The sequence below is a fragment of the Balaenoptera borealis genome, assembly GCF_965194805.1.
Source record: "Balaenoptera borealis genome assembly, chromosome: 20".
Classification (NCBI taxonomy): Eukaryota; Metazoa; Chordata; class Mammalia; order Artiodactyla; family Balaenopteridae; genus Balaenoptera; species Balaenoptera borealis.
In genome coordinates this window covers 20167473-20721945 of record NC_138879.1, presented here as the reverse complement: position 1 = coordinate 20721945, position 554473 = coordinate 20167473, and the positions used below count along the sequence as shown (strand labels likewise).

Here is a 554473-nt window from a genome sequence, read left to right as displayed (position 1 = left end):
ATTGTGAAATGCAAACATTGTTTTCTGGGAAAAGAGCCAGATTCCACAAACGAAATGGTTTTGCCTAAATGTGCACAGCTGCTAAACACTTACTGTGCTTATTGAGAGTATCTTGTTTTATAGATTTAGACTTTATTCCAACTGCAAAGTTTAAAGGAAGAGGGGTCCTATCGTGTGCAACAGAATGGGTTTTTTTTTTAAATTTTTTTTAAATTTTTGTCTGCGTTGGGTCTTCGTTGCTGCATGTGGGCTTTCTCCAGTTGCGGCGAGTGGGGGCTACTCCTCGTTGCGGAGCGCAGGCTTCTCATTGCGGTGGCTTCTCTTGTTGTGGAGCATGGGCTCTAGGTGAGCAGGCTTCAGTAGCTGTGGCTCGTGGGCTCAGTAGTTGTGGTTTGCAGGCTCTACAGCGCAGGCTCACTAGCTGTGGCCCATGGCCTTAGTTGCTCTGCGGCATGTGGGATCTTCCTGGACCAGGGCTCGGACCCGTGTCCCCTGCATTGGTAGGAGAATTCTTAACCACTGCGACACCAGGGAAGTCCCTAAATCTGGACTTTTGATCAGATTCAAGTTTAACTGTTTTGCTGTCTTTTTTTTTTTGCTTGTTCGGCATCATTGTGAATTCATGGATTTAAACATATTTGATATATATTATCTGGAATCAAATAACTGGAAAAATAAATTAACAATGCTTTTCCACACATTCTTTGCTATTATATAAAGAAAGGGATTAATTATAAAGAAATAATTTAACATCAGGAATTTCTTTTTAAAAGCATTTCCAGGAGCAACCTAAGTATCCATCAACAGATGAATGGATAAAGAAGATGTGGTACATATATACAATGAAATAATACTCAGCCATAAAAAGAATGAAGTTGTGCCATTTGCAACAACATGGATGGACTTGGAGGGTATTATGCTAAGTAAAATAAGTCAGACAGAGAAAGACAAATACTGTATGATATCACTTATGTGTGGAATCTAAAAAATACAACAAACTACTGAATTTAACAAAAAAGAAACAGACTCACAGATACAGAGAACAAACTAGTGGTTATCACTGGGGAGGGACAAGAATAGGGGTAGGGGATTAAGAGGTACAAACTACTATGTATAAATAAATAAACTACAAGGATATATTGTAACACAGGGAATATAGCCAATGTTTTCTGTGTTTTTTTCCCCCCAAAGTGTTACTTTATTTTCTTATTTATTTATTTATTTAATTTTATTTTATTAATTTATTTTTGGCTGTGTTGGGTCTTTGTTGCTGCGCACCGACTGGGCTTTCCCTAGTTGCGGTGAGCTGGGGCTACTCTTCGTTGCGGTGCCCTTGCTTCTCATTGCGGTGGCTTCTCTTGTTGCGGAGCACAGGCTCTAGGCGCACGGGCTTCAGTAGTTGTGGCACACGGGCTCAGTAGTTGTGGCTCACAGGCTTAGCTGCTCTGCAATATGGGATCTTCCCGGACCAGGGCTCGAACCCGTGTCTGCTGCATTGGCAGGCGGATTCTTAACCACTGCGCCACCAGGGAAGTCCTATTATTTATTTTTTTAACATCTTTATTGAAGTATAATTGCTTTACATTGTTGTGTTAGTTTCTGTTGTATAACAAAGTGAATCAGCTATACGTATACATATATCCCCATATCTCCTCCCTCTTGTGTCTCCCTCCCACCCTCCATATCCCACCCCTCTAGGCGGTCACAAAGCACCGAGATGGTCTCCCTGTGCTATGTGGCTGCTTCCCACTAGCTATCTCTTTTACATTTGGTAGTGTATATATGTCCATGCCACTCTCTCACTTAGTCCCAGCTTACCCTTCCCCCTCCCTGTGTCCTCAAGTCCATTCTCTATGTCTGCGTCTTTATTCCTGTCCTGCCCCTAGGTTCTTCAGAACCTTTTTTTTTTTAGATTCCATATATATGTGTTAGCATATGGTATTTGTCTTTCTGTTTCTGACTTACTTCACTCTGTATGACAGACTCTAGGTCCATCCACCTCACTATAAATAACTCAATTTGGTTTCTTTTTATGGCTGAGTAATATTCTATTGTATATATGTGCCACATATTCTTTATCCATTCCTCTGTCGATGGACACTTAGGTTGCTTCCATGTCCTGGCTATTGTAAATAGTGCTGCGATGAACATTGTGGTACATGACTCTTTTTGAATTATGGTTTTCTCAGGGTATATGCCCAGTAGTGGGATTGCTGGGTCGTATGGTAGTTCTACTTTTAGTTTTTTAAGGAACCTCCATACTGTTCTCCATAGTGGCTGTACCAATTTACATTCCCACCAACAGTGCAAGAGGGTTCCCTTTTCTCCACACCCTCTCCAACATTTTAGCCAATGTTTTATAATTACTATACATGGAATATAACCTTTAAAAATTGTGAATCACTATGTTGTACACCTGAAACTTATATAATATTGTACATCAACTATACCCCAATAAAAAAAAATTTCCACGGAATAGTGCAGGCTTAATACATATATAATCCAATCTTCTATAGTTTCTACATCTGTACTCCTAAATAATGAAAATTGTAATATTTTAGACTTCTCCCTTTCTCTCATTCTCTACATGGAATCAGTCACCAAGCCCTATTGATTTTCCCTCCTATAGAGTTATCCCATCAGATCTCTTCCCTCTATGTACATTGTACTGCTTTAGTTCAAATGATCGTCTTCTCTTATTGGGACTATTGCAGTAGCCTCCTGATAGATCTCCCTGCTTCTAGTCTCAGCCCCTTCCAAACTATCGTTTACATTTCCTCAAATCAATTTTCTTTCTAAAATGCAAATCAGTTCCTCTCCCTCTTTAGGTTAAAGTCCTTAAATTGTGCCTTATAACCTTGAGGATAAAGTCCAGACCTCTAAGCATGATTTCAGGATGCTCTGTGATTGGACAACATTTCCTGTTCAGCCTCACCTTTAGCCTCTCTGCCTCCAAATACCTCATGCTCCAGCCTCAATAAGCTATTTTCCATAGGCTCAGACGTCCTCATGCCTTTACCAAGATCTTTCCTCTGCTTAGAATCCCAACCCTCAGCTCCCTTTTTCTGCTTAGCAAATGCCTATTCATTCTTCAAGCCACAGCTCAACTCCTCCGAAATGTCTCCTGTATCCCTTATGCAAACGTAATCACTCTTTCCCCTGACTGGTGCGAGGTGATATCAATGGGCGCTTAATATGAAATTAAGCTCCCATTGCTCCTTGTATATGTTGCCTTTTATGGCAGTTATCCCACTAAATTGTAATAGTTGAGCTACATACCTAGCTCCCATGTTACACTATAAGCTCCTGATGGCGAAGACCATGTCTTTCCATCTTTGAGTCCCCAACTCGTAGCACTAGAACTAGCAATTTACAGGTACTTGGTAACTAGTTGCTAAATGTTTGCTTGAATTAATGATGTTCAAAATGAACTTTTTCTAAAGTACTATAAGATCCCAAAGGGCTTTCTGAGTTATCAGAGATTAGAATCATAGAGTCATAGAATGTCAGAACTGGAAGGAATCTTAGAACTCCTATACAGATATCCTATATGGTATTCTAATAGATACTCCTATTTTTTTCATTTGTAGATGAAAAAACTAAGAACCAAGAGAGAGGTGAAAAGCTAACAGAAGGAAAGTCATTCGCTTGAAATCACACCAATTTGGAGACAGAGGTGAATAAATATTCTGTTCATCAGATGTGTAGTGTAAAATGGATTTCTCCTAGTCTAATAGATTATGTACAATCTATTCTAATCAGATTATACATTCAATTAACCAATTATTAAATCAACAAGAGCCCTCCTCTATCTTTTTTGAATAAGTGGACTGTTTATTATAATTCAGTTTGAACTGGAATAAAGTTTTGCTGTTATCATGGTCAGGGAGGCTTATTTTCTTTAACTTGCTGGTAGCTCAGATTAAACTCGAGCAAGTCATTATCTCCAGTGTCTAGGAGATACTCATACTATGTGTTAATTAAATTTGTTAAACTCTCAAAGGATAGCTATATTTCCAAGTTATTTAGGAGAAACTCATTATTACCATCAGTTCTGCCTATAAGTGACACTGGGCGCATTTAAAAAATTAAACCTGGGCAGAAGACCTAAATAGACATTTCTCCAAAGAAGACATACAGATGGCCAAGAGGCACATGAAAAGATGCTCAACAATGCTAATTATTAGAGAAATGCAAATCAAAACTACAATGAGATATCACCTCTCACCAGTCAGGATGGCCATCATCAAAAAGTCTACAAACAATAAATGCTGGAGAGAGTGTGGAGAAAAGGCAACCCTCCCAAACTGTTGGTGGGAATGTAAATTGGTACAGCCACTATGGAGAACAATATGGAGGTTCCTTAAAAAACTAAAAATAGATCTATATAATCCAGCAATCCCACTCCTGGGCATATATCTGGAAAAAAAACATGGTTCGAAAGGATACATGCATCTCGGTGTTCATCTCAGCACTGTTTACAATAGCCAGAACATGGAAGCAGCCTAAATGTCCATCAACAGACGATGGATAAAGAAGATGTGGTACATATATACAGTGGAATATTACTCAGCCATTAAAAAGAATGAAATAATGCCATTTGCAACAACATGGATGGACCTGGAGATTATCATACTAAGTGAAGTAAGTCAGACAGAGAAAGACAAATATCATATTATATCACTTACATGCGGAATCTAAAAAAAAAATGATACAAATGAACTTATTTACAAAACAGAAACAGACAGACTTAGAGAACAAATTTATGGTAACCGGGGGGAAGGGTGGGGGAAGGGATAGCTTGGGAGCTTGGGATTGACATGTACATACTGCTATATTTAAAATAGATAACCAACAAGGACCTACTGTATAGCACAGGGAACTCTGCTCAATATTGTGTAATAACCTAAATGGAAAAAGAATTTGAAAAATAATAGATACATGTAAATATCTGTATAACTGAATCACTCCACTGTACACCTGAAACTAACACAATATTGTCAATCAGTGATACTCCAATATAAAATAAAAATTAAAAAAAAACCCTTTTGATAGAAGGATTTGTGCTAAGTATTGCTGTTATGCAAATAGATAGTTCTAATTTCAAATTCCATCTATTTGTTTATCACAGAAGGGTTAAGCATAATCTCTACTAGGAAAACTTCTGCGATCAGAGTAATTATACACAGCAGGAAATAATAAAGTTGAATTTCTTTTCAAAATTGTGTACTAAAAAAAAAAAAAAAATTGTGTACTATTCCATAATTTAAACTCTACTAATTCATTTTCTATAATGATTCACATTGAAGCAAGTTTCCATTTATGTACCCCACCTTTTCAGGCCTTAGTTTCCTCATCTGAAAAACATTTAATCAGATGATCCCTAAGGTAATTCATGATCCTGAAAGAACATTGTACTACTAAGATCGCTTACTGAGCCAACATTCCATAATTCACTGATTTCAAGCCATAATTCTAAACTGAGTGCCTTCTGAATATATCAAAATGTGCTAGGTGCTGCATAGATTTCAGAAAAGTCCAAGCCTATAAGAATTTAGTTGAAGAGAGCAAACAAACACAGAAAGAAATACTAATGCAAGAGATGTCTAAGGGGATGTTGCTCATGGCATGTCTTTGGAATAGGGTCTATCAGGCAAACTGGAATAGCAGGAAGTTAATGTAAAGGAATAGAAGGAATTAACAATAATAATCCACTTATATTAAATCGTACAAAATCTGGCAGCCAAAAACAAATAAATCTCCACTATACTAAGTGGAGCCATAGAAGGTGATTGTTTTTTTGCCGTGCCACAGGGCTTGCGGGTTCTTAGTTCCCGGCCAGGGATTGAACCTGGCCCCAACAGTGAAAGGTCCAACTCCTAACCACTGGACTGCCAGGGAATTCCCCATAAGGCTTTTTTTTTTTTTTTCCAGAGGGAAGACAACAATCAAAGTAACTTTTTAGGGAGATTAATAGGCAGCGCTGTGCATGCCGGGTAAATTGGAGGGAGGAGATTAGAGACAAAGAAATGGAAATGACATGGACTTCGCTGGTGGCGCAGTGGTTAGGAATCTGCCTGTCAATGCAGGGGAAACGGGTTTGACCCCTGGTCTGGGAAGATCCCACATGCTGCGGAGCAACTAAGCCCATGCACTACAAATACTGAGCCTGCGCTCTAAAGCCCGTGAGCCACAACTACTGAAGCCACGCACCTAGAGGCCATGCTCTGCAACAAGAGACGCCACCGCAATGAGAAGCCCGCGCACCGCAACAAAGAGTAGCCCCCGCTCGCTGCAACTAGAGAAAGCCCGCACACAGCAACGAAGACCCAACACAGCCAAAAATAAATAAATAAATAAATAAAATTAAAAAAAAAAAAAAAAAAAAAAAGAATCCACCTGCCAAGGCAAGGGACATGGTTTGATCCCTGGTCCGGGAAGATCCCATATGCTGCGGAGCGACTAAGCCTGTGCGCCACAACTACTGAGCCCTCATGCCACAACTACTGAAGCCCACATGCCTAGATCCCATGCTCTGCAGCAAGAGAAGCCACTGCAATGAGAAGCCTGTGCACCGCAACGAAGAGTAGCCCATACTCGCTGCAACTAGAGAAAGACTGCACGCAGCAACGAAGACCCAACGCAGCCAAAAAAGTAAATAAAATTAAGAAAAAAGAAAATAGCATGATGAATAAAAATAGAAAAGAAAATAGCATGAATGTTCATAGAATTTTTCATAATAGCCAAAAAAAAAAAAAAAAGGAAAAAATCCAACTGTCCATACAGACATGTAGCATAACTATACAATAGGATTTTATGCAGCCATTGTGTACCGATACACACTGCTTGTCCCCACGGATCACTCGGAACAAAATGCTTATTATCAAAACTTTGCTTAAACTTATCTCCTTCCAGGCCCCTGACCTTTGGCCCACTCTTAGCCTGAGCCAACACACAACCCATCCTGAGGATAGGCTGGCTTCAGGGAAAAGCGTTCTCTGCTCTGCTCTCTCATCATGCCACCCTTTCATCCCATTCCCTGATCCTCGTTCTTTCTAGCCTTGTTTACTCCTCTCTATAAAAGAAAACCCATTTTTGCCTACCCCTTGAGACACCTGCAGATCTTATGGTCACAGCATTCTCTTTATTACATTAGACCCCCTCCCCTGACTGCCATAGTCCCTTTCCTCCCCTGCAATAATCCTTTCTAATAAAGTCTCTCTTTACTAACTCTGGATTTGTTCTTTATTTGACAGGTTGTTTATTTTGGGGGTTATGAAACTGTTCTAAAATCGATTATGATTGCCACCTCTTCGTACTAAAAACCGTTGAACTGTACACTTTACATAGGTGAATTGTATGGTATGTGACCTATATGTCAATAAAGCTAGTGGTTGTTGTTTTTATTTTTATTTTTTGAGGGGTTTCAAAAGCTGGGTTTTTTTAAGACTATGAAAGAAAGAAAAAAAAGTTAGCAAACGGGACGAGAAATACTGTAAATAAAAATAATACAGCCTCACAAAGGTCAAGAGGGGGCGTCTGAAGGGCAAATTGGTCAGCAGTGCTAAATCCTGTGGAGAGTTCAAGTAACATTAGAAAAGGAGAGATAATTGGTAGAATATGGAGCTTATTGGTGATTTTTAAGTGCTCTTTTAGTAGAAAGGAAGCCACCTTTTTGGATTAACTGCAGAAACTTAAGGACTGAATTGAGGGTAAGGGATATGTAGCAGCAGTTCTAGAAAACAATGAATCTGAACAGGAGAAAACAGATGGACCCAGCTTTGGGAAGGCAGGAAGATAAAACCAATTAAGACTGTAGTTTTGGTTTGTTTATGTTTGTTTTTTATTTTTAGGATAAGAGACCAGTGCATGCTGAAGGCAGAGGAGGAAAATAGATTTTATGGCATTTCCATTCACTTATTTTCTTGACTTTTCCGTTTATCAGCCAGACTCACTGCTTCCCTGAGACTAAAATTCTCACCCCGCAGCAAATTCCCTGTGTTCTTTGAATGTTTTCAAGCACCACACTATGCATAAATTAGCACTTAATAAATAATTCTGATTGCTTTCTGGTTCAGGAAAGCTACCCTATATATTAATGTTTGAAGGAGAAGAAAGGAAGGGATTTTTGAGGAAGAGAAATATATAAATATTATAGGCCCTTTTCCTATATGTCAGAGAAGCAAGAATAGTGCTTATAAATCTGGGGAGAAAAACATCTCTGCTGTCTTTGGCAGCTGTAAGCCAGCTGCTGAAGACTGGTTTTCCATTCGGGATGGTTTCTCTGATGTGATGACACATCATTCATCCCAATCATTTATTGTTAACAAAACACACTGGCTCCCTAGGATCTCTTCCAGCACGATCCAAAACTGAATGGAACATACTGCACGCTGCACCCCTCACACCTTGTTGGAGCTCCCTCAATGTAAGCTGGTAAGATTTAAGGCAGAACCTCGATAAGAGATGAGAATGCCTGTCTGCTCTCCCACCCACCTGGCCTGTACTTTCACACCTCAGGTCGCTGCAGGAAGGGTAGGGGGTGGGGTGGGGAGGAAGGCTGTACCCTGTGAACCCTTCCCTATTCTCCCAGGAAGTAGTGGGAACCTTCCCAGAGCACTTTCCACTTTGTATCAGAAACTATTTATGCATCTGTCTCCCCCTGCTACGCTATGAGCTTCTCAACAGGAGGGACTGGGCTTTATTGAAGTCCCCAGCCCAGTAGCTGGCTCCTGGTAAATAGTCACACTTTGCTGAACAAATGGATGGATAGAGGAACACGATAGAGAGCTGTGAGATTCCAGCTGCTGACACGGTTGCATCCTGGTGTTCTTTTTCTGGGCCAAAGGGTTGTTTGTTTCCATCTCTCTATCCCTTTTACAGACCCTGCCTCACCAGCTGAAAGCACACAATGGAACACTGTGCCTTTCAGCAAATAGAGTGAGCAATGGAAAATGCAAAGCATCAACCCTGAATACAAGCTATGGCATGCTGAACACAATTCCAAATGAAGAGAAACTGCTTATTTTCACTGAAATGGAGTGAAGTCCTCTGGGAAGGATTGTTTGGCTCCAGTTCTGGGTGTCGGTGTTGATAAAGCTGGTGCACCATAAGGCTCAGCACGCCCCCTGTTGGATTTAGCTGGCATTTAGTAAGAAGAGGAACAGGAGAGAAACTTGTCTGGTGCAAATACTTCTCTTGGACATAGGCAAATAGGGAGGGTAGGGCTCTTTCTGCGAAATTCTCTGTTAAAGAGGCATCAAATGAGTCAGAGGCTCCACAAATACGGACATTCCTTTTTGAAGAATAGAAATACTTTCCTGATGGGAAAATCAGATGGCATGGACTTGATTCCTTTTAGCAAGCATGCAACCACAAAAACAAATCAACCACTAAAACTCCTCTTTAGGACCCCTCCCCCACCAAGTGAGGTTTAAATTGTAATGTGTATATGTCCATTGATAGAGAACTGGTTAAGTAAGTATAGTATCAATTCATCCCTACATTGGAAAACAAGGCAGCTCTGCATGCACTGATATGGAACAATCACCAAGATATATTAGTAACTGACAAAAAACAAAGTGCTGATATATATATATGGTGTGAAGAGACTTTCTATAGACGATTCCACAAGAAAATATAACAATTGTTGTCTCCTTGGCCAGAAATTAGTTTGCTGCAGGCAGGGATAGAAAGAAAACTTCTTTTCACTATATTTCTTTGTGTGCTATTTGCAATTTGTACCTTATGTGTCACCTATGAAAATAATCTAATCAATTTTAAAAAGAACCTTATGAAGGTCCAGTAAGGTTCTCTACTGTCACTCTTCTTCCTCTCTAGAAGTCTTATCAATCTTCAGTGGAAGGAACTTAAACTGCTAAAACACATTTTCTCTCAAATTCTAAAATAAATTGGCAATCTGTCAGTTCTAGTATATAAATACATGTCATTTTATATACCAGTTCATTCTATTTGAATCTCAGATAAGAAAGCCACTTGTTTCTGTGGAAACAGCTATTGAAGTGTCAGGGGAAATATTTTGTTCAATAGCTGTTGGGACTATTCTGGATGATCCCACGCTATCCCAGGCAGTGAGCTCTTCAGCACCTTTCTGGGTTGGTGGCTTCTCTGACTGGATTAATAGGGCCCAGGGTCCCCACCAAGCAGTTTTTCACTCTGCCTAATGATAATGCATGCCAGACTAGAACTGACCTTTTGCCAAGACCATCATCTATCCAGCTGGGGAAACCCAAGGTTGGTTTCCTAACCAGGGAAAAGGTTTGCAGCTTTTCTGGGGGAAAGGGAGCTGGTGCTGCTTCAGGGAACTCACAGCTCCAGTGCTGTGGGAGAGAGCAAAATGGGGGAGAATAGGCACTCTCTCTCCCCCGGACTTCTGAGCTAAGGGCCCTTCTTGATCCTGCTCAGAACTGCCTGCTCCTCGGTACCCATCATGGTTGAAAATATGTTTGTAGCTAAGCCTTAGGTCGACAGGCTGGCGGCACATACGGGTGAGCGTCTGCTCCTCTCTGTCCCAGTGAAAGATACAGCTTGCTAAGGTGGAAAGTGCAAGAGAGGAGTCCTGACACCTGGTTTGAGTGCCAAGCCAACGCTAACCTGCTGGTAACCTCCTGGCAAGTCACTTGCCCTCTCCAGGCCCTCCGTTTCTGGTCCGTCAAGTGAGCAGGTGGCGTTTGATAGCTCAGATTGCTGAGCGCGAGTCTCTGGGCTCCAGAGAGATGGGTGACCCTCAATCCTACTCTCTGAGGTTAGTGTCAGCCAGGTCTCTGGGGCAGGCGGAAACACAGGGAAAGGTGATTTTTAGCGAGTAAAAAGCTTTAGTTTTTACTTTATTGCCCATCTTAATCCTCCTCTGTTAGAATAATTCTAAGAGGAACCTAGAGGAGCTTGGCGGCCCCTTACCACCGCCGTGACTCTAACTTAAGTTCTCCCTTCCCTTCCGCAAACGACCCCCAACCTTTTAGAACAGTGGTGGGTAACTTCGTGGGGTGGGTAGTTAGAGGCCCCTTCGAAAAGATTGTGGAAGCCATGGATCCTTTCCCTCTCAAAAACTGGGCACAGGCAAATACTACAATATTTTGCACGTAACTTCAGGATAGCCTGTCCCACCTGATGACCTAATCTAGAACTTAAAAAGGGGGAGGTGGGTTAGCCGGTGAGCGAAAAGAGCGAGAGGGAAAAGTAGAGCAACACTCTAGGACCTGTTTCCCTACCGCAGCTCACATTCCTCCGCCCCAGTCCCGCTCCCGCCGCCTCCGCTACCAGCGGAGGCCCTAGTCTCCCGCTCCAACTATTCCAACCATCCTGGGAAGGGTGGGGCGCTCGGCTCTTGGGTCCCCCTGGGTCGCCCCCCCTTCCCCAGCATCGGTCTCCCCTTCTGCCCCGGTCCCTCCCTTTCTGGGGCCGAGCCAGCCAATGGGCGACGAGACTCCGGGGTTTGGCCTGGGAGCCGGGCAACTCACCGATCCCCCGCCCCACAGTTCTGGCCGCCATCCCGGTGCGCACGGACGCGGCTCGAATTTCCTCCGCTATCCGCTCTCTCTCTCTCTCTCTGCCCCCTCCCGCTCTTCCTCTTCTCCGGGTCTCCCGCTTCAGCTCCAGCTCCACCCGGCCGGCCCCGCACGGCTCCGGGCAGCCATGGAGGACACCCAGCTCCACATCATCGAGCAGCCGCTTCCCGGGTACCCCGACGCCGGGGACCAGGGGTCCTCCACCATGGGGGCTCCGGCGGCGGAGGAGCCGTCGGGGGCCGGCTCTGAGGAGCTGATCAAATCGGACCAGGTGAACGGCGTGATGGTACTGAGCCTTCTGGACAAAATCATCGGCGCCGTCGACCAGATCCAGCTGACCCAAGCCCAGCTGGAGGAGCGGCAGGCGGAGATGGAGGGCGCCGTGCAGAGCATACAGGGGGAGTTGAGCAAGCTGGGCAAGGCACACGCCACCACCAGCAACACCGTGAGCAAGTTGCTAGAGAAGGTGCGCAAGGTCAGCGTCAACGTGAAGACCGTGCGCGGCAGCCTGGAGCGCCAGGCCGGCCAGATCAAGAAGCTGGAGGTCAACGAGGCCGAGCTGCTGCGGCGCCGCAACTTTAAAGTCATGATCTACCAGGTGAGCTGGCGGGCGGACCGCGCCCAGAGGCCCGCCGTCCCCCGCCTGGGGCTTGGGGTCGGGGGACCTACCCGAGGCGCGGCTCTCCCGCCAGCCTGGCCCGGCTCGGGGGACCCGCCCTCCTCCCAGCGAGCGTTCCTGGGGTGGAGTGGAGTGGGCGGCGGGCTCCTGGAGCGCACAGAGGGGCGCGCTCTGCATCCTGCGCTCCCTCGCCCAGCCCCTCCCTCCGGTGTCAAACGCGTAGCGGAACCGAGTTAGGGGGTTGGACTCGGGGACACTGCCCCTCGCAGATCGCTCCCGACATGGCTCTGTCAAAAGTTTTCCTACTTGGAGGAAGTTTTGGGGAGAGCCGGGGTGCCTGGCGGCCGTTAGGGCCCGCTGTAAGCAGACACTGGCGGCGCGGCCCGTGTTTGGGGCCTCCGACTCTGCCCGCCCGATATAGCGGGTGATTCAGGGCTCAGGCACGCACCGCGGGGGCTGCGCCAGGCGAGGGACGCGACTGCCAGCACGCCCCCGCGGACCCCGCATCAGCCTAGGCCGCCTACGCCACCCCCTCGCTGTGATCTGCTCCCGCCTCGCGGCACTTTCGGCCCTTGGGGACACCCTAGCCCGCGGCGTGCCTGTACCCTCAGCCTGTTGGAAGCAGCCGGCGGGAGGGTGGTGGCCCGCGGCCTGAGGAGTGCTAGAGAGGCTGGTGGAGGGGAGGGGACAGCCCCCCACACCCGGGGCCCCGCGATCTGGGCGCGGTGAGTCACCCCGCATGCCTGCGGGGGCGGCCGAGGAGCTGGAGGACAGGCGGCGGGAGGCTGGCGCGCCCCAGGCTCCGCCCAGACAGCTTGTTGCTTCCTTTGCACCTCTCCCCATTCCTCCCGCCTGGATGAAAATGGAGTTTTTGTATCCTAACCCCACGTAAACCTGGGAATCTCAGCACTGCTGCTCCTCTCCACTCTGCCTCCCCAATCCCATTAGGGGTGGGTCTGAGCCGAGCACTCCGTGATCTTTGATGGCGTGGGAATGTGCCCAGCCTCGCCTCCTCTCTGCTTCCCGCGGGCCTGGTTGATGTTCCCACCCAAGGAGGTGAGATCGTGGGGGTGGAAGGGTTAGTCTATGTCCCCTCTTCCCCTTCCTGCCCCTCCCGAAGGGAATGGAAAGAAAAGAAGGCCAGATTTCCCACATCCCCCCAGGGAGAGGACCTCTATCAGGAAGCTGTGGTTTCACTGACTGCTCAGAGGCCCTGGTACGCTGGGTTCTGAGTGACCATCAGGGATGCGGTGAGGTCCTTGGCTTGGTCAGTGTGGTGGAGCTAAGAGAAATGCAGACTGGGACAAGTTTGGGGGCAGTAGACACACGTGAGCTGACACTTATCTGAGGAGGTGGTGGTGGGACAGAGGCTGAAGTGGTGCTCCCCCAACCCGCTGGCGCCCAGGGACTCCTCCTGAGAGGTACTTGGCCTTTAAGCAGTTTGCTTCCCTCATATAGCACTATCTGATAGAAAATATTTGCCCAGAATTGTTTCTACTTAATTTAACTGCTCTGAGGAAGTAGGATGGGGTGTGTGTGTGTGTGTGTGTGTGTGTGTGTGTGTGTGTGTGACTTTTAAAGAGAACTGCCTAGTGCTGGGGTACATCAAAGGAAGGAGAACAGGGCAGGGGTGTGGGGCAGCAAGCCAGCTCTGTCTTTTCTCCAGAGCCTGGTGTGGTAGAGAGGAGCCATGTAGGGCTTGGATGGGTGACCCTTCTCACTTGAAATGTCCCAGACTGCAGAGCCTGGGAAAATTCTCAGCCTGGAGGTAAACCTCCTTATGTCAAAGATGGAGATTCTGAGAGGACAGATATGGAGAGAGACTTCTGTGCAGAGGCCAATGGCGTGTCTCTGTTACTGCCTCTGGCAGTTGGCACGGATTGTGTGTCTGTATATTGTGTATCTGCTGTGGGGAGGGGGTCTAATCACAGGGTGGCTTTGACTGCATCAAGGCCAGTGGGGGACAGAGAGTTGAGGGAGAAGGAATGGCTCAAGCTGGGGACCCTGAGCCCCCAAACCACAGGAGAATAACTAATACCTAAAGTGGTCCCAACCCACAGAGGAGCTCAGAGGTAAGGAGAAGATTCCAGCAACAGGGAATCTTCCCTGAGTTGCAGAGCAGATGTTCCAGGTGGGGGCGAGGGGGTGGGGTATTCAGCTGCTGGAGGAAGTTGGAGGCTGTTCCTGCCTGAGATCTGCAGGCCTGGGAAGAGAATGAGGTAAAAATAGCTCTGGGCCTTGGCAGACCTAATAGGGAAGATTGGGGGCAGCAACATTTACGATAAACTCAGGCTGAGGGGGTAGGATGTTTGGGTGGCCAGGCAGAGAGATCTGGAAAAAGGCCTCCTGGGATGATGTGAGTTTTCCAGCGTGGGAGCAGGGGAGGTGGTACGGTATTCCCCCCTGCAGATGTGGGAGGTGGTGATGTGGCAAAGGGGGGTGAGGTGGAGGGAGCATGAAAGGGTGGGAAGGCCCCAGCTGTGGGATCAAGCCATCTGGCCTCCCACACCTTCTTCCTGCGGGATAAAGGAAGGAATCCCTTGTGTGACCCCACCCAGATTCAGGGAACTGCTAGACATAATGATTTCACGGGTTAAGTTTGCATTTGACACCTCCCTACACAGACACACAGACACACACACATACACACACACACACACATGAAATTCAGCCGTTCCCATCACAAGCTATCAGGGCCCTCACCTTGAACCCACTTCTGAGTCATTACTGTCCTTCTTTGGCATTTCCCTTCCTGTCTCCTAAACGAAAACTAGCAGTTTGGCATCCCATCCTGTCAGGCCACACCTCATTAGGCAACAGCTAGTGAACGAGAGAAGTGAATTCTACTAGTAGCTAGGGGTAGTGGACTGAGAACTGCTGGGAAGATCAGGCCGACTGTGGGCACCATGCAAATAGGAGGAGCTGTGGTCATTAAGGAGCCAATTCTCCCAGACAACGACTAATTTGGATATTGTTAGGGTTCTTTTAGAATCCAGAAAGGGAGGCTAAACATTTTCCAAAGTAGTTTTGATGAGGCAGTTTTGATGAGGCATGGGTCCTACCCATGGACCCATCAGACCTGCTCCAAGTGCTTGAGGACAGGACCAGGAAGCATTTAAGGGCTTAGGTGGCTCATGGGCATTAAAGGGGAGGATACCAGGACTGGAATGAGGGCCTGCTGGCTTCTCCTCCTCAAATCCTAACCCAACCTATAGCTCCTTCCTGGACTCAAAGCAAATCAGCGCCATCTGGTTCCAGAAGAACCCCACACTTTTGTCCAAAATTCTTCCCAACTTGGGGCTCTGGTCCCTCTCACCCCCTACCCCGGTGGCCTAGCAGAGAGAGTGTTTATCATACCCTTGCTCCAAAGAGCTAGCTTTGGGTTGTTTTTCCTGGTCACTGGATCCAAAGCAGGGAGCATGGGAGAATATTCTTAGGCGTATTCCTAAGACCAAAGGAAATCATACTCTTCCCTCTGATTTTTTTTTTAAAGCAAATAAAATCTGACTATTGTAAAGGTCAAAATCAAAAAGGGAGGAGATGGCACAGAGTGGGCAACTGATAGGGAAAGGGAATATTGTTGCTAGGCAACCAACTGCAGAGATGAGTGGTGGTTTGTTCTATTGTTTTGAACCATACCATTGTGAATATTTCGTCATTCTGTCACTGTAGACTTTTTGAGCTGGAAGATGCCTTGGAGATAATCACCTTCGGCTCTTTTATTTTGTAGTGGAGGAAGCTGAGGCCCAGAGAGGGGAAGTCACTTGCCTACTGTCATTCAAGTGATTGGGGGTCAAAGCTGGGGCAAGAGCCCAGGTGTACCCCTTCTTCTGCTACACTTTCTGTTCCCGGCCTCCCCCTTCTGTTCCCGGGCTGTGCAGCAGAAATCAGGGAGGAGGCTAGCCCTAAGCTAGTTCTGGCTCCTTCATTCTCTGAGGGAGATAGTTGCACAGTCCTGGCACTGGGGCTGCTGTGTGTGTGTGTGTGTGTGCGCGCACACGCGTGCGCAGTGTTAGCTGAGTGGCTAAGGTTGGTGGCCGTTAGCTGCTCAGCCTCATAGTGCTGAAGCAGAGGCAATGTGTGGTCACCAATGGCAGTGGAGGAGAGGGGTGCAGGGCATAAGGAGTGGAGCTCCCTGGCCAGCAGGAGTGTCCCCTGGCTAAGAGAGGACCACATTGGCTCCTTTCTCCTCAGCCTCCCTGCCACTCCCCCCTTCTCCCTGTATCCTACAGGGAAGGCGGGCACCTGCTGCTTTGGGTGTTTGTGGCTACACGCCTTACTCAACACTGTTGTCGCTGGAGTCTGGTAGTGCCCCTAAATATCCCTCTCCCCTGACTTCTCCTGATTGTCCAAAGCAACAGTGGCAGCTCAGCCACTCAGGAGGGAGAGTTGGGAGCTGCTGCTGGGTGCCTCAGGACATAGGCCCACTGGTTGTAAAAACAGCTTGGTTTTGGGGGGTTTTTTTGGCCGTACTGCGCGGCATGCAGGATCTTAATTCCCCAACCAGGGATCGAACCCATGCCCCCTGCAATGGAAGTGCAGAGCCCTAATTACTGGACCGCCAGGGAATTCCCAAAAATATCAATAGCTTGGTTTTTGATCCTGATTTCTCTGTGCATCTGGGTGTCTGATGGCCTATAAGTGGGTGGGGGGATGGGTGGCAAGGGAGGCAGGAGGTGGGGACGTGGCCAAAGGGAAATAGCCAGGATGTCCCTCTTCCATGCCTCTCCCTCTCCTTATCCGGGGCGGCACCCGTGCCCACCCTGCCCTGGGGAATAACTGGGATCAGCAGCATCTGACTCAAGACAGTGAAGCTGTCTGCCTTCTCTTTTACTCCTTGGAGACTCCCCAGTTGGAGTCTAACAAGTGGCCTCTTAGAAAACTCCTTCCCCGCCCCCAGCAGCTTCTTTCCCCCATCACTGCAACCTCCAACAGCATCATCCCACAACCACAGCTGGGTCAGGGTAGAAGGTAGGAGGCCAAGGATGGGACTGGGGAAGATTCTAGAGGGAGGCAGGGAGGGGGTTCTGACTAAATTGTGGTTATTAATTCATGGGCCTGGGTTTGTCCCTCCCCTTTCAGCTCTTGTTGAAGCATTTAAACTGTGGTGTCTTTCCATCTTAATCCTTGTGTGCTCCCCTGCCCTCTACTCACCAGCCCCAACTCTGCATGCCAACCAAGGCCTCCTCCTCCCAATTCTGTCTGCATCCATCCCAAGCCCCACTTAAACCCCTTTTCCTCATCTTAGCCCAAGAAGAAGCTGAATGTACCCTCAGACCTGGCCACACCCAAGATCGTGCCTTTTGACCTTCTGCCTGAGACTGAGCCTTTTGACCTGAAGCCTGAGACAGTGCCTGAGCTCCCACCCTTTGACCAGACACCTAGGACCCTGCCCTATTACCCACAGCCTGGGCCTCTGCCCACCCCAGAGGAGCCAACAGCCGGTGGGGGCACTTAGGGTCTCCTGGGTCACATGGGGCCATGGGCATGGGGTGTCACACCCCCAGTCCACCACCAGCTCACTGCTTAGCAGTGGCCAGTCCAGGGTGGCTGGTCTCTTCCAAGCCACTGCCCCTTGTGACTGGGTGATGGGTATTGTGAAAACACTCTCTCATTATGGGGAGTTCAGGCGATGGGGTGGGAGGTGATGGGAAGGGCCATTCCCTACGTCTTGGTTTCTGTCTTAACAGTAGACGCTCCAGACACCACACCTGAGCTGCACCCACTGCTGCCTGCATGAGATAGCCTGCAACTGCCCACACTTCTGATTCCCCCTCCCCTCCCCCTCTGCCTTCGCCTCAGGGACAGACCAGTTTGGCCCCAAGCCTCTTTGGAGAGGGCCCTCATGAAGCCCAGGCCTGGGGTCTGTTCTGTGCCCTCTCCACCCCCTCTCTATAGTTCGGGAAAATATTGACACTTATTTTTTTCCAGTTTTTTTTAGAAAATGTTTTGCAAAGAGATCCCTTATGTTTGCCAGATCCTGCCTTGGGTGGGGCACCCAAAAGCTGCCAACTCAGAGAGGCCAGAAGGGGGTACATTTTCACTGGCTCTGGCCTCCCTATGGCACAGTGTTTCTCAACCTTTTTTTTTTGTTTGTTTAATATGATCATTCTCCTAAGGAGTCCTTTTAGACATTTTTTTCCCCTAATTGTCCTCTCCCCCATGAAATTTTTTTTTATTTGAATTTTATTTTATTTTATTTATTTTATACAACAGGTTCTTATTACTTATCTATTTCCCATGAAATTTTAACACTACAGATATACGACATATCAGGACTCTTTGGAGCACCACAAACTATTGCAATATCTAAGATTCGTGCCCTCCCCCGCAAGAACCAATTTCCGCCCACTTGGGGGCAGCATGCCTCCTGTTGAGAATCATGCTATAGCAGAAAAGAAGGACCCTTCTACCTTTAGTGTCTTTCACCCCCTTGTCCTAGCAACATAAAGTGGAGGTCCTGAGTTTTTAAGACTGCCCTCTCTTTCACCTCTCTCCATCTGCACCCTCCTCTAACATGGTCTCCGAGCAGATCCAGATCCTGGGTCTCTGAATGACCTCTCCAATGTCTTCTCTGGCCATTCGCAGGCAGTGGTTGGAGACAGAACTAAGTCAAGAGAGGCTCTACCCAGAGCTATATGACACTTGTCCCTTCTCCCTGACAAACGTGAAGTGCCTGGCCAAGGACCAGGCAAATAGTAGGTGCTCAATTAAATTATAATTATATAAAAATCTTCCTAAGCCAGAGAATCTTAAGTTTATATAGCAGGGTTAGGGAGTGGAGAGGAAGTGGCTGGGAGCCATCCTGGGGCTCCTCTAAAATTCATCCTGGACTGGTGCTTTCCTGGGTCAGGGAGCTGTGTGTGCTTGGCGGGGGGCAGGGGAAGCTGTGCATGCTTTTGTTCAGACCTGGTCATTAAAGGTAACTCTGGAAACCAAGCCTGTTGGGACTGGTGGTTTTGTTTAATAAAAATGTAGAAACAGAACAAACAGAGCTCTCCCTCCTTGCCACCCTGAGGCCCCTCCTTTAGCTTAGGAGCTCTGCCAGGGAAGTAGGGGTGCCCGGCCTCTGTGCCCAGGGTTGGGGGAGGTGCTTTGGGATTGTGTTGCTGGTTGTTGTAGCAACAGGCCAACTGGGTGGGCCCAAGACAGCACTCCAATGCTGTGAGTCATAGGGGAAACCTGGCTTGGAAACGGGGAGAAAAGACAAAATCCATTAATGGAGGCGAAAAGCTAAAGTCATGGTGGTATACCCTCTCCAGCGCCAATCCACTGGATATTATCCGGGACTTAGGTCAAACAGTTTCTTCCCCTATCCCCTGACCTTCCACCAAGAAGGCAGCTCCTCTGGTGTAAGCCATCACTCTGGAGGAAGCCTACAATGAATGGCTTCCAAGTACCTTTCTGGACTGGGGGGAGACAACCCCAGATCCAGGAATAAACCTCCCCTCACTGGGATTGCTCCCTGATGTTGTATTTGAGACCTTTCACCAGGCACTAGGAAGACACGATTGGCTACAAGAAGTCTGGAACTCTCTCCCCAGCCTTGTTCACATTCAAATTCAGCTGGCAGAGACCTTTATCTAGGAAGCCAGAGGCCAGGAAAACCAGCCAGCTCAGCCTTTAGGGGTTGCAGTGGAGCAGAGGGGAGAATCAGGGGTGCTGGGGTGGGGCAGGGAGACAATGTGGATCTGTTTTCCAGCAGCAGGGACTGTTTCCTGACTATTTCCCACCCATCACACTTAATCCTTCCCTTAATTCATTCACATAGTCTGAGCTTAGTGAAAGGAGGCATTCTCCTTCAAACGTCGGGGAGCGTGGGTGGGTTTTTAGACTAGGAGGCTGTGAAGGAGAGATCAGAGCTGACATTTTTTGATACTAAGGCTGCCGGTAAATTCTGGGTAGAGATGGATGAAGAAGTAGCCAGGAGTTTAGATGATAGAGAGTCCTAAAATGGTGTGTAAGAGAGAGCGCTCGGGTAGCAGGCAGGGAGAAGTGATTGCAAAAGGGAGACCCAAAGGGTACAACTGGGAATCAGAGGGACTGCTAAGAGAGATTGGGACCCTCCTACACTCAGAGCAAGGAAAACACCCGTTCAACGCCTCCATGAGTGATAAGAAGCAGAGGATGGACGGACTGCCACAGGATGCCCATGATAGTACCCAGCCAGCTGTGGCAGGTGGAGACTACAAGTCCCAGCATGCCCTGAGCCCTGGTCACCTTGCCTGCTGGGAGATGTAGTTGAGTAACGAGAGCTTGAGGTGGCTTGGTGCCCAGCAGAGCCGGTGCCCAGTTTGGGAGAAGAGGTGGAGCCAGCATTCCCTCTTTGTCCCTGCTAATAATATTGACAGGGAGGGAAGGAAGTTGGGAGGAGGTGTTCCTAGTTTTCAATGTAAACCAGGAAACTCTGTGGGGATGTGGATGGGAGGGAAGAGGAAAGAGGTTGGGGGCTGGGGAAGGAATTTCTGTAGCAGGTGGTACAGAGATACCAAGCAGCCAACGTATACGTGTATGTGCGTGCGCGTGTGTGTGTTTATGGAACGGGTCAGCTCGTGTTGCCTCATTTTTCTCAGATGCGGTTTTCTTACAATTCTGCGAAACAATCTTCAGAAAACCCTTTAGAAAAACTACTGCCTATCATTCCTTTGTATGAAGTCCCTAAAGAGAGTCTGGGCCAAAGAGGAGAGCCTGTTTACATTCTGGGTTATGTCCCCTTTTCCTGTCTGTGCTCAATCTCCCCTACCTTCTGGTGAGAGGTGATCCTGAGATTCTGAAATGTTGGTCCAGAGTCAGGATCTTGGAAAATCTTCCCGGAATGGAAAACAGTGCTGGTGCTAGGCGTTCCCAGGGGAAGAGGGAAGAACTGGCTCTGAGCTCCAGGATCTCTTGCCCTCCTACTCCTGGTCCCTTGAGCTCCTGTTTAGGGGGAAAAGAGCAAGAATGGAAAAGCAATCTCTCCCTTCCATTCCAAGGCAGGGACGTCAGAACCAGAAGAAACGTCCAGGTTGGGAAGAAAACATGTCCTTGGCTCCCAGCCAGCTTCTTCCTCTTTCCTCAATTTCTACATGAGGGTGGAGAATGTCCACTGGTGGAGCCAAACAGTATGAGGCGGGGGAGGGAGATAGGGCCACAGCTCTGCTTCCCTAATACTGGTTCTTCTGAAATGATACGAAGTCTGGGAAACGCACTCCCTTTATGGTAAACTTGCCTTCAAGTTACCCTACTTGGGGGCCGCCTGAGATTGGCTGTGAGCTCATCCCCCTACCCGTACCCCTCAACCTAAACAGACTCTGCCCTTTGGTTTTTGGTCTGGCTTGGGCAGTGTGGGGCCCAGTGCACCAGAGGGCGCTCTGCCCATTTCCAAAGTTAAGTTGTGGTCCCTGGGACGCAAAGGGTAAGGACTGGTTTAAAATGGGTAGTCGCAGGGCTCAAGGAGACGGCTGGAGGGCCGCAGAGATACTTAACTTAAGTGCGAAAACACAGGCCAGACTCCGATCCGAAGCTCGGTTCCCTCCTCGCCCTGTCTGTATAGTTACTATTCATTCAATACATATTTCTTGAGCGCCCACGAGGTGTCCAGCTCTGTGCCAGGCGCTGGGGATACAACGGCGAGCAAGTCCAGGCCGATTTCACGGGTACCACGCACTCCGCAGGATCACGGGTGCCGCCGTCCAGCCCCGGGTTCTTCGCCCGGCGTCCCCCCAAGTCCCCGCCCAGTTCTCCGGCTCTGCCCCCTCATCTGTTCGCTCTGATCTCCCTTTAGGATGAAGTGAAACTGCCGGCCAAAGTGAGCATCGGCAAGTCCCTGAAAGAGTCGGAGGCGCTGCCCGAGAAGGAAGGCGACGAGCTGGCCGAGGGCGAGCAGCCCGAGGAGGACGCGGCGGTGCTCGAGCTGTCGTCGGACGAGGCGGTGGAGGTGGAGGAGGTCATCGAGGAGTCGCGCGCCGAGCGCATCAAGCGCAGCGGCCTGCGGCGCGTGGACGACTTCAAGAAAGCCTTCTCCAAGGAGAAGATGGAGAAGACCAAGGTGCGCACCCGCGAGAACCTGGAGAGGACCCGCCTCAAGACCAAGGAGAACCTGGAGAAGACGCGGCACACTCTGGAGAAGCGCATGAACAAGCTGGGCACGCGCCTCGTCCCCGCCGAACGGCGGGAGAAGCTTAAGACCTCGCGAGACAAGCTGCGGAAGTCCTTCACGCCCGATCACGTGGTCTACGCGCGCTCCAAGACGGCGGTCTACAGGGTGCCGCCGTTTACCTTCCACGTCAAGAAGATCCGCGGGGGCGAGGTAGAGGTGCTGAAGGCCACCGAGATGGTGGAGGTAGGCGCCGACGAAGAGGAGGGCGGCGCGGAGCGCGGCGAGGCGGCCGACCTGCTGCGCGGGAGCAGCCCCGACGTGCACACGCTGCTGGAGATCACCGAGGAGTCGGACGCCGTGCTGGTGGACAAGAGCGACAGCGACTGAGCGGGGCGCCGGGCTGTGCCCGGGAGGCCGCGCCGCCCCGCCTTTCCCCGCCCCCGCCCCGATTCCTTTCTCTCTCTGAACTTTCTCTGTCGCATTCTCCCTCGGCCCCAAACGGGCTGGGATATTTCTAAATTGAGAACACCTCCCCTCAAGTAGCACCCCTCCGAGTCTTACGGCTGTTAAGACGGGAGGGGGAGGCAGCCTGCACCATGGACAGCCCCAGTTTAGGCATATGCTGGGTGGAAATGCAGAAGGCGGTGATGCATGTCCTGGGGATCCAAGTCGGGGATCCTAGAGGAACTTGCTGTCGTTTCCATGATTGGGCCCCCCTTGGGCAAGCTGCCTTCCCCCCACTTCTCCGTAACACTCACACCCAGCTGCTGTCATTCCTGCTCACTGAGCTCTTCTTTCTCATCCTGATCCCTGGCGGCTTCAAGGCCAAAATTACCATAAAAGGGAAGAGTGAATCTTGAAGAGGCCCCTTGCTCACATGGGAGACCCCATACTGGAAGGATGTGAAAGCAGCTTTGGGGAGCATCTGGGGCAGTGTCGGGAGAGAGAGGGCAGAGTGAGCCGTGACCCTGGATGAGGGTCTAGTACAGGCTGTATCTGCAAAAGGTCCCAATAAGGAAGGCTGGAGCCAGGCAGAGCCCTTGGGGAGCGGGTGGGGGGGGGGGCACTTACGGTTTATGCATCTGCACCCAGGAGCACATGGCTATGGTTTTGAAAGAGAACAGGAAATAGTAGAAGGTGGAAATGGGTGAAAAGAGAATGTCCATTAGCAGCGTGAGAAACACAGCACAAGAATCCCATCTTACTGGGGTTCTCCGAGGACAGCAGGACCATTTTCAGGATAAGAAGGGAGGGCAATGTGAGAAATCCGAGATCCAAAGAAGAGAGAGGTAAGCCTCACCCCATGCCTCCACTGGGCATGGTGCTCCAGGGGCAGCCCATTTCTCAAAGCCCAGAAAATTAGGGTCCCAGAAGAGGGCAGCACCAGGCTGCGGAGAGCTGGTAGTTAGGAGGGAGATGGATGGGGGGAAAAGAACTAGGTGCTAAAGGCCAGGCCACCAAGCTGAGAGCTGGAGGGGAGGGGAGGAGAGTGTAGAATTCCTGTGTGTAGAGCAGCCCAGACTTGGCTCACTCCTGGCAGTTTCTTCTCAAGTTCCTTCCCTAGAGCTAGTTATAATAAAGCTGCAGAACTTGCCAAGACTTCCTTGGCCTTGTGGGTTCTTCTCCTGACTCTCTGTGGTGAGAGGGGTGCTGCTTCCAGTCCAAAAGCCTGATTTCTGATCAGGTTCTCCTCAGGACACTTTAGTCCCCCTGTTCCTCCCCAGTAACGGCGGCTTGTCAGAAGCAAGGACAGACCCCCTCACCCCCAAGTCACAGCCAGAAGAGAAGGGCTGAAGCCTCCCTCGTTCGCCCCCTACCTCCTCTGCTTTATCTTCTCTGCTCTGCATTATAGAATTGCAGCTAATTGTTTTTAAGGGGTGGAGGGAGGGAGCCTGGGGACACATCTTTTTTACAATACAAAGCTTTGCTTTTTTTTTTCCTCTTGGTTCCCTTCTCTCTTCTGGATGGTTGGAGACACGTTGGCTGAGGGAGGATGGGGATTGTGGGACGAGGTCCCTTGGTGCTGATGGGCTGAAGGGGCCTGAGTTGTGGGCAGATACAGTTTCCTGTGAGCTCTGGGGAGCCTCTCGTGTTGCTGTGTCCTGGTGAGCAGCCCGACCAATAAACCTGCTTTTCTAAAAGGATCTGTGTTGGATTGTATTCTCCGAAGGCAGTTACATAGGATGAGTTCCAGAGGACAGGAGGGAACCAGGGAGGGAAAGAGACAGAGAGAGGACCTTGGGTTTAAATGGGCCTCACTTGCCTGGGTGGGGAGTTGGGGTGGGGTATTGTTATCATCCCCATTTAGAAATGGAAAAACACACACACAGTGACTGGTCTAAGGTCACGTAGCTGGTAAATTGTGGAGCTGGGATTCTAAGTCAGGCAGCCTGGCTTCAGTCTGTTTAACTGTGTCTGTAATCTTGTACTGTCTAGATCCGCTTCTCGCTGTCAGAGCTTTAGTCTTCCAGACCCACCCAGTTAACTCTACTCAGCCTGAGCTTCCCCCAGATTCACGCTGCCAAATCAGACCTAGAGGAGGCAGTCTAGGGGAGAGGAAAAGTCAGAGGCCCTGACTCAGAGGCCTGAATGTCATAGAGAAAGGATTCCAGTGCATGGTATAGATGCCAGTCATAAGCACACAGCATATTTAATTCTCCCCACAGCCCTGGGATGGGCACCTCTTTTTTTTTTTAAGATTTATTATATTATTTATTTATTTATTTTTGGCTATGTTGGGTCTTAGTTGTGGCACACAGGATCTTTGTTGAGGCATGCAGGATCTTTTTCGTTGTGGCGCACGGGCTCGTTGTGGTGGTGCGTGGGCTTCTTTCTAGTTGTGGCGTGCGGGTTTTTTCTCTTCTCTAGTTGTGGCATGTAGGCTCCAGGGCGCGTGGGCTCAGTAGTTGTGGCGTGCTGGCTTAGTTGCCCTGCGACATGTAGGATCTTAATTCCCTGAGCAGCAATCAAACCTGTGTCGCCTGCATTGTAAGGTGGATTCTTTACCACTGGACCACCCTGGAAGTCCCTGGGCACCTCTTTCATTGTCTGTACCGTCTCTCTTCCCCATGAGCAGCCTGCCCTACCTGCCCACAAGTTATGGATTTCCTAGAGCAATGGACACAAATCATCATGTGGGTTCCGCCAGCATCAGAATCACCTGGGGAGTGGTGTCCCCAATAAAAACAATGTCATTTCTGGGGCTGTATCCCAGCCTCCTGCTACTACCTCAAACAAGCTGAGTCCTTCCTCAGGAGCCATACATTTCCCTTGGACTCCCCTGCTGCCGCCCCCAGCAGCAAGCACAGCAGTCTCGAGTTCTAAATCCCCCAGAAAGGGTTGGCTTTCCTCCAAAAAAAAGGAAAACTAACACAATATTGTAAAGTAACTATACTCTGATAAAAATTAATTAAAAAAAAGAAATGAAATTATACTATACTATACTCTGATAAAAATTAATTAAAGAAATTAAAATTGAGGCTGAAAATTCAGAGCCTGGGAGCCAGGAAAGCCAGGAGAAACCCACTAAGGATCCTCCTTCCTCTGGGATGTAGAGGTGCAGCTGTGAGAAGCAGGGAATGACGTCAGGACCCCAGCAGTGGAGTGATAAGCCTGAGGGAAACGAGGAAGGGCCCTGGGATAGCAAGCCGTTGTTTACTTCTCTTACCCACAGCAACAAGGCTCCTGGCCCCTCCCCCTTTGTTTCTAGAAGCTTCCCCCCTCACTGGTCCACCACACTTTCAATACCAGCTGAGTTACTTTGCTGTAACTTCCCTACCCAGTTCTATTCTGGGCACTACTTTGTTAGAAGCGACCCTAATTCTCTGAATAGCCACTTTTCTGCTGGCCCCTGCACCATGGCATTCCTCCTTTACGTCACAGCGTGGGGCCGCAGCCCCAGAAGCTCTCCCCACATCAAAAATTATTCCTTTTCTTCTCTTGCGACTGAAGGGAGTAGGAAGCTTTAAAGAAACAGCTGCCTACCGATGAACGTTCCAAGGTCGCACTCCCACAAAGCATCTTTTTTACCAACCGGTCATGAACTTGCCCATCCATCATTAACACTATTTCCATGGGTTAGAATCAGACAATAAACTAGGGGTATTTTGTCTCAAAGGATCCCATCAAACGTTACCTGTTTTGACCAAAAAAAAAGGACAACCTAAAAGTTGAGTTATGTTTTATTCGGCAGACATACTGAGGGCTTCAAGCCTGGGACACAGCATCTCAGATAACACCGAGAAACTGTTCCGAAGAGGCGAGAGGGGGAGCCAGGATGTATAGGAGTTTTGCAAAAAGGCCAGGTAGTCAGAACATCAAAAGATTATTGTTAATTAAAGAAATCCAGTCATCTCAAGTTAATGAAATTAGCGCTGTTTTACGTATGGGAAGATGCAAAATCTGGGCTCATTAAAATCATTCCTTTGATATGCATCTCAGCTACTGGGGCCAGTATCCTATGTTTTCTCATCCTGAGTCTCCTCAGGGTGCACCATTGGGGGTGGCTGCAGCAGTTGACTGCAGGATGGCTGGCATTCTTTGTTTCTATCCTGAGTTCCCTCAGGGCTCACTGTTGGAGCAGCTGTAATATGGTGGCTTGATGGCTGCAACATCCTTTGTTTACTGATAATGGCAGGCAGCGTTCTTAGATCACACCTGGAATCTAAGGAAGTTCCTCTACAGCCTCAGATTGAGTTATCAGGTCTCTAAATGGTGCCTCCAAAGTCCTTATCCCTAAGAGGTAACTTTCCACTGGGGTCAGGAGAAGACAGCTGCAACCAATCTTGGACTGGTCCAGACCTCATTTGCTCTCACCTGGAGTATTTGAAATGACTTTAGATTCTCTTTCCAATCCTATTCCCCACATTACTGCTAGTTAGAGATGGAGATAGAGATAGATACAGATATAAATATAAATACAGACATAGATATTTATATAGTTTTTTTTTAATGAAAACATACTTTACAGTTTAAATGTCTTCCTTTGACTAAAGGGTTAAACTCCTTGGCATGGCTCACAGGATCCCTTGAGAGTTTGGTCCCTGTCTTACTGTTCTTCAAAATACTCTTTAGGAGTCTGCTGGTCAGAAATGGACCACAGGGACTTCCCTGGCCCTCCAGTGGTTAGGACTCCACACTTTCACTGCCGAGGGCCTGGGTTCAATCCCTGGTTGGGGAACTAAGATCCCATAAGCCACGTGGTGTGGGCAAAAAAAAAGAAAAGAAAAGAAAGAAGGAAATGGACCACACACTTTGAGGCCCATGGGCCTTTGCTCAGGTTGTTACCACTCTCTGGAATGGCCTCCCTCTTTCCACCTCCCCGTGTAAACCAACCTCTTCCCCAGCTCCACCCAAGCCATACTGATCATTCCCTCCTCAGAGCTTCCATAGAACTCTATGTCAATAAACCTTTGTTGAATGAATTATAAGACTTTATTGCAAGTGTCATAAACTCACCTCAAACTGGCTTCAGCAGAAAAAACAAAATGAAACAAAACAAACGGCACATATGGTCACCTTATTTTTGATAAAGGAGGCAAGAATATACAGTGGAGAAAAGACAGCCTCTTCAATAAGTGGTGCTGGGAAAATTGGACAGCTACATGTAAAAGAATGAAATTAGAACACTCCCTAACACCATACACAAAAATAAACTCAAAATGGATTAAAGACCTAAATGTAAGGCCAGACACTATAAATCTCTTAGAGGCAAACATAGGCAGAACACTCTATGACATAAATCACAGCAAGATCCTTTTTGACCCACCTCTTAGAGAAATGGAAATAAAAACAAAAATAAACAAATGGGACCTAATGAAACTTAAAAGCTTTTGCACAGCAAAGGAAAACATAAACAAGAGGAAAAGACAACCCTCAGAATGGAAGAAAATATTTGTAAATGAAGCAACTGACAAAGGATTAATCTCCAAAATTTACAAGCAGCTCATGCAGCTCAATATCAAAAAAACAAACAACCCAATCCAAAAATGGGCAGAAGACCTAAATAGACATTTCTCCAAAGAAGATATACAGATTGCCAGCAAACACATGAAAGGATGCTTAACACCACTAATCATTAGAGAAATGCAAATCAAAACTACAATGAGGTATCGCCTCACACCAGTCAGAATGGCCATCATCAAAAAATTTACAAACAATAAGTGCTGGAGAGGGTGTGGAGAAAAGGGAACCCTCTTGCACTGTTGGTGGGAATGTAAATTGGTACAGCCACTATGGAGAACAGTATGGAGGTTCCTTAAAAAACTAAAAATAGAACTACCATACGACCCAGCAATCCCACTACTGGGCATATACCCTGAGAAAACCATAATTCAAAAAGAGTCATGTACCACAATGCTCATTGCAGCTCTATTTACAATAGCCAGGACATGGAAGTGACCTAAGTGTCCATCGATAGATGAATAAATAAAGAATATGTGGCACATATATACAATGGAATATTACTCAGCCATAAAAAGAAATGAAATTGAGTTATTTGTAGTGAGGTGGATAGACCTAGAATCTGTCATACAGAGTGAAGTAAGTCAGAAAGAGAAAACAAATACCGTATGCTAACACATATATATGGAATCTAAAAAAAAAAATCGTTCTGAAGAACCTAGGGGAGGGGCAGGAATAAAGATGCAGACATAGAAAATGGACTTGAGGACACGGGGAGGGGGAAGGGTAAGCTGGGATGAAGTGAGAGAGTGTCATGGACATATATACACTACCAAATGTAAAATAGATAGCTAGTGGGAAGCAGTCACATAGCACCAGTGAGATCAGCTCTGTGCTTTGTGACCACCTAGAGGGGTGGGATAGGGAGGGTGGGAGGGAGACACAAGAGGGAGGGGATATGGGGATACATGTATATGTATAGGTGATTCACTTTGTTATGAAGCAGAAACTAACACACCACTGTAAAGAAATTATACTCCAATAAAGATGTTAAAACAAAACAAACAAACAAACAAAAAACCAACCAAAGCTGAAAACAAACATAGAGGGAATTAATGTAATTGAAAAAGTTCCCAGTGATAGGTCCCGGGGTGTCTGGTTGCAAGTTCTGATGTAACGTCATGAGGAATTTCTCTCTCTTCCTGCCTCCTCTTCTCTGCTGTGTTTGTTTCATTAACAGTCAGATTTTCCCCATGTGTTGGCAAAGATGACCATTCACAGCTGCAGGCTTATGGCTTAACAGCTCAACAACCTCAGTTAAGAGGGTTTCTTTCCAAATCTTTTCAGAATCTCAGATATGGCCCTGATAGGTCACATATTCAAATCACTGTGCCTCTGACCAAATCTAGGTCATGTACCATTTCTAGAACCCACCTGCAAGGTGGAACCGAGAGTGGAGGAAGGCTGATATCCCAAAAGAAAATTGGGTTGCTGTCAGAGGAAGAAGAGAGGCTAAGGGGCCGACAAAGCGACAGGTGTTCTTTCCGGATGATCTGTTTGTGATGCTGTGCTAGGAGCTGAGAGACTACGAAGACGACATATCTAGCTCTTGATCTGAAACAGTTTGCAATTAGTGGGAGAGGCAGATATTTAAAATAACTCCAAGTGATGACTGTAAGAGAGGTAAAACAAAATGCAACATCAATACGCTGAAGACAGATTCATCCCGCTTGGGGCATATGGGGAAACTTAAGGAGGAAGGGGGCTTTTGAGTTACAATCCTTAACAAAGGGTAGGATTTCAAATACTTGTTGCTGAAGGGCAGAGACCATATTTTACTTGATTTTTGTGTCACCAGAGCCTAACAGTGTCTCATATACGATTGCACTGGTTAATGTTATTTGGTTGAAAGCATAAGAAAAGAACATTGGCCAAAAGAGCAGAAAGGAACTTATATGGGAAGGCTGCCAAGTTATCCCATGGACTCCAAGGCTGGGAAGAGTAGGAATCAGGGGATCTCCAGGGACTTCTGAGAGGGAGTTGATGGATGGCCCTCTTGAAAGTGCTGACATTAATGGAACTCAGCTCTAAGGGCTCCCAGGCTCTGTGTCTCTCAGTTTCAAATTCCAAATTCCTGGCATAAAGAATCTGATTAAGCCAGTAAACATGTGTTCACCCCGGATTTAATAATCTATGGCCAGGAGGACAGGACCATGGAATACAGACATGGCTGAAGGGACCCATTCCAGCATATGATTGGGGAGTGGAGGGGGCAGTTCCCAGGAAAGGAGGACTTATTGTGAGCCAGGAAGGACCCAAGAAGTATCTATTGACATAGTAGATACTCAATACATGTTAATTAAACATAAGTAGTGATGTGGGACAGGGAAAGTCCTCCAAGCAAAGGGAACAGTGTGTGGAAAGGCAAAGAGGCAGGAACGCTGAAGGCATGATTGAGGAACAGTTAAGAGAATTACGGAATGTTAGAACAAAACGGGTTTTGTTTTATTTTTTATTTATTTTTTGGCTGTGTGGCTTGCGGGATCTTAATTCCCTGACTAGGGATCGAACCCAGGCACTCGGCAGTGAAAGCATGGAGCCCTAACCATTGGACCGCCAGGGAATTCCCAAAAGGTCTTGTTTTATAGATAAGGAAAAGTAGGAGTTGTTTTATAGAGGAAGTTGCTGTGGACCTGAGAAAGCAGTTTATCTGTACCTTATAAGACTCAGCATAAAAGAGTTATCAGAAGAAGGGTGGTCTTTGAAGTGCTAGGAATAAATGAGTTTGCCAAGGGAGGGAGGAAGTTAGGGAGAGAAGAGGATGGATTTTATTTTATTTATTTATCTTTGTTTTTTAAATATTTTTGAGGATGGATTTTAGAATTAAAGCAGGAGCGCCCACCTTTAGAGGATGGAGGGGGCTGGGGGAACAGCAAAGTAGGCTGTGGGATGGTTGGAGAGAGAGAAGGACATCTTACTGGGTGCAGGGCACTTTCATAAACATTATCTCACCTAATTCAGATGTGTATTGGATGTCCCTGTGCTTGGAAAACCCCTGCCCCCTCCCTCCAGGGCTTTGGCTCTGCTGGGTGACCAGGTCCCCTGCCCCTGTCCATAGCTGCTTTGTAAAGGATGCCTGTCTGGGCCAATGCAATCCTCTCTGTCAGCAATTTAGAATATTGAGCCTACACTTACCAGGAAATTGGATATTTAATTTTAATCAGATGAATCAAATGAAAAAGAATGCTTGAAGTGGTAGCATAAAAACACAAGTGATTAAAAACATTTGGAACCTTTGCTTACCCTTCAAAGGCATTTGTTGCCATAGTTAGAGACTGAACATTTCAGTAGGAGCCTCAAGTCAAGTCATGACAAGGGAAGGGCAGAGTTTAGTGGGACTTCCACTAACTCCTTCTGGTGAGGTTCCTGGAATTGTCCTTTATAAGGTGTGGTTGTTCAAGTCTTTATTGGAATTTGAGAGAGATCTCAGAGTCTTTCAAATAGTTTCTCCCACACTGCCCTTGTTTTTTTAGTGGGTTTTTTTTTTTTGCATAAGATAATAATAGCTAACACTGTATCAAATACTTTGCAGGTTACCGCCTTTAATCTTCACAACAACCTATGAGGTAGGTGCTCTCATATTCTCTGTTCTGTCGATGAGGAAACTGAGGCTCAGAGAGGTTAAGCAACTGGCCCAGGGTCACACTGCTGTGTAGGTGGGCTGCCTGAGCAGTGGACGCTGCCATGACCTGGCTCTTATTTGCCATGTTGCACACTTAATTTGAGAGTATCATCCAATCAAGAACCCTTTAATGCAAACTTACCAAGGTCAGAATTAGGTTCTCGATTTGAAGATGAGGGTGCTGATTGCCCAGGGTTGCACTATTTATTCTGTGTCAGAGCCAGGATTCAAACTCTGTGTGTCTCACTTCAGCTTCCATCAGCTTTCTAGTTAATGCAATTGCTTCTGTTAACCATTGTGATGGTTGAGGGAGGAAAGAATGTCTAGGAGGGAGGAAGGGGGATGATCGGCAGTACCAGATTCTACAGCAAAGTTAGATAAAATGACCAAGAAGAAGACATCAGCTTTAGTGAGGAGGAGGTCCCTAGTGACCTTTAAGAGCCCTGTCCTATGGCGAGGAGAGGGCAGAAGCCACCTTGGTGCACCAAGTAGGGGTGAGGACATGGGGGCCATGATGGGAAAGGGGGGGGGGTAACTTGAGGGTCAAGATGGGAAAGAAGGAGCATCTTCAGAGACAGAAGAGAGGGAATAAGTGGAAAAGGTCCAGAGGGAGAGGAGAACGGATAAAGCTCAGAGGGGGAGGGGTGGGACCAAGAGGACTTCCATTTAGTCCATGTGTTTATTGAGTACCTACTATGTGCCCTGCACTGGAGAGATAAGGGAGCAGTAAACAGTCAAGATCCATCTTCCTGGAACTGACAGTATAATGAGGAAGACAGATAAGAAACTCTTAACAGGGACTTCCTTGGTGGCACAGTGGTTAAGATTCCATGCTCCCAATGCAGGCAGCCCAGGTTCAATCCGTGGTCCAGGAACTAGATCCCACATGCATGCTGCAACTAAGAGTTCACGAGCTGCAACTAAGGAGCCGGTGAGCCACAACCAAGGAGCCTGCCTGCCACAACTAAGGAGCTGGCGAGCTGCAACTAAGGATCCCGTGAGCTGCAACTAGGGAGCCTGTCTGCCACAACTAAGACCCAACGCAACCAAATAAATAAATAAATTTAAAAAAGAAACTGTAAACAGATAAATAAAATGAGAATTATGATAAGAGTTCCACAAGAAACAGCACATAGAGATAGAGACTAAAGTTCCTAGGAGTAACCTTAGGTGGAGGTAGTTAGACAAGGTCTCTCTGAGCAGGTGAGACCAGAACGGTGAGAAGGAACTAGCCATGCCAGAGCTAGAGAAGGAACAAGAAGGGCATGTGCAAAGGCCCTGAGGTGGAAATGGACTGGCTGGAATTTAGTAAGCAGGAGGGAGTTTGGTGGGGTAGGCAGGGCCTTGAAGGGGATGAGAAAGGAGAACTCCTTTTTCCTAAGCCCCATGGGAATGACATGGTAAGAATGATGTTTTAAGCAGCATAGGAAAAGCGCTTAGCCTTGAAAAATAGTGAGTAGGGAGGACTGTTCTTCAGACAAGAGGGAAGAGAGCTGCTTGCATGATGATGCCTGAGAGCATTTTTGCAGAGAGAAAGTAGAAGTCCAAGGAATTCATGTTGCACAGACCTGCTCTTCCCTGTGATTTTAGTGAAGGTGAGTCAGGCAGCCCTGTGTGAGCCTTTCTATTGCTGAGTCCCATGGGGGTCTCATCACCCACACAAGTTGCCCATTGCCCCCTTTGCCACCCCTGAGGGTCTTCTCTAAACCTTCTCTTCCTTTCCGGGTCTTCTTCTTCTTTTTTTGTTTTAATTTAATTTAATTTATGTATTTTTGGCTACATTGGGTCTTTGTTGCTGTGCACAGGCTTTCTCTAGTTGCAGCGAGTGGGGGCTACTCTTTGTTGCGGTGCACAGTCTTCTCATTGTGGTGGCTTCTCTTGTTGCGGAGCACAGGCTCTAGGCACATGGGCTTCAGTAGTTGTGGCATGCGAGCTCAGTAGCTGTGGCTCGCAGGCTCTAGAGCGCAGGCTCAGTAGTTGTGGCGCACGGGCTTAGTTGCTCCATGGCATGTGGGATCTTCCCAGACCAGGGCTCGAACCTGTGTCCCCTGCATTGGCAGGCGGATTTTTTTTTTTTTTTTTTTTTTATAAGCAAGCAGTGGTTTTTTGTTTTATTTATTTATTTATTTATATTTTTGGCTGTGTTGTGTCTTCGTTTCTGTGCGAGGGCTTTTTCCAGCTGCGGCAAGCGGGGGCCACTCTTCATCGCGGTGCGCGGGCCTCTCACTATCGCGGCCTCTCTTGTTGTGGAGCACAGGCTCCAGACGCGCAGGCTCAGTAATTGTGGCTCACGGGCCCAGTTGCTCCGCGGCATGTGGGATCCTCCCAGACCAGGGCTCGAACCCGTGTCCCCTGCATTGGCAGGCAGACTCCCAACCACTGCGCCACCAGGGAAGCCCGGCAGGCGGATTTTTAACCACTGCACCACCAGGGAAGCCCCAGGCTGCCTTCTTGATTTAGAGTTTTACTGCTAATTCATCAGTCTCAGTTCCTAATCTAGATTGTAGTTCTTAAGTCTCTCTGAAGTGATAAATGTACACTTATCAGTTACCTATTGCTGTGTAACAAACCATCCCAAAACTTAGTGGCTTAACAATCCTGAGGAAAAAAATAACAAAGCTGGAGGTATCACACTTCCTGATTTCAAACTATATTACAAAGCCATAGTAATCAAAATAGCGTGGTACTGGGGACTTCCCTGGTGGGCCAGTGGTCAAGACTCTGTGCTCCCAAGGCAGGGGGCCCAGGTGCGATCCCTGGTCAGGGAACTAGATCCCGCATACCACAACTAAATGTTTGCATGCCGCAACTAAAGATCACACATGCTGCAACTAAAAGATCCTGCATGCCACAATGAAGATCCCGTGTGCTGCAACTAAAACCTGGTGTAGCCAAATAAATAAATAATAAATAAATAAATAATTAAAAAAATAACATGGTACTGGCAGTAAAACAGATACACAGATCAGTGGAATAGAATTGAGAGCCCAGAAATAAATCTACACATATATGGACAAATAATATTCAACAAAGGAGTAAGGACATAACATGGAGAAAGGAGAGTCTCTTCAATAGATGATGTTGGGTAAACTGCACAGCCACATGCAAAAGAATGAAACTAAACCACTATCTCACGCCATACACAAAAATCAACTCAAAATGGATTAAAGACTTGAATGTAAGACCTGAAACTGTAAAACTCCTAGAAGAAAACATAGGCAGTATGCTCTTTGACATTGGTCTTGGCAATATATTTCTAGATATAACTCCTCAGGCAAGGGAAACAAAAGCAAAAATTAGCAAATGAGGGATTTCCCTGGTGGTCCAGTGGTTAGGGCTTGGCACTTTCACTGCCAGGCTGGGTTCGATCCCTGGTTGGAAAACTAAGATCCCACAAGCTGCATGGCATGGACAAAAAAAGAAAAAAAGAAAAAAGAAAAGAAAAACAAATGAGACTACATCAAACTAAAAACTTCTGCACAGCAAAGGAAACCATCAACAAAATGAAAAGACAACCTACAGAATGGGAGAAGATATTTGCAAATGATATATCCAAGGGATTAATATCCAAAACATAGAAAGAACTCATACAGCCTTGTTGTACAACAGAAACTAGGACAGCATTGTGAAGCAATTATACTCTAATAAAGATGTATAAAAGAAAAGAATTATGGAATCACAGAACATTGTAAATCAACTATACTTCAATAAAATTATATACATACATATAAAAAAATAAAAATAAAAATGGGCAGAGAAGATGAATAGACATTTTTCCAAAGAAGACATACCTGTTGATGGCCAATAGGCACATGAAAAGATGTTCAACATCACTAATTATTAGGGAAATGCAAATCAAAACCACGATGAAATACCACCTCATGCCTGTTAGCATGGTTATTATCAAAAAGGCAAAAAATAACATGTGTTGGCAAGGATGTGGAGAAAAGGGAACCCTCATACACTGTTGGTGGGAATGTAAATTGGTGCAGCCACTATGGGAAAAAGTATGGCGGTTCCTCAAAAAATTAAGAACAGAACTAACATATAATCCAGCAATCCCACTTCTGGGTATTTATCCAAAGAATACAAAAAGACTAATTTGAAAAGGTATATGCACCACTATGTTAATTGTGGCATTATGTGCAATAGCCCGGATGTGGAAACAAACTAAGTGCCCATCAATGGATGAATGGATAAAGAAGATGTGGTATACACACACACACACACACACATGCACACACACACACACTCACACACACACTCTATGGAATATTACTCAGCCATAAAAAGATTAATTCTTGCCATTTGCAACAACATGGGTGGACGTTGAGAGTATTATGCTAAGTGAAATAAGCCAGACAAAGACAAGTACTAAATGATTTCCCTCATATGTGGAATATAATAAACAAAGAAAGAAACAGAATAAATGAACAAACCAAATGAGAACAAACATGCAGATACAGAGAACAGAGTATGACTACCAGAGGGGAAGGGCAAAATGGGTAAAGGGCATCAACTGTATGATGATGGATGGAAACTAAATTTTTGGTGGTAAGTAGGCTATAGGGTATATAGAAGTAGAAATATAATGTACATGTGAAACTTATATAGTGTTATAAACCAGTGTTACCTCAATTAAAGAAAAAACCAAACAAACAACTTAGTGGCTTAAAACAATGACAACATTTATTTTGCTTATGAAGTTGTAATTTGGGTAAGGCTCAGCAAAAATGGCTCATTTCTGCTCTGTTTGGCCTCCACTGGGGTGGCTTGAAAACTGGGTGCTGGAATCATCTGGAGTCTGGCTGACTCACAGTGGATGCTTGCTGTCAGCTAGGCCTTAGCTGGACTGTTGGCCAGAACACCTTCACATGGTCACTACATATAGCTTGGGCTTCCTTACAACATGGTGGCTAAGTTCCAAGGGTGAGTTCCAAGAGAAAGAGTCAGGTGGACACTGTATCGCCTTTTATGACCTAACTTCAGAAGTCACGTAGCATCATATCCATTGTATTCTATTTATTAGAAGGGAGTCACTCCTGATGTGGAATGAGAGTCTACCTTTAGATGGGAGAAGTGTCAAATGATATGCAGACATGTTTATAAACCACCATGGGCTTGAATGGGCTGGGCTTCTGCACTCTGCCTTTATTCACTTGATGAGTAGAGGGTGGGGGCATCATCTTTTCCCCTCCTTTAGACCCTTCCTTCCTTGGGGATCCAAAAGGAAGTTTGAGTCTGGAGATGAAGTCAAGGAAGAGCAGCTATTCAGGCTCTCCAATGAAACACACTTGGGGGCTTCCCTGGTGGTGCAGTGGTTAAGAATCCGCCTGCCAATGCAGGGGACATGGGTTTGAGCCCTGGTCCGGGAAGATCCCACGTGCCGCGGAGCAACTAAGCCTGTGCGCCACAACTACTGAAGCCTGTGCGCCTAGAGCCCATGCTCTGCAACAAGAGAAGCCACCGCAATGAGAAGCCCGCGCACCGCAACGAAGAGTAGCCCCCGATCTCTGCAACTAGAGGAAGCCTGAACGCAGCAACGAAGACGCAACACAGCCAAAAATAAGTAAATAAATAAATTTAAAAAAAAAACAACACTCTTGGATTTGAACCCTGACTGTCATTTACCAGCTCTGTGTTCTTGGGTAAGTCACTTAACTTTGGATAAGCCTCATTTTCTTCATCTGTAAAATCAGAGTATCCTCCTCATGGAGTTATTTTAAGGATTAAATGAGTTAATAGATGAGTTACATAATACATGCTCAGAAGCAGGGACGTGTGCATGGTAAACACTCTATGTATTAGGTGTTGCTAATATGATTATTCAACACATGTTTATTAATATTTCATTAACTCAGGCTTAGGTGAGTTCTGGGCTAGATGCTGGGATTACGAAAGTGAGCATGAAAGGGTTTAGGCTTCCAGGAACCAGAAGCTTAGGGGAAATGTTTTCAAGCATATGTGGGCAAAGAGTCCAGGCTTTGGAGGCAGCCAGACCTGATTCTCATTCTGAGTTTGCCTGTAGTTTCTATCTGTGGGACCTTGGACTGGTCTTTCAACTTTCTCGGCCATAGTTTCCTAGTGGAAAATGAGAATTATAACAGTACCTACCTCACTGGGTTTTGGTGAGGATCAAACAAGATAATCTATGTAAAAAAGCTTAGCACAGTTCCTGGAAAGTGGTGATTGTTTTATGAATGTTAATCATTAATTTTATTTATCAGGAAGTAGGCTAACAAGTGGATTCATTAGAGTCCAATGTGGAGAATGCCAAACTGGATGGGGAAACAACCTGCTAAAGGAGTCCAGCAGAAGAGATTAATTTTGCTAGGAAGAATCTCAGAAAGCCCGGAGGCAGTGATGTGGGAACCCGGCTTTGAAGACTGAGTAAGAGTTTTCAGGTAGAGAATGAGGAAAGAGAAGATATTCCGGGTGGAAGCAAGGAGATTTGCAAAGGCATGAAGTTACAGAAGGTGTTGACATGTTTGGAGGAAGGTGATAAATTCAGTGCGGGAGCTTCAGGTGTGTGGGATGGAGGGGATGAGACTGGAAAAGGGAGTTCAGATCAAAGCATTGGCTCAAGTGAGAGAAACTGCTGACTTTAAGCCAAGGGTAGCCTTGGTGGTATGGAGAAAGGCCAGTGGCTGGGCTGGAGGGAGGTTTTGTAGGTGGAACAGGTAGATTCAGGGCTAGATGTTCCATGTGAATTGAGCGGAGGGCAGTGAGGGAAACAAAGGCCAGCTGCAGAGGAGTCAGGGAGGAGGGCAGGGTTTGGGTGGATGGAACAAAATTATGAGATGTGGACTCTCAAATCCACTGCACCACCAGGGAAGTCCCAGACCCTATATTGTTAAGTAGGTAGTCAACTGCATGCGAGAGCACAGCTAAAGCAGAGTTTAGGTGAAGTGGAAGGTGGGGGATATCTGTCCTGAAGTGAAGATTAAGGTAAATGCAGCCACCAATACACACACACACACACACACACACACACACACACACATACAGACACATACAGCAATTTCCACGCTGGGCTGGGTCTACAGGAGGGCAATAGGAAACTCTCAACCCCACCATGAGTGACCCTACCAGTTGCCCTATAGATGCTCTCACCTCTCACTTGCATATAAGGTGGTCCAAAGGTCTAAATTGGGGAACCAGGAGAATTTGTGAGTAAAAGCTCATGCTGAATATTTCTGGGACTCGACTCCATAGTCACCAGCAAACTCTCAGAAGTATCAATGATCCCCCAAAGGTTAGGAGTCTTTGATTTTCTCACCAGAAATTAATAAGAATAGCTATCCTTGGGGAGAAGGACTGGTGGGGGAAGGGGGGAGATTTTCAGTTTTAATTTTTGACTTTTCTTAACCGTCTGAATTTTCTAACCACAAACGTGTTAGTTTCATTGAAAAAACTGTCATCAGGGTTTATTTGGGTGGTGAGATAACAGGCTCTTTTTAGATTTCATCTTACTACCTCTTTGTACTAAACAAACACAACAAACACAAACACTAATAGCTGTTATTTTTTAAAAACCCTGATAGTCTTAACACACACACACACACAAAATCACACTATTATGCAAAGTACATCCTCTATTATGTAAGGTAAAATGTCTACATTTCCTATAAACTACTACTTTTAATGCAGTAAAACTTGCATTCGAAGTAGATAAGGCGAAAAAGAAAAAGGCACGCAATTTCAAGTATTTCAACTCAGACGCATAAAAACAATGTGTATACGTGTCATTCTTCATCTGTACTGTCTCCTCATTCCCTTGAATCGGCCAATGTGCGAGCCGTTGGCCTTTGATGCTCGAAGCGAAGACGGAACGCAGGACTGGGTTAAATCCACTACCCTCTCCCCACGCACTCTAGTAATTACTCTATTTCCACGTCATGTTTCCGGGTGTGTGTGTCCCGACTCACGCAGAAACTGAAGTTCAAAGCAGGCGGGAGTCACCATGTTCTTTTTGCTGTCCCCAGAAATCCAATTCAGGCGTTGGGCCCCTAGAGGATCTGGCGATACCTGGGGACTGTCTAACTGGCTGATTCCCACGTGGTAAGTGGCTCCCGACCTCGCCCCCACGTGGTGTAAAGGGCCGGGAAAAGGGAGAGCAGGCAGAAGAGAGCCGCATCAGGGGCATTTAAAGTGTCTTGACGTCACGCACTGCCAGGAACTCAGCTGAGTTTTCAGCAGGACATTCCGGTCATCTTCCCTCCCTCCCCCCGAGCCTCTCCGCCCAAGTCCTTGGTTCTTCCCCTGCTGTTGCGGAGGGAGGAGCACTAAGCCCTCGGAACAGCCAGAACAGGGGCGTTCCCAGACGTCTATTGGCTCCGCCCTTTCTCCAAGAGGCTCTTCTTATTGGCCGGTGGGTGGGGCATCGGTTGTACAGTACACTCACCAGGGCCTCTGGGTGGCCGAGAAAACTGGCTGTCTCATGAATTATGCATGATGGCGTGTCGCGGCCCGGCGGGGCTGGGCGGGGATTGGCTGGAGGGACTGTAATTCAGCGGTTTCCGGAGCAGGGGCAGCGTAGACTGGTAGGGGGAGCCTGGGGTTCCGACGTCGCCGCGGAGGGAGCGAGCCCGAACCGGATCCTTGACAAGAACCCCAGCTCGGCGCTCATCCCACATCTGCTAGGCGAGACTCCGCGGCCTGAGAGACCCCGCGGCCCGCACCCCGGCGCAAGCGCAGCCCCGGCCAGTCGGGCCTCAGCCCGAGCAGCAGGTGAAGGGGATTAAGGGTGGGGCTGCCCCCCCGACGGCCTCCAGGCCTGGGCATCCCTGGACGGGGGCGGGGGGCGGGGGGCGGGGGGCGGGCGCTGGGAGCCCTTGGGGTGTTTGGGGGAGTAGTGGATGGAAACTTCAGTGGGTCGGGGGGGATACGAGGAGAAACGGAGGGTCGCTCTGAAGGGACAACTCCCCGGGATGACAGGAGCCGGCCTCTGAAGGGACAGGGTGCGCTGGAAGGAAGTTTCGTTCTTTGGAGAAAGGGGAGACGCCGAGGAAGAGAGAGAATGGGCTGGAGGGGGAGGACTGTGGGGCGAGGGCACTCTAGGGTGGGGGGGGGCAGGAGTGAGGGACATCCCCCCAACTTCCTGCTCCCTGGGGCTCTGGGGACGTTCCGGCCACAGGAGCGACTGTCACGCCGGCGGAGATCTCCACAGAGGTTGGTGGGGCGGGTTGGCAAGCGCCTCCTCCCCGCCCCCCGGCGGGGCCCGGCGGGGCCCGGCGGGGCCCGGCGGGGCCCGGCGGGGCCCGGCGGGGCCCGGCGGCTCCCGGCGGCTCCCGGCTGGGCCACTTCCTCCGCCTTGCCCTGTTCCCGCTCCTTTAGGAGCCAGCTGTGCCCCCCCTGGAGGAGGTAGGAATAGGTGTCTTCCTCCTACAGCCTCATGGGCTGGTTGGTTGTGGGTAGGATTATTGCATAAGAATCAAGTTTCCTGTAGGGAAATTGACAGCCTTGTACTCTTTCTAAATTCCCTCCCATCTTTCTCTAGGTTAAAGTCGTGATTCCCTCCTCTCCCTTCTAAAAAAACAGAATAAAACCCCCATCAAGCCAGCTCTAGAGGGAAATAAACCTATTTCCTCCTTGACAATGTTCTTTTATAAACACCTGGTAAACTTGGCCAGAAGATAAATAAATAATTGAGCCCTTGCGTTTACGGGATTGTGGTGTTGCTTAATTGCATAGGACAGAATGAACCAATCCAGAGTGGGAGTTTTCTGTCTCAGAGCCAAGATCTTGGGTAAATGCGGAGGAGAGGGAAACGAAGACAGGCTGGCCTTGGCAAAGTCATGTGTGCAAACTTTACCTGTGTTTGGGGGTGTGGTTGCACTTAAGTTAGCAAAATTCAAACCATCACCCAAGTTGTTTTTTCCATGTTTAGTCCACATCCCTCTGTGTTATATCAGGTGGATATATGGTACTGACACACTTATTCTTATTAAAAATGTATGTAATGTGTCCCTGCTGGTTTTTATTGTGTGTGCATCTAAAGGGTATATTTATTCTGTGTGTGGGTTGTAATTTTTTGGCTGTCTGGGCTGATACAGCATTGGTTTGAATAAATCAGAACAGTGAATTATCTCAATCTTTTATATGTGGATTTAGACTGTGTTATGACTTGATTCAGCCAATTTTCTGTTTTATATTAAATATGTCTATTCCCTGAGTCAACACATTTATTTCCTTATTACATGTGCCAGACTGGGGTCCTAGTAGAATTTTTACTGTGACATTTGTACAGTGGGATGGAGGAAAGAAGTCTTCAAAACAAAACAAAAAATGTAGATGTTAGAGGCTTGATCTTAATCTCTATATCTGCTAGCGTATCCACCACAAAGAACCACTAGAAAATTCATAAATCTTTTATATGTAGTTCTTTTAGGAAGAATAGCCGTCTAGAAATATCCACAGTTATGACTTGACCCACAAAGGGTAGATAGTGCATATAACCTTAACTCTGTTTTGTAGATAAGGAAATTGAGAACAAAGGAACGAAACACTTGCCTGGGGCAGCAGAGTGTCATAGTGGTGGAATTTGTACCTTCTGTATATTTTGTTTGCTTTTGACTATCTATGCTTAAGTATTAGATCTTGATTTAGAGTGACTGTAGGCCCTGCTGGGAAAGGTGTCAGTGAAATTCTGACATATACCTAGACAATGAAATACCACCAGTAGTCTGTAAGGCTCCAAGGGAGATATTTAATAAACAGGTGAAAAATGATGTACAAATGGGGTTTCCTTAGGTTTTTGGGTTTTGTTTTGTTTTGTTTCCTATCTAACTGCTATGTCTAACTTGGGAAGTAACTTTTTAAAAAAAAATATTTTATATTGGAGCATAGTTGATTAACAGTGGTGTGTTAGTTTCAAGCGTACAGCAAAGTGATTCAGTTATACATATACATGTATCTATTGTTTTTCAAATTCTTTTCCCATTTAGGTTATTACAGAATAGTGAGCAGTGTTCCCTGTGCTATACAGTAGGCCCTTGTTGGTTATCTATTGTAAATATAGCAGTGTGTAACCGTCAATCCCAAACTCCCAATCTGTCCCTCCCCACAAGTAGCTAACTTTTTAGTGTGCATAATTTACCATCAGAATTTAGCTGTTTGCTAATGGAAAGAGATATTTATTTAGGCAAGTTTGTAGGTGAAGGACAGTCATGACCTAAATGTCATTTAAACCAAAGTGCCTTGTGGCTTGATCAGTGGTCATTTGTGTCTCCAGAAAGTTGCTTTCTCCTCCCTGCCTCTGCACATCTTGACATTCAGATGGTGAGATGGGGCAGAGGTGGTGGCCATCATTACAGATACCGAGTCTGGCACCTTTTAATCTTATGGCTTTCTCAGAGGTGATGTACAAATCAACAAATATTTACTTTTTACAACTTTGTGAAAGTTGCTATGAGGAGAGGAACAAGACGCCTTGTTTACAGAACTTGAGGTCCACTGAGGCAGCTTCATAAATGCTTTGTCCATGTAGTGCAACATGTTTTCCTCAAAGAGATGGTGAGACGTTAAGCCTGTGCTGTCCAACAAGGTAGCTATTCTATGTTAAAAAACATATAGCACAGATATAGAACATTTCCATTATCGTAGAAAGTTCTGTTGGACAGTGCTTCACTAAGCGCTACAGGTCTTCAGAAGAAGGATTGGTTATGAGGCTTGCAGTTGTCTAGAAGTCTTCTTGCTAACTGAGAGCTTTGATCTGGGGCCCAAATAATGGTTGGCATTTGACAGATATAAAGAATTTGGGGTGAGGAGGTATGGTGATATAACACAAACAAAATCCTGGTAGATTAGGAAGGTAAGTAGGGGAGAAGGAGTGCCTGCATATAAGAGGTCTTGAATGCAAGACCAAGGAGTTTAAAGATTTTTGAGGCTGAATACTGGTGTTTAATTATGGAGTGCCTACCCCATGCCTGACCTTGGTTAACTTTTACAAAGTAAGTCGGTACATATGGCCTCTGCCCTAGGGGAGTTGTCACTGAAGCTGACCTTATACACTGGGTCAGCACTCAAAAAGAGGGGTCCTGACTTACCGGATTTGTGTTGTTAAGTGCAGAAGTGCTTTTTGAGGATTTTTAATTGGCTACAAATGTCCACTCACATTTTCTGTCTTCCATATTTAAAAAAATTGATCATAACTTTTGGGTCATGTATAACAACCAGCCAAAGAGCACTTGAAGGACATCCCCAAATCCTGGAGAACTCCTGGTGTCCTGGAGCAGCCTTGGTGAGGTCCAGCAGGATGACATCCCTGGGCTACTTCATACTTCAGTCTTTGTTGGTTATGGTGAAAAAAATTAATATTGTGATTACACATTTGTTGCCAGGAACCTTGGCTTACTATGGGGCACTTTTGTTAGGAATGCTAGATGTTACTTTGGTGGTAAGTTGTTTGAAATGTCTCCAGTTTTTAAAAGGAATAGCATATGCAAGAAAATTTCTGTTATGGTCAGTTCTCCTATATCAGTATTATCACAACTCAGTTCAGATCAGCAAGCATATTATATATTGAGAGCCAATTATTGTGCTAGGCAGGACCCAAGGATAATGCACTATGGTCCCTGTTTTCACAGAACCGGAAGTGGTGTTGTTGGGCTGGGGTATGTGCTGTGTCAGTATGGACTTAGGGTTGGGAAGATGACAGCACAGTGGTTCAGAGGTCAGGCTCTGGAGTCAGACACATCTGGGATTGGATCTTGGATCTGCCACTTCCTAGTCAGAATCTGAACCTCAGTTTTCTTATCTGTAAAAGGAGAAGATAACAGTACTTATCTCCTAGGGTTGTTGAAGACTCCAGGAGATAATGCAGGTAAAATACTTAGCATAACGCCTGGTACACATTACCAGGAGATTAACTCTTTTTAGGGGTGAGAGAAAGGCTTTATCATAGAGGGGTATTCAGATGGGAACACCTGGAAAGGGTTTTGTAGGATCGGTAGGAATTCTCCCAACAAAGCTGAGTGGTGAGTAGTGGCATTCAAGGCTGAGGGAACATGAGTGTGCAGAGGCTTAAAACAGCATAGTGTGTTCAGGGAGCTATAGGTAGAAGTTCTTAATTTAGGAGAACTGAGGGGAAAGGAAGCTACGGCTCTCAGCCCTTCTCTTCTGTTAATGATTGGGTTCAAATGTCATTAAGTTGTTTTGTCCTGTTTATGAATGTAATGCATGCTATTGTAAATAAATTTATATTTGTAGAAATATAAACTATATTTTATATATATGTCTTATTAATTTGGTGTATGTTTCTCCAGCTTTTTTGCAGTTTTTTCTACTTACCAATTTATCTTGGACAATTTTATTGCAAATTCCTTTTTAACAGCCTAATAAAAGAATAATAAGGAAGGCAGATCTGCCCATCAAATAAAATAAGGTTTAGATTGGCTGGCTTTCCTTTCTGCTACCCCCCCATCCACATGAATAACTGACTTTCCTAATCACTGAACTTTTCCCTGACTTTTTAGCTACATCAAACAAGGAACTTATGTTTTGAGCTTTCCTAAGGTAACTGTTACTGTAGTGTCGAAATGCTTGGCCGGTGAGTTTGAGGGTTTCATGGTCCACAGTTGCAATAAGAGTTAAAAGAATGGCGATGAGATCAGACTTCCTGGGCTTTAATCCCAGATCCAGCACCTCTTAGATCTTGGGTCAGTCGCTTTAACTTCTCCAGGTTTCAGTTTCTCTGTCCATAATATGCAAATGCCAGGTCCAATTGTAAGGGATTTGTGAGGATTGAGCAAGATTTGAAGCAACGTATATGAAGTACTTTTGCACAGTGCTTGGGAGATAGCTAAAATTGGAGTGCTTAATAATTACTATTATTAAAAACTGCAGTATCTGTCTAACTATAGAGTCAGGCCAGTTATGATGCACAGTAGCCTTTAATGACCCAGAGGAAAGAAGGAGTAATCAGGAGATTCTAACCTAATAGGAAAAAAACTAAATGAATAGGGATGAGGGGGATTTACACTGTGGTGGAGGAAATGAAGTCTATCACGTAAAAGGAATAGACAAAGCAAACCGTAAATTCCTGTTTACACAGATGCCCTTGTCATACATATGTCTCTTTGCATCTTCTGACTGTGGCCCATTTATTTGAAGTAATATTCAACACATTAAATTTTTATGACCACTTAGGATTTGAACAGTCCCTTGGAGTTCTTCTTGATACAAAAAGCGCAGATAATATGAAAGGTTTGAGGGGTATGGGAGTCAGGCAAGGACGGTGGGACAGCATGAAGCCTGGGGGAGTGAGGCAGCATCCTAAGTAGAGTGAATGATCCGTACGAGGCTGGGAAGTGATTTGTCCCTTCACATCTGTGTGTGTGTGTGTGTGTGTGTGTGTGCGCGTGTGTTTTCATTGGAGGAGCCGAGCTTTGCTTTCCTGTCTTGTAACTTTCCTTTGCAAACAAATACTCAAAACAGCCTTGTGGTTTAAGAAGAGCCACTCAGCACCTCCATGAAACGGGTTCTCTCGCACCAGGTCTCCAGTTTGGGGTCAGAGAAGGCTGGAGAGAAAAGGCCTCCCTGCTGTTTCTTGGCCGAATGTGGGGCAGGAGGAAGCCAGCAGAGTTTGAAAGAGAAAGTAAACCTTCTGGTAAATAAATGGCTTCCCTATTGTGGAGGAGGAGTGCAAATTATTAGGGGGATGTTTGGGTAGTTTTTGTAGAAGCCGTTTCTGAAGACTGATTGAGATTATTGAAGGTGAGCCCGATTTAGGAAAACCCTGCCTGGTCTGCTGTGAACCGACTGTTTTCCCGCTTTGTTGATTGATTTTATTAGTTTGTGGCAGCCTGACCTCGCATTCTTGTTATGAGAATTGGAGGATTTGAGTGTGACCTTGAGCACCTGCTTAGGTGAAAGCTTCCTAAAATGTATGTTTTTCGCTTCTTTTCTAATGTTAATTTTGTTTTTACTTTTGAGCAAACGCTTTTCCTGACAGAGTCTAAAATCAGGAGACTTTCCTTTTGTTCTCTCCTCCCCCCGACCCCCCAGTTCACCCAAATGTAGTCCTCAAAACCTCAAACCCCAGATGTTAGCTGTGTAATTACCTCTCCTTTAAACCAAGCAAAGTGCAATCATGCATCGAGTTAGCATTAAAATCGTTGGCCTTCGAATTTCTTTCTACTTGTGGTTTAGACACAATAAATATTTAATCTCAGACCGACTTTGCCTGACAAATCAGTGTTATGTTTGGGCCTCTTTTTATCAGTAGGTTTAGGGAAAGCAAATTTATTGAAACATTAACCAAAAGAGAACGTAATTAGGATGGTCACTCTCTCGTGCACAGGGGCAGGTGGAATAATCAAAGCATTCTGAAGCCAAATCTCAATATTTATTCTTAATTCCACATGTTATTGTCCCTTTTCATTCGAGTACATAAATAAGAGTGGCCTGTAAGTAGAAGCAGCTGGGACACTTGAGGGTCCTAATTACTATGTTGAAGAATCCTAGGTTTATGGAGCCATTTAAGATTCCTGTTTCTCAAATGTACTGCTGTGGTAGGGGATGTCAGTAGGGGTGGGGGTGAGGGAGGTTAGGTGAACTCTGCACTTCCCACTCAATTTTGCTTTAACCTAAAATTGCTCTAAAAAGTCAAGCTTACTAATTAAAAAAAAATCCTGCAGAAATATCTGAGGTGTCCTGGGTCACATGTGCCCGGTGTACAGCTGTGTGATTCCAATGACTTCTTTCTACCTCAGGGTACCCTAAGCTTGGCAATGAGAGTTCCATCCTTTTACCCAGTGAGTATCTCCCAAGTAATGGAGAGTGAGATGAACCTGCTTCCCCTTTCCTTAGGAAAGATAGGTTAAGAATGCTAGTCTTAACCACAGATTTGCAGCAAGGATGTATCAGTTTTGTTTTTCAGTTCCAGACTTCAGTTTTCTTATTTGGGGGGGCGGGGTTTTAATCAGTACAGTAAGTGGAAAGTCTCCCCTTCACCTTATCCTCTGAACTCTCTCTCCCAGGGACAGCTAGTTACCTATTTCTTACTTATCTTTCTAGAGTGATTGTGCGTGTTATACAAGCAAATGTGTTATTCTCTCTCTCTTTTTCCTTCCAGGGATAGTAGCAAATTATACGCGTGACTCTGTATCTTACTTTTTGTCACTTTGTTTATCTTAGAAAATTCTCCATGTGAATATGTTTATATCCTCCTCATGTTTTTAAGATCTGCATAGTGTGGATTTAGGGTGGGATGAAATATTCAGTATTGTGATCTCACTTAGGAGAACTTGGAGGGGAAATTTCAGTTTATTGTTGCTGTAAAAAAAAATCTTCAAAGTAGTCTTCTAGGCTAGGGATGTCATAATTTATTTAATATCCTAATGATAGGCATAGATTGCAGAATCTAAAGACAGGAAGCAGTGTTGTAAGTATCATCATGTTTGTCTTGAGGCACATATGAATAACTCTGTACCTGTATACTTTTAATCATCATATGCATACTGTTTAGAAATGTAGCTTTTCAATGAACAGAGTGCACATTTCCCTCCTCAAACGTAAATTTAATTCTGGGGAGAAGTCTAGCTACCTCATTTTTTTTTTTTTTTAATATTTATTTATTTGGCTGCGCCGGCTTAGTTGCGGCAGGCGGGATCTTTGTTGCCGTGTGCGGGATCTTTAGTTGCAGCATGAGGTGTCTTTAGTTGCAGCATGCGGGATCTAGTTCCCTGACCAGGGATCGAACCCGGGCCTCCTGCATTGCGAGCATGGAGTCTTACCCGCTGGACCACCAGGGAAGTCCCTAGCTACCTCATTAAATATGAAACCCCAGTGAGTGTCTGTTACTTGGGCAGGTAGGAATTGTTGCACACCCCGCCCACCCCCCCAATTTTTTTTAAAGCTTGCTGTTCATATACCTATGATACCAAGGTCCAGCTTCTATTAATGTCAACCACTCCATCCTTAAATCACCACAAACTGTTTTGTGTAAGCTCCTGCTACTCCTTTGGCCAGTGGTGGTGGGGTTTTTGTTTTTGTTTTTATATTGTTCCCATGGATGGTTTGCTCATTGATGCTTCTGTTTGAGTTGTCTGTAGCAGGAATTCGCAGAGTGTTGTCCGCAGACCCCGGTGGGTCTCAGAGCCTTTCATGGTGGGTCTTTGAGATCGAAACTATTTTCATAGCATTATTTGTGTTTTTTATGTAGTTGGCATTTGCACTTATACTAGTAGTCATGGTACTCAGTGCACTCTCAGGAAAAAAAAAAAAATCTGATTTCCCTTAAGAATGTCTGTGATCAAACAGTAAACAATATTAATTTCATTATCTCTCAGCTCTTGAGGACGTCTTTTTGATATTCTATAATGAAATGGAAGGGATGCCTAAAGCACTTCTGCTGCATAGAGAAGTACAGTAGAAAAGCTCTGTGGTATTGTTTGAGTTGTGATCTCATACTAGCTGCTTTTTTCATGAAACAACATTTTTACTTGAAAGAATGACTGACAGACCGATGGGGGTATTGGTAGGTATCTTCTCAGAAATGAATGAAGGGGAGCTTTCTCTTCAAGGAAAACAGTTGACAGTATTTGTTACCGACGATAAAGTTTAAGCTTTCGATGATAAATTAGAGTGTGAGAAAACTTGTATCCACTACTGTGAGTTTGACGGCTTCCCAGTATTAATTAACATAATTTTTTGACAATAACAAATGTGATTTTGTGATAGATTATAATGAAGTGTGTTGACATTTGGAAGGTCTGCATGTCTCTGAAGTAGTGTTTTCCAAATGATTAATGCATGGCATTACAAAATCATGCATGGGAAAACATTCTACTCAGAATGCAAGATAGACTAATGGATCTTAATGTAACTGAGTATGAAGAGTTCATGCTGTGGTTTCAGAATCTGCATTGCATCTAACCTTTAAGAAACTACTACTTGTCAAGTTTTGGTGTAGTATTAAAGAATATCCAAAGTTATCTGCAAAGATTATTAAGATACTCTCCTCCTTTTCCAATTAGTATGAAGCCAAAATTTCTTCTACACTTCAACCAGAACAACATACTGCAACAGACTGAAAGAAAAACAGAGCTGTGAGAATCCAGCTGTCTTCTGTTAAGCCAAGCATTAGAGAAATCATTAAAGAAATTTCCAAAACTTTAACAATGCCACTGTTTCCATGAATTTTTGTTGTTGTTGTTGTTTTGGAAAATAAGTTATTTTTCATAGAGATTTTATTTATGTAATAGGTTTATTGTTTTTTTAATAAATTAATAAATATATTTAAAATTTCTCAGTTTTAATTTGTAATACAGTAAACATTGGTAAACCTCCATAGAGAAAAGCTCTTAGGGGTCCCCAATTTTTAAGGATATAAAGGGGTCCTGAGAACAAAAAGTTTGAGACTGTTGGTCTAAAGGTTTTAGCATAGGAACCCCTGGGATACTTGTTTAAAAAACAAGATTCTATGCTTCTGTTCTAGAGCCTGGTTTAGTAGATTTAGGGTCATTTTTAACAGGCAGCCCTGATACAGGTGGTCCTTGGTTTGAGAAATGCTGCCCTAATGAATCATAAGCTATAAAAGTCTTCAGATTAGTGAAGTCATATCCACAGGGTTTAGAAATCATTGTTGTTTTGGGGATAAAGGTAAATGGTAGATATGTGGTCCACTAAGTAAAAATGCTTTGGAGATTTCTTTTTATTCTGTTTGTTCTTCTTAGTATTTATGGACCTGAATATTAATCAAATAGATTATGACTATCAAAAGCATCACTTTACCAGATTAATGTTCAGTTTGGTTTTATTGATAGACTATCCATGAACATATTAAGACAGTTTCTGAAGGCTTGGATTAACTTCTAAAGACAATCCTAGTAAAGAATTGTCTTTAAATTCTATAAGAAGTGTTCTATTTCAGACATGTCTTTAACTTCAGTACATGTAATGTAAGTAAAGCTCTCATTTTCCTTTCTTCTTGTAATTGGTTGTATTACTAATTCAAAGAGAAATTTATTTGTCAGAGATCGTACAGCAGAAATAAGACTTAAAAACACAACATTTGACTCTACTAGCCTGGAGTTTGAAGACTCCAGGTTTGTGTTCTGGTTCTCTCATTATCTGTTGTGATCACTTAACATTTCTGTCCTTATCTGTAAAATGGGAATCACAACCTACTTGATGGAATTGTTTTGTTTAAAATAAATTTATTTATTTATTTATTTATTTATGGCTGTGTTGGGTCTTCGTTGCTGCACGCGGGCTTTCTCTGGTTGTGGCGAGCGGGGGCTACTCTTTGTCGCAGTGTGTGGGCTTCTCATTGCGGTGGCTTCTCTTGCTGCAGAGCACGGGCTCAAGAGTGCAGGCTCAGTAGTTGTGGCACACGGGCTTAGTTGCTCTGCGGCATGGGGATCTTCCTGGACCAGGGCTCGAACCCGTGTCCCCTGTATTGGCAGGCGGATTCTTAACCACTGCGCCACCAGGGAAGTCCCTGGAATTGCTATATTATCTTGGGACCCCAGGGTACTCTTTGGCTGAGTGGTTGACTGGAAAATCCAATGTGAATTCATGCTTCAGGCCAGGTTCTGTATGGGTGTGATTTTTAGAATTTACATCATAAGCTAGCCCCAACCTAAACTGGAATAGTGTTTCTAAATTCTAAATTATTATCTTTATAAGTATTTATTCTTTTTCTTTCTAAGCCATGTCCACCACCTCACTTACATTGTCAGATTATAATTTCATGAGTAATTGAGGCTTTTTCGTAAACTTTGCTTGTGTAGATGCTAATGGATAGGATCAGCTGTTCTCTGAAGAGTGCTCACATCATGCAAAATTATAATGTACAATGAGGTCACTTATTTTTCCAAGTATATTATTCATTTTGATAAGTCTTTCATAGAAAAGCTTGTCTAATTGGGGAGATAGCTTATCTTTCTTCTTAAATATAATTGAAACTTTATGGGGTCAGACTTATCTTTTAAAAATATTTTTCATAAAGCTCAATTAATACACTTTAAAAAAGTAATAGATTATATATTTAAGAGCAGTTTTAGGATACATAAAAATTGAGCAGAAAGTACAGAGAGTCCCCCTATACCCCCCTCTTCTCTGTCCTTCCTAGTTTCTCCAATTATTGATATCTTGCCTTAGTGTGACACATTTGTTACCATTGATGAGCCAATATTGACACGTTATTATTATTATTATTATTTTTTAAAGGCATTAACTTTTAAAAAAAATTTATTTTATTTTTTTTATTTTTGGCTGTGTTGGGTCTTCATTGCTGCGCTCAGGCTTTCTCTAGTTTCAGCGAGTGGGGGCTACTCTTCGTCGAGGCGCACTGGCTTCTCATTGCGGTGGCTTCTCTTGTTGCAGAGCACGGGCTTTAGGCACGTGGGCTCAGTAGTTGTGGCTCGCGGGTTCAGTAGTTGTGGCATGCAGGCTCAGTAGTTGTGGCACACGGGCCCAGTTGCTCTGCGGCATGTGGGATCTTCCCAGACCAGGGCTCGAACCCGTGTCCCCTGCATTGGCAGGCAGATTCCCAACCACTGCGCCACCAGGGAAGCCCCATGGCAGGCGGATTCTTAACCACTGCACCACCAAGGAAGCCCGACACATTATTATTAACATTAGAGTTCACTCTGTTTGCATTCTAGGAATTTTGACAAATGTATGATGACATATATCCACCATTACAATATCACACAAAATAGTTTCACTGCCCTACAAATCCCCCGTACTCCACCTATACATCCCTCCCCCAAACCCCTGGCAACCACTGATCTTTTTAAATATCTGCATAGTTTTATCTTTTCCAGAATGTCATGCAGTTGGAATCATACAGTATGTAGCCATTTCAGATTGCCTTCTTTCACTTGGCAACATTCATTCAGATTCCCCATGTCTTTTCAAGGCTTGATAGTGCATTTCTTTTTATTGCTGAATAATATTCCACTGTCTATATGTACCACGGTTTGTTTATCCATTCACCTATCGAAGGACATCTTGATTGTTTCCAAGTTTTGGCAATTAAGAATGAAGTTGCTGTAAGTATTCATGTGCAGGTTTTTGTATAGACATAAGTTTCAGCTCATTTGGGTAAGTATCAAGGAGCAGTATTGCTAGATCCTAACTGAAGGAAGGAGTAAGAATGGTGGGTTGGAGGGTCACCAAGTTGAAGGGATACTGCTCTGTCACCATCCTGCTCACCCTTTTAGTGATATTGGACACAGCTGAGCATCTTTTTTTTTTTTTTTCCTTAAAACATTCTCTTCTCTTGGCTTCTGTGACAACATTTCCCCTGGTTTTTCTTCAGTCTTGCTGGTCTTTCCTGCTTGCCTTTCCTGTTTCATCTACCTGAACACTAATGTTGAAGTGCCTCAGGCCTCTGTCTGGGGCTCTCTTTTCTCCTCTTTTTCTGTATTCTCTCCTTGGGTTATCTTATCCATTACTTTGACTTTATCATCTACATCCTGATGACTGACTGACTACCAAGGGCGTATCTCCAACCCAGGTGTCTCCAGGCTCCCAATTCCTGTGTCCTGATGCTTAATTGACATTTCCCCTTGGACAGTTGTAGTTATCTCCTGTTTATCTTGTCCAAAACATAACAATTTTTAAAAAAATTGAAGTAGTTGGGGACTTCCCTGGCGGTCCAGTGGTTAAGACTTCACGCTTCCAGTGCAGGGGGCACAGGTTTGATCCCTGGTTGGGGAACTAAGATCCCACATGCTGCGTGGTGCAGCCAAAAAAAAAAATTGAAGTAGTTGATTTACAATATTGTGTTAGTTTCAGGTGTACAGCAAAGTGATTCAGTTAAATATATATATAAATTTTTTCAGATTCTTTACTGTTATAGGTTATTACAAGATATTGAATATGGTTCCCTGTGCTATAAAGTAAATCCTTGTTGTTTATTTTATATATAGTGGTGTATGTCTGTTAATCCCATACTCCTAATTTAAACCTCTCCCCAAGAAACATAACTCTTAAGCTTTCTGACCACAAGCTTGTGCCCTTCTTCCCACTCAGCTTTTCCCATCTGAGTAAATGGCATCACCACCTAGCCCATGGTACAAGCCAAAAACCTAGGAATAGCCTTAATTCCCCCTTTCTCTCATACCTCTCCTTCTCTTCAAATCATCAGCAAGTCCTGCTGCTGGTTCTACCTCTAAAGTTTTCTTAAATTCCTTTACTTGTCTCGTCCTGACTTCTGGTCCTGCTCTATGGTAGACTAGATACCCTGAAAACCTCCCGTGCAAAACACCAAGAAATGTTGGATACACTGAGCTCTCCAGGAAATTAGGGAAATCTTCAGAGGCAAAAATCAAACGGAATCGCAGCAAAATAAGGGAGAAGTCAGCCTATGATGGGTGTGGGTGTGGGGGGCATTTCCCTATCCCCATCGCTAAAGATTTTTAGATTAACAGCCCCTCTAGGCAGCAGACAGGGTCTTGCTCTTGGTAAGGAGTCGGCCAAGTCTAAAAGAATTCCTAAGCATAGGCCTGTCCATTTTAAGATTTGAATTTACACTCTCTTTGGTCCTGGAAACTCCAATCTGAGATTTTTAACATAATAAGGTCCCTTTTCCTTTAGGAGTCAGAACAAATAGCTTACTTACATCCTTCCAGATGCCATATCTGAAGTATGACCCCAGTCGCTCACTATCCTACATCTTTACTGCTCTTATCACAAGTGATAATTATCGTCCTCATTTACTTGTCTGTCTTCCTCCATCTCAAGGAGGGAAGAGACCTGTCTGTCCTGTTCACCACTCTGTACCTCTATACTACCGAAGGGTTTTTGTATTTTTTTTTTTAAATGAATTGGTCAGTGATTCGAGTAAGTAGGCTCCTTCTGAGAGAAAATAAAATGATGTTGCATCAATTTTATTTTATTTTGGTACTAAGCATTTCACTTTAAAACACAGTTTAAATTTTTATCCAGAGTAATGCATACAAATAATTTAGAAATCGAAGAGTACTGAAAGACTTACATTGAAAACAATAGTCTTCTGTCCCATCCATTCTCATTTCCAAGTATTGCTTCCCACAGACAGCTGCTTTGAAAGCATTTAGCTTTTTGGGGGGGGGGTATTTACTTCTATGCTTCTAGGTAATAAGCTTATGCTGGTATTTTTAAAAATTTTTTATTGGAGTATAGTTGATTTACAATGTGTTTCAGATGTACAGCAAAGTGACTCAGTTGTACATGTACATATATCCACTCTTTTTTAGATTCTTTTCCCATATAGGCCATTACAGAGTGTTGAGTTCTCTGTACTCTACAGCAGGTTCTTTTTAGTTATCTATTTTGTATATAGTAGTGTGTATATGTCAGTCCCAATCTCCCAGTTTATCTCCCCATCCCCTGATACGCTGCTACTTTTGAAATATCAAATCTTAGACACCTTTTAACTTCCTATTACCATTGGTGAAGGTTTTCTTTCACCACCGCTCTTCCTTCCCATACCTCACAATGAAATCATGATTTTTATTTTTTATTTTTTTATCATCATAATCTTTAAACCACTTTAGTTAAACCACTAAATCATGCATTTTATTTTGACTAAATAAGTATTGTTCACTGATAAGCCAATTAGTGTACTATGATTACATTTCCTTTCTCATGCAAATATTTGTTTTTTCTGGAGTTAATGTTTTTATCTTAAAAATTGATTTAGTTTTCTTATACCTATTGCTAACTTTCCCCAAATGTTCCAGCAGTTCTCTCAAATGCCTGGCAGTTTACTTCAGATATTTACACATATTGACAATCTATTCATCATTTTCTTGGCATCCCTCTCACCCCATCGTCCTGCTACAATCTGGGTCTCCTTTTATTACTCTCCTATGTCAGATTCCCTTTTTCCTAGATCTCGCGTCTTCCTCTTTCTGGCTTGATTGCTTCATTTGCTGAACCACAAATTCTAGTAACACGCTATCAGGAAAAGGTGCCTGGGAAGTAAATTTTCTTTTGAGCATCTGAAATCTCTTTATTCTTTCTTCACACTTGAATGATCGTTTGGGTGGGCACTGAATCATTTGTTCATCATTTCGAAGGCATTGTTGGCTCAGTTGGCTTTGAATCTTTCAGTGTCTGTGTTGAAAGTTTTTTTTTTTTTTTTTTTTTTGGCTGTGTTGGGTCTTCGTTGCTGGGCGTGGGCTTCCTCTAGCTGCGGCGAGTGGGGGCTACTCTTTGTTGTGGTTCGCGGGCTTCTTATTGCAGTGGCTTCTCTTGTTGCGGAGCACGGGCTCTAGGCGCACGGGCTTCAGTTGTGGCACATGGGCTCAGTAGTTGTGGCTCGTGGGCTGTAGAACGCAGGCTCAGTAGTTGTGGTACACGGGCCTAGCTGCTCCGTGGCATGTGGGATCTTCCGGGACCAGGGCTCGAACCTGAGTTCCCTGCATTGGCAGGCGGATTCTTAACCACTGTGCCACCAGGGAAGTCCCTGTGTTGAAAGTTTGATGCTGTTCTGATTTCTGATCCTCTCCAAGAGGCCTGATTCTTTTCTCTGGAAGTTTGTATGACTTCTTCATTCCCACTGTTCTGAAATTTCACAGAATGTGCCTTCATGCGGGTTTATTTTCATTCATTGGATTGGGTTCTAGATGGGTCCCTTTCAATCTGGAAAGGGAAATTCTTATTATTTCTTTGATAATTCCCACTTTACCATTTTCCCCTTCTCTTTTTCTGTGAATCCTCTTGGTCAGATATTGGATCTTTTGGACAGATCATCTGAGTTGTGTTTTGTTTTGTTTCCCCTCTGCTTCTATTTTCCATCTTTTTTGTTGTGGATTATATTCAAGGAGGTTTCCTTGGCTCTTTCAACCCATCTATTTAGTTTTAAACTCTGGGTGTTACTCTCAATTTCAAGAGTCCTTTCTCAGTTGCCATTTTCATCTTCATTTTTATCCTATTCCTGAGACATATATAATTTGTCTCTTTGAGGATATTATTTATAGTTTTGTGAAATTTTTGTATACGCCTAGTGTTTTCTGATTCCTGAATTCCTCTTTTCTTTTGTTCATCTCTCTCTCTCATGTTGGAGGTTTTCTTCAGAAGTCTAGTAGTTCTTAGTTAAAGTTGAATGGTCATATTTGCTTGTTGGGCTTCCCTGTGGGGTGATTGGGGGAGGCCCTGTTTGCCAGGGTTCTGGGAGCTTCTCACCTAATCTCTGTTGTTTTAGTTCAGTGACTCTCTTGCCCTCAGCTGTGCCTGGTGTCCTCAAGCCTGGACTTGGCTTTCTCCAGACAATAAGTATTCTTTCTGTCTTCTGCTGGGTTCGGAGAAAGGTAGTTATCTGGAGGATCTAAATGCTTTTTATACAGATTTTTCAACCAATTCTCCTGTTTTTAGCCAAACTTCTTATCCCTCCCTTCAACCATACCTACCACCTCCAACTTTGAGCTTTTTCAGGGTTATACAGCATACCCTTACTGTTCAGTTTTCTCAGCAGTGCTAGGCAGTTACCATCACTCTGCTTTCTGGATTCCAGAATTTTATTGACATCTTTTGTCCACTGTCATCTCATTTCCCATTCTTTGTCCTTGTGGGTTCGTACCCGTTGCCCCTGCTTTACTGTCACTTTAGAAGGCCTGTGGGTCATGTTTAACCAGAAGATCTGTGTCATGTCCTCTTGAGCACCCCTGTGTTTGCACATGCTGGTCCCGCTGCTTGGGCTGGTTACCCCTTCCTCTCTAGCGTTACCAGCTCTCCTGCAGAGCTACTATACCTTGGAAAGCCAGCGTACCTTGTAAAGTGTAGCACCAGTCCATTTCCATGTAATTACCTTGTTATTTGTCTGCCTTTCTTTCAAAACTGTATCCTCCTTGACAGGAGGGACCAGTTTGGACAAGTCCCAGGAACACCATTCACCTTGTTATTTTGGAGTTATGTTCCAGGAGTACACCCTGGACTTGCGCACTCCTCTCACCCTGGCAGAGAGACTATGAATTCTCCAATTCTGTGTTCCTTGGGGCTTAGCAAAGCACCTGGGAAAGAGGCACTCAAATGTTCAGTGAACTAGTGACACCTCTACATGTGGCCTTCTAAATGTCACAAGTTGGCTAGAAAGCCTCTGAGGTGGAGATGTAGTGTATAGCATGATGACCATACTTAACCACACTGTATTGTATGGTTTTTGTTAGTTTGTTCATTTTTTTGTTTTGTTTTGAATTTTGGCTGCACTGAACAGCTATGCGGGATCTCAGTTCCCTGACCAAGGATTGAACCCGTGCCACAGCAGTGAAAGCCCGGAATCCTAACCACTAGGCCACCAGGGAACTCCCTTGTATGTTTGAAAGTTGTGAAGAGAGTAGATCTTAAAAGTTCTCATCACAAGAAAAAAAAAACTACCTTTGTGAAGTGACGGATGTTAACTAAACTTACTGTGGTAAGCATTCCACAATATGCACATATTTCAAATCACTGTGTTGTATACCTAAAACTAATACAATGTTATATGTCAATTATAGCTCAATAAAACTGAGGAAGAAAATAAAAGAAAACCTCTGAGAAAATGATATATTTTGTTTCTGTGCATTTTTGTCTACTGAGATCACAGTTATGTGATAAACTTTTTTTTTCAGACCCCAACATATTCTTCGGAAGAATAGCAACTGTGACCCTTTTTTTCTGCCTGGATAGAAGATTTTCTCTTTGTAATCAGACTTTTCCCCACCATTCTAGCCATATTTTTCTAGTTGTAAAATTGAAGGCTTGACTTTGCCCTATTTTGTGGTGGAAAGAACACTAGACTAAGTCAGGAGACTGATTATTGGATGTTGTTCCCAATGGTCGTGTCAGTGGTCTATTTCCATGCCTGTGAAGTGAAGAGGTTGGATTTTATATATTTTAAGAGCTCTTAAACAACAGCAACAATAACAACAACCATATGCTTTTTTTTTTTTTTTTAAATTTATTTTTGGCTGCATTGGGTCTTCGTTGCTGCACGCAGGCTTTCTCTAATTGCAGTGAGCGGGGGCTACTCTTTGTTGCGGTGAGCGGGCTTCTCATTGTGGTGGCTTCTCTTATTGCGGAGCACGGGCTCTAGGCACGCAGACTTCAGTAGTTGTGGCACGTGGGCTCAGTAGTTGTGGCTCGTGGGCTCTAGAGTGCAGGCTCAGTAGTTGTAGTGCACGGGCTTAGTTGCTCCGCGGCATGTGGGATCTTCCCAGACCAGGGCTCGAACTCGTGTCCCCTGCATTGGCAGGCGGATTCTTAACCACTGCGCCACCAGGGAAGCCCACTATGTGCTTTTTGTTATTGAGTTGGAGCCCAAGTATCTTGAGGGTACAGCATTGAAAAGCAGGCAATAGATTTCCTGTGTAAAGAGATTTACTATTGATTCTAGGTTGGGTCTTAGACCTTTCACTTTGGGAATATCTCAAAATAAACTTACTCATCTGAGTGGTTTTATGAGATATCTCATTTCAGTGTCTATATGTCAGTATTTAGTTATATAATTTCTTCGGTTCTCCAGTACTACCAACAGGCTCATGTCATGTAATGTCCCCTTTTGGATGGCGGCAGGGAGCTGAAGTCTCATTACTGCGATTTAAGGAGTAACAACTCTACTGTGTAACAGTTTAGCTTGATAGGAAAAGCCTTATAGTAAAAAAGAATTTTTGTAATGCTTACATTTTCGTATAAATTCTTCTGTTGGGAAACTGTACATATTTGCTTTGTCACTTATAGAAAATTTTTATGAATTATTGTACCTATTAGCTCATGCTTAAGGAAGACCAGCTTATGCCATTATGTGAAGTTAATTAGCTGCTTAAGGTATTTCAGTCTTTGCGCTAAAAGTATGTTACAGATTTTTTTAACTTATTAATTTTCATACCTTTTTTTTTTTTTTTTTTATGTCTCTGTTGGGTCTTTGTTTCTGTGCGAGGGCTTTCTCTAGTTGTGGCAAGCGGGGGCCACTCTTCATCGCGGTGCGCGGGCCTCTCACTATTGCGGCCTCTCTTGTTGCGGAGCACAGGCTCCAGATGCGCAGGCTCAGTAGTTGTGGCTCACGGGCCCAGTCGCTCCGCGGCATGTGGGATCCTCCCAGACCAGGGCTCGAACCTGTGTCCCCCTGCATTGGCAGGCAGACTCTCAACCACTGCGCCACCAGGGAAGCCCCAATTTTCATACCTTTATTCAACAATTATTTGAGCATCCTCTAGGTACTGGGGAAGTAACAGTGAACAGAAGAAAGTCTCTTCTCATGGAGCTCACGTCCCTAGCAGGTGGTGATGGAGGAGAGAAACAAAAAAGAAATCTATGGTGTATTGGATGGTGATGAGTATGTGAAGAAAAATTCCGCAGGGGTAGATGTGCTGTTTTAGATAGTGGTGTCAAGGGACATTTGTACAGAGACCTGAATGAAGTGAGGGGAACGAGCCAAGTAGCTGTCCAGGGGAAGAGCTTTCCAGGAGAGAGAAGAAGGTACAAAAGGCCTAGGGCAGAAATGGGTGTGGTGTGTTCCAGAAGCAGAAAGGAGAGAGGTGTGAGCAAAGGAGTGTGAGCAGTGGGAGAGGTCAGAGAGGCATCCAGGGCAAAATGGACTGACTCTCTGCTGGGCCATGGTGGGAGTTTGGATCTTCTTCTGAGTGGGTTTTGAGCAGAGGAATGAAATGATCTGACTTGTATTTTGAAAAGATCTATAATGTGGAGAATAGGCTGTAGAGGGACAGGAGTGAGAGCATCAAGCATCAGTTAGGAGTTTGTACAGTAGTTTAGGTAAGAGCTGATGGTGACTTGGATTAAGATTGTCGCAGTGGAGGTAGTGAGAATTTCTCACGTTCTAGATATGTTTTGAAGGTAGAGTCCACAGGATTTGTTAATGGATTGGATGTTGGGGGGAGAGAAGCAGAGAGAAGGAGGAGGAGGAGGAGGCAGGGAAGGAGGAGATAGAGGAGAAGGAGGGAGAGGAGTCAAGGCTTATATTAAAGGTTTTTAGTGTGAGCACATGCAAGAGTGGAGGTGTCATTTGCTAAAATGGGGAAGATTGGAGGGGAAGTTGGCTGGGAGAGGTTTTTTTTATTTTATTTTTGGCTGTGTTGGGTCTTCTTTGCTGCACGCGGGCTTTCTCTAGTTGCGGTGCGCAGGCTTCTCATTGTGGTGGCTTCTCTTGTTGTGGAGCACAGGCTCTAGGCTTCAGTAGTTGTGGCTCATGGGCTCTAGAGCGCAGGCTCAGTAGTTGTGGCTCACGGGCTTAGTTGCTCTGTGGCATGTGAGATCTTCCCAGACCAGGGGTCAAACCCGTGTCTCCTGCATTGGCAGGTGGATTCTTAACCACTGCGCCACCAGGGAAGTCCAGGGAGAGGTTTTTAATGAAAGGGTTAGTTTGGGGTACATTAAATTTGGGATGCTTGTTAGACCCCCAAGTGGAGATATTGAGTAAGGCAGTGAGATAGAGGACTCGAGTTCATGGGAAAGGCTAGGGCTGGAGATGTAAATTTGGGGATTGTCAGATGTTATTTTGAAGGAGTGCGACTGGATGAATCATTTAGAAAATGAGTGCATAGAGGAAAGAAGAGATTAACTAGTGAAATAGTTTTAACAGCGAAGTCTTTCCCTTTAAAACTCCAAATTCCTTTCTCACGGAAGTTGGACTCTATCAAGATGGTATTCCATCACTATGTTAGTAAAAATGTTCTAGTCACCAAGTGCCATAAACCAACTGAAATTTAGTAGGATAAAGCAGCAACCATTTTATTGTGCTGACAGATTCTGTGGGCAGGGATTTGGATAGCACGGCAGGGATGGCTTGTCTTTGCTCCGCAAGGTCTGAGGCCTCAGCTGGGAAGACTTGAACATCTGGGGGCAGTTATCATCGGGAGGCTGCTTCACTCACATATCTGATGCCTGGGCTGGGATGAATCAAAGGCTGATCTCAGCTGGGACTGTACACCAGCTGCCTCTGTGTGACCTCTCTGGCCTTGGGTTTCTCACAGGATGTTGGTTGGGTTTTGGAAAATGAGCTTTCTGAGAGAATCAAGCCTTTATAGTTGCATATCAATACTTCTGTTGGTTGGAGCGGTCGTGGGCTTAGCTAGATTCAAGGACAGGGAACAAAGACCCCTTCTCTCAGCAGGAGTAGTATCAGAGAATTGGGGGCATTCTAGTGTGTGTGGCAACCACCACAAATGCCCTTTGAATTTGAGGTTCTGCCCCCAAACCACAGTTACTTTGAAGGAAGGCGTTCTAACACAGGATCCGTGGATATGGATTCTCAGCCCCAGTTATATGGTGCTCCATGCTAAGTGACCAGGATTACCTTAATATCTCTTACAGGGAAAGTGACCTGAATAAATTCAAGAAAAGGTTCTTCCTTCTCTTCAATAAGTGTTGAACTATATTGTGGGTCTGTGAAACTGAGATTCAGAAATTTAAGTTCCCTTTCTCCACTTTATTTGTCTGTCTTAAAAGAATTTATTACTAACTTACATAGCATTCTAGATCAATGGATGCTTTTTGACTCTTTTATTTGGGCTTTGACCAAAGATAACAGTACCTACAGGCTTTTTTCCCCAGCAACTTGCCCTTCTCCTCCCTTTGTTGCCTTCAAGCCTGGAAATTTTGACGTGATGGTTTGCTTGCCCAACTTAACAGTTGTTTCTCAAAGGCTAAACTGCTGTTTGTAAAAGTTGTTGGCTTGCCTCTGATTCCTGTGAGGGTGAGTCCCTCAGCATTCAAAGCTCATTGGAAGGATGCTTTGCTTCTCTCTAGAAAAACCTCCAAATTCTAGGTAACCAATCATACAGGGTAGAGCTAATCTTGTTTTCCTAGATGCGGTTGCATATTGGTGCCATACTTTTCAGTATTGTAGCCATCGGTGAGTGTTCAGTAGGAACTTTTGCAGTGGAGGTGGTGTTTATATGTGTGAGTAAAGGAAGCTATAAAGGAAATACTCATTTGGTGTCTTAAATTTGATATCAGAATGATATGTGAGGGTCAGATGGAGGAGATGGACTCAAAACAAAAAAAAGCCTCAGCCACATACCTAAGTACTGTGGGCATTCCGAGTGGAAGCAGTGGTTGGACTATGGGTAGGGTTAGGGAATGCCTCTCCAGTGGAGACAAGAAAGGGACATATAACACCACCAAGGGGAAAAACATTTTAGGCAAGAGCATCTCTGAGAAAGGAATAAAGTCTGTGGGGGCTGGAGGCGAGGGCTAGGGGGAGATGAGTTGACTTGACATTTTGAAAACCATCTTGAGGCTGGAGAGAGGAGCTGGAGGGGCCAAAGTTGGCTGAGGAGTTGGGGAGCCTTAGCCGGGGGTGAAGATTTTGGGTGGGACAGTATGAAGCTGGTGTATGGTTTTTTTTTTTTTTAATTTTTATTTATTTATTTTTAAAAATTTATTTTATTTATTTATTTATTTTTGGTTGTGTTGGGTCTTCATTGCTGCGCACGGGCTTTCTCTAGTTGCTGTGATTGGGCGCCACCCTTTGTTGCGGTGCGCGGGCTTCTCATCGCAATGGCTTCTCTTGTTGCGGAGCACGGGCTCTAGGCTCACGGGCTTCAGTAGTTGTGGCACGTGAGCTCAGTAGTTGTGGCTCGCGGACTCTAGAGTGCAGGCTCAGTAGTTGTGGCGCACGGGCTTCATTGCTCTGCGGCATGTGGGATCTTCCCGGACCAGGCCTCGAACCCGTGTCCCCTGCACTGGCAGGCAGATTCTTAACCACTGCGCCACCAGGGAAGTCCTGGTGTATGTTTTTGAACTGGGAGAGTTGCTGTGGTTTTACTCTTATTGAAAGGTCACTGAAGGGTCATCCTTGAGTTTTTGAAACAGCAAAACTGAAAGAGTTGGTCTGCTCCTCAGAATACTTCTTACTGGACACAGTGTCCTTGCCTGGGAGAATCTGGTGTGGTCAGTGTAGCTGTAATTCATACCAGTGGTTTATTCATTCCATATGTTTTTTTGAGTATCTGTTAAGAGCTGGGCATCCTGCTGGATGCTGAGGGGGTGAAGGGGAGGACACACTGGTGATCAAAAGCCCAGGCTCTTCCTGTCCTCAGGCTGGCAATCTGGCATAGAGGTTACAAGTGCAAGTTACGGAGTCACAGTGCTCAGGTCCAAGTAAGGAGAACATCGGGATCTTTCCCAAAGCAGTGTCTCCCTGAACAGCAAAATCGGGGAAGTTTTAAGCTAAGGGTACACGCATATTCATGAAGGGGCTTGGGCAGAGGGGAATTCAGCATAGAATTAGGGCAAAGGTCTACAGAGTCCAAGCTTTAGTTGATTGAAGTCAAGAGGGTCAACATCATTGTTCTATCCTTCACCTGGATGGGGGCCTTAGTTCCTGCAGAACTCAAAGATATATTATCATGTATATCTCTTGAGGAGGAACTAGGACTTTGCTTTATTACTTCGCTGTTGTTTGACTGCCTTTTCTCTGTTGGTGCACTCCTGTGTTCTCTTAAGATCATTAATTACTGAGACCTGTTCAAGGGCAAGCATTGCAGCCAGGCGTAGATCACAAAATGGCTTAGGCCAAAATGGCTTCTCTTATGTTGAGAAAGCCATTCCTGGTTCACTTTCTGCAGGGACCCCCTTACCTATCTGCTTACAGACTTGTCACTTGTCTGCTTAAAACTCTACAGATCTCCCCATTACCCTTGGGCGAGAGTTCCTGTTTCTTCTTGCGGCTTACACCAGAGCCTTCTCCAGCCTCATCTCATGCCATAGTTTCCTGATGCAGTCTCCACAGGGCTCTGCTTCATTACAACTGCCTGGACCCCATCCTTGGGGATGATTATTCAGTACATGTAGAGTAAGGACCAGCCCCTCAGGTGATTGTGATGTGCATCCTGGGTGAGACCTGATCTCTGCTCTTGTTCCAAGGTTCTCAGTCTGGCCACACCTTAGCATTGTCTGAAGAGCTTTTAAGTATTGAAACCTGGTTCCCACCCTCAGCAGTATTCCCATTTGGCATCTGGTTTGGTTCCCGGGCATCTCTATTTTATTTTTAAAAAAAATCTGCCCTTGTAATTCTGATCTGCAGCCAGGGTTGAGAACCTCTGCATACAGAGGGCAGAATCAAGGAGTAGATGTTGTGGGAAAACAGATCCTGATTCTGGAGTGATCTACCCTTTCAGATCTCCAAGTATCTGAAAAGCCACTCTTCCGTAATTTATATTTTTCTCTCCTAACCTCACTTCCTGCTCCCCAAGTCATCTTCCTGGGCAAAACGTTCAAGTTCTTGGACTCCTCACACCCTGACTGCCCCTCCCTGAATGTGTTTGTTTTTTAATGCACCATTTAAATTGTGATACAATTAGAATATCACTAGGTGTGGGCCAGTTAAGCTGGACTAATAGACCCTTTCATCCAAATGCTACATATGTCTGTTAAAATATCATTAGATCACACTGACTTGGTATTATGGTTGACTCATGCGTGACTTAAAATCAATGAAAACTCCCACTGTAGCATAGAGGTTAAGAGCAGGAATTCTGAAAACGGACTTATTTGGGTTAGGATTCCAGCTTCATGCCTTTACTACCTGTCTGACCTTGGGTGAATCACTTAAAATTCTGTGCCTCATTTTCCTCCTCTGTAATATGGGTATAAAAATAGTGTCTGTCTCATAGGGTTGTCGTGAAGATGAAATGAATAAATAATTATGTCAAGTACTTAAAAGAGTGCCTTGCACATAGTAAGTGCTGTATAAATATTAGCAATAACCATTAGTTCTTTGGACTGCTCTTAAACCAAGATTCTTATTTTTCATCTTTTTCGTTCATTTGGATATCACTTGGTGTTTTCACCTTTAGGCTTTTAGGACCTGGAGCTATCCTTAGGTGAACTATGGGTAGAGATATTTGATCAGGGCACCACCCAACCCCCTCTCCCCTTCACTCACACCAAATCACAGTATTACTAACTCCTCCCTCAGGATGTTACAAAGACCCATTAAAATGCATGTAAGCAGGGAAAGCTGACTTTATTATTTAACAGGACTAACCCGATTATTTAATCTATGTTTCCTAGGGCATTGAGGAAATGGATTTAGTATAAGAAATGCTGATGAAAGGGATGCCATGAGGGGAAGGAACAATATGGCAATGAGGTGTGCCCAGCACATATAGGAGGGATGCTGTACATCCGTTATTACTTTAAAACCTATGTAACAATCCTTCAAAAGAGGGATACTTCCCCATTTTACTAAAGGAGAAGCCTGTTATGTAGTCAAGTAATATCTCCCAAACAAACAGCTGATAAATGGTAGGCAGGGCTTGCACCCAGGCCCATCCAAGGTCAAGTCTCTCGGTCCTTGGCTTTACACCACACCGCTTCAGAGGAGCGTGTCAGGTTGGCGGAGGGGACGTGTGACAAAGTGGGGGGCCACATGATGCTCAAATTTGGTTTGTTTTGTGGTCTTTTTCTGGAGCTCAGACCTGTTCTCAGGCAACTTTAACCATAAACTTCGCACTCAGTAATGGACAAAGCGCATCTAGTTGTGTTACTTTCAGTTTAGAGGGAATTATGTTTGTTATGCTCTTGTTTTTTTAATCTGAAATATTTGTGATCAAATATGCTGCCTATCGCAAATGATGTTTGGAGAATATGTCCATTTTTGTTTTTGTTTTTTAATTCCATAACACTATTAGATTTGAAATAAGAGGCCTTGGCAATTCATAGTTTTCAGAATCTTTTTCTCAGAGGTAGCTGCGTGAGCACTAGATTTTGGGTAGTGCTTTTGGTTTTGTTTTTAACATCCTGAGTGTCCTTCATGGATCTAGGCACTAGGTTTTCCTTCCTTTCTGCTGTTAGCATTCCTGGTAGTCTCCACCTCTTACACTTAACTGTAAACCTGATACATTTTATTCTCTGTGTTTCTGGATTTAAATTAGATAACTATACAAAAGTAGTGCTAGTGATAAGACTTTACACATGTCAGGATTCGGAATGGAAAAAATCACATGCTCAGCACAAGATGCTTGAACTTTTCCAAGAATTAAAGTGAGATAAGAAGAATGAGGGATAGTAGAATTTGGGGGGTTGAATGCGCTCCAGAGTATCATTAAAACTGTTCTTTCGCTTACTTCTCCGAGCTCTGCTCCCCAGTAACTTAGTACTTCTTTCTTGTATTCAATTTTGCCACCTTAGTAGGGAACTATAATTCAAGTTCTCTTATATATCTCAATGTCCATTTTTTGCAAAGAAGTGTTGGTTCCTGACTTTAAAGCAAATCCTATTATTTGTAATTGAATATATTTGAATATTACAATGAGGTTAGTTCAAATTGGGCACTCAAGTGTTAATATTTTGTCTTTTTAGGAAATCAAAACTAGATCTCTGCAAAGACTTCTTATTGTTAAAGGCAAACATCTAGTCTTAAACTTTACAAAGGAACTATTTGGATTTGTAAGCAAGGAAATTATATATTTACTATACAAGTGTACTTATTTCGAATTATCTTTTTAAATTTGAAATTCCAAAGTCTTAATGTCTAGTATAATTATCAATGGTGAAATAGTTAAGCTATAATATTTAAGTGTGGACTCCCTGTTATTCGTTACACCTTTAATCCAACAGTGAAAATGTCATGAAGATTGAGTGTCTTTGTCTAGCATTAATTGCCTTTTAGTTTTCCTCATTTTTTTCCTCCTCTCTAATTTACTTTAAGGAGTTTGCAGCTACCTCATATTATTTTTGGAATGTGGTATGGCGAGAACAAAAAATTGGAGCTTATAATTATAAATAAATTCTGTGACCCTTAATGGAATTTTCAGGATTATATTGAAAACACTAATAGAAACCAAATAGTTGTTCTGTGGGCTTTAAACAGAAATCCAGTTGTATAGAACATGTTTACTATAAAATAAGAGTTAAAAGAGAATAGAAAGCTGTAAAAATCCTATGATCCTAACTTTCAGAAAGAAATAAAAAATATATATACATACCCTGAGATAGATTAAGAGGAATTATATCAACATGTCCAACATGTCAATTGTAGTTCTAGATAGTATGATGATACGATATGGGTGATTTTATCTTTTGGTTTTTGTTTTTGTATTTCTCCAAATTTTCCACAGTGAACATTATTACTTTTTTTTTTTCTTAGGCCACACCATGAGGCATGTGGGATCTTAGTTCCCCGACCAGGGATCGAACCCGTGCCCCCTGCAGTGGAAGCGTGGATTCTTTTTTTTTTTTTTTTTTAATTTATTTTATTTATTTAATTTTTGGCTGCATTGGGTCTTCGTTGCAGCTTGCGGGCTCTCTCTAGTTTCAGCGAGTGGGGGCTACTCTTTGTTGTAATGTGCAGGCTTCTCATCGTGGTGGCTTCTCTTGTTGCAGAGCATGGGCTCTAGGTGCGTGGGCTTCAGTAGTTGTGGCACAGGGGCTCAGTAGTTGTGGCTCACGGGCTTAGTTGCTCTGTGGCATGTGAGATCTGCCCGGACCAGGGCTCAAACCCGTGTCACATGCATTGGTAGGCGGATTCTTAACCACTGCACCACCAGGGAAGTCCCAGAAACATCTTCTTAAAAGGACTGGTTTCAATAGAAATTAGTACCATTTCTATGTTATTTTATACTTTGGTTGCCTTAGTCACTGGGCCTTTCCTGACGGCAAAGAGGAGCTTAGTGTAGGCAACAGATAATATACAAGTATGAATAAATATGTTCTATTTTAAATGTAGGTATTTCTAATATAGAGTATGGCTAACACCCAAAGAAAAATCTTGGGACGCATTACAAGGTAGAACAGAAATTATCTTTAGATTGCTTTCTGTTCTGGATTATTGTACACGCCTGGTTTTCGTCCCTCTCCTCACTTTCACCCCTGACTCACTCACCCTTGTCGTAAATCCACTGGTGCCTGCATGTGAAGAACAGGTGTTAATTTAAAAAGATGTTTTATGGAATGATGTAATGAAGCCTTTTGTAAGTCATCTTGACTTGTGGTTCTCAACACATCCCTTGGTTTCTTTAGATTGAAGTGTATAAATGAGAACTGTGACTTGGACAGACCTTTTTAGTGATCTTTACAGTAATAAGTTCCCCGTTAAACAGTAGTCGTTTGCCTTATGACTTCTTGTTAGTAAGTTATCCCCAAGAGGTTGAGAAATTCCTCTTTTGAAAAGTCCAGAAAGTCTTTGGTGACTTGCTGTTTCATTTTTATTGTTCTTTTCTTTTCAGTTGTAGAAAACAGGATCACACTCACCTTTCCTTTATCTGCTAACATTTATTATCTGCGAACCTTAAACTGAGTAAACGCCTGCAGAGAATTAAGAGAATGTATTGCCCTAAGCCAGCCACTGTATGGAATGAATTGACTTCTCTCCTCTGCACCCAGAATGGTGCTGGGTACTCACGTTGTTGTGCAAATCGCTCTCTGTGTTCTGGAGTTCAGTGAAAGTGGTTATTAGGTCAGGCTTAGAATTATTCCATAGATAAGAAATACTTCAGTTAGAATTTAGTAGAGTCCTTCAGATTAACTTGTAATTTGAAAAACCAGAATTGAGATTGTGAAATCAAGTGGGCTTAAAAACAGTTTTTTTCCAGTAAGACAATTACCACAAAGCCAGTTGGCAATGGTTTTCCTAGACAATTTGGCTTCTGATCTCTTGAGGATCTAGAGTTCTTATGAAGAGCAATTGGTCTGATTGCCCTGTGGCTCCTGTTAGTTAAGTATGGTTTGTAGCTAAGCAGCTGGTAAGGAAATCACTGACTCTTTGTCCATGTTCTTCTTGAAAATACTACCTGCTCTTTGGCTTTAATTTAGAATGATTTTTTTTTTAATATAGAATAGCTATTAAGTATTACCTACAGTGATTAGACTGAGAAGTAGAACATGACATCAGTCATTTTTGGTCCCTTAATTTTATGGAAAATACTGTTAGCTGGTTTCTGGTTTAAGAAATAGCCCGATTATTATACTACTTACTAAAACTAACTAAAACCAAAACAACAAAAACCCTCTGAGTAATGGACTAGAAACGAATTGGCAAATTTTCAACAACTTGTAATTTTTTAATGGTATATGAGTTTGAAAATGCAAATATTCATGCATGACTACATTGTTAATCCATAATTGAGCAGGTATAGTGTGATGCTGCTTTATGGTTTTAATTTGGAACTTCAGGGAGCAGACCGTGATGGCTCTACATTTGTATCCAAGATCAGCAATTAAATAATTAGTCTATTTTTTTATTAGTCTATTTTTTAATTGATTTATAACACAGGAGTTTATTATGAAAAGTAGGTGTCTATTTCTTTAAATCCTTTATTAGAACATGGCTTTTGGGTTACATAATCTAGAGCAGTAGTGTCCAATAAAAATAGAATGCAAGTCACATATGTAATGTTAAAGTTCCTAATAGCCACATTAAAAGAAGTAAAAAGAGATGGGTGGAATTCATCTTAATAATATATTTTATTTGGGGGATTCCCTGGCGGTCCAGTGGTTAGGACTGGGCACTTTCACTGCCGGGGCCCAGGTTCAATCTCTGGTCAGGGAACTAATATCCTGCAAGCTGTGTGGCGTGGCCAAAAAAATATATATATGATATATATATATTTATATATATATGTATGTATATGTACACACACATATATAAGTAAAACATATATACATATATATAAAATTTAATCCAATATATCTAGAATATTAACATTTCAATATTAGTGAGATATTTTACTTTTTTTTTGTACTAAGTCTTCAAAATCCAGTGTATATTTTACAGTGTATTTCAGTTTGAAACCAGCCACATTTCAAGTGCTCAGTAACCACATATGGCTAACTGACTACTGTATTGAATTATGTGGGTCTGGAGTTTCATACATTCACATGCAGTAGAATCTACATAAATTGGCATATTACGCAGATGTCTATGCAAGTCAAGTCCTGAGAAACACAAGGCAGATCCTGATGCTTTTAGCCTAGGAGGCAGATTTTTTTTTTTTAATTGGAGTATGGTTGCTTTACAATGTTGTGTTAGTTTCTACTGTACAGCGAAGTGAAGTAGAGTTCCCTGGGCTATACAGCAGGTTCTCGTTAGTTACTTGTTTTATACGTGTTAGTGTTTATATTTTAATCCCAATCTCCCAATTCATCCCACCCTCCCTTTCCCCACTTGGTGTCCATACATTTGTTCTCTACATCTTTGTCTTTATTTCTGCCTTGCAAACTGGTTCGTCTGTACCATTTTTCTAGATTCCACAAATATGCGTTAATATATGATATTTGTTTTTCTCTTTCTGACTTACTTCACTCTGTATGACAGTCTCTAGGTCCATCCACGTCTCTACAAATGACCCAATTTCGTTCCTTTTTATGGCTGAGGCAGATTTTTAACTTGGCCCTAATGTGAATATTGTAAGAGAGTTCTAATGGCCTTTGATTTTTTTTTTTTTTTTTAAATTTTATTGGAGTAGAGTTGATTTACAATGTTGTGTTAGTTTCAGGTGTATAGCAAAGTGATTCAGTTATACATATATTTATTCTTTTTCAGATTCTTTACCCATAGAGGTTATTATAGAATACTGAATAGAGTTCCCTGTGCTATACAGTAGGTCCTTGTTGGTTATCTATTTTATATATAGTAGTGCGTGTATGTTAATCCCAAATTCCTAATTTATCCCTCCCCTCCACGTTTCCCTTTCGGTAACCGTAAGTTTGTTTTCAAAATCTGTGTGTCTGTTTCTATTTTGTAAATAAGTTCATTTGTATCATTTTTAAAAATTAGATTACACATATGAGTGATAACATATATTTGTCTTTCTCTGACTTGCTTCACTTAGTATGATAATCTCTAGGTCCCTCCATGTTGCTGCAAATGACATTATTTCATTTTTTTTTTTAGAACTATATTTTTATGTTATTTATTTATTTATTTTTAATAATGAAACTTTCTAGGAGTTAAGCCAGCATTTTATTTATTTATTTATGTTTGGCTGTGTTGGGTCTTCGTTTCTGTGTGAGGGCTTTCTCTAGTTGTGGCAAGCGGGGCCACTCCTCGTCGCGGTGCGCGGGCTTTTCACCGCCACGGCCTCTCTTGTTGCGGGGCACAGGCTCCAGTCGCGCAGGCTCAGTGGTTGTGGCTCACAGGCCCAGTTGCTCCGCGGCATATGGGATCCTCCCAGACCAGGGCGCGAACCCGCGTCCCCTGCATTGGCAGGCAAACTCTCAACCACTGCGCCACCAGGGAAGCCCTATTTCATTCTTTTTTATGGCTGTGTAATTCCATTGTATATATATACCACATCTTTATCCATTCCTCTGTCGATGGACATTTAGGTTGCTTCCATGTCTTGGCTATAGTAAACAGTGCTGCAGTGAACACTGGGGTGCATGTATCTTTTCGAGTATGGTTTTTTCCAGGTGTATGCCCAGGAGTGGGGTTGCTGGATCATATGGTAGTTCTATTTTTAGTTTTTTAAGGGACCTCCATGCTGTTCTCCATAGTGGTTGTAGGCCTTTGATTTCCTGTTGAGAGTAAAATTCGACATGGTTACAATGCTTCAGCGTGTAGCATGCGCTTCAGTTACTGCTTTCATTAACCAGTGTTTAGCGTACATGTATCACTGCCCAGGTAGCATCGCATCGGTCCTGTGACAGGTTAATCTTGGGGGTGCGACTGCAAAGGAGTGGTAGCTGAAAATGCTCGGGAGGTGCCTAAGACATTGTTAAAAAAAATCCCAAGCACCTAGGAAACTTAACTTATTCCCCTCTAATGTTGTTGGAAGATTTAGTTTATTTATGGAAACATACTGGCCTTACTGGGGCAAATACCTCATTCTGACATTCTCATCTCTTTGCTTTACTGAACTTTTTCACCAGTGGAACTTAAGCCCTTGGTACTTGAGGAGGGAAATACTTTAGATCTGTGGCATAAGTGTAAAGCACACACTGGTTTAGAAAACTTAGTACAAAAAGAAGAATGTAAAGTATCTCATTAATAGTTTTTGTATGATCGCATGTTAAGATGATAACATTTTGGTTATATTAGGTTAAAGAAAATGTATTATTAAAGTTAATTTTACCTCTTTCTTTTTACTTTTTTAATATGGCGCCTAGAAAATTTAAGATTACATATGTGGCTTGTGTTAGATTTCTATTGGATGATGCTGCCTTAGTTTTTTTTTTTTAATTAATTAATTGATTGATTTTTGGCTGCATTGGGTCTTCGTTGCTGCGCGCGAGCTTTCTCTAGTTGCTGCAAGCGGGGGCTACTGTTTGTTGTGGTGCGCGGGCTTCTCGTTGCGGTGGTTTCTCTTTGTTGCGGAGCACGGACTCTAGGCACATGGGCTTCAGTAGTTGTGGCAGGTGGGCTCAGTAGTGTGGCTCTCGGGCTCTAGAGCACAGGCTCAGTAGTTGTGGCGCACGGGCTTAGTTGCTCCGTGGCATGTGGGATCTTCCCAGACCAGGGCTTGAACCCGTGTCCCCTGCATTGGCAGGCGGATTCTTAACCATTGCGCCACCAGGGAAGTCCCTGCCTTAGATTTTTAATTGTTCAATTAAAGACTGCTGTGAGGGGACTGCCCCTGCTTTCCTGAATATGTGCTTGAAAGCTTGATCCGTTGATGCCACCTTTGCAGTAGCAAGGGGGTGTGCTGTTTCTGTCCCCCCAAGAAGGGGAAGGAGAACAGCAGCACAGCCCTGTTGAATTCTGTAAGGACCCCAGATTCTGAACAACTTGGTGATCATTTAACTTTCTGCTCTGAGAACACAAGACCTGTTGGTTTTGTCACCAGTTTGCCTTTTTATGAAAGGACCAGTAATTAGGTGCTTATTCATGCCTTCTCCAAGAAATAAATCAAGCACTCTAGTGAAGTGTATGTATTTGTATGTATTCTATCTTTCAGTAAATGTTCTCACTGTCCCAGAGAACCATCTCAATATACTTTGATCCATATATACCTTAGTCTTTGGCTCCTACTCATAGTTATTTTTTACAGCTTCTTTTTTTTTTAAATTTTATTTATTTATTTATTTATTTATTTATTTATTTATTTAATTATGGCTGTGTTGGGTCTTCGTTTCTGTGCGAGGGCTTCCTCTAGGTGTGGCAAGTGGGGGCCACTCTTCATCGCGGTGCACGGGCCTCTCACTATCACGGCCTCTCTTGTTGCGGAGCACAGGCTCCAGACGCGCAGGCTTAGTAGTTGTGGCTCACGGGCCTAGCTGCTCCGCAGCATGTGGGATCTTCCCAGACCAGGGCTCGAACCCGTGTCCCCTGCATTGGCAGGCAGATTCCCAACCACTGCGCCACCAGGGAAGCCCTATTTTTTACAGCTTCTTAAGACTACTTGGTCTGTATTGCTATTTCCATGACCCAAGCTATTCAGAAAGAGGACTCAAGATGGTTAGCTGGCTTGGCTTCTCCTTGAGCATTTCCCTGGGGTGTTCATGAACCTGGGGACAACCTGAATGCCTGGTTTTTAGCTTCTCTTCTTTCTCATCCCAGACTGAGAAATTTTAGAAACAAAATTACTCTTTTTTTTGAGTGGAAGAATCCCAGGCAGGTCCTTGCTTATGTGTTTAAACCTGTAGTCTTGGAATTAGCTCTCTGCCCTCCCTGAACACCCATATCCCACATTTTGTTCTTAGTTTAAAGATCAAACTTAGGTTTACTGTGTTTCTACCTCCCAGTCCACCGAAAAGGAGTGTAGAGTGGGAAGAAAGGAACTCACATCTGTTGAGCATCTGTTGTGTGCTAGACACTGAGCTGGGTGCTCAAGAAATATTATCTCAGTAACCCCGAGGGGTGGGAATTATGATCTCTGTTTGATAGAGGAGGAAATGGAAATCTGGAAGTTAAGTAATTTCTCAGCTTCACATACCTCTGAGAGATAATGGATTCTAGAACGTGGCGTCATGCCCACATTGTCATCCTGGTTTAGGAGAAAGAAGCTGCGATGTGGTTCCAGAGGTAGAGATTTGAATGTATATGTATTGTTCTAAACCGGGAGAAACATGGAAGATCCTTTCCAAAGCACCTTTTATCCCTAATCACAGACCCGATGCCTGTGTTGGATAGATTGTTTCCCCTTACTGGGGCTTGTAGTGACCATATAAACCTTTGGTTTGCAGTTGTGACCCCTGATTCCAGCAGAATGGCCCAATGGAATCAGCTACAGCAGCTGGACACACGGTACTTGGAGCAGCTTCATCAGCTGTACAGTGACAGCTTCCCGATGGAGCTACGGCAGTTTCTGGCCCCTTGGATCGAGAGTCAAGATTGGTATGTCCTTCTTGAGAAACTCCCCAAATTGTTAGGTTTTAGTTTGAGGCAAGAGACATGATCTGCTCTAACTTAACTCTTTGCTAACTATTTCATTGAAAAGCTTATGGGTACAGTTGATGTGATAAAAGAGAACAGAAGATAGAGAGGTCATTTTAGTCTTGTAAAAACATTTTCTACATTAGAAGGGCATCTGGGCAGCTGTCTTTTGGCACATTGAAGCAGCCTGCTTGGGGGTAGATGTTTTGAAGCCTGACTTTAATCTCATTTGCTTGATGAGATGCTCTGTGTATTCTGACACTTCAGGGACATGCTCTCTCTCCCTCTCTCTCTCTCTCTATATATATATTTTTTAATTGGAGTATAATTGCTTTACAGTGTTGTGTTAATTTCTGCCGCACAGCAAAGTGAATTTTTTTTATCTGAATGAGAATTCTGTCGTGGGTAAAAGTTTGGGTTCGTACTTCTGATTCCCCTTTCATTAAGGGAAAGAAACACAGAGTCAGAGAAATAGACTCGTTCATAGAGGAGATAATGGTACAGAATCCCAACAACTATTTCCTTCACTTTTTTTTTTTTAATATTTATTTATTTTATTATTTATTTATTCTGGCTGCTCCGGGTCTTAGTTGCGGCACATGGGATCTTTAGTTGCGGCATGCGGGATCTATTCTCCAACCAGGGATTGAACCCGGGCCCCCTGCATTGGGAGCGTGGAGTCTTACCCACTGGACCACCAGGGAAGTCCCTCCTTCACTTTAATGTATTCAGATCCACCTATTAATTTTGGTTTAATTCAGGCCCCTGACCTAGTTTTTCCAGAATTTGGTAAGGGGCCAGAGAGGTGATTCAGAGATGTCAGAAATAGGCCACCCTAGCTTGGAATGCTTATTTGCTACTAAAAGTCTGACCACAGAGTTGACTGAGAATTTAAAGCAAAACAACATACCTGTTCACTTCACTCAAGTATTTGTTAAATATAGAACTATGACAGTGGCTAATAGTATCTAGAATAGTTGTTCATAATTTTTAAATTGATGACATTAATGGTTGCTGAGCAAGATGCATCTAAAATGATGAGTGGGTTAAAGCATCAGGTTTGCCTTGGGTTTTTTCCTCCTTCTTGATGGTGATTTCTGCGTGCATGCATGTGTATGTATGTGTAGGTTTCAGAATCATTCTTTATCCTTCTTCCTTTTCCTAGGGCATATGCGGCCAGCAAAGAATCACATGCAACTTTGGTGTTTCATAATCTCTTGGGTGAAATTGACCAGCAGTATAGCCGCTTCCTGCAAGAGTCCAATGTTCTCTATCAGCACAACCTGCGAAGAATCAAGCAGTTCCTTCAGGTGTGATGAGAAGCTGAACCCGCAGAGGAGGGTTTTATCTTTCTTTCCTGAAAGTTTCTTTTCTCATTTGGCTAAATAATGAGAATGTATCTTGTACTTTAAATCCAAGGAGAAGTAACTAGCCCTTTGAGTATCGTTGCCTGAAATTCACTTCTTTGGTTCATTGAAATAATAATGTGATTGCTATGTTAATCGTGTTATGTTAGCATGTTAATAACATGATTGTGATGAGGTCAGATGACTAGGAAGATGACTCTTATTTTTCAGTGTTAAAGGTTCGACCATAAATGGACACTCCTTGACAAAGTCAGTTGCCTCCCTGTAAGACTGGGATAACACACTGTCCAAAGACAGACGACCAAGCCTTCTCTCACTGAAGTACTGCTCCTCATGACTGCCTTTCTTCTTCTCTTCTTCCCTTCATCTCCCACTAATGGCAGCCAGGCTCTGAGGCCTTTGCTGTGTTGTTTCATGTAGTAAATGTCATGCTTTCCCTAATTTATGAGGAAGTTAGCAAAGTTCAGTCCACATCTCCTTAGTCTACTGCCACTTTTCATTCTCTTTCTCTCCTACGTACAGAGCAGATACCTTGAGAAGCCAATGGAGATTGCCCGAATTGTGGCCCGGTGCCTGTGGGAAGAGTCCCGCCTCCTCCAGACTGCAGCCACTGCAGCCCAGGTGAGGCCTGGGAAGAAACAAAGCGCTGTTGAAATGTGCTTCCTTCGTGTGTACAGAGATGTGCTTGCTCTTCCAGGGTCTTTAGGATGTGCACTGACCTATGGGGAGAAGTGGGTGTTTGGGTTCTTTGGTTTTTGTTGTTGTTGTTGTTTGGTTTTTTTTTTTGGTTATTTTGGCCGTGCCACGTGCAGCATGTGGGATCTTAGTTCCCTGACCAGGGATCGAACGCGCGCCCCTTGCGTTTGAAGCACAGAGTTTTAACCACTGGACCACCAGGGAAGTCCCTGCGTTTTGTTTTATACAGTGAAAATAACTTTTTTTTCCTGCGTATAAAATTCATTCTACTTTTTAGGAAAAACTTTAAAACATTACAGAAAATTACAAGAAAGAAAGTTAAAAAACAAAGATCTGAAATGTCCCTCACTCCTCTTTTTTTTTTAACATCTTTATTGGAGTATAATTGCTTTACAATGTTGTGTTAGTTTCTGCTGCATAACAAAGTGAATCAGCTATACGTACACATATATCCCCATATCCCCTCCCTCTTGCGTCTCCCTTCCACCCTCCCTATCCCACCCCTCTAGGCGGTCACAAAGCACCAAGCTGATCTCCCTGTGCTATGCGGCTGCTTCCCACTAGCTATCTCTTTTACATTTGGTAGTGTATATATGTCCACGCCACTCTCTCACTTCGTCCCAGCTTACCCTTCCCCTTCCCGTGTCCTCAAGTCCATTCTCTATGTCTGCGTCTTTATTCCTGTCCTGACCCTAGGTTCTTCAGAACCATTTTTTTTTTTTTTTTTTAGATTCCATATATATGTGTTAGCATATGGTATTTGTTTTTCTGTTTCTGACTTACTTCACTCTGTATGACAGACTCTAGGTCCATCCACCTCACTACAAATAACTCAATTTCGTTTCTTTTTATGGCTGAGTAATATTCCGTTGTGTATATGTGCCACATCTTCTTTATCCATTCATCTGTCGAGGGACACTTAGGTTGCTTCCATGTCCTGGCTATTGAAAATAGAGCTGCAATGAACATTGTGGTACATGACTCTTTTTGTTTGTTTGTTTGTTTGTTTGTTTTGTTTATTTTTTATTTTTTTAAAACATCTTTATTGAAGTATAATTGCTTTACAATGGTGTGTTAGTTTCTGCTTTATAACAAAGTGAATCAGTTATACATATACATATGTTCCCATATCTCTTCCCTCTTGCATCTCCCTCCCTCCCACCCTCCCCATCCCACCCCTCTAGGTGGTCACAAAGCACCGAGCTGATCTCCCTGTGCTATGTGGCTGCTTCCCACTAACTATCTATTTTACATTTGGTAGTGTATATATGTCCATGACACTCTCTCACCCTGTCACATCTCACCCCTCCCCCTCCCCATATCCTCAAGTCCATTCTCTAGTAGGTCTGTGTCTTTATTCCCGTCTTACCACTAGGTTCTTCATGGCCTTTTTTTTTTCCTTAGATTCCATATATATGTGTTAGCATACTGTATTTGTTTTTCTCTTTCTGACTTACTTCACTCTGTATGACAGACTCTAACTCCATCCACCTCATTACAAATACCTCCATTTCATTTCTTTTTATGGCTGAGTAATATTCCATTGTATATATGTGCCACATCTTCTTTATCCATTCATCTGTCAGTGGACACTTAGGTTGCTTCCATGTCCTGGCTATTGTAAATAGAGCTGCAATGAACATTTTGGTACATGACTCTTTTTGACCTATGGTTTTCTCAGGGTATATGCCCAGTAGTGGGATTGCTGGGTCGTATGGTAGTTCTATTTTTAGTTTTTTAAGGAACCTCCATACTGTTCTCCATAGTGGCTGTATCAATTTACATTCCCACCAACAGTGCAAGAGGGTTCCCTTTTCTCCACACCCTCTCCAGCATTTATTGTTTGTAGATTTTTTGATGATGGCCATTCTGACTGGTGTGAGGTGATAACCTCATTGTAGTTTTGATTTGCATTTCTCTAATGATTACTCACTCCTCTCTTCATTGTCTCTTCCCAGGAATCCAACATTAATAGTCTGATATATATCCTTTCATACCTTTCTCCAGGCTCCCATAAACTATAGAAAATACACACATACACATTATATTTAAATTGGTTTACTTTTCTGCATCTTGCTTTTTTCATTTAATTATGTCATGTAAATCCTTCTAAGTCAAGTAGTATAAAGCTGACTCACTTTATTTGCTGCATAATATTCTGTGGTATAGATCTGCTATAATTTATTCAATTATTACCCCTTCGATAGACAGTCACTTCTTTCTGGGGTTTTTTTTCCTCCACTGTAAATACTAGTGCAATGCCTCCCTATATATCTTTATATATTCATGCTTTGATTTCTCTAGTATGGATTTCTAGGCATGGAAATGTTAGGTCAAGGGGTGTGTGCGTGTGTGTGTATAAAATATATATAAACTTTTTATAGATAGTTCTGGATTGCTTTCCCCAAAGGCTGTAACAGCTCACATTTGCACCAGAAGGATATGACAATGTATTATTCTTGGAAGCCACCTGGGGGATGGTTTGGGATTGAATCATTCCGGTTCATATGCATTTCTCTCTGTGGTTAAGTTTGAGAATAACCTCACTAGAGCTAGAGATACAGTTAGTTTAGGGAATAGGGATTATGTGATGCTAACAGGCCCATTGGGGGAACACATATTGATATATGATAGTCTATCTATCTAGATCATCTAATCTGTTATGTGTATATGTGTATGTGTATCCTACTGTGTGCTGGTTGTTATGGCCCCCTGCTTTAGAGGAGGTTGTGGTCTGGGAGAAACAGAAAATCAAACAACTTTATAATGCAATAAAATACAAATTGTTAAAATATACTAAAAAAGATGAAAAAACTTAATTAGATCAATAACCATAAAAATATATTGAAAAAGACTTGAAAAAAATTACACTCCCCATTCCACCAAAAAAGCCAATAGGCCAGATGGTTTAAAAGTTTTAACAAACTTTTGTGGTACAAATTGTTCCAGTATCATTTAAACTCTTCCAAAGTGTAGGGGGAAAAAAGAGATGTTTCCAGCTTATTTTATGAGGCTAGAATAATGCTAATATCAAGACCTAAAAAGACAGTGTAAGTAAAGAAAAGGTTAGGATTTTTGAATCCTGCTTAGTATACAAAGCATGGTTTATATTCTAGGAATGCAAGGGTGGCTTAACATTAGAGATTCTATTAATGTAATTCATTAAATTAGTAAGTTAAAGAAGAAAAATTGTATTTTTGTTAGATGACAAAATTTAGTGTCCATTCTAGATTTTAAAAATAAGGAACTTTCTTAACAAAAAGAAGAATATTTGTCAGAAACCAAAGGGAACATGATGTACAATGGTGAAGCACTAAAGTAATCTCATTAAAAAGTTACAAGATTGAGGGTGCCTCCTGCCATTGATATTTTTCTGACAGATCCAGCCATTGTAATAAGACAGAAAAAGGGAGTGTTAATGTTGGAAAGCAAAAGACAAACTTTTAAAAAAACAAAACACAATTATTGGAACTAACAAGGGTTCAGAAAAGTGACTGTGTTCAAGATAAATGTTTTAAGAATCAGTAGTTCTCTTATACAATAGCAACAATAACCCTCCATTACATGACAGTGTAATGGAAGCAAAGATTGGATTCATAACAGGAAAGACAAATGTATATAATATGCATATATTATTGAAATGTATGATAAAACGTCCAGAAGAATATATACCTAAGCATTAATGTTGTTGGTTACGGGAGACTTCTTTAGTTTCCCTGAGGTGTTTTCTTTAATATCCTATAATCAGGGAATTTTTTTTTCATTTTTTTTCCCCCCTTCTTTTAAAAAAAATATGGTAGAATACACATAACATGAAATTTGCCATCCTTTTTTTTTTTCTTTTAGCTGTGCTGTGCAGCTTATGGTTGGGATCTTAGTTCCCCAACCAGGGATCAAACCCATGCCCCCTGCAGTGGAGGCGTGGAATCCTAACCACTGGTGCGCCAGGGAATTCCTGCATCTGAACTATTTTTAAGTGTACCATTCAGTAGTGTTAAGTTCATCACATTGTTGTGAACCAATCTCCAGAACTTTTTTCATCTTGCAAAACTAAAATTCTATACCTATTAGACTGTAGCTCCCCCTTCCCCCTGGACCCTGGCAACACCATTCTAACTTCCTGTCTCTCTGAATTTGACTACTCTATGTACCTCATATAAATGGAATCATATAGTGTGTGTCTTTTTGTGACTGGCTTATTTCACTTAGCATAAAGTCCTTAAGGTTTATGCATGTTATAGCAGGTGTCAGAATTCCCTTCCTTTCAAAGGCTGAATACTATTCATTGTGTGGCTCTACCACATTTTGTTTATTCATTCATCTGTTGATGGACACTTGGGCGGCTTCCACCTTTTGGTTTTTGTGAGTAATGCTGCTATGAACATGGGTGTACAATTTTTTCTTTTTAAAGACAAAAATGTAGCAGGAACAAAGAAGAAAGAACATCTAAGTCTAATTGAGAGAGTCAGGAACGGCATCATACAGAAAGGAGAGGTACTGTTTGAGCCGAGACTCAATGCTTATTGTATGGGCATCGGGCAGATGGTAAGGAGACCACAGTGTAGGGAGAAAGAAGATCGTGTTCAGACAGAAACAGGAGTGCATGTATTCTTGTGAGAAGTGTAGAAAGTTCAGCATCTGACTGGGTAAAGGAAGATAAGGTGGTCAAGGGCCACATCATGACAATCTTCCTAGTTACTCATGCCTGGCAATTTGGCCTTGGAAGAGCAGTTTACCACAAGGGCCTTGGGCCCAGACCTCCTGGGTTTGAACCCCATAGATCTGCCACTTGCTGTGTAACCTCAGGCAAACTGTTGACTCTCTCTGTTCCTCCACTGGGAATGATAATAGCACCGACTTCATAGAATTAAATTAATTCCTGTGTGTAAGATGCATAGAACAGTACCTGACACATAAATGCGAAATAAATGTTAACTGTTTTCTGTTGCTGCTATCATCATCATCCTCATCCTCCTCATCCTCATCCTCATCCTCACCACATCTGTAGGAAATGGGGACCAACTAAAGAATTTTAAGCAGAAAGCTGATAGGCTCAGATGTGGATGAGGGGGTAACTGATAATACTCACTGTTCAAGACTTGGGCGTCAGGGAGATTAGCCAAATGGCACTTGTCTGTGTATCACTAGAGTTTGCTGTTGTGGAGAACCTTTATGTTTGCATCCTGTTCCATAAGATAAAAATAATCAATTTAAGCCCATTTGGAGAGGCACCAACTTTGCCATGAGAGTTAGAAAAGCAGTAAGTGTCCCAAGAATGGTCCCAATCGTATTGATCAGGGGCTGGCAAACAACACCCAGGGCCCAAATCCCGCCTGCTGCGTGTTTTTGTAAATGAAGTGTTTTTGGAACACAGCCGCACACATTCATGTATGCACTGTCTCTGGCTGCTTTCATGCCGCAGTGGCAGGGCTGGGTATTTATACAGTCATGCAGACTGTATGGCCGACAAAGCCAAAAAATATTTACCACCTGGCCCTTAGACAAAAAGTTTGCAGCCCGTAATACAGAGCTACCTCAACCCAGGCCTCACTGTTGTTCTGTCTGTTTACATCATCTGGCATATTCCCACCTGCCTTTCGTGGGTAAAGCACGAGGAGACAGGAAGACAAGTGAGCGTGATCGCTTGTCTCCCAGGGCTCTCAGTCTAATTGGGTGATAGGTGCACAAACACTTCAAGGGAGAAAAACGTAGAGGAGGATGTGAGTACTTTTGCTTCGGGAAGTTGAATAAGGTTTCACAGGGGAGAAAACATTTGCACCGAGTTTGAAGGTGAGTGAGTTCAGCTGTGCTAGGCTGAGTGGACAGGGGGCGGGGAGTCAGTGTGCAAACACGTTGTGTGTGGGGAAGGGTGGGTAGTTTGCAGTGACTCAAGCACAGGGAGGGAAGGTTTCAGTTTTTGGATTGTGAGAAACATCTGTCTGTGCTGGGCTGAGACATTTATACCTGGAAGCAGCGGGGAGCCAATAGATTTTACTAAGGTATCAGAAGTAGGTTTCTGTGGGTAATGACTGATCACATCTATTTTCTCCCTTTAAGTGCAGTACCAATTTAGAAATAGACATGGGAGTTGAATACAGATTAAAATATCAGCTGTATTGTTGGTAAACAAGACCGAATACATGACTTCGATGGGTAACCATGGGGGCTTTATTTATCTATCTATCTATTTATATTGTAGTACAGTTGATTTATAATGTTTCAGGTGTACAGCAAAGTGATTCAGTTATACATGTACATGTATCTATTCTTTTTCAAATTCTTTTCCCATTTAGGTTGTTGCATAACACTGAGCAGTGTTCGCTGTGCTATACAGTAGGTCTTTGTTGTTTAGATACCTGTCCCCTGGGTCAGGTCTTGGGGTGAGAGACTGAGTTTGCAGCGGCAGGACTGCCCCAGGCATCCTTATGGAACTTCAAAGACCACTCACTAATGCCCACTGAGAAAGAGACATAGGCCTCTAGAACTGCTTCTAGAAACCAGGCCCTCGCTTCTGCCCCAGGAGTGCCCCAGGAAGGCAAGAGTGGGAGGAGAGAGGCACCAGCTTAAGTGCTGGGCCCTTCGAAGGTCTCCATGTGCTACAGCCTTTGTCCCAACCTCACTAATCCGATGAGTCACTCTCCCTGTGAAGAGAGTAAGGGTGGAGGTCGCCTTCCCAGAACTTCTAAGGGAAGTTTGTATTCTGTGGGCTTGGACAGGATCCACTGGAAAAGGAGAGTATGGTTCCCTCTAAAGCTGGCATGTTTAGATCTATTTTGGAGACTTCTGGCAGCAGTGTAGAGAGCAGACTGGAAGTGAGCGAGATTAGAGGCAAAGGGATCAACAGTCGGGGCTTGAACTGAGCCAGTGGGGCTAGAGATCAGTTGGAGAGATTACGGAATATAGAGCCAGGAAGATTTGGTGGCTCAGTGTGAAATCAAAGACAACCCAGAATTTCTGGTTTGGGAAACTGGGTATATAATGTCTTTCTTGGACTCTCAGTTCTGTTCCATTGGCTGATATCTCCATCCTATGCCAGTAGCACACTGTCTTGGTCACTTGCAGCTTTTACGTGGTCTTTTTTGTCCGAAGACGTCCTATTACTTTGACAAAACTTATTTGTAAGGTTCATGTGCAATTTGACCTTTTCAAGGCACCGGCCTCCTCCCCTTCTCCCCTGAGATAATATCTCTTGATAGGGAATTTCACCCTGGGACAGAATGGTTTTTTTATTATCCCACAGAAATGTATTGGACACCCCCATGCATTTTTTTTTTTTTTTTTTTTTTTGGCCGCACCTCCTGGTGTGCGGGATCTTAGTTCCTCGACCAGGGATCGAACCCCTGCCCCCTGCAGTGGAAGCGTGGATTCTTAACCACTGGACCACCAGGGAGGTCCCCCCGCCCAATGCATTTATTTATTATTATTTTTAAATTTAATTTTTATTTTATATTGGGATATAGTTGATTTACAATGTTGTGTTAGTTTCAGGTGTACAGCAAAGTGATTCAGTTATACACATACATATATCCATTCTTTTCCAGAATCTTTCCCATATAGGTTATTACAGAATATTGAGTAGAGTTCCCTGTGCTGTACAGTAGGTCCTGCCCGATGCATTAAAATAGGCATCTAGCATCTGCTGTCATAAATTGTTCTGAATCTTTTTATATATATATACTTACCTAGAATGAGTTTTCTGAAGGTAGGGACTGTGTCTTAGCTCAACATGTGGTCTCCTAGTACAATACGTAGAGTGGGTTTATATTATGACCTAGAGGTAAAAAGCCAAGGATACAGGTAGAAGTGTGAGAGCTTTCTTGGCACCATACTGACAGCAGCTGGAGGGCACCAGCTGCCGGTGTAACCACCTTTCCCCTCACAATGGCAGCAGCAGCTCAGGCCAAGCAGGAAGCGTAGTGGGGGTAGATGGAGACTAGACAGAGATGTTTTTCTCCCCGTATTTCCAGCATTCACATGTACATTGGCTCCCTTTTTTGGCAGCAAGGGGGCCAGGCCAACCATCCCACGGCCGCCGTGGTGACGGAGAAGCAGCAAATGCTGGAGCAACACCTACAGGATGTCCGGAAGCGTGTCCAGGTGAAGCAAGTCTAGGGCAGGAAGACTTTTCTTGGGGAAGTTGCCTGTGGGTCCTGCGTGTATCTTTTGTGAGGTTTTTAATCCTATTCAGAAACTTCCTTTTCCCTCTCCCCAGGGAAATCCTTTTTACTTCTGTTTTGGTTTGTTTTAAACAGGATCTAGAACAGAAAATGAAAGTGGTCGAGAATCTCCAGGATGACTTTGATTTCAACTACAAAACCCTCAAGAGTCAAGGAGGCAAGTGAATATTAGAGACGTTAAAATCTCCCGTAGAAAGTGAGTTTGTGCTCCTTGAGTCTCAGGACTTGCTTGTTCAGACTCGGGGGAGTGGGTGCTCAGGGGCTGCTGGCGCTTAAGGGAGCCTAGTTACTGAGGATAGGAGTATTCCGTCAGCTCAAGGAGTTTCTCCTTCCTTCTCAGATATGCAAGATCTGAATGGAAACAACCAGTCAGTGACCAGGCAGAAGATGCAGCAGCTCGAACAGATGCTTACTGCGCTGGACCAGATGCGGCGAGTAAGAGCTGCGGGCACCTCCACCTGCCTGTCTCACTCACGTGCAGGACTTGGGCATCTCAGGGAAGAACTGGCTTGTTTTCTAATGAGTTCCTTCTCTGGAATTGACTAAAGACTGTGGTGAGAGACGGTCTGAGGAAATGTTTTCTGACTTTGTTTTTGGTTTCCAACCAGAGCATCGTGAGTGAGTTGGCAGGGCTTTTGTCAGCTATGGAGTACGTGCAGAAAACTCTCACGGATGAAGAGCTGGCCGACTGGAAGAGGCGGCAGCAGATTGCTTGCATTGGAGGCCCTCCCAACATCTGCCTAGATCGGCTAGAAAACTGGTAAAACAGAAAAGAGAAGTTTTTCCTTTCTTCCTAGAAAGCTGTGCTAAATTATGGTCAGAACTGCAGGCCCAAAGGGTTGCTACTACATTTCAGAGGTGGGGACTTCAACATACTCAAATTTAGTCTAAGGGTTAAAGCTTTTACTTTATTTGGACAATTTTTTTTTAATGAAAATGTATTTATATTGCTATATTTTATATTTTTTAAATAAATTATTTGTTTGGGAGTTTTTTGGCTGCATTGGGTCTTCGTTGCTGCACGCGGGCTTTCTCTGGTTGCAGCGAGCGCGGGCTGCTCTTCGTTGCGGTGCTTGGGCTTCTCATTGCGGTGGCTTCTCTTGTTGCAGAGCCCAGGCTCTAGTGCGCGGGCTTCAGTAGTTGTGGCTTACAGGCTCTAGAGCGCAGGCTCAGTAGTTGTGGCGCACGGGCTTAGTTGCTCCGCGGCATGTGGGATCTTCCCGGACCAGGACTCGAACCCGTGTACCCTGCATTGGTAGGTGGATTCTTAGCCACTGAGCCACCAGGGAAATCCTTATATTGCTATATTTTAAATATATTTGACTAATTGAAATAAAGCTTTTGGTTTAACTGTATTTAACATGTGGACTAAATTTCAAATTTTAGTTACTTTAATACTCTCAAATGACATGCTTTTTATAAGGGAAAAATGTTCAAATATAGGAAATTAATAAAGAGAAGAAAAGACTTTAAAGATCAAATCATGCAGAGATACTTAGAGTTAAAATTTTGGTGACTGTCACTCTAGACATCTGTTGTATATATAAAGATAGAAATCTATACATTCCACATTAGTAGGATCATTCTTTATATGCTCTTCTATAATCTGCTCTTTTACTTTCATTCATTCAGAAAATCTTGATGGAGCACCCTTGATGTGCAAGGCCCAATGACAAATATGCTGCACCAGCTTAAACTGGGAGAAACTTGACATGAAAGGGAACCCAGATACACAGAGCATGAAACTGGAAATTTAGGACAACTCTACATGAGATGCCTGTTTGTTCACATCCTCACTAACCCTGAGCTTTGCTGATTTACTGAGAGCAGTTTTAAATGCTTCCTGATCAGGGAACCAAAAAGCTTAAGTTCTGGGAATGGAGAATGTAGATGCCAGAAGGGAGTCAGCGAGCTCAGAAGTCCTGGTGCCGTCCTCCCCTGCCCCTTGCCTTCCACCTTCTCTCTTTGGGGTCTTTACTAAACTAGTGGGGGGCCATCAAAGAGAGACACTGATATTCTCCATTCTTGGGGACAGACTTAATCAGCCTTTGTCTCCCTGTCTACTTTTTCTATATGCATGTTATCAATATTTTGAAACATTATGTCACATCCTTTGATCCATGGTAGGTGAGGTTGAAAGGGCTCCTGGGGATCGTGCAGTTCTACCCCCCGTCTCTCAGGCAAGGGAACACCAAGGCCCACGAGAGTGAAGGGACCTGGCCAAGTTTGCACAGGTAGTGAGGGACAGAGCTGGCTCAAACCCATCTTCTTGGGCTGTCTGATGTCCTGCGCTTCCCCAGTCCTCAGATTTGGGTACAAAGACAAGTTAGGCTGAGGAAAGTGAGCATCAAATTCCTTATTTCATGTTCTCCATATCTGGGTTCTAATGTTTGTCACTTTCCAGTGGTAACGCGATTAATGTCTCCTAGTGGCATAAGTTTTGACACTTCTTCCTCTATGCCTGCCTTCCTCTTTGAAATGTAAAGTTTTAGGAAGGCACTGTTTTAAAAAGGCAAAATAGGGAATTCCCTGGCAGTCCAGTGGTTAGGACTCAGCACTTGCAGTGCCAGGGGCCAGGTTCAATCCCTGGTCAGGGAACTAAGATCCTGCAAGCCACACAGCATGGCCAAAAAAACCCCAAAAAAGGCAAAAATAAGTTTCCCTTTTCTAATCTAATGCTGCTGAACTGTACATTTAGAAATGGTCAATTTTATGCTATGCATATTTTCCCACAATGAAAAAAAATGCCCCTTTCCTATGTCAGGGGACTGCATACAGGTGTTTATACCTGTGGTATTCCCTTCCCCTTCTCCAACTCACCTGTGTACACCCACTTAGGTAACTGGTATCTTCCTTATTTTATTGGCAGGATAACCTCATTGGCAGAATCTCAACTTCAGACCCGCCAACAAATTAAGAAACTGGAGGAGTTGCAGCAGAAAGTTAGCTACAAAGGGGATCCCATTGTACAACACCGGCCAATGCTGGAGGAGAGAATCGTAGAGCTGTTTAGAAACTTAATGAAAAGGTAACTTAGAGTCCCTGCCCCTTTCCCCCATCACCCCCGCCCTCCACCCCCCCTCCCCAAAATGTCCTTGAACAAGAGATTGGCTGACTTCCGAGGAACAGGACAGGGACTGGCCCACTGAGTTGTGTGTGAACCACTGCCCTTCTCTTTCCCTTCCAGTGCCTTCGTGGTAGAGCGGCAGCCCTGCATGCCTATGCATCCCGACCGGCCATTAGTCATCAAGACCGGTGTCCAGTTTACAACTAAAGTCAGGTGGGCCACGGAACCTCCACTTCTGGCAGATATTGTATCAAGGGTCACTCTCAGGGCCAGAACAGAGTTGGTGACCAGGGTTTTTCTTTATAGGCGTCGCAGGCAGTACTATGATGGGTATGGAATTTGTTGGCATAATATCAGCTTGCTCTCTGATTCTCCTGTCAAAAGCTAAAGAATGGTAATCTTTTTGAGGTTACCTGGGTATATTCCTATGATTCAGGCCCGTTGTATTCCTAAGATTCCAGACCTAAAGTCTTAAGCCATAGAATCTCCATCTCTCCTGCAAAAGGGGCAGAATAATGCCAGTTATTTTTTGTTCTTCGAGCCTACTTTTCCCTGAGGATTTTAAGGGAAAGAATAAAGCTTAGTGATAATAGAAGCTAAGAGGCCACAGGGCAGGTGGGTGAGGGGCCTGCAGGTGGAGCGTTACTTTCACATTCAAGTCAGAACAGGTAAGCTGGGGTTTGCCCTTCTGCAGTGAAATTTCCCTCCTCAGAAAGGTAGTATGGTGTTAGGTTTCAGGTTTAATAGAAAGAATACCACCTGCAGAGCATGTATTCCTGTAATATTTTTCATGAAATGGTTTTCATTATCCTTCGGTGAATCTCTCACAAGTTTATCTAAGTTCTTAGTTCTTAGGCTTTCTTTCAGTCCCTTTTTGCCTGATGCTTGACTTAAAGTGAAACCCAGCACCCATGGGAAGAGGAATTTGGGATTATGACTTACCTCGTTAGAATTGAAGAGTTAACGAATTTTGTATTACTTCAACTAGAAGTTGCTGGGGGAGCCTAGTGACTTTTTTTTTTAATTGGATGTTTTTTCTTTGCTCTGAAACTTTTTTTTTCTTTCTTTCTTTTTTTTTTTTTTGAAATAGATTGCTGGTCAAATTCCCTGAGCTAAATTATCAGCTTAAAATTAAAGTGTGCATTGACAAGTAAGTACTCCTTATCTTAGCTCTTTTTTTCTTTTTTTCAAACGAGGGACAGAGAAATGGGAATTTTGACAGACATCATGTGAACTTAGAGGCTTTATCTTCGTTCAGAGATCTTCGTTTCTTTAAAAAGTTTTCAAAAGCCTTGCTGTGCATTGTCATTTATGTGCCTGAACAAAACCACAAAGCTGGCGGTACAGATTTGAGTTACTATTGCTATTGTGACCTCGAGTTCCTCTTTTTCTTTATTCATTTTTTTACTTATAAATGTAATGTATGCATATTATATAAAACTGAGAATATATGGGAAAATTGATTTTTGTTGCTGTTTTGCACTTTACCACATAATGGAATCCTCTTCAGAATTTGACAGTACCTTTAAAAAATTAAAATGCCCTTCCCTCTGAAAAGATTAAAAAAGAGAAAATGTAGGTGATATAATTGTTTATCTGGAAATTTCATGAGAATGAATTGGAAAATAGTTACTAATGAAATTAGGGACTTGAGGAAGGTGGTAAGTTTAATAAATAAATAAGCAAAAATTGATTACTTTAACCATAAATTAGCATCAACCAGTTAGAAATTATAATAGAAAAACGATCTCACAATAAGCAACAAAAATAAAAAATAAATGGTGATAAACTTAACAGAAATATTTAAGACCTACTTGAAGAACACTGTGAAATTTTAGTGAGGAAGTGACTTTTTAAAAGTGAGGCGATAAGTCATACTCCTGGACTGAAGACTTTTAATTTTATTATAAAGATGTTGATTCTTCCCAGTTAATATAGAACCAACCAAAACATGAATAGGATTTTTGAAAATTCTTGACTTGCTTTTCAAGTTATATCTTAGATGAAAAAAATAAGCAGAGATAGTTCTTAAAAAGGATTTGTTTATTTTTAATTGTGATAAACATAAAATTTACCATCTTAGCAACTTAAAATCTTGCCCCAAATACTTCTTTAATATCATCAAATAGCCAGTTACTGTTCAAATTTACCTCATATTTTTTCTCAGTTGGTTTCTTTTTTTTTCTTTTTCTTTTTTTATTGATGTATAGTTGATATCAACCGTTTGTAAGCGTTCAGTTCAGCAGTGTTGAGTATATGGACATTGTTGTGCAACAGATCTCCAGAACTTTTTCATCTTATAAAACTGAAACTCTATATCCACTGAAGATCAAATCCCCATTTCCCTCTCCCTCCAGCGCCTGACAACCACCATTCTACTTTCCAAAAGAATTTTTTTAACAAATAAAAATTATGGGGGGTGGTATGGGAAGCTGCCTTGCCCAATATTAAAATGTATCACAAAGTTTCAGTTGCTAAATGAGTGTGTTAACCAGGGCAGGAATAAACTGATCATTGAAGCAAAATCTAAAGTCCAAAAATAGACTTCAGGTTTATATAAGGAATTAATATACATTTTAATTGATATCTTAAATTAGCGAGGAAAGGGTGGATTATTCAGTAAGTCGTCTTAGGGAAACTTGGTATTGGGGGGATTTGAGTAAGACGTTAAACTTTTCACTGTCCATCAGAATAAATTCTAGATATATCTTAAAAGCATAGGCAAATGTATAGTATAATGGTGGTAAAAATGGCAACCACTTTTGGAAGGCAATTTGGCAGTTTCCTAAAAAGTTAAACATACACCTACCCTATGACCTAACCATTCCACTCCTAGGTATTTACCCAAGAGAAATGAAAGCATATGTCCACACAAAGGGTTGTACAGGAATCTTCATTGATAGATGAGTGTCCATCAACAGGTGAATAAACAGTTGGTGGTATATCCATACAACGGAATATTATTCACCAACAAAAAGGAATGAACTATTGATACCCACAACACAAGGATAAATCTCCAAATTAATACACTGGATGAGAGAAGCCAGACCAAGAAAAAAAGAGTTACATACTTTATGTTTTCATTTATATAAAATTCTAGAAGTGCGAATGAATCTATCATGACTGAAAGCAGATCACTGATTGCCTGGGGACAGGGGTGGGTGAAGTGTGGGATTGGGGAATGGGTCACGTAAAGGCGTGGGGAAACTTGGGGATGCTGGATATGTTCATTATCTTGATTGGGTTGATGATGTCACAGGCGTGTATAGTATACATATATCAAACCTCATCAAATTGTGCATTTTATATATGTAGTTTATTATTTGTCAATTACATCAAAGGTATAATACAAAGAAAAAAGAATGTAAAAAGAAAAGTAAATATAGGCTAGACATGAGGGAAAATTTTCTGATAATGAGGACTTTATTTAAGTTCTCAAATGTGATATATGGGGAATTCCCTGGCATTCCAGTGGTTAAGACTCTGAGCTTTCACTGCCGAGGGCCTGGGTTCAATCTCTGGTCAGGGAAGTAAGGTCCCACAAGCTGCATGGCCAAAATAAATAAATAAATAAAAATAAAATAAAATGTGGTATATGGAAAGGTATCTTCTGAATGGTTTAAAAGTTGATCCATTTTAATCTGTGAACTCCCACAGAATGTACTGTTTAATAAATAGTAGCTGTTTTTCTAAAAGCATAAGTGAGTATATAGCAATGGAGAAGGACTTTTTAAACAGAACTAAAATAATTTTAAAAAGAAAGGAAAACACTGAGAAATGGTGACTATATAAAAAACGAAATATTCAAAAACACAGGGAACACACTGGGAAGAATATTTCCAGCTACATCAAGGGGATGCTCTGAGTTACAGGTAACAGTAAACCTTTGCAGAAAACCCAGTGTGGCTTAAATAATAAGGAAATTTGCAACCCAGTATAACTGGAAATGCAAAGTTAGAACAAGTTTCTGACGGTGAGATCAGTGACTCAATTGATGTCATCAAGGACCCAGAATCTTCTGTCTCTCTTCTCTGCCGCCATAAGTGTCACTGGCATTCTAGGGTTCCCTTCTGGGTTGCTGCATGGTTGCTTGTGGTAGTTAAGGCCACATGCCTCCTTGCTCATGTTCAGCTGAAGCTATGGAATTTAAGTCCAGCCTGAGAGAGAATCCTTCCCAATCTGATTGAGACAGTGAAGGTCCTGTCCTCACCCCTGGACGGCTGCACTGTGGGCATGCTCTATTCTGGTGAGCTTAATGATCAGGGTCCCCTGGAGGTGGGGATGGGAAAGATACTTGACAGAGTCAAGGTTCTGTTAGGAAGAGGGGAGTAGAGTTTGGGTAGGCAACCAGCTGTGTCTACTATTTCAGCATGTATAGGATTGTTAATTTCACATATAAAATGTAATAGAGTCATGTACAGAAATCCCCAGGAGAACAGCAGTTTTTCCATCAGAATAAATTATAGGTGTTCAAAGTAGACTTTTGAAGAAACTCAGGGCCTTTTTTATTACCACTGGTTTGTGTTCTTAACAGAGACTCCGGGGATGTTGCAGCTCTCAGAGGGTAAGTTCAGCCTGGAGGCTTCCTTGTGTTCCCGTTTAACCTAACTTTGTCCTCTGACCACTCGCTCACCTATGTGGTTGGTTTTTTTCTCCTGTGATTCAGATCCCGGAAATTTAACATCCTGGGCACAAACACAAAAGTGATGAACATGGAAGAGTCCAACAACGGCAGCCTCTCTGCAGAGTTCAAACACTTGGTACACGGAAGAAGCCTGGACTCACCTTCTCCCAGGGCCTCTGGCAGGGGGAGGGGTTAGGGGAGAGCCTCACATGACAGGGGATGATCTTTGCTTTTCTTACAGACCCTGAGAGAGCAGAGATGTGGTAACGGGGGCCGAGCCAACTGCGACGTAAGTTTTGTTGGGGATGAAAGCCAACTATAGGAGGGTTTTCTTTGAGGAGGAGAGAAAAAGAGCCTTCTTACTGCCCAGAAGTAGAGACATCTGACCAGCTGCAGTCACCCCAGGCCAACATGACACATCAGAAGTCACTCATGCCTTGCAGTACTCTGGCTCGGAGCATTTCCTTGATTGTCCAGGGAGTCGGCTAGTCATTAAGGAGTGGAAAGTCCCTTGCCCACACCCATGTAGTGGAAAAGAAGCCTTCCACCTTGCCTGGGGCTTTCCAAATTCCCCTTCCAACTTCCGTGCGCTGACATGGCTTGGCTCAGCTTTTGGTGACCTGTTTTGGTCACTGAGGTGGGATGGAAGGTTTCAACAAATCCGAGTTAAACATTTTACCAAAAGAAAAAGAACAAAACAATACGAATCCCCTTATTTCTTCTCTGCCTCCCATTTATTCAGATTATTGGACTCAATGTCAGGAATAAACTTAAGGGACTTCCCTGGCGGTCCAGTGGTTAAGAATCAGGGCTTTCACTGCCAAGGGCCTGGGTTTGATCTCTGGTTGGGGAACTAAGATCCCATAAGTTGCATGGCGTGGCCAAAAAAGAAAAAAAAAGAATAAACTTAAAAAAAAAAAAAAAAAAAAAAGGTAAATGTGACCAAAAACTAGTTTTAAATCTTTTTTATAAAACTGTGACACCCTATTCTTTTTCTGATATTTGTCCCCTGAGCTATTCTTACCCTCTTCTCTAGAACGTAGCAGGCCTTTTGAAAAAAAAAATTGAATTTATAATACTTGACAGCAGTTAAAGAGTGAGGTATGCAATGATACAGGAAAATGTATGTGGCATATTTAGGAAAAAAAGATGCAAAATAATTTGAGTAGTATATCAGTATATCTGTTTAAAAAAACTTGCACTGTATTTTGTCTATTCATGTCTGCATTACAAAATTCTAGAGGAATATCTACCAAACAGTGCTGCTGTTCTTATCCAAGGCTACTCTGTACTATCTCTGTAGTATTTGCATTTAAACTGAAAGTGTATTACTTTTGTAATTAGAAAAAGAGCATTTTAAATATGAATTGGAATTTCTAATAATTCATTGGCAATTCTCATTCAAAATAATGTCGCTATATTGCTGGTGGGAGTATAAATTTTTTCAGTCACTTTGGAAAACAATTGGGCATTATAAAAATGAACATACCCTGTAAACCAGCAGTGCCCCTCCCAGGATTTAACAATAGAGGAATCTTTGCACATAGGTAGCAGGAGATATGTACAAAATGTCAGAGCAGCCTAATTGTAAGCCCTAAATACAAACCAAGTGCCATCAGCACTAGAGTGGATAAATGATCTGCAGTATAGTCAGGTGATGGAATACTATACAGCTGTGAAAATGGAGAAATTGCAGGTGCACACAGCTACATGGATGTGAAAAGCGAGTCACAAAAGAATACACAGGGTGTGATTCCATATGTATAAGATGGAACTAAACAAACTATACCACACATACATTGGTTAGAGGTATAAATGTGGTAAAACCATAAAGAAGAGCTAGGAAATGATGAACTCAAAAGACAAAATAGCCGTTACTTCTGAGGGAGGAGGCACAGGGATGGATGGGGTTGGGAAGGGTGCCCAGAGAACCTCAGTAGTGATGGTCTTTCCCTTAAACTGGGTGGTGGGTACACAGGTGTTCACTGTTTTGTCATTCTTTGTGCCTTATGCATTTTATACATAACCTATTGGATCTCCTTAGTATCATAATAAAGCTAGTAGGAGGTCAGGTTGAGAACCATAGCACTGGAGAGTGATAGTGTAGAAGAGACCACGTGCTCCAGTTGTGTCTGTGGCCACCTGGCGGATTGCCCTTCTGGATGGTGTGGTGGCGTCAGGACTGAATACCATGCTCTCTGAGGAATAGTGTCCTCCTCCTTCTTGCAGGCCTCCCTGATTGTGACTGAGGAGCTGCACCTGATCACTTTTGAGACTGAGGTGTATCACCAAGGCCTCAAGATTGACCTAGAGGTGAGTTCTGTGACAGAACTGGGTAGGGCTGCACGCAGTGGTAATTCAGGACAAGACTTCTTCTGGTTGAGGTTTTTACTCCAGAAGGTGGAATGGTGACTCTCTGCTAAGCACTGTGTTTATTTTTGCTTCTCTCCCTCCCAAAAATCCTTAGTATCCCACCTGAGAGTAAAATCTTGCCTGAGTGCTTAGAAGATACATGTCTACTCAGCTTTCAGCAAACTTGATATAAAAACTCGTATTTAGACATTGATCATAGGTGACTTTATAAAGTTTGGGCAAAACAGTCTTTCAACAACCAGTGTTTTTAGTATACAGACAATCATGGCATTTACATGCTCTTTCCCCAGCTTTCTTGATCTTTAAATTAAAGATACACCGGAAAAAGCAGGAACCCTGGTCTTTGATCCCTGGGGCCTCTCTGTTTAATGGGCAGGCACAGCTTCGATTCGTGGAGGGTGCCTTGCAGGTGTTGTAAACGGGGAATCCGGGGACTGTGAGTCCACCGTGAGCAAGTTAGCTTTGCAAGTTCCTGGTGATGTTCAGACAGCCGCCGAGTTCGGCATTCTTTCCGCTCTGGGTGTTGAGCGGACTCGGCCCCGCTTCTCCCTGAGGGCTGGCAGCAGGTGTGCTCCACGGCCCGTCCTTTATTCCGAACCCTGCGAGATATGGGTGAAGAGGTTTTGGAAGCCACGAGGGCCCTCTGCCCCCCCTCCCCCAGCTCATTCCCCGCTCCCTCCACAGACCCACTCCTTGCCAGTTGTGGTGATCTCCAACATCTGTCAGATGCCCAACGCCTGGGCGTCCATCCTGTGGTATAACATGCTGACCAACAACCCCAAGGTGAGTCGGGCCCCCGTTTTTCCTGAGACTCCTCGGTGCCTCGGGGCTGTCACGGTACCTGGCGCAGCTCATCAGGCACCACCCTCTCATCTAAAGGAGCAAATGTGTCATTTCCAATAGAACGTGAACTTTTTCACCAAGCCCCCAATTGGAACATGGGATCAAGTGGCCGAGGTGCTGAGCTGGCAGTTCTCCTCCACCACCAAGCGCGGGCTGAGCATCGAGCAGTTGACAACGCTGGCGGAGAAACTCTTAGGTCAGCACTTCACCTCTTCTCCCCTCACCCTCCTCAGAAAAGGAATCTGGCCCATGGGGCTGTTCATTCAGAAGAGTTTACTGAGCTAGGTGCTGTGCCAGGGCCAGAACACATGTGCTCCAGCAGGTCAGGGAGTCAGGATGCAGAGGAGGTGTGCATCCTGGGGGTCGTTTTTAGGAGGCGGGAGGCAGATTTCTTTTCTCTTGGTGGCTGTCTCCCTCACCCTTCCAGGGTACTACTTTATCCAACCTTGGAAGATATTTTAAGTGCGTGTTAGAGCTAAAGGCTTGGTATCCCTGTCTGTTTCTTCAAGAAACCATAGGCTTGTTTTTAATTTTCTCCCTGGAAAAAAAGCCATAGTAGAATGTTTTGCGTGCTACCTATGCTTTGTCCTATGCTGCCACCAAATGTGACCCTGTAACTCAAGCTGTCAGCTTCTTAGTGTGTGCTGCTGGTTCCAGGACCACCACACGAGGCTAGAAAGGGCAGCTGGGCTAAACAACAACTCGGAGGGGTGGTGTGTGTGTTAAATGATGGGGTCGGGTATGGGGTGGACGGGTGCACCATATGCACACAACAGTGGCAACATTCAAATACATGAAAACCAACGGTTTCAGGGCCTATCGTGGGGCAGTTGTGCACATGTTCTGTTTGAAGAAATAAGATCTTGATTCAAAACTGAAAATTATACTACTTTATTATTTTTTTTCCTTCAGGACCTGGTGTGAACTATTCAGGGTGTCAGATCACGTGGGCTAAATTTTGCAAAGTAAGCAACCGTGTGAACTCCGTGTGTCTGCCTCACGGGAAGGGGAGGGAGAAGGGTGCTTACCTGCTGGGAGGTCGTGGAGGACGCTGGGCCTGAAGGCCCTAGGCTCTTGGTCCAGCGGCCAGTAGCACCTGCCTGAGGCTAGATGGGCCTGAGGATTTTGGTGGCACCTCACCCCTAGGAAGGAAAAGCCTGGGATGGTGGTGGACTTGGCTTTCCCATTATTCTTTTCTCCAGGAAAACATGGCCGGCAAGGGCTTCTCCTTCTGGGTCTGGCTGGACAATATCATTGACCTTGTGAAAAAGTACATCCTGGCCCTTTGGAATGAAGGGTAGGTTGGAACTCTTGTGTCTGGCAGGGTGCGCAGGTGTGACAAGTCCCCCGCTCTCCCAGCGGGCCAATAGCAGGGCAACCCTCAGCCCAAATCTTGCTGTTTCTCCTCTTTGCCTCCAGGTACATAATGGGCTTTATCAGTAAGGAGAGGGAGCGGGCCATCTTGAGCACCAAGCCCCCAGGCACCTTCCTGCTGAGATTCAGTGAAAGCAGCAAAGAAGGAGGAGTCACCTTCACTTGGGTGGAGAAGGACATCAGCGGTAAGCTTGGCTCTTCCCCACCCCACCTGGTGGTGAGCTGCTGCCGTGGCCTCTGCTGGTTTCAGGCACGTGCTGCCCCCTTGTGGGCAGAGATGGCCTTGCACCCCCCCCCCCCCCCCCCCCCCCCCCCCCCCCGCCTCAGACTTGTAAGGCACATTTGGGTGATTCTTTTCTCTAAATTCTACCAGCTGGAGGATTGGCTTGCCAGTTTTGTTTTGCTGGCGCCAGGGACTAATACTTGCCTATTTAAATTTCATTCTTCATCTCCTTTCTTTCCTACCCTGTTAATATATCTTATGTAAATAGTTTATCCAAGTGTATTACCTGTGGCCCAGCTGGATAGCCTCTCCCAAAGCCAGCTGAACATTTCCCCAGTGCCAGGCGACTGGGCAGGATATTCAGGGTCTCGAGCGCTGGGTTGGCATAAGCCTTCCCCCCTTGAGGGAAAATAAGTCAGGTAGTTTTCTCCAAGATCACCTGAGTCTTCCCTTCCCGTTTCCCCTGACAGGTAAGACCCAGATCCAGTCGGTGGAACCATACACCAAGCAGCAGCTGAACAACATGTCGTTTGCTGAAATCATCATGGGCTATAAGATCATGGATGCCACCAATATCCTCGTGTCTCCGCTGGTCTACCTCTACCCTGACATTCCAAAGGAGGAGGCGTTCGGAAAGTACTGTCGGCCAGAGAGCCAGGAGCATCCCGAAGCTGACCCGGGTAGTTGTTGATTTTCCACGACAGCCGTTTAGTCCTGGGGAGAAGTGGGAAATTGTAGGATCCTGGGAGGACAGGTAGGGCAAATGCCTGAAGGACCTGGTGATCTTTATTCCTCTTTCTGGGAAAGAACTTTGTAGTGAGTGCCTTTGGGGGGGTGGCTGATGGGGTTAGAGAGAGGAGAGGAATCAGTCACCAGGCTTTGCCCTACAAGAAGCACCAGTCTCAAGGGGGAAGCAGCAGGCACACACCCAGACATACCTAAAACACCGTGGAGAGAAAGCGAGGGCGGAATTCTTTAGAAACAGGATGCACAGCCAGCACAGCACTTCTTACAAAGCAGATGCTGGAAGGTTTGCGATTCAGACTTCAGTCTAGCGTGTTTCCTTTTCTGCATCACGGAACAATGTGAGCAACGCCAAGAGGGATGAAGAAAGGCTTTCTGGAGGAAATGAGTGTTAGCAGCGCTGGAACACGGTTTAAGAGCACGAGAGTGGTGACTGAAGGGGAAGACAGTAACTGGTGTGAGGGGCGTGGACTTGGTCCTTTGTGCAGCTCTTGAAAATAAGATGTTTTTTAATGTGCAAGAGCCCATGTGCTTATGTAAGTTACACATACATTTTCCACACTAAACCCTCGCTCTCTAGCACCGCCGCCAGCGTGGAGGGCAGAGCCCCCTAGTCTGTTCCCGTGGGCGTCTGGGATTCGGACACTGGGTTCTCTGTCCAGATCCTGATGAGAACACTATAATTTGCTGTTCTTTGTTTTTATTTAAGTTTTCTTAATCACAGAGCCAGTAATGGTTTAAAGGGATCCTTTGAGGTTGGCTTCCCTGCCCCAGTTGCTTTGGAAAAAACTGTTTTTGTACAAAGAGCTCTCCCACACACAAACACAAACCCACCAGCTTCCTTCCCACTTTTTCACAGGAGTTCCCTGTGAGGGATCTCTTGGGGTGAGAAGAACGAGACTTGGAAGAGGGAGTTGGGGCTAATTGGCAATTGACTTTCCTTTTTCCTTTGTTCTGGGGTTGAGTCTTGGCCACACTCTAGGCGAGCGTAACTCTCACTTCCTGTTTGCCCCTTATCTCTCCTTCCACGTTGTGCTTCGGTTGGGAGATCTGTTTATCAGCCCCCATCACACTACCCTGTTCCTTCTGCAGAAGGCATTTAGGTCCAAGTGCTGGGCCCTTGACTAATTTTGCTTTCAAGGTCCAAGTTCCAAGTCTGAGGCTGCGCCCTCCCTCAAGCTTCCTGTGTGCCCGGGAGGCAAGGCCCTTTCCTGCCTGGAGACCTCAGTGTTTCCTCAGGGGCAAGACGGCAGTCACAGGAAGGGAACTAATTACCTGAGTGTTTGTCTGCCTCCTGGGGCTGGGTGTGAGCTTGGCGAATGGGTCAGCAGGTGTGGGGTGCTGGCGGGCTGCATGTGGGGTCCTCCGGAGTTGAGCAGCTGACCATTTCCTCTCTGTTCCCATCCTGAAGGTTGTTTTTTTTTTAAAGTATGAGCCCATTTTTAGAGAGCTCGTTTTATTTATTTATTTATTTGGCTGCATTGGGTCTAAGTTGCTGCATGGGGGCTTTCTCTAGTTGCGGTGCGTGGACTTATCATTGCGGTGGCTTCCCTTGTTGCGGAGCACGGGCTCTAGGCGCACGGGCTTCAGTAGTTGTGGCGCATGGGCTCAGTAGTTGTGGCTCACGGGCTCTAGAGCGCAGGCTCAGTAGCTGTGGTACACAGGCTTAGTTGCCCCACGGCATATGGGATCTTCCCGGACCAGGGCTCAAACCCATGTCCCCTTCATTGGCAGGCGGATTCTTAACCACTGCGCTACCAGGGAGGTCTCTCATCCTGAGGGTTTTATTGTCTCTAGGAGATAAATCTGTCTCCTAGATTATCTTCCCAGGACTCTTCCCTCCTTCTTACTCAGAAGCTCACACTATTTCCTCATGGCTTGAGGGAGACATTCCTCTATAGAAATGACAAATTCCTTATCTTACAAATTAGATAAAGTACATTTACAACCTTGTACGGAGCCATAAATCAGCTTTTAGTCTTAGTTCTCCTTTGCTTCTACTGTGGCATCTCAGGCCGAAGGTGTTTTTCTCAGCAACGTTGATCACTTAGGGAATTAAACCCTTTTCTGTCTGGGGTGTCAGCTCCCCTCAGGCCTGGGCCAAAATGGATTCATAAGACACCAGAACCCTGCCTTGATAGCTTCTTTGGATTCGGTACTGAGTTAACCTATTTCTTGGCCAAAAGTAAACTCAGATGGGAGTCTAAGGGCCCCTCGGCAATGCCCTTTCTCAGGCTGTCATTGTACTTTCTGATCCCTCAGTTTCACTGTAAGCCCCAAGCTTTATAGCTGTGCTTCTCTCAGCCCACCCCACCCTGCCCCGCCCCATGCCTCCTAAGTGATTTGTTCACCTGAATCCCCCAAATTCCATGCCAGTGTCTCCGGGGCTCTTTGACCTCTTGCTGTAAGCATTTAGCACTTAAAATTCATTTATTTCAGTCTTCACTTTTCTAACTGTAGAACAAGAATCATAAATGACCAAGATGGGCCCCTCCCTCTCCCACCTCCTTCTTATTTTATACTCAAGAGAGAAAAGGCCTTGGCCGGATCTCTTAGCTGTTGAAGACGTAAGGCCTCCTGTCACCCAGTCCAGAGCCATCCTCCCCATGGAGAGGCTCTTCTGTGTGATGTAGTTATCCAACTGGGGAGTTACTAATACCCTCACCGAAAAATGTAATAGAGGCAGATAAGTGCTGATGGGAACAGAAGGTGTCACCCTCAGCTTTGGAACTGCATTAGCCGTTTCCACGTTCTCTTAAAAACTCGGTGACTTCGGTATCTGAGCAGGACGTGGTGCCCAGACTGCGTGGGCTCAGTCCTGCATGCGGGGAACTCAATCTAAGAGATACAACCAGGCTAGAATACAATCCTCAGTCCACATACAGGCAGTTAAACTCTTTACATGATGGAGGGGAAGAATGAACACAAGGCTGGAGCTCATCTGAGCTCGGGTGGGACCAGGGTCGGCTGAAAAGTCTCAGGAAGGCTTGAGGGAAAGAACCGAGCTTCCAGCTGCAAGCACTGGAACATCAGAGTATACAGTGAGGGAGGGCAGCCCTGAGGGGAGACGGAGGTTCCAGACAATCTCTGGTCAAGGATGGAGTGAGTTTCAAGTCAGCCCTGGGGAGGCAGCCGGCTTCCCCCTGCCGGGTACCCAAGAGTGGAATCACAATCAGTAAGCCTGAGTTTTCTTCTACCCAGGTGCTGCCCCATACCTGAAGACTAAGTTCATCTGTGTGACACCGTAAGTGGCTTCCCTTCCCAATTTTGCCTCCATTTCTAATGTCCTCAGTTATCCCTGGGAACAGGACACCGGGTGAGAGTTCTCTTGTGAAGGGTTGGAACCCTCCGAGCTATGTTCAGTACTCAAAGTGACCTCGTGTGTTTAAAAAGCTTGAGCTTTTATTTTTCTGTTGGAGACCAGAGTTTGATGGCTTGTGTGTGTGTGTTTTGTTCTTTTTTTTTTTTCTCCATTGTGTCTTGTCAACCCGGCCCTTTCCCCTCCTGCTGCTCCCCATTTCCTACAGAACGACCTGCAGCAATACCATTGACCTGCCGATGTCCCCCCGCACTTTAGATTCATTGATGCAGTTTGGAAATAATGGTGAAGGTGCTGAACCCTCAGCAGGAGGGCAGTTTGGTGAGTATCTGGTTGCCGGACTCTGTCCCTGTGAGGGAAGTCAGTCCCCTTGGTGTGATGCTCCCATGTACATAACCAAGCGAGGGGCACCTGGATTGGTAGAAGGAGTTCTCGAACAGCGCTATCCTATAGAAACGCACACCCCCATGCCAGAGTAAATTTTCTAGCAGCCACGTTAAAAACAGTGAAAAGGAACAGGTGAGGTTAATTTTACAAATGTATTTTCTTTAGCCCAGTAAATCCAAAATAGTGGCATTTCTGCACGTTAGAAAAAAATGAGTGTGGGATTTCCCTGGCGGTCCAGTGGTTAGGACTGCACGCTTGCACTGCAGGGGGCATGGGGTCGATCCCTGGTCGGGGAACTAAGATCCCCGCAAGATGCGCGTGCGGTGCAGCCAAAAAAAAAAAAAAGAAAAGAAAAAAATGAATGAGGTTTTCTTTCGTACTAAGTCTTTGAAACCTGCCCGGCGTTTTATAACCACAGCCTATCTCGGTTGGGACTAGTCACATCCCAAGTGGCTCCAGGCTGCTGCGTTCAACAGGGCAGCCTTAGAGCTTCTTTAAACCTGGAGAGTTGGGAATGAGTTAAGGTAGGAAGGAGGCTGAGCCCTTCCAGAAGGGAGGAGAGAGAATCTGGATTCTCTGACCCCATCTTGACGACCAAGGGGCAGGGGCAGGGGCAGGAGACTAGATGGCAGTGGCGGCCTGAGCCTCTGTGCCCCGGAAGGCTAGGGGTGTGGGCCCCGCCAGCTGTAGAGCCCAGGCGACTGAACTGGCTCTCCCTGTGTGTCCCCCCCAGAATCCCTCACGTTCGACATGGAGCTGACCTCGGAGTGCGCTACCTCCCCCATGTGAGAAGCCGAGGACGGAAGCTGCAGAGAGAGGTGACGGAGGCACCGACACGTGTTCCACCAGCCCTTAAACAGCCCAAGCCCAGATCAACTCAACTCCCAACTCTGTGGTTCCAGATTTTTTTTTCGTCTCTCACTTTGGCTATCTTTGAGCAATCTGGGCACTTTTTAAAAATAGAGAAATGAGTGAATGTGGGTGATACGCTTTTATCTAAATGCAAATAAGAATGCGCTCTCTGAGGCTGTGATCAGGGGATGTGGAAGGGATGGCGAGAGGGAGAAAGAGGAAATGTCTTTTTTTGCCCCCCTGCCCGCTTTTCTCAGCAGTTTGTTGTTGTCATTGTCAGACAAGTGCCTCTGGTGCCAGCGGCATCCCTCTGCCTATTTCTGTAAGCTAACGCCACAGCTGTCTCTAGCTACATCCTCCTGGCATTGCACTTTTAACCTTGCTGACGTTCAAATAGAAGATAGGACTTTCAAAGCCCCTAGGTTTCTTTTTAAACTTAAAAAAAAAAAAAAAAAAAAGTTTTTTAAAGGGCAAAAAAACACTGTATCGGCATAGCCTTTTCTGTATTTAAGAAAACTCAGTTAATTTCCTCCTTGGTGCTTTCGGCATTCAGCTTTCTTCAGGCTGATAATTTATATAAACCCTGACATGAGCTTCAGATCCAGCCCTTAACAGACATCTGAAGATGTGGCTTGGCCTTTGGTTTTCATATAGGAAGGTTGAAGGAGACCCTAAACATTTTAGACTTTTTTTGATAAACAAAGTTTTTATTTTCCCCTTTCACCTACTGGCCTATTAGTAGGTGAGGCTGAGCAGAGGGGCACTTTCAACCTGCTCGCCTTTCCTCCCCAGACTTCGCCCCTGTTTCCGAGCCTGCGTGGTTTCTGTGGGTGCCTTCTAAGGGATGGGATGATTCTTCCTCCCCCCCAGTTTACCTGAGCCCCTCTTGTGGCGTGGCTCCTTCCCACGTCTAAAGGTCCCTTGTCCTGTTTGCTTTAGGCATCCTGGTCTCAGGACCTCCTGGAATAAGAGGGAGAGAGTTACAGGTCGAACATGAGTCAGACCGTGGGGCCCCAGTCAAGGGTCTAGTTGAGCTCAGGGAATATGGTTCTTATCCCAGTTTCTTGGTGATTTCCTGCAGCACCTGTGATCACTTCTTCACTTGGTTAAGCCAGGGGCGGAGGCTTAGTGATAAGCTCGAGGTCTGTCCCTCACGTGAGGGAGTGTACACCCCAGCCTTCCCCCAGCGCTGGTGACCGTCTCCTCCACATGGGGGCCCCCGCGGTGAGGCAGAACAACTCGCATTTTCTGTGCATCTCAGAACACTTAGTAGCATGAGAGGTGGTCTCTGATATGGGGCCTCCTCAGACCCAGAGGCACGGCCAGATTGGGTGGTCCATAACCACCTTGTCTCGGTCGACCAGAGTTTCTAGGGAATGCTATGCGTTACACCCAAATTTGCCAGTTTTTGAAGGAAGGGCATGAGACTTTCTCTCCAAGACAGACAGAGGTTGATAGGTAGTACGGAGCAATCTCCCTTTAGCAACATTCTCTAGATCATATCTAGCTTAACTCGAGGGACCTCGGGTGAGGATCCCGGCTTCGCTGGAGCAGAAACTAAAACCCCGTGGCTTTTAGGTCGCATGTGTTTCTGGTTTTAACCCTGATTATAGCAAAAGCCCTGAGAGGAGCTGAGACTTGTTTTGGCCCCTCCCTTAAAAAAACCCAGTCCTCCAGGACCTGCCTGCCTGACCCCTGCCCAGCCGAGGGATTCCCATGGATGCCTAAGCTACCCACACGGTGGTTTGTGAGATGCTGTCCTGACCACTGCATTCAAATTCCAATGTATACTTACTTAATAGTGTAAAAATTTATATTATTGTGGGTTTTTTCTTTTCTTTTTTTTTTTTTTTTTTTTGTATATTGCTGTATCTACTTTACCTTCCAGAAATAAAAGTTATATAGCAACCGTCTGCTGGCATGGCAGCTCTGTCTGGCTGGAGGCTCGGGGTGGGCCCTCTTCCCCTGCTTCAGTTCTGAAGGGGTCTTACAGGCTGAGCCTGGGTCTTGAGAGGAGGTGGTTGACCCCGGTCCCGGGCTGGTGGCCTTAGCCTCTCATGCCTGAGTAGACACAGGCCCGCCTCTGGGGCACCGAGCACTTCCCATATTAACATTAGCCGCCAGGGCTTCCCTGGTGGCGCAGTGGTTGAGAATCTGCCTGCCAATGCAGGGGACACGGGTTCGAGCCCTGGTCTGGGAAGATCCCACGTGCCACGGAGCAACTGGGCCCGTGAGCCACAATTACTGAGCTTGCGCGTCTGGAGCCTGTGCTCCGCAACAAGAGAGGCCGCGATAGTGAGAGGCCCGCGCACCGCGATGAAGAGTGGTCCCTGCTTGCCACAACTAGAGAAAGCCCTCGCACAGAAACGAAGACCCAACACAGCCATAAATAAATAAATAATTAAATAATTAAAAACAAAACAAAACAAAACATTAGCCGCCAGCCTCCAGCTCAGGGGTACCTGGAGGAGCCAGGGGTCCGACTCCTCCCGCACGGAGGCGGCTGAGTGGAGGCCTTCCCGCTCCCTCTTCCTGCCTCCCTCCGCCCTCCCTCCCGGGGCCTTTGCAAGCCGCGGTGTCCTGTCTGGGGTCAGATAAGCTACCTAAGGGGGGTTGGGGTGCAGACACTCCCACCCCCCAGGCCTCCCCTTCCACAGTTGGCTCCATTATCACTTTCTCTTCAGTTCGCTCCGTGGGGACGATCGTCAACACTTAACGGGCCGCGGCTGCGGGCCCCGGGCCGTGGGTGGTGATAATTCACAGACCTCGGCGCTCACTCGCCTGGCTCCCCCTCCCCCCCGCGCCGAACACCATGGAGACGAGCGGGTGCGGGAGATACGCGCCGCCTCCCCCCTGCAGAGATGCAGCTCCAGATTAGCGCGCTCCCGGCTCGGCAGCTGCCTCCCCTCCCGCCCACCCCCGCCAGCCCCGCGCCGGGCCCCTGCGCCTCTCCCGGCGGGCTGCGAGCCCCTCTTCCCTCGCTTTGAGCCCTGAAGAAACCTGGTCATAGGCTCTTGTTCCCCGCCCCCGCCCCGGCCCTCGGCGACGGCCCCTGGATTCCCGATGCCAATGGGGCCAAATGCGGAGACTGTTCTCTCGCCCCAGCCTCCCTCCCAAGCTCAGGCCGACCGTTTGAAAACGCAGGGACAGGGGGATGGTGCCACCTGCTGGTCTCTGGGAAGAGGCCAGCGGGGGAAGGACCGTTGTGAGGCTCCTGCAGCTTCCCCCCCATCCTCCATCCGGAGGGCTTGAGAATGGTCTGGGCGCTGGCCCTCAGCTGCCACCTTGGAGACTGCTTATAGCAGCAGCTGATAAGGAGAGGCAGGGACCAAAGTTCTCCCCCGCCCCCGGTAATTCCTGCCCCATCTTTTCCCAAGACCTCAAGTTCTCTAGTCTTCTGAGAGGCACTGAAAGTATTGGGGTGGGGATGGCACCCTTAAAACCACAAATGGGAGCAGACTGGCAACTTCAAGCTACACCTTACAGCACCAGCTACGTGGGAGGAGAGGAACAAAACGACTCCAGCGGTCCCCATGACCCAGGAGCCATTCCAGCAAATTTATGAAAAAAAAATATTTTATTCAAAAACACTGTTTACACAAATGTGTAGCCTTTGTACAAAGAACAAAAGCCTCCTGCTTCCCGTCCCCACCTTCCTGGAGAGATGTTTCAACCTGGGACTCCTTCTGGGACTCCTTCCACTGTCAGCTGCCCCTGGCTGCGTGTGGCAGCTTCAGAGGGAGGAGCGTGTGAGGCTGGGGGCAAGGCCTTCGCAGACCACAGCCAGTCATGCAACTGTGATGAGGCCTATTCCAGGTTCTACCTCCCAGGAGAGTGGGCCTCGATCAGCTTTTACCCCTCCCTGCAAACTCCACAGGCGAGCTGCAAGCCCCTGATGCTGCCTCTTGCTGCAGGGTTTTTCCAGGAGGGGTTAGGGTATCAACACTGCAAGTCCTGGGCCTCCTGTTCACCACATCCTAGACCAGTGCCCCCCCCACCCCCACCTCTTCCATAAGTAAGCAAGGTTGCAGACAGAGAGGCGAGGAAAGAAGGCTGGGGCCAGACGGAGGGAACGGGATATGGGGTGGAAAGAGCAGGAATGTGGGCAGCAGCATTATACACTTGAAGCTGGAGCCCCCTGGCTGGGGACCAAGAGGCCAAGAAACTCCATCCTCAGAGCAGCTCTGACAGGCCCAATGCAAAAGACCCATTTCTGCCGTGTTAGGGACATGACCGCGGATGGCCTAGATAAGCTCTCAGTTCACAAAAAGCCTGGAGTCCATAGTCATTAGATAAAGTATAAAATATCACTCAAAACTGGTCTCTTGATTCTTCCAGCCTCCATCCTGAGGGGAAGAACCAAGAGACCAGCATGTACGTTGCTCTGTACGAGAGCAGATGCACATATATATATATATGCACACACAGACACTTGGGAGGCGAAGCATCTAACTCAGGAGTAAAACTTGAGCTTAGAGACACTACCTGTCTCCTTTCCCTTCTTGAATAATTCCATTCAAATAGCTACTGAGCAGACAAAGGCTCTGGCAGGAATAGGTTTGCCTGCCTGGCGTACCTGCAACTACAGAAGCAGCTCAGTCTCTTCCACAAGAGACAGACCCAGTGGGCTCTTGGAATGCCTCCATCTGAAGAAAAAGGCAGCCACATACCTAGGACTGCAAAGGCGAGGCAGGCACACCTCGTACACAAACGTGCGCATATGCATGTGGACACGTGCTGCCTGCAAAGGCATCAATATGCACAGCGATACAGAAACAACATCACAATGAATACGAACCCTGCACGTTTCCAAAGAGAAGTGCAGGGTTCAAACAGACATTCACGAGAGCGAGCCTCTGGCAGAGGTGAAGAGACCAGTAGGCGGGGAGAGGCGGGGGTCCAGACTGTCTATAGGGCGGCGTAAGAGTTCCTCCACGTGCCGGGCCACATCCATGGTCTCATCCAGGTCGAATTCTCCATCCTGGTCGAGGACGGGGTCAGGGCTGGTAGAGAGAGAGGGACGTCAGAGGGAGCTGGCATGCCTCACAGCCCCAGGCTCCTGGGGGACAGCTTCCAGCCTGCTCCCCACTCAGACCAGAGTCTCATGGGAGCAGGACCCGCTCTGGCTAGACTCCCACACCCCAAGTTGAATAAGTCAGTCACTGGCTTGTTGGGAGACACCCCAGTTCTAGTGTCATCGCTCACAACCTCATCGAGTGATCTCAGGGGAATGAGGTAGTTGGGTGAATGAGCTGCCCATGAAACCCCGGGCACCATTCACTGAGCACCTATGAAGGCCTGGGCCTTTCAACCACGTTACACCCATCCTCACAGCCACCCATAAGGCAGGTATTTACTCCACTTTATAGAGGAGGAAACTGAGACTCAATCATGTTAGGAAACTTGTTCAGGTCCACCTGGTTGGCAGGTGGAGTCAGGATTGGAATTCCGGTCTTTGTGACTCCCAAGCCTGTGGTCGTCCCACGGCAGCAGGCCACCCACAGCTCGAAAGAGAATTAATTCTCTTCTCTGGGAACTCCAGAGAGGAGCAACTGAAACCCTGTTCCCGCACAACTCCTAAGAACAACTACCCCATCCATAGCCACCCTGTATCAAGCCCTTATAAGTCTCATCTGTGCTAAATGCTCTACCTGCACTCTCTCACTTAATCCTGACCCCAGTCCCACGTGGTAGGTCTTTTTGCCTCCATTTTACAGATGAGGAGACTGAGCATCAGAGAGGCTCAATAATTTCCCCAAGGTCACACAGCTAGTCAGCACCAGAGCAAGGACCCTGCTACGTGTAGTTTCAAAATGCTCTATGCTTTTCGTTGGCTGATCTCACCCACCCTGCACCTGGGCATGTGCCAGAGCCCGGCCTGGCCTGGGTGGTCTCAGACCTAGAGGAGCTCTGGATTCCTTGCCCACCAGCCCTCCGGGTGCCCAGCCTGAGGCCAAGTGCCCAGTTCCTCCCCACGGAGCCCCATGAGAACACAACCTACTTCTGTGGGTACATGTTATAATGAGCCTGGGGGCACACGGCTGGGGAGGGGGCCTGGTCCATGTAGGTGGCGCTGCCCCCGGCAGAGTCCGCAGAGGCGCTCACAAACCTGCGAGAGGAAGCAGAGCATAGCCTTAGCGGGGAGGGGCTCACGGGCCATCTTCGTGTCTTTTTCAGGTGCGGAAGGACAGAGTGCCCGCTGAGCCTGGGGCTCTGACTGCAGGAGCGGGGCCCTGGGTACCGACGCCCTGGTGACCAAGCCCAGTTCCCTCCCCAGGAGGGGTGGCGGTGAGGGGTGAGGAGAGCCAGGTGGGGGGGTGAGAGGAGAAGAGAGGCAGCAGGAGACCAGAGCTGGACCCGGGACACTTACTCAGGGACCACTTGCTTGATCTGTGGCTTCACGTATCCGTCCACTGCTTTAGCTGCCGAGGGCAGGGGGAACGGTGATGAGAACCGAAGTCTCTGGGAGCTCCCAGGGGAGTGGAAACCCACCTATGCAGTCTGCCTCCCCCCACATTGCCATGGGGCCTCAGCAGGGATGAAATTTCCCACAGACTCCCAATAAACACCCGCTGACAATAAACACCACCCAGGCCCTGGCTTCAGTCTCATCCCTTCTCCTGCTTCCTTTTCTGGCCTGTTTGCTCTCTCTCTCCTCACCCCCACCCCTGCCAAGGAAACAGAATCAACACCAAGGAACCAACCCAACCAATGGACTGGGGACAGGTCGAAGAGGAAAAACCTGTCATTTTGCTTCCTACACTCAACTTGAGGGTAGGTTTGAGGGTGGAGAGTGGTGAGGGCAGCGGATCAAGATGGGAGTCATGCATTATCTGTGGGTTTGCATTATGGCTCCTCGCCCAGCACTGCAGCCTCTTCCTCCAAGGGCATAGAAGTGAGTCCCACTCAGTGTTTTGCTTTGCAGGGAAGAAAGCTGGGTCAGAGGTTTTGCTTTCCCTTTCTTCAGTTGTGAGCCCTGAAATCCTCTCCACGTGCCTCGCACCATCCCACGGACAAACACCCACAGGGGAAACGGCCCCTCGGCTCTTCTTGGGGCGTCCCCACTGCCTAGCCCCGGGGGTATCTGGGCAGGACGCACCGAGCACAGGAGTATAGTACTTGGAGAAGACCTCATCTTTGGGCCGGTCGGGAAACACGTAGATGAGATAGCTCAGGTCCCCCAGCCGGTCGGCCAGGGACCGGATGGAGAAATCCCGCGTGGTGAATGGCTTCAGATTCCACAGGTTACGGTCAGCTGTGAAAAGGCCAAGCTCATTCCGACAACCCACCGCCCTCGGGAGGAAGATCAGAGCTGTGGGGCTTCGGGGCAGGCTTGCAGAGGCATCAGGGCAGAGGAGATCAGAGCTGTGGGGCTTCGGGACAGGCTTGCAGAGACATCAGGGCAGAGGAGATCAGAGCTGTGGGGCTTCGGGACAGGCTTGCAGAGGCATCAGGGCTTTTACTAGCCTGCACTACAGCCCCACCCCTGTGCTTCTCAGCATAGGGCAAGGAAATGACCACGGGCGAGCAGATACCAACAAGGCTGGGTCAGCGCAGAGAAGGACTCGCCCGGCAGTTCTGGAGTCCAGGAGGCCAATTATTTTAGGTTCTCCCAAGTGGAAAACAACAGAGAGGGAATGTGCTTCTGAGCAACACTCCTCCCACCCTCCAAGCTCAGTTCCCATCTTTCCCACCGGATACCTTCTAAGGATGCAGGCCTGATGGAGAATAGGGAACAAGGAAATGGAAGACAGGGCCACTGGGGCTAGAGTGTGGGCACGTAGGGAACTCACGAGAGTCAAACTTCCAGGCAATGGTGATGCCCCCTATTTCTGAGTCGCTAAAGCGCAACAAGAAGGTGCCGTCGGGCTTGTTGATGAGCAGGTCATGGGCCTGTTGCTTATTCACAAAACCTAGGATGGCCCTGGGTGCATCAAGCATACAGTGTCACTGCTGGCAGCAGCCACTGTCCCCTGAGCCCATGACCTCCCAGACCCCATTCCTCACCCGTCATTCCAATGGGGCTTGTGATGTTTCTTCAGCACCTCCATGACCCCATCGAACCACTGCCAGAAGGTGTAGTTCCAGCCTGGCAAGTTCTCCTGAGAGCCCCCAGGAAACCCCAAGTCAGGGCTTGTGCCCCCGTCGTCACGGGTGGTTCAGGGAACACTCAGTGCCCTCTTGTCCTCACCCAGACCTTCGCCCAGTTCCTCATCCGACTTGCCCCACACTCCAGCAAACTGCCACAGCCCCTGCTCATATCCTAGGGAACCAGAGAGTACACTCGCCTCTTGCCTCGCAGACACAAGTGTCCGGGACAATCCCACGGGGTGGGGGGCGGAGGTGCAAAGAATTGTCCAAGCTGGATGAGACCTCCAAAATCATTCCTGCCCAACCCCTTCGCTTTACAGATGGGAAAAGCGCAGCACAGAGGAGGGAAGGGGCCTGGCAAATTAGTTAACACATCAAAGACTAGAACCCAGGGACCCTGACTCCCAGCTCCGGGTTCCTTCCATCGTCCTGCTTCGGCTCTCACGGCTGCCTGCATTCCTTGGGGTACTAACCCCTGTCTCTCCTGGTTGTAGAAGAGGGGGGATGGGGGTAGAGGGGGGCCACTGACCAGGGGCATTAACCTGTGTGTGAGGTGGGGGAAGGGTGGCAGGGTGGTCCCAGGCAGGCAGCGGGTGGCGTCCCTCACCCTGTTGAACTGGGACCAGGACACGGACATGCCGTTGTAGTCCTCAAGGTGGCTGCTACCGCTGTTGAACAGCTTCTGCGCCAGGAACACGAGGTTCTCCTTGGTCAGGCCCCGGTTGCTCTGCACTTCGGCCTTGAATTTCATGTTGAGCGCCTCGCACAGCTGCGGCCACAGGACTTTGTCAGGCACCGCAAACGGCACCCTGCCCTGGTGGGGAGAGAAGAAAGGAAAAAAAGGCAGATTGAGGGAGTAGGAGATATTTACACACACACAGATACAGACACCAAGAGACAGAGGGGACTGAGAAAGATCCAGAAAAGGAGACAAAAATGCAAGGGAAAGAAAGGCTGGGGGCAGGGGCAGAGGGGTGGGCATACAGAGATGGAGACCCAGACCAGGACCCTGGGGAGAAAGATCAGGGACCAGAGCCCCAAGACCACGCTCACAGACCTAGGAGACCCCAGTCCTGTGACCCGGAGCCCAGACAGAGCCTAGGACATGCCGAGGGCAGGGTGTTCACACCATGTGCCCCCTGACCTCTGGTCTGGCCCTAGGGTTGGGGAAGACCACTCAGCAGGGGCCCTGGGGTTGGGGCTGACCCTGGGAAACTCCGAGGGGCCGAAGTGAGGGTCTCATGGGGACTCACCGGCTCAGCAAAGGCATTGTCCCACAGCACGGTGGCAGTAGCATTGTGGTCCTGGCTGCCGTGAACAATGACAACCACAGGAAGGGACAGGGTCTACGGGAATCCAGGGAATGAGGGGTGAGGGCATATGACCACCGTCTTGCCCTCCTCTTGGGGGAGACTCCCAACCCTCATTCCTCAAGCCCCTCCCAGGAAAACCAAACCAAAAACAAACAAAAAACACAACATATTTCTTCTTGGCCCATTGCCTAAATTCTGCGGGCTGGTGCCAGATTATAACCTCGCAAATGGGCACCAGCAGAGTGAAATTAGGTTTTCTGAGAGCATCACGGGGTAACTGGACTGAGCCTGTGTGAGGATTCAAGTCTCTGGCTTTCCCAAGCCAGCCGGGCGGCTTGCAAGGGGACAGGGGAGCCGGGTCTCACCTTCACCTGGAACACAAGCTCATTGCTGCCAACACTGAACTGAGACTCAAACAGGACCGTGAACTTCTCCTCCGTCACGGACTCTGCGCCTCGCCGGTCAGCGCGCTTGATCCTCTTTAGCGACTGCAGGGCGGGAGGTCAGAGGGGAACAAGGAGAAAGCCGCTGGTTATGAGGACTCGAGGACTCGGCTCTGGGTGGGCCTCCCTCCATGGGCGGGGCCCTGTCCTCACCATGTTCCTGAAGTGGGCGCTGAGGGTGCCTGTGGCCTGGTGATACTCCATCACACAGCAGTTGTTCAAGATCTCCCCGCTGCACTCACTGCGAAGCAGAGGGGAACCCATCTCCACTGGGCCCAGGCCAGGAGCACCATCCTGTCTGCACCCTGGGCCCAGACTTCTCCAGAAAGCCCTGCCAGCAGCCCCTGCCCCTCCCCTGAGAGCATTTCTCCGAGTGTCCCTGGGCTCACTTTCTCATCAACCTGAGAGCACCTGAGCAAAGTCTCCAAGGGTGGGGCCTGCATCTCTCATTAAAATTCCTTGGGTATCAAGATTGATGTGGGGACTACTGAGCCCGCGAGCCACAACTACTGAGCCCGCGTGCCACGACCACTGAAGCCCACGTGCCTAGAGCCTGTGCTCCGCAGCAAAGAGAAGCCACCGCAATGAGAGGCCCGCGCGCCACAGCGAAGAGTAGCCCCCACTCGCTGCGACTAGAGAAAGCCCGCGGGCAGCAACAAAGACCCAACGCAGCCAACAAATAAATAAATGAATAAATAAATAAATAAATTTAAGATTGATGTGGGGGTCTTCGGCAGTTTCTAGCATACTTGAGATAAAAATCACGACCACAGCCTACAAAGATTCCCGAGATCAACCCCTGCCCACCTCCCTGGCCTCACTCAGGACAAGCGAGCCCACTGCCTTGTCTGTTTGCTGAACACGTACGCTCAGTGCCTGCCTCGGGACTTCTGTACTTGCCCTTCCTATCTCCCCAAACACTCCTGACCTTCTCATTCAGGTCTCCGCTCAAATATATCCTCAGAAAGGCCCTCCTTGACTACCCATGTACTGCAGGCGCTGTGATATTGCTTTATTTTAATTTTCTGTCTCGAGGTTGGACGGGGACAGAGCCAAGTTCTATGTGGATCACAGCTGTGTCTCAGCGCTCAGCACAGGTCCTGGGACACCCAGCAGCGAAATCCTTGTTGATTTACTATGCGTGCGAAGTGTACGCCAGGACAGACAGAGTGAACTGGAGCGACATGGGACCACATCGCAATGCAGGACAAAGGGTTTCAGGGAGGGAGGCCATGCTGTCCCCATCACCCAGGACGCCTGCTGTAGAATAGAGGCTGAGCTGAGGGAGGGGCAGATGGGAGCAGGGCAACGTACTTGCGGGTGTTCTCGTTCTTGAGCAGCGACTTGGCCTGCTGCTCACTGATGATGGTGGCCTTCACCTGGGGAGGGTTCATGTGCACGTTCAGCTTCCCACCCACCAGCAGGCGCACGGTGGCTGCGAACTTGGTCTGGGTCTTCAGGACCTGAGGGGGCTGCTTCTCGATGATGAACGTGCTGCGGGGACACAAGCGACCAGGTGATGCCTCAGGGGACAGTGCTCCGGTCCCTCCCTCCGCGTGGGGAGGCCGCCTTGCGTGGGGCAAAGCAGGCGAAGGAAGGGCTTGTGGCACAGCCCCTGGTCCCTGGGGGGCCACTGCGAGTCGGGGGAGCTGGCAGGAGGGGAGGCAGGAGATGAACTCAACAGCTGAAACGGGCTGCAGGGAACAAGCCCATATAGTGTCCACGACAGAGACTGGGCAAGGTCAACAGCAAGAGGCCACAGCAACAGGCGACAGAGGGGGATGGGATGAGGGTGTGAGGCAGAGACGGAAGGGTTGAAGCCAGAGCTCCGTCTGTAAAGACCCTGCTGCCCGCGACCCAGGCCAACCGGATGGGGCCTGGGCATGGCCGAGAGGCAGCAATCACCTGGTCACCAGGGCTGAGATGATGTCTGTGATGGTGGCGTTGACCTCAGCCAGCATCTCCTCCACGGGGCCGGGGATGGGCAGCTGCTGGCAGAGGTGCTCAGCTCTGCGGATCTGCTGCCGGTTCTGCCAGATGATCTCTGCCAACTTCTCACACCTGCACAGGAGCCCCGAGGCCAAAGGGAAGGACAAAGCCTTCACCCCCTTCCTCCAGGCCAGGAGCCAGAAGGCTCCCAGGCTGGGGAGAAGGCCCAGACCCAGCTCCACCCCCAGGAAGGCTCGGCACCTTAGCCGCCTGGCCTGTCCACTGAGCAGAGCACAGCTGCCCTGCCTTCCAGAAACACAAAGAAACACACAGGAGGAGCGACCCTGACTCGGATCCAACCAGCCTGAGCGTCACTCTGCACACCTGGCCCCACCCCACTCCCTCAACCAGGGACGCCCCTCCCGGCGGAGGTGGCACAGGACGGGGGCACCAAAGTCTGCATCAGGAACCAGACCACTGGTGAAATAAGACCTGTGCCCCGACAGAGGGAGCCGGCTGCTCACGTAAACACAGGAGCAGAGCAGCAGCCGGTGGCACCACGCTGAGCCCCTGCCGCCCCCGCCCGGCCCCCCATGCCCATTACCAGGACTGTAGCACGTCCAGGCTGCCCTCGGGGGGCCCTCCGTTCCCCGCCAGCTGCTGCCGCCGCTTCCACTGGATCAGCTCGTCATCCAGAATGATGGTCTGCTGCTTCCGCAGCAGCTGCAGGGTCTTCTGGTGCTTCTCGGCCAGCTCCTGAGGGGCGGGCGGCGGGTGAGCGGCCCTTCTGGGCTCTCAGAACAGCCCCGCAGGGCCTCCCCTCACCCCTGGCCGACCCGCTCTGCCCTGCGTGCCCACACAGGGAGGAAGGCTCTGGCCTCCTGCTCTGCTGGGTCCCGCGCTCCTCCTGGCTCTCTCCCTCCCTCAGGTCCCCGGGGCGGCTCGGCTCAGGGTGTCACCTCCACGCCCGGGAGGGGAGACGCAGAGCCCACTCACCACGCGGTACTGCTGCAGCGTCTGGGCCTCGCGCTGCAGCCAGGCCTCCAGGGACACCTGCTTCTGCTGGAGGGCCGTCTCCCGGCTCAGACGCTCCTGGGGGTTCAGCTGGGCCAGCTGGGCAAACTGAGCTGGAGGACGGGACAGGACACCCACGACCATGACCTCCCCGGGTCCAGCAGGGAGCCCGGCAGAACTGCACTCACCTGTTCTGGAGGCAAAACCCTGGAGGGGACACAGCTGACAGGTGGTCAGTCAGGGTTCCACAGCCATGGCGCCCAAAGATGAGTGGACTCCGCCCCCGGCCCCCCGACTCTGAGCTCCCCTTGGGGAGTGGGGAGACGGAAGCTTGGGGTACAGCTGAGGAGGAGCCAGCCCATGGCCTCCCTGCCCACCCAGCCCTCCTCTCCCCACGCGGGGTCCGGCTTAGAGCCACCCTGCCTGGTCTGAAGTGTGTCCTCGCCGCTTAAAAGTTGGGTGAACTCGGACAAATCCCCTCACTCTCCTATGCCTCAGCTTCCCCAGGTGTAAAATGGGACAATCACGGCACCTGCCTCAGTGGCTGCCGTGACGTTAAATAAGCAATGATACAGAAAATACTCAGGAAGCTGCCTGGCACCATCAGCTCCAGGTGAGAGTCAGTCCTCATGGTTAATGGGTTACAGGACAGGATTAAAGGCTGATGGAGCAGCTCTCAGCCCCAGCCTCACAGGACAAAGCCTCATCAGGAAGGCCCTGCTCCGCGGGGCTGAGCGCAGCAGCCTCTCCTCAACATTGTGTCATAACCTACATGGGAAAAGGATACGAAGGGGGAAGGGGGGGTTTCTCCAGGGGCTGAAGGGGCCTAACGTGTTTGTCCAGGTTGGGTCACTGTGAGCTCAGCAGACCAACCGGAAGAGGGAGAGAGAGAGAGTGTCCAGGGCCACTGGGGACATGAAAGCAGCAAGATTCTCAAGAGAGGGAGGCAGCTTCTCTCCACACCAGCTGTCAGGCATCTCATCGATGGCAGGAATAAGGTAACGAGGCCTCACTGACGTCCTTTTCAAAAAATCTGTTATATGATACTTAAGACCTAGGCAAGTACTGATAGAAAGGATGATACAAGGAACACCTGTGTATCAAGAAGCCAGCTTAAGAAAGTGAACATTTCCACAGTTAAGCACCTGTACACCCTCCCCTGCCGGCATCCCCATCCCTCCCTCCACAGGCAATCACCATCCTAGATGCTGGTGTTCCTACCCCCACCAATAGGCTTTTGGAACGTCCCACGGTCCTTACTGGGGCTGAGTCAAGAAGATGAGAGCGTCAGTCAGCAGGTCTTGGTCAAGTTCCTGGCAGGCCTCTGAGGGCCATGTCACACTGACCGAGGCCCTGCCCTATGGACGCACAAAAGCAACTAAGGACACACTAAAGCAACCCTAGACAGCCAGGAAAGCCCAGAACTAGAAGAGAACTTAGAAATATGGCTCTAACATGACTGCAGGGGACTGAGCAGGTAAGGAACATAGCAGAATAATCTGGAGAGCCACCTTGGAATCCTGCCACCCACAGGGAGGTGGCGGGGATCCCAACACCAGGCCCAGCCTCCTTATGCAAGTGACCCACTTAGCTCTCTCCTGGCAAATTGGAGAAGCTTCTGGGAAGGACGCCAGGAGGCTTGAGGCAACTGTCTGCTCCACTGGAGGGAGCTGAGGCTTCCCTTGCACAGACAGATCAGTAGTCTGTGCTTCTGATGGGTGCACTTGATAAATGAGACTGAACTGACATTGCACGATGGGGACAAACCCAAACCAGGATCAAAACCCAACCTCACAAATAGGAAACAGAAAACCCCAGAATAGGATCATCAATACTGTCAACCAGTCAACGGCCTTGGGTAGAAATAATAGCCTGAAATGTCCTGTTCCCTAATCTAGCAGGAGGGCCTTCCTTTCTTTCGGGTCAGTCTGGGATGGATTCAGATCTGAAGAAGAGCTGCTAGAATTATCCCCCCAACATTTACTCAACACCTGCTATGATTCAGGCAATGTGCTAGTCTCAGGGTACAGAAAACACTGACAGGGCAAGGTAGGAGGAAAGCTTAAATAGTTAAATTAAAATAGAATCAGAATCTTAAAAAATTTAAACAGTTAAAAGGAAGAACAGAGGAACAAATACTGAAAAGGGACAAAACAAAATAAATATTAACATGTGGACCTCAATTGCTATTACATTAAATATTAATGGAGTAAACACCTTAATTAAAAGCAAAGATTGTCAGAATAAATTAAAAAGCTGGACTCAACTATATGCTGTCTACATTTCAAATTTTAAAAAGCATGGATAAAAATATGTTTCTATTTAAAAATAGAATAAGAAGGCTGGAGCAGATAAAGTAGACTTCAAGGCAAAGAGTGTTACCAGAGATCAAGAAAGATATTCCATAAGTATTAAGGTGTCAATCAATCAGAATGACATAATAATTCTAAATGTATATGCATCTAATAACAAAGCTTCAAAAATACATAAAAGAAATATTTACATAAATAATTGGAAAATTACACAATACTCTAGGAGATTTTGATACCTCTCTTTCAGCATCTGATAGAACAATTAGGCAAAAAAATCAATAAAGATATATCACTGATTCTCAAAGTGTAAACCAGGGATCCCTGAAGGGTTCCTAAGACCCTTATAGGAGGTCCACCAAGCCAGAACTATTTTCATAAAGTCATAGGACCTTATTTACCTTTTTTTCTCTTATTCACTTATAAGCATACAGCAGAGTTTTCTAGAGGTTACAAGATACGTGATGTTACAACAGATTGAAATCCAGCTCCAGCTATCTCCTATTAAGCCTAACATTAAAGAGATTTGTAAAAATGTAAAGCAATGCCACTCTACTCACTAAATTTGGTGTGGGTTTTTTTAACTTTATTACGTTAACATTATATATTATGTTATATATGTTAACATTATTGAATTTATTATTGCTATTTTAAAATAAAACAACTTCAGAACATACATTCAAGTCCACAAAATACATTCACCAACATAGAGCATATGCTGGGGCATAGAACAATAAATTTACAAGAAGAGATCATATAGAGTATGCTCTCTGACAACAGTGGAATTCAACAATGAAATGAAAATGAAATCAATAATGATATGACATCTAGAAAAACACAAAATATTTGGAAATTAAACAATATACTTCTAAATAGTATATGGGTAAAATAATTAATCAGAAGAGAAATTAGATAATATTTCAAATTGAATGATAATGAGTATACAGCGTATCCAAAATGATGAGATGCAGCTAAAGCACTGATGAGAGGGAAATTGATAGCTCTGAATATATACATTAGAAAAGAAGAAAAGTCTAAAATCAATGACCTAAGGTTCTACCTTAAGACACCAGAAATAGAAGAGCAAAGGAAAAGGGAGTTTGATACTTCTTGTTCTCACTAGGATGGGGTGGTACAGCTCTGGGGTCAATTTGAAGTGAAGGAAGATGAGCCACATTTCAAGACTCTTAAAAGTGTACCTGGGGTGAAGTTCTTCTGAGTTAATTTTTCTTTCCCTACACCCTTACCATGGCAGCCACTAGCAAATTATAGACCTAGGAGACAGGAGAATTTTCCACTGTCACCTCCTCCTCCCATCTTTACCTCCTATTAGGCTCAAAAAGGGGCATTCCTGGAGTTCCACCTCTCCCCAGCCTGGTTCAACCAGGGGACTCTCAACCTAAGTCCTCCCTTTGACTGGGGAACACTTTGTCCATATTCATTCATTCATTGATTCATTCATTGAGATATTCACTGAATATTGGTTAAATAATAGTGATTTTATGACATATCTCTAGTTAAGATCCAGTTCTGCAACTTGCAAGAAACCCAGGCCAGGGCTTCCCTGGTGGCGCAGTGGTTAAGAATCCGCCTGCCAATGCGGGGGACACGGGTTCGAGCCCTGGTCCGGGAAGATCCCACATGCCGCGGAGCAACTAAGCCCACGCGCCACAACTACTGAGCTTGCGCTCTAGAGCCCACGTGCCACAACTACTGAGCCTGTGTGCCACAACTACTGAAGCCTGTGCACCTAGAGCCCGTGCTCCACAACAAGAGAAGCCACTGCAATGAGAAGCCCGCACACCACAACGAAGAGTAGCCCCCGCTCTCTGCAACTAGAGAAAAGCCCGTGCACAGCAACGAAGACCCAATGCAGCCGAAAATAAATAAATAAAATAAATTTAAAGAAAAAAAAGAAACCCAGGCCAAATTACGTGTTCTTTTTGAACATCAGTTTTATCATCTGCAAAACAGGAATAATACAACTACCTATTTTTTAGGGCTGTTGTAAAGGTTGTAGTGAATAATGCATGCAAAGGGTTTAGCCTGGAGCCTGGCCCATAGCAGGGGCTCCATCACTGGGAGCGTTACTCCTCCCAAGCTTTGGATAAGGTTCTGGGGAGACAGACGTGGATCTAGCCCCAACCCTGCAGGAGTTCACAAAGTGGTCTCACTCCCGTCCTCCAGACACACGCTGCCCTCCTACACCAGCCTCACCCTGGATCCTCAGGCTCTCTTGATATTGGATGATGAAGTACTCTTGAGTCTGCTGCAGCTTCTTCAGCTCATTCTCTGTGTCCTGTGTGACCAGTCGCAGCTCCTCAAGTGTCTGGTTGATCTGAAGGTGTTTCTGGGACATGGCATCAACCAGGATCCCAGAAGAAGAACTACCCTGGAGACAGATCAGGGGAGAGTGTGGGCAGCAGTGAGCTGGGCAGTGAGGATGGGGGAAAACCTCAGGCCCTGGGGAACGCCAATACTACAGACCCCAAATGCCAGATCTAGGATAAGAAGGAAGGGTACTTTGAGTCAGAAGGAGAGTCATTTTCCAGAATGGGGGTGGAGAGGGTAAAGGAAGAGGAAGAGAAACAGGTGATCTGGCAGACTATGGCATCTTCATAAAGCATGGAAGAAACTTCTATTGCAGTTCTAACCTCCACCAGAGTATCCCACACAGGGTCCATCTGAGTTCTCTCTGGAGAGACTAGAACTCAACATGTCCCAGGAGTTACCTGGGTTTTCCTACTAATGATGATGACCCTTCACTTCGTAGTCATTCGCTGACCCGCTGCCACGATGCCACCTGTGCTAGGTGCTGGGGACATAGTGGGGGACAAGGCTCTGTGAACACACATCATCTGTGCCCTCCCTCAAGACCTTCTTGTGACTGAGGGAAAAGTGTGAACCGCTCACAGGTGGCATCCTGGAGACCCCAAATGAAGTGACAGGGGAGGCATCCACAAGGGCTTTGTGGATCCAGCCATTTAACTAACCTGGTCAGATCTAGTCCTTCAACCAAGTCTTTAGGGCCTTTCCAATGACCTGCTCTCAGAATAAAATCCAAACTCCTTTCACACCCTCCACGGCCCTAGCCGCCACTGCTGCTCAAGCACACCAGCTACTTTCTGTTCCTGAATACATAAGCGTGTTCCTGCCTCAGGGCTTTTGTATTTGTTGTTCCATCACCCTGGAACATTCTGGCACCAAACCTTCCTGCTGGCACTTCCACTGGCACCTTTTCAGAGTGACCCTCTCTGATGAGCCAATTTAAAATAGGACCTCCCTTACTGAAGGTGTCTTGTTCTTGCGTGTTCTTTCTTTCTTTTTTAAAATTTATTTATTAATTTGTTTTTATTTTTGGCTGTGTTGGATCTTCGTTGCTGCTCATGGGCTTTCTCTAGTTGAGGCAAGCGGGGGGGCTACTCTTCCTTGCGGTGTGCGGGCTTCTCATTGTTGTGGCTTCTCTTGTTGCAGAGCACAGGCTCTAGAGCGCAGGCTCAGTAGTGTGGCACACGGGCTTAGTTGCTCCGCGGCATGTGGGATCTTCCCGGACCAGGGCTCGAACCCGTGTCCCCTGCATTGGCAGGCGGATTCTTAACCACCGCGCCACCAGGGAAGCCTGCAAGTTCTTTCTTGTGTGCCTTCCTGCACTAGGATGTGAACTCCCTAAGGGCTAGGACCTTGTCTGTCTTGTGCACCACAAAATCCCCAAGGCCCAGGACATCAGAGGTGTTGAAGAACAGCTTGATGACTGGGAGAACGATTATTTCCCCCCAACCATGACAGCACCTGCATCGTAGGCATGTATTTCTTAATTGGAGCCGAACTCATTTGTACATTTACAGATAGCTCTGTCATTGCACCAAGTCAAGAGTTGTACCAGTTGACCCTCTGTGACCTGGCTTCTGCCCAGTTGGCTCCCTTCTCCCCAGTAGCACTGAACACTTACAGTTCTTCGAATGTCATAAGGTGGCTCATGCCTTCCTGCCCTCACATATACCGCTGTTATTTTTGACTAGAAAACTCATCCTGCCTCCTTCCTCCCTCTTTCCCCACTATAGTTCGGGCATCCTTTTCCTCAGGACACCCTCCCCTCCACCAGCCAGCCTGCTCCAGTCTGAGTTGGATCCTTTTTCCAAATAGGCCCGCTTAGCACTCAGCTGACATCTAAAGAATCTATCATCGCCTGAATTCCCTTTAGGTGGAGACCAGGACTTTATCTGTTTTTCCCGTCCTAGTCCAGTGTCAGATGCACAGCAAGACCTCAATAAATGTTTACTGAATGAACTCTCAAATTCTTGAAATCAGTGTCCACCACAAGTAAATAATAAATATGACTTCGCTCCAGGCACTAGTCTGTGGTCTTTACCTATGGGATATCATTTTATGAAATTCATTTTGCTTTATTGCAGATAATATACCATTTGTACCATTGTCCAGGCAATGTCTGATGCCTTTATGATTTCAGAACATGGGGGACGAGTCCCTGCTCTGCCTCGCTAGGCCTCGCTTCTCTGAGCTTGCCGGGTTACTTCTTCTGACATAGACCTCGGTTCTGTTTCCCCTCATAGACCACACCAGAGGATATTTCTTCTTTTGTCTCCAGCCCCATTTATTGAATGACAAATCTTTTCCCTGGTGATTTGTAATGCCATCTCTGACATAGATTGCATCTCCTGATGTGTATGTGTGTTTTTAGGGCTTCCTTTTCTGTTTCATTTGTGTTTGTCTATCCTTTGTATCCTTTGTAGTATCTCACAATAACCCTACAGGGTAGATACTATGACTGTCCTCATTTATAATAGAAAAAAACAGAGGCTCAGAGAGGTTAAGTAACTTGCTCAAGTCACACAGCTAGTAAGTAGTAGAGCCAGGGACTGAAGCCGGGGAGTGGGGTGCGGGTGTCAGTCTACACCTGCATGTGATACTGCCTCTCACACTTGCCCTTGTCTTTTATTTCTTTGGTGCTTTCTCATGCCAGTGTTTATAAAACATATAAAAGCAGGTAGAAGGACTTCCCATAACCTCTCCCCAAACCCATGGGACACTCACATTGTTGGCTTCTCGGACCAGCCTTTGTTCATTGTACAGAATATGGCGGATGCAGCGCACCAATTCCATGGGGCAGCGGTCATACGTGTTCTGAAAGAATCCAACAGCAGCTGCCAGTGGCCATCCTCTGCTTCCACCATGACCACTGCAGTGCCACGCCCACCCCTTCCTCTCCTCCAGCCCCTGCCTCAGCTTCCCCTGGGAAGCCTCAGGAACTGTCACCAGAACCTCTATCTCTCCTTGACTTGATTTCCCCTCGCAGATCTTCATATGTGGTTTGCAGTGCATTAGAAACAGTTTACAAAGCACTTCCAATCTGCCATCTCCTTTGACTTGTGCATCATAGAAACCCTATGACATAAGCAGAAACTGTTATCCTCATTTCACAGATGAGAAAACTGATGCTCAGAGAGATTAAGTACTTGTCCAGAGGCAAACAAGTGAGTGAGCAGATGACTCAAGACCCAGGGCATCTAATGCCAAGGTCAAGGTACTTCCACTATAGTCCTGGCCCTGGGTTCCTATTTTGCTTCCCTCTTCCCACCAAGTTTCTCGTGTTTCCTGCCTCTTCTCGGATGGACTTTTTATTTTTCTGGCACCCTGCTGCTTGTATTTAAGAAGGGCTCTCTAAAAATTCAAGTGAGTTCTAACAAATGCTCAACTATGATTACCACCCTCACCCCTTTCCTGCTGCCACAAAAACTTCCTCTCTCCCCTATATTCCTTCCCCCCGCATCCTCAGGTGAAGGAGGAGCTACACCTTACATCTAAAACCTTAATTCAAGGCTCCAGGACAACTCTGCTCCTCTGGCACGCCACTTCAGCAGCTCTTTGAAAAGCCTTTAAAAGAGCCCCAAGAGGGATGTCTGGTTGCCTCGTTGCCTCATTTCTAGAATCTGTCAGTATTCCTTTCTCTGACAACAGAATCTTGACTTGCTCTACCCCCATCCCTTCTGCTTGATCTGCCCAGAATGCAGTTTCACCCATCCCCCTTCTCTTGGGGACAAACACGCCCCACCTCTTGCTTTGTAATATGCTAAGGGGAATCTGACAGGTCTGATTTAGAAAGAGGGGGTGGGGGAAATTGAAGCACAGAAAAGTTGCCGATAAGCTCAGGGTCATACGGTGCATCAGTGGCCAAACCAGGAAAAAAACCAGGGGTTCTGGTGCTGGAAAGAGAAGGCGGACACTGCACCCTGCAGATGGCCCGGAGCTCACGCCCACCTGGAGCTTCGTGGCCCCAAGCTCATACCCACCTGGAGCTGCGTGGCGTAGTGCCCCAGCTTGATCTTCAGTAAGAACCCATCTTCCCCCACTTGGTGCTCCGCCTTCTTCTGCAGCTCCTGCACCAGGCCCTCCAGGAGCTGGGTGGCCTGGGGTCGGTCCTGGGGATTGTCCAGGTCGATGGCATCCCTTGGGGCAGGGCAGGAGAGAGAAGCCTACTATGGCGCCTCCTTGGGCATGGAGGTCAGGCACCAAGAGGGACGTGGAAATCCAAGGCTCGTGCCCACAAGACTTGTTCCCGGCAGCTCCACAGGCATCAGAGTCTAGAAACATTCCCTCTCCTCTCCCAGACTTCCATTTCCCTGTTCCCCTTTCCCAAGGACACCGCCCCTTCTGCACAGAGCGGGACAGACAGGACCAGAATCTCACCAAACCACAAAGAGGAGACCTAAAGGCCAAGGGGCCTGGATGGCACCAGGCGGGAGCACTTACCACGGCTGGCTCTCGATCCACTGCGCTAGGTAATGCCGGACCTCGATGGGAAAGTGTTGCCCATACAGCACCTGCATCTGGCGAAGCGCATCTCCCTGCAGCTGCTGGGCCTGGATCCAGCCCGCCATGTCCGTTCACCTAGCGCGAGCAGAGGGCTGAAGAGGAGCCTCCTTGTTAGAGGCGAGCGCTGGGCCTGCCCCTGGCCCTGCCATGCCCACCCATCCCTGGACCGCGGTCAGGCCCGGCCCCTCCCCTCCCACAGACACGCTTCCCTGTTCGGGAAGAGAAAGGGTGAGGAGGGGAAGGCCGCCCTTCCCTCCAGCGAGGAACCCGCTGAGGCTTGGGGAGGTGCTCCCGAAAGTCAGGTGCCCTCCCCCTCTTCCTCTCCCCTCGCCCCACCGGGGCTTCCCCGGGGGGGAACAGCTAGAAACTGAAAGAGAAACTTGATGGCGGAGGCCCACGGGCCCTCTCGGGAGGGCTGCAAGAATCCCCCCACCCTGCTTCGAACCGCGAGTCCCCATTTCTGGGAACGGGGGATATTCCAGCCCAAAGTTTGGGCAACGCCACCGACGGTTCCCACTGGACGGCTCTGTCACCGTAAGCACGTGGCTGGGGTTAAGGAGAGAGGGCTGGGGAGACAGACTCTCCCTCTCTTGGGCTGCGTCCCCCCAGCTGTGCCCCGAGGTCTCCCACTGTCCAGTCCGACAGCGCCCCCTGCCCTCTGCCGGCGAGGATGGCGTCCACCCTCGGCCCCCTCCCTCCATCAGCGTCCCGCGTCCCTCGTCTCTCGTCCGCGCTGCGCGGTGCGCCGAAACTCCCTCTCGGTCCCGGGGACCGTCCCCTGCACCCCTCCGGCCGTCGGGTTCCGGGTCCCGCGGTGAGGGGGCCGGGGCAGCAGCCAGGGGCCCCCTCTGGGCGCGCGCCGCCGGGAACGCGCGGCCGGGCCACCCACCTGGTCGCGCAGAGCCGTCCGGCTACGGGGCTGACGCTCGCTCCCGGCCCGGGCTCCTGGCGGCGGCGGAGGCGGTGGCGGCGGCTGTTACTACAGGAAGGAGCCGAGAGCAGCGATTTCCTCCTCAAAGGTCAGCTGCCTCTGATAGACCATACACAGCGCGCGAGCTCTCGCCAACACCCCTCCCAGCCTCGGTCGCTCCCTCCCTGCCTCCGCCCTCGGTGGCTGGCTCCCCGGCGAGTGCGCGGCGGCGGCGGCCGGGCCCCAGGCAGCGAGGCGGGGCGGCGCCGAGCACAGGGGCTGCCCCGACGGCCGGGTCACCCGGGAGTCCCAGCCAGCCCTCGCCGGCGGCCCCGCGGAGCTGCCGCGGACCGTGCTGAGCAAGAGGCGCAGGAGTGGCTGGAGGATGAGGGTGGGAGGGCTGGGAAATCCCGGGCTCCGGAAATCCCAAAGCAGGGCCTCAGTTTTCTCATCTGTAAAAAGGGAGGAGGGAAGGGTTGGACCAGCCTTCCAGCCCTGGCGTTTGTCATCTTTTGAGTCTCTAGATTTAAAAAGTTTAATGTGTGTGTGTGTGTGCGCGTGTGTGTTTGTGTGGGTTGGGGACACAGCTTTTGTAATCTCAGAGACAAAGCGTATTGAGGGGAAAGACTGGGGATTCCAGAGACGGCAGCTCACCCAGGGGGCCCCACCGCCCCTCCTTCCATCACTCCCACCACTGTGCACCCTCGGCTGCAGTAGAAAAAAGAAAGAACCCTGGCAGGCAAATGTTTCAACCCCTTGACATTATGCAGATAAGAAATGGAGTCCAGAGAGGGGAGGGGGCTTGCGTAGGGTCCCACAGTGGGCACAGGGCCTAGTCTGCAGACTATGGTCCATACACGATCCTGCCTCTCCACTCACCCCAGCCCAGTCACATCTGAGGCTGGTCCTATCTTCGGAAAGTCCAGGGAGGGGTGTCTTGAATCCTCACAAGCTCAGGACTGCCTATATGCCTTGACAGAGCAGGGAACACCCTCCCTGAGCCTTGCCTGGCTCCCAGCCCCCTCCCTGAGAGTCCCCCTACGGGGCCTGTGGAGTTGGGCAAGGCTGCCCTGGAAGCCTTCCATTCCCTTTATCCAGCTTCCCTCTCCTCTGGGGCCGCCCCCGTGCCTGGCAGCTGGTATTGGCAGCACCAAGGGAGGGGCCAGTCTGGCAGCCCACTCACGGCCGGCTGGGCCGAGACCTCATTTACTGGGGGCAGTCATTCTCCTCTCCCTCCCGCCCGCCCTAATTCCTTCTTGGATCTGCCCTTTTCTCTCCATTCTTTCCCCCCCTCCACGTGCCCCCCCCCCCATCTTCTTACCACTCACTACTTCCCCACTTTCATTCTTTTAGTTCAGAGAAAACCCGAAGTTTAAAGCTGCAGAAGCTGGATTGTCTCCCCTCCCCACCCCCGACACACTTCCATGTGTGGTCACAGTCTCAGTTGGCAGGATCACAAGGAAAGGAATTGAACACTGTAAAGGGGTTCAAGGGATTGGGGAAAACTTGCTCTAGGGAGGAGGAAGCACAATGTCTCTCCCTCTTTCCTTCCTCTACTCTGTGCAACGGATCTGGCAGGGGAGGGTCTGACACGCAGCTAGGGGCTCACCTGGAGTGACAGCCAAGTGTCAGAGATGGAAAAAAACCGTAAAGATGATTTTACAAATGGGGAAACAGAGGCTGGAGAGGGAAAGTGACCCGGTCAGTGTCACAAGGACACAGTGGGTGGGCCCGATGTGGCACCTGTGCCCTCCAGCCTCTCACTGTGAGCAGGTGGCTAAGTCAGTCAGTGGGAGCAGATTCCTTGAGTTTCCAAGTCCTCTGAGCCACGTCTGGAAGGCAGAGGACCGCCCTTGCCATGCAACCGCATCTGGGCATCTGGAAAGGGTGGGATGGGGATGCCAGCTTCAGAGTGGGGGCCCTGCCTGCCCCCTTCCAGGCAGTCGCCTCTCCAGCGTCCTCCCCAGGGCCTGCTGGGGCCTGCTGCTCCATCTGGCAGCCCCACGCACCAAACATCTGGCTGGATGGGACTGGGCTTGGCTAGGGGGGTGGGTCCTCCTGGGTCCTAAAAAAAAGCTAGCATTGGGGTGCCCGTGAACAAAACTGGAGGGATTGGCCTAAAAGGGTGTGCCCCGGTGCCTTCAGAGCTCTCACATGCCCCCCTCTTCCCCTTGTGTCCAATGGCGACAGCTGTTTCCCTGCACCTCTGGATCTCTCCCCGTTTGGCCTCTCTGTGAGGCCCTGAATTCGGGTGTCCTTTGTTGCATGTTTCTTCCTCTTGCTTTTTGATTCTCCTTTTGATTCTTTCTCTCTAAGTCTCTGTCTGGGTCTCTGTTTGATGCTGCCTGGGTTGCTCTCCATTTCATTGTGCCTCTGTTCTCCTTTTGAGATGCAGTGGGAGGGGAGGAGCTTTGGAGCTTTCCCAGGATGGGCAAAGGCCAACCAAGAGAGTGGAGGAGGGAAGGGTGTCAGAGTTAGGCTGGGGACAGAGGTGACTGTGGTTAGGGCTCCGGATAACGCAACTACCCGGAACTGTCAAATTTGGGGTTTCTTTTTGCTTTCAGTCCCCTGGTTTGGTCTCTGCTATTTCCCACCACAAAGCAAAGCACCCTGGTGGTTTTACGGGCCCAGACTATAGAGGAGAAAACTGAGGCGTAGAGAATGGGGGCTTCAGGAAGATCAGAAACCTCCTCGCGTCTAAACTGAGCTGGGGTCCCAGGCTGCCACCCCTAACTGCCCCTCATCCCCAATTCCAAGTCACAGCATTACATGGGGAATGAAGAAGGATTAAAAAAAATTCTCACAGGAAGACATTCCCCAAAAGCAGACTGGCTGCATTTTAATAGGAATCATAATAATCCCTAGCCTAGTCTGTAGTTCACACTCTGTGCACATATCTTGAACCGAATCATGGTGTATTCACGTACAAACGTGGTTGAACTCTTCAACTCAATTGATCTTTGCAACAACCTTGAAGGTAGGCAGAACCAGAATTTCCCCCTTTGATTAGTCCAGGAAAGAGTCCTGTCCACAGCAGTCTGGCCAGTAAATGCACAGCTGGCACCAGGATCCAAGTTGCCCGGCTCTGTGGGCAGGATCTCCGTACAACCTTTTGTAATTTTCCCTACCCTGAGCGCACACCGTCGTCTTCACTCTAGTGCACGGTTGTTTTGTGGCACCAAGCGTGGCGCCTCCATCGCTACGCTGGTCCCTGCCCCTGCTCTGTTGAATGAGGCAGTGTGACCTGTGTGTTACACAGAGGTGGGTTTGAGTTACACAGGAAGGGAACAATGATCCCAAGTCCTGTTTCTGGCCCTTGGAGACCAGGTTAGCCGTGAATGAGGCCCTGCTGATGCCCCTACCTTGGGGAGAACGGATTGAGGTCACCTTGACCTAACCGTCCCTGGGGGCGAGGGGAGATGGTACAGAGATGCCTTTGTCTCCTCTGCTCCAAGTCCCTTCTTCAAGGAGAGTTCCTGTTGTGTGGGAGCCAGAGGGGAGATGGGGGGGTGAAGAACCTTCCCAAGAAAGCTAGAGGTGTTCCAGGAAGTATCTCCGCGCCGCAGCAGAGCGGGAACGGCCAAAGCTGAAGCCCGTGGGCTCTTAAGCATACTGTTTCACCCCCGCCCTGCCTCTGTGGGGACCGTCCACCTCTCTCCAGCCCCCACACTTAAGGCTCCTGGAAGGGGGGACCACAGGCCTAGGCTCAGCACATACCGCACCTCCGAGACCAGTGTCCCTGCCTCTCCTGGAATCTCCTCACCCTGGTACCTCTCTATGGAAATACTGCCCATTCCTGTCCCTGAAGACAGAGTGGCACCTAGGGAGGGTGTACATGCGCCGTGAGGAATTCAGCGGGAATTCGGGTCCCGGGGCAGCCTGTCCCCCCTTCCTGCCCCGTCCCCTGTCCTCTACCACTCTTCAGGGAAGTCAACTTACAGTGAAGTCACCGAGGGAACACGAGGCCTTTCAGCCTGAGGCATAGCGACTGTCCTCTGTTTCTGGGAATAGAGTGAAGGGAGGGGTGCTGGACTGACCCGGTGAGTGGGAGGGGGAAAGCCGGCCTTCCTTTGCCCAGCTGCCCTGTCCACCTGCCTTGGGAGAGAAGCTTGCAGGACAGGGAGAGGAGGGGGTGAAATGTCTGGGCTGAGCACACGTTCCCTAGTAAGGAAGGCAGAGAGGAGTCCACCTTCCTGGCGGCTGGGGTAGGCCCGGGAGAGAGGAGGGACGGGCCACGAGCACTGAGCTGGGCAGGTGATAGGCCTGTTGGCTGTCCTGAGCAGCCCTGGATCAGGTCTGGCTCCCATCCTCATCCCCAATAACTACCAGGCCCCTCTTCCCGCTGAGCTACTTTCTCCTTCCAGCCCAACAAGAAATCTTTTGTGTCTTAGCCTGCGCAGTATGGACCTCAAGCCCTCTGGGTGTTATGTGAGAGAGGGGTTGTGCATCTCCTTCCCCCCCATCCCCGATCACTCTGCCACTTTTCTTTGTTATGACCTGAGAAGGTTCCTTGCTCTCCAGCCCAGTTTCCCATTGTTCCAGTTTATTGCAGGCACAAACCCACCCACATCTTCCCTGCCTGCTCCCAGCCTCCAAAATCAGCTCCCCAGCCCCCGAAGCCAGTGGGGGATATGAAGTCAAAATGAAGACTGGTCCAATGCCCCATCCCCTCCTTATTGGCTGCTGGCCTGGTCTTCATTTGCTGCTGTGATGGACCCCAAACACCAGCCTTCCCTTCACTCTGTGCTTCAGCCATGCGGTTCCCCCAGTGCACTGACCTCTCTCAACTCCAAGCCTTTGCTGCCTCCATTGCCTCTACCTGGAAGGCCATTGCTCCCTTAGTCATCTGGTAACATCTTCCTCACCTTTCATAGGGTCAGTGTGGCAGAGGGGAAAACACAGAGGCTTTGGACATCAGACACTCAACGGATAGGAAGGGCCTCTGAATGGAGGTTTGTCACAGCCAGTGGATCAGAGGGGGCTCTGTCGGTGCCAGGGCTTGATTCTGCCAGAGTGTGGGCAGCAAAAAGAGCTGAGTTAGATCTCGTTCCGAATCCCAGCTTTGCCAACTTAGCAGCTGTGTGACCTGAAACTACTTTACTTCTTTGAAAGGCAGACCTGGCTCTGCTGTGTGACGCCAGGCACATGAGTCTGCCTCTCTGAGCTGAGTGGCCTGTTTTGTAAAAGAAGGACAGCAAGACTCACCTCCTCGGATTGCTGTGAAGACTCACTCACAGAGCTGAGCACATAGTAAGTAGTTGCTCAGGGACCTTAGCCAGTAGAGCTAGGTATTTTCTCCTCTGCCCTCCTGGAGCTCCTCAATCCTGTATTGCTAGGCCTCTTCTTATGGCTCTAACTAGTTGCCTAAAGGGCTGTGTCTTACTGCTTGGTTTGTCATAGTGGCTTCATAAATACTGCTGGATTAATGAAGGTCCCTAAAACAGCACAGGGCTTCCCCAAGCTCTGACAGCTCAGGGGTTCCCTTTCTCTAGTGCAGACCCCTGTTTCCCTTTCACACATCCTGACTCACAGCACCCAGAAGGCTCTCTCCTCTGCTGCCCTGGCCTCTGCCGGCTCTGGTCCTACTGACCTGCTTTCCCACCCATGGCAGCAGTAGCCTCATCTTTGCCTGGTGCTGGGCTGACTTTTGAGTTCTTAACCCACCCGGGAAGCCAGGAAATTACTGGCTGGAGTGACACTCTGCTCCCTCGTATTTGTCAGCCCCACCCTCTCTGGATGCTACAGCATTGCCCCAGGACTCTGGATGGAAAGGGCATGATGACCCCGTCCCAGGAGGCGGGGATTGGGGGGGGGGTGCCTCGGGCTTTCCAGAGAGCCCTCCCTTTAACTCTGGCTGGAAGGGAGCCCAGACAGGTGAGGCACACAGGAGCAAGACAGGGAGTGCGAAAGAATCTCCAGGTCTGCAAGGACCTTCACATCCATCACCCACATCCCACATACCAACCACCGCACCCCCTGCCAGCTCCCTCCTAACCCAGCAAGCTGGCTGTGGAAAAGAAAGAGAGAATACTCATTTATCAAGTGCCTTGCACAAGCCAGGCATGATGCTTTCACAAACACTATCTCTCTACTTTTTACTTTGAAAAAATGTTCATGTTCCCAATGTTTTAATAGGTAGCATAGGACATGAGACAAAACTCAGAAGATTTAAAAGGATATACGGTGAATAGTTAGTCTCTCTCCTTTCCTGTTCCTCAGGTCCCTTCCACAAGGGCAACTACAGTTACTACAGGCTTGTGTGTACTCCCAGAAGGAGTCTATACGTTTACAAACATAACTTATACCTTCTATGAGTTACACATGAGGGAAACTGAGGCCCTCAGAGAGGTGTAGTACTTTGACTCAGGTCACACAGCAACTAAATTGGCAGAGCTGGGATTTGGAACCAGATACCACTGTAAAACTCGGCTCTTTTCTCTGCCTGTGCTCTGGCAGAAGTAAGCCCTGGTACTGACAGAGCCCCCATGAACCACTGGCTATGACAAACCTCCATTCCGGGGCCTTGGAGATGTCTCTGCTTCCTGTCTGCTGAGTGCCCGAGGCTCCAGGGGCCTGTATTGACTTAACAGGGAGGAAGCACCCCCCCATGGAAGAAGGAAAGTTCCTGCAGGTGTCCTTTTGTGGCTGCTGTGTGGTCGGGACCAATCTGATTCCCGAGGTACAGAGAGTTCTGGAGAGAGAAGCCGCATGAGTGTGGGTCTCTGGCTAGAGGGGATCATGGTTGTGATTTCAACTACCTTTCCAGAAAATAGCCTCATGATCTGCCTGTGGCTGGGCAGGGCTGAGGGAGGATGGGAAGCATGGGGGCTTCTCTGCGGAAGCCGCGTGCCGTTGCATGCGAGCAAGGAGAGGAGGCTGGGGTCAGCCCCTGGTGCAGAGTAGAAGGGATGCCTGGACAGGGCTGCCCACCAGATTTCCAGGCTCTCCCTCAAGCCTCTCTCTCTCATGCGTCAGGCCAGGGTGGGCTAAGAGATGACCCCAACTCTCTGACCAGTGGACATCTCTGCATTTGCAACGATGTCTCTGGCAGCTTCCCATGTGGGCTCTCTGTAGGGTCTTTCTGGATCCTACCTTCCCATTCAGTTTCTTTCTTTCTAGGACTCCTGTGTCATGTCTCAGTCTGGTGTCCCCTCAACTTAGGGGACTATGTCCCTGAGGCCCTGGGAGAGCCAGGAGACCCAGGTAGGGTCTCACCTCACGTGAACTGGAAGTAGGGAGAGGTAGGTGTTGGATGGGCCTTCCACTCCCAGGTTGACAACATTCCTGTTCTGTGGAGGTAGTCACCAGAACATTCTGTCCTTGGTGTCTATGCACACAGCCAGCCAGATCTAGCTGGGCGCCTAGTGGTCAGTCACAGATGTGCTATGAGACGTACCTGCCCCGCCCTCCCAGCATTCAGACTCGCCCCCTGCTGCCACTGATGACCAGCAGCCAAGGCAACTGGATTGAGTCCTAGACCTGACCAGTCTTAGGAAGAAGGGTGTAAATCTTAGCTGTTACTAAAAACAATAATAATAATTAACAGCCCTATAGTGCTTGACAGCATTCGAAGCACTTTACATGTACTAACTCACTTAATTCTCACAACAATGCTCTGAGGTAGGTCCTATTAATGTCACTATATTACAATGAGGAAATCAAGGCAAAAAGCTTGCTCCAGGTTGCATGGCTCAAGGAGCTGACCGTGAGTCTGGTTCTAGATTCTGTGCTTTTAATTACTATGCAGTCCTCCTGGTTTCCATTTCTATTCCTAGAGTGTAGGGTTTGTTCTTCAAATATTTATTGAGTGTCTGCTCTGGGCTGGGCACTGGGTGGGAACATTTAAAGGTGAATGGGATATTGTGTGCCACTGGGGGTAGAGAGACATGTAAACAAGAAATTGTCCTTCAGCACGAGAGGCGCCACAATAGGGGCCTAAATGTGTGGTTGGAAACAGGGAGGGCGAGGTTCGTACTGCCTGGAGCAAGCGTCACCGAAGGGCAGACGCTGAGTGACAGGAGGACATTCCAGGCAGAAGGAACGGCATGTGTGCAGGTATGAAAGTTTACAAGAAAGAGAAATGTGGTGTGCCTAAGTGTTGAAACCTCCTGGGCAGTAACTGTCAGAGGGGTTGCCAGAGAGCTCAGGGCTGGTGCTTCCGTCCAGCTTCCTGCCCCAGCCTGTCCTCCTGCTCTGGCCTCCAAGCTCCCGGTACCTACTCTGTGCAAAGCACCGTGCCAGGTGTTGGCTCAGAATGTGGGATAAAAGCAGTAGCCTGGGTGGGGGAGAAAGAGTTTGTGATCAGCTGCAGACACAAAGATCTTTGTGGCTGGTGTTATTTTGGAGGTGAAAGGAAGGCTGCTGGGAAGAGCTGCTAAAGGAGGATTATGGGAGAACATGAGGACTTGCAGATCTTGGTCATCTCTGGACAGGAAGATTTTCAGATTGTAGGGAAGGGACGCTCTGTGTGCATCTGTGGGGTCCTTCTTCTTTTGCCCCTGCAACTGGGTTTCTGGAGATCTGACATGTCTTGCTTTGGTGCTGGCCCTTGGAGGGTTGCCAGGGAAACCATTGGCCAGCTCCAGAGATGTAGCGAGAGGAGAGTGGGTGACTCAGGCTGCCTTCTCAGACACTGCACCCCCTCCCCATTACATGGAAAAGGCTCTCAGAGACTCCCTTTCTTCTGGATCCTTCAGAGCTGGCCCTGCTTATTCTTCTTTCTCCGGATAGAGGAGATAGTCCCTCCCGTAGCTCCCCTGGTGGGAGCTAGCAAGATTCCCCCGAGAGGGAAATGGTCTCAGACCCCCCTGTCTCCCATAGATTCACTCTGGAACAGTGGATGGATCTACTTGGCAAGGGCCAGTTGTAAACTCCTGCTGTGTCCCTTCAGGCTTTCCTCTTGCTCTTCCGTGTGGTAAGCGGCAGGAGCCCAGGCTGAAACGCCCTCCAGGGAGCAAACCCGGGACAATTATTGATGGGGCAGCGATGGACTTCTGACCTCAGCCTGGGAGGGACTGGACCCGAAACGCGGACCTCAGCCTGGGCGAAGGGAGGTGGGCGGGCCGCAGAGGGGTGTGCCAATCAACAAGACCACAACAGTCGGGCCAGCAGACCCCACCCAAACAAAGCAGCATGTGCTCGCGGCCCGCGGACCCGGCCCGGGAGCCAAGCGGCCAAGCCGCCCCCGCTGCGCGAAGAGGGGCTGCGCGCGGCGCCGGTCCCCCAGAGCGCGCTGAGGGGGTTCCGGGCCTCTCCAGGGCGGCCGCGGGGTGGGGGCCGAGGGACCACGGGGCTCGCGAGCGCGCGCCGGGCGGAACCAGGAAGCGGCGCGCGCTGGCGCGGGGCGCGCTCGAGGCTGCGGACGACGCGCGCGGCCGGGCCTCCTCGCGCGAGCGGCGAGCGCGCCCCCGTGGGCCCGGGCGAGAGGAGAGTCGGCGGCCGGAGCCGTCACCCTGGGCTGGACCGAGCGCAGGCGACTAAGCGCGGCGGCCCGGCCGAGGGAGGGAGCGAGCGAGCGGGCGGGCGAGCCAGAGAACGGACGGGAGGCAGCCGCTGGCGCCTGAGGGGCCAAGCGAGGTAGGAGCTGCGGGGCAGCCCGGAGCTCGGGGCCCGCGGAGGGAGGCCGGGGAGCCGGCCCGGGCGGGGCCCCGCGACCCGGCCGCCCAGACGCCCGGCAGGGCCGCGCTGCGCCGCCGCCATCGCTCCCTGGGCCGGGAGGACGGGCGCGGGGACCGCGCCGCTGGGTGAGGGGGGCCACGGGGGGCGAAGGCTGGGGGCGGGCGAGGGGCGTCGTGCTGAGGCTGCGGCGGGCCGGAAGGGGTAGAGGGCAGAGACCGTGCGTGCGCGTGTGTCGGGGTGGGCTGCCGTCGGCCCCCTCACACCTTCGTGTTGCAGTTCGGAATAGCGCCCGCCGGCTCCTCGCTTTTCTCCCTTTTTCAAAGGAGGTATCTGCGACTCCTGGGGGTGGGATGAGACCGGTGGTGCCCGGTGGGGTGGGGGGTTTTAGCCAAGCTTCAAGGAACAGCGCCTTATAAGGAGTCCAGACAACAAATACGAACGTTTCGATCAGGCTCGGGGGTGCAGACTCCCTCATCAGGACCCGCCAGGCCCCGGCTTGTGCGTGTGGCTGTGGACGCAGTGCGTTCTTTTTTTCTAGCCAGGGATAAAGAGTTAAAAAGTGCTCCTGGTGTTGGGGGTAGATACGCAGCGTCGGAAGGGGAGTCGTTGTGTCACCAAAGCTGGTCTGAGGCTAAAGGAATCTGGCAAGATGGTCAGGCAGATCAAAGAGGAAAGAACTTGTGTGGAGCAAGAGGCGTTTGCAGACACTTGTAGCCAGCAGTGATGGAAAAGGCGAAGAAGAAAAACAAGCGCCAGCTTTTAGGAAGAGGGGCTTAATGAGAACCACAAGAACTTTAAGGGCAAAAAGAGATAGCGATCCTCTCTTTCCCAAAGAGCCATGCCAGATCTTTTTCTTCTTGACCCTTCTGATCCTGTCATTGTATGTGATACCGTCGTATCAAATAAATAGTGCTCAGAGTGGGTCGTAGAATGTTAGAGCTGGAAAGGACCGAGGCGGTAATGCTACATTCTTTTATTGTACGAATGAGGAAACTGAGGCCAGATAGGCGGAGCGATTGGCCTGCTCCATTCACTCAGCTATTTAGAAACTGAAATGTCGGTCTGAAGACTCTCAGATTAGCGCTCTTCCCGAAGCACAGAGAAGCAGTAGATATTTGCCTAAACACAGTTCCATAAATTGTCTCTGGAATGTCCTCGGGGAATGCCCCTTGAAAGGGCTAGTGTGTCACCAAATTATTAAACTGAGCTTAGGTCTTTTTTTCAGTCTTCAAATGGTGTTTATCATCCGCTTGTATCTTAGGTTTCCAAAGGGCTTGGATAGCCGCCTGGGCCATAATAAGCTTTCAGCTGTTGAGTATATTATCTCAATTTTGTTATCGTTCAAATAATAGAACTTTGCCTCTTTCCTCAACATTTTTCCGTTATTGTTTACTTGTTTATATTATGTTGGTTACATTGTTCATATTCATTGGCTATAGTTCTTAGAGGAGGATGTATTTTATTTAGTGTGCCAGTCATCTTTTTCTAATTTCATAACACTAGGAACATTAGATCAGTTCTGATAGTATCAAATGGTGGAATTCTATTGATTGACTTTATTTCAAGGCTTTGGGGTTTTTTTGTTTGTTTTGGTACCAATTTCCATCTCTTGGAAGATCACAGTTAGAATTGATAGTGTAAATGGGAAAAGGGGGCTGCCGATTTTAAAAAAATTTATTATGTGACAGTTTGCGATGTCTGTTGGTCTAACCAAAACAGCGCCACACCTTTGGTCAGGTAAGTGTTATCTAGTAGATTACTTGTTTTCTGTAGCCGTTGGAAGATGAAAATTTCAAGCATCTGGTTGAGACAAAGGGAAGGAATGGAGAGATCTTTTTTAAAAAAGCAAAACATCAGAAAAAAACACAAGAGTTGATTTCTATCACAAGCAGTTTGGTTATTGCATAACTTGGAGCTAAACTGCACAAAATCTTTGCTGTATACCCAACTAAATAAATTATCCCCCCCTTCTCACTAGTCAGGATTCACATTTTTGCCCACAGGCTATTAGTATGGATTGTGTTAAGAAATTTAAGGTGTCTATGTTTCTTAAATGGGTACTTCATGATATATATGATGGAAGGGGGAAAAAGTGTTATCCTTGTTTGGAGTGTTACAACATGTATATTTTGGTCAGCACTTCCTATTGTGCCCCAACTTCTCGTTTCATCTTCATTTTCTTGCTCTCAATTGATTTTTTAAAAATTTTATTTACATATGCAAAAACCACATCAGGACTAGTAAAAAGCATCATTTGTTGCTCTTTGGGTACTTATGTCCATTTGTTTCAAGTTATATTGTTATGTTAAAATTATTTCAAATTATATTGAAATCATTTGTGGTTTGTGTTAAGTATATGTTTATAAATGTGCTTGTGGTGGTTCATTTGGCTTATTTTTGTGTAGGTAATACAGGTAGTCATAAAAGCAAGGTGTTATAAATAGGTAAATAATATGCTCAAGATTAGATTGCAGGTTGAAGGCAGAATCAGAGGAAGCTTAACTCTTCTAGTGCCCTACAAACATGTATGTATCTCATGAAGTATTCACAGATTTCTGGACTACCAGTGACACATATTTCCTCCCTTCTGTTACAGTGTAGATTACCACATTATTCCTACAAAAGGAAGCAGAAAACCTCCTGTTTTTTAGTAATGTGTTTTGAGCATTTGAAACTTATTCTTTTAAAAAGTTATGACATTTCTAGGTTACTGAGCTCTTCAGAAGAATATCCTTTTACTGCATGATAAACTATCAAAATATGTTGACTCTGGCACTTCTTAATAAAAATAATGTTTAAAAGTTTGTTCGAAAGTATCACTGTCCCCAGTTTTGTGTGGTGTTTAAAGGAAAAGATTTTTCTTTAAATCTGAGCTTTGTTAATAGAACCGTTCTAAAATCAGAAGTATTTTTTTCCCCTGCAGTGTTGGAAACACAACAGTTTTATGCTTATTTCTAGGAATAAGAAAGTCAAATTTAAAAATCTAGTTTCCATTGATCAGACAGTTTCTTGTACACTTAAATTGTGAGCATCACAGTGATTAAATTTTTTAATTGCGTTCTGTTAATTGTCATGTCTTTATTTTAAGTAGCCTGTTTACATTGGGTGTTTTCTTATTAGTGATGATCCTTTACTATTAAAAAACCTAAGCCAGTTTGGAGAGGACTTTACATATCTAAGTCTATTCTATTTTTACTAATCAAAGACAGGAGTAATTTACACGTGTTCAACTTTTAGTTGAACGAGACCCTCGCTTTTGGTGGTTTCAGGGTTTTAGATGACGTTTTATTACTTTTGTTAGTTTGGTCACACCCGTGACTTCCTTGGAAGGTATCTTTGAAGTTTGGTTTCCTTTTTTTTTTAAATGGTAATATTGGGGTGGGGGTGCTTCCTGTTTGTATTTTCAAAATTAGGTCCACATGTTAACCTTCTCGTGGTGTCACATTTTTATCTTAAACATATAAAGACGAGCATCAGATGCCATGTGGTTTGTCTTTGACCCATTGTACTGCTTCATGACAGCTCTACCGAGTACCCAATTGGAAAGGCAAGACATCCCAAATCTTCCCAGCTCCCTTCAGGGTTTAGCTGCCTTGGAAGGAATCTTAACAACTACCCCAACAAAGATGCAGTTAACAGAAAAATGGGGCTGCTGCTTTCTGTTTTCCTCCCAGGTACCTAGAAAATGCATAGCACTAAGATAGAGTGAAAACGTGTTACGTGTAGCTTTGAATGTCAGTGCTTTCAAGAGGGATTGCCATAGGTTTATAAGATATAGAACCCCATCTATTTAGCAGTGACTATAGCCGTTTTTCTGACGTCACCTAAAAGGCACACAGAATATCATGGAGGAGTTAAATAAGCACAAGGAGACATTTAGGGTATGGTGGTAGTAGAACTTTGGAGGAATCACCCTCAGCCATAAAACTCTTCCTTGACCCTCCTGGATAATTTTTACGTGGTAGGTCCCTTTTAATACAAATGTTGGAGTATGAGTTATTTGGAGCCTTGCGGAGAAGAATATCCTTGAAAGGAGTACGTAAAGTATTGTTTCAGTGATTGAAGCAAGTGGCCTTTTCCTAGCCTTCAGCTAACTTTATTCTAAGAAGTGTAAGGACTAAATAGACTCCTAATTAAATTGGCATTCAAACATGTTTGCAGTGTAGGGGCAGTTTCTCTCTCCTAAATTTTCTTTTGGATCACATCACTAAAGGCAATACTGCGTTAGCATGTTGCATAGTAATGCAGTTTGCAAATGAGGTTAATATGTAGCGTATCTTGACCTCCCATTCCGCCCCCCACCCCATAGTCAAGAAAGGAGAAGTCATAATTTGTCATATACTGGATATTTTTTTCATTGAGTTTATTTATAATAATTATCTCCATTTCTCATGTATTGTAATACTATTAAGATGAAAAATACATATATTGATTGATAAAGAACATTTATCTTTTGGAAGCTAGCTTGCAAAATCTAACAGTCATTCTCCATTTGTTCCTCCATTGCCTTTGGCACTCTGATTAACTCTTTAAAAAATTTGTTTCCAGATTTCTGTTATGAAGAGAAATATCTCCATATTCTATTCACTGCTAGTTTTTTGAGGTGCTTATGCTGACTCATTTTTTAAATTATACTAAGATATAGAGTATGGTTTGAGAGCAGTAATGAGATTCTCAGAAGATATGAAAACTTCCCTTTCTGACTAGTTAGAGAAAGATTGGGGAAGACAAGGGGAAATACATCAATGAGCCAATCAATTATTGTTATTTGTTGGGATTAACTTGGTGACTAATATTTTCAATGCCCATCAGACTAGTAAAAGTGACTTTGGCTTTACCCTGCAATGATAACAGGACAAACTCAAGTTTTCTCTAACACTGCTTGTTTTTTCCTAGTAGGGGATTTTTTTTGCATATGGGAAATCAAGCCAAAGCTACCAGTAACAGTCACATCCATGATTTGTATAAAAAACTATTTACCACCCTGGGCTATAGCTCTACTTACTGTAAGCTCATCTGGGAAGGTGTACTAACTATTTATATAATAATTATTATGCCATCTTTCAAAAAGTGATCAGAAAATTAATTTAAAAGTACTTCAAATTATGCCCCAAACCTAAAAGTAGAAAGAGAAGAAAAATAATACCTAACATGATTCACTTACAGTGTGCCAAGCAGACACTGTTATAAGCTCCTGCCATGTTTTAACTCATGGTCCTCAGAGGGGTGGGTATTATCCTCAGTTGAAAGATGAAGAAGTGGCCACAGAGAAGTTAAGTAATTTGTCCAAGGTCACATTGCTGCTAATGGCAGGGCTGGATCCAGACCCAGGCCGAGCTGATTCCGGAGGCTGCATTGCTACCCACTGCAATGCGAAGGAGAGCAGGCAACTGCAACTTTGCAGTGAGACATTTGATTTCTTTAAGGCTTATAGTTCTTTATTTGTGTTCCAGAATGGACTCTTGTGTTTTTTTAATAGAAATTTTTAAATGTATATTTGGAATTTTTTTGAAGTTTATGAAGGTGATGGTAGGTGTTTTTCCAACTTATATATTCCTGATGGAAATTATATTAAAACAAAGAAAGTCTTAATTAAAAAAAATTTTTTTTAACTTTATTTTTTAAATTATCTTATTATTTTTGGCTGTGTTGGGTCTTAATTGCTGTGCACAGGCTTTCTCTAGTTGTGGCAAGTGAGAGCTACTCTGTTGCGGTGTGCAGGCTTCTCATTGCGGTGGCTTCTCTTGTTGCGGAGCATGGGCTCTAGGCGCGCGGGCTTCAGTTGTTGTGGCATGCAGGCTCAGTAGTTGTGGCTCGCGGGTTCTAGAGCTCAGACTCAGTAGTTGTGGCGCATGGGCTTAGTTGCTCCGCGGCATGTGGGATCTTCCCGGACCAGGGCTGGAACCCGTGTTCCCTGCATTGGCAGGCGGATTCTTAACCACTGCGCCACCCGGGAAGTCCTGAGAAAGTTTTAATTTTAACTATAAGTTGTCCTTTGTTGTCCTTCTACTAGCGTTACCATGTACATCACAGGAGAAGGGCTATAAGCTGTCCCTTTGGCTGCTGTTTATAAACAAAAGGATCTTCTTTGCCAGTGTGGTTTGAGACGTGCATGTTTGTTGACTGAGAATGCAAGTATCCAGCACATTTTTTTAAATTAATTAATTAATTAATTTATTTATTTATGGCTGTGTTGGGTCTTCGTTTTCTGTGCAAGGGCTTTCTCTAGTTGCGGCAAGTGGGGGCCACTCTTCATCGCGGTGCGCGGGCCTCTCACTATCGCGGCCTTTCCTGTTGAGGAGCACAGGCTCCAGACGCGCAGGCTCAGCAATTGTGGCTCACGGGCCCAGTCGCTCCGCAGCATGTGGGATCTTCCCAGACCAGGGCTCGAACCCGTGTCCTCTGCATTGGCAGGCAGATTCTCAACCACTGCGCCACCAGGGAAGCCCCAGCACGTTTTATTTACAACTTTATTTTGAAGGGGTTTATGGCCTGTTCTTGTTTTAAAGCTAGTAATTGTGATTTTTGAGCTAGAAGGACTTAAGAATTTTAATTTGGCGGGATAATTTTTAAGGCAACTGAATTTATTGTGTGTTTAGAGCCATGGAAAGACCATTAGAAACTAGTCTCAGAAATGTATTCCTTTTCATATCTGATGCTTGTTTTCTATCAGCACTTTTCTTAGAGGTGGATTGTGAAGTTAAGTCTTGGAGACAGAATTCACAACCCTAAAGTGCAGTGATTTGAATTTGAGAGATCAAGTCAGGGATGAAAAAACCTTCAATTTCCTGAGCAGAGAGTATGAACTTGCTCAAATAAACAGAGGATGTTAGCTTCCAGGGTTGTCAAACTGTCACCTTTGACCAGAGTTGAATTTTCTTTGAATGTTGACAAAAGTTACAATGTCAGTGGAAAAAGCTTAATGTGAAGTATCTATAACTCAGAATTTCCTTATGTTTGTGTCACTGAGATCCTACAATTAAAGGTGTTTTTTTTGTTTTTTAATATATGTCTGATGAGTTTAAAAAGCCTTCAGTGGGAGTTTCCAGCCTTTAGGTGAGAGTCAATTAGAAAGTTTGTGAAAAAATATTTTGTATTGTCTAAAATTCAGAGCCTATAGCTGGTAGCACATCGCTATGTTTTTGTAAAGAGTGGGATTTTTAAAAATCCAAACCTGGGGAAATGTTTTAAATAAACTATATTTTAAAATATCATTGTAGAGAAAGAAGAAGAAAGAAAGAAAGAAAAACTGTTCAGCACTTAATCTGTTAAAGTACTAAAAATCGGGGTTTATCAGCTTCGTAACATAGCATTCTACAATATATTCATTAATGGTTTAAACTAGGTAAAATATTCTCTCAGAAATAATGCTAATTCTATTTTTCCTTTTGTTTCATGTTTCTAAAAATCTTTTGGTCCTCTTTTAGGCTTGAATAAAGTAGCAAACTGTGTATCTACAGAAATATATAGCTCTTTACAAAATGAAACAGTCACTTCAGCCTACGGATTTATGTTTTTAGGATTTGTGATCTGTTTCTGGTAGAAAGTAAGAAAGAATGATAGCGAGAAATGGACTTTGTAGAGTCTTATTCCGAAAGGTATGGAAGGTCTAATACATAGGGATGCAGTGCAAATATTCTTTGTTCTTTTGTTGTTAATTTTTCAATTGTGTAACGATATATGGAAACCCTGAATGTGGGCATATCTTAAAGATGAGTTTGTCTTGCAGTGAATTTAAATATCAAGTAAAAATACTAAATGCATTGTAATGTGTATAGAGATTGGCCTTCCTCCTTAACCATTGAAGGTATCAAAACAAAATAGAAAATATTTGGCTTCCTGAACGACATGGCTGCGGAGAACCTGCTGAGTTGGTCATGAAGCATAATCCTTTTATTTTGCAATACCAGAGCAAAACACATAATTTTAAAGGAATGGGTCCTTAGGATAACTTATTACCTTAAGCGCACATTTGAAATTTTGTTCCAGAAACGTGACATCAAAATTTATGGTTTTGAATTTTTATTATCCAAGTGTGAGAGGTCTAGTTGGGACAGAACTGAACATTACATTCCAGTTACATTGGTAAATTTGAACAGGACAAATATAAAAATAGTAGCTTTTATGAAGTAACTCATAAAAGAAATATATATGTACATATAGGCATTAAGAATAGGCATTAAAAAAAGACTTCTTCTGGGTTGTGGGATTCTGGATGGATGTATGTATGTGCGCACTTTCTAGTTTCTTCCCATTTTTCTATAATAAATAGGTAATAATGGATAGGAAATACTTTTGTAATCAAGAAAAAAGTTATTTTTAATGAATGGATAAAGAAAATGTGAGAGAGATCACATGGAATATTATTCAGCCATAAAAAGAAGGAAGTCCATTGTGAGAACGTGGATGAACCTTGAGGGCCTTATGCTAAGTGAAATAAGTCAGACAGAAAAAGACAATACTGTATGACCTCACTCACATGTGGAATCTAAAAAAACCTAACTCCTAGAAACTGAGCAGATTGGTGGTTGCCAGGGGAGGACAGTGGGGAAATGGATGAGGGTGGTTAAATGGTACAGATTTCCAGTTATTAAGATGAATAAGTTTGGGGGATGTAATTTACAGCATGGTGACTATAGTTAACAGTACTATTGATATATTGTATATTTTAAGTTGCTAAGAGAGTAGATCTTAAAAGTTCTCACCAAACGCAAATTGTAACTGTGTGAGTTGATGGATGTGTTAACTAACCTTATTGAGGTAATCATTTCACAATATATACTTATATCAAATCATTACATCTGCATCTTAAACTTATACAATGTTATATGTCAACTATATCTCAATAAAGCTGGGGAAAAAGTTATTTTTTAAATGGCTTTTGTATATTGATTTATCTCAGAATGAGAAACCTCTTTTTGTTTTCAGTGAGTGTTTCCTTTTTAGGAGCAGAAAAACAAGTAGTTTGTGATGTTTATGTTAAATATTTGGCATGATATACTTATTTGGTATGATTATATGACATCTTTTTTTGATGAACGGTATTAAAATCATTTAAATTGTGTTTAATGTTTTCAGAGTTAAAATAACTTGAGGACTGAGTTATTTCCTATATTTGGTGGAATGTTTCATATTTTTATATATAAGCTGATGGAAAATTATACTGTTTATAAATATAATAAAGAAATTATATTATTTTACTTGTGTATGTGCTCTGCTAGGTTACCATTCATTTCATATTGAAGGTGTGTGTTTGTTTTTTTCAACTTTTGAAAAAGAAATGGTCTCATTTAACTTCTTGCAACCCTGAACATTGTTATTATTTCAATATATTTTCTGCATTTGCTTTATTTATGTATTTATTTATTTTTGGCTGCGTTGGGTCTTCATTGCTGCGTGCGGGCTTTCTCTAGTTGCCGCAAGCAGGGTCTACTCTTCATTGTGGTGCGCAGGCTTCTCATTGCGGTGGTTTCTCCTGTTGCGGAGCATGGGCTGTAGGCGCGCGGGCTTCAGTAGTTGTGGCATGCAGACTCAGTAGTTGTGGCGCATGGGCTTAGTTGTTCTGCAGCATGTGCGATCTTCCCAGACCAGGGATCAAACCCGTATCCCCTGCATTGGCAGGTGGATTCTTAACCACTGAGCCACCAGGGAAGTCCCTCCACATTTGCTTTTATACTGCTTTCTCATTCATGATGATACTTACAAAGGTTGCTAGGTTTATAGATTTCTTTTTCTTGTAATTCCATTAGTCATGCTTAATGACTTCTCTGTGTTTATTATGACATTCATTTGGGAATATCTGGAAAAGTAAATCTCTGGTGAAAGACACTTTCTTTCGGGTATATGTCATTGCTAATACAAGAGACTGTGTTTTGCCTTAATTAAATTCAAATTAAATCGTTTCTTTGTAACTAAATCTAGTTTCAAAAGCACTTTAACATTTTAAGGAGTTTAAGGAAGAAAAATGAAAATAAATTACAAGTTGATGTTTTAGGAGAATTGTGGTACATAGCTCTGTAGGTCTTATTATTTTGCAACAAATAAAATTAAAATCTTAAAAAAAATATGTATTTTTGAGCCCAGCAGAACACCTACATATTTTATGTAAAATTCAACTCAGCATAAATCTACCTTAACTTAGATTGTGCCTTGTAATTTATTGTAATGGAATTTCCTATAACAGAATTTTATTTTAAGTCAGTTTTGGGAATACTAAAACATAAAAGAGATCATATAGTACCTTTTGGTGTTTTTTAATCCTAAATCCATAAGTAGTTAATTCCAATTCATGAAGATAATTATTATTATTATTTTATTTATTTATTTATTTATTTTTTAAACAGAAGTTTTTATTTTATCTTTTTGGCTGAGCAGCATGTGTAATCTTAGTTCCCTGACCAGGGATTGAACCCACGCCCCCTGCAGTGGAAGCTCAGAGTCTTAACCATTGGACCACCAAGGAAGTCTGATGATGATTATTTTTTGAAGATAATCATTTTTGTGTATTAAAGATAAAACTATAAACGTATATTGCCCAATATGCCTTCATAAATAAATCCTGTTGATTTTATTATTCTTTTTTGCTTATCACTTCTTACCTCCTCTGCCTCCTGAAAATGTGATAATCTCATTTAATCCAAAATTATGTTTTCCTTTGGTTTCAGTTCATTTATAGTTGCTGATTTTCCCTGTAATCTATTTTATCACTATGATATTATTGTTACCAGTTAGAATAATCCCCTTCTTCCCTTATGTATCTGAATCATCTTCACCAAACCATGAGATATTTTAAAAATTATATAAACTGGGACCTCAAATTTAGCATTACATATTTCATAATATGGCATCAGTAAATTATAGAATATTTTAAAATTAATATGTGAAATGATTTATTGCTTTCTTCATTTAGAACTAGTTACTTGATAGTGTTCTATCTAGCCTTTATTTGAGTTTGAGAACTTGGCTGTCCTCACAAAGGTAAGTCTTTTTCTAAGTCCATAAATCTTAAAATTATCTCAGTAAAGGAGCTCAAATGTATGTAAGATTCAAATGACTGTAAAAAATGATTATTTCTCTTAAAAGTTAACATTATAATTTTGTTTGAAGCTCTCTAATTCGCTTTTTGTCTCTTAGCTGCTAGAGGGCTTTTGGGGATTGTGAGCGTGTGTGTGTGTGTGTGTGTGTGTGTGTGTGTGTGTGTGTGTGTTTAAAAATACTTCCAAAGTGAGCAAAGAAATTTATTCCAAAATTTCATGGTAATTGGTCTACCAATCAAGGTAAGACTTAGTAAATACTAAGTAAATATTTACTGACTAGTGAGCTAATGCGCTTTTTAAGGCAGTTAGACAACAACTTGACCCATTAAATTATATACACCAGTGGTTCTTAACCATTTGTGGACTAGGAGACCTTTTGAGGCACTAATGAAACCATTGACTCTCTTCCCAGTAAAATATGCATACACATAAAAATCTGCATACATTTCAAGAGGTTCGTGGACTCAGGTTACAAACCTCTACTGTAAACAACCATCTCTCCGTTAACACAGATAATGGAGATGAGGGAGTATGGAGAAGAAATAACAAATAATCCAAATGTACTGTTAAAACAAACCTCTTATTTTGTTACCTGGGGACTCAGAAAGGACTTGTTTCCCCAGGGAACAAATAAATTTACTTCAACATTTTACCAATTTACTTCAACATTTTTAAGGTGTGTATTCCATTGTATAACCCTACTGTAATTTAGTTAATCCATTAATAATTGATAGTTGTTTCCACTTTTTCACTTCTGTAAATAACATGGTAGTATAGATCCTTAGGCTGAGTGGATTTTTTTCACGTTTACCAGACCATCTCCTTAATATTAAGTTGTAGAAGTGGAGTTGCTGAGTCATTTGCATAGATAGTGCCAAACTGCCCTCCAAAAAGACTATCCCAGTCTACATGCCCACCAATAACTAGTGCATGAAGGGAATGGCCATTTTCCCACATCTGCCATTAGTAAGTGTTGGCAACCTTTCTATCTTTGCTAGTCTCTCATATTTGTTTGTATTTCTTTGATTTCTAGCAGTGCTTCACAAGTTTGCTGGCCATTTTGTTTCCTCTTTGTGATTTGCCTCTTTATATAACTGGCCTGTTTTTTTATTATATATGCTTGAGTTTTCCTCAGAGATCTTTCTGTCTTACATGTTACAAGTAATTTTCTCTGTTTTTTTCCTTTTTTTGACTTTCAACTTTGTATACTATTTTTTTGCAGTACAAAAATGTTAAATTCTTATGTAATCTAATTTAATAATCTTTTCTTCTCTGATCTGGCTATTAAGACATACTTACAAAAATCATACCGACCAAAGATTATAAAATTTTCATTTGTATTTTCTTTCAGAATATGTTATGGTTCTAATTTTTTTTTTTTTCATTGTCTCTCAATCCATCTAAAATCTGTTTCTGTGTAAGAAGTGAGGTGGGAATGTAGCTTTATTAGTTTTCCTGAAAATAACAATATTATTTATTGATCACTCACTGTGTGCCAGCACTGAGCTAAATGTTTCACAGGTATTAACAGTTTCAACCTAAATCAATTTCAAGTGGCTCACCAGTTATCCAAAAAAAATCCACCACTTCCCACCAGCTCCCTCTTTTCCCCATTGATAGGAAAGTCCATCTTAATGTATACTAAGTCCTCATATATGTTCAGATCTGCTTCTTGTCTGTCCTTTTCCATAGATCAGTATGGCTCTGAATATACCACATTGTTTATTTGGATCACTAAAATTTTTTCAGAGAATAAATCAGAGAGGTGAGAATTCACATGGACTTCCTTTGAAATATGCACTGGGATAGGATCTTAATATGACTCAAAATGAATTTCACATTCTTTGAACAGATGGTGGATAATCACCGGTAGTTCCATTAAAGAATCACTAGATTTAGTCTTCTTAAACATATCTTTCTATAGAGATTATGTAACAGAATAGTAATTTTTAAAAACAATATGCTGTATGCTTTCAACTCAAATAGTGTAATTGCATTCTAACATTTCAGTAAGTGTAGTAAAACTATATATTTTAAATATTTTAATTTAAAAGCTTAGAATTGCTTTCAATATTTTTTCTTCTAAGCAAAGCATAGAAGGAAAGTTATAATTGTTACAGGTAAGACACATACGAACTAGAAGACTGTAAAAGTTATAGAGGAATATGTGAAATATTTATGTTATAGACAAGCAGCTTGTCCAGTATAAATATAAATGTAATTTTCTAGAAGTAACCTTTAAAAAAGGTAAAAAGAAACAGGTGAAATCAATTTTAATAATATATTTTCTTTAACCCAGTATATCCAAAATATTACCATTTCAACATGTAATCAGTATATAAACTTAGGAAACATTTTACATTCCTTTTTTGCTGCTGAGTCTTCAAAATCTGGTGTGTTTTACACACACAGCATATCTCAATTTAGATGCAAAATTTTTACCAGAAATACATGAAGTGTTCAGTTTTCATAAAACTTTTAGTTGGTAAATAAAGTAGATTCACATACCCAGGTTGTTCCAAACGTACTTGAAAGTTTTCCAGTAACCAAATTGAGCATCAATTTTAAGTTTACATTTAAGGTGATTAAAATGAAATAAAAATTTAGTTCCTCAGTCACACTAGCCACATTTCAAGTGCCCAGTAATAGCACATGTGGCTTATAGCTATCCTATTGGACAGTGCAGTTACAGGGCTTCTAAAGAAGTAAAATAAAATACAGACTGTCTCCTACTTTTAACATCTAGTTTACATATAGCTCAAATACAGGTAGGATCTCTTGCCCTCTGGGAACTGCTCTACAAGGAATCAGAAGCTTTCCTTACCTGAAAGAAGATGATACCCCTAAAGCTTCCCACCAGACCCCAATCCCAAAATGCACACAGATGTACACAGACTCCGCTTTTTTTTGGAAACTGCTGCACTGAGGCCGGTTGAAGCATTGTCCACATCCTTGGAGGCCCTTTCTTTTGTTGGGAGTAGGAGAGCTGTTAGTGCTTTGTAGGAGCTGGGATGGGCAGGAGTAGAGGGATTACTTTGTTACTAATGGTATCCCTGACTAGAGTTCTAACTTCTTTTCCTTCAGAAACAAAATTATAAAGGGTAATTAGGTTTTGTAGGATTGTAGATCAACTGGGGTTTGGGGGCTTACCTAGGAATTTTTCATCTCTTTATAACTTTGTTTCTGTGAGACAATGTTGTGTGTCCCAAACAACAAATATGCAAATGCATTTTGGATTATGATTCCATTTGTAAGGTGACCAGGAAGAAGGTGCGGGGAAGAGGTTGGCAGCTGCCTGTTGTTTTATTACAGAAGGTGCAGGCGTCTGAGTGTTGAACTTTGATGCATCAGCCTAAATTGTCTCTTGTCATCTATACGACCTTGCTTACAACTCTGGAACTAAAACAACCCATAGTGTTTTAGGTATAACTGAACTATCAAAATCGCTTTTAGGCAGAGTTTTTTTGGGGGGGGGGGGTGTATGTTGTTTTTGAAACTGAGTTTGCCTGATAAAGAATCATATTCGTCTTTTGGTCTTAGTTACTATTCATTTTCATGTTGTACATAAAGTTGATTCTTGAAATTTGAGATCTAGTTACAGACGAAATTTTTCCTTTCAAAAGAGATTTCCCCTCTAATGTTAGTTTAATCTTAGGAGATACTTTACGGAGGGGAGTAATATTTAGTTATCATCGTGGGGCGATGGTAACTCCACCTTTATGTGGAAGACTGAACCAACAGCTTCAGAAGGCCAACTCAACCCTCCGATTGTCAGGCCTTCCTACTTAGTTTATCTTTTATTTATTTATTTATTTGGCTGTGCCGGGTCTTAGTTGCGGCATACAAGATCTTCGTTGCTGCATGCGTGATATTTTTAGTTGCGGCATGCAGGCTCCTTTAGTTGCAGCATGTGGGATCTTTAGTTGCGGCATGTGGGATCTAGTTCCCTGACCAGAGATTGAACCTGGGCCCCCTGCATTGCGAGCGTGGAGTCTTAACATTGAACCACCATAAACTACTTAGTTTATCTTAAATGTCTTTTTGGATCCCTGGTTCTAGAAGGAACCTTTGAAGAAATGGATAGAACTCCTGTGCTGCTTTGAATATTGGCAGACATCTGAGCCAAATTCAGTTGGCTTTTTAATGTTAAATAAAGCACTTAGTAGCTTTTACTCCCAGCTAGCCTTTAGGGGCCCCTTTATTTTAATATGGTGTCCAAAGTAGGTTAATTGTAACTTAACACATCCTGGTATAGTTTACTGATTGTAAATTACTCCTCAATAAAATTGAGAATTATTTCCATAAAGGAAAAGTTCCTTTTTTCCAAATATAATATGACAGCCTAATTTAGAATATTTAAAATATTTCCTTAAAGGTGAAAATTTAAGAGCGTATATAAAAACCGTTGTGCTCCAAGGGGAAATCTGATTCTTTTGTCTTAAAATTCATTATATTCATTGTATTAAACAAAAGATTGTTTTGTTGAGTTGAGAAACAGTCAAGTATTTCAAAATATTTTTGTTATACCTAGGTTTTCACTGTGATGGTATTTATTTTAGTAGAATTTGACCTATATTTTATCCCATGGGAAAAAGAAGAAACTAAACATTTGCAAGCCATCTGCCACCTTGTGCTGCTATGCATTGGTGGGGAGAAACCTGAGTCCTATTATAAATTTTAAACTCTATGCTCTATATTTTTAGTACATTGTGGAAATTGAATCTTCAAATCATCTCTGAGAGAGAAATGATTTGATTTGATTGTGACAAGCATGAAAGTTATCCTCTATATAAAACTATGTCTCCTGGGAAAAAGCTGGGCTAATACCGCACTGAAATGACCTTAACGGTGGAATCCTTGATTAGACCCGCCTTGTTTTGCACGTACTATATAGCTCCATAAAGATGATCGACTTCCATCAGGGATGAACAGATGTCCTGGCTTTATCAGAAATTTCTTTCACATTGCCAAGCCTTTCACAAAAGCCAGTCATCACCCTTGTTAGTCTGATTTTGTTGAGATGCTTTTAAAACTTTTTTCCAAATATTGGTTTGAATGCACAGACTTTGCTGTTTACTTGTAAGATTCTATGTTAGTCAGGTATGGTGTCCTTCTCCCACAACAGGGGAAAAAAAAAAATTAAAAGCAAAAAATAGAAAGTATAGCATAGTCTGTATTTATTTAAACTTTAAAGTATTTCATATCAGGTACTAGCATCTAAGTTCCATAAAAGGCACATCTGTTTTGTTCACTGCTATATCCTCAGGAGCTAGAACAGAACCTGGCATGTAACAGGTCCTCAACAAGTATTTGTTAAATAAATATGTATTGTTTCTATGAGTGGGTCGATGCACTTACTTTTGTTTATGGCAGGAAGATCCTCATCTCTGATAATAAAGATTGGTTGATGTTGAAGATACCTTAATTCCATCTGTTTCCCTTTAATCTCAACATAGAGGGTGTCTCCAGAGACCACTTCAACCCTCAGTAGGGCTGAACGTCTACCTTTTACTGTGGAAGAAAGAAAAGAGAGGGGAAAACCAATTCTCTTTGTTTCCTTTGGATTTTGGAGTTAAGGATGGAAGAAATTGGAGTTTACTAGGCAGGAACTGGCTTTTTTTCCCCATTTAAAAAAATTGTGTTTGTGTTACCATTTTAACCATTTTAAAGTGTACAGTTCAGTGACATTACTTAATGTCATCCCACATCAAAATGGTGCCTGTTAAACAATAACTCCCCATCCCCACTCTCCCCCAGACTCTGGTTACCACCATTCTACTTTCTCTCTCTATAAGTTTGACTACTCTAGGTACTTCATATAAGTGGAATCATATAATATTTGGCCCTTTGTTTCTGGCTTATTCTTTTTTTTTTTAATTTTATTATTATTTATTTTATTTATTTATCTTTGGCTGTGTTGGGTCTTTGTTGCTGCGCGCGCGCGGGCTTTCTCTAGTTGCGGCGAGCGGGGACCACTCCTCGTTGCGGTCGCGGGCCTCTCATTGCAGTGGCCTCTCCTGTTGCAACTCTAGGCGCCCAGGCTTCAGGAGTTGTGGCTCATGTCTCCGGAGCACAGGCTCAGTAGCTGTGGCGCACAGGCCCAGCTGCTCTGCGGCAGACGGACTCTGAACTGTTGCGCCGCCAGGGAAGCCCTTTTTTTTTTTTTTTTTTAATGTGGCCCCTTTGCTTGGAGACTTGGCAATTTTTCTTTCCCCCATTTTTTTTAGTTTTTCTTTTTGTACCTAGATCTAGCAAGTGATGCATACACAGTAAGTGTCCAAAGACAAGTTAATTCAGCAGCTTGTTGCATGCCACTAGGGGGTTATTAAAGCTTTGAAAATGTGATTCCTAATCTGTATGTCTGTAGGATTATCTCCTCCAAGTCTTGCTGATAAACCTGCACTGACAATAATATCAGAGATTAGTCTTTCTCCATGTTTCATAAAGCAAATTGTTCTCCTTCTTATAGCCTGATTATGAACTGGAAAATTACTGGCACATTGTTGTAATTGTTCATACAGGCATGAAGACAAACTCTACACAAGGACAATAGCTACATGAAAGGTTTCGATTGCAGCTTCATTAGGAAATTACATGCTCCTACTCATTTCTTTTCTCTCTTTCTATTCTCATTATATCTTCCTCCCTCCCTCTCTCCATCCCTTTCCTTCCCTTCTAGTCTGTCATCCCTCCTTCCATCTCTTTCTTCCTTTCTTTTTCATTCTCATTTTCCTGAGTAGTTGCTACAGAGACAACCTGACCCTAGGGTCCAAATATAAGTAAAATAGTTGTAGCTCTCTATCAATCTACTTGGAGGGACGGGGAAAAAGAGAGTAAGAGAACTAAATCTTTATTTTTTTTTAAAGGATGGAAACTAACTTGTTGAGGAAAAAGAAATATGCTGGGAGATCTAATTGGTAAAGAAGCAAAGAGGAAGAGAGAGGGAGCACCTTGAAGGATGATTTAAAAAGTAACCTGTGCAATTGAAATTTCAAGCAGACTCGTAATCCATGGACTATTTTAGAGCCTCTTAAACAAAACATTGAACATAGGGTTGGTTCTCCCACTGTATCCCCTGCTCATTTGCACTGGGCAGATCATTTCTGCCTTCCCTTATTCCATTTCTCAACCTGTAAAATGGAGGGTCAACAATTAGATTCAGAATCATAAGACTTTGAGCCAAAGCCATGAGAATACGAAAGGTACTTTTTAAATTCAGTTTTTATGATGTCTACAAATGCAGGTGTTAGTATGCCAGAGACAGAAGTTTTTGGGTGTTTTTTTTTGTAAATTTTTTTTTAACATCTTTATTGGAGTATAATTGCTTTACAATGTTGTGTTAGTTTCTGCTGTATAACAAAGTGAATCAGCTATATGCACACATATATCCCCATATCCCCTCCCTCTTGCGTCTCCCTCCCACCCTCCTTATCCCACCCCTTTAGGTGGTCGCAAAACACCGAGCTGATCTCCCTGTGCTATGCAGCTGCTTCCCACTAGCTATCTATTTTACATTTGGTAGTGTATATATGTCCATGCCACTCTCTCACTTCATCCCCGCTTACCTTTCCCCCTCCCTGTGTCCTCAAGTCCATTCTCTACGTCTGTGTCTTTATTCCTGTCCTGCCCCTAGGTTCATCAGAACCTTTTTTTTTTTTTTTAGATTCCATATATATGTGTTAGCATACGGTATTTGTCTTTCTCTTTCTGACTTACTTCATTCTGTATGACAGACTCTAGGTCCATCCACCTCACTACAAATAACTCAATTTCATTTCTTTTTATGGCTGAGTAATATTCCTTTGTATATATGTGCCACATCTTCTTTATCCATTCATCTGTCGATGGACACTTAGATTGCTTCCATGTCCTGGCTATCGTAAATAGTGCTGCAATGAACATTGTGGTACATGACTTTTTGAATTATGGTTTTCTCAGGGTAGATGCCCAGTAGTGGGATTGCTGGGTCGTATGGTAGTTCTATTTTTAGTTTTTCAAGGAGCCTCCATACTGTTCTCTATAGTGGCTGTATCAATTTACATTCCCACCAACAGTGCAGGAGGGTTCCCTTTTCTCCACACCCTCTCCAGCATTTATTGTTTGCAAATTTTTTTGATGATGGCCATTCTGACTGGTGTGAGGTGATACCTCATTGTAGTTTTGATTTGCATTTCTCTAATGATTAGTGATGTTGAGCATCCTTTCATGTGTTTGTTGGCAATCTGTATATCTTCTTTGGAGAAATGTCTATTTAGGTCTTCTACCCATTTTTGGATTGGGTTGTTTGGTTTTTTGATATTGAGCTGCTTGTATATTTTGGAGATTAATCTTTTGTCAGTTGCTTCGTTTGCAAGTATTTTCTCCCATTCTGAGGGTTGTCTTTTGAGACAGAAGTATTGACAATGAAAAATTATCCAAAGCCAAGATTGGCTCCTGTTGCAGAGGTGGAAATGGTTGTGATGGAATTCAAGTAACCTCAGGACCCTGGGATTTCTGAATTTCAGAACATTAGGAGAATCTTCCAGTCCTTCCTGCTTAAATATGAATGGACATAGATTGCCATTACTGCCTTGCCCCACTTCTCCCAGATTTAGATGACCGGTATTTATAAAGCCTTCCAGTCACAAATAGATTCTTGCATTTCCCATTCCTTGCCATAGGGTACTCTTTCAGTTCCATATGCTTTTATTGGCACTTACTTTGATTTTCTTTACAGCAGCAGCTGCTAATTAGTGACAGCTTTCGAGTGAGCAGCTTGTCATTTTTGGCAGGGGTAGGGGCCATCCATAGCAATTCAAGGCTATATTTTCATCTGCTAAATTTACTTTGCTACATGGAAATACATCTTGAATTAAAAAATAGTCTGTAGTCAAAGGTGGTTATATTTGCTGAAATATCTTCCTGAGTTGGCATTTGGTCCTGTAGTTGAAGAACTCCCAGGAGATAAAACGTAGGTTCAGTGTCTATCAGACCGATGCAATTAGTCCTGAGTCATCCTTCTAACGTTAATCAACATTCTGGATATAGAAACTCATCGTCTTGTTTTGGCACAATAGTAAATCACTCTGGATTGTATTTGGTAGTATGCATGGTAACCGAAGGAGTGAATTGTTGGTATACGTTGTGCTTCCTGTTTATACTCAACTTCTTTCTTGAGACATAATTAAGGGAAAGAAACAGTTTAGTTTGCATAAAGAAGATGCTTTCTTTGGAATTTCAGCTCATATCAGCATCATCACATGTCATGTAATTCTCCTCTTTGAAATTGCTGCAAGGAGGTGTCAGCTCTGTTTTACAAACTTGTCACGATGTTTATGGAGCGGTACAGCTTGCAATTTGTATTTACCTTGATTAGCACCAATGATGAGTCAAAACCTCCGTCACAGTTTCTATAAAGTGTGATTCAGTCCCATTATTCCTGTAATAAGGATTCAAGTTAATGACCTCCGCAGTGTTAAAAATAACATCTTGAAGGAAATAACTGACCTACCATTCATTTTCCCCAATTTAGTTTCTTTTTGTAACATGGAGGTCTACCCAAATTATATTTAATTTAACACACAGTTATTGACTAGCTACCATGTACCTATGCCGAGGAAATCAAAATGAATGAGACATGGTTCCTTCCCTGGTATAACTTCCAGTCTAGTAGCTGAGCAACAGCTAAATCAGAAATGCTTTGGTTCTTATGCCCAGAATGGAGGATAAATTCTAATTCTAGAGAGGTTAAAGAATTCCATCTTTTTTAAAATTGGATGATCAAGATGATAAAAGACATAGGATACAAGTATTGTGTTGATTTTTTTTTTTTTAGCTAAATGTTTTAAAGATTGTACGCGGCACCTTTCATAGGAGCACGGAATTGCCAGGTGTCCCTGCCCCAGATTTCCCCATGACATGTTGGACAACACTTAAATTCAGACGTCATCTTCCCCATCAGAGTACCTCTCAGTGGCATGGCTTGGTAAACCCAAATGATCTCCTAACAGTCTACTCATATTTAATGGGCACTGTGCACAGTAACGTAGTTATTTCTACATTTGTCATATTAGTGTTAGTCAATTATCACAGGAATTTATCATTTACATCTTGTCTCTAACTTCATATTCACATCAGCATCAGGTAACTTGATGTTTAGTTATTGGTATCATGTGAACAGTTATCAAGATAACTGACTTCAGTATCTTTTACTCTCCTATCTTACCCACTAGAATAGTTCACAAGTTGTTTTCACCTTTGTATTAGTGATATTGTCCCTTTAATGAGAAATGTTTTCTGCCAGCAGAAAACCTGAGTTTAGAATGATCTCTGATAAATATTGGTGATAGATAATAATGTATCTAATGGAAACCCAGTAAGGAATTTGGGAACAAATATAACAAATGTAACCACTCCCTTCTCATAGGAAATGTCACAGTGTTAATTCTGAACACAAGTGGTCAGGATCTAGGTTTGGGCCTCACTGGAAAATCACCCACCCCCAGAACGATTCTCGTTTTTCTCCTCCCACTCCCTTTTATAATCCAGAGCTTTTAGCTGATTTCTGATTGATTGAGAAGAGTGAAGGTGAATCACCAAACCCCTAATGTGGCTTCCTTTGGTTGTGTTTGAAGGTTTGTCATCTTGATGTTCTCTGACCTTTAGGGAAGCGTGTCCCATTTAAAACATTTTTGGATTGTCAAATAATTTTTGGTATCTGTGAGTTGCACGTTGTTAATTTACTTTGTAGCTTTTATTATAAAGCAGTCTTAAACCACAGGTATCATGGTCAGGAAGAACTCATTCGGTTAGGTGAGGTTTTTAATAAATAAAGCACAGGGGTTGAGAGTATGAGCGCTGGAAATGGGCAGCCTGGTGCTATTCCCAGCTCCTTCACTTACTTGACACAGGGCTTTGGGCAAATTTTCTAACTCTTAAGCCTGCTTCCTCTTATATAGAATGGGAATAATAATCCTACTGCCTCATAGGGTTGTCATGAGGGTTAAATGAGGGTACATATAACATGCAGGCAACAGTCCGTGATGTAGTAAGAGTTCCTTGAATGTTTATTGTTACTACTGTTACTATTATTACTATTACTACTGTTGCTAGTACTCCCTTTTTCTCCTTTCCCGTGCTAATTCCTTTGCTGTTATTTAACATTTGGGGATTAAGTGTAGGAAAGGCTTAGAAATTTAATAGTTTGTTTTGTTTCCAACATGAAACAGTTTCTGGTGTGGGTAGCAGTAGTTAATTTAGCATATATAACAAACTGATAAGTTTTTCCTTGAAACCCAAACTGTCTTCATTGCAAAGGAGGTATTCTCAGAGTGGGGTTACATACCCTCCATCATCAAAGCCTAGAATCTTTACAAGACTTTGTCTCACAAAAAGCCTTGTGTCTCTGTTGCCACCACAACCTGAAACTAACGAGTTAGAAACCACATAGAGCCCTATGACATGCTTGTAGGAGCCCTTCTGAAGGACCCATCACATTTTCTTGTAAGTTGCACATAGATAGCTAAGCCAGGAACCGATCTGGTTGAGGAAACAAAAAGTTTTTGTTTTTCCTTCCCTCTCCACTTTTAAACTCAAAAGATCTAATTTTGTTGCCTCTGGGAAGATTAAATGCATAGATGCTCACTTAATTTAAAGAAGTCTACGTGAGAATGCGGTGGTGTTTCTTTGGGGGTTAGGAGTCTTCAGTATTGTTCCGCAACTATTCAGGGTTACTACCTAAAGAAGATTTAATATCATATTTTCTGTCTTCTTGCCCTTTTTGTTATTAGTTGTACAGTCTTTAAACCATGTCTAATCTAAGAAAATATATATCCCTTGTATATGTGCTTTTACTGATTGTCAGCATTGAATCTGGCCAGTGCCTTAGCATGTTGGACAGGTGATTTGACTTTAGTTTGAGAAGAAGAAAGCTAAAGATTTATTTTTATATCAGTCAACTAGGGACCTTATATGTTGCCATATTTATTATAGCCAAAATGCCACTTTATTTTTAGGTGGAGACTTCTGGAGCAATAGTAAAAAGGCTAGGATGGTTCCAATCCTATCCTTTTCCTCATGTTTAAGTCCACATTAAACCCGGTAGTTCTTAAGAGTTCCACTGCTGTTTAAGGAGTGTAGCTCCATGTGATCTTATTGTCTTTAATTTAGTCAAGTGAGACACTACATTACATAGGTTCTGGGTCTCACATTTGCTTTGTTTTTCTTTGGAGCTTTACTGGAAACCGAATGCTATTGCGTTCTAGCTACAGAAGCAGGAGGGGAAGTTGGCAAGAATTAACTGCTTTCTGTTTGGTCTGTCTGTGGCAGCTGACCTTTTGGAAGGAAATCGCTGCTCTTTGCTTCTTCCTGTAACAGTGCAGCCTGTGAAAGAATGTATACACAGAAGGGTTCTGTCGTTATCCTGGCTGGTGTCTTGGGGCATAAGCTGTTAGTTAAGAGGTGGGAGTCTTTCAATGCAGTGTGTTGTAGAAACATGCACTCAAGTTCACGGAGCTAAGTTGTGTGTAGATATCCCAGTACATAGATAGTGAGAGAGTATCTGTTTCCAGAAAAAGTAGTTTGTTTTAGCAAAACTAATTGTATTTTCTTGCCAAGTCCCAGTGTTAATGCTATGGACAATTACTTTGTGTGCAATTTTAATTAATCTTAATGTTGAATGTCCTAATATCAGTATTATTTCTTTTACTAGATCCCCTTTTTTTCCTGAGAGGCCAAACATTTTTATTTTCCAAGACATGAGCTCTTATTTAAATGTCATTTCATCTCAGAATTAGAATTAACTTTTTTTTTTTTAATTTTATTCATTTATTTATTTATTTATTTATGGCTGTGTTGGGTCTTCGTTTCTGTGCGAGGGCCTTCTCTAGTTGCAGCGAGTGGGGGCCACTCTTCATCGCGGTGCGCGGGCCTCTCACTATCGCGGCCTCTCTTGTTGCGGAGCACAGGCTCCAGACGCGCAGGCTCAGCAATTGTGGCTCACGGGACCAGTTGCTCCACCGCATGTGGGATCTTCCCAGACCAGGGCTCAAACCCGTGTCCCCTGCATTAGCAGGCAGACTCTCAAGCACTGCGCCACCAGGGAAGCCCTAGAATTAACTTCTTACCACACCTGCTACCCATTGTTGGACCCACCTTTTCTGCAGGAGTTGTTTTACTTAGATACAGTGAGTATTACACCCCACACATTGGCATTTTCTTCAGAAAGCTACGGTTGGGCTTCCAAATTGGAATATCATCCAGTGAGCAGGCAAAGGAACTAGCTGATGAGCCATTTCTCTCTTAAAAGAAAAGATTTTAGTCTTCCGTTATTTTAACCAAAACATATTTAGGTTCATTTTTTATTTTGTTTTTCAAAAGGATTTATATTTAAGTAAGTGTCTGTAAGCAAAACTGAAGTTGATTATGAATATTGGTGAGTGCAGAGAACACAGCTACCTGAAAAGGGGGCAAAATACCGTATTCTTCTGCATTTAGTTTGAGTTCAGTTTATAGGCATGCTTTTCCAATGTATTATTGGTCTCTTTCCTAGATTTACTGTTAATAGTAAAGATTGTTGGGTGAGCGTTAGTGTTGATGTACATAAAATGTGTAGAGAGTAACCTTGGGGGAATTATCTAAAGTCTTTCCTTAGCAAGGTGGCCCTGTAGTGCTTCTTTTCTGTTCTTGGAACCTGGCCTGATTTGTTCAACCTTCCTGAGAGTACAAACCTTGCTTTGGCTTTAGGTATAGGTTCTGGCACAAAATAAGTTGATATCAACAAAACAGGAAGATTTCCCCCCAGTTCTGTTGGCCTTTGAGTAGGAGCAAAGTTAAGAACGGATGGCTAAGGCTTTCTGGGAGCTGATTTTGTAACTGTGTCCTTCTAGAGGCCTTGAATTGTTACCCTTGAACTGTCAAGGGCCTTCATCTAGGCCAGTTGTGTCCAGGTGTGTCATTAGGGGTAAGGGAAATAGAGTTTTTAAAAAGGAATTCTTTAAAATAAATAAATAAATAAATAAAATAAAAATAAAAATAAAAAGGAATTCTTGCACTGCTGGGAGTGGTTTTCTGTGTATTTTATTCTATTTACTATCGGAACAAGTTTGCAGGGACCGTTGCTTAGTCATGTCAGAGATGAAAAAGAGCCAAACATGAATCTAATAAGTATGTATTATTTCTTGCCTTGAAATATGACTTTCTCAAATATTCTTTTTTGTCTTTTCTATTTTCCATGTTTTTTTTCAGAAATCACAAGAAAACCTCCCAGATTCAAAGTCTGCTCCCTCTGAGATCACTAATCTTCAACCTGGTCTAAGTTCTAGTTTACCCTTGTTTAATTTTTGGTATTCTGAACTTTTCGGTATGAACATTTTCAAATACTCACAAAATAAGAATAGTGTATAATGAATTTCCATAGATTCATCACTCAAGTTCAAAACTTACCAAAATTTTGTTAATCCTTTTTTATGTACTCTCCACATAAACACCTTTTTGCTTCTTCCGGACTTCAAAAAAATACTTCAAAATATATTTTTGTGCCACTTACTTTTATATTACTTCTAAAAGAAGGGTTTATTAAACAAAAAAATAATATGAACAGTTATTGAGTGCAAGACATTGTAAAGGATTTAAATAAAATATAAATAGATGTCAAAATTACAAATTAATCTTAGCTATTAATAGTCTTGAACCACTACTTGAAAACATTGTTGTTATGTATTTGAAGGTAATAGAATTGCATTTCTTTCTCTTTTTTTTAAACATTTATAGTTTCTTTTATTTGTTTGTTTGTTTATTTATTTTGGCTGCACCGGGTCTTAGTTGCAGCGCGCAGGATCTTCGTTGCCGCGTGTTTAGTTGCAGCATGCGGGATCTTTAGTTGTGGCATACATGTGGGATCTAGTTCCCCGACCAGGGATCAAACCCGGGCCCCCTGCACTGGGAGCGCAGAGTCTTGCCCACTGGACCACCAGGGAAGTCCCGAACTGCACTTCTTTTTTAAGAAATGTATAAGTATCTCATGCCCTACTTAAATCAAGACTACCTAATTTGTGCCATAAGCTGGATACTGTCATGATGGGAAATATTTCTTCCTATGTCTTTTGCATGTCCCTTTATGCTTTATTCCTGTGGATTAGTGAGCAGTGCCAATTGCCCATGATTATTAAATTTATATTTCAAGTTTTACATTTTTTTTTAAAGTATTTGTTTATTTATTTATTTATGGTTGTGTTGGGTCTTCGTTTCTGTGCGAGGGCGTTCTCTAGTTGTGGCAAGTGGGGGCCACTCTTCATCGCGGTGCGCGGGCCTCTCACTATCGCGGCCTCTCCTATTGCGGAGCACAGGCTCCAGACGCGCAGGCTCAGTAATTGTGGCTCACGGGCCCAGCTGCTCCGCGGCATGTGGGATCTTCCCAGACCAGGGCTTGAACCCGTGTCCCCTGCATTGGCAGGCAGATTCTCAACCACTGCGCCACCAGGGAAGCCCCAGGTTTTACATTTTAAACAAAATTTAATAAATAAAAAAACTTTACAAAAAATTGTACCAAAACTCCTTCACCTAAATGTAACAGCTGTTTATAATTCTCTCTGACCTTTCTCTGGTATGTGTCTTCTAGCATACATACTGTGTACACTTTTCATTTAATATTCCTTTATTTATACTTTTAGAAAATATCTGTGGCCTTATATTTCAACATAGCCTTTATATTTCATTTAATTATTGCACAGTATTCCATCAGATTAATATGTTATAGTTTAACCAGTCTCTTATTTTGGACATATAGGTTATTTCTAGTTTCTCACTATTGTGTTTAATACTGTCTAACTGTTGTCCCTAGGAGTTGACCTAGTGCTAGGTGCTCTTCAAAGCAAATTTTGCTAGGTGGAAATTTAATACTGTATTTCTCAGTGATAAGAGGGAGGCTGTGAACTCTAATGAGGAAAATAATAGGAACGTGTGTAGATTTATTAATAAATTGCCTTTTAAACAAAACTTCAGAACAGAAGGGAAGGGATTATCTTTCATCTAAATGGTACAGAAACTCAGTATATTGTAATAGCTGAGGAATTTCTATTTCCTGAACTGTGGGATTCAACCTTTTTGAGAGACACAGTCTAAGATGAGTTGGTCTTAACAGTATAAATGGGTACAGATATAAACCTTCATTAGGGGCTTCCCTGGTGGCGCAGTGGTTGAGAATCTGTCTGCCGATGCAGGGGACACGGGTTCGAGCCCTGGTCTGGGAAGATCCCACATGCCGCGGAGCAACTAGGCCCGTGAGCCACAGTTGCTGAACCTGCGCGTCTGGAGCTTGTGCTCCGCAACGAGAGACCGCGATAGTGAGAGGCCCGCGCACCGCAATGAAGAGTGGCCCCTGCTCGCCACAACTAGAGAACGCCCTCGCACAGAAACGAAGACCCAACACAGCCATAAATAAATAAATTAATTAAATTAAAAAAAAAAAAAAGATTCAACTTTAAAAAATAAAACAAAACCTTCATTAGAGGGACTTCCCTGGCGGTCCAGTGGTTAAGACTCCACGCGTCCACTGCAGGGGACTCAGATTCGATCCCTGGTCAAGGAACTAAGATGCTGCATGCCGCGAGGCACGGCCTAAAAAATAAAAAAATTTAAAAAAATAAAAACCCCTCATTTGAAATTCTGAGGCTGACATGGGGCTACATGGCAGCCTCCGATCATTTCTTACTTTTCTGTAATGCAGATGGTCATTGTTTGTGGGCTACAGTAAATGTTTTTTGTTCTCTGAAAAATGTTATTGATGTAGCTTCTTCCCAAGTGGGTTGTTCAAGTTGCTTAATAGATTTCAACACAGAGATAACGATAATGCACACGCATTCAAGCTGCGGGCCATTATGGCATGAGGGAGACCTTCCCCCTCTCCCTCTCCCTCTTGCTTCCTTTTTCCCAAAGTAATATGTAATGATTTTGCTGTGATGTAAAGATTTATGACTGATTGTCTTCCCAGAATATTATCATCTCTATGTTGCCTGGCAGATTTTTCCTTGCTTGTTTCTTTGTGAGCCAAATACTTTTATTCTTTCTGTTCGCTTCCCATCTGTTTAATAATCTGATTTTATTAGAGAATTGCCTTCCTGATGGCTTATAAAGTAGTGTTTAGAAATTTTTTTTTAAAGAGCAGATGGCTCCAGTGTTGACCTACTTCTAGATGGGATAGTTTTACTCTAACCTTACTTGATGTTAGGCCAATTTTAATATGAGCAGAATCTGAATCCTTTATTGCTACTATTTAATATTTTTCTGTCCCTCCAAGTTCCTACTGCTAGGTAATCACCACCACTGAAGAGATGTATTGACAGTAAAGCAGAAAACACAGCCAGAGAACTTGCTCTTTATATTCCATCCAAAGTCCTTTAGTCATTAAATGGTGCTGATATGATTAACAGTTTTGAATCCTGGTTCCTTGCCAGATCAGATTTCTTTTCAGATCAGAAGCATTGTTTATACATCTTCTGTTTCATCTGCCAACCAGCCCAAGCCTTTGCCCAAATCAGAGCCCTGCAATATTAGGTTTCTGATTCTAATTTCTTATTCATTTTCTTTCTTTAAGTTATGAAATATAACAAACATGCAGAAAAGTACAAAACATAATATGACAAACTACCACCACAAGTCCTCAAGACAAAGGCAGCATGGTGCAGTGTAGAGTACAGACTGGGGCCAGGCTGCCCAGATCCAGCCCAGATGGTACCCCTCAGCAGTGTGGGACCTGGGGCAAATATTTTACCCCCCAAAGAAACCCATACCCATTAAAAGTCACTGCCCATCCCCTAGCCCTTGGCAACCACCTGTCTGCTTTGTTTCTGTGGGTTTGCCTATGCCTATTCTGGGCATGTCCTATAAATGGAATTTACAATATGTGGCCTTTTATATCTGGCTTCTTTCACTTAGCATCATGTTTTCAAGGTTTATCCATATTGTAGCATGTATCAGTACTTCATGCCTTTTTTAAGGCTAAATAATATTCCATTTAATCTATTTTATTTTTCCATTCATGTCCATATTATCCATTCATCCATTGATGGACATTTGGGTTGTTTCTAACTTTTGGCTATTATGAATAATACTGCTACGAAGATTTGTGTACAGGTTTTTGTGGACATATGTTTTCAATTCTCTTAAGCATATACCTAGGCATGGAACTGTTGGGTCATATAGTAACTCCATGTTTAACCTTTTGAAGAACCTTCAGATGATTTTCCAAAATTGTTACACCATTTTACAATCCTGTTTAATTTGCTGAGCCTCAATTTCCTCATCTATAAAGTGGGAATAATAATAGGGCTACCTTGTAGGATTTTTGTGGGGGTTAAATGGTAGACTCATAAAAGTACTCATTGTTATAAAATAATACAAGTGTTTAGTAAATGATAGTAAATGACATTAAATGATAAATCTGGATGGTGGATAATAACACTAATAAATGTTATTTTAAATCAGTTTTCATTCTTATTTCTGGAATTTATTAGATGAATCAAAATATTTGTTGCTAATAATTCATACTTGAATTAGTTGGAGTCAGGTGCATCCTTGGAAAGAATAGGAAAAGGCTTAGCTCCTGCCTACCAGAAGAGCACATCAGAATGGATGTGTTTTTTGGGGTTTAGTATACTTATGGCAGCCTTGCTCTCCTTACACCACCCTTCACAGTCCTTAATTCCCTCCTTCAGAGGTGAGGGAACAGTCCTCCCAGTGCCTTTGCACCAGCCTCCATCAGGTCTCACCTGTGGGAGTCCTGGTGCCAGTGAAATTGATTAAGAAATGGGAATACCAACTTTTAACAGGAAGGTAAAGTTTATGTGCAGGATATTGGTTAAGGAGAAAGATAGCAAGAGCTCTTTGTGGAAGATTGACTTTGGGAAGGTACTTAATTGAAGTGAGTTAAAATTGGAGGTGGGGAGAAGGAAACCACCTTTGTAAGTTTAAGGTTGTAAAAGTTAGGGAATTCCCTCGTGGTCCGATGGTTAGAACTCCACACTCTCACTGCTGAGAGCCTGGCATTCAGTCCCTGGTTGGGGAACTAAGATCCCACAAGCTGCACTGTGCGGCCAAAAAAATAAAAAATATATATTTTTTAAAAAGTCAGAATAAGATTGAGCATTTACTATGAGCCAGGCACCATTTTAAGCATTTACCCATGTTAACTCATTCTTATAGCAACCCCCTGAGAGACATAAGAATTATTATTCCCATTTTACAAATAAACTGAGGCCCAGAGAGGTTTAAGAGGTTAAATATTTTGTAGAACTCTGTTTAGGTGAGTTTGCCATTATCTCCAGAACTTGAACCCCATTTTAGCGTCTTTGGCAGTGGTGATGGGATGGAGAATAGGAATTATAAAATGCTTTAAATTATATACATGAATCCAGCAGACCAAATCCCTGTACACGTTTGAAACCCCCTACTCCCACCGCAAACTAGAATTCATTCTTGCAGGTGGCAGGTATGCTTTGGGAACCTTGTGTTGTCCTGTCCTCTGCATCTCCTCCTTGACAGGTTAACGATAGCATTACTTTAGCCACAACGTTCTAGAAGTCTTCAGAGAGAGTGAGTTGTTTTTTTTTTTAACAAAGGTTTATATTTTACTTCTAAAAGGGAAAGCATCTAATGAAAAGGTATTTATTATTGGGACAAAATTATCATTAAATCTCACCCACTCATATCATTTATTTAACAGGTACTCATTTCTGCGGTTTTCAATAAGCCTGTAACATTATGACCTATTAGACTTTGAAACCCTTTTTTTCAAGTGCCTGAGAGTCTGCTTTATTTGGAACTCCTAGGATATATCCAGATATATGAGGTCAATGTAGATACCTTATGCTTTCAGAAAGTACAAGGTTCTACGTCCAAGGTTGTTTGGGGTTGTTTGGAATGCTTACGAACAGTAAGAATGCAACTAACAAAGCTCAAATAGTTCTCATCTTTGGCTAAAAATAAGATTGTGAATCCATTTCCCAGTCTTTAGAGAAGCCCCTGTGATGATTTACCAAAGATACAAACCACTTCCCTTGTCAGAACATCACGCATTGAAGATGGAGGTGCCCGTAAATAAGCAGAAGAGAGCAGGAACTGAGGACAGACACGGGTTCACTGCATGTGTGGGGTGGCTGGATGAGTACTAGTGGGAAAGGACAGGGAGTCAGCAGATACCAGGTGTAGGCTTTGCCTAATAATGTGTGTAGGACACGTGTGAAGTTTTGACGTGTATGAAGAAAAGCACTACTTAGATTCTAGGTTTTATTGATACAGTCGGTGGGGGGAAGTAGTTTTTTTCTAAACTGCATATTTTAAATCGTTGCATGATAATCTCAGTAGGTCATCTCATATTCCATGTGTATATAACTCTTAGTTTAAAAGTCAAATAAAAATGATTCTGTACTGTTCAGTGTATTTTGATTTTACATTTTTGACCATTGGTAGGCAAAATCTACTTTCCAGCTCTATCAAAGCATTTTTTGTAGTGAAATTATACTGTATTTATCAAAATAAGGTGGTTACCACCTTATATTTACCCGCTATTACCCTTCAAATGACATTTTAGAAAATAACTATTATGGCATGTTCATATTTAGAACCATAAAAAATATTCTGAAAACTTCTAAGAGCTTAGCATTCTACTCTTTTATAAAAACTAAGAACTAATATAAAACTTGACAAAACAGTGTGACGTTTATATAATACTCCTACCTATGTGGCATATCGCCATAGTATTTCTTTCTTAAAACAATAGTAGACTCCTGGAATTATGCTCAGACAGCAGGACATATGAAATATTTACCAAATATTTGGTGTGTATTTATTCACTCAGCCAACATTTAAGTATAAAGTTATACTTAACATGGCATGCCACCATAATAGGTACTGGAGATACAGCGGTGAATAAACGTGCTCCCTCACTTACTGTTCTTATTCAGTGGGGAAACAGACAAAAACAAATTAACAAAAACTAAAAGGGAAAATTACAAATTGTGGGCTTCCCTGGTGGCGCAGTGGTTAAGAATCCGCCTGCCAGTGCAGGGGACACAGGTTCAAGCCCTGGTCTGGGAAGATCCCACATGCTGCGGAGCAACTGAGTCCGTGCACCACGACTACTGAGCCTGCTCTCTAGAACCCGTGAGCCACAACTACTGAGCCTATGTGCCACAACTGCTGAGCCCATGCGCCACAACTACTGAAGCCCATGCTCTGCAACAAGAGAAGCCACCGCAATGAGAAGCCTGCGTACTGCAACGAAGAGTAGCCCCCGCTCGCTGCAACTAAAAAGAAAGCCCGCACATAGCAACGAAGACCCAATGCAGCCAAAAATTAATTAAGTAATTATTTTTAAATTACAAATTGTGCCATATGTGATTAAGGGACAGATAGACCATTGACTCACCTAAATTATAAAATCTGTATCATTTTCTTGACTTGGTATTTCATACTGATATCTTGTTCCATGATGACTTTGAAAAGAGCTGATAGATTTGACTAAATTGTGTATACATATTTATTTATGCAACAACAAAAAATTTACTGAATGCTTATGTGCTGGGCACCGTTTTAGGCCAAGAGAAAGAGCAGAAAACAAAACAAAGTCATTGTGTTCGTGGTGATTTCACCCTAGTGGGAAGTCATTAAACAAATATGTGATAAATATCAGGAAGTGATAAATGATACCAAGAAAAATAAAGCAGACTGAGACGATAGGGAGTGAACAGAATACTATTTTATTTGGGTAGACTGAGGAGTCTCTTTGAAGATAAACATTTTCCCACAGTCTTCCTTCTGTCTCTTGGGTCAATTCGGTTAATGAATGTAGGATGCAAGATAATTTTTGTGTCTGTTGGTATCATTCACATATTCATTACGAGAGCTATGGCGAGGTCCTGCTTCTTTCCAATTCCTTACCACTAAAAGAGATTAATACTACCTGAATTCTTTTCTTCATTCCTTGATCATTCTTGCCAAAGCACCTTCATCCATCCCATCCATCCCTTTACCTTTTGTCCAAAAAACATGCTTTGGTATCTCTTCCAATTTTCCAAAATCTTGGGATATGATATGAGTCATTTGATTAGAAATTATATTGTACAATTAAATGTCTTCCATATATTTGATTGTAATGTGGGATTACTTCTGGAGAGAGCTCTTTTATCCCAGTCTTTCTCCTAGTAAACCCTCAGCCATGAAATTTGATGTCCTGGGTGATCTTACAGTGATCCCAGCCTTAATGCTCAAAAGCTGTAAATTGTACACTGCTCAAGTGTTCTACAGCATTGCACAAATCTAAAATAGGTAACTGGCACCCACCCCACACCTCATTGTTGGCTAACTAACTTGTCCCATAAATAGCTCTGTGTTATGCGATCAGACAACTACAACTAACAGAGAAGGGATTTTTGTTTCCTAACACACTTGCTTGGTCTCTGGTATTCAACAAAATCAAGGTCTAATTCACCGTACCCTGACTATAACACAGTTCTTAGGAGAATTGTGCAAATCAGTAGCCAGATAGTTTTGGATGGGATTCAAGATATCCCTGCTTATACCAAATTCCACACTATGGAATAATGTGGAATTTCCACCTCCACAGTGTTAGAGCAACATTCCGTTTTAGTCCCCTTTGTGTACATGAAAGTACTGTTGCTGTCACAATCTGGTTAATCCCAGAGAGTTTCTGCCAAATGAATTAAAAATTCTTAGGTGAGGGCTTCCCTGGTGGTGCAGTGGTTAAGAATCCGCCTGCCAATGCAGGGGACACGGGTTTGAGCCCTGGTCCGGGAAGATCCCACATGCCGCGGGGCAACTAAGCCCGTGCGCCACAGCTACTGAGCCTGTGCTCTAGAGCCCGCGAGCCACAACTACTGAAGCCCGCGTGCCTAGAGCCCGTGCTCCACAACAGGAGAGGCCACCGCAGTGAGAAGCCCGCGCACCACAAGGAAGAGTAGCCCCCGCTCACTGCAACTAGAGAAAGCCCGCGTGCAGCAACAAAGACCCAACACAGCCAAAAATTTTAAAAATAATAAATTAAATAAATAAATTAAAAAAAAAATTCTTAGGTGAGTCTGAGAAGGCATCGTGGTAGTTTTATAAAACCGTTTTTCTGAAAGCAACAGTGTGTTTTAAAAACCTACCCACCATTGCAATATAATGGTTCTTGCTTCTAACTCTTAGCTGGAATGTGTTGTTTTTATGTCTGAAAGATTTTTAAATGCTATAATTTTAACAGAACATTGCTCTGTAAATTCCTAAGCAGTAAATCAGAAGGGGAACCTTGGGGTTATTTTTCCAAATAAATCTGTGCCCTTTATGTGCAAACAGTTACTGCTCAGGTAAATAGTGATAATACATAGGGTTCCATCCGTACTTTAGATATTATATTTTCTTTTACTGGGCCTTTTTTAAAATGGCAATATGTTTACTGCATTTCTTAAAAGTCAGAATACCAAATCTAAAACAAGTGATTTTTTACAAAATCCCTGTGCTGCATATTTATCATTACTGTTGAAATGCTGCTTACTGTTGCTTCAAGTTTGGAACACATGTAAAAAGAAAGAACATGTCTGTGATATCAAAGCTATAGGCAGTTCTTCCCTTAATGCTGGATTTGTACTTTTGCTTATAGGACTTCAATACATTTTACAGTTAGAGCTTCATAGACCCAGTTATATACCTTTCCATGGCCACACTGAATTCTGAAAACATTTTGAAGCTAAAATTCAGTTCAAGAATACTGATCTTTAGTCTATCAAAAAGGGCTTAAATGCATTTATCTCTGGCCTTTATAATCGAGTATTTACTCTAATGGATTTAAAAGGGGAAGAAAAAAAGCTCACCCAAACCACTGATTGTTTAACAGATTGTAAACCATGGCTGTGTGGATACAAGCCCAGCAGCTCCAAGGAGACGCCCTTCATCAGATGCAAGCATTGTATGGTCAACATTTCCCCATTGAGGTGCGGCATTACTTATCCCAGTGGATTGAAAGCCAAGCTTGGTAAGTGAACAAAGTTTTCTCCATCATATTTTGTGAAGCACAAGCATATTGAAGGTTTTTTTTTTAATATATAAATTTATTTATTTTATCTGTTTATCTTTGGCTGCGTTGGGTCTTCATTGCCGCGCATGGGCTTTCTCTATTTGCGGGGAGCGGGGGCTACTCTTCATTGCAGCGCGTGGGCTTCTCATTGCAGTGGCTTCTCTTGTTGCGGAGCACGGGCTCTAGGCTCACAGGCTTCAGTAGTTGTGGCACTCGGGCTCAGTAGTTGTGGCGCACGGGATTAGTTGCTCTGCAGCATGTGGGATCTTCCCGGACCAGGGCTCGAACCCACGTCCCCTGCATTGGCAAGTGGATTCTTAACTACTGTGCCACCAGGGAAGCCCCATATTGAAGTTTGGTTGGAAAGATAACATAGTGAATGCTCTAAAAGTTGTACATTTATAAAGAAAATTATGTGACCCATGAAAAGGTATTTAATTCCATCTTAAAGTTTAAGAAGATGGAATAACTATTGGGATTTTTAAAGATAAGATTTGTTTCCTTTAATAGTAAATTCTGGCTAAAAGCATTAGAATATTGCTGCTAATAAAAAACAGTTAACAAATATGTTTTGAGTGCCTAGCAGTGTTGTAGTTAGTAGAGTTCATAGAAAACGTTGAAGCCCTTGTCCACAAAGAATTTAGTGTTTAATGGGGCAGATAAGGTATGCATATGCATACAGCTTAATAAAGTGTATTGTTAACAAGTTTAACAATGGTGACTTTGGTATTTTCAAATTTATATGTTTTATATATATATATATATATATATATATATATATATATATATATATATATATATATATATAGGTAAAGAGTAAAAGACAGTACACCAAAATGTTAACAATAATTACGTCTTAGTCGCAGATTTAACAACCATGTTTATTTTTCTTATTTCCCAAATTACTGTTTATATACCCAGGGGGAAAATTGTTTTTAAATTCTTTCAGAATTAGTACAGTGCAGTAGACTGACAACAGAGCTTTTTAATCAACAGCGTTATTGCACACCAGGCAGCAGGCTGTCTGCTGTTCTGCTCAGGGCCTGGGCACGTGTTGGTTGGTTACCAGTCTCAATCTGATCTGTCGTATTCATCAGATACTTCAGGCCTCCACCGTCATGGCCAGGAGAGCAGGGGTCCTCATTGACAGAGCCCTGGAGAAACCAGCCTTTATGTTACTATTTGAGGCGAGCTGTAAACCTCTCGGTAATGTTGCCTCGGAATAATTGCAGTTGTGTGTTAGTAGCAGATTTCTGTTCAAAAGCTGGAGAGCACCAAAGGAGGGCAATTTTCTAGGCAATTAAAAAACAAAACAAAACTCAGCCTCATGTAATTGAGAAAAAAAGGAGCTAAATATGAGCATGTCAACTGTACCTTGTTTAGTGCTTTTCCATTTCATTTTCATTTTCTATTAAAGATTTGGAGAGTTCAGAAAAAATTAGTAGGAAGTTTCTGTTGATCTAAAATTTCATTTAGTAAATTTCCCATGCAGTCTTCTTACTGAACGAATGTTAAGAGACTTATGTTGATATCAAGGAAAACCTGGATTTTATTCGGTTTTGGTTTTAAAAATATAAAGATTTTAATTAAAACATCTTCAGTTCATGTTTAAACTAAGAATGTCTATATCTATATCTATATATCTATATATCTATATATAGATATATAGATATATAGATATATAGATATATATGGCAGAGAGTTAAGTTTTGAACTACGAGAACCAGTAGTACTTGATTTCCATGAGTTGTGCTCAGAGACTGTCTCTTCTTAAGAGTGGAGCATTATTGCCAGTCGAAACAGAGGTGCAGGGCTGCCTTCATTCCTTCCAGGCTTTTATTCAGACATATTTAGTACATAGCACACACATATTTGAAATTTGACTTTCTCCACTGCCTTCTCAAAAGTGCAGATTCGAGCATATTATTTGATGAAGTAATGTGTCAGTGTTTTGGCACACCTGTTTGTGCCCCCATTAGAAATTAGTTGCTAATGACTTCAGGGCTGTGTAGAGATGACAGAGCTGCTTAACTATCACCAGATCTCTTGTTTGGCTCCAGACCCACCAGCAGTAATGAATGTTATTTCAACCTTACAGCTGTTTGTTTTCTTCAGTGAGCTGAGTTAAGTAATTTAGTACTGCCCAATAGCAATTGTTGCCTAAGTTGTTAAAAAAAGAAAGAGAGTCAAGGATGAGGGGAAGAGTGGGGGAAGAAAGGGAGGGAGGGAGACCACCCAACCCCTGTCAACAGTTAAGTGGCTCTGAATTTATACGAAGCCCGTAGAGTGATTTCTGTGGTTCATTGGAGGAGTTAACGTTGCCTACATGTCCCAAATCTGCAACTATTGATGTACATGTTTGACTTGTGTAAATACTTGTAGGCATCTTCTGTCTTAATATCCCATTTCTAGGGCTTCTTAGAAATAATGATAAATGTTGACTCACCTGTCTTTACTTAAGAAATACTCTATGTGAATTTAGCAAGACGTAGAACAAGTCGAGGCTGGAAAAAACACATAGAGCATTCTTGACCCTGTGCCCCCTTACACCCATGAGGGGGTAACTATAAATAGGAAATTATCAGAGTCCCTATTTCCTTCAGAGTACACAAAGCACTTTCCTTTTCCCTTCATTCCTAGAAGCAAATAGCATAAGCACCAGAGCAAGTCAGTAGGAGAAAGAGCAGTACATGGCAAAGAAAAAAGAAAAGAAAATATACTATACATCCCACTTAGGTAATTAGTGGATTAGGAATAGATTAATGTAGGTATGTAGTCAATTTGAATTGGACTGTTTCCTAAAATTTGCAGTGAGCATTATAAAGAAATTACTTTAGCCAAAGAAAAGGTGTGATGCGTTGAGGCTGCATTTATACAGGCTGTGTGCATGTATGTATACATATGTATGTAATTTCTTTCCCCTAGGGACTCAATAGATCTTGATAATCCACAGGAGAACATTAAGGCCACCCAGCTCCTGGAGGGCCTGGTGCAGGAGCTGCAGAAGAAGGCAGAGCACCAAGTGGGGGAAGATGGGTTCTTACTGAAGATCAAGCTGGGGCACTACGCCACGCAGCTCCAGGTGGGTGTGATCTTGGGGCCTCAAGGCTCCAGGTGGGCATGAGCTCCAGGCCACGCAGCTCCAGGTGGATGTGAGCGCCAGGCCACACTTCATTCTCTTCCCTGCAGGGGCTCTTCCTTCATTCAGAGATTTTCTTTTTCTTCTTTAACCCAAGGTTGTTGAGTCACATGTGACATGTATAAAGTTCTTATTGTTTGGCTTTGTGGTTGTAGCTGCCTTTTTTAAACTTTTTATTTGAAAATAATTTCAAATGTATAGACAATTATGAGATTGATACTAAGAACCCCTACCTACGCTCAGACTCACCTGTCGTTAACATGTGCTTTACTGTATTCTCCCTCTGCGCTCACGCGCATACACACACACACACATATTTTCATTGCTTGAGAGTAAGTTACATACATCATGTCCCTTTGTCCCTAAGTGCTCTAGTGTGTGTTTTCTAAGAATATGCATCTTCTCTTACGTAGTTATAGTACAGTTATCAACTTCTGGAAATGTAACATCAATACAACACTTTTAGGTAATCTTATACCTTTATTTCCATTTTGTCCACTGACTTACTGATGTCGTTTAGGGCATTTTTTTCCCCTCCAGCCCAGGATTCTGTTCAAGATCACATATTGCATCTAGTTGTCATGTCTCTTTAATCTCCTTTCATATGGAACCATTTGTCAGTCTTTCTTTGTCCTTCATTACATTGACATTTTAAAATAATTCAGCTCCTCTATTTTTTAAATATAAAATGGACCTTACTTGGGGTTTGTGTGAAGTTTCCTCATGATTAGATTCAGGTTACACACCCCTGATCAGAATTCTAAATAAGTAGTGTTGTGTCTTTCTCAGGGTATCACATCCAGAGGCGTACAATGTCCATCTTATCCTCATTGGTGGTAGTAATTTTGATTGCCCAGTCAAGGTGGTGTCCAGTTTCTTCTCTAATATGGCCTCTTTAAAATGTATTCTGTTTCCAAGCTTGGTGCCCTTACTTTAAGCAAATTAAGATGCAAGAAATGGAATAATTTTACCTTCTTCCTGTGATTGGGTTTCCCACAATGTGCTTTTCTTGTCCCCGTTGGCATTGGAGGAGCAGCTTTTCTCATGATTACACCATTGTGACACTAGGAGTCTCCATCATAAGATCTGGACCCCTGCTCTCGGGTGAGGTTTGGCCCCATAGCATGGAGTGGAACAAAGTAATGTTTGCTCTTGGATTCTTTCAGAACACGTATGACCGCTGCCCCATGGAGCTGGTCCGCTGCATCCGCCATATTCTGTACAATGAACAGAGGCTGGTCCGAGAAGCCAACAATGTGAGTGTCCATGGGTTTGGGGAGAGGCATTGGGATGTCCTTTCTTGCCCAGCTCTTTCTGGACCCAGCTTTGTCAAGATGACTCGGTGTGCATCTGTTGGTGTCACTATAAACAGAGCATTGTCCTTAGAAGCCCAAAGGAAATAGAAGACTGGTCTCTGATCTTAACTGACTTGTAACCTTGATGAGATCGCAACCACAAAGCAATGTGAACAAGTGCAAAATAATTTTACCCCAACTGAGTTGTATTTGAGGAGAGGCATGCTTATACTCAGGTGAGATTACTTAAGAACAGCCTCTGCTCGCCCCCCAACCCCGCAACCAGGTGTGGAAGAAATAGATCCAACCAGGGCAGTTCAGTGGCTGGATCCACAAAGCCCTTGTGGATGCCTCCCCTGTCACTTCATTTGGGGTCTCCAGGATGCCACCTGTGAGTGGTTCACCCTCTTCCCTCAGTCACAAGAAGGTCTTGAGGGAGGACACAGATGATGTGTGTTTCCACAGCCTTGTCCCCCACTGTGTCCCCAGCACCTAGCACAGGTGGCATTGGGTCAGTGAATGACTGTGAAATGAGGGGTCATCATTATTAGTAGGAAAACCCAGGTAACTCCTGGGACATGTTGAGTTCTAGTCTCTCCAGAGAGAACCCAGATGGACCCTATGTGGGATACTCTGGTGGAGGTCAGAAGCTTTCTGCGGTACTTTATGAAGATGCCATAGTCTGCCAGGTCTCCTATTGCTCCTCTTTTCCCACTCTACCCCAACTCTCACAAACAACACTTGCAATTCTCTGACTGAAAGTTTAGCTTTTGGCATCTCAGCCCAGTTATAATGCGAGCATTGCCCTTTCCTTGGGTCTATGGCCTAAGGCTTTCTCCCATCCTCCTGCCCAGCTCACTGCTGCCCACACTTTCTCCCTGATCTGTCTCCAGGGTAATTCTCCGGCTGGAAGTCTCGCTGATGCCATGTCCCAGAAACACCTTCAGATCAACCAGACATTTGAGGAGCTGCGACTGGTCACGCAAGACACAGAGAATGAGCTGAAGAAGCTGCAGCAGACTCAAGAGTACTTCATCATCCAGTATCAAGAGAGCCTGAGGATCCAGGGTGAGGCTGGTGTAGGAGGGCAGCGTGTGTCTGGGGGACGGGAATGAGGACTAGAGAGAAGCTGGTCGGGTTGGAAGAGAACCAGTTCTCCATTTAGAAGCGTTTACCTCTCTCTGGAGTAGCAGAGAATCATTTGCATTGAAGGCAGTGCAGGAGGCTGACGCTTTGGAAGGGGAGAAGACAGGCGCTGACCCTTGGAGAGCTTGGGGTCTCACTCTGGCTACCCATATCCAAGGAGCTCCTGGGCTGTGAGGGAAGACATTTCCTCTTGTGGGAAGGAGCACAGGGACTAAAGAAACAGTATCAGACAGTACTTTATGTGGCAGACATTTTGTAAGTGATGCTTTATTGAAATGTTAAACTTTCTAAGCAGGGAGGGTATTAGGGCCACGGGGGCTGTGTTTTACAGCCTTTTAATATTGTTCTGTGTGGTTATTCAGAGAGGCCGTCCTGGGGCAGAGCAACTAGTGCATCTCAGTTAGCCCTTATAGACCAGGGCTCCCCTGCCTGGGGTAAATCCTGCTGGTAGTTGGGTACAGAGAATTTCAGAATTCGGTCTGGAGGGTGTGCAGCCCCACAAGCGCCCCCTATTGACCTTATAGAATTTGGCAGGATGACTTTAATACAGGCATGCTTTGGAGATGCCAAGGGTTTGATTCCATACCACTAAATAAAATAAAGTGAATATTGCAGTAAAGCAAGTCACATGAATTTTTTGGTTTCCCAGTTCATATAAAAGTTATGTTTAGGGCTTCCCTGGTGGCGCAGTGGTTGAGAATCTGCCTACCAATGCAGGGGACACGGGTTCGAGCCCTGGTCTGGGAAGATCCCACATGCCGCGGAGCAACTGGGCCCGTGAGCCACAATTACTGAGCCTGCGCTTCTGGAGCCTGTGCTCCGCAACAAGAGAGGCCATGATAATGAGAGGCCCGCGCACTGCGATGAAGAGTGGCCCCCACTTGCCACAACTAGAGAAAGCCCTCGCACAGAAACGAAGACCCAACACAGCCATAAATAAATAAATAAAACCCAAAAGTTTAAAAAAAAAAACAAACCCCAATTTAAAAAAAAAAAAAAAAGTTATGTTTATTCTATACTGTAGTCTTTTGAGTGTGCAATAGCATTATGTCTTAAAAAAATGTACATACCTTAGTTTAAAAATATTTTATTGCTAAAAAATGCTAACCATCTGAGCCTTCAGCAAGCTGTAGTAGTAATATCAAAGATCACCATCACAGATCACCACCACAAATATAGCAATAATGAAAAAGTTTGAAATATTGCGAGGATTACCAAAATGTGACACAGAGACAAGAAACGAGCAAATGCTGTTGGAAAAATGGCAACCAATAGACTTGCTTGACATGGGGTTGCTAAAAGCCTTCAATTTATTAAAAAAAAAAAAATGCAGTATCTGTGAAGTGCGATATATTGCAGCACAGTAAAACGAGGTGTACCTGTAGTTTCCTCTCCCTGGTTGCATGCCCAGTTCACAATCTCAGAGAAGCTTTAGCTCAACCAACCAGCCATGAAAATACACATGCATACACATACCAGGTGCTCCTCTACTACCGTGCCTGTGGGCTCCGTTTTAGAACTGTATTAATACTATTTATTAACTCTGTCCTCCCCAGTAGAATATAAATTTGTTGAGAAGGAACTATGTCTTTTATCTCTGTACCCTGAGACTAGCACATTGCCTGAATCATAGCAAGTGTTGAGTAAATGTTGGGGGGATAATTCTAGTAGCTCTCTTCAGATCTGAATCCATCCCAGACTGACCCGAAAGAAAGGAAGGCCCTCCTGCTAGATTAGGGAACAGGACATTTCAGGCTGTTATTTCTACCCAAGGCCATTGACTGGTTGACAGTACTGATGATCCTATTCTGGGGTTTTCTGTTTCCTATTTGTGAGGTTGGGTTTCGATTCTGCTTTGGGTTTGTCCCCATCGTGCAATGTCAGTTCAGTCTCATTTATCAAGTGCACCCATCAGAAGCACAGACTACTGATCTGTCTGTGCAAGGGAAGCCTCAGCTCCCTCCAGTGGAGCAGACAGTTGCCTCAAGTCTCCTGGCGTCCTTCCCAGAAGCTTCTCCAATTTGCCAGGAGAGAGCTAAGTGGGTCACTTGCATAAGGAGGCTGGGCCTGGCGTTGGGATCCCCACCACCTCCCTGTGGGTGGCAGGATTCCGAGGTGGCTCTCCAGATTATTCTGCTACGTTCCTTACCTACTCAGTCCCCTGCAGTCATGTTAGAGCCATATTTCTAAGTTCTCTTCTAGTTCTGGGCTTTCCTGGCTGTCTAGGGTTGCTTTAGTGTGTCCTTAGTTGCTTTTGTGCGTCCATAGGGCAGGGCCTCGGTCAGTGTGACATGGCCCTCAGAGGCCTGCCAGGAACTTGACCAAGACCTGCTGACTGACGCTCTCATCTTCTTGACTCAGCCCCAGTAAGGACCGTGGGACGTTCCAAAAGCCTATTGGTGGGGGTAGGAACACCAGCATCTAGGATGGTGATTGCCTGTGGAGGGAGGGATGGGGATGCTGGCAGGGGAGGGTGTACAGGTGCTTAACTGTGGAAATGTTCACTTTCTTAAGCTGGCTTCTTGATACACAGGTGTTCCTTGTATCATCCTTTCTATCAGTACTTGCCTAGGTCTTAAGTATCATATAACAGATTTTTTGAAAAGGACGTCAGTGAGGCCTCGTTACCTTATTCCTGCCATCGATGAGATGCCTGACAGCTGGTGTGGAGAGAAGCTGCCTCCCTCTCTTGAGAATCTTGCTGCTTTCGTGTCCCCAGTGGCCCTGGACACTCTCTCTCTCTCCCTCTTCCGGTTGGTCTGCTGAGCTCACAGTGACCCAACCTGGACAAACACGTTAGGCCCCTTCAGCCCGTGGAGAAACCCCCCCTTCCCCCTTCGTATCCTTTTCCCATGTAGGTTATGACACAACGTTGAGGAGAGGCTGCTGCGCTCAGCCCCGCGGAGCAGGGCCTTCCTGATGAGGCTTTGTCCTGTGAGGCTGGGGCTGAGAGCTGCTCCATCAGCCTTTAATCCTGTCCTGTAACCCATTAACCATGAGGACTGACTCTCACCTGGAGCTGATGGTGCCAGGCAGCTTCCTGAGTATTTTCTGTATCATTGCTTATTTAACGTCACGGCAGCCACTAAGGCAGGTGCCATGATTGTCCCATTTTACACCTGGGGAAGCTGAGGCATAGGAGAGTGAGGGGATTTGCCCGAGTTCACCCACCTTTTAAGCGGCGAGGACACACTTCAGACCAGGCAGGGTGGCTCTAAGCCGGACCCCGCGTGGGGAGAGGAGGGCTGGGTGGGCAGGGAGGCCATGGGCTGGCTCCTCCTCAGCTGTACCCCAAGCTTCCATCTCCCCACTCCCCAAGGGGAGCTCAGAGTCGGGGGGCCGGGGGCGGAGCCCACTCATCTTTGGGCGCCATGGCTGTGGAACCCTGACTGGCCACCTGTCAGCTGTGTCCCCTCCAGGGTTTTGCCTCCAGAACAGGTGAGTGCAGTTCTGCCGGGCTCCCTCCTGGACCCGGGGAGGTCATGGTCGTGGGTGTCCTGTCCCGTCCTCCAGCTCAGTTTGCCCAGCTGGCCCAGCTGAACCCCCAGGAGCGTCTGAGCCGGGAGACGGCCCTCCAGCAGAAGCAGGTGTCCCTGGAGGCCTGGCTGCAGCGCGAGGCCCAGACGCTGCAGCAGTACCGCGTGGTGAGTGGGCTCTGCGTCTCCCCTCCCGGGCGTGGAGGTGACACCCTGAGCCGAGCCGCCCCGGGGACCTGAGGGAGGGAGAGAGCCAGGAGGAGCGCGGGACCCAGCAGAGCAGGAGGCCAGAGCCTTCCTCCCTGTGTGGGCACGCAGGGCAGAGCGGGTCGGCCAGGGGTGAGGGGAGGCCCTGCGGGGCTGTTCTGAGAGCCCAGAAGGGCCGCTCACCCGCCGCCCGCCCCTCAGGAGCTGGCCGAGAAGCACCAGAAGACCCTGCAGCTGCTGCGGAAGCAGCAGACCATCATTCTGGATGACGAGCTGATCCAGTGGAAGCGGCGGCAGCAGCTGGCGGGGAACGGAGGGCCCCCCGAGGGCAGCCTGGACGTGCTACAATCCTGGTAATGGGCGTGGGGGGCCGGGCGGGGGCGGCAGGGGCTCAGCGTGGTGCCACCGGCTGCTGCTCTGCTCCTGTGTTTACGTGAGCAGCCGGCTCCCTCTGTCGGGGCACAGGTCTTATTTCACCAGTGGTCTGGTTCCTGATGCAGACTTTGGTGCCCCCGTCCTGTGCCACCTCCGCCGGGAGGGGCGTCCCTGGTTGAGGGAGTGGGGTGGGGCCAGGGGTGCAGAGTGACGCTCAGCCTGGTTGGATCCAAGTCAGGGTCGCTCCTCCTGTGTGTTTCTTTGTGTTTCTGGAAGGCAGGGCAGCTGTGCTCTGCTCAGTGGACAGGCCAGGCGGCTAAGGTGCCGAGCCTTCCTGGGGGTGGAGCTGGGTCTGGGCCTTCTCCCCAGCCTGGGAGCCTTCTGGCTTCTGGCCTGGAGGAAGGGGGTGAAGGCTTTGTCCTTCCCTTTGGCCTCGGGGCTCCTGTGCAGGTGTGAGAAGTTGGCGGAGATCATCTGGCAGAACCGGCAGCAGATCCGCAGAGCTGAGCACCTCTGCCAGCAGCTGCCCATCCCCGGCCCCGTGGAGGAGATGCTGGCTGAGGTCAACGCCACCATCACAGACATCATCTCAGCCCTGGTGACCAGGTGATTGCTGCCTCTCGGCCACGCCCAGGCCCCATCCGGTTGGCCTGGGTCGCGGGCAGCAGGGTCTTTACAGACGGAGCTCTGGCTTCAACCCTTCCGTCTCTGCCTCACACCCTCATCCCATCCCCCTCTGTCGCCTGTTGCTGTGGCCTCTTGCTGTTGACCTTGCCCAGTCTCTGTCGTGGACACTATATGGGCTTGTTCCCTGCAGCCCGTTTCAGCTGTTGAGTTCATCTCACTGCCTCCCCTCCTGCCAGCTCCCCCGACTCGCAGTGGCCCCCCAGGGACCAGGGGCTGTGCCACAAGCCCTTCCTTCGCCTGCTGTGCCCCACGCAAGGCGGCCTCCCCACGCGGAGGGAGGGACCGGAGCACTGTCCCCTGAGGCATCACCTGGTCGCTTGTGTCCCCGCAGCACATTCATCATCGAGAAGCAGCCCCCTCAGGTCCTGAAGACCCAGACCAAGTTCGCAGCCACCGTGCGCCTGCTGGTGGGTGGGAAGCTGAACGTGCACATGAACCCCCCCCAGGTGAAGGCCACCATCATCAGTGAGCAGCAGGCCAAGTCGCTGCTCAAGAACGAGAACACCCGCAAGTACGTTGCCCTCGAAATAGGAGGAAAGTGATCCCACCTTCTAGGAAGTTTCTAGGCCTGGCCATTCCTTTGTAGGAGCCCCATTAGCTCTCTGTCCTTTTCCAGCTCTCAGAGAAGGAGTAAGGGGGTTCTTCTGTGAAGAAGCTATGATTTAGGAGGGATATGTCTAAAGGAAACTTTTTATGTGTTTTATGTACATTTATTTCTTAGATAGATTATACAGCCGAACCCCCATCTCCTCTTAAATGACTTAAGTTTTTTGACAGCCTTCTTTATTTCCTCCTACCCCCAATGTGTTTTCTACCTTGTGTGTGCTGAGACCCTGTATGGGTTTAAAGTTGAGTCTGTCTGATTTGCAGTGATTACAGCGGGGAGATCTTGAACAACTGCTGTGTGATGGAGTATCACCAGGCCACGGGCACCCTCAGCGCCCACTTCAGGAACATGGTGAGCATGGGAGAAGAGGATGAACGAATTTTCCCTAGCTGTTTGAGGGCTTTATCCTCTATTTTTCTCCTTTTCAGTCCCTGAAACGAATTAAGAGGTCTGACCGTCGTGGAGCGGAGTCGGTGACAGAAGAAAAATTTACAATCCTGTTTGAATCACAGTTCAGTGTTGGTGGAAATGAGCTGGTTTTTCAAGTCAAGGTGTGTGTGTGTGTGTGTGTGTGTGTGTGTGTGTGTGTGTGTACTTTATATCCCAAAAGAATTGTTTTGATCACAGAGTATCTTCTTGTGATAATTTTTTTAATTTAATTTTTATTTTGTATTGGAGTATAGTTGATTTACAATGTTGTGTTAGTTTCAGGTGTATCTTCTTGTGATTATTGATGAACAGACAGTGAGGAGACCTCATCCTTAGGACTCTATCTCTTAGATTCTCTTAAGACATGAACAAATAATAACGAAATGAAAGAGCTGGAGATATAGGTAGAAGCGAACCAAGAGAAACATCACTCAGGATGGATTTGAGTACAGTTGTAGTAATTTGAGACATTTGTTACTCGCTCTTTTTCCCCAGAAATGTCTCCATTCTTCTTCTCTCTTCTCTCTTAGTCTCTAGCTTTGAGAAACTTACTCCATCCTTCAGAAATATCTAAGAAATACCTAAATACCAAAATGTCACACAGAAATATCTCTTTTAAAAATATCTTGGGGGCTTCCCTGGTGGCGCAGTGGTTGAGAATCTGCCTGCCGATGCAGGGGACACGGGTTCGAGCCCTGGTCTGGGAGGATCCCACATGCCGCGGAGCAACTGGGCCCGTGAGCCACAATTACTGAGCCTGCGCGTCTGGAGCCTGTGCTCCGCAACAAGAGAGGCCGCGATAGTGAGAGGCCCGCGCACCGCGATGAGGAGTGGCCCCCGCTCGCCACAACTAGAGAACGCCCTCGCACAGAAACGAAGACCCAACACAGCCATAAATAAAATAAATTAATTAATTTAAAAAAAAAAAAATCTAAAATTTCTAAGAGTGTGCCAATGTGCAAAGTCGTATTATTCCTGGAGCCCTTCCTAGTCTGTATTCAAGGGTGACATTTACTGAAACTTGTAGGGAGAATAAACGTGTTGTGATAGAAGAAAAGGGGAGGAGGGCAGAGCGTGTGGCCGCGGGAGCTCAGCGCTGCTCCTGGGTCTTTTTCAGACGCTGTCCCTCCCGGTGGTGGTGATTGTTCACGGCAGCCAGGACAACAACGCGACGGCCACTGTTCTCTGGGACAACGCTTTTGCAGAGCCTGTGAGTGTATTCCTTGGGCCTGTGGGTCTCAAGATTTTGATACTGGTGTCATGAATCTCTTTCAAGTCTCTTTATCCCCACCAAAAGGCATAGAAGAAAAAATGCTGTTATCCTTAGTGGGAGGCAGAATGGAGAGTATGTGGAAAGTAGAATGAGCAGGGGCTTGAAGAAAGGCCGGGGTTTCAATCCAAGCTCCACCATTTCCTCACCCTGTGACCACAGGAAATTCACTTGACCTCTCTGAGCCTAAATTTCCATAAGTGTCTGCAACACAGGGAGAATAACGCTCCAGAGTGTTGTTTGGAAGATTCATTTAGGTGATACACAGAATGCTTGTCACATAGTCAGTACTCTGTAAATAGTATTTTAAATTGTGGGTGAAGCCATGAATGGAATTTGGGACTCCCAGGTTTCTTTTAGAGGTTGTACCTCTCAGGAAGTCACTTAGCTTAGAAGTTGCTTCCTGTCGTCTTCCCTCCCATGACTGAGGGTGAGATTTAATGTCCTTTCCAAATTTTAGATTCTGTGATTCATCCCAAGTCTCATGAAGAATGAGATGCTTTGTGTAAAGAAATAAATATGATTCTGTGGATTTACGCACCCAAATGCTATCTGGTTACCACTCATGCGCTGCTTGATCATTTTCAAAACATTTTAGTAGGCAGAGTTCCATGTGTTAGCATATTTCCAGTAGAGATTAGTCCACAAAAGCATGATAAAAGGTTATACTTGTTATTTGGGACATAAAAGTATGTCCTTCTCTAATGTGGCTCTAATGTGAAGAGTACAACTTGGCATTTTCAACAGGCCTCTATAGAGAACAATATTTTTGCTGTAAGGGTGAGATTCTCAGCAGAAATTCTACGATGCTTGTGCTACAAACCCTGTGTTTGAGGCTCCTTTTAAAAAATATCTGCCTAAGGAGCTTGAAGACTTGATCCAAAAGAGGATTTGGAATGAACAATCAATTGGAACAGGAAGACAACTGATTCACTGACTGACTAGACATTTAAACAAACAAACAAACAAATATATGTATAGAAATGTGTGTGTGTATATATATAGGAAAGAATGAATGAATGAGAATCAAAAGACAAGGAAAAAATAAAAATTAAAAAAATATAAGCCTCCTGGATAGGACTGCCACGTCTGCTCTCATTTCCCTCCCTGTGCATCCACAGATCTCACTCCTCATGTAACTCTGGCATCTCCTGTGATATGTCATTCCTAAAGTGTCTTGTCTAAATAAGTAAGCATTTTTAACATTTTTAGTTACGTTAATGACTAGTGTACATCTTATGCTGTTTATTTACTTTTAATTTTTTTATTGAAGTATAGTCGATATACAATGCTGTGTTAGTGTCTGGTGTACAGCAAAGTGATTCAGATATATATATATATATATATATATATATATGAATATATGTATATATATTAAGTTATTTCACTTTGAGCTAGAGTTCTTGGCAGAAGGGGTCAAGGGCAAGAATGACACTTGTGTACATGCTTATGGACACATACACACATTCTCTCTCTGTTCCTAGAGAACCAGTCTTGTAGATTTTGACTCCCTTTGACTGTCAGAGCCAGACCTTGGTCATGTTTTGTTTTCGTGGCTGTTAGAAAGTAGGATTGGGCAGAAATAGAGACACAGATGTAGAGAACAAACGTATGGACACCACGGGGGGTAAGTGGTGGGGGAGGGTGGTGGTGGGATGAATTGGGAGATTGGGATTGACATATATACACTAATATGTATAAAATAGATAACTAATAAGAACCTGCTGTAAATAAAAATAAATAAAATTCAAAATAAATAAATAAAAGGGAGGAGAGAATGATTAAAAAAAAAAAGAAAGAAAGTAGGATTGCACTGTACATCCAGCAGCTCATTTACAGGACACCACAGATAGCCCGAGGTTACCTTCTGAGTTGTGTGTGAAGGTGGTAAAATGGAACCTTCCGAATTTCGCAGAACTGCATACCCCAAGGAAGGTTGAGTTTATCCTCAGGCTCAGCCAGACAAGTGTTTGTAACTCCATCCAGCCATCAGTGTTTTTCTTTTGCAGGTTGAGGGAATAAATCATGCAACTGTTTTCTCCTAAGGTTCTGGCTTCTCTCCCCACCAGGGCAGGGTGCCGTTTGCGGTGCCTGACAAAGTCCTGTGGCCGCAGCTGTGCGAGGCGCTCAACATGAAATTCAAGGCCGAAGTGCAGAGCAACCGGGGCCTGACCAAGGAGAACCTCGTGTTCCTGGCGCAGAAGCTGTTCAACAGCGGTAGCAGCCACCTCGAGGACTACAACGGCATGTCCGTGTCCTGGTCCCAGTTCAACCGGGTGAGGGACACCACCCTGTGCAGTTAGATCGGCCCCTGCAAACCAGATCCCTCAGGAGTCTCCCTGCCCTCGGCCCTCATTCCTCACGTCTCTAATACGACGTGCCCGTGGTAGTAGGAAGCTTCTGAATAGATGGACAACCACATACTTTTTTATGTAGAAAATTATGTTTGACTATATCAGCAAATTGGGCCTTGCATGCGGCTAGTGCATTTTCTTCCTTTGTAAAGGAAACAGCAAAGCAAACGGCAGCGTAACTCATGAGAAGTAAGGCTTTCGTGACAATGAAAACTCCGTGGCTCTGTCCCCTTGACTCTCTGATGTTCCTTGATGTGTAATGCAAAGTCAGGCTCCCGTGGGACCCTCAGCCCGCAAAAGAGGATACTGATGAAGGAAACTTTGCCTCTAGCATCTGGTAGTTCAGATGTCACCCGTCACATCTCTGATTATAAACTGAACTTTCGTGTCTTTGCTTACGCCCCCACCCTCACCCCACGTGCCCTACTTCAGAGATCTCACAGTCTCTGAGTGGAACTCTTTTAAATGGTCGTGTGCTAACCAGCTGGCTAACAGGTTCACTGGTGGTCAGAGGAGGTTTGATAGGGAAGCAGGAGGCCTAGGTGGACTGTCTTTGCCATTGCAGTACGGCTCCTGCCTTCCACCGGAATCAGATCACTGCATTTTGCTGATGATTGTTGGTAACACCCGTATGATGGAGTGTTCTCCGTGGCCTCGCGGTGTGATCTAATCCCATTCAGATTTACAGTTTCTCGGAAGCTCCCAGGTGATGCTGCTGTTGCTGGTCACAAACCACACGTCAAAACCAGCAAAGGACGAGTCAGCCTAGATACAGGGGAAAGTATGTGTAGCCAGGGTCCACGGGGTGTCGGTAATTGCTCTGTGGTGTTTTCCCCTTCTTCCGTCTTCTCCCCTCTATTCTGTTTTTGGGTTGTAGGACCATTTGGTCAAACTCAGGTAGTAGGCATGTATATTTGTATGATTCTGACAATGTAGATGTTGTTTTCCATTTAATTTTTCCAGTTAAAGTATATACAGGTAATAATATCCCAAGTGTTACTTTTGCCCTCTTGTGTTCATTGTTGTATCTCCAACCAGGAGAATTTACCAGGACGGAATTACACTTTCTGGCAGTGGTTTGACGGTGTGATGGAAGTGTTAAAAAAACATCTCAAGCCTCATTGGAATGATGGGTGAGAATCGTCATTTGTTAAGTCAGCAGTAGAGCAGCGAGGTCTTTTTTTCTGGCATTAAAACACCACACTCTGCTTCTACTCCTTTGGCCTTTGTGATCCAGGGCTATCTTGGGTTTCGTGAACAAGCAACAGGCCCACGACCTACTCATTAACAAGCCTGACGGGACCTTCCTGCTGAGGTTCAGTGACTCTGAAATCGGTGGCATCACCATTGCTTGGAAGTTTGATTCTCGTGAGTGCCCCTCCCTTTTTCAGACCTATCTTGGCTCTGGTTGGGTGCTTTTGTTGCAAAATTACTTTAACCATTTATTGAGTACTTATTATTCCTGGGCGCGAGTACTAATTATGGGAAGCAGAAATGTATAACCATGACACAGCTGCAGCTTGTGTAAAATCTTATTATGGGAAACACAATTACTAATTTTGAGAAACACAGATGTACAACCCGACATGGCTACACGTGATGCAGTATCCTGTCCAAAATCTCAGCTGCTCCCCTTTTGAAATGTTTGCCTTCTTATTACTCAACCTTGAGCTTATTTCAGTAAAGAATTACTCTGTTGTTTGGAGTCGTTAGACTGGAAATAATATGCTATTTTCATTATTCCTTTATCCTAACATAAGGATACTGCCATTGATCATTTCCATCCAAGAATGTTAGTTCTTTCCTCTGACCCTCACGGTAAGACAAGAGTAGCTTGCTAGTTTTTTGTGACTTAAAGATTTTAATAGTTTTTAATAACTCTCATGCACCCTCTGGCTATGGACACACTTCCTATCTCTTTTACATACTTTTGTACAGGGAATCAGGGACTGGAGTCAGCAAGAAGTTTCTTCTAGGGAGGGACAGAATACTGTTTGAACTGGAAACTACCTGAGATCATTAGATCTCTAGGAAAGTGGTGTATGCGTTACCTGCTTATCTACCCATGACTTTTAAAAACTACTTAATCGGGCTTCCCTGCTGGCGCAGTGGTTAAGAATCCACCTGCCAATGCAGGGGACACGGGTTCGAGCCCTGGTCCGGGAAGATCCCACATGCCGCGGAGCAACTAAGCCCGTGCGCCACAACTACTGAGCCTGTGCTCTAGAGCCCACGAGCCACAACTACTGAAGCCCATGAGCCTAGAGCCCGTGCTCCACAACAAGAGAAGCCACCGCAATGAGAAGCGCGCGCACCACAATGAAGAATAGACCCCGCTTGCCACAACTAGAGAAAGCCCGCATGCAGCAACAAAGACCCAATGCAACCAAAAATAAATAAATAAAAAATATATAAATTTTTTAAAAACTACTTAATCTACAACCTATGGTAATTTTTAAATGGAGATTTTTATTGGAACAATTTTAATGGAGAGCTTTATTTGTAGTCTATTTGGGTTTTAAGATTTCCTGTTCAGAAATCATATCTAGACTATGATTATTCTGTTTTTTTGATCTAGAGGAAAGAATGTTTTGGAATCTGATGCCTTTTACCACCAGAGACTTCTCCATCCGGTCCCTGGCTGACCGCTTGGGAGACCTGAGTTACCTTATCTACGTGTTTCCTGACCGGCCAAAAGATGAAGTGTACTCCAAATATTACACCCCAGTTCCCTGCGAGCCTGCCACTGGTAACAATGTTCGCATTCTGATTTGGTTTCGTTGTGATTTTGGTTTTGTTTTAGGTGTACGTGTGTGTCTTGTGTGTGTCAGTCTGTCTGGCATGAAAATCTACGCAGTTAACACTCAGTTGTTGCTGTTTGAGCTTTATCCAGGGCAGATGTAAATCCTGGGCTATTTTCTTCAGTTATACAAAAAACACATCAGCCGCCAACCCCAAATATCAAATTGAAGGGAATAAATTGCTTTTAATACAAGCTTAGATCAAACAAAATTAGGAAGGTAAAATTTTGTTTTTCAAAACAGAGATGGTTTTATTGTTTTCTGAGAATAAAAGTATTACGTATTTATTGTAAAATTTCCAGAAAAGTATAGAAAAGAAAATAGATATCACACAACATTTCTTATCTCATCAACGTAAACAATTTAGTGAATGTTCTTCCAGATATGTATTCTGTCACTCAGTCACCAGAGGCTTATTAAGCACTTCCTGTGTGGGGTTGCAATCTAATAGCAGAAGGAAGACAATAAACAGGTAAACAAATAAATGTATCTAGTGATGGACAGTATGAAAACAAATAAGGTGAAGGGATAGAGAAGTGACGGGGGGGGCGGCACAGCACTTCACTCGAGTGATCAGGGAAGGCTTCCCTGAGGAGGTGACATCAGAGTAGCCCTGAATGAAGTGAGGAAGCCACACATAGGTCTAGAGAGAACATTCTAGGCCGAGAGAACAAGAGCAGAAACCCTGAGGTGGGAGTGAGGTTGGCATGTTTAGAAAACCTCACGAGGAGGCTTCCCTGGTGGCGCAGTGGTTAAGAATCCGCCTGCTGGTACAGGGAGCACAGGTTTGAGCCCTGGTCCGGGAAGATCCCACATGCCATGGAGCAGCTAAGCCCGTACGCCACAACTACTGAGCTTGCCCTCTAGAGCCCGCGAGCCCCAGCTATTGAGCCCGTGTGCCACAACTACTGAAGCCCAAGTGCCCTAGAACCCGTGCTCTGCAACAAGAGAAGCCACCGCGATGAGAAGCCTGCACACCGCAACAAAGAGTAGCCCCCGCTCGCCGCAACTAGAGACAGCCCATGCGCAGCAATGAAGACCCAACTCAGACAAAAATAAATAAATTAATTAATTAATTTTAAAAAACGAAGCACGTGCACCCAACGAAGAGTAGCCCCTGCTCGCCGCAACTAGAGAAGCCCGTGCGCAGCAGCGAAGACCCAACGCGGCCAAAAATAAATAAATTAAATAAATTAATTAATTTTTTAAAAAAAAACACCTCATGAGGACCCGGGAGGCTGGAGCTGGTTGAGCAGGGGCGAAATGGTGGGACATGAGGGCAGAGCAGTGGGAGGGACCAGATCATGTCGGGTTTGGGTCGTACCATACGTCGTCATTTGTGACCTGATTATTCTTTCACTTAAAAATATATCACAGGCAGAGTTACAGGTTAGTAAATATAAACTTACAACATCATTTTAACAATTGCATAGAATTCCATTGTATGGTGATCCTATGTTGGTTATTTAAGATACTTAAAATTTAAGTTATTCACAGTTTTTTTTTGGTTAATATTGAGATAACCTGGTACATGCATCTTGTTCTACTGTTTCCTTAGGACAAATCCCTAAGGTAGAATTTGTGTCAAGGGGTGTATACTTTTCAAGCACTTGGACACATCTGTCCAGAGTTGCCCTCCAGAAAGTGGAATCCGTTTTCACTCCCACAGACGTCTGTTTGAGTATCTGCTTCTCCATCCTCCTCCTGCCAATGATAGTGTCTCTTCAGCAGTTTCATGTTTGCCAGTCTGATAGGCGTAAAAATGATAATCTTAGTTCTTATTTTCACTTCTTTGATTCTAGGTAAGGTCGAAACATCTTTTCATATAAAGATAATAATAACAATAATAAATAGAATAATAATAGCAGCTAACATTTGTTGAATGCTTACTTGCGTACCAGACACTTTTCTGAGCACATTTCACATAGTTTCTCATTTAATCCTCAAAACAGGTCTGTGAAGTAAGCACTGTTACCATCCCCATGTTACATTTGAGGAGCTCAGGCACAGAGGAGTGAAATAAATCGCCAGCGATATCACAGCTAGGAAGAGGCCAAGCCAGGGTTTGAGCTCAGTCTAGCCTGTACTTCTTAACCTCCACATTGTTGGCCATTTGTATTTTTTCTGTGAAGCACGTTCCTATTCCTTGCTCATTTTTCTTTTGGAGTTCCTTTTTTTCTTAATAATATGCAAGTGTTTTTTTATATAGTAAATAAAGCTTTTATTATTATAGCAGAGATTTTTCTCAGTGTGTCATTGTTCTTTCAACATTTAGGTTTTATTTTGCTGAAGTGAAAAGACTTGTATTTTCTATACAGCCCAATCTATTGACCTTTTTCCTTTATAGATTCTGCTTTTTGTATCATGCCTTCCCACCTGGTTATATTTCTAGGTGAGGAAATAAGCCAAAATATTTTTAGACTTATGTGGTATTTTGGATTAAACCTACCACTGCTTCTTTTTGTTAGCACAACTAATCTAGATTTTTCAATCCTATTTTTACAGCATTTCTTTGTTTTTTTTAATCTTTTCTGCCATTCTGGAAAATTCTCTGTAGACCATAAAGCACAAAAAGCATGAGATATTATGAAAAGGCAGCTCCTGACATTCGAAGCCCCAGTAGAAGCAGGTCAGGATAACAAGCGATGTGTGACCCACGGAGCAGTTCATTCTCTTGGGCTGAGTCATCCTTCTGACCTCAGCGGAATCTTCATTGTCTGATATAGTTAAGCTTATACTTATTTCCATATTTACACACCCAGGAAACAAGACTTCATTCACCGACTTCAGACCATCACATTCCTACTACCTACTTAGCTGGATTTCCATAATCAGCCTTTTGAAAAGGTAACTCTAGCTGATCTGCTAGGTTATCCCTAGCCTGCCACGTCCCAGTGGGTTTGCTGTGGAGAGTGAGACACAGCAGCAGCATTCTTTTCAACCAGCCACACAGCACAGACAGCACCCACTGGGAGGCATGACCATCAGATTACCCCCGAGTGCAGAAACCCCACGAAAAGAGCACGCAGACACCTGACAGAGTGACATTCCCTTTCCTAAAAGGGTAGAAGCTCAGAACTAGAGTAACTCCCGGGATCCTCAAGTCAAATTAATTCCCCTCTAATGCTTAGATTTTTCCGCATGACCCCTAGCAAGTGTTGGTACACCTTCCACGTGAAAACCTCCAGTGATGAAGAAATCAGTTCTTCCCGAGACTGTTTCGGGGAGTTCCGGTGATGACGGCGTTCTTCCTTATTTGACTGAGAATTTGTCCTGTTGCAGCCTCCTCCTGTTGGTCCTCATTTTGTCCCCTGTCTTTCTGCGTCTGCGACTTTAAACTTTTTAAGATATGTTTTCTTTTTACAGTTAGTATGCAGTTAATGTTTGATTTAGATTCGTATTGAAGTATATCTTTCCTGTGGTTTGAAGAATTAATTAACCCATCCAAGCCAACTTGGAAGCTGTCTTACCTTGTGGTGTCAGTATTGAGGCTTCTCCTCTACCGGGTCTTCCTAACGGATTAAAAGATGTGCTTATACTGGATCCTAAGATAAAATGAGGCAGTTGTGTCTCATCCTAAGAAAAGATGGGATTCTTAAGGGAGACTGCATTTTCATTTCATTTGAGAACTTTGGTTTTCATCACTCTTCCCCCTCGGCAGCTAAAGCAGTGGACGGATACGTGAAGCCACAGATCAAGCAAGTGGTCCCTGAGTAAGTGTCCCGGGTCCAGCTCTGGTCTCCTGCTGTCTCTCTTTTCCTCTCACCCCCCCACCTGGCTCTCCTCACCCCTCACCGCCACCCCTCCTGGGGAGGGAACTGGGCTTGGTCACCAGGGTGTCGGTACCCAGGGCCCCGCTCCTGCGGCCAGAGCCCCAGGCTCAGCGGGCACTCTGTCCTTCCGCACCTGAAAAAGACGCGAAGATGGCCCGTGAGCCCCTCCCCGCTAAGGCTATGCTCTGCTTCCTCTCGCAGGTTTGTGAGCGTCTCTGCGGACTCTGCCGGGGGCAGCGCCACCTACATGGACCAGGCCCCCTCCCCAGCCGTGTGCCCCCAGGCTCATTATAACATGTACCCACAGAAGTAGGTTGTGTTCTCCTGGGGCTCCGTGGGGAGGAACTGGGCACTTGGCCTCAGGCTGGGCACCCAGAGGGCTGGTGGGCAAGGAATCCAGAGCTCCTCTAGGTCTGAGACCACCCAGGCCAGGCCGGCCTCTGGCACATGCCCAGGTGGGAGGGAGAGATTCAACCAGTAGATGTTGGTAGTTCAGAGTGGGGTTGGGCAAATGTCACCTGCTCCCCTCTCTTAAAGTGGAGATTTTTCTGGCTCTGTATAAGGACCAGGTGGGGTTTAGGTGTGTGTGGGCAACCAGTGTTAGGGGCAGGTAGACTGGGTATTTTAGTCCGAGTCACTCTGTCCAACCAGCTAGCAAAGGACTCTGCCCCAGGGTTCAGGTCAGAGTGCTGCTTTCCCACGAGGCCTGGGCCGAGGGTACAGGTGGTCGGTCTTGATCCGCTCACCTGGTGGGGTGCGGGGTGGTCTCTGCTGCCCCTCACTGGCCTCTGGCAACCTTTCCCTTCCCTAAACCTCTCCTCTTTCCCTCCCAAGCCCTGACCCTGTCATTGACAACGATGGGGACTTTGATCTGGACGACACGATGGACGTGGCACGGCGCGTGGAGGAGCTCTTAGGCCGACCTATGGACAGTCAGTGGATCCCCCATGCACAGTCGTGACCCCCTGTGGCCACCTCCAGCTTCTTCATCCTCGCCAGAGGAGTTACTTTTGTGGATGTTTTAATTCCATGAATCGCTTCTCTTTGGAAACAATACTCATAATGTGAAGTGTTAATACTAGTTGTGACTTTAGTGTTTCTGTGCATGGTGGCACCAGTGAAGGGAATGTGAGTGTGTGGGTGTGGGTGTGTGTGTGTGTGAGATTGCACGTTGGGCTGTTTCTTCCCCTTGCTGTCCGGAGTTTAGCTGCAGCACTGGGGCCACAAACAGAGGCTGTGGTTGTTTTAACCTTGTGCAGAAAGGCAGTTAGTTCCATGAACCCTGGAACTTGGCCATGTGTTTTGAGGGTGGCTGAACTTTGACATGTGGCTGTTCAAGTGAGAGAAGGACAGAGGGAGGTGAAAGCACCTCGTGTCTGGTGAATCTTTGTCACTGTGTCTGCCAAGCCATTGATATATAAACATGATTGTCTCCACTTTTCTTCTGAAACGTAGAAGCTGCCTTTTCACAAAGAAAACCAGTCCTCCCTCCTTCCCTGTCCCCCAATCCCCGTTTTCCTCGGTAGGGATGGGAGAAGGGGGGACATAACAGCAATCGCTGGGGCAAGGGAAGACGTGGGTTTTCTGATGGGTAGTGGCTTTTTAAATAACCCGTAACCCATCTAAATGTTCTCTGCCTCTCCCGCTGACTCCCAGCCCCCATGGAGTTGCCGCTTAGTCCCTATGTGCGTACACATGTGCAGACACGTTTGATGAAGTAGAGGAAAGAAAAGAGAGTCACATAACTAGAGCTTACAGTGTTGATGTCCTTTGTGTCGTGGCCAGAGTGGACTGCCCAGCCCCGGCTCGCAGGCGCTGAGAATGTTGTCTTGTTACCCGGGAGTGGCCATCCAGTCTGCCTGTCCTTCCCCTGTGCTGGTAGAGGCACAAGCGAAGCTTTCCAAAGGCTTATTGATAACGGCTCTTTGCAAAGGTTGAATGGTGTTTTTGTTTCCAAATTGGGACTTGTTTTTCCCTTCCCACCCTAATTTGACATCAGAATTCTTTCTTCCTGCGTCAGGTCCTGTGCCATTGAGACGCAGGTCACCTCTTTTCCCTTCACTGTTCGCACACAATGTCTTGGGGAGTGGGTGGCAGGAATGTGGGCTGAACCCAGGACCAGTGCGCTGCCACCCTGGTGCAGGGTGCTGGGTGTCGGCATTGGTAATTTGGGGAAATGCAGTCAGCGAGTTTGCTGAGAAGTTTGCTTTGCAAAAACAAAGCAAAACCAAAAATCCTCGGCATAACTTTATCCAAAGTTTCTTCCGTGGCTTTACACCAGAAGGAAGGAATGGGCCATGGCAGGCAGGTGGGAAGAGGGGGAAGCAGGTATAACTTTGGGGTTAGGCCCGTGAGGTCACCCCCAGCCCCCCTCCAAAAGAAGGGCCTGACCACACCCAGGAGAGAATGGCCCTAAAAACATTATTTTTATACATGTGAGTAAAGAAACATATTTTTTTTACAAAAATAACTTCTGAATTTATCGGTGTTTTGACGTTAAAGGAAAATATTCCTCTGTAGTAAATTATTTATTGAAAGAGGACTTTTTACAAGCTGCTCTTTGCCCTAGCTTGGTTTCATACACTGATTTATTTTTCTGTGCCGGGCAGTAGACCGTCTCTGCCTCTGAGGAGCAGGCTGACCCCTCCGTGGATGCCAGCACCGACGCAGGATGCTGCGAAGCCCCTTACGTCCCCTCAAGATTTGATTAAAATCCCCCCTGAGGATGGGAGTGTTGGGGAAAGATAGAAAGGAAGCCTAGCTGCTCCCGGACTCAAAGAGACCTCTCGTGCCCGACACCCGGCACCCTGAGTGCCGGCCCTGGTTGTCGCAGCAGCCCTGGGGGGCAGGGATTGACCCACTTTCAGATGAGCAGTGGGCCTAGCCGCAGGCGTGCCGAGGGCAGAGCTCTCACTGCATAGTTAGCGCTGGGGTTGGGGGGACGGGTTCCCACGAGAGCGGCTGCCCCGAGCCTGGGGTTCCCGCGCACGTCCAGTGGCTGAGCTGTCCTCCGTTCTCCTGAGGCTATGCCTGTAGATGGGAGAGATTTTTGACAGAAAGGTGCGCTCGCTATCTGCATATATCTTCTCTCTTCTCCCTGTTCTGCAAACCACAAGGAGAGGTGACGGCACGTCTTGACGGCCTCAGCCTCTCACTCGCTCCCAGACACACACATGCACGTCATCAAAATGTTTCAATGTGTGGTATGTGCAGGGCTTTGTAGGGGGTGGGAGGGAGACTAAAAGTGAATATAACTTAAAATGGAAACATACTTTTTATAATTTTTCTTTATAAAACTTCGTGAAATTATTTCAGATACAGATTTTAGTGTTGAGGCAGGTTAGTATATAGGCACCAAAAAAGTATTGTGTACAATTTGGGGCAGTCACAAAACTGTGTATTTTATGTTACAATAAATACTTCCTCTAAGTGGACAATATTGAGTCCTGTTTTTATTTTTTTCCATCAGGTGGTGAGATAGAGTGGCTTTCATAGCAAAAAATTTGAAATCATCAGTGTGACTCTGAAAAGAGGAACTAGTTGGGCATTGGCTGCCTCAGAGTGTGTATGTCACCGGCTTTGATGGGAAATGGGGGCATTTCTTACTTTCCTGTTCACATGAGGTTTTGAAAATTAGAATGATAGTCTTTTATCTCCTATTCCTGTTAGAAAGTTCATCCTTAAAATTCAGCACATTTAGAGTGCCTGCCCTGAGCCAGGCTTGTGTGTGGGATGAGAAATGATTCCTGCCCTCAAGAGGATTGCAATCTGGGAATCCATGCGCCCTGGAGCCCGCGCCACAACTAGAGAGAGAAAACCCACATGCCACAATGAAGAGCCCACGCGCTGCAACAGAAGACCCCACATGCCTCAACGAAGATCCCGCGTGCCGCAACTGAGACCCAACGCAACCAAAAAGCTGGGAAAGACAGCTAACACAACCAATTATGACAGGATATTGGCTCCTGCTGCCTTAAACCTATCCCAAGGCCATTATCAGATACAAAAGAACAGACAGGAAGGGCACCGAACAGCTGAGCTGACTCTTAAAGAACAAATAGGGGGACTTCCCTGGCCGTCCAGTGGTTAGGACTCCGTGCTTCCACTACAGGGGGCACAGGTTCGATCCCTGGTCGGGGGAACTAGGATCCTGCAGGCCGCAAGGTGCAGCCATTTAAAAAAAAAAGAACAACAACAACAAAAAGAACAAATGGGGTTAAGAAAGGAAAAGGCATTCAGCCAGAGGCACTAGCCCAGGGAGAGGCCTGGAGAAGTAGGAAAGAAGGATGTGGGTGAAGTAAAGGGTAACGTGTGGGTCTCAGCTCCAGTGAGCATCAGAGTCTCCTGGAGCACTTGTTAAAGCACAGATTGCTGGGCCCCACCCCAGAGTTTCTGAGTCAGTAGGTCTAGGGGAGAGCCCAAGAATTTGCATTTCTAACAAGTTCCCAGGTGATGTTAGTGCAAGGACCATACTTTGAAAAGGACCGTGGTAGGTGATGAGGCCTAGTGTGCTGGGTGAAAGTTTAACTCACCTGAGCATGATGGTAAGTGATGAAACCTTTTAAGCAAGGGAATGATCAGATGTTCATTTTAAGAAATAATACGGTGACCGGTGTGTAGGATGGATTGAAGGGAGGAAAAACATGAAGTCAGGGAGCAGCTAGGAGGCTATTTCAACAGTCCAGGTCAGAGGAGATGAGGGTCTAGACTAGGGTACCACAGCAGTGGCCTTGAGGCACAACTTGTAGACTTAGTGACCAATGTTGAGGGGTAGGGTTTTGCCCCAGAGGAAGAGGCAGGCTGTAAAACAGAGGGAAGTGATTTCATCTGCAAGAAAAGTTCAAGCTTAAATGTGCTCTCAAAAACTGAAGGTTGTGATGAAAGGCAATTGGCAGGAGACTCACAGCTTCATTGGAGACATAGGCTAAACTGGACTGGCTAGTTTGCTAGAAATGGGGAAAGAGGGACTTCCCTGGTGGTCCAGTGGTAAAGAATCCGCCTTCCAATGCAGGGGACGCAGGTTCGATCCCTGGTGGGGAAACTAAGATCCCACGTTCCGCAGGGCAACTAAGCCCACGCGTCACAACTACAGAGCTCCCTCACCTCAACGAGAGAGCCCGCATGCCACAAACTACAGAGCCCACGCGCCCTGGAGCCTGCGCCACAACTAGAGAAAACCCGCACGCCACAACGAAGAGCCCACACGCTGCAACAGAAGATCCCACATGCCTCAACGAAGATCCCGAGTGCCAAAGCTAAGACCCAACGCAACCAAAAAATTAAATAAATTTAAAAAGAAAAGAGGAAAGGAAGGAAGGGAGGGAGGAAGGAAGGAAGAAAAGAAAATAAATGGGTAAAGATACAGCTGGGAGGAACTCTCTCAGGGTCAGAACAAATCTCAAATACTGACCTTTGAAACTATCCCTTCAAAGAAGCCTGAATTTGATTAGATCAATTTGTGGAGCCATTTATTCCCCAGGGCATTGTTGAAAAATATAGCAATCAGCCAACAACTAGTGTCATTTAACAGCTGGATGTGGTCAGGGAAAGAGACAAGGAGAGATCTGTGCAAATCATTGTCCTGCTAGGGTGACTGTGGGCATAACTCCCCCCTAAGTAGCAATATCAGAGGCTTCACACTGTGTGTGTGGGTGGGCAGTGGGGAGCAGATAAGAGTCACTAACATAATCCTGCCACTCACTAAACAAGGAAACTGGTTTACTTGGACAAGAAACAAGGAATTGCTAAACTGGTTTCCAAGGTGGCTGCACCATTTTACATGAGGGTTCTGATTTCTCTACATTCTTGCCAACACTTGTTATTTTCTGACCTTTTGATTATAGCCATCCTAGTGGAGTGTGACATGACTTGAGTCAGTTTTAATTTGCATTTCCCTGATGACTAATGGTGTCGAGCAGCTTCATCAGAAGCCCTGGAAAATTCACAAATATTTGGAAATTAGACAATACAGTCCTACATAACGAAATGAAAAAGAAAAATAAAGTAGTCACACTTACCAATTTCAAAACTTACTACAAAGAAACAGTAATCAACAAAGTGTGGTACTGTCATAAGGATAGACCTATAGATAAGTGGAATAGAATTCAGAGTCTAGAAAGAAACCAATCTGTCTATGATCAACAAATTTTTGACAAGGGTGCCAAGACCATTCAATGGGAAAAGAATAGTCTTTTCAACAAATAGTGCTGGGACTACTGGATAGCCACAAGTGAAAGAATGAATTTGGAACCTTACCTTACATCACATATAAAAATTAAAAATGGATCAAACATCTAAACGTAAGAGCTAAAGCTATATAAAACTCTAAGGAGAAAACAGAGAGCTTCATGAGGTGGGATTTGGCAATGATTTCTTGGCCAAGACACCAAAAGCATAGGGAGCAGAAGATAAATTGGACTTCATCAAAATAAACTTTTGGGAATTCCCTGGTGGTCCAGTGGTTAGGACTCAGTGCTTTCATTGCAGGGGCCCAGGTTCAATCCCTGGTTGGGGAACTAAGGTCCTGCAAGCCGTGCCATGGTGCAGCCAAAAAAAATAAAAAATAGAAAAACTTTTATGCTTCAAAAGACACTATTGGGCTTCCCTGGTGGTGCAGTGGTTGAGAATCTGCCTGCCAATGCAGGGGACACGGGTTCGAGCCCTGGTCTAGGAGGATCCCACATGCCACGGAGCAACTAGGCCCATGAGCCACAACTACCGAGCCTGCACGTCTGGAGCCTGTGCTCCGCAACAAGAGAGGCCGCGATAGTGAGAGGCCCGCACACCGCGATGAAGAGTGGCCCCCGCTTGCCACAACTGGAGAAAGCCCTCGCACAGAAAGGAGGACCCAACAAAGCCAAAAATAAATATAAAAAATAAATTAATTAATTAAAAAAGACACTATTAACAGAGTGAAAAGGCAACCCACAGAATGGGAGAAAATATTTGCAAATCGTATGTCTGATGGGGGTTAATAGCCAGAATATATAAAGAACTCCTCAACAACAACAAATTTTAAATGGGAACATGACATGAATAGACATTTTTCCGAAGAAGATATACAGGTGGACAGCAAGCACAGGAAAAGATGCTCAATCGTAAGGAAAATGCAAATCAAAACCGCAGTGAGATACCACTTCTCACCCATCAGGTCGGCTATTATGAAAAACAAAAACAGGGACTTCCCTGGTGGTACAGTGGTAAAGAATCCACCTTCCAGTTCAGGGGCACGGGTTTGATTTCTGGTCGGGAAACTAAGATCCCACATGCTGCGGGGCAACTAAGCCTGCATCTCCATGAGGGAGCCCGCGTGCCGCAAACTACAGAGCCCACGCGCCCTGGAGCCCATAGGCCACAAGTAGAGAAAACCCGCACGCCACAACTAGAGAGAAGCCCACGTGCTGCAACGAAAGATCCCGCATGCTGCAACTAAGACCCGACACAGCCAAAAAAATTAAGAAAATAAATAAAATAAATAAATATAGTTTTTAAAGGCAGCCTTATTGAGCCATGTCAAAGGTTTAAAAAAAAACAAAACAGAAAACAGCAACTGTGGTAGGGGATGTGGAAAAATTGGAACCCTTGTACATTGAAGGCAGGCATGTAAAATAGTGCAGCTGCTGTGAAAACAGTATGGTGGTTCCTCAAAAAATTAAACATATGAATTACCGTATGATCTAGCACTTCCCCTTCTGGGAATATACCCAAAAGAATTAAAAGCAGGGATTCAAACAGATATTTGTACACCCGTGTTCATAGCAGCATTATTCATAATCGCCAAAAGGTAAAAACAGAAAAGTCCATCAATGAATGAATGGATAAATGTGGTATATACATACAACGTATATTTCTTTCCTTAAAAAGGAAGGAAATTCTGACACATGCTACAACGCGGATGAATCTTGAAGACATTATGCTAGGTGAAATAAGACAGACACAAAGGGACAAATACTGTAATATTCCCCTTATATTAGGCACCTAGAGTAGTCAAATTCATAAAGACAGAAAATAGGATAGTGGTTGCCAAGGAATGGGGAGTTATTTTTTAATGAGTACAGAGTTTCAGTTTGGAAAGATGAAAAATTTTGGAGAGACATGATGGTGATGATTGCACAACAATGTGATTGTACCTAATGCCACTGAAGTGGATACCTAAATATGGTTAAAATGGTAACTCATGTATGTTTTACCACAATAAAAAATAGATCAAAAAAAAAAATGGATCAGAGACCTAAATGTAAGAGCTAAGATTATAAAACTATTGGAAGAAAACATAAGGGTAAATCTTCATGACCTTGGATTTGACAATGAATTCTTAGATACAACACCAAAAGCACAAACAGCAAAAGAAAAAATAGGTGGTTGGACTTCATCAGAACTAAAAATTTTGTGCTTCAAAGGACACTATCAAGAAAATGAAAAGATAACACAAAAGATGGGAGAAAATATTTGCAAATCATATATATCTGATAGGTGACTTGTATGTAAAATATATAAAGAACTCTTACAACTTAATAATAAAAAGACAAGTAGTCCAATTAAAAAATGGGTAAAGAAGCTGAAAAGACGTTTCTCCAAAAAAGTATACAGATGGCCAATAAACACATGAAAAGATGCTCGACATCATTGGTCATCAGGAAAATGCAAAAACTGACTCAGATCACTTCATACCCCACTAAGATGACTATAATCAAAAGGTCAGATAATAACAAGTGTTGACAAGGATGTAGAGAAACTAGAACCCTCATATCCTGGTGGTGGGAATGTAAAATGGTGACGCCACTTTGGAAACCAATTTAGCAGTTCCTTAAACAGTTAAACCGTTACTACACCACCCCGACATTCCACTCCATGGAACACAGTGAATCCCTTGCCTTCCATTTTTATGCAAGAAAATATATGTCCACAGAAAAACTTGTACAAACATTCATAACAGCATTTTACATAATAGCCAAAGAGTGGAAATGACCCAAGTGTCCATCAACCGATGAATGGATAAATAAATGTGATACATCCATACAATGAAACATTATTTGGCGATAAAAAGGAATGAACTACTGGTACACAGTACCACATGAAAGAACCTTGAAAACATGCTAAGTGAAAGAAGCCAGACTCAAAAGACCACACGTTATATGATTCCATTTACAATGAAATGTCCAGAAGAGGCAAATGTATCTATAGAGACAGTAGATTTGTGGTTGCTTAGGGCTGGGGGCGGCGAGGTGGGAAGGGATTGGGAGGTGATAGCTAAAGGGCCTGGGATTGCTTCTGTGGTGATGAAAATGTTATAAAATTCACTGTTGGTGTTGCACATACCTATGATTATACTAGGGACCACTGAATTGTATACTTTAAGAGCTCAGCTGTGAGAAGAAGAGAGACTGCAAGACGGAGAGGCAGGTGAGGGTGAAGGGAAAGTTTTCAGTGTCTGAAAGCCTGGGTCAAGGGCACAGGTGGAGAGAGGGCTTAACCACGGACAGCAGAAGAATCTCATTCTGAGCACAGCTTCTCAAGCTTTTCAGTAGGATGGGGGAGCCAAGCTCCATCGGGCACCTTATTCCCAGTTGCAAAACTACCTCCTGCCATAAGGATGGGAGAAGTTTGTGTTTCCTTGGGATAAAGCCAATAAGCTAACACAGGTGGTGACCTCAATTACCAGGTAGTTATCTTGAGAACAGGAGTTAATGGGTTGTGTCTGCCTGGCTCTGGCTTTAAAAGGGAGTGAGATTCTCTTCTGTCTGCAGTCCCAGCAGATTGCCTGTGATGCGTCACACTCTGCTTTTGACGCTTATTCAATAACAAAAGTATTTTCTTCCTCTACTACCTTTGTGGAGACCAATTCTGGATTGGAAAAAATTTTTGCTTTTTAACAGTTCTCAAGTTTGCACCTGCTCCAGGATGGGGTGCACCCCACTCCCGGCTCAAGGTGATACGAGTCAGAGGACCACGATACTCTGGCCCTACCTTCCCTCCACCTGCCAGCTTGGGCCAGCTCCCAGCACAGCGGCCCTTAGGCAACCTGCCCCTTTAAGAGCCCCCCCTTCCCAGCTCCTCCCTCAGGCCCAGTGGCCGGATTTCCTGGTTCAGGCCCAGCCCTTTAAAGCTGTGGCTCCATCCTTCTGGCCGGCTGTGTACTGAGGCTGTACGGGAGCGCTGAGGGGGCCCTGGGTGCCAGGTAGAGGCACAAGTGGGCTGTGACAGGTGCATGTGGGCTTGCGGGGGGCGGGGACAGGATGCTGGGACAGGGGAATCCTGGACAAAGCAGAGCCCCCCGGGAGTGGGCCAGACATGCCATCCGTTAAGTACCTGCTGTGTGCCAGGCACCGTGCCATGCCTTTCCTGCACTTCCTGAGGGGTATTATTATTCCCATTTTACAGATTGGGGAAGGGAACGGAGCTCAGAGCAGCTGGCTGAGTTACCCAGGGCCAGACAGCTAACAAGGGGCAGAGCCAGGATCCAAACTCAGGTCAGTGTGGCCCCAAAGCCTTGATGTTCTCTCCCCCGCATCACCTGCCTGACAGGTTTAACTTGGCGGGGAGAGTGGGGGGGGAGGAAGTGGGTTTTCCCCCCTGCCCCCAGTGCCAGTACTTGGAGGCCTTCCTCCTGCCAGGAGCTGCTTGGAGATGGTGCTGTTCCTCCTGCTGTTCCTCCTGCTGCTGCCGCTGGCCGTGCTCTGGCGGCGGCGGCCGTCCCAGGACGCCGGGCTGTCCTGGCTGGTCCGTCTCCAGCACCGTGTGGCATGGGGGGCCCTGTGCTGGGCAGCCGCCTGGCAGCGCAAGAGCCTAGCGCAGAGCACGCTGCACGCGGGCCAGAGCCAGCAGCGGGCCCTGAGGCGGTGTCTGCAGGGAGCCCAGAGTCCCCGCTGCCCCCTCAGGGGGAGCACAGGTGTGTTTCCCAGGATCTGGGGAGGTGGCCCCAAAGAGAAAGAAACCCCAGAGGACAGTCAGATTCCAGAACCTGAAGACCTCCCTTCCCCCTTCTACTGCCAACACAGAGGGACCTGACCCAGAGACCCTACCCAGGCCCGAGATTGTTCAAGATGAATTTTCCCATCCTGAGCCCTGACAGCCCCTCTTCCCCCAGGCCCATTCTGGGTTCCTTCCTCGAGGGCCTCACCAGTCTTACCTGAAACTCTTGGGAAACTCTGTGGCTTCACGAGGATTTTATGATGTCTTTGGGGCTACAGATATAGGCATCTTCCGGAATCATCTCCCTCTGACCAAGGCCAGCCAGCTCCAGGAGGAAGAAAGTGGAGGGCAGCTCTTGCCCCCTACCTCAAACCAGTACCGTGGGGAGGCCTCTCTGCAGGTAAACTGGGAAGGCTGGAGCCCAACCCCACCAGAGACCCCTAACTGCAGCCAAACCCTCCCATCAGGATGGGAAACAAACAAACAAGAAACCTGGGGCCTCAGGGTCTGGCTCAGGCCCAGGGCCAACAACACTGTCTCTTGTCTCCCTCCAGGCCACCTTGCTTGGTCTGGCAGCCCTAAAGAAGACCTACCCAGAAGTGCTGGCTCCAGAAGGCACGGCCCGTGTGACCCCTTCCTCCCCTTGGCCCTACCCCCTCCCTTGGCCTTGGCATGCCCTGGGCCAGTTGGGCCCTGCTGGAACCAAGGACCCTAGGGCCCTGCTGCTGGAGGCACTGAGGTCCCCGGGGCTGCGGGCTCTGGAAGCTGGGACGGCGGTCGAGCTCCTAGACGTCTTCTTGGGCCTGGAGGCCGATGGCGAAGAGCTGGCTGAGGCAATAGCGGCTGGGAACCCAGGAGCATCTCTCCCCAGACGGGCAGCTGAGCTGCGGGAGGCCCTGGAGCAGGGACCCCGAGGACTGGCCCTTCGGCTCTGGCCAAAGCTTCAGGTGGTGGTGACTCTGGATGCAGGAGGCCAGGCTGAGGCTGTGGCTGCCCTGGGGGCCTTGTGGTGCCAAGGCCTAGCCTTCTTCTCACCTGCTTATGCTGCCTCTGGAGGTCAGCAAGACTCAAGGGTAGTGAGGTGAGGGCAGGGGGCAGAGGTCACACAGCTAACTGCCAAGTAGCAAGCCCTATATAATCATCTCATCTAATCCTCCCCAACACCAGCAGCTCCATTTTACAGATGAAAAAACTGAGGCTCATAGAGGTTAAGAGACACATAAATTTACACCACACGAGCATTTAACCCCAGGTCCATCACCTCCAGAACCACCGCCTCTTCCCAATTAAGACCTTAGAGGCAGAGGGCTGAGCCTGGGAGAGCCAGGAAGGGTGGAGTGGGAGGGCAGCAGTGGGATCGACGTTCAGAGGATTGGGGACTGGGATCCAGGGTGAGGGGCTATCGCCCAGCAGAAAGCAATGGTACCACCAGATGAAGAAGCCGCTTGCTCCCCACAGGGGCGTTGGGCCTGAGTCTGTGGCCAGAGCAGCCCCATGGCCTGTACCTTCTGCCCCCTGGAGGCCCCTTTATTGAGCTGCTCCCACTCAAGGAAGGAACCCGGGAAGAGGCTGCCCCCACCGTCCTACTGGCCGAAGCCCAGAAGGGCAAGGAGTACGAACTGGTGCTGACCGACCACACCAGCCTCACCAGGTGACCACCTGGCTGCCCACCCCCAGGCCACTTCAGGCCCTCTGGAACCCTGCTGAAAGCCAGGGGCTTGAGCTAATGGGCCTTTGGGCCTGACCTCACCCCGACTTCTACTCTATCAGGTGCCGCCTGGGTGACGTGGTCCAGGTGGTTGGTGCCTACAATCAGTGTCCGGTCGTCAGGTTCATCTGCAGGTAAGTGACCCCCTGGGTGGCTGAGAGATCATCCTTGTGCCCTGGGTTCCTCTTCCTCCTGCTTCCTCCTCCCCAGGCTGGGCCAGACCCTGAGTGTTCGAGGCGAAGACACTGGTGAGGACGTGTTCTCTGAGGCCTTGGGCCGGGCGGTGGGGCAGTGGCCAGGGGCCAGGCTGTTGGACCATGGCTGTGTGGAGAGCAGCATTCTGGGTAAGCTTCTCCACTGGCTCCTGCCTCCTGTTCTTGGCTTGACTGTCCCCCAACCCATATCCACCCTGCTGGGAGATCTCTAGGAAAGAGCAAAGAGTCAGCCTGCTTTGCTGCTCCTAACAAAAGTCCTTCCCCATACCTAACTCCCATCCCTCCTGCTGCCTCTACCCATTTTCTCTCCATTTACCCCACTCCCTGCCAAGAAACTCCTTTCCTCCCCGCTGTGAACCTCGGAGTGGGGAAGAACAGGTGGGGGCAGTAGGCTTCGGCTTTGGATGCTGCGCTGTTCACAAAAGCATGTGTCCACGGTGGGGGGTTTGCCTACAGATTCCTCCGAGGGTTCTGCTCCCCACTATGAGGTGTTTGTGGCACTGAAGGGGCTAAGGAACTTGTCGGAGGAAAATCGAGACAAGGTACACGAGACAGGGACAGGATATGACTGCATGTCCCTTTCACTCTGCACGCCCCCAGGTGCTGTGGGCACAGGGGAGGGATGGGGAGGAGGGGTGTGAGGAGGAGGGGTGTGGGGAGGAGGGGTGTGGGGAGGAGAACCTCCCTGGGGCTCTGGGAAGGGAGGGATGAGTCCCACAGACACACACGTATACACACGAAACTCCTACCCACGCATTCCCTGGCCACAGCCGTGCGTGCCTCACCACACGCCACCCAGCCCCACACCAGCCTCACGCAGGCCGTTCTGTTTCCAGCTTGACCACTGCCTTCAGGAAGCCTCCGCTCGCTACAAGTCCCTGCGGTTCCGGGGCAGCGTGGGCCCTGCCCAAGTCCACCTGGTCGGGTGGGGGGCCTTCAGAGAACTGCGGGCAGCCCTCGCTGCCTGCCCCTCAGCCCCCTTCCCTCCTGAGATGCCCCGGGTCCTCAAGCACAGGTACCTGGCCCAGTACCTGCAGAGGAGGGTAGTGTCCTGAGCTGAGGCCTGCCCACTGCCCTGTTCACCGTCACGGGCTGCCTCGCTCTTTTCTCTGGGGCCCCTCTGGATGGGGAGCCATTGGCCAGGGTCTTCGAGTGTCAGCTGACGGTTGCCCATCAGAGCTGCTGGGCCTTATGGAGGCCCGACCTCGTCTGTTAGTTCCGAGGAGTTGACTTCAGGGATAGAGCAGACACCAGCAGCGCCCCATCTGGAGCCCCCCGGCCCACCCTGGAGGACCCTGGGGTTCCAGCCCACGCTGACAGTGCCTGTGTCTCTCAGCCCGTGCACCAGGCAGGCTGGAAGTGTTGGGAGTTAATGCTCTCAGGAGTGACCCTCAGGCGGCAAGTAACAGGAGTTGGTGATCACAGACCTCAGCTTCATCGTCCCTCAGTGGGACAACTCTGGAGTGTATTCTGGATTGTCTCCCTCCGAGGGTCACCACCAGTTGCCCACAGCGGTAACCCTCTCATTAACAAAGTTCTTCTTGGTTTTCCTTCTGTCCCTCCCGTCCCTACTCCCTTATGTGCTTTCTTGGATCACCGCCCAAATAAACCTCTTGCACCCAGAATCGTGGCTTGGGGTCTGCTTTTGGGGAAACCAGTGGTCCCGTTCGCTCTGGTGCTGCTGCAGCCTGGGCTCCCCTCCCAGCTTCAGCTCTGGACACCGGGGCTTTCCCCACACTCCCCCTCCGGGCTGGGGCAGGCCCTGAGTGTGTGGGCCCGCAGAGCCCTCGGGGACCCCTACCACAGCCTAAGTCAACCCAGAAGACACAGAGCCCCTCGTCCTACCTCTCCCCATTCCCAGCTTTACCTAAATGCGGAGGGGCTGCTGCCCAACTCCCCTTGCCCTGGCTTAGCACGGGTCCCCTTCCTGGCCCAACACCCACAAATCACTTCCATGGGCAGGCCCTGTACTGTAAAGCATAAAGAATCAGAGCAGGAAGCAGCTCCAGAGACCATCTGGGTTAACCGTCCATCTCACCAGTGGGGAAACTGAGGCTTTGTGGGGTCGTGAGGTTTGCCCAAAGCCCCGCAGCTCCTCCTAAGTAACTCGGCACCTGATCCCAATCAGTTGCCAAGCCTCAGATTCTGCCTCTGAATTACCACTTCTAGATTCCACGCCCCACATCCAGGCCCCTGCCCTCTCCCACCCGGTCCCCACACCAGCCCACAACTCCTTCCTGCTAAAATCCTCCCACAGCCCCTCGGCCCCCATGAGATCAAGACCAATCAGCTTAGCCAATAAGACCCTTTGACCCACCCTGGCCTACCTTACCTGTCCAGTCACCTCTTTCTTGTAAGAGAAGAGATCTGTGGACCACACCTTACTTCCCGCGTGAACTAAGCACTGTCATGTCTAGGTCTTTGTCCCTTCTTCAGAATGCCTTCTCCCCTGACCTTACTTGATGAAACCCACTTTTCATGCAAGGCTTTTTCAGAGGCTTTTCTCCACTGGGCTAGCCTTTTGCCGGGTCACCTCCCCACCCGGACTTTGGAGCTCCTTGAAAACTGAGCTATATCCTATGCACACTGTCACTCCAGTGCCCAGAGCAGGACCTGGCACGGAACTGGTGCTCAGTAGACAGTGCCCTGGATAAGACTCCAGCCTAGAGATGGCATGTGTCCTTCACCCCACGGTGGCTCTCTCCTTGCTGATGGCGGGATGGGACTCCACCCCTCCCGTCCAGGCAGCCCAGCCAGGTTGGAAGGAAGCTGGGGATGTTGAAGGATCTCACCAGGTTTTGCTGCTTTCCTCCCACTGCCCAGGGTTGGCTTTCAAGTTTCTCCATCTTGGAGGTTGGTGAAAGGGACAGAGGGAAGAAGAGAGACGGAGGGGAGGGAGAGCCAGCTAAGAAAGCTTTTCCGTGGAGGAAGAAGGCCCCAGGAGCAGTGACAGGAGGACGGGGGGAGAGGCCCGTTGCTCGGCTGCCCTGTCCCCCCACACACATCCTGTGGAGAGGGGGTCTCACGACTGCCTCCTTTCCTGCCCCTAATTAGCAGCTCCCCTGACACACTGTCCCACACCAGCATCCCAGGCAAGGCCTCTTTTGTGCTCCCAGATTCCTAGGTGCAAGTTGGCCTCATTAGTGCCCGGAGACCGCCCCATCTCCAGGGAGCAGGCAGACAGACGGGGGCGGGGAGGTGACCAGGAGCACAATGACCCACCTCCAGTCTCCGAGTGCCTTGGCGGCCATTCCTTGGGCCCAGCCTGGAGACGGCCCTCCTGCAGGAGGCTAATCTTAGATTTGCCTTTGTCTGGCCCCCGAGCGGACGCAAGTGCCCATCTCTCCCCCGCCACCCCAGAGCACTATAAACCCCAGGGCCCTGGTAGCGGGTTGCAGTTGACAGCCTCAAAGCTCCTGGCTATTTGGACCACTGCAGACGGACGACACCTTTCCCGGCTACACCACTCTGAGCTCCAGACACCATGAATCCTCCCTCTACAAAGGTAAAGACCCAGGGACGGAGGGGTGACTCATTAGGCCAGGGGCAATGAGAGTGCCTGCTCAGGGAGCTAGAAGAAAGGTTGAAGGTGTCTAGCTCTTGGCCTTTTCCCATGTGGGTTCTGAGGCAGCGGACGGGGTGGACCCTTGGCTGAGTATCTGCCTTGGTTAACATTGGATTGTGCCGTGTTCTCCTAAGAGTTCATGTTTATTGAGCCTTTACTATGTATTAGGTGCTGTTTGCACCTGTCATCTCATTTCATCCTCCCAGAAGCCCTGCACAGTAGGAATTATTTAATACCCAGTTTACAAGTGAGGATGTTGTGCCCCATGAGAGGGTAGGAAACTGGTCCAAAGCGACTGAGCTGTTTGCCCTGCAAGGGAGCAGGCCGACAAGACAACAACTTGGATCCTGCCGGTCCACTGTGAGGGGGGAGGAGCGCATAAATAGGGCCTCTGTTTCCCTGAGCTAAGTTTCCACAAACTTCTGGGGCAGATTCAGACATGTCTGTTTTCAGGTGGAGTGGTCAGCGCTCTAATGGGGGTACAAGGGACTAAGGGTACGCAGAGGAGAGAGGGATTCATTCTGTCCAGGGGGTCTCAAAGGGCTTCCTGGAGGAGATGCTCTGCTAGGTCTTCAAGGATGAGTAGGTAAAGGAGCCAGACACGAGCCCTTCTCCAACACAGCCCTTCAGACAGCTCTGCGCAGAGGCAGGAAAGCTAAGCGACAGCGAGGGAGGAGCACAGGCCAGGAGGGGGCGTGAAGGCAGCTGTGCAGGGCCCGGGCATAGGGGTTGGATGCGGGCGACCCTCAGCGCCCGGTCTCCGCCTCCCTAGGTCTCCTGGGCCACCGTGACGCTGCTGCTGCTGCTGCTGTTGCTGCCGCCTGCACTGCTGTCGCCCGGGGCGGTCGCGCAGCCTCTGCCCGACTGCTGCCGTCAGAAGACGTGCTCCTGCCGCCTCTACGAGCTACTGCACGGCGCCGGCAATCACGCGGCCGGCATCCTCACGCTGGGCAAGCGGCGGCCGGGGCCCCCGGGCCTCCAGGGCCGGTTGCAGCGCCTCCTGCAGGCCAGTGGCAACCACGCGGCCGGCATCCTGACCATGGGCCGCCGCGCAGGCGCAGAGTCAGCGCCGCGCCCCTGCCCCGGGCGCCGGTGTCCCGCTGAGGCCACCTCGTCTGTCGCGCCCGGGGGACGGTCCGGGGTCTGAGCCCTTGCTCAGGTCCTGTCCTGGCCCTACCCTGGCCCTGCCCTCTCCCCTCTGTCAGCCCGCCCGGTGTCAGCCCGCAGAAAAAGGGCAATAAAGACGAGTTTGCCTCGGTTAGTGTGGCTGCTTTCTGTCCCTGTGTGGTCGCGTCCCGCCCTCCAGGGGGCGTGAGAGTCTTTCTAACTATAAAAAGCCAGAAAACCTGCAGGCTCCGGGAACTTCAGCTTGGGCGTCTTTGAACCCGAAACACTCTCGGGTGGGGAGCTCCCAGAGCAAGGAACTGTGCAAGGCCCTGGGGTGCGGAGAGAACAGCATATGTGCGTGCTTGGAGGGGAGGATGGGGACAGACACGTCCCTCGGTGGTCTACCAGTCATTCTGTATCGCAGGGCCTTTCCGGAGAGACGCAGAGGAGAGAAAAAGCAAGCAGAGGAGCGGAATCCGGCTGGGAAGGAGGGAGCTGCGCCTACCGAAAAGGCAGGGAATATGAGGTTCAACATAAATCTGCCAGAGAGCTGCAGCGTGGGGTAGAGAGTCTGGGGGAGCAGTGAGGCGCTGAAGGGGAGGCGGTTAGGCTTGTGCAGCCCAGATTGTGAAGACCCTCACAAGTCGTCAGGCTTTTCACTTCATTCTGTAGGTAGCTGAGAGTCAGGAGAAGTTCTTAAGCGGGGATGCGGCAAGATTTTCCCGCAATTAACCGAACACACCTGGTACAGGTTGAATTGTGTGCGCACACACACACACCTCATTTACATGTTGAAGTCCTAACCCCCAGCACTTCAGAATGTAACCTTATTTGGAAATAGAGTCTTTGTGGACGTAATTAGTTAAAATGTGGGCATAACTGGAGTAGGGTGGGCCTCTAATCCAATATGATGTGTCCTTATATAAAGGGGGAATTTGGACACAAATGCACACAAGAAGAACCCATGTGAACATGAAGGCAGAGGTGGAATGATGCATCTACAAGCCAAAAAATGCCAACAACCCACCGGAAGCTAGAAAACAAGCATGGAACAAATATTCCCCCACGGCCTTAAAAAGGAACCAACCCTGCAGTCATCTTGATCTTGGACTTCTAGCCTTCAGAACTGAGCCAAAAATTTCTGTTGTTTAAGCCACACAGCTTATGGTACTTTGTTACAGCAGCCCTAAGAAACTAACACCCAAAAGAAGAGATGTGGCACTTTTAAGCAATATAACATCCCAGATAATGCCCAGCTCAGACTCGGGGTGAGGGTGAGGAACACTGGCCTGCCCTCTCCCCAGCCCATCTTCCCTTTGTCACTGGCTTTGGCTGTCTTGTTCTGGCAAGCAGCCACCCTAAGCCACCACACTCAACTGCCCCAGTAATTTTCTGCTTCCATGGTGAAAAAGTCCTGTGTCTGGTCTCACCTGGGTCCTTCTTGCTGTTGCACTTATTTCGTTTTGGAGAAGAAGGAGAACAAAATCCACCAGCGCACCTTTGGAGATTTACAAAGTGACTGCCCAGCTTGAAACTATCTTTCTCAGCCCCAAACTTGCTTCTAGCCTCTCTTCCACCTGAATGGTAGCAGAGAGAAGGAGGGTTAAATCAGGATGATAGGAAGAGGGAGAATAGGGAGACAATTGCTCTCCAACACATTGTGTGCCAAAGATATGCATTATGCTATTAAATTCTCACAACCATACGAGGTAAAAATTATTAGCTGCATTTTACAGATGAAAGTGAGAGGCTAAGTCACACAGTAAGTAAGTGGCAGAGCTGGGATTTCTACCCGGTGGACTCCAAAGCTCTTTTCATCCACACTGCTGAGCTTAGAGGCAGAGTTCGCCAGGGTGCCCTACGCAAACTGAGGCACAGGTGAGGGTTAAGTAGTGCATTCTAGAATTTGAGTTTCCTGCCTTCGCATAGATCCTCCACCGGCAAAACTAGCCTCTTTAACACTTGCTGTCTCACACTGGAGCTCAGGGAGCTGGGGGTGCTGCGAAATACCCCAACTTCAGCAGGCGGCGCTGTGAACCAAACAAGATTCCCAGGGTGGGTGGTGCGCGAGGAAAACCGAGGGGCGGAGACACAAGGAACAGCCAGGGAAACACGCGTGGGGGCGTGGCCACCCTGTGAGGTGGGCGTGTCTGTCATTCAAGCCCTGCCCCACCTCTTGGAGCCTCGGCTCTGGGTGGGCGTGTCCCGAATTCTCTGCGGGAGAGACACGCGTGGGCCGCTCCCCACCCGGAGGAGAGCAGCAGAGGGGTGAGGGTGCCTCTGGTGGCCCCTCCCCGTGCGGGGCCACGTGGCGGGCGCGGGCCGAGCCCGGGGGAAAGAACCTGGCCCGTCGGGAGGTGGGGGGGACCGAGGCGGCGCCGAGACGAGCGGAGAGCCGCTGGATTCGGAGCAGAGAGGCGGCGGCGGCGCCGAGAGGGAGGGGAGGAGGCAGGCGGGCGAATGGGGCGCCCCGGCCTCGCCGGCAGCGCGCCCCCTCCGGCCCGGCCGCGCTGAACGCCCCCGAGCGCCGCGCCTCGAGCCCGCGCCCCGAGGCCATGCCGGTCATGAAGGGGTTACTGGCCCCGCAGAACACCTTCCTGGACACCATCGCCACCCGCTTCGACCGCACGCGTGAGTGGGCCGGAGGCTGAGGCTGGGGGTTCGAGCTAGGGGTCAAGTCTCCTTCGGCGCTGGCGCGGGTCTCCTGGATATGGTGAGAGAGACCCGAGGGGAGGAGAGAGAGTGGAGTTGAGGGTCTAGGAACTCCCAAAGCCAAGCCGCGGTAAAGGAACAGGACTGGGAGCGCCCTGGGAGGGGAGGCGGGCGAGGACCAAGAGTGTGTGGGGGGCCAAGGTTGGGGTTGTGTGACTGGAAGCAGGAAAGGCTCTTTGTGCGGCAAAGCGGAGAAGAGTCCTTGGGAGCCGCCCACTCTCGGGCTGAGCTCTGCTGGAGGCGTGTGAGGGGGTATCCAAGACGCGGAGGTGGGACGAAATGTGCAGACGCTCTGGGGTCTACTCCCAGACGACTCCAGCATCCACTTCCCTCAGAAGAAAAAGAGAGAGAAAAGATCAGACTTCGGCAGGACCTAGCTTGGATTGAGGTCACGCGCCCCCGAGTCGTAGAGCTTCTGTGTCTGAGGGAGGTGAGGCAGGAAGAGGGGGGCGGTCTGTGTGACACAGGGAACTGCCTACCCCCCCATCCCAGCTTGGGTTCCAGGTTCAGCACCTTGGACAGCCACAATCCTCCTTACCCGCCTCTTCTCCCGCCGTTCCCTTTTCCTACTTTGGTACTGAGAGGATCTCCCCTTGCCCCCCTTGGGACACCCTGGCTGGGATGGGGGGAGCGGTACCTGAGGGCGGAAACCGAGCCGCCGGGGCCCTACCCGCCTCCCCACCCCGCCCCCACACACACCTCCCTTGTTTCCATAGCGCCCATCACCCAGGCAACGGGCCTGGGATGGAAGAAGGAGGCTGCTTGCCCAGGGCCCAGCGCCTCCCAGGCACCTGCAGTATCCCCATCAGCCGCTCCACCCCCAGACACTCACCCCTCCTAGCGCCCCAGGACTGGTTGTGTCTCAGATCCCTTCCCTCAGCTGAGACTGTCCCTAGATGGCCCACAGAGCCCCCCTGAGGCCTCCCGCCCACTGGAGCTGGAGGGAGCCAGCTCAGGTTCTGTTGCTGGGGTTGCTGGAGCCACACCTTCATTGCTCAAGCCTGTCAGACTTTGAGCACTGGGACAGACCCTCTGAAATTAGCTAAGGGATGCTAAAAAGAGGACCTTTCCTGAAAGGCAGGGAATAAGGATGCTACCCATCACTGTCTTCCTCCCCCAACAAAGGAGATTTGTGAGTTTGGATAATCTCTGCCTTTGGGTTTCCTATCAATAAAATGGGCATGATAACACCAGAATCTCTGCCCTGTTCACTCTCTAATAGGATGATAGGATAGTGGCTATGGATGTACTTTGAAAGCTGGGCGAATGCAGGGCATCATTTCACCTTCTCAGTGTAACACTTACTATGTGCCAGGATTTGTTCTTCCCAGGTAACTCATGTAACTCCCACACCAACCATGCAAGGAAGACATATTATCCCCCACCTTTCAGATAAGGAAGCTGAGGCACAGAAGAGTTCATTAACTTGCCCAAGGTTACACAGCCAGTAAGTGGCAGAGGTGGGTGCTGGAGCCCATGCCCTTACCATGCTGTGCTGCCTCCTACAGTGACAGCTCACCAGCTTGAAGGCAGGAGGATGAACCTCATGACCTCTCGGGGTTCCTTTTCCAACCCCCTAGTAGTCCCTCTCCCAATTCTCCCACCCTTAAGTCCCTGTCCTTTTGCTCTATCTCTTCTTACTCTCATTTCAGAATATCCCAAGGGGGATCCAGGAATCACATGGGAGCCTGGGAAGCTTCTGGCTCTGGGATCTCTGACCAAAGCTTGGGGGAGGTATGGCCCACCTGGAAGCTGAGCTCTCCTCCTGGCCTTGACCTGACCTTGACCTCTTCTTCCCACAGACAGCAACTTCCTGCTGGCCAACACACAGGGCCCACGGGGCTTTCCCATTGTCTACTGCTCCGACGGCTTCTGTGAGCTCACAGGCTACGGCCGCACTGAGGTCATGCAGAAAACCTGCAACTGCCGTTTCCTCTACGGTCCAGAGACCAGCGAGCCAGCCCTGCAGAGGCTACACAAGGCCCTGGAGGGCCATCAGGAGCACCGGGCTGAAATCTGCTTCTACCGAAAGGATGGTGAGGGGGCCTGGCCTGCCCTGCAGTCCTGCCCAGACCACAGGCCTTAAGCCAGAGTCCACTTGGCACAGTGGAAGCCTGGGTGCTGGTCCCCACACTGCCACAAGCTGACTGTGTGACACTGAGTGCGTCCCTGACCCTCTCTGGGCCGTGGTTCTCCCATCAGGAAGGTGAAGGAGATAGCTGACATAATCTCTGGGCTTCTTTCCAGCACTAAACCTTGGCCAAGCCCTTTGACTATGCCCAGGAACCAAGGGGGATGAAAGAGAAAGAAATGCCATGGGCTGCTCACCCTCTCCCTCCATCTCTCCACACCTACAGGCTCGGCCTTTTGGTGCCTCCTGGACATGATGCCCATCAAGAATGAGATGGGGGAGGTTGTACTTTTCCTCTTTTCCTTCAAGGACATCACTCAGAGTGGAGGCCCAGGACTTGGCCCCCCAGGAGGCCACAGCGACAGTAATCATGGTAACTGCAAGACTGGGGAGAAGGCATGAATGCTCAGAAGTCCTTGCCCAAGGTCACAGAAGACCTCTCCCTACTCAGCCTCATGGTATGTGCCCCCACTTATCTCCGTACCCTTCTTCCCAACAGAAAACTCCCTTGGCAGGAGGGGAGCCAGCTCGAGAGTTCGATCCACCAGGAGGCAGAGCCATACTGTCCTACACCGACTGACTGGCCACTTTGGCCGCCGGGGCCAGGGAGGCATGAAAACCAATGTGAGTCCTATCTCCACCCCAGCATCTTCCAGCCGTGTTTCTGAGGCACCCTTGTTACTGTGTCCCTGTTTCTCTGTCTGTCTGATCTCCCTTCAGAGGCTTTTTCCTCTGTCCGCCCATTTCTCATGTATGGCTCTCTGCTCTATCCCATGTTCCCTCACGTCTCCTTCCATCCGCATCTCCCTTGCTTCCTTGTGATTGCCATTACCCTGCTCTGATGATGTCACAAGGTGGGAGCACGAAATCACTAACTGTGGTTCCAGGGAGAAAACCCCCACTGGGGGCCTGGCATCTAGCCCTGTGTACCACTCCTAAGACCCTGATGAAGCCAGGGGTCTCCAACCGTCTGTGCAGTGCATTATGGCTACAGCGAATGGGGTGCACCATGCCATCCTCCCCTCATCCCTGGGGTATACTCATCCTCCGCTGCACCCCTAGAACCCAAGAGGAACTTGAAGGAGAAGCTAGTGACCTCTCAAGCCAGGGCTTGTGCCTGACTTGTCATAATCACCTTCTCAAGCAGGGTGAAGGTCAATCCTTACAAATACCTGCCCCCCCCCAAAAAACATGATTGATACAAAAGGGGGCTTGAGCAGTAAGTTGGCAGAGGAAGGAAGTGTCAGGTGCCAGCCCCGACCCCCTCTCCTGCACGTTCTACCTCCTCTCGTGGTCACGCCTGCAGTGCCCACTCTCCCCTTCCCTATTCCTTACCTCTCCCTCCCCCCAGCCTTGGCTCCTCTTTCCCCCAAGTGTCCCCAACCGCCACCCCTCTCCCCTTAGAACGTGTTTGAGCCAAAGCCATCAGTGCCCGAATACAAGGTGGCCTCCGTGGGGGGGTCCCGCTGCCTCCTCCTCCACTACAGCGTGCCCAAGGCCATCTGGGACGGCCTCATCCTCCTCGCCACCTTCTACGTTGCGGTCACCGTCCCCTACAATGTCTGCTTCTCGGATGATGACGACACCCCCATCACTTCCCGACACACCCTTGTCAGCGACATTGCCGTGGAGATGCTCTTCATCCTCGGTTAGACGCTCTGCCCCACGTACCCTGGCTGGTGGGCTGGAGGGACCCACTCATCCAAGCCTCACTCCATCCTGGGCCTGCAGGACCCAGGCAGTCAGAGCCTACCCATTTCTGGGTCTTTTAGTCCTCATGGTCCGTGAGCCCTGATCCCTGACCCCTGGAGACTTCAGCCTTTAGACCTCTCCTCCCTAAGGACCAGCCTGAAGCCCAATGCATCTTCCCCATTCCTGCGTCCAACTCCATTCTGAGTCTCTTGCCCTTGGCCAAGGCCCCCTAGTAACAGCCTATTGCACCCCCAGATATCATCCTGAACTTCCGCACCACCTATGTGTCCCAGTCCGGCCAAGTGGTCTCTGCTCCTCGTTCCATTGGCCTCCACTATCTGGCCACCTGGTTCTTTGTTGACCTTATTGCTGCTCTGCCTTTTGACCTGCTTTACGTCTTCAACATCACCGTGGTAAGTGATCCCTGTCCCACCTTGCAGCCTAGCTGCCCAACTTCAGCACAGCATCTCCCATTAAGGGACCCACCTCAGTCCCAGACTCAGTCATCTGCGAATATTTGTCAGGCATCTGTGATGGGCAGAGCCCAGCGCTAGAAGCTGAGAAGGGTCCGAGAGGGTCTGTGCTCTTGGGGAGCTCAGCTCACAATCTCTGAGGGAAGCTGAGACAAATGAAAAGCTAAGTAGGGCTACCAAGGCGGCATTGGTCTGAAGCCAAATGAGTGGCACTTTTCACATTTCTATTTAACAAACAAAGGATGAGCATTTAGCTGTCTGCAAAGCACTGTGTGTGGCATGGTCACTGTGGAGAAAAGTGATAAGAATTCAGCCTCTCGGTAGCTAAGCTGGTGGGGACAGCAGGAACAGAAGAGTTGAATGGAGTGCAAGATGGGCCCAAGGTATTGCTGCGTGGGGGCTGGGCACGGAGCTAGCTGACCTTGGAGTTCCAGGCTGGAACGTGGGCTCCCGCAAAAATGAGCTGAAATCTGGCCAGTGCCTAGGAAGCCAAAGCATGGCAGTTGGGCAGAGGCTAGGGTGGTCTGGGAAGGGTTCCTGTGGGAACAGGTGAGAGCAGAGCTAGACCTTAGACAGACTAGGACCTGGCGGGCAGGAGACAAGAAGAGGGAGCATCTGGGGGGAGCATAGTAAGCCAAGACAGGGAGGTAGAGGCTGCGGGGCGGATTTGGAGGCGGGGAGTCCCAGGACCTGCATCCTCCCAGCTCCCTGGGGACTGCCTGGAGGCGCCCTAGGTGGTCAGCTCTGAACCCAGCTGGCAGATACTAGGTCTTCTCTGGCCCAGGGAGAGGGAGTCCCACCCCGTGTCCCCAGACCCCCTTGGTTGCTGAGTGGGGAGGTGGGGAGCAGTTTCCCTGTGTGCTCCTCTCCCTGCCACCCTCAGCTATAGCGGGAAACCACCTACACGCAGCCGGATTTAACTAGCCGCCAACGGGCTGTGGGCCTCTTCTCCTGGCTGTGTACACGTGTGTGCACGCTCCCACACACGTGCATGTAGGTGTGTCTGCCCTGAGGCTCCAGCCATTCCAAGCAGGGCTCCCCACCCCTCCCCTGAGTGCACCCCCCGCCCCCGGTTTTTGTGCCCACCAGGCAGTCCCCCCTCCTCTGGTACTTTCAGGACCACTTTACAGTTTACTAAGTTCTTTCACACATCATCACATATGAACCTCACAGTAACCCTTCAGGGCAGATTCTCGTATCTCTTTTTCTCAGAGGCAGATGCAGAGGCTCAGAGAGGTTGAGTGGCTTGTTGAAGGTCACACAGCTAGCAGTGGCAGGCAGGAGACTGGAACCAGGTCTCTAGACTCCTGGTCTGGTATTCTTTCCAACACGCTACCCTGCTTCCCGGGAAACCAGGGTACCTGAGCGGATGGCCTGGCATGAGGGGAGAGGAGGAGCAATCTGGGGCTGGAGCGAGGCAGAGCAAAGATGGATGATAAGTAGGCACCGGCAGAGCTGTGGGCTTGAAGCGGCCAGGCCTGAGACATTCTGGTCCAAGGAGAATGAGAGGAGGGCCCCAAGGGAGCGGGGCCCAGGGGCAGGTGACAAAGGGAAGCCTTGAAGAACTCAAGGTTGGAGTCAGGAGCTCTGGAAGCTGGGGGCAGGCGTTAAGCCCTGGAGAGTGTCCATGTGGGGGAATCAAAGCCACCTCCTCTCCAACTCCCTTGCCTAAAATTAGAGAAAATGGCAGGCAGTGACTCAGGAGCTGTGTAGGGCCAGGGCTATGGGGGATGCTGCTGGAGGCCCCTGAAAGGACAGTGAAGGGCCTTCATACCGAGATCCCCAGACGCTGCCCCAGAGCCCCCAGCCCTAGCCTCCAAGCTGCCCCACCCAGAGTAGCAAGAAGATAAGCCCCCACCTGCTCATCATCTAAGACTGGAAGGCTAATCAAAGCACAACGAAAACAGTCAGAGTGGTAACGTTAGCTAACGTTTACAGGACCCTTCCTAGGTGCCACTGGCTCCATCAACTGTCACTGAACCCCACAAGGGCTGAGACCTCACAGCCCAAGCACCCTCATCCCTGCTCTCCTTCCCTCAGCATTTCGGTGTGACCCTCTCATCTGCAGCTGACCCACAAGGGGCGAGGTCCCTAAACCTTCCCCTGTCCACAGCTGATTGTACCTAGGACACTGGGGACTTTGAGCAAGGGCCAGAGAAATTTCTGTCTGTTGCCCCGCCTCTGACCCAGACTTGCCCTTTCACCAGCTGAGGTGCTAAGAGGCAGTAGAGCACAAAACGGACTTTGGTGTCATCTCAGATTTGAGTCCCAGCTCCATCATTTCCTTGGTCTGTGACCTCGAGCAAGTCAGTAGCCTCTCTGAACCTTAGTTTGCTCCTCTGCAAACTGGGAATGATGATGGTAATTGGACTGAAGGCATACTTTTTTAATGAGGATTACAAATACTTAGCCCGGTGCCTGGCACACGTAATTCTTACTGTTAGCCATCATTAGTTTCAGTGTTATCCTCTCCCCCCTGCATTTCCTGCTCACCTTCTCAGCACAGCAGGGATACTTTTCCTGGGGCAGCTTCCCCTAGCTCCGGGGCATCTGGTGGCAAGGCGCTGGCAAGGGACGTGGGGGGCCTGCTGACAGTCTGCCCCGCCGCCCTCACTCCCGCAGACGTCGCTGGTGCACCTGCTGAAGACAGTGAGGCTGCTGCGGCTGCTACGGCTGCTGCAGAAGCTGGAGCGGTACTCGCAGTGCAGCGCCGTGGTTCTCACGCTGCTCATGTCCATCTTTGCGCTCCTTGCCCACTGGATGGCCTGCGTCTGGTATGTCATCGGGCGCCGGGAGATGCAGGCCAACGACCCGCTGCTCTGGGACATCGGTGAGCCATTGACCCCAGGCTTTCACTGACCGCCCCTCCACCTGCCCTGTCCACGCAGACCCCCAAGCTGACACCTCCACCAGGACCCCCACCCCTACCCCACATTCCTCCACTCATCCGATAAACATGCATGAGCTCCTTGCCGGATCAGGCTTGGGAATGCTGATTTGAAGCCATGGGCTCTGCCTTGGGGGGACTCACAGCATAGCAGGGGAGCAAGACCGATGACAGGCAATCAAAATACAGTATGGGAAACACTCTGAAGGTGGGGAAGGTGTTTTGGGCAGAGACCCCTGACGGGACTCATTTGGTGGCTCCCCACCGCCCTCAAAATAAAGTCCACGCTCAGTCCACACCGTACGTGGTCCTGCAGCCCTCTCTACCCCTACCTGACTTCCCTTCCTCCCAGGCCCCCTGTGCTGCTGCCACCCTGGCCTCCCTCCAGCACCCAGGATGTACTGCTTTCTCACTTTGGGCCTTGAACGTGTTTTCGTCTCTGGAATCCTCTCCCTTTTGTCTTCCCTCCCTTCTTCCTAAGTGACTTTTCTATCCTTGTGGTCTCAACTAAAATGCTCTGTCTTAAGGGAGCCCTTCAGGAACCATACCCCCCACCAAACTGGGTTGGCTCTCCCTAACCCATTATGATTCCGAAGACATACTTCCTTTTTAGTAGCTGCTTTCCACCTGTAATGATTTATTTCATGTCTTTCCCCTCCAGACTGTTAAGTTCCACCAGCACAGGGAGCATGTTTGGGTCAAGTCCCAGCATGCTGTACACAGGAAGCACTTAAACTATTAGGGACTGGAAGGGGCCCCTAAACAGTCAGCCGTGTAGGGAGTTGGTAGCCTTGAACTGCAACGGTAACCACTTCACCGTGGGGAGGCCCGGGCACGGGCTGCTCCTCACATTTCCTGTGCAAACCTCCCCTCGCCTCTGTGAATACTCGACCAAGGTCAAGTGAAGGCAGCTCAAGGAAACCCCATTCTCCACTGCTCGCGCAGCCGGGGCTTCTTGCATCCCTCCACCCCCTAGGCTGGTTGCACGAGCTGGGCAAGCGGCTGGAGGTGCCCTATGTCAACGGCTCTGCGGGTGGCCCGTCGCGGCGCAGCGCCTACATCGCTGCACTCTACTTCACGCTGAGCAGCCTCACGAGCGTGGGCTTCGGCAACGTGTGCGCCAACACTGACGCCGAGAAGATCTTCTCCATCTGCACGATGCTCATAGGCGGTGAGGCCGGGCCTGCCAAGCCCCCGGGGTGGCCCTGCTAAGCCCAGCGTGCGGGTGGGGAAACTGAGGCCCAGGGAAGGCAAGGTGTCCACCCACGACCAGACACTCGTGCATTTATTCATAGGTGTTTGCTCAGCACCTGCTACGTGCTGGCCCTGGGGGGATGATGCCACAAACAGGAGGGTCTCTTGCAAAAGGAATGGGAAGCCCAAGTTCATGACTTCATGGGGCGGGCGGGCATGAGAGGAGCATCGAGTCTGACCCCTCTCAGGACCACCCTCTATTCCCCGCCCCAACCCAGCACCTAGGCACGCAGGAGCCCACTGGTTCACCTGCCCCTCCCCCGGGAATCCAGAGACCCATCCAGGGCAGGGCAGGGGGCGTTGCGGGGGGAGGAGGCCGGAGGGGTGGCCGCCCCTGACTGCCCGCTGTGCACCGCAGCGCTGATGCACGCAGTGGTGTTCGGGAACGTGACGGCCATCATCCAGCGCATGTACTCGCGCCGCTCGCTCTACCACAGCCGCATGAAGGAGCTCAAGGACTTCATCCGTGTGCACCGCCTGCCCCGGCCGCTCAAGCAGCGCATGCTCGAGTACTTCCAGACCACGTGGACAGTCAACAGCGGCATCGACGCCAACGAGGTAGCGCGCGGGGCTCCCAGTGGTACCCGGCGCGCGGAGGTGCAGTGGGAAAGGGGTCGCTGCCTCTCAGCGTTTGGGCTGGAGGCAAATGGGGTGCGGGGAGACGAGGTGCTGTTCACAAGGGCACACGCACCCACCGGAATCCACATCCCTTTTCCTTTACACACGGCTAATGCCATGCTCCCTTCAGCCACCATTTTCGAGCACCTGCTTCCGGCCAGTCTCTGTGCTGGACACAGGGGGTTGGGGAACGATTACCCCCAGCCCTTGCCCTCAGGAAGGCACCAGTCTGGTGAGGGAGGCAGACGGGTAAACAAATAGTTAAGCTGTGAATGGGACTGTACTGGAGGGAGTTGGTGCAGTGGGGCCCTCACTGTGTCTGGGCCTAGAGGAGGCAGGGAAGGTGTCGCAGAAGAGGGGACATCGTGAAGGACAAGAAGAAAAGTGGCCTGGGGCCAGAAGGCCATTCCAGGCAGAAAGAGCATTAGGAACACAGGTCTGGAAATACTGACGCAAAAGAGCAGGGTGAGTTCAGGGAACTGGAAGTAGTTCAGTGAGCCTTCAGGAAGGGGTGTGTGAGCGCTGTGGAGGGATGAGGGACAGAGGAGTGAAGAGACCAGGCTGGGGAGGTGGGCAGGCCCAGCTCATGGATGGCCTTGGATGTAGATTTTATCCTGCCACATTTTTAGGCTGGGGAGTGGCCTGCAGATCCAGGAGGTATTTCTTTTTTTTTTTTTTTTAAACAAGTTTATTTTCTTTTTTTTTTTAAATTATTTATTTATTTATTTATTTTTGGCTGCGTTGGGTCTTCATTTCTGTGCGAGGGCTTTCTCTAGTTGCGGCGAGCAGGGGCCACTCTTCATCGCGGTGCGCGGGCCTCTTACTGTCGCGGCCTCTCTTGTTGCGGAGCACAGGCTCCAGACGCGCAGGCTCAGTAGTTGTGGCTCACGGGCCCAGTTGCTCCGTGGCATGTGGGATCTTCCCAGACCAGGGCTCGAACCTGTGTCCCCTGCATTGGCAGGCGGATTCTCAACCACTGCGCCACCAGGGAAGCCCCAGGAGGTATTTCTGAGAGCAGGAGCCTTGGGACTTAGTGATGCGCTGGTTGCAGGAAAGGAGCTCAAAGTGATTCCCAGGTTTCTGGTTTTGGCCAAGGGTGGGATGGAGGCATTACAGGAGGAAGATTGGACTTAGGGGTGAAAGTGAGAGTCCAGAGTTGGGCCATGATGAGGGTGTGTTGCCTAGGGGGATCCAGGTGGAGGTTGCCCCGTGGGTAGTTGAAAATACAGGTCTGGACCCAGAGATAGGGCTCCGGGCTCACAGGGAGGTAGAAGTCCTGGCTGGTTGCCAGGATACAGGGAGAGTGTGGACAGTGAGAAGATAGCTGAGGAAGAGCCTGGGGAAGAAAGGGGGACAAGAGGGAGAGGTAAGCAAGCCAGAGTGGCCGAGGGGCTCCATAAGACGAGGATGGAACCGAACCATGAACATTAAGTTTGGCCCCTGGGAGGTCAGTGGTAAAATTCAAGGTCTAGTGTAACCCTGCGTTTTACAGATGGGGATACTGAGGCCCAGAGAGAGGAAATGGATTGCCCAAAGTCCACAGGGATTTATGCACAGCTGATTTCTAGTCTCCTGACTTCCAGTTGAAGGCTGATCCACCAGGGATGGTCCTTGCATACGTGGGGTTGAGTAACCAGGATGTGTGCGTGACCAGTGTGTGTAGCCGTGAGCAGTGGACAGACAGGAGAAGACCTAGTCTCTGCCCCGGGACTTGGGTTGGGAGATCCACACACAAGTCAAATTGAGGTGAGACACACAGAAGTCTTCCTGAAGGTCAGAAATGGGTAACTTGAGCTCTGTCCTTGGAGACAGCTCAGCACATCTGTAGAGCTCAAGTAGCAGCTTCAGGGGGATGGCCAGAAATACTTATGCCCCTTATGCAGTTACTGCGTGACTTCCCAGACGAGCTGAGAGCTGACATTGCTATGCACCTGAATCGGGAGATCCTGCAGCTGCCACTGTTTGGAGCAGCGAGCAGGGGCTGCCTGCGGGCCCTCTCCCTGCACATCAAGACCTCGTTCTGCGCTCCGGGCGAGTACCTGTTGCGCCGCGGGGACGCCCTGCAGGCGCACTACTATGTCTGCTCCGGCTCACTGGAGGTGCTCCGGGACAACATGGTGCTGGCCATCCTGGGTGAGGATCCCACCACCACCCTCTACCTACCCCAAAATCTTCCCCCAGAGGCCTTGGGAGTGGCCAGGAATCTAGGGACTGGGTACTCTCTCTTGGTCCTGGCTCCCTACCACCATCCCCTTTAGACCATACCCCTTGGGCTCTCCCCTAATCCCATTGGCCACCCCTGAACCCACCAACCCTTCCCCAGTGACTGTCCCCCAAGTCAATTGATCCTTTCCCATTGCACCATCTCCCAAATCCACTGACCCTTTTCCATCGACCCTCAACTCCATTGACCTCTACCCTTTAACTGACCCTTCTGACCATTCTTTATTTTTTTTATTTTTATTTATTTATTTTTAAAAATTAATTTATTATTTATTTATTTTATTTATTTTTGGCTGCGTCGGGTCTTAGTTGCAGCATGTGGGATCTTCACTGAGGCCTTTGGGATCTTTCGTGGCAGCGCGCGGGCTTCTCTCTAGCTGTGGTGTGTGGGTTTTCTCTTCTGTAGTTGTGGCGCATGGGCTCTGTAGTTTGCAGCATGCAGGCTCTAGTTGAGGTGTGTGAGCTCAGTAGTTGTGGCATGCAGGCTTAGTTGCCCCGTGGCATGTGGGATCTTAGTTCCCTGACCAGGGATCGAACCCATGTCCCCTGCCTTTCAAGGCGGATTCTTTACCACTGGACCACCAGGGAAGTCCCTGGCCATTCTTTATTGATCATCCAATTCCATCGATCATTTCTCTAGCTTTACTGACATCCCCAATTGACTGTCTCCCAACTTCACCAGTCATTCTCCACTGACCTTCTGCCGACTCCGTTATTTCCACCAATCCCATCGATTGACCCCCCCTTCAGCCATCCTTCAAACACATTGACCATCCCTCATATCCACTAATATCCTCTTGGTCCCTCTGCCCCAGCTGACTGTCCCCGTCTCTTACCCACAGGAAAAGGAGACCTGATTGGGGCAGATATCCCTGAGGCAGGGCAGGAGCCTGGGTCAGCTTCAAGCTGCGTGCTGAAGACCAGCGCCGACGTGAAGGCACTGACCTACTGTGGCCTGCAGCAGCTGAGCAGCCGAGGGCTGGCTGAAGTCCTGAGGCTCTATCCTGAGTATGGGGCTGCCTTCAGGGCTGGCCTGCCCCGGGACCTCACCTTCAACCTGCGCCAGGGCTCTGACACCAATGTATGTAGACTCCCTATGGCCTCCACCTCCTCCGAGGTCGCCTCCTTCAAAGTAGACCACCCCCCAGCCCCAGAGAGAGCTTCATGAATTCCTTCCACCCTGAAAACATCACCTCTCAACTCCAGCCACCCCCTTCCATTGCCCCTTCCATGCTTAACATCTTCCAACCCACTGACCCTACTCCATTGGCCATTATCCAACCCCATGGACCATCTCTCACCACGTCTACTTCCAACTCTGCTGACCCATCTCCTGTTGGCCCCGCTTCCGCCTCACTCCAGACTCCTCAAAGGACCCACCCCCCCCCACTTCGTGTGCTCCTCCTCCATCAATTCCCTCCCTCTCTGGACTGGGCCTCATCCCCTGGGGCTTCCTCTTCTCCACTCACCAAATGTTTCCTGGGCCCGTTTTGGTTTAGGCTCTGGGCCAAGTCTGTCATTTACACCTTAGACCTTGGTCTTTTACTGCTTTTCAGACTTATGTTGCCACTCAGGATTTCTCTGAGTCGGAGTTGGGGGTATCTCTGACTCAATTCCACAAAGAGGCCCCACATTCTCAAACCCCACGACACTGATGGGTGGGACTAGGAGGTGCTGCACCGGGGGAGCGGGGAGGTGTGAGTCAGCCTGAACCCGCCCCCCCCCCCCCCCGCCCGTGTTCCTGCAGGGCCTCTGCCGCTTTTCCCGATCCCCTCGCCTCTCCCAGGTAACGCACCCTTCCTGGGTGGGGTTGAGGTTGCATGGGAGAAGACGGGAGTGGGGGGCGCCTTTCCTTGGCTGCTGTGCTGCAGGGTGAAGGGAGAGGGGGTGGGGAGCAGCAACCGCCAGTGAAGGCTGCTGCTTACTGAAGGCGCCTGTTGGTCACTGCCCTGTGACATCAGCTGCCCCCTCTGCCCACAGCCCCGCTCGGAGAGCCTGGGCTCCTCCTCAGACAAGACCCAGCCATCCGTCACAGAGGCTGAGGCTGGGGCCGAGCCTGGAGGTGGTCCCAGGCCCCGGCGGTCCCTCCTGCTGCCCAACCTCAGCCCAGCACGGCCCCGGGGCTCCCTGGTCAGCCTTTTGGGGGAGGAGCTGCCCCCATTCTCAGCCCTTGTCTCCTCTCCTTCCTTGTCCCCAACCCCCTCCCCTGCCCTGGCTGGCCGGGGCCACAGCCCCTCCCCTCATGGCCTCCCCAGGGGTTCTGCTGCCTGGAAGCCCCCCCAGCTTCTCATTCCCCCACTGGGAACCTTTGGACCTCCGGACCTCAGTCCCCGGTGAGACGCCAGCCTCCCCTGCCTTCCCTATACCCCTGCTGGCTTCCAGAACCTTCTCTGGGCTCCGTCCCCAGCATTCTGACCAGTGCTCCTCCCTATCTGCCCACCCCGCCCTTCCTCATCCACCACAGCTTGCAACCCCACTCCTCTTTGACGGCTGCTCCTCCCCAGCTCCCTGGCACCGCAGCCCCTTTCACCCTCTGCCTGCTCTGCTCTGGCCCTTACCCTCTCCCTGTGGGACTGATGACCACTGCCTCCGTCCCAGGATAGTGGATGGCATTGAGGACTCTGGCAGCACAGCAGAGGCCCCTACGTTCCGGTTCAGCAGGAGGCCTGAGCACCCTAGGCCTCACTCACAGGCGCCTCCTACAGGTAAGGGCCAGCAGTGGACTTCAACTCACAGTCACCCATTCGTCGGCCGTCCATCCATCCATCCCACATGTAGTAAGGGCTTACCAGCTGCCAGGTGCTGTGCTAGGAACACACAGATGACCCAGACCTGGTCCACACTCTTAGCGAGCTTCCAGTCTAGTGGGGGAGACACCTGTGTACTCAGATAAACGATTCCAGAACAGGGTGCTAAGTGCCGTGACCGAGACAAAGAACAGGGCTCTGAGGTGGGAGAGGAGGGAGCCTCTAACCCTCCCTCCTAGAGGAGGGGACACTAGAGGTGGGTCTTAAAGGGTGGGCAGGAGTTTGAGGGGAGGAGCAAGGCGGTTGGTGAAAGGTATAGAGGTATGACCAGGAGAGCAGTTGTGTTCAGACACCGAAGAGAAGGGACTTCCCTGGCAGTCCAGTGGTTAAGACTCCGCGCTTCCAATGCAGGGGCCACGGGTTCAATCCCGGTCAGGGAACTAAGATCCCGCGTGCCACACGGGTGCGGCCTAAAAAAAAACAAAAACAAAACAGATACCAAAGAGAAGCTCCATGCTTCTCTGTGGGGTGGGGTGGGGAGGGGCTGGGGAAGTGATAGGGCCGCGAAACCATCCTGAAGAGCTTGGGTTTCCCAGCATCCTGACCCCAGAACGTCCTCTCCCCTTGCCCTCTGCCTGCCCAGTGGAGGACCCAGCCCAGGCTGTGGACTCAAGCTCCCTGTACTCACCCAGCATCCCTTCTCCCCACTCCGTCTGCAGGGACCATGCCCAGCCGGGAAGTGGCCACTGAGGCCGAGGAGGTGAAGGAAAAGGTCTGCAGGCTGAACCAGGAGGTGGGTTGGGGCTGGCCCCTCCCCTCCAACCTTGGGATCAGAGATGTGCTTACTATAGGAGCATTTCAAAGGGTTTAGAGCCAGAGTCCTGAATTTGGATATTCACACTAGCTGGGAGACCTTGGGCAAGTCCCACAATCACTCTGAACTTCAACTTCCTCATCTGAAAATGGGGAAATCAATACGTTCTTCCCAGAGTTGTTGTGAGGATGAGATGAGGGCGCATACATGCCTGGCCCAGTCCCTGGCACACTGTAAGTACTCAGGGACAGCTACTTCCCCTCCTTCCAGCTGGCTCAGGTGGTCCAGCCGGAAAAGAGGGCCTCTCCTCCCTCCACCGCCATGGGATTTGCTCCTGCAGGGACCCTCCCCCCACCAAGTCACATGCTCCAGTCCTTTCCGGCCCCCTCCCTTGACGAGTGGGGCAGAGGCCAGGGAGGCTGAGCAGGCCCTCAACCCCAGGGGACCTGGACCCTCAGGTCTGAATCCTGGTCAGAAAGAGCCCTGATCCTGTTTGCCCAAGCTGTGCCTCTGCCTCCCCCTCAGGGATGTCAGAGCTGCGTCCACAAAGCAGCCAGGTTGAGCCCTTGAGCCCTCGGGAGTGCTCGCCTGGGTTCTGATAAACAGCAGGCATCCCACAGGGCGCACCTGGGCTGGGGCAGGCCCTGAGGCTGGGGGCGGAGCCAGCCCCGGTTCCGCAGGATTCAAGGTCAGCCCTGCTTCCGCATGCGGTTCTTCTAGACCAGTGGTTCCCCAACTTGGGTGTCCAGCAGTACCCAGAGAACATGTTAAAATGCAGACTCCGGGGCTTCACCCAATCTGGAATGTCTGGGGTGGGGCCCAGAGATTGGCATTTTGACAAGTTTTTCAGTTGATTCTGTACTCCCTGAAATTTGAAAAACGCTGAATAGACACTTGAGCTCATGTGATGTATCACCTGAGAGTAAGCCTGCATCTGTCACTTCGCAGCTGTGCGACCTCTTTGAGCACTTTTTTCTACATCTTGTCAAAGTGTGTGTGGCGGGGAGTAGCAATAGCTGTCGTCCCAAATCCTTTTTGGAAAGAGGCTGGGGTATTTACATCTAGATGAAAATAAGCCCTGTCCTGTCTTCTTCTCAGGGTGGCCATGAGCAGAGAGTGGGTATGAAAGAGCTTTGTAAACTGTAGAAGGGAGTGCACCTAGGAGGGTGGTGATTGTTATGGCACCTGGGAGACAATTTGATGTGTTTTCAACAGATCTCCCGTCTCAACCGGGAAGTGTCTCAGCTTAGCCAGGAGCTTCGACACATGATGGACCTGCTACAGGCCAGGCTGGGTCCCCCAGGCCACCCAGCAGTCTCGGCTTGGACCCCAGATCCTCCCTGCACACCTCAGAGGCCTCCATGCATCTCTCCCTGTTTGTCCAGACCACTGCCTGGCCTCCAGGATACTACCCTCGCTGAGGTCCACTACCCAGCCAGTGTGGGGACAGCAGAGATGGGGGCTGCCCCCCCCGACCTGAGACCCTCCATGCTGTCCCCTTACCCCTCAGAGCCTGACCCTCTGGGACCCTCCCCAGTGCCAGAGGCCTTACCTCCGAACTCAAGCCTCATGAGGCACAGCTTCCGGTCCAGGTCAGACACGTTCCACTGACCCTGGCCACGGGCCCAGGCCTGTTTGGGGTGGGCACTGACGCCTGCCATCCAGGGAGGGGCTGGGCCCCTTGGCCTCCTGCCTTGGGTTAGAAGCCACCAGATGGTCTGGTTGGCTCTGGATTCTCTGACCTTTTTAACAAAGCCTGGTCACTTCTGACCCTTTGCCTTTTCCAAACCCTCCTCTATTCTCCTCTGTGAGGGGAGCCACCTGAGGCCGTGGAACCCAACAGGCATGAGATGGACCGCAGTGCCCACTGAGCTGGGCAGATGAGATGTCTGGCTTTCTCCCCAGGACCTGGAGGCAGGTAGAGATGGGGGAGCAGAGAGGGGAAGGGAAAAGCCCCCAGATCCAGCCTGGGAAATGAAGACTAAGGCAAGAGCAGGCAGGATCTTGGTGTCTACAGCAAGAGGGATGGATTGCAGATTCCAGTGCGGAGGTAGCTTAGTGATACCATGAGGTCTTTTGTCCCAGCCCCCAGGTCTCTGCTGGAGACTTTGAAAGCAATGTTGCTTCGAGAGGGGTAGGTTTGAAATCCTGGCTGGCATTTTTTTTTTTTTTTTTTGCTGCGCCGTGCGGCTTGTGGGACCTTAGTTCCCCAACCAGGGATCGAACCCTGGGCCCTCAGCAGTGAAAGCTCCCAGTCCTAACCACTGGACCACCAGGGAAGTCCACTGGACCACCAGGGAAGTCCCCTGGCTAACATTTGAGTAACCCAAGACTTCTTAGGCCTCCTACCATCAGCCCAAGCTGGAGGGGCTCACCTTACCCCACAGCTCACATAGGAAATGAACCGATGACCCCACATATGTATTCTTTGACTGTCACAGCATTTTTTTCAAAATATGAATGAGTTGTCACATTGAAAATCAGGAGAGTTCACACAGAAGTCCAGATATTCCAGCTTCTCTAAACAAATTCGGGAGATCTGGCGACCCTGGGCCAATGCCGCACCTGGCAATAATCAGCTGGTGTTGGGTGGCCACTGTCCTCTTTGGATGAGACCTGCACTCTCCACTTCTTTGCAGTCCCCACATTCCTTGATCATCTCCTGACACCCAGCTAGCTTCCCTCATTTGAATTCTTTATCTGGTCTCTATGGGTATCTCAGTTTGCAATCCCTGCCTTAGAGTGTGCTCCCAGGTTCCTTTACCCCAGTGGGTGCCTTTTGGGCCCAGTAGTGTCTATTTCTACCCCTGGGCCTGGGCCTGTCAACATCTTTGTTTCTGTCTCTCTGCAGGCCGACACTGAAAGTGGTCTCTTCTGCTGCCAGCAACTTGAAACAGTCCCAGCAGCACTACTCCCCCTCTCCCTCCCCCAGACCTCAGCCACGCCTGTTCTCCCCCTTCCAATATGGTCTCACTCAGGGCCCTGACTTCTTGAAAATTCACCCCGGTCTCCAGCTCTCCTTTACCACCCAACACCCTGGGCTCACTTTTGGATAGGAAATAAACTCTTTATTTTTGTAGTTTTTGGCTCTGGCTGTTTCTGGAGGTTGGTCTGATAGCCCCAGGGCTTTGGAGGAACCTACACGATAGTCACTCCCCCACAGTACCCCAGGGCCCTGTTGCTGTCTCTAGGAGGGCAAAGGTGCCAACCAATCCACTTGGCACCATGTTCACGCCACCAGAGGCCCCAGAGATGAGGCAGAAACCTTAATGAGTCACTATGGGCCCATTACACCCACCCTCCCCCCAACCTGGTCAAAGCCACAGATTCAGACACGGTATGTGGGAAGGGCCCTGACTCAGGTCCACCTCCAGTCCTGGAAAGGTGGCCCATGGGACTCCCCACCAATCCTGCATTAACCGATCCTCTACCTGTTGCAAGCTAGGTACAGCAGGGTCTGGAGGAAGCCCTTGTCACCAGCCAAGAACCTGCTAGGAATTCCGCTCTGCCCCATCCCCTTTGCTCTCCTAAGGTCTCTCTTCTTTCTTAGCTTTCACTTCTCTGATGATCACTGCAGGGGTGGGTATTATGGATGTTAGAGGCACCCTGGTGACCAGATATGGGCAGCTTTGTGGCAGGTTGTCCCAGACAGGTTGCCAGGTCGATTCTCCAGCTCAGGCTCCAGAGTATGATGGGTGTTGGCTGGTGTCATAGCAACGAGGCCCACAGCTGTCTATAGGGAGAGCTTTGATTCCATACAGGTTCCGAGTAGTGTCCCTGGGGGTGGGATGCAGAAGCAGAGGAGATGCTGGTCTGTGTTGGGGGGTCGGGGGCGGGCAGAAGCAGAAGTGGTCCTAATCCATACTGAGGGGAGCAGAAAAAATAGAAATAGTCCTGATCCATAGGAAGGGCAAAGTGGGGACAAACAGAAGTGGTTCCAATCCGCATTTATGGATGTATGGGGAGCGACAAGGCAGAAGTGGTCTGGCTCAGTATTTGGCATCAGAGACAAGAGCCGGTTCTGGTTGGGGATGGAGAGAGGCAGGGGCAGGGGCGGAGGTTGGGGTTGAGCCAATGGCGGAGGGTCCCGGTTTACGGCTGGGCAGTAGCAAGAGCTCTCCCTGTGATCCCACCCAGTAGCCTCCAGAGAGCCCTTTCTATAGCGCTTCCATCATCTTTCTCATCTCAGAATGTCCCCAACAGTCGGGCTCCCAGAACTGACTTGGCCCGAAAGCTTGGACAGGGGCTTCTCCGCGTTAGCGAGTGCTTAGGGCTGGTCCACGCGGCCTTACGTGCATATTCATTCACACCATGTTTTTCCTTTCCCAATTCTGCACACACAGCCTTCTGCACTCTTGCAACGCTCCGCCAAACGCCTCCCCTCGGGGTGCCTGGAATCCGCGATGACGCGGTCGGCAGGCCTGGCCTTAAAAAGTTCCCGGCCGGGCTCCGCCTAGCCGGCCGCCGGCTCCACCCTAAGCCTAAGTCCCAGGCGGCCACCGGCTCCTCCCAACGCTGCGAACTACAAGTCCCGCCGCCCTTCGCGCGCGCTCTCCCGCCTCTCCCGCACCCCGCGCCGGGACCGCCTGAGAGTCGGCCAAGAGTGCCTCCCATTGGTCTCTCCGCCCTGTCAGTCGCCTGGGAGTATTGAGGGGCGGGTCGGAGGTGGAGATCCGGATCCGGAGCGGCTGAAAGGCGGAAGTGGAGGCCGGAGCCTGGGACACCGCCGGGGGGAGAGGAGCGGAGCCCGTCCGAGCCCCGGCCCCAAGTAACGCCGCCGCCCCGGAGCCGCCGTGAGTGTGCCTGTCCTGGGACCCAGTGTCTCGTTCGTGTTGAAGCCTCTCCGGGGCGGCCCTTCCTCCCGCCTAACCCTGGCTTAGGGGGATACTGACCCCTCCCCCGACCCGTAGCCCCCTCTTAAGGGGCACCCCAGGCGTCGAGCCAAAGCGGGGGGGATCTCTTCTTTCCTTCCCTTCCCTGCCCTTCGTGAGCTTTGGGAAACCCCTATGGCTGTCCTCTGGCCTGTCCCGGTCCGGTTGTGGGAGGGAGAGACCCTAAGTTCCTCTCCCTCTGCTCCCAGAATTGGAGGAATCTTTGTCAAGTGTGAAGGAGCTTGTCCCCCTTCTCTTTTAGAGGTAGACAGGAGTGTTGTCTGTCGCCTCTCTTGTCCCCAGCCCGCCCCCCCCCCCCGCCCCGTCCCGTCCCACAAAAACAGTTGTCGCTCCAGCCCTAGAGGAATTTTATCTTGATTTCCTGGGGCTGGGGCGGGGTGGGGTGGGGGGGTCCTGGCTGAGACCGCTCCCACAACTCCTTAACTTCCTCTCTTTTCTCAAGCCAGAGAGCCACCCAGGATCTCAGCAGAGTTTAAAGTCTGGGTCACTCTTTAGGAATGAGCTGTCTTCTCCGTGCCTTGCCCCCTGAGCCCCCAGCCCTGTCCTCTGGTTGTGTTGTGTCGTTCTCTGAGTGTATCTCTGGCTCTTCCTGCCTCTGAACAATTTAGCTGAGGTTTGCTCAATCCTAGCTACAGATCACATAGATCAGGGTGGATCTGCCCATTCATTATCATCTCTCTCCCCTCCTCCTCCCGCCTTGCTGGAGTCTCAGCCCTGTCCTCCCAGAGCCCGTGAGTGGTTCCAGGCTGCCTCAGAGGGACTGCTCCTCTTGGGACTGCTGTCTGTTGGTCCTTAGAGAAGAGGAAAAAGACCAAAAATAAGGAGTCTGGAACTGAAGAGTCCTGGGCTATCTCTTTCCCACCCTAAACACACACGCTCACCTCCCTGATCAACAGGTCACACCACTTTTAGTCCTAGGGTCTCTCTCCATTCCCTTCTGGGCTTGATCAAGTAAGTTGTAGATTGCAGAGGATTAACTTGATATCACAGTCGCACCTCTGGGTCCTTAATGTGCTAATTTTTGTAGCCCAAGGAATTCCCACACATGCCACAAAGTGCTGTTTCCCCTCACCTTTTCTGAGAGACAGCCCGTACTGACATCTGCTCCGTGTCCCTTGCTTGGGACTTAGGTGTGTGAAATGGCTGCTGTCTCAGACCAAGCTGGGAGGTTCTCTGTTACGTGGCCAAAGTACAGGCCAGAGACTACACCTTAATGAGAGCAGCCTGACTCTGAGGCCATGACTGACCCTTGCTATCTACAGTGGAGGAAGGGAGGGAAGACCATGCTATCTTTGGGAATTTCTGTAGCTCTTCAGTGTTCTGGGCCATCTTTACTGCCCTTGGATGCTACTTAAAGTTGTTTCGTCTTGAGATCTTTTTGACCTCTTCTGGACAATCACCAGTGTCTGACTCCTACAAACTTTTGAGCTAGACCTGGGATGCACTCCTTTCATTTTTTATGGAACAACAAGAAAAGTTTCTTGTTAGAGTCAGCAGTCGAATCACAAGCTCTCTCTCTCTGGACTTCTTTGGAGGGTTGTTGGAGACTTCTATGGCCAACCTAGTTTGTCTAATCTGGTCAGTCTGTGCCCCTACTCACCGGCCATTGGTCTCTGACCAAACTTACCTCCTCAGTAGTGGGCTGTAGTTTCTGGAACTCTTTGGGAGTCCCAGGATGAGGCTGGCCAGCCTTCCGAGGGGACCTTCTTTGTCTGGACTTGATCTCCCAGCTGTGATTCTAAAGCAGGCTTTTGAAGGAGAAGCTATCCCTTTCAGAGAGACAGGAAGGCACCAGTGCCCTGAGTGGTTAGGTGGCCACTTCTGGCATCCACAGATTATAGAGTCCAAGCAGAGATCTGACACTGCTTGGCAGAGAGGGAGGGCTGTGTGTGGGACAGAAAACCCTCCCCTCTGATGCCCTTCCTCTCCTGCTTGCCTCTTACAACCAGTGGGTCTTTTTCTGCCTTTATACTATAGAAGGGTGGTAACAACTAATTTTTATAAATCAGTCTGAAGTTGCCAAGTTCTTTTCACATGTGTTCCTCACATGTGTTCCTGGGAGATTGTGGGAATTGTATCTCCACTTTAGAGATGCTGCTGAAGGAATTTAAGTAGTTTGTCTTAGATCACACAGTTAGAAAATGGTAGAGCTGGATCTTGGGATTAGATGTGCCTCATCTTCCCTAATAGCGGGTCCTCCTTTGGTCTGTTTGTGGAAGGAATGGACATGCGGGTGAGCAAGCAGTGGCCCAGGTGCAGATCCTTTAGCCTCCTCATCAGTGGCACTCCTCCTCTGCTTCTGGTATTCTTCCCCAGCCCTACCCCACCCTCCTGTCTTCTTTCTCCTCTGCCTCTGGGGACCATGGCAGTTATGAGTCCCAAGTCAGTACTCTTCAGGGCCTGAGAGTTTGCTCACATCTGCATGCCATTAATTTCTTGGGAACCTGAAAGTCAAGATGGCTAGAAAATGAAAGTAAAAGTGAGTGGACTCAGGGGTCCCTCTGGGCAGGGTGGAGGGCACAGAGAACTGGTGGAGCTGGCCTCTGCTTAGCCCCCGCGATTCTCCTCTGGGGCTGCCTGCTGCTTGCAGTGGGAAGAACGTGGCTGTCTACCAGGTGCTGCTTTCACTAGGATTTACATGGAAACACAGAGTAAGGTCAGAAATTTAAATTCAGCCCCACCAACCAAGTACGTCTTAGAAAGACCCTTCTTCTTCTAACCCTCGCCTGGTAAACAGAGAGGCAGTGTGGTGGGGTGGAAGGCACGAGAGCCTTAGAGTCAACCAGGCCTGAGTTGTCATCTGGACTCCCTCATTTACCAGTTGCGTGGCCTTGGGCTTGTTACTTGACCTCTCTGAGCCTCTCTTTCTTCCAGTGAAATGGAGATACAAAATATCTTGCTGAATTAGAAACAAAGGGTAAAGCTAGTCCATTCCCTGGCACAGGATAGATAATCACAAGGTCCATGGAGTTTTGAAGGTACATCATAATTCATCCCTAGGATTCTGATTCAACATTTCTACCAGTTTTCACTGTGATGCTCAGTGCTATGATGGATGGTTCCCATACTGTCTTGTTCCATAGATGGTGAACGGAATTGTTGTGGGTTCTATTCCCATTTTACTGAAGAGAACGCTAAGACCATGACTGTGCTCCTCCCACTGGGGTTCTCAGACCCAGTGGATACTCAGAGCCACAGATCTTTGCATCTTCTAGGCACTTCAGTCTTATTCAGTTTTCAACATTTTTATACCAAAACAATCCTGGATCTGTTATAGATTGGAATGCAAAGTTTGCATGTATTTAAGCTAAAACAGGAAACTTGAGGACAATATTTTGATTGCAGCAGGCTGCTTTGGGTTCGATTCCCAGATTCCTGGAAGTTTGCATTTTCTCTCCCCCAACTTGAGTCGGGATACTTTTGTTGGGGCCATTTGAGAAACACCGATTCAGGTAGACTTTGTAAACTAGGATGTCCCCCAACCCAGGTAATAGTGGTTTCAAGAGCCTTGGCAGGGGAGAATTGGAATATTTCTTAAGGAGTTCTCTGCATTAATAGCTTGGTTCTGTAAAGGATTAGTTTTCAGAGTAAACATCCCCATCTCTTGTATATAGGAACAATAATCCAAATACAAGCTAAACTTTTTGAGTTTTGCTTCCGATGTGCCAGGCACTCTCTTGATCCTCACAACAGCCCCAGGAGGAAGGTACTGCGTTCAGTCGCCAGGTTATGGTGGGGACTCCGTAGTGAGTGGCAGAGCAGGGGGAGAAAGTCTGTGCTCGGATCCCTCCTCACCCTGTCTCTGGGCTCACTGTGTGCTCTTCCCTTTGCGTGGAAGGCCCTTCTCCACCTCCTGCCTGGGAGCAGCATCTCCCAGCTTTCCTCTCAAAGCGCAGTGGGAACATCACTTCCTCTGTGAAGCCTCCCCTCCCTTGAAGGAGGCTGAGGGCTTTTCTCTTCCCTGTGCTTTCCTCTCATTGCTCCTTGTCTGCCTTCTTGTCTAGTGTGTGAGCCCTGTGGGGGCACCGATCGTGTCCTGTTTTATCTCTGTGTCCAGTCCCACCGTGACACCCAGCATGGTAGGCTGTGGTTGTCCAAGGAAAGGGCAGACATTCAAACCTCCCCTTGAAGCAAACGCCCACCCGTTTCCTCTAACATACACAACGCAGATGTGAACCTGAGATTCACGCTCACGTCCCTCCGATCCCAAAGCCCGAGCCATTTCTTCGTCCATCCTCCGCAGAGTTGCTCATAGATAAGAGAGCGGACAGGTAAACAGGATGAACGCTACAGTACAGACGATATAGGGGGTGGAGACAGGTCACAAACTAAATTTCCAGAGGGTAGAGCTCTGTGTCAGGCACAGTTTCATCAGGAAAGGCAGCATGGCTTTGGCCATCCATGGTCTGCTGACCACCTTCCAGCATACATGTACCTGGTCAGTGTGCCCCCGCAGCCGTGTGTGGTGAGGCAGCACCGACCCCAGGTCAGGGCTGGGCAAGGGTCTATGGAAGTGAACTCAGCTGTGGTCCCTGGGTGCTCCTTTGCATATCTGCACAAGGCTCATTCTTGAATAAGTGTGGGCCTAAGAAAGGGGTGCCAGCAGAAAAACTGCAAAGGTAGTAGAGTTTTCTCCCAAACCTCCACACCTGGTTTCCACTGTGATTAACATCTTACATTACATTGTACATTTGTTGCAATTATTGAGCCAGTTATGATACATTATTATTAACTAAAGTCCATACTTTATTCACATTTCCTTAGTTTTTTGTTTTTTTTTTAAAACAATGATCAGACATTGATTCTTTTTTTTTAATTAATTAATTAATTTATTTTTGGCTGTGTTGGATCTTCGTTTCTGTGCAAGGGCTTTCTCTAGTTGTGGCAAGCGGGGGCTGCTCTTCATCGCGGTGCGCGGGCCTCTCACTATCGCGGCCCCTCTCGTTGCGGAGCACAGGCTCCAGATGCGCAGGCTCAGTAGTTGTGGCTCACGGGCCTAGTAGCTCCGCGGCATGTGGGATCTTCCCAGACCAGGGCTCGAACCCGTGTCCCCTGCATTAGCAGGCAGATTCCCAACCACTGCGCCACCAGGGAAGCCCCACACATTTCCTTAGTTTTTTTCTAGCGTCCTTTGTCCGTTCCAGGATCCCATCCAGGACACCACGTTACCTTTAGTTAGTCTTACCTTTAGTCATGTCTCCTTAGGCTCCTCTTGGCTGTGACAGTTTCTTAGGCTCTCCTTGATGTTGATGACCTGGAGAGTTTTGAGGAATATTGGTCAGATATTTCATAGCGTGTTTCTCAGTTGGGATTTGTCTAATGTTTTTCTCATGGTTACACTGGGGCTATGGGTTTGTGGGAGGAAGACCTCAGAGGTAAAGTGCCATTCTCACCACATCATATCAAGGGTGTGTACAATCAGCGTGACTTACCACTGTCAGCGTCAGCTTTGGTCACCCGGCGGAGGCGATTTTTTTTTTTTTTTTTTTTGACTGCGCTGGGTCTTCATTGCGGTGTGTGGGCTTCTCAATGCGGTGGCTTCTCTTGTTACGGAGCACGGGCTCTAGGCGCGTGAGCTTCAGTAGTTGTGGCACGCGTGCTTAGTTGCCCCGCGGTATGTGGGATCTTCCCCGACCAGGGCTCGAACCCGTGTCCCCGGCATTGGCAGATGGATTCTTAACCACTGCGCCACCGGGGAAGTCCTGAGGCGATGTTTGTCAGGCTTCTCCGCTGTCTCCCCTCCCCCTTTTTGTGCTGTCCTCCCTGGAAGGCAGTCCCTCTGTGCAGCCCACGCTTGAGGGGTGGGGAGTTACGCTCCTCTCCTCCAGGGCAGGGTATCTACATGAATTACTTGGAGTTCTTGTACACAAAAGATTTGTCTATCCTCCCCCATTTATTTATTCAATTATTTATATCACTATGAACTCGTGGGCATTTATTTTACACTTTGGTTTATAATCCAGTACTACTTCATTTTATTGTTCAAATTGTTCCAGCTTCGGTCATTGGGAGCTCTTTCATCTCCCTTTGACCTACCCCCATCATCTTGGGGTTTTTTCGTTTTCATTTTTGTTAGCACTTCCTTACTTTTTGGCGCTACAAGATGCTCCAGGCTTACCTTGTGTATTTCCTGCCCTGGTCCTAGAATCAGCTGGCTCTCCAAGGCCACTCCCTTTTTAGTAAACGCTTCCTCTCAGTTACGTTGATATGGAGTTTTGTGGTTGGAGTTACGTTATTTCTCCTCTTGATGGTTAGTTGTAGTCACCGAAGCCTCCAGAGGTAGGTGAGGTGGAGCTGCGCCTGGGAAATCCACCCCTGGAGACTCCTGGGAGCGGACCCCAATGGCAGGCGGTTGCTTCTGCATACTTCTCCTACCCCTGCCTAATGCTTTTTGACTGATCCAAAAATGGTCGGATTTGGTATTTACTCTGGAGTTTACTATCCAGTTGGGAAGGTGAGGTACGTAATCGTTCAGTATTTCAGGTGCTAAGTTCTCCAGCTAAACCTTCCAGGTCTGGTAGGCAAGTCCATGTGGTCTGGGCCAGCGTTCTTTTGCTGCCATTCAAAAACGGACCTCCCCTTTGGGAGGGTTCATGCAGGGTTTGTGGCTCCAGGCAGGCTCAGGGCAGGCTGTCACTTTGAGCTGTGATCCTGAATCATTGAATAGCTTAAATCCTTCCGTTGTACTGTCATCCTTATGAAGATGTGTAACTTGAGCCCTGCTGGAAACACTAACTTGGGATCTTAACAGGAGTTGGTTTACAAGCCTCTTGCCTTCTATTCATAGCTCCGTGTGTGTCCCCTTCAGGTGGCTCTGTCAGAAGCATCCCAGGCATGGGGGAGGGCGTGGGTGGCCTCTCTAACCCTGGCTGCTCTCCTAGTCATCAAATTGCTCTCCGAGCTGCTCCGAAGGCTGTGGTGATTAATGACACCAATTTCCAAACCTCTAGCATTTGCAGCCTTGTTTTTTAAAAGGAACTCTGGTGTCTTTGTCAGCTGTCCTAGTCCTGTCCCCTCCCCCTCTCCACCACTGAACTCCTTCTTCCCTTTCCTGAAAGAGGCTTTGAAATGGAAGGAACGGCATTTGGGCTTTAAGATGTTTTGTGTTGTAGGGCTTTTTTTTTTTTTTTTTTTTTTTAAGAGTTCTTGATTTGCCTGGTTAGGGGCTTTAACTCATTGTTGATTTTTTTGGTTGGTGGTGGTCATTCTTGTGGCTTTGGAAGCCAGTCTCCAGAGAATACAAGGTTATGGTTGTTGACAGGACATAGGACGTCAGCTGTGAGCTGCTCCTTTTTCTAGGGCACTGGTGAAAGTTGTTGTCTTAGTCTGTTTGGGCTGCTATACAAAATTACAACAGACTGGGTGGCTTATAAACAAGGAAATTTATTTCTCACAGTTCTGGAGGCTGGAAGTCCAAGATCAGGGGGCCCTCCCTCTTCCGGGTTGCAGATTGCCGACTTCTTGCTGTGTCCTCACATGATGAAAGGGGCAAGGGCACTCTGAGATTCTCTTTTAAAAGGGCACTAATTCCAATCACGAGGGCTCTGCCCTCATGGCCTCACCTCCCAAAGGCCCCACCTCCAAATACCATCAGAGTGGGGATTAGGATTTCAACATAGGCATTTGGGAGAGGGACAAAAATATTCAGACTAGAGCTGTTGTCCTATTCAGCATTCTTTCCAAATGAGGGGCACTGAGGAATGGGGTTCAGGGAAACTGGAAGCAAAAGCAATACGTGAATAAATAGTGTTTGAACGTTTATTCGAGGAATCCACTTCATAGGGACTTCCCCGCCGTGAACATTTATTTATCGAGATCTTGCTCTGAACGAGGCCCTTTGCTGAGAGTCTTCAGTGCATCCTTTACCCAGCAGCCCTGGGAGATGGGTGGTGCTAATCTCTCTATTTTACACGGGAGGAGATGGGTTTAGTGACACAACACAGAGTCACCCTAGGAAGTGGTGGCTCCAGGACTTGAACTGAAGTTTGACTCCAGCACTCGTGCTCTTCACCCCTGTATAGAAGGAACCTAAGAGGTCCTGTCTGGGGTGGCGAGGTGTCTCCTCCACTGGACTATGGCTCTGTTAGGGGATCCAAACCGTCTGGCGGATGGATGTGTATTGAAGCCTTCAGCTGCCCTGTTCACTTGCCAGACCTAACCGGGCTGTACCTACATCGCAGGCTCGGTTCACCACATTTATGAACACCCACTGTGTGTCAGGTTTGATATTATGTGCTGTTAAAGGGAAACCCATAGTCTGCCTTTGAGAATTTTGTAGCATGATCGTTTCATCTGCAACATGCCCTTAGTTTCTCTCACTTTCTCATTCCCAACCCTCAAGCCCCCAAGTTCTTCAACCTCTTGCCACCCACAACAGTCATGAAAATTTGGGGCTATGAAGTAGAAGTGTGATTCATTCATCGAAACCTGTTGAGACCCATTCATTGCCTGATTTCTTCACTTCGCCCTTCTACATTTTGTTCGACAAAAATTTAAGAAAGAAAACATCAGCCTAAGATATTGTTCTTTGGCACCCGGGCTCCTGAGAGCAGCCATCATCCCTCAGGTCCCACAGCAGGAACTTTGACCTTGTTTCTTGTTAGTTGGGCAGCCTCTGACCATAGCGTGTGTGGTGTCTGAGCAGGAGGAATTTGGTTTTGCTAGATCTGATACCTGATTCTCTTTTCCTCTGCTTGCCTCTGACGCATGACCTCTGCCCTCTGCTCTCTGTTTAGGAGCTGAGGGCAAAACAAAGAGGGCGGTAACTTAAACTGACTTTTTTTTTTTTTTTTTTTGTAAAGACAGGAAGGGTTTGTGAGAGGTGTCAGTTGTTGATGTGAGTAGCTCGATAAACAGGTGTTGCTGATGATGCTGACTTTCAAGCAGAGGTTCTTGGAGTCTTTCTGGGCCTGGGGCAGCAGCAGAAGCAGCAGCTGTCCAGGCTGGTACTCCTGGCCCCTGCAGAGACCTTCCCAAGACAGAGGGATCGACGGGCCCTGTATTGTTGAGATCCTGGTTAGCACCGTCTGAGGAAATAGTAACTGCATGAGCATAAACAGCTCAAACAGAGTAATCGTGAGGCTTGTGGGTCAGCTGGTCTCCTACAGCCGTCCTGACTGGCTTCCACATGACCTGTGCTGCGTCCTGGGGCCATGGCAGGTATAGGTTGTGGCCAGGGAAGAAGCTGAGCCTTGTCCAGCTCTCTCTGTGTTCTCCCTGGCACCAGCAGGTGACGAGCTGGGGCGGTGGGGGGGAGGTGAGCCACCACACAGCCTTGGTCCCATTCCCCCCGCACCCCGTACGCCGTACCCTGTAGCTGGATGTGTGTGTGGGTTTGTGCCACCGAAAGTGCCAAACTTCAAATTGGGCTTTTGCTTGAGGCTTCTTAGAGAGCTGCCCTACATGGGGCCGGAGAGTCTGCCACAGCCTTGCTGGCTGAGGTGTGCTGAGCCGGAGGCCAGGCCCTCTTAGGGAGATAGGCTCTTAGGAGTAGCACTCGTAGGGCCGAGAGCCCCCCGGTGCCTCTTCGAATCAGTAGGCAGCACGAGCCTTGCCTGGTGCAGCTGTAGGCAGACCGCTGTCTGGCTGGCTTTCTCCATGACCCCGCCACCCAAGCGCCAGGCTCCTCTGTGGCCAGCGGGGCCGGTGAATGAGAACCCTAGAGCTGCCCCTGAATCCCGGGGCCCTTCCACAGATGGTACGGGCGGCCACACTGGCCAGGCTGTGTCAGCAGATCCCTGTAGATAAGCCCCTGCCCCCCAGCAGCCTTCCTCCCCGTGGGCACAGGAAGAGAGGGACTGGAGGTTTTCATCCTGGGCCTGAAAGTTAGCGCTGACTCTGCTTCTCCGCCTCTCCAGGGAGCCCGTCTGTGGTTGAGAGCTGAGAAAGCAGCTTGGAGATCGGAGAAGGATTTCTTGGTGCTCTTGCTGGGGCAGGGCCCCCAGAGGCTGGGGGTCTGTCCTCAAGAGTGGCTTCCACCCAACTCGGCCTGGCATCTATGCTGAGCGACACAGCCGGTCTTCCCGACAAGGGAGAGGGCTGCAGGAGCAGCTGTGCTCTGTCTTGGCTGCTCCTGGCACAGCTCCAGGTTCAGCCCGGACACCGGGCAAGGACCACTCAGTCATGTGTATCCAGGGTTTAAGCCTCTTGGTGCCCCTGCACACTGGCCCCTTTTGCAGGTGTTGGTGGAGTTCGTGGACTCCATGCTCACAGGCGTCACTGTGGTGCAGGAGTCTAGGCACTCAGCCCCAGTAGAGTCTTACTGTTGAAAGGGGAGTGAAGTGAAACTGCTCCCAGTTCAGAGAGTTGGGCGGGCTGGGGCAGATTTAAGGGCCTGCCCCAGCGGTAGGGGGCCCCTCTCACTCTCAGTCCCCCTCTGGGATGATTTCCCTCCCTTCCCCCTGGAAAGGGAGTTGTCTTGCTGTGGCTCTGTAAAGGCAGCATACCCGTCCCCTCCTGCTGCCGTCTCCCCTAAGCCCCCTACCTACTGGTGGGAAGAGGCTACAGCTCTGGCCCGACACATCCCGTCAGCGTTCTCCCCAAATCTCAACCTGCACTGTTAAGCTTCTGGCTTCCAGGGCCCAGCTTCTTCTGTGACACGCTCCAGGTGAGACACAGGCTCTCTGTGTGGCAATTCCATAGTCCTGGTCACACGGGAAGACACCCCTCTCTTTGATTCCACCCCTAAACCCCTTTTCCCTCTGCAGATACGCTCTGGACTGGTTGGGGAGTGTAGAGCATCACACCATCATAACCTCTTTCTCCCTGCTGAAAAGACTTAAGCGTTGGCTTCTCTTTTTACTATCATGAAGCTTTAAACAACTTTAAAATTCTTTAGCTCACAGTTAAGTACAAACAATAAATATATTCTTAATATGTATGCAGCAGGCACATTTGTTTATGCTGAATCCTGCTATCTTGCCCCTTATTTGTTTGGGTATCTTTGTTCTCTTTTGGTCCTCTTCTAATTCAGACATCATCTTTTTCATAGTCTTTTTTTTTTTTTTTTTTTTTATGACTGCGTTGGGTCTTCGTTGGTGCGCATGGGCTTTCTCTAGTTGCGGCGAGCGGGGGCTACTCTTGCGGTGCACGGGCTTCTCATTGCGGTGGCTTCTCTTGTTGCGGAGCACAGGCTCTAGGCACGCGGGCTTCAGTGGTTGCGGCACACGGGGTCAGTAGTTGTGGCTCGCGGGCTCTAGAGCGCAGGCTTCAGTAGTTGCGGCGCACGGGCTTAGTTGCTCCACGGCATGTGGGATCTTCCCGGACCAGGGCTCGAACCCATGTCTCCTGCATTGGCAGGCGGATTCTTGACTACTGTGCCACCAGGGAAGCCCCTTTTTCACAGTCTTTACTCTGAATTTTTTTATACTAAGACAGAAAATATTTTATGTACAGGGGAGCTAGATTGGTATCATATATCTAAGCTTCAATTTTTCATTGTTGTATGCAAAATTCTATACCAGCAGCATTTTTAACCTTTTTATTGACATGTAACTTACATACAAGTGAAGCTTACAAATCTTTTTTTTTTTAAATAAATAAATGTATTTATTTGTTTTTGGCTGCGTTGGGTCTTTGTTGCTGCATGCAGGCTTTCTCTAGTTGTGGTGAGCGGGGGCTACTCTTCCTTGTGGTACGCGGGCTTCTCACTGCAGTGGCTTCTCTTGTTGTGTAGCACGGGCTCTAGGCACGCACGGGCTTCAGTAGTTGTGGCTCACAGGCTCTAGAGTGCAGCCTCAGTAGTTGTGGCTCACGGGCGTAGTTGCCCCGCGGCATGTGGGATCTTCCTGGACCAGGGCTCGAACCCGTGTCCCCTGCATTGGCAGGCGGATTCTTAACCACTGTGCCACCAGGGAAGTCCCGAAGCTTACAAATCTTAAGTGCATTTTTACATTTGTAGACATCCATGTATCTACTTCCCAAATCAAGAGATAGAACTTTTCCATCCAGCAGCGTCTTTTTTAAATTTGATACAAACTCCTTTTCCCATAGTTAAAAGCCATATTTTATTAAAGCATAGACGGAAGGTGGTGGCCTCATTATTCTTAGTGGATGTGATGATGTTATTAATATTCTTGGGTTTTCTATCTCTGATGGTGGAGCCTTGCTGGAGTCATGAGTCCTGGGCTCGGGCTCTGCCACCACCTGGCTGTGACCCTGGGCAGGTCACCTCACCTCACCTCACCTCCATCTCCTTCTCTGTAATTATGAAGAGGAGTTTTGCGCTTTGACAACCAGTGAGTCAAAGCTACTTAGTTAGGCTCTTAGTAGTATAACAACCCTGCCGTTCGTTAGTACCTCATCTTCAGAGGGGTACTGTACCATGCACGCTATGTGCTGTTTCATTTAACAACTCTGTGTGATTGGTATTAAGTAATACCATGTTATAGATAAGGGACTGAAGCTGACAGCGGTCACTCATCTGCCTTGGCCAAGGTCACTCAACTAATAAACGGTGGAGCCAGGCTTTAACCAAACCCAGTTCAGCCTCCCAAGTCCTGACTGCTAGTTGTGCTAGGAAGGAACGTGGGGACCTCATGGGGCTCTTGGCTTGTGTCGCTTCAGATTCTTCTTTCCTCTGTCTCTGCAACCAGCTCGAGGCCTGCGTAGTCCTGCTGTGAGTCTGCCCTGTGGTCCTGGGTGCCAGTAGTGGTGGTTTTCCCCTTTGAGGATGAGCTGTGTTCTTGAGTCTATGGGTAAATCATCTCCCCTGCTGTTCTGAGCGTTTTAATGTCTTCCACCTTAGCTTTTGAACCTAATTACCTCTCCTGTGTCCCCTGATTTGTTCATTTATTCTCTTTAAGCTAACAGGTTGCTTCTGATGTCCTCTTGCCGAGCTCTCAGTGTGTTAAATATTCAGGAATGCTTTTATCCAGAGTAAAGTGTAGCTGAGGAGCCACTGGCCAGAACCGCCTCCAGGGGCCCTGGGCGGGCTTGCTGGGCTCTCAGCACCACGCCCTCCCCCTCCTCTCCCTGTCCTGGTCCCAGGCGGCCCCAGGCTAACCTTGAGTGAGCAAGTCTAGAGCAGACCAGCCTCTGGCCAAAACGAAATCTGGTTGGTTTCGTTAATCTGCTCACTATCCAAGCTGTGCCGGGACTCTCAGCTAGAGGAAGTCTCCGAAGCAAACAGGAAGCACGAGAGACACCCACCAGCTGGAATTGCTCACTCTTTACCAGAAGGACAAAGAGTATGAAGTGGGTGACTTCATGGATTAGAGAAGGGAAAGGTGAACATTTCGAGTGGAGGCTGGGGGGAGGGGCGACATTCCAGCAGCATGTCGCATCTTGGAGAAGGCTTCAGGTGTTGAATAAAGCCAAGAACCCGTCTCCGTCCCCAGCCTCATCCACCTGGATTGTCCACGGTACCCATCTGGGGGGCGCCTTTCTGTTTCTCACATTCCTCCCTCCTTCCTGTGTCAACTGCAGCTCTTGGGCTTAAATCAGCCTCCTAGAATCACTTGGGGATTATTTTATTTTATTATTTTATTTTTTTTGGCCGCGCCTCACGGCTTGTGGGATCTTAGTTCCCTGACCAGGGATTGAACCCGGGCCCTCAGCAGTGAAAGCTTCCAGTCCTAACCACTGGACCACCAGGGAATTCCTGGGGAACTTGTTTTAAAAACATTGATTTCTGGGCTGCACCTCTAGAGATTCTAGATTCAGTTGGTCAGGCTTATTCTCTAAACGCCCTGGGTGATTCTGATGAAAAAAGTTTGAAACCCACTGACCTACAGTGTCCAGAGCAAGGAAGAGCAGCGTCCTGCTCTTCTTTCCTCTTTCTCTCCCCCCTTGGCCCCAGGATGGGCTGGGCGTGTGCCCATTATGCCTGTTCACGGGCCAGAGTGTTTAGGAGCTCTGATCCCTTCTGCCCTTTCGTGTGCCCCGTGGGGAAAGGTGTAGGATGCCCCCGTCCTCGAATTCTCTCCCGTTTCCCGTGAAGACGTGAGGTTGGGAGTGGTGCTTGTTCTCGTGGCCTCTGAAGAAACCAGGTTTCTGATTTGGAGTGTGGCGGAGGGGGTCATGGCAAGGAGGGGCCCTCGAGGTGCTGCTCTACCCATTTCAGCAGCTTCATGAAAATATCCGGGAGGAAATTCATCCCACTCGTGTGTTTTTCCTGGTGCTGGAGAAACTGGTTTTTAAAAATATATATATGTTTTTTGCCTATTCTGTATCTTATAAGGAACTTTGACCACAGCTTTAGCTCTTAAAGGGAATTGGATTTTGGTCTGAAAGAAGGCTTTTACTGGGGACTTCCCTGGTGGTCCAGTGGTTAAGGCTTCGTGCTCCCAATGCAGGGGTCACGGGTTCGATCCCTGGTCGGGGAACAAAGATCCCTGCAAGCCACGTGGTATGGCCAAAAAAAAAAATTATTAAAAAAAAAACGAAGACTTTTACTGTGCCATTTTGGGTTATAATTCCATCATTTGACTGCGCCTGCGGGAAATTCTAGCTGCTGGTTCAGGAGGAAAGAGTCCCACAGTGGGCCTGCCTCCCCCAGACAGCAGGCAGGCTCAGTGAATTCACCTTTACCACCTGCCAGGGGCTCCGTCTCTGATTTCCCAGTCTTGGGAGGGGAGGACATAGGGCTTCCTGGGGCTCTGAGTGTGGCCTTTGCCTGTCTGAGGCACCTCCATGTCTCCATGTGCCCTTCATGGCAGAATCAACTTCCTCTGTGCTTTATTGTCTGGGAAGGTTCAAGACCTCTGCTCACGTGATCACTAAGTGGGTCCAGGAAAACCACGAGGCAACAGGCCATAAAAAAATGCTGTGTGTGCCTGCTCAGGTATCTGTGGAAGGCAGGACCAGCATCCAGGCAGAACATGTCACCAGGCAGTTTGCGCCAGGCGGAGCACCTAACAGCGCTTAAGAAATGCAGACACAGGCCCTTCTCCAAACCTTCATCGGATCTCCGGGGGCTAGCTGCACAGGTGATTTTGTTGTGCAGACAGGGTTGAGAACCGCTGCATGAAAGTTATTTGTCTCTTCTGGCTTGTTTAAAAAATCAGATTCTGTCTGGGCAGGTTTGGAAACCCACTGGTTTGATAGGGACGAGACTTAGATGTTACCTCTGTTTTTCTTGACTTGTAGATGCTGGTTATCTCCTACCCCAGTGGCCCTCAGCCCCAGCTGCTTTGGTTTTCTTGGAATCAGAGTCTTCACCTCTGTTCCCCTCACCCCACTCATTCATACCTCCTTCTCCAGTGCCCCAGCCACACTCTGTTGCCCGGCCAAGATTATGTGTCACGTGGATTCGTGGTAATAACCAACCTGTAATTCCATCGTGGTTTCCCATCATTGCTGTGGCCTGGCCTGGCCCTGGGCGACTCCTCCCACTGGTGGCAGCAATACACAGGGACTACAAGATCACTGTGACTGTCAGCCAGAGCCAGCCCTTGCTGGGCCAGCAAAGCTGCTGCCACAAAAAGAGTCTCATTCACCCAGCAGCCCGAAACCAAACACAGAGGGTGGGCGTTGCCTCCACCGTTCTTCCTACAGCCGGGAGGATGGCTGGCGTCCAGGCTCCGTCACCATGTGCTGGGTGGCCTTGAGCAGGGCATTTAACACCTGAGCGCAGGCTGTTTATCTGAAAAATGGGAGATGGTTTTAAAGCTTAAAGGAGGTAACGGTTGTGCAGTTGTTCAGTAAATGTTAGCTGTCTCTGAAAATCATTTCATTTGGTGAGCGCTCTTTGGATTCCCTGTTTGTCCAGAACATAGAGAGGAAGGCAGCAAAGAAGCCAAAAGCACAGACCTCACCTCAAGGGCCATGGTGTAGAATCTTGCCAACATCATTGACCGGGGTGAAAAGAGAAAGCATCTTAAACTATAAAATATTTCAAAACTGGCATTTCTTGTCACTAATTGAGATTCCACCCCCCCCCATGCTTCCTTCCTTGTACTCTTGGGGAATAGGTGGCCCCCGCTTCAAACCTCTTTTCCTTTAGTGACGTCCAGAAAGGAAGCTGTTGTTCCTGGTTAGTGAATCACTCTTCCTGAAGCTCACTTTTTAAATGAGTTGCTGGGAGAACTTGGACGTGGAGAAACGATTTGAGGTTGCACAAAGCAAGCCCTCTGTGCCTGCTTCTCGCATGAGCACAGACCATTGCTTCCCACAAACGTTCCCCTCTTCATTCACACCCCGTCCTTTGACTGTCCGGGAACGCGCTCCCCGCGCTCAGGGGCAGGTCAGGGCTGTCTTGCTCCGAAGACCCTTCCTGCATAGACTCTATTCTGCGCAGGGCAGTCTCATCCAAACCTTTTCTTCTCAGCTTAGGTTCAAATGCCGCACAACGTGTTTAGGACACAGTACCTACTCACAGTGCTCGTTTGTCAAACATTCTGTGTACGTTCTGATACCTTTTAGTATAAGTCTTCTAGAGGCTTCTAGAGATAGCCTCCTCATCCTTAGCAGTTCCAAAACTTAAAAAAAAAAAAGTTGGCGCCTCCGAAGGTACCACTGACTGAGTGACTAAGATGTCAGTGCAGGAACCCCAGCTGCCGGGTGTGCAGGTCTTGGTCTTGGTACCCGTGTTTGTCTCCGCCCTCCCACACCTCCCCCTCGTCCTCCCTCAGCCCTGCCTCTGCCAGTGGAGAATGGAGCTGAGGTCTCTATTTAAAAGGGAAATTTGGCAGCTGTTCTGACTGCCAGCAGAGCTCGCTGGCTGTGGTGTGTGTTTGGTTTTGTGTGTGTTTGGTTTTTTAATGTGTGTGAGACTTCTGGCCCATCAAAAATGAGAGAGCTGGGGGGAAGAGGCTCAGGATGAGGGAGTGAAATAAGGCTTTGATTCCAGCCTCACACTGAGACCGGAGATGGCAGGACAAAAAGGCTCTTTTGATAACGACTTGCACCTGGCCAGGCCCTGGTCCCTGAGTGCCCACGAGGTTGGCCAAGCACCTTGTCTGAGGAGCTTCCCACCGGGACTCCCCGTTCCCTGGTTGGCCTCATCACCCACTCTGGCTTTGCACAGAGGCAGGCTGTGATCTGAGCTACCAGACCGCAGGTCCACTGTTTGTTGAGCTAGATCCTAGCGTCTCCTGAGCCATTTTTTGGTACCCTGTGTTGCCTGTTGACTTAACTGTCACCAGGCTGGCAGATGCCCATTCCTCTCCTGTGGGTGTTTATTTGTATGTGAATGTACATATCTGGGGATGGGAAGTCAGTGTGTGTGCTCAGAACTGTGAGCCTAGAGTTGGGAGACCACTTTTCCCTTCACTGTCGGACGGCCGTAGGGCCAGGAGATGTGTGGTACAGCCTAGTTAGGGCTCGTGTCCTAACTTGCGGAGAAGCCGGGCAGGGGGTTAGGGAGAGGGGAGGCAGTCAGCCAGGTCATCAGGGCAGGGCAGTGACCTGTGCTTTAGGAAGGGCTCACTGGGTGGCAGTCTTTGGCCTAACCCAGCACTTCGGATTTCTCCCTTGCAGTTGGAGGCCCCTCCCCACTAAGTGCCTCTTTGCACAGCGCTGGCCCCCGCCCCCACGCTCACCGGCACCACTGCAGCGGGACGGGCCATGGCGGGTCGGGGAGGTGCAGCACGACCCAACGGACCAGCTGCTGGGAACAAGATCTGTCAGTTTAAGCTGGTCCTGCTGGGGGAGTCCGCAGTGGGCAAATCCAGCCTCGTCCTCCGCTTTGTCAAGGGTCAATTCCACGAGTACCAGGAGAGCACAATTGGAGGTGAGTGGGCCCGAGGGAGAGGGGATGGCCTCAGGGAAGTCGAAGAGATGCCTTGGCGTTGAGGAGAAGGGAAGCTGACTGCCCAGAGGCTAAGCATGCCTGGGGCAGCAGCACCTCGCCTCATCTGGGCCCTGGAATCAAACCCAGCAGCTGGTCTCCATGTCAGAGTCCCAACAAGCATCTAGTGGGAATTAGCTGAGAGTCGAAAACTGCCTTCCTCTCCTGGTTCTACCTCTTGATTTCTTTGTGTGGCCCCGGGTACACCCTTCCACTGGCCTGGGGAGGGAGAGGCTGCGTCTGCCTCTCTGAGGGTTCTTCTTACCCCTGCCCGGCGGTGCATCTACCCCGGCCTCCCCCACGTTCCAGAATGGGGAAATGGCCTCGTGAGTGGGCTGGTGTTTCTGAAGCTGCCCTTTACCCCTTCTTGATCTCAGAGCCCGTCATTGATTTCCCAGTGGTCAGCATTTAGCACGTGAGGGTCTGGACTCAGCCTCCTGCCTCAGTGCCAGTACACACCCCGGGGGGCTGGGGCCGACCTTGGGCTTGGGTCATCCTTTTTCTACCCTCTTGGTTGGTAGGAGGTTTCCAGGCAGCTGGAAACAAAATAGGCCGTGTCAGCAGTCTTCTGTTGCCTCCTCAGCACTCGAGTCAGGAGCTAGAGAGGGGAAGTGAGGCGGTGCCCCAGGCCCCTCGGGGGGGAGGAGGGGGGAGGGCCGACACGGAGAGCGGGCTTCCTGCACAGAGCCGTCGGGATCCTCTGCTGGGACTCCCACCTGCCAGTCCCAGCTGCGGGACTCCTTTGAAGCACGTGCACAGGTGCCGTGTGTTCCCCTGCCTCCTCAGGCCAGAGATGGGGTCACTGCGTTCCCTGAAGGTCGAGCCAATCAGGAATAAAGTCGAGGGCAAAGCCGAGGGTGGCGGCTAGCCAGCGTGCCTGGGGGTGGCAGGGGCCGTGGGAAGCCGGCCGGGTACCCAGCCCCCGCCTGGCAGTAGCACGGCGTGTACTTCAGTCTTCCCCAGCGTGGCTGAGTGTGTGTGAGTGTCCTCAGGACACCGAAGGCCAGCGGTGCCCCTGGGCTGGAGCAGACGGAGGGACTAGGCCTGTTCTCTGAGCGGAGGGAGGAGGAGGAGGAGCGAGGGCCCACCGTTTTGTGCTTGGAGCCAGGTTTCTCCTAGACTTTCCCTTTCCTGCCCCTTGCCGCTGTCCTTCAGAGAGGGCTCCTGAAATGGCTGAAGTACAAGCAGGCTTCCCTTCTCCTCCCACTCTTGCCTGGCTGGGTCTGTAAAGCCAATGCAACCCCCAGCCCCCTCGACTCACAGAAGCGCCCGCTCCGCCTGCCTTGCTCGGCTGCTCTGGCCGCCGGGTTGGGGGTTTTCGGGCTTCTAAGTGCCAGAGCCTGGATGGCACAGTGCAGATACGTGAGGGTGTCTCCTCGGCCCCTCTGCACCTGGTAACACTGCCCTCCCTCTTCCAGCGGCCTTCCTCACACAGACCGTCTGCTTGGACGACACAACAGTCAAGTTTGAGATCTGGGACACAGCTGGACAGGAGCGGTATCATAGCCTGGCCCCCATGTACTATCGGGGGGCCCAGGCTGCCATCGTGGTCTACGACATCACCAACACAGTAAAGATTTTCCCTTGCTTCTCGACCCTTTGTTCCTGAATGGGGGGTGGGCACATTTCCTCTGGTGTTTGGGGGTGTCTCGCCAGAATCTTCAGGGTGGTGACATCTTAGACACCTCGGCTCTGCCAGCGCCAGCTTCTCCAGTGAACAGCCCTGGGCAGAATGCCTGCTCCATCCTGTTGACGCTCTGGCCCTGTCTCCCCAGGATACGTTTGCACGGGCCAAGAACTGGGTGAAGGAGTTGCAGAGGCAGGCCAGCCCCAACATCGTCATCGCGCTCGCGGGCAACAAGGCCGACCTGGCCAGCAAGAGGGCCGTGGAGTTCCAGGTGGGGGACGGACCAGGCTCGGGGGGAGGACGAGCCAGCTCCACTCGGCTTCCCCAGGCTGCTCGGGCTTTGTGAAGGGCTGCGTTGGGCGGCAGCAGGGGGGGCTTCTGTTTGCTGTCCCCTCACGGCTCGAGCATGGGCCTAAAGGGGATGCCGTCCACCACTCCGCCTTCTCTGTCAGTGGTGGTGGGGTGTGTGTGCATGTGGATAGCAGAAGCTTCAGCTAATTTTTTCTGTGAACTGGCTTTTTAACGAAACGGTGAAAAAGACAGACTTTTTCAGGTAATATGTGCACATAGGAGATTTTAAACTGCACGAGAAGGTATACAGGATGTAATTTGGGTCTCTGACCCTAGAAACTCAATCTCCCTTCCCCCAAGTTCCTCGCAGTTTCTTGTCTTTCTGGAAACATGCACGAGCGTATGAATCCCTTTCTTTACATACTATATACTTAACTTTTTTATCCCTCCCCACCCGATGGACTTCTAGGTTGTGTGTAATTGCAAAAGACTGGAAATAGTGCCATAGTCGACATCCACATACTTTTGTCCAAATGTGCAAGTGTATTTGTAGGATAGCTTTCTAGAAATATTTCCTAGCCTAGTGATTTTGAAGAGCAGGAAGGCAGAATGGGCCTATGGAGACCTGAGTCAAACTTCTGCCGACGTGTGTGAGCTGAGAGGTGCTGTATGTGAAGTGGGGAACTCAGAGCAGGGGCGCCTTAGGCCTGAAAACCCCTGTGTTGTCTCTGTTGCGTGGAAGACACTGTGATCAGGGAAGATTTTTATCCTGGGCCTCAGCCCCTGCCAACTGTCAGTGTTTCCCTCCCACCCACTTTCTCACCTCCATCCAAATCAGGAAGCACAAGCCTATGCAGAGGACAACAGTTTGCTGTTTATGGAGACATCAGCAAAGACTGCGATGAACGTGAATGAAATTTTCATGGCAATAGGTAAGTTGCCTCGGCTCCCCTCCCGCAACCAGGGTGTGTTACTTGCCTGCTGTTCTATAGTAGGTCTGTGGGGTCCCTTCACCAACAGATCTTTTACCATTTTTGATACTTTGATAAAATTGTTTTCTTTTTCATCTGACTCTCAGATATAGATAGCTCACTCCAGAAGTTTCTAAAGCCTGGGCCAAAGTCTCACCACTTCACTTCCTGACCCTGCAGCGTACCACCCACCTAAAGCTGTACATCACCAGCCCCCTACCCACTTCTTAGGATTTTTGGGGGGGCTCATTTGGCTCTAGAGTCATCCTGTGTGGGTTTGAATCCTCGCTCTACCACTTACTAACTCTGTGGTCCTGGGCAAGTTATTTAACCCCTCTTTGCCTCAGTTTCCTGAAAGACCCAAAATGTACTTGGCACATAGAACACACATCCATCAGGATGCTGGTTATCACTGATTGGGTGGTACCCAAGTGGACTTGGGGGAGTACTAGGGTTCCCCCACAAACACCCATCTTCCCCCTCGTCTCCCAAACAGCTAAGAAGCTTCCCAAGAACGAGCCCCAGAATACAGCTTGTGCTCCGGGCCGGAACCGAGGAGTGGACCTCCAGGAGAACAACCCTGCCAGCCGGAGCCAGTGCTGCAGCAACTGAGCCCCCCTTACCTGCCCACTGCCCCCACCTCCTCCGCCTCGACGACCCGACTGGAATCCACTCTAACCAATCGCACTTACCGACTCGGGCCACCACTGGGGGGCAGGGGGAGGGGCCCACCATGGTTTCTCCATATCATTTTGATCATAGGCCGGAGTGAGTTATTCCACCTGCACCTTTCTGTACAAATACTAATTCAATTTTAAGTCTTAAGTCACTTTTTTAATATATATGATCTGCTCTTCCCACTCTGCCCTTTCTACTGCTCTCCCACTCTTCCTTTGCCGGTAGTAGCCACGTGCCCCTGTTCCCCCCACCCTGGTGTATGGGGAGGCGGGGGTTGGAGCAGTTACCCTTCTTTCCCTCTTGCTGATTAGCGGGCTCAGCAAGAGCATCCATATCCTTACTGTGTTTGGAGTGCGCTTCGTTCTGGGTGATGGGGCAGGCCCTAGGGGCCAGGGAAGGGGGAGGCAGCTCTTCCCTCAGCTGGCTGTCATCAGGCTGCAGCGTCCCCTCCCCACCCCCTGACTCACAGCTGGGAGAGAACCCACAGCATTACCACAGCATTATTGTGACAGCCACGAACCCATTGCCCACAGCCCCCTTCCCCGTCGTCCTTGGTCACCCTGACCTCTGGCTCTGAGCCCTGTTCTGACCAAATCACAATGATGAGTATTTGGGGGTGGGGGGTAAGGGGGGTAGTGGGAGGGGATGGAACCAACTTTTTCTGTATTTTGTATTGTATGTTTTCTTCAACATGTAACCAATCAGTATCTTGTCAATATAGTCAGCCGATCGATCCACCTCCCGCTTGTCTTCCTTGTCTTTCTCTGGCAGAGTTTATCAGACCGTAGCCTCTCTAGCTTACTTGAAGTTAATTTAAAATGAACCTCTACATCTTGTTAAACAAAAAGTTTAAAGTGAGGGGATGTTGGTGGTCATGGTAACCAAGAGAAAGAGGCCAGCTGTTACCAGCTCTAACTGGGTGGAGTGGGGTAAGAGTGAGCTGGGGCTGAATCTCAGCAAGGTTGAAGTTGAGGGTCTTGCGTTTGCCTCTCCCCCAGCCCCTCCAGATTATATTGGGGTATGTGCAGTCTGTATTTGAAAATAGTTGGTCTCTGAACACCAGAAACAACCTCTTTGGGGTTTTTTGATTAGTCTGTACTAGGCTCCTGAGAGACGGGGTCCTCTCACCCTCTTCTCTGAAGAGGAAGGAACACCGACGACCTCTGGAACCTTGGACTGGTCATAAGGCCCAGACGGCAGCCCCACACTGGGGCCAAGCCGTCTGCTCCCTAGTCTCTGGGGGGCCCTCTGCTGGTTCTGGAGTCAAGTGATGCTGGGGCCCTTTTGGCCCTCTGCTGCTCCCTGCTGGGGCTGCTGGTCCAAGCAGTGAGCTGAGCTGAGTAAAACAACACTGCCCACTCTCCCCCCAGCTTCCCGGGGGCCAGATTTATCGTGGACCACCACCTTGAGGTGCCTTTCCTGCCCCTCTGGGCCCTCCACTTGGCCTCCCTCTACCTTTGTTCTACCTCCTCCTCTGACTCCAGCCCCAAGAAACGACCACAGACTGAAGCTGTGTTGCTCACTACGGTGGTGGTTTACTGGGTCAGGCTAGTTTGGAACCCTTCTTAGAGCCACGGCTCCTGAGTCTCGAGGCGGGTCCTGTTTGGGCTTCAGGGGAAGGCGGCACCCGGCACTGGCCACGGACGCACAGCTGGCCAGAGGGGGTCAGGCAGCAAGTCATGGCGGCGGGATCCAGGTCCGGTGGTAATGACATTTGCTGGTGCACCTTCTGCGCCACGCGGAAGCCGCTCCCATCCGGGTCACAGCCCTCCAGTTGCCGCTGGCCAGTCACCATCAGGCATCCGCCGTCCACTTGAACCACCAGCTCCTCAGGGGTGAAGCCGTGGGCATACATCTTCATCTGGAAGCCACCCTCCGCATGGACGTTGCCCCGTACAGCTGCCACATCTGCCGTGAGCTGCTGCACCGGCAGGGTGGTCACCTGGTTCTGTTCAGTAAAGGCCACGCTGGGACATCGGGACGCCGACTGGCTCCCGTTGGAGAGACTGCTACCGACCCGCTGCATCCGAGTGAGCAACTGCTGTGGGAGGGCGCGAGGCTCCGAATGCAGCGCTTGGCGCTGGGCCGGGCGGCAGACGCCGGAAGCGGGGGCCCTCGTGGCCCCGCGTGGCTCCGCTCCTGCCCGCGCGACGCCGCCCCGCTCAGGGGGCTCCCTTGGCTTCCGGCGAGGTTGGCTTCCACAGAGTATGGGGTCAGCTGTGCACATGTCCTACCTCCGTGGGTCAGGTTGGCAGCCGCCCTGGCGCCCCCTGCTGCTGCTGCTTTTATCTCGGATACGGCCGCTTTCTCGGGCCCTTCCCCACCTTAGTCACAGAGGGCCCGGCCGCCGGGGCTGAGACTCAACCTGATAGGCCAAAAGAGGCTGGTGGCGCTCGAGCCCAACCCTGGAGCTGTCACCAGCACGGAGCGGAGATGAGATTGAGCCGCCGGGCTCTTGCCCTTCTGAGAATCAGGCCTGGGGGGAAGGAGGACTGTCCCCTGAACAGAGCCATCAGTGTGACCGCGGGGTCATCCATTCTTGGAACGTCCTGCACTTCTCTGACCACGCACAATCCTGCGACACATGGGGATTGGGAGGTGGATGCGCCTTCCTGGTTTCCGTCATTCCACCCCGGGCCTACTGTGGCAGGCTCAAGAGCTGGGCTCTGGGACCACAAAGATGAAGACTTGGGCCCTGCGCTACGTGGGAGGTGCCCACCGTGTGGGCGGGAGAGCCGTTCCGCCCTCCTCTGCTTCTACCCCATCTCCACCTTGGGAGCCTTTTACCTGACCACGGCCATTACTCTGGCGCTCAGTGCTTATAAAATAAATCCTTTTTGTTGAAGTATAACGTACGCAGAGAAAAGTGCGCAAAGAGAACACACCCGTGTAACCACTTAACAGGTCAAGAAATAGAACTGTTGCTGTTTAATCGCCACACTAGGTGCAACTCTGTGTCCCGAGACGTGTGGGATAGGGCCAGGGTTGGGGCAGGAGGGAGATGCGCAAGAAGCCAACTCGACTCCAGGCCCCAGGCCTGCATTTTCACCCTTGGGCTTGGGAGGTGATTCCCCAAACAGAAGCCTGTGTTCTGGGGTACTTCTCCTTGTCCCAAGAGGGCAGCAATCTTTACTATCTTGGAAGCCTTCGACAGAGATTACAAGTGAGGAGGAGTCAATCTGGGGTGCTCGCTCGGGCCTCACTTGTCTGTCCGACATCAAGAAACAGGACAGAAAAGCCTGGAAGCTGGAGGCAAAGGGAGCGACCGTGCAAGACTACAATTCCCATCATGCTCCGGGGCAGGGACGCCTGCGCACTGAACGCCGGTTGCCCATGCGGCCCTAGGGCTGGAAGCGCCGCGCCGCGCTGCGCCGCGCTCCGCTGCGGGGAGGCCATGACGGAACCTTCCCAGGCCTCGACCCCGGCCCCGGCCGCGCAGCCCCGTCCCCTTCAGTCCCCAGCCCCCGCCCCAACTCCGACTCCTACCCTCAGCCCGGCTTCGGCCCCGACTCCGGCTCCCACTCCGGCATCAGCCCCAGCCCCAGCTACAGCCCCAGCCGGGAGCACAGGGACTGGGGGGCCCGGGGTAGGAAGTGGGGGTACCGGGAGCGGGGGTGATCCGGCTCGACCTGGCCTGAGCCAGCAGCAGCGCGCCAGCCAGAGGAAGGCGCAAGTCCGGGGGCTGCCGCGCGCCAAGAAGCTTGAGAAGCTAGGGGTCTTCTCGGCTTGCAAGGTGGGGGCGGGGCCTGGGGTGAGAGGGGGCGGGGTTTGGGGCATCCTAGGGCTTCGGTGGGAATGGGGGCAAAGGTCTGGCTGGGGAACGGCTTCTCACCCCGGGTTACAGGGTTATTGACTGATTTTTCTGCCTCCAGGCCAATGAAACCTGCAAGTGTAATGGCTGGAAAAACCCCAAGCCCCCCACTGCACCCCGCATGGACCTGCAGCAGCCAGCTGCCAACCTGAGCGAGCTGTGCCGCAGCTGTGAGCACCCCTTGGGTAAGGCAGGTAGTGCCCTTGGAGCTGGGGGTGAGGGGGGTGGAGGTGGTGGGTCCTACTTGGACAGGATGACTTAAGTGCCACATAGTTTCATTTCTGGAAGACCGAAGATGCCTCTTAAGGAGGAATTGGTCTGGGAATGTGTATGCCCCAAGGGAGGAGAAAGGAAATCTGCCAACCAGAAGAGACAAGAGGCCACCCAGATAGGAGCAGTCAGTCTCGTTGCCGGTCACGCTGCTTGGAGGGACTGAGGGTGTGTCTTGGCTGGCGATGAAAAGGAGCAGGAAGCCCTGTTGATTTTTTCTGTTCCTTTTTCCCAACTGCCATTTATCCTTACAGCCGACCACGTGTCCCACCTGGAGAATGTGTCAGAGGATGAGATTAACCGGCTCTTGGGGATGGTGGTGGACGTGGAGAATCTGTTCATGTCTGTTCACAAGGAGGAGGATACGGACACCAAGCAGGTCTATTTCTACCTCTTCAAGGTGAGCTTCTTCCAAGTGAGTGTGCGTGGGTGAAGGAGGGAGGCTGGGGGGTCTGCAGCTCTGTGTTCGTTGACCTCTACTCCTCCCTCTTCTTCCAGCTTCTGCGGAAATGCATCCTGCAGATGACTCGGCCCGTGGTGGAGGGGTCCCTGGGCAGCCCCCCATTTGAGAAGCCTAATATTGAGCAGGTGGGATGAGGCAGGTGGCAAGAGGATTGGGGGCATCTTGGAGGAGTGGGGAGGCTGTGTTATCCTTCCCCCCCGCAAGCTGAGGACAGGGGAGAGGTTCAGAGAAAGGAGGATGCTTTGGGCTAACCTCAGGGTGGGCATGGAGGTGGGAGGGGGTATAATTTCTCCTCACAGACAGCTCCAGAGCAAAAGCCCCAGAGAGCCCCCTGCCCTCAGGAAGCACCTACTTTTGGATAAGAAGGCCCTGCTGGCTGCTCACACCTCCTCCCGTTTTGTCCCGTACCTATCTCCCCTTCTCAGGGTGTGCTGAACTTTGTGCAGTATAAGTTTAGTCATCTGGCTCCCCGGGAGCGGCAGACAATGTTTGAGCTCTCGAAGATGTTCCTGCTCTGCCTTAACTACTGGAAGCTTGAGACGCCTGCCCAATTTCGGCAGAGGTCTCAGGCCGAGGACGTGGCTACCTACAAGGTCAATTATACCAGGTAGGTCCAGCCAGGGACAGCATGGGGGAGGCTTGTGAGCCCAGCTTGGGCTTTCATTTACCACCTCCCTGCTCCTCATCCGCTCTGCAGATGGCTCTGTTACTGCCACGTGCCCCAGAGCTGCGATAGCCTTCCCCGGTACGAGACCACTCACGTCTTTGGGCGGAGCCTTCTCCGCTCCATCTTCACCGTTACCCGGCGACAGCTGCTGGAGAAGTTCCGGGTGGAGAAGGACAAGCTGGTGCCCGAGAAGAGGACCCTCATCCTCACCCACTTCCCCAAGTAAGGCTTATTCTGGCCCGTCAGGATCTTGCACCGCGTTCACATCCTCCCTGTGGTCCCCTTTTTTCCAGGAGGGCTTCCTGGATTGGTCCTTCCTCTCACTCCATGAACCTTCTGGGATGTGGGCCTCTACCTGGGAGACTTGCCCAAGGCCCAGATATAATTTGCTAGCTCTTTGCCTTTTCATGTACTAAGTCTGGGGATGACAGGTACATGGCCCGAGTGCTAACACTGCCCACGCCCCTGGTAGACATGACTAACTGTTTCCCACGGGGTGTGGACGCAGCTCAGAATCCTTCTCACCACAGCACTCCAGGAGCTTACACTTGAGGTGAAACCGTTTTCCACCCCTGTCCTAGTCCTTTCTGTCAGATTTTTCTCTGTTCTGCCGCACCATCTTTTCATTTTAAACCTGGCTTACAGCCACCCAGTTCAAGCCTTTCCCAACTAATGCAGGCCCTCATGTGCTCCTCTTGCCACCAGGTGGCAGTAAGAGGTGGCAGGAGAGGGTGGAATCACATTTTGATACCGAGGCCCAGGGTGACTGGACGCCGTGCCTGGCACACAGCACAGGACGGCGTCGGTTCAGACCCTGTCTCCCTGTGCTGCTCACCGGGGCGTGCTGGCCTTCTAGTCTCTGTCCTGGATCATCCTGCCCTCCTACCTTCAGCGAGGGGCTCCCAGAAGACAGGGAGCTGTGCCTCTTCCTTGTCTGAAGGCAGAAGCTGTCTCTGTCTCCCAGTTCCCTGAGGGCAGCCTCCAGGCCTTCCCGTGTCTGGCCCAGGCTGCTCCCTCGGTTGGAGGACAGAGCTGTGGGACAGACTCTACCCTCCCCCCAGATTCCTGTCTATGCTGGAGGAGGAGATCTACGGGGCAAACTCTCCAATCTGGGAGTCGGGCTTCACCATGCCGCCCTCAGAGGGAACCCAGCTGGTGCCCCGGCCGGGTATGTGCCACACACAGTAGGCTTTCTGCTTGGTCCTCCTGGCTGAGCTCAGCCCCTCAGTGGAGGAGGGGCTGCAATTGGCAGCAGTGGGGAAGTACAGGAGGGCTCAGCTGGGGGTGGGAAAATCCGGGTCCCTTAGAGGGACACACCAGCACCTTTGACCTCCATCCCCCGATTTTTTCGTCTCTCTCTATATCAGCTACAGTCAGCGCTGCGGTTGTTCCCAGCGCCCCCATCTTCAGTCCCACCATGGCTGGGGGCAGCAACAGCTCCTTGAGCCTGGATTCCGGAGGGGCTGAGCCCATGCCAGGTGGGTGCTTGACCCCTGACCTCTGCCCCTCATTCACCCCTCCCCCAGCCTCTCTTGCTGTCCCTGGGAGACTTTGCCAGCTTCCTCAGCAGGCGAGAAGAGGAAGCTCCCAGAGAACCTGACCCTGGAGGATGCCAAACGGCTCCGTGTGATGGGCGACATCCCCATGGAGCTCGTCAATGAGGTCATGCTCACCATCACGGATCCCGCGGCCATGCTCGGGCCTGAGGTGGGCAGCCCAGCTTATGGACCAGTTGTGCTGGGGGTGGGGTGGTGGCTCACCACCTGAGACCCCAGCTCAACACCCCTCCTCTGGTGCCCAGACGAGCTTGCTGTCGGCCAACGCCGCCCGGGATGAGACTGCCCGCCTGGAGGAGCGCCGCGGCATCATCGAGTTCCACGTCATCGGCAACTCGCTCACACCCAAGGCCAACCGGCGGGTGTTGCTGTGGCTCGTAGGGCTGCAGAACGTCTTCTCCCACCAGCTGCCACGCATGCCCAAGGAGTACATCGCCCGCCTCGTCTTCGACCCGTACGTCCCCAGGAGAGCCCAACCCGAGGCCACCACACCCGGGCACCTCCTCCTTGGCCTCCCCACTGCTCCCCAGGCCTCTTTCTCCAACCCTGGGCGATTCTCGCTCCTTAGTTCCCAGCACTGTGTACAGCTCAGGCCTCTGGGGTTGTTGTGGGCTCCTGGGGAGCATTTGGGGGACAGGTAGGGCCTGTGACCTGACCCTTCTCCCCTCAGGAAGCACAAGACTCTGGCCTTGATCAAGGACGGGCGGGTCATTGGTGGGATCTGCTTCCGCATGTTTCCCACCCAGGGCTTCACGGAGATTGTTTTCTGCGCTGTCACCTCAAACGAGCAGGTCAAGGTGAGTCCATGCCCCTGGTCCCAGCTCCATCCCACCCCCTGCTTCTGCTCTGGACGAGGTCGGAGCAGCACAGTAGTGACACAGCTGCCCCCAACCCTTCTTTTAGTGGCCAGACAGTTCTTCACACCCCCACAAGGTGGCAGTTGTACTTTGATAACTGGATTAAGGAAACACCTGTTGACATATGGCACCCCAGAATCAGTAACACTTTTATTTTGTTTTTTTCTAGTTTTATTGAGATGTAACTGACATGTAGGACTGTGTAAGTTTAAGGTGTACAACCTGATGATTTGACTTACATACGTCGTGAAATGATGACCACAGTAAGTTTAGTGAACATCCGTTATCTCTTATAGTTACAAAATTAAAGGAGTAGGAAAAAAAATGCTTTTTCTTTGTGATGAGAACTCTCCAGATTTACAGTAACACTTTTAAATGGACCTGTATTTCTCTCGTCACAAGAATGTTCACATACATTGGGGAGTTAACTTCTATAACAGCACCCTATGCTGGGTGATAGTCCTGGTTTCTGTCCTTTAATTGTCACAGTAGACCCACTAGTAGGGTCCCTGGTTGTCCTGTTTTATTTTTTTACTTATTTATTTTTTATAAATTTATTTATTTTATTTTTGGCTGTGTTGGGTCTTCGTTGCTGTGCGCGGGCTTTCTCTAGTTGCGGCGAGCGGGGGCTACTCTTCATTGCGGTGCGCGGGGTTCTCATTGCGGTGGCTTCCCTTATTGCAGAGCACGGGCTCTAGGCGCGTGGGCTTCAGTAGTTGTGGTGCACAGGCTCAGTAGTTGTGGCTCACGGGCTCTAGAGCGCAAGCTCAGTAGTTGTGGCGCACGGGCTTAGTTGCTCCGTGGCATGTGGGATCTTCCTGGACCAGGGCTCGAACCCGTGTCCCCTGCATTGGCAGGTGGATTCTTAACCAGTGCACCATCAAGGAAGCCCTATTTTTAAATTTTTTATTTATTTTTTTAATACTCTTTTTAAAAAATATTTATTTATTGTTTATTTGGCTGTGTTGGGTCTTAGTTGAAGCATGCGGGATCTTCACTGTGGCATGCAAACTCTTAGTTGCGGCATGTGGGATCTAGTTCGCTGACCAGGGATCAAACCCGGGCCCACTGCATTGGGAGCGTGGAGTCTTAGCCACTGGACCACTGGGCAAGTCCCGTGTCCTGTTTTGTTTTTATTTATTTACATTTTAAAATGGTGCAGCCACTTTATTTTATTTTATTTATTTATTTTTGGCCACGTTGTGCAGCTTGCAGGATTTTAGTTCCCCCACCAGGATCAAACCCACGCCCTCTGCAGTGAAAGTTTGGAGTCCTAACCACTGGACTACCAGAGAATTCCATGGTTGCCCTGTTTTACATAACCCAGATCTGCATGGTGCCTCTTTGGTCCTGACATGTGTGGAAGACAGTCTCTTTGGGGTTCAGATATTGTGATGAGTGGGGCCCTTGTGATTCCCCCTCCCCTTTCCTCCAATTCTGAGGCCCAGGGACTGGGAACTAGCCGCCTGAGGACCACAGCTTCCTGGTTGGGTTTAGATGCAGGCCCTCCCTGCCATAGCTGGCCGCCTGACTTGGACACATTTCCTAAAATAGCTGAGTTTCAGTTTTTTTTCTGTAAAATGGAGGTAACGATAGCTGTTTCATGGGTTAACTTGAGGATTGCTCTGTAAAGAACCAAGCACCACACCTGTTCCAGAGTAAGCGCTTAGAAATCCAGCATCCTTCACTTTTCTCCCCATAAACTCCCCTTCCTCTGCCAGTCGCCTTTCCTCCTACCTGACTTGGATCCCCTGGCTATTCCCACCTCCTTTCCAGTCAGCTCCCTCCCCTGCCCTCCTGAGACCTCTCTAGCTGCAGTCCTGCCCCCTCCCCCCTGAAAAGCCCTGCCCCCTTCCCCTGCAGGGCTATGGGACTCACCTGATGAACCACCTGAAGGAGTATCACATCAAACACAACATTCTCTACTTCCTCACCTACGCCGATGAGTACGCCATTGGCTACTTCAAGAAGCAGGTGACCCTCACCTCACCCCGTTTGCCCACTGCCTGGGGACAGGGGTCATTCTGTTTCATCCCCAGTGTGGATGGAGTGGGAGTCCCTTCGTCTCCCCTGTCCCATCCCACACCGGTGGGGAAGTCCTTCACGCCTGCATGCCTCCCTCCTGCTGCTCCAGGGAAGGATAGGGTTCTCTAGGGCAGCTGGGCAGGCTGGGAGAGCTGGGAGGTTCTAGGGGTGAGTCGGGGTGGGGGGTTAGCCAGCCTGGAAACATTCCAGGGACAGATTCAGGTTGGAAAAGGCTTGCCAATGGATTGGTCGTAACTCTCCACGCCCTAGGGCTTCTCCAAGGACATCAAGGTACCCAAGAGCCGCTACTTGGGCTACATTAAGGACTATGAGGGGGCGACACTGATGGAGTGTGAGCTGAACCCTCGAATTCCCTACACGGAGCTGTCCCACATCATCAAGAAGCAGAAGGAGGTGTGTGTGCGTGTGCACGCGTGCACTCACACACATGCACGTCTCCGTGGGGCTTTTCATGAACGTGCACTTGAGGGTGAACACGTGTGGATGTGTACCACGTGTACATGCATGTGCGCATGTGAAGTGGGATGGGCCAGGGTCTTGGTTCTTGCTCTGCCTCTTAGGGGAAATTAGGGGGGCCTGACTGTGGCCTGGGAGGGTGGTTCCTGGAGCTGGGTTGGCCCCTCAGACCCTTCCTTCCCTCAGATCATCAAGAAGCTGATTGAGCGCAAACAGGCGCAGATCCGAAAGGTCTACCCCGGGCTCAGTTGCTTCAAGGAGGGTGTGAGGCAGATCCCTGTGGAGAGCGTCCCCGGCATTCGTGAGCAGGGGTCTTGGCTGGGGAGGGGGTGTACTGCTTGGGGTGTGGACAGGCATTCTTAGGGGTGTTCTCCCGACTCCCCACTTTGCAGGAGAGACGGGCTGGAAGCCGCTGGGGAAGGAGAAGGGGTGAGTGTTGTGTGGAGGAAGGGGAGGAAGGAGGGGGAGGCAGAGGGCCCAGGAGCCTCAGACGCGGCCTCTCTTGCCCCAGGAAGGAGCTGAAGGACCCAGACCAGCTCTACACGACCCTCAAAAACCTGCTGGCCCAGATCAAGGTGGGGAGACCAGGCTCCCTTCTGGGGGTCCCTGTGCCAATGGCTGTGGCTTTCTGACCCAGGGTGGGGGGTAGCTGTCTCGAGCTGGGCGGGGGCACAGTGGGCCTGGCCTCAGCCCGGCTCTCTCTGCAGTCCCACCCCAGTGCCTGGCCCTTCATGGAGCCCGTGAAGAAGTCGGAGGCCCCAGACTACTACGAGGTCATCCGCTTCCCCATCGGTGAGGACCCTCCGTTCCAACTCCTTCCTCCCACACCTGCTCAGGCTCCCTGGGCCATGCAGCCTCTGAAAACCGTGCCCTTCTCTCCTGCTGCCCAGACCTGAAGACCATGACAGAGAGGCTGCGCAGCCGCTACTATGTGACCCGGAAGCTCTTTGTAGCTGACCTGCAGCGGGTCATCGCCAACTGCCGCGAGTACAACCCCCCGGACAGCGAGTACTGCCGCTGCGCCAGCGCCCTGGAGAAGTTCTTCTACTTCAAGCTCAAGGAGGGCGGGCTCATTGACAAGTAGTCTGGCTTTGGACCTCGGCCTCAACCTGGAATGTCTCCACCTCGGGTTCTGATCTAATCTCTGGGGTGCCCTTGTGCCCAGGTCTGCCTCAGTTTGAGACACTCCAGCCAGGGGCCCTCCAGCCCCTGATCCTGCAGCCCTTTCAGGGCCTTGGGGCACCCCCAAGCCTGCAGCTCTGTCCCACCCTTCATTGTGTCTGACCTTGGGAAGGGGTCTCTCAGGTCTGGGGTTCAGCCCCTCTAAGAGTGGCTGGTGGCCAGAGGATGAACAGCCCTGTCCAGCCCTGGTGGCCCCCAGTCCTGATCCCCCCTTCTCCCCACCACCACCCCCCCAACACACACAGACACACACACACGCACACGCACACGCACACACACACACACACACACACACACACACACACACACACTCCCCCAAGCTATGGAGTTTTGGAGTCCTGGCCCTGGCCCAGGTCACTGTTTTCCTCAAGGGCAGGATCGCCAACTTGAGCTTGAGTGAGGGGGCTTCAGGGGTTGGAAGTTCAGCCTGGACTGGAGGGGCCATGCCTCACCCTGCACTGTTCTGTTTGTCCCCCAGGGGTGGGGGGCATGGGGACCATTCATTTCCTGGCATTAATCCCTTGGAGGGAATAATAAAGTTTTGGGGTTTTTTTCTCTGTGTGATTGTTTCTTCAGTAGAATCCCTGGCCTTAGCAGGCTGACCCCGTTCTGCCAATACCGCCTGCAGGCTGGGGCTGCCCTTCTCAGCAAGCCTCATGCCTGTCCCGCGCCCCTGGGGCGATGGGACCTGCTGGGCTGCAGCCCCCCACTTCTCCCTGCTGGCTGCTCCTGGTCCAGGTGAAGACTCCACTCCTGGGGGAGGGGCTAGCAGGACCCAGGAGGAGAGGGTGCCTTGCTGTCAGCGGCACTTCTCTCCCCCTCCCCCCACTCCTCTCCCTCTCACTCCCCCCTCACCCACCGTATTCCCCCACCCCCACTGGACCCCTGAAGCAAACAAAGTTTTTTCTGTGGGGCAGTGAAGGGAGATTCCCAGGTTGATTTCTGCAGGGCTGGCTCCTCCCCTCAGTTTCAGTTTCTATTTCCTTCTCAGCGGAGCCCAGCAGCTTCTGGGCTAAGCCGGCGGGGCTGCAGGTGAGACCCGGGCTGGCACGGGGCAAGTGTGGTCTGCGGTACTCAGCCTTTCCCCCTGCCCAGATCAGGTTTCCGGTAGGTTCCACCGTTGCCCTGCCCCCTTCTCCAACCACCGTTGCTCTGCTCCCTTCTCCCTCAAGCTGGATAGAGTCCGGGGCACAGGGAGTTCCCTAGGCAAGACTGAGCTGGCCAGGGGTGGGGAGTGGCTCTGAGGGGTGCTGCGCCTGGGAGGGGGCCAGGAGGGCCAGTGGTCTGAGCTCCCTGCCATTTCCAGAATGGAGCTGCGACCCTACCAGTGGGAGGTGATCATGCCTGCCCTGGAGGGCAAGAATATCATCATTTGGCTGCCCACGGGCTCCGGGAAGACCAGGGCAGCTGCTTATTTGGCCAAGAGGCATCTAGAGACTGTAGACGGAGCCAAGGTGGTTGTATTGGTCAACAGGGTGAGTGTCCTGCCCTCCCCCCAGCGGCGTCTCAACTCCTCGGGTGCCTCTCAGGACCCTCCAGAACTCCAAAGCGGCTGTGACCATCTCTAAGCTCACCTGTCTTTTTACCCACTTCAGAACTCAGCCATGTCCTGGGGGTCACCTTGCTCCCCCCATTCCCCAGGCCCTGATCTAGCTTCCTCTCCCCATCTCATTCTCCACCCCCAGGTGCACCTGGTGACCCAGCATTGTGAGGAGTTCAGCAGCATGCTGGGCAGACGCTGGACCATTACAACCCTGAGTGGGGACATGGGGCCACGAGCTGGCTTTGGCCACGTGGCCCGGAGGCATGACCTGCTCATCTGCACGGCTGAGCTGCTGCAGAAGGCACTGACCAGTCTGGAGGAGGAGGAGCATGTGGAGCTCAACGGTGAGGGCTGGGGGCAGGGGGAAAGGGCGCACCCCTGAGGCCCCCTGCCTGCCAACCCCAGGGCTCCTGTTCTAGTAAAGGTGTTGGGACGTTTCATGGGATGAGGGGTTCCCCATTCACCAAACCCCAGCATACACCCCAGTAGAAACAGACCTGGCTAGAGTGCAGGATCTTGGGCAAGTACCTTCCCCCAGCTGAGCCTTAGTTTACTAATCTGTAAAATGGAGGTAAATCGTCCCTGCCTGGCCCACTCTCTGCGGCCCAGCTGCAAGCTGTGAAGGGAGGAAGGAATTCTCAGATGAGTTGTGGGGACTATGTGAAACAGCTTATGGGAGGAAGGGCTTTGCAAACTTAGGTAATAACCTTCTCTTGTGTGCCTCCAGCCTTCTCCCTGCTGGTGGTGGATGAGTGTCACCACACGCACAAAGACACCGTCTACAACGTCATCCTGAGCCGGTACCTGGAGCTTAAATTCCAGAGGACCCGGCCGCTGCCGCAGGTGCTGGGTCTCACAGCCTCGCCAGGCACTGGCGGGGCCTCCACGCTCGATGGGGCCATTGACCACGTCCTGCAGGTCAGCTTGGCCCCTGTGACCCTCCTACCAGAAACCTCCCTAACCTGTCCTGCCTTACCCCATGCCCATCAGCCCTCTCCAGACTCCCCCAGGCAGGGTTCAAGCCCCTTCGCCACCTAAGCTCCAGCCTCCAATGACTTCTTGTCGCACTTAGAATAATCTCCCAAGTCCACTCTGGCTTACAAAGTCCCATGTGATCTAGGCCTTGCCTACCTCCCACCCTCATTTCCTGCACCCTTCCCCTCACTCCCACTATTCTGGCCTTCTCTCTGTATCTTAAGCATGTCAGGCTTGTCCTGTCTCAGGACCTTTGCACTTGCCATTTCTTCTGCCCTGAATGCCTTTACCCTGCACTTTACTTGTCAGGCTCTTTCTTGTCATTCAGGGAGCAGCTTAAATGTCACGGCTTCAGAGTTTTCCCTGATCATCACTGCGCTCTTTTTTTTTTTAAATAAATTTATTTATTTAATCATTTATTTTTGGCTGCGTTGGGTCTTCATTGCTGCACATGGGCTTTCTCTAGTTGCTGTGAGCAAGGGCTACTCTTCATTGCGGTGCGCGGGCTTCTCTTTGCAGTGGCTCCTCTTGTTGCGGAGCACGGGCTCTAGGCGCGCGGGCTTCAGTAGTTGTGGCACGCAGGCTCAGTAGTTGTGGCTCGTGGGCTCTAGAGCAGAGGCTCAGTAGTTGTGGCGCATGGGCTTAGTTGCTCTGTGGCATGTGGGATCTTCCTGGACCAGGGATCGATCCCGTGTCCCCTGCATTGGCAGGCGGATTCTTAACCACAGCGCTACCAGGGAAGTCCCGCTGCGCTCTTTCATACCATCCAGTTTTTTTTTTCAGAGCTAGTTAACACTATGTGAAATTCTCTCATTCTGTTACTCTTTTTTTCTTTTCTTTTTTTTTTTTTTTACCATTACTATTTTTTTTAATCAGTCATCAATTTTATACAAATCACAGTATACATGTCAATCCCAATCGCCCAATTCAGCACACCACCATCCCCACCCCACTGCAGTTTTCCCCCCTTGGTGCCCATACGTTTGTTCTCTACATCTGTGTCTCAACTTCTGCCCTGCAACCCGGTTCATCTGTACCATTTTTCTAGGTTCCACATACATGTGTTAATATACGATATTTGTTTTTCTCTTTCTGACTTACTTCACTCTGTATGACAGTCTCTAGATCCATCCACGTCTCAAAAAATGACTCAATTTCGTTCCTTTTTATGGCTGAGTAATATTCCATTGTATATATGTACCACATCTTCTTTATCCATTCGTCTGTCGATGGGCATTTAGGTTGCTTCCATGACCTGGCTATTGTAAATAGTGCTGCAATGAACATTCGGGTGCATGTGTCTTTTTGAATTATGATTTTCTCTGGGTATATGCCCAGTAGTGGGATTGCTGGGTCATATGATAATTCTATTTTTAGTTTGTTCTCTATAGTGGCTGTATCTCTATAGTGGCTGTTCTCTATAGTGGCTGTTGTTCTCTATAGTGGCTGTATCAATTTACATTCCCACCAACAGTGCAAGAGGGTTCCCTTTTCTCCACACCCTCTCCAGTGTTTGTTGTTTGTAGATTTTCTGAGGATGCCCATTCTAACTGGTGTGAGGTGATACCTCAGTGTAGTTTTGATTTGCATTTCTCTAATAATTAGTGATGTTGAGCATCTTTTCATGTGCTTCATGGCCGTCTGTATGTCTTCTTTGGAGAAATGGCTATTTAGGTCTTCTGCCCATTTTTGGATTGGGGTGTTTGTTTCTTTAATATTGAGCTGAATGAGCTGTTTATATATTTTGGAGATTAATCCTTTGTCCGTTGATTCGTTTGCAAATATTTTCCCCATTCTGAGGGTTGTCTTTTCGTCTTGTTTATCGTTTCCTTTGCTGTGCAAAAGGTTTGAAGTTTCATTAGGTCCCATTTGTTTATTTTTGTTTTTATTTCCATTACTGTAGGAGGTGGATCAAAAAAGATCTTGCTGTGATTTATGTCAAAGAGTGTTCTTCCTATGTTTTCCTCTAAGAGTTTTATAGTGTCCAGTCTTACATTTAGATCTCTAATCCATTTTGAGTTTATTTTTGTGTATGGTGTTAGGGAGTATTCTATTTTCATTCTTTTACATGTAGCTGTCCAGTTTTCCCAGCACCACTTATTGAAGAGACTGTCTTCTCTCCATTGTATATCTTTGCCTCCTTTGTCATAGATTAGTTGACCATTGGTGCGTGGGTTTATCTCTGGGCTTTCTATCTTGTTCCATTGATCTCTGTGTCTGTTTTTGTGCCAGTACCATGTTGGCTTGATTACTGTAACTTTGTAGTATGAAGTCAGGAAGTGTGATTCCTCCAGCTCCGTTTTTTTCCCTCAAGACTGCTTTGGCTATTCGGGGTCTTTTGTGTCTCCATACAAATTTGAAGATGATTTGTTCTAGTTCCGTAAAAAATGCCATTGGTAATTTGATAGGGATTGCATTGAATCTGTAGATTGCTTTGGGTAGTATAGTCATTTTCACGATATTGATTCTTCCAATCCAAGAACATGGTATATCTCTCCATCTGTTGGTATCATCTTTAATTTCTTTCATCAGTGTCTTATAGTTTTCTGCATACAGGTCTTTTGTCTCCCTAGGTAGGTTTATTGCTAGGTATTTTATTCTTTCTGTTGCAATGGTAAATGGGAGTGTTTCCATAATTTCTCTTTCAGATTTTTCGTCATTAGTGTATAGGAATGCAAGAGATTTCTGTGCATTAATTTTGTATCCTGCAACTTTACCAAATTCATTAATTAGCTCTAGTAGTTTTCTGGTGGCATCTTTAGGAATCTCTATGTATAGTATCATGTCATCCTCAAACATGAGGATCATGTCATGACAGTTTTACTTCTTCTTTTCCAATTTGTATTCCTTTTATTTCTTTTTCTTCTCTGATTGCCGTGGCTAGGACTTCCAAAACTATGTTGAATAATAGTGGTGAGAGTGGACATCCTTGTCTCATTCCTGATCTTAGAGGAAATGCTTTCAGTTTTTCACCGTTGAGAATGATGTTTGCTGTAGGTTTGTCGTATATGGCCTTTATTATGTTGAGGTAGGTTCCCTCTATGCCCACTTTCTGGAGAATTTTTATCATAAATTGGTGATGAATTTTGTCAAAAGCTTTTTCTGCATCTATGGAGATGATCATATGGTTTTTATTCTTCAGTTTGTTAATATGGTGTATCACATTGATTGATTTGCGTATATTGAAGAATCCTTGCGTCCCTGGGATAAATCCCACTTGATCGTGGTGTATGATCCTTTTAATGTGTTTTTGGATTCTGTTTGCTAGTATTTTGTTGAGGATTTTTGCATCTATATTCATCAGTGATATTGGTCTGTAATTTTCTTTTTTTGTAGTATCTTTGTCTGGTTTTGGTATCAGGGTGACGGTGGCCTCATAGAATGAGATTGGGAGTGTTCCTTCCTCTGCAATTTTTTGGAAGAGTTTGAGAAGGATGGGTGTTAGCTCTTCTCTAAATGTTTGATAGAATTCACCTGTGAAGCCATCTGGTCCTGGACTTTTGTTTGTTGGAAGATTTTTAATCACAGTTTCAATTTCATTACTTGTGATTGGTCTGTTCATATTTTCTGTTTCTTCCTGGTTCAGTCTTGGAAGGTTATACCTTTCTAAGAATTTGTCCATTTCTTCCAGGTTGTCCATTTTATTGGCCTAGAGTTGCTTGTAGTAGTCTCTCAGGATGCTTTGTATTTCTGCGGTGTCTGTTGTAACTTCTCCTTTTTCATTTCTGATTTTATTGATTTGAGTCCTCTCCCTCTTTTTCTTGATGAGTCTGGCTAATGGCTTATCAATTTTGTTTATCTTCTCAAAGAAACAGCTTTTAGTTTATTGATCTTTGCTACTGTTTTCTTTGTTTCTATTTCATTTATTTCTGCTCTGATCTTTATGATTTCTTTCCTTCTGCTAACTCTGGGTTTTGTTTGTTCTTCTTTCTCTAGTTGCTTTAGGTGTAAGGTTAGATTGTTTACTTGAGATTTTTCTTGTTTCTTGAGATAGGCTTGTATAGCTATAAACTTCCATCTTAGAACTGCTTTTGCCGTATCCCATAGGTTTTGGATCATCATGTTTTCATTGTCATTTGTCTCTAGGTATTTTTTGATTTCTTCTTTGATTACTTCAGTGATCTCTTGGTTATTTAGTAATGTATTGTTTAGCCTCCATGTGTTTGTGTTTTTTACGTTTTTTTCCCTGTAATTGATTTCTAATCTCATAGCATTGTGGTCAGAAAAGATGTTTGATATGATTTAAATTTTCTTAAATTTACTGAGGCTTGATTTGTGACCCAAGATGTGATCTATCCTGGAGAATGTTCCGTGCGCACTTGAGAAGAAAGTGTAATCTGCTGTTTTTGGAAGGAATGTCCTATAAATATCAATTAAATCTATCTGGTCTATTGTGTCATTTAAAGCTTCTGTTTCCTTATTTATTTTCATTTTGGATGATCTGTCCATTGGTGTAAGTGAGGTGTTAAAGTTCCCCACTATTATTGTGTTACTGTCGATTTCCTCTTTTATAGCTGTTAGCAGTTGCCTTATGTATCGAGGTGCTCCTATGTTGGGTGCATATATATTTATAATTGTTATATCTTCTTCTTGGATTGATCCCTTGATCATTATGTATTGTCTTTCCTTGTCTCTTGTCACATTCTTTATTTTATAGTCTATTTTATCTGATATGAGTATAGCTACTCCAGCTTTCTTTTGATTTCCATTTGCATGGAATATCTTTTTCCATCCCCTCACTTTCAGTCTGTATGTGTCCCTAGGTCTGAAGTGGGTCTCTTGTAGACAGCATATATATGGGTCTTGTCTTTGTATCCATTCAGCAAGCCTGTGTCTTTCGGTTGGAGCATTTAATCCATTCACGTTTAAGGTAATTATCGGTATGTATGTTCCTATGACCATTTTCTTAATTGTTTTGGGTTTGTTTTTGTAGGTCCTTTTCTTCTCTTGTGTTTCCCGCTTAGAGAAGTTCCTTTAGCATTTGTTGTAGAGCTGGTTTGGTGGTGCTGAATTCTCTTAGCTTTTGCTTGTCTGTAAAGCTTTTGATTTCTCCATCAAATCTAAATGAGATCCTTGCTGGGTAGAGTAATCTTGGTTGTAGGTTCTTCCCTTTCATCACTTTAAGTATATCATGCCACTCCCTTCTGGCTTGTAGAGTTTCTGCTGAGAAATCAGCTGTTAACCTTATGGGAGTTCCCTTGTATGTTATTTGTCGTTTTTCCCTTGCTGCTTTCAATAATTTTTCTTTGTCTTTAATTTCTGCCAATTTGATTACTATGTGTCTCGGCGTGTTTCTCCTTGGGTTTATCCTGTATGGGACTCTCTGCGCTTCCTGGACTTGGTGGCTATTTCCCTTCCCATGTTAGGGAAGTTTTCAACTATAATCTCCTCAGATATTTTCTCTGGTCCTTTCTCTCTCTCTTCTCCTTCTGGGGCCCCTATAATGCGAATGTTGTTGCGTTTAATGTTGTCCCAGAGGTCTCTTAGGCTGTCTTCATTTCTTTTCATTCTTTTTTCTTTATTCTGTTCCGCAGCAGTGAATTCCACCATTCTGTCTTCCAGGTCACTTATCCGTTCTTCTGCCTCAGTTATTCTGCTATTGATTCCTTCTAGTGTAGTTTTCATTTCAGTTATTGTATTGGTCATCTCTGTTTGTTTGTTCTTTAATTCTTCTAGGTCTTTGTTAATCATTTCTTGCATCTTCTCGATCTTTGCCTCCATTCTTATTCCGAGGTCCTGGATCATCTTCACTATCATTATTCCGAATTCTTTTCGTGGAAGGTTGCCTATCTCCACTTCATTTAGTTGTTTTTCTGGGGTTGTATCGTGTTCCTTCATCTGGTATATAGCCCTCTGCCTTTTCATCTTGTCTATCTTTCTGTGAATGTGGTTTTTGTTCCACAGGCTGCAGGATTGTAGTTTTTCTTGCTTCTGCTGTCTGCCCTCTGGTGGTTGAGGCTATCTAAGAGGATTGATGGGAGGCTCTGGTGGTGGGTAGAGCTGACTGTTGCTGTGGCCTCTGTTACTCTTTTTTTTTAATTTAAATTTAAATTTATTTATTTGGCTGCATCGGGTCTTAGCTGCGGCACACGGGATCTTCGCTGCGGCATGCGGGATCTTTCATTGCAGTGGGCAGGCTCCTCTGTAGTTATGGGGCACGGGCTCCAGAGCGCGTGGGCTCAGTAGTTGTGGCGTGCGGGCTTAACTGCCCTGCGGCATGTGGGATCTTAGTTCCCGGGCCAGGTGGATTCTTAACCACTGGACCACCAGGGAAGTCCCTCATTCTGTTACTCTTTACCTGTTTATCATCTGTCTCCCCAACTCCAATGTAAGATGCTCTGTATCCCTGGTAACTAGAACAGCACTGGGCATAGAGAAGGAAGGCAATAGCTATTTCTTGAATACATGAGTCCCCACTCCCAGTGGCCCTGCCTCAGCCCATCCTGCCCCAAAGCTCTGCTCATTGTCCCCACAGAACCCCCCATTCCAGTGAACCCCTCTCTGTTGCCCCAGCTCTGTGCCAACCTGGACACGTGGCGCATCATGTCACCCCAGGACTACCGCTCCCAGCTGCAGGAGCACAGCCGCCAGCCCTGCAAACAGTACGACCTCTGCCACAGACGCACCCAGGTGCATGGGGGGAGGGCCGTGGCAGGGGGTGGGGTCTGGTGTGAAGTTAGGGTACCTGGGGTTGAGCTCTGACTCCACCCTCACTAGCTCTGTGGTTTCAGGTTATTTGCTTTTGTCTCAGCCTCCATCTCCCCTTTTTGTGAAATGGGGCAGATACAGCCCATGCCCTCAGCCTGCTGTTTTGACTCAGATGCCACAGCGGGCATCTCTCAAAACCCTGGGCACACTTTGCAAACCGTAAAGCTGGGGCACTTTGTGCTGAGGCTGTTCCAAGCTCTCTCCTGCGGTGCAGACACTGTCTGGTGTCTGCTATGACAGGGCTGGACAAGGACTAGACATCACTGTGCTCAGGCCAGAAGTCAAGGATTCCAACGTAGCAGGAGCGGGGTGCAGGACCCCGACCTCTGCCTCCAGCCCGGACTCCTTTCACACCCTGGCCGGCCTCCCTCTGGGGCTCCCACCTGTCCAGCTCCGATGTGCCGGCAGTAGCGGCGCAGCTTCACCCGGAGATCAGCGTCCCCACTGGGTGCCATTCCCCCGATGTGCGTGGGAAACCCCTCACACCCTCACTCTTCTCGTCCAGGAGCCGTTTGGCGACATGCTGAAGGAGCTCATGGACCAAATCCACGACCATCTAGAGATGCCCGAGTTGAGACGGGACTTCGGGACGCAGACCTACGAGCAACAAGTGGTGGAGCTGAGCCGGGATGGTGAGAGGGGCCGTTCTAGGGAAGGGCTAGGCGGCCGGGGCGGTCCGGGGCGGGGCCATCCTGGGCGGAGCCTTTCGGGCCCCCCCCCCCCTTAGTCTAGGCGGAAGTGGGCCCTGGAGGGGCGTGGCCACTCAGGCCCTGCGAACTCTGCCCTCCCTCAGCGGCTGAGGCGGGGCTCCAGGAGCGGCGGGTATACGCGCTTCACCTGCGTCGCTACAACGACGCACTGCTCATCCACGACACGGTCCGTGCGGTGGATGCCCTGGCCACTCTGCAGGATTTCTACGACAGGGAGCGCACCACTAAGACCCAGATCCTGCATGCCGAGCGCTGGCTGCTGGCGCTGTTTGATGGTGAGGCTCGCAACTGAACTAAAGGTCAGAGGCCAGCCAGGACGCAGGTGCCAACGTGGGTGGGGAAGGTGCCAACGAGGGTACTGGGGCCCTAATTTTCTAACCAAAAGTCAAGACCGTGGATATGACAAAAGATAATATGCCCTCATTTGTGAAGGTTTGCACAGATATAAAAACTAATTCATGTTTTTGACAGAGATTTTTAAAGAACCATTTAATTGGGACGGTCCTTGAAGGTTTGGGGTGTGTGGTACCTTTAAACTGGGAAAGTGAGGTGGTCAGAGGATGAAATGTAAGGCTAGAGGAGGCCTCAGCACAGGCTGGAGGGCAAGGATCTTTCTGAAGAGACCTGAGTTGAGTCAGACCCGGGGAGCAAAGATTAGCATGAAAATGTTCAGGGTCATCCTGGTAGCTGGGTTGAAGAGGGGTACTGGATGAGGTATGTGAGCAAAGGATTCTACACTGTAGGCCCCCGACCTAAGGCTGGCCGGCCTTAAGGCTGGGCAGGCAGAGGGTATCCTTAAGTGTGCTTTTGGTGCTGTTCAGGGGAATTAGGCAGGAGCAGGTGTCGTCAGGCACCCCCCGACCCCCAACTCCTGTAATCTTATCCCCATGAGTCCCCCACGCCCAACCCATGCCTTGCCCACCTCCAGACCTGAGTCCTGCGCCTCTGTTTTGGGCTTTTCTGGCAGATCACAAGAATGAGCTGGCCCACCTGGCAACTCGTGGCCCAGAGAACCCGAAACTGGCGGTGCTGGAAGAGATCCTGCAGAAGCAGTTCAGGAGCCCTGACAGCCCCCGGGGCATCATCTTCACCCGGACCCGCCAGAGTGCTCACTCCCTCCTGCTCTGGCTCCAGCAGCAGCCAGGCCTGCAGACAGTGGACATCAGGCCCCAGCTGTTGATTGGGGCTGGAAACAGCAGCCAGAGCGCTCAGATGATCCAGATGACTCAGGTGTGGGTTCTGGGGAAAGGAGCTGAGGGTGGGGCTTCCCTAGTGGAGAAAGGGAGGGGACGAAATCTTCAGCACAGAGCAATGGGGGACTGATTAGCTCCAGGCAGAGGGCAGAGAGCTGGGGGGTGGGGTGGAGAGGTAGACACTGAGGTCCCCAGTGTTGAAGGTTCCCCCAATCTGGAGATCTCTGGGGGAAGAGAGGCAGAGGCTTGGGGATCTGCAGGGAGAGGCGAGTGATGTCCTCAGGACAGGGAATCAGGGGTCTGGGGTCCCTTGCATGAGAAGAATAGGTCCTGAGAGCTCCTAGAGTAGAGGGGCAGGGACCTTTAGGGACTCCTAAGGGAGACAGGGGTTAGATGGGTACCTGGGAAGATGAGCAAGGTCCTGGGGCTACTTGAAGATAGAGGTGGGGACGCAGGGTTCCTAGGGAAAGGGGACAAGATGGTGAGTAAAAGGGCTAAACCAGGAGAGGCTGGGCTGGCAGGAAGATAGGCCTGAACCCACCTCATTTACCATCCTCTTTCTCCTCCCCCACTTCCTTCCAGAGGGACCAGCAAGAAGTGATCCAGAAGTTCCGGACTGGTACCCTGAACCTCCTGGTGGCTACGAGTGTGGCAGAGGAGGGGCTGGACATCCCCCAGTGCAATGTGGTGGTGCGCTATGGGCTCCTGACCAATGAGATCTCCATGGTCCAGGTGCCCAAAGCATCCCTCCCCAAAACAGCCCTCAAAGGATGCTGTGTGGGACCCCAGCCCCACTCAGGCCCCTCTGTTTTCTCTTTCCCCAGGCAAGGGGCCGTGCCCGGGCCAGCCAAAGTGTATACTCATTTGTGGCGGTCCAAGGTAGTCGGGAGCTGAAGCGGGAGCTGACCAATGAGGCGCTGGAGACTCTGATGGAACGGGCAGTGGCTGCTGTGCAGGAGATGGACCAGGCCAAGTACCAGGACAGGGTTTGTGGGCAGCCTGAGTACCCTGCGGGGAAGGGGACTGAGGACTCTGCCTGGAAGGTCTCTGACTGCACACACATGCACTCCCCTGGTCCCCCTTCCTCTGGGGGCTAGCCTGGCCCACCTGGGGAAGATTTGAATGAAGGGAAAGGTAGAGGCTGGGGTGGGGCTTCCAGGGAAAGCAATGGCTGTTCTCCAAAATGCCTTGGAAACAGGCCTTATCCAGGGCTTTGAATTTATCCTCATCACCAAATATTTTGCGTATCTGTGAGAGCCGCCTTACAGCCCTTCTGGAACCAGGCAGCAGGGAAACAAACAGACACATCCACAAAATAAGCCCAGAACCAGGGCTTAAATCAGTTCCCCTGAGGCAGGGTCACCATCATCCAGCCTTGTTCAGGATGGTCCCTATTTACTCCTGTTGTCCCAGCATAATTATTAACGGTGCCCCATGTTAGATTAAAAGAAGCCACTTTGCACGAAATCCTCCAAAGAGGGAGTGAAGATTCAGCAAAAAGACTTGCCTTCCTCTCATATTGTTTTCCACCCCCATATTTTTTTCCACAGAGCTGCTTGCTAAAAACTCCAGGGATGGTTGAGGAAGTCCCTTCTGGGTGCTAATAATCTGAGGTCTTTGGGAGCCCTTTGTCCCCCTGGGAGCATTCCCGGGGTCAGGTCTCTCAGGCCCCAGCCATGCCCCGTGTCCCCTCCCACCCCAGATCCAGGATCTGCAGCGGGCAGCCTTGGTCAAGCGGGCAGCCCAGGCGGCCCAGCGGGAGAGTCACCAGCACAAGTTCCTGGCAGAGCACGTGCGGCTCCTCTGTGTCAACTGCACGGTGCCCGTGGGCTATGGGAGTGACCTGCGGAGGGTCGAGGGTACCCACCACGTCAACGTGAACCCTAACTTCTCGTGAGAACTGTACAATGGGCTGTCGGGATGGGAAGCGGGGAGAGAAGAAGGGTATGATGGAAGATGGAGAATCCCTCCCAGCCAGACAGTGCTTTGAGGGTTTGGAAGGTTAAAGAGCATTTTAACAACTACCAAGTATGCATTTTCACAGTAGTCTGAGTAGACAGGTCTTATCATCACCCCACTTTACAGGTGAGGAAACAGAGGCTCAGAGAGGCTAAGTGACTTGCCCAAGCTCCCACAGCCACTATGTGGTTGAGCAAGAGCTGGAATTCAGGATGCCAAATGCTGAGGGGCCACAGACTGGCCCCCTGGTCCTACCTACTTTGTTTTTGTTTTTTAATATTTATTTATTTATTTTTGGCTGCATTGGGTCTTAGTAGCGGCACTCGGGATCTTTCGTTGCAGCGTGTGGGCTATTCGTTGTGGCGCGCGGGCTTCTCTCTAGTTGTGGCACGCAGGCTCATTAGCTGCAGCACATGGGCTCTGTAGTCAAGGCACATGGGCTCTGTAGTTGAGGCGCATGGGCTCAGTAGTTACGGCACCTGGGCCAAATTGCCCCACAGCATGTGGGATCTTGGTTCCCCAACCAGGGGTCCTACCTACTTTGAAGACATCAAGAGGGGCTGGTTGTCCCTGAGCCATCCCCTCATCTTCCACCCTCTAGAGGGTAACCTTTCCCCATCCTCCATCCATTCATTATTTATTAGGTACCTGTTATGCCAAGGATCTTCACACAGGTTCTCTCATTTGAGGAGGTAGCATTTCAACTAGGACTTGTCTTGAAGGATGCACTGGGTTGGAAAGTGAGATGAGGAGATGCAGGGATGATGCAATGGGAGTAATTCTGGTTGACCTGAGTGGAAGAGATGGTGAAGGATGAGATTCTGAAGGAACACAGACTGGCCTGTGGAGGACCTTGAAGGTTGGGCCTGAAAGTTTAGCCTTTGTCCTGTACGCAATGAGGAGTCTTGGAGGGATTTTGAGCAAGGGAATGTCAGGGTCAGATGTACATTTGTAGAGGGTCACTCTGGCAGTTGGTGGAAGGATGACGTGGGGTTGAGAGTAAGGATGGAATGGGATGGAAGGATGGGGCAGGGAGAGCTGTTGGGGGGCTGTTGAAATCATCCGGGTGGGTAGTGCTGAGGCCTGAGCTTGGGCAGAAGAGGGTGCCGTGGAGGCAGCATAGGCAGAGTGTAACCTCTCGACAGGCAGGAAGGCCCAAGGCCCAGGCGCAGGCTCAGCAGGCAGGAGGGCATGAGATCTGGGGCTGGGGTTGGGGGGTGGGGTCCATGAGGGCTATGGCCACTCCCATTCTTCTCCAGGATCTACTACACCATCTCCCATGAGCCTGTGGTCATCAACAGAGTCTTCAAGGACTGGAGGCCTGGGGGCGTCATTAGCTGCAGGAACTGTGGGGAGGTAAGTGCTGGGGCCGTGGCCCTTAGCACTAGTCTTGAGAAGTCCTCAGTCTGAGGGAGGAAGCCCAGCCTCTGCCATCAGGGTGCCCTCACTGGGATGGGGGAGGCAGCCCTGCCCCAGGAGCTCCCAATCTGAGGAGAGGAGTTCCACCTCTGTCTTAGGGAGCCCACAGTGTGATGGGGGAGATAGCTCTCAGGCTGAGGTGGGAGACATAGGCCCAGCATTCATGAACTCCAACCTGAGGAGAGAAGCCCTGTCTGAGAACAGAGATGCAGACCTGGCCATCTCTGTCCCACCCACAGGGCTGGGGTCTGCAGATGATCTACAAGTCAGTGAAGCTGCCAGTACTCAAAGTCCGCAGCTTGCTGCTGGAGACACCGCAAGGGCGGGTCCAGTCCAAGAAGTGGTCCCGCGTGCCCTTCACCGTGCCTGACTTTGACTACGTGCAGCACTGTGCCCAGAGCCTGGCAGACTTCTCCCTGGACTGACCATCTTGTCCCTGCAGTGCCTGCTGTAGCCTGCAGGGGGCGGGAGAATCCACAGCAGCCACCATCTCCTGGGCAAAGCCTGGGTCCAGCCCCTCCCTCCAGAGTCACCAGCTCCAGCCTCCCGGCTGACCAGCCACAGAGGAACCCTGGGCACCCAGGCTGGCCTGGACTCCCACACTGAGGAAGCAGCTGGAGAGCCGCAGCTCATCCCAGACCCCCCCTTACATGTACACAGACACCTTCATGTGCAATGGATGGAGCTGATGGGGGGAAACTGAGGCAGAAAATGGCCCCACTGTACTAGGCATCGCCAGTTTCCCTTGGCTTCAACATTCCTTCCCTGCCAAGGCCACTTGTATTCTTTGAGATTCTCCGTAAATTAAAAATAAAGAAGTAGAACTCATGTAGAAAATGGGTGGTATTTTTTTTTTTTAATTAATTTACTTACTTATTTATTTATGTTTGGCTGTGTTGGGTTGGGTCTTCGTTTCTGTGCGAGGGCTTTCTCTAGTTGTGGCAAGCGGGGCCCACTCTTCATCGCGGTGCGCGGGCCTCTCACTATCGTGGCCTCTCTTGTTGCAGAGCACAGGCTCCAGACGCGCAGGCTCAGTAGTTGTGGCTCACGGGCCCAGCTGCTCCGCAGCATGTGGGATCCTCCCAGACCAGGGCTCGAACCCGTGTCCCCTGCATTTGCAGGCAGATTCTCAACCACTGTGCCACCAGGGAAGCCCCAATGGGTGGTATTTTTTAAACAGATGTGTTGAGGTATAATTGACATAACTGTACATATTTATAGTGTGCAGTTTGATAAGTTTAGTGTATGTATGCTCTTCCACAATCAAGATAATGAACATCACCATCACCCTCAAAACTTCCTTGTTCCCAATGTAATCCTCTTCCCCTTCCCCATCCACCAATCTGCTTTGTGCTGTATTTCTCTCTTTTTTTTTAGTTAGTTTTGTTTTAATTAATTTATTTTATTTTATTTATTTATTTTTTGGCTGTGTCAGGTCTTGGTTACAGCATGCGGGTTTCTTTCTAGTTGTGGCACGTGGGCTTCTCTCTAGTTGTGGCTTAACTGCCCGTGACGCGTGGGATCTTAGTTCCCCAACCAGAGATCAAACCTGCGTCCCCTGCATTGGAAGGCGGATTCTTAACCACTGGACCACCAGGGAAGTCCCTGTGTTGTATTGCTAATGTTCAAAGCTTTTTTAAAAAAATTTTTTTAACACCCCTCTTTATGGCTATCATGTAACCTTGATTTGGAGAGAGCATCAAAAGTCTAAATTTGAGAGCCACTGAGAATGTGAGGCCTTTCTGCCTCCTCCACCCCATAATAGGCTGAAACCCCAGTGCCCCCCTCTCCATCCTCTCCTAGCCCCCAGGTCATCTCCCCTGGGCTGAGGAGAGGCTGAGATCCAGGATTTGAGGGGTAGGGCTCAGGTAGGCATGGGGGGTGGGAGAAGTTGTAAAGGCCTAAATTTTCTGTTCTCGTTTTAACAAGAAAGAAAGAAAAAGAAAGGCAAGATCTAGGTTGATTCTTCAGGGAAAGGGCTATTTCTGTAGTAAGCAGCCCAGCAGGCAGGAGTCACCTTCAAGAGGAAGGGAGGGGGCTAGGGCAGAGATTTGAGAGCAGGATGGCAGTCCTTCCTGCCATCTAACCTCCTTCCCTCTGGCTACATCCCTGGTCCTGCCTAAGGGTAGATGGGAAATAATGCGCACTCCCTTCTCCCAGCATCTTTCTTCAGTCTGCCTCTTGTCTGACTGAAGGGTGACATTTCAGTACCAGTCTTTTTGGCCTCCACTCCCCCAGAGAGTGTACCCCTCTTTCCTAGGGCCTCTCTTCCTGCTATTCTCCAGTGTTCCTTGGCCATGGCTCCAGGAGTCACCCTTCTCCTCCCTCCTGTCCCATCTCTGCCTCCCGGGGCCCCTTCTTCTGCCCCTCTGCTCTCCACTTCACCTTCACTTGTGATATCTCCTGCCAGCAATGTGCCTTTTACAGGTCAATAAAATTAGCGACTGGGGGCAGAGGGAGGGGGGCAGGGGCCCAGGGGTGCTAAGCTCAATGGCCTTGAGTGTAGCTGGATGCACGGAGTCCGGATGCCTGTCATTCCAGGGCTAAACAGTGACAGCTGAGGGACCTGAGTTGGCGTTGAGGGCAGGGGTGGGGGTGGCGTGGGGTGTGTGTGTGTGTGTGTGTGTGTGTGTGTGTGTGGCTGTGTTGCTGGGAGAGAGATGGACTGAGGATAAAGATGACCTGGGCACCTAATGGTCCCCTCGGTGGCCTGAGCCCCTACACAGCTGACCCCTGGATGGGGGGGCCCTGACTTTAGAGGACGTGTCCTATCGCGCACCCACCTTGCCTGGCTGGGAGAGCTTTCCTGAGCTCAGATGGAAGGGGGAACGCAGACGAGGAGGGGTTCCCGGGCTCTCTTCTTCGTGTGAGGGGGTCTTCATGTGGAGTCACTGCCTCCAGGGCACTTGGGTAAGGCTGCCTGAAGGAGGGCATTTCATGAGGTCCTCAGGACCCAGGAATCCTAACTCCCAGCCCTCAGAATAGCGAGAGCTCCAGAGCCTCCCTAGTGGCCCGGAGGCTCCCCCCCCCTTTATGCCCACCTGAATAAACCGGCCCGCTCCTCCCCGCGGAGACTCGGGGAGGGGCTCGGCCGCCGCTCCCCCAGGCCCCGCCTCCGCCCCTGGCCCCGCCCCCGCCTCGGCAAGCGCGAAGCCGCTGCGCTACGGAGCGCGGTGAGAGCAGGTGGCCGCGGCGGGCTCGTCTGTGCCCCGCAGGTAAGTCAGCGACGCCGGCTGGTCCGCGCTGAGGACCTCGAGGGCAGTGCGGGAGAACAAGGCAGCCCCTTCCACCTGTCCTGTGCCCTCGCCTCAAAACTGGGGGACCCCAAGGGGCAGGGAGCATATCCCTATTGGCTCTAAGCACTGATGCTGGGCATCTGGGTAGCGGGTGAGACTAAACTCTGGAGAAGTTTAGAGGGTCACGGCTGGCTTTCCTCGATGCCGAGGCAGGCTGTGAGGGACGGGAAAGGACAGAGCCGGGCCTAAGTCACGCAGCTTTCTGGAGGAGAACAGGTTACGGGTGGTGACTGCGGGGCTCCGGGTGAGGAACCTCATTGACTCAGAGTGCCCCGTGCCTCATTCAGTGCAGCGCCCTACTCCCTCCCCCCACTTAGGGGGTGCTGGGGTGACCCAAACGGCCTCTGAGGGAAAATGCAGTAAGAGACACTGCATCCCTGAGTTGGAGCCTGGGTTTTCTGGTGTGCCCCAGGGCACCTGCATCATTTCTTTACACCCTGGAAACAGATGTGTGGGGGTGAAGGGGATGAGGGAGCAGGGGCTGGTCCAGATGGCCTGGGGAACCCAGAGAGCCTGGGGACTGAATAGATCTTCTCTGCGTCCATGTCCCAGAGCCGGATGGGGGAGGTGATCACAGAAGTGGGCGTTATTGTAGACGTGGGTGCATTTGCACCTTCTGTGTTGGGATTTGGGCTGTAGGAAAGGTGTCCTGCCTCCTAGGACCTCAAGGAGGGCTTCCTGGAAAAGGACGTCCTGGGTTGACAGCGCAGATGGGCTGCTTAGAGCTCTGAACCACAAGGGAGAGTCCGACTGTGGGCCCAGCTGCTGTGTTAGCGTAGAGCAGAGGACCCCAGATAGCAGAAAGGAGGGAGGTCAGGATGCTGCCGTCTGGATCCAGCCAGGACCCCATGGACCTTCTAGAGATCATCACAAGCCAACAGACAGACCAAGATCCAACTCAGGTGGCGGGACTTTCTGTGTCTGTCTAGTTTCCCCATTCCATTGTCTCCTCTCACCACATACACTGTCACTGTCAGGAAGTTCTCTCTCATATCTGACCTTCATCCCTTCTGCTTCTGTGCCAGCTTCTTGCTTCTGGGAGGCAATGTGCTATGGTGGAAAGAGTGGGGACTCTGGGGTCACTTAGACTTGGGTTCTGTCACCTCTACCTACTGTGTGACCTTGGGCGAGTTAGTTCACCTATGAGTTCGCTTCCCCACCTGTAAAATGGGGATGATAATAGAACCCACCTCATAGGGTGGCTGCAAGGATTAAATGAGAATGCACACATAGAGTGCTTAGCACAGTGCCTGGCGCCTGGTGAGGGCTCCACAAGTGCAAGTGTCCCCTCCTGTGTAGGACAGCAAAGCCGATCTGCCAGGGGTAGGGGTGGGGTTGGAAGTTCTTTTTTAAACTTGGCCAGAGAGAGCCGTGCCCTTCACCCCCACCCCCACCCAGCCCCTGCTGGTCCCTGGATCTTGACTGGATCTGTCTGGGCTGCCCAGGGCCCCTCACCACCTTCTCCCTTAGTCACCCTGTTTTTTGTCTCCAGGGTGAGAAGACAGGGCAGGGACCAGCAGCAGCCCACTTGGGGAGGGCTATGCCTCAGGGGAACAAACTGGCTTAGAGACCCAACCAAATAAAAAAGGCCCGTTGTCATCACCTCTCTGCCCTCCCCACATCCAGAAATCCACAGGTTGGGATCAAGCTGCACTAAGTTTTTCCAGGAAGATAAATAATACAAATGACTGAAAGTCCTGTTTGGGGATTGTCCAAGCTGCCCTCCAATGGAAAGACAGCTCCAGTTCCTGGTCCGAGTTCTGGAGGCTGCCAGGGAAGTCTGGGTCTAATAAGCGCCCTTAAACCTGGGCAAGGGAGGGGGTGCCCGTACCCTGGCTGGGTGCTTTCAAGGTCTCTGCTCTGGCCCTCCTCTTGCCATCCCTCTCCCTGTGGGGTGAGGAGTAGTCAGCAGGGCCAAGGGGATGAGCCTGGGTATCTCCTTCACGACCACATGCGCCATACCTGTGACTCTGGAGGTCCCTGTCCAGAAGGTCGCCGGCTTGCTCCCAGCACATGCAAGCCTCTTCCCTGGGCCTGTTCTCCTCAGGGCAGGTCATGCCACTAGTGTGTGCACCCCTAGACCTGAAGGACACCTGAAGATGGCTAAGGGACAGCTGTTTGCAGGGCATGAAGATGGAACCAGGATGTGAGTTGAGGCTGGGTGTCGACCTCCATGCCTATGAGTCCCTTGCAGTGTAGAAAGGAGCTGGCAGTAGGAAGGGGGGCTGCTGGCGGGGCGCAGGGTGGGAGTGGAGCTGTCTCTCCCTATACAGAGTTGTTCTGCAAAACTCCCAGGAGTCAGAGACATCTAAATTGGAAGCTGGTCTTCCAGGACATTATGAAAGTGTATTTGTCAAGGTGGGAGGTTAGAACTTATTTTATTTTTTTATTTTATTTGGTTTGATTTTGGGCTGCACCACGCAGCTTGCAGGATCTTATTTCCCCAACCAGGGATCAAACCCGGGCCCTGGCAGTGAGAGCGCTGAGTCCTAGCCACTGGACCGCCAGGGAATTCCCAGAACATATTTTAATTAGCAGTTTACTAGCTCGATTTATAACTTTTAAATATTTAGACATGGGCAGGTGGGCCCCCATTTGTCCTCCTGCTCCAAGCCCTGCAAATGTTAGAGGTGGGCCTGGCAGCATCTGTGACCGAAACCGCTATTTGGTGAATTCCCTTCCTGCTCTCTCTGTCCCCCAATAGCACCCCTGTAAAACTGGGCTTAGGACACGCCCACCTGGACCAGGAAGGAGTTTCAAGGTGAAATGAAGACTGTCAGCTGCCACCGACAAGCAGTCCCCCCTTGGGCCTGCTGACCTCATTCTCCATGCCAAAACTGGGACATTTAAAAACTGTCCTGTGATGCTTAAGAGGGAAGGGATGAGGGGGAGAGAGGTTGCTTATCTCCTGACTGTGGGGCGGGTGTGGGCACTCACTGGACCCAAGGAGCTAGGAGGGAGTTCAGTGAGGCTGCAGCAGCAGGAGGGATGGAAGTCGGACTGGGGGAAGATCAGGGCTGGACCATTTCTCCAGCTGCCCTTCTCAGAGGGCGCTGGACCCGCAGCTAAGAAGGGGGCCATGTGTCTGGAATGTGGGTCCTCCTCTAAGTTTGGATCTTGGGCTTTGGATGAGGAAGAGTGTGGGGGCCAGCTGGCCAGGCAGTGGGGGTCATCCTCAGCGGGAAGGAATGGCACGTTGGTCTCGACTCTAGCTGGGTGCCCTGTGGCACCTGAACACACCGTCTGTTCAGAACCTTCTTGTGGTCGTCTCTGACTCACTCACGGATCCTGATTGGGCTGCTTTAGGATCAAACCTGCTGCCTTGGCCTCATTAGCGCTGTGAAGTGCTCGGTTGAACCGGACACACACACACTCGCATTCAGACACACACCCAGGCAAGCATGCCCGCCTACACTAACCCACAGACGTCACTGAACGGTGGCGCACCCCTAATCACCACTCCAAGTGCAATCCGAGATACAGATCCCCCGTGGACCCATCCTGACACGTGCACTACACCAACTCCTTTGCCTTCACTACAGTTCACATTCCCTCTCCCCTATTGGTGACTTTTCATTCACCTTGGGTGACCCACCAGCTCCAGTGGCAAGGGCTTGGCTTACTTGAGGGTGGCTGGGGGCCAGCTGCCTGCAGGGGTTCAGCGTTAGGGGCAGGAGGCAGCCATGCCGCCCTCCTGGGACTCCCCGCAAACCCCGCCAGGCTCAACAATCGGCCCCTCTGTTACCCCGCGGCTCGCAGCGAGTGTCTCCAGGTCCCTGTGTAGTTCTGGAAGCCTCTCAGCCTGTATGCGTGTCTGTTCCTGTGTCCCGTGTGCTCTCTGGGCGGCCCTCCCCCTGCTCCTATGCCTGTCATTTTCTGTCCTTCTCTGAGTCTCTCTTTTTCTGTGTGTCTTTCTTTATTCCTCTCCCCTTTTCTCTGTATATCTGTCTCTGTCTCTCTTAGTCTCTTTCTGTGTGTGTCTCTGCCCTTCCGTCTGTCTCTCTGGCATGGACACATGTCTCCTCATCTTTCCTTGTCCCTTGGCTCTGTGTCTCTGATCGTGTGGCATCTCACTAGTTCGTCTTTTTGTGTCTGTTTGTCTTTGCCTCTCCCCATCTTTGCCTCTAAGTCTAGGTCTCTGTCTCTCCAATCTCTTTTCCTCTCGTGAGGCGTCCCAGGGAACAGGACAGCCAGGTATCTCTGAGTGCAGAAAAAGGTGATAAAGCATCCCCAGGCACTGCCATCACCTCTGGCCCCTCCAGCTGCCAGGAGGGAGGAGGACTCTCAGGTTGTGGGGAGGACTGATGTCGGCCCACCTGCCCCAGCTCCGCTGTTGAGAACTTGAGAATTTGGGGGCTTTGGCTCCAGACGGAAATATTCAGCATCTTCTTCTGCAACAAGGCCCCGGGTCATAGGCCTGGGAGCAGGGCTGGGGGTTCAGAGTGACAAGGGAGGGAGCCCCTTGTCTGTGGCCTTGAGCCGAGGGAAAGGTGTTGGGGACTAGGAGTCTTCCTCAGAAGAGGCGCTGACCAGAAGCGTCACTGACCACTGACGCTTTTCTTTTTCCTCGAAGCAGCCAAGCTCAACGCACCCACCCCAGGCCCCAGCTTCCAGATCCAAACCACCACTGTGCTCCCCGCCCTGTTCCAAACATTTCTGCCAACTGCCCCAGGGCCGCGGGGCCTGTTCAAACAGCCTCCCTGCCCTCTCCCCCAGCCTCCCCACTTCAGGGGGCCTCTCCTCACTGCCACAGCTTCTTGGCTTCTCTTACAGGAGCGGCTGTGTTGGCTGTTTGTTTATTTGACTAAGGTTTCCTTGGGTGGGGTGAGGACCGACTCCATAGGTGCTTTTCTCCCCACTTCAGATGCCCAGGCCAGAGGCCAGGCCGGGCCCTGCCACCCTCCAGCTGCCCTCACTGTCCTCCCCCAGCACCCCCATCAGCCTCTCCTACCTCCCCAGGCCCCAGACATCTCTACCCTCCTGATCTCAGGTCTGTTGGTTCCTACATCTGATGCCAGCGACCCCCTCCCACTGGCCGGGCAGGAGAGGGAGCTATGACACAACCCTGTAACCCCCATCCCTCACCTGGGGTTGGCGGAAATACCCTGAGAAGGTGTTGGGAACTGGATCCCTTGGGTTCTCTGGGGGTTCCCAAAGAGAACACATGGGGTGTAGTCTTCAGAATGTGGGAGAAGTCTTCCCACCTGCCTACCCACCCTCACTGGCTGAGCTTGGAGCCAGTGGTAGAACAAGACTTCAGCGGAGGAATATTTCTGTAATGGGTTTGAGGCCCTTCCCAGGATTCATCCCAGAATGATCTCCCTCAGACTCCAAGGGCCATTCTGTCCCTGGATTTTGTATGGTACTGTACTGTGTACTGTACTGCCACATCCCACCCTGTGAAACCTGGAGAGGTCATGAAGTCCCCATCCAGGCAGAGTCTGGACGTGACGCCAGGTTTCCTCATTCCCCACAGCTAGGCCTCCTCCCCGGGCTGAGCCAGAACTGCTCTGTGGGCAAAAAGGAGCCCAGGCTGCCTTGGCTCTCCCTGCATCTCACCCTCACCCACGCCGCCTCCATCTTCACGGGCTGCAATGGAGACTCCTGGTCCCCACCCGTGTCTCCAGCTGGGAAGGGAGTGTAGGGGCACGAGTCTTGTGACCTTGTTCTGAGATCTGCTGTCCTAGTTAGCGGCTTCCTGACGGGAGAGGGACACGAGAAGCTTTTAGAGATGGTTGCAACCATCTGGGTGCTAATTGAGAATGCGACTGTCCCTAGGTTGAGGCCGGGGACAGCTATTCCGGGGCTGTGGGATGAGGTGTGGGAGCAGAGAGGCCAGAGGGGGGATCAGGAAGTTTCCCCAAATAGCCTGGCCATCAGCCAAATGTGGGAGCCAGGCCTGGGTGGGGGGGCAGGGTGCCTAGCCCAGCTGGGGTGGGGGTGGGGCAGCTGGCCAGTTGGCACATGGGCTTGGACCTTGGGAGGCTGGGCAAGGGGCAGAAATGAAGCAGAACTGGTACTGTCCCCTCCTTTCTGCTGAAATGGGCTTCTCTAGAACCTGGTGTCATGAGTAAGAGGGGGTTAGAGGTGGAAGACTGTTTCCTTGCCCTGTCTCTTTACTCTCCTGGGGCTTTTGTAAGCCCTAACCCATCCCCCCGCCCCTCACCCTGGTGATACTGATTTATTCATTCATTCAGTCAACAAATATTTATTGGGACTTCCCTGGCGGTCCGGTGGTTAAGAATCCACGCTTCCATTGCAGGGGGCACGGGTTCGATCCCTGGTTGGGGAACTGAGATCCTGTAAGCCGTGCGGCACAACCAAACAAACAAACAAATATTTATTGAGCACCTACTATGTGTTACAATTTGCTAGGCCCTGCCCTGGGAATTCAAGGAGGAATAAGACAGGGGGAATAAGAGAGCACAGGAGGAGGCAGGGAGGACATCTACCTTAAAGAGGGCAAGGAAGGAAGGCCTCTCACGGTATTTCAGCATCAGCCATGAGAAAGAGAGGTAGGAGCCAGGAGGAAAAGAGTGCTGCAGGCAGTGAGAACAGGTTCTGAGACCCTCCGAGGTGAAGGAGAGCTTGCTGTGCTCCGGGGAGAGAAAGAGCCCAGTGTGGCTGGAGTATCATAAGAAAGGCAGGGAGAGGTACGAAAACAGATCCGAGGGGCACAGGATATTTTGACCTGGACATTTTGACCCAAAGGATGTTTTGAATGCAAACATTTTAAATCAAAACATACCAACACTGAAGACTTTTTTAGAAAGTGTTTTCCAGTTTGAACTCTATTCATCCAGCTTAACTCCTTGATCAGATTTTTCCATTTTTCCTCTACAATTAAACAAATTTCCTTTTTTTTTCCATTCTATTTTAATTTTACTGAAATTATTTTCACTGGCATCAATACTGTATAGATTTTGCCACCGAGACTTGATTCACTGATCAATTTCACAACGATCAAAGACCCCAACCCTAGTCTCTTCCATTGCGTGAGTGACTGGGTAAACTCCAATTTTGGAAGATTCAAATGTAAAAAGAGATTTGTGATCAAGATTGGATTCCTGTGTCCACTTTAGTCAATAACGAGTCTTCTTGTATCTGGTTCTAGCTGTTACCAGTGTTACTTCTACCAGCCATAGCCTTAGGTGGAGAGTTGCATTTATATCTCAGTTAATCTGTGGGCGGGATGGTGGGTTGCAGAGGAGAAGGGTTTTGGGGAGACGGGTAGGGGCCAGATCTTCCAGGCGGTAAGGATTCTCTTAAAGTGAAGGAGGGACTTCCCTGGTGGTCCAGCAGTTGGGACTCGGCGCTTTCACTGCCATGGCCCAGGTTCAATCCCTGGTGGGGGAACTGAGATCCCGCAAGCCGCACAGTGCGGCCAAAATAAAAAATAATAATAATATAATAAGATAAAAATCAGGGAGTTCCCTGGTGGCGCAGTGGTTTAGAATCCGCCTGCCAGTGCAGGGGACACGGGTTCAAGCCCTGGTCCGGGAAGATCCCACATGCCGCGGAGCAACTCAGCCCACGCGCCACAACTACTGAGCCTGCGCTCTAGAGCCCATAAGCCACAACTACGGGGCCCTCATGCCTAGAGCCTGTGCTCCGCAACGAAGAGTAACCCCCGCTCGCCACGACTAGAGAAGCCCACGCGCAGCAAAGAAGACCCAATGCAGCCAAATAAATAAATAAATAAATAAATAAATAAATAAATAAATAAATTTTTAAAAATAAAAAATAAATTAAAAAAATAAAAATCAGATTTGATATTTAAAAAATAATAATAAAATAAAGTGAAGGAGAAACCTTTGGAGGTTTTAGGCAGGAGAGTGACAAGTTCAGATCTGCCTTTTAAAAAGGCTCTTCTGGCCATGTGGAGAATAGACTGGGAGTGTGGGAGGTGGAGGAGTGGAGGCAGGGAGGCTGGTGAGGAGGCTATTGTGCTAATCCAGGTGGTAAAGAGAAGTGAACAGATTGAAGGCAGATTAGGGAGGTAGAAAGGGCCAGGTAATCCCATCCCACTCCCTGGATCCCAGCATGGCCCTCCCCACTCCCCCAGAGTGACCTCCATGTCATTCCTCACACCCTCAGCTCCTGCCCCTCCCTTCCTCTGAGGCCCCAGACACCCCAGGGTCTGACCACTTGAATTTTGCACAGGGTAGAGACGGAGAACTAGGGTGTTTTCCCTGGGGCTCCCTCCCAGTCTGTCTCCTGGCTGAATGTGGCGAGGGAGGGTCAGGGATGCCCTGCTGAGCTTGGGGTGGGGGGCTGGGAGGGGTGGAGATGGCCCTCAGGTCCACCTGCCCAGAGCACATGGCTGGAGCAGCCAGGGCGACCACAGATCTGGCCGTGAAACAGACCCAGACACAAGGCGCTTGTCTGGTCTGTGGCTCCGAGCTCTGGGTGTGACCCTGGGCAGGGGTACAAAGGGGCCTCTGTCGGTGTGGGGCACAGAGCCCACCTGGGCCAGGCCAGGCGCCTGAGGAGTAAGGGAGGTGGGCCTTGGGGTGCTTGAAGGGAGAAGGCTTGAAGTAACTGACCTGATCCTCAGTCTCCTCGCCTGTAAAATGGAATCTTAATCCCAGCCTCCCAGAACTAGCGCATCGTCAGGACCCACTTTGTTGACTGACTAAAGCATCACCTTCCTGGAATCGTGTAATTTTTTAAAATTAATTAATTAATTAATTTATTTATTTTTTGACCGTGTTGGGTCTTCGTTGCTGCGCTCGGGCTTTCTCTGGTTGCGGCGAGCGGGGGCTACTCTTCGTTGTGGTGCGCGGGCTTCTCGTTGCGGTGGCTTCTCTTGTTGCGGAGCACGGGCTCTAGGCGCACGGGCTTCAGTAGTTGGGGCGTGTGGGCTCAGCGGTTGTGGCGCACGGGCTTAGTTGCTCCGCGGCATGTGGGATCTTCCCGGACCAGGGCTCGAACTCATGTCCCCTGCATTGGCAGGCGGATTCTTAACCACTGCACCACCAGGGAAGCCTGTGGAATCATATATTTTTAAATATTATTTAACAAACACACATAGTGTACGATGTACCTGTTTGCTAAACACTGTACAAATATTGACTCATTTAATCCCCATAACAACTCTCTAAGAAAGATACTATTTATCCTTATCTTACAGATGGGGAAACTGTGGCACAGAGGTGGCCAAGGTGCCACAGTTGGGAAGTGGCAGGGGCAGGATTTGAACCCAGTGTGGGGATATGGCTGTACTATGCTGCTTCCCTAAAGGGTGAGCCTCCCTTAGGCCAGGCAGCTAACGCATGAGCGGGGTGGTGGGGGGGGGGGACCTGATTCTTCAGCAGGGATGTAAGGGGATTCTCTCCTATCCCAGGGCCTGGCCCTTAGGGCAGGGCTAAGAGTGTAGTGGGAGGGAGAGAAGTCAGACTCCATGGGAGGAGTCCTGGGATCAGAGACCCAGGACAGGAGAAGGGGGTGGAGCAGGGATTTCCAGGAGCAGGTCACAACCCTGCCACCTTTGGCCCAGTTGTGGGAGCAGCTGTGTCCAGCAGAGGCTGGGGTAGGTTTGGTACTCCTTCAACTAGGACGAGTCATACCTGTGGGGTGCGAGACTTGGAGCCACATGGTTGGACATGAAGCATGGACATGGAACAGAATGGCGTGAGGGATTTGGCCAAGAGGCTGAGGATGCTGGGGAAACAGAGTCCAAGCCCACAGCGGTGGGGACCTTCAGTCTTCATGGTTAAGCCTAGGAGCATGCGCAGAACTTGACTGCCCGAGAAAGGAGGCGGGGCATCCCAGGCTGAGGTTAAAGAGGTGGGTCCTTTTGATCCTAAGCAGCAGCGCGTAGCTCTGGACAGGACAGTGCTGGAACTTGGTCTTCCAGACACATCTCTAGGCCTGTCTGCTCTTCAGAATCACGTGGGTGCTTGTTAAAAAGGCAGACGCTGAGCCTCACTCCAGCGCCTGAATCCAAACCCCTGGGATTGGGGCCCAGCCCAGGATGCCCAACAAGCTCCCAGGTGATGTTCAAGTGGCCAGTCATTTGGGAAAACTGCAGGGGGAGGGGTTCTCACCCTTGGCTGCACATGAGAATCACCTGGGCAGAATTGAAAAGTCCTGGTGCCCAGGCTGCACCCTGGACCAAGCTCATCAGAATCCCTGGGGAGGGGCCCCAGCGTCATTTTCAAAGCTGCCCAGGTGATTCCAGTGAGCGCCCACAGTTGAGGACCCTCAAGCAGGCCTGTCCCTCATATCAGCCAGCTCTGGGCTGAACTGTCCCGTCCTCAGAGAGGCCTTTCCTGGCCTCTTGTTCTCCCTGACCTTGTGTGTTTATCTGCTTATTGACCTGACCATCTCCCTAGATTGCAAGCTCCATGAGGGACCCTTAGGACTTTTGTTCACTGCTGGATCCCCGGGGCATAGACTGGAGGGCCTGGCATATAGTAGGTATTCAACGACTGTTTATTGAGTGAGTTTATCGAGTCCCTACTCTGTGCCAGGCCCAAAGGGAGACACTCTCCATATATATCTCTTAATTTTCCCAACAACCCTGCAAGGTAGATACTATTGTGCCCATTTTACAGATCAGAGGGGTGAAGCGACTTGCCCAAGGTCTGATGGCTGCAGAGCCCAGGCTCTGTCCTGGGCCCCGAGCTGCCTCCCAGCCAAGGCCTTCTGGCAGCCTCTACTGTGGGAGGCAGCCTGGCAGCCTGGAGGCTGAGCGGAGGGCCTGGGGGGCATAGGGCATATTGACACAGCCCATCCCCAGGGCGTTTCTTGGAACCTCTCTGCTGGTTTTGAAAGGCTTCCTTCATGGCCTGCAACGGCCACGTGCTTCCACCCACCCGACTGATTTGAGAGGAAGACTCCTTGATGTGGTCGGCAGCTGCTCCCTGGCCAGCAAGGTGGACCGCGGCCACCCCACCATCTCCCTCAGCCACTGGGCTTGGAGTCTCTTCCCTCCCTCCTGCCCCAGGTGACCCCAGATTCTCAGGGTCATCCTCAGCCTCCCCCTGCCTCCATCCTTCTGAGGTTAGGATGCGTTAGGTTCGGTTACTTATACTGAGGAAGAGGAGAGGACCTCAAGGTCCGGTGGGGTGGGAGCATTCTGCTGGACAAACTAACTAAATAAAAGCATCAGGAAATGAAGGCTGGGTTGGGGAAACTCAAAGATCCTAATTTCCTCAGGGTTGATCCTGGCTGGTAGTCAGGGCCTCTCCCGGCCTCTTCTGAATGCAGCTCTTTAAGTAAGAGGGAAGGTAGCCAAGGTCCCAGTGAGGACCCCTGGGCCCTCAGCCTTTCCTTCTCTTCCATGGGGCAGTACTGGGAAGTCCCCCCAGTAAGCTGACTGCCTTCTAGACTGCTGCTTTTGCAATGAATATTCTGGGGAGGGGGCTACCCCTGCTGTGGACATGCCAGTTCCCAGCCTCCTCTCCTCCAGCTTCGGCCTCTCCTACACAACACAGGCAGCTTTGCCAAGCTGAGTGAGGAGGTTGAAATAATTTCCATTGCATTGGTAACAAACACAAGTTGGATATAGCTCTGGGCTGGGAAAGCCTGGGGACGGGCTGATAGCCTTGTGAGGCAAGATGATAGGCAGGAGGGGAGGGGTCTAGTCTGGATATGGGGAAGGGCACCCTGTGCTGGGAAAGGGGATCGTTGGTGAGGTTTTGGGGGCTCTGCCCAGGCCTGTGTGTCTTCCCTCTCTTTTGCCCCATTAGTTTCCATTGCACAGCTGTGAGGAAGTTCTTTCTGCAGTCTTACCACTGTCCCTCCTGCTTTAACTAACAATGTCATCCCCTCACATCACAATGGCTCTTTATAGCCTGCAGGGTATTTTCTATTTGTTATCTTATTTAATCTTCTCAGCTGCCAGCCTTGGGTTAGGGGAGTTATTATTAGTTATTGTTATTGTTATCCCCATTTCACAGATCAGGAAACTGAGGTGTGGGGAAAAGGGCCGTGTTCCCAGTCACAGGTCGGTAAGTGGCAGAGTTGTACTTAAATGCATGTTTCCCTGATTCCAACTTACTCCAGTTCTCATGAGACTCCCCCAAATTACTTTCACAGACACACACTTATCCCCTCCCCTGGCTCCTCCCCCCTTCCATCTCACCACAACTCAGAAGCAGCCCAGGCCTGGAAAGGTCATCCTGTCCATCCCACTGCCTGTAAGCCAGTGCGATGGAGCCTCCATGTGGCCCATCTGTATTTGGAGCTCATCTGGCCATGTTTCCAGGAGAGGGTGATGGTGCCAAAGTCGGGGGAGTCGAAGGTGTCAGCTGCTGCTGCTTCTTTTTATCGTTTGTTTGTTTTATTTTATTTATTTATTTTTTATACAGCAGGTTCTTATTAGTTATCTATTTTATATGTATTAGTGTATATATGTCAATCCCAATCTCCCAGTTCATCACACTACCACCACCACCGCCCGCCACGTTCCCCCCTTGGTGTCTATACATTTGTTCTCTACATCTGTGTCTCTATTTCTGCCTTGCAAACCGGTTCATCTGTACCACTTTTCTAGATTCAACATACATGCGTTAATATATGATATTTGTTTTTCTCTTTCTGACTTACTTCACGCTGCTGCTTCTTTTTGAGCAAAGACTTTTAAAGTTTAATGTGATAATCTCATCCTGATTACTGAAAACTGAGGGCCTCTTGCCCGTCCAAGAATCCACTACCGACCATGCATGAGGAGCAGGGAGACTGTGCTGGGCCCTCCCCGCCTCTCCACCCCCATCCTCATGCATGTTGAGGTGGCTGAGACTTTTGGTTTTGTGTTTTGTTTTGTTTTTGTTTTTAGTGGAAAGAGGTATTTTTAGATCATGGTAGGCATGATTTGGGCCTCCCTACTTCAAGACCTGGACCAGGGGATCCCAATCCTTCCCTTTTACGTCTAAGAAGTTGATGTTCTAGGAAGGAACTGCTGGCGAGTCTGGGTGTGAAGCCAGTCAGAGGACACAGAAACTCAGGGACTCAGAAGGTCATCACATCTCCCCACCCCATCTTCCCGGCTGGGAAACCGAGGCCTGTGGCTGTTGTCACCACATCACGCCTGCCCAGAAGTAAACCAATTAGCACGGTGTCTGGTTCTGTGTTCCCAGCGCCTGTCTCATTAGTTGGGGATTTATGTCTCGGTCACCGTGAAGGACAACTGTCCCGGCTTCCACTGGGGGGAGCCCGGCCAGCCATAGGGCCCAGCGGTGGCAGGAGGTGGTGCCGTCCTGCTTGGGGCAGGATGGGGATTTAATTTCAGAGGGATTTGCAACAAGTGGGCGACGCCCTGGGCACATGGTGGCTCTGGGCTATTTTAGGAGGCAAAAGCCTGGCCCCGTGGGGGGAGGGCTCTCAGCCATTAGTGATTCTGCCCTTTCAGTGGGAATGGAAAGGACCCATGATGGACGGGGCAGGCCCACCTGAGGTTGGGGCTTCCCCCGCCTTCCTGGAACACAGGGGCCTAGAATTACTCTGCACCCCCAACCCCAGGTGGGGCCATGAGCAGAACAAGAGCTGCTGGCTGGGCAGGGGTCTTTGGCTCCTCTCCTGAGCCCCTTTGCTACAGGCTTTGCCTCAGCTGGGGCCCTTGGTGTTATTAGTAAGAATGATTAGTATAACCATCTCCTATCTTTGTGATAGGGATTATATTTATTGAACACTCAGGGAAGGTCCTGTGGTGCAGGAAAAAGGGCACAGCCTTAAGGCCAGACATACCGGGCTCCCATTCTGTATGGGCCACTTCCAAGCTGGGGATAATAGCTTGTGTGTGTTACTTAAGTCCCTTCACCTCTCTGAGCCCCGGCGCCCATCTCTAAAGCAGGGACCATAACACCTCATTAATGATACCCGTTTTATTAATTGGGCACATATTATGTCAGGCACTCTGCAGGGATGATCTCACATCACCCTCTGCCATGTTATTATGTGTTCTTTTTTCCTTTCTTTTAAAAAAAAATTTTTTTTTAATAAATTTATTTATTTATTTTTGGCTGCGTTGGGTCTTGTTGCTGCGTGCGGGATTTCTCTAGTTGCGGTGAGCGGGGGCTACTCTTCGTTGCCGTGTGCAGGCTTCTCATTGCGGTGGCTTCTCTTGTTGCGGAGCACGGGCTCTAGGCGCATGGGCTTCAGTAGTTGTGGCTCGCGGGCTCTAGAGCGCAGGCTCAGTAGTTGTGGCGCACGGGCTGAGTTGTTCCGTGGCATGTGGGATCTTCCTGGACCAGGGCTCAAACCCGTGTCCCCTGCATTGGCAGGCGGATTCTTAACCACTGCGCCACCAGGGAAGTCCTATTACATGTTAATTGTCCTGTTTTACAGATAAGGAAACTGAAGCTCAGAGAGGGAAAGTAACTTGCCTCAGCCCACACAGCCAGAGCAAGGAACCCAATCCATTTTTTGTGCCCACAGTGAGAGTTGGTTCATTCCTCAAAGCCAGCAATGTGTGTTGGTTGCATTTGGTGTGCCAGGCACTGTTCTAGGGCTGGGGATTCATCACAGACAAAACAGAGGAAGAAGAGATAATGGGATGAGACTGAGCAGCAGGGAGAACTGAGTGGCCCAACTAGAGACTCAGTAGCTTTATTTAGACTAAGGGTCATTTTTCTGGTGGCATTGGAGGGGGAGGGCAATAACTAGGGGCCTGAGTCCCTCCTTGGATGAGTGATAGGTGGGAAAGGGAGCACCAGCACCACCTGGCACCTCCAGCTCTCATGACTAAGAAGAGGTTTTCTGGGTTTTCTTCCTCCTCACCCACCTTTATAGGAAAAAAGTCCGGGTGTATTGGGATAAGGACTTTAGAGGCACCATTACATAGAGGAAAGAGGCCCTAGAGTTTAGAGTCCACCAGATGGGGTTCAACTTCAACCCTTTCTAGCTGTATGACCTCGGGCAGGTAAACTAACCTCTCAGAGCTTCCCTTTCCTTATCTTTAAAGTGAGGAGAGGAATACTGACTTTTCAAGGCTATTTGGGAGGATACAATGGATTGATAAAGCTGTGGGAAGGGTCTGGAAGGCAGAAGGCTCACAGCTAAGAGCAGTGTTTTGTTTGTGTGCAGGGTTGGAGTTCAAGGGCGTGTTATCCCTGTGTATCTAGGTGAAGCCACGTCTTTGTGGTGGCACTAAGCTGGCAGTTGTGGTCCTGCTGAATGATTTCATCAGGCTGGGCAGAACGGGAGAGCCAGCAAGCCCAAACAAAAGGTCTGGTGCTCATAGTTCAAGAAATCACGCTCTGGGCAACGAGATGGGGAGGCTGAGCTTGCCAACATATCACGTGAAAATAGACATGGGAGGTTCCCTCAGCTCTATATAGAGCTGACTCAGGAGGGCAGAAAAGGTAAGGGCTGGGCAGCATTAATAGAGGACAGGATGGAGGATGGGGGAGGTGATTATCTCCTTTGCTCTGTTCTAAGCAGGACATTGGAAGCCTAAATAAGTTTAAGAGGGATATGAGTGGGGTCATAAAACCTCTGGAGACAAATTTTTATTGAGTTGTGCAGTTCAGGTCACTGGATCACCATGCAAGGGACTGAGCAGAAGGGAATGAGGAAAGGCCCAGAACTAGCCTATTCAGCACAGCGGGATGGCTGGGGCAGGGTTTGGGGGACACAGTTCAATACAGTATGATAAGTGCAGTGTTAGGGCCCATACAAGATGCCCTAGGAGCATGTAGGAGGGGCTTCCTGGAGGAGGTGGCCATGTAAGGGAAAGAATAGTTGAGGGAAATGGGTCTATTTTGCTGGGAGAAGAGACCCCTGAGGAAGAGGCTGCCAGCCGTCTTCGGCAGGCTGTGGAAGTTGGGGTGGGCTTTTTCTACATTACCAGAGAGCAGCTCTAGAACCCTTGCATAAGCATTACAGGAAAGCAACTTTCAGACCCCATATTGATGAGCTTTCTATCCTTGAGAACCATCCATCAATGGAACAGGCTGTGTTGTGAGAGAGTGAGTCATCAGTATAGTCAAGCAGAGGCCAGAGGGTAACCTGTCAGGGACAAGTTACAAAAGGGACAGGATGACCGCTAAGATCCCTTCCAAGTCTGAGCAACTGCAGTTCCCCATGGACAGACACAGGTTGTGGACTGTGTCGGAGAGAGATGTGACTGGATCAAGTTAGAGGGTGGATGTGCTGGGGGATGGCGAGGTACCCGTGGTGGACCATGGCTGTCAGCCCCACCCTGCACTGATTGATTTTTGAGTAACCACTTTATTGAGATACGTCACATAGCTTACAATTCGCCCATTAAAAATTTTTTTTATTTATTTTTGGCTTTGTTGGGTCTTCGTTGCTGGGCGCAGGCTTTCTCTAGTTGCGGTGAGCGGGGGCTACTCTTCATTGCGGTGCGCGGGCTTCTCATTGCAGTGGCTTCTCTTGTTGCGGAGCATGGGCTCTAGGCGTGGGGGCTTCAGTAGTTGTGGCGCACGGGCTTAGTTGCCCTGCGGCATGTGGATCTTCCTGGACCAGGGCTCGAACCCGTGTCCCCTGCATTGGCAGGCGGATTCTTAACCACTGTGCCACCAGGGAAGCCCAATTCGCCCATTTAAAGTGTACACTTAAATGTGGATTGACTCTTCGAGTGGAAATGAATTCATGCATTCATTCAACAACTCTTTACACGGAGCATTTATTAGGTACGCATCAAGCTTTGTACTGGTGCTTCCAATATCTGGGAAATAAAGGCCCTGCCCCCATGAGGGAGACAGGCAAAAGCCTTAGCACATCCTGGGAGATGTGCTAAGAGGGAAATTAACCAGGGGCTGGGATAAAGAATAATGGGGCTGGGGAAATGGGGTCCTGGGGAGGTGATATTGGAGTTGAGGCCTGAGGGACAAGGAAACAGCCCTGTGAAGATCAGTTCCAGGCTGAGGGAGCAGCAGAGGCCTCAAGACAGGAGTGAGTTGGTGGGTGTGAGAACCAGAAGAAGTGCTGGGAGGGAGCGGGCACGGCATCTCCAGGGCTCCCCACAGGGGGACCTCCTCTCTGGAAGGCCTCTTTCACATGAAGCCTGCCCGGAGCATGAGGTGGGGTGAGCAGCAGTGGTACATCTTCTTTAGATACATGAGCCATTCCTATCCCCTTTTGGGGGGACTCCCCAATAGTGGAATGATGGCAGGTGCTGTTAGGAGGTTATGCCACTGGCCCCTGCCTCCTGCCCTCCTCTGCTTGGCTTCATACTCCTGCCTTGTGCCCTGATGCAGGCCAGACCCAGTGCACTGATCCCCTGGGAAGAATCAGAAATGTCTCCCAGCCGCACACACCGGTGACATTTCCCCAGCGGGCGCACTGGCCTGGTTTGATGCTCTGACCTCAGGGCAACCTGGAGTCTCCCTTTCGGTGCTCACTTCCTGAGTGACTTTGGGCCAGTTACTTAACATCTCCAATCTTTCATCTCCTGGTCTGTAAAATGGGAATCAAACCAATCTGGGCTGAGTTGTTATGAGGATTGAATGCCATCCTTCCTGGCACCCAGGAGGTGCTCCATGAATGTCAGCTTCCTCCTTCTCCCTGAACTTCCCCCGAGAAGAGGGGCTGGTTTACAAAGGGGTAGGGAAGTTCACAGCAGGCCACTGGGAGGTGGCCACTTTGGGGTCCCCTCCCCTAAGCTCTGGGACCCCTCGGAAGGCGAGGAGCACTCAGGACTGGCCAGCCAGGGGTAGGGAGGATACTCCCCCATGGGCCCAGCCCCGCCACCAGGAGAGCCCCTGCGTCTCCCCTCCTCTCCTTCCTGGGGAGCCCCATCGAGGGGAGCAGCCCCTCTCCCAGCCTGCTCGCCTGCCCTCCGTTCGGGGCGGCGTGGCTCCTGGCACCTGCTTCCCGCGGGCCGCCCAGGGGCGGGCTCCGGAGACTCGGTGGCTGCCCCGGGACGCGGGGGCCCGGGACTCACCCGCCGCGCACCTCTGGGAGCCGAGAATCCAGATCGCCCCGGGTGGCTGCGGGCGGCTGGATGCGGCCCCGCTCCGGTCGGGAGCGCCCTTCAGGTAGGCGCGGGCGCGGGCCGTGGTACCGCACTCCTGGCTCCCCATCCGGGAGCGACGTGCCGCTGGGTCTGAGCGCCCGAGGGGGCCCGCGCGCGGGGTGGCGATTTTGGTGTCTCTGTAGGGCTGGTGGCAGCCGCGAGGACCCTGCCCCGCCTTGTGTTGGGGGAAGGTGGGAGACAAGAATCACGACTTAACCGGAAACAGAGGTTGGGAGCGGGGACAAGGGTGATGGCCAGAAGGACTTCCAGCTCCCAGGAGGTAGGGGGAGGGAGGCTGGGGACCACGGGGCAGAGACGGTGAGACTCTCATCGTAAGGAGGGGACCATTCTCTGCAGACAGGGGGCTCGACCAAATAACCTACCTTCTCCGTCTAAGTTGTTTAGAGACTCCAAATATCAACAACCCCTTATCAGCCCCTGGGATAGAATAGAATGGAAGGGGTGGGGGATGGGAGATCTGTTGTCTTTTGGGGCAGGGGTGCAAAGAGTATGCTCTCCACCCTGGGGTCCCATCCCTGTCATTCAACGTCTTTGGAAGCCTTCCTGCCCGCCCCTCCCCCTTCAAGCAGAATGCTTCCTCTCTGTCAGGGTCAGGGGCAGAGGTTGGCCCTCGTGGTCCAAGGGGGAGGCGGGATTTTATCTCCCACCCACGACTCTCAGACAGTCCTAGGACGTCTCAACCCTCCTTCCTCTGGCTCTCAGGACGCATTCACTCAGCCCCAACTTGGAAGTGCTGATAGGGAAGTGCTCCCCATCGTGGGACAGTCACGATGGGGAGCATGGATTGGGGGAGCCACTGTTCAGTCTATGGGGAGTTGTGCTGGGTGAGCAGGCGGTGGATGAGGCTGAGCTGTGCCAGCGTCCTGGGCAGGCGGTGTGGAGGGTCTCCTGCACAAGTAAGGTTCCTAGGCCTTGCCTGGCAGCAGAGGCTAGAACAGGGGATACTGAGGCTCATACCCCCTCCCCCACCCCCACCTTAGAGGCAGCTGTTCTATGTTGCCACTGTGGACCCCGTAAGGAGGGATGCAGCTTAGATCGCAAGAAGGACTTCCTTCCTGAGGGTGGCCTGAGGGTCTTTCAGGGGAGTCTCAGTGTCCAGGAGAGGCAGCCCTTATCTCTGGGGGTGTCAGGAGGGAAGGAGGCCCTCTGGGACTCCCAGCCAATAGGGGGTGAGGACAGATTGGGGGAGGAGGGGGTCGGGGGGGATGGTGACCTCATCTCTGGACCATCGCTCTCCGTCACCTCCCATGCCCCCTCTCTCCCATCCTTGCAGCTGGAGTGTTGACTTTCAGCACCTCTTAGCCAGCTCCCCCTTGAAATCCCCAGCACCCAGTAGTCTCCCCAGGGAGAGGTGACCGGCTTCCTCTGTCATCACTTCGGGTGGGAAGACAGACATGGCTGTCTTGGTTTGCCCAATGGATCCCCACCTCACCGCACCTGACACCTGGACCAGCTGTTGCCCAGCCCCAGGGCCTCCTGTTCTGGCAAAGCAGGGACGTGTGGGTTGGGGGTTGCCGGGGCTGCCTTCACTCGGGCCATCCCACTCCTCTAGGTGGGGGTCTCTGACTCCTTTGGGGAGTCTTGGGTGTGAGTCTTGAGAGACCCCAGCTCTCTGGGCCATCCCATGGTGGGTGCTGCTCTATGGTGGCCACACAACTGAGGTGGGTTATTGCCCTTCCTCACCCTGCAAAGTGTCAGCCTTGGGAGAGTAAAGTGGCAGGAAAGGGAGACCAAAACGCTCAGTGGTGGCTCCTTGGGGACACTGAGGGGGCAGCCAGGCCCAGGAGGGCTCACACTCCATCAGGACGAGAACGGATGTGGCCTCTCTTCTTCCAGGCACGATCCCACACTCCTGCTCGTGACCCTGTCTGTGAGTGACGGGGATGGGGGCCACCACGGTGTGCACCCCCTGCCCCTGCATCATAGGATGGTACAGAACTGACCCTTTTCACCTGCCTCTCTTTTCGACTGTGAGCCTCAGTTTCCTCATTTGTAAAGCCTCACAGGGCTGTTGGGAGGGTTAACGGAGGTGCTGTCTATACAGTGCCCAGAAGGCAATGGACACGCGCCGTGGGGCAGTTCTTTCTCTATCCCCACCCCACCTTTCTCTGGCGGCTGAAACAGACAAAGACAACTTGGCTTCCCCCCTCCCACCCCAACCTTAGAGGCAGCTGCTCTGTGTTGCCACTGCCCGCCTGCAAAGGACCTAAGAGATTAGCCCGGCCCCACCCTCTCTCTTTAAAGAAGGGGAACTGAAGCCCAGAGGGGCAGGGACTGGCCCAAGGTTGCCCGGTCAGCCAGGCTCCCTTCTCAGAGGCAGGGCCTAGGACCTGGCTCAGGGAGGCGGGAGGGTAGATATTGACAGACCTGGGGGAAAATACCGGAGTGTAGTTGGGCTCGTTAAGGGTTTGGTGAGGGAGTCCTTCATGCCCTGCCAAAGGCTGGAGACAGGCCTAGAACCTTCCTCTCCTGTTAACCCTCTGGCAAAAGCAGCGCTTTCCCGAGGACACCCTTCCCCAGGCTGCGGCTGAAACAACTCCCCGCTCTGCACTTACTTACGGCCTCCAGAGTTTTTTCTATCCACCCCTCTTTGGATAGTGCAGTCAGAGAATCCCACCCCACTGCAGTGCCCGAGGACTCCACTGAAACCTGGGGCCCTGGGACTTCCCTGGTGGTGCAGTGGTTAAGACTCCGCACTCCTGGTGCAAGGGGCCCAGGTTCAATCCCTGGTCAGGGAACTAGATCCCACGTGCGTGCCACAACTAAGAGTTCAAATGCCACAACTAAGGAGCCCGCGTGCTGCAACGAAGACCCGGCGCAACCAAATAAATTAAAAAGAAAAAAAGAGGGGCTTCTCTGGTGGTGCAGTGGTTGAGAATCCGCCTGCCAATGCAGGGGGACACGGGTTGGAGCCCTGGTCCGGGAGGATCCCACATGCCACGGAGCAACGGAGCCCGGGCGCCACAACTACTGAGCCTGTGCTCTGGGGCCCACGAGCCACAACTACTGAAGCCTGCACGCCTAGAGCCCGTGCTCGGCAACAAGAGAGGCCACCACGGTGAGAAGCCCGCATACCACAACGAAGAGTAGCCCCCGCTCGCCACAACTAGAGAAAGCCCAAGCGCAGCAACAAAGACCCAATGCAGCCAAAACAAGAAAAAGAAAAAAAGAAACCTGGGGCCCTGAATTCCACTGTCACCCAGGAAGAAGGGATGGAAATGGGCCCTGGGGCCTGCCTGAGTGCTCCTTTCCCAGCCCCTCTAGCTCCATATGGATGGACACACAGACAGATAGCCAGACAGCAACCCTGGCCTCCATCAACTCTCCAGCGCTGCTTTGAGCCTGTCTTCAATGGGTGGCTCCCTCCCTGGCCCAACCCCACCCTCCCTGCTGCAGCCTCAGCCCATCTCTCAGGGAAGGTGAGAACAAAGGGAGCTTTACCCGCTTCCTGTGTAAATCACAGACAGACAGACACCTGGGTACACGCATGCTCTTTTTCTCTGCTTTCACCTGGTCTTTTCCCAAGTTAAGTTCAATTCTCCCCCTGTCTTCACACCCCTTCCTCCCAGCCTCTCTGGCTCTGACCCCCACTCTCCCTGCCCAGGGTGTGGCACCTCTCTGCCTGCCAGGTAGGGGCTGGGCAGCCCTGAGCCTCCCCAGAAGCCCTTCTCTGTATCCGTAGCCCCGCTTCCCACCCAGCAGTTCAGATCAGGACTTGGCAGGCTTTAAGGAGAGGTGGGACAGGGCCATGAAACCTCTCCATGCTTGTTCTCTGATCTCTGAAGTGGGATAATAGGTCAATAATGGTGCCCACCTCATGGGGTTGTGAAGTTTAAAACAGATCCTGTGTGTAAAGCGCCTGGCACACAGTAAGCTCTCAGTAAACAGGGGTGTAATGATAAAGAAGAGGTGGTCTGGGCAGCTGAGTGGTAGAGAGAGAAGCAGGGAAGCTTCCAGAAGCAGTTCTTGTACTGCCTGTCCATGTACTTTGAAGCAAGTCCCCTCCCCTGCTCTGGGACTCGATTTCCTCTTCTGTTAAAGACAGTGTGTCCTATCCAAATGTGGGTCCAGCGAGGGTGAGTCATGCTGGTTCTGAATAGGGGCCCGCAGGGGGTGTACTGGCCTCTTGATGCCCACAGCAGGGGTTAGACCGACCTGTGTGTGCCCTAAAAATTGCCCACCCCTCTACATTTTCTTGCTGGGAGGCTTAGCTGAGCTGGAGTGGTGGAGCTCCCGAGAGGACAGCTGTGAAGCCGGGGTTAAGCAGGGCAGGCTGCAGCAGGCCCAGCGGCCTGGCTAGGGGGACACAATTAGCCCCGGAATCCAGGAGGGCCCTGTGAGCTCAGAGGCTGTATATCACAGGTGTTTAATCAGCCCCATGGCAGATATTTGTCTGCTCTCTTGGGCCATGTCCTGGGCCTGCCTGTCATAAGTTGCACTGAGATTTCAAAATACCCCTGTCCCCTTGCTGGTGGAGCAGGCAGCTCTCCTGGGCATGGCCAGGAAAATCTCATTCCCCTGAAGCCTCTTCCCCCTGGCTGGTTGGACCCACCTCCCAATACTCGTACCTGGTACTTTCTTCCTGCTCCTCTTTCCTGCTGGGAGAGTGGGGGAAGACTTGTAAAGGCAGGAGAATAGCTGTGATGACCTCCATCTAGAGGTGAGAGGATGTAGAATCTCACAAGGTGATGGAGTGACTTTCCAGTGTGCCCTCCGTGGGCAGAGCTGTCCCCTGGACCCCAGACATGGTGCCCAGGAGTTTGGCATGGCTCGGAGGGGCAACCTAGTTGTCTCAGGAGTGTGGAGGTGTGGGGTCCGCCCTGCCGGGTGGGGTACCGAGTTCCACCTCTTATCTTCCCGCTAGATGCTCCCTGCGCCACCTGGAGGCTATCTCTCGTACTGCAGCCCAGCCAAACCACCAGGCACAGTGCCAGGGTCCCTCAAGTCACCAGGCACCTAGGACTGCACAAGGGTCAGATCCACGGTGTATTCGTTTTCTAGGGCTGCCATAACAAAGCACTACAAACCAGGTGGCCTAAACAACAGAAATGTCTTGTCTCACAGTTCTGGAGGCTGGAAGTCTAAAATCAGTGTCATCAGGGTTAGTTCCTTCTGAGGGCTGTAAGGAAGTCTGTTCCATGCTGTCGTGGTCCGAACGCGGGTTGGAAAAGAATTTGCAGACACAAGGCAGAACGTAAAGAAGATAGAATTTATCAGAGGGAAGGGTCACTGCCAGTACAGCGGGCCGACTTCCTAGTAGTTTGGGAGAGTCGAGCCCGAACATGTGCTATTGATCAGTTTTTATAGCCAGAAAACAAAAGAATGGTCCGAGGTGAAAATTTCCTTTACTGATTGGTCGAGGCACATATACCTTCCTTCTATAAGGTGGGAGTGGGACAGGGCATATGCCTTTCCTTATTTGGGACAGGTCCCGTTGCCCAGGTGGGCGTCTGCAGGGCATGCTTCTGGTGGCCGCCCCCGGGAACCAGGCAGAAGTTCCGGCCCTTCCTGCCTCTCACACTGGGCCTGGTTCATAACCCGTTTCCCCTGCCGGCCAGCAGCCTGCTGCTCCTGGTCTCTCCCATGACTCCCACGTGCTGACGTTTATAGGACCCTGAGAGGCGTTTTATATAGATGAGCTTGTCTAATCCTCACAGTTCCCTTATGACTTGGGAACTGTTCCTCATCACCCCCATTTTACAGATATACTGATGAGAGGACTGAGGCTCAGGTCACACAACCAGTAAGTGACAGAGCTGAGATGTGAAACCAGGTGGGGGTCAATATAGAGCTTGTGCTCTTTTTTTTTTTTTTTTTAATTTATTTATTTATTTATTTATTTTTGGCTGTTTTGGGTCTTCGTTTCTGTGCGAGGGCTTTCTCTAGTTGTGGCGAGTGGGGGCCCCTCTTCATCGCCATGCGCGGGTCTCTCACTGTCGCGGCCTCTCCCGTTGCAGAGCACAGGCTCCAGATGCGCAGGCTCAGTACTTGTGGCTCACAGGTTTAGTTGCTCCGTGGCATGTGGGATCTTCCCAGACCAGGGCTCGAACCCGTGTTCCCTGCATTGGCAGGCAGATTCTTAACCACTGCGCCACCAGGGAAGCCCTCTTTTTTTTAATTTTAATTTTTTAAATTTTTGGCTGCAATGGGTCTTCGTTGCTACGCGCAGGCTTTCTCTAGTTGTGGTGAGCAGGGGCTACTCTTCGTTGCGGTGCGCGGGCTTCTCATTGCAGTGGCTTCTCATTGGGGAGCACGGGCTCTAGGCGTGTGGGCTTCAGTAGCTGTGGTGCGTGGGCTCAGTAGTTGTGGCTCGCGGGCTCAGTAGTTGTGGCGTATGGGCTTAGTTGCCCTGTGGCATGTGGGATATTCCCGGACCAGGGCTCGAACCCGTGTCCCCTGCATTGGTAGGCGGATTCTTAACTACTGCGCCACCAGGGAAGTCCCAGAGCTCGTGCTCTTAATTACTGTGCCCCTCTGTTCCATTCACTCACAGTCCCCACACACGTCATGACAGCCCATTTTGTGGGAACATTGCCTGCAAAAGTGACAAGCAGCTTACTAAGAGCAGGGGGTGGGGTCCAGGGACTGCAGGCAAGGTTCTTGGCTGTGAACTTGAGAAATTAATTTTCTTTGTTCAGATGTGGGCTCCACTACTAGATGTGTGGCCTTATGGGAACGTTACGGCATCACTTGACTTCACTGGGTCTAATTTGCAAAATGAACACAAGTCTAAAGACACAGGAAATGCCTTTTAGGAGGATGTATTGGTTCGCTTAGGCTGCCGTAACAAAGAACCACAGACTGAGTGGCTTAAATACCAAAAATTTGTTTTCTCCCAATTCTGGAGGATAGAAGTTTGGGCTCAAGGTGTAGGCAGAGTTGGTTTCTTCTAAGGCCTTGTTCTTTTGCTTGCAGATGGCCTTCTCCCTGTGTCTTCCCATGGTCTTCTCTCTGTAAATGTGTGTGTCCAAATTTCCTTTTTTTTTTTTTTTGGCCGTGCCACACGGCTTGTGGGATCTTAATTCCCCAACCAGGAATCGAACCCAGGCCCTCGGCAGTGAGAGCATGGAGCCCTAACCACTGGACTGCCAGGGAATTCCCAAAATTTCCTCTTCTTATAAGGACAACAGCCATATTGGATTAGGGACCACCCTAATGACCTCATCTTAACAATTACCTCTTTAAAGACCCTCTCTCCAAATACAATCACATTGTGAGATACTAGGAGTTAGGACTTCAACATATGAATTTGTGGGGAGGGGGGTGGGGTGGGGGTCACCGGACATAATTCAGCCCATACAAGGGAAATGGGCTCAGTCACTCCTCACTCAGGCCCTAGCCTTGGGGCTCCCCCACTATGAGCGAGAGACACAGTCCCTGACCTCAGGAATTCTCTGTCCTGGCGAGGGGGACACCAGGCCTGCCCTCGGGAAATACCCAATCTGAAGCAGAGGCAGGAAGCGTGCACACAGATTCAGGGAGGAAGTGAAAATTAACCCAGTTCAGTCTGAGGAAGGTCCTGGGGCAGAATAGAGCCAGTTAGAGGCAGAAAAGTCCGGGGGGAAAGGTTCAGAGAAGTGAGTCGGAAAGGAGAAGGGGAGGGGCCTGGAGGGGTGATGCGCATGCTCTGTAGGGCCCAGCGCGGGCACGTGCGTGTGTGCGTGCGTGCGTGCGTGTAAACACCAACTGTTGCCCTAACAGCAGGGGGCATCGGGAGCCACGTGGGGCAGGGGTGGGGATGGCTCCACACACTGTCACCGTTTGTGAATGTCACCGGCGCTGGGCACGAGGTGGTTGGGTTTCTGCAGTCATCCTCTGGCGGGCAGCTCCTGCATCTCCAGCAGGCACCACAGGCCTGCCTGTCCCAGCACTGTCAGCTCCCGGCCTGCCTTGGGCCAGGCTAGTGTCTCCACTAGCCTCTCTGCTGGCTCTCCCTCCACGTCGCCTGCTTTCTGAGACCCCCGCTGTCCGTCTGAGCGCTTTGCTCTGAGCCCTCAGGTGTCGGCCACCCAGTGTGTGGCCATTTCTGACACTCTTCCAGATATCCCCGCATTTTACTGCTGCTTTGTTTAAAACAGCCCCCCTTCTGCTCCCTTTTGCCATCCTTGGGTTGGGGCTTTCAGAAGGCCAGGGAATTTTAGCTGGGATACAGGGCACAGGCATCTCTGGGTCCCGAAGCCCTCTTGCTCCTTCTGTGTATTCATTGCACTCGCCTTTGTTTACTTGTCTCCCGATCTGCCCAGGTATGAAGCGGCCACTGAGCCCATCTCCCCCGGGTGAGAAGGAGCCCCCCGGATCTGGAGCTGCTGAGTGCCCCCCTCGGCCTCCAGAACCACCTAAGCCCAAGCGGGAAAGAAAACGGCCGTCGTACACCCTCTGCGACGTCTGCAACATCCAGCTGAACTCGGCAGCCCAGGCCCAGGTGCACTGTGGGGGGCGGGCCCACCAGAGGCGCCTGCGGCAGCTCAGCTTGGGAAAGACGCCCCTGGGGCCAGGTCAGTGTGGAGGGGCGCTGCTCCCACAGATTTGGTTCTGGGCCCCTGTGAGGGGCTCTGGGTCTGTGGCCTCTCTCTGTGGGGTCTTTTGGTCTGGGGTACCCTCAATGGGGTCTTAGAGTCTGAAGTTCCCCAGATGCCGTCAAGTTTTTTTGCATCTGGACAGCCCTCTATGGGGTCTCTCAGGGCCTGAGGTCTGAGGCCTCCTCTGGATCTGGGGCTCTCCCTGTGGGATCTTTTAGGACCAGGCCCCCTCAGCAGCATTTCTCCAGCCAGGAGCCCCCTGGCAGATAGTTTTCCAGATAAGGGCCTCACCTACAGGGCGTCCCGGGCTCCTGCTCTGGTCTCTGAAGGCGAGGATCAGCGAAGTGCACGACGCTCCGGCTAAGGGCTGAGAGGTGGTCAGGGGAAGAGGCGGGAGAAGCCCCTCTCCCTTTGGCCACTGGACTCCTGGCCAGGATTTCGGCCTCTCCCTGGCTGGCATGACTCTGCAGAGGTTGGGCTGCAAGAGGCCCGCTGGCTGCAAGGCAGATTTCTGGGCGAAGTGGGTGAATGGATTCGTGAGGATGATTCCAGCTGACAGGCACATGGGAGTCATGGGAGAGACCAGGAACAGCAGGCTGCTGGCCGGCAGGGGAAACAGGTTCAGAACCAGGCCCAGCGTGAGAGGCAGGAAGGGCCGGAACTTCTGCCTGGTTCCCGGGGGCGGCCACCAGAAGCATGCCCTGCACACAAACCCTGCAGCCCAGGTTGGTAGCTTTGCCAGAGGGCTACACTCTGACCTCTTGAGGGCTGCCTGTCGTTTGGGTGAGTGTTTACGGGATGCCCTCTGTGTTCCCCGCACTGTGCTGGGGCCTGGAGACGTTCCAGTCTTACTCCTCCCCCCACCCGGCCCCCAAGACTGAAACTGTCTTTTAGGCTGAGACAGACACGAAATAAGCAGATGAGTGCTGTGGGTGCTACGTGGGACATGCCCCCAGGGGTACAAAGGAGAAAGGGCGATTCTACCTGGGGGTGCCACGAAAGGCCTCCCGAAGGAGGGGGACTGCAGTGAGCTTCGGAACAGGGGTGAGAGGAGAAGGGACCTCGCAGGCAGAGGTCACTGCATAAGCAAAGCAGGGAATGCTCTAATGGCTGGTACCATCTTCCCCACCTGAGCACTCGGGGCTGGACCCCAGGATGTGACTCTGAATAAGAGCATATTCAACTGTATGGATGTTTCTGGAGTGTGTGTGTGTGTGTTCAAAAGTCATTCATTAATTCATCAAATACTTACAGACAGCTTACTATGTGCAAGCTGCTGATTGGGGGTATTCATATTTTTATTTTAATTTTTTTTCTATCGAAGTAGAGTTGATTTACAATGTTGTGTTAGTTTCAGGGGTACAGCACAGTGATTCAGATATATATATATACATATACATATGTTCTTTTTCAGATTATTTTCCCTTTTAGGTTATTACAAAATATTGAATACTGAGTATATTTCCCTGTGCTATACAGTAGGACCTTGTTGTATTTTTTCTTTTTTTTGTATTTTTTCTTTATTGAGATATTACTGACATATAACAAATGTAAATTTAAGGGGCATAGTGTGATGATTTGATACATGTATATATTGCGAAATGATTACCACAGTAAGGCTAGTTAACACCTCCATCCCCTCACATAATTCTGAGTGTATGTGTACAGATAACAGTTAAGATTTACTTTCTTAACAACTTTCAAGCGTATAAGGCAGTACTGCTAATTATAGCCACCGTGCTGTGCATTAGATCCCTAGATCATATTTATCTTACAGCTGGGATTTTGTACCCTTTGACCGACATCTCCCCATTTCCCCTACCACCAGCCCCTGGCAACCACCATTCTACTCTCTATGTCTATGAGTTCAGCTTTTTTAGATTCTGCATGTAAGTGAGAACATACAGCATTTGTCTGGGAATTTGTGTTTTTCAAAGGCAACAGAGCTGCCTGTCAGGAAAGAACTGTCTAGATAACTACATGCAGACAAGTTTGTCCAAGATAACAGCAGGCTTCATAGATGTGGGGATGGGCTCCTTTGAGAAGTGGGAGGGAGAGGTGAATTGACAGAAGTCAGGGAACGCTTCAGAGAAGTGACACTGAAGGTGGATCTTGGTGGATCTTGTCTCCCAGGCAGGGAGACAGCTAGAGCAGCTAGAGCAGTGGTCCCCAACCTTTTTGGCACCAGGGACCAGTTTCGTGGAAGAGAATTTTTCCACGGACTGGGGGGCTGGGGGAATGGTTTTGGAATGATTCAAGTGCATTACACTTATTGTGCACTTTATTTCTATTATTATTACATTGCAATATATAATGAAATAATTATACAACTCACCATAATGCAGAACCAGTGGGATCCCTGAGCTTGTTTTCACTTGCCGCTCACTGATAGGGTTTTGATATGATTCTGCAAGCAGTTGATTTATTATGGTCTCTGTGCAGTCAGACCTCTCTGCTAATGATAATCTGTATTTGCAGCCACTCACCTGCGCTAGCATCACCGCCTCAGCTCCACCTCAGATCATCAGGCATTAGATTCTCATAAGGAGCCCACAGCCTAGATCCCTCGCACACACGCACTTCACAGTAGGCTTCGCGCGCCTATGAGAATCTAATGCCGCTGCCGCTGATCTGACAGGAGGCGGAGCTCAGGTGGTAATGCGAGCAATGGGGAGCGGCTGTAAATACAGATGAAGCTTCGCTTGCTAGCCCGCCGCTCATCTCCTGCTATGTGGCCTGGTTCCTAACAGGCCACGGACCAATACCAGTCAGTAACCCGGGGGTTGGGGACCCCTGAGCTAGAGCAAATGCACCCAGGCCTGAGGCCATGGCTTTGCAGGAACAGCAGGCGGTGCTGGGCTGGGCAAGTGGCTGGCGTGGCAGGAGGTGAGCAGGGGCTGCCTGTAAAGTCCTCAAAGCCAGGCTGGGCGTCTGGCCTTTGTCCTGAAGGTGACAGGCATCACGGAAGTGTTTTGAGCAGGAGTAGTTAGTGTTTTTAGAGGTCTCTGGTGAGGGGGAAGGGTAAGTCTTGGGGGTACATGAGAAGGAAGGGGGTAGGATGGTGGAACCAGATTCCGGGGTCTTTTCTGCAGGACTTGGTGACTGATGGGATGTGGGGCCGAGGGGAAGGGAGGTGCCAAGGATGACTCTGGCTTAGGGGATGCTGTGATGGACAGTTGCGTTATCAGAAAGGGGGCGCTGGGAGGGAGGCAGGGGTGGGTGGGGAAGGCCATTCCCGTGACCAGAGGACTTGGTCCCACCCCTGCTCTCCTCTAACTCTGGCTTTTCAGGCCTTCCTTCCGGGCAGTGGTCCTTCCTTCTCTCCCCCACCCACCATCCCAGTGTGGAGAGAGCAGGTGGGGTGTGAGAAAAAGGACCACAGCACCAGACACTGGTGGCCACAGACAGGCTGCCCAGAGGGATGGGGTCCCCCTTCACTTGGCTTCCCTTTTCTCACAGTCCTTATCCCCGAGTACAGGGTAGTTTTGGGGGGTCACCAGGAGACACGGTACTGCTCCCCCCTGAGATTGTTAAACAACACCTCCTAAGTCACTGGCCCTCCAGTCACCTGTCCTGCATCACCAGCCTTCCAGCCCTGCGCTGGCCCCGTGCAGGATGCCGGGATTCTGTACCGAGCAGTGCCGGGCACTCACGGTCTGGAGGGAAAGACAGCCACGGGGCCAGACCTTCCCCACCGCCATGCTAAGAGGAGTGAGCGGCACTGTGGGAGCATGGTGGGCCGGGGGGGTGATGGCTGTGACTAGAGCGAGGATGTTGCATCCTCAGATTTCTGGGAACCCTGGAATCTCGGGGCTCCAGCGGAGAACCTGTGTTCCATTAGCCTGGTTATCTTTTTTTTTTTTTTTGGCCACACCAAGCGGCATGTGGGATCACTGTTCCCTGACCAGGGGTCAAACCCGTGCCCCCTGCATTGGAAGCACGGCGTCTTAACCACTGGACCGCCAGGGAAGTCCCTTGGCCTGGTTATCTTTGAATCTACTTCAGGTCATGACCCCCCAGCAAACCACCCCCCTCCATGGACTCTCCTGTCTCCTTGGCCCTCTGGGAGCTGGGGGTGGGAGAGGCAGCCCAATGCTAGCAACTTCCCCCAGGGGTGAGGAGGTGGGGACCTCAGTCGTGCGGAAGTCCTCTCGAGGAGACTGGACCAGAGCAGAGAGCCCTGAGGGCACGGCTGACTGGGGCACCCTCCGGAAATGGAGAGAGTCACATCTACTTTCAGGAGGCTTGAGGCAAAGTGTGAGGAGCCCTTAACACACGGCTTTGTTCCTGGACACCTGAGATCTCCGTCCTGTGGCAGCCAGGAGAGCCGCCCGTTCCCTGGGAGGGCGCTGAGGTGCTGGGGGTGAGACGGCCCAGTCATGCCCCTTTGAGGATCCCTTTCTGGGGGGCCTCCTGGAGCTGTCACTCTGATTAGGGGGTCTGGGGGACTGGCGCCTTGCACAGTGACAGGCCGTCACAGGCAGTGAGGCGGGATCCTGTCTGGAGGATCCTGTCCCTGAGGCCGTCTGCGGGAGGGAGATATGGGGGGCGGCTCTCCCCTCTCTGCGCTTCCTCACCAATGCCTGCGTCAGAGGCCTCCTTACTCAGCCTCACCCAGCTGCCCCCCATGAGTCAGCCCGGAACACCTAGGAAGGGGAAACAGCACAGGATGGGGAAACAGCAGGAACCCCACCCTTCCCCAGCCCCTCCTCCAGATCATTCCCCCACCTGCCCTCCTCCTGATCTGTCTCCCACACAGCAGACCCTTTCATCCTTCAGGAATGAGCCATCTTTCACCCAACCTGCCCCCCATGGGAGGTGTGGGCCCCAGGAACCTCCGCCTCAATGTGGCTGAACTCAATGACCCTATTGACCATCACACACACACACACACACACACAGGCGCGCGCGTGCACGTACCCCTAAACAATTTTAGGTAGTTCTTGAACATCTGCAGAGAGAAAGGTTTGCTGGCTCAACCCTCCTACCTCCAACCTCTAGTGTGGATGTTGGGCCAGCACCGGGCTTGGGGGACGGACACCTGGACCTGGACCTTGGGGAAAGAGCTGTGACCTACCCCCAGGGCCAATGAGCATGTGCTTAGGAGATGAACTGTTTGCAAAGCACTTCCACAAGCAGCACAGCATTCCCTCCTCACCCAGCCATCCCCGGGCGTAGATGATTGGCATTCAGCCCTCACTTTAGAAACTGAGATACTAGAACTCAGAGAGTGTAAGCAACAGGCCTAAGGCCACAGCCAGGTTCAGATCCCAGCATCTCTGACTCTAAATCCTGTCTCTCACATGCCCTCCCCACCTTGCTGCTGAGGAGAGCAGCATACATTAAGAGAGATAGAGCCTTAATGTTTCAGGAATGGGGAGGAGGGATGGCCCAGCGCAGGCAGACCAGCTCCCAGGACAGGCAATTCAAGTGCTCAGAACCCATGCCTTGGTGTCCTCAACTGAAAAATGGGGAGATGCCAGCCATCTCTCACTCTGCTTAGGCTGGCTAGGGACAGGGAGGGGAGCCTTCTAAATCCAACTGGTTCCTCCCCGTGTCTCTTGGCAGGACTGACCCAGCTGCCCAATTCAGGGCGCATCCCCTGTCCCCCACCATTGCAACATGACACCAGAGGGGAGAGAAGGAGATTTCAAAAATGACTTAAGCTCTGGCTTACCGAAATGGCCAGAGGGGACTTGGGTGGGGAGCACAGCGTAGACACTAAGGGGGACAAGAAAGCGGAGATGGAGTCAGACTATATTGGATTTCAGGGCAAAGACGGCTGCAGCTGTACCAGACACCCCTGTGCCTTTGGGGATGGGAAGGCATCAGAGTGGCAGATGGAGGCTGTCCCCTGCCCTGCGCCCTCAGACCTCTCCTAGATCCCGTTCTAATCAGTCCCTCCATCTCCTCTCCTAGTCTTTGACTGCAGAAGCCTCTGGCTGCATTCTGAGCCCCAGAGATCAAAGACCTTGAGCTTGGGTCACACCTGAGTCACTGGCTTGATGAGCTCCTCACCCTCCACTCCCCGCAGATGGATTAATTTCAGGCCCATCAGGAGGCCCCGGAAGCCCTCCAGCCTGTCCCCCCATGGCTTCAGTATCTCCCTGGGTTTCCAGTTCCTCCTCAGTGCCCTTCCCAACCCATCCGGAGGCCTCTGGATGCATGTTTCACCTTGGCTCCCCCAAGGCCACGAAGAAGTTCTTGCGGTCTAACCAGTGCCTCCTGCAGTTCTCCTTAAGTGGCAGGTGATGGAGGTGCCCTTACTCTCCCTGGACAGCACCCCCTCACAGATGTGAACCTGACCATCAGCACCTCCCCCCAGGGGCCACCAGGAAAGGCAAGGCTGTCTGGGTGGAAATTAGGGGGCTTAGCTCAGATCCCTGCCCCCACAGAAGACAAAGGTTCCGTCTGTGTCTCTGGGTGGGTTAATTAGCTCTGGGCTTGAGTTTCCTTCCTCTCCCCACACCAGCAAGTCCTTCCCTCCCCCGAGAGCCTCTTCCTAACAAACCTGTTTTCAGGGGCTGCTGCCGCCACCCCCTCCCCAGACCTTCTCTGCAGCTTGAGAACTGGCTGCTCCAGAGATTATGGGTTATTGTCTGGTGGAGACAGGATGCTGAGGGGGTGGGGGGCTAGCGCTGGGACCCGGGCTTGGAATGCGAGACTGGATCCAGCTGTGGCTTGGCTGTCTCCTCTCCCGCATTCCACACCCCTCCCGGCACCAGGTGCTCAGGTGAGTTAGGAGCCCGCAGGTTTCAGGAAGAGGAGGGGGAGGAAGGAGCCAAATCAGAAGAGAAAAGATGGGTGGGAGGGAAGGGTGCGGGCAGATGAGGGGTGTCAGAAGTTCTAGGTGATCAGATGAACACCCCTTCCCCACTTCCTGGCATTGCCCAGGTAGCAGGTCCGGCAGTCCAGGTACTGAACTGCAAGCCACCTGCGCTCCCTTCCCCCTCTCTGAGCCTCGGTTTCCCCTGCAGCAAAAGGAGGTAAATAAAAGGGGATGGGGGCAGAGGATAAGTAAGGCTAGATAGGAGAACGGGGCCCCTGCGGCAGCAAGCCCTGAATGAAGCAGGGCTTCAAAGTTCAGAAGAAGAATTTTCTGGCAGGCAGAGAAGGGGCTGGAAGCACCTCCTGCCCTGGAGGCCTCTGTGGGCAGGGTCAACTCTTCGCTTCAGTATAAGAGGCACTAGGCCCCCTGACACCCTCCCCCTGTCCCCATACCTTCGGGGAAGAAGTGCCCTGTTCTTTCCACCGGTGGTTGGGATGGGGAAACCAGGGAACAGGCAGCGCCTTCCTGGCGAGGGGAGACAGGGCCCGGTAACCGTGGCTTCCCAGCAGAAACAGGAGCCCCTCCCTCGCACCCTCCCCGCCTGTCCCTCCACTCCCCCACCCCTTCCCTCTGTCACTCTCTGGCTGGGTTTCATTTGCTCCTCACTCACTCCTGCGCTCAGCGGTTCCTCCAAAGGCAGAGAATGCTCTTGGGTGAGTGCTGAGGACGCCTGAGCTGGGGGGTTGGGGAGGGGGCTTCGAGCCGAGGGTGGGCCTCTCCCCTCTCGCCTGCCCTATCCTTTTCCTCCGGTTGTCGGCCCCCCCAAAGTTGTCTGTTTAGAGGCTCCAGTAGCCAGCTGACTCTTGGTACCTTTTCCCAAGTTCAAGGATGGGCAGGGGGAGCCCCCACTCTGGCCGGGAGCAAAGGTGGGGCAGGGGTGGCAGGAATGGTCGGGAATCTGGAGGTCCAGCCTGCAGGAATGAGGCTGCTGCACTTTGGGGCAGGCGTGCGTCATCCGAGGAGCCCGCTACAAAGGTTCCATGTATCAAATCATACCTTCAACTGCCTCTAAGGGGCTGCCTGGAGGAGCAGGGGTGGGGGGTTAGAGGCAGTTGTTAATGCAGCAGAGAAGGAGAGAGCCAGGCGCCCACTGAGGTCCACCCACCGCGCTGGCGCTGGGGTCAACATCAATGCCCCCCGTGCTTTGTTCGTGGTCTCCTGGCTCACCTCCCCACACAGGGGTTGCCTGGTCCTTTTTGAGGGGAACAACCATTACCCTTTAAGGGTTTGGAGGATCCCCTTCCACAAGGGCAAGGGCTGGAGGCTGTGGGGCTGGGAGCAGAGTTCCTCTTGTGACTGGGCTCGGGGGTCTTCCTCAGGTGCAGGGAGGGCGGGAGTCTGGAGTGTCAATGCCTCCACAGTGCTGGCCAGCCCAGGGTGGGTTGGGGGCGCTGGAGAATGTGGGGAGGAATCCTAATCCTAGCGGGGAGTGAGCAAGCTGGGGTCTTGGTTCAACCTCTCATTCCCTGCCTTTGGCTCTCTCTCCCTCCTGGACTCCCTTTCTTCACAGAGTTTTGGTTTTATTTGTGATAGAAACGGCAGCTTTACTATTTGAGGTGTGTGTGTGTGTGTGTGTGTGTGAGCGCGCGTGCATGCCTGCCTTGGGGAGGACCCTACCATCTGCCCCTATGACTCGAGGCGGGGGTGGGAGGGGGACTCTGGGTTTGGCTACATGAGCTTGTGTGTATGTGAGATGCATTTAATTTTGTAAGGGGTGTGTGTGTGTTTCCGTATATGGATCTTTGTGTACGTGCACCTCTCTTTGTGATGTTGTGTGCCATTGCATGCCTGTTGTTCTATATTGTCTGTATGTGCATCTGTAGGGGTCTGCGTGCCCTCGTGTGTCTGTCCCTCTGGGTATATATGATCTGTGTCTTTGTTGCTGTTGCCTGTGTGTTCATGTATGTTCATGCGTGGCCTCTGTGCCCGCCCCTTGGCCAGCAGGGGTATCTGTCTGTCTCTGCGTGGGTACCACCTCCGTATGTGCACACATCAGTGTGCATAGACGGTCTCACCATGGGGAGATGTGTGTGAGTGTGTGCCTTGGTGTCTGTCCCTGTCACTATCTGTGTGGATGCCTGTGGACCTCAGGGTGTGTGTCCCTGTGCTCTTTCGTGTGTATCTTTCCCAGTGATGGCAAAACAGCAGGACGTAGTTTCCCCGGATTCTCTCCCTTGGATGGTAGGCAGGATGATGTTATTTCATGAGACACCTGTTCTGCACCCCTGCCCTAGTCTCTGTTGGACCCCTGGGGGTGGCCTTTTCTCTGTCACTTAGTCTGGTTTATTCCTGTTTGATCAGAGTAACAACCCACCCTCTTGAGGCAGCCACCCAATGAGCCCTGGGTCCCGGCTGTGGACCCCTGGCGAGGGGTGGGGAGGGACTGCTCTGAGACACTTAGCCAGGGTGGCTGTTCTGTTGCAAGATGCTACCCGAGAAGACCCCCCCAACACACACCTGACCGTTTTGGGGGTGCAGAATTCTAGACCCGTCAGGCTGTGTGGTGCCATCCTGGGACAGGGGTGGGGGCTGCAGTGTCTCCCTCCATCTGAGTGTACCCACAAGCCAAGTGGCCACACGTGTGTGTGCATGTGCCATGACTCGTGCGTCATCCCAGCGGCCCTAGGGGCCAGGGCTCACAGTGAATGTCAGAGGCAGATGGTGGGCGGCTCAGAGCAGCGCTGCGTGAAGGGGGCTGCGGGGAGCTCCCAGCAACCACTGGAGAGGCCCTGACCTCAACGTGTGCCTTAAGCCTTGAGTGGGAGAGGAGTGTACCCAGTTGTGCGGGGGCTGGAAGGCATTTCCGGGTGACTTTGTGCTGACCGGAAGGGGAGACTGGGTCACCAAGTGCCCTGCAACCCCTGTGCAAACGGCCTCCACACCCAGCACCTCATTTGGTCCTCAGACCCATTCCTGTCCTGCCCCTTCCTCCTTACCCGGCTGTAATTCCCACTTCACAGGTGAGGAAACTGAGGCTAAGTGCTGGGCTGACAAGGCCTCAGTTTGATGTCATTATTGGAGCTCCACTGCAGGCCTCCAGGTCTGGGAGGCTGGGGTACCACCCACATTCCTCCTGCAGGGAAACCCACACAGGGGTGAGGGTCTCCTGGGCGTCTGAGAGTTCTAGGAAGAGGTCACTCCTCCCACCCACCCCATTTCTGTCATCCGCGTTACAAATAACTCATTAGATTAAAACACTCATTTCCCGGGAATTCCCTGGCGGTCCAGCAGTTAAGACTCTGCACTTTCACTGCCGAGGGCCTGGGTTCAATCCCTGGTCGGGGAACTAAGATCCCACATGATTTTCCAGCTCACCCACATCCTGAGGTTCCCCACAAGGCCGGGATCAAAATCCCCAGCATTCACTGTAGAGCTTCCATACCTCTGTTCTACCTTGAGCTCTGAGAACCTGCACTCGACTTTGAACTTCACAGTGGTTCCCGATGGCTCTGCCACTCCCACTGCTGAAATGCCCTTCGCCTGGTAAAATCTCACTGACCCTTTTGTGAAACCTAATTGCCTCTCCAGGCTGATGACCTTCAGCTGACCGCCTGCTCCTCTGTGATCCCAAAGCATTTTGTTCATCACTCTCGCTCGGGGCACTTGCCAGAGTGTAGCCTCCTTAGCGCTGCGCCTGTTTGGCTCTCACCAGTCAGCTCTCACCTGTGAGCTCCTCTAGGAACCCACGGATACCTGTGGTGAATGAATGACCACTGTCCCTCCCGCTGGCGGGGAGCATCCTTCCTGCGGTCTAACCTGAGTTGCTCCTGCTGCAGCGCACGCGGTGGGGAGGGTGAGAGCGACGCCGGGCTAAGGGTGCGCCGGGCCAGAGCGGCGGCAGGTGGGCGCGGCCGGCCGAGCCCCGGGGGCGCCGCCGCCCTGCCCGCGACCCCGGCCCGCGCCGCCGTTGGCGCCTCTTCGCCCCGGTTACCGCTAGTGGCTGCTGTCGCTCAGTGGAGCCCAAGGAGACCGCGGCCAGAGCGTCCACCGCGCAAGATGGTGGCTCCCGAGACTCCGTGAGTGCGTGCGTGCGGGGGCCGGGGAGGGGAGGGGAGGGGGCCGGGCGCGGCGCCCCCTCCAGGAACCTCCAGGCAGGGGGCGGCCACGGGGGCTGGGGGTCCTGCGGGAGAGGCGGCACGGCGCGGGCGGCACCCATCGGAGAGCTCCTGCACCACGCGCCCCCCAGAGGAAGTTCCCCAGCCCTCCGCCTCCAGGCCCCGGGAGGATGGGCAGGGGTGTGCAGGGAGCCCCTACCTCACCGGGCTGCCAGGGGAGGGAGCGCCTGCCCCTACTCTGCCAGGAGCGTGGACTCCTCTTAGTGGGGTCCCGAAAGTAGGATACCCAAAGAAGCCTGGGGAGGAGACTGAGGACCCCCATCCTGGGGCCATATAGACACTGTTTGAGGCTTATGTGCAGGGGTGGAGTGGGGACCACCGGCCAACACACATCGCCCCAGGAGCCCCTCAAGAGTCACGTCTTACATCCCGCCCCACCCAGCCCGGTTCCCTCAGGTTGAGGTAGGAGAATGTCAATGGCTTTTGCCTGGTCTTTTAGAGCAGCGCTGTTCAATAGAACTTTCTGGGATGATGCATATGTTCTCCATCTGGGCCATGTAGTACAATAGCCACTAGCCACACACGCTTATTGAGAACTTGAAGTGTGGCTCGTGCGGCTGAGGAACTGAATTTTTAAAAATTTAAAATTCTGGGGAATTCCAAGGCGGTCCAGTGGTTAGGACTCTGCGCTTCCACTGCCGAGGGCATGGGTTCGATCCCTGGTCGGGGAACTAAGATCCCTGCAAGCCATGTGGTGCGGCCATTAAAAAATAATAATAATAAAATAAAATTCTGATTAATTTTAAACAGCCACATGTGGCTGGTGGCTACCCTGTTGGACAGTATAGTTTCAGAATCTCCATCTTCCCAGGCCTCCTCCCTCCCTACTCTTCTGTTCTTTTCTCAAAAACCCAGAAGGGTGTCACCTTGACTTTGCACCTCCTCTCCATTCTAAGACCCTTTGGGTGGTGGTCTGCACAAAGTCACAGAATCACGGGACCTTAGGAGGAAAGGATGTCAAAGGCAGCTGTTTTAGCCACCCAAAAGGTGCCCAGGGGCCCACTCCATTGCTCTCTCTGCCTGAGAGCTTGTGCTTCCTGAGTCATTTACTCCTCAGATTTTGTGGAGCACCTGCTGGGGGCCAGCCGTGGTTCCCTTCTCTGGAGTCCAGAGAGGAGCAAGTAAATTACCTTACCTGCCCTCAGGGAATTTTCCGGGGGAAGGGGGCGGACAGCAAGAGCGCAAGCAATAGAACTACACAGAAATAAGCAGGTCTGTAAACTTTGGGGAGTGCACTGGAGGGAACAAACAGGGGGTAGTGACAGAAAATAAGGGGACTTGCTGGGGAAGGATAATTAGAGAAGCCTCCCCTGAAGAGGTCATTATGCTAAGACCAGAGGGAAAGCGGACTAGGCAAAGTGTTGGGAGGGAGGGTGGGAACATTCCAGAAGAAGGCGCAGCATGTGCAGAGGTTCTGGGGATGGGACTCTGGCACTCTGGAGGAACTGAGGGAAGGCCAGTGTAGCTGGAAGGCGAGGGAGGCACAAGTGGCTCCCAGAGAGGTCAGCAGTGCCCGGGCATTTGGTAGATCTTGAAAGGGATTCTGGCGCTGGCCTCAGAGCAATGGGCAGTCATGGAGGGATTTTAAGCTGTATGTTTTAAAAAGCCCCCTCTGGCTACTGAGAGTCTCTGACCCCAGACAGGGGTAAGAGTGGAGACCCAGAGTGCCATCAGGAAGCAACTGCCATAGCCCAAGCAAGAGATGATGGTGGCCTGGACAAGGATGGTGGCAGTGGCATGGAGAGAAGGGATGAGTTAGAGGTAGATCATAGAGGTGGAATCAACAGGACCTGTGGACAGACCAGGTCCTGATGCGGAAGAGAATGGGGATTGGATGGCCAGTTTTCTGGCCAGAGCACCTGGGTGGGAGAAAGGGCCATTTTCCTGAGCGGGGCAGCCTGGGAGAGGAGCATATTTTGTAGGGACAGATACAGGAGAGATCTGTTTAGAAAAGCCAGGAAGGCAGTTGGATGGAAAGGTGTGGTGCCCAGAGGAGTGTCCTGTAGAGATGGTTCTGAACTCTTTGGACAGTTTGAGATAGGGAAGAAGAGGATGAGATGACATCAGAGGAGTGGCTGACGGGAGCAAGGAAAACCAGGGGATGTGGTGTCCTGGAAGGCAAGAGAAAAGTGTGTTTCAGGAGGGTGTGATGAGCCGTGCCAATGGCCACTCAGAGTCCAGGGGAAGAGGACCAGCAAGGTTCACCCACTTCTGGCAACATGGAGTGCTTCTCCTTATACTGAATGGGCTGCCCGTGGAATTCTACTCATCTGCCCTTACTTTACTTACCTACTAAGTGCCAGGTTCCACACGGGGTGCTGGGTATAATATCAGGTGGGCAAGACAGTCACTGCTTTCTCAGAGTTTAGAATCAGCTAAACCAACAGCCTCAGAAACAGGAAGTTGTTGGGACTTCCCTGGCAGTCCAGTGGTTGGGACTTCGCCTTCCAATGCAAGGGGTGCAGGTTCGATCCCTGGTCAGGGGAGCTGGGATCCCGCATGCCTCCCGGCCAAAAAACCAAAACAGAAGCAATAGTGTAACAAGTTCAGTGAAGACTTTGAAAATAGTCCACATCAAAAAAAATCTTTAAAAAAAAAAAAGAGACAGGAGGTTGTTTCATATAGCCAAAAGAATCCTTTTGTTCTTTTAAACAACCAGCTTTTGCTGAGAGCCATCTGCGTGCCCAGTCCTGTACAGGGACTTAGAGGTACAAAAATGAACAAATGTGATCTTGACCTTCCAGGAACCAAGTACAGAGATACGTAGAGCATCCCTGCATTCACCATATTGTGTTACAAAGACTCATACACGGGGAATTATGGGAGAATAGAGGACAGGTACCAGCCCAGGTTGGGGGGGTGGGGATCAGGATGGCAGAGGGGATGCCTGAGCTGCTCTCCAGGAATGAATGGGAAATAGCCAGGGAAAGAGGCGGGATGGGGAGTTCCAGCACAGGGGATGGAGGCAGGAGCAAAAATAATAGTAATGTGTGTGGGGCATGGTAAGCCTTTGGAGCTGGCTGAGCAGACAGGAGTGGGGAGGGTCTGGAGGTGTCCAGAGGCTGGGGGGCGTCTCGCTGGCTCATGGTGAGGTATGTAGACTTAGGCAATGGGACACCACCAAAGAGGCGAAAGCAGGGCAGTGACACAGTGGGATCTGTGTGTGGCCTTGCTCTCTGGCTGTTACGTGAGGTATGAATGTGGGGGAACAAATGCAGAGGCGGAAGCCGCTGCGTAATCCAGGTGAGACGGTGCAGGCCAGGGTCTCAGCGTGGCCTGTGGCGTCAGGAGGACTTGGGTTCTAATTCCACCTCAGCCACTTACTGATTGGCAAACCTTGGGCAAGTCACTTAAAGCTCCCAAGCTTCAGTTTCGTCCTGTCCAAAGTGAGGGTGATAGCATCCTCAGAGAGTACTTGCAAGAGTAATCTTGGTCTCCTGATGGAGTCACCGCAATCTTTAGCACAGGGCCTGAGTCAGTTCGCACTCGGTAAATGGTAGTTACCGCTGTTGTTATCAGTAAACATGGAGAGGAGGGGCAGGTGTGAGAGATAATGAGGAAGCAGAGGTGGCAGGTCTTGGCCATCAGCTGGACGTGGCCGTGGGGTCCTGAACTCCTCATCCTCGCCTCGCACCTGGGGTGGTGGTGGAGTGAGGGAGGTAGAGGCAACCAGCTGGCTGCATTTAGTCTGGAATCCAGCCCCCGCTTCTGGGCTACCCTTCCCAGAACCACACAACTGGTGTGTGTGTGTGAGTGTGCCCATGCGTGTGTTTAGAGAAGGGGGCTGCAGAGAACACAAATCCCATTCCTCGGTCCTGTGGCTCTGGGAGCTCAGCTTCGTGCTAACTTCCTTCTGATGACACAAATGACTGTGGCCTGATGGCACCAGTTATCCTTCGGGCGAGGAGCCAGGATTCAGCCACGAGTTATTCGTGAGCCCTGAGAACCACTGTCTGTCTCGGGATTATAAAATGTGGTTGCATTGATGGTGTTAGTCTTTCCAGCTCTGAGTTCTGACATGCTTCAGCAGTCAAAGCAATCGATGCCTTGTCCTGGATAGAGGGAGACCCTTAGAGGGGGCTGGAGCCCCCATACCACTACCCACTTTGGATAACACTTTATGGTCCACTCCCAGTAGCCCTTCCCCATTGGGTCCGTCTACCCCTCGCCCGGGGAGTCCTCTGTGGGCAGTGTGAACCCCCAGTGGACGCCTAACGCCTCTCCCTTGTCTCTTTCACCTCCAGTCTCCCACCAGCGGAGTGGAAATAAACTTTCCGGGCTAAGTTAGATGGATGGTCCCCATTAGCCTGGCGGGCTGCCCCCCTCCTGCCTCCCCACCGACTCCCCTTATCAAAGGAGGTGCTTCGGTGTGCGGGGCAGGCTGGGGGGGCAAGAGCATTTGGGTGGGGGTTGGGGGCGCCCTGCCCCTCGAGCAGGAATGGTGCCCCCGGGGAAGAAACCAGCCGGAGAGGCTTCCAACTCCAATAAGAAGTGCAAGCGTTACTTCAACGAGCACTGGAAAGAGGAGTTCACCTGGCTGGACTTTGACTACGAGCGGAAGCTGATGTTTTGCCTCGAGTGCCGCCAGGCCCTGGTGCGCAACAAGCACGGCAAAGCGGAGAATGCCTTCACTGTGGGCACCGACAACTTCCAGCGCCACGCCCTGCTGCGCCACGTGACCTCGGGGGCCCACCGCCAGGCTCTGGCCGTCAACCGGGGCCGGCCCACTTTTGAGGGCCAGGCTGAGGGTGGAGGGACCTGTCCGGGCCTGGCGACCACCCCCAGCTTCAGGGGTGTCAAGGTGGAAGCGAACCCGGCCAAGGTGGCCGTGCTGACCACGGTGTACTGCATGGCCAAGGAGGACGTGCCTGACGACCGCTGCTCTGCCCTGCTCGAGCTGCAGAGGTTCAACCTGTGCCAGGCGCTGCTGGGCATGGAGCACGGCGATTACTACAGTCCCAGGAGGGTGAGGGACATGCAGGTGGGTGGCAGCCAGGGCTGTGGGGGAGGGATTGAGGAGGGAAAACATCGAGCCATCTGGGCATGGCACCAGCATGCCAGGCCCCCGGGGAAGCAGCCAAAGCACTTCATTCACACCTTCGCGCATCAGAGCCTTCACTGAGGGCGTACTAGGTGCCAGGCCCCTGGCTGGCTCCTGGGTGCCCAACAGTGAAGAGGCCGGACCAGGCCCTGTCCTCAGGGGCTCAGGTCCGCTCCCCTCACTACCTAGGTCAGAGGTTGCAAACTGGTGGCCTGGGAGCTTGATTGGCCCACAGATGTGTTTTGGTGGTTTTCACAGTGTTTTTAAGAAAAATTAGTCTCCAAGATAAACAAAAACAAAAACAACAAAAGAACAAGAGATTACATATAAAAATGTGGATTTGTGACTTCTACTGAAAAGCTAGGTCCTGTGTAGTCAGGGCATGAAGTTCTGGAGTTGGAGAGCAGGGCATGGGCTTCCCCATTCCCTTTGGTTTATCCCTGGCCCACTTCAAGGTCAATATCACCCATGTGGCCCCTGGGGGCATGCATATTGCAGCTCTCTCCTAGGCACTGGCTGTATGAGTCCTGGGGGCTGGTAAGGGGGTGGGGGAGTTGGATCTCATCCCCCAGAGAGATGACAAACAGTACACAGCTGGGGCCCTGTGTAACTGGTAGGGAGTCAACGTGTCTATCAGTTAATCCCTGAGCAGCACAGCAGAGGGAGACCCCCAGGAATAAGGCTGACAGGGGCAATGTTGTAGAAAAACACACACACACAAAACGCTGTAGAATCTTTATGGTTCCTAAAGCATTTTTTACGCTTATAAGTACAACAACACAAAATTACATCGATGGGAATTCCCTGGCGGTCCAGTGGTTAGGACTGCGTGCTTTCACTGCTGAGGGCCCGGGTTCAATCCCTGGTCAGGGCACTAAGATATGAGTCACAACAACCTTTTGAGGAGCTTGGGGGCAGGTATTAGCCTGGTTTTAGAGATGAGGAAACAGAGATGAACAGCGAGGTGAAATGATTTGCCCAAGGTCACACAGTCAGTAAGTGGCAAAGCTAGGATTAGTCCGATCCCAGGCCTGTGCTCTTTCTATCACCCCACCCTGCCTGCCTCCCCTTCTCAGGACAAGCCTAACTCTGTCCTCCCTCCCTTTCTTTCCCTGGCTGTCCCAGGTGGCCATTGCCAGTGTCTTGCACACAGAGGCCTGCCAACGCCTGAAGGCATCCCCGTATGTGGGCCTGGTGTTGGATGAGACCCGGGACTGGCCTGAGTCCCACAATCTGGCCTTGTTTGCCACTTCGGTGTCCCCCTGCGATGGCCAGCCTGCCACCACCTTCCTGGGCAGTGTGGAGCTACAGGAAGGCGAGGCCACCGCTGGCCAACTCCTGGACATTCTGCAGGCTTTCGGCGTGTCTGCATCCAAGCTGGCCTGGCTCAGCTCAAGCCTCCCCAGTGACCGCCTGGGGAGCGTGGGCCCGCAGCTCCAGGCCGCCTGCCCACTGCTCATGGAGCTACACTGCCTCCCCGGCCGGACAGATCCCAAGCCCCCTGCCTACCTAGGTGAATATGAGAGTGTGCTGGATGCCCTATTCCGCCTCCACGGTGGCCCCAGTTCCCACGTGGTCCCTGAGCTCCGGGCGGCACTGGACCTTGCAGCTATTGACTTGGCAGGACCACGGCCAGTGCCCTGGGCCTCCCTGCTGCCTGTGGTGGAAGCAGTGGCTGAGGCTTGGCCTTGCCTGGTGCCCACACTGGAGGCCTCTGCCCCAGCCTCACCTACAACCAGGGCACTGGCCCTCGCCCTGCGCCAGTTCACCTTTGTGGCCTTCACCCACCTCCTGCTGGATGCTCTGCCGTCCGTGCAGAAGCTCGCCCTTGTCCTGCAGCCAGAAGAGCCGGACTTGGCCTTGCTGCAGCCGCTGGTGACGGCAGCTGCAGCCTCCCTCCAAGCGCAGCGCAGCTCAGCTGGGGCGCGTCTCCAGGGCTTCCTGCAGGAACTGGCAACCTCCAGCCCTGACTTGGGCCGCGGCCGCTGCACCTACCGCGGTGTGGAGCTGGTGGGCTACTCCGAGGCTGCGGTCCAGGGCTTGGAGCGGCTGCGGGGGGCCTTCCTGGACTCCATGCGGAGGGGGCTGCGGGACTCCTACCCCGGGCCCTCGCTGGACGCCGTGGCCGCCTTGGCGGCGATCTTCGACCCCCGCCTCTACCCGCAGGCACCCGAGGAGCTGGGCGCGCACGGCGAGGGGGCGCTGCGCGTCCTGTTGCGCGCCTTCGCCCCCGCCGTGGTGCGCCAGCGGGCGCTGGGCGACTTCGCGCTCTTCAAGCGCGTGGTGTGCAGCCTGGGGCGGCTGGGCCCGCGGGCCCTGTGCGCCAAGCTGGCGTGCGCGCGCTCTGAACTGCACGAGCTCTTCCCCGACTTCGCCGCCCTCGCCTCCCTGGCCTTGGCGCTGCCCGCGGGCGCCGGCCTCCTGGACAAGGTCGGCCGCAGCCGGGAGCTGCGGTGGTGGGGGCCGGGCGGGGCGGGGGAAGGCCGGGGCGGCCCCGCGGTGAAGATCGCGGTGGATGGGCCGCCGCTGCGCGAGTTTGACTTTGCGCTGGCGGTGGAGTTCCTAGAGAGTGGGTGGGGCGAGGGGCTCCTGGGCTCGCAGCTCACGTGAGGGCGGCCTCCTCGCCTCTGTCCAGCCAGCCCGGGGCCCTAGGCTCTCTAAGGGCCAAGCCGGACTTGACTGTGCTGCACCCAAGCTGACCTCCTAGCTGTGGCCTCCCACCCACCTTCCCCGGGCTTCCTGTGCTCCACGCTGAGTACTAACGCGGCCCCGTGGGCTGTGGAGGAGGGGCTGGATCGGGGGGGGGGGGGGCGGGGCTCGGGCCAGTGGGCAGAAGTGCTAGGGTCTGGGTCACCCTAAATATCACTCCTGACCTTTCCAGAGTTTGGTGAGAGTAGCTCACCCCTTTCCCTCTGAACTCAGCCTAAGTTTTGATCCTAGAAAAGTTGAGGGGCTATTGGTTGGAGGGAGTAAGACCGGGTCTGCACAATTCAGGGGTTGAAGGAGAGGAGACTGGGTCCTTGACTGTTGGCCCCCACTTCTAGCAACATCTCTTCAGATGTGACTGAAGAGCAGATGACCACCCTTGTTTTTGACACACAGCACAGCACCCTCTCTGTGCACAAGCTAACAGTTCAAGGGAAGTGGTGGTGCCCTCCTCACCAGTAGGCTGCCTGAGGCTTTTCTGTATATGGCTGTGTATATCGACATACACATCTATAAATGTAAAATAAATCTATCCTATCTTTCACAGTGTTAATACACGAAATCTAAAAGGACTTCTTTTGGTTTTGTAATGACAGGGTCCAAAAAAGTCCCAGGTGGACTAAATTTATTTCTAGTTTTTTCTTCCTCAAAGTCTGGTTGCTCTCTAAGTTCCTAGCCTTCCCCTGCCCTTGCCTCAGACTTTTTTTTTTTTTGCCACGCCGGGATTTTAGATTTTAGTTCCTCGACCAAGGATTGAACCCGGGCCCTCGGCGCAGAGTCCTAACCACTGGACTGCCAGGGAATTCCCAACAGATTTTTTTTTTTTCTTGCCCACTGCTTGGCTTGTGGGATCTCACTTGCCCGACCAGGGATTGAACCCGGGCCCCTGCCTCAGACCTTTAAGACCAAAGACTGTAAAACCACAGCGCTGGACTGGCTGACTCCGAGGAGCAGCCTCAGGCCCAACGCAGGGATGTCGGAGGGCTTTTTGCCTCCTGAAGGAAGCAGCTGGGGCCTCACCAGAGCTGGGGAACACATCTTTTCAGATTCCAGTGGGTTTCCTATCCCCTCTGTCAGCCCTTGCTGTGAACCACGTGGGGATCTGGACAGGGTAGGTAGTGAGAGGGGAGGGGGCTGGCCTTTCCCCAGGCCTCCTGGGTTTGGGTTTAATTTGCAATAAAGTGGAAACCCAGTGCATCGTGCAGTCTCCGTGGTGGTGTGTGTGTCAGGGGGCCTGACTCCCTTGGCCCTGACTCCCCTCTGGGCTTCATTTAGGTCGTTATGCTGCCCCTATGGGTGGGGTGGGGTGGTGGGCATCCTTCTGGGCTGGCGGTCATCCTTCTGGGCTGGCAGCCTGGAACTGTGGACTCCCTGCTTCTGCTTCCCCAGTTGTGGAGAGGAGAGGCACAGAAATGGGCTGTCATCGCCCTGGGCTCGGCCAGTGCTACTTTGTGAACAGGGAGACAGGGGCTTCTGCTCTCTCTCTACACCCAAGAAGCCCATCAGCCTCTTGCTCTGGCTGCGGAGGGAGGAGTGAGCCCCGTGGCTCCCCGTTTCAGACCCTGCCCTTCTTCCTCCTGCAGCAGGCCCGGCCTCCAGCACCCCCAGCCCCCTGCTGGCCTCCCTGCCCCTGCCCGCCAGGCCTCTGCAGCCCCCGCTGGACTTCAAGCACTTGCTCGCCTTCCACTTCAATGGCGCCACCCCGCTCAGTCTCTTCCCCAACTTCAGCACGGTACGGGCTGGGCTGGGGGTGGGGGGCATGCAGCCGAGCATGGGGGTGGAGGGGAAGGGGGGCTGCAAGGGCCCAGCTCTCAGAAGCTGGTCACCAGAGTGACCAGATGCTCCTGAAATGGGGCCCAGCTCCCACTTAGGCCAGGGATCCAGGATGGTATCACCCCCTCCCCCAGCAACTACTGCTGGGCCCCGGGGGGCCTGTGAACTGCAGGTTTCACTTGAGTTTCTCTGTAGGGATGTCTGTGGATGATCTGTGTATGTCTGTGTGCACTTGGGGTGTGCCTTTCTGTTTTAGTTTGTCTCTATAGGACTTTGTTATTCGTGGGTGTGAGTTTGTGCATGTGTGTTTACAAACTCTGTGCCTGGGTAGTTGTCTGTAATTAGTGTATGTGCCTGTGTATCTGAGAGTTTTTTTGTGTCTTTGTGTCAACTGTGTATGTGTTTGGTGTGTGTCTGGCCTCTGAGTGTGTGTTTTTGCGTGGTTTGGGTGACTGTAAGTTTGTGGATACGTGCCGTTGGTGTGCATGCTAGCGTGTATCTTTCTACTTGTCTCTGTAATTTGTAACTGCCTGTAAGCTTATGCGCTGTGTCTGCCTACTAGTCTGTATACATGGAAACATGTATTTCCATGTGTGTATGTGTGTAAATATGAAATTTACTTCACTACATGAGCTATAAGGTACATCCCCTTTTTTAAAAAATTTGGAAAATCAAATATAAGCATTGATGAGCCCCACCCCATCCTGACAAGATGGTAGGAAATTTCGTCTCAGTCACCCTTGGGAGCTCCTTCCTTCCCACCCTCCAGGGTTGTACAAACGTCCTAAGGAGCCTGAGACATTTAGGGAGGGTCCTCTGGTCTTCAGTCCCCGCTGTCACTTGCTGACATGCTCACTGTTCAGGCACATAATCCCTAAGAGGGGGTCAACCCACTGTCGTCCTCCTACTGGGGGCCCTGCAGACCCCTCTCCTCTGAAGTCCTGTCCTCTGCACACCCCCGCCCTGGGTGCTGTGGGAGTTAGAGCCTCTTTCTCTTCTCAGGGAAGTTTCTGAAACCATGCTTTTCTCTCAAAGCTTCTGTTCTCCTCTCTCAGGAAGGTCTGGAAAGTTCCTCTTGACAAGCAAGCCCAGACAGCTTCTGCTTTGGGCCCAACAACCTAGCCCCTGAGAAAAGGGAACATAAAAGCTTGGTTTGATAGAAGGAAAAAAATTGATTTAAAATAAGGAAAAGAAAAGAACACGCAAATTAATATGCCAGAGAAACGACCCTACTACTCAGGGAACCCTCCTCTGGCTTCCACTTGCTGCCCCTGCTGCCCCCGCCCAGCCCCCCACCGCCCCTGGGCCGTGGCTGTCCCTCTCCCTCTCAGACCCGGTGACAGTGACAGAACTGATAAGCCTTATCTCCCCCAGCCCGCAGGTCCAGCACAAGTCTGGGTTATGGGAGAGGAAATTCCAAATTCTCTGCTTCTGCCTGCCCCCAACTCTCTGTCCCAATAGTTGTGATTCTTGCGAATGAGAAAAAAAGAGACCAGAGGGGCGGCAAGAGACGCCAGCGTGATCACCAGCACGTGGTTCTGTTTCGCAAGGTCATGGAGGTCATCCTGGCCATCCCCCTGCCTCTAAGCAGAAGCCTAGGCTGACAGAGAAAGTCAGCCAGGGAAGAGGCTGTTTCTTTTTCTCTGTCTAATATCCACAGACATGGGAAATTTCCTCCTCTGGGCTGATCACTGCCGTCCTCAACAGTCTTAGTTTTTGGCATTTTGCAGTGCCCGCCCCCCGCCCCCTGCCCTTACTGAGCTGACCCCAAAGTTATTGTGCACTCCCACCCCCTTCACAGATGGACCCGGTCCAGAAAGCTGTCATCAGTCACACATTTGGGGTTCCTTCCCCTCTGAAGAAGAAGCTCTTCATCTCCTGTAACATCTGTCACCTGAGGTTCAACTCAGCGGTGAGAAGGAGTAGTGGAAACAGGCTGGGGAGGGGGCTGGAGACTGGGCTTCTGGGGTCTTTCCTGGAGGAATAGGGATGGCAAAGGGACTGTGGTCCGTATTTTCTGTCCTTCGTTGCAGAAGAGCCGCTCCTGGTCCTTTATCCATCCCATCCTCTCCTCTCTCCAGATTCCTCTGCCCCGTCCCATCCCATCCCCCTGGGATTTCATTTCCCTCCCCTATGCCTCTCTCCTGTGTTCTGGACCCTTCTGCCAGAGAGAAGGCTGCCCTTCCCTACTCCGGGTCCCAGGGGCCACCATCGGCTCCCGGTCCAGAGCTGAGTTCTTAATGCACCTGAGAGTTTCCAGAATGTGTTCATGCCCATCCTCTTAATGAGTTCTCATGATACATCTGTGAGATGGATAGAGGTGCTATCATCAGCCCCACTTTTCAGATGAGGAAACTCAGCCTCAGAGAGGTTAAGTGACTTGCATGAGGCCACACAGCTGGTAAGTAGAGCTGGGATTTGAACCCAGGCCTGGCTGACCCCATAGTCCGCATGCTTTCTACCATGACCCGCCCCTAGAGAGCGGACCTTCCCTGCTCTGGTGAAAGTGTCCAGGGAGGGGCCACGGGGGCCTGTCTTTCCTACTTTTGGGAGCAACAAGAAGGGACCCCTAGTGGACAGGCCAGATTTGGAGGGTCCCTCCAGGCCTTCAGGTTATGTGAGTCATGCAAGTGATGGACAGAGAGACTTCACTCTGAGGGAGGAACCGTTATCTTCTTCATACCGGGCCCAGCACGTGCCTGGCACATAGCAAATGTTCAATAACTTTGTTGGAAAAATGTACAAAGGGATGAATGATCTGAGGTGCACATTCCCGAAAGTGTGGGAATTGCTCTGTTTTTCCACTTGTGCATTTATAAACCTGTTGGTAACTAACATTCACTGAGCACCTACTGTTTGTACTAGGCCCTTGTCATTCATGTTCTCATTTTAATTCTCACAACTCTGTGAAATCAGTATTATCATCACAGAGCTTACGCGTGAGGAAACTGAGGCTCAGAGAGGTGACGGCACCTGCCCAAAGATGCACAGTTAGTAAGCAACTGAGGCAGAATTTGAAGGCAGTGGCTGCTTGCCTGGGAGCTCGTGTATGAGAATGCATTCTGTAAACCTCAGGGCCACACACATGCTGTGATGATGACAAAGGTGCGCCCCCTGTGTGGCCGGAGCCGTGCCTCCCTCTGCCCTGCCCCCTGCCCAGCGCCAGCTCATGGATGGGGCAGGTGGACTCAGCCAATGAATGGTGACCCCATGCCCTCCCCTCCCCAGAACCAGGCCGAAGCACACTACAAAGGCCACAAACACGCCAGAAAACTCAAAGCTGTCGAAGCCGCCAAGAGCAAGCAGAGGCCGCAAACCCTGGCCCAGGATGGGACGCCGGTGTCCCCATCCCCGACTCCAGCCAGTGGAGCCCCTGAAGAGCCACAGAGCAAAGGTCAGTCCTAAACTTTTCTCCCCCCATCCCGCTCCAAATCTGGCTTCTGACAAGGGGTTGAGCGATTTCTGCTTATTATTATTCCTGCTTGTGTTGGAGTATTCCATACGTGCAGGGAAAGGCACGCATCACATGTGTAGAGCACCACGGATTTTCCAGTCTGGATCTGCTGAGATGAAGAAATGTGTCACAAGCACCCCAGAAGCCCCTCCTTGGGTCCACTCCCGGTCACTACCTTGTTGTTAGCTTCCTAGGGCTGTGATGACAAATGACCACAAACTGCGTGGCTGAAAATAACAGAGATGTATTTTCTCACAGTTCTGGAGGTCAGCAGTTTGAAGCAAGGTGTCAGCAGGGTTGGTTCCTTCTGGGGGCACGGGGGTGGGGGGGAAATCTGTTTCATTCCGCTCTTCTAGCTTCTGGTCGTTGCCGGCAATCCTTGGCGCTCCTTGGCTTGTGGATGCCTCATTTTGATCTCTGCCTCCGACTTCACATCACATTTTCCCCAGTGTCTCTGTGCTTTCACATGGTCTTCTTATAAGGACACCAGTCATTGGATTAGGGCCCACCCTAGTCCAGTACGATCTCGTCTTAACTAATTACATCAGCAAAGACCCTGTTTCCAAATAAGATCACATTCTGAGGTTCCAGATGGACATGAGTCTGGGGGTGATGCCATCCAACCACCTACACCCCTCCCCCAGAGTAACTACGAGCCTGACTTTTCTCACCAGAGATCAATTTCACCTGGTTTTGGTTAATGATATACAGATGGTCCCCGACTTCATGGTGGTTCGGATTATGATTTGTTGACTTCACAACGGTGTGAAAGCCATATGCATTCGGTAGACACTGGACTTCCAATTTCGAATTTTGATCTTTTCTGGGCTAGCAATATTCGGCAGTGGTCCCCAACCTTTTTGGCACCAGGGACCATTTTCACGGAAGACAATTTTCCCACGGACCCGGGAGGGAGGGATGGTTTCAGGATGATTCAAGTGCGTTACATTTATTGTGCACTTTATTTCCATTATTATTACGTTGTAATATATAATTAAATAATTATACAGCTCACCATAATGCAGAATCAGTGGGAGCCCTGAGCTTGTGTTCCTGCAGCTAGATGGTCCCATCTGGGGGTGATGAGTGACAGTGACACCTGAAGTGTGTTGCTTATGTCCAGTCTACTCCATAAGATGCAGCTTAATTGTCACTTGCCACTCACTGATAGGACTTTTTTTTTTTTTTTTTTAAGAAATTTATTTATTTATTTATTTTTGGCTGCATTGGATCTTTGTTGCTACGCATGGGCTTTCTCTAGTTGCGGCTAGTGGGGGCTACTCTTTGTTGTGGTGCGCAGGCTTCTCATTGCGGTGGCTTCTCTTGTTGCAGAGCATGGGCTCTAGGGCACTTGGGCTTCAGTAGTTGTGGCCCACGGGCTTAGTTGCTCCGTGGCATGTGGGATCTTCCTGGACCAGGGCTTGAACCCGTGTCTCCTGCATTGGCAGGCGGATTCTCAACCACTGTGCCACCAGGGAAGCCCCCCACTGATAGGATTTTGACATGAGTCTGCAGGCAATTGATTTATTATGGTCTCTGTGCAGTCACACCTCTCTGCTAATGATCATCTGTATTTGCAGCCGCTCCCCAGCACTAGCGTCACCGCCTCGGCTCCACCTCAGACCATCAGGCGTTAGATTCTCATAAGGAGCACGCAACCTCCTAGAACTGCATGCCCAGTTCACAGTAGGCTTCGCGCTCCTTATGAGAACCTAATGCTGCCGCTGATCTGACAGGAGGAGCTCAGGCGGTGATGCGAGCGATGGGGAGCGGCTGTAAATACAGATGAAACTTCACTCGCTCACCCGCCTTTCACCTCCTGCTGTGCAGCCGGGTTCCTAACAGGCCACAGACTGGTACCAATCCGATCCGTGGCCTGGGGGTTGGGGACCCCGATGTACGGTAGGTGCATACTCTTTTGTGATGCTGGTCAGCAGCAGCCACGTGCCCAGGAGGGTAAACAACTGACACACTTACAACCATTCTGTGCCCATGCAACCAATCTGTTTTTCACTTTCAGCACAGTATTCAATAAATGACATGAGATATTGAACACTTTATTATAAAACAGGCTTTGTGTTAGATGATATTGCTCAACTGTAGGCTAATGTAGGTGTTGTGAGCACATTTAAGGTAGGCTGGGTCAAGCTATGATGTTCAGTAGGTTAGGTGTATTAAATGCATTTTTTAAAAAAAATTTCCTTCCTTTTTATTGATTGATTGATTTTGGCTGTGTTGTGTCTTAGTTGGGGCACACGGGATCTTTCGTTGCGGTGGGAGGACTCTTTGTTGCGGGGCGCAGTTGTGGCACGTGGGCTCAGTTGCCCTGCAACATATGGGATCTTAGTTTACTGACCAGGGATCAAACCCACGTCCCCTGCATTGGAAGGCGGATTCTTTAACCACTGGACCACCAGGGAAGTACCTGCATTTTCAACTTATGATATTTTCAACTTACGATGGGTTTATCAGGATATAACCACATCATAAGTTGCTGTTGCTTGTAGCTGTATTTTGTCCTTTTTCATTGCCATGTAGTATTCCATTGCATGACCCATCAATGCTTTTCACTATTCTCCTGTTGACAAATATTTGGATAGTTTCCAGTTTTCTGCTGCTATGAATAGTGCTCCATGAATATTCTAGCACATCTTTTTGGTGACTTCCACATATTTAACAGTTCCCTAATGACTGTAGATCATCAGGGCTGGGTGGGTTCTCTGAGACCACTGGATCCAACTTTATCATTTCAGGTGGGAAAGCTGAGGCCCAAAGAGGCCCAAGTCTGCCCAGTGATTTGGTGGGGAGTCTGGAATTCAATGCTGGTCATCCCTACACCAGGGACCCTTCCAATCTGCCATGCCACCCCCAGAATATCTGTGCTTAAAATCGTGGTCTCGAGAATCATCTTGGGCCTCACACTCTTACCGCATGCCTTCCATCTCCCCAGCAGTTCCTGCAGCCCCTCCTCCTGGTCCCAAACTCCAGCCACCCCTGAGTCCGGAACCCACGCCCAGGGAGCCGGCCCACTCAGACCTCTTGGATGCTGCCTCCTCTTCCTCCTCTTCCTCTTGCCCACCCTGCTCCCCAGAGCCTGGGAGAGAGGCGCCAGGGTCTGAACCGGCGGCAGCTGCTGTGGAAAGTGGTGTGAGTGGGGAAGGCAGGAGCGAGAAGGGGCGCCTCTACTGCCCCACGTGTAAGGTGACCGTGAACTCCGCCTCCCAGCTTCAGGCTCACAACACAGGTCAGTGCGCCCCCCACCAGCTCGAGTCCCGGGAAGGAGATGGCCCTCACCAGATGTGGGCAGGCTAGAGCTTCTGGGCACTTTGCTCCAGGGCTAGGTGACAGAGGCGCTGTGCTCAGCTGTGGCTGGGCGGGCATTTCGGGTCCTCCCGGTAATGCTTGAGGAGGGAGGATCGGATCGGGAAGAGAAGTCTGAGGCAGCAAGAACTGAAGGGTCATCACAGAAGACAGGAGACACCCCTCCCATCTCTCCTTGGATCAGACCCAGGGGAACTGGGTTGGGATGAGAGCCAAAGGGAAGCTGACCTGTTACTCTGCAACGAGGCCTTCCTTGGGGGATGTTGGCATGAAATGAGAACAGCTGGGAGGACCTTTGGGAGGGAAAGAGAGATCTCACATGGCTGGAGGGGCTGGCAGTGCTGAGCAGCCTGGAGGCTTCAGGGGGCAGCCAAACTGACCTGGTTTGGAGGGGGTCTCCGTGGCCCCTGAAGCCCCTCTTTGGTGCTGGCAAGCTGTCTTCTTTCCTCCCTCCAGGAGCCAAGCACCGGTGGATGGTAGAAGGTCAGCGGGGCGCTCCCCGCAGGGGCAGGGGCCACGCAGTGCCCCGGGGAGGAGCTGGACACAAGACCAAGAGAGTGACAGGGGTCCGCGGGGGCCGGCAGGGGCCCAGGCCCCCTTTCCACTGTGCTCTCTGTCAGCTCCAGGTCAATTCAGAGACCCAACTCAAGCAGGTGGGGCAAGTGCGGCTGGGATCGGGGATGGAGCAGGGGTGAGGGGGGTGGGCCCAGCGCCAGGCTTGGAGGAGGGAGCCTGCGGGGAGGAGGTGGGTAGAGCAGAGCAGGCAGCAGTGGAGGAAGAGGTGCGAGGCTCCTGGAAGGCGAAGGCCAATTCTTACCTCCCCTTCCCAGGGCCACTCCAGGGCCATGTGCATTAGGTGTGTGAATTGTGGGTAGAGGAAGGGTGAGCTAGCCGTAGTTTTGGGGTCCTTGGGTTCCTCATCTTGTTCCCAGTCTGTCTGTCTGTCCATTAGCACCTGAGCAGCAGGAGGCACAAAGACCGTCTGGCCGGGAAGCCCCCCAAGCCCTCCAGCCAGCACAGCAAGCTGCAGAAGCACGCAGCGCTGGCTGTGAGTATCCTCAAGGTATCTGTCTCCGGGCAACAGAGCTGGGACCCAGGTCCAGAGGGGAGAGGGTACGGGGAGAGGGTAGGCTGGAAGGGAGGGCCAGCTGGGGGGCTGGGAGGAGGGGCAGGAAGGAAGCCACCCCGCTTGGAGGCTGCCTGGGCAGGGAAAGAGCTGGGGTTGGGTTTTTGGCTGTCTGGGGATCTGCTCAGAAACATTTCCGGGGAGGTGGGCCCAGGTAGTAACCTCAGGGGCAAGAGCGAGGCGTGGGCGTGCATCTCCTGGAGACCATCTCCACCCCCGCTCCCCATAGCCTCCTCCCTTGGCCCATCCTAAGATTCTCCTCCCTCCAGGCAGGAAGGCAGGTGGTGGAGAAAGCCCTTTGGAATGAATGTTTGGGGGTGGGAAGGGAGTAGGATTTAGGTTTGGAATCCTGACAGTCACGTTTTTCCCCCCGCAGCAAAAAGCCCAAGGAGGGGGCCCAGGGAGGGGACAGGATTTTCCTGGGGTCAGAGACTTGAGTCCTTTCCTCTCTTCTCTGCAGTCTAAACTGGCCTTGCAGAAGCAACTCACCAAGACGCTGGCAGCCCGCTTCCTGCCCAGCCCGATCCCCGCCGCGGCGGCAACCATCTGTGCCCTCCCAGGGCCCCTGGCCCTCCGGCCTGCGCCCACGGCAGCCACCCTCTTCCCGCCTCCGATCCTGGGCCCAGCTCTGTTTCGCGCCCCAGCGGGAGCCGTTCGCCCTGCCACGGGACCCATCGTCTTTGCCCCCTATTAGCCCTCCTGGGGAGCCCGGGGCTGATTTCCCAGCAGTTGCCCTCCCCCTCCTCCTCTCCCCAAGATGCCTCGGTTCCCTACATCCTACAGGAGACTGCCTTTTACAGCCTAGGGGTTCCTGCCCAATCTAGGAAGAGCTGGGCTAATGCTAAGAGCCCTTCACTCAATCTGCACTGGGGATTCAACTAATGCCCCCCGCCGGCCCAAGGACCATCCATCTGCACCCTTCCCTTCCCCAGGCTTCTAGGGCTAGCCCTGGGCTCCCCTCCATTTCCCATCCTGATTTATGGGGAACAAACTGGAAAATCCAAAGATCTATGCAAAATCCTAGCCCCAGCCCTGTGGTGCTCTCATTCTCCCACTCAAGACCTATACTCACGTGGCCCGAGGTCCGAGGAATCTTACCTTCTCCTAGCCCCGACCTCTATTCCCATGCCCTGGGGGCGGGGAGGGGAGGCCCTCCCCATTCACTGGATTCTCTAGAGAATCACTGGTGTTGAGGTGGCCGTCTCTAGGGAGAAGCTAAGGGGACAGTCACAGCCAGCCCAACCACAGGGTCTCAAGATGGAATGGGTTCAAGGTTACCTGGACGGGCTGACCATGGGGGTGTGGTGGAAGACTGTGGAGGAGGAAGGGAGCAGTGCTAAGTGGGGCAAAGCCAAGGGGTGGCTGGAGCTGCGAGCCTCTGGGGCTTTCCATCCGCTCTGACAGGATGGGGCTACAACGGGGGAGGCGAGGGTAATGTGCTGGCCGGGCCCAGTTTTTAACAGAGGAAGTGATCAGTCCCACACACGTTCTCCCCTTAGCCTTTCATTGATTCCTCCTGAATCCCAGCTCTCGGGGCGGGGGTGGGGGGGGAAGGGGGGTGACACTGGGTCTCCCTCAGACTGTGGACCCAGCTAACACTGAATCTCCCCAGGGCTCCCAAACAAAGAGCTTTCCCTTCCAGCTCCTCACCCCAAACTGGCCCCTAGCGCTCAGTTCAGCTTTCCCTTCCCCCACGAGCATCCGAAGGCCCCCTCACTGTGACTCTTGAGTATTGGGATCCACTCGGAGCCACTGTCAAGACCCGTTTTCATGCTGTCAAAATTAATGTCATGACCTCCATCCCACCCCAGCAGCACTGCCACCCTCACCCCACAATATGGGACTTTGCCAGTATCCACCTGTATCTTTTTTCTTTTTTAAAGCTGTTTCCAATGGGAGAACAAGAAAAAGGGGGGAGGGTGGGAAACTTTTTGATAACAGTTGTGGTTTTATTGTGTCCAATGCATCAATAAATCAATTTAAGCCCAAGCCTGTACACGCCCTAACTCGCCCAGCCTGGGCCACCTGACCCTGCTCACCTCTCCCATCTTGGGGAGAAGGGGCGTGTACTGGAGGTCACCTGGCTGTAGTGTCTTCACGTATGCTAGGTGTGTACATCAGAAGCACGAAGTGGGCATGGGAAGTTGTGGGTTACCAGCTCACTTTACAGAGTGTTGGAAGCGTAACCACCCTTCTGAGCCCCCAGAGATCTGGCAGCTCCTGAGAAGCTGCTATTGGTCGGCTTTATTCTGTTCAGGCATCTGAGGTAAGAAGGGAGGGCTAGACGAGCACCTTGCCCAGCCTCCATCATGGTGGCAGGCAGATAAACACAGGTAATTCATAAATAGAAGTCCAGCTTTCAGCTGAAAACAACCATAGGAAAGGGTGACGACCAGTCCCCAGGGCTGTGAGGTCCGCTGATCGGGCACTGGGCAGCCACTCTGGCAACTAGAGTGGGTAGTGCACTCCTGCCCCCTGGTGGTTGGGGGGCGGGGAGCAGTGTCCCAGCCTCCAGGGCCGTAGGCATAGCACCTTGAAAGGGGAGAAGCTAAGGGAACAGTCGCAGCCAGCCCAACCATGGGCAGTATACAACCCACACAGGGCTGGAGAGGATCTAGATCATCTAAGCAACTGCCGTCACCTTACAGATGAGAAGACTGAAGCCCCGAGAGGGGAAAGGCCTCGCAGGGCCACAAAGCCAGCTGGTGACTCCCAGCCCAGTCGGCATTCCATTCCACCTCAACCAAGGAAATGCTCCCTGAGCAGGAAGAGGAAGCAAAGCAGCTGGAGGAAGAGTTGAAACAGAAAATTATGCTCCCAGGAGGCTAGCTTCTTTCAGCCCAGGAGAGGACAGGAGAGAGGTCAGGGTGTTGGATGAGGAGGCGCCCCGAACACCAGCACACATACGTGTGCACATCTACACACACACACACACACACACACACACACAAACGAGATACCTGGATGCCCTTTCTCTAGAGTCCAGGCTGGTGCCGTAAGCGTGTGAGTGTGTGTGTGTGAGATTGGCAGGAAACCCGGAGGTGTAAGACCCCTGCGATAGGAATCAGACCCTAGACTGGGCGCTTCCACACACAGCTCTGCTTTCTGTCCAGGGCTGGTAGAAGGGACAGAGATCCAAAACCACCCTAGACCTGCTTAAAAGCAAAAACTGATCATGTCACTTCGCTGGCATAAATCCTATCAATGGCTTTCCATTGCTGTTAGGATACAGCAGGATGGGGGCTGGGGGGCTTGGGGGCCGCTAACCTAGACTATTTGCATTTCCCAGAGTTGGGAGGGAGCAAAAGTGACCTGAGCCTGGGACAGCCCAGCTGCCTGGCCTAGTGGGGAGCTCCCCCCTTGACTGGGAAGGACAGCTTGCCTAAAACCCCCCCTCCCTTTCCCCTCAACCCATCTTCCAGGGCTGGCAAGGCAGCTCTTCAGCCATCCAAGGAGCCGCTGCCCTTGTTCTTGCGGCTGAGGGGGAAGGCAGACTTGCTCTGGGGCTGGGTCATCTTGCTGGCCAGGTAGACGAAGGGCTCCAGCAGTGAGCGGCGGTCAGCCACCGACACTTCCCACAGCTTCACCTTCTCCGACTTGGCCCAGTGCTGGGCCACATCCGGGTCTACACGCCGCTGCTCCTGCAGGTCACACTTGTTGCCGAGGACCACGATGGTGACCTGGGGAAGAGGGACAGAGTAGAGGCCTGTGGCTGTAGCATGGACCTCAGGAATGGTTGTGAGGGCCAGTGACCACCTTGGGCTTGTAATGGAACTCCTGGAGGGGGTGCCAGATGGAGGCCAGAATTTGAACAGAGGAAGGAGAGGAAAAAGCAACCGTTTCCACCTCGGAGTCCTAGGAGAGGGGAAGTCTCAATGGCTGATGTCTCACCTCTTCCTATATTAGAAACTGTGGACGGGGGCCTCCATCTGGAGGAGTTCCATTACAAGCCCTGTGTCACCAATGCCTGATCACCACTGGCAGTCAGTTAGTTGCTGGCTAAGTAACCGGTGAGGAAGCGCTTCCAGAATGCCTGCAGCTTAAAGCGGGATTTGAGAACAAAAGGGCCTTCACAGGGGAGAGCACAGAACCATTATAAAGAAAGACTAGTGGGGACATCTTAAACTGGAGAAGCCTCTTTGGTTGGGCTGCCTCAACATACGGCCACCTCCAGGGGTGAAGACACCCTCCAGTGGCCTCCATCTCCGCCCTCCAGCTCTAAACCCACGTCCTGGCAAATAAGTGAAAAACAGAGCCTTTCCAGGCCTCCCAAAGCCAGCCCAGGGCCCACTCTCTCTCCCCACCAGGGTTCCCACACACACCTCCTTCTTGTCTTTGGATTTGTCAATCTCCTTCTTGAGCAGCTCCACGCGCTGAAAGGACTCTCGGCTGTCCGTGCTGTAGACCAGGACATAGCCATCAGTGCAGGAGAAGCAGTGCCGGGGCAACTCAGCCCCATCTCGGAGCCCCCGGGTGTCGTAGAAACGCACCTGCTCCCGCACCCCCCGGTCAGTCTCAATGGAGCCCACATAGATGTCCTCCTGCGTCTCAATCATCTCAGAACCTGGGACAAAATGAGGAGAAAACTTGTTTCTAGGGAGAAGAGAGATTGGGAACATGAGTGACTGAATATATCCTAACAACAGGCCAACCAGACAGGGAGAGAAAGGAACATGGGGGCTGAGGAGAGAGGGCCAAAGACTGCGAGTCTGGCCAGACTGGAATAACTTGGGGGAACAGCTCTAATCTCACGCTGATACCTTGCTAAACACAGTGTGACGCGGAAGTTTTTCCTTCCTATCTCGGACATTGGGTTTTCTCTTTCCAGATGTCCTCAGTGTTGTAGAGCTGGGATCTTTCGGTGCAATGACCAGCAGGAGCGAACTTTAGCCTTTTCGTGTCGTGATCAAATCCTCTCCTCATTCTTCCACTTCCTCCACCACGCCTCACGCCCGGCAACACTCACCCACTATGTGGTTTCCGTACAGAAGCTGCTCCAGGATTGAAGTTTTGCCCACAGAAGCCTGGCCGCACACGACCACCTTGCAGCTCTTCCCCATGCTTAGCTTTCAACCTTGAAGAACGGAAGCACACTGGGTGAGGCAGGATCAAAACCGAGGGCAAACTTCCCTTGACTGAGGACGCAAGTTCTGAAGTGGACGCATGGCCTCAGGGGTTCGGCCCTGTCTGCTACCCTAGGCAGGGTGTACTGAAGTGATGTGTCTATATACACTACTGGACAGTTAGCTGTATATTATCCATCTTATTCCCAGTACGAGGCCAGTAACTGGCACAGAGCGGGTGCTCGGTAAGCGTTGCCATAAAGGGGGAAGAGAGTCGCTGGTTTAAAGGAACCACTAGCCAGGTTCCTTTCTGTGCACAGGATGTGGAGGACCAGTTGCTGAAGGGAGCTCTGGCTCAGCTCCGTCTCTTTAACCACGACCCCATGGAGAAATAAGCAGGACTATTATTTTGTGTGGATCTGTCTTATACCACTCTTCCTGGGGAGAGTGAACAATTAGGAAGAACATTTTGCTTTCCCGTATGGCTTATCCAGACAATTAGTTCCCTCGAATTCCCAGCAAGGCCATGGCTAAGATGGAAAACATCAGACAAGAAACAAAAGAGTGAAAGAATCTAAGGAAAAAAACGCTTCAGAAAAGAGAAAAATTTTGTTTCTCTTGGGCTGACAAACCCAGATAAGGCCTAGACACAGAAATCCCTTCTCTGTTTGGAGGTCCCAAACAGAGATCTCCTCGAAGGCATCCCAAACACAGGCTTCCCAGAGGAGCCCCAGACAAGGAGCACCCCCCCCCCCCACCCCGAGAGGAGAGATACAGAGATCACTCCCCAAAGGGATCTTAAACAGAAACCTCTCCAGAGGAAACTCTTAGTACAGATCCCCCTCCCCGCGAGGGGCCTCATATAGTGAGCCCCGCAATTAAGGGATACCCCAAGAGAGACTGCTAGGCGGGCCTCCGGAACAGATTTCCCCACGAGAGGGCTTCCAGAGGGAATCGGAATCCTGCCACCTAAAGCGTCCGGAAGCAGTGGTCGATCCCGGCCTCCCAGCTCCGTACCTCCTGGGACCCTCGCTGCAGCCCGGCCGGGCCCCTCTACGCGCGCCGGGACCAGGGGTGGGGCAGCACGGCCGCAAACACTCGGATCTTCCTCCGGGTCCGTCCGGGCTCCGTCTGGCCCCGCCCCGTAGTTTCCATCCCGCAAGACCTATTTTGGTGGCGGAGAGCGGGCGCCAGCCGAACAGCGCCTCCAGAGGCCGGCGGGGAAATGACGGCCGGGACCTGGGCTGGGTGGTCGCCAGGGCACAGGGTTCTAGGCTCCCTTGACCGGCCGGGTGCTGTTTTGGTGCCTCAGATGCCCATATGTTCTTTCTCTAAAGGCTACTACAGTAACACTTTGTTTACTCAGTCATTTATTCATCCAATGTCTTCTAAGCTCCTACTCTGTGCCAGGTACAGGACCACGTGCTGAGAAAAAGCGGAGGAATTAGACACCGTTGCCGCCCATTAGAACGTTACCATCTAGAGGAGCTAGACATCTAAACCAACAATTACAGTACAGCATGGTAAGAACTATTACAGAGGTGCTATGGGAGCACAACTAAGGGCATTTAACTTGGGGGCAGTGGGCATCACGTTCTCTGCAGAACCTTCCTAGAAGGGGTCAGGTCCGTGTTGAAGTTTGAAGGGTGTGGGAGGAAAGGGTGGAGGAAATACGGCAAGAGTCATGGTGTTTACTGGAACTACAAGTATTTGGGTTCATTACTGATGGTAGAAAGGAGCCAAATAATCAAAGGCCTGTGTGTTGGCCAAAGAGTTCAAACTGTATCCTAACAGCAGTGGAAAGCCATTGATAGGACTTATGCCAGCGAAGTGACATGATCAGTTTTTGCTTTTAAGTGGGTCACTCTGGTAAAAGAGTGAAGGTTGGAGAGAGGTGAGACTTGGGGTTAGTTAGACTATGGTAGTATTCCAAGTTTTCCAAAAAATGATGAGAATCTGAATTGGGATGGAAAGGAGATAGATTTGGGAGACATTTGGTAAGAGAATCAACAAGACTTGGTGATAACTTGGGAGTTTTAGATGCCGAGAACACAAAGGAGGAAGATGGTTAAAGACAGATGGGCCTCCTGCATTAGACTGTAGGCCATGAGCCACTGGCAAGCAGGTTAGACGGCCTGAGTCTGCGCTCTCCCAACCCAGCACAAAGTAGGTACTTAGGAGAGGGCTGCTGAATGACTGGCTGGATGAATGACTTCTCTCTTCCAAACCCCTGAGCCTCTCCCATCCTCCGCTCCCCAGTGCTAGGTGTGATTTCAGCTCCCTCAGCACTGTGATAGGAAGAACCATGCAAGCGGCCTATGGACAATGGCACAGACTGTTTTACTGGAGAAGCGAAGGCGTCAGGGGTCTGGGGGGGTGGGGTAAATCCTTCTAAAATTCCCTTGACCCATTCTTATTTTAGTACCCTTTAACTCTAAAATTTTAATCTCAAACTCCCCCAGTTTAAACCTCAGGAAACCCCAATTTAATTCAAGTCCACAAAAATTATTGGTTTGGGTGAAGGGGAGTACTACGAAGGGCTGTGTCCTTGCCCTCTCTGAGTTCCCAATCCAGACTGCATTTGGCAAGACAAGCGTGCTGAGCACAGAGTTTATATGAAGGTTGGGAGCACTGAGGACATTGTGGAGCAGGGACCTCACCCCGCGAGCTGCCTTATAAACTCCAGGGCAGGGTCTGGGGCCCTGTGCCACCCTCCCTAGGCTTAATGCTGAGATGGCATTCCCAGGCGGCTGACATGAAAGCAGCCTCATAAAAGCGTCAGCGTCATTAGGGTGATGAACCAGTTGGTGCTTGGAGATCCAGAGGGGATGAAAGGCGCGGTGTGAAGACGCCCTGCGTTCCCCTGGCTTGGTTGGTCAGGGCTTCCAGGGGCCGATGAACGCTGGGGAAACTGGATTCAGAGTGTCTCTTCTTGCCTTTCGCAGGAGGAAGCTGTGGACATACTCCAAGGTCGGGAAGGTAGTAGTGGGGGGCTCTTTCTCTCCAGAGTCCTGGGTCACCGCGTCCCTACCCAACTCAGACTCCCTGAACCTCACAGGAGACTCTCTAGGATTGGAAGTTGTTATGGCAACGAGGCTCTCAGAATACTGAGGAAAGCCAAAGCCTAGAGAGGCAACACCCTCCTGTATCCCCCCTTCCGACCCACGGGTAAAGTGGCGCCCCCTACGCACAGACACCGTCCTTGGGCCCCCGCTCCGGCGAGGAGACCACCCTGGACCTCCGGGGGCGGGAGGCCGCTCTGGCCCCAATCAGAGCTTCTCGCTGGTAGACGGGCCCGAGGGAGCCCCTCTGGGCGCAGCGCCGCCGAGCTGCTCGATGCTCCGACCGGAAGTGCTCTTCACCGCCGACCTCCCACCCGGCTCTCTGGTCCCGGCGGTAAGATGGCGGCTGCCGCGGAGTGCGATGTGGTAATGGCGGAGACCGAGCCAGATCTGCTAGACGACGAGGAAGCGAAGAGGTAAGCGGGTGGCAGAGTAGGGGAAGGGGCGGGCTTCAGCTCCATGGCTCCGGGAACACCGTCCTTGCCGTGGTGCAGCCCCTACAGAGGCGATGCCCCGCCCTCCGAGAATCCCCCCTCCCCCATCTGAGATCGAGTCCGGATGGACCCCCTGAAGGGGCGCTCTCGGAGATTTGCCCTCCCCTCCTGCTTCCGCCTGGCTGAGGAGCTGAGGCATGGCGTTGTTGCCCAGCAGAGAGGAAGGTCGTCCTCATTGTAGAGGCCGGGTCTTTAAGGGGATCTCGGAGGTCTGTTGCGGGGTGGGGGTGGGGGCGGCGCGGTTGTGATGACGCCTTCTTACGTCGCCCCCGACCCCTTCCTTCTCTTGTTGACTTCTGTACCTTGTCTCTTAGTCCTTTGCGTCTCCGAAGCTCTTGCTGTCCTCACCCCCTTTCCTCCGTAATTATACCCCAGCGAGCGCTAGTCTGGGCCCGAGGTATTGTGTGTCTCTATTATTGACCTGGCGGCCCCTCGGTTACCCCAGAAGTCGAAGGTGATAGAGAAAGAAGAGTGAGGGGTTTTGTCTCGTGCTCTACACGTCAAACCCTCTCCTTCCACCCTTTCTAAGGTCCTCATTCTTTCAGGGCTGTTTCTTAAATTAAGCAGCAAGGAGGAGGGCAGCTGCTTGGGCGCTGTTGGCTCTGCCGGGGAGCCGCAGTGGCTCGAGATTGCCAGTCCGGACTCGGCAAGGGAGCTGCAGAGTGAGTGGTTTTCGAGAACGCTCTGGATTTTGGCTACAGCTAAGGCAGGTTATTGGAAGTGGGGTTGGAACACAGTTGTGGGTAGTCATACTTGTCCTAATTCTGGAGCAGAATTAACGAAAAGCTTCTGGAAGTTTGGAGCCCTGTCCTCATCAACCGCGGGTTAACTGACTACAGTTCTCTCAGTCTCCTTCTCACATATTTCATGTCTTTATACCAAGCCCATTATGGCTTCAGTCTGGAGGATTCGAGGTGGTGATTAGTTCATGAGATCTGAAATCAGGATTCCGAGAATGTTTTCCTTTTTTAACTGTCCAGGTTTGAAACATCAGGTACTCAGGGAGGCAGAATGAATAGTTTTCAAGCTTAAGGGTAGTTACTACAGCCAGTGTCCCAGGTTCCTGACCTGCTGGGAGCAGGAGCTGAGAGCCTTGACAAAGTGTAGTAGGTCCCTGGGATATCAGAGAAGGCAGGAAACCAGAGTCTAGTCTCTGTCTGTTCCTGGTTTTGAGGTTTCACAAACCAGTTCTTTCCAGGTGTTTAGAATTAAGCATCATCAGCATCATTAAGGAACTGCAAAACAGGACACAAAACTCCCACCAATACAGGCGGAACTTAAATTAATTGTAGGGATTTACTTTACTTGTGTTCGGAAGGAGTTCAGTGGTTCTTTGTGCTATAAATAGGGAGTTGGGCTATATGTAATTTAACTCAGCCTACTTAGTATAAATCTCTGACGTAGGCACTGTCCTTAATTTGAATTTCCCTTCGAAGTTCGTATGTAAAGCAAATTCTTTTCCTTAAAAAAAAAATCAGCCTTTTTATGGTATTCTATCATGAAAAACATAAAACAGGTGATGCCGTAATGTGACCACATCAGACACAAAAAAAGTACGGTATTTGATAGCAGTAAACAGAATAAGGGAGGGTGTTGACTGATGTTAACTGCCTTATTTCATGGAGTTGTAAGATGTCATTGGTTGTAAAATGCGCGATTGTTTTCTCTGCCACTAAGAGAAAAAAACTATAACTGAAAAACACATTCTTATGAAATAGACTTATATGTGAAACATACTTACATAGATCTTTTTTAGACATAATCAAATGTAAATGTTTATTGTATACCACTTATGTGAAAAAATCGAAAGGAAAATATAGTGAAATAACAATATCACCATTTGACTTTCCGCCATATAAGGCATCCTTAGGAGGGTAAATACTGGGCTCTGTTAGTAAGAAAAAGCCTTGTTTATGTGTAGCTTTCCAATGCTGAAAATGGAGTGGTGACTTAGAAGTTTTGGAGGAAGGTTGTTTTACATTTTTCACATATCCTGGAATCCTCCTGTGTAGCCACAGCAGAGGGCAGGGATAGGCACATCTCTTACAAATGCCCTTTACTATCTGACGTGGTTAGTTATTTGGCCAAGTTCGTGTCTCGTGTTACAGTCCTACTCCCAGTTCACTAGGGGACACAGGAGTTGATGGGTCTCTTGGGTTGTTTTTGTAAAGTCCAGGAAGGAGTCCTTCCTTGCATCGTGGCCCGAGGGCATCCTGCTGCTGCTGCTGCTGAATTGTCACAGTCCCACGGGGGGCAAAGAGAGGAACTTTCAAGAAGTTGGACCTCATGGTTGTAGCATTTTAAATGGCTACATGTTTTATTTCCTTAGCTTTAGAGTCCCGACAGAAAAAGAAATGGACTTCAGTTTTTTTGCCTGTCACTCTGGACAAAGTTCTTTTTCCCTCATAGCAGCTGAGAAGCTAAAGTAAAAGATATGTTAGTTGGCACTCCAAAATAGATCAGGGTTCTGGACATGAAGATTATTATTTCTCTTTGCCCACCAGAATAGATAAAGCTGCTTGGGGAGCCAGAGGACTAAATTTCAGAGGTTTTACATTTCAGCTACTTTAAGAACTTACATTTTCCTGGGAAGTTGCTGATTGTTTTACCTAATATATGAATGCCTGTCTTGAGTGAAGGCTCTCTGGTCACATTTCCTGGACTGGGGAGCAGTTTGGTCTCCGTAGGTGGTCTTTATTATGGTAAAATCGAAGGATTTCAAGTTGCTAATCAATAGAGGAAGTACTTCTGTGTCTCAGCATATATCTGGCCTGACTGGGCAGTGAGGTCTGAAAGAACCAACGGAAGCCAAAGCCATCGATTTAGGAGCCAAGGGCATCCTTACCTGATTCCTTGGGCTGATAATCTTAACTTCTCAGTGTCTGTTTTCCTGGTGGAGGAGAGCAAGAACAATTATTAATAGGCCCTTTCTTAGTACCTAGGTATTGTAAACTCTTTTGGGATTTTGCCTTTTATTTTTCTATGAATATTGGTGGGAAGCACTGAACCCTGAATCCATATCCCGGGGGCTGCTGTAGTTGCTATTAACTGCAGCTTCTTGGGGTGTTTTGGAGTTTGTGGCCTTAACTGCAGAGCTTGTGGGATTACTTTTGCCCCTTCTTCCCCACTCTGTTTCAAATTCTTAGGCTTGTGTCCCCCTAAACTTTCTCTTGAAGTTCCAGGGCAGGCAGCTAGAAAAAGCCTGCAAACTGAATGGGAATTTGTCTTTGACCTTGAGCCCAAATCAGTGAGAAACACTGCTTTCAGCCTTCACTTTCATTTTGGTATACTTAAGTGTGGGGTCAGAGATGAAGAAGTGGGACAAATAAGTCATGGTTAAGGAAGGGATAAACCTAGGAATACAGAATCCTGAATACCAGCAAATAATTGATTGAACCCTGGTATTAACAAGTGGCAAAATTGTTAAATAATCTTTACTGGAGCAAAGGTAGAGCACAGAGAAAGGGTCTCTCTGTTCCTTGCTGGTTTAATTCAGATTCACGTATTAACTGAAGCCAGGTAAATTGAGCAGTTTTAATAAAATGTTGGGCCAAGTGAGTGGCAGTTGCTCTAGTGTCTAGTTCATTCCCAATGGCCAGAACTCTGATTGGCTTAAAGATCAGTCTTATTGTACATTCCAACCAACCAGGAATTGGTTTAGTCTTTGAAGCTAATATTTTTTAAGTTTTTAAAAGCTGCATACTGGGCACTTGCCTTTGCTTTCTTTCTCTAGGACTTTAGAAGATTGGAGAACAATGGTCGGTGGCTGCCTGGGTGCCTTGTGGTCTGATGCAAAGTCTCTCTGAGAGCCCATTTCTCCCTTACTCCACTAATGTTTGGTCCCCTTTCTCCAGTGCTGAGTGATGTGGAAGTTACTTAGAGGTCGTTCCAGGTATTCTTTTAAACTGTCTGGATTTCAGCAGTAAGAACAGGATTCAGCATGCAAGTTTTTCCAGTAGTCTATTCATTTTATTGGATTGACAGTTTTTTTCTTTCCCATGCAGATCCAAACAGCAGTTTCTATGTTTATCCCACCATGGCAGGGGTATGAGTGATTGAGGCTTTTGAGAATGGTAATATGAGCAGGAATATTTGACTTTCAGTGTCTGATTCTGAGACCTAATACTCTGTTGGCCCATGACTTTGTGTGGGGTGGCCAGATTGTCAGATAAGCAAAGTGTTAACTGTCTTTTCTGATTCTAATATTAGGCTTTTGGGGAGGGTGTGTGAGGCAAGCAGGGCCCTCTCTTATTGGAGTTTCTGTCCTGAGAATTCTTCCTCCGGCAGTTTGCTCTGAGACAGTCAACCACCTGATGAACTGAAGAACCACAAAAACTTGGGAAGCAAAATAACAGTTGACAGTCTAGACTCCTGACTCTGGTTCCCATCTCCATCTCCCCCCCTCTCTCCCCAACCCCCACCAAAAAAAAAAAAAAACTCAGAAAGCAACCTTTTTCCTAATTATAGTTCCTCAGTTCTAGATTTTTTTTTTTTTTTTTTGGCCGCACCACATGGCTTGTGGGATCTTAGTTCCCTGACTAGGGATCAAACCCGGGCCCTTGGGTGTGAAAGCACAGAGTCCTAACCACTGGACCACCAGGGAATTCCCCAGTTCTAGATTTTTTTTTTTTTAAATAAGCAGATATTCATTTTTAAAATTATTTATTTATTTATTTATTTATTTATTTATTGGCTGTGTTGGGTCTTCGTTTCTGTGCGAGGGCTTTCTCCAGTTGTGGCAAGCGGGGGCCACTCTTCATCGCGGTGTGCGGGCCTCTCACTAGCGTGGCCTCTCTTGTTGCGGAGCACAGACTCCAGACGCGCAGGCTCAGTAGTTGTGGCTCACGGGCCTAGTTGCTCCGCGGCATGTGGCATTTTCCCAGACCAGGGCTCGAACCCGTGTCCCCTGCATTTGCAGGCAGATTCTCAACCACTGCGCCACCAGGGAAGCCCAGTTCTAGATTTTTGATGAGTGCTAGTGTCCCCATGAGGGTAGTGGGAGATGTCACAGAATGGGAAACCAAGGGATAGAAAATGCTGGGTTTGGGAAAATATTATGAAAACAAGTCTCTGGCTAATGGCAAAAGTCAGTGGCTTGTGTCCTCAGAGTAGCTTCTGAGAAGCTTATTTCTCAGAAGCAACTTCTTGGTTGTGTCTCCTGTCCCCAGGGGTAAATGAAGGTTAGGTAGATGCCACAGATTGTGGCATTGTTCCCATTTAAGGAACTAGCAGAAGTTTTTAACACAGTTGAGGCTGCTACTTCTGTGTGAATATCCTTCTGCCTGCAGTGATGGAATTTCCATCCGGATTGATTGATTGCTTGCTTGCTCTTTTTCCCCGCTGAATAAGACAGCCACCTCCAGTGCGTTGCCTGGTGTCCTTCCCTACTTGAGCAGCAGAGAGTGCTGCTGCCTTGTGTAGTCTGTATCTGTGACTGCACTTGGTGCCTTTTGGTCTCTTCTGGCTCTGCCCCTGTTGAGATTCCCCGAGTGTCCAGACGGAGGACAGTTTGAACTGGTATATTTTTTTCATCTTCATCTCCTTCTCTTTTTGGGGGGAGGGTGGGTGTTTTAACTGGGCTTTTAAGTGAAAGCAGAAGCTGCCTATTCTATAGGAAATTGGGTAAAGGAAGCTGGGTAGCCCACCCTTACCAACAGGTAGAAGTTGGATAGAGTCCACCCTCTATTTTCTCTGGACCTTTTTGAAGCCTTTATTTGCTCTCAGCATCTAGCGCCTTGCATTTAGCAAACACTCTTATCTGTGGAATTGTTCCCGGTCATGTATGGCTTCCACCTATCCATGTGAAACTTAAATTGTTAGATTAGAGGATAAAAAAGAAAGAAATCAAATAATATGCATTTGGTAAGATGGAGTAAAAGTTAGGCTCCTGGGCTCCTTTTACTTTACTCTCTCATGAAGGTCAGAGAGAGTACAACATGAAACAGGCCCTGTGACATGCCTTTGAGGACAAGAGGTCTTGTACTGTGGGAAGGAGGAAGGAATTTCTACTCTGAGACTGGCCAAGATCCCGTAAATTCTGAAGGGTGGAGGGCATTCCTTGATCAACAGGCAACTAGTAAATTTGACTGAATAAAAGAAATGGGTGCAACAATCTAGAGTAAGGGTGACATTTTGGAAGTAGTAAATATAATAGGAATGCATAAAGGATATTTGACTCATTGGCAGTATAAAGTATTATTATTAAAAGCCTGAGGGTAAAAAAAGGAAAGATATCTTTCTCTAAAGTTCTTCCTGCCAGTAAAATAGTCTCCAGGTCAAAGGCCCCTAAACACTCCTCTGCTCTAACAAGAAATTATGTTGTCCTGAGTTGTAATTTTAGTAGATTTTTCTTCCACTTCTGGAGTAGCAGACTACATCAAGAAAATGCAAAGAAAAAGAAAAAAAAGATCTCATTCAAGCTGCTACGTCTGTTTTGATTTAAACTGGTATTAATGGCTATTGGAAGAGCGGAACTTTATTAAAAATACATTATTCTAGCCAAATACTTGAGATAAATAAGAACACTGTGGTTCACTCCCCGCTTCCCCCCCTGCCCTTGGTCATTCAAAAATCTAATCAGTATTTCCTTAGTTGCAAATGTAGAATAGTGAAGCCATGCTAGTCTTTATTTTTCATGCAGTGGGATAGAATAAATCTAAAAATGGTACATTACAAATATACACGTGAAGTAATTCCAGAGAGAACCCAGAGATGTTGAGACGTTTTTTTAAAAAACTACTTGCCAGTGAGTCCTGCCTTAGTGAGAGTTAAGTAAAGTTTCTAAATACCTCTTTAATTTCTAGAAGATAGACTAGTTGGCCTAAGGCAAAGATATTGCTTAAGTGTTCAACTTGGAAGTATTTAGAGAGAAAATGGAAGTTTTTATAGAGCATCTAATTTGGGGCACATTACGATTTCAACTGTGGTGTTTTAATTTGTTTTTAATTTAGCTGTAAATGTGCAAAGTTGGCTGGTGATCATAAGCCCAAGTTGTCTGATTTGATCACATGATGCTGAGCCCTGCTAAGACCTGTGTGATACCAAATGATTCCCTTGGCAGTGTTTGTTGGAGTAATTAGCATCTGTGATGAATGAGTGCTAAATTGGGGGAGAGAGAATGGAACTGTGTGATCAGAGGATATACAGATTTTTCATGCACATGTAGTGTTAGAAGAGCAGGTTTTCATACTGCAGTTTTCTGATTGATGAGGTTTTTTTTTTTTTTAATTAATAGCTACTTTGTTTGTTTGTTTGTTTATTTATTTATTTATTTATTTATTTTTGGCTGTGTTGGGTCTTCATTTCATGCGAGGGCTTTCTCTAGTTGCGGCAAGCAGGGGCCACTCTTCATTGCGGTGCGCGGGCCTCTCACTATCGCGGCCCCTCCGTTGCGGGGCACAGGCTCCAGATGCACAGGCTCAGTAGTTGTGGCTCACGGGCCTAGTTGCACGATCCGCGGCATGTGGGATCTTCCCAGACCAGGGCTCGAACCCCTGTCCCCTGCACTAGCAGGCAGACTCCCAACCACTGTGCCACCAGGGAAGCCCTGATGAGGTTATTTCTGAAAAATAAATACATTTTAAAATAGCAAAGGAGAGCAAAAGTAGAATGTATTCTCCTTACCTATGTCTGTCAGAGAGAAGGCCGGCCTGGCCCTCTGGCGCTGATCCCCTTGTGGGACACCCTCCCATCATACATCCAAAGAGGGCAGAGTTTTTGGAAAACCTTTCACAAGCTGTTTTCACAGGAGTTTGTTGCTGGCTATTAAAGCGAAAGGACTGGTCTGGTAGAGGTAGTCATTCCCAGCATCTCTTGGTGAATCAGAGAAGCGAAGCTTATTCTGCTTAGAGTTGATCCAAGGATTGGGTGGGGAACTGGATAAATTAGTTTTAATCGAAAAACCTTGCCACTCACAGGATCTAGTGGGGAAAACATGGGACTCTAAGATTTAGGAAACCTATGCAGCCACCTTGGGTGCCTCGCTAGCTCTTCGTCGGTTGGAGGACATGTGATATTATCACCATCACCACTTCAGAAGGCCGTTGTGAAGATCCTCATTGAAAATGTTTTGAAAATTTGAAAATGCACTAGAGATACAGTGTCTGTTAATAGCGTCATCGGGTCAGTTATGGCCAAGTCTATATTTTGATGTGGTGTTATATTTCAGGGTTTAGTCTGAATTTTATTTTGTGGCCATAGAAAATAATCTGTAGTTTAATGTAGTCCCTTTTGGAATCTGTTCCTTTTTTTACCTAATCCAGGTGAACTCAGTTAATCCTAATTCTTCCTTTCTTAGTACTGATGTGTTTTAGTTAGGTACATGTTGTAACCTCACTTGGTTCTCAAATGAATTGACTGGCAGTGAGTGAAGTGATGCCACCGCCAGATTGCCCTCAATTCCAGTGTTAACCAGCTCTTCTCCTTCTTTTCCAGTCCTACGCCTTTGACATCTCATCCTTCAGTCCCTTTGCTGTAAGGGCAACTTGAACAAGCTTCAGCCCTTTCTCAGACTCCCAGGCAGGACTTGAATGGATTTGACCCTGGAATTGTTCCTGATGCAGCCTTGTTCAGTTCTTGCTGCTGCCATGCTGGATTCCAAAGATCCACTCTTTCCTCGGCTGGTCTCGCAGGGTCAGGCCCATTGGTTAAAGCTTGTCGTGTATTTGGTGGGGAGGTTCAAGATGACGGAGGGACTCCACTTTGGGCGTTGGACCTGGAGGCAAAAAATAAGCATTCAGTCTAAAAGCACTAAGTGCCCATTGTTTAGGCAGCTGTTAATCAACCATGTTTCTATGAAAATAAGTCCTTTTCATGAGGCAGTTGTGTGGGAATAGCTAATTCTGGCCTGATGCTGTGCAGTGTGAAGTTAAAAACATGGTAACGTGTCACAACACAATTCTTCTTGTTCTTTCTGCTGTGGGCTGACTTTACATTACTCGCTTTGTTTGCTCTAGAATGGAATCTACTCACCATTTACTAAAATGAAATGCATTTCTTGGGGGAGGCAAAGTCCAGTTCACTAGGTCTTGCATCTTAAAGGGAAAGGAGCCCTCCTCTGTGACTGATGGTTAGGAATGTCATTTGGCTTGTTTAAATCCAGATTGCAGTTCTGGAGTTGGGTTTTATACGCTGGGGCTATTTTGTGTTTTAGTTGAAAGAAATTCATATTCATTGTTCTTAGCAGTACAGATTAATTTTTAAAATCTTAGGCAATAGGTAGAGATGAGCATTAGAGAGAGAGAGCTTAGCATAGTAGATAGGGCATAGCTCTCGGACCTGCAGGTCTGGGTTGACACCCTGACCCTCTGGACAGTTTTTAATCTCTAACCCTTAATTTCCTCTGTTGAAAAATGGAAATAATGAAACTCACCTGATAAGATAATGTATGGAAAGTACCTGGCCTCAGTAATAATTACTGATTTTCCACAGAAGTCATCCTTTACATTTTTGCTGGAAAGCCAGTGCTGAACTCATGGCCTCCACTGGAGTGAGTGTTTCAGGAAAGAAAGGGCATCTCTCTGTATCTCTACAGATTGTTCCACCTTTGACTCACAAGCTTTATATGCTGATACAACGTCTGTCCAAGTGCCCAGATGCCTTTGGTTTTCCTCAAGGATTTGTGTGGTCTTAGCCACTAGCTGACTGAATAGAAGGCTAGATCTTTTCAGGTACAGTTTGGGCCTGTTGCTTTTGAATTTACTACTCCATTTCTTCATAGTGGTTTAATTCAACTTCTGACATCCAGTGTTGGGGAAGCCCCTTCTTCAAATCTTTTGGCATGTCTGCTCTTAAAGGATAGGTTCTTCATAGTTCTCATAGTGCCTGGCTTAATTTAGAGTTGTTCACCATGTGGAAGGATTGTGCTCGGTCTTATAAGTCTTGCAGTTGTGGGATCCTTCTTGAGAACTTTTAATAGCAGATGGCCTCTTTACAGCATTGTGACAGTTGGTGTAATAAAATTATTCAAATCCATCACAGTTCAAATCTGTCAACATTTATAGGTCATTTCCATTTTCCTTCTCCCTTTTTTTTGGCCATGCCACACGGCTTGTGGGATCTTAGTTCCCCAACCAGGAATCGAACCCAGGCCCCCTCAGTGAAAGCGCTGAGTTCTAACCACTGGACCACTAGGGAAATTCCCCATTTTCCGTCTCCTTTCTGCTAGCAGACTTTCCTTGTTAATAGGGCTTTCCAGGACAGTGATGGAGAAGAATGGAAAGGGAGATCGCCTCAATAAAAGGAGGGTGGTTTTGCCAGTTTGTAGTTTAAAATACGTGAGTAAATAAAATCACAAATCTTCCCATTGCCGATGTCCATTGAATCAAGCTGTAAACTCCTATATCATCACCAAGGTTAAGAACTGTATTTTTGTCCCCACTTCAGGCAGCCCTTGAACTGGGTTTTTAGCATGTGTGGAGGACAGAAAAAGAAACAAAGATTCTTCCTTATAACAGAAATGCCAGATATTTAGCTATGTTGCAGTAATCATTTTGGTAAAGAATTATCTTTGTCACTCAAATTGCTCATTAGAGTGATTTTGGGTATCTCTGATAGAGGTTACAAGTTTGTTCTTTGAGATGTTGTTGGTCATGTCTGATTTGATTCTAGTTCTTTGGTCAAGAATATAATTTGCAATTATATATCATTGTTTCTTTTGGAAGGTACAGTTTGTCTCATGCACAGCTTCAAAAAATGGATCTGGGAGTAGGGCAGAATTTTTGATATTCATAACCACCCAATTGGGTGGTTATACAAGGTACCAGAGGGATGGTTGAGGAGGCAGTTAAGTATCCACATAGATGTGATGGGCAGAGAGCATCAGTAGGTGGGTACTTGTTAGAGCATGGCACTGGCAGTCTATATTTTGTATGTCCCTGTCATCCAAGTTCTTGGTCTCTGCTGTCACTCAACTCTGTCCTCCATCTTAAACACCAATATGCTATGCTTTTAACACCTTTGCCACCTGCTTTTGCTCTGTTTGTCCTTCTAGTGACAAATGCATGAGCCAGTTTTCAAGAGAATAAATCATTAAAACTCCAAGAATATGACCATTTCACATTGAGAAATCAGTTGCCCCTGAACGGCATTACCTATAACTGACTTTTTGTAAGTTTGCTAAAGAGGCAGAAGTTGTGACACAGTGTAAAGGAAATAAATATAAAAATTCCGTCTCTGTGAGAGAATGTCTAAATTTGCCTGTCCTAAGGGGAATGATTACAGGTAGGAGTAGTGAGGAAAGGTCAGGCAACATCAGAGAGGTTTCTTGATTTAGTTTGAATGTATCTAAGTGACAAAAAATAGCATCTGAAGAACTTGGATTCGTTCATTAGCACCTCCTTTTGGTCCATCAGCCCATCAAATAAATCTATAAATTCCTTCAAGTATCACATTAACTTTCAGCTCAATGTGCCGGGGGCTCTAGACCAAAAGATTGCTCCCATGAGATTACAGGGGTTATTCCCTGGGTATAGTAACATGATTCTCTTTCTCTTTCCTTTTCAGGGAAGCAGAGTCTTTCAAGGAACAAGGAAATGCATACTATGCCAAGAAAGATTACAATGAAGCTTATAACTATTATACAAAAGCCATAGGTGAGAAGGGATACACTGGAAAATAATTTGCCAAATATTGTTGTTGTTGTTTTAAATTTTTATTTATTTATTTTTTGGCTGCGTTGCGTCTTCATTGCTGTGCGCGGGCTTTCTCTAGTTGCGGCGAGCGGGGGCTGCTCTTCGTTGCGGTGTGCCGGCTCCTCATTGCGGTGGCTTCTCTTGTTGTGGAGCACGGGCTCTAGGTGCCCGGGCTTCAGTAGTTGCGGCGAGCGGGCTCAGTAATTGTGGCTTGAGGGCTCTAGAGCGCAGGGTCAGTAGTTGTGGTGCACGGGTTTAGTTGTTCCGCGGCATGTGGGATCTTCCCAGACCCTTCCCGGACCAGGGATCAAACCCGTGTCCCTTGCATTGGCAGGCGGGTTCTTAACCACTGCACCACCAGGGAAGCCCCTGCCAAATACTGTTATAAATAGCTCCTCTCTAAGAAGTAGTCTTTCTGCTTAGTGGGTTGATAACTGTTACTGTGTGCAGTCTTTCGGGTTTAATGACCTTAGTGGCAGTGGTCCCCAACCTTTGTGGCACCAGGGACCAGTTTGGTGGAAGACAATTTTTCCACGGGGCGGGGTGGAGGGGATGATATGGTTCAGGCGGTAATGGGAGCGATGGGGAGCGGCAGATGAAGCTTCGCTCACTCACCCGCCGCTCACCTCCTGTGCAGCCCGGTTCCTAACAGGCCGAGGACCGGTACCGGTCGGCAGCCCGGGGGTTAGGGCCCCCTGTTATGAGGGATAACTTTTTCTAGCTCAAGCAGGTAGTTCTTCATTTGGCAAATTAAAGGAAGTTCCAGAAATTCTAGATAATATGGCAATAAGTTGTCCACCTAAATGCATCTCAGCCATTGCCAATTCATTTGCCATCTTAGAAAATGGCCTTTGTAGATATTAACAAGTCTTAGTTACCTCCATGCTCAATTTGCCAGTATATTTTAATCCCATGCCAGCATTTTTCTCACCTAACTTGTTTACAGGCTCCCCACCCCCAACTCAACAAATGCAAATTCATTTTCATGTCTTATTACATAAAACACAAATCATTAAGAAGACAAATATGCTAACCCCTTAACTCATAAAGGATAATCAGTGCACTTTAAAGCTAAGTATAAATTATTTTTAAATAACTTGTCTTTGTAAAGTGGTTGCACCATTGCTGCTGTCCAAGTATTTGTCCAAGTAGTCAAAAATTTGGCTGTGGCCTTTTAGAGTATGTCAGCATTCCTGTTATAGTTTGATTGCCTTGATATAGTTCTGAGGGAGACGGCCCCTGAGTTTTTGAAGCAGTGACCCATGCTAAACTTTGTTTCACATTCTTCTTTCCTGTAGATATGTGTCCTAAAAATGCTAGCTATTATGGGAATCGAGCAGCCACCTTGATGATGCTCGGAAAGTTCCGGGAAGCTCTCGGAGATGCACAGCAGTCAGTGAGGTTGGATGACAGTTTTGTTCGGGTATGTAATGGGGCTGTTTGGGGGGGTCTGAGTTGCTGTAGTTGAGTTCCTCTAGCCCAGGGTTTCTCAGTTTTGACACTGTTAACATTTGGGGTCAGATAATTCTCTATTGTGGGGAGCTATCCTGTGCGTTATAGGGTGTTTTCAGCAGATCCCTGGCCTTTAGCCACTAGATGTGAGTAGCACCCTCCTCCCTTCCCAGCTGTGACAACCAAAAATATCTCTAACGTCACTGCATGTCCCATGGAGGGCAGAATCACCCCTGGTTGAGAACCACTGCTCCATCCCTTGTTGGTTTTGTGTGCCTGTCGCTGCTGTTGTTTTCTTTTGGCTTGGCCAGTCATGCTCCTTTTCTTCCCTCTTTGTGTTTCTTCTAGGGACATCTACGAGAGGGCAAATGCCACCTATCTCTAGGGAATGCCATGGCGGCACGTCGTAGTTTCCAGAGAGCCCTAGAACTGGATCACAAAAATGCTCAGGCACAACAGGAGGTATGGGTCTGATGCCGTCTGTATCAGAAGAAACAGCAGGGTGGTATATTTGGGAGGAGTAGTGACTTGAGAATCAGAACTGAGATCTTGTCTCACTTCTGCCCTCAGCCACACCTGGGTGACTGTGTGCAAGTCTCATAGTCTCTCTGAGCCTTAGCTTCCTTATCTGTAAAAGGAATTTTGAATACGATTTACAGCTTTGAAAATCTGTGAAATTTGGAGGGTTTCTGAGATAGCTGGGGGGATGGGCAGATGCGTCAAGGAACTGATTTGAGTGAGGTTAAAAAATTTGAATTCAGATCCTGATTAAATTGGTAACAGCTAAAAGATGTTTTAGTTCCATCTTCATATGTACCCAGTTTACTCCTGGATGCATTTAGTGAGAATCTCACTGAACCTCTGACAGTGCCTTTTATTTTATGTATGTCGTGTCATGGCTCCTTTGTTTCTGACCTTGAGTTCAAACTGAGGGTAAAGGTTGGGCCTTAACCTTTCTGTTAAGGAGTCTCGGCTACATCTTCACCAAATTGATTTGTGAAAAGTCTGTGGTTCTGATTTTCTTGAAATAAACTCATCACGTCCTTGTTGGTTTTTCTGGTTGTTGAATCTACAGCTTCATTAAAACTCTCTTATATGATTTTGCTGTTACAGTTCAAGAATGCTAGTGCAGTCATAGAATATGAGAAAATAGCAGAAACGGATTTTGAGAAGCGGGATTTTCGGAAGGTAAAGTACAACTGTGAGGAAGTCTCATCTACACTTTTCTCACAAAGTTCCGTGTGTGTGTGTGTGTGTGTGTGTGTGTGTGTGTGTGTGTGTGTGTGTGTTTGAGGTAATTAGAGGAGTAATATGGTACAAAAGATGTAGAATAGTAAATTATCACTTTAATTTGGCATTGACCTTTTCTTTCCCTGTTGTTGTTTTTTTTTTAAGACTTTTATTTACTGTTTTTAGAACAATTTTAGGTTCACAGCCAAATTGAGAGGGAAGTACAGAGATTTCCCATATATCCCCTGCCCCGCACATGCGTAGCCTCCCCCATTATCATTGTTCCCCAGAGGGGAATTCCAGAGGTACATTTTGTTACAACCAAGTTTTTGGCAATTATGAATAAAGCTGCCCTGGATATCTCTGTGCAGGTTTTTGTATGGATATAAGTTTCAGCTCTTTTGGGTTAATACCAAGAAGCACAGTTGCTGGATCCTATGGTAAAAGTATGTTATGTTTTGCAAGAAACTACCAAACTGTCTTCAGAAGTGACTGTATCATTCTGCATTCCCACCAGCAACGAATGGGCGTTTCTGTCGCTCCACATCATCAACATTAAAAAAATTTTTTTTGTTAAGGTGCTCATTTTCTTAATTATATTTCGCTTTATAATAAAAAGCAGTATGAGTTTGTTACTTGAGTTCGTCGTTCCTGTTTCTGATATCAGGTATGCTGGTTAGTAGAGGAAAAGCCAGTTGGAATTAAATATTAGGTTTGGATAACCCATTTTTATTAGAATAATGAGAGCTAGCTTTAACACCTGCTTTGTGTGATCTAGATGGAGCTATAAATAAAAAATAGAGGCCCCTTCTGCATTTTTGAATAGTGTACATAACCTGTCATCATACCTTTTTGATGTTAAGCCTTTCCACAGAAGCACACTACTGTCCTTTATGGAGCTGTGTGATAGTACATGAAAAATGTACATGCCAAAGGAATTGACCTATGTGAAACATGGGAAAGGTATCAAAGTTCCAGGTATCTTTCTAAGTCTTGTTTGTAGTGGTTATCTCTCATCTGAGTAGTTCCTGATTCCCTTCTTTAGATGGAACTTGGAAGTAGCTTTCACTAGAGTCTCAAAAGGAGAGGTAAGTGGCCCCCAAAAGGGTTAAAAACCACTGATCAGGATCAATTTTCAGGATCACTTAATATTGTATCATCCCAGGACTGGAGTTGTCACTTCATATGTGGGAATTTGCTCAGTGCTTTCTGTAACAGGTACTCAAATGCTTGACGAAAGGGTATAGTTAAGAATCATTAAGTCACAAACTGTGACGGTCTTTTATTTGGTAATATCTGGTTAGCTTATACAGAGTCCCAGCATTAACTTATTAGCGTCCCTCTTCTGTCCATTGGTTTTAATAACCACAGTGTCTTTGTAGTGCAGTTCATACTTCTTTTTGTTTTGTGTGTGTGTTTGGAAAGCAATTCTGCCTCGTGTCACATTTTTAGAGGTTTGCATAGGCAAAAAGCTTTGTCTCAAAAGGTGGTCTTTTGGGTTTCTTTTCTTTCTTGCCCACCCTGGAGCCAGAATCCCTAGTCTGTGACAGAATCCTCTGTTTGTGACATCCCAGCACCCCCACTGTAGTTCATGGTGATGTCACAAATGAAGAATTATGATCCTGGCAGGGGAAACAGATGAACTTGGAAGAAACAAAGATCTTCTTTGCCTGCAGCTGTCCATTGTCATGGGGAGATGGGGGTGGGAAGTGAAGCACTGAGGCTCCAACTGACACTCCCCACCATGAGCTGAACCATCTCCGTACAGAACGTCACAAAGGCAGCAGGTTGTGGCTGCTTATATTTTGACTGACTGCTCTCCTCCCAATTCTTTTTCTGTTTAAGGAGGGGAAATTAGCACCATGACTACCCTACTCAGTACCTGCATTTTCATATTGGCCTTAGAACATAAGCTGTGCTATTCAAGGAAAGGTGTCCCCACCACTGCTCTGTTGACACTGCGGAAAGCCTTCCCAGTGCAACAGCTCATGGTGTTTATCTACTTCCCTTTATTTTTAAATTTAAATATTTGAGTAGGTGCTATTCTTGGTTCAAAAGCTAGAAAGTATAAACAAATACTCAGTGATAAGTGCTCCCCCCAAACTTGTCTTCCATCTGCCTATTTCTCACCCTTTAGGGTAACCACTGTTCTTGTTATATTTACTGCCACAGTTTTGTTCTACATAAATAAACAAATACAAATACAGAATTTTTTTTTTTTTTTGGCCACGCCTCATGCCTTGTAGGATCTTAGTTCCCCGACCAGGGATTGAACCCTGGCCCCAGCAGTGAAAGCACCAAGTCCTAACCACTGGACCGCCGGGGAATTCCCAACAAATACAAAGATAGATTCTTAATTTTCTTTCTTTCTTTCTTTCTTTTTTTTTTTTGCATGAAAGGTAATAACGCTCTGCAAAGTTCTGTACTTCGTTTTTTTTGTTTTTTTGTTTTCCCACTTAATAGGCCTTGGAAGTCTTTCCATACTAGTATATGCAGAGCTGCTTCATTCTATTTTAGATCCACATAGTAGTGTTCTATTATATGAATGTCTACGTTGCCTAACCAGTCTCCTGTTGATGGAATTTGAGTTATTTCTGCTTCCAGTTTTCAGACTTCATCTCTTCCTGATCCCTATGACCAGATTCTTAGAGGGAATGGGTGTCCCTTAACTCCAGATTTCTCCATTGGGTCAGTTATTCTTGGAGGAGAATATGATTCAGGAAGGATTTCCCAGGAATAACAGATAAACCGAAGTGAAAGCTCAGAGAACAAACTCAGAAAAAATAGGAATATATGGAAGTCTTTGTGAAGCTGAAAGACTGAACTAATCTCAGCTCTGTGTGTGTGCGTGAGAGAGAGAGAGAGAAACTTTTTGGTTTGTGTAGCAATGTGTTAGGTATAGTTTAGGACTATTGAAAGCAAACTAATTATTGGATATTTCTGTACTAAAGTGGAAGTGGAAGAGTGGCCACCATGTGAGGCTCATGCCACAGGAAGGAGGGAACTGTGAGCAATTTCAGTAATATAGGGAGTAATGATTCTTTAGCAGGTTCTCTTTTTGGTATTCTTTGTCTTACTTAGTAGGCTAAGCATGATGAATTATGCAAAGTAGCAAATAATAGTCTTTCTACTAGAAGAATGTGAGTTTTGATCACAGTCACTATCGATATGATTCCCTGTGGAGGAGACACCTTAGCATGGTGATTAAGGTTATAGGCTCTCGAGTCTTCGTGTCTAAGATCAAATTCTGTTCCTATTTGGTCCAAGGTCCAAGCTTTGGTGACCTTGAACAAGTTACTTAATCTCTGTACTTTAGTTTTTTCATCAGTAAACTAAGGGTATTAATATTACCTGCTTCAGAAAATTGTTGTGGGCATTAAATGGGTTAATATATAAAGTACTCAGTAAATGTTTGCTGTCATCATTATCATCTGGATCAGCTGCTCTCCTCATTTCAGTGGTTTAATCAAATAAATTAGGGGTGTGTGTGTGTGTGTGTGTATATATATATATATATATATATATTTTTTTTTTTTTTTTTTTAAACAGGTATATTCTTAAACTCTGGTATTACTTCCCTTTGAATCTGTTGCCTGTGACCAAACTAAAGTCAAGACATTTCTGGAGTCCAGGATGAAGAACCTTATTTGCTTTCTTCTTCCCCATAGGTTGTTTTTTGCATGGACCGTGCCCTAGAATATGCCCCTGCCTGCCATCGCTTCAAAATCATCAAAGCAGAATGTTTAGCAATGCTGGGTCGTCATCCAGAAGCACAGTCTGTGGCCAGGTATGAAGTCAGGCCAGTTTTGTATTAAAATGCCAGATACCACTGGACGAATGCTGTCTGGCAGTTCTCTACAACAGGAGTTAACATATTGTCCTGTAGGTAGGCCAGCCAGGGTGATCAGACCTTCCTGGGACTTAAAGCCAAAAGTTAGACCGGGTATTATACGGAAAATCCAAAGGTATTTATATAGGAGTTCAGTAGGTACTTGAGCTATATGCGAAAGAACAGATGTGTGGATTTTTTTGTGTGTTTTTGTTTTTTTAAATGTCCTTTTCTTTCTACTCAAGGGGTTTGCAAACTCTAAAGGGCTGGATAGTAAATATTTTAGGCTTTGCAGGCCGTGTTGTCTCTGTTAACAATTCAACTCAGTCACTATAGTGTAAAAGCAGCCATAGATAATAGATAAACGAATGGTATGGCTGAGTTTCAATAAAACTTTATTTACAAAAACCAGCAGCAGATAGGATTTGGCCCTGTGGGCTGTATTTCCCAACCCCTGTTCTAATAAAGATTGTGAGACACAAGAAGTTATAAGGATAGATACAGGTGATTTATTTGGGGACAGGTTGGGAAGAGTGCTTGGGAATCTACCTTTGGATACTTTCCATATTAGACACATGGTCTAGAAGAAAACTGGCCAAATGATAGTAATGGTGGGGGAGATCCAAACCTCAGCTGAATGTGCCCCTTTCTGGCTCTTGCAGTGACATTTTACGAATGGATTCCACCAATGCCGATGCTCTATATGTACGAGGTCTTTGCCTTTATTATGAAGATTGTATTGAGAAGGCGGTTCAGTTTTTTGTCCAAGCTCTCCGGATGGCTCCTGACCATGAGAAGGCCTGCGTCGCTTGCAGAGTAAGTTCTAGGCACCAGATCTGGGTAGGAAAGAAAGCTTTCTTTTTGCGCCTTTAAGAGAGTTAAGGTGGAAGGTTTTAGAATCACAGGCAATGTGATAGCACTTCTTCCCTCCTTGCCAGGATGCTTGATCCTTTCATGAGAAATTATTTCAGGACTACTTTTATTTGCCTAAAGGTAAATGTGATCTATAGGGTCAGATCCTTTTAATATCTAAGTGTGTTTTTTCTTTTTTTGTTCCTTCAGTGAAGAAAAGATAGTAATGCTTATCCTGGGGAGTGGAGGTAAACCCTGGGTAACACAGGTCTCATTGGTATTCTTTTATAAATCTTGGTTTCCCCTGTCCACTCTGTAGGAAGCACCAATGAGCAACAAATAACCCAGGTGGTGGGGTTGGGCAGGGTGGAGGGCCATGTGATGCTAAACCACTGGGATCTAAGAAATTGAAAATAGACTCTGGCCTCTCTGTGCAGTGGCCTCTCAGACGAGGCTTTCTGGATGTGAACTGACCTCCCCTTGCTTTTCTCTGTAGAATGCCAAAGCACTTAAAGCAAAGAAAGAAGATGGGAATAAAGCATTTAAAGAAGGAAATTACAAGCTAGCATATGAACTGTACACAGAAGCCCTGGGGATAGACCCCAATAATATAAAAACAAATGCTAAACTCTACTGTAATCGGGGTACGGTTAATTCCAAGGTAAGCACTTGGTCTGGGGCTTGGGGCCTATGGAGATATTTTTAAGGGCCAACAAAGAGGTCTTGGGAAATTTGCCCAATGAGGGTAAGCCAGATGAGAAAAGGTTGATATTTCAGCTTGTTAGGAACTTCCTTCTGAGAGGCAAGCTTTTTTTTTTTCTGTGGAATTTAGGGGCACTTGAGGGACAGTTTGGAAGGATATTCCCACCTGTTCTTCAAGTTTCTTTCTTCCAGTAAAAGAATGGCTAGAGGCTTTGGGACAATTTTTAAAGCAAGTATTGCTTCTTTTTGCCTAAGCAAGTGATTATTTCTTTCTTAGGAGTGATTTGGAGGAAATTCGAGTATGAGGCAGGCTTAGTTTTTTTCTCCAGTATAACTGATGGTCACCATGCTCAGTTGAAAATGTCCTAAGTTCTGTCCCACACAACCGTCAGAAACAAGAATAGGCTCCTTGCTCTTGCAGAACCCTAGTAGTTTAGAAATCACAGTAATTCTGATCCCTCCAGTTGGCCTCTGGAAGAATAGGAGGCAAGAACCACCCTTACTCTTTCCATGTCTTGGTTGGGCACTAACCTGGAATGGTAGAGGTGGTTTATCCTTGCAGATAAGTGTGCTTTGCTTCCATCATTTAGAAAGAAACCAATTTTGAATTTGGTGTCCTTAGCCCTCTGACATACTGGCTTTCCAGTGACCAAGAATGAGTGTGGCGGTTAGGGGGCCAGCATGACTGATCGATCCTCTTAGAATTTTGAAGCCATGCCCACAGCTTCTGGGCTCCCTCAGTCGCCCAAGATGTGAAGTATGACTGCTCTCTTTTTCCTGAAGCTTAGGAAACTAGATGATGCAATAGAAGACTGCACAAATGCAGTGAAGCTTGATGACACTTATATAAAAGCCTACTTGAGAAGAGCTCAGTGGTAAGTTCCTCTGGTGGATGGGGGGAAGAGGGAGTTGCTGCTGGCCTGCCAGGGGAATTGCATTATGGATGATGAAGCAGACCCAGGGATGTTGTGAGGTCATTTGGTCCTTCCCCCTGCCTCTAGGTGGGATTGTTCCAGCCCTAGACTATCTTTATAGACCTCCAGCGGAGGAGATTGCACAAGCTCCCTCAGTCTCCCATGCCAGTGTCTTACGCCCCTCACGGTCAGTAAGTTTCCTCTGATGCCTGACCCAAATTCCTTTTGTTAAAGTTTAAATCCATTTCCTTTGGAGATTTTATTTTGTGTTGTATACTTTTGCTCTAACTTGGCATAGTACTTGGTGCTTGGCACACAGTAGGTGCTCACTCAATTAATGTTTTGTTGAATGAATGTATGGTGCTTGGAAGAGGAGGAATAAGGTATCTCTTGTGATAGTTGAGAGTTGTGCCTATCCTGTATGTTCTGGGTTAGGGAAGACAGTCTTTTGATAGGAAGGGATTTAATCTGGCTCAGCCTCCCAGCAGTATATGGAAGCCCCTTTTGAAATATCCTTGTCTGACTAGGTGATTTATGAGGCAGGATATACCTGCCTAGATCTAGTGCTCAGATATGCCTTCAGAGTCAGGTTGCTCCCCAGCATACTTGTTCATCTTATTCTTGAACCCACTAGACTCTTTTCTCCGGACAGGAACGTGAGCAGGGGCTAGGAGAGACCTCTCCCCAAAATCCGTCTTTTCTTTTTTCAGGTTAATTTCCCAGCCAGAGAAGAATGTCCTGTCTTTAAAGTTCCTAAAGGAAGACCTATTTGTTGTATACCAGTCCTCCAACACCCATCCCATTCCTTGTCATGAAATGGCATAGCCAAAGAACAGGTGCTGTTACTGCTATCTGATGAGCCCATAGTTCTTCAAGCTTCCCAGTCTCACCAGTGGTGCAGAGCATGGGCTACTTCCCATTTAGTTTTCCCAAAATTATCCGTGTTTGTAAAAAATAGGAAAACTCCTGTGTGTAGTGCTTTTTTTTTTTTTTTAAGTGAATTTCTAAGTAGATGACTAAATCTGTCCAACAAACATACACGGAATTATATTACAGATTCTGTGAGACCAACTGTCAGTCATATCATCTTTTCAAACCACTTGCAGACACACATGGAAGCTTTGGAAGATGAAAGCATACCCTTTGACCCAGCTCAAGACACATTTTATCAGACACAAAATGCTATATACATGTTTACTGCAGTGTTATTGTGAAAGCATAAGAGGAGAATCTCACCTAGATGTCTAGTGGGAAGGGGGTGGCTGGATACATAATACTGTATCAACTCAGTGGAACACTTTGTAGTGTTTGAACAGGGTTGGGAAGAGAACAGAAAATTCTGGATTTGTTAGGAGGGTAATGGGATGAAGGATTTTATTTTTCATACGTGCAATAAATAAAAATCAGGAATTGCTTTGATCAGATAGCTCCTTATCTCTGTGGTAGAAACAGAACTGTTCTCTGAGTGGCTCTGCCATGAGATCCTGCCGCAGAGGACAGCGGGCACTGTTGGGCACAGTCGGCTGAGGGCTTGGCAGCAGTCCCCTTGGGCAGCTGGGACTGACAAGAAGTACTGGAGACTAGCTCAGGCTGGAGCCTTACGAGAGGCCTGACTGTTGCCCCAGTCCGCCTCAATCCACCCCTACAGGTGGGGAGAGGCCAGATCTTTGCTACATTTCCCATGATGGGCTGGAGTTTTCCATTTGCCCTAAAGCTCTACTTTTCTACTTTTTCTTCAACTTAAAAAAAAAAAATATTTTAATGTAAGGATGTCCTTGAATTAAAAAAAAAAAGTGTGAAGTAAAAATGCAAATCACTAATATAAGTTTATTTAGTACATTATGTAAGGGCCTGGTAAGTCCATCAGGGTAACTTGTTTGTCACATCATTTCTATACCCAGAGCTGTCAGTTATTAATTTTCTGTTACTTCAGTTTATATTATTATACTCCATCCTGCAAATGGGTTCTCTGTGCTCCTAGTAGCATTTGTACCTTGCGTCTGTGAGGCATTGGTTTTGTCACCATTTTTTAAAAGTCATTAATAAATATGTGGCCAGAAAATCAGAGATGCCTAAGATGTTGGGCTTCTCTTTTGCCAGCCACAGCGGTAATGCTCCCCCTGCTCTGGCCTCTAAGCCTGGTGGGGCTCTGTGATGTTTGCAGAGATCGGCTTGTGTGGCAGCAGTGTAGTAAATTGAACCTCTTTGTGCAGTGGCTAGCTGTACAGCGTGGTCACTTCCCACTCCCCAGCTGATGGTGACTGTCTGGAAGTGCTACCAGAGTCTGTTTAATCGGTAGGCCAGTCTTGGAGCCAGTGATATTATCAGGAAAATGCGACAGGCTGATCGCCAGACCTTTCAAGTGTCTCTTCCACAGAAGTAAAGTGGCATTTCACTTTACTTCTGTGGAAGAGACACTTAAAAGGTCTGGCGATCAGCCTGTCAAGCTTGTTTCCTCCCATTTTGGGCCAGGGGCCCTCCATTCTTCTGTGCTATTGAAATAGAAGCAAGCCTGTGTTTACAGTCTCCTTTTCTATCTCACCTACATCTCTCAGATTGATTAGTCTTAATGGAAGCATTTGCCAGCAGCCACCACCTTGAACTTGATCCTTCTAGTGGCTGACGAATCCCACATCTACTCTGGATTGGAGCTGGCCCTGCATGTTTATGGCACTCTGTGTTTCCAAGCTCTTCCATATCCATTGATCTCACTTGATAGTTTTTCTCCTGTGTTTCAGTCCCAAGTAATTAAGTAGGTACCTTCACATTTCTCTCTCCTGAGGTGATCCAGATGCCTCTCGGTGGCTCTGAGTGAAATCAGAAGGAACACTCTGCCCTTGGTTGCTGTCTGCTCAGAGCAGAATATCACTTTGCTGGTTAGGTGCAAGTCACGTGAGACCTCTCTCTCTCTTTTTCTTGAGGAATTGGTAGTTCATTTTTCTTATGGCTAGCTTAAGGACTCCTGTTTCATGAAGCATCTCAACCAAAAGTGTGTGTCTCTTGCTTGAGCCATGCCTCTTCCCCTAGAGTGATACTGAAGGCCATTGCTATTTATGTCACTGTACTGCCCTGTATTTCCTTCTCAGTTACATGGACACAGAACAGTATGAAGAAGCAGTACGGGACTATGAAAAAGTATATCAGACGGAGAAAACAAAAGGTAAAGGAGTTTGAGAGCATGTTTCTCAGGGAACTGTGTGGTCTGACTTGTAGGTCCTAAAACTGGACATAGGAGTAGTTTGATTCAGGGATGAACCTGGAGCTTATTTGAAGAAGTGAGCAGAGACCCCGAGAGTGGGACAAGGCACCTGTTTTCTGGTCCCCAGTCCTCCCTGTCACTTTCACTTCCTTTTCTGTGTGATGAGGCCAATGTGAAGAACATACCCAGGAGTAGATTTTTTTAATCTCCAGAAGAAAACACTGTAAAAACCCCTGGTATGGTTAATGAGGCTTCTGCCTCCAGGGCATCTGGGCGGGGCCTGGTAGGGGAAGCCAGAATCAGGCTCATCCGTTGACTCCAGATGTCTTCCTCCAGAACACAAACAGCTCCTAAAAAATGCACAGCTGGAACTGAAGAAGAGTAAGAGGAAAGATTACTACAAGATTCTTGGAGTAGACAAGAATGCCTCTGAGGACGAGATCAAGAAAGCTTATCGGAAACGGGCCTTGATGCACCATCCAGGTAGAGCGGGTGGGGAGGGGGCTCAGTGGGAGGAGCAGGCTAGGCCGGCGCTGCCAAGCTCAGTCCAGCACGGAAGCCTCAGAGCGGCTCCTCAGCTGGAATACGGTGTTGCTCAGTTCCATACCCTCCGAATTTGGGAAGTACCAGATTCTAAAATCAGGCATAATGTGGTCTTTCTCTTAAACTTTGTTTTCTTGAGGCTCTGAGTTCTTCCCATACTCCTCCCTTTAGATCGGCACAGTGGAGCCAGTGCTGAAGTTCAGAAGGAGGAGGAGAAAAAGTTCAAGGAAGTCGGAGAAGCTTTTACCATACTCTCTGATCCCAAGAAAAAGACTCGATACGACAGTGGACAAGACCTGGATGAAGAGGGCATGAATATGGGTGGTGAGTTGGGAGTTGGTTGGGGCAGCCTAGGATGAATCTGACAGCTACGGAACGTTAACATTTTTTCTAAAGACACTCCAGAGGGAGAGTCTTATGTAATCGGCCAGTGACGCTCCGCAATTTGTAAAGTGCACTCTGATGAGTACCTGTAATGTGTGAGGTACTCTGATGGGTGTGGAAAATAACAAAGGTGAATCAAACAGATTCCCTGACGTCCGGGAACCCCCAGTCCAGGGGTTTGCAAACTCTGGCCCATAGGCCAAGTCTGACCCCTGGTCTAATAGACATGGAGTCCAGCGAGGGCAATAAAGTATAGCAGGTGTCAAGGGTGCAGAGTGGGTGCCGAGGAGGTCAGCACTAGCAAGGGAAGGCTTGGATGTGCAGAAAAGCATAGCACCTTGTGGGAGCTACCAGGGGCTCAGCTAGGAGGATAGAGGGTGCTCGAGGCACAGGGGGGTGAGAGCTGCACAGAAGCTGGGTCAGACCTCAGCAGGCCTTAGAGGCTACAGGAAAGAATGTGGGCTTTTCCTTTTGGCTGGAAGTTCTTTCTTCCCCCACTGCAAAGTGTTTGCTGACTGATATTTATGCGTCTCACACATTCCTGTAAGCCCTCACAGACTTCAGTTTCCGCAAAAGACTTAGAATGAAGTAAAGCGCAGCCGTGAGCATCATTGCTCACTGTGAGCTTAGCTGGAGATAAAAGAAGCCCTGAACTATGCACAGTTCTCAGACCACTGCCTCTGATGCCAACCCTTTCTCTTCCACTGAGAAAATCTATTGGAATTTAAAATAAGGTTGATGATGCTATACAGATAGTTCTGACCTTGCCAGTTCGGTGGGGGTGGTGTGTGTATGTGTGTGTTTTATAAAACCTATATTCAGGTGTGTGTGTGTGTGTTTTATAAAACCTAGGTTTGGACTTCCCTGGCGGTCCAGTGGTTGGGACTCTGCGCTTCCGCTGTAGGGGGCATGGTTTTGATGCTGCGAGGTGCAGCCCCCCCCAAAAAAACCCTAGGTTTACCAATAATAAACATTGCTCTGCCCAGCAGTTGAGAAGAATTGTAGGCAGTCGAAAGCTATTGAAGGGATATAAGTCGGGGAGCCATGGACCTGATTTAGGCTCTGGAGATATATTTGTGATGGCACTGAGGCGAGCTGGTTTGGAAAGGGTGAGGAGGAGGGAAGACACAATCACTAGGAGAGAATCGGAGGGTACAATCGGGAGACAGTGTGAGAATCAACAGGAGTGGCTGTGGAACGTGTTGGGAGAGGCAGAGGACTAAGTCAAGAGTGGCTTTGGCACAGCTGACCTGATGGGGCTATTCCCTTAGCTGGGGGACCCAGGAAGGTGAGCAGATACACAGGCAAAGAAAAATTTACTTTTGGACACAATGTGCCTGTGGGTGGGATTGGCTGGTGGAGATAAATCCTGTGCAGCTTAGGGAGTTAGGCAGACTGGGGACGTGAGACCTGCTGTGGCCTGGTGAAGAAAGCACGGCACTAGAGGCACACAGGAGTTGGCAGTGTTGTTTTGTTGCTTTCACTGGCCACGTGATCTTGGGCAAGTTACTTGAGCTTCTGCTTAGGTTTTGTTGAGTATAAATTGGTACTCAATGATATAATGTATGCAAAGTACCCAGCACCGTGATTGGCACCTGGTAGGTGCTTAGTAGACTATAGCTTTTTTTCTGGCATACAGTGTAGACAGAGTATGGCATCAAACACATGCAGTAAATCATAGGTCTCATTCTTATATACAGTCTTAGTAGCACTTAAGTGATACATTTTGGCCTTTTCAGTAGCAGCCCCAGACTTATAGGGAGACAGTGCGGAGAAAGTCTTATGTAGTAAAGCGCAAAGGGCATTTCCAGTTCTTGAGAAGGCCCAGTGAAGTGGGTTGAGGCAAAAGCTTTCCTTTGGGACCATGCTTGGAAGAAGGGAACACATCCCAGGAGTGGGATCAAGTAGTGGGATCACCTCTCGTTGGTGAAGTTTGGGGAAAGGAGGCAAGTGATATTATCTGGGAAAGCTTTGGAGACCCATTAGAGAATGGGTCTCTCTTAAGTTCCTCTTCAGACACTTCTAATTTTTTCACCTTTTTGTGCCTTCTCTGCTTCTCAATTTGCTCCGCAGATTTTGATGCAAACAATATCTTCAAGGCATTCTTTGGCGGTCCTGGGGGCTTCAGCTTTGAAGGTGGGTGTGCCTGAGTTCCCAGACCACAAACCGACACAAGGACTCCCCAGTTAGGCAGCACTAGGGGCCCAACAGTGGAGGCAGCAGAATTCTCGTCCAGCAGGACATCTGCACCCTCGGGTGCTGCTGAGGATGGAGGAGGGGTTTGCGGGCACACCTGCACAGGGTCAGGGAGACGTCTCTAAGCTCCCTAGTACCGGAGCTTGTCTGCAAGAGTGAAGGTGTTAGAACTACGCACATACAACCTGCTTGCATGCTCCCTCCTACACCCCAAGGCCCAGCCTGTTTGATACCCTTAGAGGTTTTTCTGTTTGAAGTAGCCCTTAAAGACTCTCCATAATCAGGGCAAACTGATCTTCCCCCAGAAAACTCACAGAGCCAGCTAACAAGCTTTTCTTTTCCCTACAGCATCTGGTCCAGGGAATTTCTTTTTTCAATTTGGCTAATGAAAGGAAACCACCCGGAGCCCAGAAAATGCAGACTTGCTCAGTTTAACCTCGAATGTGGACACAGTTCACCTCCTCCCTTCATTATGATCCACGTACTTAGAGCAGTTTCATTTTCTCAGCTGGATACCCGGTGTCTGTGTGAGTGGGGTGAAGGAAAGGGAGCCAGCGCCGAAGACTGCGGGTAGGGGAGGGAGGTAGGGGGTGGACAGGGCAGCTTGTGAATTTTTGTTTTACTGTTTAACTTTATTAAAAAAAAAAAAATTAAGAGAATAAAATGTTTTGACCCTTTCTGGCACTTTGCTCTGGCAGCCGCTTTGTGTCACTCCAGAGTCAGTGGGCCAGAGCTGAGCCCCCAGCACAGAGCTGATGCCCACGTGGACTTTATGCTCAGCAAGCCACCCCTCGAGGGGTGGGGGCACCTGGGGGCAGGTGGGGTGCTGGCTGCCCCCAAATCAGTTTAGCACGGAGTGCTGGGCAGGCCCTGGGGACGCTACCGTGCCCAGCCTGATGCCAGTCACGGGGCAGCCAATTCAGAGAACACATTTTACGGTAGGGCCACCAGAAGTCACTAGAAGCTGCGTGTGTCCAAAGTGGGTGCCAGGTGTCAGGCTGGGCTAACTCATAGGCTTACATGGGCTCTCAGAGTTCCCACTGCTTGAGGGAGATGGTGACAAGGACAAAATCCTGCCTTCTTGACCCTCAGATCCTTTCCAAGTGGGACAGGCAGCTCCTGGGCGCAGGGATCTGGGCGCTGACATCAGCTCACTCAGCTGGAAATACCACTCTTAGCAAACGCCCCTTGCCTTCTCCACTGGTGTCCCTTCCTGTATGGGAGCAAGCTGGGGGAAGGAGGCAGTGGTATATGTCATGCTGTTCAGGTCAAGCTTTGTGTTTGTGGTGAATAATCTCAGTTTCAGGCAGACACACTTGAAGCTTTGGCTGAAGCTCAGATTTTTGGTGCTTTGGTAAGTAGAGATGGCTGGGTAAAGACCTTGGCCCAAATAGCTATGTCTCTTCCATCTGAGCCTCTGCCCCTTTCTTTCCAGTCTTCCCCCTTTAGTGCCAAGGCCGCGGTGAAATGCTGACTGCGTTAGGCCTGGGAAGTTCCCATGTAGCCATCCAGGCCCCTGTTGGCTTGGAAGAGTCAGCTCTTCCCTTGTGTTTGAAGTGGCACTGATCTGAAGGTGGCCTTCCCTAGAGAACGCAGGCACACCTGCGGGCCTGTGCCCAGTTGCTGGGGGGTGGCAGCTCTGTGCTCCACGTCCCTCACACCGGCCAAGTCCCGCCTGTGTGCATCCAAGACCAGCCTCTCTCCCTTCTGCCTCCTCATGAAAGCCAACACTGTTCCACTGCCCAGCCTCGCCACAGCTGTGCTCAGCCCGCAGAGGGGAGACAGGACCGATGGCCCCAAGCTGGGGGACAAAGGCAGTCCTAATGCACCCTGCCCTTGCCCCAGGGAAGACTGAGCTGGGCATAGAGGGTGAGAGAGACTGCACGCAGCTAGGATTAACACGATTTATTTCATTATCAGTCTTACAAGTTGCTGAGGTTGGGCAAAGCCAGGATAGTAACTAAAATCCCGGGCACTTCTGTCAAGTGACAACCCGATTAGCAAGGCCCTGTTACTGAGCAGAGGGCAGCGGAGGGCACCCCAGGAACCACAGCACCTGCAGCAATGTTAAAAGCCCCTTCCCAGAGGCACCGGGTGGGGCTTGGCGCGTAACAGCTGGGGGCCACTCCATTGGCTCTTGGTACCCACTGACCCCCTTTAGCGGAGGCACAGAGGCCTCCGGAGGCACCAAGGAGGCAAGATGGGCTGGGCAGACAGCAAGATTGGAGCTTTCCCACCGAGGCGCTGTCTCTGGCCCTGATCTCCCCATCCACACGGCAGAACTATGCCCCTGGAAGGATGGCAGCCCACCCGCTTCCTGGGGTGAGCCCTGTAGCCGGCCTGGGATGTGGCTGCTGCTTACTCTCTTTTCTTCCCTCGTATCAAACTGTTACCTAGTTACAGTGTGAGGAGGAGGGGACGGGCACTTAGGACCAAAGGTGGAAGGTAAAAACCTCTTTTCTACCCCGGTAAATAGGCCCAGGCTTCCTGGGGCTACACTGATTAAGAAATGGGATCAAAGCCCAGGGATCATCCCGTCTCAAATCCACCACTAGTCTTCTGTGGCCGTGGTGACCACCCCGCGAATACGAGCAGCGCTGGGGTGTCCGTCCCCACTAGCCGGCCCTGTGTGGGGCAGTGGGCCTAGGGGCCCAGCAACTGTAAGCGGGTCTTGGGGTTGTGGCTCCGGTCCAGGCCCAACTCGGCCCAGCCTCATCAGCTTTGGTCTGGGTTCCTGAATGGCGCCTACTCACCCCCTTGTGTTGAGAGCTTGAGCGTTAGAGGGGAAGGGGGTGGGCAGGAAAAAAGAGCAGTTATTTTACAAGTTTTTTAAAAGTTACAAGAAGGTTAACTTTGAGTAAAAAAAAAAAAAAAAAAGAAATCTTAAACCAAAAATCAAGCAGAGGGATGCTTCCCTCTCCTCCCCATTCCCTTGTAAAGAGCGGGGGCCCGTGGCCCGGGAACACTCAGATGATGGTGCAGGACTGAAAGGCGCCACCCTTGCGGCCGCCCCGTGTGGGCACAGCCTTGCCCTTCCCGTAGTACCCCGTGAAGATGGCCCTGACCTCCATCTTCTTGGCCAGGTTCAGCATCCAGCGCCCACTGCCCAAGGAGTAGAGCTTGCCCCGGCTGAGCTCACCCACCTCCTCGCCGCGGTTACCCCCCTTCTCCTGCTTCACAATCTCTAGCAGGTCAACACCCGTCTGCACGGCCTCCACGTCACCCGCGCAGCCCAGGGTGATGTGCGCGCGGCTGCCCCGCGACAGGCTGTCAGAGGGGGACAGCTTGTCCACGTCGTTCGGCCACAAGGCCAGCTCCTGCTCGCTCAGCTCTACCCGGGCTCCCGTCGTCTTGGGTGTCACAAAGAGGGCAGAGATGGTCAGCGTGAAGGCCTTGCAGTAGGATTTCTTCACCACCTATGGAGAGAGGACAGAGGACTGAGCTGGAGGTGGCGGCATCGAGAGAGGGACAGTGAGTGCCACCGAGCAGAGCCCACAGACATCCACATCCGTGGCCATGTGCTCGGAGGATGTCTTTCCACTGACACTGTCCAGGCTGCTTGAAAAAATGAAGGTGCCAGAGAGGCAGGAGAGAGCAGGCGTGAGACGCAAGGCTTCCTGAGCTCAGGCCAGGCTCCCCACCCACTAGCTTCAGGGCTCATTCACCTGTAAGAGAGAGCTGAGGCTAGAACCTTCCTCAGCGTGAGGACTAAAGAAGAGCCTGGCAAGGGCTGTTGTCGTTACTACTCGACTCACCCTGTAAAAGCACCCTGGTATCCAGGCATTATCCTGGCGGGTGGGGTGAGGTCAGAAATAAAGGACTTTGATCAAAATCTACTCCATACACTTTGGCTTACATTATATCTGATTCTCTGAAAAAGCCCATCTCTCCAATTTTGACCATAAAATCTTCCCTATTTTGCTCACAACCCCTGGTCCTAACAGTGTCTAGTGCATAACAGGTGCTTAATAAACATTGCTAAATGAATGAACAGTTAGAGATGGGAGTGAAAGTGCTGTGTTCATTCATGCAGCTGTGGTAGGTGCTAGGGATACAAGGTGAACCACACTGTAAATAGTGCTGCCCTCAGGGAGCTTCCATTCGTGTGGGAGGAGACCAATGAATAAACAAGTAAAATGGCTGCCTTAACCTAGGCAGAGAAGTGGGGGAGCTGGCAGAGGGTCAGGGACGGCCTTGCTGTGAAGGAAACCTCAAGGAGGCTGGAGTCGGCCACGCCCGGTGGTTAAGGATCCCATGTCAGAGGCTGTGGGCGGGAGACTCGGGCTGTGTGGCAGGGACGGGGCTGGTACCCCTAAGCCAATAAGCCTCCCTATCGACACTCCCCACTTCAGAGCACAGCCAGGCCTCAGACTGGGGGTAAGGGACTTCTAGCCTTCGGAACTGAACACAGGCTCAGGGGCCAGAGCAGGAGCTGCTGCCGACCAGCACTCCCTGCGCATCTGCAGAAGGAACGGGCTCTGGTGGGCAGGCCCTGGGGGGCACTAGACAGGCTGCCGGCGAGCTGGGGACGGAGCCGCCTCTTTTCCTGAGAGGCTGTCTGGTTTGTGGTCCCTGCCTTGAGCCGGTACCCTTCTCCGGAAGACCCTGCCCTCTCCCCACCTCAGCCAGGTGTCCCCGAGGAGCACTCACATCCTGCTGGGCGTACTCGTCGGCCCCAGCGGCCTTCCCATAGTCACAGAACTTGGTTGTACAGTGCAGCGCGCCCGGGGGTCTCTTCCCAAAGTAGCTGACCAGTTCAATCTTCTCCCTGGGCTCATCCCCAGAGACAACTGAAGGGGGAGAGAGTGGGGCAGTCAGGGCGGGAGAGCAGGGGCACTGCGACATCTATCACCAAGACCATGGGAGACCCAGAGGAAAAAAATCGGACATTAAGTATACATTTGCAATCCACTATAACTGAGCAATCCACTACCATTCGTTAGTTGGTCAAATTAATAGCAACTTTGGAGCTATGAAAAGGTGTTGATATAAGTTCCCTGCTTTACGTTCTACAGATTTTTACGTCTCTTACCCAGACGTGAAAACTAAGGCACTTGTAACCCAGGGGTAGGTGGCATATGCCAAGGGAATCTGAACTTCACTAGCTACACATCTGAAAAGAGGGAAGCAGGTCATGAAAAATGGGGTAGAAAGAAAAAAGAGGTTGGGAACTGTGTGGTATATGGGAAGGAGCCAGAAACAGCATAATTAACATCCAGCCCACTTCCAAGCCTGTGGACCTGGGGCAAGTGATTGACCCTAATCTGTCAATCAAATACAACTGGGGGTGACCACACATCCCAGTTTTCCCAAGACCACCTAGGTAATTATTAGTCATGCCCCATTTCACTCAGGGGCCACTTGAACAAGAAGTTACCTGGACACTGTAGTAATAGGTAGCTTACAGCCTCGTTTGGTGGAAGAAAGCCTATAACGGGCCTGGTGCAGGAAGGGTCTTGGGAGATAACAGGATGACATTATGTGGCTGGTAGTTTCGATGAGACTTGGGGTATCTGATTTCAGTCTCTAGACTCTAAGCCTTGTGGCTAGCTTCAGAGTCACTAGGCTTTTCCTGTTTACCCCCAGGGTTGAATCCCTGTGAAGGAGGTCGCTCACCCTCCACAGGGGAGGGAGACCTCTACTCTGAGGGCAGGCCTTGTTTGTGGCCCATTACATTTCTCCTGCTGTGTCCTGGGCAGAAGGATCCCAGTTTTTAATGGTAAAAGCAGCCTCAAGAGGCAATCTCCAGGGCAGAACCAGCTCTAACTAGGAGCCCTGCCTTGGGAGCTTCTCTGTCACGCGATTCACAGGTACAGGGCTCACGCCTGGCTGGTGCAGGCACCACAGTTCCCCGGTTTCCCAGCATTGGAATTTTAGGAGCTGAGGTAAGAGTTCTCTGAGAACTTATACCGGCACAAATTACCTCTGACAACGCAAAGAAACACGGTGGGGATATTTCAAGTATGAAGATAGCCTAAAATCAGGGGGAACTAGGAATGAGTTAAAGGAAGAACAGATGATTAGTGGGAATGGGTGACATATTCCCCAATGGGCCACTGGAGAAGGAGGGCCAACAGGGTCCTTCCCTATCCCAAACCTCCCCTCTCGATGGAGCAAACAGCCCCTGCAGGAGCGAACCCTGGTCCAACCCAATAAGGGGAGGCCCCTCTAGAGGCAACAGAGTCGAGCTCTCACTACAGCTTTGGGCAAACCCTGCAACCCTTCTGGGCATTTTCCCATCTGCAAAAACGAGGGGCTAGACTACGGAGACTGTACTCTGGAGCTGTGGGATGCCACAGGAGGTGCACTGGATAGCTCAAGGACTGGGAACCATCGCCAGTGGAGTCACAATAGTCCGAGTTGTAATTTTTCTGCAGCTTAGGGTTGCATGGCATATTCTATTCTAGAAAATAGTTCTGCTGCTAAAAATGAGTTTGAAAACATCGGACCAGATTCTCCCTCCAAGGTTTTACGAAATGTTGATGTACTTCCTGCTATGGCAGTAAGTAATTTGTTTTTCCCACCTCTGAGACGGGGTCAGTGGCCTAGATCCAGGCTGGGAGAGCGCAGATGGGGAGCCGAGGGCAGGAGGAAGGGTGCGGTGAGAGGCAAGGTGCCTGGCAAACGCCTCTCCCATAACCCACGGGGCGTCCACCACCCAAAGCGGCCTCTGCCGGTACCAGGTGAGCCCCCTGCCTCCCCCAGTGCTTTGAGAACAATGGTCCCGTGCACGCAGCACGCCGTGCCCAGCAAGAGGGGCTTACGAATAAGGCTAACTGCCCCCACCCGCCCACCCCGCCACCTACAGTGTCGCAGCTCCCTCTTGAAGGCCTTGTGGTTGCCCAGCTCCTCGAGGAAGGCCTGGCCGGCTTTGCGGAGGCCCTCGGAACTCTTCTTGGTCAGGAACCAGCCGAAGTAGAGCGGCAGGAAGTCCTTCTCCAGCCCAGGCTTCAGCTTCTTCAGATCGTCGGCCGACAGCTGCCACTGGTTCTTCTCCTTGAGCTGGGCACAGTCCAGCCGCCACGCCGTCTTGGGCTCCACCAGCACCACCTGGTACTGGTACTGGTCGGCCATCTCAAAGAGTTGTTCCAGCCGCTCCCGCTCGTGGTTGGTGTCATCGAGCACGAGGACCCGGACATCCCGGCGGCAGTAAGCAGCCAGGTCCTCGTCCAGCTGCTTGTACTCCTCGGTGAAGGCCCCCCGGGCACCGGGGGTGATCTTGTAGGTGTCGGCGGACACCATCTTGGTGCCATCCCGGTACCTGTCCACGATGACCCGGGCCAGCGTGGACTTGCCGCTCCCGGGCAGGCCGCGCAGGATGAAGAGCGTCTTGCACTCCTGCAGTGTGGCCACCGTCTCCTCGTCCTGCAGGAAGGGAAACTGCAGCTCTGGCTTGTCCTTGGCCCCTGAGGATGACATTTTGCGGAAGAAGATCTTGGGCAGGAACGTTTGGCTCTTTCGGGAGAAGCCTCTATTCTGTGTGAGGAGGGGAAGACAGACATCAGCCAGGTCACTCGGGGCCACCCCGCCAGCTTCGCCTCCTTGTGTCTGGCCTCATTCTAACCGGGAACCCCAGCTGGCTCAGGTGCTACGGCCCTGATTGACAGGCACCCCTGGTGCCTTGGGCACCCTCCCGAGCCGTGGGTTGCTGGACCGTCTCTCCTCGGTCCTTGAGACCCGAAGGCTTCTGGCTTTGCAGGATGGAGAGGGATGCTTGTCTGAGCGGTCCTAAACTCTTTCCTCTAGTGCGAACCGTAGCCTCAAGGATTAGCCTCAAGGATCGCCCACTGCTGCCACCTCGAAAGGAAAACGGTGCTGGAAGTGCGTGCAGGGGAGGGCCTGAAGCCTGCATTTCTAGGAGTGAACCCTAACTTTATATTCCTGGCACTTATTAAGGATGACCTCTTTGGAGGTGGGGGGCTCTATGTCTGGGCAAAGCCACAGCGGCCGTGGCCCTGAGGGCACAGAGCAGGGTGAGGGTGGAGAAGGGTCACCCAAAGACCGCCTCCCTTCCCCCAACAATGCCAGCGACAGATAATACTCTCTTGTCTGGGATGGGGGGACAATGGTCCCACAGAAGGGCTGGCGGGGGGCAGGGCAGGAGAGCGCTAGACAAAGGGCTTCATTCAGCACGCCTGCCACCTCCTCCTCCTCTGCCCTGGGCCCCCCACAAAGTCGTGGTCTTTGTGCCTGCCCCAGGACTGGGCGGTTCAGGGCACCTGCGTCCAGGGTCTCGCTCTGCTCACCCCTCGCTGTGTGTCAGCAGCACCTCTCTGAGCCACTTGTTTTCCTGCCTGCTAAAAGCCACAGGTGACAATCAATAGTTTTTACTGTACAGCGCCTTCTCCTCTAAACCGGGAGGCCCCACCTCCCGCCAGCACCCTGAGTGCTCAGCTGGCGTACATTTATCTCAGACAAGGCCCTGGGCAGGGGAGGGCGCTGAACGCCAGCCCGGCGCGGGCCCAGCGCACGCTACCCAGGCCCACCCGCCAGCCGGGTCTGCTCCGGGGCAGCACCTTCTGCGGAGCGGTTCCCTTCCTCCTCCAGCGCCGTCCCCACTCCCCACTCTCCCAGCACCACCCCTACCTCAGGCCTGTACCCGACAGCCAAGAAAGCCCCGACTCAACTCCGGAACCTCGGGTCCTCATTTGCATGCCACTTCCTCTCCCAAATTCCCCAATACTCCAGTTTTCCATTATGGTGCCACCCCGGCCCGGTCCGCTTGCTCCCCTCCCGGCCTTCCCGCGCCCGCTCACCATGATGAGGAGGGGGCGCCGCCGTCTCAGCACCAGCTCTCCGGGGCCGCCCGCCTGCGCGGAAGGACACGGAGTATAGCGGTGACGCGACCCTACTGGGGGCCGCCTTACATAGCCCGGGGGCGGAGCGCGCGCGGGCGGGCGCCGGGTGGGCCGAGCCCGGCCCCCTTTGCGCAGGCGCGGCGAGTCGAAACCCGAAACTGACTCGGCGCTGGGGCGGGGCAGCCGTGCTGCCGGCCGCCAGCCCGCACTCCCGCCGCATGGGGCACCCGGGCTTCGAGGCACCTGTGCGGCGGCGGAGGCTGGGGGGGTGGGGAGCGGAGGGCTTGTGCGGCCTCTTCTTGTACAAGGTAATGATGAACTCCTTGAAGAGGCAGGCAGTCACCCCTCCCGGGTCCCGCGCCGAGATTCGGTTGAGGCGAGGGAGGGAGGGTCGTGCAAGTACAAGGTCGAATCCTGTCTTTATTTTAAATTTTGATATTTTACTCATCATCGGGTTTTGCATTAATTTTTTTTTTTTACAGTATTGCGTTAAAATACTTTCTCTTCCTTATTGAGTTTTTTGGCCCTACGTTCCTTAAAAGCTGCATCTGAAATGCCTCACTTGCCTCCCCCTAGTCCGGCAGGTCCCAGCCTCTGCCCCAACCAACCACAGCCGTTTCAGGAATTATGGAGCCGGGACTAGGATGGCAGTGGCCAAAGGGATAGATGAATCATGTAATGAAATCCTAACTCCGTCCTCAGCTGCTCAGCCACGCCCTCTGTGAAACCACTGAAAGCTCGGTGGGTGGGTATTCAAAAGAGCTTCCTGTGCACCAGGTGCTGTGCTAAGCACCCATGTAATCTTTACACCAGTCACTGAGGCAGGTACTCGGTATACAGAGGAGGAGACAAGCTGGAGGAGCCTGGTTTACTTGACTGTACCGCCCGGCCCTGGGGTGGCACAGGTGGGTCCAGCCGCAGCTCCTACTCTCAGCTGCTCCCTGTTCTTGGGCAGACACCTTCCTTCTCCCTCTGGGCTCCTAGAGCTCCACCACTGCCAGCGTGCACTTCATTCTGTTTTCAAGGCTTAGGGGTTTACAAGTAGGTCTCCCTCACTGTGTGATGGCTGAGGCTGTCCCATCCTTATTTATTCCAGAAAGCCTCCCACAGTGCCCTGCACACAGTAGGCACTCAGCAAGACAAACCAATGGCCAGCAGCTGGGCAGACATACCTCTACTCCCAGGCCTTTCTCTTTCCTCCCCCCTTTAAGCTTTTTGAGTTCCTTGGAGCTCATCCGTTTCTTCACTCTCCTGAAACCCTTTCTTCTTAGCACCTTTCTCATTTCTTCCATGAGGTCCTTGCACAGGGCCTGGGGAGGAGGACCGCATTTCACACCTTGGTCACATTCTGGGTCAGGCCTTGTTTGGGGGTCTCCGTGTTTCTCACCTAATCAGAACATCAGAGTTCTGCTTGGAAAGTGGTACCCCATGCCCGCTTATTCATTCTCTAAGGCTCTTCTGAGAATGGGTGGGGGTAAGGAGAAAAAATGACAGACTCAGGGTTTGTAAGAGTGAAAGATGCACATTTAAAGGGAAAACAGTAATAGAAAGAGACAGAGGTGACCTGTGGGACCCAGTCCACATGTTTTCCTATTAGAGACAAATCTCAGCTTGAAGGTCCAGTTTAATAAGATCTCCATGGTCCCTGTGAACACCAGCCTCCTGATCCTAATGCCTACTCGATGGCTTCATTCATCTTCCTTTTCATCTTTTTCCATTTTTTCAGAATTTTCTGTTATTTCCGGTTCTCTTATTTCTCCCGATTCCGTTTTCCCCAGTGCTTCTGACCCTCTTCTGCCGATTTCTGAAAGTGTCTTCTCTAGTCCTTCCGATTCCCTTGTGCTTGATTCTTCTGAGAGGTTTTGGTCCAGTTCTGAAGGCCTCCTGTAAATTTCTCTTGTTTCCCCTCTGTTCACTTCTGTTAGTTTCCTGCCTGCTTCTCCAGATTGTCCCTTGGCAACATCTCCTGGACCTCCCTCCATCGCAGCTGGTCCTTTTCTCCTTGAGGGGCTGGCTTTTTCTACTTCTCCTCTCTGCGTATGTTCTTCTGGTCCACTAGCTGTGCTCCCCAGGGTTTCCTTAGACAAGTCACCTTCGGTCTCTTTCTCACTCTCCATTTGCTCCCGCTCCCACTGCTTCATCACCTTCTCGGGTTCATCTCTCATTCTCCTCATCGTTTCCTTCTCCTTTGCCATCACTGTTATACTATCCAACATAGTGGCATCTTCTGAAAAACAAGAGAAAGGAGGGAAGAAAGGTAGAAGTTTGTCCGTCTCCGGGCCTGGGGGAACCCCAGCCTGTGGGGGCCTATGCTTCTAAGAGACAGCACCCCTTTCCAAAATGAGTAAAGGGATCATCATTTACTGAGCACCAGCTCTGTTCCTGGCGTCATGTGAGCGGCATAGATTATACCGTTCGGTCATCAAAAAATTGCATAGTGTTACTGATTCGAGTTTGCAGTCAAGGGACCTGAGATTGATAAAGGGGAAATCACACACGATGGTTACACTGCAAATAAATAACTGGCAGAGCCAGGATTTGAACCCAGGACAGTCTGCCCCCAGACCACATTCTTTCTTTTTCCCTAAGAGAACTAGCACAGGTGCTGGGAAAGGACAGAGGCTTCTCCTCCAGCATCCTCATTCTGCATTTCCCTTTGTCTCTGGGAAGCATATTCATCATTTGTTGGGAGGTTCCCCGTAAAATTGTGAGCAGATTGTGGTGGAAGTTCGGATGGAGAGCAATTTTACAACCTAAGGGATCTTTGCTCGTTGTTTTTACCAGCTACAGAGAAAAGTTACCAATCCCTTCCTGAGTCTCCTCCACATTCTCTTCCTGGAAGCCCTGGTTTCTAAGCCGCCTATAGGGGCTCTGGGTTCAGAGCAGGAAAATGACGCGGTTTGGCCAAGACACATGCAATGCTGCCACCTGCTGTCCGGGAGGGGAAGTGCCCAGCAGCTGCCGCTGGCCTCAGGGCCTTCCAGAGGAGTTTCCAGGATGCCTTTCCCAGCACTCCGTCGGCCAAGGGAGGAGGATGCTTGGAGCATCTGCCATTTCCCTGCTGTACCCTTCACATTATTGCTTCTGTGGCTTCTGAGAGCAGTTCCAAGGGTGTGTGGAGGCAGAGGCAGATCTTCTCTGAGGGGATCTGGCCACCATGTGGCAGGTGCTGGATAATAAAAGGCTGTCGGGGCTTCCCTGGTGGCGCAGTGGTTGAGAGTCTGCCTGCTGATGCAGGGGACACGGGTTCGAGCCCTGGTCTGGGAAGATCCCACATGCCGCGGAGCAGCTGGGCCCGTGAGCCACAACTACTGAGCCTGCGCGTCTGGAGCCTGTGCTCTGCAACGGGAGAGGCCGCGATAGTGAGAGGCCCGCGCACCGCGATGAAGAGTGGCCCCCACTTGCCGCAACTGGAGAAAGCCCTCGCACAGAAACGAAGACCCAACACAGCCAAAAATAAATAAATTAATTAATTTAAAATCAGTTTAAAAAAAAAAAAAGGCTGTCATCTGGCTGCTCAGGTGCCCAGAAACCCCATGCCCAAATTCCCGCTGCTGTACCTGGATCAGAGAAGTTTTCAGCCTCGGTGCCTGCAAGGGGCTCTGTCCCCCGAGGAGCCCGGAGCCCCAGCCCCAGTTCCCCTTTACTGCGATTTGGCTGGAGGGAGGGCCCCCTCAGAGGGGCAGACAAACTGCAGAAGCATGGGAAAAGCATGGGTTCCAGAGGTAGGCTGCTGGAGACTGGAAACCGCTGTGGGACTTTAACCCCTCTGCCTCCATGTCCTCATCCGTAAAATCAAGCATGGAATACTTATTTCTTAGTGCTCTGGGAGGGATCAGATGAGTCGGTATGTATAAAGCTTAGACGAGTGCCTGGCATGCAGGAAGCACCGAGTGGAGGGCAGCTTCCCTTATCATCCCTGCCCCTCTGGGGCCCGTCCCTGGTCCCTGTCGACTCCGTGGGGCCTGGAGGCCCAGCCACTTCCTCTTCCCTCACTCCGTTCATGGGAGCCAGTCAGACAGCCTAGAGCAAGGGGGGGGGGATCAAAGGCCTCTCTACTCCCTGGAGCCGTCGGGAGAAAGAATGTGATAAGGCTAGACCGGCCAGCAGGAACACAGCCCTGCCACCTATGCACCTCAGCTGGCCCTCGGGTCCCCTGCCCCGACCCCTGCGCTGCCCACTGCTGGCCCTGAAGAGCAGCTGCCGGCGGCAGAGGAGAGTGCGGCTCTGAGTCAGACTGCTGCGTGATGTGGGCAGATCACTCAGGCTCCAGTGCCCCCAAAACAGTACCTACCTCCTAGGTGGTGAGGACCGAGTGAGATCATTCTGTCTAATGCTTAACCCAGTGTCGGGCCAGCGGTAAGAGCCCCCGCAGTGTAAGCTACTGTCATTCCACCTCTGTCTTTGCTCCTGCTGTTTCCCACTGGAAATGCCCTCAACCTTCCATCTCGTATCTGGAAAATGCTTGGGCATCTTTTGGAGCCTGAAGCGGAAGATTCTCCCTCTTGGAAGCATTCCCTACCTCCCCACAGAACTGGGAGCGCCCCTGCCCGGGCTCTCACAGCAGAGCACCGTCCTCCTGCACAGCAGGCTCCGGTGCAGGAGCCCTGGTCGCTGGCAACTCTAATTGCCTGGCTTTCCCACTGGGCTGTGGGCTCCTCCAGGGCAGGGACCGAGCTTCTGTCTCCTCCCAAATCTCACACCTTCCTGGCACGTGACAAGCGCTCAACAAATGATGAATTGATTAAAGAAATACGGGAGTATTGAAGAAATAGGGCAGACAGCACGGGTTCTGACCCCAGCCCGAGGTCTCCCTCTCCTGTCCCAAGAAAGGCTGGGGTTGGTGGCGGCACTGAAATCAGAATACTCGGTGAGCAGTGCCAAGCCCCCGACCGAAGGAGCAGCAGGAAAGCATGGCGAAGGCTGCCAGAAGGAAAGCAGAGGGAGGGTTCTGAGGTTGCCGTCTTCGGGGCCCCAGAACTCACCTTTCTCCTTCTCATCTTTGAGTATCTCCCTGTAGTTGGTCTTCTTCAGCTCTTCAATGATGCCCTTGTTGGCATCGTCCAGGGCCTGTGGGTGGCAGAGGAGCTGGTGAGCTCTCTTAACCCTGTGTGACCTGTCCTTTCCCCACCCAAGCCCCAGCGCCAGGAGGCAGGGCTGTGCAGAACCCTGCCCCCTCCCCCCCAACCCCCCCAACCCCCCCCGCCCCCCCCCCCGCTCCTCTGAAGACTCCTGCCCTGAGGTTAGTGGATACTATGCACTTGGAACTCCCCACACTAAGTGGTATGAGAGATACCGCGGCTTGCAGGCAACTCAAACTCATTTCCCTCGGGCTCAGGCCTGTTCTTGGGGGTTGCGTCTGTCGACTGAGTCCCACCTTTTTACCTAAAGCTTCTCTTGGCTTCAGCCAATGTAAAGGAGACAAGGCAAGGCCTTCAGCCCTCAGCCAGGCAGCAAGCCACGGCGGGGACTCAGCCACACACTGGGGCTGGGGGCTGGCCTGCCTTCCGAGGGGCTGCCACGGTGTCTGCAGGACCCCCGGGGACCTGGAACTCAGCCTGTGTGCATCCTGACGGCAACTCTGCCCTCTTCGTCGCAGCCCTCCCCGTGACTCGCCCGGGGGCAGAACACCACTAGACACTCAGGAAACGTCTGCCGGGCCTGCACTCTCTTGTGCAGCGTTGGTCTGCCCCCCTCGTATGCTCTCCTGCCCGGAGATGCCATTCCAGGGGGTGAAAGGTCAGGGGCCTGGTCCCGTGAGGAGCCACTTAGGGCCGTGGGTCCATTTGGCTTGACAGGCGCTTCTCTTTGCCTCCTACTTTCAAAACCTGCCCAGCCTCCAAGGCGACCTCAAACCCTCCTTGAGGGGAAAGGCCCAGCCCTGCCTACCCGCTGAGGCTCTCACGCTGAATCCCCTAGTCCCTGTCGCACGGGTCAGGAACGAGGGGGTTGTGTTTTAAGCTTCCTGTAGACACCACACTTCCTGAGGGCCGGGACCACGGTCATCACCTTTGGTGCAGTGATGGGAAGACTTGAGGTCTGCACCGTGTGGTACCCAGAGGCCTCACGTGGCTATTGAGCACTTGAAACGTGGCTGGTGTGACTGAGAAACTGAACTGTAACTTTTACTTACTTTTAATTCCTTTTACTCTAAATGGCTGCAGGTGACTAGCGGCTGCCTGACCAAGCAGCACAAGTGAGTGAGGCAATCACACTGATTTCTTATTGACTCCTGGGGGCGGGTGGGGGGATGGGGGGGCTGGTACTTTTCAAACTGCAAGTCCTAAAATCCGCTTAGGAGGGCTCAGCCAGCATTAAAGAAAAGGAACGAAAAGAAAATAGAATAGAGTAGGAAATATCAGTGTACATAGTAAAGGTAAATATGTTTTGTAAAACTTTCTATTTTTTGTCTGTTTTTACAAATAAAAATATATGTATTGAGGTGAATTCCCTGGCAGTCCAGTGGCTGGGACTCTGAGCTTTCACTGCCGAGTGTGCGGGTTCGACCCCTGGTCCGGGAACTAAGATCCTGCAAGCTGCGCTGCAAGTCGCGGCCCAAAATCAAAAGTTCACAATATGGGTATTGGTTGGGTTGCTATATAAACTGATGGCAGTAACAAACAGTGGAAAGCCACTGCCCTACCCAGAATGTGCCCTGCGGTTGGGGGGTGATAAATATCTGGGGCTGAGGGCCCCGGGGCCCACCCACGCCCAGAGCCGGCCCAGCCGGGGAGAGGCTCACGTTGATGATGGCCTGCTGTGCCTGGCTGTTATGGACGAGCTTCGCTTTCTCCAGGGCCTTCTCAAAGTTGTTCACTGCCGACTCGAAGTCTCTCAGCTTCACTGAAGAGCACGAGGGAGACAGGTAGATTGTGACATTGTGTGCTGCACGATGCGGCTGCCCTGCGGGTGCCGGCGGCCCTCGGGAGCAGCCCCAGGCGGGCAGCATCTGGGCCTCCCAGCACCACCCTTTCCAGACATTCCTGGGCCACCTCACCACTAAGGACCAGAACCTGAGAAGCTGAGCCTTGGATTTCAGGTGCAAAGAGTCAGTGAGGGAAGGGGTCTGTGCCCACATCATGCGTCTCCAGGGGGACAACTCCATCTTGCCCCATCTTTAGATTGTTCCAGAAAAGGAGATCTTTTTTTTTTTTTTTAATGTTCACTCAAATTTGTTAAGAACACTGTGGAGACCAAACAAATCTGGATGGGCTGGCTGTGACTCGTGGGCCAGCGGCTGGGACATCAATGCCCACGCTGGTACAATCTGAACCCAGAGAGGAGGCAGCTCCCCCGAGCTCACTCACCAGACAGGTTAGTGCTGGGCCAGGGATGATGGCCTATGGACTGATTGACTGCCCTTGAAAAGAGGATAATTTCAGGAAGGAAGGAGTAAAGTGCTCACCCGCCAGGGTCTGGGAACACCACACTCCACTTTCTTTACACACCACTGCTTCCTCTTATAACTGAGTACCCCAAGATCCACGCCCCCCCACCCCCCCCGCCCATGAACTGCTTTGGGATCCCCGGGGAAAGAAGGGCCTTGTGTCCATAAGTCAAACCGCAAAAGGTATTATATCTGAAAAGCAATTCTAATATAGTTCTGAAAGTCTGTGGAGTCAGTGAATGAGGTCAATACGTATTTCTTTTTCAAACACACATTTGAAAAGAAGGAAAGTCACTGTAATCCCTCAGAGACCACCCTGAATAAATGTCAATAAATGTCAAAGGAATTCCAGTGGTTAGGGCTGGGCGCTTTCACAGCTGGGGTCTGGGTTCAATCCCTGGTTGCGGAACTAGGATCGCGCAAGCCCTGCTGCACAGCCAAAAAAAGAAAAGTCCTCATAGGAACAGGGAAGAGTTCTAGGAAAAGCCACAGTAATCATGTCTTCCCCAGTTTACAGTTTTCAAGTGGTTTTCTCTATGTTTTTAGGAAAGAATCTACAATATGTAACGAGGCCCATGAGGCCCTGTGGATCTGGCCCCTCACCAGCCTCCTCCAGACTTTCCTGGCCCCCAGGAGCTTGACACTGGTCTCCTTCAGTTTCTTAAATCAGTCAAACTCCTGCCCACCGCCCTAAATGCGGTCCCTTTGGCTGAAAAGTTCTGTCTTCAGATCCTGGAACAGCTGGTGCCTTTACATTCTTAATGTTTCTGCTTAAAAGTTACTCCTCAGGCATGGGGGCAGGAAATAGTTACCAGTTTTGCTCCCTACTGTATGCCCAGCTTTGGTGCCTAGAAGGTGCCAGGTAAGCATTTGTGATGTGAATAAGTGAATGTGTGATAAGGCCCCTGATCAGAGCACCTGTCACGCTTCCTCCTTCTCTGGGGTCAGCTGCGTGCAGGGCGCAGGAGCCCGAGCTCCACTGCTTACTTATTACTGTAACCTACTTGTTTTTTAAGTTCATATTATGAAATATTTCAAATATACAGAAAAGTCGAAGGAATAGTATCATGAACCCCCATTACTCATCACCCAGCTTCAAATATCATATGATGTCACTTTTATGTGGAAGCTTAAAAAATCATACACATAAACTTATTTACAAAACAGAAACTAAGTCACAGACTTAGAAAACAAACTTACCAGAGGGGAAAGGTTGGGGGAGAGATAAATTAGGATAAATTAGGAGGTTGGGATTAACATATACACACTACTACATATAAAATAGATAATCACCAAGGATCTACTGCACAGCACAGGAGACTCTACTCAGTGCTCTGTAATAACCTATATGGGAAAAGAATCTGAAAAAAGAATGGACCTATGTATATGTGTAACTAAATCACTTTGCTGTACACCTGAAACTAACACAACATTGTAAATCAACTATACTCCAATATAAAATTTACAAAATTTTTAAAAATACCAAAATATCACCAATCTTGTTTCATCTGTTCCTCCTCACCCCTGCCCCTTGCTGTTTTTTAACAACTTTATTGAGATGTAATTCACTTAGTATAAAATGCACCCGTTCGTAAGTATATAGTTCAATGATTTGGGGTAAATTTATAGGCTTGTGCAATGATCAGCACAACCCAGTATTAAAATTTTCCATCACCCTAAAAAGTTCCCTCACGTGACCTGCGGCAATCTGCTGAACCACTCGGAGTCTCCGTTTCCCCAACTCTAAGAGGAGGACAATAATGCCTCCATCACTGGCTTGCACAGTGATTAAGTACAAGAAGGCACATGTAAAGGCTACCGAGGCAAGAGGAGTGGAGCTGTTTTGATGACCACATGACACGGTGCTGGTCTGCAGATGAGTTCCTCAAGGGCAGGGCAGCTCTCAGGGGCCCCCAAGCCCTAACTAACTGAGCTTAGCTTAAAGTAGGCCCTACATACGCTGGTCAAAATGCAGGGGTTTATCCCCACTCTCAGAATCGGAACTCTCAGTGCAGGGATACACTGGGATGGTAAGTTCAGGCCACAGGATTCCCGGCCCTGACATGGGAAAGGTAGGGGGTCCTCATGGGGCCCATACCTTGCGCCTGTGCCACCAGAACACTGGCGTTCAGCTGCCACTCGATGTCCCCTTCTTCCTCGGCGCACTGCTGGGACTTCTCACCGTAATTCTGGGCCTGCCAAGCCTGGTCCAGCTCCAAGTAGCAGCGGCCAATCTCGTGGAACAGCCAGGTCTTCTCCAGGGTGGTTTTGGCCAGAGGGATCTTCTCCTCCCATCTGGGGACACAAGAACCAGGGTCAGCTCCTTCCGCTCAGGCTCTGCACTCGGCCACAGGAGGCCGGGCTTCCTACTGGTGGCAGAAGAAAAATTGTTCTCCAACCACCAGTCCTTTTAGAAACAGGGGTGGAGCTAACAAGCATTAACATATTTTTAAACTACCAAAGCTATTTTGGTACATCTATGGGACTGGCTTTGATGATACAAGAGTTGAAAATAATGTTTGTAAAACAGCATTTGAAATAACATAATAACATTTAAGAATATTATTAAGCACATGTAAGAGAAAATCAACACAGAAGAAAGATTGGAATGAAAAAACAAAATATCAATAAAAGTAAGAGCAGGATTAGAATTAGTACTTGTCTTTGGGTGGTGGGACTGAAGACTTTTTCTTTTACTTTTCCATATTTTCCAAATTAATATTTTAACATTAAGCACATTTACTATAAAATGTTTTGTTATAAAAAGATACAGGGATTGGTTCAAGATGGTGGAGTAGAAGGACGTGTTCTCACTCCCTCTTGCGAGAACACCGGAATCACAACTAACTGCTGAACAATCATCAACAGCAAGACACTGGAACTCACCAAAAAAGATACCCCACATCCAAAGACAAAGGAGAACCCACAGTGAGACGGTAGGAGGGGTGCAATCACAATAAAATCAAATCCCATAACTGCTGGGTGGGTGACTCACAGACTGGAGAACACTTATACCACAGAAGTCGACCCACTGGAGTGAAGGTTCTGAGCCCCATGTCAGGCTTCTGAACCTGGGGGTCCGGCAACGGGAGGAGGAATTCCTAGAGAATCAGACTTTGAAGGCTAGTGGGATTTGATTGCAGGACTTTGACAGGACTGGGGGAAACAGAGACTCCACTCCTGGAGGGCACACACAAAGTAGTGTGCGCATCGGGACCCAGGGGAAGGAGCTGTGACCCCAGGGGAGACTGAACCAGACCTACCTGCTAGTGTTGGAGGGTCTCCTGTAGAGGTGGGGGGTGGCTGTGGCTCACCACAAGGACACTGGCAGCAGAAGTTCTGGGAAGTACTCCTTGGCATGAGCCCTCCCAGAGTCCGCCATTAGCCCCACCAAAGAGCCGGGTAGACTCCAGTGTTGGGTTGCCTCAGGCCAAACAACCAAAAGGGAGGGGACCCAGCCCCACCCATCAGCAGACAAGTGGATTAAAGTTTTACTGAGCTCTGCCCACCAGAGCAACAGCCAGAAATACCCACCACCAGTCCCTCCCATCAGGAAACTTGCACAAGCCTCTTAGATAGCCTCATCCACCAGAGGGCAGACAGCAGAGGCAAGAAGAACTACAATCCTGCAGCCTGTGGAACAAAAACCACATTCACAGAAAGATAGACAAGATGAAAAGGCAGAGGGCTATGTACCAGATGAAGGAACAAGATACAACCCCAGAAAAACAACTAAATGAAGTGGAGATAGGCAACCTTCCAGAAAAAGAATTCGGAATAATGATAGTGAAGATGATCCAGGACCTCGGAAAAAGAATGGAGGCAAAGATCGAGAAGACGCAAGAAATGTTTAACAAAGATCTAGAAGAATTAAAGAACAAACAAACAGAGATGAACAATACAATAACTGAAATGAAAAATACACTAGAAGGAATCAATAGCAGAATAACTGAGGCAGAAGAACAGATAAGTGACCTGGAAGACAGAATGGTGGAATTCACTGCTGCGGAACAGAATAAAGAAAAAAGAATGAAAAGAAATGAAGACAGCCTAAGAGACCTCTGGGACAACATTAAACACAACAACATTTGTATTATAGGGGTCCCAGAAGGAGAAGAGAGAGAGAAAGGACCTAAGAAAATATTTGAAGAGATTATAGTCGAAAACTTCCCTAACATGGGAAAGGAAATAGCCACCCAAGTCCAGGAAGCGCAGAGAGTCCCAGACAGGATAAACCCAAGGAGAAACACGCCGAGACACATAGTAATCAAAGTGGCAAAAATTAAAGACAAAGAAAAATTATTGAAAGCAGCAAGGGAAAAACGACAAATAACATACAGGGGAACTCCCATAAGGTTAAACAGCTGATTTCTCAGCAGAAACTCTACAAAGCCAGAAGGGAGTGGCATGATATACTTAAAGTGATGAAAGGGAAGAACCTACAACCAAGATTACTCTACCCAGCAAGGATCTCATTCAGATTCGATGGAGAAATCAAAAGCTTTACGACAAGCAAAAGCTAAGAGAATTCAGTACCACCGAACCAGCTCTACAACAAATGCTAAAGGAACTTCTCTGAGTGGGAAACACAAGAGAAGAAAAGGACCTACAGAAACAAACCCAAAACAATTAAGAAAATGGTCATAGGAACATACATATCGATAATTACCTTAAACGTGAATGGATTAAATGCTCCAACCGAAAGACACAGGCTTGCTGAATGGATACAAAAACAAGACCCATATATATGCTGTCTACGAGAGACCCACTTCAGACCTAGGGACACATACAGGCTGAAAGTGAGGGGATAGAAAAAGATATTCCATGCAAATGGAAATCAAAAGAAAGCTGGAGTAGCAATACTCATATCATATAAAATAGACTTTAAAATAAAGAATGTTACAAGAGGCAAGGACACTATTTAATGATCAAGGGATCAATCCAAGAAGAAGATGTAACAATTATAAATACATATGCACCCAACATAGGAGCACCTCAGTACATAAGGCAATTGCTAACAGCTGTAAAAGAGGAAATGGACAGTAACACAGTAATAGTGGGGGACGTTAACACCTCACTTACACCAATGGACAGATCATCCAAACAGAAAATTAATAAGGAAACACAAGCATTAAATGACACAATAGACCAGATAGATTTAATTGATCTTTATAGGACATGCCATCCAAAACCAGCAGATTACACTTTCTTCTCAAGTGCGCATGGAACATTCTCCAGGACAGATCACATCTTGGGTCACAACTCAAGCCTCAGTAAATCTAAGAAAATTGAAATCATATCAAGCATCTTTTCTGACCACAACGCTATGAGATTAGAAATCAATTACAGGGAAAAAAACGTAAAAAACACAAACACATGGAGGCTAAACAATACATTACTAAATAACCAAGAGATCACTGAAGAAATCAAAGAGGAAATCAAAAAATACCTAGAGACAAATGACAATGAAAACACGATGATCCAAAACCTATGGGATGTGGCAAAAGCAGTTCTAAGAGGGAAGTTTATAGCTATACAAGCCTACCTCAAGAAACAAGAAAAATCTCAAATAAACAATCTAACCTTACACCTAAAGCAACTAGAGAAAGAAGAACAAACAAAACCCAAAGTTAGCAGAAGGAAAGAAATGATAAAGATCAGAGCAGAAATAAATGAAATAGAAACAAAGAAAACAATAGCAAAGATCAATAAAACTAAAAGCTGGTTCTTTGAGAAGATAAACAAAATTGATAAACCATTAGCTAGACTCATCAAGAAAAAAAGGGAGAGGACTCAAATCAATAAAATTAGAAATGAAAAAGGAGAACTTACAAGAGACACCACAGAAATACAAAGCATCCTAAGAGACTACTACAAGCAACTTTATGCCAATAAAATGGACAACCTGGAAGAAATGGACAAATTCTTAGAAAGGTATAACCTTCCAAGACTGAACCAGGAAGAAACAGAAAATATGAACAGACCAATCACAAGTAATGAAATTGAAACTGTGATTTAAAAATCTTCCAACAAACAGAAGTCCAGGACCAGATGGCTTCACAGGTGAATTCTATCAAACATTTAGAGAAGAGCTAACACCCATCCTTCTCAAACTCTTCCAAAAAATTGCAGAGGAAGGAACACTCCCAAACTCATTCTATGAGGCTGCCATCACCCTGATACCAAAACCAGACAGAGATACTACAAAAAAAGAAAATTACAGACCAATATCACTGATGAATATAGATGCAAAAATCCTCAACAAAATACTAGCAAACAGAATCCAACAACACATTAAAGGGATCATACACCTTGATTTATCCCAGGGATGCAAGGATTCTTCAATATACGCAAATCAATCAATGTGATACACCATATTAACAAATTGAAGAATAAAAACTATATGATCATCTCAATAGATGCAGAAAAAGCTTTTGACAAAATGCAACACCCATTTATGATAAAAAGTCTCCAGAGAGTGGGCATAGAGGGAACCTACCTCAACATAATAAAGGCCATATACAACAAACCCACAGCAAACATCATTCTCAATGGTGAAAAACTGAAAGCATTTCCTCTAAGATCAGGAACAAGACAAGGATGTCCACTCTCACCACTATTATTCAACATAGTTTTGGAAGTCCTAGCCACGGCAATCAGAGAAGAAAAAGAAATAAAAGGAATACAAATTGGAAAAGAAGAAGTAAAACTGTCACTGTTTGCAGATGACATGATACTATACATAGAGAATCCTAAAGATGCCACCAGAAAACTACTAGAGCTAATCAATGAGTTTGGTAAAGTTGCAGGATACAAAATTAATGCACAGAAATCTCTTGCATTCCTATACACTAATGATGAAAAATCTGAAAGAGAAATTAAGGAAACACCCCCATTTACCATTACAACAAAAAGAATAAAGTATCTAGGAATAAACCTACCTAGGGAGACAAAAGACCTGTATGCAGAAAACTATAAGACACTGATGAAAGAAATTAAAGATGATACCAACAGATGGAGAGATATACCATGTTGTTGGGTTGGAAGAATCAATATTGTGAAAATGACTATACTACCCAAAGCAATCTACAGATTCAATGCAATCCCTATCAAATTACCAATGGCATTTTTTACGGAACTAGAACAAAAAATCTTAAAATTTGTATGGAGACACAAAAGACCCCGAATAGCCAAAGCAGTCTTGAGAGAAAAAAACGAAGCTGGAGGAATCAGACTCCCTGATTTCAGACTATACTACAAAGCTACAGTAATCAAGACAATATGGTACTGGCACAAAAACAGAAATATAGATTAATGGAACAAGATAGAAAGCCCAGAGATAAACCCATGCACCTATGGTCAACTAATCTATGACAAAGGAGGCAAGGATATACAATGGAGAAAAGACAGTCTCTTCAATAAGTGGTGCTGGGAAAACTGGACAGCTACATGTAAAAGAATGAAATTAGAATACTCCCTAACACCAAACACAAAAATAAACTCAAAATGGATTAGAGACCTAAATGTAAGACCCGACACTATAAAACTCTTAGAGGAAAACACAGGAAGAACACTCTTTGACATAAATCACAGCAAGATGTTTTTTGATCCACCTCCTGGAGTAATGGAAATAAAAACAAAAATAAACAAATGGGACCTAATGAAACTTCAAAGCTTTTGCACAGCAAAGGAAACCATAAACAAGAAGAAAAGACAACCCTCAAAATGGGAGAAAATATTTGCAAACAAATCAACGGACAAAGGATTAATCTCCAAAATATTTAAACAGCTCATGCAGCTCAATATTAAAAAAGCAAACAACCCAATCCAAAAATGGGCAGAAGATCTAAATAGACATTTCTCCAAAGAAGACATACAGATGGCCAAGAAGCACATGAAAAGCTGCTCAACATCACTAATTATTAGAGAAATGCAAATCAAAACTACAATGAGGTATCACCTCACACCAGTTAGAATGGGCATCATCAGAAAATCTACAAACAACAAATGCTAGAGAGGGTGTGGAGAAAAGGGAACCCTCTTGCACTGCTGGTGGGAATGTAAATTGATACAGCCACTATGGAGAACAATGTGGAGGTTCCTTAAAAAACTAAAAATAGAATTACCATATGACCCAGCAATCCCACTACTGGGCATATACCCAGAGAAAACCGTAATTCAAAAAGACACATGCACCCCAATGCTCATTGCTGCACTATTTACAATAGCCAGGTCATGGAAGCAACCTACATGCCCATCGACAGACGAATGGATAAAGAAGATGTGGTACATATATACAATGGAATATTACTCACCCATAAAAAGGAACAAAATTGGGTCATTTGTAGAGACATGGGTGGGTCTAGAGACTGTCATACAGAGTGAAGTAAGTCAGAAAGAGAAAAACAAATATCGTATATTAACGCATGTATGTGGAACCTAGAAAAAGGGTACAGATGAACTGGTTTGCAGGGCAGAAATTGAGACACAGATGTAGAGAACAAACGTATGGACACCAAGGGGGGAAAGCGGTGGGGGTGGGGGGTGATGTATTGGGAGATTGGGATTGACATGTATTAAATTTTTATTTTAAAAGAAATATATGTATTTTAATGTAAAAAAAAAAAAAGATACAAATGGATAGGTGAACGCTCACAGGCCTCTGTCTTTTGGCACCTAGACACCAGGTGCCATTCGGGAAACCATATGACGTAGAACAGAAGGCTCTGGTGATCAAGTCTATTCTAGTCAAGCAACAAAGGCCTGAAGGACAATTTCTCTCTGTGTGGTCAAGCCCGCCCCTGAGCCTCCCTGGGGCTGAGTCACCCCACTGGAGCAGGTCACCAGCCTCAGGGCTGGACATCAAAAGTCCAGCAGTTAAGCCCTCTGGAGAGCTCAGACTTCATTCCCAGTGACCCCACGTGACTGCACAGAGTGACAGAATAACCTCTGAAGAGCTCCCAGAAGTCAATGGTCCACCTGGTCCTGAACTTGCCCAAAGTAAGGGTTACCTGGAGTACTTGAACAAGTCAGATTCCTGAGCTCTAACCCAGACCTGTAGAATGAGAATTTCCAGGGGAGAGGCCCAGTCATTCATACGCCTAACAAGTGTCCTCGGTGACTCCTGTCACTGGGAAATTTGGAGAAAATGCTGATTCTATTCTATTAATTAATTTAACTGATGAGCCACAGAGTTTACAAAGTGGCTTGCCCCTGGTCGCTTAGCACAGCCAGGAGCCAAACTTGGGTCTTCTGATGCCTCTTCGCCTGACATCCTGCCCCAGTCTGGGAGTCCAGTGGGAGGGTGGGATGTCCTGGCCCCAGAGTAGGGAGGGGACCGTCCCGGGTCACTCACGTGTCAATGGCTTGCTGGAATTTCCCAACTCTGGCAAAAACCCTGCCAATGTTGTCCAGGGCCCTGGATTTGGCATCAGGAAGATCACTGTGGGGAAGAAGCAAGACAAGGCCATTCTAGGCACTACGGAAACTGTAAAGAAGGCAAAGATGGGCCAGTTGGAGGGACGATGCCCAGGCTGGCAAGGCTGCGGTACCCAGGCCCTCTTGAGCCCTGTGGCCGGGAATGGACATTATCGGGACTTTTCCAGAGGGCAAACAGGCAACAGTTGCAAAGATATCCCTTTGGTCCAGCAACTCCCCTTCTAGGAATTCACCTCCAGAATATAATGTGACAAGGACACTCAATAGGGTGGTGTTTGTAGTAATAAACAGTGGAAACAATCTGAATGCAATCAGTGCAATTTTTTGTGTATGAAAAAAGTCCCTGATATATTAAGTTAAAAAGTCAGATTATGGGAGCACATACAACGTCCGTTGCCCCATTAGTGTTAAAAGTGAATGTGTGGGCCTGAAGCAGAAGCTGTGCTCAAAGCTCTGACGATGGAGGAAGGGGCCACGAGCCCAGGAGTGCAATAAATGCAGCTCTAGAAGCTGGAAAAGGCAAGGAAACAGATTCTCCCCAGAGCCTCTGAAAGGAGTGTGGCCCTACCAACACCTTGATTGTGGCCAGTGAAACTGCCTTCAGACAGCTAACCCCCAGAACTATAAGAGAATAAATGTGTTGTTTTAAACCACCAAAAAATAAGTAAATAAGTTAAAAAGCGGGCATTTCAAAAAGAAATAGAGAATGTAAATCTAACTATTAACAGTGATTACCCAAGGGAAATGAGAGTATGAAGGAAACTTTTAATTTATCCATATAATCTACATTTTTTTTCAGTATTCACGTGTCATCAGAAAAGCGATGAGTATATTTCCATAAATAGAGGTGGGGGAGGGATGGAGGGGGAGTTTGGGGTTAACAGATGAAACTATTATGTATAGAATGGATAAACAACAAGGTCCTACTGTATAGCACAGGGAACTATTTTCAATATCCTATGATAAATCAAGTGGAAAAGAATATGAAAAAGAATGTATATATATTTATAACCGAATCACTTTGCTGTACAGCAGAAATTAACACAACACTGTAAATCAACTATACTTCAGTAAAAAAATTTGTACCTTAAAAAAAAAGATATTTCCATAAAGAAAAGGCAATCGCTCCCCCCTACACTGGTCCTTTACTATTACCGTATTACCATATGAACATTCTGATCTGTTAAAAAATACCTCCTTCCCAACAAATAAACCAAGAAAGCCCTCCCCCAACTGCAGCCCCCTCCCCCAGCATCCCCCCCCCCCAGCCCCGACTCCCTCCCTTCTCAGGCAAGCTCCCCTTCTTCCCTTCCCCTCAGCCCCTGGCCCACAGTGGCAGACTTCCTTGTCTTCCAGGAAACTCTGCTCTGATTTACTCTCCCCACCATGGCCGCGCTGCCTTTTAAATGCAAACCTGACCAAGCCATCCCTCTACCCGCAGACATACCCACATCTGTCTGCAGTCTCACCGAAGCTCTGTGTGTGCTGGCAAAGGGGAGCAGCCTCAGTGTCTGTCCGCAGGGATGCAGTTACCTGCGTACATACTGTGGGTGCTGAAATACCTTCCTGTGAAGCCATTCGAAGAATGAGACATTCCTTTCCAAGGCACGTTGTTTTTTAAAAAACCACAGAAGTGAGTCACTTCTGTTTTAAAAATCCTATGTATGTGCACATGTACATAAATATGTAGGTAAATACACTGAAAAGGGGCCGGGGGACACATCTCAACGCGGGGAGTGTGGTGTTGGGGGCTGGGGGGAGACGTTAGCACCACACAGCTCTGGGTCAAGCACAAGGCCGCGGACTGGTGTGAAAACAAAGCCCTCATCGGCCCTCACTACTTCCGGCTACGGTCCTCCCTCCTCAGCGCGGCCTCCCGTCCTCCCACGCCCCACAGGTCCTGGCCCCCCTGCCCAGCACACGAGCTGCCGCTCCCCCAGCCCTCCACCCCTGCCCTGCCCCTCTGCTTAGGGAGCCACCCCCTTGTCCTATCTTTTCCCTCCCTCCTCTCTTCGGCTCCTCGGCCGTGTCTGCTGCTCTGATGTCAGCCTCCCCTTCCAGAGTGGGTGCTCTTTTCCGGTGCGAACAGACAAGTTGAAATATGTTAATTTGTTCGTAACAATAATGTGTAGTGTTATCTTTGACAGTAATGGGACTGAGAAAGTCTGCCATCAAGTCATCCACAGAGTAATCAGAGAAAGGAATTGAGGGCTGGGGTCACTGAAGAAGCAGCTCACACAAGTCGGGATTTGAGCTGCGCCTGGAAGGATGGTGGGCTTTGGAGGTGGGGGCAGGGCTGATTCCACTGAGGACACCCATGGGGCACACAGGTAAGACTCATGGGTGAGACTGGAGGCCCGGGGACTTCCCTGGTGGTCCAGCGGGTAAGACTCCAGTGCTCCCAATGCAGGGGACCTGGGTTCGATCCCTGGTCGGGGAACTAGATCCCGCATGCATGCCGCAACTAAAAAGATCTCACACGCCGCAACTAAGAGCCGGCGCAGCCAAGAAAAAAAAAAAAAAAGACTGGAGGCCCGTTTGTGGATGTTGCAAAGGAACTAAGCTTGTTTAAGGAACACCTCTGTTTGCTTAATCAGCCACTTAGTGCACATGCATCACATGCCCATGACGTGGCAGATGCTGGGAAGAGAAAGGTCTACAGGGCAGGTGAGAAACGTATGGCGTGTGGAGAGGGAGCACAGAGGAGGGCTGCTAGGTCACTCTGGGGCGCATGGTGGGCTTTCCCCAAGAAAAAAACACTTCTTTACAATTTGAAGGCTGGGGAGGAGGGAGCTGATGAAGAAAGGGCTGGCAAAAGAGAAGGCTGAACAGAAGCAGAGCCGAGAGGCGGTGGCCAGGGCTCAGGATGCCCAAAGGCCCGGAGAGAGCCTGGTCAACCGAGGTCAGGATAAGTCAGGTCAGGAAGGACGGTCTGAGCTGAGCAGAACCGGGTGCTGGAACTGTCTCCTGACCACTGGCTTTGTTTTGCACAGAAGGGCCAGCTGGGCGGCAGGAAACCCAGGTCGGAGGAAACAGGCAAGAAGTGAGGAAGGTCTGGACTGAGCTGTGGGAGGGAAAGAGAGAAGGGAATGTTCTCTCGATGGCAGGAGGAGGCGTGGATGGGCCATGGCGGGCTGGCGTGAGCGGTGAGGGGAGGGACGTGTCTGGGAAGCCACCTTGGCTCCTTCCTGGGGACTGAGTGGCCACCAGTGCCATCTTCACGGATAGGGGGCCCTGAAGCAAGAGATTTGGCAGGAAGATGAGGGGTTCCACTTTGGACATGTTAAATTTGGGGCTCCTGTGGGACATCCAAGTGGAAATGCCTTGGACTCTGTTGCATATGCAGGTCCGGAGCTCAGAAGGGAGGCAAGAAGTAAAGATTTATGTCTTTAGGGCACGGGAGAAAGTTGGATCCAAAGTACTGTATATACTTATTTAATCCTCAAAATCCCCATGAGTTGGTATTATTATGCCTTCATTAGAGATGAGGAAACTGAGAGGGTCAGCAACTGAATCGAATCCACACTGCTTCTAAGTGCCAAAGGCAGGAATCAAATTCAGGTCTGTCTCCAAAGCTGGTTGTTGTTTGCTTGTTTTCTACTCCTGGAATGGCCAACATGCGAGATTCCTGCTCAGCACGGTGAGGGCAGGTGAGAAATGAGCTGGGAATGGACGGACAGCTTGTAGGACTCGGACGAGCAAGGGGGAGAACACAGGTGGCGGGGGAGAACACAGGTGGCGGGGGAGAACACAGGTGGCAGGCGTGTTCAGGAGATCCAGTTTGACCCAGAAGGGTGGACTGACATTGGAGGGCTGTGAAGAAGTGGATTCAGAGAAGGCCCTGAGTGCCAAGTGAAGGCATTTGCTTTTAACCTGCAGCCAGTGAGGGCCCAAGGCCTGTGTGTCAGCAGTGGAAGGACAGTCGACAGGTGAAAATCAGCATGTCTCTGGAGGTGACGTGTGGGAGCAGCTCGAGGCAGGGAGAGGTGAGGGCTGACCTGAGAGGAAGTGGGAGGATGGGAGGGACTCCCCTGGTGGTCCAGTGGCTAAGACTCCGTGCTCCCAATGCAGGGGGCCCGGGTTCGATCCCTGGTCGGGGAACTAGATCCCGCATGCCACAACTAAGAAGTCTGCGAGCCACAATAAGAGATCCCGCATGCTGCAACTAAGACCCAGTGCGGCCAAAATAAATAAATTAAATACATTTTTAAAAAGTTAAAAAAAAATGGGAGGATGGGAGACTGAGAGAGGCTCAGAACTGTGGGGCGAGTAGAACCGGGCAAGAGAAGGTCACAAATGACTCCAGAGGTTAGAACCAGGGTGCCCAGAAAGCGATGGCACCCCTGAGAGGGGCCATCAAGTCTCGGGAAGAGTTGGTTCCCGAGAACCAACACAGTAGCCATCACGGATACGCAGCGCTGTTCTGAGATCTTCATGTGAACTTCTGCATGTCGCCCTCCCTCCACCCTATCGGGTAAGGGCTACTGTTATGTCCATTTGACAGAGGAGACCCAGGCTGCAAGAGGTTAGTTAAGTGCCTGCCTAAGGCCCCACAGCTGGGAGGTACAACTTCGAAGCCCAAGCTCTTAGTCAGTGCCATGGTTTCCGAGACCCTGCTTGATCCAACCCCTACCTGCTTGGTCCAGCCTCCTCTCGGCCTTAAGCTCCCTCCTGCCTACCTCTGGGCCCTCCCACAGGCCAAGGTGTCCCCAACACCCAGTCAAGTCCTCCTGGAATACACTTTTCGTAGCACCGGGTCCTGTACTTTTTCCTTATGACACTTAGCACAGTTGCGATTTATTAGCTGTGTCACTTTTTGTTTTATCTCTGCAGGGAAATGAGCCTTGTGTCTGGCCACTGTCTGGAGTGGCATGTCTGGAGTTGATGAATGCTTGTGGAGATGACATAAAAATAAAAATATCCCTAAGAGCCAAACCACTGGGAGCTTTTTGGAGTTTGGGGCCACTACCTTCCTCTTGTGGCAAAAAAAGCTGACAGTCTAGGTGTGCCCTTGTCCTGGGAAGGCGGCTCCTCCCTCTGGGGGAACCCACCTCAGGCACGCAGGGCAGAAAGGGGGAGCTCAGCCACCAGCAGCCCTGGCAAAAGGCCGAGACGTAGCCCCCGCCCCAGGCCTCGGCCGCTTGGCCTTCCAAGCCCCTGCAGGCACTCACTATTCCTTGGCGATCTCCAGGTCCTTCCTGTGGCTCTGCAGGGCTGCCACCATCTGCCCCAGCTCGATCTGGGCATTCCCTATGCAGCTGTGCAAGTTTCCGACCAGTTCGTCCTTGTTGGGCACCTCCTCTTTGTTCCATTCCAGCACCTTCTTCAGCACTTTCTCGGCTTTCTGAAGGCTGCCTTCAGCACTGCCGCTGGTCAGCACTGGGAGGGGAGAGAGGGGATATGGAGCGGGGAGCAGCGCCCCCCTGGCTGACAGGGGAGCCCACTTCCCCCTCCAGATTCCATCCACAGGCCAGCGAAGCCAGGGGCTCCGGCTGCCATGCGGCTCTGTCCCCACCTGGCCACAGGCCCGCCCTCTGAGAACACCACCCACACATGTCAATGTCCTCCAGGCTCTTGAGGATGTAGCGGGCCGTCTGCGAGGGCCGGCGTTTGCGGTCCCGCAGCCACTTCTCTTGCGTCAGTTTCCGGTCCCGCTCCCTGGCGTAGATGGGCTTCTGCTGCCTCCAAAAGTCACTGCGTGCGTCCAGGTAGTTGATGCCCGTCACGATGAGGTCCTCCACGGTCAGGCCGCGCTTGATGGTGCCTCTGATCAGGTCTGTGGGCAAGGGTGTGGGGAGGCGTCTAAGGGGAGTCACCTCCTCTTGGCTAAGGGTCTCCCTGTGGGGACCTCTCCCTGGAATTGGGGGACAGTAATGAAAGCAAGAGCACATGCGTGGGAGAGTGGGTCTAACTGGGTCCAGACGAGGCCAGAGCCCCTCTTTTCAAGCACTCCCATGGCACAGGGCTTCGGGCATAGGCCCCTTACGGCAAGACATGAGGAGCTAGCAAAAGCAGCAGCCGGTGGATAGCTTTCTGAAAAGCTCCCAGCCCTCGGGGCTCCCTTGTTTCAAGCTGTGTCCTCAGAGAAGACAAAGTAGAAATGCACAACCTGGTCCAGGTTGCCAGTGACAAGCGAGTCCCCAGGTGCCAAGTGTGCCAGTGCAAGCTGGGACCTGGAGGGGCATGCCCGAGCTCTGCCCACCTGCCTAACCAGGGGTCAGAGCTGGGAGCAAAGCTGCAAGGCCACTTGGGTAATGTTCCGGCCACCTCTTCCCTCCATGGAAGCTCCTCTGCAGGGAGGGAAGCATCCAGGCCTGTTACAGAGGAGTTGTGCCAGCAGTGAAGCTGCCCCTGGGACGCAACCTGCCGGGAATCCTACACAGGACCTTGGGAAGTCAGTTCTGGAGAAAAGGCATCGGCTTCCAGGGTGATCCCTGCTCAGGCTCAATAGCTAATGGCAACACTCCCACCACCCATGTTTATATGAGACAGTCATATAATGAATGTCTAATGAGGAAATAGGCTCCGTCCTATTTCCTCTCCCTGCCAGCATGGTGTGGTGGGAAGAGTGCTGCACTAGAGGTTAGGAGACCTGGGCTCTGCTGTCAACTCCACCACTAGCTTGCTCGTCACCTTGGACAAGTTACTCCCCATTCGGGGTCTCTCTGATAAAAGCAGGGATTAGAGCAGATGAGGTTTTAGGACATTATAGTTCCACGGTCCTAGGATTCCCCTTCTAGCACCTCCACGCTGGATTCCTTTGCCCTCTGTACAGACTGAAGGCTCAGGGGATACCCCTTCGGGGACCGCAGTGGTAAATCTTCGGCGTTCCCTCCCAGGGTACCATAGCACTTAAGAGCTCTGGTTCAGAAACTGGACTTCTTGGATTCAAATCCGAGAGCCGTGTCACTGAGTTACTTAACCTCCCTACGCCTCAGTTTCCTCATCTGGAAAATGAGAATGGTAGCAAAACCTTTCCAGAGGAACGTGTCGGCAAATATCCTTTGAAAGGCTCTGCCTCTGGCTTATACGTTAAGCATCCACCCCAGATTTCCTTTGCCCCGAGTTCCCTGGTGCAAAAAAAGTGTCTGAAACCTTCATCCAACAGGAGCTTCTCCAGATACTCCTTGTCCACATAGAGCTCGCCCAGGAGCTGTCGGATGATCTTCTCGCTCTTGAGCGAGCCCTTCCGCTTGGACTCTCTCTTGGGATGGTGTACGAGCTGTCTCACGGGATGAGGCTTCTGCTGGGCTTGCATGCTCTGGGAATATGGAGCAATACCCAGCAGAGCCTCAGAAAGGAGCCTGGACCACCCTACCAAGGTCCCCTGAGCCTGTGATCCCAGACCGCTCCCTCCAGGACCTCCGTGGGCTGAGAACCATGGAGTGTGTCTGGTCCAGGAACAGCTACGCTCCCAAAACCCCTCAGGAGCTGGGGCAGAATCTCATGACTGCCCGCACTGGCCAGGAGCTCATCACTCCCAGGCACGAGGGCCATTAAGACTCGTTTCTTTTTAATTGGAGTATAGTTGCTTTCCAGTGTGGTGTTAGGTTCTGCAGTACAGCGAAGTGAATCAGCTATATGTATACCTATATCCCCTCCCTCTTGGGCCCCCCTCCCAGCACTGCCCCCATCCCACCCCTCTAGGTCATCACAGAGCACCGAGCTGAACTTCCTGTGCTCCTTAGGCACGTGTGGCCTCTGCCTTCCGAAGGAGATGATGTCAGAGCAGCCAGGGCCCTTACCTCCGCCTGCTTGCTTAAGAAGGACAGGTCCCCTTTGTTCTCCAGCTTAATAGAAGAGGGACCTGCAAGGACAAAAGCTGGGGCTCAGGTCGGCCGGGCCCCCAGGCACAATCTGTCACACATTTTATGTGGAAATAGTTGCCTTTGGCAGGAGGATGGTGGAGGCTGGCTAGCAAGTAAATGGGTCAACACCCCTAGAAGCCAGGCAGCCCCCACTAGCCTAAGGCCACAGCAGGCCCTGGGCAGGGGTGCTCTCCATTTCCACACTCTGCCACCCACAGTGGCAAGCTCTCCACCCACCCCCACCCCCACTGAGCTGATGGGCAGAGCCAGCCCTTGGTGCGTATGAGGTAAGGGAGGAAGCCAGGGACCGGGGAAGCCTGGGCTCAGGACTTCATTCTACCCTATGACACCAGGCCAAAAAGAGGCCTACGCGTCTGTCTTGGGGTGAGTGAAATGGTGCTTCTCATCTGGCTTTGGAGAGAACCAGACACTGCAGTGCTCAGTACGGTGGATCGGGGACTGGTCTTCCCAGTGGACAGTTCCTAATCCTCAAGGAAATCGTGAGCAGCCAAATCCAAGCTTGGGACTCTCTGTAGTCCTTCCAGTGGTCGCTGCTCACCCAGTGTACCTCAGGCCTTCCCCCAAACCCAAGGATTCCAAGAGCCTCCTGGATAAGGGCATAGGCCTCACGGTCACTCACTTCCCACTGAGTTGTTGATGGCTTCCTGGGCTTTCTGAATTCCAACTTTGAACTCCCGATCGGGCCTCAGCTTGTAGCCTCGATGATAGAACACCAAGGCAAATTCAAAGTCTCCCATGGTGTACAGGGTCTCCGCCTTTTGTAAAATCCCCTGAAAGGAGAGGAAGGCAAATCAAGGAGAGCAGACAAGGCCTTCTAGGACTCAGGTGTGGTGGAACAGAAGGGTCCCTGGGTTGAGGATAAATGTTGGGATACAGGGGCAGAGAGCCAGGCAAGTAACCTATGAAGGGAAACGGCAATAAACTCCAGGCAGTCTGGCTGGTTCTTCAACCATTACTAATCAGAGGCTGCTGCAGGCGGTGGCAGTGATGAAGCAAGAGTGAGTCCTCCCACCCTTACGGTCACCTTGCAGAAAGTCGGGTCACCCTGGAGTGAAGCCTCAGCATCTGCCAGGGATTTCTCCAGCTCTCCCATCTTGAGGAAGCACTTGGAGCGGGCAACCAAGCAGTTCTTATCTCCGTTCTGAAGGTGAAGAGCCTGAGGAAGAAACCACTCAGATCAACAGGCACCAGGCAGGGCGAGGTAAGAAGCCGAAATGGACACAGCCGCCCAAACCCTCCTGCCAGAGTTTCAAGGGGACTCCACAGGCCAGCAAACAGGTCTTTGGATCTTTTCAGACTAAAAGCAGCACCCCACTGATCTCTGCTCAGTCAACTAGGTTATCCGCATCTGGCTCATCTGGAACAAGGTAAAATCACAAGCTATTGTGGAAACCACTGGTTGAGATGTGAGAATATACTACCCTGTGGATATGTGGAATTTCTCCTAGTGTCTGGGACGCCTCCAGTCCACTCAGAATCATAGGGTGTCTGGTGCACAAAAATTCAACCATGAACCTGTAATGGCTGCACAACACATTCAAAATACTACTCGAAGGCTAAGCGTTCTGAAGGCTAACAAAATGGATTTTAGACAATCTGCAACTTGGTTATCCATTCCGCGTGCCCTCTCTTTTTACATAGCTTATTGAGAATGAATCACTATTTCAGGGGATTAAGATGAAAATGCCGGGAAAATGGAAACTGTGATTTTGGCCCTAAAGCGGCAGCAGAATGCTTCCACCCTTCTCCTCTTCCACTCTTCTCATGTCCTCTCTTCTCCTGTTTGAGATCATTACCATAGTCTGCAGTGTACTGTCCTTCCTGAGGCATCAGACTGTACGCACCCCTGTCTAAGACCTTCACACTTTTCCAGGAAGAGGAAGTAGCTACTTACTTTCCTAGAAAAGGCCACTTCTCACCTAAAGCTATAGGCCCTCGGGATGTTCTTTTCTCACTACCTGAGCTTCTCCAGGATGAAACAGGATCCAGAAAGAGGAGAACGCGCGGGGGCAGGGCCCCTGAACTTAATTGTTGGCCCATCCGATCAATTATTTTTGGTTTTAGGATGTGGTTGGTGATCCAAAGGGCCAAAAGACTCTAGGTAGCAGTTGAGAAGCTTGACTTTAGGGGGCGCCTTAGGACTGGTTACAGGGCTATCCTACCACTCCATTTGTAACAAGCGGGCTATTTGTTATAAAAGAAACAGTCATAAAAACATCCAAAAGCTTATTTGGGAGACAGTACAGTAGAGTATGGTGGTTAGCACCTCAGCACTGAAGTCTGAGTGTCTGAGTTTGAATCCTTCCTCTGCTACTCGTTAGTTCAGTGATCTTGGGCATGTTACTCAACTTCTGTATCAGTTTCCTCACTTACAAAATGGCGTAATAACAGCACCTCCCCCATAAGCTTGCCACTTAGCAGTATGCCTGGTATCCTAAAATAGCACTCAATCCCCTTAGGGTCGGGTGGAGCGATTTATACTACAGTAAAGTCTTACGATGTTAGTTATTCACTGACCACCTTCCAGAAGCAACCGTGTGCCACAGACTTCACTTCTGCAAGCAGCCTCCCAGCCAATCTCCCGGCCAGTTTTGGGAAACTGAGGAAGGAGGCCAATCGCGAAACATTTGAGTAAAAAAGTAGGAGACGAGGTCACTGTTAACACAGAGGTTGGTTTTTAACAACCAGGCAGAAAGCAAGTGGGAATTGGTAGAAAACGGCCAGACAGGGGCTTATCTGTGACAGTTGCGCATCCATCAGTAACTGTGGAATAATGGAAACAACAGGGTGGTTCAGGCATCATCAGGACCTCAGTAATGGGTGGCTGATAGGTTCAGAGCGCGACTCACGTTGCTGAAGCTATGGGCGGCTTTAGCGAACTCCCCGCACAGATAGAGCCGCTCGCCCTCCGCCATGTAAGCGGGGAAGGTGCTTCGCAAGCCTTCAGTTTCTGGGTCCGCCATGGTGACGCAATTCGGAGACGATGAAGTGGAGAAAGGGAGGAAAATAAGCCTGAGAACTTCGGCCTGGCTTGCGGAAGCTCCGTCTCTTAGCAACAGGGAGACGTAGAGCTACTTCCGGCCCCGCCCCTCGCGCGCAGGGCTGAGTCCTGGGCACAACCGCTGCCAGCGTGCGCATGCGTCCAGGCAGCCGCGCTGAGCGGGGCGAGAACGAGCGCGTGGCCAGCGGCTGCACGGCGCCTGCGAGGCGGGAGCGCTCTGTAGTGTTGGCTGTTGCACGCTACATCGGTTCTTCTCGGCGTTGCGTGGCGTTCAGAATTTACAGCCAGGAAAACAGGAAGAAGATTGGGGGCAGAATTCCAAACAGGAGTAAGGCATTCGTGTCAAGGATATGTGCACGTGTACCACCATCAGAGGGAGAGAGCCCTGGACTTTGGAGTCGGAGTGCTAGGTCTGTGTACACTCACTGCGTGACCCTGGGCCAAGCACCTAAGGGCACTAACCTTCAATGTGACACATTTAGTGAGCACCTGGCAGGCCCTCACTCCCTTCAGGCGTTTCCTGATATCCTTCCGCATACCACCACTCCCCCCCAAAAAAAGTGGACTAGGTTCTTCTAGGTTCCAATAAACACCCTGCATTTACTACATATTTTTTTAAAAGATATATTTGTTTTTGGCTGCAGGGGGTGCTTTCTCTAGTTGCCGTGTGTGGGCTTCTCGTTTCTGTGGCTTCTCTTGTTGCGGAGCAGGGGCTTCTGGTGCACGGGCTTCAGTAGTTGTGGCACAAGGGCTCAGTAGTTGTGGCTCGCGGGCTTAGTTGCTCCACGGCACGTGGGATCCTCCCAGACCAGAGACTGAACCTGTGTGCCCTGCGTTGGCAGGCGGATTCCTAACCATTGCGCTACCAGGGAAGTCTCTACTACATTACTCTAGAACGTCAACTTACAACGCCAACGAGATTGTGAGGGTCTTAACCTTGTATTCACAGGGGGAGCTAAAAACAAAAAAAAATCATTGTTAAGGTTTAAATAGCAAAAAGACACCCTTAACTACACACAACTACACACCAATGAGTACATGTAAAGGTGGCGAAATCTGAATAAAATCTGTGTCTATTTTCTAGTTGAGATATTGCACTAAAGTTTTTCAAAATGTTACCATTGGGGGAAACTGGGTAAAGGGTACATGGGATGTCTTTGTATTATGTCTTAAAACTGCATATGAATCTGTAATTATCTCAAAATAAGTTTAATTTTAAAAAAGAATACCTTTAGTACCAATATAAAAAAATAACATGATTTCTTTCCTGGAAGAGTTCTGTCTAACCAGGGAGAGAGATGCATAAACAATAATGACTACACAAAGTGATATTGTTATTCAAAGTTCTGTGTGCCTGTGAGGGAGATGAGGACACACTTACTTTAGAGCTACAGTAATGGCATTAGCATAAAGATCAATGGAACAGAATAGAGTCCATAAATAGATCCACATATATATGATCAATTAATGTTGCTAAGGAAACTCACTGGGGAAAGAATAATTTTTTTGACAAATGGTGCTGGAACAATTGGATGACCATATGCCAAAACAAAGCAAAATAAGCAAAAATCTGACCCTTACCTCATACTACATACAAAAATTAACTCAAAAGACTTAAATATAACAGGTCAAATTATAAAACTACAAAAAAAAAGATGAAAATAATAGAGCAAAAAAACATGAAAAAGAAAAAATAAATTTGATGTCATCAAAATGAAAATCCTTTGCTCTTCAAAAAGAGACTGTTAAGAAAATTAAAAGGCAAGCCACAGACTGGGATAAACTATTTGCAAAACATCTGTCTGACAAAGAACTTGTAAATACAATAAATAAAGAGTTCTTACAACTCCATAATAAGACAAATAAATAAAAAATGACCAAAAGATTCTAATAGTTATTCCATCAAAGAAGATATGTGGAAGGTCAATTAGCACATGAAAAGATGCTCGGTGTCATTAGGAAAATACAAATTAAGAACCACAGGTACGGGGCTTCCCTGGTGGCGCAGTGGTTGAGAATCCATCTGCCAAGGCAGGGGACACGGGTTCGAGCCTTGGTCCGGGAAGATCCCACATGCCGCGGAGCAACTAAGCCCATGCGCCACAGCTACTGAGCCTGCGTGCCACAACTACTGAAGTCCGCGCACCTAGAGCCCGTGCTCCGCAACAAGAGAAGCCACCGCCCGCTCACCGCAACTAGAGAAAGCCCGTGCGCAGCAATGAAGACCCAACACAGCCAAAAATAAATAAATAAATAAATAAAAAGAACTACAGGTAGACACCACTACACACCCGCTATAATGGTTAAAGTGAAAAAGACTGACTTTACCAGGTGTTGATGAGGATGTTAAGCAACCAGAACTCTCACACACTGCTGGTGAGAATGTAAAATGGTTTAACCACTTTAGGAAACGGTTTGGCAGCTTCTAAAAAAGTTCAACACACTTACCATATGACCCAGCCATTCTACTCCTAGGAATTTACCCAAGAGAAATCAAAGCTCTATGGGAACATTCATAGCAGCTTTATTTGTAATAGCCCCAAATTGGAAACATATCCATCAACTGGTGAATGGATAAACAAATTGTAGTTTATCCATGTAATGGAATACTACTCAGCTATTAAAAGGAAAGAACTATTGATACATGCATAACATGGATAAATCTCAAAGTAATTATGCTGAATGAAAGAATTCGTACAAAAAAGACTATATAGTTCCATTTATATAAAATTCTAGAAAATGCAAACTTAATCTATATTGCCCAAAAGCAAAACGGTGTCTCCTGGGAACTTGGAGGTATAGGGCAGGGAGGGATAGATTACAAAGGAGTAGAAGGAGACTTTTGGGGGGTGAAGGATATGTGTATTATCTTGATTGTGGTAACATTTTCACTGTGTATGCATGTGTTAAAACTCATCAAATGGTACACTTTAAATATGTACAGTTTATTGTACTTTAATTATATAGCAATAAAGATGTTTTAAAAAATTCAATAAAACAGCAACAGTAACGTGTGCTTTTTGGCAGTTTACAAAACACTTTGTGATATTCACAGCACCCAAGGGAGGGAGGGAGCCAGGCAGTACTTTCCTGGTTTCCCAGATGAAACACTGGGCCTGAGCGAGGTGACAGGGTTTGCCCCAAACCAGTTCCCCAGGATATAGGGGAACTGAGCTGGGACGCGTGTCTTGCGTTGGATTGGTAGGGTAAAAGGCACTGGAATTGGATCCCAACCTGTCCCAGCCATTTACTAGCTGGTCTCCTTATGTTACTTCTTTATATCCTCATTTACTGTGAATTAAAACATAGGTACAGAAACATCAATGAAACATACATGTACAGTTTAATAGATGATTATAAAATGAACACCCATGCATTCATCACACAGGTAAGTCAAGAAACATATTACCGGGCTTCCCTGGTGGCGCAGTGGTTGAGAATCTGCCTGCCAAGGCAGGGGACACGGGTTCGAGCCCTGGTCTGGGAAGATCCCACATGCCGCGGAACAGCAGGGCCCGTGAGCCACAATTACTGGGCCTGCGCGTCTGGAGCCTGTGCTCCGCAACAAGAGAGGCCGCGATAGTGAGAGGCCCGCGCACCGCGATGAAGAGTGGCCCCCGCTTGCCACAACTAGAGAAAGCCCTCGCACAGAAATGAAGACCCAACACAGCCATAAATTAATTAATTAATTAAAAAAAAAAAAAAGAAACATATTACCAACAGGGGGCTCCCTGTGAGGCCCCTCCCCAATCACAACCCCACCCCTGCACTGCCACCCCTACCCAGGTAACCACCACCTTTCCAGTTACTGCTCTGGGCGGAGCCCCCATGGTCTCTCTCTTGGATTAATGCAAGATCCTTCCAACTAGGTCTCCGGATTCTACCCTTGCCCCCTTCCTTCTCAACACAGGAGTCAGAATATTCCTTCTAAAATATAACTCAGATCATGGCACTCTATTTAAAACCCTATAATGGTCCCCTATTTCACTCAGAATAAAAGCTACTCTCCCCATCACGCCCTGTGCTCCAGCCGCCTGGCCTCCTTACTGTTCCTCACGCAGGAAGACACCAGCTAGACTCCTTCCTTAGGGCCTTCTCTTGGCCTGTTTTCTCAGCCCCAATGGGCCTGGGACTGGGCTGGAATACTCCCTCCCCACCACTTAACTGACACTTTCCCCTCTTTCATGCATTTGCTCAAATCTCTCCTTTGCAATGAGGCTAACCCTGACTGTCCTCTATAATACTGCAACCTACTTGCCCTCAACTTCCAATGCGGGAATTGTTTATTCATTTATTTTTTTTTAACTAATTAATTTTTTTATGGAAGTATGTTGATTATAAAATTGTGTTAGTTTCAGGTGTACGGCACAGCCATTCAGTTATATATACATATATATATTCTTCAGATTCTCTTCCCTTACAGGTTATTACAAAATACTGAGTAGAGTTCCCTGTGCTATACAGTAGGTCCTTGTTGTTATCTGTTCTATATACATAGTAGTGTGTATATGTTAATCTCAACCTCCTAATTTATCCCTCCCTGATTTGGGAATTCTTGATCCTCTGTGCTTTTCTTTTTTCCATAGCACCACCTTCCAATATACTATTATAACTTCTTTATTTATTTTATGAATTGTTTATTGCTGTTTCCCCTGATAAAATGTGAGCTCCACAGGGTGAACATCTTTGCTTGTTTCATTCACTGTTGTTGCTGCTCCAGTGCCCAGAATAGCATGTGGCACATTGCAGGAGTTCAGTAAATACATATTAAATGAAAGAACCACTGTCCTTTTTTTTTTTTTTTTCCATAATCATTTCCTTGCTTTCCTCTGTGGTTTTTCCACCTATGTATCCATTCCAAATAATACAATTTAGTTTTGCTTGTTTTAACTCTATGTGAGTTGAATCCTACTATAACTGTGTTTTTATGGTCTACTTCCTTTTGCTCAACACTTGTTTTTTAAGATGCATTCATGTTGCTGTGGGTAGCTGCAATTCATTCATTTTCCCCTGCTGTCAAGATTTTCCTTGTATGAATACCACAACCCATCCATCCATCCAACTGTTGATGGACATCTGGGCTCTGTCCAGTTTTTGGACAATCTTGCATGTGTGTCCTCGCACATATGTGTGTGAGAGTCTCCGGGGTACATACCTAGGAGTGAAGCTGCAGGGTCTTAGTGTATGTGACTCTTTAATTTTATAAGATAAATGCCAAATGGTTTCCAAAGTAGTTTTTTTTTTTTTTGGCTGCGTTGGGTCTTTGTTGCTGCGTGTGGGCTTTCTCTAGTTGTGGTGCGTGGGCTTCTCATTGCAGTGGCTTCTCTTGTTGTGGAGCGTGGGCTCTAGGCATGCGGGCTTCAGTAGTCTTAGCACATGGGCTCAGTAGTTGTGGCTTGGGCTCTAGAGCACAGGCTCAGTAGTTGTGGCGCATGGGCTTAGTTGCTCCGCAGCATGTGGGATCTTCCTGGACCAGGGATCGAACCCGTGTCTCCTGCATTGGCAGGTGGATTCTTAACCACTGCACCGCCAAGGAAGTCCCCCAAAGTAGTTGCATCAATCTGCCCTCCCATCTGCAGTAAGGTCACCTCTTTGGACCTCAGTTTCCCCTGTATTTCCTTTGTAAAATTAGAGAATTGGACTAGGGTATTTCTGAGGTCTCTTTTGGTTCTGACTTTCTATGAATCTGTCATCAAGGAGCCCTGAATAAGCAGCACTTGGGGCTGTGCATCCTTGAGACAACACCTAAGTTGTGAGGGAGAGAGGAGGATGCAACCTTTGCTTGGGATGAGGCCTCTAAACATCCCAGGATGTCTCTTAACATTGGTGTTGGGAGACTTCCCTGGTGGTCCAGCGGTTAAAACTTCTCGCTTCCAATGCAGGGGGCCCGGGTTCGATCCCTGGTCAGGGAACTAGATCCCGCATGCCTCAACTAAAAGATCCCATGTGCTGCAACTAAAAGATCCCGTGTGCTGCAAATAAGACTAGGTGCAGCCAAATAGATGAATAAATGTTAAAAAAAAAAAAAAAAGATTGGTGTCAGGGTAGAGACTTTGGCCCTGCTGGAGCCTGACAGCTCTTATCTGTACACCTTCTACCTGCCCTTGAAAGAATTCCCCAAAATGGAATGCAAAGAGAGACAAGAGGCAAAAATGACAAATTCACTCAGAGATAAGGTAAAACATGGCAAGTAAAGGTCAAGGCTGAGTGATCTGTTAGGGAGGAGTCATGCAGGCTCTGTCTTGGAACAGAAAGTGGTAAACTGCCTTCCTAGGGGAAAGTTTCCTGAAAGAAGGGGGAATTTCACAGGAAAACACCTGGTGGGGAGGAGGCAGCAGCAATTTTTAAGACAGGGTGAGGGTAAAGTTGGAGATGACTAGAAAGAGGCCAGCCAGGATTGGTTGGTCTGGCTGGAAGATACTTCCTGAGTACAGATGCTGGCTCTGGTGGACCCTCCCTGGGGCACTTCTCCAGGGCACACGGGCCCTTGGCTCCAATTGGTGTTGGGAAAAAACTGAGTGTTGCAGGAGTGAGAACTCCCCCTGGTTCTCCACAGGGTGGAGGGACGATGGGTCTCTGCTGTAAGCCCCTGTCTCTGGCTGTCACAAGAGAGAGGTGGGTTTAGAACTGCACACTCCCGTAGACCCTCCTCCTGGCTGCATCTCCTCCCTCCTCCCCCTACTGTCCCCCTATGATTTCTTTCTTTCATTCACACATTCATTCCAGCATATATTCAGTCATATATACAGTGAGTGCCTAATACGTGCCTAGCCCCATGCTAGGCACTGGGGATGCCATAATGAACAAGGCACATTCCCGAGTCTTGAGGAGCTTATCATCCAATGGGGAGATGCACTGGATATGATTATCTTTCCCTCCTCTTCACCTGCAGCAGGTTGTAGTGGACTAGGCAAGGGACCTGGTGGCAGAGGGTCAGTTGCTTATCTGCAAAATGATGATGACACTTAGTGCAAGGGGTTGCTGTGAGGAGTATGTGCTAGCACCCATGCCTCTCACGTAGTAGGTGCTCAATGAATATTAGCCAAAATGGATTAAAATCTAGGAGGAGTCATTAGGTAGTCTAAGGCTTCTGAAATTGACATAGAGTGCCCAAAGCCTGGGCTCAGAGATGGTACCCAGTGACATGGACCTGTCCTCTGCCCAGTCTAAAAGAGGAGGGAGGTGATTCAAAAGGGAAAATCAAAAGAGTTTAGAGCTTTTAAGTCAGAGAACAGAAAGATGAGAACATGGCGCCCAGATTGATTAATTTGAAGCAGAGGAGCCTCTGTGGGGGCATGGTGAGGTAATGAGGGAGTCTTCCTGTGGGAGGCTGGGGGTAGAGGCCCGGAATGGGACCACTGAGAGAACTCAAAAACCTCAGTGATTGGCTCATGGACGTCTGGCCAGCACCTCTCCTCCCTCACTCCTTGGACAGTTACTTTCTTGTTGTCCTTCCCAGGACTAGTCAGACTTGGGTCCAGCAACATCTAGATGGGGAAGGTAATCACTCAGCAAATATTTATTGAGCATTTACTCTGTACCAGGCCCCACTCAAAGTGCTGGAGAGACAGCAATGAAGAAAACATGTACATCTGCAAATATATCTGAAGGATAAATTGTTAGAAGTGGAATTGCTGGGGCAAAGGGCATGTGCATTTAAATTTTTTCTCCACATTGTCAAGTTGATATACAAAGTTTGTTACAGTTTATGTTCTACTTGGATGCCTGTTTCTGGATGAGTGTTTTTTTTTTTTTTTAATTTTGTTGAAGTATAGTTGACTTACAATGTTGTGTTAATTTCTGCTGTACAGCAAAGTGCTTGTTATACATACATGTATTCTTTTTTATACTCTTTTCCATATGGTTTATCACAGGATATTAAATATAGTTCCCTGTGCTATACAGTAGGACCTTGTTGTTTGGATGAGTGTATCTTTCTAACCAGAGGGATAACTGCTACACAGTTGATACCCCTGACTGCAATCTTCCCACTAGCCCACGAAGATCCTGAGTTGCTATCCACCAAGGCCAGAAAAGGAGTACCTTCATAGGAGATCCTTTCTTTAGCTGTGATGAGGTCATCTTTCTCCAAGATTGATGCTATTTGGGGAGATTCTTGGTAGGGGTGGAGCTCACTCCATGTAGGAGTGGAAGACTCTCTATGACCAAGAGGAGAGGGGAGTTGAGGAACTGCTATTTCAAAAAGATGCCTGAGGGAAGGAACCAGAAAGTGACATCAACAGGGATCACTTTGTTCAGGCATGGGCAGCAAGTTTAGCTGCCCCACTCCTGGCTATGACTGGATTGCAGGGAGAAGGGTTTGGCGGAGTTTTTGTGCACAAGAATGTCAACATCGTTACAGTGTATGACCCCAGTGCTTGGCAGGGACACGGCCATGCGGATTCTCTGCACACTGGGCTGACCCCTTCACCTGAGCTGCTCAGCGCATGATCCTCCTTCCTGGAGCTAGACAGCTGTTAGGGTCAGGGAGCAGCTCGGGAGACCTAGAGGACTGGGGTGGACATAGGAAAGCTCCAGAATGTCGCAGCAGTAAATATATGTCTTGGTTTCCAGGACTGTCTGATTTCAAAAATACTGCCCCACAAGTTCACCAGCACCTGTCAGGCCGGGTGTCCCAGATTTTGACTTGGAAAATATAGTCTGTCTGACAGGTAATGGAGAAGGGGGAAGGCAGCAGTTCGTTCATTCCTGTGTCTAAGCGTGGGATTGTGGGGGGAGGGGCGGGAGCAGGAGACCAGCAGAGATGGGCCCAGCTCTGTGCTAGAATCTCCCGTTGAATTCTCAGCTCTGCGCTGAGGTGAGCAGGTGAGTAGGACGCAAGGTGGTGTGATTGACGCCTTTCTAGCCCCACCTGCTTACCCGGTCCTCCGCCCTATCCCACCCACTTTGGGAGGTCTAATCTATAAGCCTCAGCTCTCTGCCTCGCCCCACCAGCTCAACGAAGGTCCACGTGCAAATGGGAAAGCAGTCTACCACGGCTGCTTAAATACCTGGTCTAAGCAACTGGGTTCGGTGTGACCGATTTCAGGCTGCGGGGATACGGACGTCAGTTTCTCCCCCGGGAAGACAGGAAGGAGACTCCGGGTTCCCAAAGCTGCTATACAGCCCGTTCGGTTGACACCCCAGCCCCCCTCCCCAACTCCCCCATCGCAGCGGCAGCCCGCCCACCTTCTAAGCGATCAGGCCACTACCCCCAGCCTCCTACGTTCTCCTCCCAGTGTAGCCCGGCCCATCTCCCCACCCGAGGCCCCGCCCCCGACCCCTCCCTGTCCTGGCAGGCTCCATAGAGGCGGTGCCGGCCAGCGGTCTGGGACAGACGCACCAGCGGGACTACAAGTCCCAGCAGGCCCTGGGGCCCGGCCTAGGGGCGGGGCTATACCGGGCAGCGAATTGGGAGGAGCCCTGGAGCTCAGGCTAGGGAACGCGCATGGCCAATCGCCCGGGGGCTCGCGCCGTGCGCCGATGGGGGCGGGGAGAAGCCCGCCAGGGTCCGGACAAAAGCCGGATCCCGGGCGGCCACGGGAAGCTGGAGTGCTCCAGGTAGTGGCGGTGTTTTGGGGCCTGTAGACCGAGCGCCGCTCACAGACTTTCGCATATTGGTGAGTGGCGGGCGACTGCTTTCGCGAGATGGACCTCACCTGGTCCCGGAGCTTCCTGCCTCCCTCCCCCAACCCGGAACCGCCTCCCCCGACGCCGGCTTCGGGCTCACGCGCGCTCCCTGCACCTGCTTGGAAGTTTTGAGGGTCTTAAGCTTTAGGTTAGCCTTCGCCGGGATCCCGGCTGGTCGCCTCGTGTCGCCCCCTCCCCTCCCCCACTCCTCCACATTCCAGTTCCTGGGAGTTTGCACAGGGCTTGCCGCCGTCCTTGGCTGTCTTCCCTCCGCCGAATTGCATTTGCCCCTAACTGGAGCCCCTCATCCCCACCTCGGGGCCAGTCCTCGAGCCTCGTCGGGCTTTATCCGGCCACTTCTTGCCCCCATCTGGGTCCCCCCCACCGGATGCCGGGGACGGGAAGTAGTGGCTAGTTTCCCCACTCCTACCCCTCATAATCCGGGTTCAGGCCCTTCCTCTTAGTTCTGTGGAGAGTCGACTGAGCCCCGCGCCGAAGTGGAGGGAGCGAGCGGGGCACGCAGCCGCTGCGGGCCATATGGGGCCGGGCCGACCCAGGCCTCGCCACGAGAACCTAGCCTTGGATCGGCGGCGCAGGAAAGACCCTCCTAGCTCTGGAGGTGCCGTCGGGCCCAGCCGCTAAGCGACAGATGGCCGGGGTACCCGTCTCCCTCCCCACCCTTGGCGTTGATGCCGAGCTTGGTTGAGGCAAGGTCCTCAAGGGGCTGGAGGATGCTGCCGCCGCCCTCCTGTTGGGCTTGGCAGAGGGCCAGTCGCGGCGCCAGCTGCCCTCTCCAACCTTGGCGGATACTGTGAAGTGCCAAGGAGTTCTGCCATTAGGTAGTCCTCCGGAGTCTGCCTGGGAAGAGGATTTTGGGGGGGTGGGAGGGGAGCAGTGCATAGCACAGTTTGGTCAGTCAGCCCACAGCCCGCTTCTCTCTCCACCCTTTAACTTTGCTCTGGGTTCCAGCCAGCTCAGATCATTGGGTTTCTGAGATTCTGAAATGTTGGGTGAAGGACAGCTGGTAGACCCAGCTGCCCAGAGGGTTGTTTTCACCTCTTAAAGAGCTGCTGCTGCTGCTGCTGCTGCTTCTTCTGCTGCTTCTTTTTTTTTTTTAAGAGCTCCTTAAACAGCTTGGAGGATGGTGATGGGAACAGCCCTCAGACACTGAGCTGGGTGGTTGGTGCCTCCACCCCCATTCTCCACTATGTTTGCTGCAGTAGGGGACCCTCAGAATTCTGCCCCTCCTTTTACTCCAGGGATTGCCTGTCATTTCAAAAAAAACCCAATCCTACGGATACTAACCTTAAAATAAGTGCTCTTTGTCCTTCCCACAGAGACCATAAGTAGCATCCCCAGTGGTTCCTCTCCACTGGCTGTGTCCCAGGGATACAGTCCTGGGGAACAGACTCCTTTCATTCAGCCTTCTCTGTGGGCTGCTTCTGCCCTCGGTGGCTGCTGTGGATGAACTCTTATCCTGTCTGCAGAAAAGACCCCATTCTGCTCAGAAGGTCCCTCCTTTGGATTGAGAGAGAGAGAGAGAGAGAGAGAGTGTGTGTGTGTGTGTGTGTGTGTGTGTGTGTGTGTGTGTGTGTGTGTGTTTTCAGGTTCCTTGGCATGATTTCTCCCACATTTAGCTAGGTAACAGTTTCCGGGGCCCCAAAGTGGACCCCTGGGGTCTTAGCTCTGCCCTGAAACCATCTCTCACCAGTTTGCTAGCACATTCAGTTATTCAATTCCTGAGGAGGCAGCCCAAGACTCTGTAGTGGGGTGTGTGTGTGTGTTGTGTTCCCAGCACAGATTGGTATACACGTAAGTCCCGTTGTCACTTGCGCAGATGTTCTTAGCTATTGGTCTCTGGGCTGTCAGATCATGGTCATAGGTCACCACCTTGAAATGATATGCGCAATTGGGTATGTGCACATTTTTCTGGGCTTCTCTTCTGGTGCTCAGAAGAGTCTGAGACCTCAAATAGGTTAAGAGCCACTGCCCTAGAGAGACCCTACTGAATGATTAAACTTGCGGATTTATCTGCACCCAGTCCACTCCCTGGCTTTGTGAGCCTTCTTACCCTGTCTTGAATATGCAGAGGCCAGATTCTTTCCCTGCTTGCTTTTATTCTATCATGTAAATTCTCTGTCTTGGCCTTGAGAGGGCCTGCCCCATCTAAGCCACAGTGCTCTAGTGGCAAATCTGTGTTTGGGTGAACTGGCAAAGCTTTTCTATCCTGTATCATCCCCTGTTGTCTTCTCTCCCATCCCCTCCCGAGGACTGGTTGAAGATGAGTTCTTGGATCTGAGATTTGAACAAGGGCTCAAGAAAACTGTGATTTTTTTTCAGCTGCAGAAGGTCTCGTTTCTCATCCGTGTTCTTTCCAAAGTTGGGTCTCTGTTTGGGGAGGTGCCAGGTTCGGGGGGTTGTTGTTCTGGGAGCGCCCTCTGCTGGAGAGGCTTAGCGAGGGGCTTCCTTTCTCCTGGAATCTGTGATCAGCCGGCGGCTGATGTGTCTGAACCGCCAAGGGTGGTCAGCGGCTGCCCCCTCCTTTCTCTGCTTGATCTGCCCTGGGCTGCACTCTGTTTGGGAGGTGGGTAGGGGCACGTGTACCCATCTGATTTCAGGACCAGTTTTTCTGGTCTGAGTCAAGGAGGCTGGGAAATGGAGCTGGAGTGGGTGGGCGGTGGAGGGCCGTGAGGCAGTGGGGCTGGTTGAGGTACCTCTTTCGGAAACTTACGTTGAGAAGGAGCCGGAAGTCGTCCCAGGGGAAGGTGAGAAAAGGGAACGTCTCCTTTGAGCCCCTTCCCAGCTACCTGACTTTGGGCCAGACACCAGACTGAATGCACCCATTGTGCCGAGCTGGAGACTAGCTGGGAGGCTGAGGGAGCCAGCCAAGCCAGGGTGAGAACCTGAAGCCCAGCCTGGCTTTTGGGAGGGAGGTGCAGAGTGGCCCCTGGAACTCTGGCCTTCCCTCAGCTGGGAATGGAGATCAGCCTTCCTGAGTGTATAAACCAGCCAGCCCTCCAGTTCCACCCTCCTTTATTTACACTTGACTTTTCTCCCCCAGCAAATTCAACAACTTCAGTTCTGGGTCTTTGTTGGAGAGGCAGGAGTGACTTTTCCTGATCTGGCCAAGCTCTTGGCATGAATGACTTGGTTTCCTTTCCCTCCCTGTCTCCCCACCCTTTCTCTCCCCAGATCGCTCCTGGCACTACCCGAGGGAGAATGGGTGTGTCAGGACAAAGCAATGGGGAGGGAATATGAAGACATTGTCATCAGAGACTCTTCTGTGAGGTGAAGGTAGGGGAAATGGCCTGGTCCTTGGAGAACTGGTCTTTTCTCTAGGGCTGAGGTGTGGGTTTTCTGGGGACCAGGAGTGAGAGGGTTTGGGTTCAAGCCTTGGGTCCCAGACTTCCCTGGTCTGGCAGTGGTTAAGAATCCGCCTGCCAACGCAGGAGACACGGGTTCGAGCCCTGGTCTGGGAGGATCCCACATGCCGCGGAGCAACTAAGCCCGTGCGCCACAACTACGGAGCCTGCGCTCTAGAGCCCGCGAGCCACAACTACCGAGCCCGTGTGCCACAACTACTGAAGCCCGCGCGCCTGGAGCCTGTGCTCTGCAACAAGAGAAGCCACCGCAATGAGAAGCCCACGCACCACAACGAAGAGTAGGCCCCGCTCACCGCAACTAGAGAAAGCCTGTGTGCAGCAACAAAGACCCAACGCAGCCAAAAATAAAAATAAATAAATTAAAAAAAAAAAAAAAAAAGAATCCGCCTGCCAATGCATGCGACACAGGTTCTAGCCCTGGTCCCGGAAGATCCCGCATGCCGCAGAGCAGCTAAGCCCGTGCACCACAATTACTGAAGCCCATGCGCCTAGAGCCCATGCTCTGCAACAAGAGAAGCCACCACAATGAGAAGCCCGCGCACCACAACAAAGAGTAGCCCCTGCTGGCCACAACTAGAGTAAACCTGCGCGCAGCAACGAAGACCCAACACAGCCAAAAAAAAAAAAAAAAAGCCTTAGGTCCCCTGCTTTTTTTTTTTTTTTTTTGGCTGCATTGGGTCTTCATTGCTGAAGTGTGCGATTTCTCTAGTTGCAGTGCGCGGGCTTCTCATTGCAGTGGCTTCTCGTGTTGCGGAGCACGGGCTCTAGGGCTCAGGCTCGGTAGTTGTGGCTCTCGGGCTTAGTTGCTCCGCGGCATGTGGGATCTTCCCGGACCAGGGCTCGAACCCGTGTCCCCTGCATTGGCAGGCGGATTCTTAACCACTGCACCACCAGGGAAGTCCTCCCCCCCTGCCCCCGCCCAACCCGCTTATTAGGCTTCTTGGACAAGTTATCTTAACCCCTCTGAGGTTTTATTCCTCATCTAAGAAACAAGGCCATAAATCTCCATGTCCCTCCCAGGGCTCACATACATGTGACCGAGGATGGTTTCTGCCTCTTCTCCCAACTCTGGCTCAGTTAGAAGTGACCAGTATGGGTGGTCCCCAGAGAGGCCTCTGTTTTGCTCTAAATTAGTAGCTGGATGACTCAGTGGGGTGGGTGGAATGCACTGAAAGTCCCAGTTCCCCCAGCCTGTTTCTGCTCTGAACTTGGTTGGGAGTCTAGTGTCCTGGGAGAAATGGGCTTTGACGTGACTCTTCCTCTTTGCTCCTTGGGGGCTTGGTCCTGCGTGAGGCTAAGTAGACTTGCTCGCCCAGCCTTCAGGCTGGTGATGTGTATAAGAGTGTGAAGTGGGTGAGTCTGGGTGTGGGGGAGACCAAACGTGGAGGGCGTGTAAGGCCAACATTGCACGGTTTGGCTGTGTTCCCCACAGGTCACAGAACCAAAGGGTGTGTTTCAGTGTCTGTATGTCCACCTTGGCTGGGACTAGCACTCAGGTTTGGGTCACATCCCTGCTATTCCTGGTCTCCCCTCCGGCTTCCTTTGTGCCAGGATGAATGTGGTCTTGGGTGAGCTAGTTTTCCCAAAGGGAGTGGAGGCCAAGAGTCCCTGGGGAAATAAATGCCACCTTTCTTTTTCTCCACCATCTTTCCTCATCCATCATTTCCCGATCCTCCTTCTATGATGTTAGAAGTGCTGTTTGAGATCTCCCTTCCATCCCTCCTCCTGGGGCAGCCCTCTTCTCCCTCGGAGAAGCGCTGAGATCTGGTTTTATTGTCTGGGGGCAGCTGGGCGTGGGTCTGCCCTGCTGGAGAAGATAGCGCCTCCATCTCCCCAGCCCCTCTGACCAGCCCCTCTCACCAGCCCCTCTCACCCCACCAGGTAGAGCAGGGCCCTCCGCAGCAATGTCGGCCAAGGCGATCTCCGAGCAGACAGGCAAAGAACTCCTCTACAAGTACATCTGCACCACCTCGGCCATCCAGAACCGGTTCAAGTATGCCCGGGTCACCCCTGACACTGACTGGGCCCACCTGCTGCAGGACCACCCGTGGCTGCTTAGCCAGGTGAGCCCGCGCCCGCACCCCCCCCCCACCCCCGCCCCTCCCCCACCCCCGCCTGAGCCCCTCCTCCAGGCCCAGAGTCCCAGGAAGAGAAAGCAGTCGGTTTGCTGGAGATGTCCCCCCGGGGCATGTGATGGCAGATGGCCTGCAAGGGTGGGCAGGGTGCAGGGGGCTGAGCACGTTTTGTGTTTGGCCCCGGGCCCTGCATGCTGAGGTCCCCTGGCATGGCGTACAGAGCCTGGATTGGAACTGGACAAACCGGAGTTCAGATGGCAGCTCTCTACATATTAACCATGTGGCCTGGGGCAAGCCATTTCACCTCTCTAGAGTTTTAGATTCTCCATCTGTCAAATGGGCATAACACTCACCCTGTGAGTTTAAGGATTAGTAACAATGTCTGGAAAGTATTCAGTGTGCTGCCTGGCACTTGGTAGATGCTCACTAAAAAACATCCACCCTATTAGGAATATGTCAGGGCCATGAGGAAGTGTGACGTTGTACTTTGGGTAGAATGGCTGATGGGATCCACCCTGGAGTAGAGGCTCCTCTCTGTAGATCTCTGCAGGGCTATTGTTGGGACGGTGTCTGGAAGCTTAGACTTCTTTGGCAAGTCCCAGAGGGCGGGACCGGGACCAGTAGGGGGAGGCGTTCAAGGATGCAGGTTTCCTCCCACCATGAGGCAGCCCAAACCACAAAGCGAGCTGCCTCCAGAGGCGGTGAACTTCCTAGTACTGGAGGTGTGTGAGCAGTGGCTAGGGGCTGCTTGTTTGTCTTATAGACAGGGTTCAAACACAGGGATTGGGTTGACCAGATGTCCTCTAAGGTCCTTTGTCACCCCAAGGCTCTGTCTCTGTTCTTTGTTTTGAAACACAGGTGTTAGTCCATATTCTGTGGAGTTGAATGAAGCTAGGATACCACATAGGGAGGGTAGGGAATCACTTACTCATTCAGCAGGTATTCAGTGAGCACCTGCTCTGCCAGACCCCATCCTAGGTGAGGATGGCTTTAGATTCCTGGTTGTTAAAAGAAAGATGTTGGCTGGGGTAGGTGAGGGAAGCTTCTGGGAGTTGACCTTGAAGGTTGGGTGGAATTCGCTCTGGGGGTGGGGTGGATTGGAAGCCACCAGGCTACGCTGTGCTTTGGGTCCCCAAACTGTCACCTCTTACTCTACCCTATCTTTCCTTGCTGTAAATACAAACCCCTCTTATTCCAGAGCTTGGTGGTTAAGCCAGACCAGCTGATCAAACGGCGTGGAAAGCTGGGCCTAGTTGGGGTCAACCTCACTCTGGATGGAGTCAAGTCCTGGCTGAAGCCACGGCTGGGACAGGAGGCCACAGTGAGTCTGGGTGTAGGATCGGGGTGGATGTGCTGTGGTAACAGAAGCAACTGTGGTCGCCTCCAGATCAGCAACCCTGTGGGTCACCCCCACAGCCGGTCAGATTGCAGTCTGGGGAAGGCAGGAGCCCAGCAGAGCTGCCTTAGGCAGCAGGGCCGCCTTGGTGCTCATTCCCAGCTCCCCTATCAGGGAATGGCAAGATGTGCTGTACATGTAACCCCAGTACAATTTGAGAGCCAGGCGGAAATGGTCTGTTTCTTTAACAACAGTCGTGGAGATGGGACTCGGAGAACTATTCTGGGAACTCCTTTCTTTTCAGTTTCCAGAAAGGGTAGGGTAGCTTGTCATGACCTGTGTATATAAGCGGGTGGGTAAAAAGAAAAAAAAAACTTGTAGAAGGGAGATGCAGAATCATTTAGGCAGAAACGTTCTTGGGCCAAGAACCGAGGAGGAGGAAACAATTAATAATACTGAAGAGTAAACTTAATTCTTGCCTTCTCCCAGCTCGTTGATCCATTTCAACTCTGTAGATGAGATAGTTAAAAGTGGAATATGGCTTAGGAAGGCTAAGTGATGCCCAGAAATAAAATTGCATTTCTTTTTCTTCTCCCAAAAGGAGCTGGAGAACTGAAGGGAGGGAGTAGGCTGAGGCTTGGCTTACCCTGGGGAGGATGTGCTGTCCGTACCCGGCTTTGTCGCATCTGGGGTGACCACGGACCAGGGTTGAGCTGTTCTCTAACCTGGTTGCCCGGGAGTAGGATGAAGATGGTGATGGAGCCATCTTCCTTTTCACTGGCCTTCCTCAAATTAGCTCTTCACGTTAATTTCCCGGTTTCTGGCTCTTGTGGGTAAAGAGGGATCCTTGAAGTTAATACACAGGCCTGGGGGCAGAGGGATCTTGACCTCTGTGCCCCCAGGCCTTTGGGGAGAGGGCAGCAGGGTTGGGGGCTGAGCAGTGTCCCCAGGGAGGTCCTCATGCTTCCTTCTCCTCAGCTGTCTGTTGGGAGGGGGATGTCAAGGACCTCTGAGCTGGCAGCAGCGTTGACCCCGGCAGGAGCAGCATTACCTCTGATGGATCACTGTCTGGTCCTGACTCAGCAATGACGCACGCATGGGTGGGCGGGGGCTTTGGGACACGCTGGGAGGGATGAGGGCTGTCTCGCCTCGGCTGCTGCCAGGGACCCACTCAAACTGATTAGCTCTGCAGGCCTGTTGTCCTCAGCCGGGAAAGTCTGTGTGGAAAAGTTTTCCCTGTCAAGCTCCCCTCTCTCCCCCCTCCCAGCCATTCCCTGCGCCTAGACTCACGTTCTGGGGCTGGGTCTCCCTGCCTGAGCTCTGGGATAGATAGCCTTGATTTGTCCGAGCGCTTTAATTTGTGGCACAGCAGAGGGGGAGATGCTCCTGATCTCTGCTTTTGGGGGCGGGGCGACGTTGCAGCTCATTTATCATCCTCCAGAGGAGGCAGGAAAGAATGTGTGAGGTCAGTGTTGAAGTGTAGCTGGCACGAGGTGGTGGGTGGAAGAGGAGATCTCATGAAGACTTCTTGAGCCCATTGCCCTGGTTTCTGGAAAGATCTCTTTCTGGCAGGTGTAGTGGCAGTAGTGCTTGGGCCCCGCCTCTGATGGGAGCACGAGGTGGAGGGACCGGAGGGCGATCCTTCCTCCTGCCCTGCGAGCAAGACATGCCTTCTGGTCTAAGCTTTATCTCCCTCAATCTCTGTAGGTTGGCAAGGCCAGAGGCTTCCTCAAGAACTTTCTGATCGAACCCTTCGTCCCCCACACTCAGGTATGTGTGAGGTGGCTCCAAGCTGCGTCTTCTCCCTCTGGGAGCTTTGTGCCTGTTGACCCTAAAATGATGAAGGAGAAATCAAGCTGCTGGAGAAAAACCAAAGGGACCAGAGTCTCTGAAGCGGTGCTAAGGGTTTGAGGGTGCTGCAGAGCAGGGAGTCCAGAGATGAAGGAAAGGGCTTAGTTTGCAGCAGGAAGGAATCAAGGCTGGTAACAGAGGGGACTTCCCAGTGCTGGGATGAGAAGGACTTGGAGGCAGGGCCCCTTCCCCCAGAGCAGGTCACGTTGGCTCAGTCTGGACTGTCAGCCAGCAAGGCAGTGGCCTCTTGTCTCTTGTTCTCAAGGGGAAGATGGTGACCTGCTCTTACCTGGTGAGAGGTGTCTACGGGGTTTTAGAAATGATACCACCGGGGTTGGGCCCCTCACCCACGTGGTGCTCTCTTCCCCCGTAAGGAGGAGGAGTTCTACGTCTGCATCTATGCTACCCGAGAAGGGGACTACGTCCTGTTCCACCACGAAGGTGGGGTGGATGTGGGTGACGTGGACGCCAAAGCCCAGAAACTGCTCGTTGGTGTGGACGAGAAGCTGAATCTTGAGGGCATCAAGAAACACCTGTTGGTCCACGCCCCCGAAGACAAGAAAGAGTTGAGTGAGAGGGATGGCAGGGAGGTGGCAGCGGAGGAACGGGGAAGGCCGACAGCTCTGGGCTCAGAGTGGGGAAGGCAGAGTGGTCTTCCCTGTCTGGGCACCCACTACAGCGCCCCCGCATCTGGCCGGAGGGTGGGGAGCAGGAGGCAGGCACAGCCACTCGCCATCCCCAGGAGGGATGCTGGGGGTGGAGGGGAGGCCGGCTCAGACTGAAGTGTGCGTCAGCGTCCCTCACCTCCGTGCCCCGTCTGTCTGGCGCGTGTCCCCCTCCTGCTCCATGCCTGACAGCTCCCTTCCGCCTCAGTGGCTGAAGAGTGATGTCTGGGGAGCGGGGTTTGGAGCAGAAAGTGAGGGGTCAGCGGGGTGGGTGTTGGGAAGGGGAGCTGTCAGTGGCAGTGAGAGATTGCCACTGAGCCCACTCCGCCACGGATTGACAGTCCCTCTCTGCCTCCCCCTCTAGAATTCTGGCCAGCTTTATCTCCGGCCTGTTCAATTTCTATGAGGATCTGTACTTCACCTACCTCGAGATCAACCCCCTTGGTAACTATCTCTGCTGGGGTGGGACAGGGCAGAGTCTCAGTACCTATGGTAACCCTGGCCTTGACGTTCCGAGGACCAGACCCCCACTTGCAGGGGGCAGCGCAGACAGCTGTGCGTGGGCGGAGGGATCTCCAAGCTCGTGTTCCTGAGCTCTCAGGAGGCCACAATCATTCCTCTTTCCACCAACTCCAGTTTCTTTCTTTCTTCTGTGATGGGGAAGTCCTGGTTATGATCTGACTCTGCTCTGTGGCTCTCCCTGCCAGTGGGTTAGGCTTTTCTACCAGGAGCTGAGCTGCCCCTGTATCCGCCTGACCAGTCAGACCCTTCCTTCCTCTTGGTGCCTCGGAGACCCCCTCCCCGCCTCCCTCTCCAGGAGTTGGTCCATCATTGACCCCCAAGGCTGGAAAGACCTTGGCGAAGGCTCTCACGCTGTGAAGGAGGCAGGTGGCGTGGGCTGGCTCTGGCCAGGGCTTCTTAGGGCAAAGTCCTGATTCAGATTCCAACTAGGGATGTAGCCCCTCTAATGGACCAGATGGCTCTGTGCTGACTTAATTAGCTAAATGGCCCTGGGGGAAAGGGAAATGGACTCCAGTGAGGCGGCAGTAAATGAATCCTGCTGGCTGGGGGCCCAGTGTGCCCACGGCTTCCCACTTCTCGCTGGACCCTAGGAGACCCTGGTGTGTGCACCCAGGGGCCTTAGAGACTGTGCCTTAAACACTTTTTTTTTTTTTTTTTGAGTTCTGATAGACTTTATTATTATTATTATTATTTTTAACATCTTTATTGGAGTATAATTGTTTTACTTTTTTTTTTAAATAGGGTTGTGGTGGATGAATAGTTAGACATTTAAGGCATGGAGTATAGCATTTTATAAAAATGCTTAAAAATTGCCATGGCAACTGAAACAGACGTTCCTGCCCTATTACCTACAGGTCAGGGAGGGGGGACTGGTCTTGTAGAATTTGTTTTTCCTTGAATGGGGGAAAAGCTGTGTCTCCATAAGGACCAATCTGGTTTCTTGTTGAGCTAGAGAGTCGTTAGGCCTGGGTGGTCCCCCATGGGAGTGGTGTGTGGGGAAGTCTGGAGGGGGTTGGAGGTTGATGGTCATCTCTGCTAGGGCCCATGTCTGATTGCCTGTTCTTTTTTTAAAGTGGTGACCAAAGATGGCGTCTACATCCTTGACTTGGCAGCCAAGGTGGACGCCACTGCCGACTACATCTGCAAAGTGAAGTGGGGTGATATAGAGTTCCCTCCCCCCTTCGGACGGGAGGCTTATCCAGAGGTAAGGCTGGTTTGGGGAGGAGATGGAGAGTGAGGGGGACCGGCAGGGTGGCGGGGGTGACTGATCTCCTATGAGCATTTGGCAACCCTTGTGGGCTATATATTTGGCAGGAAAGGAAGGCCAAGTGCCATTTAATTTTTTTAAAACCCTGGAGGAGGAGGGTGTGGGGGTCAGCCAAGCCTCTGAATCCCGGCCGGAGATCCTTTTAGACTCCCCTCTCAATCAACCTCCCTGGGCTCATGACCTGATTTGTTGTTTCTCAGTAATTCTGAGTGGCTCCCCGAATCCTGTCAGGAAGGTAGTTCTCTCGGCCACTTGCTGAGAATTTTAATTGCTCCTTCCCACCCCATCCTCTGAGAGGTCCTCGCCACAGGATCAGGCGTGTGTGACAGAACCCAGGTCAAGGGAAGAGGCTGGTCTTGGGGGAGGAATGGGGCCTGGGGGGCGCGGCACGGGATGAGCTAGGCAGGCAGATGCTGGGAGTGGGGGCAGTGGTAGAAGCAGAGTGACATAGCGAGGCCTGGGACTTGGGCAGAGAGCCAAGGACTTGAAGTCTGACAGAAAGGAGTTGGGAAGTTTGTCTCCAGGCGGTGACTGGCCGTGGGTGGTTTGGTACTTGGAGACAGCATCACGTTTTGTCCCAGGCACATGAGGCCCTGCACAACCCCTTCTCCCTGACGCTGTGAAGGCAATGGAGGACCTCTTCATATGACTCCAGGAGAAGGGGAGGGGTCCTGGGATCTGTGACCTGGTGAAGGGTGTGCCCCCACGGCCCACCTGTTGCTGTCTGGCCCCTAGGAAGCCTACATCGCAGACCTGGACGCCAAAAGTGGGGCAAGCTTGAAGCTGACCTTGCTGAACCCCAAGGGGAGGATCTGGACCATGGTGGCCGGAGGTGGCGCCTCTGTCGTGTACAGGTGACTGAGAGGGCTGCTGAGGGGATGGCAGCCGGGTCCACATAGGCTTCCCACGTGTGGCCTGGATCAAGTCGCTTCACCTCGGGGTCTCCAGTTTTCCCCCTCGGTGCAGAGCAGAACTCGTGGGGCATCCCCGAGGGGCCTACACAGTGTCTCTGCAACCTTCTTCTTTGCTTCAAAATGAATTTATTAGTTATAATTCTTAATTAGTGATATGTGCTCCATGCAAAAGTACAACATACAGAAAATGAACCAGAAGGTGAATGTTGCTTGGCTGTTGTCACCACCCCTCCCCCTACCAGGTCACCACGGTGGGTGTCCTTCCAGGTGTTTTAGTGCCTGTACGAATAGTCATACTTTTACACTTCATAGCAGTGTTGGGTAGGGCTGGGAGGAGGCCCCCCCGGGAGAGTCTGATGCAGGACAGTTAACCTTCAAGTGTGACTTGTTTGGGCCTTGAGGGTCTGAGGTCCGAGAGGTCAGTTCCATAGGCTGCCCAGCCTCAAGGCTTCAGGGGCGTCTGCGTGGCCTCCCAGGCGCCAGGCTGCCACCCTCTGCCACTCAAGTTGGAGCCAGCACTGACTTCCTTGTCTCCCTGGCAGCGATACCATCTGCGACCTAGGGGGTGTCAACGAGCTGGCGAACTACGGGGAGTACTCGGGCGCCCCCAGCGAGCAGCAGACCTATGACTATGCCAAGACGATCCTCTCCCTCATGACCCGCGAGAAGCACCCCGATGGTGAGACACGCACTCCTTCCCCGGACAGCCCAGCGTCCTCGGTGGGAACAGCTGTGGCTGGGCTGTGAGGCATCAAGGTTTTCCTGGTCCTTTGCAACCTGGGGCTAGTTATTTAACTTCTGGACCTCAGTTTCCCTGACTGCACAATGGGCAGTGACAGCGTCTGTCAGACTGGGGGCTCCGAGGGGGCAAGGAAGGGATGGATATATAAAGCCCTATGAGCAGGTGCAAGCGGGGAGGTGGTGGTGGCATGCTTTTGCTGACTGCTATAACGCGGTTCTTAGCGACTCACACATTTATTGTCTGGGCTGTGTGATTCCCAGCTTTCCTATATCACCTGTCCTGTGTTTTGGGACTACAGATACCAATTCCCCTTCCCTTGAGCCAGATAGAGATTCCCACCAGGGGTATCCAAAAACCAAGCTGGGTTTCTAGATGCCAGCTAGGAATGATGTACAGATTCTGTGGGTTCGAGAATTCCCTGGCGGTCCAGTGGTTGGGACTCCGCACTCTCAATGCCAAGGGCCTGGCTTTGATCCCTGGTCAGGAAGTAGGATCCCACAAGCTGCGCGGTGCAGCCAGAAAAAAAAATTGAGATTTTCTGGGCTTGGATTAACCACCTGCTTGGTGGCATAGGTTATGGAGAGTTGAGCTGATGACGCTGAACGGGCATCAGGAGAGACCAGCTTGCTCCCCCGGCCTCTGCACTGGTATCTCCTAACAGCCGGGGGACGCTCACTCGGGAGAGAGCACTCCCTCAGTTGGATTTCCGGTATGACGCCCAAGTCTACCTTTCTAACCCTTTTTTGACTTCTCTTGCTCCAAACCCAGGCAAGATCCTCATTATCGGAGGCAGCATCGCCAACTTCACCAATGTGGCCGCCACATTCAAGGTAACCAGCTGCTGGGGAACGTGGGTGGGTTGGGAGCGGGGAAGGGAAGTTTCTGGGCAAGTAGGTTTGAGACAGAAGCAGGTTCCCATGAATTACCCAGTCCGGGGAGGGGCTTTTGACCTAGGGATGCACAAGACACTGGGATGGATCTGGATCTGGGCAAGCAGCCGACCCTCGCTGGGCCATAATTCTCCCATCTGAAGTGTGGGGAGAAGGGGAATTTCTGCCTTCCCCCCTTTCAGGACCAATTCTTCAAAAACTGGCTTGACTGATCTCATTTCCAACACTCCATTGAAAGATTCTGGGTTCTCTGCACCTCCTGGTGTTTTGCTTCCCAATCATCTGCCCCTTCTCCAAAAGGTTGGCATGAGGAAGTGTCTGATGCCCTGGGGCTCCTGCTCATCCAGCCAGAGGCCCGTCAGCCTGGGTCCCTGTGCACAGGTCAGGGGCGTGGGCCCCAGTTTAAAGAAAGTGTGACTGCCGGTCAAGAAGGATGACAGCTAACGTGTCTCGAGACTCCTCCCCTTCAAGGTGGCTGCCTCGGGAGGCCACTTATCCCATCCTGTCAGGTGCTCACTGAAGCCCTTCAAAAGAGTGTCTTCCATCTGGTAGTTCCACATAAACTTTGAAAATAATGCATAAATAAATGTCAGTCTTGAAAGTCTGAGCTCTCGAGAAGTAGGGGACCAGGAGGGGACCAGGCCTCGCCAGTCCTGCCTAAAACAGGTCCCTAATTGGACCTGATTCAACAAACAAACCTGACACAGGTGAATCTCGACAGCTTTGTTGTAACTTCTGAGCAGCCTGTAATAAAGGCAGTGCCGTCGATAAGGGCGGTTACGTCTGGAGCAGGAACTGTGTGTAGAGTTTCCCATGAAATGCCATGAACGACAGAACTTAGACTCAGTAGACTTGCCTTCCATCTGGAGAGACAAAACTGGTCTACACCGGTACCTGCTTCCACGTTACCAAAGTTGACACCCATTGCAATGCTTTTCCCCCAAATCACTTGAAGAAGCTTTTGTAGGACTTTGACATTTAAGTAGACTATGTCCTGATCACCCTGACAACTCTTGCATAGGACCTCGGTATAGAGTTTCCCCCAAAATTGCAATAAGAGAACAAGAACGACTACAGATGGGATAAGAGAGACCAGCAAAGCCCCACTGGCGTTGGAGGCCCAGCACCCCGCGCATCGAGGGGTGTCACCGCTGGGTGCCCCATGTTCTCACCTCAGCACCATTAACAGTGGTTGCTTGTCCTGGGCCTTTGGGTTGCTTGTGTGTGCAATACGTGTAAAATTCTTGAGTGCCAGGGCCTGCTGTGCTTTGTGAGAAGCCACCCTGGTTTTCTCGTTTTGTTTTGTTCGGGCTGTGCCGCGTGGCTTGTGGAATCTCAGTTCCTCGACCAGGGATTGAACCTGGGCCGCGGCAGTGAAGGCGCTGAATCCTAACCACGGGACCACCAGGGAACTCCCAACAGCCCTTGTAATCTACACCCTGGGACATTTGTTTCCCGTGGTTATAAATGCTTGCTTTATGGCTGCGTTCATTCTAGTCACATGTCTCTTGTCCCTTGGTGCTTCCAGGGCATCGTGAGAGCGATTCGAGATTACCAGGGCCCCCTGAAGGAGCATGAGGTCACGATCTTTGTCCGAAGAGGTGGCCCCAACTACCAGGAGGGCTTACGGGTGATGGGAGAAGTCGGTAAGATGGGGAACCTTTTCTGTCTCTCCCACCCTGAGTGTCATGCCTCCTCGGGATTCCTGAAAGAGTCAGTCTTCCGGTGCCTCCGTGCCCTCCCACCCGCCTCTGGAGGTGCAGCTTGCTTCTGCTGCTGTTCTGTGCCCTCCTGACACAGAGCACCTGACCGAAACCTAAATTCAGAATGAGCAGGAAGGCATTTTCATTCAGCTGTTCGTTTAGCAAATAATTGTGGAAGGCCTGCTGTGTGCCGGGCCCTGTGCTGAACCCTGGGGTCACAGCCACACGCGACAGATGACAGGCAGGAAGCTCTCGTGCAGTTGAGGACAGTGACCGCAGCGTCAGGTGGCATGAAGGAAGACGAGCAGGGGGAAGCGGGGGACATCTGTGCATCTAGCATCTGTGGGAGGGGACAGGGCAGTTTTAAATGAGGCAATCGGAGAACGCTTGACCAGAAAGGTGGCATTTGAGCAGAGACCTGGAGGAGGGAGCAGTCAGTGGTGACTGTCTGCCGAGGAAAGGGCAAGTCCCAAGGCCCTGGGGTAGGACCAGCTGGGAGGGCTGAGGGACTGGGGTCGGGAGAGCGAAGGCAGGGAGTCCGGGGATGGAGGCAGAGAGGCCGAGGGAGCAGATATGCGCGGGGCTAGAACAGGTCCCATGGGCACTTGGCTGTGACCCTGGCAGCTGCTGGAAGGCTGAGCAGAGGAGTGACACCATTTGACTTAGGTTTGGGAAGGTTGTTTAGGCAGCTGGGTGGAGACAAGACCAGAGGGCAGCCAGGTCGAAGCAGGGGGACCACCTAGGAGGCTGCGGCAGCCTCCAGGGCAGAGTGGTGGCCTGGACTGGGGCGCGGGGGAGGGAGACAGTGGTAAGTGTCCAGACCCCGACCGCTGGTGGCCTGGATGGAGGGAGGGGTCCGGTAATCGATAGAACCGGAGGGAGTTGCCCCTCGCTGAGCTGAGGGCAGAGAGGGTGTGGGTCCATTTTGGTTTCCTTTCTTCCTTCTGCATTTTGGGCGTCTCCTGCAGGCTCCTGAGACCTCAGACTCAGAGCCATCAAGAACTTGGGGACCACATCATGTCAGGGAGGACTAAGATTAGGTCTCCCTGAGTTGACCTGATAGAACCAGCAGCTTTGGTCTTGAGTGAAGCGCAGCCCCGTTGCTAAGAGCAGTTATGTGTGGGGCGGGGGGGTGAGGGTGAGGAGGATATGAGACGCTCCTGCTTGGAGATCACGCCCTCTAACTGGAGAGGCAGAACCTTTCCACCTTCCCGTTTTCCCAAATCTGCTATCCATGGCAAACACTAACCCACCTAGATCACTTGAAGTGGTACCAAGTCCTAGTTTTCACCTAAAACCGTGGACCTGCCATGGACGTAGCCCTCGGAACGGCACAGTGAACGTTACTCAGTCATGCCTGGGACGTTAAACTCACGGGACAGTGAACAAGTAAACAGCGGCTGGAACAAGAGGCTGTTTGGTGGGGACCTACAGGCAGGGCGGTGTGGAGGGGAGCGATTGTCGAGGTCAGGGAAGGCCTTTCCCAGGAGGTGGCACTTGAGCTGAGCTGAGTGACAGCCAGGTGACAGCTCCATGCAGAGGAAGGAACAGGGCCAGAGCCCTGGGGAAGGAGCCCGGCTGTTCAGGAACAGAGGCCGGGCCTGGGTGGCTGCAGTGTGGTGGCCACGGGCGACAAGTCTGGAGGGGGTTGGAGAGCCGGGCAACGGGAGGAGCGCAGGCTCTCATGATGCCTGTGGTCACTGGAGAGTGTCTGTGAAGCTGTTTCTTGCTCTTATTGGCAGGTAACCTTTACAAAGTTTTGTTTGGTGGTGAAGATAATGACCACCAGCTTCTGGGATAATTGGTCTTGCACAGAAAGCGCCAGACATCGGGCGGGCTCTAAAGGGGCCTTGCCAGAGTCATGTGGCCTTCCTTGCAAGGCACTTATTAGGAGACTTGAACCATGGATGCTTTTCCGTCCCTCACAGGGAAGACCACTGGGATCCCCATCCATGTCTTTGGCACTGAGACTCACATGACGGCCATTGTGGGCATGGCCCTGGGCCATCGGCCCATCCCCAATCAGCCGCCCACAGCGGCCCACACTGCAAACTTCCTCCTCAACGCCAGCGGGAGCACGTCGGTAGGTGCCAGTCTTCCTCTGCCGTAAAGCCTGCAGAGTCATCTTTGTTGCCCCTCATATCCCATCCCATCCTGGGCACAGTCCCCAGCTTTTTGGGGGCATTGGGGAGGTAAGGGGAGAAGGTAGTATGTGGTTGGTTTCTGTGTCTCTGCCAGTTTTTTCTGCCCTATCAAGGTAGTGTAATGGAAAGACCAGGGATTTTTTCATCAGACCTGAGGTCAAGGGAGGGACCTTGGTGGGTATTGCCAAGAACCTGTTTGCTCACCTGTAGCTTGGGGACAATACTAATTCCTGTCTCAGAGGGTTGTTAAATAGTTCTTTTGGAAGCAGCTTGTAGGGAACAGAGCTGTGCATAATTCTTGTTACCTGAGTTCTCTGGGGCCTTAATGACCAGTAACTTTTTTCCCAGCTGTTCCTTGCGACTGTTTCTCTCTCCTTGTCCCCCCAGACTCCAGCCCCCAGCAGGACGGCGTCTTTTTCTGAGTCCAGGGCGGATGAGGTGGCACCTGCAAAGAAGGCCAAGCCCGCCATGCCACTAGGTAACTCCCAGCAGTTTCAGGACCCTCCTGTCCCCCTTCCCTTCCTGGGCCCCGCTGGGCCAGCAGAGGTGGATGGAAAGCGGTTTGGGCTTTGCTTTTGGGCATGGTGCGTGGGATGGGAACAGACACGAGGAAGTGGTGGCTGGAGCCTTCCCCGTGGGCTCTCCTGGTGCTGAGGGCCCACGCTGCGCCTGGGTCACCCCACTCCCCATTGTCTTCCCCTCCGCCCCCTTCTGTGGGGTGTGTGAGCTGGGCAGGGAGGCTGCGGAGGAGACAGGGTTACAGAAATCCAGGTGGGGGCAGGGTCCCTCAGACTCTCCTCCTGAGTGGACGGCAAGAGCCCAAAGCTCAGGATGGCAGAGAACTCCCGCGCCCACGCCCCCAACCATCCTGGGGCTCTTACCAGGACATTCCCTTCCGGTGAGCCCACCGCCAGGGCACACATTGTCTACCAGCCCGTCTGTGCTTTGCCTGCTCATCTGTCCCTCCTGTGATTCACCAGAGACATGATCCCTGCCAGCCAGCCCTTGCGACCAGCACTAGGTAACCTGTGTTAGTTACCACTGGGCTGACATGGCCTGTGCGGCCTCTTCCTGGGACGGACAGAGCGTGCTTAAGGCATCTTGTGAAATAGTGACGCTGGCTCCAGGCACTCAAGATTAGAAGCTGCCGCCCTGCAGTCCCCAAACCGGCAGCTTTGTCCACAGCACAGAATGACAGGTCCAATCCCTCGGCCTAATCATCTCATTGTGCTTCATGGGGACAAAACAGGTTAAGAGGGTGGGACCGGGCCCGCTGTCCCTCTGGAGGGCCTGGGCCTTTGGTGTTCAGCACACCCTCCAAGCCTTGGTGCTTTTGCTCCTCTCTGCGCTCTGTGCTCCTTCTCCCCTTCTTGCCTCCACTCTGCTGATCGGGGGTCTCTCTTCTGTTGGCCTTGCTCCTGTCTATTGTGAATAGACAAGAGATGGTGAGCGCAGCAGCCCTGCAAGGCTTGTCCATGGACCCCTCCCTGTTCCCACCCGCTCCCTCCAAAGCCTCCAGCCATCAGCGGGTCACTCAGTTGCCTTGGTCATTTTCTTTGACAGATTCAGTCCCAGGTCCAAGATCCCCGCAAGGTAGGATGCCCCCAGCTCCGCGTGTGGCTTGTTAGCGGGTTACAGTCTTACGGTGTGCTTTGTCTCCCCGTCCCCGGTGGGTTGCAGTGTTGTCTGGTATACTTTCTGTCCCTGCCTTGGTGTGGCCTGCCCCAAGTCCTAGTCTTCGCTCTCCCCTCTTTCCCACCCCTGCTTATTTCACGCCCCCGCTCTCCTTGCCGTGGGGCTGTGACTCCGTACGTGGGAGGGGCTGGAGAGTGCAGGAAGGGCAAGAGCCAGGCCCACAGCCTCGGAGAGTGGGGTGGAGCCGAGGAGGGAGGGTGCTCCGGGGAAAGAGGGAGCCACGGAAACTGAAGGGGGAGTGGCAGAGCCAGCGGGCCAGGAGGGGAGCCACTGACCACCTGATTTTCATATACATCCCCTGATGTCCTCGTTTTCTTTTCCCACCTCAGCCTCACCACCGCCGACTTCATCCCAGACTCCCAGCACCAGGGACAAGTTTAGATTTCTCTGGGATTTGGTTGGAAGAGAGAATGGAGAAGGAGAGAGAGAGACCCGGAAGGGTGTGCAGTAAATCTGGCGGAGGGACTGGGCTTTGGTGTGTGAGGTCACTGTTTAGCAGGGACATTTTCTGTGTGTGTGTTCACACACACTGTATACATTCATCTATTGACCAAGGTGAATAGGTTCATTGAGGTGAATAGGTGAATCAGTTCAAAGTGTCAGGGCCTCCATTTACATTTTTGACATTGACAGATGTGAGAGATCCCCCGCTCTGGGGAAGGGGAGTTTCTGGTGAAGGGGGGTTTCGTAATGATGACTTCTGACTCCTTGCTAAGAAGAGGAAAGGGGTAACTAGGCAAGGTCAAGTAGCCCTTCCTCCCCTACCTCTGGCAGCATCCACTGTTACCTAAAAACCGGACCTGAGGCTGAGCCCTGCGCAGAAGGACAGAAGGAACGGGGGCAGACTCTCAGTGAGAGAGCTCTTGGCTGTGGAGGGTGGAGGTGGGGTTTAGTCTTACTGTCCTGAGCGGTGCTGAGACGTGGGAGAGGAAGGAGGGCGGTGGATCAGGAAGGGAGGGTAGATTGGGCCAAGACAGCAGAGCCAGTGGAGGCGCCTGTTGGGGGCTTAGCCCCGGAGCACAGGTTCTCTCTGGGGCCTCCATCTGTGCTGCCGCTGGGCTGAGGATCGCCACCTTCAGCTTTGCCTTCTCTGTGCTCTGAGAGCTCCAGTTCTGCCCCCTTTCGAGCTGGAAGTGCGGGTGGGTTCGTAGAGATTCCAGGCCTTGTCCTGATTTCTGTAGCCTCTCCAGTGGACAGACGGGTGTATGTGCACATGCGCACATGCTGACTCTTGGGGGTGTGGGTTCCCCGAGGATGGGGAGTGGTGGGGCGGTGCTGGCTTTATATCCCTCCTCAGTTGCACAGTTGAGCTGCATCTCAGGTTAGGACAGAATCCTGGCTCTGATGCTAGATGACCTACAATCTTCGTCATTTGGCAGCTCTGGCCTTCAGTTTTCTGGGGCTGGAAAGTGAGGGAACTGGATTAGGTGGCCTCCCTTGTTCTGTGATCTCATGTCTCGTTGGAACCCAGATGGGTCCAGGGCACGGTAAATCCCGGGTGTTTGCACCATCAGGAGACTTCTGTCGTGAGAAGCTTATGGCTGTGATGGAAGAGGCAAGCCTGCGTAGGGATGAGAATCTTACATGCCTTGGGAAACTGGTCTCTTTTAGCCAACCTGTGCTAGTACAGTAGGTTAATTAATACCAATGCCCCTGAGCTCTCTGCATTATTTTGCTTGGGGGAGGTGAGAACCTCCCCTGTGGGCTACTTTTCTCCAGCAGAAAGCAGGAGGGTCAGGTGACCTGCCTGTCTGGGGTGACAGCTCAGGAATGCACTTCCGCCTGTTCTTGTTGTTCCCCTCACCCCTTTCCTGACGCCCCTTTGCGCCCCTTTCCTGCCGGCCTGTCCAAGAGCATTGTTCTGAGCAGGAAAGAGCCACCTGGGAGGAGGCTGTGGGGAGAAGGTCAGGTGGAAGCTCGGTTAGGATAAGACTACAGCAGACCTCTTCATTGGACCTACGCTGACCTAGAATCAAGAGGATTCAAATCCTGTTCCGAGCTGGCTTATGTCCAAATTCACAGGTGATAAGGATTGTTGGGGAGCTGTTTGAAGTCTTGTGGTAGACAACAAGGTCCTACTGCATAGCACAGGGAACTATATTCAGTGTCCTTTTATAAACCATAGTGGAAAAGAATACACAAAAGAATATATATATGTATAACTGAGCCACTTTGCTGTACAGTAGAAATTAATACAACATTGTAAATCAACTATACTTTAAAAAAGTCCAAGGGACTTCCCTGGTGGTCCAGTGGTTAAGACTCCATGCTTCCTAAGTCAGAAAGAGAAAAACAAATATCGTATATTAACGCATATATGTGGAACCTAGAAAAATGGTACAGATGAACCAGTTTGCAGGGCAGAAATAGAGACACAGATATAGAGAACAAACGTATGGACACCAAGGGGGGAAAGTGGTGGGGGGGTGGTGGTGGGATGATTGGGAGATTGGGATTGACATGTACACACTAATATGTATAAAATAGATAACTAATAAGAACCTGCTGTATAACAAATAAAATTAAATTTAAAAGAAACAAAAACAAAACAAAACGACTCCGTGCTTCCACTGCAGGGGGCACAGGTTCAATCCCTGGTTGGGGAACTAAGATCCCGCATGCCCACGCCCCCCCAAAAAAAAAAAAAAGTTTAAAAAAAAAAGTCTTTCGGTCACCCAAATTGGGAGAGCTTAACATTTTTTTCTGGTGACTTTAAAAATAATTGATCAAGCCCTCATTTGCATATACACACGTTTCCTGTGAAGTTGAGCAGGTCCTGTAGGAATTCTGCTGTCTGTTCACTGCTGAGTCCTTTGCCAGCCAGGCAGGTCCTCTCAGTTCATTTTGCGCTCTCTGCCACCTCTTTCCAGAAGAAATCTAGGCGCCTCTTCCCCCCACGTTCTCAGAGTTCCATCTTCTTGACATTCCTTTGCAGTTTTTGACGCGTCGCCCACGTGGGGCGTGGAGGGGTCTGGCAGGCAGCCCCCGGGGGGGTGTGTTCTGGGTGTACTCGCTGTGTCTCTGCCCCCCAGGAAAGAGCGCCACCCTCTTCAGCCGCCATACCAAGACCATCGTGTGGGGCATGCAGACCCGGGCCGTGCAGGGCATGCTGGACTTTGACTACGTCTGCTCCCGCGACGAGCCCTCAGTGGCTGCCATGGTCTACCCTTTCACGTGAGTTGCGCATGGGAGGGAGGCTGGACGCGGCCGCCGAGTGGGATGTCCTCACCCCATCTCCTCCAGCAGCAGCACAGAGCTGGGCAAGCCCTGGATTGTCCCCTTTGCCCGAGCAGCATCTGCCCACCCCAGATGGGGGCGGTTGATGTTCCTGGGGGATCTTTTTCCCCCACAGACTAAACTCTTTGAAGGCAGACCCTGCCTTTCCGCCTTCCGGGTGAAGCCCCTCCCGAGCCCTGGCAGGTTAAGAGTGTCCTGACCCCTCCTCTGCCTTCCTCACAGCGGGGACCACAAACAGAAGTTTTACTGGGGTCACAAGGAGATCCTGATCCCCGTCTTCAAGAACATGGCTGATGCCATGAAGAAGCACCCGGAGGTGGATGTGCTGATCAGCTTTGCCTCCCTGCGCTCGGCCTATGACAGCACCATCGAGACCATGAATCACGCACAGGTAGCTCACTGCGCCCCGGGGCGGGAGGCAGGGGCACCCTGAATGGTGTCCGCTGCGACAAAGGCCTTGGGATTCGGGACTGGCCAGTGATTTGGGGAATAGTGGTTGGAGACCTGATCTTCAGGAGGCAAGGTAGTCGCCAAGGGTAGGTGGGCTGCTTACCCGGGCTGGCAAAGAGTCAGTCCGGGGTCGTCTGCCTCCACCAGGTCCTCTCTGTGCTGAGATTGGCTTTCAAAACAGGATCAAAAGCACTTTTTTTGCTTATTGTAAAATTGTTAACATATTTATTATAGAAAAGAATTAAATGCTGATAGTAAGAAGAAGAGGGTAAATACCTCAGGTCTCATTTGCCAGAAATATGGTTTCTGACCTTTGAGTACATCCTTATTCACACCTTTTTCTGGGTTTGAACAAATGAAATAACGCTGTGTCTGTTTTATAATCCTTCAGTGACTCTTTCCACGTCAGTACTTAGCAGCAACATCATTTTTGCTTTTTCCAGTCTCATGATGAGTGTACATCCTTGTTTCCCCAGCGTTCACGTCTCGAAGTCAAACTGCTGCATCAGAATGTGCAGATTTGAAAGCCTTTGATCCATCCTGCCCAGGTGCCCTCCAGGAAAGTCCAGAAATGGGGACGTAAACTCCCATCACTAGTTTGAGAATGCCTGTTTCTCTGTACCCTTGCCAACACTGAACGCTTGGACGTAAAGAACGTATATATACTTGACAAAATGATAGGCATTCTATTTAATTTGCATATCTTTGATTATTAACTAAGATGAGCTTCTGAAAATATGTATTGGCCATTTGCATTCTATGACATGGCCTCACCTCCTTTTTTTCTGTTGAGGTGTTTGTCTTTTTTGTTACTGATTTGTAAGAGCCCTTAGGGATTAAGATATTGATTTTTCTGTTCAAAATTATTGTCTGATCCCAGACTGGCTTACTTCAGTTTATGACTGGAGTAAACTTGTTTTGCTATCTAGATGAAGCAAAAAAGAAAACACACCTGCTAAAAATGAGCAGCTTTTCTAGTTTAGAACAGAGGTTGGTGAACTATAGTGCAAGGGCCAAACCCAGTCCCCTGCCTGTTGTAAATAAAGTTTTATTGGAACACAGCCATGCTCACTTATTTACATATTGTCCATGGCTGTTTTTGTGCTGCAGAGGCAAAATTTAGTCGTTACCGCAGAGACCACATGACCAACAAACCCCAAAACACTATCTGGCCCTTTATAGAAAAAGTTTGCCTTGGATCTTTCCCGCCACCCCCCACCACCCCCTCTGGCTTCTCCCTCAGCCCACTCTCTGGTCCAAGTGTGGAAGCAGCTTGTTTCTATCAAGGTTTTGTCCTGTGGGGATGTACAGTCAGAGCCTCAGAGGGCACAGCAGGGATAGCCCTAGATAGCTGCTTTATGGTCCGGCACCTGGACAGGTGGGAAACAGGTGGGACTGAGTCTCATGAGTTTTTGGATAGGTGAGAATATAACAGTTTTGACTACAGCAAGTTTTCAGAAACATTTGTTCCCACTTGGTTACTGACTCACTGTGGTGTTAACCAATGGAGCGCAGTTTTGGGTGCCTCTCTCTGGGGGGAGGGTTGAATGATCAGGGTAGGAACAGAGGCCTGTGGGAAGAAGGGGGTGCATATTGTTATCATTACTCCTGGAAGGGGGCCTGGGAGATGGGTTCTGGAGTGGTCGCTGCCTCGACATCTCAAGTGGTGAAATGATAACGGGAAGGGACTGTCCTCGTGCTCTAGATCCGGACCATCGCCATCATAGCTGAAGGCATCCCCGAGGCCCTCACGAGGAAGCTGATCAAGAAGGCGGAGCAGAAGGGAGTGACCATCATTGGACCTGCCACTGTGAGCATCCCTTCCACTTCTGGGCCCGCAGGAAGCTCATTGCTGACTCTACTGTCTCCCATCTAGTTTGAAAAGATTGAGAGAGTACCTGTTGAAAGTCAGTCTGTCCATTTCCAGTTAATTTTTTTTTTCCGGCTGCGCCGTGCGGCCTACAGAATCCTAGTTCCCCAACCAGGGGCTGAGCCCAGGCCCCGGCAGTGGAAGTGCTGAGTCCTAACCACTGGACCGCAAGGGAATTCCCTGTCCGTTTCCAGTTAATTTTTTAAAGGGCTCTCTCCGCAGACCATATCACCTTTACAGTTTCAAGGGGCTAACAAGATTTTTTTAAGTGTCCACCCTCAGACAACCATAGCATGGTCTTTGATTATTCCTTCAACTGTAAACCAAAGAAGAATCTACCTAGGGACCTTATTTTTGACCCAAAGGCCTTTACATAGGAAAAAATTGCCCCGTGAATGTTTTTTTGTTTTTGTTGTTTGTTTTTACTTAGCTGTTGCATTAAAAATTTGGCTGAAGCTAAGGATTTTATTTTTTAACATCTTTATTGGAGTATAATTGCTTTACAATTGTTAGTTTCTGCTGTATCACAAAGTGAATCAGCTGTATGTATACATATATCCCCATATCCCCTCCCTCTTGCGTCTCCCTCCCATCCTCCCTAACCCACCCCTCTAGGTGGTCACAAAACACTGAGCTGACCTCCCTGTGCTATGCGGCTGCTTCCCACTAGCTATCTGTTTTACATTTGGTAGTGTATATATGTCCATGCCACTCTCTCACTTCGTTCCAGCTTACCCTTCCCCCTCCCCATGTCCTCAAGTGTAAGATTTTTGAGCTAAGCAAGGGACCTTTCATCTTGGAGGTAGAGGGTGATCTTGAGCAGAGGTGCACACTTGCATCAGACACCTTTACTGGGTGCTGTTGCCCTTTTGGAGCAAAAAAGGCGACCTAACCCTGAGTATACACCTCCAAATCTGCAGTCGTAAGCCACGTTTTACCAATAAGGCTCCCTTTTTTCTGTGTGATGTCTCTTGATGGGGAGAAGAGAGTCTTCCTCAGCAGGAAACCTGACATGCAGGTGCTGGCCAGGGCGGGCTGGGCAGGTAATCCCGGGCTCTGTGACCACCCCACCCCCCGAGCTCTATGGTCAATCAGCCCGCCCTCCTCCCTGACCGCGGTTTCCGCCCCTGCAGGTTGGTGGCATCAAGCCCGGGTGCTTTAAGATTGGGAACACCGGCGGGATGCTGGACAACATCCTGGCCTCCAAGCTGTACCGCCCCGGCAGCGTGGCCTATGTCTCGCGTTCAGGCGGCATGTCCAACGAGCTCAACAATATCATCTCTCGGACCACGGATGGCGTCTACGAGGGCGTGGCCATCGGCGGGGACAGGTGATCAGCTGAGGGACAGGGCGCTAGGTCCTCTATCTCTGCTCGCCGCCCGCCGCTGAGTTCCAGGCACATAGGGATGTTGCTTAAGTCCATAAAATGGGGCATCTCTTCTCTGTCTCAGGACCAACATGAGCATAAGATCAGAAAATACAGAAAAAAACACAGAAAGGTGTTTTAAAAGGTGTTTGGGCTTTGGGGGGTAATTCTATGTGTTGTCTGAGTTGTGGCCGGAGGGTGGCAGCAGAGTGCAGTGCTTAGCAGGGCTCATTCTGAAATCAGACCCCAGGGGGTTCAAATCCCAGTTTCCCTGTTTGGGGGGGGTGGGGTGGGGGCAATCCCGGGCAGGTTACCAACCCTCCCTAGACCTCCATCAACCTTACGTAGCAAACGGGTAAAGTCATAGTCCCTACCTCCTGGGGTTGTTGGAGGATTAAATGAGACTAACACAGGGCCTGGTGCTTAGTTAGTACTCAGTGCTAGTTGTGGTTAATAAGAGTGAAAGGAAAAACTGTTCCTTTACTCACTACCGTGCTCACACTTCTGGCCACAAATGTGGCCAGATTTTCCCACACCAAGCAGTTCTCTGATTCTCTGCAGACACCAACTGGAGGTCTTACAATTCAGTTCAATTCTGACACTCTACTTCGAGATAGCATCATAGCGTCAGGTCCCACAGGTTCGGGGCTCAGTCCCACAGGAGTGTCCCCAACTTCATATGTCAGTCGCAAGTCCAGCCCTCTGGTACTTCTGACCACCGGCTATAAGTCGGAGGTTCCCATGACCCCCTCCTCAAGTTCGATAATTTGCTAGAAGGGCCCACAGAACTAAGGAAGAGTTTGCTCACTAGCTTACCGGGTTATTACAAAAGGACGCAACTCAGGAACGACCAGATGGAAGAGGTGCAAAGGGCAAGGCATGTTGGGTGCGTGGAGCTTCCCTGGCTTCTCTGGTGAACACACCGCAGGAGCCCTCCAAGAGTTGCCTCGTGAGAACAAAAGACACTCCTATCACCCCCATGACTAAGGAAATTACAGTGTTTTTAGGAGGGCTGTGTCAGGAACCGGTGTCAAAGGCCAAATATCAGAACAAAAGGTGCTCCTAGCACCCCTGGTCACTCAGGAGATTACAAGTGTTTTCAGAGCTCCGTGTCAGGAACGGGGAGCAGAGACATATACGTATTTCTTACTATTTCACAAATAGTGTCCTCATTATTTTTGTTAGTAGGAACAGTAATCAGTAGGTCATCAATTGAGTAATGTCTTAGAGCAATGCCTGGTACTTATTACCATAATAAATGTTACCCATTACTGTTTACTGTTACTACTGCTGTTACTACTGCCACTGTTCGGCTCAGAAACCAAAAGCTGTTGGGAGAATGAGTCACCTTGTCAGTCTTCCTGGCTCTCCCAAGTCATTTCAAATGGAGCAACCGCGTGAGAAGGGACTCGCCGAGGTCTTCAGGGAGGTGGCCTTGGGACCCCTAGTCCCCAGGTGCTCCCTGACAAAAGGCTCTGGGTCAGACGAGTCTGGGCAGTGCTGCCAGTTGTACTGTCCTCTTGGGATTTAAATGCTCCTGAGCGTATCAGAAGCACTCGAAGATCTACAAGGACCTTGTAGATCTTAAGCCTACTTGGCCTTAAACAACTCTTTTGCAAGCTCATGTGACAGTAGAAAATTTAAAAGAATATTTTGGCCTATACACAGACCTTCTAGCAATCACCTAGGATATAGCTTGGTACGTTGTATTAATTATCTTTTGCTGTGTTTTAAAAAAATCACCCCAAAACAAAGTGGCTTCAAACAACAATAAACGTGTATCCTCATGGTTCTTGTGCGTTAGGATTCAGGGCTCAGTTGGGCAATTCTGGCAGGTGGGCTGTCTGTTGAGGTGGTCAGATGTGGCACGCTGGAGGTGGCCCGTCCACGTGGCTGGCAGGTGGTTCTTCTCTGCGGGCTTCTGCACAGGCTGCTGAGAGTCCTCAAGACTCGGCGGCTGGCTTCCCCTAGAGCGAGCAATTCAGGGGAGAGTGCTGGACAGAAGCTATTTTTTTTATAACCCCCGCCTTGGAAGTCAATGTCACAGAATGACTTCCTCCATATTTTGTGCATTAGAAGCTAATCATTAAACTCTACCCAAATTCAGGAGGAGAGGCATGAGTTTCCACCTTTTTAAAAGAACTTGTGGACATATTTTACAATCACCCCACATGTGCTCTCGAGGCATCTCTTACTGCCGTATGAACTTCTCTGGGCTTACTAGTTCCTCTTCCTTCCCTTCCCTTGTGCCCCATTTACTACCTCCCCCTCCCCCATTATTCCTAAGGCATCTCTGGACCCTCACTGGGCATCCACACCCACAAAAAACCCCGCAGTGTTCTTAGTACAGGTGTGCTTCCCACACCTGTACACACACCTCACCTCACCGAGTCTCCGGATCCTGAACAGCCTCCCTGCTCTCACCAGGTACCCCGGCTCAACGTTCATGGATCATGTGCTGCGTTACCAGGACACCCCAGGAGTCAAAATGATTGTGGTTCTTGGAGAGGTGAGTTATTTTTAAAAAATGGTTTTACAGCAGAGATTGACACAACATTGTAAATCAGCTATACTTCAATTTAAAAAGAAAAGGTTACTTGATTATTAAAGTCAAAAAAAATGTTTTTCTGATTATAAAAGTAATGATGATTTCAGTTTTTAAGAAATTCATGCATTTTGGTTATCTATAACTGAAAGTGACAGTCCCTGGTAATCCTACTCCCTAGACACTGGGGCTTAGAGGCTGTCACTGTTAACACTGCCGTGTTTGTTCCTAGGAGAGAAGTTCTTGCCTCTCGGTGGCACAAGATATTTTAGTGCCAGCAGAGGAGAAGCTTTCACTGGCTGGCCCCAGTCTGTCCCTGGTGGGCAGTGGATAACTGGAGTCAAAGAGCCTCTCTTACTTGTGCCCCTGATCAGGTCTGGTCCTAAATTATCTCATACCCTTAGATCAGGAAAGGGGAGTTCCGGGGACTCTCCGAGGATACCCACTGCCCTTTAAAAATTCTTCCTTGCATCCAAACTCGATCTTCCAGGCCAAAGCCCATGTCCCCTCATTTTCTAGCCAAGTTCTAACTCGGGACACCTGATGACCCTGGCCCCTACCTGATTTGGGACAGATTTCCTGCTGCATTGCTGCTCTAGGTGCAACTCAGAATGGGTTCCACTGACTTGGGGGCTTTTTCTTGTTCCTTGTTCCCTGGCAGATAGGGGGCACGGAGGAATATAAGATCTGCCGGGGCATCAAGGAGGGCCGCATCACCAAGCCCGTGGTCTCCTGGTGCATCGGGACCTGTGCCACCATGTTCTCCTCCGAGGTACAGCCGGGACAGATCCCTGCTGGGCAGGGAGGCCGAGAGAGGGGGCGTCTGAGGGGAGCCGTGTGGTCATCTTATGAAGCAGCTGGTTTCTTCGATAACCGTTTATTACCTGCTTGGTTCCTGCAAGGTCCAGCTGGGGTCCTGCTCTCTAGAAGCTAAAATCCAGTTGGAAGAGACAAACTCATAGCCAGATTAAGGCCAGAACAAGGCTCTGAGTCCCTTCTCAGAGTAGGAGCAATTTACTGCCTGGCGGAGTTGAGGTGGCTTCATGGAGAAGACGAACTGCTCCTTAAGGAATAAGGAGGAGTTTGCTGAGCTAGAGGGAGGCTTGGGAGGGAGAGGACACACCCTAGGCTCAGAACTGGGGAGGGCGGTGGTGGGCGCAGGGAGAGGCTGTAAAAGAAAACCTCTGGATGTGTTAACATGACCGGATGCCTGTGACAGTGCCTGGGGGCAGAAGTAAGTACAGCTTGTAGTGGATGTTAGATAGAAAAGCTCTGAGCTGTCGGACTCCTGCTGGGTGGGATCGGCCAGACCGCAGCCCCTATAGTCCAGCTTAGACAATCCTGTGTCTCGAAGATGGCCCACCCGGTGAGGATGAAACCGAGGAAACAACCACCTGTCACCCATCAGTTCATCAGTAGCTGAGCAGGCTCTGAGTGTAAGGCCTTGACCTCTGCTGTGTGTATATGAAACAAAACTTGGCCATCAGGGATTCCTGCAGCAGTGATAATCCCTACGCTTAAACCCTCAATTCTTCGAGTTAGCCTGTCACCCTATCCTTTCGCCCTGGATTGCTTGCCTTTCCCCGTCAGAGTCCTGCCCACCTCCAAGTGGCAGTATTTGTCCGGTTGTAAAATGCACCTCTCTTTTGAACCAGCAGTTCCATTCCTGCAAATTTACTCTGTGGGTCTGCGTGCAAAAATATTTCAAGGTATGTGTACAAGGATACTCACTGCAGTGTTGCGATGGCAAGAGAAGGAAACACCCTAAACGCTGGTCGGGAGGGGACTGTGTCCTCATGGCACGGCCATGTAATTGGAAACCAGGCAGGAGAAGAATGAGGTGGATTTTGAGATGTCGACATAGAGTTCAAGTTATGTTGACTCTAAGAAGGGGCAGGGTGCGATAAATGCTTATCATAGGATCCATCTGGTGTAACTATGAACCCTGTATGTGTATCTGTTCTCTAAGTAAGTGAAACGGGAGGGAGCGGGTCACGGAATCCTGCCCATCCTCCAGGGCTGAGCTCCACTCTCACAGGCTTGAGAATCAGCTCTTGGTGGATCTGTGTGACTGGGGCAAGTCGTTTAGCCTCTCCGTACCTCAGTTTCCTGAGCTGTAAAAAGGGGATGATTCGGGGTTGTTGCGTGACTTACGTAAGAAGGTAATTGTAAAGGTCTGCCACATACAGGTCTTAGCGAATACTCATGTCCATTCTTCAACACACCTGTTCCATGAAGCGCTTCCTGATTCTCTTTCTTCACGGCTGCTCTCCCCTCCACCGCAACAGCCAAAAATAATTCCTCCCTTCCCTCCAGGGTTTCTCTTCACCAGCTCTGCTTTACAAGAGCCCCCCACCTCCCCACTCCCACTATGCCGAGGACACCTCCGAGAGGGCAAGGACCCTGCTCTTCTGTTTCTGGCCAGGTGCTCATCATAGCCCCGTGGGTAGGGCAGGTCCTTAAGGTGTTTTGCTTTTGCTTTTTTTTTTTTTTTTTAATTTATTTTTGGCTGTGTTGGGTCTTCGTTCCTGTGCAAGGGCTTTCTCCAGTTGCGGCAAGCGGGGGCCACTCTTCATCGCGGTGCGCGGGCCTCTCACTATCGCGGCCTCTCTTGTTGCGGAGCACAGGCTCCAGACGCGCAGGCTCAGTAGTTGTGGCTCACGGGCCCTGCTGTTCCGCGGCATGTGGGATCTTCCCAGACCAGGGCTCGAACCCGTGTCCCCTGCATTGGCAGGCAGACTCCCAACCACTGCACCACCAGGGAAGCCCTGCTTTTGCTTTTTGATTCGTTTTTTTTAACAACTTTCTTTGTGTAGTTTCAAGGATATACAAATGTAGAATAGTACCTTGACAGCCCAGCTAATAAGTGCTTTTTGATTTCTTGAACAGGTCATATGACCTTGCAGAGCTTTCTGCCCTATAGAGGAGGTGAGATAGGTATACAACACAATATCCTCAGTTCAGTGCCTCGGGGAAACTGAACTGAGAACTGGGGGATGGGAGTAGAGACAAGGGGACAGTGGTAAGGTGGCATTTGCACAAAACACTGGTCCTATAGCAGTGGTCCACAAAACAAAAACAACGGGAAGCTTCTATAAATTATGAACATGCGATATCATCTCTCTCCCTTCTAAAAGCTTTAGTGTTAGCTTTGAGAAATCTGAGTTACACTTGCTTAACTTCCTTGGACACAGTGTTCTCTAAGTTTATGTGAATGCAGAACCTCCTTCCCACCCCATCCACCCACGCAGATTAAATCCTACAAAGAAGGCATTGGGAACCCACTTTGAAGCATGTGGCTTCAAGCCCCGCTAACTGGAGCAGCGGTTCCTAACCTTTTCAACACTTCAGCCCCTTTTGTTATATGTCGTGGTAAAGAGCACAGTGAGAGGCCACATTGCCTGGTTCAAGTGCTACCACATACTACCTGTGTGACCTCGGGCAAGTTACTTTACCCCTCTGTGCTTCCATTTCCTTGTTGAGAGGAAACAGTCGTAGCTACTGAATGATGACATTTGTAAAGCTCTTAGAAAAGTGCCTAGACACAGTGTTATTTAAACAGGGAAGGTATTGTTATGATTACCCACCACACCTGCCCTAATCAGGGTTTTATACCACGTTTCATTAGGTTAATTCCTTTTCCTTGTTGCTTAATCAGAGACACAGGTAACACTTAGCTCTTCTGATTGCAACCAGTTACTACCCCTCCATATTCTATTGACTTTATAGTTTAATCTTAGTTCATGCTCAGGTGGAAAGGGGCAATAGCTAATTGGCTCCCTGTGATTGTTGCTAAGTGGGAATACAGGCCAAATGGTGCAAAATCTGACTTTTTAAAAGAAGCTGGAAATTTGTTGTTGTTTTTTTTAAAAAACCATTGAATTGTGCACTTTATTTATTTATTTATGGCTGTGTTGGGTCTTAGTTTCTGTGCGAGGGCTTTCTCCAGTTGCGGCAAGCGGGGTCCACTCTTCATCGCGGTGCGCGGGCCTCTCACTATCGCGGCCTCTCTTGTTGCGGAGCACAGGCTCCAGACGCGCAGGCTCAGTAGTTGTGGCTCACGGGCTTGGTTGCTCCGCGGCATGTGGCATCTTCCGAGACCAGGGCTCGAACCCGTGTCCCCTGCATTGGCAGGCAGATTCTCAACCACTGCGCCACCAGGGAAGCCCGTTGTTGTTGTTTTTAATTAATTTATTTACTTATTTTTGGCTGCATTGGGTCCTCGTTGCTGCGTTCAGGCTTTCTCTAGTTGCGGCGAGCGGGGGCTACTCTTCATGGCGGTGGCTTCTCCTGTTGCCGGGCACGGGCACTAGGCGCACGGGCTCTAGAGCGCAGGCTCAGTAGTTGTGGCTCACGGGCTCAGTTGCTCTGCGGCCTGTGGGATCTTCCCGGACCGGGACTCAAACCCATGTCCCCTGCATTGGCAGGCGGATTCGTAACCACTGCGCCACCAGGGAAGTCCCATTTGTATTTTTAATGATATCTTCTGGTGTTCTGTTTTGCTTAATAAGGGTACATCCTTTATACAGAGTATGCGCAGGACAGTCCGATCCCGCCTGTGAGCTCAGCTTAGCTAAGGCTGGCAGTTTGTAACTTCTCACAGTTGCTCGAAACTAACGGCTATTCTCTGTCTCCCCACCCGCCACCCCGACAAGTGCCCCACGGGAAGCCACATGAAGGTGTTTGCGGAGTTGGGCGCCAGGCTTGGTGTCCTGGCTGTAGTGCGCCAGCTGTGTGACCTTGAGTAAGCTCTTGAACTGCTTGGTGCCTCAGGTTCTCACCTGTGAGTGAGAGTCAGCCATCGTGCTTATTTAGTGAGCCTTCTGGAGGCTTGAAGTGATTCACATAGAGCACTGAGTGGGGTCCGGCCTGTAATCAGTGCCGATGGTCCCAGGAGCCTTTGTCCTCTCTTTCGGGGGATTAAGGGGCCTGGTAAAGCTGTTCTCCTTTGCCTTCCAGGTACAGTTCGGCCACGCTGGAGCTTGTGCGAACCAGGCTTCTGAAACTGCAGTAGCCAAAAACCAGGCTTTGAAGGAGGCCGGAGTGTTTGTGCCCCGGAGCTTCGATGAGCTTGGAGAGATCATCCAGTACGTGGAGCTGGTGGAGGACGCCACCTCCCTGTCCCTTTCCCATTCCCTCCCGAGGACAGCACCCTCTCCAAAATATAGGTGTCTGATATGCCTGGACCCTCTCAGGTGTCTAAGGCAGCTCTACGGATGGTGCAAAATCCTTTCTTTTTGGCTTTCATTTTGTTTTGTTTCTAGAAGCAGCAGTTACGCGCCGTTCAGACTGGTGTTAAAACATTTCTCAGCCTACCTAGTTGGCGGGCCATAAGTGAGAGAAGGGCATAGAAACATTAGAAAATGTCATCTCAAACCAACTGATAAAGAGCTGCTGGATAAGCTATTGTCTCTTCCCGTTCCTTCCGTCTGGCCTTCCATGGCTTCCAGATTCTCAGCCTTCTCTAAAGCCCCATTCAGAGACGGTGGGGCAGGCCTTGGCTAGAACCTGTTTTCGTAACTGCTGACAGGAGGGGATACAGAGCTGGGAAACTCTGGGGTAAGAGGGAGGAGGGTTCGTGGGATGGCTTAGAAGAGCCCAGAAGAATAAAATCCACATGGATGTCTTTTCTCCTCCCCTTCCCCTGCCTCCCAGGTCCGTGTACGAGGATCTCGTGGCCAGAGGGGTCATCATACCTGCTCAGGAGGTGCCGCCCCCAACGGTGCCCATGGACTACTCTTGGGCCAGGGTAGGTGCCACGTGTGTCCCTGACTGTGTGGGCAAGGTGCGCTGGAGCTTGTGAGGTGGCCCCTTTTGACCAGCAGGTGAAACAAATGCAGGGCCCAGGAGGGCAAGGTGCGGCGTGTATCTCCCACAGCTGTGTGGCCTGACCTGGGAACAGGGGCTGGGGACAGACAATGTCCTCTAGAGCTGTTTGCACCTGCTAAGAGATTTCAGGCTACTTGTCTAAGGCGGGGGCATAGATAAAGAGCGAATTTTCTTATATACAAGAACTCTTAGAAATCAATTTCTTTTTAATAATTTATAAATTTATTTACTTATTTTTGGCTGCGTTGGGTCTTTGTTGCTGCACGCAGGCTTTCTCTAGTTGTGGCGAGCGGGGGCTACTCTTCGTTGTGGTGCGCGAGCTTCTCATTGCGGTGGCTTCTCTTGTGGAGCACAGGCTCTAGGCACATGGGCTTCAGTAGTTGTGGCACACGGGCTCAGTAGTTGTGGCTTGCGGGCTCTAGAGCGCAGGCTCAGTAGTTGTGGCTCGCGGGCTCTAGAGCACAGGCTTAGTAGTTGTGGCACACGGGCTTACTTGCTCTGCGGCATGTGGGATCTTCCTGGACCAGGGATCGAACCCGTGTCCCCTGCATTGACAGGTGGATTCTTAACCACTGCGCCACCAGGGAAGTCCCTAGAAAATCAATTTTTAAAAGACCAATACCCATTAGAAAAATGGATAGGAGATGTTCTTTCAGCATAAAGAGATGTTCAACTTCACTCTTTATAAAAGAAACCAAAGTAGAAACTGTGACACCAATTTTGCTCTACAGGTCAGCAAAGAGAGAAAAAAAAACAGTTTTCTGATACATTGTATGGGTGTGAGGAGGCTGCTACATTGATTCATTGGTGGTGAGAGTGGTATTGACACAGCCTTTGTGAAAGGCAGTTGGGTAACGTCAATCCAATTTAACAGCGCTCCTACCTTATGGCCCGGCCGTTCCAAGTCTGGAAAGCTCCTTCAAGGAAATGCTTGCGTATACACACTTGTTCAAGAATATTTTTCTAGTTGATGGTCATCAGTGGAGGAATGGCCAACCTGTAGGATTGTCATATGAGGGGATACTCTACAGTAGTTAAAGGAATGAACTAGATCTACATATGTGCTGACATGTGTAGAGCTCAGATTCATTGAGTGACCAGCACATTATAGGACACTATTTATATTATGATTATGAAAAATGTAGGCACGCAAAACACCACTGTCTCTTCTCCACGTGTCTTTGCGTGTAAATAAAAGTGGAGAAAGAAAGGTCCAGAAAGATGTCCTCTAAACTAACAAACACGAAGGCAGAAAACCAAGATGGGGTGGAGGTCAAAGGCAACATGATTTTAGCTGTTCTAGTGTGGATTTTTTAAAAGGAGGATGTATTCATGTTGCTTCTATAATTAAAACATAACTTAAAAGCATTTCTTAAGTTCACAAGGGATAATTGAAGAAATGGGCTTGGACAGAGTTAGCTGTTGCTACCCCTGTTGTGCCCCAACTCTGGAAACGGAGGATTCAGGAGCTCGGTCCCCTCCCCCAGGGAAAGGACGTGTTGAGGGGATTCTCCATTTTCCCAGCCATGTGCCTCGTTACATTTTGCTGGGGGACTGGTAGCTGTGTGTAGAGTATTTTAAAAATTGTCCCTTTGGATTCATTCTTCCATTTCTTAGCCAGGCGACCTGGGGCGGGTTACTCTGTTTGTGAGGTTAAAATGAACCCCTGGATTTCAACAGCTTAGCGAACTGCCCGGGCCCGCAAACGCTTGGTAAAGACCAGCAACAGTGCCCAGGCTGAGTGGGTGCCATGGCATGACTGCTCCTATTTTCTACGCCCCACATGATCTAATAAAAGGGCTTTTGCGCTTCCTTCTTGGGAGGACTTTGAGGGCTGTTGCTTGGCCGCCAGAATTTAAGACCTGCCTGGGACACTGGTTCTGGGCACAGACAGTGGGGCCGTTGTGGGAAAATCTCTGTGGTCACCACAGCCCTGCTTGCCTCTGCCCCCATCTGTGCTCAGGAGCTGGGCTTGATCCGCAAACCTGCCTCGTTCATGACCAGCATCTGTGATGAGCGAGGACAGGAGCTCATCTACGCGGGCATGCCCATCACTGAGGTCTTCAAGGAGGAGATGGGCATCGGCGGGGTCCTCGGCCTCCTCTGGTTCCAGAAAAGGTGAGGCGTGGAGGGCAGAAGATGGTAGGGCCCTGTGACTCACAGTTAATTTTCTTCCCCTGACAAGGGAGTGGGGGTGGGCAGCCTTGGGGACCATGTCCAGGGCCACTCTTTATGGCCACAGATCAATTGAAAGGTCAGAGAAAAGGGATAAAGGCTGTTCCTAAGTCTTCCAAGGACAGAAAGGCCAGCCTTAACCAAGAGAAGTAGAAAGCAATGACCTCATCAGGGATCTTGGATCAGCCCCTTTCCCATGGGAACTTTTAAAGAAATGGGCCAGAGTTGAACGCAGGCCTCTTGAGAGAAAGGTAGGGGTTAGCAAAGGAGGTCTAGAGGCGTCCAGTAGCTTAAGGAGTGCAGGCCTGCTGGAGTTGCTGAACCGGCACAGTTAAAAGTACCTTGTATTGTGTCCTCTGTAAATTTGTGTCTCATCAGCCTGCATGGAGAAAAAAATTGGTTTTCTCTGCAGCTCCCAAGCTGAGCCCTCCCCTGGGACTGACAGTTGAGCAAGGAGGCCAATGAGTACATGTCCACAGAGCCCTGGCTTGGAGTGGCTCTGGGCAGAAAGCCAGGGGGAAGTCTTGGTTTGTGTCCTGCCCTCACCTGAAGAGAGATGGGTCTTGGTCCTGCTTTGGACCCTTCCTGGGAAAAGTTCAAGGGTTGTAACACCCGAGCAGGTTTCACTGTGTGTGCTCTTGCGTCCCCACGGCTCCAGACTTTGGTTTTTGTTTGTTTTTTTGTTTTTCGGGATTTTTTTGGCTGCACCGCTCAGCATGTGGGATCTTGATTTTGGGGGTTTTTTTTGACTGTGCCGCACGGCTTGCGGGATCTTAGTTCCCCAAGCAGGGATTGAACCCGTGCCCTCGGCAGTGAAAGCATGGAGTCCTAACCACTGGACCGCCAGGGAATTCCCCAGACTTTGTTCTTAATCATCAGCTGGGAGGTTGATCGCTATGCACTGTGAAAGGGACAGGGATCTCACCTCCTCTCTGTCTGGCACGGCGAGAGTAGTAACCACAAAAAAGGTCACATCCTGTCACAGCAACTCAGGCTGAAAACTGCCTAAAGAAGAGATTTCAAACCCTGCTTGCTAACCTCAATTCCAAAAGCAGTATTTGATCTCGGCAACATCCAGAGCCACTCAGGAATCAGAAGGTTCTGCCTTGGAGTTGTAAGATAGTATTAGGCCTGGATTGGGAGGTTGCTGCCCTTCTTGAGTTTGAGTGACTTGTTCAAGGAGACGGGAGACAGGAGGACCGTGGCCTTGTCAGCGTATCTCCTGTTCAGCCTCTTGCCTTTCTTCCAGTTCTCCCATCCTCTCCCCTTTACTCCTTTACGCCCTCCTCCAGGTTGCCCAAGTACTCCTGCCAGTTCATTGAGATGTGCCTCATGGTGACGGCTGATCACGGGCCAGCCGTCTCTGGGGCTCACAACACCATCATCTGTGCTCGGGCCGGGAAGGACCTGGTTTCCAGCCTCACCTCGGGACTGCTCACCATCGTGAGTACTGTCTGTCATCCTGGGAGGTAAACAGCAGGGACACCAGGCTTTAGCATCATGCCGCTTGGCTGCAGCGGGGTTGTAGAGGGAGCCGTGGAGTGTGACACCCCGTGCTGGGGGCTGTTCGGGGCACGCCGGATTGGCCTGCGAAGCTGAAGGAGACTCCGACAGCTTGGGGCGACATGGGCTGGCTTCTCCTATAGGGCGACCGGTTTGGGGGTGCCCTGGATGCAGCAGCCAAGATGTTCAGCAAGGCCTTTGACAGTGGCATCATCCCCATGGAGTTTGTGAACAAGATGAAGAAGGAAGGAAAACTCATCATGGGCATTGGTCACCGAGTGAAATCGGTAAGTTGTCGCTCTCAAGGCACTGGATCTACAGGGTGGATGGGGATGAGAGAGCACCGATTTAGTTGGGCACAGCCGGGCTCTCGGCTCCCAACATGAAAAGCTTTGTTGACAGATGCCAGCACTGAGGCAGCTGTTTTTTCCATTATAATACAGACTGCCCTTAAACAGTTTTTATTGTGTTCAGTTGTGGTGTGAAACTATGATGAGCTGGAAACTTGGTAACTTTAGCTTCCCAGGTGAATCTTTTTTTATATATATATATAAATTTATTTATTTATTTATTTTTGGCTGTGTTGGGTCTTCGTTTCTGTGCGAGGGCTTTCTCTAGTTGCGGCAAGCGGGGGCCACTCTTCATCGCGGCCTCTCTTGTTGCGGAGCACAGGCTCCAGACGCGCAGGCTCAGTAGTTGTGGCTCACGGGCCCAGTTGCTCTGCGACATGTGGGATCCTCCCAGACCAGGGCTCGAACCCGCGTCCCCTGCATTATTAGCAGGCAGATTCTCAACCACTGCACCACCAGGGAAGCCCCCAGGTGAATCTTAATAGGAGAAAGGACTAAGGTCAGGGTTAAGGGGACATATTGGTCACCTTAGGCTACATAATGCTGCAGGTTGCGGTAACAAACAACTCCAAAAATCTCAGTGGCTCACAGCAGCAAAGGTTTGTTTCTTACTCATCCTCCATCCACTGTGGGTTGGCTGTGGTTCCGGCTCCGTCATCTCCACTGAAGGAGCAGCCCCTATCCAGGAGGTGCTGGTCTCATGTCAGAAGGAAAACAGCCATGGCAGAACCACAAGAAAGCTTCTTAAAGCTTCTGCTTGGAAGTTGCACAGCCCCCTTTTTTTCACTGACATTTCATCGGCCAAAGCAAGTCAATGTGGTTAAGCCTGACACCACTGGGGCAGGAAGAGTAATAAAATCAGGGCCAGCCCGATTGGGAGAGGCCAGCGTGACTATTCTAAGTAATTAATAGAGTCTCTCACAGAGCGGGTAGTCCTCTGTGTGTCCTGTGTGAGCTGTGTTTAGAAATCAGAGGCAACGAGAGAAGAGGAAGCGGCAGCTGCTCGGGGTCCTTGGCTCCGTAGCTCCAGAAACCTTACTCTGCTGGTCTGAGCGGGGTGTATGACTCACATTAATACAAGAGGGTCATGCGTGTGATCCAGGCATCCCCATGCTGGGCCAGCTCAGGGTAGATCCAGAGGCAGCTGGGTGGCAAAGACTGAAGCAGGGACAGTGGTTCCTTCTGAGGGACGTTGCATCTGGGCTCACAGAACTTGGCTCAGCCATCGCCACCTCCCAGGCAGACGGCACACGCACAGCACAGGGCATCTTCCCCAGCTAGCGGCAGGCCTGCGCTGCCACACCCAGTCTTTGGGTGCCTTCCTTCCTGGACTCCATCCTGACCTCGCGTGTCTTGGCCAAGGGGGGAGGTCCCTGTGGTATCGGGACTTGGCGGGGGCCTAACCTGTCTCACTACCCCCCCACCCCCAACAGGTGATCGCTTAGTGTGGCTCTCTGAACAGAAGGTTCATCTCCATTCATCTCAGGTCCAGACGTTTTCCTGGAATTTCAGGGATGCTTTGCTGCTCCACTGCCAACACGCGCTTGCTTAGTTAAAAACTTAGAACTTGGTTACAGCTTGACTAGGTTGCCGAGCTAGTGGGCAGTATGGCCAGCGGCTAGAACCTCAGACTTCCCATTGGGGGTAGGCGCCCCAGCCCCCTGCTGCTTGACCCCATGGCTGACTTACCCAACATTGCCACAACTCAGGTGGTTTTGAGGCTCAAATAAGATATGAGAGGACGTCAGAAAACCTTAAGCCCCACAGCAGTGTCGTGATCTGTGCTAAATGGAATCATACATGTGGATCAGGTCCCTGAAACACACCTCCTGGATATGACACGTACAGTTGTGTCCACCTGTGAGACACAAGCATGGACATATCTTTTTTTTTTTTTTTCCCCCTTTGGCCGTGCCACACAGCATGTAGAATCTTAGTTCCCCAACCAGGGATCCAGGCCCCAGCAATGAAAGCGCAGAGTCCTAACCACTGGACCACCAGGGAATTCCCAGGAACATGTCTTTTAACAGCAGTGTTAGAGTGGGTTCCTCTGTAACTTTGGGTCACTTCCTAGATAAACAACCCAGACATGCGCGTGCAGATCCTCAAAGATTACGTCAGACAGCACTTCCCTGCCACACCCCTGCTTGACTACGCGCTGGAAGTAGAGAAGATTACCACCTCGAAGGTAAAGAAGAAAATGTCCCTAATGCCCGAATCAGAGTTTTGGCTGAATTTCTCGGGGAAAATGAGAGCCAGGTTACATTTTGACTGTGCAGCTAAAATTGAACCTGGTTTTCTGGAAACTTTTGTTTCTGTTGCTTAACTAAGTTCAACAGGCGTACTAAGTGTCAACGAGGGGTTGGGTCCTTTGCTAGACATTGGGAATTAAATAAGACACTGTCTCTCCTAATCAACTGGGATGTTTTGGTGGGAGCCTTTTAAATGGTGGTCAGGAATTCGTAGTAATAGTTGTAATAGTAATAGTGGAACATTACAAGGAACAAAAATGAGTAATAATGATAAATACTTGGAATTTTTTTGCCTTCCCAGAAACCAAACCTTATCCTGAATGTAGACGGTTTAATTGGAGTTGCATTTGTAGACATGCTCAGAAACTGTGGGTCCTTCACTCGGTGAGCTTGCAGCTATTTTCTTCTTCCTAATGCTTACTGATTTTTCTTGTTTCCTCCCAACTCTAAAAGCAATGCATGCTCATTAGAGAGGATTTAGAAAAAACGGAGAGGTATAAAGAAGAAAAAAAGTGCCTCTACACCTACCATCCAGAACATCCCTTTTTTCTACTTTGAGTTCAAAGAGAGCTAGCTTCTCATTCCTGGGCAGAAATTGTACTTTCTGTCTGTGGGGAGGAGGGCAGTCATGTGAGCCATTGTTAAACTACAAGTGGATTGTGTGTTGCAGGGAGGAAGCTGATGAATATATTGACATTGGAGCCCTCAATGGCATCTTTGTGCTGGGAAGGAGTATGGGCTTCATTGGTGAGTTGGTAGTAAGAGTCCTGTGTGTTTGTTTTTGTGTTTTTTGTTTCTGTTTTTGTTTGTTTTAGCCCATGGTTCAGGTATACCACTTAACCTATGTGGCCAGTTTCTGTAAGAGAGATGACACATTGTCTTAATCATTGTTCCTAATCCTCCCTTTCTTAAACTTCTGCCTTATCTTTATCTTTGTTCCTTTGCTCTTGGAAATGAGTTTGATTGCTAGCCCAGGAGAATAGAATGAAGTCCAACAGTTCCCTTTTACCAAGGCCGGCGTCTGCCTGTGGGATGGATCTGGGTGTCCTTCCCCCTTTTTTTTGTATTAAGATTTCCCTTCCTTATCTCCTCCCCCTCACCAAAATTTTAAAAAACTCACCAACTCTTAACAAAAAGATGTGTTTGCTTCATTTTAGGACACTATCTTGATCAGAAGAGGCTGAAGCAGGGCCTGTATCGTCACCCATGGGATGATATTTCATATGTTCTTCCGGAACACATGAGCATGTAATGGAGCCAGGAACCCTGCTACAGTAAAGTGAAGCCGAGAACTCCTCCCCCCCGGGAAATAGCCACAGACAGCTGGCACTGGAGCTCGCATAAAGGATGGGCCTGGAATGTAAACAGCCGCCAGTGTACAGGCACCGAAGACCAACACCCACAGGCTAACACTGTTCAGTCTACACAAAGAAGCTTAATATTTTTTTTATAAGCATAGAAATAAGAACCCAGCCAATACTTGTAACATTTGCTCTGCTACCTGCTGTATTTATTATATGGAAGCATCTGAGCACTGTCAGGATAGTGTTTTTCCTCATTGTAGGGTGTTACAATGTTGCTTTCTTTTTTCCATTAGTTAAAAAAATGTTTTCCCCTTGAAGGAAGGGAATGACACTTCTAAGACCTCAAGATACTCTCCATTTAAAGGACCCCTAATACCTTGTTTTTCCTTTTCACTTTTCTTCCTCCTCATATAACCTGAAGAGCATTGTATTAATCTGATTTTTTTTTTTTTAGGATCTTTTCGTATGTTGTGTGTTAAGAGTTTGTTTGGTATCCCCCTGAAGTGTTCCATGTTGCAGACCAATGTCAGGGGGACAGGACCATTGCATCCTTAGCCATTGTTACAGAATATGTGGAGCAGTAATTTAAAATGTAAAGTCGTAACATACATATGTTTAAAATGGAAGTGCAAAGCAAAAAGCTGTGAAATGTCTTGTGTCTTAACATTCTCTGTATTTATGCAACTGACTTGTCTGTTATCGACTTGTCTCCAGTTTGCATCTGTAATCCACAAAGATTCTGGGCAGCTGCCACCTCAGTCTCTCCTCTGTATTATCATAGTTTGGTTTAAATAAACTATATAGTAACAATGAAGACATACTGCTGTCTCACGTCATCCATTTCCTTTCATCTGCATTCCTTTGAAGTGTACCTTCTAATAGTTTTACTACATGTAGTTTTAAAAATGTTCATCCGGGCTTCCCTGGTGGTGCAGTGGTTGAGAATCTGCCTGCCGATGCAGGGGACACGGGTTCGAGCCCTGGTCTCGGAAGATCCCACATGCCGCAGAGCAACTAGGCCCATGAGCCACAACTACTGAGCCTGCGCGTCTGGAGCCTGTGCTCCACAACAAGAGAGGCCGCGATAGTGAGAGGCCCGCGCACCGCGATGAAGAGTGGCCCCTGCTTGCCGCAACTAGAGAAAAGCCTTCGCACAGAAACAAAGACCCAACACAGCCAAAAATAAATAAATAAATAATAATAAAAAAAAAAATGTTCATCCATCTCTTAAAAAAAAAAAAAGAATCAAAATACTATCTTCAAAAAAACCCCACTATCTTCTCCCGTGAATCTGTACCTTCCATTTCGCAGTGAATGGGAACCAAAGCTTTACTTAGATACTCAAGCCAAAAGCCTGCCTTCACTTCTCTGGTTGCCAAGTCCTGTCGATTTACCCCTCTGACCTACCCATATCTGGTCTGATAACTTAGTGCCCTTAGTTCCACTTTTGTCCCCTTACAGTCCATTCTCCACACAGCCACCAGCGACATTTTAAAACAGGCATCTGATTGAGCCACTCCCTTGCTTAAAGCCCCAAAGTGGCTTTTATTTATCTTTTTAACAAGTATGTATGGAACAGTAACTGTGGACCAAGCACTATGTAAAACACCTGACAAGCATCTCATTTAATCCTCACAGCGATCTTCCAATCTAGACAGTATCCCGTTTTTAGAAAGATAAATTAGTTCAGAGATAATAAGTTGCTCACCCGCATCCACTTAACTGGGGCTCAGTCTCGAGTCTTTTTCAATTTTTACTCCAAGGCCATTCTAAACCTTTAAATAAAAATCCAATGTTGCCACCCAAGACAACACTGGGTAAGGGTCTAAGGTGGCTTTTGTTTTACAAAACGATCACGAAGAGCACGCTGCTCTCTAAGGGGATGGAAACAGCCATCCTCCCAAGGGCGTGTGGATGGGCGGCCCCCGGGGAGACAGTCATAACTGGGGAGCAGTACGTTTGCACCTTACCTGAGGGGGCGCGTTAGGTCGGGTGGGGAGGCGCATGCGCAAACCCAGCGGCGGCCGGCTCCGCCCCGCGCCCACTATTTATTCCCAGAATCCCTCTGTGTCGCACCAGAACAGCCGTATCCTTCGGAGACTTGGGGGGGGTTGGGGGCGGCGGCGTCAAGATGGCGGCGGCGGCGGTGGCGGCGGCAGCAGCGGCGGCTGCGGCTGCATCTCTGCAGGTGCTAGAGATGGAGAGCATGGAGACGGCCGCCGCCGGCTCGGCGGGGCTGGCCGCCGAAGTCAGAGGCAGCGGCACGGTGGACTTCGGGCCTGGGCCTGGCTTGTCTGCAATGGAGGCGAGCGGGGGCGACCCGGGCCCGGAGGCCGAGGATTTCGAGTGCAGCTCTCACTGCTCGGAGCTGTCATGGAGGCAGAACGAGCAGCGGCGCCAGGGCCTCTTCTGCGACATTACCTTGTGCTTCGGCGGTGCGGGAGGCCGCGAGTTCCGGGCCCACCGCTCGGTGCTGGCCGCCGCCACCGAGTACTTCACGCCCCTGCTCTCGGGCCAGTTCTCCGAGTCCCGCTCGGGCCGGGTGGAGATGCGCAAGTGGAGCTCCGAGCCCGGGCCCGAACCCGACACGGTGGAAGCCGTTATCGAATACATGTACACCGGGCGCATCCGCGTCAGCACGGGCAGTGTGCACGAGGTGCTGGAGTTGGCCGACAGGTAGGTGGCGGAGGCGGGATGTGCAGGGCGGGGGTGGGGATGCTCGCCGACCGAGGGCCGCATCCAGGGAGGGCGCAGGAGAAGGCGGGGAGGGTAGTGCCCAGGGTGGGCTCGAGTGAGCCCTGACGAAGTGCATTCGTTTGATACTTATTGAGCGCCTGCTGTGTGCTGTGGGGCCGCCCCTGCGCTGGGTGCTGAGGTTGCAGCCTGCCAGTCCGGCGAGGGCTCCCTGTCAGACTCCAGGTGAAGGGACAAAGGCAATGAAGAAGGTCCGCATGTAATAAGTACTGTGTTGACATTTAAAAAGGTTGAAAGGATAGTGATTGCGTAGAGGAAAGACCTTTCTGAGGAGGTGACATTTAAACAGACCTTTAAACGGCAACGGAGTACTGGCCATGCAAAGATGGGGAATGACCATTCCTGGCAGATAGCGCAAAGGCCCTCGGGCGGGATCTCATTTGGCTTAGAGAAGAAGTAAAAAAGGAAAACTCAGTGATCTAGTGGGTGAAGGGGAGAAGGGTGTGTGAAATGTGTTGGAAAAAGGAGTTTGGGTTTTACTGGGTGATGGGAAGCTGGCTAAAGAAATTATCTGATTTAAATTTTTTTTTTAATAAATTTATTTATTCATTTATTTATTTATTTATATTTGGCTGCGTTGGGTCTTAGTTTCTGTGCGAGGGCTTTCTCCAGCTGCGGAGAGCGGGGGCCTCTCTTCATCGCGGTGCGCGGGCCTCTCACTGTCGTGGCCTCTCCCGTTGCGGAGCACAAGCTCCAGACGCGCAAGCTCAGTAGTTGTGGCTCACGGGCTTGGTTGCTCCGCGGCATGTGGCATCTTCCGAGACCAGGGCTCGAACCCGTGTTCCCTGCATTGGCAGGCAGATTCTTAACCACTGCGCCACCAGGGAAGCCCCTGATTTAAATATTTTTAAAGATGATTCTGCTGCTGTGGAAGATGGATTGTAGGGGGCCCAGATGGATGTTCCAGAGACTAGGTAGGAGGCAGGTGAATGCAGTTTGGAGATGGGGAGGAGTCTTTGGGGGCAGTATTATGTTACACATTCGTTATTTGAACAGATACCTATTGAGTACCTATTATGCATCAGTTCAGACACTGGGTTCTAAGCTGCTGGGAATTCAGCAGTGAACAAAACAGACAAAAGTCCCTTTCCACATTGCACTTACATTGGTAGATGGACAATAAATAAAACAGCATGTTAGGTGATTGCTAGAGCTGTTTTGAAAAATAATGGATGGTGGGGCATATAGAAAGTGCTGGTGTAAAGGAGCTGTTTTAAAAATTGGATGGATAGAGAAATCCTCGTGAAGAAGAAGACATTTCGCAAAGACCCGAAGGAAGTGAGGTTAAGGGTGTTTCAGGTAGGGGACACAGGTGCAAAGACCCTGAGATGGTGCTTGTCTGGGTGTTAGAGAATAGCAAGAGGCCAGTGTGGCTGAATCAAAGGGATGCAGGGTGAGAGGAGTAGGAGAGGCCTGAAGGTGGTAATGGGGATGGATCCGGATCCCACAGGGCTTTGTCAGCCTGTGGAAGGACTTGGGCTCTTACTCTGAATGACATGGGAAGGTTTGGAGTAGAGGAATGATGCAGTCTGATTTGGAGAATGCTGCTGTGTTGAGAAAAAGGATGAGGTGGTGGGGAAGGGGCTGCAAGGGCAGAAGCAGAGAGATTAGTTTAGGAGGTTGTGGCAATGGTGGTAGAGATTTGGATTGAGGAGGGAGAAGGAAAAGTGATGAGAAATGCTTTGATTCTAGACATATTTTGAAGGCAGAGGAGATGAATTTGCTGATGGATTTGATGTGGGGGTTTAGGGAAAAGACTGCTAGTTTTTTGACCCACTGGAAAGATGGAGTTTGTTCATTATTTATTTAGATGTGGAAGACTGCAGGAAAGTGTTTGGGAGGAAAATCAAGAGTTTGGTTTTTGGTCCAGGAAATGTCTAGTAGGCAGTTGTATAGATGAGCACCGGCAGCTACAGATTGGCAGGAAATTAGCACATAGGTGGTAATTAAAGCCTCGGCACTGGATGAAATTACTTAGGAAGAGAGTGTAGATAGAAAAGAGAAACAGCGGGACTGAGCCCTGGGGTTCTCCAGGGTTCTCCAGGGATCAGGAGACTGATCCCATGGAAGCCTAAAGTGTGTCAAGGAGGGAGTAGCCAATCATGTCAGCTCTGCCAACTGTAAGCGATCATTGGATTTGGTGATAATAGAGGTCCTTGATGGCACTGACAAGAGCCATTTAAGTCTGACTGTCAAGAGGATCAGAAAAATGATACACATGGACATGTGTGGAGAGGAGTCCAGGGAGGTCTTCCCCCCCGCCCCCAAGATAGGAGATAGTGGAGCATGTTTGTGTGCTGATGAAAAATGAATCTGTGGAAGAGGAGAAATTGATGTTATAGGATCAAAGTCCTTGAAACCAAGAAGGGGATAGAATCCATATTAAAAGTGGAGAAGTTGGACTGGGAAGGCAGAGTATAGCGTACAGCTGTTAGGCAGACAGATTGGATAGTGGGAGAGAATTCCCCGGCAGTCCAGTGGTTAGGACTCGGTGCTTTCACTGCCGGGGCCCGGGTTCAATCCCTGGTCGGGGAACTAAGATCCCGCAAGCTGCGAGGTGCGGCCAGAAAAAAAAAAGATAGTGGGAAAATGAAGTTTTTGCCTGACTGCTTCTGTTTTCTCAAAGCATGAGATTGGGTCGTCTATTTGAGGGTGGGGTTGGGTGGGTGGATGTAGGTCTGAGAGAAGAGAGGGAGGTTTGTTGAATGCAGATGGATAGAGAAGGGTCATTGCACTCACTCAAGCTACGTTTGCTTCTGTCATGTGAGCTTGTGTTCATTCAGATTTACTGCTGCTTTACTGGAGAATTGGGGTGAGGAGAGGAGAGAACACCCCAGACAGTTTACTTAAAACTTTAACTTCTCTCCATATGTCAGTTGCTGAGCAGCTGCCTTGTGTTTGGCACTAAGTGCCCTGCCACCATCACATCCAATCTCACCCATCAGCTCTGAGGCAGGATTCCTTTACTACCTCCCCACCTCCCCCCATATACTCTTTCTGTTGATCATACCTACCTCGCAGGCACTTACAACCTGAAGAGATAATAGGAAGTACCCAGCATGATGCCTGTCACATGGCACATGCCTAGTATACAGTAGCTGTTATTTTCATAGAGCAGTGTTTCCAAATACCTGTCCAAGGGGATAGGTGTCGGCTTACTTGGAGTGCCTGCCAAAAATCAGAAGTAGGGGTGGGGCAGCCCAGGAGTGAGTGACCCTGGCACCCAGACATGTTTGAGAGCCACTAGAGCTCTTACCACTCAACCTTGTCTTTGTTTCATGTCTGAGATGGTGTGTTCTCTGGAGAGGGTGAAGGGAGCCTGTCTTGAAATTAATCTTCATATCGCAGTCAGTTATTAAGCACAATAATCATAATAGCAAATGATTACTGAAGTGAGAGAGGCCTGGACTGATGAAGTCATTCCTTTTTTTTTTTCTTTTTTGGCCGTGCCAAGCGGCCTGTGGGATCTTGGTTCCCCAACCAGGGATGGAACCCGCGCCCCCTGCAGTGGAAGCGCGGAGTCTTAACCACTGGACCGCCAGGGAAGTCCCGATGAAGTCATTCTTACATTATTTAATATTCTCAGTTCTGGGGACTTACTCTTTAGCAGTGGTCTCAAATTGGCCACCCTTGGGGCTGAATTCTGCCAGATTAATTTATGTGAGCAAACAACATCTAGTCAGCTACATGCCAAACTACTTTCTTTACTTTTTTAACGGGGACCATCCTACATGTTTTCTGTTGTTGTTTTATTTCCTGGCTTCTTCAGACGTTTTCGTTTGCCTTGCCTCACCTGCTTTAATGAGAACCCAGCTCAGGACAAAACCCCTGAGCACCACCCCTGCCCCCACCCCTGGGCTACTCAGGGAGAAAGCTCTGGTGAAGAGAAGATTAAAACCTCTGACACAAAGCCTGCACCGCCATTCCCTCTGAGAGCTGACCAAACAGCCTCCCAGGAGTCACAGTTCCTGTACCATGTAGCTGATGCTAAAGAAATTCTCTTCACTGAGACCCAGCCTCATCTAAGAAGAGGCTGGTTGCTGGCAAAGGACTAGGGCAGGATGGCAGAGACAAGTTTGGATTGGGATTTGCCTTTGCCAAGGGCAAATTAAAGTGGAAATAAAGTATGGGACTGTTGTACTTTATTAAAGGATATGTTCTGAAACACCTTACATAATCAAAAACTCTGTTTTGTGTGTATATTATACATACTTTGTGTAATATATAATACATATACACTATCTAATGGAAATAATTTAAAATATATCATATAAAGATGATTTTTATATATGCTTTTAAACCTACTTTTCAGGACAATCCTTTTTAAGTTGGGAGGATATGCTTTTTTCAGGTGTTGTGCATGAAGTGAGATGAAGCTTACATTTCAGTTTGTATAATTCAGATGCATTCAAAGTGCAGCCACATAAAATATGCACATTTGAAAATTAATCCTTTCTCTTTTTCTTGATTTTAGGTTCCTATTAATTCGTTTGAAAGAATTTTGTGGAGAATTTCTCAAGAAAAAACTTCATCTCTCTAATTGTGTGGCCATTCATAGCTTAGCTCACATGTATACTCTAAGCCAACTTGCTCTGAAAGCTGCAGATATGATACGGAGAAACTTCCACAAAGTAATTCAGGATGAGGAGTTTTATACTTTACCTTTCCACCTCATTCGAGACTGGCTGTCGGACTTGGAGATAACAGTTGATTCTGAAGAGGTTCTATTTGAAACAGTTTTGAAATGGGTTCAGAGAAATGCTGAAGAGAGAGAGAGATACTTTGAAGAACTTTTTAAATTGCTCAGATTGTCCCAGATGAAACCTACTTACCTTACTCGTCATGTCAAACCAGAGAGGCTGGTGGCCAATAATGAAGTTTGTGTCAAGTTAGTGGCCGATGCAGTGGAGAGGCATGCTCTTAGAGCCGAGAATATACAGTCTGGCACGTTCCAGCATCCCGCTTCTCATGTCTCATTATTACCTCGCTATGGGCAAAACATGGACGTGATCATGGTTATTGGAGGCGTGTCAGAAGGAGGGGACTATTTAAGTGAATGTGTGGGATATTTTGTCGATGAGGACAGATGGGTAAACCTACCCCATATTCATAATCACCTTGATGGACATGCTGTTGCAGTAACAGAATCCTACGTGTATGTTGCTGGGTCGATGGAACCAGGGTTTGCTAAAACTGTGGAAAGGTATAACCCAAACTTGAATACCTGGGAACACGTTTGTAGTCTGATGACAAGGAAGCATTCTTTTGGACTAACAGAAGTCAAAGGGAAGCTATACAGCATTGGAGGACATGGCAACTTCAGTCCTGGTTTTAAAGATGTGACTGTTTATAATCCCGAGCTTGATAAATGGCACAACCTGGAATCAGCACCAAAGATTCTTCGAGATGTTAAAGCACTAGCCATTGAAGACCGGTTTGTGTACATCGCTGCCCGCACTCCTGTGGACCGGGACACTGAAGATGGATTAAAGGCTGTCATCACTTGTTACGATACGGAGACTCGACAGTGGCAAGATGTGGAATCTTTGCCACTTATTGACAATTACTGCTTTTTCCAAATGTCTGTGGTCAATTCAAACTTTTATCAGACAGCCTCATGCTGTCCCAAGAGTTATTCTTTAGAAAATGAAGAGGCAGTAAGAAAAATTGCCAGCCAAGTTTCCGATGAGATCCTTGAAAGCTTACCTCCAGAAGTCCTAAGCATCGAAGGAGCGGCCATTTGCTATTACAAAGATGACGTTTTCATTATTGGAGGCTGGAAAAACAGTGATGATATCGACAAACAGTATCGGAAAGAAGCTTACCGATATTGTGCTGAGAGAAAGAGGTGGATGCTTCTTCCTCCCATGCCACAGCCTCGTTGTAGAGCCACTGCCTGCCATGTGAGAATCCCATACCGGTACTTGCATGGCACTCAGAGATATCCTATGCCTCAAAACTTAATGTGGCAGAAGGACCGGATCAGACAGATGCAAGAAATACATCGACACGCCCTAAACATGCGACGAGTGCCAAGCTCTCAGATAGAATGCTAGGTTCTCTGATATGTGCAGCTCAAAACAGTTATACCTGTTCATGAGGCTGAAGATACCCAGACTGTTACTTGAAAAAGTATGTCGATAACTTATTTTCTACATGAACTGATTATCGCCCCATATAAAGGAAATATAGTCAAAAACTGAAGAATGAGAAGATCAATTCAATACATGGTAATTTTTGTTAGTTTGCAGTCTTTATCCATCTTTGGTTTGTGTGTGTGTTATCTTTAATAAGATCTTATTCAGCTAAGTGGAAAAACCAGGTGTAGTTACTTGACTGTTTGTCTGCCAGCAAGTTATAACTCCTTTGTCTTAGGGTCTTATGTTTTGAACATGCTTTAAGCACCAGTTATATTTGCACATTTACTTTGATAATCTTTTTCATTTTTTTCCCGAATGGTTGGTTTTGACAAGATCAGAATTTATGCATTGAGCCGTCATCTACAGGAGGTATGTGCAATAGTGAGATTGAAATTTGAAGGAAAAAGCACAATATTTCAGCAAGATGATTTCAGAATGTTTGCATTGATACTTTTTTGTATTTGTTTATCTACAAATGCTATCTTGTTTATTTCTGGAAGAGATGATTGATGAGAAATTTGTGATTGGCTCATGTATTTTTTGAGTATTTTTCATTTCTTCAGCAACTGTGTTATGAACTTCAAGTCATCACTCTGAGACAATGGTAGTTGGCAAGAGTACTGATCTTTAGCTGATTGAATACAGAGGAAGTTATATCTGTGAAATTTGTTTCTCTAAGAAGAAAAGTATTATTAGTCTAGAGTAAGAAAGGCACTGAAAAATTTAAAAACGCTTTTTTCGGGAGTTGCAGGCTTATTTGAAGATAAATTAATGAGTGTAAATAATGCCAATGACAATCGACACAATGCCTTCAATTTTAAATTTTGCTCTGATGCATATTGTATGGAATCCTTACCATTCCTTTCTAAAAGAAACTTTTTTCAAAATGGGAAGGAAGTAACAATTTAGAGAAATGTTGCTAAAGAGAAGCCTTATTATTTCTCAGCCTGGATTATTACAATGTTTTATCTAGTTGCCCTAGACTTTCATTGGAACTTTGCCTGAGCCTAGAATACTACATTTGGGCGCATAATTATGGCTCTTAAAAATTTATCACTATGGTTATCTTTTATTTATGCATTCTTCTGATACTCTTATCTGCGCCCAGGCTTTATGCAAATTACCACTTAGGTTGACTTTTAGTGCTCAGTTAACATAAGGGACTCCTGCTCTAATGGTTTGAAGTGTGGGTCCAGTATACTTTTCTTGTTTCTTTCAGAATGTCTCTACCTTCTTAGACATTCTGAAATACCATTCTAGAAGGTGAATTCCAAGTACAGTGATTTTTTTTTTTTTCCCCTAGTCCAATATAGTTAATCTTATTAGTTGGATCAAACATCAAAAGGAAAAAAAGCACAACCAGGAATTTTGGCTCTCAGTGTGCTGTGAGACTGTTAATGTTTAGCCCTTGGACTCTATACTAAGAACTTAACTGAAATTTCTGAATTGGTATCCCTGCTTAGGACAAAGTTTTTCAATAATGTGTTGGAAATCTGCTTTAAAACCGTTTAATTTAGGCCGGGGTAGGGATGGGAGACTGCAAGTCTATTTCTATATGAGGATATATTATCCTACCCCACCTCTACTGTTTTCTTAATTTCCATTTATTTGTAGTTATTTTAATAAAAGCTATTTGGATTCTGAGAAGTGCTAAGTAGTTGTGAGAGGTCTGTGCAAGTAAGACAGAAAAGTTCATTGAATGAAGTTCTCATTTCTCTCTGATAAGACTGTGCTAGCAAACTGCCTTTTCTTGGTGCTGTTGAAATAATTTAGTAGCTCACTAAGGTGCCAGTTTCTCTCCAGAAGGGTGTAAGGTTTTTGATTGCCTTTTTTTTTTTTTTTTTTTTGGTCTCAGAGTTGTCTTCTGAGACAGTCATTACCAAGTTATTTGTAGGGTTATCTTTTTTTCACATGATGTGGCGGAAGTCATAACTCATAAGATTTAGGTATAATCTGGTTTTGAAAACGTGATTGAAACTGTTGTTTTTTAACTCGGCAGGCAGCCTAGGCCATGGCTGGAAAGAGAGGGTAAGTCCTTCCTTGCATGATGATGTGTGCAGGGTTCCTGACTACTGAATTCCTAATTTTCATATTTGAATTCACATGTGTGATTTCACATCAGTAACTTGTGTTTCTGAAATATCCTAACTAACTTGTTAATAAGGAAAGAAACCAGATTTGCTTAAATCTGTTCAAGGCTGACATTCTGAAATTCTAAACTGGAAATAACTTCCCGCAGTATTTGGAAAGGTTCTGATTATGATGACCAGCCTAAAATGGCTCTTTGGGAAAGAAATTTCCTTTTTGATGAAAACTTAAAGATTGTGTTTGATAATTTAAGCAGTTAAAAATACAGCTTTAAAAAGACAGCTTAATATGTATTCAAGCAAACCTTTTTTGCTTTTGTTTTTGTTTTGTAGAAGGAAAAGAGAGGAATTGATTATACCAAAAAGTAATAACTACACATAACTTTGAGTGAGGCTGCTTATATCTTAGAATGGATATCCTTTAACTATACCTACCCCACCATGGTTAAAAAAAAAAAAAAAAAAATCAGTGTATATATTGAGAATGTCAGTCATGAGCTTAGTGTTTAAGTAATACATCTCACTTGCAGTTGTTTGCATGATTAGTCTTGTGTATCTTGATATCCAACTTTGCTTTTGCTGTGCCAATTCAAAACTACTTTGCTAAAAAAAAAAAAAAAAAACCTCAAAATTCATTGACATCAGTTTTGTCTTGATTACTTGATTTTGTATTGTATTTCTGGGACCAAAAAAATTTTGAAATCTTTTTTTATGTAGGACAGAAGTTTGAAGCTGGAAAGATAGTGTTTATGGCAGATTTCTGTTCTTTTGTATATTAAACTCTTCAGGCTGCTGGTAAGGCAGTTTCTAGGGCACACTTTTTTTCCTCTTTATGTTTCTTGCTAGTGTAGACGTGGTATGTTTAAATACTTCATTCTCTGCTTCATAATTCTAATATGAACACTATACTATTGGTAGACACATAAGCTGAATTGTATATTTTAGTTACTTGGCCTAATCAAGCATAACCAAAGGGAGGTTTTTTTGTACTTGCCTCAAACTAAGCTTAAATAAGAAGGGTGTATCGGCCACATTTCATGTCTTTTCCAAATATGTAGAATTGTGAAGCAAGTTCTCTGCCTACACTAGAAACATAGGGTGTTTATAGGTTGTCATTTAAGTGTAGAATATTTGGTGAAACAATTCAGTCTCTCCTTTTTTAAACTGTTAAACATTCTGTCACAGTTCATCACTCCAGTTTGTTACTTTCTTGAGAATAGTCCATTTTTGTTTTTGTTATAATGCTTACATTATAATATGTTTTGGTCATTGGAAACAAAACAGCTCATAGTCGTGATGTAATACAATAACAATAACATAATAGTCATTTTTACTTCAAGGAATTTAATTAGATAGCCAAATAACCACTCTTTGTTGATTACCTTTGTAGGGCTTTTGTCTTACTCTCCATGACCATTACTGGAAATGTCTGACAGTGAAGCACATACAATAGAGCACTTGTTAACTTAATCCTCCTGCATAATGCACTCGTGAAAAGTAGTGCTTGCTACATGGGTGAAGATCTTATGATCCATGTGCTGGGGCTCTTTGAGTTATTTGTAAAATAAATATTTAGTTCCAGTTGATACAGTGAGTTTTCTGGGCTAACAGTATCAAGCCCCTATCTACTGCAAGTATAATCTTGACTGCCCCCCTTTAAGTCAGAGGAGATGTAGAATTTAGGACACTTTGAGACATTACATTGTAAAATAGCTTGTTTTATGTTCCTAAAGCTATCTTGTTCTGTGTTATAGCTACTAATCATCTCAATGTAAGTTTTAAATAAATGTATTTCTTTAGAGCTGATTTGCACTGTGATTTTTCCTTTTTAATTCTGCACCATTGAATATAATTGCTTTCTTCCTCCCCCCTTATTCCCTTCAGTCATGCAACCCTTGGCTCCCTTAAGTTGAACACTTTCCAATATTCTTACAAGTTTAAACACTGCATTTATTTAAAAGAAAGAATTCTTATTGCTGAGACTTTTTATTAGCTAAATGAAGAGGCTCATACAGGTAGGGTACTTGTCGAGGCGGAATACTTTACTTCATCACGCAGTGCTAATCCTGTGAAGTTGTCTCGTCTAGCTGCGTATTCCCCAACATTGGCCAGCCCTGGTACCACACAGCAGCTCAGAGCACTGCGGTATATACTCATGTCATGAGCATCATACCACTCTTCAGTCTTTTCATCATAGCACTCAACATTAAAGGTGGTGGTAAAGCCATTAAAGCCACCCACCACAAACAAGAGGTCGTCTACCACCTCGATACCAAAATTGCTACGAGGATTAAACATAGTGGGGATCGTGCGCCAAGTATTAGCCGCTGGGCTGTAGGCTTCTGCACTCCTAAGTCGATTAGCTCCGTCAAAGCCGCCTACCTGTGGACAGCAGAGGAAACACAGCTGGCTGTTAACCATCGCTTCTGTTTGCTGAGGATGCCCTCTTTGGGGAGGGGGGGGGGACCAGTGATTTCATACCTCCCTCTTCCACTGTCTTCCATGGAAGAAAGCTTTCAAATTCTTCCCAGTGGTAGTGTAAACCTATTTGCTAATAGAAAATCTAGGGCTATAATTTTTGTTGTACAAAAGAAACTCACCGCATATATGTGTTCTCCATAAGCAATTACGCCTATTCCACTCCTCCTGCTTCTCATGGGTGCTATGACTGTCCACTGATTACTCTCAGCGTCGTACACTTCTGCTGTAAACAGGCATTCATTTCCGTTAAACCCACCACATATGTAGACCTGTGTGAAGAGAGTTCCAAGATTATTAAAATTGGGGAGTAGAGGGCTTCCCTGGTGGCGCAGTGGTTGAGAGTCTGCGTGCCGGTGCGGGGGACACGGGTTCGAGCCCTGGTCTGGGAGGATCCCACATGCCGCGGAGTAGCTGGGCCCGTGGGCCACAATTGCTGAGCCTGCGCGTCTGGAGCCTGTGCTCCGCAACAAGAGAGGCCGCGATGGTGAGAGGCCCGCGCACCGCGATGAAGAGTGGTCCCCACTTGCCGCAACTGGAGAGAGCCCTCGCACAGAGGCGGAGACTCAACACAGTCATAAATAAATAAATAAATAAATAAAAGAACGTGAATTTCTTTAAAAAAATTGGGGAGTAGAAAGAAAGGGTGTGTATATGGTGGTGGCTGGGGGCAGGGGACACTTCTGATGCCAGTCTTCAGTCTGAGTTTCTTTTTTCCACATGTGCATGCATTGCTTTTTAATAAGTCAAATCAGAAAAGATAGTTACAAAGGGCCACTTAGTCATCTGATGAAGGAGTTAGTATTGCAAAGTGAATACTGCCACTTCTGTTTTCCATCTATTATTTCCAGGCTTGTTTGCTTTCACATCTCCTAACCCCACCTTCCCCCGGTGTCTTACCTTTCCATGGAGTGTTGTGGCACTCGCATCACTCCTCTGTTCGTGCATGGGGGCAATGAGTGTCCACTGGTTGGTCTCTGGCTCATAACGTTCAGCAGTGTTGAGACGCACGTAGCCATCAAATCCTCCCATGGCGTAAATAAAATTACTGAGGACTGTCACGCTGACATAGCAACGCCTGGAGTGCATCGGGGCCACCTGGTGCCACGTTTTCTTGACTGGGTTAAAACGCTTAACACTATTGAAATAGTCTACACTATCGAACCCCCCAATGATATAAACATAGCCTTTCAAATAAGCTGCCCCGTGGTAGGCACGAGGACTCTCTTCCTCACAAGTGACATTCAGCCATCTGTCTGCCCGAGCATCATATGCCTCAATGGCATTGGTGGGGCTCCCACCACTCCAGCCACCAACTGCAAATAGGATGGCATAGGGCAGGCGGGGTCTGGTGAGTGGGTTGGTGAAGTCAGAATTAGAAGGTCCGTTCATGTTTAGGTCATACATGGCCCTCAGTGCATTAATGATGACTGGCTTGCATTCCTCACTGTCTTTGACATAGTCATTCATCTTAACATTGTTCATGAAGTATTCAGCATGCATTAGAGCCAGGCGAACCTAAGAAGGAAATACAGAAAGTCATTCAGATGAGGTATGGTGTCTGGAAAACCCATGTCCTTAAGCCCGCAGTTTTACAGTCTCCTCTGAATGCAGTAGGGTCATGTTTTGTTTTGTTTTTGTAATTTACAGCTCACAGTTTAAATATTTGTTTTTTGGAGGTGGTATACATTTGGATGCTGAGAATGAGTGAGATAGAAGCCACCTCAAATGGTCACAGAGCTAGTCCATTCCTTGGCCCCTGGACAGGACTGTTAGACCAGAAAGAGCTGCGGTCATTGTTCAGTAATTGGATATCTATGCCTCTATATGTAAAATAACATGAATTAGCACCAAATGGCTACAATTGAGTGCAATACTCATGATCTGGTTTCTTGTCCAACTCCTATTTTGGTTGGGGAAACTCACAGAAGGAAAGGGGTGAGAGGAAGACCCTTTAGAATTCTTTTGAAGGCCTGCCCTCTCCTTCCCCCACTATCAGGGAGAATCTTGGTCAAAGAGAATATAACTGGAGCAGAAGGAACTAGCAATGCCAAGGGCAGAGAAAATTGCAAAATTCCAGAGAATAGCAGGGGATGCCTTCTATAGATGTACATATATAAGTATATGTAAGTATGACCACAGCCTTGGAATCTGTCAAACACCTGAGTATGGCTCTTGGGACAATCCCTCTGGGATAAATGAATCAAAAGTGAGCAATTAAGGGAATTCTCTGGCAGTCCAGTGGTTAGGACTCCGAGCTTCCACTGCAGGGGCATGGGTTCGATCCCTGGTTGTGGAAGTAAGATCCCACAAGCCATGTGGCGTGGGCAAAAAAAAAAAAAAAAAAAAAAGCAATTAAGCATCCCACAAAAGAATAACTAAACGACCTTGGGAAGCAAAACTGAAATATGCTGCTTCCTATTTTGGGGGTCATGAGAAATCCATTTTATAATGGCCTCAAATACAGCATCTTCTTGCTTGACGTTGAGCTCATCTTTCTCAATGATATCCTTAAGTTCAGTGACTGAGAGCTCTAAAAACTCTGCTGAGACTTTCACCATCTCCTCAAAGTTGTGCAGTATGAACATGTAGGCCTTCCGCCTCAGTTCGGGGCAGTAGTAGTAGTCTGTGAACTTGCAGATGCCGATACAATTAACCAAACACAGCTCCGACTTGAGGAACTCACAGCAACCCCTGACAATACCCATGATGTTAAATTGGTCTGCAGCAGCCAGCAGCTTCTCCACGTTCTCTGGTGTGATGGGGATGGTCCGGGTGTACGCATATTCGATAATTAGCTTCATCATGTCGGGGGAAATGCCAGGGATGTTGTATACCTTCTTTTCAGTGTTGTTCCAGCCACTTGTAAACAAAGCTCTGGAAGAAAGAAAGAAACTAGCAGTCACTGAAATATTTCTCTCTAGTTTGCCATGTTCCCTCCCCCCGCCACCTTCTCTTGTTGTGGAAAATTTGGACATTTTCCAAATAGTGTGCACAATAAGTCAATTGGAAATAAATTGGCGTGAGGAAGCGGGGGGGAGGAGGGTAGGTTTTATACAGTGGTCAAGAGAACCTTTCCAGGAACTTTGACTTTGGTCACTTTTATTCCTATCTTCATGATAAGTAGGCTTTTTCCCATTTTGTGGATGGAGAAACTGGGATCTACAGCTGGGAGTAAGACCCAGGTCTTTTTCTGTCTCAGCCCATTGCCCACCAAATTCTACCTTAATTAAGGAAATTAAACTTGAGCAAATACACTTTTAAAACAAGTATTATTCAATCAACACATATCCAGAATCCGATCGCTTCTCACCTCTCTCATTGCTACCTTCTTGGTGTGAGCTACCACCAGCTCTTGCCTAGATTATTGGGAGTAAACCTCCCAACTGATCTCTCTGCTTCTGCTTTTGACACCTCCAGAGTTTATAGTCTTATCCCAGCCACCAGCATGATTCTTATGAGTTTATGCTCCTCTTCCACTCAGAACCTTCCACTGACTTCCCTCGTTACTCAGAGTAAAATACAAAGTCCTTACCAGGGACTACAAAAGACCTCTGGGATCCGGACCATGAATACCTCTCTAACCATATTTCCTCTCGCCTTCCTCCTCACCTTGCTCCAGCCCTGCTGGCCTTGCTTTCCTTGAATACACCAGAGATGCTTTCATCTTTGCACTTTGCTTTGTACTCTGCCTGGAAGGCTCTCCCAAGATCTCTGTTATTTCCCAAGACCGCAGCCCCTTGAAGTCTTTGCTCAAATGTCACTTTGTCAGCAAAGTGATAATCCTATTTAAAATTGCCACTGACTACTCTCTAGCTTCCTTTTTTTCCCTAGCACTTATGATCTAATATGTATTTTATTTATTAAATGCCTGTTCTCCCTACTGGAAGGTAAACTTTACGAGAACAGGAATGTTTATACATTGTTTTATTTCCAGTACCTGTCACAAAATAGGCACTCAATAAATAACTATTGAATGAGTAAAATGACTACTATTCCACAACAACTTATTGGGTCCCTACTATGTAGCTAGGTACTTCTCTAGGTGTTGCAGAGGACAGAAGTCCCTGCCCTAATATATTTTTCCTTCCTTTTTCTAAGAAGTTTAAGGGAATGTGGGCTCAGAGATCAAATTCTCTAGAGAAGAGTTCTGAAAACCTACAGCCTCTCGGCCAAATTCAGCCCAACTCTTGTTTTTGTACTGCACATGAGCTAAGAATATTTTTTACATTTTTAAATGGGGAAAAAATATTTTGTGACACCTGGAAATTAAATTCAAATTTCGGTATTCATAAATAATTTTATTGGAACACAGCCATGCCCTTTCATTTAGTATTGTCTATGGCTGCTTTCCTACTAAAGGCAGAGTGGAGTAGTTGTGACAGAGACTGTACGGCCTGCAAAGCTTAAAATAGTCACTATTTGGTCTTTTTGTATACCCTGCTCTAGGTCTAGATGAATGAGAATTTTTAGCAACGGGTGGCAGGCACTTATCATATCTTCATTGGAACTGAGTACTCAAATATTTTCAGCTCATGAACCAACTAGGTCTTTTACTTCCTGGGTTACAATAGTTTTGGCTCAAACTCCCTTTTTCTTCTGAAAAATATTTCCTTGGTTCTTTCCCCTCATCCCCCTTCCCACCCTCTCAGTCCTTGTTAATTTGTCACCCTGTTTGAGATAGTCTCAGATAGGGGCTTAAGGGGTGGCTGAAGTGGCATTGTCATCTAGGTTTAAGCAGGAAATCCACTACATGTGTCCAACCTTCCCAAAGGTTGGTTTGGGTGAAAATCAAAGAAAAAAAGCATCTGGCCCACCAATAGTTGGTTGAAATCTAGATGAAAACGAGACAGAAGAGGCTCTGGCCCTAACTGTGCCTCTTCAGAAGACAAAGGAGCCAGTCTACAGGAGCCCAGGGCTTTGACAGTGTCCCTAAACTTAAGATAATGGGGCGGGAAATATGAAATGAACCAAAATGTCTCAGAATGAGCCCCGTTCCCCCTTTTGGCTTAGTCCAGCAACCCTGTTATACCTAAAATAGGAACTGCAGCTACAGAGGATGTTCTTGTGGGCATTGAACTCAAAGCCATTGACCTTGATGACCACGTCGCAGAGCTTGCCCTCTAGTCTAAGCTCGTTGAAGATCTCACAGGTCATCGCACTCATCTTCCTCTCCATGTGAGGCTGGTGGAAACATGTGGAGGCCACCGCGCTCTCCATCTCCATGGCACCCTGGGACAAGCGGAGAGAGGCTGCTCTCCTAGGGTGTCGGGGAGGATTGTGGGGGCCCTTCAGCCAGCTGTCACTCCTTCTCCCTACTACATCTCTCATATAAGGGCCTAGCAGGCAGCCCAAGTTCCAAAATCCTGGGCCCTTAGTGAGATCACTCTCAGGATTGTGCTCTCAGGTTCTGGAACTCTCTCCTGTCCCTGTCCTCCTTCCTTCCCCCCCCCCCCCAAAGGCATCACTCAGGATGAAGACCACCTCACATCTTCCGCAACCAACCAGGAGCAGGACGTGACCGCCAACACCACGTAAGACTTTTGATTCACTCTAGCTCCTGCTGCCCACTACCGGTGCTCAGTCTGGCGTCTCTGCGGCATCCATCTACCTTCTTCCGCAGCTTGGCACTTGGCTCCCGAGACACTGAGTTCGAGGAAACCAAGTCAGAGGAGGCAGAAGGGAGAAGTAAAGCTGATGGGTTTTCATTCTGGCCCAGATGTCCAGGGCCCTCCTGCCCTCTGGACTGAGTCACTCATCTTCTGTGATGAGGAGCGAGCCCCGTGAAGGAAGCACCTTCTGGATGTTCAACAGAACTCACTTATGGCTCCTTCACACCCCCTCCCATCTGCGGCCTTTTGGTCATGCAAACCTTAAGCCTGGAAACGTCCATTCCGGTTAGGGTTTTTGTTCTAAAAAGAGTGGCACCCACCCACGTAACCCCAGCCTCTTGGGACACTGCCCGTCCCCACCAGCCCCGGACCCATTCCCCGTCCCCCACCCCATCACCCGCGACCCGCCTCCCCCCGCCCCCTCACCCGCGACCCACCTGCCCCCCCCCCCCCCGCCACGGCGGAAGCGACGCCTGCGCAGTGGGGCGGCGGGGCGGTCGTTGTGCCCACGCCGCCAACCGGCCGGCGAGCGCCATGGCGGAGGAGGTGAGGCGGGAGGAGGAGACCGGCGTGAGGCGGGCCCCGAACCCCCGGGCGCTCCGAGACCCCCACCGGGCCGCCTGGGCCTCGCCGTGCCACTGCGGCCCGTAGGCGCCCAGGCCCGGCCGGCGCCCCCGCTCGTCCCCCGCGCCCCCGGCCCGGCCTCGCCGGCCTCCCCTTGGGCCCAGCGCGGTGCCGGGGTCAGCGGTTCTCTCGGGTCTCGGGACAGGTGAGCACCCTGATGAAGGCCACGGTTCTGATGCGGCAGCCCGGGCGGGTGCAGGAGATCGTGGGCGCCCTCCGCAAGGGCGGGGGAGACCGCTTACAGGTACCGCGGGGGGGCTGGGGATGTGGCCTGCCCAGTGCGCCTTCCCGCTTTGCTGCGGACACCTGCAAGCATGCGTTCATCCCCTAGAAATGGCCAGGTGCCCGAGGGCAAGACTGTTTTGCCTTGGGGGAGAGTCCACCTGCCCAGAAACCTAGATTTCAAATTTCTCAGTAAGGTCGTGCTGTAGACAGAAAGCACCCCACACACCAGGTCTCCGGGTCTTGTTGCCCTCACTGGCCGAGGTTGGTGGGCTCCCCAAGAAGGCGCAGATGTGTAGATGGGCCAAAAGGTGGGGGCATCTTAGGAAGGACCAGGGCATTGAGATGGGTGCTATTGAAAGAGTGGAAGGGGTCCTGATTCTGCAGTCCCCACCCCCATCCTCAGAGAGGCTGGGTCTTCTCTGGGTTAGCACAGGTACTAACTAGGGTTAGTTCTTCCTTCAGCGCTTCCTAACTCCCCCAAGGCTTTGCCCGTAGACTGGCACTGAGCTGTTTGGACTTCCATAATCATCCTCCTTGGCTGGCACAGGGCCACCCTGGAAGGAGCCTGTCTAGGCTTCATCTCTCTTTTGCATTTTAGGTCATTTCTGATTTTGACATGACCTTGAGCAGGTTTGCATATAATGGAAAGCGATGCCCTTCTTCTTACAGTAAGTCACATACTAGCTTGCTTCATTGGGCTTGACAGGATGATGGCTTCTAAGGGGCAAGTAAAAGGAGTTCTGTGTTTTTGCAGATATTCTGGATAACAGCAAGATCATCAGTGAGGAGTGCCGGGAAGAGGTGGGTTACTCCCTTCTTTGCTCAGAAATGGCTATCATATACGACTTCCAGTGGTTCTTGGTTAGGACCAAAGATTCCAGGGTTGAGACCTTAGAAGATTAATTTTTTAAAAAATTGTTGTTATGCTCAGGTGGACCTAGTCTTAATACACTGAGACAGCTTTTCCTTATTGGCCAAGACATGTGATGATGGATGGTTGGAATATGCTTACTGCTATCTGTAGAACTTAATAGGAGACTTCGATGTTTGTTGTTTAACCCTCCCACAACTCCGAGAGGTGGATAGAATCATTACTGTCTCCATTTAGCAGATGGAAAAACAGAGGCTTGGAGAGGTTTGAGCAACTTACCCAAGGTCATATAGCAAGATGCAGAGCTTGGTTTTCCCATAGATCTGATTCTGTTCCCGAACTCTTTTCACTATATTATGCTCTTTCCTTGATAGTATAAATGTTCTTGGTAAGGCAGCAGGTACCAAGAAAGACTTCTGAATTAATGTCTATGTATGAAACTCCCGTTTCCATAAGATGCATACAGATATTGTAAAGCGATCCCTGTAGCCTTGGAGTTCATTTTACTTTGCTCCGTGTTCTTCCCATCAGTGTCCTCTTTGCCAGAGCAGAGCTGTGCTAGCCCCTCGTTTCTCTGCAGGTTGCTGAGCTCTTTCTGCTAAATAGCTATATCATTTAGTTCCACTTGATTATGAAGTTCACCAAATTGGTTACTAAGTGGTCTGTTGGTCTGCCATATTGGTCAGATCTTCTAATACTCTGTCATGATTACTGGTTATTAAGATGGACAGTGGGGCTTCCCTGGTGGCGCAGTGGTTGAGAATCTGCCTGCCAATGCAGGGGACACGGGTTCGAGCCCTGGTCTGGGAAGATTGCACATGCCGCGGAGCGACTGGGCCCGTGAGCCACAACTACTGAGCCTGCGCGTCTGGAGCCTGTGCTCCGCAACAAGAGAGGCCGCAATAGTGAGAGGCCCGCGCACCGCGATGAAGAGTGGCCCCAACTTGCCACAACTAGAGAAAGCCCTAGCACAGAAACGAAGACTCAACACAGCCATAAACAAAAATAAATAAATAAATTAATTAATAAAAAAAAAGATGGATAGTGAATTATAGATAGCTCTTCTGTTTCTACACTTGTCTCTCTGGTGATGCCACTTGCAGCTTAAGGTAGATTCTGGCTCCACCACTGATTGCCTTTGGCAGATCACTTTTTTTGGTTCCTCACATCCCTGATCATAGCAGCTTCCAGAGAGCTACGTCCACAAATAAGACAATAGGTTTGGATGCCCTCTCTAGGGTAAAGAAGCTAGAGAACATTAAGATTTGTGGCTTTGATGGGTTCCTGAAGAAATTAATAAAGCAAAATTTATGTAAGAAATCTTTTTTCTTTTTAAAAATTTATATCCTGGGGGCTTCCCTGGTGGCGCAGTGGTTGAGAATCTGCCTGCCAATGCAGGGGACACGGGTTCGAGCCCTGGTCTGGGAGGATCCCACATGCCACGGAGCAACTAGGCACGTGAGCCACAACTACTGAGCCTGCGCGTCTGGAGCCTGTGCTCCGCAACAAGAGAGGCCGCGATAGTGAGAGGCCTGCGCACCGCGGTGAAGAGTGGCCCCCGCTTGCTGCAACTAGAGAAAGCCGTCGCACAGAAACGAAGACCCAACACAGCCAAAAATAAAATAAAAAAAAAAAAAATTTATATTCTGTTGAATTCTGTTACACTTTCAGAAAAATGTTCTCACTCAAGAAAACATTGAGAATCTTAACACATTTAGGAGCTTTCTGTCTTTGTCAGTCTTTGTATTTAACCCTCTTTTGGACTGATGGTCAGGGACTCCATTTGATCTCATAATATTCCGAGACCATGCACGTATTAAAATTAAAATGTTTTACTTAGTCAATTCTCATTTTTATTGGGCCCTGTTAACTGCCTGAGCCCGTGTGACACATGATCCCTGAAGCAGCCTCCCTAGATTGTGGAAGGTCCTGGCATGTGGAAGGTGACCTTAGCCAGAGGAGGTGCACAGAGATGCTCCCCGTGAGGTTGTCCACCTGACGTTGGCAGAGCGATGGAGTTATCCCCTAACATGCTGTGTCCCAGGCTCCAGTCTTCTAGTTCACTTGAATGATTTTTGCCAGATCTGTGTGAATTACCCTGCTTTTAAAGATCTGAATGCAATTAACTTGCAAACGAAAGAAGCAATCTTGATGAAAGCATGAGTGTGCTATTCTAGTTTTCTTTCTTTTTCTGACATACATTAAAATGAATCCCAAACCACTAAAATGAAAAGTGTTTTTATCCGTGTACCCCCCCAAAGTTATCTTGCCTACCACCTGAGAAAATGTACCACATTTTGGGAAATACAGCGTTAAATCCGTTCTTACTGATTAAGCGGGAGTGCAGAGGGATGGCCAGCTCTGCAGCTCCAGTCACTTCCTTACATGAAGTTGCATCTTCTAGGTGACTTTTTTCTTATGCTGGACTGTAGGACTCTGCTGGGAAAAACTTGATGTGGACTAAACGGCTTTTCTCTTCATTTGGATGTCACAGCTCAAAGCGCTCCTCCACCACTATTACCCAATTGAGATTGACCCACACCGGACCATCAAAGAGAAGTTACCTGACATGGTGGAATGGTAAGTGATGGTGGTGGTGAAACACCCCTGGCCCTCACGATGCTTGGTCTGGACGGGGGCGTATTTTTCCTGAGCTTTGGTCAGATGCAGGCTCCTTTACCTTACTGAATGCTTAACTGAAGGCCACAAGCCCAGCTGCTAGATCAAATTGTCCAGATACAGCCAGGCCACGTGTGGCTACTGCTAGAGTAGAGGGCTCACCAAGTATCCTTGGAATGAGTTAGAAGCCCCTTAGTTTGGGGCAATAAGTGCTTTGGGGCAATAACCCTCCTAAGGAAACCAGTATCACTGGGCAAAGCCCCAGTTCTCCAGAGAGTGGGGTCACAGAGGAAGGGATTCAGAAGAGCTTTGACATCAGCAGCAACTTGCCCAGCTCTTGTGTTGCTGCTGTGTTGCTGTCTCACCCTCTTCCTTTAGGGACAAGCAGGGTCCTTCAGGAAATGGCCCTGGGGAAAAGGATGAGGCCTCCGCTGTCAGTACTTCAGAGGGGACTCGGCCCTGAGATGGGAAAGGTCACTTTACTTAGTGGTTTGAATTTGAGGTTTTGTGGGGTGTGTGTTTCCAGGTGGACCAAAGCGCATGAGCTCCTGTGCCAGCAGAAGATTCAGAAGTTTCAGATAGCCCAGGTGGTGAGAGAGTCCAACGCAATGCTTAGGTGAGCTGCCTGCTCTGGAAAATGTTTCTGCCAGACTGTTTGGAATGGGTTTGCTCACAAAAGAGAGGCTGGGAAGGATCGAAGAGGAGTCAGTTGCTGGGAGAGTCAGAAGCGATCTAGCACCATGAGTAGCTGACGTGGAGAAGGTTCCTCTATGGACACAGCCAGAGAATTTTCTATCCTTGGGTGTGTCCTAGGATGCAGTCTGCCTGCTGGTAGTGGATGTGGTATGAATATGACCAGGGCTCCATCTCCTAGGACAAACAGCGTCTAGCTCATTTTTCCCAATGGTAAAAAGACTTTTGGGGTCCCCATGGTGACTGGTGTTCTTTATCCAGACATGGGAGTTGGCCGACCTAGGACCCTTGATCATCCGTGGCCTTCACAGTGCAGCTGTCTGCTGGAGCATTCTTTACTGGAGGAGGGATGAGGGCACGTAGAGGAAGGAGTCAACACGGGTGCCTTCCCTCAAGGATTGTGTGTCCTGATTGGGGAGAGAGGCTAGCTCGTGGAAAGCCAGGAGAGTAGACATGTGCAGACCCAGTAAGTGCCTGGGTGGGTTGGAGGTGTTCCCCAGTGAAGCTGCCTCAGGATAGCTGCCTGGTTGTATTTTGCTCAGGCAAAATAATCCAGAAACAAACAAACAAAAAATGTGGTTATATGGTGTATATGAAGTTCAGGGACAGGGAGAGCAAATCAATGGTGATGTGAAGTCAAAATGGGGGCGATGGCATCAACTGGGAAGGGACATGAGGGAATCTTGACCTGGTTAGTAACTACATGTGTGTGAACATACGTAAATATGAACTGAGCTGAACACTTAAGATTAGTGCACTTTAATAATTTACTCTATGTATTTTATACCTCAATTTAAAATGTTTTTAAAAAAATGTTAAAGATGTAACCCAAATAGTAAAGAACAGTCGCAGAGGCAATGCCATTTCAGAACCGTTCATGTCACTTCAGGGATGGATACAAGACGTTCTTCAACACCCTCTCCCAGAACAGCGTTCCCCTTTTCATCTTCTCCGCGGGCGTTGGGGATATCCTGGAAGAAATCATGCGGCAGAGGAAAGTGTTCCACCCGAACATCCACATCGTCTCTAACTACATGGAGTTTGATGAAGATGTGAGCTGGGGCTGGAAGAGGGGTGGGGACCGCCAGCCAGGATGCTTCACCCTAAATGTTAACCTTGATGGGGGAGGGGGGAGGGAAGGCATGCGGGCTTCTTTGCCCTCAGCAGTTATTCATTTATTAGTGCCAGCTAAAAACAGTCGCTTTTGAAGGACCCACTCTTGGGTGTTTGGCTGACAGTCGACTCTGCCAGGGAGGACCGAGTTTAGGGTGCAGCCAGGCCCCGTGTCACTGTCATGGCTCATGTGCCATCCTAGGTACTCAAGGGCTTGGACTTGGACTTGTTTTTCTTGAGCCAGAGGTGGGCTGCTCTGACTCACCCATGTTCTGACTTCTTCCCCTTAAAACCAAGGCTGGAATTTTCATCCCTGTGACCTGTGGTTAGGGTGTGGCCCACAGCTGAGGTTAGCGCACGTGTAGGCAGGCAGTGCTTGTATCACGGGCTTCATGCTTTCACCAGAGTAGGTGATCAGCAATATTTGATGATCCCTGTTAGTTTAAACCAGGGGTTGTAAACTTTTTCTGTAAAAGACCAGGTAGTAAGTATCTCGGGCTTTGTGGGCTATATGATCTCTGTCACACAAAAAAGCACCCATAGACAAGATGTAAACAAATGGGCCTGGCTGTGTTCCAGCAAAGCAATTTACAAAAATAGGCCAAATCTAGTCCACGGGCCCTAGCTTGCTGAGCCCTAGTTGGATCACAATGAAGTTTTGGCATTATCTGTGGCTTTCAGGATTCCCTTTCCTCTGTGGCAGAGACAGTGGAACACTGGTCCTGAATGGGTCCCTGTAGCCCTTCTGTCTGTCTCTTGTCTTGATTATTTAGGGCTTCCTGAAGGGATTCAAGGGCCAGCTCATACACACCTACAACAAGAACAGCTCCGTGTGCGAGAACTCTGGTTACTTCGAGCAGCTTCAGGGCAAAACCAACATCCTCCTGCTGGGAGACTCCATGGGGGACCTCACTATGGCTGATGGGGTTCCTGGCGTGGAGAACATTCTCAAGATTGGCTTCCTAAATGACAAGGTAGGTAGGAGACCCGGGTTCTTCATGGCTGGCTTCTCCTTCATTCCTGTTAACGAGTGCTTATTGAACACCTTCTGTGGGCTAGACACTGTGTGAAGTATGAGAGGCACAGAGGTCAGACACAAACCATAGTCTCATAGGAAACAAAAGAAATACCCAGTGGTTACAGCTGTGCACGAAGCACATGGCGTGACCCAGGGGTCAGAGCACGTCATCAGAGCCCACACTTACCGAGTGCTCACCGTGTGCCACGCACATTAACCCAGTTAATCTGTACAGTCATACTCTGAGGTAGTGACTATTATACCCAGTTTACAAATGAGGAAGCTGAGGCAAGGGGCTTAAGTAACTTGCCCAAGGTGACATAGTTTAGAAGGTGGTTGGGCTGATTACCAGTCCTCCTAAATCATACCAGTAGGGCATGATTGAGATGGGAGATGTTGGTATTCAGGATGTGGGTTTATAATTTAGAGAAGGAAAGCATAGGAACAGACCAGAGGTTGACAGGGGTGAAAACATAAGGTCACAGAGGGGCACAGTATGGCATCAGGCTAGAAGGCCTCCAGTTCTCACCCTCGGCCAGCAGGTGCTGAAGCCTTGTGAAGATTCAATCCAGATAGATTAGAGGTAACATCTGATACTTTTTGTTTCTAATCATTGTGACGGTCCTTTTGGCACTGACCCAAGGGTTAATTGTGGCAGCCTGCATCCGTGGCCATCTGTGTCTCCAAAGGGCAGGTCCCGGTAACCTTGAACTCCTCCTGGGGAGTCGCAGCTTGAATGCCCTCTTCCTCAGCCCCAGGTGCGCAACAGTGGGCAACGCGGAGGGCAGGGCGCTGGGGGACTCTCGGTCTCTGCTCCCCGGGCAGGTGGAGGAGCGGCGGGAGCGCTACATGGACTCGTATGACATTGTGCTGGAGAAGGATGAGACGCTGGACGTGGTCAACGGGCTGCTGCAGCACATCCTGCTGCAGAGGGACTGGACAGAGATGCAGGGCTCCTGAGGGCGGGCCGGGGTCAGGCCCCGCGGGCTGTGACGAGGAGGGGCTTCACCCGAAGGCTACTCTGCTCTGAGCACTGTTCCTCCCCGTGCTGCAGAGAAGAGTCCGGGCGGCTGGGAGCTGCTGGCCCACGCCCCTCCCTCCCCCTTTCCCTGGCTTCGTGGTTTGTGTTCTCCGGAGCCTTGAGGGACCCCTGCCAGCCCGGAGGGCAGCAAAAGCCATTCTAGATGAACTGTGGACCTACACAGTGTTAGCACTTTAGGAATCATTTGGTCCAGGGAGTCTTTTTTCCAGTATTTTTTAACATGGGAAGCTGCTCTTCAAACAAATCTAATATGTGAAACAGATCAAAATAAAAAAAGGAAAACACAGAGCTGTTCCGATTGGGGTGGGGGCGGGGCAGAGCCTGTACCTCCTGGTTCTGGAGGCGCAGGAACCTCCGAGAAGCTGCTAGAGCTCCACGGAACACAGTTTGAAAACCCCTGAATTAGCCCAGGAGACTCTGAGTGCAGCGAGCACAGCCTAGTGTGTCTGTGGGCATCACGGTGGGCAGGCAGGGGTGGAAGGGGGTGTTTCTGACCTGGAATGGTTTGACTTGATTCTCATGCAGCCGTTAACCTTGAAATTCAGCTGGGATCAGCTGAGTCTGGCCGGCCCTGTATGCAGAGCCCCCTCTTTATGGGTCCCTAAAGTGATCCATATGAGTGTGGATTTTCACTGGTGCCCTTGGCTCCTGTCCTTCCTCCTCCTCCACGGCCACTGAAGTGGATGACTGAAGGGCGGTTGAGTCGGGACCTGAAGGGAGCAGGTGCTCAGGTAGTCAGGTTCATTCCCTCGTCCGCCTGCCTGGTGGCTGATAAGTTGTGTTTGTCTGCAGCTCAGCAGAGAAAGTGGCGGGAGTGTTGACTGAGGGCCAGCTGTGTGCACCCAGGTGCTGCAGGTGCCGTTTCATCCTCACAGGGATCCTGCAGGAGGTATGGGTCCACTTAGAAAGGACCAGTCCTTTGCCCAAAGGCCAGAGCTGGGAGCTCGAGCTGGGGCTGCAGTGTTTCCGCCAGAGCCAGCCTTCTCTTCTGCGTCGCGCTGCCTCCACACGGACTTAGTTCAGGCTGTCCTGTTAGGCTTGAGGGAGGGTGGTTATCCTCTGAGGCTGTCACCTCTGTCAACCCCGAGGTGCTTTCTGTGCTTTGGGACCAGGGAGTATCAGTCACTGGCGACCATGGGGAGCAGCTCCGTCTCTCGGGGGATCTTGGGCAAGAGCTCGGTGCTTGTGGGGGCAGTTTGGGGTGTGAGTCCAGTCAGTCATTTTCTCTCCCAAGCATCCCCCCCACCCCACCCCCTTGGATGGCTTGGGTCATCTCTGTCGCACTGGCCAGAGTCCAGCCAGGCAGGTGAGGGCAGATGGCCTGATGAGTGGCTGAAGCAACTCCTTCCTCAAGACACCAGAGGTTTGAACTCAATTACCTTTCTTTCTGGCAGGAGGGAGAAGCACCAGGCAGGTGGTAACAGCTGGCGGCCAGGAGCAGGGAGAGGTGGGAACATCGTGGTATTAGAAACGATCTATGTGAAAGGGGAATCTGACCTGTGTGGTTTAATTTAACCCTTGAGCTTGGCATGTTGTGTTTGAGTTCAGGGAACTTGTTTTTCCATTCAGCTGGGACCCTTAGGAGATCAGGATCATGTCTCCAGGCCTCCCCTGCAGGCCCCTCTCTGTGGACACTTAACCCCCAGCCTCCCTCCATGGTGAGGGCCCCAGCTGGGCCTCAGGGAGGCAGGAGGCGGAGACCTAGGGACACAGGGTCTTGAGCTGAAGGGCCATGGAGATGGCCTGCTTTGCTCCCCTTCCTCCCAACACTTGGGTCTAAGCTCCCCGCCCCCAACCAAGAAAGACCACATCCCAAGGACTTTGGTTTCGGACATGTTTTATTTGGCACAAAGGAGAAGGGGGTCTGACACCAGTTTAGCCTTTTGAGTGTGCAGAGCTCTGCCCACCCCCTTCTCACCCCTCAATAATGAGCTCAGCCCCGAACCAAGGATTTCATAGCCCTAAGATCCATCCAAGTAGGTTTTCTCATACCACCCCCCTTCATTTTTCTCTTGTTCTTTGGTCCCTAGAGAAGGCAGCCTTCTTTAAGGATAAAAGGTGACACAAAGCCCAGCCCTGAAGTGCAGCACCCTAGGGGCACTTCAGCCACCACTGGATGGCAGCAAGGGGGCATGGGACAGGTGAAGGGAACTGGACAGGTAAGCTAGGGCTGCCCCCCCGGAACCGTCCCCTTCCCTAGGAACCAGCCAGAGCCGAGGGAGGAAAGCTGGGGGTTCATGTTCCTGGGGAGCTGCCAGGACAGAGGAATGGGGGCTGTGGGCGGCCGGGGGCGGGGCAGGTTGAGCATGGTGATGAAAAGTACAGGTAAAGGGGAAATAAGGAAATGATGAGCTTGGCCTTGCTCAGTGGCTGGTGACACGGAGGGGAGGTCTGAGCAAGGGGCCAGCAATGACCCCAGCCAACCCCCAAACTCCACCAATCCCCAGATTGGCTTTGTAATTCCAAAACTTTTAAGGAAGGGGTTTGGGGTTGGGAGAGAAAAACCGAATAGAGATCTGTGCTGTGGATTTTACTCTCGGGCAGTGGGAAAACCAGAGTTGTCCCCTCTGACCACTTTCTAGAAGCTTCCAGACCTCATTGCAGCAGAGGGGAGGGTGACTGTTGGGAAGTCAGCCCCACTGCCCACTGTCCCCTTAGACGTGGACCTTTGCATTTGGGCCCAGGCCTCTGCCCTTCAGAGCTCCTCATGGACCCGCTCCTGGTCTTCGTCCGACTTCAGCTTGAGTTCCTCAGCGGTGATGTTGCCATCCTGGTTGCGATCCTGATTCTGGAACATGTCTCCTATGGTTTTCTCAGGGTCCTGGCCAGGCAGGAGGCGTCCTTTGCCCTCACTGACTTGAGCCTTGATGAAGGTGGAGAACTACGGCGAGGAGAGCCAAGGGGAGGGGGAGAGAGCGTCCTCCCTGAGCAGCTGTGCTCACCTTGGGACGGGCCCCCAGGTGGAGGCCTTCCAGTGAGGACTGAGGAGGGGAGCTGGTGCTGCGTCCTGAGGGGGGCGGGGGCGGAGGGCGTGCCCAGGGTCAGGCAGCCATGGGGGAATGGGCTGCATGTGCCGAGGCAAAGGCGGGGATGAGGGGCTTAAGGCACACTGACCCGCAGAGGGGCAGGAACATGGGTGCAGACAGGATGGTGGACACACGCTGTTCTCGTTAGATGCCACTGTGCAAGGTGGCTTCTGCAGGGTGACAGCGTGGGAGGGATTACTAGAAGGAGCGAACTCCTCACCCACCTCCTCCGGGGGGACCTCGCCATCCTTGTTGAGGTCCATGTCTTCAAACAGGTTGGCAGGAGGGTCTTCGTGCCACACAAACAGGTAGCCTGTGGGCAGCCCATCCTCCCGGGACACCAGCTCCACCTCAAACAGGAGCACAGCACTTCCAGGGACCCCCCGGGCTGGAGGGAGGGGAGGAGGAGAGAAGGGAAGGGTCTGGGCCCGGCTTCACTGCCTGCCCAGTGCGCTCCCAGCGTACAGGCCTCAGCTCCAGCCTTGGGGGCTGGAGAGGGGGGCACGGAATGGGAAGCGTCCGGAAGGCTTCACTCACTCCTCCCACCAGCCGTCAAGGCTCCAGGTGGCAGGGGCAGAGGGGAGGAGGAAAGCCATCAGGCCAGTCTCTGCTCCTCACCTCCGCTCTCTCCATGTGCCAGGTGTGGGGGGACCACAAGCTGCCGCCTCTCTCCCACACACATGCCCTGCAGGCCCGTGTCCAGGCCTTCGATCACCTTGTGGGCACCCAGAGTCGCCTCCTGAGGGGCCCCGTAGTCATGGCTGGGAGGAGAGCAGATTCCCGGGTCAGTGTTCATCCTGGTCCCCGGCAGGCCCAGCTCCCGAGTCACCCCTGGTGCCGCCCCACAGGGCAGGGTGCAGGGGCCCAGCAGTGCAGAGACAGGATCAATCCCCTTATCTCGCCACTGCCCTGCAGCGTGGCCGGGGGCTCATCTCTCCCTGCTCGCTTCCCTCCACTGAGTGGAACTAGCAGCTCCCCCTACTGCTTACTTCACCCTCCCTCTGCCTGTGGAGTTAAGAATTTCAGCTTAGATGGGAACTTAGGGAGGAAGGAAGAGTCAGGGGTGCTGCTAGGAGGACTCCCCACTCCTGGGCCCACCCACCTGCCCAGCCCTGGCCCTGCCCCGGACCCACGAGGAGAAGAGCTTGGTGCCATCCAGCAGAGAGCAGTTGTAGTGGTAGCGAACAAAGTCCCCAAGCTTGGCCGTCTCGTTGCAGGTCTCTGGGGGCCGGGACAGTGTCTTGATTTCCACGGGATCTGCAGGGTTGTGGAAGTCGATGATGTGGACGTCGAAGATCAGCACAGCAGAGCCAGGGATCTTGTCTCCTGGGGCCAGAATGGGGGGCGTGGATCAGCTGGAGTCTAGGAGGGGCTGCTCTAGGTCTCCATGGAGGCCCCAGACCTTCCCCATCCTGGGGTTTTAAACAAGGATGGGATGGGATGTTTGTCCACATAGTCAACTCTTGTAATATACTCTGTGGTGGTGAGGAGGCAGGGGAGGGGAGGGGCACGCCAGCTGGAAAGCCTTTTACATATGTATCTTGCAACCTCCCAATAACTTACCCTGCTGATCGATGTGATTAGTCCCATTTTACAGGTGAGCACACAAAGGCTTCCAGCAAAGCTGGAAGCAAATCCGGTCTCTTTGCTTCCCAGGGCTATGCTGTTTCTGTTCTTCCATAACCACCCTCCCTCTCCAAGCTCAGGAGTCGGCTGCCCTTCTCCAGTGTGGAAGGGGAGAAGTGGGGGACTGCCCCCTGGAGAAAAGGATGGAGTCCTTGTGGCAGGAGTTGGGTGGGGGACCAGTTTTTTTGATGAGAGGGGCAGAGCAATGGCTGGAATCCACCCCCTTCGCCCCCGCTCATCAGGGGGAAGGTCAGGAGGAACTGAGGTGTTGGCTTGGGGAACAGGGAGCAAGCCTACCAGTCCCGTTCTCCCCGTAGGCGAGGTGGGGGGGGATGGTGATTCTCCGGCGCTCCCCCATGCACGAGCCCTGCAGCCCCTGGTCCATCCCTGGGACGACGTAGCCCTGCCCCACATAGGTATTGTAGGTGCGGTTTCGGGAGTAGCTGCAATATGAGGGCGGGGAGGTGGGCAAGGGAGTCACAGCGGCCCCGCCCTTCCCCCAGCACAGAGCCGCCCCCAGTCCCCACCATCGTCCTCAGGACCCCCCGGACCTGGAGTCAAAGAGGGTGCCGTCCATCAGGGAGCCGTTGTAGTGGTAACGCATGAAGTCCCCAGCCACGGCTCTCCGGACGCAGCCAGGTGGCAGCTCCAGTGTCTCCAGCTGGACCGTGTCCTTTGGGTTGTGGACGTCAATCAGTAGGACATGGAAGACCAGGGAGGCCTGCGGGGGGATCACAGTCCCTGGGGAAGGGATAGGCTTGAACCATACAAGTGGAGAGCAAAGCAGGGCTTCTTCTCCACTCAGGAAGGCCTATGTGAGCACCGTGCAAAAAGGTACTAACCCTGCTTTCCAGAGCCTTTGACGCCCATCAGCAGCCCTGCTTCTTCCCCTGTGAGGCCCGAGCTGAGCTTTCCCCAGGGCCACCACCAGCCCATATGAGCCTTTGTGTGAATCAGAACAAAGCATCTTAGTTCCCCAACCAGGGATTGAACCCGGGCCCCAGCAGTGATAGTGCCGAGTCCTAACCACCCAAGCACCCCTTCTTAGTGAGGTGATCACCAAGGGCTAGATTTCATCACTACTTGCCTCCCTGGCCGGGTGTCCTTGTGCAGTACTCAACCTGAACAACTGTATGTGGCAGCCCACTTCTAGAGAATCCCCAAGTCCCTGCTTGCCCTCACCATAGCCTTTCTCGCCATAGGCCAGGAATGGAGGGATGACGATCTTCCTTCTCTCTCCAGGACACATGCCCAGCAGCCCCTGGTCCATGCCCTTGATCAGCCAGCCAGAGCCCACGTAGGTGTCGTAAGTGCCACCTCTACTGTAGCTGCAGAGAATGAGGTAGGGGTGAGGCTGCTGTTGGTGGGAGAGGCAGGAAGGCCCCCGACTCCCCGCTGCATGCCACAGCCCCTGGTGCCCCAGGGCTCCTTCCAGCCCTTACCTGGTGTCGAAGGCAGTGCCATCCAGCAGCGTGCCGTTGTAGTGGTAGCGGACAAAGTCGCTGTCCTGGACCATGCGGGGGCAGTGGGGCGGGCGCAGCAAGGTGCTCACCTGCACGGTGTCCGCCTTGTTCCACACATCGAGCAGGACCACATCAAAGTAGAGGGTGGCATCCGGGGGAATAAGCCCCGCTGTGTTTGGTGCAGCCCCCAGAGTGGGGGGTGGAGTGGAGGTCTGAGCATCCTGCTTGGCCTCCCCCTCCACCACCCTTAGTTCCCCTTCTCCCAGGTCAAGCTAGGATCCTACCCAGGGCCCTATTATTGCCCTTCCTCCCGCCCCAGCGGCAGGAGACAGAAAAGTCTAGTCCCAGACCTGCCTCGCTATTCATTCTGCGCATGCATTGTGACCTTGGAAAGCTGCTCTCCCTCTCTGAGCTTCAGTTTTCTTGTCCTGGGCCCTTGCTTCTGCCTCCTGGTCTCCTCCACCCCCATGCCTGGGCCCCAGCTCTCCTCACCCACGCCGATGCTGCCATAGCCAAGGTGCGGAGGCACAATGAGGCGTCGCCGCTCATTGACGCACATGCCCATGAGGCCTCGGTCCATGCCGGTGATGAGGCGCCCCACGCCCACCACGATGGCCACCAAGGTGTGGCGGTCATAGCTGGGGAGGGAGGGGACAGATGGGATACAGTGGCCTCTGCCCATGGTCACATACATGCACAGGTGCACACAAGTGCACACACACACACAATCCCCCTCCCTACACAAAGGTGTAGATCCAAAGGCTTCTCAACATTTCAGGCCTCCCTCCTAGGTGGGCCGTGACTCCCACCTTAATAGGATGGGCTGTTACAAAAGGAAGCCCTCCAGGAGGCCGGGGGCTTTTATCTGCCCTGGGATGGGGAGATGGTGCCAGCAGTCCTGTCTGTTCTTGCTATGTGCAGACCGGGGTGGGGGCGGGGAGACCAGTTATCCAGCACTTAAATGATAAGGCCGACGAAATGCTTGGCATTTTGCATTCATTATCTTTTTTAAAATATTTATTTATTTGGCTGCGCTGCATCTTTTGTTGTGGCACTTGGGATCTTCGTTGCGGCACGCGGGATCTTTTAGTTGCAGCATGTGGGCTCTTAGTTGTGGCATGCGGAATCCAGTTCCCTGACCAGGGATCGAACCCCGGGCCCCCTGCATTGGGAGCACGGAGCCTTAACCATTGGACAACCAGGGAAGTCCCTGCGTTCATTATCTTATTTAATTCTCTCCCCTGTGAGGTGGGCATTATTATTATTATTATTATTATTATTTGCCGCACCATGCAGCTTGTGAGATCTTAGTTCCCCCACCAGGGATCAAAGCCGGGCCACAGCAGTGAAAGCGCTGAGTCCTAACCACTGGACCACCAGGGAATTCCCGAAATGGGCATTATTGATTTCATTTTTCTTACGAGAAAAATTGAGACTTGAGAGACCAAATGACTTGCCCAAGGTCACACAGCTAATGTTTGGTCTGTTGAACTCCAAAGCCCACGTTTGGGCCACGGCACCATCAATTCACAGAGGAAAGGAAAGGGAAGCAGAACTGGCTGGGGATAGGGATTGGTTTTCAATTTTGAAAAAGCCTACTCTAAAATTGCCACGGCTTTTACTTGTTTTTAGTTACAGTTTTAATTTTAAGTTTTCAGAAGTTAAGGAAAGATGGGAGATTATTATTTTGATGGAAGGTGTCATGGGTTGTAAAAGTTTTCCAAGCTCAGCACCGCTTGGACCCAACCTGGATCCAAGAGTCCCCATCAGGATCCCCGATAGGGAGGTCATTCCCCAACTCCCAACCCCTCCTCCACTCCTTGGTGGCCACAGGCTCACAGCTGTACTCCTGGCTACTGCCTCATTTTGCCCACTGAGCTGGGTGTATGGCCTGCTTCCTCCACAGCGCCGTCGTGAGAGCCCAAGCATGGCAAGAAGCTTCTACCAGTTAAACACTACCAAAGTTCTCCCCAGAGTCAAGGCTAATGTGTACTGAACCCGCTTGCAGACTGTAAGGTACTGTGGGAAGTTCACTTTTATTCAATATCTTGAGTCTTAACATCAGCCTTAGGAAGTAGGGACGCAGTTTTTCAGACTGTTTTTTAATCTCCTTTTTTTCAGATGAGGAAAGTAAAGCTTAAAGGGGCAAAACTCCTTGTCCATGATCACAGCCTGGGTTTGAATCCAGGGTCTTGGTCTCAGGAGTTCGTGTTCTTACCCAATAAACTGCCTGCCTCCAGAGCCACTAATTTCTATAGGCCGACTTGTGTGTTTTGGGGAAGGGTCTAAGAGGGACTGACTTCTTGGGTGTGGGGTGGGGGCTTGTGTGTGTGACCTGGACCCAAGGTTTAACTGAGGCTGGCCTGGCGTACAGCCATGCCCCCACCAAGAAAAATGAACTTGCCAGAGCAGACGGAAAGCCTGGACACAGAAGAGGAGCCCATCTCTCAAACCCCAAGGCTGGCAAGATGGGCGGCAGCACTGACCTGGTTGAGCTAAGATGGAGGGAGATGAGGGTGAGGGATCACGGGGAGAGGGAGGCATGAAAACCCTCGGAGGAGCCCAGGGTGGCATGTGTGACTGTGTGACATGTAGACAGACAGGGTCCCTACACCAAGCTATGCCCTGCACTCCCTGATCCATCCTGCTGTCTTAGAATGCCCACCTGCTTTACCCCACTGGCTGCTAAAAAACCCCCTCCCCCTCCCCCAAAAACTCTTACTTTTTCTCTAAACACAAAGGCACTGAAACCTGTGGCTGGAACCAGAAAGGGAGTCAGGGTGGCTGGAAAGGTAGAGGGTGCTGGGCTGAGACCACTGGAGGATTCACATGCAACAGGGACCATGCCCTTCCCCCCAACTCTGTGGACCAGAAAACCCCCTCTATGTCTTTAAATAAAGCGCTGGTAAGTAAATAGAGCAGTTCACTTTGATTCTCAAGCACTCTGAGAGAGAGGGAGTTTGTGTGAAAGAAATTGGGGTCTTCTGAGAGGCGAAGGTTTGAAATTGAGGGCAGGGATGTCTGGGGAGATGGACGTCTAGGAGTCCCCCCACCCAGGGTGCTGTGTGTGAGGTTAGGGGATCACGGTGTGAGTAGGGAGCATGCAGACACAGCTTAAAAGCAGCAACAAGGGAACCCCAGGACTGAGAGAGTTTGGTCCCGGGCTCCGGGAAGGGAAATGGTGAGCCTGGGGGCACTCAAGCCATTACCTCGAGTCAAACTTCTTGCCGTCCTCGAAAGTACCGTTGTAGTGGTAGCGCACAAAATCCCCCATCTGCACTTCCCGGGGACAGGCCCTGGGTATGTGGTACCTCTCGATGACCACATCTTCCAGGGGGCTCCCGGCCGGGCTGGCGCGGCCCAGCCCCCTCCCCACGGCCTGCAGCAGCAGCAGCAGCAGCAACGATTGCAGCAGGGGGAGCCGGAGGACGGTGTGGCTGGGGCGCCCCGCGCGGAACATGGTGCCTGGAGCTGGGACGGCCGGCTGTGAGGGCGAGCGAGAGAGCCGCCGCCGCCGCCAGACTCCTTCCCCCCACTCCTCCCAGAGCTGGCTCCCCCTCTTCCTGTCCTCCATCCCCACCCCCCGCCCTGGCTGGTCCACGTGGAATGGGGGCTGGGGAGGCTGAGCTGGCGGGGCGGGGGGTGTGGGGGGGGGGAGGGGTGTGGAATAAGAGGAGGAGGGCCAGGCTGATAGCGTTAGAGTACGAGGAAAGCACCACAAAGCCCTCCAGATTTACCCCCACCCCCACCCTGGGGCTGAGAGACCTGGGAGGGGTAGGGAAGTTCCGGAAAGTTGGGAAAGTCGGAGCCGACTTAAAAAAAAAAAAAAAAAGTTCAGAGTTTTATTCTGGAGCCCCCCGGGTCCTAAAGCCAGACTGAGGCAGCCCTTGTTTCTTTGGCTGGCGACCCCAAACTAGGTCTCTCCAGTGGCTGGTGAGGCTCCAAAATCGGAGGGGTATCTCAGTGCTCCCTCCCACCCCTTCTGCCCCAGGGACGGCCTCTCCAGGGACGGGCTGCTTTGTCCTGCAAAAGCTGGACTGCCAGAGGACTTTCTGACGTGGGGATGGAGATCGAGTGGGAGGTGGTGAGAGTGGAGGATGTGCAGGGTAAAACCGGGGGTGTGCCTCCCCGTCGCGGGCTGGGGGGACACTTGGAGGAACCTCTTCGGGGCTGGGAGTGGGGAGTAAGCAGAAGGACCGCTCTGATGGAAGGAAGAGCAGATTCCAGGGCTTGGGTAGAGTAGAGTGAGGTGGCACTTCCCTCAATTTCTCTATATTAAGGTCCCGGGGGCGGGGGGAACTGTCTTTGTGTGGGAGGGGCTTTCTGGGCTCCGCACCCCTGCGGGAATTGTTCCTCCACCCTCTCACCATCTGCCAAGGGGAGGACCCCCAAGGGCAGGAGGTCGGGGACTCAGGATAGTGCTGGCTTTCTGAAAAGAGTGGAGACACAGCCCTCGGCCCCTCGGGGGATCTGACTCAAACCACGACCCCGCCTCGCTGCCCCCGGTGCCAGGCGCTAAGACCCAGCGTGCGCGCCGGCCAGCCCCGGGCCCCTGAGCCCGCCAGCCTGCCCGGCAGCTGGGCCGGGACGCCTGCTCGCGGAGGGGAGAGACAGCGGCGCGGAGGGGCTATGGCTCGGGCGGCGTGGGGGCTGCTGTGGCTGCTGCTGGGCAGCGCCGGGGCGCAGTACGAGAAGTACAGCTTCCGGGGCTTCCCGCCCGAGGACCTGATGCCCCTGGCCGCGGCCTACGGGCACGCGCTGGAGCAGTACGAGGGCGAGAGCTGGCGCGAGAGCGCGCGCTACCTCGAGGCCGCGCTGCGGCTGCACCGGCTGCTGCGGGACAGCGAGGCCTTCTGCCACGCCAACTGCAGCGGCCCCGCGCCGCCCGCCGCCGCGCCCCCCGGGCCCGCTACCCAAGGCCCCGACGGCGGCGGCGGCGGCGGCGACGAGTGGGCCCGCGAGCTGCGACTCTTCGGCCACGTCCTGGAGCGCGCCGCCTGCCTGCGGCGCTGCAAGCGTTCGCTGCCCGCCTTCCAGGTGCCCTACCCGCCGCGCCAGCTGCTGCGCGACTTCCAGAGCCGCCTGCCCTACCAGTACCTGCACTACGCGCTGTTCAAGGTGCGCGCCCAGGCGGCGGCGCCTCCCAGTCGGGTCGCGGGGAGCGCGGCTCCTCGCGTGTGCTCGGGGTTGCGGGCTCCGGCCCTGCTGACCGGCCCTGTCCCCACGCCGCAGGCGAACCGGCTGGAGAAAGCGGTGGCCGCGGCCTACACCTTCCTTCAGAGGAACCCGAAGCACGAGCTCACCGCCAAGTATCTCAACTACTATCGCGGGCTGCTGGACGCCGCCGACGAGCCCCTCACGGACTTGGAGGCCCAGCCCTACGAGGTGGGGTGCCAGGGTAGGGCCAGCCCTGACGCAACTCCCTGAGTCCCCCCATAGGGCCCGTGGGGGAGGGGAGGTGTGGGGGTCCCCTTGACCCCTCTGCCGCGTCCCCTCCCCCTAGGCCGTGTTCCTCCGGGCTGTGAAGCTCTACAACAGCGGAGATTTCCGTAGCAGCACGGAGGACATGGAGCGGGCCCTGGCCGAGTACATGGCCGTCTTTGCCCGGTGTCTGGCTGGCTGCGAGGGCGCCCACGAGCAGGTGGACTTCAAGGACTTCTATCCAGCCATAGCAGGTACCCACCCCGGTGGGCATCCCTTTCATCCACAGGGCCCTGCTTCCCAGAACTCCTAAGGCACCTTAACACAAATATTCATTCCATACACATTTATGGAGCGCCTACAGGCCTAAGGTGTTATCCCGACCCTCAGACCCTTCAGTCGGCGTTGGCTGAGAGGGGCCAACAGAACACCTGCCACTGGGTGCAGAGGGCTGCAGTAGGGAGTGTCCAAGGTGCTGGGCATCGGTGCAGAGAGGAGGTGACATCCCAAAAAGGTCTGGGGAGGTTGGGTTCATGGGCCTTCCAGGCAGAGGGCAACGCAGGTGCAAAGTTGCTGAGGTGGGAAACGACCCAGCAGGTGTGTGCAGAAAGCAGTTTGTGGCCAGAAATCACACCTAGTCTGGGGATCCCTAAGGGCGGAGTCCCTCAGCAGGGGCAGAAGGGACTGTCCTGAGCTTCTCTCTTTGGGCTTCAGTCCCACCTCCAGGCCTCACCTGCCAACCTCCCAGTGTGCCCTGGCTTCCTCTGGCTTTGGGGCGGTGGGTGAGCTGTGGGGGTGATAAGTCAGCCCAGGCCACTGTAGGCTTCCGCAGCATCCCTTGTCCCTCGACTGTCTCATGGGATCATCAGGCAGAGCTGGGACTGGAAGTCATCGGCCGTCGTCCCCATCAGCGGGATGGAGCTGTTCAGTACAGAGGAACCCGAAGCACGAGCTCACCGCCAAGTATCTCAACTACTATTGCGGGCTGCTGGACGCCGCGGCGTCCAGCTCCTCACCACTGCCACCCCCAGATCTCTTTGCAGAATCCCTGCAGTGCAAGGTGGACTGTGAGGCCAACTTGACCCCCAACGTGGGCGGCTACTTCGTGGAGAAGTTCGTGGCCACCATGTATCACTACCTGCAGTTTGCCTACTACAAGTGTGAGCCTCCTGGTGGGCTTGGGGTGGGGGAGAGCACTGCACTGGGAGTGAAGCCGAGCCAGAATTGAGGACCCTTGGTGATGGGAGGGAAGGCTGGGGGTGGTGAGGCAGGTGAGAGGCTTGTGGCGGGGAACAGAGAGCAGCCTCAGGGGAGAATGCCAGGGCCTCTTGGGTAAATGACTAGACAGTCAACAACTGCACAGCACTTGATAGTTTACAAAGCTCTGCCACATCTGTTTATCTCACTTGATCCTCTCACAAGCAACCGGTAGCTGGCGTTACTGGACCCATTTTTCAGATGAGGAAACCGAGGTTCATAGAGGGTAAGGGGCCATTAGTCACATGGCTAATAAAAAGTAGCACCAGGACTTAAGGCTCTCCTCACTTAAGGGGGATTCTGGCATCAGCCGGGGCTAAGATGGTCAATCTCCAGGGTTTCTGCAATGCAGAGATGCCAAGATTCAGACAGGCTGGAGTTGGAGAGGAGGAGCTGAAGACCAAGGGCCAGGAGACCCTTTGTGTTCTAGTTGGCAAACAGGTTGAGGGCTGGGCCACCAGCTTCTGATTCCCCAGTGCCATCATTCTCCAGCTGTGTGAGCTCAAGCAGTTTACCTGACCTCTCTGTGCCTCAGATGTCTTATCTGTAAAATGGGGATGACAGTAACAGTGAAGCTTAAATGAGTTACATGGGGCATAGGGTAAGTGCCCAATACGTTCTAGCTTGTATTATTATTGGGTGGGATGAGGCGCCCAACAGGTATTCTGGGAGGCAGCTGGGGAATGAGGGGCAATGGACTAAATTGGGAGATAGGGGTGGGTTAGTTGAGGGTTATCCCTGAAGGTGGGGAAGTGCCAGGGCCACTACTCACTCCTGTCCTGCCTGCAGTGAACGACGTGCGCCATGCTGCCCGCAGTGCCGCCAGCTACATGCTCTTTGACCCCGAAGACAACGTCATGCAGCAAAACCTGGTGTATTATCGCTTCCACAGGGCTCGCTGGGGCCTGGAGGAGGAGGACTTCCAGCCCAGGGAGGTGGGCATCGCCGAGGCATTCTCAGGATATGTGATTTGATTAAAAAAAAAACAAACAAAAAAAAACCTGGCTTCCTCCAAAGGCAGGGTGAGAAATAAAAAGAAAGAATTTGGGTTGTAGTTGGAGTCCTAGGTTCAAACCCACCAGCTGTGTGGTCCTGGGAACACTACTGGCCTTTTCTGAATCTGTTGCCTCACCTGCAAAATGGGGGTGGAACAGCCTACGTCTCCAGCACAGTGCCTGGCATGTGGGAGGTAAAAAGTATCTGTCCCTGCCTGCTCCCTTCCCCACTCTCACCATGCTCACTGCTGGCCTTTGCCCTTCTTCCCCAGGGACCCCATAACCTGGACCAACTGAGGAACCCCTTGGAATTCTAGGGCAAGACTGGCAAATATGGGGCACGTGGTGCCACTCCCCACTTCCTTGTCAGTGGCAGACGTTGCGAATCGATTTAGGCCCTCTTTCTCACTGAGCCCTCAGAATCCTTCTTAACCCGGCACTTCAGGCAGCTGTGATTTTTCGATCAGCATGTGAACTGATACCTGTTCCCTGCTCCTCGAGCTGTAAAAGGGCCAGAGGGCCCAGATCCTAGGAGCTCTGGCTCCTCCACCATCTGGCAGCAGGGCCTGGCTCACCTCACTTTCCTTCCCTCCTCCCAGGAGGCCATGCTCTACCACAACCAGACAGCTGAGCTTCGGGAGCTGCTGGAGTTTGCGCACATGTACCTGCAGTCAGATGACGAGGTAAGTGGCCCCTTGCCCTACTGGCTTGGGTGGTGATGGACACCCCTTGATCCTCTTCCTGGGGCCGCTGTGCCAAATCTCAGCCTCAGCTCGTGGCAGTCAGCCATTGTGAGGCAGAGAGATTTCACCTGTCCCTTGCTTACACCTGCCCTCCTCTCCCCACCCCGTGTTCTCACACCCCCCTTCTCTACATGTCTGAATCTCGCTTCTCCTGGGCCGAGCTCTGGTGGCGCCTCCTCCAGAAGCCCTTGTTGTGTGTCCTGGCTCTGTCATCTGGGCTTGCAGTGCCTACTCCGACCGTCTGTGCCTCCCTGGACCGGAGTTATTTACAGCCCTCGTCTGTCTCACCCCGCCCCTTTCTCCAGCCAGTCTCCTAGAGGACTGGGCTCCAGGACAGGGACCAGGTTATTCCCAGCTCTCCCACAGCACCTGGCACAGAGCTGGCCCTCAGAAACTGAGCTTGAATGAACCAGTGAGTGAATGAATGAACACTTGACGCCGGGAAGGAAGGACCACAGTGTGTTATTACATTGCTTCTAAATGAGGGTGTGAGAGCCTGAATTCTCTGAGGCGTTGCTGCCCAGTGCTTGTTTATCCATCCCGTGCATTGTTCATGCACCCATGCCCCCCCCCCCTCATCAAACAGGGGGCCAGGTCTGCACAGTGAGCCCCCAGGCTTTGGTGCTTACCAGACTTGGCTCCACCATTTCCCAGTTGGATAGCCTCCAGGCAAGTGTTAGGTAACCCTCTAACTTCCATTTCTTCATCCATGGGATGGAGAGAATAATGGCCATCTTACACTGTTGTGGTGAGAATTCAATGACATCTAGTATGTAAATCACTTAGTGTAGAGCTGGCACATAGTAGGTGCTCAGGGGGTGGTGGCCATTTTGATTACTGTTATTTGTTGCTTGCTGTTTGCCAGACACTGTGCTTGGGGCTGTGGTAAATTGAGGAAAGGCACAGTCCCTCGCCTAATCAGCTCACCGTTAGTTCAGTGCAATGGGAGAAGTCAGCACGGGGCACTGGACGAGGCCTCCAGACGCAGCCAGGGTCATCAGCAAGGGCCGCATCCTGGAGCTGATGCCTGGTGTTGGAGGGATAAACAAAAGCTATCCAAGCACAGGGGAGTAAAGGTGTTCTCGACCGGGAAGCAGCGTGAGCAGACAGTATTCATAGACTCGCAGTGTTGCCTGTGTATTTATGCTTAAAAGGTGGGCTGTGGAGAGGAGGAAGGTTACACCAGCCCTGAAGCTCTGCTGGTGGAGCCCCATGCGTCCGTTCACTGAGGGGGCAGTTTGGGAACAGGACTTAGGGAGAAACCGTCCAGTCACTCCTGTGTGAGGTCTTGAGTGTGACTGGGAAGGAGGGGTTTGGGACCGAGATGGGATGGGAGGGCCCCTTGGCCAGGAAGGGAGCCGATCTGGGTTTGTGCCTGCTGTGACCTGGTTTATGCTCCCATCCTGGGGCTGCTCTAGATGGAGCTGAAGGAGACAGAACCGCCCACGGAGCCTGAGGAGCCCCCGTCTGATGCCGAGTTTGAAGGGGAGGGCGACTACGAGGAGAGCATCTATGCTGACTGGTGGCAGGAGCCAGACGCCAAGGGTGACGAGGCTGAGGCCGGTCAGTGACTTGAGTCCTGGTGGAGGGGCGGGGATGCAGCCTGGGCTGGACGTTAGGGACAGGAGGATCCAAGCACTGGGCTTCAGAGGCTGTGGAGTAGCTGTGCTGGGTGCTGGCACCCCTCTTCTGGGGGCTTCCGGCCTGTTAGCAAAACCCCTGTCCCACCTGGTAGAGGGGTGGGGGTGACATCCTTCCTGGAGCAGGGACCAGCTGAGACCTGTTCCTGGGGACCCTCACTCCTGCCTGCGCCACCTCCCCGAGGACAGCACCCAGAAACCTGTTGGGGATGGGAAGCTGACCCCAATGCTCTCTCCTTTCATTTTTCAGAGCCGGAGCCTGAACTAGCATAAGAAGAGGGCCCCCGGCACCCCTCAAGAGCTTAGGAATCCCGGGCCCAGTGGCACCACCCCCACCAGCCTGGGCAGCAACAACAACTATTTATTAAACATGTAAATGGACATAGCTGACCAGGCCCCATCCTGTCCCAACTGTGAGCCCTGCTCCCCAGACCCCTCTTGCCTCCTCTCTGGGTCTCTGGACCACCGGATGATGGTGCTGCAGCTGCTGACGGCCTGCCCTCCTCCCAGTGTCCTCCCCACCCAGTGGGGCAGTCTCCTGGAGGAGAAGATGCTAGCTCTTCCGAGTTGGGGACTCAGCCTGAACTGCTGACACAGCAGAGGGGCAGCTGGCATCACGAAGAGCACTGGACCAGGAGTCCAGCTGTTCCTTGCACACTGGCAATTGGTGCTCAATAAACATTTCTTGTTGAATGAATCACAGCATTGGGGTCCAGACTCCCCTGGGCGGAGTGGTGAGGGTGCAGGTCCTTCCCTCCCTCCCTCTGCACCCATCTCCCCTCATCAGTAAATGTGGAGACAGGTGAGGGGCCACAGTTCGCCCTCTGTGGACCCTGGGTGTTTGCGACCACGAGGAGCATCAGCCTGCCATTGCAATCTGCCGCTAGGGGGCGTGAGGATGCAGTTCTGCCTGAGTCCTGGCAAGATGGTGGTTTCAGATTTCTAAGGTGGTATGTCCTGTATTTTCCTAGTTCAGCATCGCTTCCCTCAGGGAATGTGGGGAGGGGGCCAAGGACACTTACTTCCGGTTTTTACTTTCCAAGCATTTACTGAGTCAGAGCAAGCATGCCCTGCGCTGCCCTCTCTGCCCATTCTCCCATTCATTCCACAGCAGGGAACAGGCCCTCTGAGTGGCCAGAGGAACCCTAGGGATACGGCTTGATAACATGCGACTTTGTGGTGGCAATGGGACTGCCAGACCGTCTTGCCCAATCTTGCATTGGCTCTGGGGGGCAGAGAATTTGGAGGTGGCTACCACCCACCCTGTGATTCCCCCCACTTCATGTTCCAGAGCAGGGAAGTAGGGGCAAAAGGGGTCTCTCTGGGGAGGGACACCGGGCTAGGGCCAGCCAGGTGACAGTTCTGGCCCACTGCCCACATTTCTGTTCTCCCAGCGGCAGGGTGGTGGAGGCCCTTTCTCCTCTTACTGGAAGGTGGAGCGGAAGCTGGTAAGCCCAGTTCTCACCGCCCACACCCCTGCCCAGATGTGCCAGCTGACGTGGCCTGGGCCCTATCCATCGCTGTGCCCAGGAGGACTCCGTGCCCCACCCCATGCCCTTCCCCTGGGCCTTGGTGAAGATGAGGAAAGGAAGGACAGAGTCGGACTGTGGAGCACGGGCGGGGTCAAAGCTGGGGGCGCCGGTGACCTCACTCCTCCCTCTCTCCCGTAGGTGGGTATGCAGTGGCAGCGTCTCCGAAGAGCTCCCAGGTACCAGGGCGGCCCTGCCCCACCCCACCCCTCTCAAGCTGCTGTGTTGTCAGCTTCCACCGAGGCCCCGCCCCCTGTTTCTGGGAGGGGCTGCGCTCCGGGGCTGGCCCTCCGGAGGGTGGGGAGTGTGGACGTGTTCCAGCATGCCTGCGTGAGTAGGAGCTCTGGAATCTGGACCGCTGGGTTTGAGTCTGAAAGCGCCTGTGTGCGGGAGCGAGAAGGCCTGTGTGCTTGGGTGTTGGTGTGGATGTGAGCGAGTGCCTGCGTGCACGTGTCTGAGAACGTCCGTGGCAGCGTCGTGGGCGACAGAGCGGGTTTGCGCATGCGTCCCTGAGGGTGCGCGCATTCGTGATCCTAACCCTAGAACATGTGATTGTACCCAACGCTTATCTATTGGGCACCTACTATGAGCCGGGTACGCCGCAGGTGCTGGGCATACAATAGTGGGCAAAGCAAGCCAAGCACCCCCTGCCTCCCTGGAGCTTGCATTCCAGCGGGGAGACAGGCAATAAACAATAAATGTAATAATGAATGAGTTATCAGGCCATGTTACATAAGTGCGTTGGAAAAATAAAGCAGGGTGAGAGGATAGGGAGAACAGGGCGGGAAGGGGGGTACGGTTTAAGAAGTGTGTTGGTGTGTGTGTCCAAGTGTGCATCTGAGGGTGGCGTCTGAGGGTGAGGGTGTGTGTGTGTGTGTGTGTGCGCGCGCGCGTGTGTCCTGGGTACAGAAGGCCGCCCCTCTCTAGGTACTCACCCGCATCCCGGCGTTAGCCCAGGAGCCTCCCCTTCCAGTGGGTCTTACTCAGCTTCTCCATCCTTGGCAGCCGCCAGCCACTCCCACCTCTCTCTGATGCCAGCGTCTCCCCATTGCCCGGCCAGCTCCCCAAACCGGTGAGACCGAGTTCTAGCGAGTCCCAGCGTGGGCCCTCTGGGGCCGTCCAGCCCATTCTCCCAACCCCACCCAGCCCAGACGCCTTCACCTCCTCCACGTCTCTGTCTCACTCGGTCCTCTCCTTACCCCGCTCCTAACTACCCACCCAGCACCTCAGCAGCCCTACCATCTGTAGCAAAATGGCTAGAAGGTTAGAGACAGCCAAAAGGGCACTGGGGATGATGACCTCACACAATAGGGCCAGACTCAGATGTCACAGAGGTGTCCTGGACCCAGAAAGACCCCGTCCCAAGCAAAGCATCACTGCTACAATGTATTGAATACCTACTGTGTGCCGGGCACTTGGCAGGTTCTTTACAGCCTTCAAAACAGTCTTCCGGTTCCTGGACTTCCCTGGCTGTCCAGTGGTTAAGACTCCTTGCTTCCACTGCAGGGGGCAAGGGTTCGATCCTTGGTCCGGGAACTAAGGTCCCACATGCCATGCGGCCAACAAACAAAAAACAGTCTTGCAACATAGATATCAATTCCCTTCTGCCACAGGTGAGGCTGAGGAATGAGAAGCAACCTGTCCAAGGTTCCTCAAGGTGGGGGATGGCTGAGCTGGGTTTGAAACATTTCTCCCTAAGTCCGTGATGCTCAGAGAAGGGAGAGAGCCGAGAACACCTTGGTCTCCTCTCTCTGGTCCCCGGAGCTGGCTTTGTCCCTTTATGCTGTCAGCTGGGACACAGGAGAGGAAGGTGAGGACCAGATGTGGAGACAAAGCCCGCACATTGCCACAGCTCACCGAGGGAGGCAGAGAGTTCCAGAAGGGAGAGAGGGAAGGAGGAAGGGTAGGGAGGAAGGGAGGAAAGCAGGAAGGGGAGGAAGAGCAGGCAGTCAAGCCTCACTCTCAGGCCTGATTCCATAGCCCAGTCCCACTTCCCGCTGTTGGCTCCCTGGGATTGGACCAGATGTTAGAGGGCCTGGGGACAGACTCACTGGGGCCATTTAGACCAGCCTCTTCTTGAATCCTGAGAGGTGATGGCCAAGGCAGGCGGGGGAGGGAGGGTCCTATGGGATCTCCCCAAATTCTTGTAAATTCCAATGGAAGAAATTCCCCTCTTAGGTTTGAGAACTAGTTCTTGAAGTCTCACCCTAGTGTTCTCCTCCTCAGGGAGAGTAGGGTCCCCCTGACCCCCTCCTGTGTCAGAAGGCTGTGTCCAGTTGGCACTGGGGCCAACCTCATAAGCTTACTGGGGGAGTCCTGGCAGCCGCAGGGCCCAAGCCCTATGCAGCTTCCCCACTCAGGGGCCTTCATCCAGGCCTCCTCTTGCAGCTTCTCTCCAAGGATGGCTCCAGCAGATGGCCCCAATTTCATGGATGGGGAAACTGAGGCCCAGAGAGACTAGATTGGGCTCCCAGGGCTGCATGATAAAACTCCAAGATGACTTGGGGATTAGATGGGAGTATGCTGAGTGCTGGGGCTGGCCACTGGAGCCAGCCCCAGCCCAAACTGGGGACACATCACCCCACAATCATCACCTGGCTGGGTGCCAGCTGGCACCAGGGTGCCTGGATAGCATCTCTTCTGACCCCCAAAAAGCCCTTGGGGTGGGAGCACCTCTCATGCCCCTAACTCAGGTGGAGAAACTGAAGTAAAAGGAGGACATGGCTGCTTGTTTACCCCTCTCCCTCGCCCCATATACTTGATCCTCTGAATCTGTGGAAGAACACACTAAGGTATGTCCCTTGGTAAAGAAGAGGCCAAAAAAAAAAAGAAGAGTCCAAGAGAACTTGACATTTTCTATTTTGGGTCATCTTTTCAGCTTTCCTTTAACAAGAAGAGTGCTATGTTATGTTCCTGGAGCGAAGTAAGTGGTGGCCATTTGTGATTCTTTTCTTTTGAGCATTTGGCTAAATCCTGGTGGCTTTCCTGGAGGAGGAGGCTAGGAAGGAGTGAGGTTCAGACAGTCTAACTGGGGAGTCTGGCCTCTTTCCCTGGCCCTGGGTGGGTATGGGGAGCAGGGGGTCTTTTTGGAGGTTTCACAGCCATGAAGGAGATAACATAAATTTTTTGTTATCTCCAAGTGAGGTTATGCACACAGTTACAGAGACACAGGAATGAAGTCAGAAAATGCTTGTCATGTAACTTTAACCTTTGGCATAATTATTTTGATAACCCTTTTTTTTTTTTTTTTTTTTGGTAATACCTTGATATCCTCAAAAATGGAAATGTCCCTGGCCTTGGAGCTCCTCCCCGGCCCCCAACACATACTTTGGCTGGAGCTGGCTTCACAGCTGGGTCCAGGCTTCACCCGCCCCCACGCTCCCTGCCCCTCCCCCTCACTACTTCCAGGTTCTCTGCTGGGGCCATAAATTATCCATGAGCTGTAAGTTGGCTGCTTCTTCAACTGCAGGCTGAAGTGCTGATGAAATATTCAAGGATCTCAACTCTCAAAATTCCCTGGTGGCTGCAGTATGGGACTAGGGAAGCTGGGATTAATGTACAAGGCTAGGGGCCTCCAAACCTTGGCCCTGGTTCCCACCGAGGTGGAGTCCTGGGCAGGGAGACCGGGAAGGCCAGAGCGTGGGAAGAGGTGGGGGAAGGGTCTCTTTGCATAATCGATGGCAATGGGTCTGTGTAGGGCCCTCGCCGGTTTAGAGGGTTTAGAGGAAGTGAGGGAAAGTACGGATTTAGTCCCTGAGGAGGGCCGGCCCCACCCCTCCCCCAGCCGTGGCTCTCTAATCCGGAGGTTTGCCTGAAGTCACACCTCCAGCTGACTTCTCCCAAGGTTGGTTCTCATCTGCCCCCCTCCCCCCAACTGCCAGGAGTTTGCTTGTGTGACCCTGGGGAAGTTCCTCTCCTAGCTCCGAATTCAGTGTCCCCAAATATACGAGGAAGGGGGCTCTGATCAGAGATTCTCAACAGGTGGGGGAGAAACTCCTGCCGTGTGTGCGTGTGCGCGCGCGCTGACACGCACGCACGCATGCGGGCCGGGGAGGGGTGGTCTGTTGGTGGGAAGGGTGCCTGTCGGGGCAGGCGTCGCCCCTGGCTTGTTGGGGGAGGGAGGGGCAGGCAGGCTGGCAAGGCGGGTGTGGCCCCAGCTGTGTCAGCCTGTGAGTGGAGTCGCCCAGGCCAGGGACAGGAAGCGGTGTGACTCAAGCGGCAAGGGCTCGTCCCCTCCCTTCCCCCAACCCACTCAGGACGGGGAAGGGGTTGCTCAGAGACCCAGGGAGACCCAGCTCCAGAATAGAATCCTGATGCTTGGGGCCCTGCCTTTTGGGCTCCTGAAGCCCTGAAATCATACCCTGGGACAGTTGAGGTAGGTCAGGGGGGAGGAGGGGGCCGCTCGGAGATGGACATTCTCTGGAGAGGTCCTGACCCTCCTCCAGCCTTTCTGTCCACCACCACTGGCCCCTGGTATCTCGCCCTGGCCCGTGCTATTTCTGGCCCATCCTATCTCTGTTTTCTTGTCTCCTTGTTTTCCCTTTGACATTCCATTCCCGCCCACACACCTCGTCTCTCTCGGGGAAGTGTGGCTGGAGCTACCTCTGCTATTAAGAGCCCTCCCCAGGCCGGCTGGGCACACACCCACTGGGCCAGGCCGTGGGCAGCCTCTGGCCTCGAGGTTCCTCCCCTTGGACAAAGGGGAGCAAAAAGGTCAGGAGCACACCCACCCTCACCTCTGGGGCCTTGCACCGTCCTGCCCTGTTCCCACTCCTGGCGATGCTTGGGCCCACTCCAGCCAGAGCATTTGGGAGACTCTTCTGTAGCCAATGTCCTCTCCCCAGGCTTGAAGGGGTCACCCTGAGCAAGTCCCCTCACCCCAACGCCAGGGGCAGTGGACAGGGGCAGCAGTGCAAACGGAGTTGCACATACGTAGATCTACATAAGTTACAAGTCAAGCTGACTGTTCAAAGATACACCTTATTACTAACAAGGACCTACTGTATAGCACAGGGAACTCTACTAGTTTTGTGATAACCTATATGAGAAAAGAACCTGAAGAAGAATGAATATATGTATATGTATAACGGAATCACATTACTGTACACCTGAAACTAACACAACATTGTGAATCAACTATAATCCAAAAAAAAGAAAAAATGGATACGTGAAAATGCTTAGAGAAAAAGCTGGAAATATATACAACAAAATATGAACAGTGATTATTTAACTATGATGGGAATATAGCTGATTCTTTTTCATTTTTTTTATACTTAACATGTTTTGTAATAAGGAAGAGAATAATAAATGTTCTTTTGTTCAAAAAAAAAAAAAAAATAGATACACCTTGCCAAGTATACCTCCACCGTGACCTGAAAGCCAGGCTGAAATTCAGACTTCTGACTCCTTCTCAGAACATGGAAGCCTGCAGAAAACTGCTCCCTGACCCCCAGCCCCTGGGCCATCTCCCCTCCCCTTCGCAGCCCTGGCTTCCCCCACACCACAAAGGGCCTCCAGCATGTGGGTGCAGGTACCCCAGCTTGCATGTCCCCGCTGTGTGCATCCCTTTCCCATAACTGCCCCTTGTTGCCCCTTGGCCTACTGTGCTCACACCATGCACGGTGCTGCTATCTGAACAGGAGAAAGAGCCTGAGTAAGAGACCCACAGGCCCTAGAAGCAGGGTCAGTGCTGGGCACGTACCCATAGTGTGATCTTCAAGGGCCGAGGCATCAGTCTGTGTACGTTCATCCCCTTGGCTCTGTATGGAGGGGTGCAACCCCGGAAGAACCAGAGCAGGGGCCTAGGTGTACGGATGGCTCTGCCCCTTTGCCTGGGACTTTGCCACCCGGAAATGACTTCCCACTTGTCCGTGCTCCTTTCCCGCTGCTGTAACGCCAGGGGAGAGCTGCTGGGTGGTGGCAAGGGACCGTCATCAGCCTGAAGTTTAGCGTCCCGTCTGTTTACCTGGTCTTCCTTTATGGAGGCAGCCATTCCTGAGGGCAGGCAGAAGAGGAGGGAAGAAGGCCGTGTGTATTTGAGTGTACTGGGGAGAGAGCGCTGACACGGCTGGGGTTTGTGTGTCTGAAGCTGTGCCTCTGAGTGTATATCCCTGAGGTGTGAGCATGGAAGGTTGTGTCTGTGTGTGTGTGTGTGTATATGTGTCTGTGTGTGTGTGTGTGTAACGTGTGCAGATCTAAATGTCTACTTGCTTCTGTCTGGGGAAGGGGCCTCCACAGAGAAAGGACTGATTGTGAACTGACAACAGAGACTCATGCACCTCTTTATATGGCCCAGAGGCCTCGTGGAGGTTGAGAAGAAGGGAGAGGAGCTGAGGAGGGCAGCTGGGCTGCCTCGGTCACCTTTCTCCAGGGAAGCGCCTCCCCATCCTCCAACGGCTCCCCTCATCAGATGGGCCCCTGGACCGCTCTTTGCCAGTAACTCCTGTCTCTGGGGTGACTTGGGAGGGGCCACTTGATGCCCTTTCCTTCTTTACTCTGAGGCCCCAGAAATCTGCAAGGTTGAATTAACTATATGTGTTCTTGGTGGCCCAAAGACTCTGCTTCCACTGAGCTCTGGGCAAGAGAAATTAGTTTAAACTGCAGGGATATGAATTAGGGCTAGACACCAGAAGGAATTTACCAGTGTTAGAATAAGGAGACAAGGGTATTCATATAAGGGAGGCTGGAGAATCTCCTTTCCTGGAGATTTGTCAAACAGAGAAATCCCTGCCTTTAAAGGCTTGGAGGCAGGGGACTGGGTAAGATGGTCTTGTGGCCTTTCCTTCAAGTTCAAGCTACAGAGGAGACTGTGGCCGCAGGGACTCCCATCCCTATCCCTAGGCACCTCCTTGCCGCATGAGAACAAATCCCCTGTACAGACAGCTGATTCTAGTAAACATCATTTTCTGATTCTTTTCTGTATCCTACAGATGAATCCTCAGTGCCTAGCAGGCAATAGTAGGTGCTTAATAAACATGCAGAAGCTACCTTGATGTGGGAGATGCAGCTCTTAGCCCAGCCTTTCCTGCTGCTGTGGTAATGCCTCCACCCAGTCTCAGGCTGAGTTTTGGGGCCAGCTTGTTGCAGCATGTTCTAGGCTGACATGCCGGGAGAATTCTGGCGATACACACACAAACACACAGGTTTTATTCTGAATCCTTATTTCTGTCTCTCCACCCAACCCAGGCTTCTCCACCCCTTTGCAGTCAACCAACCTACTGAAGTCAGGAGAAAGGAAGGGGTTAAGCCAGGCTTGGGTCTGGAAGTGTGTGTGTCTGTGTGTTGCCTTGTGTGGGGTGTGTGAAGTGGGCAGGGGAAGATGGGAGGTGGGAGAGGAAGGAGGAGAAACCCTGGAGGGGGCAGCAGCCTAGGATTGGGAGCTCTTTTCCTCCCAAGCTGGGGTCTGGCTGCTGCATGGCGTGGCAGGGTGGCAAGCAGGTGGGTGGGGCACAGGGAAGGTAGGGAGAAAGAAGTTGGGGAGTAGGGGAAACAAAGCACAGGGCAGTGGCCATGGCATGTGGATGGTAACTGGCTGGGGATGTTGATGTCTCCCTGGCCCCTTCCAGGAAGACTTGGATGGCACAAGCCTCAGAAGTGAGACTGTTTTGCCATCATTCCTTTCTCTGGTGGAGAAAGTGGTCAAGGATGGACGTACCTCCATCCAGCCCATCCTGAGGGCTAGCTTTGGGGATGTAAAGGTTTTCTGAGCGGGGGACCCTTTCCTGAACAATCACCCCTCCAACACCGACACACACAGAGTGGCTAATATGACCTGTTTACACTTGGCCCTCTGGAAGCCCTTTGAGGGTTGGGGACATTTTGATCTTCCGTGTCACCAGGGTCTAACCCAGTGTCTAGCATACAGTTGGTGCTCAATACTTGTGTGTTTTTTTAAAAAATAAATTTATTTATTAATTTTTGGCTGTGTTGGGTCTTCGTTGCTGCTCTCAGGCTTTCTCTAGTTGCGGTGAGCGGGGGCTACGCTTCAGTGTGGTGCGCGGGCTACTCATTGTGGTGGCTTCTTTTGTTGCAGAGCACGGGCTCTAGGAGTGAGGGCTTCAGTAGTTGCAGCACTCGGGCTCAGCAGTTGTGGCTCACGGGCTCTAGAGCGCAGGCTCAGTAGTTGTGGTGCACGGGCTTAGTTGCTCCGCGGTATGTGGGTTCCTCCAGACCAGGGCTCGAACCCGTGTCCCCTGCATTGGCAGGCGGATTCTTAACCACCGCACCACCAGGGAAGCCCAATACTTGTGTTAATAAATGCATGTCTGTAAGACCCTTGGCACACTGTACAGCAGGCATTCATTTCATCAACCACCGAAAGACCCTTGTCTTCTCAACCTGCCTACTGGGAAGTTCTTTTTCTTTTTTAATTTATTTATTTTACTTATTTATTTTTGGCTGCGTTGGGTCTTCGTTGCTGCACGCGGGCTTTCTCTAGTTGTGGCGAGTGGGGGCTACTCTTCGTTGTGGTGCGCGGGCGTCTCATTGCGGTGGCTTCTCTTGTTGCGGAGCATGGACTCTAGGCGCGCAGGCTTCAGTAGTTGTGGCTCGTGGGCTCTAGAGCGCAGGCTCAGTAGTTGTAGCGCACGGGCTTAGTTGCTCTGCGGCATGTGGGATCTTCCCGGACCAGGGCTCGAACCCGTGTCCCCTGCATTGGCAGGCGGATTCTTAACCACCGCGCCACCAGGGAAGCCCTGGGAAGTTCTTTCTGATAACTAACCCCGATTCTTCCACTACTGAGGGGCCTGCTGCCCCATTTCTTTTATGCCAGTGTTGATGTCCTTTAGATCTGCTGCCTGACTTTTTCCAAACCTGCCAATACTTTCTCTTTGTCACACATCGTGGCTCTTCTTTCTCTCCCTAGAATATTCGTTTTTGCCTTTTCCGCAGCCCCTCCCCACTGCTTTGACATTTTATGTCTATGCTAATATTCCACCAGGAGAACATGTGGTTTGGTGGGCCTTGAAGTTAGAAAAGGGTTCTAGTTTAGGATGTGCCATTTTCTAGTTTTGTCATCTCTCTGAAGCAGTTTCCTCATCTTTGAAATGAGGACCATTTTGTTGCCCTAACAATTTTTCAGAATTGTCATGAGAATTAAAAAAAAAAAACCCATCATTAATTTAACTTTAAGTTTTAGCAGTTGTCCAAGTGACTTCACAAAACTTCCTTCACCCCCATGAGAGAGAGATATAGCTCATATACCCATTTTACAGGTGTGGAGAAACAGGGTGAAAGACAAGTAATTTGCCTAAGATCATATAGCTACTAAGTAGCAGAACCCGAATCCAGGACTTCTAATTCTAAAGCTCATGAGCACTCCATCTTTGGGGGAAAAAAATCCCAACCCAGAAAAAAAAGCCTATGAAATGCTATACTAATATGTTATTACCACTTTGCGGCAAGGGTGAATAAGCCCAGTGAAGCATCATGCCTGACGCTGAGTTGGCTGGCCAGTGAAGGCGTCTGTCCTTGCCCCTCCTGACTCACCTGTTGGACAGGTAGGGGGAAGGGGAGAGTAATCATTCTTACCTGCTCGGAGGTAGGGTGGGACAAGACACACCCCATCCCTTCCATTGGTTCTTTCCTTAGTCTTACTGACAGTTCCTTGCCCAATCAGGAGGAAGTAACCCTCAATCTGCCAATAGGTGAGGAGTTAGGATGGAACCTCAAGTTGGAGAACGTCCCTAGGGCCGAGTGGCAGTCCCTGGGGCCAATGGCCAGCGGATAAACAGAGGCGGCGGTGAAAGGGGACTGGGCGCGAGGCTCCGCCTCTCCATAGGACAGTCAGGCCAGGCAGCCAGTAAGCCCACATCAGCGGGTGGGCGTCTCCCTCAGGGGCGGAGCTTCGAGGGGGCGAGAGGCGTGGCTTGGCTGTCAGGTCCCTTCGCCTTTTGTTCGGTTAGTGAGTTGCTGTCTTGGCCAGAGTCCGGAGCAGCCACCGCCCGAGTGTGCTGAGCTCAGTTCGCAGCCCGCGCCGGCTCCCATCCCGGCCCGATCCCTACCCAGCCCGGCCAGGCTCCAAACGCAGGTGCGGACGATCGAGGCAGGTATCGCTGGGGCGAGGGAAGCGGGGCGAGCGGACGAGAGGCCGATCCCCGCCGTCCCAGGGCAGGTGAGGGCGGGAGCCAGGGAGAGCCACCCTGCACCGGCGGCAGGGGGCGCGCTGGGGTCCTGGGCGCGGTGACTAAGTGGGCGCGAGGTTCGCGCGTAGCGCGACTGGGGGCTCCGAGAGCCGGTGTCTGAGAAGGGTGGGGAGGGATCAGGGCAGGTGCCTCCGGGTCGCGCCTCCCCCGGGACCCGCGGAGCTCGCTGGGCGCCGCGTCCCTGACTCTGGCCCTGCCTCTTGCGGCGGAGACTTTAACCTGCTCGGCCTGCGTCCCAGCGCTCACTCTGTAATCAGGAATTTACTGTTTGCGAAACTTGCTGCCGCTGGTCTCTTTGGGGCCACCCTCACCCCACCCCACGCGTTATCCTCGCTTTCCCTCCCTCTCTACTCCCCCAGGCCTGGGTGGGGCCCTATTGTCTACGCCCGGCTTGCCCAACTGTGAGGGCTGAGCGCATATTTTCCCAGAGACGCGGGCCCCACCTGCCGAGCAGGTGAGCACACGGAGTCCGGAGGCCCTGCCCTTCAGCTCTGCGAGCCTGGTCGGGACTGTACCTGCGGCGTCTCCCTCCGCTCCGTTCGGGTGGGTGCCGGGCTCTGGCTCCGCCAGCGGAGGCGGGAAGGGATGGCAGTGGGATTGGTGCTGGGCCCGGCTCCGCGCCCAGCCGGTGTCTGGCACCCGAGGCTCAAGATAGGGGTCTGGGCGGAGGGGTCGTGCACGGGTGGAGAATTCACCGGCCCAGTTTCCAGTAGCTGCGGCTTCCAGAGTGTTGATATGGGAACAGGACTACCCTTCCTTTCTATCCTCTTCTTGGCGGAAAAATCACCCAGAACAAACTTTCCAGGAAGGAGTATTCACGGCAGCTTTCTCTGGGGGTTTTCCTGCCTCCTTGCCCGGGGCTTCCCGCAGGCTTTAGGGGTCCTTCTCGGAGCAAAGCCCCCTCCCCCAGCCGGCCAGGCTGAACCTGGGCAGTGCCTGCGCTGTGACCCCGTCTTCCCAGCCCCCACCTCCATCCTGTTTGCTGGGCCCCTTGGGGCCTGAGGGGGAGACCGGGGTGGGGGGCCGGGCCAAAGGGGAAGCAGCTTCTTCCTTGTCTTCCTGTCTCCGGGGACCACCACACCCCCTCGCAGGAGGCCTGCCCTACAGGCTCTCTCCGGAGCTCTGCCCCCCTCCCCAGGAATGGGGGTGGGGCAGGGCCGGGCCAAACTGACTGAGGGTGGGGGGAGCGATTGTTCTGGTGTTTTTTTCCCCTCTGTCCCATCCCCCACGTTATTTAGCTGGCTGGGGATTGAGTCCGATGAGCGCGGAGCAACGGGGCTGGATTTCCATTTGATTTCTGGGTTTTGAAGGTGCATTCCTTCTGGAGGCTTTTGAAGTTCTTTTCCTACCCACCCCCTTTCCGGAGAGACTTCGATGGGGAAGGTGGGACTGGAGGAAGGCTTCAGTGGGGAAGGTTTCAGGCAGAGCTGCGTTAGCTGCTGCCCTCCCTACTCCCCCCAGCAATTTCCTGAGAGCCCCTTCCCTGGCCTCCTTGGGGAACAGAAAGGGGAATGTAACAGCCAGGTTCTCCATTCCTGAGGTGAAGGGAAGGTTGGGGGGATCAGGGTTGCTTGCCCTGACTCGCTTGGGAAGACCCGTGCCGCCCTACGTAGATGGGAGAGTGAGGGCGGCGGAGGTCAGACCCACCCCATGGAGTGCCCTGGGTCAGGGGGAGTCCCATGCCTCTTCTGCTCCAGTGGGTGTCACAAGGGCAAGGAGTTGGGGCAAAATAACCTGTTTTCCCTCTTCTCTGTGCCAAAGTGGAGGAGGGGAAGGTGTTGTTAATTACACTGGTTAAATGATTAGGTTAGCTAATCTGGCTCCTGACTTCCATGAAAAGATAATACTGAGGAAGTATTGTTAGGAGGTGCAAACTGGCTACTTACTGGACTGGAGGGAGAGGGGAAAAAAAGGTAGGATCCAAGTGGTCATTTCTTGCTAGATCAAGCCTCAGCTTGGGTGACATGAGCCCTCCCCGTGCCTCCACCCGGTCCCACCCCACCCCAGTTACAACCCCATTTCCTCTGGAATCTCTGTTTGGGCTGCCAGGGATGAGGCTTTGAGAGTGCATTGCATGGGAAGGAAGGGGTACTGATTGGGCAGGTGCAGGTGACAGGGGTCTCTCCCCGGCCTGGGAGGGCTTGGGGAAAAGAGCCACCTTAGAATGAGATGGGGCAGTTGACTTCTCTACAGAAGGGCTGTTATTTGGACAGATGTTGTAGTGGGGCAGTTCTGAGCATAGGGATTTAGGCTTGGACTGAGCTAGGTTTGATTCCCAGCTCTGTCGCTCGTTACCTGCGCGGCCTTGGTCAAGTCACTTCACCTCTCTGAGCTTCAGTGACCTCCTGGGCAAAATGGAAATAATGGTACCAACTACTGAATAAGTACTTGATAATTGGTCACTTAAAAATTAAGGGACTACTTACGGATTCCAAGCACTTTCATTAACTGTTCTCACTTAATCCTTATGACCATCCCTCTAGGCAAGTATCATTACCCCATTCTACAGGTGAGGAAATGGAAACTCGGGGAGTTAAGTAACTTGCCCAAGGTTGCACAGTGAGACCCAAGCAGGGCCAAGGCTGGCATTTGGGTCCTTTGGCGCCAAGCCCAGGGCCCATCTTGCTGTATCACCCCACCCTGGCTCTGGGAAGAATTTTTCTGCCATCCCTTTTTTGAGAGTCTCTGCTTAGGAGTTTGGGGAGAAGAGAATTCCAAAGGGTCCAGGGTGGTGTGTGTGGTTGGTGAAGGCAGGGGCAGGTTTGCCAGGTAGGGGTGACTCACGTCCCAGCCTCCTGCCCCCTGAAACCCCTGCCCCTCCCATGGCTTGGTTTTTGGCTCCTGGTGGAGGGGGCTATCTCCCCAAGGCCAGGGGCTGTGGCGGATGTGTGGAGGAGGTTTGGCAGGGAGAGGAGGGCAGGGGTCAAAGCTGCTGCCGCCTCCTGTCTTGAGCTGGGCCGAGCCATGGACTGTTCTGGGCTTGTCCCTGTGTAGGAAGTGGGAGTTGTCTGCTTTGCTGGGGGCTGGAGCTGGGCCAAGATAAAGGGGGGCCTGTCCCCTGGGGAGTGGAGAGAAACGAGAGTCAGATTTAGGACCGGACCAGTGTCCTGCTGGACTCCACCAGTCAGCACTGCCAGCCTGCTCTTGGGCGGGGAGCTGGCTGTCCTCTGGAGCGGGGAGCCCTGGGGGCTGGGAGTAGGTTTTCGCTGAGGAGGCCTTTCCGGTGATTGGGGTGGGGTCAGCAGGGCCTGGGTCCTGGAGGGAGGGGCTGGTGTTACTGTCCTCAGACCTCCCTGGCTCTGGCACGTCTGCCAACCGGGCACCTGACACCGGAATGGGCCTGGGAAATGGGGCCTCTATCTGTGTCAGTATAGCCTGGGTACTGAGCCTATCAACACGGGGCTTCCAGATCCCTTGAGGTCAGGAGGGGACCCTAGGCATGGGGAGTTATTGATCCTGGAGAAGAGAAGGCTGAGGGGACTTGATGTGACAAAGAAAGAACGAGAATGAACTCAGTCCCGGGTGATTGCTGTGAAGAGGGTGACAGGCTTGCAGTTTTCCAACAGCCCTGAAGACACAAGAGCGATCGGGACTCTTATGGAAGGAATGGAGGCTAGATAGGAGGAAGGACTTCCTGCCTGTTAGAGATGAGATCTTGAGTTGATGAGTAAGAGGGAGATGCTGGTGGAGGCTCAGGGTTGACTCTTCTCTGAAGAGGATGAAGCAGGGTCCCATCCGTGTGAGCTGGGGGAGAGCCAGCCTGCCCCAGGAGAGAGGGCAAGTAGGAATCACTACCCTTTGGGGCGAGTCTGAGGTCTGTTGGGGTCCCTGGGGAAACTCTTAGTCTTGTGTCTTTTGGGAGGAGAGACCTGGCCATGTGAGAGGCAGGTAACCATGAGCCGCTGGCCCAGTGACCCCTATGAAGGGAAGGAGCAGTGACTGGGGCAGGTCATCAGGGTTTGTGTCTCTGCAAGCGACACCATGAGGCCTGCCTCCTGGGACATGGTTGAATCTGGTGGAGGTCTGGGGGGCGTGGACTGTCCTGATTTCCAGCAGCTTCCTTGGCTAGGCTGAAGAGAAAACTCACTGACCACTCCCCCTTTGCTCAGCCTCCTGGCCCCTCAGGCTTTGGGGGCCCTCAGGGCAGGAAGCTCAGCTTTCTATGACCTGCAGTGTGGGTTAACAGGTTGACTGTCTTTCCTCACTGTGGGGACAGAGGATTCTTGTCTCTGGATTCTTGTCTCTGGTGAGTGGCAGGGACAGGGGAGAATTGGGGCGGGGCTGGGCAATCAATACACTGCTTATTTGGGGGTGAGTGGAGGTTGCACTCACTACACGACTCCCCCTCCCACTTGATTGAAAAAGTAATATCTGATCATTTTACAAAACAGTTGGAAAGTTTAGGAAAGTTTCCAAGAGAAGAAAGAAAGTCACCCGTAATCCTGTCGAGGCATCTAACCATGAACATCTCTTTCCCTTCTCTTTTCTTAGCATCCTCTTATTTCTCAGCCTCGCTCTTGGATGATCTTATGCTCTGTATACGATAACAAATTTTAACCAAATCTTTATCCAAACCCTAGTTTTCTCCAGCAAATGCTGAACAGGGAAGTAAGAGTTGGGTCTTCCCTGCTTTTCCAGGAGAGGGCCAGGCAGCGATCCTTGCAGAATGAAACCCTGGGGAATCACACCCTGAGGAGTAGACATGAGTTGGGGTCGGACCCCCCAAGCCCCCCTGGGTGGGGGTGGTCAGGTGGGGACAGCAGGCACTTGGGTATTGAGGTACGTCACAGCCCCAAGTGAGTCCTTAGCTGTTGTTTCCTGAGGCTGGTAAAGTGTTTTTCCATTCCCAGGAGTCCCGGTTTAGGGTCATCTGTCGGTTTGGGATTTTTGCCCACCCAGGGTCCCCAGCAGGGAATGGCGCTCCAGCAGGAGCCCTCTCCAGGGTAGCCCGGAGTTTCCCAGGGTCCAGCCACCTGGCCAGGCATTTCCCTCTCCTCCAAGTCCCCTTCATTTTCCCACCCTGGTTTGTTTGCTTTGGGCAGGAGCCCAGAAGGAAGAAAATAAACAGCAGCTGGGTCGGCCTGACCTGAACCTCTACCCGCAGCCAGTCCTGGGCCACAGCTCAGGCTGTCCTCCAGACTAGGAAGTGAGGGCTTTCGTCCGGAAGCTCAGGATGGGCTTCTGTATCTTCTCCCGTCCCCAGGACCCTGGCCACGCATGGTGCCCGCTTCAGTCCCTGCCCGTTTGGAATGACCAGTCTGATGGGGGAGACCACAGTCTCTGCCAAGGAACATCTAGTCTGCGGGTGGCGGACGTTTCTCCTGGAGCCACCCGTCTGAGGCGAGAGGCCTAGTTGGGAAGCCCCAGCCTGATGGGGGAGACAGGGCTGTCAAGGGATGCAGTCCTGTCTGTCTCCGTACTTTTCTAGAGTCTGTTTCCGTCTGTGCTTGGGACCGCTCGCCAAATCTCTGCTGGAGCCGGAGACAGAGTGGGGAAGGCTGGTGGCTGGTGACACTGCAGAGCCCAGCCTCTCCCCTGGGGCTGCTATGTGGGGAATGTCCAGGCCTGACTGGCCTGCCGGCCCCCAGCTGCAGAAGGCAGCACGTGTGACCGGGGAGAGGGGCAGCGCCATGTCTCCACCTGGCCTCCCCTCCCAGGACCTGGACATAGCTCGTCTTCCCCGGCCACACCTCCCCCGACCTCAGGGGCTCTGGCCTAGGGCCGGGAGGCAGCTCCCCTCCTAGCCTTCATCTGAGGGTTCAGGGAAAGGAAACCTGGGTCTTGCCCTGGGTACTGGGTCCCACAAAGCAGGCTGGCTACCGGCTACCTTGCCAGGCCCATCTCTGCTGGCTTCCTCCTCTGCCATTTCTGTGTTTCCCTAGTAGAAGGACGCTTGCCTGGGCCTTTCCTACCAACAGAGGCCTTGCACAGTCATGGTTGTGTACTATGCACACAACACACAGCCGTCTGAAGAAAGGAGTGTCTTGATTGTCTCTACTTTACAGAGGAGGAATGAGGCTTCAGGAAGTTGCGTGATTTGCCCAAGGGCACACGGCCAGTGAGTGCGGGGGCAGGATAGAGCCTTCCCCTGACCCCCATGCCCTCCCGCCCTGCCCATGGCCCCCTTCGTCTGTCATTGTCTGAGCCCCTGATCCGTGTCTGCACAGGGTGCTGGCCTCTGGCCCAAGGAACTTCTGGAGGGCCCTGCCTGCTCTAATGCAATGTTTCTGAGCCGGGTCCCAGCTCACCTCTCGGGCAGCCCATTCCTGTCCTGGTTTCCCGGCGTCTTACTGACACTTGGCGTCCTGCAGCACAGCCCAGCCCGTCACTGCGGCAGGTGCTGGCAGGGGGAAGAAGCCTGATGTAGCTCTGGTGGGAGTTCCTTTTATTTATTTTTAATTTTTAATTTTTTTTTGGCCATGACGCATGGCATGCAGGATCTTAGTTCCCTGACCAGGGATCGAACCCGTGCCCCCTGCAGTGGAAGCGTGGAGTCTTAACCACTGGACTGCCTGGGAATTCCTGGGAGTTCTTTTTAATGTCAGAGCTGGACCACACTCTGCCAGGACAGTCTTGGATTTAGGGTGCCCGCTGCCAGCCCCCTGGGTCGGCCACGCGGCGGAGGAAGCAGGAGCGACAGGCGGGGTAGGCCCCAAAGCATCCCCCTTGCTAGCTTGCAGATTCCTGGCCAGTGTGGACTGGTGGGGGAAGGGTCCTTCGCACACCCTCTTCAGAGCCCCTGTCTTCTCTCTTCCTGTCCCTTGTGAGGTCCCCCACCCCACCCAGTGATCTCTGAGCTGGCTTCTTCCTTCTGCAATAGAGATTGCTTGCTAAACAAAGTGCCCCCATTCAACTCAGAGCCCCGCCCTGTGTCTGGCTCTGCCCGGCTTCCGCCAGGGTGCAGGGGCAGGGCCCGCGTCTGTCTCGCCTCCTTCCACCCTGGCTCTGTCCAGGGGCATTGTGGTGGGTCTCACTCCAGGTCCAGGACAGAGAGGGACAAGACCAAACCGGGTGCGGCCTCCTCCACCCTGGGAACTGCAAAAACAGCATTTTTGTTTCTTGTGAAAGAATTCCCCTGGGGCTTCTCTGGTGGCGCAGTGGTTAAAAATCTGCCTGCCAGTGCAGGGGACACAGGTTCCAGCCCTGGTCCGGGAAGATCCCACATGCCACGGAGCAACTAAGCCCATGCGCCACAACTACTGAAGACTGCGCCTCGCTGCAACTAGAGAAAGCCCGCGTGCGTCAACGAAGACCCAACACTGCCAAAAATAAATAAATAAATAAATTTATTAAAAAAAAAAAAGAATTCCCCTGGTTCTCCTGGGGAGTAGGTGGGGAGACAGGTGGGGCTGCTTGACAGCCCTGCCTGAGGTCTGACTTATATCTTTCCTGTGGCAGGAGTAGCTCCCTACCAGCATGCTTTCTTCAAGAAGAGTTCTGGTGCGTGTCCTCTCTGGACTGCTTTCCACCTCTGACCCTGCCCACCCTCAGCCTTTTCTTGTCTGTCATGGGAATTCTGACTCTTTATTCCTAGAATCTTAGATATCAACATTCCTCTGAGATCACCTGGGCTACCCTTTCTGAAGATTAAGCACAGAGAGGGAAAGCTGTTGCCCAAGGACACACAGCAAGTTTGCAGCAGAGGTGGGACTAGAACCTGGGACTCCTGATTGCCGAGCAGCAGGTGCTCGGCTCCACCTGTGCACCTCCTGCCCCCTGCCCATCACTCTCTTCTGCAGCAGGGTGTCTGGCATTCTCTCCTTGGTGGGCTGGAGGCTGGTTGGCAGTGAGGCAGATCTGGATTTGAGCAGAGCGCCACTGTTTTTCAGCCTGGAGCTTGTTTCCTCACCTAGAAACTGGGAATAATAAAATGCCGGCCAGGGTTGCTTCTAGGGAAGCATGAGATTCATTTGCTAGTTAAGGCTCTCCCCCCCGCCCTCCGTCCCCCGCCTCCCCTCCGCCATGGATCCTTTGACCTTTGAGGGCTCTGTCTCGCCCTGGGCAGCTGTCCAGCCCTCAACTTCTCTTGGCTCCAGGCCTGGGCTGGCGGGGGTGGTAAGGGGCCTGCTGAGGAAACGCCCCTCCCATGGCCAGCCTTGACCTCGGTGGTCCCTTTGGATATGGGGCTGGTGAGGGGATTGTCCCTGAGGTTCCGACCAAGGCCCATATCCCTCTCACTTGGCTCAGAAGCACCAGGGTAGGCGGTGGATCTCTACTGGTCTCTTCTGGCTCCGGTGGGGTGTTTTTACTGATAGGGCTGGAGATGTCCAGTTTGTCCTAAGCGAATCTGACTGAGGCTCGGCATCCAGATGTTGGCTCAGCCCTCTGCCCGGCAAAGTGGCCTTTACAGGGTTAATGCAACTGTATTTACTGACACAGTTTCATCTTCCTTCTCCAGTGCTTGGACGTCCAAGGCCTCCTGCCTGAATTTTCTCCCCGGGGGCTTCTGCGACAGGCTTTCTCCTCCCAAACTCTCCTGTATTCTCTGTGTCTGTCTGTCCAGGGAAGGCAGGAGTGCCGGGCAGTGTGTGGTTAGGGCGGGGGCGGGGGGAAGGGCTCCCCCTGAAATAGCCACACTTGGCCGGTGCCTGGAAAGCAGCTGGGCACATCTGGAGGCACCGAGCCTGCTTCTGTTGATCAGCCGGAAACTCTGAGTCACTCGGGGTGATGGGAGGAGAGGAAGGAGTCTGCGGGGAGCTGGTCTGGCTCCTGCCTCTGCGGGTTCCAGGTGTGCTCACGGGCAGGGGAGGAGCTGGGGCCGCCATAAAAGGCGGGGAGACATGAAGGATCTTTGTCATCCTCCCGGAGGGTGGCACTGGGGCCGTCCCAGAAGACATATCCTTGGTGATCTTTGTTCCTGGGTTGGGACCAGGCTCACCAGCCACTCCAGCCTCGTCCTTAACTGGTCTCCCAACACAATGGGACAATGGGTTTGAGGTGCTGGGTGCTGCTGCCCAGCCTCACGGGTGGACCAGCCTGGGGTCTACTTGCCATCTGAGGCCACACTGGGTGTGCACAGGCCACAGACTCGGGTGTCACTCACACCTGGGCCTGGGCCTGGCTCTGTCATTTCTCTGCTATGCCTCCTTACTGGGTGGAGCCTCAGTTTCCCCATCTGTAAATGCGGGAGCAGAGCATGTGCTTCGAAACCCACTTGTGAGGATGATGACCTTTTTTTAATTTATTTTATTTATTTTTAAGATTTTTGGCTGTGTTGGGTCTTCGTTGCTGCGCACAGGCTTTCTCTAGTTGCGATGAGCGGGGGCTACTCTTTGTTGCAGTGAGCGGGCTTCTCATTGCGGTGGCTTCTCTTGTTGCGGAGCACCGGCTCTAGGCCCGCGGGCTTCAGTAGTTGCGGCATGCGGGCTCAGTAGCTGTGGCTCGCGGACTCTAGAGCGCAGGCTCAGTAGTTGTGGCGCACGGCCTTAGTGGCTCCGCGACATGTGGGATCTTCCCGGACCAGGGCTCGAACCCGTGGCTCCTGCATTGGCAGGCGGATTCTTAACCACTGCGCCACCAGGGAAGCCTTCTTGAAGGACACTAGGAAGGCCCTCACTGGGGCACAGCTTCCCTTGCCCGTCCTCCCAGCTGCTGGACTCTAGAGGTCAGCACCGAGACGGGAGCTGGACAGACCAAGTGGGAGTCACCACCTCCCTGGTACAGAGGCAGGCCCAGCTATTCATGAGCCTCAAGTGGCCCCAAGTCTCTGAATAGCAGTGACCACCCCAAGGTCTGCCCCACCCCGAGGGAGAAGCAGTACTGATATCTGGCCAAGGTCACCAACATTGAGCACCTACTGTGTGCCAGGCACCAGGCTGGGTCCTTTACGAATCTGGTCCTCACAACAGCCTACGAGGGAGGTGGTGCTACCCCATTTTACAGATGAGGACTGAGGTTCAGCGGAGCGGTGAGTTGCCCCAGTAGTATGTGGCTGAGATTTGAACTGGTTGGTAGGATTCAGAATTCTGGGAAAGGCTTCTAGGAGCTGGAGTGCTGGAGAGATGGGGTTCTTTTTTTTTTTTAAATGAAATGAGGTTAAGGTTTTTTTTTTTTTTTTAAGGCAATCAGATGTTTTAATTAATTTATTTATTTATGGCTGTGTTGGGTCCTCGCCTCTGTGCGAGGGCCCCCTCTAGCTGCGGCAAGTGGGGGCCACTCTTCATCGCGGTGCGCGGGCCTCTCACCATCGCGGCCTCTCCTGCCGCGGAACACAGGCTCCAGACGCGCAGGCTCAGTAATTGTGGCTCACAGGCTCAGTTGCTCCGGGGCATGTGGGATCCTCCCAGACCAGGGCTCGAACCCGTGCCCCCTGTGTTGGCAGGCAGATTCTCAACCACTGCGCCACCAGGAAAGCCCAAGATGGGGTTCTTAGGGCCTGAGCCTCTGGGGTCACTCGTGATCCTGCCCCATCTGCAGGAAAGTGAGATCTTGGAGTCTCTGAGGCTTCCAGAGAAACCTGTCTGGCTGCTTCCCTGCCCCACCCGGTTTCCTGCCCAGTGCCTGGGGTGTAGCTGTCTCACCTCTACAGTTCTTCCCAGGGGGCCCCAGTGGATGGGGGTGGGTCTGCGGGACCCCAGAAGCTGTTGGAGGTCCTGAATGCCTTCTCCTGCTCTGGGGGTTTTGGTCTGGGACAGCAAGGTGAGTGAGCTGAGGGCTGGGTTGGGGCATCTGGCCCTTTATGCCCCTCCTGCCATTGGGTTCACCCCACCCTGGACTGGAGGTCAGAGATGCAAGCCCAGGACTCACAGACAGGTGTCCCATCCTGGTGGTCCCTCCCTGGGCTTGGTCCCTCCTGTCTCCCACCTTCCTCCACAGCCTGCTGACGGCCTTGCAGCTGTGGTGCGGGTTAGGGGTGATGGGCAGGGCCTGGGGAGAGGCTGAAGGTGGGGACTGGGCCCGGTGATGGGATGCCCCACTGCGGCCAGCTCATTTCCTGCCCCTCCTTTGTGTCCCCAGCAGCCACCATGGACGTGATGAACCTCATCGAACAACCCATCAAGGTGACCGAGTGGCAACAGACGTACACCTACGACTCGGGCATCCACTCGGGGGTCAATACCTGCGTGCCCTCGGTCAGCAGCAAAGGCATCACGGAGGAGGACGAGGCCTGTGGGCGCCAGTACATGCTCAAGAAGACCACCACCTACACCCAGGCGGTGCCCCAGAGCCAAGGTCGGGATCCCTGGGGACTCTTCCACGGGAATATTCCAGCCGAAAACCAGGCTGGGCCCTGGAAGGAGGTCAGGGTCAGAGGAGGCAGACTTTAGGGGGCACCCGGTCTGAGGAGAGAGGCACAGCTACTGTTTTTTTTTTTTTAATATATAAATTTATTTATTTATCTATTTATTTTTGACTGCATTGGGTCTTCGTTGCTGCGTGTGGGCTTTCTCTAGTTGCTGAGAGCAGGGGCTACTCTTTGTTGCGGTGTGCGGGCTTCTCACTGCGGTGGCTTTTCTTGTTGCGGAGCACGGGCTCTAGGCACGCAAGCTTCAGTAGTTGTGGCACGTGGGCTCAGTAGCTGTGGTTCGCGGGCTCTAGAGCACGGGCTCAGTAGTTGTGGCGCACGGGCTTAGTTGCTCCGCGGCATGTGGGATCTTCCCAGACCAAGGCTCGAACCCGTGTCCCCTGCACTGGCAGGCGGATTCTCAACCACTGCGCCACCAGGGAAGCCCCACAGCTCCTGTTCTTAGACTCACCAGTCTGAGGGAGGAGGCACAGCAACTTCAGAGCGCCCCCATCTGGGAGGGAGGCAGATTCCTCTTCCGTGAACCTCTAGGACGGAGCGGAAGCATAGTCCCTGCCCACCAGTCTGAAGGAAGAGGCACAGTCTTTGCCTTCCATGAACTTACAGTGTGATGAGGAGGCATCACCGCTGCCCTCGGGGAACTCAGGGACTGTGGGGAAGACACAGTCCTCTTGCTCCAGGAGCCTCAGATATTCCGGGGAGGTAGAGCCCGGTTCTGGGGCTTAGTCAGGGGTGGGGATCCCCGTCAGCCCAGGGTGCCCTGCCTCTCTGGGGGAGGGAAGTATCCAGTCCTGTGTGTAGTCCACAGATGCCTCCAGGGCCCTGAATGTTGCAGCCCAGAGAGCTGTGGGAGCTGGGGAGGGTGAAGGGTAGGCTGTGGCAGCCTGGGCCACGGCAGAGCTCAGCCTCTGCACCCCGGGAGGCTCCTCCCACACAGCAGGCAGAGGCCTCTCAGCTTGGCAGGGCCAGGCATTGTGCTGGTAGCTCAAGTACAGCATCCGGGTGGGAAAGTCATGTGGATGGTCCCTCCTTCCCGACTGATTGGAGGGTGGAACCTCTGCCTCCCTCTCTTCGGGGCTTTGGGACACTCGCCAGGGCAGGGCGGCCTGGGAAGCCGGGGCACCTGTTCGTGGGACTCCCAGACCCACCAGGGGGTGGAGCCTGGACTCTTAGCTGAGAGCCCACCTCTTGCTTGCTGAAACCCACAGTCTGGACTTTCCCTCTCATCTGCTCTATTCTACTGGGTGGCCCTCTGGGCCTCTATTTGCCTGCCCATATAATGGGAGAGTTGTCTCCTTTGGGGAGGATGAGGGTATAATTAGAATGGTGAGATTTCAGGGTTGAAAAGAGACCGAGGTTGTCTCATCCTACCCCTACCTGGTGGTTAAGGGAGGGGCATAGAGTCGGAGTTGGATTCTGGAGTCAGGCTCTCTGAGTTCAGATCCCAGCTTGGGTTCTTATAACCTCTCTGTGTCTCAGTTTTCCCATCTATAAAGCGGAGATAATAATAGTCCTTACGTTCTAGGATTGTTGTAAGATTAAATGAGAAAAGTATAAGGAAAGCACTTAATTCACTGCTAAGCACATAATAAGTACAGGCACACCTCGTTTTATTGCACTTCACTTTATTACACTTCGCAGATACTGCGTTTTTTACAAATTGGAGGTTTGTGGTAACCTTGCATGGAGCAAGTCTATCGGTGCCATTTCTCCAAAACATTTGCTCACTTCATGTCTCTGTGTCACATTTTAGTAATTCTTGCAATATTTCAAACATTTTCATGGTTATTCTATTTGTCATAGTGATCTATGATCAGTGATCTTTGATATTACTACTGTGACTTGCTGAAGACTCAGATGGCGGTTAGCATTTTTTGGCAGCATTTTAAAATTGAGATATGTACATTTTTTAGACATAATGCTATTGCACACTTAATATACTACATACAGTGTAAACATAACTTTTATATGCACTGGGAAACCAAAAAATTCATGACTCACTTTATTGCAATATTCACTTCATTACAGTGGTCTGGAAATGAAACCTCAATATCTCCAAGGTGTGCCTGTACTCAAAAAATGTTAGCTATTCCTTTTAATAATAATAATCTCTGAACGTTTTTTTAGCAATATGTGCCAGGCACATGCATCCTTTCTTTTTCTTTTAATAAATTTATTTATTTATTTATTTATTTATTTATTTATGGCTGTGTTGGGTCTTCGTTTCTGTGCGAGGGCTTTCTCTAGTTGCGGCGAGCGGGGGCCACTCTTAATAGCGGTGCGCGGGCCTCTCACTGTTGCTGCCTCTCTTGTTGCGGAGCACAGGCTCCAGACGCGCAGGCTCAGTAGTTGTGGCTCACGGGCCCAGTTGCTCCGCGGCATGTGGGATCCTCCCAGACCGGGGCTCGAACCCGTGTCCCCTGCATTAGCAGGCAGACTCTCAACCACTGCGCCACCAGGGAAGCCCCATCCTTTCTTTTAAGAGCAATTCACAACTTTTTTTTTTAAGATTTATTTATTTAATTTATTTTTATCTGCGTCAGGTCTTAGTTGCGGCACGTGGGCTCTCCATTTTGGTGCGCAGGCTTCTCTCTAGTTGTGGCCTGTGGATTTTCTGTTTTCTAGTTATGGTGCACAGGCTCCAGGACGTGTGGGCTCTATAGTGGCGTGTGGGTTCCAGAGCGCGAGGGCTCTGTGGTTTGTGGCACGTGGGCTGTAGTTGAGGTGCGTGAGCTCAGTAGTTGTGGCACGTGGGCTTCGTTGCCCCGCGACATGTGAGATCTTAGTTCCCTGACCAGGGATCAAACCCGCGTCCCCTGCATTATAAGGCGGATTCTTTACCACTGGACCACCAGGGAAGTCCCAATTCACAACTATTATCTCATTTAATTCTCGTAAGAATTCCCTGCGACAGACAGAGCAGGTGGTGCCCCATTTTACAGATGATGTAACTGAGGCAATGATGCCCTCCTCAAGGTCACTGGTTAAAGGTGGAACTATGAGTGGTGGTCTGGGAGGCAGTCCAGAGGACCCAGATGGGATGCCTGCTCCCCAATGTCCCCCTGCCTGCATCCTGCAACTCAGTTCCTGCCTGTTGGCCCCCAGGTGACCTGGATTACCAGATGTCCACGACAGCCAGAGCCAAGCGGGTGCGGGAGGCCATGTGTCCTGGTGTGACAGGAGAGGACAGCTCCCTGCTGGTCACCCAGGTGGAGGGACAGACCACCAACCTGCAGCGGCTGGCTGAGCCATCCCAGCTCCTGAAGTCGGCCATTGTGCATCTCATCAACTACCAGGACGACGCCGAGCTGGCCACCCGGGCCCTTCCTGAGCTCACCAAACTGCTCAACGATGAGGACCCGGTCTGTGAGGGGCCTGGCCGGGCTGGAGGCAGGACAGGGAGGGGAGAGGTCAGGTGTCTGCAGGAGAGGGCCCTACCTGGGGTGGAGGGAGGTCATTGACCCAAAGCCCCATCAGTGGGAAGAGTCTGACCTGGGTCTGTCTGAGCTTTGTGGATGGGTCTCCTGGCCCTTCCTTCTCACAGCGGCAACCAACCTGGCCCATCTGCTCAGGTCCTCCCGTCCTCCCCCCTCCCCCCAGGTGGTGGTGACCAAGGCGGCCATGATCGTGAACCAGCTGTCGAAGAAGGAGGCGTCTCGGCGGGCGCTGATGGGCTCGCCCCAGCTGGTAGCAGCCGTCGTGCGCACCATGCAGAACACCAGCGACCTGGACACAGCCCGCTGTACCACCAGCATCCTTCACAACCTCTCCCACCACCGCGAGGGGCTGCTTGCCATCTTCAAGTCGGGCGGCATCCCTGCCCTGGTCCGCATGCTCAGGTACCGACCCCTACTCACTGCGGGAGCCTGGGGCTTCCCCTCCCTTGGACTCCCCACCCTGCCCACGTCCCTGGGCTTCCATACATTTATTGAGCACCTACTATGTGCCAGGTGCAGAACCACACCCAGTCTTGGTGCTCAGCTGCTCACAGCCTAGCAGGGGAGACAGGCATGTAACTCACAGGTTAGTTATCAGGATACAGTATAGATGAGGGCAAAAGTGTGTCCAGGATTGGTCAGCGGAGTTCCAAGAAGCTGTTCACTCTAATGGCAGGGGGTTGACGGATGAGTGGAGTTTGGCTGGTGTAGTTGAAGGGAAGAGTATTACAGGCAGAGGGAACAGCATGTGCAAAGTCCCTTGCCACCTTTATCTTTCCCAGCCTTGCAGTGTTGATTGGCCTTTTTCCTTACATCATATTAGGCTGCGAGTTACCTAAGGGTGGAGATACTGATCTTATTCGCCTCTGAGTCCCTTGCAGGGCTTCTCTAGTATGAGGCCTTCCACATGGCAGTTACTCAGTAGGGACAGGTGTCGAGGGGACCAACCGTGAGTTTAGCACCCAGCCGGGAGCCCAGAGCAGGAGGAGTCGTGGTCCCAGTGGAGAGAGGAGAGGTGCTGTGTGCTTTGTGCATAGAAAGGGCTGGGGGACTCCCCTGGTGGTCCAGTGGTTAAGACTCCACGCTTCCACTGCAGGGGGCGCGGGTTTGATCCCTGGTCAGGGAACTAAGATCCCGCATGCCACACGGTGTGGCCAAAAAAAAAAAAGTGGGGCTGGACTCAAGGGACACCATTGGGGTGTCAGTACTGGGAGGTGGCCCACGTTTACTTGGTACCTGGCTCACGCGAAGCCCCTGCCCCTATCCTAGCTCCCCCGTGGAGTCGGTCCTTTTCTACGCCATCACCACGCTGCACAACCTGCTGCTCTACCAGGAGGGCGCCAAGATGGCGGTGCGCCTGGCAGACGGGCTGCAGAAGATGGTGCCCCTGCTCAACAAGAACAACCCCAAGTTCCTGGCCATCACCACCGACTGCCTGCAGCTCCTGGCCTACGGCAACCAGGAGAGCAAGGTGGGCCGCACCCCGCCCCCAACCAAGACCTGCAACCCCCATGGCATCACCCTCTGTCCAGCGGCAGCTTCAGGCCACTGCCTTCTTACCCTTTTTAGGTTAAATATATATGTATATACAGATGTACATGTTTCACCATATTACTGGATATTTTAAGGATAAGGGAAAGAAAAAATTCATTATCCTCATACAACCGTGTGCTTCTCCAATGCTTTCCTGTGGGCATATTTGTACACAGTGGTAGTTACAGCAATTTACATCTTTGCATCTGTTTTCTGCATGATATTAAAATTTTTTTTTTTTTTTTTTGCTAGACTGTCCTCAAAAGCACCCTCTATAACAGCAAATAGCATTTCATTTAAGTGGAGGCCCCAGACTTTATTCTGTGGGAGGGCATCTAGGTTGCTCCCGGTTTTCCACCTTTATGAACGAACGATGCTGTAATGAACATACTCAGGTACACAGCCTTTCCCAGAGAGTAGGAAAAGTGTTTCATCAGTGGGGCTGAGGATTTTTAATATCTCTAAGCTTTTACTCAGAGTTCCAGGTACTTTCCAAAAGGACTGCATTATTTGCAATGCCATCAGTGGCAGTGTATGTTAGTAGTTTCACCACATCCTTGCCAGCATTGTGTATTACCTTTTTTTCCCCAACATTTTGGCTTATTTAGTAGTCACAGAAGCTCTTCAGGTTTTAGATGAAGCACAGTAATAACGGCTCTGTCACCCCCCCTTCCTTCTCTGTTCCCTGTTTTGGTCCCATCTGTCTCACACTCATTGCCCCCCTCCCTCCACAGCTCATCATCCTGGCCAACGGAGGACCCCAGGCTCTCGTGCACATCATGCGCAACTACAGTTACGAGAAGCTGCTCTGGACCACCAGCCGTGTGCTCAAGGTGCTGTCCGTGTGTCCCAGCAATAAGCCCGCTATCGTGGAGGCTGGTGAGTACCGTGGCCGGTAAGGGTGGCCCATGTGGCCGGGCAGGCGGGGTTGGGGGCCCTGACCAGTGACCGGACTCGGTCAGCGGTGCTCCCCTGTGGCTGACGTGCCCCCATCTCCCACCCCAGGTGGGATGCAGGCCCTGGGCAAACACCTGACGAGCAACAGCCCCCGCCTCGTGCAGAACTGCCTCTGGACCCTGCGCAACCTCTCGGACGTGGCCACCAAGCAGGTGAGGGAGGTCATCGAGCCTGGGTCCGCCTCTTCAGCCACCTCGTCCTTCCATCTTACCGTGTCCAACTTCCTGTCTGGGAGTCTGACCTTAGGAGCTGGGTGGGGAGACCGGAGGCCTCTATATCTTGCTCCACTGTGGCTGGGGATGGAAGTGCCCTGTAGCCCCTCATCCTTTTAGGCTCAAGGCTCTAATCCCTGTTAGGGATTCAGAAAGGGGACTAGATGGAGGAGGCTGATGTTTCTTGGCTGGGGTTCAGGTGGTGTCAGAGGAACAGTTCTGACCTAGACCCTGGGCGGGGAGCAGTAGTGTGCAGGAGACGGCTTGGGGGCCCCTGGTGCCTAAAAACAGCTTAAGGAAAAATGCAGTTTCAGGACAAATCTTCTGGTCCCTCCTTCCAACCTGTCATTGCTAAGAATTGCATCAATCGGCTGCTTGTTGAGCACCTGCCATGTACTGGGCTCCACTAGGCACTGGGGACATTGGCTCCTTTACCCCTTTCAGTACTTGGAGGTAGAGTGCGGGGCCCATCATTAGATAAAGAAACAGAGGCTCAGGTGGTACAGATACACAGTGGAATGTTACTCAGCCATTAAAAAGAATGAAATAATGCCATTGGCAGCAACACAAATGGACCTGGAGATTATCATACTGAGTGAAGTAAGTCATTCAGAGAAAGACAAATATCATACGATGTCGCTTATATGCAGAATCTAAAAAAAACAGACTCACAGACTTAAAGAACAAACTTATGGTTACCGGGGGGAAGGGTGGGGGGAAGGGACAAACTGGGAGTTTGGTATTAACATGTACACACTGCTTTATTTAAAATAGATAATCAACAGGATCTACTGTATAGCACAGGGAACTCTACTCAGTACTCTGTAATAACCTAAATGGGAAAAGAACCTGAAAAAGAATAGATACATGTATATGTATAACTGACTTTGCTGTACACCTGAAACTAACACAACATTGTTAATCAACTATACTCCAATATAAAATAAAAAATTTAAAGAAAAAGAAAGTTTTCACAGAAAAATAGAAAAAAAAAAAAAGAAACAGAGGCTCAGGGAGTTAAGGAATGGCCCTTGGTCACAGCTAGCAGACAGCAGAGCTGGGATTTGAACTCAGGACTGTCTGTCCCCAGATCCTGGGGTCTTCCTGTTCCATCACAGGGCCCACATGGCTCCCCTTGGGAGAATGAGGCTCCTGGGTTAAGGATGTTTCCTGAAAGCAGATTTGGCCTGGGGACCACTGAATGGGCAGCAGCTAAGGCCCAGAGAGGGGAGAAGCATGTAAAAGTGGGTCAGCTGGGCCATGGAAGCGTGGACCTCCTCAACAATTTCCTTCTGGCCTAGGGGCCTCCCTCGGCCTGAGTAGAGCTCTGTTGGGTCTGAGGACAGGAGTGGGTGGAGGAAAGAGCGTGGAGCTTAGAGACAGGCTTGAGTTCAGATCCGGCTCACTAGCTGTGGGTCTGTGGGCAAGGCCCTCAACCTCTCTGGGCCTCAGCTGCCCCACGACTACCTTCTCACGGGTGTTGGCAGGATCACGGGGATGAACACACACAGGCAGGGCCCATCGAGTATGAGCTGAGTGGGCTGGAGACCTCCTTAGGCCATCCGTTCTCCCGGATACACTTGGGAAGACCCTGCGTTTGGGAATCTCCCTCACTCTGCACTGCCTCCCCCGACCCCAGGAGGGCCTGGAGAGTGTGCTGAAGATTCTGGTGAACCAGCTGAGCGTGGACGACGTCAATGTCCTCACCTGTGCCACGGGCACTCTGTCCAACCTGACCTGCAACAACAGCAAGAACAAGACGCTGGTGACGCAGAACAGCGGCGTGGAGGCGCTCATCCATGCCATCCTGTGCGCGGGTGACAAGGATGACATCACAGAGCCCGCCATCTGTGCCCTGCGCCACCTCACCAGCCGCCACCCCGAGGCCGAGATGGCTCAGAACTCCGTGCGCCTCAACTACGGCATCCCGGCCATCGTCAAGCTGCTCAACCAGCCCAACCAGTGGCCACTGGTCAAGGTACCGCCCACTGCACGGTGGGGTCAGGCGAGGGGAGGAGCTCTGAAGACAGGATTAGGCGCTGTATGGGTTCAGGCAAAGCTGCAGTAACAAAGAGGCCTAAAATACAGTGGCTCCGATAAGACAAAAGTTTACTCCTCTCTCATGGTCCGGTTTAGACCTCCACAGCGGCTCTGCTCCTGAGACCCAGAATCCTTCTATCTTGTAGCTCAGCCATCTCCTAGAATAGAGCTTTAAAGTTTAACATGCACAGGACCACCCTGGGCGGTCTCATTCAACTGCAGGCTCTGATTCGGTGGGCCTGGGGTGGGCCTGAGAGTCTGCATTTCTAACAAGCCCCCAGGTGCTATTGGTGGTCCATGGAGCACATTCCTTATGCCAGAGGGTCTGGGCATGAGGATTGTCCTCACACGAACAGTTGGACTACATCATCCCCATAGGTGCCTTTTAGCCCTGGAGAAGTAGGGAGGGCTAGCAGCGACCAGAAAGTGGGACACATCACTTCAGCCCATACTCTGGAACTTGGTCATTTGGCCACATCTGGATGCAAGGATGTTAGCACTGTGTTAATGTGTCCTGCTCAAACTCAGGAGGGTTGCGAAAAAGACAAAGGGTAGAGAGGATTCTGGGGACACTTGGTGTCTGCTACTGGCAGCCAGGGTGGAGCTTTCTTGTCAGGAGGCTGCCTGGGTAGAGGAGAGATGTGTATCAGTTCCCTGTCACAGGCAGGGGAGGTGAGGGTGAGCCAGGGCAGAGCTACCGGTGTGTGTGACACCTGGCGCCAGAGAGTGAGGAAGCTGCCGTAGACTGGGGTCTTGTCAAAGGGCACAGGAGCCAGCTGGCAGGGGCTCCTATTGCCTAAATTTTCAACAATATAACAGTCCAGATAAGAATGACTCTAAGTGATTATATATATTGTATTTTAAAGAAAGGGCAGCACGCGGTCCCTCCCCTCCTTGGTCTTGGTCTGCAGCACAAGCTCGAGGTGGGCGGAGGGTTTGCACCCTGACCCAGCAGCTAAGTTGACAAGTGACCTTGGCAGGTCATCCACTCTGTCCTCATCTCCCCCATGATTTTCATCCCTGCCCTCCTGGTTTCTTGTTTTGAGGATCAAATAAGATGATAAATTGCTCCCCAAGGAGCCCTGGGAGGCCAGAATGGCTCCTGGGAGTTGGAGGACCCTGGAGCAGAGACCTCTTCCCAGAGCCGCCTGCTGGGGAGTGATTACAGTGTGAGCGTCACCAAAGCAGGAGGCTTCGGGGTCAACCCTAGTGAGGACTCCCTCTCCCTGATAATCAGGGTTTGGGAACTATCAGAAAAGCAAGACTATGTTGTCTGTGAGTGGGAGGTAAGAGAGAGGGGACAGGGGGCAGTGTCAGGGCCTGGGGGCTGATGGAATATTCTGGAATGGGGTATCATTTTAGCAGGACCTCTAAGAGTTAGACATGAGGACCCACAGATCGTATGGAATAAGGGGCATGGGCTGGGGGTGATCTCATTCTCTGGAGATCTTCCAGCATGTCTGTGGCTGGCCTGGGGGACAGAAGAGATGAGAGGGGAAGGAGGAGATGATGCTGGAGAAGTGATGCCCAGGAAATGCCCTTGATGAGTGTCCCTTTTCTTGCCAGGCAACCATTGGCCTGATCAGGAATCTGGGCCTGTGCCCAGCCAACCATGCCCCACTGCAGGAGGCAGCGGTCATTCCCCGCCTCGTCCAGCTGCTGGTCAAGGCCCACCAGGATGCCCAACGCCACATGGCTGCAGGCACACAGCAGCCCTACACGGTAAGTGAACTGCAGGGGCCTGTGACCCTCTACCCTGGGAGTCAGGGTGTCCTCTGTGTGAACGTGTGCGCATGCGAGTGTGTAAATAAGGAGGCGAGTTGCAATTGATGCCAACTCCAAGGACCAGTGAGGTTTGCCAGGGTCGTGGGGGGGGTGTGACCACTCCCAAGGGCTACCTGTTGCTATGCCCCAATGGCTCCTCTTGTACAGGATGGGGTGAGGATGGAGGAGATCGTGGAAGGCTGCACCGGGGCCCTGCACATCCTCGCCCGGGATCCCATGAACCGCATGGAGATCTTCCGACTCAACACCATCCCCCTGTTTGTGCAGGTGAGTCTGGGGCAGGTGGGCAGGAGAGGTTCCCCCAACCCCTGCTTCTCCCCACTGCTGAAAGGGGAAGGTTGACAGCCACGGGTTTGAGGGGGGTCTGGGCCAGACATCAAGAGGTCTTTGGAGGAGTTTGGAGAAAAGTGGCCGCACCAGGAGTGACCACTTAGCAAACGCCAGCAAATGAAAACAAAAACTATGTTTTAATGTCCGAAAAAACCTAAAAGCATTGAAAAGTAAACAGCAAACTGGGAAAATATTTGCAAGCATCACAACAGACAAGAGTTTAATATCTTTCATATAAAAAGAGCTCGTTAATACTAGACCCCAGTGCTAGACCCCAGCAGTTATATAAGAAGAGGCACATGCAATTCCCAGGTGGCTCATAAACAAACAATGCTCAGGACTTCCCTGGCGGTCCAATGGCTAAGACTCTGCACTCCCAATGCAGGGGGGCCCGGGTTCAATCCCACATGCAGCAACTAAGAGTTCACATACCACAACTAAAGACCCCACATACCTCAACTAAGACCCGGCGCAGCCAAGTAAATAAATAAATATTTAAAAAACCCGAAAAACAAAAAGCAATGCTCAGCCCCAGGAGTTTAAAGAAATGAAGCTTACCCTGCAGTGAGAGCCCATTTTCCACTATCAAATTGGCAAAGAAAAGAATGGGAGTGCTTTGTGCTGAAGAAGATGTGATAAAATGGGCAGTCTTATACCCTGCTGGTGGGAAGATAAGGTGGTAAAACCTTTCCAGAAAGCAGTTTTGAAATACGTATAGACAACCAAGTAGTACAGGTCTGGGACTCTGTCTTTATGCAATAGCGTAATGTAACTGAAAACATGGCATAGATGTATGCACAGAGCTGACAATTGCAATGTTACTACTAATAATTGAAAATTAACCGGCTGTCCAATGATAAGAGAATGGTTAAAAAAGGAATGGTCCATTATATCATGTGGTCATAGACAATGGTGTTGAAGAAGAACTTTTAGTTTTTGAAATGTTTTTCCTTTAATTATTAATGTTCAGAGTAAGGAGTTGGTGCGGGTAGCTACCTCCACTTGAGATTGATGAGGCTTTTTGCTTTTTGTTGTTGTTTTGCTTTGTAGCATTCTCTTTCTCTCTCTCTTTTTTTCCTTTAATTTAATTTAATGTTTTATACAGCAGGTTCTTTTTTTTTTTAAACTTAAAGGGTCCTTCTTTTTTTTTTTAAATTAATTAATTTATTTATTTATGGCTGTGTTGGGTCTTCATTTCTATGCGAGGGCTTTCTCTAGTTGTGGCAAGTGGGGGCCACTCTTCATCACGGCGCGCGGGCCTCTCATTATCGCGGCCTCTCTTGTTGCGGAGCACAGGCTCCAGACACGCAGGCTCAGTAATTGTGGCTCACGGGCCTAGTTGCTCCGCGGCATGTGGGATCTTCCCAGACCAGGGCTCGAACCCGTGTCCCCTGCATTGGCAGGCAGATTCTCAACCACTGCGCCACCAGGGAAGCCCCAGCGGGTTCTTTTTTTTAAAAATTAATTTATGTATAATTTTTGACTGAGTTGGGTCTTTGTTGCCGCGTGCAGGCTTTCTCTAGTTGCGGCGAGCGGGGGCTGCTCTTCGTTGCGGTGCGCCGGCTTCTCATTTTGGTGGCTTCTCTTGTTGCGGAGCACGGGCTCTAGGTGCGCGGGCTTCAGTAGTTGTGGCTTGCAGACTCTAGAGCGCAGGCTCAGTAGTTTTGGCCATGGGCTTAGTTGCTCCACGGCATGTAGGATCTTCCCGGCCCAGGGCTCGAACCCGTGTCCCTTGCATTGGCAGGCGGATTCTTAACTACTGGCACCGCCAGGGAAACCCCTATACAGCAGGTTCTTATTAGTTATCTACTTTATACACATCAGTGTATACATGTCAATCCCAATCTCCCAATTCATCCCACCCCCACCCCCACTCCCTCTGCTTTCCCCCCTTGGTGTCCTTACTTTTGTTCTCTACATCTGTGTCTCTATTTCTGCCTTGCAAACTGATTCATCTGTACCATTTTTCTAGATTCCACAAATATTAATAGTTAATATACGATATTTGTTTTTCTCTTTCTGACTTACTTCACTCCGTATGACAGTCTCTAGGTCCAGCCAAGTCTCTATCTCTTTCTCTCTTGAGTATCAATATGAACGCATAGATTTTTTTTTTTTTTTGGCTGCTCTGTGCTGCTTGTGGTTTGTTCTCTGACCAGGGATTGAACTCATGCCCTCGGCAGTGAAAGTGCAGAGTCCTAACCACTGGACCGCCAGGGAATTCCCATGAACTCATAGATTTTTAAGGAAAAGTTATTGAATAATATGGGAAAATGCTTTATGCTACAATGTTTGATAAAAAAACAGGAATCAAATATATGTATATGACTATGATAAAAATCCAATGGAAAGAAGCTGTGTCTGGGTGGGGGATTGTGTCCAGTGTGCTTTTCCATTTCTTTATACTTTTCTTAGACTTTTCACGCTTTCTACTATGGGCTTGGGTTAAATCCAAAAAAGGGAGGCAGAGATGGGCAGGGCGGTGAGGTGCCTCACGCCCGCCTGCCTCACGCCCGCCCCGCACCCCCTCTCCCCAGCTCCTGTACTCCTCAGTGGAGAACATCCAGCGTGTGGCCGCTGGGGTGCTGTGCGAGCTGGCCCAGGACAAGGAGGCGGCCGACACCATTGATGCTGAGGGGGCCTCAGCCCCACTCATGGAGCTACTGCACTCCCACAATGAGGGCACCGGTGAGGGGCTGGGCTGGGGGTGAGGGGGGAAGCTGGGCCTTGTTCCCCCAGCCTGGGTGGAGGCAGGCACCTGACTTGGCCTGTCCTTTTCTCTGCTCAGCCACCTACGCTGCTGCCGTCTTGTTCCGCATCTCCGAGGACAAGAACCCAGATTACCGTAAACGTGTGTCTGTGGAGCTCACCAACTCCCTCTTCAAGCATGACCCTGCAGCCTGGGAGGCTGTGAGTATCCTGGGTTGGGCTGCAGTGTCTGGTTGTGCAAGTTGCGCACTGCACAAGGATTGTACTTTTAGGGAGGCCTCTACCATCCTGTCAACTTCATAGATTTTTATTTTATAATTGGATCATTTATGACAATTCCCAGCAGATGGAAGTAGTAGGTTGAACCATCTACTGTTTTTGACCTACAAAATGGCAATTTTATTTTGTCCAAACTAATATGAAGTGTTGGGGCAGGGGTGCCTTTCTCTAACTTGCACAAAGGTGCTGTATGGGCTGGAGGCTGCCCTGATCCTGGGTGGGGCAGCTCCTGGCACCCATTCTCTAGTCCTCTCCCCTCCACTCCCCTCCCCGCTCTAGTTCTGCGGGTGCCTCCAAGCGTGAATGGTGGGACCCTCCACCCTGGGGAGGTGCCTGAGGAGAGGAGTTCATCAGGGCACTGTGTAACCCTATCTCATCCTCTGTTCCTTCAAGGGGTCTTTGCCCCCCAGCCTGGAGCCTGCGTTTTCCACCCTTCCCCTCCCTCAATGTTTCTCTTTGTCTCCATCCTCAGGCCCAGAGCATGATCCCCATTAATGAACCCTACGCAGATGGTAAGTGTGTGCAGAGCCCAGGGCAGAGGGGGTGCTGTGTGGGTGTGAGCAAGGGGGCAATTTTGTGACCCCAGGGCCAAAGGATCAGTGACAGCCACTGTCGTGTCCACATGCACTCCTGTCTGGGTCCCTGATGTGAGAGTCTGGGGAAGGGGGCGGACCCACGGGGGGCGGGCAGAGGTAGAAGGTGTGGCTGAGGGCTGTCCAGACCCCCGCGGGGTAGCCTGAGATCCTGGACGGAGCTCCCTTCTCCTCCCCAGACATGGATGCCACCTACCGCCCCATGTACTCGAGTGACATGCCCCTGGACCCCCTGGAGATGCACATGGACATGGACGGGGACTACCCCATTGACACCTACAGCGACGGCCTCAGGCCCCCCTACCCCACTGCGGACCACATGCTGGCCTAGCTGCCTGGACCCTAGTATGGCGACCCCTCCCCGCCCTGCTTTGCAGCTCTCCCTTCCCCCCTGTGGGCTGCTGAGACTCGGGCTTTCCCTTCCCTTCAGAACCTCCTTCTCATGGAGGCCCTCTCACGTTTCCCCTGAAACCCTGGCTCCTTTTTGGGGGGAACAAGTGTGGGGCCTCTTGGTGCTGAGCTCCCCCAGGGAAGGTGTGCCTCGCCTGCCTCATTCTGTTATCTTCGCTCGAGGCGAGGAGCCCTGCCCCTTCTACCATGGTGGCCGGGTTATGCACGAGCTCCTGCGGGCCACGGGGCTGGCCTGACCCCTCTGTGTCTGCCCCTCCCTCCAGGTGCGGTTCCCCATCTGAGAGGCTCTCCTCGCAGGCTTTGGGGCGAGATAGCCAAGTGCCTGAGCCTGGGCAGGAGGGCTGCAACTTCCTGCTGAACCCCGCGCCTTCAGAGGTCCTCTGTAGGGTCTTTCTTGGGATGGCGATCTGCTCTTGCTTTTCTGTTCTGGGCTGTGGGTCCAGGGCCCGACACCACCTCCCACCCCCGAGGCCCTGGCACTAAAGCTTTAGACTCGAGGCCCCCACTCTGTCCCCCCTCCTCCTGGGCTGCCCGTCTCCATAGGGCTGTGGTTCCTTCTCTGGCTGGCTCCGATTTGGTCACTGAACTCCACCAACTGTACTGAGCCCTGGGGGTCTCCAGGCCCCAGGTTCAAGGCCCAAAGGCCCAGAATCCAAAGCTTATCTTGAAAAGTTCAGGGATCGTCTGACCAGGGGGATGGGGCGGAGATACGGAGAGTGCCTCCCCTGCTCCAGGACACGGCCTGCTCCCTCCCCAGGATGCGCAGTTGGCTTTGGCCCCTCCCGGGGTTAGCAGCTCCCTTGCACCCTGTCCCGCCCACGCAACTGCCCTAGCTGACCCCCTGAGAAGTGCTCTTGGCTGACCCCTCTGGTGTGCGGTGAGGGGCTTTCTCTTCCCCTTCCTGTTTCAGACTCCCCCCACCACCTCCTGCACACGGGTGTGGGGGGCTGGGGAAGGTCCCAGTAGAAAATTTTATTATTATCGCTTTATGTTTTTGGTTATTGGTTTTTTTTGTATAGACCAAAGCAAAGAAAATAAAACTAAGACACAGATCTGGTGGAGACTGTTTGGGGGAGAGGGGTGGGGGGACGGGGCTCCCTTAGCAGCCTGATGCCTCCTCAACCGGATCCCGAGCGTCCACGGCCACCTTGTGTGTGGAGAAGGCAAGAGCCGGGGCGGGGGGAGAAAGGAGCCTTCCAGGAGCTGGAGTTGATTTAATACACACAACTTGGAACCTTAGGAGGCTAGGAGGGGTGAAGAGATGACTGGGGGGGTGAGTCCCCCCTTTTGGGCACACCAGGCAGTATTTATCTCTTCAGTGGGCAACCTCCTTGCCGGCCTCTCAACTTCCAGCCTGCTCTGACCCCCGTCCAGCCTTAATGAACATTGGCCCATCTCTCCTGGGCAGAACACTCCCCCCGTGGCCTGTGGCTTGGAGTCCAGGCCGCTTATTGGTCGGTCTGTGGTGGGCCTGCCCCCGCCCCTGCACGCCTCCCCTTCGGCCCTTCAGCCGACATCGGCCGTTCAGCCGACATCCTCCACGCTGTTTCTTGCCTCTTGATCTTTGTCCATGCTGTTCCCTCTCCTCTCATTTCACCCATCACGGTGCCACTGTCAGCTTATGTGACGGTCCCCCACCCATGTCCCCAAGTTCTCCTTCCTGGGGAGGACTGAGTAGAACACACATGCCAAGCCTGGAACATGTGGCCCCTGTGGGCCTGCTCTCACCAGATCCGTTGCCTCATCTCTGTACCTGCCTGGAGCTCGGGCAGTGGAGGGAGGTCATGGCCTTGCTCTTGGAGGAGCAGTGGCGCAGGTCTGGTGTTGGGGGCAGGGCAGGGAGCCCAGTTAGGCGGCAGCTGAAAGGTGCGGGGGAGAGGTGATGAGATGCTGAGCCGAGCTCTGCCGAGAGGGGCCGTGGAATGGGAGGGGAGAACAGAATTTTCAGAGATCATGAGAAGGTCTTTTGGTCTTTTTTTTGGCTGTGCCTCGCGGCTTGTGGGACCTTAGTTCCCCGATCAGGGATTGAACCCGGGCCCTTGGCAGTGAAAGTGCAGAGTCTTAACCACTGGACTGCCGGGGAATTCCCACGAGAAGGTCTTTTAACAATGTGCTTTCTGTACTCTGTGTTCAGGGCCTGCCTTAGTCGGCTTGGGTTGCTATAACAAAATACCATAGACTGGTGGCTTAAACCCCATTTACTTCTCACAGCTCTGGAGGCAGGAAGTCCAACATCAAGGTGCCAGTAGATTCCATGTCTGGTGAGAGCCCACTTCTTGGCTTGCAGACAACACCTCCTTGCTGTGTGCTCACATGACCTTTCCTTGGTGCTGGCTCATAGAGAGATTTCTCTCCCTCTTCTTATAAGGGCATTTCTCTCCCTCTTCTTATTTTTTTTTTAATAACTTTTTTATTTATTTATTTTTGGCTGTGTTGGGTCTTTGTTTCTGTGCAAGGGCTTTCTCTAGTTGTGGCGAGCAGGGGCCACTCTTCATCGCGGTGCGCGGGGCTCTCACTGTCACGGCCTCTCTTGTTGCGGAGCACAGGCTCCAGACGCGCAGGCTCAGTAGTTGTGGCTCACGGGCCTAGTTGCTCCGTGGCATGTGGGATCTTCCCAGACTGGGGCTCGAACCCGTGTCCCCTGCATTGGCAGGCAGATTCTCAACCACTGCGCCACCAGGGAAGCCCTCTCCCTTTTCTTATAAGGGCACGAATCCCATCATGAGAGTCCCACCCTTGTGACCTCATCTAAACCAAATTATCTCCCAAAGGCCCTATCTCCAAATACCATCACACTGGGGGCTAGAACTTCAACATATGAATTCAGAGGGACACAGACATTCAGCCCATAAGAGAGCCCTGATAGGAAACACTCAATTTGGGTAATTTGAGAATTTGCTAAAGGCACAGTTTTATAAAGGTGTGGGCAGGTATAGGAAGCAGGAAGGGAGAGGGTAGTACCCTGGACTAATTATGGTGGCCTCACCTTCTCTACCCTCAGGCAAGAAGGGAAGGAGTGCTTCTTGGGGACAGGACCCTGTGGATGAGGTTCCTGACAGGGGAAGGCTGTGACCTCATTCCTTCCTACTGGTGCTCCCTGTTGGCCAAACCCAAGCAGAAACCAGAGAGCCCATCAATGTGGTCTATCCATGTTGTATCCTGCTGCCCAGAGCAGAGTGGGGAGTAGATCTGGGGAAGCCAGTGGAATATAACTCTCTCCCACCCACCGTCTTTCCAAAAGAGGATTGGAGACGGCTAACAAGAAAGGATTTCTTTTTCAAGTCTCAAAACAGGCAATGAGGACAAGGGAAAGCAAGGGGCAGCAAAGCACCCATGTTAAGGGTTCATACTAGCCATGACTGAGCTTCCTCATTAGACGCTGAGCTTCCTGGCAGCCTGGTCAAAAGGGGAAACAATGCAAGTTAAACTCAATGGAGTGAGTTGACTGCTTCTTCAGTTTTCACGTAGGAGCTCTCTGAGCCTCACAACCTGAAGAAAGTCAGTTCACTTCTCTGAAGTTCAATATCCTCATCTGTAAAAAGGGCGTAATGCCTGCTCCACCTACCGAACATGAGGATGAAATGAGAAAGCACAGCGATTCCAGCAAGAAGAAGGGGAAAGGGCGAGAGGCTTTTTTCTAGAGAGACATTGCCTTTTCATTTTCCAGAAGGGACATCCACTCCAGGGACGTATCTGGACATGGGCTGGACACTGTCACATGACCATCCCTTGCTGCAAGGGAATCTGGGAAACAATATTTCAGCTGCACACATTACCTCCTTGATAAAAATCAGGTTTCTGACAGTAAGAAGGAAAGGGGACATAGAGGACCTGGGGTAGACCACCAGCCATGTCTACCGCGACTGGGAATGAGTTCCGGGACCAACTGCTGCCCTTTTAGGTAGGTTTGTTGGGGAAGCCAGCAGAAGAGCTGAGTGGGTGTCAGCAAAAGAACTGACAGAGTAGCAGACCGGAAGGGAAATGCAGGCTTAGGTGAGGTGGGCAGACCTGATTGAGCCACATCCAAGGAATAGGAACCTGGCCCTGTCCGTCTGGAGGGTCTGGAGGAAGGTCTCTGCCACCCACATGATCAACATCTCTACCTTGGTATCAACAGTACCAATGCAGACAGACACCCACCTATGACAAGGGAGGGTCACTTGCTAGATGGCCGAACCAAGCCCCCACCCGCCCAGAAATGGCGATGGGCCAGAATGAGGGGCAAAATCCAACAAGGTGGGATTAATATCAACTTATTAAAATACGTCTTTAAAGGACTTCCCTGGAGGTCTGGTTAAGCTTCCGTACTTCCAGTGCAGGGGCCACGGGTTTGATCCCTGGTCGGGGAACTAAGATCCCACATGCTGCATGGCACGGCCAAAAAGAAAAAAAGTCTTAAAAATAAGTTCTCATCTGTGGACCTAAAATGGCTCTTAAAATAACGTCTGTCAATTAAAAAAATAAGTTATTAAAGGGAGTCTTACACTAAACATTTTAAAAACATTTCTGCATGACCTCATCTCCAAAGCATATAAATTGGCTTAAAAGGTACAATCGATAAGATAAAATAACTAGGTAGGAAATAATTAGATGGAATCCTAAATCCTATACTTTAATCTAAAAACATCTATGCACATATAGGAAATATGGGGAAATTCAGCTACACCCAGAACGTGTGGGAAAGATTTGAGAAATTCAGTTGACCCCCAAGTTCACAACAAATTGTTAGTACAATGGAGCTTTGGAAAATGACTCAAAACGCAGTCCTAGTCTGTACTGATAGAAGTATAATGTCTCTGGAGGAACGCAGTAGCACTGCACTGGCTAGATTTGTGGATCATTCATTCATTCATTCATTCATCAACTGCTTCCTAAGGGCCTGCTGTTTGCCAGGCTTTGTTCAAGGCACCATGGGTAGAGACGCCCGTGTTCTTGTCTTCCAGGGGGAAGGTGGATGGACAGTAAACCAAGACCAGCAGGACAGCATGGAAGGGAGCATGTGCTTAGGAGTCTGGGTGGGTCCAGGAAGTCCGAGAGGGAGTGGGGGACAATTGAGCCTCATTGTGAATAAGGAGAAGGTATTTGCTGGGCATCACTGGGAGGCACTGGCATTCCTGGCAGTGGGAACAGCAAAGACATGGACATGGGGATCTGGGTGGGGAGTTCAAGAAATAACAGTGGGTTGGTGTGCCCGGCCCTTAAGAGGAGGGGCGTGGTACAGTGAGAAACAGGCTGGAAAATGGGGCAGAAGTCAGATGGCAGAAGGCCTTGTGCATCTGGCCAAAGCGTGTGAACTTGATCCTGGATAAGATGGGGTGTGGGGGGGAAACCACTGAGGTTTTCACCAGAAGGCAGCAGGGACCCCACGTGGAGCGTGAGGTTCTGTCTTGAGGTCATTCTTGGAGGGCCGGTCGTAGTAACAGTCAGTGATCATACCCGTCATCACTCATGTACCTTTTTCTTTGTACCGGACCCTATGCTAAGTGATTTCCTCACAACTTTGAGGGTGGGGATAATTTCCTCTCATTTCACTTTTGAGGCCAAAGACGTTCCAGTGACCTATCTATAAGTCTATAGTTTTAACTAATATTAACAACAGCAGTTATGAGCCCTCAGGTGCAAAGTGCTTTACTGAATAATCTCAGTCCCCACATCCCTGTGAGGTGTATAAAATGAAGGTACATCATACAAGGTGCAGCCCCCGAGACTCAGAGAGGTTAGGAAACGTGCCGAGGGCAGAACAGCTGTGTGAGCACCAGGGCTGAGATCTGAATCCAGGACACCTGACTCTTTTTCTTTCTTTAATTTTGTTCTATTTCTTTCCCTTTTTCCTTTTTCTTTTTTTTTTTTTTTTTTTAAAGCTTCTTCCCTATTACATTTTTTTTTTTTTTATGGCTGTGTTGGGTCTCCGTTTCTGTGCGAGGGCTTTCTCTAGTTGCGGCAAGCGGGGGCCACTCTTCATCGCGGTGCGCGGGCCTCTCACTGTCGCGGCCTCTACCGTTGCGGAGCACAGGCTCCAGACGCGCAGGCTCAGTAGTTGTGGCTCACGGGCCTAGTTGCTCCGCAGTATGTGGGATCTTCCCAGACCAGGGCCCGAACCCGTGTCCCCTGCATTGGCAGGCAGATTCTCAAACACTGCGCCACCAGGGAAGCCCCTCTTTCCCTTTTCAAAAATATGTATTTATTTATTTTTTGGCTGCGTCGGGTCTTCGTTGCGGCACACAGGATCTTTCTTTGTGGTGTGCGGCTCTTCGCTGCGGTGCGCAGGCTTCTCTCTAGTTGTGGTGCGCAGGCTTAGTTGCCCCGCGGCACGTGGGATCTTAGTTCTCTAAGGAAGGCACTGGCGTCCCCTGCATTGCAAGATGGATTCTCAACAACTGGGCCACCAGGGAAGTCCCCAGGACACCTGACTCTTAATCCCAAGGCACTTTACCCACACCCCGTCCCCAAGGTTGGGACCCTGAGCCTAGGTCTGCATTGATGCCATGGCCCCACTGGCAACCCCTGGCTGGCCTGGGGCGCCCCGATGAGATCAGGAGGGAGGGGGTTCATGCCCGACCAAAGGATGCGGGGCCTGGAGAAGAGCACACTGGCAAAAGACCTGTCGGATGTGCCGGAGCACTGGGGGGGTGCAGCCTCGTTCTGGGGATCCCCAGAGGGCGTAACTGGAACAAGAAGTGGGATTGCGTGTGGGAGTGGGATTACAAAGAAGAAGATCTTTGCTCTAAGCAGAAGCCTTGAGGAAGACTTTTCGAGAACGAGGGCTGTCTGGAAGTGCACAGACTACTTTACTGAGCTCCCCATTACTGGAGATATCCAGGCAAAGGCTGGAGGATGACCTGGTGGGGCGGTGATGGGAGGGGTTCTGCAGCAACTGACAAAGGTCTCCACGGAAGGGCAGGAGGGCGGGAGTGGCAGTGGGGTTGCCTGATAAGGGAACCTCAGGGCATGTTCCTCCACCCGGAATCCTCACTCCTTGGTCAGAGGTGCTAAGCCCCCCTCCTCTGGGGCCAGAACACAACCCTCTCTCTCCTCCCCACCCCAGCAGCACTGCCCCTCCCCTCTCCCTCCTTCCCTGCCCTCCAACCCCACGAAGTCCCCTGGGAGGGCTCAGAGCCTGGACACAGACCCAAGGGTCAGAGGGAGCTGCCGACTCTGGGGACAGAAGTCAAGGAGCGAAGGGCTCTTTGGTACCCTGCCTGAGGCTGGAGGGAGCTCAGAGAGGCCCGAGAGCAGAAGAGTATCCTCCCAGGCTCGCCAGCACCGCCTGCCCAGCAGGCTAGACCCGGCTGATGGCACTGCCCTCCTCACAGTGGGCACTGTGCTTCCCCTCACCCCTCTCCCAGCTGTTCCCCACAGAGCCTCCCAGGGCAGGGCCGGCCCTGTGACCTGCCAGCTCCATATCCCACTTAGGCCCACAGCTCTGGTCCCTGGAGGAAGTGAGTGGGGGCCAGGCTGATGGGCTCTAAGTGAGAGTTTGGGGGAGGTGACTGAGCTGGGAGTTCCCCCACTGAGGGTCTGTGGCTCCCATCCTTGAATTCCCCCGCTCCCAACAGGCGCTGCCTGGGAGGTTTCCCAGCGGGGCTCACCTCTGCTGGGGATTGGGGAGCACTGGTCTGGGGGTCCAGAGCCCTGGGCTCTCACTTTGCCTGGGCAAGTCAGCTCTCTCTGAAGCCTTTGGGGGTCACTGCCCCCCTCAACAGACAGACTCGCCGAGAGAATCCATCGTGTGTTCATTCAACAAATACAGAGTGCCTACTCTAATTAGAGTCCTGAGGGTACAGAAGTGAGCAAAACAGACACTGCCCTCATTGTTTCTATTTTATGTAATTAATTAATTAATTTAGGCTGCTCCACGCGGCATGCAGGATCTTAGTTCCCTGACCAGGGATCGAAGCTGTGCCCCCTGCATTGGAAGCGAGAAGTCCTAACCACTGGACTGCCAGGGAAGTCCCTCATTGTCTTTATTTTATTATTTTTTTTCAATAGATAGCAAACATGGTCTCCTGTACCCTGAGCTGTAGTCTCCTCTTCACTCATTCTTTTTTTTTTTTAACATCTTTATTGTAGTATAATTGCTTTACAATGTTGTGTTAGTTTCTGCTTTATAACAAAGTGAATCAGTTCCTCATTGTTTTTAAAATAATCAGCTCATGGGTAACAATCTTACACGGTGAACAGTGAGAGGCAGGCGAGGATGCCAGGAGAGGGCAGATCAAGGAGACACCCCAGTCTCGGAGCAGGGAGGGCTTCTCAGAGGAGGAGGGCAACCTCAGAAGGAGAGATGAGCAGGGGTGAGCCTGCAGGCTGTATGGGTGGCAGGGGTTCTATGCAACAAGAGCCCTGTGGGAGAGAGCTTGGTGGGGCTTGGAGAGGAGGAAGTGGCACTCTGCCCAAGGTCCTGGCCACCCTCCCTGGAGCCCCTGCGTCCCACCCTGACCATCGCCCCAGGTACTTCCTCTCTGTCCTCTCTCCTTGCTTCTCTCTCTTCCCTGTCCTGGCCAACAGCGGGGCCTAGAAACCAGAAGACAGTGGGCTGAGGGGCTCAGGCCCCCAGTGCATCCCCACGTCCTCACCCCGGCTCAGGGGAGGGCTTGGAAGGCTCAGTGCCCCAGGAGTCTGGCTGGGATCCTGGGAGGAGGAGTAAGGGAAAGGGGGCGCTGAGGGGTGGAGGGACCCGGGGGATCAGGGGTTACACTGTCGTGGCCATTGCCTGGTTCTGCTGGGGAAGTGGGACCAGGAGAGGGAGGAGGGCTCCCCTGAGGCCTGTGGGAGACGAGCGGGAGTGGGGGTGGGGGTGAGAGGTCTGTGCTGTCCCACGTCCAGGGCACCCCTCCGTCCTGCCCCCCCAGTCTGATGCAGAAGGTAGGCCTGGTGCCTGGCCCCGCCCAGGTCCCTGCATTCAACCTCAGGGGCTCTTTCCACGGGGAACCCTGTCCCAGGTGGCTTTTTCCAGGTTCAGGCCAGGGGAGGTGGCCTGAGCTGGGTGTGTGTTGCCCAAGGCTGGGGATCAGAGTGTCTGTGCCCCAAGTTCATGGCTACGGTGAGGAGTGTGCCTGGCAGACCTGGGCAGCAAGCGGCAGAAACCCAACAGCCAGACCGAAATGCGTATTGCGGAGGGACTGGGGGTCTGAGCCCTGGTTTTTCCATCTGAAAAATGGAGTCACCATCCCTGCACTGCCTCTTCTGTAGGGTGATGACCCTGCAGGAGAGGGAGCTGGGGTGGGGTGGGGTGGGGGTGGGGGCATGTGGACTGGTACTGCCCTCTGGTGGCTACAGTGAGAGTTGCCAAGCACTAGTGCCTGGTCCTAGAGGGTGTTGTTACCTGGGAGCCTGATGGGTCCCCTTCAACTCTGTCTTCTCCATCCCACTTCCTTCTTCTTTACCCCACACTTCCCAGGGGTCTCAGGGCTACTTTCTCAAGGACTGGGATAATTCAGTTCAGCAAACATCTATTCAGCAAAAATTGAATGGGCCCCTACTCTATGTCCTGTTCTGTGCTTGGTGTTGGAGCTACAGAGATGTCTCAGTAAGACTGTCCAGGAAGCTAGTGGCTAGTGGGGGAGCCACTCGACAGAGCTGCAGAGCTGCAGCCTCATGAAGTCTGGGCTGTGCTGATGCCTGGTCACGGCCACCTCCTGGTATTCTCCAACCTCCCTGTCCACAGCAAGCCCTTGGGGTTGGGTTGTGTCTTCTTAAAACTTCTTTTTTTTTTTTTTAAATAAATTTATTTATTTATTTATTTACTTTTGGATGTGTTGGGTCTTCATTGCTGCTTGCAGGCTTTCTCTAGTTGCGGTGAGCGGGGGCTACTCTTTGTTGCGGTGGGCGGGCTTCTCACTGAGGTGGATTCTCTTGTTGTGGAGCACGGGCTCTAGGCGCTCAGGCTTCAGTAGGTGCAGCACGTGGGCTCAGTAGTTGTGGCTCGCGGGCTCTAGAGCGCAGGCTCAGTAGTTGTGGTGCACGGGCTTAGTTGCTCTGCGGCATGTGGGATCTTCCCAGACCAGGGCTCGAACCCGTGTTCCCTGCATTGGCAGGCGGATTCTTAACCACTGTGCAACCAGGGAGGTCCCCTTCTTAAAACTTCTTGTTGACACACAGAGAAAGACAGATATCAAATGATATCACTTATATGTACAGTCTTATATGTAAATAAGTCCACAAATGGACTTATTTATGAAACAGAAACAGACTCACAGACATAGAAAACAAACTTATGATTACCAAAGGGGAGAGGGGAGGGATAAATCAGGAGTTTGGGATTAGCAGATACCAACTACTATATATAAAACAGATAAACAACAAGGTCCTACTGTATAGCACAGGGAAATATATTCAATATCTTGTAATAACTTATAATGAAAAAGAATATATATATGTATAACTGAACCACTTTGCTGTACACCAGAATCTAACGCAACATTGTAAATCAACTATACTTCAATAAAAAAATAATAAAAAACTTTTTGCTGACAAATAAACCATAGGAAAAACATGCACACTTTATGCACCCCTATGTTCATAGCAACATTATTTACAATAGCCAAGATATGGAAGCAAAGTGTCCATCAACAGATGAATGTATAAAGAAGATGTGAGATATATATATATACACACACATATATATATAATGAAATATTACTCAGCCATAAAAAAGAATGAAATCTTGCCATTTTCAACAACATGGATGGACCTAGATAGAGGGTATTATGCTAAGTGAAATAAGTCAGACAGAAAGACAAATACCTATGATTTCACCCATATGTGGAATCTAAAAAAAAAACAACAAATGAACAAACATACAAAACAGAAACAAGGTTATAGATAACAGATACAAACAGGTGGTTGTCAGAGGGGAGGAAACAAAAAGTTGAGGGAGATTAAGAGGTACAAATTTTCAGTTGCAAAATAAATGTCATGGGTATGAAATGTACAGTGAGGGATATAGTCAATAACTATGTAATATCTTTGTATGGTGACAAATGGTGACTAGACTTATCATGGTGAGATAGATATATATATATATATATATATGTATATATATATATATATATATATATTTTTTTTTTTTTTTTGCGGTGGGGGGCCGCATTGCGGGACTTGCGGGATCTCAGTTCCCCGACGAGGGACTGAACCTGGGCCACGGCAGTGAAAACCCGGAATCCTAACCACTAGGCCACCAGGGAACTCCCATGGTGATCATTTTGAAATGCACAGAAATATTGAATCACTGTATTGTGTAACAGGAATTAACACAGTGTTGTAGGTCAATTATACTTTAAAAAGAAACACATAGAAAAAGAAATCAGATTTGTGGTTAACAGAAATGGGGGGTAGGGGAAGGGGGAAGTAGGGGAAGTCAGTCAAAAGGTACAAACTTCCAGTTACAAGATAAAGAAGTACTAGGGATGTGATGTATAACACGATAAATAGAATTAACACTGTTTTATGTTATCTGTGAAAGTCGTTGAGAGAGTAAAGCCTAAGAGTTCTCATCACAAGAAAGAAAATTTTTTTGTTTCTTTAAAAAAGATCAGTGGGGGACTTCCCTGGTGATGCAGTGGTTGAGAATCCGCCTGCCAATGCAGGGGACACGGGTTCGAGCCCTGGTCTGGGAAGATCCCACGTGCCACGGGGTAACTAAGCCCGTGCGCCACAACTACTGAGCCCGTGTGCAGCAACTACTGAAGCCCGTGCGCCTAGAGCCGTGCTCCGCAACAAGAGAAGCTACTGCAATGAGAAGCCCGTGCACTGCAACGAAGACCCAATGCATTCAAAAATAATAAATAAATAAATTTATAAAAAAATAATAAAATAAAATACAGCTGCTATAAAAAAAATACAGTTGCTAGAACATTTAAAATTACATGTGTGGCAAAACAAAAACAGACGGACATAGAGAACAGACTTGTGGTTGCCAAGGGGGAGGGGGTGGGGGAGGGATGGATTGGGAGTTTGGGATTACCAAATGCAAACTATTATATATAGAATGGATAAACAACAAGGTCCTACTGTATAGCACTGTATTCAATATCCTGTGATAAACCACAGTGGAAAAGAATATGAAAAAAATTACATCTGTGGCTTGTGTTTGTGGCTCCCATTCTATTCCTATTGGACAGCGTTGCTCCAGAATTCAGTCTTTACCCAGGAGCCAAAGTGATCTTTTTATAAATGTAAGTTAGACCATGTTGCTCTCCTGCTGGAAAATCCCCGGGGGTGTCCCATCCCACGAGCATCCAAGCATGCACGGGTCTCCAGGTCTTTGTACTTGCTTCTCCTCTGCCTGGACAGCTCTTCCCTCATATAGGCGGGACTCACTCGCTTAATTCACTTTGGTCTGTGCCCCAATGTCACCTCCTCAGGGAAGCCTTCCCAGAACACCCTTTCTGAAACAGTAACATCTGTTCCTCCTTCTCCTTATTTGGCTCTCTTTCTCTCCCAGAGTGCTTATCACCATAGGATATTATAGATGGTGTCACTATGTGACATTATAGGTGATGTTACTGTGTCTACTTCCTTAGAGTGGAAGCTCCCGACGGTAGGGACTTGTCTTGTTCGTCGCTGTATCTCCAGTTCCTAGAACAGTGCGAGGCTCTTGGAGGGGCTCAGTGAAGACTTGTTGAGTGAATGAATGAAAGTGTGAGAAGTTCCAAGAGTTGCGAGAAGTCCTGCATGGCTGGAGCGGGGGGATGTCAGTGGATGGCAGAGGTGCAGGTGGGTGAGATGGGAGCCCCAAACAGGAATGAATGTGCTGCCAAAAAGTTGGACTCTTGTTGGCCTTGATGGCAATAAAAC

The 554473-nt window shown here is 49.7% G+C and overlaps 23 protein-coding genes and 2 long non-coding RNA genes across 88 annotated transcripts; 16 read left to right on the top strand and 9 right to left on the bottom strand.

Moving 5' to 3' along the window:
- Positions 1-11462: 11462 nt before the first annotated feature.
- CAVIN1 (caveolae associated protein 1) lies at positions 11463-24366 on the top strand. Of its 2 annotated transcripts, none has more exons than XM_082371425.1 (2): positions 11463-12126; positions 17396-19086. In XM_082371425.1, the coding sequence occupies exons 1-2, from the start codon at positions 11656-11658 to the stop codon at positions 17603-17605; spliced, it is 681 nt and encodes a 226-aa protein (XP_082227551.1). In that variant the 5' UTR covers positions 11463-11655; the 3' UTR covers positions 17606-19086. The 2 variants fall into 2 exon arrangements, with proteins under 2 accessions (XP_082227551.1, XP_082227550.1); XM_082371424.1 differs by lacking the exon at positions 17396-19086 and adding an exon at positions 21911-24366 and having other exon boundaries at positions 11480-12126.
- A 15932-nt stretch (positions 24367-40298) lies between these two features.
- STAT3 (signal transducer and activator of transcription 3) lies at positions 40299-104956 on the top strand. Of its 4 annotated transcripts, none has more exons than XM_082371354.1 (24): positions 40299-40538; positions 74808-74958; positions 76163-76307; positions 76887-76985; positions 85062-85157; positions 85313-85394; positions 85578-85672; positions 85846-85997; positions 88107-88265; positions 88425-88517; positions 89395-89454; positions 92839-92868; positions 92971-93064; positions 93170-93217; positions 95158-95241; positions 95986-96084; positions 96205-96340; positions 97057-97109; positions 97347-97441; positions 97564-97703; positions 98212-98421; positions 101687-101729; positions 102063-102125; positions 102925-104956. In XM_082371354.1, exons 2-23 carry the CDS (start codon positions 74831-74833, stop codon positions 102085-102087), a joined length of 2166 nt encoding a protein of 721 aa, XP_082227480.1. In that variant the 5' UTR covers positions 40299-40538; positions 74808-74830; the 3' UTR covers positions 102088-102125; positions 102925-104956. The 4 variants fall into 4 exon arrangements, with proteins under 4 accessions (XP_082227480.1, XP_082227478.1, XP_082227479.1 ...); XM_082371352.1 differs by having other exon boundaries at positions 102013-102125; XM_082371353.1 differs by having other exon boundaries at positions 98212-98424.
- Positions 104957-106601: 1645 nt separating this feature from the next.
- LOC309618109 (signal transducer and activator of transcription 5A) lies at positions 106602-125996 on the bottom strand. The gene is made up of 19 exons (XM_082371368.1): positions 125863-125996; positions 124911-125065; positions 124451-124607; positions 123195-123284; positions 120360-120534; positions 115816-115946; positions 115424-115575; positions 114796-114951; positions 114205-114384; positions 113044-113131; positions 112813-112935; positions 112388-112480; positions 111742-111948; positions 111051-111145; positions 110837-110967; positions 110143-110298; positions 109414-109465; positions 109045-109152; positions 106602-108046 (listed from the first exon to the last, which is right to left on the bottom strand). Exons 2-19 carry the CDS (start codon positions 125036-125038, stop codon positions 107884-107886), a joined length of 2385 nt encoding a protein of 794 aa, XP_082227494.1. The 5' UTR covers positions 125039-125065; positions 125863-125996; the 3' UTR covers positions 106602-107883.
- STAT5B (signal transducer and activator of transcription 5B) lies at positions 125867-195576 on the top strand. 4 transcript variants are annotated; one of them, XM_082371350.1, is made up of 19 exons: positions 125867-125992; positions 170401-170538; positions 173534-173662; positions 174886-174975; positions 175908-176082; positions 179674-179804; positions 180045-180196; positions 180669-180824; positions 181237-181416; positions 181776-181863; positions 181941-182063; positions 183059-183151; positions 185281-185487; positions 186604-186698; positions 186803-186933; positions 188144-188314; positions 192028-192079; positions 192341-192448; positions 192974-195576. In XM_082371350.1, the coding sequence occupies exons 4-19, from the start codon at positions 174907-174909 to the stop codon at positions 193098-193100; spliced, it is 2058 nt and encodes a 685-aa protein (XP_082227476.1). In that variant the 5' UTR covers positions 125867-125992; positions 170401-170538; positions 173534-173662; positions 174886-174906; the 3' UTR covers positions 193101-195576. The 4 variants fall into 4 exon arrangements, with proteins under 4 accessions (XP_082227476.1, XP_082227473.1, XP_082227474.1 ...); XM_082371349.1 differs by lacking the exon at positions 125867-125992 and adding an exon at positions 135316-135459 and having other exon boundaries at positions 173506-173662; XM_082371347.1 differs by lacking the exons at positions 125867-125992; positions 170401-170538 and adding an exon at positions 134843-135459 and having other exon boundaries at positions 173506-173662.
- Positions 195577-202202: 6626 nt separating this feature from the next.
- On the top strand, positions 202203-207041 carry GHDC (GH3 domain containing). 3 transcript variants are annotated; one of them, XM_082371397.1, is made up of 10 exons: positions 202203-202342; positions 202520-202608; positions 202753-203027; positions 203329-203450; positions 203605-204106; positions 204509-204701; positions 204821-204892; positions 204969-205102; positions 205430-205515; positions 206310-207041. In XM_082371397.1, exons 3-10 carry the CDS (start codon positions 202766-202768, stop codon positions 207024-207026), a joined length of 2088 nt encoding a protein of 695 aa, XP_082227523.1. In that variant the 5' UTR covers positions 202203-202342; positions 202520-202608; positions 202753-202765; the 3' UTR covers positions 207027-207041. The 3 variants fall into 3 exon arrangements, with proteins under 3 accessions (XP_082227523.1, XP_082227525.1, XP_082227524.1); XM_082371399.1 differs by having other exon boundaries at positions 205430-205573; positions 206310-206598; XM_082371398.1 differs by lacking the exons at positions 202203-202342; positions 202520-202608 and having other exon boundaries at positions 202734-203027; positions 205810-206598.
- A 98-nt stretch (positions 207042-207139) lies between these two features.
- On the top strand, positions 207140-209799 carry HCRT (hypocretin neuropeptide precursor). Its single transcript, XM_082371436.1, has 2 exons — positions 207140-208478; positions 209311-209799. The coding sequence occupies exons 1-2, from the start codon at positions 208458-208460 to the stop codon at positions 209683-209685; spliced, it is 396 nt and encodes a 131-aa protein (XP_082227562.1). The 5' UTR covers positions 207140-208457; the 3' UTR covers positions 209686-209799.
- A 2254-nt stretch (positions 209800-212053) lies between these two features.
- On the top strand, positions 212054-230275 carry KCNH4 (potassium voltage-gated channel subfamily H member 4). Of its 2 annotated transcripts, none has more exons than XM_082371340.1 (17): positions 212054-212276; positions 214160-214393; positions 214715-214861; positions 214988-215112; positions 215893-216136; positions 216436-216593; positions 219276-219483; positions 220517-220711; positions 221153-221352; positions 223296-223545; positions 224478-224716; positions 225383-225421; positions 225616-225968; positions 226234-226340; positions 227102-227175; positions 228412-229110; positions 230048-230275. In XM_082371340.1, the coding sequence occupies exons 1-16, from the start codon at positions 212201-212203 to the stop codon at positions 228805-228807; spliced, it is 3045 nt and encodes a 1014-aa protein (XP_082227466.1). In that variant the 5' UTR covers positions 212054-212200; the 3' UTR covers positions 228808-229110; positions 230048-230275. The 2 variants fall into 2 exon arrangements, with proteins under 2 accessions (XP_082227466.1, XP_082227467.1); XM_082371341.1 differs by having other exon boundaries at positions 228412-229114.
- A 1555-nt stretch (positions 230276-231830) lies between these two features.
- RAB5C (RAB5C, member RAS oncogene family) lies at positions 231831-253530 on the top strand. Of its 2 annotated transcripts, none has more exons than XM_082371431.1 (6): positions 231831-231989; positions 249507-249759; positions 251235-251386; positions 251592-251714; positions 252573-252666; positions 253202-253530. In XM_082371431.1, the coding sequence occupies exons 2-6, from the start codon at positions 249594-249596 to the stop codon at positions 253315-253317; spliced, it is 651 nt and encodes a 216-aa protein (XP_082227557.1). In that variant the 5' UTR covers positions 231831-231989; positions 249507-249593; the 3' UTR covers positions 253318-253530. The 2 variants fall into 2 exon arrangements, with proteins under 2 accessions (XP_082227557.1, XP_082227558.1); XM_082371432.1 differs by lacking the exon at positions 231831-231989 and adding an exon at positions 246998-247015.
- A 160-nt stretch (positions 253531-253690) lies between these two features.
- HSPB9 (heat shock protein family B (small) member 9) lies at positions 253691-256059 on the bottom strand. Its single transcript, XM_082371430.1, has one exon. It carries the CDS (start codon positions 255608-255610, stop codon positions 254927-254929), a length of 684 nt encoding a protein of 227 aa, XP_082227556.1. The 5' UTR covers positions 255611-256059; the 3' UTR covers positions 253691-254926.
- Positions 256060-256369: 310 nt separating this feature from the next.
- KAT2A (lysine acetyltransferase 2A) lies at positions 256370-265248 on the top strand. Of its 5 annotated transcripts, none has more exons than XM_082371344.1 (18): positions 256370-257116; positions 257256-257379; positions 257719-257864; positions 257963-258052; positions 258353-258534; positions 258625-258816; positions 259656-259762; positions 259962-260072; positions 260165-260301; positions 260396-260604; positions 260821-260947; positions 262871-262981; positions 263303-263446; positions 263696-263810; positions 263902-263938; positions 264021-264084; positions 264217-264301; positions 264400-265248. In XM_082371344.1, exons 1-18 carry the CDS (start codon positions 256385-256387, stop codon positions 264591-264593), a joined length of 2907 nt encoding a protein of 968 aa, XP_082227470.1. In that variant the 5' UTR covers positions 256370-256384; the 3' UTR covers positions 264594-265248. The 5 variants fall into 5 exon arrangements, with proteins under 5 accessions (XP_082227470.1, XP_082227469.1, XP_082227468.1 ...); XM_082371343.1 differs by having other exon boundaries at positions 257719-257879; XM_082371342.1 differs by having other exon boundaries at positions 257719-257879; positions 260162-260301.
- Positions 265249-265594: 346 nt separating this feature from the next.
- On the top strand, positions 265595-280035 carry DHX58 (DExH-box helicase 58). Of its 3 annotated transcripts, none has more exons than XM_082371404.1 (13): positions 265595-265723; positions 265998-266166; positions 266377-266578; positions 266962-267152; positions 273723-273839; positions 274423-274549; positions 274711-274902; positions 275595-275857; positions 276403-276552; positions 276645-276806; positions 277523-277713; positions 279039-279135; positions 279438-280035. In XM_082371404.1, the coding sequence occupies exons 2-13, from the start codon at positions 265999-266001 to the stop codon at positions 279621-279623; spliced, it is 2046 nt and encodes a 681-aa protein (XP_082227530.1). In that variant the 5' UTR covers positions 265595-265723; position 265998; the 3' UTR covers positions 279624-280035. The 3 variants fall into 3 exon arrangements, with proteins under 3 accessions (XP_082227530.1, XP_082227529.1, XP_082227531.1); XM_082371403.1 differs by having other exon boundaries at positions 265661-265798; XM_082371405.1 differs by lacking the exon at positions 273723-273839 and having other exon boundaries at positions 265661-265798.
- Positions 267609-422955, bottom strand: LOC309618132. The gene is made up of 2 exons (XR_014238321.1): positions 422365-422955; positions 267609-267850 (listed from the first exon to the last, which is right to left on the bottom strand). It is a non-coding gene; the product is annotated as an uncharacterized lncRNA (long non-coding RNA).
- On the top strand, positions 282351-339314 carry ZNF385C (zinc finger protein 385C). 12 transcript variants are annotated; one of them, XM_082371393.1, is made up of 10 exons: positions 282365-282413; positions 303706-303860; positions 308685-308936; positions 329235-329383; positions 331226-331336; positions 332653-332818; positions 335829-336122; positions 336656-336852; positions 337152-337262; positions 337786-339314. In XM_082371393.1, exons 3-10 carry the CDS (start codon positions 308687-308689, stop codon positions 338017-338019), a joined length of 1512 nt encoding a protein of 503 aa, XP_082227519.1. In that variant the 5' UTR covers positions 282365-282413; positions 303706-303860; positions 308685-308686; the 3' UTR covers positions 338020-339314. The 12 variants fall into 12 exon arrangements, with proteins under 12 accessions (XP_082227511.1, XP_082227521.1, XP_082227512.1 ...); XM_082371390.1 differs by lacking the exons at positions 282365-282413; positions 303706-303860; positions 308685-308936 and adding exons at positions 319766-319805; positions 324149-324885; positions 326071-326458 and having other exon boundaries at positions 335832-336122; XM_082371391.1 differs by lacking the exons at positions 282365-282413; positions 303706-303860; positions 308685-308936 and adding exons at positions 319766-319805; positions 324149-324885; positions 326071-326458 and having other exon boundaries at positions 337152-337247.
- Positions 339254-343565, bottom strand: NKIRAS2 (NFKB inhibitor interacting Ras like 2). Of its 3 annotated transcripts, none has more exons than XM_082371433.1 (4): positions 343406-343565; positions 342292-342399; positions 341648-341889; positions 339254-341005 (listed from the first exon to the last, which is right to left on the bottom strand). In XM_082371433.1, exons 2-4 carry the CDS (start codon positions 342383-342385, stop codon positions 340766-340768), a joined length of 576 nt encoding a protein of 191 aa, XP_082227559.1. In that variant the 5' UTR covers positions 342386-342399; positions 343406-343565; the 3' UTR covers positions 339254-340765. The 3 variants fall into 3 exon arrangements, with proteins under 3 accessions (XP_082227559.1, XP_082227561.1, XP_082227560.1); XM_082371435.1 differs by having other exon boundaries at positions 342086-342399; positions 343406-343543; XM_082371434.1 differs by lacking the exons at positions 342292-342399; positions 343406-343565 and adding an exon at positions 342086-342285 and having other exon boundaries at positions 341648-341918.
- DNAJC7 (DnaJ heat shock protein family (Hsp40) member C7) lies at positions 345198-375756 on the top strand. 4 transcript variants are annotated; one of them, XM_082371420.1, is made up of 15 exons: positions 345198-345866; positions 354378-354416; positions 357447-357535; positions 358873-358997; positions 359375-359488; positions 360140-360214; positions 363925-364043; positions 364748-364901; positions 365434-365598; positions 366423-366514; positions 369640-369713; positions 370089-370235; positions 370467-370619; positions 372753-372815; positions 373224-375756. In XM_082371420.1, exons 1-15 carry the CDS (start codon positions 345790-345792, stop codon positions 373259-373261), a joined length of 1524 nt encoding a protein of 507 aa, XP_082227546.1. In that variant the 5' UTR covers positions 345198-345789; the 3' UTR covers positions 373262-375756. The 4 variants fall into 4 exon arrangements, with proteins under 4 accessions (XP_082227546.1, XP_082227549.1, XP_082227547.1 ...); XM_082371423.1 differs by having other exon boundaries at positions 354378-354575; XM_082371421.1 differs by lacking the exon at positions 354378-354416 and having other exon boundaries at positions 345199-345866.
- On the bottom strand, positions 374766-381810 carry CNP (2'',3''-cyclic nucleotide 3'' phosphodiesterase). Of its 2 annotated transcripts, none has more exons than XM_082371426.1 (4): positions 381632-381810; positions 379682-380351; positions 377526-377665; positions 374766-376291 (listed from the first exon to the last, which is right to left on the bottom strand). In XM_082371426.1, the coding sequence occupies exons 1-4, from the start codon at positions 381632-381634 to the stop codon at positions 375842-375844; spliced, it is 1263 nt and encodes a 420-aa protein (XP_082227552.1). In that variant the 5' UTR covers positions 381635-381810; the 3' UTR covers positions 374766-375841. The 2 variants fall into 2 exon arrangements, with proteins under 2 accessions (XP_082227552.1, XP_082227553.1); XM_082371427.1 differs by lacking the exon at positions 381632-381810 and adding an exon at positions 381462-381506.
- On the bottom strand, positions 383176-409445 carry ODAD4 (outer dynein arm docking complex subunit 4). Of its 3 annotated transcripts, XM_082371400.1 has the most exons (12): positions 409177-409440; positions 407352-407483; positions 406947-407097; positions 406244-406305; positions 405594-405759; positions 404050-404274; positions 403670-403877; positions 398416-398502; positions 391159-391355; positions 388416-388516; positions 386659-386743; positions 383176-383900 (listed from the first exon to the last, which is right to left on the bottom strand). In XM_082371400.1, the coding sequence occupies exons 1-12, from the start codon at positions 409288-409290 to the stop codon at positions 383362-383364; spliced, it is 2067 nt and encodes a 688-aa protein (XP_082227526.1). In that variant the 5' UTR covers positions 409291-409440; the 3' UTR covers positions 383176-383361. The 3 variants fall into 3 exon arrangements, with proteins under 3 accessions (XP_082227526.1, XP_082227528.1, XP_082227527.1); XM_082371402.1 differs by lacking the exon at positions 404050-404274 and having other exon boundaries at positions 409177-409445; XM_082371401.1 differs by lacking the exons at positions 386659-386743; positions 388416-388516 and having other exon boundaries at positions 409177-409442.
- Positions 418782-461846, top strand: ACLY (ATP citrate lyase). 2 transcript variants are annotated; one of them, XM_082371337.1, is made up of 29 exons: positions 418792-418948; positions 424223-424404; positions 425615-425737; positions 427460-427522; positions 427978-428168; positions 428633-428712; positions 429864-429994; positions 430793-430911; positions 431514-431650; positions 432482-432543; positions 434132-434249; positions 436235-436389; positions 436838-436928; positions 438014-438043; positions 441178-441319; positions 441605-441773; positions 443538-443642; positions 444836-445032; positions 447496-447577; positions 448275-448385; positions 452573-452700; positions 453269-453362; positions 455406-455560; positions 456910-457060; positions 457264-457407; positions 459545-459658; positions 460024-460106; positions 460393-460469; positions 460880-461846. In XM_082371337.1, exons 2-29 carry the CDS (start codon positions 424246-424248, stop codon positions 460972-460974), a joined length of 3306 nt encoding a protein of 1101 aa, XP_082227463.1. In that variant the 5' UTR covers positions 418792-418948; positions 424223-424245; the 3' UTR covers positions 460975-461846. The 2 variants fall into 2 exon arrangements, with proteins under 2 accessions (XP_082227464.1, XP_082227463.1); XM_082371338.1 differs by lacking the exon at positions 438014-438043 and having other exon boundaries at positions 418782-418948.
- LOC309618131 lies at positions 453642-459536 on the bottom strand. The gene is made up of 2 exons (XR_014238320.1): positions 459160-459536; positions 453642-454034 (listed from the first exon to the last, which is right to left on the bottom strand). It is a non-coding gene; the product is annotated as an uncharacterized lncRNA (long non-coding RNA).
- Positions 461847-462998: 1152 nt separating the features above from the next.
- On the top strand, positions 462999-473813 carry KLHL11 (kelch like family member 11). Of its 2 annotated transcripts, XR_014238319.1 has the most exons (3): positions 462999-463702; positions 468255-470010; positions 471920-473813. XR_014238319.1 is itself a non-coding variant. In XM_082371396.1 (2 exons), exons 1-2 carry the CDS (start codon positions 463158-463160, stop codon positions 469834-469836), a joined length of 2127 nt encoding a protein of 708 aa, XP_082227522.1. In that variant the 5' UTR covers positions 462999-463157; the 3' UTR covers positions 469837-473813. The 2 variants fall into 2 exon arrangements, 1 of the variants encoding a protein (XP_082227522.1); XM_082371396.1 differs by having other exon boundaries at positions 468255-473813.
- Positions 470988-480458, bottom strand: KLHL10 (kelch like family member 10). Of its 6 annotated transcripts, XM_082371407.1 has the most exons (6): positions 479991-480458; positions 479518-479717; positions 476873-477362; positions 475386-476003; positions 474608-474757; positions 470988-474389 (listed from the first exon to the last, which is right to left on the bottom strand). In XM_082371407.1, exons 2-6 carry the CDS (start codon positions 479709-479711, stop codon positions 474015-474017), a joined length of 1827 nt encoding a protein of 608 aa, XP_082227533.1. In that variant the 5' UTR covers positions 479712-479717; positions 479991-480458; the 3' UTR covers positions 470988-474014. The 6 variants fall into 6 exon arrangements, with proteins under 6 accessions (XP_082227533.1, XP_082227534.1, XP_082227535.1 ...); XM_082371408.1 differs by lacking the exon at positions 479518-479717 and having other exon boundaries at positions 479975-480458; XM_082371409.1 differs by lacking the exon at positions 479518-479717.
- A 129-nt stretch (positions 480459-480587) lies between these two features.
- NT5C3B (5'-nucleotidase, cytosolic IIIB) lies at positions 480588-496666 on the top strand. Of its 9 annotated transcripts, XM_082372279.1 has the most exons (10): positions 480591-480643; positions 480867-480965; positions 481545-481614; positions 481701-481747; positions 484312-484397; positions 484963-485052; positions 486019-486181; positions 487016-487216; positions 496324-496433; positions 496539-496666. In XM_082372279.1, exons 1-9 carry the CDS (start codon positions 480632-480634, stop codon positions 496411-496413), a joined length of 858 nt encoding a protein of 285 aa, XP_082228405.1. In that variant the 5' UTR covers positions 480591-480631; the 3' UTR covers positions 496414-496433; positions 496539-496666. The 9 variants fall into 9 exon arrangements, with proteins under 9 accessions (XP_082228410.1, XP_082228408.1, XP_082228405.1 ...); XM_082372278.1 differs by lacking the exons at positions 496324-496433; positions 496539-496666 and adding an exon at positions 488013-488588 and having other exon boundaries at positions 480592-480643; XM_082372281.1 differs by lacking the exons at positions 496324-496433; positions 496539-496666 and adding an exon at positions 487950-488072 and having other exon boundaries at positions 480592-480643.
- Positions 490125-497974, bottom strand: FKBP10 (FKBP prolyl isomerase 10). Its single transcript, XM_082372275.1, has 10 exons — positions 497627-497974; positions 494910-495055; positions 494397-494586; positions 494137-494282; positions 493506-493695; positions 493252-493397; positions 492462-492654; positions 491947-492089; positions 491553-491716; positions 490125-491183 (listed from the first exon to the last, which is right to left on the bottom strand). The coding sequence occupies exons 1-10, from the start codon at positions 497875-497877 to the stop codon at positions 490998-491000; spliced, it is 1755 nt and encodes a 584-aa protein (XP_082228401.1). The 5' UTR covers positions 497878-497974; the 3' UTR covers positions 490125-490997.
- Positions 497975-498763: 789 nt separating this feature from the next.
- P3H4 (prolyl 3-hydroxylase family member 4 (inactive)) lies at positions 498764-505170 on the top strand. Its single transcript, XM_082372276.1, has 8 exons — positions 498764-499535; positions 499650-499802; positions 499921-500092; positions 500870-500998; positions 501885-502030; positions 502690-502773; positions 504252-504396; positions 504724-505170. The coding sequence occupies exons 1-8, from the start codon at positions 499047-499049 to the stop codon at positions 504744-504746; spliced, it is 1341 nt and encodes a 446-aa protein (XP_082228402.1). The 5' UTR covers positions 498764-499046; the 3' UTR covers positions 504747-505170.
- A 10706-nt stretch (positions 505171-515876) lies between these two features.
- JUP (junction plakoglobin) lies at positions 515877-542727 on the top strand. 13 transcript variants are annotated; one of them, XM_082372256.1, is made up of 15 exons: positions 515877-516029; positions 527101-527316; positions 530495-530751; positions 530990-531228; positions 532096-532297; positions 533094-533238; positions 533365-533468; positions 535168-535506; positions 537135-537290; positions 537501-537620; positions 540221-540371; positions 540472-540593; positions 541144-541183; positions 541444-541609; positions 541939-542727. In XM_082372256.1, the coding sequence occupies exons 2-14, from the start codon at positions 527109-527111 to the stop codon at positions 541593-541595; spliced, it is 2235 nt and encodes a 744-aa protein (XP_082228382.1). In that variant the 5' UTR covers positions 515877-516029; positions 527101-527108; the 3' UTR covers positions 541596-541609; positions 541939-542727. The 13 variants fall into 13 exon arrangements, with proteins under 13 accessions (XP_082228382.1, XP_082228381.1, XP_082228385.1 ...); XM_082372260.1 differs by having other exon boundaries at positions 515884-516044; positions 530495-530799; XM_082372257.1 differs by having other exon boundaries at positions 515887-516048; positions 527104-527316.
- Positions 542728-554473: the final 11746 nt, after the last annotated feature.

What these genes read in the sequence shown, in the direction of transcription:
- KAT2A (XM_082371342.1), top strand. Translation starts at nt 256,385, where the DNA reads ATGCGCAAGAAGCCAACTCGACTCCAGGCCCCAGGCCTGCATTTTCAC. An exon ending in TACAAGGTCAATTATACCAG is followed by an intron (nt 258,535 to 258,624) that starts GTAGGTCCAGCC and finishes TCCGCTCTGCAG; the next exon opens with ATGGCTCTGTTACTGCCACG. An exon ending in TTGGCTACTTCAAGAAGCAG is followed by an intron (nt 262,982 to 263,302) that starts GTGACCCTCACC and finishes TCCACGCCCTAG; the next exon opens with GGCTTCTCCAAGGACATCAA.
- HCRT (XM_082371436.1), top strand. Translation starts at nt 208,458, where the DNA reads ATGAATCCTCCCTCTACAAAG. An exon ending in TGAATCCTCCCTCTACAAAG is followed by an intron (nt 208,479 to 209,310) that starts GTAAAGACCCAG and finishes CCGCCTCCCTAG; the next exon opens with GTCTCCTGGGCCACCGTGAC.
- CAVIN1 (XM_082371424.1), top strand. Translation starts at nt 11,656, where the DNA reads ATGGAGGACACCCAGCTCCACATCATCGAGCAGCCGCTTCCCGGGTAC. An exon ending in TTAAAGTCATGATCTACCAG is followed by an intron (nt 12,127 to 21,910) that starts GTGAGCTGGCGG and finishes ATCTCCCTTTAG; the next exon opens with GATGAAGTGAAACTGCCGGC.
- KLHL11 (XM_082371396.1), top strand. Translation starts at nt 463,158, where the DNA reads ATGGCGGCGGCGGCGGTGGCGGCGGCAGCAGCGGCGGCTGCGGCTGCA. An exon ending in GTGCTGGAGTTGGCCGACAG is followed by an intron (nt 463,703 to 468,254) that starts GTAGGTGGCGGA and finishes TCTTGATTTTAG; the next exon opens with GTTCCTATTAATTCGTTTGA.
- ODAD4 (XM_082371400.1), bottom strand. Translation starts at nt 409,290, where the DNA reads ATGGCGGACCCAGAAACTGAAGGCTTGCGAAGCACCTTCCCCGCTTAC. An exon ending in CCGCCCATAGCTTCAGCAAC is followed by an intron (nt 407,484 to 409,176) that starts GTGAGTCGCGCT and finishes TTTCTTCCTCAG; the next exon opens with GCTCTTCACCTTCAGAACGG. An exon ending in CATCAACAACTCAGTGGGAA is followed by an intron (nt 406,306 to 406,946) that starts GTGAGTGACCGT and finishes TTGTCCTTGCAG; the next exon opens with GTCCCTCTTCTATTAAGCTG.
- NKIRAS2 (XM_082371433.1), bottom strand. Translation starts at nt 342,385, where the DNA reads ATGGGGAAGAGCTGCAAGGTGGTCGTGTGCGGCCAGGCTTCTGTGGGC. An exon ending in GTACGGAAACCACATAGTGG is followed by an intron (nt 341,890 to 342,291) that starts GTGAGTGTTGCC and finishes ATTTTGTCCCAG; the next exon opens with GTTCTGAGATGATTGAGACG. An exon ending in AATCCAAAGACAAGAAGGAG is followed by an intron (nt 341,006 to 341,647) that starts GTGTGTGTGGGA and finishes CCTCTTCCCCAG; the next exon opens with GTCACCATCGTGGTCCTCGG.
- NT5C3B (XM_082372277.1), top strand. An exon ending in GTGAGGAGTGCCGGGAAGAG is followed by an intron (nt 481,748 to 484,311) that starts GTGGGTTACTCC and finishes TGGATGTCACAG; the next exon opens with CTCAAAGCGCTCCTCCACCA. An exon ending in ACATGGAGTTTGATGAAGAT is followed by an intron (nt 486,182 to 487,015) that starts GTGAGCTGGGGC and finishes TTGATTATTTAG; the next exon opens with GGCTTCCTGAAGGGATTCAA.
- CNP (XM_082371426.1), bottom strand. An exon ending in CAAGAGGGAGCTGCGACACT is followed by an intron (nt 377,666 to 379,681) that starts GTAGGTGGCGGG and finishes CTCCCCCTTCAG; the next exon opens with TTGTCTCTGGGGATGAGCCC. An exon ending in ACGAGTACGCCCAGCAGGAT is followed by an intron (nt 376,292 to 377,525) that starts GTGAGTGCTCCT and finishes CTCTCTCCATAG; the next exon opens with GTGGTGAAGAAATCCTACTG.
- P3H4 (XM_082372276.1), top strand. Translation starts at nt 499,047, where the DNA reads ATGGCTCGGGCGGCGTGGGGGCTGCTGTGGCTGCTGCTGGGCAGCGCC. An exon ending in TGCACTACGCGCTGTTCAAG is followed by an intron (nt 499,536 to 499,649) that starts GTGCGCGCCCAG and finishes CCCACGCCGCAG; the next exon opens with GCGAACCGGCTGGAGAAAGC. An exon ending in AGGACTTCCAGCCCAGGGAG is followed by an intron (nt 502,031 to 502,689) that starts GTGGGCATCGCC and finishes CCCTCCTCCCAG; the next exon opens with GAGGCCATGCTCTACCACAA.
- LOC309618109 (XM_082371368.1), bottom strand. Translation starts at nt 125,038, where the DNA reads ATGGCGGGCTGGATCCAGGCCCAGCAGCTGCAGGGAGATGCGCTTCGC. An exon ending in AGAGAGCCTGAGGATCCAGG is followed by an intron (nt 115,947 to 120,359) that starts GTGAGGCTGGTG and finishes CCCGTCCTCCAG; the next exon opens with CTCAGTTTGCCCAGCTGGCC. An exon ending in ACAATGCCTTTGCTGAGCCG is followed by an intron (nt 111,949 to 112,387) that starts GTGAGTCCCCAT and finishes TCTCCCCACCAG; the next exon opens with GGCAGGGTGCCGTTTGCGGT.
- STAT5B (XM_082371347.1), top strand. Translation starts at nt 134,858, where the DNA reads ATGGGGCAGCGATGGACTTCTGACCTCAGCCTGGGAGGGACTGGACCC. An exon ending in CCTGGTCCCAGTTCAACCGG is followed by an intron (nt 185,488 to 186,603) that starts GTGAGGGACACC and finishes ATCTCCAACCAG; the next exon opens with GAGAATTTACCAGGACGGAA. An exon ending in TATAACATGTACCCACAGAA is followed by an intron (nt 192,449 to 192,973) that starts GTAGGTTGTGTT and finishes TTCCCTCCCAAG; the next exon opens with CCCTGACCCTGTCATTGACA.
- KLHL10 (XM_082371406.1), bottom strand. Translation starts at nt 479,816, where the DNA reads ATGAGAGATGTAGTAGGGAGAAGGAGTGACAGCTGGCTGAAGGGCCCC. An exon ending in TTTCAGTTTTGCTTCCCAAG is followed by an intron (nt 476,004 to 476,872) that starts GTCGTTTAGTTA and finishes TTTCCTTCTTAG; the next exon opens with GTTCGCCTGGCTCTAATGCA. An exon ending in CCACAACACTCCATGGAAAG is followed by an intron (nt 474,758 to 475,385) that starts GTAAGACACCGG and finishes CTCTTCACACAG; the next exon opens with GTCTACATATGTGGTGGGTT.
- ACLY (XM_082371337.1), top strand. Translation starts at nt 424,246, where the DNA reads ATGTCGGCCAAGGCGATCTCCGAGCAGACAGGCAAAGAACTCCTCTAC. An exon ending in GCCCCCGAAGACAAGAAAGA is followed by an intron (nt 428,169 to 428,632) that starts GTTGAGTGAGAG and finishes CTCCCCCTCTAG; the next exon opens with AATTCTGGCCAGCTTTATCT. An exon ending in TTGGTCACCGAGTGAAATCG is followed by an intron (nt 457,408 to 459,544) that starts GTAAGTTGTCGC and finishes GTCACTTCCTAG; the next exon opens with ATAAACAACCCAGACATGCG.
- ZNF385C (XM_082371384.1), top strand. Translation starts at nt 324,343, where the DNA reads ATGGTGCCCCCGGGGAAGAAACCAGCCGGAGAGGCTTCCAACTCCAAT. An exon ending in TGAAGAGCCACAGAGCAAAG is followed by an intron (nt 332,819 to 335,828) that starts GTCAGTCCTAAA and finishes CCATCTCCCCAG; the next exon opens with CAGTTCCTGCAGCCCCTCCT. An exon ending in GCTTCAGGCTCACAACACAG is followed by an intron (nt 336,123 to 336,655) that starts GTCAGTGCGCCC and finishes TCCTCCCTCCAG; the next exon opens with GAGCCAAGCACCGGTGGATG.
- JUP (XM_082372259.1), top strand. Translation starts at nt 527,109, where the DNA reads ATGGACGTGATGAACCTCATCGAACAACCCATCAAGGTGACCGAGTGG. An exon ending in CGGACGTGGCCACCAAGCAG is followed by an intron (nt 533,469 to 535,167) that starts GTGAGGGAGGTC and finishes CCCCGACCCCAG; the next exon opens with GAGGGCCTGGAGAGTGTGCT. An exon ending in ACCCTGCAGCCTGGGAGGCT is followed by an intron (nt 540,594 to 541,143) that starts GTGAGTATCCTG and finishes CTCCATCCTCAG; the next exon opens with GCCCAGAGCATGATCCCCAT.
- GHDC (XM_082371397.1), top strand. Translation starts at nt 202,766, where the DNA reads ATGGTGCTGTTCCTCCTGCTGTTCCTCCTGCTGCTGCCGCTGGCCGTG. An exon ending in TGCTTATGCTGCCTCTGGAG is followed by an intron (nt 204,107 to 204,508) that starts GTCAGCAAGACT and finishes TGCTCCCCACAG; the next exon opens with GGGCGTTGGGCCTGAGTCTG. An exon ending in TGTGGAGAGCAGCATTCTGG is followed by an intron (nt 205,103 to 205,429) that starts GTAAGCTTCTCC and finishes GTTTGCCTACAG; the next exon opens with ATTCCTCCGAGGGTTCTGCT.
- RAB5C (XM_082371431.1), top strand. Translation starts at nt 249,594, where the DNA reads ATGGCGGGTCGGGGAGGTGCAGCACGACCCAACGGACCAGCTGCTGGG. An exon ending in CCAGGAGAGCACAATTGGAG is followed by an intron (nt 249,760 to 251,234) that starts GTGAGTGGGCCC and finishes TCCCTCTTCCAG; the next exon opens with CGGCCTTCCTCACACAGACC. An exon ending in TGAAATTTTCATGGCAATAG is followed by an intron (nt 252,667 to 253,201) that starts GTAAGTTGCCTC and finishes TCTCCCAAACAG; the next exon opens with CTAAGAAGCTTCCCAAGAAC.
- DHX58 (XM_082371404.1), top strand. Translation starts at nt 265,999, where the DNA reads ATGGAGCTGCGACCCTACCAGTGGGAGGTGATCATGCCTGCCCTGGAG. An exon ending in TCTGCCACAGACGCACCCAG is followed by an intron (nt 273,840 to 274,422) that starts GTGCATGGGGGG and finishes CTTCTCGTCCAG; the next exon opens with GAGCCGTTTGGCGACATGCT. An exon ending in ATGAGATCTCCATGGTCCAG is followed by an intron (nt 276,553 to 276,644) that starts GTGCCCAAAGCA and finishes CTCTTTCCCCAG; the next exon opens with GCAAGGGGCCGTGCCCGGGC.
- STAT3 (XM_082371351.1), top strand. Translation starts at nt 74,831, where the DNA reads ATGGCCCAATGGAATCAGCTACAGCAGCTGGACACACGGTACTTGGAG. An exon ending in CTGCAGCCACTGCAGCCCAG is followed by an intron (nt 76,986 to 85,061) that starts GTGAGGCCTGGG and finishes CTTTTTTGGCAG; the next exon opens with CAAGGGGGCCAGGCCAACCA. An exon ending in CGTGGGCTAAATTTTGCAAA is followed by an intron (nt 97,110 to 97,346) that starts GTAAGCAACCGT and finishes TCTTTTCTCCAG; the next exon opens with GAAAACATGGCCGGCAAGGG.
- FKBP10 (XM_082372275.1), bottom strand. Translation starts at nt 497,877, where the DNA reads ATGTTCCGCGCGGGGCGCCCCAGCCACACCGTCCTCCGGCTCCCCCTG. An exon ending in GGCAAGAAGTTTGACTCGAG is followed by an intron (nt 495,056 to 497,626) that starts GTAATGGCTTGA and finishes CTCCCTCCCCAG; the next exon opens with CTATGACCGCCACACCTTGG. An exon ending in GGCACCAAGCTCTTCTCCTC is followed by an intron (nt 492,090 to 492,461) that starts GTGGGTCCGGGG and finishes CTCTCCTCCCAG; the next exon opens with CCATGACTACGGGGCCCCTC.
- HSPB9 (XM_082371430.1), bottom strand. Translation starts at nt 255,610, where the DNA reads ATGTGCACAGCTGACCCCATACTCTGTGGAAGCCAACCTCGCCGGAAG.
- DNAJC7 (XM_082371420.1), top strand. Translation starts at nt 345,790, where the DNA reads ATGGCGGCTGCCGCGGAGTGCGATGTGGTAATGGCGGAGACCGAGCCA. An exon ending in GACGACGAGGAAGCGAAGAG is followed by an intron (nt 345,867 to 354,377) that starts GTAAGCGGGTGG and finishes CTTCTTTTCCAG; the next exon opens with TCCTACGCCTTTGACATCTC. An exon ending in AGAAGCGGGATTTTCGGAAG is followed by an intron (nt 360,215 to 363,924) that starts GTAAAGTACAAC and finishes TCTTCCCCATAG; the next exon opens with GTTGTTTTTTGCATGGACCG.
- KCNH4 (XM_082371340.1), top strand. Translation starts at nt 212,201, where the DNA reads ATGCCGGTCATGAAGGGGTTACTGGCCCCGCAGAACACCTTCCTGGAC. An exon ending in CTGCACGATGCTCATAGGCG is followed by an intron (nt 220,712 to 221,152) that starts GTGAGGCCGGGC and finishes TGTGCACCGCAG; the next exon opens with CGCTGATGCACGCAGTGGTG. An exon ending in TCTGCAGGCTGAACCAGGAG is followed by an intron (nt 227,176 to 228,411) that starts GTGGGTTGGGGC and finishes TGTTTTCAACAG; the next exon opens with ATCTCCCGTCTCAACCGGGA.